This window comes from Gorilla gorilla, chromosome 1, assembly GCF_029281585.2.
Source record: "Gorilla gorilla gorilla isolate KB3781 chromosome 1, NHGRI_mGorGor1-v2.1_pri, whole genome shotgun sequence".
Classification (NCBI taxonomy): Eukaryota; Metazoa; Chordata; class Mammalia; order Primates; family Hominidae; genus Gorilla; species Gorilla gorilla.
Genome location: NC_073224.2, coordinates 15,030,820 through 15,567,385, shown reverse-complemented (window position 1 = coordinate 15,567,385; position 536,566 = coordinate 15,030,820). Strand labels below are relative to the sequence as shown.

At 39.4% G+C, this 536,566-nt stretch overlaps 1 protein-coding gene, 1 long non-coding RNA gene and 2 pseudogenes across 5 annotated transcripts; 2 read left to right on the top strand and 2 right to left on the bottom strand.

Annotated features, from left to right (window-relative positions):
- Positions 1–141,973: 141,973 nt before the first annotated feature.
- FMN2 (formin 2) lies at positions 141,974–536,339 on the top strand. Of its 4 annotated transcripts, XM_031015559.3 has the most exons (18): positions 142,114–143,832; positions 180,994–181,160; positions 235,879–236,026; positions 245,929–245,984; positions 265,031–266,856; positions 269,242–269,386; positions 316,006–316,093; positions 352,887–352,948; positions 387,160–387,251; positions 387,423–387,552; positions 388,687–388,833; positions 391,995–392,054; positions 392,217–392,337; positions 417,565–417,657; positions 454,005–454,056; positions 499,479–499,628; positions 533,520–533,601; positions 535,277–536,339. In XM_031015559.3, exons 1-18 carry the CDS (start codon positions 142,215–142,217, stop codon positions 535,301–535,303), a joined length of 5,064 nt encoding a protein of 1,687 aa, XP_030871419.3. In that variant the 5' UTR covers positions 142,114–142,214; the 3' UTR covers positions 535,304–536,339. The 4 variants fall into 4 exon arrangements, with proteins under 4 accessions (XP_055229738.2, XP_055229726.2, XP_030871419.3 ...); XM_055373745.2 differs by lacking the exon at positions 417,565–417,657; XM_055373763.2 differs by lacking the exons at positions 265,031–266,856; positions 269,242–269,386; positions 417,565–417,657 and having other exon boundaries at positions 141,974–143,832.
- Positions 200,370–203,237, bottom strand: LOC101124282 (26S proteasome non-ATPase regulatory subunit 2-like; annotated as a pseudogene).
- Positions 228,037–229,261, top strand: LOC109028018 (alcohol dehydrogenase class-3-like; annotated as a pseudogene).
- LOC134758705 (uncharacterized) lies at positions 289,481–292,667 on the bottom strand. The gene is made up of 2 exons (XR_010134180.1): positions 292,366–292,667; positions 289,481–292,243 (listed from the first exon to the last, which is right to left on the bottom strand). It is a non-coding gene; the product is annotated as an uncharacterized lncRNA (long non-coding RNA).
- Positions 536,340–536,566: the final 227 nt, after the last annotated feature.

The window sequence follows — 536,566 nt, the reverse complement described above, 5'->3', positions numbered from 1 at the left end:
AACTTATTACTTCTTCAAAAATAAAAGCATTTCAAAACCTCTTTGACAATACAAAAACAAAAGAATTAGAATGAGTAGGTCTTTAATTGTAAATGTGAAATGACCTTGTTGACATAATTCATGCCTTCAGTGTACATTTTGAACACCTATCATGGGCTTGCCCATAAATCATTTCCAATCTCTCTTTCTCTCTCTCTGCCAAGTGAGGCCACTGTAAGAAAGCAGGCCACCTGCAAGCCAGGAAGACAGCCCTCACCAGAATCCAACCATAATGGCACCCTGATCTTGAATTTCTAGCCTCCAGAACTGTGAGAAATAAATGTCTATTGTTTAAATCACCCAGTCTATGGCAGCCTGAGTTGACCAATATAGCCTTTTGCATCTAAACAAGTTTTCCACACCTACATTTTGAGATTTAAATAGTATAGCCATTGTGTAATAAGTCTTGTATTTCCTCAAATCTAGCATGCACTTTTTACCTTCAGATCTGATGGTTTCATGTGATTTATAACCCAAGTATAAAATGTGTGGGTTTTCCAAAAAACCTATTTAATCAATGACCTGTGAGAGGAGTCAGACGCAAACTACAGATAAAATTTCAGCATAAGTGGCTCTGCTTGGATAGTGTGTGGATATGATTTATCCTAGAAACTACTTTATATGACCTTTAAGGCACTTTTCAATCCTCATAGTAGATGGTTAACTGAACATACATTCTGATGACTGAAGATTCCTTTTTTTTTTTCCTTTACCGATACAGAGTCTTGCTCTGTCACCCAGGCTGGAGTGCAGTGGCGTGATCTTGGCTCACTGCAGCCTCTGCCTCCTGAGTTCAAGTGATTCTCCTGCCTAAGCCTCCCGAGTAGCTGGGATTACAGGTACTAATTGGGATTACAGCTGGCTAATTTTTGTATTTTTAGTAGAGACAGGGTTTCATCATGTTGGCCAGGATGGTCTCGATCTCCTGACGTCGTGATCCACCTGCTTCAGCCTCTCAAAGTGCTGAGATTACAGGCGTGAGGCACTGTGCCTGGCCATGCATGCCAATTTTATACAACCCAAAATAAGGCTGAACAAGGAAGATCAGGAGGCCAATCATTGCATAGCCCAAACTTTTTCTTTAAATGAGTAAACTAGCGTGAGTGTGTCACTTGATATAAACACCAGCAAGTAGAGGAAGAATCTGTGCTGCGGTCCCACCTGAGGCCAAAGGGACCACATGGCCATGATCAAAGTGAGGGAGAAGAGATCTGTTAAGATTTAATTCGCAAAAATGAATGATCGCCACAACTTCCAAGGTCATAAAACGCAAGGAAAGACTAAGGAACTGTCATAGGCCAGAGGGAACTGAAGAGACATGATGCCTACACGTAACGTGGCATCCTGGATTGGATCCTGGAACAAAAGAGGTTACAGGCCACGCGCGGTGGCTCATGCCTGTAATCCCAGCAATTTGGGAGGCCGAGGCGTGCGGATCACGAGGTCAGGAGATCGAGACCATCCTGGCTAACATGGTGAAACCCCGTCTCTACTAAAAATACAAAAAAAAAATTAGTTGGGTGTGGTGGCAGGCACCTGTAGTCCCACCTACTCAGGAGGCTGAGGCATGAGAATGGCATGAACCCGGGAGGCAGAGCTTGCAGTGACCCGAGATCGCGCCACTGCCCTCCAGCTTGGGCGACAGAGTGAGACTCTGTCTCAAAAAAACAAACAAACAAAAAAAGAGGTTACAAATAGGAAAGCTGGTAAAATCTAAATAAAGTCTATAGTTCAGTTAATAACAATGGACCAATGTCGGTTTCTTAATTTTGACAGCTGTATCACCACGGTAATACAGGATGTTAACAGCAGAGAAAACTGGATGAGGGAGTATATGGGAATTCTCTATACCATCTTCACACCATTTCTATACATTGTAAGCTACTCTGAAATAATAAAAAGTTGACTTTGAAAAAATTGATCAGTAACAGGAGAGAGAAAAGAATACATGCCCTCATCCAGCTGTTGGGAAAGACAGAAACTTGCTTCATTCATTCATCTATCTGTGCATTTATTTAATAACTTCCATGTGCTAGGTACTGTTATAGCACTGTAAAAACAGCACTGAATAGGCCGGGCGTGGTGACTCACGCCTGTTATCCCGGCACTGTGGGAGGCCGAGGAGGGCAGATTACCTGAGGTCAGGAGTTCGAGACCAGCCTGGCCGACATAGGGAAACCCCGTCTCTGCTAAATATACAAAAAATTAGCCAGACAAGGTGGTGGGCACCTGTAATCCCAGCTACTCAGAAGGCTGATGCAGGAGAATTGCTTGAACCCAGGAGGTGGAGGTTGCAGTGAGCCGAGAGTGCGCCACTGCACTCCAGCCTGGGAGACAGCACTGAATAAAACACAATTTTTACTCTCTTGGAGTTCTAATTATTATTATATTCACCTTGCTGTTCTATTAAAGATTGCTAATGATCACCTAGGCACTGATACCTATAACTCCTGTCTTAAAATACTTCATCCTGCCCCATTCTCTTCTTTAATTTCTGCCTTGGAAATATTTCTAATGCATAATATATAGAGCATAATACATGCTAGTCAATGTGCTAAGGTTTTATTGCATTAAATTATTATTATTATTATTATTATTTTTAGAAAATTTGCTCTGTCACCCAGATTGGAATGCAATGGTGCAATCATAGCTCACTGCAGCCTCGAACTCCTGGGCTCAAGTGATCATCTCACCTCAGCCTCCCAACTAACTGGGACTACATGTGTGCACCACCAAGCCCGGCTAATTTTTTCTTAATTTTATTTTGAGACAGGATCTCACTATGTTGCCCAGGCTAGTCTTGAACTCTTGGCCTCCTGAATCAAACATAATGAAGTATTATTCAGCCTTAAAAAGAATGAGAATTTGATACCTCATAGGTGAACACTGAAGACACTATGCTAAGTAAAATAGGCCAGTCACAAAAGGACAAAGATTGGACGATTCCACTGTTGTGATGGACCAAGAGTAGTCACATTTACAGGGAGAGAAAGTAGAATAAAGGTTACTGGGGGACTAGGGAATTATTTTGTATTTTTCAGCATATCCATACTTTTTTTTTTTTTGAGACAGAGTCTTGCTCTGTTGTCCAGGCTGGGGTGCAGTGGTGCAATCTTAGCTCACTGCAACCTCTGCCACCTAGGTTCAAGCAATTCTCCTACCTCAGCCTCCCAAGTAGCTGGGACTACAGGTGTGCGCTACCATGCCTAATTTTTGTATTTTTAGTAGAGATGGGGTTTCACCATATTGGCCAGGCTGGTCTTGACCTCCTGGCCTCAAATGATCTGCCAGCCTTGGCCTCCAAAAGTGCTGGGATTACAGGCATGAACCACCGCACCCGGCCCATATCCACACTTTGGAATACTGCTCAGCAATAAAAAAAAAAAAAAAGGAACAAAATTTACTCAAAAGCATAGATGAGCTCAAAAACATTATTGCTAACTGAAAGAAGTCACAATCAAAAGACTCAGACTATATAATTCCATTTGTATGAACTTCGAGAAAGGCAAAAGTATAGAGACAGAAGATCAGTGGTTGCCCTTGGCTGGGGCTTGTGAAAGATTGATTGCAAAGAATTATAATGAAACTTTATAAGGAGAAGGAGCTATTCTGTATTTTGATTGCAGTAGAAGTTACATGACTGCACACAAATATCAAAAGTTATCTAACTGGGCCGGGCAGTGGCCCATGCCTGTAATTGCAGTACTTTGGGAGGCCGAGGTGGGTGGGTAGCTTGAGGACAGGAGTTCAAGACCAACCTGGCCAATATGGCAAAACCCTGTCTCTACTAAAAATACAAAAAAAAAAATCAGCTGGGTGTGGTGGCGCAGCATGTAATCCTGGCTACTTGGGAGGCTGAGGCGCAAGAACTGCTTGAACCCGGGAGGCAGAGGTTGCAGTGAGCTGTGATCGCACCACTGCACTCCAGCCTGGGCCACAGAGCAAGACTCTGTGTAAAAAAAATTATTTTAGGGCATCGAACTGTATACCTGAAATTAGCAAATTTTATTGCATGTAAATTGTATCTCAATAAAGCTATTTTAAAATTATAAAACTTGGCTGGGCATGGTGGCTCACACCTGTAATCCCAGCACTTTGGGAGGAGAGGCAGGTCGATCACCTGAGGTCAAGAGTTTGAGACCAGCCTGGCCAACATGGTGAAACCCCTTCTCTACTAAAAAATACAAAAATTAGCTGGGCATGGTGGCACTCGCCTGTAATCCCAGCTACTTGGGAAGCTGAGGCAGGAGAATGGCTTGAACCTGGGAGGTGGAGGTTGCAGCGAGCCGAGATTGCGCCACTGCACTCCAGCCTGGGCAACAGAGCGAGACTCTGCCTCAAAAAAAAAAAATTATAAAACTTAAAAAATAATGTTAATGATAACAGAAGTTTGAGAATCAGAGATAAATTGTGTAATGATTTTTTAAAAAGGGGGCCCAATTTTTTTACGGTTCAGTTTCTAGAACAAGAGTTATTCACCTGTAAGTCATTTGATGAATAGAGAGAGAATTTTTTAGCACTCTTTCCAATTACTAGCATGTGTTTTCTTTGTCCCAAATCATGTTTAACACATCATTTATACTAAAAATGCTAATTAAAACAATTATGGCATACTTCTAATAATGTTAAAAATGAGTAATAATACTTATCCTAAAAGGGTAAATTTATAATACTACAGTTTCAAGTTTCAGAAAGCAGAGAGGGAAGGATATTTCAAGACTGGAATATTCCTGCCATTCCTTAAATCACATTCCTCAGCATCTATTCATTTAACAAATATTTATTAAAGACCTGCTACACTCCAAACTCTTTCTATATGCTTCTGATCCATCAATGAGCAGAAAACACAGATATGCATCAATTAGGTTAGTTCGCAAAATCTCAGTGGCTTCTAGCACAATAGTTCATTTCTGACCCATGAGACCTGACAATTACTGGTTAAATACAGCTCTGCGACAGATTGTCATCTTTCTAGGACCCAGCCTGATGGAGTAGCTATTATCTGCAACTCTGAATAAACACATTGTAGTTCAGTCACATTTTGGAATACTATTCAGCAATGAAAAGGAACAAGGTGTCATAAACTCAAAAATGGATGAACTCAAAAATACTACTGCTAAGTGAAAGAAGTCAGATGCAAAAGGCATTATGGCAGGATAAAGAACATGGTAAGCCACATGCTGGCTCCTGTAACTTCTGTCTACAAGTAACAATGCTTTTGCTTCTATGTCAGCAATCAGACCCAGTCACGTAGCCATGTCCAAGGCCAATGGGGTGGGGAAAGAATAATCCTCCTGAGAGGGTCAGAGTATGCATTTGAATAATAGCACAGTTTACCGATTACCTGTATATAGTAACACAGAAGGAAATAAGGGTTGTAGAAAAAAAGAATCGGGTGTGCAGGATTGGAATGCAATGATACGGAGCAGGATGTGGTGTTAAACAGTTCTCAGTTCTTCAAACCCTGAGAAGACTTGAAGGAGGTGAGGGAGTTGGCTAAGCAAAATACGAGGAAAGAGCATTTGAAGAAGATGGAACATCTAGAGCAAAGACCTTGGAGTAAGCGTGCCTGAGATGCCGGAGGAGTGGTAAGGAAGCCGGGGTGGCTGGAGTAGATTAGAAGCACGTAGTAGCTTCTCCTCCTACTGGAGGTCATCACAGCAATGGGGTGGGACAAACAAAGAGGACTTTGTCATCGTTGTAAGAACTTTAGTTTTTACACTGAATGAAATGAGCTAGTACAGGGTTCTGAGCAGAGACTTATTATCTAAGTCACCTGTTAAAAGATCACTCTGGGACGGGCGCAGTGGCTCACGCCTGTAAGTAATCCCAGCACTTCAGGAGGCCGAGGCAGGCAGATCACAAGGTCAAGAGATAGAGACCATCCTGGCCAACATGGTGAAAACCCGTCTGTACTAAAACTACAGAAATTAGCTGAGTGCGGTGGCGTGCACCTGTAGTCCCAGCTACTCAGGAGACTGAGGCAGGAGAATCTCTTGAACCTGGGAGGTGGAGGTTGCAGTGAGCCAAGTTTGTGCCACTGCACTCCAGCCTGGCGACAGGTGAGACTCCATCTCAAAAACAAAACAAAACAAAACAAAACAAAAACACCTTGGGCTGTGTGCAGTGGCTCACACCTGTAATCCCAACACTTTGGGAGGCCAAGGTGGGCAGATGCCTTGAGTCCAGGAGTTTGAGACCAGCCTAGCAACATGGCAAAACCCTGCCTCTACAAAAAATACAAAATAAATAGCTGGGCATGCTGGTGCCTGCCTGTGGTTCCAGCTACTCCAGAGGCTGAGGTGGGAGGATCGTTTGAGACCGGGGAGGTGGAAGTTGCAGTGAGTAGACATGGTGCCACTGCACTCCAGCCTGGGTGACAGAGGGAGACCCTGTCTAAAAAAAAAAGATAACTCTGGCTATTATATTGGGGACAAAGGGAAGAAGCAGGGAGGCCAATTAGGAGGCCATTGCAAGAATCCATGCAAATGTCAACGGTGATTCAGACCAGGGTGACAGCTGTGAGGGTGGTGAGAAGTGGCCAAATTCTGGATATTTTTAAAGGTCAAGTTCATGGCATTTCATGACAAATCGAATGTGGGTGTGAGAGAAAAATAGAGACAACGATGACTGTAAGGATTTTGTTTGTTCATTTATTTGCTTACTTGGGTAACTGAAAAAACAAAGTTGGCTTAAGGACCTGAAGACGTTTTTCAAAGAAGACACCAAAATGTCCCACAAGTCCATGAAAAGATGCGGAACATCGTGAACCATCAAGGAAATGCAAATCAATACCACAATGAGACAGCACCTTATACATGTCAGGATGGCTACTATAGAAGACAAGCCATGACAAGGGTTGGTAAGGATGTGGAGAAAAGTGAACACTTCTAAGCTGTTAGTGGAAACGTAAACTAGTACCCCATTATGGAAAACAATATGGAGCTTCCTCCAAAAATTACAAATAGAACTACCATGAGATCCACCAATCCCACTTCTGATATATATCCACAGGAAACAACATCAGTATCTCAAAGAAATATCTGCACTCCCGTGTCCATGGCAGCACTATTCACAATAGCCAAGGTGTAGAATCAACCTGTCTGTCAACAGATGAATACAGAAAATGGAGTATATATACACAACAGAATAATATTCAGCCTTAAAAGAAGAAAATCCTATCATTTGACACAACATAGATGAGCCCGGAGCACAGTATCTTCAGTGAAATAAAGAGTCAGAGAAAGAAATACTGGGCGACCTCACTCATTTGGAATCTAAAAAAGTCAAACTTAGAAGCAGACATTAGAGGTGTGGTTGCCAGGGGCTGGGGAGTGAGAGAAATGGAGAGAGGTTGGTCAAATGGTACAAACTTTCAGATAGAAGATAAGTTCTGGAAATCTACTGTACAGCATGGTGTCTATGGTTACTGATTATTATATACTTGAGATTTGCTAAGAGAGAGCAGATCTTAAATGTTCTCACCACACACAGACACACAAAGAAGGTAATTGTACACCAAAAAGTGTCTGAGACAGGCCTTGACCAATTTAGAGGTTCATGTTGCCAAGGTTGAGGATGCACTGGGAAAAAGAAACACAAGTTACCATACAGTCTGTGGCCCATGTGTTTTCCAAAGAGGGTTTTGAAGACTTCAATATTTAAAGGGGAAAGAGCAGCAGGAGGGGAAAAAGGAAAGAAAAGACTGGGTAGGTAGCCAGATAAGTGGGTATATTCTTGTGAAACTTTCATTAGTGCTTACTGAATTCACATGTTACATGTGAGAGGAGAGTATAGAGGAACAGTCAATTATGCATTCTTGTCATGCTCAGTAAATCTGCATTTTACATAAGATAAAAATAGAGTAGAGAAAGAAGTCAAATATGCATTTGTTTTGGGGTGGGCAGAGGGATGATTTCTAGTCTTGTCTTTGTTCCACACCCGTGAAGATAAGCTGTTAGTTATCTTACATTGTCAGGGTGATCTGGTTTGGCTGTGTCCCCATCCTAATCTCATCTTGAATTCCCACATGTTGTGGGAGGGACCTGGTGGAAGGTGATTGAATCATGGGGGCAAGACTTTCCCATGCTAGTCTCTTGACAGTGAATAAGTCTCAGGAGATCTGATGGTTTTAAAAAGAGGATTTCCCTTGCACAAATTTTCTCTTTGCCTGCTGCCATCCATGTAAGATGTGACTTGTTCCTCCTCGCCTTCGCCATGATTGTGAGGCTTCCCCAGCCACGTGGAACTGTAAGTCCAATTAAACCACTTTCTTTTGTAAATTGCCAAGTCTCGGGTGTGTCTTTATCAGCAGCATGAAAATGAACTAATACACAGGGTGAGGGAAGCCACCTGGAGAGGTATGGGGCCTTCTATCTTGCAGCTATCAGTCTAGGAACAAAAGGAAAGCAGGTTTTGTTTTTTGTTGTCATTGTTGTTTTTTGCATGACTCAGCTCCCAAACTTAACTTTTCCCTTTGCCATAGGGGGTTTGAGGTCCCAGAGATTTTATTTTCCTTTCACATAACCACAGAAGGCAAGGGACATCTTAACTCACTTGATTATGGTAATCATTTCACAATATATAAACTTATCAAATCATCACATTATACCCCTAAAATTTATATAATTGTATTTGTCAGTTATAGCTCAATAAAGCTGGGGGAGAATAGATTTATCAAAAACACATAAAAAAAAAAAGAATGGCATTGCTGTAACTGAGGTGGGGAAGGCTGCAGGTAGAGTGGGCTTGGTGTAAGATAGGAGATCAGGGGTTGAATTTAAAACATGGTAAGCCTGAAACATCTATGGGATGCACAGGCAGATTCCCAGTGCACCCTGGATGAAGTCGGTCTCAACTCAGGTTCTCCCGTGTCACAGAATGTCCCCTGGAGCCAGAGTCAACAGATCCAGGTGGTAATGCCGGCCTTACCACCAAGAAGCTCTGACTGTGGGGAGGTCACTAGTACACTCCATCTCTCCTCATCTGTGTGGTGGGTCAGTAAAACATGCCAACAGAGTTATTCTGAGCATTCTGTGACATAAGTATATGGCAGCGCTTTGCCAGTTAAAACATAGGATAGAAAATGGCCTGGCTGCTGCTGCTGCGGTTCACGGTAATGGTCTCATCCTCTTGGTCAGCCAGCTGCTTTGGGATGAAACACAACAAAAAGTGGATCAGATTTTCCTAGAGTCTCATGATCCAGAAACACAATTTGGAAACACTGAAGTTATTTTTCTTCCTTTGATGTGCTAGTTTTTCATTCTAGCCTACTCCGCTCTGGGCAAATCCCTGTAGAATTCCTTGAGCCACTCCTTTGGCTGACTCAGATAAAATTGGACAGTATGTAATGTCCTGTGACCCTTGCCTGGAAGCGATCCCAGCTGGCTGCCAGGGGTGAGTCCGAGACCCTTAGGACCAGGCTGACCCTGAGGCCTGGAGACTGCCGAGCTCCCTGTTCAATGTCTGGAGAGCAGCGGGCGCAGCTGGTAGCCGGACCCTGCGTGGTTTGGAGCAGCGGGACACTCACTTTGAGACAGACAAACCTGGAAGTGAGCAACCACTTTCCACTTCACTATGTGGCGCATGATGGGTGTTCAGCAACAAATATCAGCCTCCTGTCTTCTCCCGGCCCCGCCCCTGGCTTAGGTGAGTGGTCTGTTTCTGCCAACCGTCTCTGATTTTGGAGTCACGGGAATAGAGCACGGAGCAGCACGTGATTCCCTTCCAGATGTCAGTCCCAACACACCCCAAACGCCTTTTCATTTCTCTCACAAAACATTATGACTCTGTCATGCGTGGATTGCCTGGGTTCTTTTTTCAAGCAATTCAGCAGGATTACATAGAGCCTCTTGGTGAGGGGATGCCCATACATTTCCTACTGAAGCATAAAATAATTCTGCCCACTGTTTTATTTAAAACCCACCTAACTCAAGGCACCTAACTTTCCTCCTGGTAGCCTGGGGTTTGGTGAACTCATCAGGCTCCCCGCACTTTAGGGTGTGTTCTTCCTCGGTTTCCCCAGATGTGCAGCCAACAGTTGTAACTAGACAGGTGCAGACATGGCCTGTATATTGATATTGATGCTTCTAGCAGGTTATCGCAGGTGTTTGTAAGACAGCCTTAGTTATAAGCTTCTCATTATGATCTTAGAGTCTAAGACAAAAAATATTTTCATGTATTTTTTTTGCTTTCTCCAAATCCAGTGAGGGTGAATCATGGCTACTTAGAGAATCCAAAGTTGAAAATCGAGATAAACAATGCAGTTTAGGCCAGGCATGGTGGCTCACGCCTGTAATCCCAGCGCTTTGGGAGGCCGAGGAGGGTGGATCACCTGAGGTCAGGAGTTTGAGACTAGCATGGGCAACATGGCGAGACCCAGTTTCTACCAAAACTATGAACAATTAGCTGGGTGTGGTGGTGCACGCCTGTAATCTCAGCTACTTGGGAGGCTGAGGTGAGAGAATCACCTAAGTGAGCCCAAGGAAGTCAAGACTGCAGTGAGCCATGTTCACACCAGGGCACTCCTGTCTGGGTGATGGGAGTGAGACCCTGTCTCAAAAAAAAAAAAATGCAGTTTAGGCAACATTTTGTCCTAATGAAGCCCTTGCATCATCATTATCCTTATAACACACACTTTTTTTTTTTTTTTTTGGGACGGAGTCTTACTCTGTCACCTAGGCTGGAGTGCAGTGGCGCAATCTCAGCTCACTGCAAGCTCCGCCTCCTGGGTTCACGCCATTCTCCTGCCTCAGCCTCCCGAGTAGCTGGGACTACAGGCGCCAGCCACCACACCCAGCTGATTTTCTGTATTTTTAGTAGAGACGTGGTTTCACCATTCACAAGATGGTCTCAATCTCCTGACTTCGTGATCCGCCCGCAGACAACACCTGATTATTGTTTTTCTGTAATGCCTGGAATCTATATCCTAAGCTTGTTTTTCAGTGTTTTCTCTACCTTCTCTATCTTAAATAAAAACAAACTCTCCCCAAAGCTATCATTCAAATGGTTATTCCTGTTGTGTTTTTCTTTTTCATATGGCCAGGTAAGTTTTTCACCTACTTATCAGCTCTTCTAGATCTTATTCTTCTACCCTCCCTTCAAGACCTTTCTTTCAAGAACTTGATTCTCTTCCTCTCCATGATTTTACCTGTGAACATATTTAAGCATTTCTTATCTTAGAAGAAAAACTAAATTAAGCAAACAAAATAAACATTCCCCTTAATTCTATGCCCTTCATTACTTTAACAATCTCCTTCTTAGGCCATTATCTTAAGCGAATTAATGCAGAAACAGAAAACCAAATACCTCATGCTCTCACTTAAAAGTGGGAGCTAAACCTTGGGTACACACAGACACAAAGATGAGAGCAGTAGACAGTGGGGTTCCAGAAATGGGAAGAGAGGAAGGGGGACAAGGATTGAAAAACTACGGACACAAAGATGAGAGCAGTAGACAGTGGGGTTTCAGAAATGGGAAGGGAGGAAGGGGGACAAGGATTGAAAAACTACTTATGGGGTGCTATGTTCACTACTTAGGTGACAAGATCAATAGAAGTCCAAACCTCAGCATCATGCAAAATACACATGTAACGAACCGGCACATGTACCCCCTGAGTCTAAAATTTAAAATAATAAAACAATCTCCTTTTTGACTTGAAAGACAAGTTTATGTCTTCCTCTAAGCCCTTTGGTAAGAATTGTAAATCAAATGAATAAGTCAGGATTCTTGCCCAGAAGTTGGTCATTGGTCATGGTATTTGAAAAAATATACGGGTTGAGTATCCCTTGTTTGAAATGCTTGGGACCAGAAGTGTTCCAGATATCGAATATTTGTTTTTGGATTTTGGAATATTTGCATATACGTAATGAGATATCTTAAATATGAGACCCAAGTTTAAACAAAAAATTCATTTGTTTCATATACACTTTCTATACATAGCCTGAAGGTAATTTTATACAATATTTTAAAATAATTTTGTGCATAAAACAAAGTTAGTGTACAGTGAACCAGCAGAAAGCAAAGATGTTGCTATCTCAGCCACCCATGTGGACAAACTGTGGTTGTTTGGCATCACCATTATTCCTGACTCTAAATACATTTTCTACCAATAAGCAACCACTTTCTTGTACTTACTCATACATAAATTCTTAACAGTAAATTATATGTCAAATCATTAACACAGTGAAAAAAATATGCATCCAGGGTAACTAAGGAGCACAGTAGCATCCCCAAAATACCTGTATCAACTGTTAAACAGCAACAACAAACAATGGCAGTCTCCACCTATGATGCTGTGTTTTAATTAAAAGTGTACTATACACTGTATTTTATTTTATTTTTTCAGTTGAGAAGAAACATCAGAAGCAGTTGATGAACCAGAAAGTGAGTCTTCTAGGGATAAGGAGACACTCCGCTAAATGGCTTTTTTAAATGTTTCCTCCAGAGTCATCTGCCTCATTAACGACAGTTTTTTCTCAGAAGTCTCTATTTGATTTTATAAACTGACATGATTTCTTGTTTTGTTACGATTGCAGACTGAGCTAGTCCTTCCATAAGCCCATCACACATCTTCATCATGTTGTTTTTAGGCACATTTTCAGCAGGGTTATCAATGTTATCTTCATTGTCATTATTATCCCAATCACCTTGATTTAGAGCCATTTTGGCTGTTTCACTGTTGGTAATGAACAACTGGAGCCTCATTATTGATATTCACTTCTTCCAGCTTACTGATGGACTCTAAACGTATAATTTTTGCGTATTGAAGGTATAATTTTGCATATTTCAGGAGGTCAAATATCATTTTTTCTCAACTGGTGTGCAGAATCCTCCAAAATCACCACTTGTTCATCATCACTGAACATAATTCTTCATGCTCAACTCCTTTTGAAAACCTTCTACCCCCACGCCTCTGTTCATTGCTGCTAGCATGCTGTTCAAGAAATTGTTTTTATATTTATGCTTCATTGGTCTAAGGATACCCTGGTCACATGGCTGAATTAATGAGGTCACTTGTAGGGGAAAGTACATAGCATAAATTATTTTTGGTGAGAATTGCAGCTGAAGGATGAGCAGAACAGATGTCAAGGAATAGCAAAATCTTGCAGTCATCATCTAGTCCAGTTCCCTGCAGTGAGCACAAACCCCTGGTACAAAATGTTTGTGAAACCAATCAGAAAAGATGTCCCCAGTGATCTATGCCTTTTTGTGTGCATAATAATGGACTGGTGAGAATTCATTCCTTGAAAAAAACAAAAACGCAAGCTTTTGCCTATTACAGCAAGTTTACACTTAAGTGTGCCTGTTGCATTAGCACATCCCAGCACAGTTATTCTGTCCTTGGCAGCCTTAATTCCCATAGGTTCTGTCTCATCAACTGTAGTCAGTGTCTTTCTGAGGCAATAACCCCAAAACAGTGATGTCTTATCAGTATTGTAGATTTGTTTTGACATGAGGCTATCGTTAGTAATGACGCTGGCAAATTTGTTAATGAATCTTCCCTTGAGAACACTGAATAAATGTTTCGTCCATCTGCATTTTGACTGTGACCAATTACACGGAGTCAGGTGTAGGATTTTTTACTTGTGGCATCATGTTGGTCTTAAAAGTTTTGGATATTGGAGCATTTCAGATTTCGGATTAGAGATGCTCAACCTGTATCATATTCATTATCATATTTAGTACATTGTATTATGATGCTGTTTCCTCACTTGTGAACAGGAGATAATGAATATTTTGTGGCTCTGGTTGGCTTCCATGGATTCCATGGCAGAAGTAGATAGAACTTCAGGGTCTTACGGGATATTTTGAAAGACATGGTCTCTTACTACTTTACATTACTACACACACATACAGTGGACCAGAACTCAGTCACATGGCTCCAACCTAATGACAAGTACAAAGAAGGCCGAAATACAGACTTTATGTGTACCCAGGAAAAGAAAACTATGGTGAACATGCAACATTATCTCCACTAAATATTATTATTAATATCATCTTTTTAATTACTATTTTTTCACTAGCATGTAAACTCCTAAAGTACAGTTTTCAACTTTTTTCATCTGTTTTGTTTCTCTAGTTCTTTACACAATACGAAGCACATGGCAAGCACTCTATAAATGTTTATTAAGTGACGGACTAACTCATTGACTGGATGAATGAGTGACTCACTGACTCACCGAATAAATGGTTGATTGTCTGAAGTGTACTATCAGGTTGATGCAAAAGTAATTGCCATGACTTAAATGGCAAAACCCGCTCTTACTTTTGCACCAACCTATAACAATGCTAAGCCTTGAATGTAACATCGCTGCCAAACAAATGCTTCCACTGGGGGACAATTCTTCATGGATTTCTCACATTTCTACACATCTTGCAAGTAAGTCACCAGCTGCCCTTTGTTCTGGACTATTAGTTCAAGTGTACTCACATAGCAAACAGCCTTGGAATATAATGTCTCCCTCCAGGCCTAAGAGACAGTTTGCTTATGGCCTTGTAAGATAAATGTAATATTCTGAAGCAAAGGGCAGGTATAATTACTATTCAGCATAATAAAGGTAATGTCTCACTTGAGAGCAAAATGAAAGTATACTTACTACCCTTTTTAAAAAATTCAGGCACCCAAAGCTCAGAATTCCTTCCCTATAATACAATGCTCTGTATGTACTGATATCATTTGGCTCTCTTTGCATCACCCTGTGAGAATGAAGACTCAGAGAATCAGCACAAAGTGCAGATACTCTGGCTACTGCTATTGAGGTGAATAATAAATTGCCCTTCAAATCTGACTCAGGAGTCTCATGTCTTCTGCCAGCATCCATGAAACTTGTTAACTTGTAAATAGAGTAAAATCTGAGACCTTTCACAGTTCTTAACACCTCCTTTCACTAGAAATGTACATCGTTTGTATAATGTTCATTTTGCTTTTAGTTTGATTTGATTTGCATGATCTTGTACATAAAGCTAAAATCCAGCTCCAAAAAAAGTTTTGCACATCTCTGCTTGTTTTAATATTTGTTTTTCAAATAAATGTAAAAGCATCTTCCTGTAGTTATTTACCCCCCAAAACTCATTTTGTTATTGATGTAAAAAATTATCATGTTGATGACAATTATATGTTTTAGATCTCGTGAAAGCTGTTGATGTCCTTTCTTCCCCTCACTAAAATTACAAAGGTTCCTGTTCACAAAAGGCATTAGCAGACATTCCAATTAGAATGATCTAACATACAAGAGGATTTGTTAATACGTGGCATGTTCCAAGCAGTTTGGAATGTTTCAGAATTACTTTGTGCCTCCCTTTTGTTCCGGTGAACAAAATCTTTGCTAGAGTGCAGGTGTGTTCCTGAGATGGTCATCCTTGAAGGAAACAAGCACTGTGCCAGGAGCCAGTGGAAGCATTTTTTTTTTCAATTTCCCATGGGGAAAATCTAATGGAATGGTAAGTCACTTGTAAAGCCAAATCAAAGCAATGCATTAATGCATGGATTTGTACCATTCCTTGTCCTCTTAGACGCCCACTAGTTTGTCTTTTGCTACAAGCTACCTGCTGGAGCAGAAGAGTCAAAATTTAAAAGTACGTATTTCTGAAGGGTCAAATGAGTTTTCCATTGACTGACACTAAGGAATTCTCAGTCTACAGGGAGTTCTTCAACACTGATTTTTCACAGGATCTTATAGAAGGAAGTCTTTCTCTGTGGTCTTAATAGAGATGGAAATATTCAAGTTGCTACCTGTGAGAGTAGCTTGAATAGAAGAGGAATGGTGTTGTCTTCCCTGTGCCACTGGTAGGCAAGACTAAAAGCACAGTGATTTTTCTGGTAGTTACTACAGTGACTTTACGGTAGTTTGTAATAGAGAAACAATTTCCCTCCAATTAATGGAAGAATTTTAATGGATTCATCTATTTGTTAATTTTCAGCAATGGCAATGTTGTTTTCCTAAAGGAAATTAAATCAAAGCAACCATAAAACCCTAGTATTTTGAGCATTCTGAAAAACTTTTTTCTCTTTTCATTCAAATAAGAATCATGCATCTATGATATCCAAAAAGGCTCAGAAAGGAACAGCCAGTTTAATTTTCCACATATTAGGTTTCCTAGCTGGCATAAAAAAACATGTTTTCATCAACATCTTTTGTTGCTTCAAGGCACCATAAAATGGAAAAAAAACACAAATAGTAAAGACAAACTGTAGTGCCTTATCTCTGAATTTGCTTTTAAAACTAATATACATATAATATACATGCATACATAATATACATGCATTTATATAAATGCGTATGTGTGTGTGTGTGTGTGTGTATATATATATGGTACACATAAGCATATTGATCTTCAACAGCAGGAGCCATTCACAAGCTGAAATACTATCTCCTTCACTTTCTGTGTGGTTTAAACCAGGCTGCTAGCAAGCATACCTAATTCCTTACCAAGTACTAGAAGACAATGATATTTTGATGTCACTCAAGGATAATGCCTAGTAAACCACTGTAAAATTGTATTAAGAGGTCTAAACAAAATCCCTCATTTAGAATCGAAGTGAGATTACTGAACTGTCTTTTTTTACATGTCTTTCTCCATTTGCACAAATGTGCTCTTTGAAAGCTGATTGGGAGCAATGTGTCTGTGTACCTGGCAAGGGAGGCAAAGGACATGGTGAGGAAAATGAGATCTCAGATCGTCTTCTAAAGCCTACGTACCAGACAGTTGCTCACAGCTTTATTTTTCTTTATAGCTACCACTCAATACAAGTTATTTTGGGGGGATCTTCATTTATTTACTTATGTAAGTAATATATATTTACTGTAGAAGAGCTAGAATACATAGGAAAGTAAAAATACTACCCCCCAAAAAATTTGATTATCTTACCACCAGAGATAGCCATTGCTACGTGGTGGCATAATAAGAGTTATCAAATTTTTAAGTAGTTACAGAGTGGCTGCAGCTGCATACTCTAGAAAATTCGAGGCCTCACCTGCAAACACACCTCCCTATTGATTCACTCCTTGATTTTCCTTTCCCTTTTTTGTTTCCTCAACCCTTCCCCCACTCCTGCTACCTCCTGATATCAGAAAAATGTTGTCCCTCTGAGTATGCAGCAATAGCCATTCTCACTGTAGGCCCATTGGCTCAAAGGTCTGCTCTTCATCATAGATCCAGCCTGGTGATGAGAGAAGCAGGCCCTTCCTATGGGGCTAAGTGAATGGACATTCTCTTGTCATCTTTACAAATCCATGACTTTCCTCTGTTCAGAGATTTGGTAGAATGGCAACCCGCTTTATATGGGTGACTGACATTCAAGAATTTGCTTTCTGCTTCCAATTCCCTCTTAGTAACCCTAGACAGATAGGTACACATCAACACATATACCAACCACTGTGTCCCATAGCAACTTTGGCTCAAAGCAGATGGTGGTGCCAGACGGGAGAGATGAGTAGGTCAAACTCAACCCCTCTGGTTTTGGGGTTTTGTTCAAGTGAGGCTTGTCTTCCCATCGTGTAGTCATCCTGTGCCAGGCATATGGGCTGCTTCTAAACTGTCAGTGTTGTGAGCCCCATTGTTGCTAACTTTTCCCTCCACCTTCATGTCTCACCCCCTCCTCCATCAGGGGATATGTCTTCAGTTTGAATAACTGAGCCAGGAGTTTCTCTTTAGCATCCAAAGCTAGGAAATCAATGGTTCAGGACAAGCTGAACTGGAGTCAACACCACCTTATATTGCTATGCTGTGGCTCTGCATTTTCCATTAAGGCACACATAACAACAGATTTGCCCGTTTAACAACAAAAAAATGCTTCCTGGCCAGGCAGCCCAACATTCAGCTTCAACTTTTCCCTGGTCAAGGTGACTTGTCTCAATTTATCCTTACGTATCATGGGTAGAAAAGGCAATGCCATGCCCTGCTTAACCCCACCATAAGCTCTGCTTTGGAGCAGTTCCCATTATATTGGCAAAGTTACTATGCCAGGAAAGCAGCAGACAGGAGGAAGCTGGTCAGAGCCCTGGACTGGGCCATCTGTCATTGTGGTGCCAGAGTCACTGCACAGGCAACACGCTGATCTCTCCTAACTAACCTTTGAAAGCAAGATGATCACACCCTAAGTACCTAGTAACTTAGGTACTATTCTATAAAAAATTCGTTCCAACCTAAAACTCTACCTATAGAACATGATCTTGTCTTTAGAAAATGTACGATCTGTTTTTGTTGATGTTTCTAACGAATGTATCACCAACACTACCACAATAGATCTTAATTAGATACTTTTGTACTTTACCGCTCTAAAGACAATAATTGAAATGGATGAAATATGCAGGGAGTTTATACAGGACTCCAAAGTGTCACTGTTGTCCATGAATATTGAAGCAGATCTGGAAACAGATAAGCCCAGGCACAGATATCAGCTCTGTCACCTAGCAGTTCTTGGATATTGATTAAGGTTCAGATTCAGTTTCCACATCTGTGTCACCTACTAGTTCTTGGATATTGGTCAAGGTTCAAATTCAACTTCCACATCTATAAAATGAGGATAATAATAACCATAAGCAACAAGCAATGAGTTCTTGCTGTGTCCCAAACACCGTGCTAATTGTTTTATACCCACCTTGTCATTCAATTCTCACAGCAAGCTTACAAGTTAGACACTGTTGTAATACTCATTTTTACAAAGGAGGATACTGAGGTTCAGAGACGTTGTTTCCTCACAAGAATCAATGTGAAGATTAAATGAAATAAAACAGTGAAGTGTTTCACACACTGTTTGGCAACAGTTATTACTGCTGCTGTTGTCATCATCTATATTAATCACCTTCCCCAAATTGGCTTTTAATACTTTAGTCCAGTTGCATACTCATGTCACACTCTCTTCTTTCCTCTCTCCCAGACATCACTTTATAAGTTTTTCCCTTCCCTTTCTCTATCAAACCTCCCTTTAACTCACTGGGAATGAGATGATCAGTATCTGTGAAACAGAAAATGTAACTCGTGTGTTTCAGCTTCACGTTCTTAAGATAAGACACCTTTTCTCTTAATTAAATATGGTAAATACTTAAACTCTTAAGCTGATGTATTTTCTGTCTTTTGTTTGTTTGTTTTTTGGTGTTTTGTTTTGTTTTGAAACAGAGTTTCACTCTTTTTGCCAAGGCTGGAGTGCAGTGGCGCGATCTCAGCTCACTGCAACCTCCACCTCCCAGGTTCAAGCGATTCTCCTGCCTCAGCCTCCCAAGTAGCTGGGATTACAGGTGCCCACCACTACGGCAGGCTAATTTTGTATTTTTAGCAGACACAGGGTTTCACCATGTTGGCCAGGCTGGTCTCAAACTCCTAACCTTAAGTGATCCGCCCTCCTCGGCCTTCCAAAGTGCTGGGATTACAGGCGTGATCCACCGCGCCTGGCCGTATTTTGTTTCTTAATTTATGGGTCTATCAGACAAGCCTTTACTTAGGCAGAGTTGACAGTCCTCCTGAGTTTTAGTGTTTATTTTTCTGATTACTCAATTTATACAAAATTCAAACATGACTGAAGTAATTAACTTTGAAAAGGAAAATTTTCCACCAAAAAATCCATCTTCTAGAGATAACCACTGATAATAGAATGTAACATATCCCTTCATCTTTTTTTATGTATATGCTTATCTATTATTATTGCTATTATTTATTTTTACACAAACATACATGTATAGCTGGGAGCGGTGGCTCATACCTGTAATCCCAGCACTTTGGGAGGCCGAGGTGGGCGGATCACCTGAGGTCAGGAGTTCGAGACCAGCCTCAACATGGAGAAACCCCCTCTCTACTAAAAATACAAAAAATTAGCCGGGCATGGTGGTGCGTGCCTGTAATCCCAGCTACTCAGCAGGCTGAAGCAGGAGAATTGCTTGAACCCGGGAGGCTGAGGTTGCAGTGAGTCGAGATTGTGCCATTGCACTCCAGCCTGGGCAACAAGAGCGAAACTCCGTCTCAAAAAAAAAAAAAAAATACACGTATAAATGTACCTTATTCTTTGTAATGACTGTATAGAATTCTATTGTAGGACTATACATAATAATACATGTAATTCTTATTTACCTGTTAGGAAATCAAGCATCTCTGAAGCACTAACATACACACAGTATACACACATACACACTCTCTCACAGATGAAATAGCCCCCATGTGCTTGTTATTATTGCCAGGAAACTATTATTATCTTTTCACTATTAAAATACTTTATTTGTGGATGTGTTCTGTTCAAATGCAGGTGGCCTCAGTCAGTAACTCGATAAGTGACTAATACTAAAGCTTGGTATCTGGATGAACTGAAGAAAGAAGGCAGAAAAGGGAAATGGAGGGAACAAAACAGATACCTTGGCCATTATAATTGTCTTCTGAGCAGTTGTTTACATTAGTATTATGTTTTTTATGTTTTCATCTCTAGAGCACCAGGTGGCTCTTTCTACAATCATCTAAGTGCACCACTCAGTAGTTGATGCCACCCTCCAGGCTACTTTAAGGAAATTTTTCTTAGGCATCACAGTGAGCTGGTAATCCTAGTGAAAATGTGCTATCTTTAGATATAAAGGAGATGCTACCTGTATACCTACAACACAGACTGAATGTCCATACATCAGGGAGCAGTTGTGAAAGGTACTCAAGGAATAAACCCATTGCCTTGATCTCCAGGGCTCTGCTCTCTATGTAAATGAGCTGCTTTGCCTGAGCTCTTTAAGTGAAGTCCCACTCTGGCATCCTATACCTTTTATTTTAGCAAGTTGAGAAAATGGTGATGTCTTAAGTACAGAAGATAAATGGACAATCCAGTGCTGGAGTGCTCAAGATTGGCCAGTCCTAAGAATCACCTAGAATGCTTTTCAAATTGGATTTCTACCTTTCCTTTCAAATACTGGACTAGGGCCTAGGAATCTGCATTCAATAGATTCCTCAGGAAATAATAATGCAGGTGATTTGTAGACCACACTTTGAAACACACTAAAGGGTCCTATGCGCAAAGGGGAAGAGCAGCAGTATCCTTCATTAAAAAGTTTTGTGTTAATTTCTGATTCCCACCATGATGAATAACTAGAATTAAAATTACCCTTTTCATGTAGACACCTGAAAAATTGGACAAAATCTGTTATACAACATTAATTTGTACAATGGATAGTGCAGGACTAAGTTCCATGATAGGAGAAGACAGCAGGGTGAGCGCTATGATTACTCTAGTGTTCTGCCTGGAGGCAGTTTCTGGATGTAGTGCAAGGAGGGGGATCTCACACGGGAAATTATTATTATTGTTAACTATAATCATTATAACTTAAAATAAATGTGTCGTGGCTGTGCTAAGAAATCAAGAAGACTTTCATTTCATTCTAATTTGTTAAAATCTCCTAGGAAATAAAAATCATACTTGACGACTATATCTCAGTGTGGAATTCATATTTTCAAGTAAAGCATTTTCTTTCAAGCATTCACGTTATAAACATAGTTGGAATGACCTCTATTCCTACCATTCTTGAAGAGCAGAAAAATAAAATACAAATCAATAGAAAAAGTATCAATATTTCTATCATTTTATTAACATTAAATATACTGATATTATTAGCTAACTGGTCATTCAGTGTAGCGCAGACAGACATTGAGTGTGTAATCTGTGAACTATTCAGGTTTTTATCCTCTTCTTTCCTCGCTCCCTTACTTCCTTCCCTCCTTTCTCTTCTCTTTCTCTCTTTCTCTCTCTCTGGATCCCCTCCATTCCCATCCCTCCCTCTTATGTGATCAAATAGATCAGGAGATATAAAACATGTGAAGATAACACCAGACATCCATCAACATGTTGGTAGTCCTTATAAGGACTTACTTGATAGACAAAGGACATAAGATGAGTTTTTTTGTTTGTGTGTTCCCATTATCCAATATTTCTTTCCATTATCAAAGCTGACTTTTTAAATTTGCAATGAATGACACTAGTGTCAAAAGGTAAGAAAAGTATATTGTAGCATAACAAATCAGTTTAAAAATGTAGTGGTTTGTTTTAAAAAATCTTTTCTACATTTTAATTCTGAAATTAATCAAGACAAAAAGATACTGTTAGTGAACAAAGCTAACCTGGGCAACTTTTATAATGTGACAAAAAAATGATAGGTATGAGTCAGATTAGCTGGAGTTACTAATGACATTTTTTTTAAAACCATATATTTAAAGTAATTAACTAAGGGACATATAAATATAATTTATTATATTTGTATGTTTAGTATGCAAAATGATTCCTATGTAGTTATACATGACTAGCAATCCTACTCATAGATATTTACAAAAGAAAGATGAAAACTTACATTCATACAAAAACCTGTATGTGAATGTCTATAGTAGTTTTATTCACAGTCAGCAAAAATTGAAAACAACTAAAATGTCTTTCAGCATGGGCAGAAAGATGAGTGGATAAACAGAGTTACATTCACACAATGAAATACTGCTCAGCAAATAAAATGAACAAATTGCTAATATGCCCAACAACGTGGTGAATCACAAATGCATGATGCTAAATAAAGCCAGATTCAAAAGGCTACATACCGTATGCTCCGTTTACATGACAAAAATATAGTCACAGAAACAGATCAGGGTTACCTCAGATTAGGAGTTCAGAGAGGTTAATTATAAAGAGGCAAGAAGAAATTTGGTGGGAGCAGGGAGGGTGGTGATAGAAGGATAGAATTGTTCTCTATCTAGGTTGTGGTAGTGATTAAACGACTGTATGCTTTGTCAAACTTATAGAACTGTCACTAAAACTTAGTAAATTTTACTTCATGTAAATTATACCCAATAAACCTGATGAAAAAAACAATAAGATGAAAAAGTAAGACCAAGTTGATTTCCTATATTAATTATCATTTTCAGAATTAAATTTCAATTATAAAACAAATATTAGAAGAAAATTATTTGTTTAATCTCTGGTTTTGACTAATAAATTCCTGGAATTTCTAGATTATTCCAACTGGTATAAAACTTTAGATATGGTTTATTTAACTAAATTCTTGGAATAAAATGAAAAAATATCAATTACAATAAGCATATATTATTGGTTTGAGTCTTCAACCAAAGACAATTGTTGGTTCCTCTCTTTGTGTTTTGGCATAACCATCCCCTCAGTGAGGCAAGAGTTCTATCAGTTATCTGGACCCACACACAACTGGTAGAAACTCACCCCTAAAAGGAGCTCCCCAAAGACAGAATTTAATGAAAAGGAAAAAAGAGGAACATACTTCAGAACTGCAAGTTGCTGGTGCTTTCACCATGGCAAGCATTTTCTGAATTAATAATCCTAGCCACAATTGTATACCTTCAGGAAAAACACTATCACAGTCATTTGATACAATTACTTTGACTTCCAGTTTGATCTTCCAGTCTCAGTTGCTAAAAAAAGTGAAAGTAATTACATTTACTAGTATGACAGGATTCATCTGTTTAAGTCATAGGGGCCCAGTATAAGACCCATTTAAGGCTCGCAATTTCACACTATTGGATGGCTTTGGTGTCTAAACATGGCAGAGCCATGGTATCTTCTCCCTGCTGTTTCTTTAGCATCTTATTACTTGTATTAGATAGTCCTAATTGGTTGCACTGAGAACAGATGAAGGGCTTTGACATGTTGCGGGTTGTAAATTTCTTCTAACACCTCTAGGAAAAGAATTTCTAAATAAAGGAATTTGTTTCTTAAGAAAAATACACAAAGCCATGATTTTAAAAATGTTTTCATTCAGTAGATATATGTGCCTTATTATCACATTTAAATTGTGATGCATGACCAAGCATTAGTTGTTTTTCTTCAATAAGACTGTGCTAATGAAGGAAGAAGAATCACTAAAATCAAATGCCTTTTATACATGACACCAAAGTCAACCTCATAAGTGAATTGAACTAAATGTCACTTAAATATTGAACAATACTTACAGACTGATGGGCATATGGCAGCAGGAAAATGCCACCTGGCTCATAGAAGGCACCCAGAGGATAAATGGTTATTATTAATTGATCAGGTAGGAACTAGGGCAATAGCCACTAATATTACTACAGTAGTAAGTGCTAATATTAATAGATATTAATGGCTTCAGCTGAAAATGTTCACAGTGCTGCATGAGTACCTAAATGGATGTCTAAAAATATAAAATATTGTCCTTCAACCATGTTCAATAAGATACTTAATTAAAAATAGTTTATCTGAGATCCTTTTAACTCTCAGGTTTGGAGCCTAGAGTTCATGGCTTTGCATGTTGATTTACCGTGAGACCTAGAAAATCAGAGTTTTACTATCCTAAACTGCTCTTATGAACTGTAAGATATACATCTAGAATCTTAGCACTATATTTTCCCAGCCTCATAATGTGTGAGGTAATAAGTTAGGTCAGTTTTTATTCACTGTTTCAACTTACTGAAGGAGAATTTCTTTACGATGACAATGAAAAAATACAAACGAAAGAAAACTTTTGCATTTCACATACCTCATTTTTTTTAAAATGATTCAGAAAAAAATTCTACAGAAAACTCAAGATGCTTGTTGCAATGCCACAAAGTTAAAATGGCAAAAGTTATCACAAATAACCAGTAATTTGACTGAAAAGGCAATCAAGACTTTTTAAAGAAGATGTAGCTAGTTTAGTAATGCATTGGTTAAGAAATTTTGGTAATTCAGAATATACAGACTGGGCCTTTTTCTTATTCAGCTACTTCGTAAACATAGCTAATGATGATACATCTAACATTAAACAAAAAGAGAGCTAGCACAGATAATGGTGGGGTAATCTGGGAGAGCAATAAAGCATTTGACTGGTGATCTGCGTAAGAGCTTGCATGATTTATACTGTTAAAAAATTAAAATGAAACAAGCTTTTCCAAACTCTATTTAAAGTCATGTTTTCAGAGTTAGACTTCTGTCATGCTAGGACTTCCCATCAAGTTCTAGTGGCTTATTCAAAATATAATACAGAAGTAATACAAATTTTACAGAGGAGTAAAATTTGTCCACTAGGAAATGATTGGAATACCCACATCTTGTTGAGTAAGGTATATTTTCTTGTGGTCTTGGCAACCTTCAACCACAATCAAAGCAAAGAATGCTCCCTTAGGAGTACATTTGGATGCAACAGCATTCTCCTCTGGATAGCAAGAAGAGATACCACAATGTGGTATCTAAAATGATGAACAAAGGAGAAACTTATTCTTGTGAACTTGGCTTAGGACAGTGCTCCAGCTTAAGTTCTGGAGGCAGAAGCACTGAAAATAAAATAGAAATATTGCATGGGGCTGGAGGCTTGGGCAGTTGGAAAGGAGATTGGCAATACTTTGCAAGACAGAGAATAATAAAGGGTGCCAATAATGAAGTCTGGATCAGTCTCACTATGACAGTAACTGACGGGTAAGATTCAGTAGATGGCATCTATTCTGAGTCAAAACTAATTTGTGATTCTATTTAGCATATAATAAAAGACATTATCATAAAATTAAAAAAGACATAGACTTTGTAAGCAGAAGACTTGGATTCAAATTCTGGGTCTGCTACCTATTAGCTATGGCAAAACTGCTGGGTATTCACCAAAACCTATCTTCTCTTTTTCCTGGGTACCCAGCTGGGCTCCATTTCCCAGTTTCCATTACAGTTACTCATAGCTACAGGTGACTGAATTATAGCTAAGCAAATGACAGCAGAAGTGATATGAATGTGACTGGCAAAACAAAGATGCTGAAGCATTGTCTCAGAGGGGCAATTAGATGTTTGCCACATGATCTATTTATTTGGGGCAACAGCTATGCATATATTCAAAAACTTTAAATGGAACAACTCTCCAAGCTCTCCTGAACTCTGTATTTTTAATTCAAGAACAAACTGAGGACATGCTGCTAGTTCCCCTTCCCACCATTAATTACCACAAAGGAGAGAAAATATATTTTTATAATGTACAAATATGTAACATTCCAGAGAAAAAAGGATTTGTACCTTTTTTTATTCATTGAATGCATTTCATCTTCTTTGACACATGGAGTAGAGCTAAAGAAGACTACAGTTTTCAAATTCTCATAGATGATGAAGGCCAAAGGAATGGCCAGGTTTAATCACTTTCTGGGTGATTAATTTGGGCACTTCAGTAGAAATAGCCCAGCAGTTTTACTCTTCGTCATCATATCCACACATGGGCAAAGGAGCAGGCCACAGAGGTATCTCCCTCAAGTAGGAACCAAGATTGTGGGTAGAGACTTCAGAAAGGCAGAATGGTCTCCTTGGTATCTGGTGGCACTCGCCAAGGTCAGGTCAGAAGATCACAGTGCTGAAAGTTTCTCACTGAGGCCATAGCAGTTAAATGCCAATGACACAACTATAATAAAATAGCCTAAACAAATTATTACAAATGAAGTCACCACTGTATTCTTCAGGAAAACTAAAAATGAATTTCATTAACTGATAAAAGGTCTCTACAAAATACCTAAAGTAAACATCACAGTGTTTGATGAAAATTAGAAACAAGCCGGCTGCTATGGCTCACACCTTTAATTTCAGCACTTTGGGAGTCCAAGGTAGGCAGATCACTTGAGCTCAGGAGTTTGAGACCATGTTTGGGCAACATGGCAAAACCCTGCCTCTACAAAAAATAGAAAAGAAATGTAGCCAGGCATGGTGGCGTCCATCTGCGGTCCCAGATGCTTGGGAAACTGAGGTGGGAGGATGGCTTGACTCCAGGAAATGAAGGTTGCAGGGAGCTGAGATCCCACCACTGCACTCCAGCCTGAGCAACAGAGCAAGACTGTATCTCCAAAAAAAAAAAAAAAATCAGAAACGGGAAAAAATTTGTTCTTTGTTATCACTTCTTAATTACAACACTGTAATGGAGTGCTAAGACAATAAATAGAAGGATTTTTAAAGCCTTCTGAAGTAGTTATAAGTTAGCTAAACGTATTGAGGCTTTTATGAAAAAAACATAAAATTATCAATAATAACAGAAATGACATTCTGAATAACTGGAGAAATTTATTATTATAATTCTCCAAAAACTAGTCGTAAATTTAGTATCATCCAAATCCAAATTCCAACAGGACTTCTGAAGGTGTTTGACAGGCTTATTCAAAAATTCATGTAGGAGGTCTTCACCATAAGAATATAAAAGACATTTTTAAAAAGAACAAAGACAAGGGATTATCAAAATATATCTAAACATAGTAACGACATAAGAAATCAAAATTGGCTAGTATTAAAACAAGAATAGAATAGGATATCAATAAATCGGAATACAGACTTCAGAAACAGACTAACGTAATTCAAACTACTTTTCAAGCTACTGAGGAGATGATATGGTATTCAAAAATTGGGGTTGGGGTAATTGAATGTTAACTTTGATAATAAAAAGTGAAGTCCCTACCTCACAGAAATAATAAAAACAAGTTTTAAATTGAAGATACACTAGAATACACTCAGTTGATTTTGCCAAGAGAGCACTTGATAAAAGAATAAAGAATTTTAAAAAAATAATGTAGACTATACTCAGTATTTAACTCTTTCCAGACATGAGGTTGCTACGATCAGGGCAAGGCGTGTGTGTGTGTGTGTGTGTGTGTGTGTGTGTGTACTCACATGCACACTCATATACCTAAGTCACTAGTTTGGCTGGTTTTTCTGGTAAGATTGGCTTAATATGAACTAGATTTTTCTTAATAGAGATAAGAATTTCATAGCACATTCATTGCGTAGTTTTAGTTTGACCTTATAGGGAAATTGTAGGTATGTATTGACATTTCATTGAGTAATTTGAACTATTTGTTAACCTAACTAATCACATTTCAGAAATAAATTCATTCCTTCAACAGCCACTGAATCCCTATCATGCATCAGGCCTGGTTGGAATTACATCAGCCTCTGTACAAAACATCTGGCCTGGCTCATAACCAGATGCACGAACTAGCATTGGAAGGAAACACTCTTGAACTACTTTGATCAAGTGAACCAGGAAAATTCCCATTATCAAAGATACCCACCTATTTTTTGTTTCCTATCTTCCTTGGTGGGATGTAAGCTTCCTCAGGATGGGGACTCTTCTATGATAATAGCTGTATCCTTAGCACCTAGAATGGTGCTTGGCACATAATACGCATTCAAGAAATAGTCTAGAAAGGGAGGGACGGAGAGAACAGAAGGAAAGAAGGGAGAGGGCAGAAGAGAAGGAAAAGAAAGGGGAAGGAGGGGAAAAGGGAAGGGAGATAATGAAAAGAAATAACTTACACCTTTGCATTTTTCCAAGGCCAGCAGGAATAGCAATGCTTTATATGTTCAACTGCTCCCTTTAAACTTGGGATGAAGGACAGCTTATTATGTAGACTACCAGAAAAGCATCTATTTACTTTTTGGGGGTGCACTCTGACCCAACCTAGAAATATCCCAGATGGATGTGGTAGAGACTTTACTCCTGGGAGAAGCATAGCAATTCTTTAGGATATGGAAGAGATGTTTCATCCTTGAGGCATTTTAGAGGTGAGTTATTCCTCAAACATCGCTTATAGGCATAAGATGTGTTGTTATTTTCATTACTTGGAGGAGAATGTTGAAATGGAATGGCTAAGTGACTTGTCCAAGGCCCCAGATTAAGATTGGTGAGTTGCAGAGCTAGTTCATCAACAATTCACTAAGTCATTTTTCTTCAGATATTTAGGCCACTCTGAAATCAAAAGAAAAAACTCCATTGTTTTTAAACAAATTAGAATCTGCCACGCTTTGAAAACACAGTCATTTGGGTGTTTATCCTTGAGGATACATCCATGATCTCAATCGAACCACATAAACGAGCTGAAAATATAATGAAAGGAATTATTCCTGACTTTTCAAGTGTAGCTTCAGCTACAGACATAAGCTATTGGTGGATATAAGTGAAGATACCTCCAAGCAAGAAATGTTTTCCCTTTCTGTAGGTCCTATTAAGACAGTAGGGTCCTAGTAGCAGTAAATTTGGTGCAGAGGAATTGATAAAATTATATATTTGGGTGCATCCGGTGACTATGAGAGATAAAAGATTATATTTTCATTTGCATGGTTTGCTGGGTTTTATTTGGCAGATATAATAACACAGGCTACGCAGAACCCATAAAACAAAGTGAGAACAGCAGCTCATTTGGTGGCAGAATGTAATGGTTGTAGCTAAAGGGCTTACATAATTCATCTCAAACCCTTATGCCTTTATTTATTGTTGTTTAAATGAAAATTAAACTCTTACGGCCATAAGGAGGGATCTGGTCAGACATTTGATTGAGATCCCTTCTTCTTACATAGCTTCTGAGATGATCAGTCTGTGACATTTTCAAACAGCTACAGAAATATTCTAGAATGAACATACTTTACCTAAGCATGCTAGGATGTCATTCTTCAAATCCTGCTTTCCTAAACAACTCTAAAACTCCCACAGAATGAGAGTGAGTGGAGAGGGAGGCCCTGTTTGTCATTCTGCCTTGGAATTTCTAGTTCAACTCAGGGCAGTTGTAGGCTATGGTTAAGAGTTAATGTTTAGTATCAGCTAATATTTGGTATAATACTTTAGCAGGAGGTGGGGACTAGAGGAACAACACACAGGAAGGACTGAGGCATGTGATATTGGCCCAGACCATTTCACACAAGTATAATGTCTTTTAGTATTATTTAAAGTATTCATATTATATCATATTGTTAAAAGAATATTTTTAAGGTCATGATTTTTTTTATCACTTTATTCTTATGTTAGAAGAGTGGAAATTTTGACTATCAACTGTGCATACTCTATGGATTTTGCTATTTGGGGGGAGGAATTTTTTTCTTTTTAGAGACTCAGACTTGAAATATAGTTTGTTAAAGAGAAATCTATACTGTATTACTAAATGTACATCTGGATAAGGTTTTAAAATATCAATGATTATCACACCAACTTAGAGAAAATGGAATGATGTGGCTTAAAACAGGTGTGTAAAATATCATTACTTTTTTTTCTGCAGATCTCATGGAGGTAACTAACAGATATAATATTAATATAGAAACCTATAATGTTAATTAAAGTTAATATTAATGCTAGATACAAAAGTGTAGTATTATGGGGCTATTGGAATATTTGGAATTAAATTAGTCTTAAAAGTGATAAATTAACTCTTAATCATTTTTTTAAATGGCCAGCATACCCTCTCTATACAAGTTAAGTAGGTATGAAAATAAATACATACATATGCCCTAAATTTTATCCGCCGTGAGCAAATACACATGTGGCTATTTTGGAAACTGGGTTATCTCTTTTGATTTTAGAACTTCTTCATTATTTTTAGGTAAGTCAATATGGATATTAAAGTGATTAGCTCAAACTTTCCAAATTTGAAAATTTTATGCCATTCAGGCTATTACTGTATACATACATGAATCAATTTTGGAAGGAAAGAGAAATACAACAAGAAAGTTATTTTAAACCATAATTCAATGCAAGTAAATAACTCATTTTCTAAATAATGAGATAATTGACAGAATTCATTCTGCTTTGGTAGTAAGCCCAAGCAGTTTGTGTGCGTGAAAAAGAGAGAGAGAAAGCATGAGAAAGAGAGAAAGAGGAAGCAAAGCTTTAATTATATATTCCTCAAGTTTAATAGGAATAAACTATGAGCAAAAAAAAAATCAAGGAACATTAAAAATCAAATAGACTACTATACATTTCCACTTGAAACAAAAATGTTCTTTTCATATATGATAGTCTTGCGTATTTACTCTGCTCAGGGAGATGTTTCTTTGCTAGCTCATATTCATCTTTCAATCAGCTGGTTTGATGGCCTTCCACAGGCTGCAGGGAAGATCTGACAAGTGGAAAGAAAAAAAGGCAAGCAAACCCTGATGAAGAGAATTTCAGAAAGAAAGAAAAGAAAAGATCCAAAGGGTTGGGGGGAAGAATGGAGGAAACCAAATAAAATCAGACAATGTTTTAGAAGTAAAACAATTATACTAGTTTTCAGTTAGTTTATTTTCCCCCATGCATATTTTGTTTAATTGGAAATGTGTTCTATTATTTTAACTTTTTAAAAAATCTGCCTTCACTAAACTAAAAGCAAGGGACCTAATACATGGTAAAGATGAATATTCAGTAGCTAAAATCTTGATAGCCAAAGGAGGCTGTGCTACTGGCTGTCCCTCCACGAAGTCTGTGGACTTCTGAAGCAAGAGAGTACCAAGAGAACAAATATTTGTTTTCTTTCAAAGACAATCCAGCATGAGGAAGCATCGCTTTCAGAATTGCCTATTATCTTATCAAGGCAACTAGATGTTAGTTTGGTCAGAGTGAATATCCAGCTTCTATTATGCTGAATGAGAGAATGGAATGATTTCTGTTTCACCCCCACCTTCAAGCCATGTATCTCCAAAGCTCACCTCCAGCCCAAATGTTTTTCTTTATGCTTTTTACTTTTGAGTTCTTAAAGCGTGTTATTACTATTATTTATTTTTAGTGTTGCAATCTCCAGCAGTCCTTATTTTCACTCAAAATTACAATACAGGGGACTATGGCCAATGCTATGCAGATGGCCAAATAGATAATAAAGACTCAGTTCATGAATAATATCCACTCAGAAGGAGGACAAAAGCAACAGGAAAAAAGAGCCCAAATTGAACAAAATGTGCGTGCTATATTTAAAAAAAAAACACACGCAATCATTGTCAGAGATCATTAAGGGTGCCCTGTAGTTTTAATTATATGCCAGTGGCACCAATTTGATGTGACTGTTTGCTCTTATAGTCAATAAAAAAAGTCATAACTGCCATCAAATTTAAATTTAATTTATTTTCTACACAGCCTTTTCTGTTTTCCTTGTTTTTTTTTTCTTTTATAACATGAACACTTTTTTGTTAAAAAATGTGTGAAAGATTAATTTGTAGAATGAGGGTGCACAGCACAGGACAGATGGAGCAGGTGGGACATGACAGTTTTCGTCTGTGGCATCATTTTGTTGTTGCTATTGCAAGTGAGCAAAATAAAGCTACTGCTACCGCGATCATTTCTTTTGGGGCCCCTCAGAGAAGGTGTGTGGCTTTTCCCTCTTGCTGGGCCCTGCTGTTTGGGGACGCAGCCACCCTCTACCCTCCACAGCCAGCCGACTTATGAACAGTGTTCATAAGCCCGAGAGCACTTTAATTGTAAAATTGCATTTCTATACAATTGCACCCGACTTTTGTATAAAGCAGAATGAAACACACTTTTTCTTGGTAAGCTGACTGTGTTGAAATGAATTAATGATCTATTCTCTCTGAGATCCTGTAATGTAAACCCAAACGCATGAAAATCTAGATGCAGAAGAGAATTAATTTTTTTTTTTTGGCACAAGACAAACATTCTCACATTCAAGGGGATTTTTTTAAATTTATTTTAATTTATCAAAAATGACGACGTGCAAGTTTCATTTTTTTGCTTTGGAACAGCCCTAATTTACACATAAGTATTGTAGGAGTTTGCTATTGTAAAGGTTCTTATTGAAGAATAAAGCAATTACCACAGAAAATCACTGTCATATGGCACACACAGACATTCCGAGAAAAAGTAAAACTTTGAGAAGAAGGAAAAGGGGAATTCAGGACAGCATGTGGGAGGGAAGATGGGAGTTCTTTTTATGCACAAAGAGATCCATTAACAATATCTTTATCAGTTTCCTTCTTCCTTGTTAACTGAACCAACTTCCAGTGCCCAGAATATGCGAACGTGATTGCAAATAAATGACTGGGGTGGCAGGGGGATGAGTGAGTGCACATGAAGAGGGTTGGTGGTTAATTCATGGCAAGACACGATTTGCCTGAAAACAAAACCCAAAAAACCTTTGCCTCAAACTAGTGCAGCTTTTATAGTGAGGCAAGGTGGTCTGCAACAATACGTCAGCAGCCACGAATCCCCCACGATTCTTAATTCTTCTACAGTCACGAGGCCGCCTCGGCCTGGACATCAGTGGTTTCTTGTGGATAGGCTATTTGGTATTCCAGTCATTTTATATGATAACGTTATTTTCCGAATTAGACTGTAGGCCTTCCCAGCGAGGGATTGTGTCTCCGAGCAGAGCACGCTGTATAAAGCGGTGCTCCCCAAATGTGCGTTGTTTGGCAAAGCGGCTCTCTGGGGACCCTGGATACCGATCATCGGGGACATGCTGATGATTCGAATCATGGCATCGTGATTCGAATCATGGGCTTTGGGGGCAGACCATCTGCAGTTGGCGTCAGGTTGCCCCTCGCTATGTAACTGTACTTTAACTTAGGCAAGCCTTAGTTTGCACTTCTGTAAAAACAGGGATGACGATGATAGCGTGCACTTTAATTATAGGGTTAGTGGGAAATTAAGAGATAGTCCTTTGTAAAGCGTTTAGACAGTGTAAAATGTAAACCATTTAGCCCTAGTTTTCTAGAGGTCACTTTTTGGATGCTTCCAACACCTGATCGCTGAATGTACTGAAAATCCTCAATCTTTGGTATGAAACGTTCCTTATTCTGTTATATTGGGGGGGTAGTAGCATGGACAAATACGATGTTGGAGTGTGCCCAGATAGGTGGGTGGGGAATGAGGGAGAAGGATAGATACAATTTTAAAACAAAATAATATAATATTACATGGGGGTGGGGCATGGTCCTTGATGTCATAGAAAATAGGGAGGAAATTTGGTGTATGTATTATGCGCCTGTGAAATAGAGTACACAGGAAACATGATAAAGAAAGGTATCTACCACACATCCAATGTAAAGAGAGTTATCTGTTTTATATTTATTCTAACAGAATGTCTCCACAATTCTATAAAGTACGAGGCACTATAGAAATGGAAGGTATTAGCAAGTTCTTGCGATTCACTCAAACACATGCACTGACATAAACAGACTCAGAATAGGGAATATCCATCCCTAAATCCAATGCAATGAGCACAAATACTTGCCGTGCTTACATTGAAACAATAGCAGAGCGTGTTATACTGACACATGCATGTAATTACTTACAGCCATGAATCACTTAATGACAGGTATATGTGCTGAGAAATGCATCGTTAGGCAATTTTGTCGTCGTGTAAACAACATAGACTGCACTCACACAAACCTAGATGCGATAGCCTACTACACACCTAGGCTATAAGGTGTAGCCTGTTGCTCCTAGACTACAAATCCATGCAGCGTGTTACTATGCGGAATAGCGTAAGCAATTGTAACACAGTGGTAAGTATCTGTGTTTCTAAACGTAAAAAAAGTACAGTAAAAATAAGGAATAAAAGATATAAAATGGCGCACCAGTATAGGAGACGTACCATGAATGGAGCTTGCAGGACTGGAAGTTGCTCTGGGTGAGTCAGTGGGTGAGGGCAGGTCAATGCGAAGGCCTAGAACGTCACTGTCCACTACTGTAGACTTTCTGTGAACATGGTACACTTAGGCTACACTAAATTTATTTAAAAATATTTTTTTCACTAGTAAATTAACCTTAGCTTACAGTCACTTTTTTACTTTGTAAACTTTTCAATTTTTTAAAAACTTTTTGTCTCTTTTGGGATAACACTTAGGTTAAAACATAAACATATTTATTGTACAGCTGTACAAAAATATTTCTATCCATATTCTATGAGCTTTTTTCTATTTTTAAAATTCGTTTTTTACTTTTTAAACTTTTTTGTGAAACGCTGAGATGCAAAGACACACATTAACCTAGGTCTACACAGGGTCAGGATCATCCATGTCACACCATCTCTCACTGGAAGATCTTCAGGGGCAGTAACACACATGGAGCTGTCATCTCCTGTGATAATGGTGCCTTCTTCTAGAACACCTCCTGAAGGACTGACCTGAGGCTGTTTTGCAGTTAACTTTTTTTTTTAAATAAGTAGAAGGAGTACACTCTAAAATATAATAATAAAAAGTATGGCGTAGTAAAAACATAAATCAATGACATCGTTGTTTAGTATCATTATCAAGTATTATTTATTGCACATAAATGCATGTGCTGTACTTTTATACAACTGATAGCACAGGTAGGTTTGTTCATACCAACATCTCTGGAAAAATGTGTAATGCATTGTGCTATGATAGTACAATGGCTGTGTCACTAAGTGATAGGAAGTTTTTAGCTCATAATCCTATGGGATCATCATATTTGCAGTTCATTGGTGACCAAAACGTCATTACGTGGCACATGACTGTATTTCTATGCATGCTGATACACAAAATGTAAAGTATCCTTATTTTTCTTTTGCCATCAGGTAAAGTTACATTTATGCCCAAAACACTGGAGAATAGTTAATTCACTGACTACAGAGGAATTCTGATGGGCTAAGACTAGGGTGAAAATGGCAAGCTCTATATGTTACATATGTTTAAGTGTAAACAAAGAAGTGTATACATGAACACATGTGTGTGTCTAAAATTGCATTTTGTATAAGCTAATTTTTCCCTCACAGTAGGAAGCTTGCAGTTATTAACTGTAGCAAAGTCTTCTGGTCCCCTACCCCAATAGCTGTTCTTCCCTTCTTCTTTAGTGACAAAACTCTCAAGTACATGACTGCCCCCAAGTAAAGCTTTCCCAGCTTTCTTTGCAGCTAGATATCTCCCTATGACAAATTCTGGACAATGAAATGCATGTGGAAGTGTTTTGTGCAGTTTACAGGAAGCTTCCTTAAAAGACCATGAATATGCCTTTTGACCCTTTCTTCTTAGTTGCTTTCCATTGTCTGGAATATGGACGTGATGGCTGGAGCTTGGGCTGACATGGACCACAAGGATGAGAGCCACATTATAAGGAGGCTGGAGAGGAGAGCTGGAGGAAATTTCTTAATTTAATGACTTCCTAAATTTACCATACCAGTCCAGGACTGCATCCTTCCCAACTTAGTTTCCATAATAAATAAATCAATGTTGGTGGAGATATACATTGGTGCAGCTGTTATGGAAAACTGTATGGCAGGGTGTGGGGTTCCTAAAAAAATTAAAATAACACTAATATGTGATCCAGCACTCCTATTCCTGGGTTACATCTAAAGGAAATGAAGTCAGTATGTTGAAGAGATATCTGCACTCTCATATTCATTGTAGCACTATTCACAATAGTCTGGGTATGGAATCAATCTAAGTGTCCATCGACAGGTGAATAGATAAGGAAAACATGGTATATGTACAATGGAATACTAGTCAGCATTTAAAAAGGAGATCCTGTCATTTGTGACATGGGTGAACCGAAAGGCTGTCATGCTAAGTGAAATAAGACAGACACAGAAAGACAGATACTGCGTGATCTCACTTATATGTGGACTCTAAAAAGTTGAACTCATAGAAGCAGAGAATGGAATGGCAGTTACCAGGGGTGAGGAGAATGAGGAGATGCTGATCAAAGGGCAGAAAGGTTTATTTCTGAGGATAGACTAGCCCAATGTGTTCTGGTTGGGCGGGAGAAGAATGTGGGACCCTCTTCCATGCAATTATTCAGAGACCAATCTTTTTCCATCTTGGCCACCGGAGACTCCAATCATCTTCCATATATGGCCTCCCAAGTCCCCACAGAATAGAAATAGATATCACATAGGATTATACAAGGAGATTTAACATGGTCCATGCCTAGGGTGGCATTTGACACTTCTACCAACAAGCTATTGGCCAGAACTCTGTTGTATGGCCCAAAATTAACTGCAAGAAAGTCTGAGAAATTTTGTCTAGCTGTATTCCCAGAAAGAAGAAACAAGAGCATAGCCTTCACTTACCTAGTAAATAAACAGAAAATATAGTTTCCAATATCCCTGTTTTAAATTTATTTTCTAAAGGCCCACTTAACAAGGGCCACATGCTCAAGGATACAACTCACTATGTCACAAAATCGTCTTCTTACGTCATCTTAATATTGAAGCATCTAAGACTCAAACATTTCTAATAATGGAAGATGAGCCTCCAAAATTGTGTGGCTTTAATCTCAAGCCCTGGCCAGCTACTGTTCTTCTTATTCCTACTGTTGCCCTTCTTCCTTGTTTGTGTGCTTTCCCATGATGACGCATAATTTTTGAACATCTATAGAGGACATTAAGAAAAGCTTCCATAGGGCTTTATATCCCAGCACTTTGGGAGGCTGAGGCGGGTGGATCATGAGGTCAGGAGATCAAGACCACCCTGGCTAACATGATGAAACCCTATCTCTACTAAAAATACAAAAAATTAGCCAGGCGTGGTGGCGGGCGCCTGTAGTCCCAGCTACTTGGGAGGCTGAGGCAGGAGAATGGCGTGAACCCGGGAGGCGGAGCTTGCAGTCAGCCGTGATTGCGCCACTGCACTCCAGCCTGGGTGACAGAGTGAGACTCCGTCTCAAAAAAAAAAAAAAAAAAGAGGCAGGGCATGGTGGCTCATGCTTGTAATTTCTCTATTCAGAGTTTAGCATCATCGTCAAGTATTATTTGGGAGGCTGAGGCAGGAGGATCACTTGAGGCTAAGAGTTTGAGACCAGCCTGGGCAACCTAGCAAGACCCCATCCTTACAAAAATTTTTTTAAAAAAATTAATTAGCCGGGCATAGTGGTGCACACTTGAGGTCCCAGCTACTTGGGAGGCTGATACAGGAGCATCACTTGAGCCTGGGAGATACAGGCTGCAGTGAGTGCTGATTGCGCCACTGCACTACAGCCTGGGAGACAGAGCAAGACCCTGTCTCAAAAAAAAAAAAAAATCACTCAACTGGTAGTCCGGGAGCATATTGCTAGAGATAACAATGAAATATCTCAGTAATGTTTATATTGGTTACATGTTGAAATGATAATATTTTGGATATATTGAGTTAAATACAAAATGTAATTAAGATTTAGTCTGTTTCTTATTTTTAAAATGTGACAAGAGTACTCAAAATGATATGTGGCTCGAATTTGTGCTTGTATTATGTTTCTATTGGACAGTGCTGTTCTAGACTTATTATTTTACCATTCACATGCACATCTAAAACCCATCTAGAATTGAGTTGTATGTGTAACTTGAGGAAGGGGTCAGTTTTGCATATTTCCATATGAGTGACCAATTGATCTAGTATAATTTGTTGAAAAGGCTGTCGTTTCTACACTGGTGTGTACTGTTATCTTTGTTATATCAGGTGTTAAATATGCGGGTCTCTTTCTAGGCTCTCTCTTCTGTTCCATTGTTCATATGTCTATCCTTTCACCATGAGTCATCTAAACTACTGCAGTTTTATAAGAAGTCTTTATTTTGGGTCGTTAAGTTCTCCCACTTTTCTCTTTCTCCAAAATTGCCTTGCTCATAGCCATTCGTGTTTCCAGGTACATTTTATCATTGACTTATCAAGTCTCTCAAAAATTCCTGCCGGGATCTTAACCGGCATGTGTTGAATTTATAGATCCATTTGTGGAAAACTAACATGCACCTTCTAATACATAAACATGACCCACATATGTATGTATGTCTTCTTTAAATTCTTTCAATAATGTTTTATAATTCATTGTGTGGAAAGGTCTTGCAAATCTTTTGCTAGATTTATTGTCAGGTGTTTGATTTTTAAATGCTATTATAGATGCTATAAATTTTAAATTTCTTTTTCTACTTTTTGTTACTGGTATATAGGAATACAATGATTTTTATTAACACTTTATCCAGACGTTGCTAAATATTCAAATAGTTTATTTCTGTAGACTCTTGGATTTTCTGTGAACACAAGCATGGCATCTGCAAATAATGACAGCTTAATTCTTTCCATTCAATCCTTCTTTTATTTCTTTTTCTTTCCTTACTTCACTGAATAGGTCCTCTGATAAAATGTTGAATTCAAATGGCAATGGCAAGCGTCCTTGTGTTGTTTCTAATTTGAGAGGAAAAGGTTTTAACATTTCACTGCCAAGTATAGCTTTTTAGTTTTCTGTGGTGAGGAGGCTCTCATAGATAAGGACATTGTCTTCTTCCAGCTGACTGGGAGTCTTTTTAAAAAAAATTATAAGGATGTGCTAAATATTATCACATGCTTTTTCTGCCTCTACCATAATGATTACATGATTTTTCTTCTTTAGAGTTGTATTTTAGTTAATTATTGCTGTGTAACAAATGACCCTCATAACTCAGCCTCTTAAAACAAGAAACATTTATTATCTTTCATAGTGTCTAAGGGTGGGGGGTCTGCGAGTGGCTTGGCTGGATAGCTTTGGCTCATGGCTTCTCAGGAGGGTGCAGTCAAGCTGGTGGCCAGGCCTGCAGTCATCAGTCATCGCAAGACTCATCTGGGGTGGAAGAGTCGGCTTCCACGCTCACTCACATTGCTGTTGCAAGTCTTAGCTTATTGCTGCTGGCTGGAGGCTTCGGTGGCATGCAGGCCTCTCCAGGGCTGCTCACGTGTGGTAGCAGGTTTTCCCTGGAGTGAGACAGGAGGGAGAGTGGGATGGGGGGAGCACCCTAGTTGGTAGTGACAGATTTTAAGAATCCAATACCAGAAGTGACTTACCATTACTTCTGCTATATGCTGTTGGTCACACAGCCTAGAAACCTGTGCTGTATTATTTTTATAAGGTAGTCCAAGAAACAACGACACAGAGAAAATCCAGTAAAGGGACAGGCAGGCAGCCCTGCTGCCCTCCTCATCTCTCTTTCTGTCTCTAGCATTGCCTACAGACATTCCGGTTTGCTTAGCAAGCAAGTCCAGTCTTCTTTAGAGGACAAGAGTGACTCATGTTCCCACTGCCTGATGAAAAGAACCCTTGACATATTATTATTAATAAAACATATGCAGTGCTGTATGGATGTGTGTATGTGTATGTCATTCTGATTTACCAAACAGTCTTTAGGCAAACCAGCTTCTAAAACAAAGTACACATCTGAATCCCACATTTTAAATTACCATTAGACCTCATTCGGGAGCTTCTGGCAAGGTCTCACCTATTTTCAGAAGCACTCTGGCACTGTAACCCTGTAAATTGCTACCCAGCACTGCTTCCTAATCTTTTCTTTCTTGACAATCTCTATTAAAGAGGCTATAAATGCCATGGGGTATAGTTCTGACCAGTGAAATATATGTAGGATTATTCTGAGGGATATTCTTGGAAAACCATTATGTTCCTGCTGAAAGTGGCTATTTGCAGCTTCTCAGGTCCCTCCTTCTTCCTTCCTCGAACACAGATTTGAGCCTGGGGCACAGACCAACCCTCTTGCCAACATGAGAAAAGGGCTAAGATAATCACAGAGATTCTGGTTCTGGCCTCACTTAGGGAGTGAATATGGCATGAATACCAGCAATGACCTAGCTCCAGACTTGTTATCAAGAAAAAGAAACCTGTATTTTTTAAAGCCGCTATAGGTGAGATTTTCTGTCACTTGCATCCAAAAATATTCCAAAATCATACAGTGACAAATCTTCCTTGAGGAATGGCTTTGATTCTGGGGAACTGCTAAGTTATCTGGAGATCTGAGGTGCCTAACATGAGTGATTAAGTTAGATGATGCTAATTTTTGCAGGGTTTTAGAATCATAGAGATTATTAAAAAATTGCGTTAAACAAAGTCCTAAAGCAGGCAACCTGAAAGCATTTCAAAAAATATCAGTAATGTTGGAATCCATTTTAAGGTGACTATTTTGAAAGGTAACAGTCAATTTGATGACACAGTTTGATATTTATTTTTTAAAATCAGTGGCTTTTTTATTGTCATATCTCATTTCTCTTTTTATGCTCCAGCATGACCCTGTATTCTTCTGAGCTCAATAAATTCTTGTTGATTGACTACACACATAAATGCCTTGTCCTAGGCTTATTTTAGCCATATACTCAGCTTTTTCTGCCTTCTGGAAGTCCTAAGTATCCATGTGTGCCCTAGATTATAAGCTCCAAGGAAACAAGGGTTGTTTAGTTGTATCAGTCCTAGCTCTGTTGTGCACCACGAAAGATTGTATTAATGATTTTTGTAAAGACAACGATGATGGTAATGATGATGATGACAATGATGATGCTGTCCGAGGGCAGGATATTGGGTTAAATGACCCCACTTCTCTCTAGTTCAAAGAAATTCCTGATATGTAAAACAAGATTGGACTTGAATCATATCTACAGTCTATCATTCCATGAAGTGCAGCAAGGAAGCATGCAAAGGAATGTGTGGACATCTGACTGGTGGGCTCGTGCCCCCAAGAGGGATCTATCTCAAGTGCCTGTCTTCCTAGAGTGCTGGGAACATACACTCAGACCCAGGGCTCTGTACAGGCGCCAGGGTGGTTTTGGATGAGAAATACAGGACACTGTGGTGTATCCCAAAGTGTGTCTGGAGTCTGCGGAGCTGGGTGGTCTCATTGTTAATGTATACCAAGTGCTGCTAGGAGCTCAAGAGCTCTTTTGAGCACAGTGTCTTGGACTCAAATAGCATGTTCTTCCAGAAGGCTCATTCCTTTTCCTTTTTGAGACAGAGTCTCGCTCTGTTGCCCAGGCTGGAGTGTAATGGCGCGATCTCGGCTCACTGCAACTTCTGCCTTCCTGGTTCAAGCGATTCTCCTGCCTCAGCCTCTAGAGTAGCTGGGATTACAGGCACCCACCTCCATGCCCGGCTAATTTTTGTATTTTTAGTAGAGATGAGGTTTCACCATGTTGGCCAGGCTGGTCTCAAACTCCTGACCTCAAGCCATCTACCTGCCTCGGCCTCCCAAAGTGCTGGGATTATAGGCGTGAGCCACCGCGCCCGGCCTCATTCCTCTTTCTAGGAATTTCTTCCTCAGCAGTCACTGAGTCTCTGGGGTAGTGACAGTGTTTCTGACCCCAAGGAGGCCATTCATAGTGTCTCCATTACAGGTGGAAAGGCAACCAGCAATCCAAGGGAATGCATAGTTTGCTCAGGTGGCAGAGACAGACACAAAGCATTTCACATTCTCTGTGAGCTGAGGGTGGGGGTGATAGTGGGGACCTGGGGAGTCTTCAAGAACCCATTAGTCTCAACCTGAGTATTTGTCTTGCAGGACACGGATGTTGGGAGCTAAAAGAAGATAAAGTTGGAGCCAGGTTGGAAGGCTGATTGCACAGGGCCTTGATTCCAGGGTAAATTTTTTTTTTTTTAATCAGTTCTAGGAAGCCAATGAAAGGGTTTCGCTTAGAGCAGGGCTTTCAGCCATGGCGCTACTGACATTCTGGGACAGCTCATTCTTTGTGGAAGGGGCTGTGTACAACATGCATTCCAGGATGTCCAGCAGCATCCCTGGCCTCTTACCCTCCACATGCCAGGAGCAGCACACAAGCCCGTGTGACACCCACAAGCATCTCCTGACACCATCACATCTCTGGAGGCAGAATCACGCTGGTGGGGAACCACTGATATAGAGGACCTTCTGTGGAGAAGGACATTTTGGGAAGCTGACCTGGCAGCAGTATGTAGGTGGCTGGAGGAGACACATGCTGAGGAGGTGACTGCTCAGGAGGTGAATTCGATAGCCCGGGAGGAAGCAGATGGGGAATAGAGGCTAGCTGCCCCTGGGGAGGGCATGGGTGGTTGGGCAGTGGGAGGCGGAAAGAGTGGATGGGACTTGGGGTTGATGGAATGCAGATGACAGGAGATGGGAAAGAGTCAAAGATGGCCCCCAGGCTGGTGCCCAGGGGAGCCTTAACATCATTGTCTGAAACATGTATGTCAAGAAATGGGGAATTGGGGTGAGGAGGGGTGAAGCTGACCAAACGTTTGGATTTTAACATCCTTTTAGGGAAAGAGGTTGGGAACGACAATACTGTATTTTATAAAACGGAAAATTAAGTTTAAAAAAAAGATGAGTTGACCTGTCTAAATTGAAAACACTAAATTCTAACAGAGTTTATGCAAAAATTAAGGACTCGTGACTCCCCATTGCAGCGTGAAATGAATGGCCAACTTTGAAAACTTCCATTTCTATTCTCTTTGAAAATATGAGGACACTGAAATACAGGGAAGGCTGTATTTCACCGAACTTTCCTTTCAATCGTGCCTCCGTTACGTCATAGTCTCGCTCATGGGGAAGGGGAGGCTCAGGCTTTCAAGCAAGCAGTAAAAACATGAGTTATTGTTGCCTCTGGAAATCATTGACCGATTAGAAGAGGAGCAGTGAGGAAGCTGCTGCCTCCATGAGCAACAGGGCGGGCACCAGCTGGGGTTGGTGACTTGGTCAGGGCCGGCTCAGAGGCCTCCTCTTTAAGGGCAGCCTATGGGACAGCACTGCCAGAACAAGCCCACTGCAGCCTGGAGAGGATCCAGCCTGGGGGGGACGCGGAGTCTACATGGCTACCGCAGGCGAGCGGGACGCCGGACACACACATGGCCTCACATGGTTCAAAGACGTTCCTGGGCCAAGGTGGGCCCCTGGCACCGCTCAGCAACTCCCTGGGGCTGCACATTTGGCGCTGAGCCCAGGGATTCCAGTTTTGCTCCCTGTGCGAATCCTCTGGGGCAGCACCGTGAGAAGCCGTGAAGCAAAGAACAGTGAGAGAAGGAGAAACACAGAACCCGGGCAATCAGAGAACCAGTGGCCTGGCACTGACATGCTCACCTGTCTCCCACTGCTGCTGTTCCCATAAGCCCTAGGTGCCACCCGTCACGACGACCTGCACACGGCCTGGCCTCCAGATGCCTTGTTCTTCAAGGCCTCTAGACTGCCTCCTCCAGGAAGCCTTCCCCGGGTGCAACTTCCTCTTCCTCCAGGAGCTCAACATGGTGCTTTACACATCAGTGCGCAGACTGGTTCCTCTATCTGGATCGGAATGCCTTGAGAGCAGGGACTCCACCATGTTCATTATGTTTAACCCAGAGGTCCCAAGCTCTCCGCACTCCTGGGTTAACCGCTTCGGGAACGTCAACTCGCCTGACCCAAGCCCTTGCTGGTGTGACGGAGAAAGGCAGGGCCCCATTGCTCTTCCTCTCTCACAGGCCCCTTCCCTCCTCCTCCCACAGCTGCTCTGGGCGAGTTCGTGCCAGTGGGGCTGCCCTGTCCCTTGTCCCCATCAGGCACAATCTTTGTTGCTACCCAGCCCCACCAACAGTAAACCACACTGTCCAACAAAGTTTTATGAAAGGTTGAGGGTAACATGGGGTGAATAACAACTTAGAAAGAGAAAGCTTCAGAAAAGCCACTCCCCATGTCTTCCCACCTTCTCTCTGTCCGGGGTCTTCCTTTGGCCATCAATCTTCTTGATTCTGGATGGCAGATCTGCTCCAGCCAAACAAGTCTGCCCTATAAGCCCTCCCTCCCCTGGCGATGCAGATGGCCACTCTCCTCGTAAGGGTGCTCCCCACCCTCTGTGATGATCGCCGCCCCCCACCACTCCCTGCCATACCTTTGCACAAGCAAAAAGCCCTTACTGGGCATTCTAAATATGAGCTGTAGTGCCACCGTTACAGTACAGGGACAGGCTGCACTTTAAAAACGACACTTTCCCCAGCATTTTGTCTTTTTTTGTCTTATTATTAAATTCAAAGCACTCAACAAGGGTGTCTGGGCCATGCTAAGTACACAATAATGTTGGTTAATTGAATTGATGAACCTGATTTCCTTCATTATTCAATTTGGGTTGAGATAAAACAGTATTTGTAACTCGTTTAATGAAATAATTGAGAGACAGTGGCTGCATCAAATAGTGGGAGAGTTTTACATTTGTATCCCTTGACTTTGGATTCACTGAAGCTGGCCGATTGGTCATTCCTCAGTTGGCTGTAAAGATGCAGTAGACACTGTTCATGTCCTCAAAACCAATAAACATATTTGATCAGATTCAGAGAGCCCAGGCAGATAGCGGGCACTGGGGAAACAATTGGAATTCCCTTTCAAATTTAGGGGAAGGCAACCCAGCCACTGTTGTCAGGTGGGCTGGATAGCATTAGCCCATGAGTTAGAAAACACAGCAGAGGTGAAATCCAGACACAAGAAAATAGAGTAAAACTTGAGTGAAAGAGAATTCAGTGTCTGAGCCAGAAAGACAGCTGCAGGTGTGGGGCCATAGGACAGTCACTGGGTTCCCAGAACACAGATTTCTGGGACAGGCGGGGACTTAGAGCCTCACAAGAGCCCTGGAGTTGCTGGGCAGCAACCAAGGTGTTTTTCATGGGGCAGCTATGGCCTGCTGGCCAAGAGAGCTTGAGCACATGTCAACCAGAAGTGAGAGCTCATGGGTATGTACCTCAGATTTGGCCTGAAAGCCCACGCAGGCTGCCAAAGACTGGAATAAAACCCAAATGTCCACTGACAGGAGCATGCGTGGATAAAGTGTAATTCACACAATCCAACAATAATGGCCAAACTGCAGCCGGGCAAACATGAGAGACTCACAAACATTATCCTGAGTGAGAGAATCAGGAAAAAAGAATACATTGGTGTAATTCCATTCATCCTAAAACAGAAAACACAGAGCCATATTTTTTAGGTTTGAAATACATAGGTGGCAAACATACAAAGAAAAGCAAGGAAATTATTGGGCTGAATAACAAGACAATGAATCGCTCTGGATGGGAAGGATGTCTTGGGGGCTTTTGCCATCGTGGTAACACAAACGTTCCTTCATTGTGTTGTAACCCCATTGTAAGTATTGTAACCCCATTGATCACACCATCAAAAAATCGTAAGTCAAGCCATTGTGAGTCAGAGACTGTCTCTATTCTCGTTTTTAATCTGCCTGCTGGTTATAATTGACCGCATAAGTTTTGTGCACTTTTCTTTTTCTATCTTATATTTCATGACGTGTTTTTAAGTGGAAAGAAGTTGTGCTAGTTGCAATTCTGCAGCCAGTCCCTTTGAGGACTCTCTTGTTTTTCGCTTTCCCCAACACTGCTTTGTTTGCCAGCCATCAATGACAATTTTGGCAGGCTCCCCGTAGGCGAAACCTGCAGGCTTCTTGGCCCATTTATTCAATCAACAAATACTTCCCAGGAGCGTACTATGTGCTGGGCACTGTGCTAGCCTCCGGGGGTTCAGGTATGCTGCTTGCTCCCACGGTGTCCTGCTAAGCAAAAAACTATGTGACACTTGATGCTTCCCTTCCCCTCCAGCATTTCTGGAAGCTCAGAGCTGAAGTTTGTTTTTATTTTTAGTAGCTTCCCCTATGGTTGATTTTTGGACGTAATGATCCCCGACCCCTTTTGTCACAAAAGCAACGTTTTTACTTCTTTAGTTTTGCAGGTTTGTCTACCAACTTTTACTGGAAGCCACTTCAAATCCTTGTGGGTGGTAGTTACAGAAAATGGGTGAGCCATGGAGCACCCCTTGCTCTCCTCTTGACCCCCTCTTCCCAGTGGTCATGTCTAACCTCTCCGTCCCCACCTGTGCCCTGCACCAAGGCCCTGAGCTTGCCCATTCAACCCCTCTCCATCAGTCCCTACCTACGAGGCTGTGCCCCATCCTTGAGACATTTTCAGGGACACTTTTACTTTCATATCCGTCATATTTTCCAGTCCTTCAGAGTCAGGAACTAAACCCATGAGCAAAGCTTTTTTCCTCTTATCAGCTCCCAGCCCAGCAGAATTAGACTCAAAGACTGCGTCAAGGTGAGCACAAGCAGGGCTAATCCTGGATTTACAGGCTCACGCTTCCGTTACCCCGACAATAGCGTCCAGAGAGGGGCCTGCCACAGCAGAAATACACTTGAATTGACCATTTTGAAACACCCTTCATCAGCTCTCATTTGGTAAAAGGTAACCTGGGATGAAGTGTATTTTAACAAACCAGGAAAGCTGGAATGATTTTGCTGTAGGGAAAGTTATTTAAAATGTTGCCCCCAAATAAATATGTGGATAGACCCTGAGCCTGCCTGGAGAGAGGGCATTTGTGTTGCTGTATTTACTTCAGATTTACTTCAGGCCTCATTCCAGCTTTGCATGACACCATCCATGGAGGAGCTTGTGATAGGGAGGGGGCTGCAGAAATGAGGTTTTATTTCTTCCCCCCTTGATGTGATAAACCTGTGTAGGCATCTTTGGAATGTAACCATACCAAAGATCCTGTTGCCTTTACAACTCCATAGGGTTCTGGGCCATTTCCAAGACATTATCTGGAGAGAGAAAAATGTTCAGGGTGCTGAAAAAAAAAGCACCTTAATTATGTTTAGAGCCATTTTCAGCATGACTGCAATAAGTTTCAGCCATTCTGGGGAAATGGGCTGAGAGCTTTGTGCTATACGGTTGGACTTTCTTGAGTTGGAAGAAAAAGCATTTAGAACAACGTGAGGCCCTGAAAATGTGTGCAATTTCAATGAAAACAGAGACCCTCTGGCACATACACACACGTGCACCCACACACATAAGCATGCACTCACAAATATACACATGTGCACACAGACCACATGCACACACAATACACGTGTGCACACGTGCACATGCATACACAGTACTTTGCCCAAGTGGATGGGGACACAAAGGTCAGAAAAGGATAGAAAAAGGAGAAAAAGATATATCAAGGAAACAATGTCTTTAGTACAAATACCTAGACTGGGCAGATCCAAATGTTATGGGCTCTCAGGCTGGGTGCCGTGGCTCATGCCTGTAATCCCAGCACTTTGGGAGGCTGAGGTGGGTGGATCACTTGAAACCAGGAGTTCGAGACCAACCTGGGAAACATGGCGAAACCCTGTCTCTACAAAACAGCAACAACAACAAAATTATGGATTCTCTATAAGAAAAATACAGTCCTGAAGATGATAACGTCATGTCCAGTGTCTTAGGAGAGGCCCTGCAAGTGTGGGTCATGAAGCTTTAGCATCATGAGTTTAAGAGTAAATATGGTACAAACCAGATTTTGTTTTCAGCCTCACAACAAATGAATTCCTATGTGGATTTGATTTTCCCCCCACCTCCCCTTGAGCCTCCCCAGGTCTTAATACGACTCCTAAAAGATCCCCTCTTGTCCCAGTACCTGTGTTCAAGAGCTGCCAAAGGCTCTGCTCCTCTTCATGGTCTCTGGCAGCTACCTGGCAAAAGGAGTTTGCCTTCAGTGCCAGATTCCCTCTTCTTGAAAGATTTCCCTCTCTCCGTTCTTTACCCTCTATCTACCTGCTACAGTGTCTCAAAGCTGAGGAGCTGGGATTTTGTTACCCAGTCAAAAAATGTTGATTTTTCTGAGAAGACCTCAGTGTGAAAGCTGTGCTTTTAAAAGCAGACTAATCTCTGAAAGCAGATTTTCAGATATCCCTGAGCAAGCATCTGGGGCAAAAGTATTCCCAGATTACTCAGATCCCACATGTGCTGGCCGGTGGGATGGTCTGGCTGTTACACAGTAAGAAGGAAAACCTGAAGAACACGGGAAAGGGTTTCCACAATCTCAAGAAGGACTGTTTCCTATGCCACACTCCCAGAGACACTGGCTCCGCAGAAAGCTGTGGCTGGAACCTGAAAATAAGTTTTAGAAATGCTAGAATAAGGCTGGGCGCAGTGGCTTACACCTGTAATCCCAGCACTTTGGAAGGCCGAGCCGGGTGGATCACCAGGTCAGGAGATCGAGACCAACCTGGCTAACACAGTGAAACCCCATCTCTACTAAAAAAAATACAAAAAAAAAAAAATTAGCCGGGCGTGGTGGTGGGCACCTGCTACTGGGGAGGTTGAGGTAGGAGAATGGCATGAACCTGGGAGGCGGACCTTGCAGTGAGCCAAGATCAGGCCACTGCACTCCAGCCTGGGCGACAGAGCGAGACTCCATCTCAAAAAAAAAAAAAGAAAGAAAAAAGAAACGCTAGAATAAAACAGTTTTGTTCCTATGGGACTTTGCATAATCTCTAACATACTAATGTAGGTTGTACATCTTCAGTGGGGGGAAAGGATGCAGTAATCCCCAAATTATTGAACCTCGGGCTCCTTTCTTTTTCAGGGAGTGGTGGTTCAGACAATCCTCCATATAATTTAAGTGTAGGCACTGCTACAACAGGTAGGTTTGATGGAGTTAGGAGTTGGACTTTGCTGACTTAATTGGAGCTGAGGTGGGTAGGGAGATTGTTAGGAGGTGTGGCCCTTCTAATTACTGCTTCTTATAAACTCTGCTGGAATAAGCCACCAAGAAACAGATAGAGGACATTTGTCATTCTTTCTGGCCGCACAGCAGCTGAACCCCTTTCCTGGTCTTGGGGAAATCCCCACTTAAGAAGTCTTGGCAGCAAGCTGAGCCGAACTTCCCCCTTGGAAAGTGTGAGCCGCTCGCTTTCCCAACTTCTTTTGCAACTAGGGACCACGCTTGTCAATCAGATAGATGCAGGTGCCTCTGTCTGCCCAAAAGACACATATGAGATCATTCATAGCAGCTTAGTAGCCATGAACTGGAAACAACCTACATGTTCACCAGCAGCAGTACAATAGATAAATGAACCATAGTACATTCACACAGTGGAATATGACACAGTAAGGAACAAGATTTAACAGTGATCACATGCAACAAGGATGAGTCTCACAGCCGTAATGTTTTGTGAAGGAAGGCAGGCACAAGAGCACACACTATGATTCCACTTATGTCAAGCAAAGAAACAAGCAAAACAAATCTACGGTGGTGGCTGTCAGGAGAATGGTTGTGTTGTGGAGATTATTAACTGGCAGGGGACATGGGGTACTTCTTGGGGTTCTGGAAATATATGCAAAAATTTATCAGGTTATATACTTAGTATCTGTACAATTTACTGTATGTGATTTACATCCCCTCCTCTGCAAATAGGTTAAGAGAAAAGAAAGATGAAGGTTAAAAAAGCCAAATGCACTATCTATTGACATAATAACTAGCATTTTAAAAACACTATGCTCTAGAACTTTATATGTGTATATATAAAATCTCACTTAATAATAATCCTAAGATTCTGATTTTTTTAAAAAAATAGCTAAATTGAAGTATAACTGACAAAATAAACTGCATATATTTAATGAATATAATTTAATAAGTTGACCTATGTAAACACCTATAAAACCATTATGGCCATGAAGATAATGAAGATTTCTGTCATCCCAGAAGTTTCCTCAGGCCCCTTTTGTAACCCACGTCTTACTTCCGTCCCTCCTTGCTTCCTTCTCCATCCCTGGGCAACCACTGATCTGCTTTCTGGCACTATACGTTGGTTTGCATTTTCTAATTTATTTATTTATTCTTTTTTTAGAAAAGGGGTCTCGAAATATTGCCCAGGCTGAAGTGCAGTATCCATAGATGTGATCATAGTGCACTGCAGCCTCAAACTCCTGGCCTCAAGCAACCCTACTCCCTCAGCCTCCCACATAGCTGGCACTATAGGCACGTGCCGCTGTACCCAGCTTCTCAAGTTTTATATAAATGGTCATTCCTTTTAATTGCTGAAGAGTATTCAATTATACGGATATGCCATCATTTATCCATTCAACTGTTGATGGACATTGCAGTGGTTTCCAGCTTGAGGCTATTACAAATAAAGTAGCTTAGAACATCTTTATACACATCTCTGTGTAAATATATACATTTCTCTTGAGTGAATGCCTAGAAGTAGGATGGCTGGATCATATGATAGATGTATGCTGAAGAAACTGCACAATTTTCTTCCAAATTGGATGCACCATTTCGCATTTCCAACAGTGGTATATGAGAGATCCAGTTTCTGCACATCTTTGTCAACATTTGATATAGTCAGTCTTTTGAATTTTAACCATCCTAACAGGTATGTACAGACAGTCCCTGGTTTACAATGGTTCAATTTAGAAATTTTCAACTTTACAATGAATTTATCAGGATGCAACTCCATTGTAAATCGCGCGACATCTGGACTTAAGACCGTTCAACTTATAAATTTTCAACTTTATGATATATCTATCAGGGTATTAAATGCATTTTTGAATTACAATATTTTAAACTTATGGAAGGGTGCGGTGGCTCATGCCTTTAATCCCAGCACTTTGAGAGGCCAAGGTGGGCAGATTACCTGAAGTCAGGAGTTCAAGACCAGCCTGGCCAACATGGCGAAACCCCGTCTCTACTAAAAATACAAAAATTAGCCAGGTGTGGCGGCACATGCCTGTAATCCCAGGTACTCAGGAGGCTGAGGCAGGAGAACTGCTTGAACCCAGGAGGTGGAGGATGCAGTGAGCCAAGATTACACACCACTGCACTCCAGCCTGGGCAACAGAGTGAGACTCCATCTCAATAAATAAATAAATACATAAATAAATAACTTCGGTCGGGCTTATTAGGTCGTGACCCCATTGCAAATCAAGGAGCATACACAGTGATATTTTATTGTGGTTCTACTGTGCCTTTCCCTTATAACTAATGATGTTGAGCATCTTTGCATTTTGCTACACATGTGTCTTCTTTGGTGAAGTTTCTATTCAAATCTTTCGCCCACTTTTAAGACTTAAGTTGTTTGTTTTCTTACTATTGAGTTTAGAGAGTTCTCAATATATTCCAGATACTAGTCCTTTATCACATATATGATTGGCAAATATTTTCTTCCAATCTGTGACTTATCTTCTCCTTCTCTTAACAATGTCTTTGGAAAAGAAAACATTTTTAATTTTGATGGTTTAGTTTATCAATTTGTTCTCATATACACTATGTTTTTGATGTCATATCTAAAATATCTTTACCTAACCTAAGGTAACAAAAATTTTCTTCTCTATTGTCTTCCAGAATTGTTATAGTTGTAGGTTTTTCATTTAGATTTGTGAACCTTTTAATAATTTTTATATATAGTATGAAATATTGAATTGAGGGTTTTTTTGCACAGTAACTGTTCTGACACTATTTAGTTCTTAAGACTATGCTTTCCCTACTGAATTACGATTCTATTTTGATTAAAAATCAGTTTTTCACGTGTGTGAATTTTTCTGACTATTCTATTCCATTGATCTATCTATCTTTACGCCAATACCAAATTTGTTCTTTTTCAAAATTATTTTTGCTACTTCAGATACTTGGCATTTCCATATAAATTTTAGAATCAGCTTGTCAATTTCTATTTTTATAGAGATTGCATTAAGTACATACATCTATTTGAGGAAAATTGACATCTTAAAATTAATTCTTCCAACCCACAAAGGTATGTCTCTCTATTTATTTATTCTTTAATTTATTTCAGCAACATTTTGTAGTTTTTAGTGTGTATATTTTGCATTTACTTAGACTTATTTTTAAGAATTTCATATTTTTATGCTATTGTCAATGTTATTTTAATATTTCTGATGTTTGTTGCTAGGATTTAGAAATACAATTGATTTTTAAATTGACCTTGTGTTTCATGTCCTTGATAAACTGACTTATTAGTTGTAGTAATTGTGTTTCTGTTTCCTTGTTTTTACATATAGCATCATATTTGCATAGATGATATCACCTGTGAATAAAACCAATTTTGTTTCTTCTTTATCAATGTGGATGCTTTTTGTTTCTTTTTATTGATCAATTACATTGGTTAGAATTTCCAGCACCATGTTGAATAAAAGTAGTGAGAGCAGAAAGTCTTACTTATCTTGTTCCAGATCTTAGGGAGAAAACAGTCTTTTTTTTTTTTTTTTTTTTGAGACAGAGTTTCACTCTTGTTGCCCAGACTGGATTGCAGTGGCGCAATCTCGGCTCACCGCAAACTCCACCTCCTGGGTTCAAACGATTCTCCTGCCTCAGCCTTCCGAGTAGCTGAGATTACATGCCTGCGCCACCACGCCCAGCTAATTTTATATTTTTAGTAGAGATGAGGTTTCTCCATGTTGGTCAGGCTGTTCTTTCACCTTTAAGTATGAAGTTAGCTGTAGATTTTTTCATTAAGTGCCCTTTATCAGATTGAAAAAGTTCCCTTCTATTTCTAGTTTGCTGACACTTTTTATTGGGAATGGGTGTCAAATATTGGAAAATGCTTTTTATGTCTCTTGAGATGATATGACTATTTTCCCTTTTTTTAGTTTGTTAGTATGTAAATCACATCAATTCGTTTTCCAAATGTTAAACCAATCATGCATTCCCAGAACCCTCTCTAGGTCGTGATGAATGATCTTTTCTACATATTTTGGATTCGATTAACTAAAATTTTGTTAAGAAGTTTGCATCATAGTCATGAGAGATACTTTTCTGTAGCTTTCTTTTCTTTACCTGTTTTTGCTATTAGGGCTTAGTATCAGGACTGGCTTCATAGAATGAGTAGAGGGAAGTATTCATTTGTCTTCAATTTGCAGAATTGGTACAATTGGCATTCTGGAAGAATTTGTAAAATCAATATTATTTCTTCCTCAAGGAAGAATTCATCAGTGAAGCCATCTGGTCCTGAGTGGTTTTTTGTTTTTGTTTTTTTTTTCCTGGTGGAAAGATTTTAAACTATGACTTTAATTTCTCTAATAGATATGAGACTACTCAGGTATTTATTTCTTCGTGAGACAGGTTATGTATTTCTTCTTGAGTGAAATTCACTAGTTTGCATCTTTTAAGAAATTTGACCAGCTCTTCTAAATTGTTGAATCTATTGGTATAGGTTGTTCATAATTGTACTAGGTTGAGTAGTGTCTCCCAACAATTCATGTCCACCAGCACCTCAGAATGTGACCTTATTTAGAAACAGGGTCTTTGCAGATATAATTAATCAAGACGAGGTAATACTGGATTAGGGTGGGCCCTACACCTAATGTAGTTGGTGTCCTTATAAGAAGAGAGAAATATGGACACAGAGACGTAAACCCACAGACAACAGAGGCAGAGATTGGAGTGAAGCAGCTGCAGGCCAAGTAATGCCATGAATTTCTAGCCCCTACCAGAAGATAGAAAAAGGCAAGGAAGGATTCTACCCAGAGTCTCAGAGGAAAAATGACTCACTGACACCTTGATCTTGGACTTCTAGCTCCAGAAGTGTGAGAGAATAAATTTCTGTTGTTTAAGCTATACGTTTACGGTACTTAGTTACAGCAGCCCCAGGAAATTAATACAGCGCTAGTCCCTTATTATCCTCTTAATAGTAGTAGAATCTGCAGGGATGTCACCTCTCTTCCTCCTGATATTAGTAATTTGTGTCTTCTGTTTCTATTTTCCTGATCAGTCTGGCTTGAAATTGATCAACTTCATTGATCTTCTCAAAGAAACAGCTTTTGGTTTCATTGATTTGTCTCTTTTGCTTTTCTCTTTTCTATTTCATTGATTTCCATCCTAATGTGCACTGTTTTCTCTCTTCTACTATTGTATGCTTAATTTTCTCTTTTTTTCTTGTTTCTTAATGTAAGAATGGAGGTTACTGACTGGAGACCTTTGTTCTTTTCTAATGTTTTAGTTTAGGGCAATAAAATTCCTCTGAAGTATTATTTAGCAGCATCTCACAAATTTTGATATGTTATGTTTCCACTTTTATTCAGTTCAAATACTTTTCTAATTTCCCTTATGATTTCTTCTTTGACCCCCAGGGTTATTTAGAAATATGTTAGTTTTCAAATATTTGGAGATTTGCCAGTGATCTTTCAGTAATTGATTTATGTTTTAATTCCACTGTGACCAGAGAATACATTTTGTATAACAAATCCTTTTACATTTATTGAGACTTATTTTATGGGCCAGACTATGACTTACCTTGGTAAATGTTTTGTGTGCATTGAGAAGAATGTATATTCTGTTATTCTTGGATGGAGTGTTAGATGTCAATTAGGTCAAGTTGGTTGATAGTGTTTGCATAATCTATTCTATATCCTAACTGATTTTCTTTCTATTGTTTTATCAATGATCAAAAATGGGATAGTAAACTATCATTGTGAATTTCTCTATTTCTTCTTGTTGTTCCATCAATCTTTGATTTGTATGCTTTGAAGATCTTTTATTAGGTGCATATATATTTTGTACTGTTATATTCTCTTGATGAATTGATTCCTTTATCATTATGAAACAATCTTTCTATCCCTGATAATATTATTTCCTCTGAAATATACTTTGTGTTATATTAATGATATTGAGATAGGTACTCCATCTTTCCTTTAATCAGTGTTACCACAGTTTATCTCTTCTCATTCAGTTAACCTATTTGTGTATTATTATTTAATTGTATTTCATGTATGCAGCATATAGTTGGGCCAATATGACAATCTCTACCTTTTAATTGGGGTGTTTAAACCGTTTACACTACAGTTAATGTAATTATTTATATGGTTAACTTTAAATATATCAACTTACCTTTTATTTATTTGTCTTATCTGTCCTTTGTTCCTCTTCATTCTTTTCCTGCCTTCTTTGGGATTAATTGAATAATTTTGTTATTTATTTTAAGTTCCTTTTTGGCTTATTAACAATTACTCTTTGGTCACTTTAGTGGTAGATTTAGAGTTCAAGGTATACACCTGTAACTTATTACAGCCTAACTTGAAGTGACCTTATTCACTTTACCTGTAGTATGAGTGTACTTCTATTTTTCCCCTCCCAATCTCTATGCCATTGTTGTCATGCGTTTTACTTTGTCAAATGTTTCTAACTCTATGCTACATTGTGGTTAGTTTTGTTCAAACAATCAATTATCTTTTCAAAATTTCTGGCCGTGCACAGTGACTCACGCCTGTAATCCCAGCACTTTGGGAGGCCAAGGCGGGCGGATCATGAGGTCAGGAGATGGAGACCATTCTGGCTAACACAGTGAAACCCCGTCTCTACTAAAAATACAATAAATTAGCCAGGCGAGGTGGCGGGCGCCTGTATTCTCAGCTACTCGGGAGGCTGAGGCAGGAGAATGGCGTGAACCCGGGAAGTAGAGCTTGCAGTGAGCCAAGATTGTGCCACTGCACTCCGGCCTGGGCGACAGAGCAAGACTCCGTCTCAAAAAAAAAAAAAAAATTCTAAATAAAAATTTTACAAGTTCTTACATAATTATTCCTACAATTACCACTTCCACTATTCTTCCTTTGTGTAGATCCGTATTTCCATCTGGCATTACTTCTTTCTGCCAGAATGACTCCTTTAATATTTTTTGTAGTGCACGTCTGCTGGTGATGAAATCTTTCACCTTTTGTATTTCTGAAAAAGTCCTTATTTTGCCTTCATTTTTGAAAGATACTTTTGCTGGGCCTAGAATTCTAGTTTGAAATTATTTCTTTTAACACGTTGTTCCATTGTCTTTTTGTTTGTGCTTTTTCTGATGAGAAAACTGCTGCCATCCTTCTTTTTGTTCTTCTGTACATACCATCTGTCTTTCCTCTGACTACTTTTAGAACTTTCCTTTTATTACTAGTTTCTTGCAGTTTGATTAAGAGGCAACTTGGTGTCATTTTGCTTGTTTTTTAAACTCTGAGATGTAGTTTGTCGAAAAATACAATAAAATTTGATTTGATTATTTTAAATATCTTTTATATCTCTACTTAACTTTGAACATGTGGATTAGAATTATAATAACAGTTTTAATGTCCTTGCCTGCTATGTCTAAAATCCGTCAGTTCTGGATCAGTTTTGATTGATTTTTCTCTTTATTGTGGATCATATTTTCTTGCTTCTGTGCATATCTGATAACCTTTTACTGGATGATAGACATCGTAAATTTTACCTTATTGGATGCTGGATAAATTTGGATTTCTAGAAATATTTCTAAGATGTGTTCTGGAATACAGGTAAGTTACTTGGAAACAGTAGGATCCTTTCAGGTCTTGCTTTTAATATTTGTTAGGCAGGACTGGAGTGGTGCTCAGTGTAAGCCTATTTTCTCCACAAAAAGGGCAAGACTTCATTCTCTATCTGATGCCCTGTGAATCATGAGGTTTCCAGTTTGATGCGTGGGAATAAACACTGTTCCCTACCCCATGTGAGCATGGGCACTGCGCTCCCTAGTCTTCTCAGGTGTTTTTCCCTTGCATGATCAGTGCTCTGCTGAATACTTGTGGGGCAGCCTCTGCAGGACTCCAGAGCTCTCCCTCCGTGTGGCTCTCTCTCCTCTTTGGTACTCTGTCCTGTAACTCTGGCCACTGTGGGCTCCTACTCTCAACTTCTGCTCCTCGATTCAGGAAATCCACCAGGCTCTGTTTGGGTTCTACCTTCACGTGCCACACCGTATCAACCTCTCCAGCCTGTAAACTGGGGCAATTGTAGGGTTTCCCTCATTTGTTTCCTGTCTCTCAGGGATGACTGCCCTTTGGTGCCTGCTGGCGATTGGTATATATATTCCACTTTTGGAAGGGTAAACCTGGTCTCTGTTAATCCATTTTAGTGAGGAACAGAAATCACTGTTTTACTTTTTATCTTCACTTTATAGATAACGAATCCAAGACTTAGAGAGATTAAGTAACTTCCGCAGGATAATTCAACTTATAATAAGCAGACTCGTGAACCCACGTGGGCAGTTCGGTGCCAGAGCCATACATTTAAGAATCACTAAGTTCTGCTGCTTCTGTGGTCCATGAAATCTGCATACGTAAGCCTATCCCAAAGTTGCAATAACATTTTAAGATTGGCATCGTTATTCATTTGTTCATTTCACGAATATTTGTTGATGGCTTCCTGTATGCCAAACTATCTTTGGTGCTGGGAGTACGTCTGTAAACAAAGTTGACTACAGCAAAGTTGACTAATGTCCGCTGCCTTCTTACAGCTGATGTTATAGTGGGAGGAAAGAGCATACATCAGGCAAACAAGTAAATAATAGAGCATATAAGACAGCAGTGGTGTAAAGGCAAAAGGCAAATAGGGTAGAGAGTGAGTGTGTATGTGTGTTTGTAGTGGAACAGGGTGACAATTGAGATGGGAAGCTCAGGGAACGCTTCACTAAAAAGGTAACATTTATATAAAGACATGATGAAGCTTAGGAAATGAAACATGGAGGAAAGAGTTGTCAAGTGTTTTACAGTAGAAACAGTAATATAGTACCATGAATGAACACTTTCTATGGTCCAGACCTTTGATAAGGGCTTTATGTATATTATTTTCACGAAAAACAAATAAAGTTATGTTTTTTTCTAAAATGGAAATATATTTATTGGATTTCTTAATTATAAAAATAACACATGCTGGCTACAGAACAAAAATAAAGCAATACAGAAATACATGTAAATACAAGGTAAAAATGCTCTTGTAATTAGTCTCCTCTCTCCATCCTCACACGTAAGCATAGATAGCCTCATTAACCACTGGGTGCATCCTTCTATGTGTTTGTAATGTATATTTACACATATACATAGAAAATGAAATTCTGATGTACTTTTTGTCATACAACCTAGTTCTCTTCCCATTTCACAGATATATCATGGACAGCTTTCCATGCCAATACAATCATCTCTTGGTACCTGTGGGGAATTGGTTCCAGGACTCCCCATACATACCAAAATCCACGGATTAAGTCCCTTATATAAAATGGTATAGTATTTGCATATAACCTACACATACCCTCCCATCTACTTTAAATCATATCTAGATGACTTATAATACCTAATACAATCTAAATGGTATGTAAATAGTCGTTATATTGTATTGTTTTCATACTTGTAATATTTTATTTTTGTATTGTTTTTTAAAAATATTTTTGAGCTATGTTAATTGAATCCACAAATTTGGAACCCATAGATATGAATGGTGGACAGTGTATAAAGTGTATCTTTTTAATGCTGCTGCTGAATGTACTATATTTCATTCAATCTTTTTGATACAGATTTAGGTTGTTAACAATATTTTGCCATTATACAAATTGCTACTTGGAACATCCTTGTATACTCTTCTGATTGTGCCGGATATTTTTTGTTTGCCTTTCCAGATCTAGAAAAAAAAAATGGAGCCAAGAAGAGTTAGGTAACTTATTTGAAATTCTCCTTACCACCACAGAAAATAGGGTTCATTATAGGCTGTGTCAATATGTATAATTGGATTGTCTGTAACCCCAATTAACTTTATCATATAACCAAAAGGTCAATTCAATTAAACCACCAGTGTGCGTTTTTGACTAAACGGATAGTCAGGCATGGCCACGTGTATATACGTGTATACAAAGTCCTCATCTGGTTTTCCAATGTCACCAGAACTTGGGGGTCTGAGTCAGAACTTACATCTGAATTTCTGTAATGTCAGATATATTCTGAGGTAAAAGGATGGGCTGGAAAGCCTCACTTGGGGGTTGGCATCAACACACTGACATCTCAGGGTGGGATTTGGGGATCTTGGCATAAGGCGCCAAAGCATCTTCATCATTATGTGAAGTGAAATAAGCAAGACAAAGAAAGAAAAATATTGTGCATTCTCACCCATATTTAGGAGCTAAAAATGTTGATCACATAGAGGTAGAAAGTGACATGATAGATACCAGAGGCTGGGAAGGGTATAGGGGTGAGAGGGAGAGGATGAAGAGAGGCTTGATTAATAGATATGAATATACAGTTGGGAGGAATGTTCTAATGTTTGATAGCAGAGTGGGGTGACTAGAGTTAACAACAACATATTGCAGTTTTCAAAATTGCCGGAAGAGAAGGTTTGAAATATAACCCAACACAGAGAAATGATAAATACTCAGGTGATAGATACCCTAAATGCTCTGAGTGGACCGTTACACATTCTATGCATGTAATTTCACATTACACATGCACCCCATAAATATATACAAATACAATGTATCAAAAATTTTAAAAGAAGGATATCTTTAGTCTCTGGGATCTGGACAAAACACAATAATAGAATAATAGGATGAGAGGCTAATAGAAGAAGAGTAGACTATTAGAAGGATAGTAAAGATATCCCAAATTTGGAGTTATCGAGCCTCAACACAACGTGGGTGACCCCAACAGTTGGGGCATGTTGTGTGCCAAGGCCAAGTCTTTTCACTGTACTCCTGCCTCTCAGGGAAGGACTACAGGCATGTTCCTCTTGCTGTATCTTTATTTCTACTCTAGTATCCTGGAAGTTAAATGATAAATAAACACTAACACATACATCACTCAAAAACTGGTTTTAAACATAGATGAATCTAGCTCCAGATTGAGGAAAAATCAAAATTAAACAGGAAAACAGCTCCAAATATTTCACTGGGTCTAAAGGATCATAGTTTTGCTAACTCATTCAATTTTTATTTCTAAACAAAACATTTACTTTACAAATAGAGTTGAATATGTGTGCAGTGATTCACATGCAAGGTAATTCATTGAAGCAGAATAGTAAGATTGAAATAGGGCTCAGAAACTATTACCCCCACGTATGGCTGACATGAAGAAGCAGCCACAAGGTCTCTCTGGCATGCACCACCTCCTGCTTCTCAATCCTCTGTCTCTCTCAAAGCATAAGATGAAGATGTTCTCTGAAAGTCTCTTTGTGCCTAAAGTCCAGACCTGTCCCTCCTCTGAGTTTTCATAAGCTCTGGTTCCTCCTCTGAGTTTTCATAAGCTGGACTCACATTGCAGGAAGAAAGGCTGCAGTCTGTCAACATACCAGCACAGACTTTTCACAAACTATCATCTGCTCTGTGGGCCCAGCAGACTGTGTCCCAGGCCACTGTATGATTTTAAAGCCCATTGAATTCCCCTAAAAGTCATTTACTAGCCGCCTAAAATCATCCACACTTCCCCATCTCCCTTTCCTCTAAGAAGAAGGGTATATAAGCATCTGTACCCCAGTGCATAAGTGAAGTCATCACTTTGTGATTCACACCCTACCCCTGTGCATGTTAATAACTTTATATGCCTTTTCTCATAAAAAAGAAAAAAAGAAAAAAAAAGCACCGCAGTCAGCCAGGCATGGTAGCTCATGCCTATAATCCCAGCACTTTGGGAGTCTGAAGTGGGTGGATCACGAGGTGGGGAGTTCGAGACCAGCCTGGACAACATGATGAAATCCCGTCTCTACTAAAAATACAAAAATTAGCTGGGCATGGTGGCGGATGCCTGTAATCCCAGCTATTCAAAAGGCTGAGGCAGGAGAATTGCTTGAACCCAGGAGGCAGAGGTTGCAGTGAGCTGAGATCATGCCATTGCACTCCAGCCTGGGCAACAGAGTGAGACACCGTAAAAAAAAAAAAAAAAAAATGCGTCGCAGCCAGCATACATCCAGAGCTCCTGGTGCCGATCTTTGCTTTCTTAGCTTGCTGTTCTTTACATTTTCCTTTGCTTTCCCCTGCAAATGAGATCTTCACACTCCTCCTTTCTTCCCTGGAAAGCCCAGAGTATTTCTCATCAGCTCCACTCATGAGTTCATAATGGTCTTGTCTCTCTCTTGAAACTCAATGACTACAGCAGTTAGGACTATGTATGTGGCTTTTTTACAAACTTAGGTTACACCAGCTCAAGTTACTGGCAAATCCAGAATGTGTATCTGGCTTGGAAAAGCTTAATCCAGAGGCCCAAATAGTCCTTCTTTCTCCTCTCTCTTTCTCTCTCTCCACACCCCACCCTACCCACCCTCTATGTGTGTGTGTCTCTATTCCTAGTCTCTGTCTCCCTCTCTCTCTCTCTCTGTGTGTGTGTGTGTGTGTGTGTGTGTATGTGTGTGTGTGTGTGTGGTTCTAGTCTTCCTCTCTTCCTCGCTGTCTTGTTCTCTCATGCTCTTGCTCTTGAAAGCTGTCTCCCGGCAGCTCCAGGTCGACATTATTACTGCTTGGGACTCAAAAGGATGTGAGACCTTGCCCTTCTGAAACCTCAGGGAAGACTCTGAAGGCAGCTGCCCAGATCCTGTGGCCTTCCCTCAAGGGGAAGGGAGGGGGCAGACAAACAGCATGCGAGTATAAACCCCCACAGTGACTCTACACTTGTGGAGGATGTGAGGCAAACACCCACATAGTTCATCTCCTTCCCCTAGACCTTCAGTGCCTGGCACATAGTTGGAGCCCAGTAAGATGTTTTCAAATTGAGTTAAATGGAGGTATTAATTAAATCCAACTATGCTGGATTTCTTGAATACTCATCGTAACCCCCGTAGCTAGGTTAAGCATGTCTTCCAGCAAAGCTGGCAGCTCTCTTTTCATGTGTTTTATTCCTCTGGGTTTCTAGACTGTGGTGGTACTTGGCGGTGAGTGGTTTGGGGATGGTAGTGGCACTTATGGCAGTTCTGTGACAATAGAGGAGTGTGGAAGGCCTCTGGACTGTCTGCTTGGGCATGCATTTGCTTTCTTGCTATCCAATACGGTGAAGGTTCAGACATCCTCCCAGTACCATCTTTCGATGTTGAACTAACCCAGGAGGCCATAGAGCATTTGTCTGAAAGTTATGATGGTCTTGTCTCTGTTTTCTTCTGCTCTTTACTTTTTTGCCTCTTCTTCTGAGGGTTTGGCATGGGAGCACCCGTGGTCTCCTAACCAAGGATTAGATTCACAGATATTTCCCCAACAATCTGAGATGCTAATCCTTATAACCCAGCCTTGTGTCTGTCACCTGCATTGCCACTCAGTTCCTCCTAAGTGTAAGGGCTGCTAGGATCCAAAGGTCAGAGATATATATTGCCTTCCCCAAGAGTTTGCTTTTTCTTCCAGAAAAAGGAAAGAACGAAATTGTTGGTTTGTAAGAACCACAGAGGATACTGGAAGCATTTGGATAAACCTGTTTTTCTGTGAGCTCAGGGGTGGCAATATAATTAATCTGTCAAACAAGATTATTAATTTATCAAAAGCTGTGAATTCCACTTGAGACAAATTATTAGTCAAGAACATCATAGATGTTATCCTTTATGGCCAAACGTATGTAGTTTATCAAGCACCAGTACTAAATCACATTTTGTTCTCTTTCCAAAAGAAAAATCTATTTTTTGATATTGTTTAGAGCAGAAAACCATATATTGATTTAAAAATATATGTGAATAACCTAAGTCCCCAAACTCAGCTATAACATGACAAAGAATAAAAAGGTATAAATGGAAGTTGGCAAGGACAAGGGAAGCAAAAACTCCAGGAAAAACTGCTAACAACCAAAAAGGGAGCATGAGATGAAGACATTCCAAAAGGCTTGCAAATGTCCTCATTTAGTCCTTATAATATAACATAGTATTGTCTTAATGAGTGGAAATGAAGACTCGATTATTCCTTTAACTTCCTACTGGAAAAGATTTAATGACTCATCTACTGTAGTGGCCCTAAGACTAGGGAGGAAAGGGAGGGATACAGGGGCCATGAAAAACGTTTGGTGGAAGCATGGCAAAAGAAATTTGTTCTGGGACGTGCGTGGTGGCTCACGCCTGTAATCCCAGCACTTTGGGAGGCCGAGGTGGGTGGATCACGAGGTCAGGAGTTCAAGACCAGCCTGGCCAACATGGTGAAACCCCGTCTCTACTAAAAACACAAAAATTAGCTAGGCGTGGTGGTGGGCACCTGTAATCCCAGCTACTCAGGAGGCTGAGGCAGGAGAATGGCTTGAACCCAGGAGGTGGAGGTTGCAGTGAGCTGAGATCATGCCACTGTACTCCAGCCTGGGTGACAGAGCAAGACTCCATCTCAAAAAAAAAAAGAAAAAAGAAAAAAAAGAAATTTGTTCTGGTGAATGCTCAGTGGTGTCTAATTCATTTAACAGGCGGGCCTTTCCAGTGCTATTAACAGTGCCAGGTACCATTCTCCCTGGGAAGAGTTAATGAAGGACATAGTCTCCTGTTTCATCACTTCAGCAGCTGGAAGGGCTTTGCTGCTGCGAACTCAATCATCCTTACAGAGTCGAATCCTGACGATACTCAGAAGTTGAACGAGATTATAAACAACTTCCAGATCAAAGCACACATTTTCAGACTTGGTTGCATTTATTCCTCATGAACACCAAAATTAAATCTTCATTATATTCTCTTCTTTTCTATCCTCTTCTCCAGCCTGTTTTCTCATTACCGGCCCTCCCAGCTCTTCACAGGACACATCCCCAACTGTTTTGAGGCCCATATCCTGATGGGGTCCTTCTATTGTCCTTTTCTTTGGGAAACAGTATTTCACTTGGCCATGTTCTCTACTGTTCATCACTTTTGCCAATTTGCACCAAATGTTTTCTCTCTTGGTGCCCAACAGCCTGTGGGCTGCTGTGTCTTCTCCTGACCACACCTGATAGCGGGCAGATGCCCCGTGCCATTCCAGACTGCTTTTCACCAGTGTGCTGTGATATAAAATGCTCCACGTGCTCTTTCTGCTTTGGCTCTAATTCACTCATTTGTTACAATCTCTTGAAAATCTTTTTACTCCATTAGCCTTTTAGCCAGTGTTATCAGTCTTTTCACATGGAAGGCAGCGTGACTTACAGTTTAGAAGCAAAGACTCTGAAGCCAGACAGCTCTATTCATAGTCTGACTTACTAGCTGAGTGACCGTGGGCAAATCATTTCATCTCCCTCTGCCTCATTTTCCTCTTCTGTAAAATGGGGGCAAAAATAATGGCTCCTTAAGAGTGAAGACTGACTTTGTGTGTGAAATGTGAAGGTTGAGCTCGTGTGTGAAATGTGCTTAGACTATGGCCAGACATAGGGTTAGTAGTATTTAAGTATATGATAAATAAAATCAAAGAACGTCTCTCCTTCAAAAATAACTTCAAAAAATTTTTACAGGTAAGTTATGTCCATGGTGCGGAAGTCACAAAACGTGATTAAGCAAAAAGGATTAAAAACAGGACACAATTCCAAGGTCCCTGAGGAGCCTTGGAGCTGACTTGGGGCTTGAACTTGGCATTGCTGATTCAGTGCACTTGGCACAGCCTCCTGCGAACTGCACTGATGGAAGAATTAGCCCATTAGGACAGTGGCTTCTGCCCCGGGGCTCCAGGTTACTTTGATGCCCAGGGAGTTATACAACTCACGCCAGGCCTCACCTACCTTTGGAAAATGTGTATCTCAAACATGTTCTCTATCAGTCTTTTCTCCCAGGGGAGGGTAGGCAGAGACCAGGAGAGGTGCCGCAAAGCATCATTTCCCCAGCTGAGAAATGACAGGCACATTCTCCTCTTCCGTCAGTCCTACCTTTCTACTACATTTTTGTATAGAATGTTCTTCATTGTCAGCATTAGGTCTGTTTGGCCTTCATTCTCTATTTCCTTTTCTTTCTTCTGTTTTCTTTAAAAATTCCTAACACAGACTTTTATGCATTTAATTTACATTTTTTAGTAGCTAGCACTGTGGGGTTTTTTTATATGCTTCCCATTATGATATTGACTGGCATCTTTATTAAACAATGCAGAACAGCAGACTTTAAAAAAGGAAAGCAGGGTGTGGGGGCGGGGGAGACACAGGAACCAAAGAGAGTTTGTGAAACAACCCAGGCTGTTGGTAAAGGAAAAAAAGAGACTTGTCCTAGGAAGAAGCTGAGTGTAGCAGAGAGAGGAAGTCTGAGAAGTACCAGTCTGGTGGGATGGGCTGGGTTGGGGGGCACAGAAGCTGTGTGGTTACGATGGTAAGAGTGAGGAAGGGCATTTTCTGGGAATGGAGTGTGTACTGTCTGTCTGCCGCATGACCCTGTACTGTGGAAATTATAACTCCAGACTTGCAAGAAATAACCCGAGCCCAGGGCACAGGTAGATAGAATGACCTTGACTTTGGCTTCTTGGTATCCAGAGATAATGCTGTGCTGCTATCCAAAAGGGTAAGCACAGCATTTAGGCAGTGAGGGACAAGGAACTTGCTGGCTGCAGCACCCAGGGGTGGGTGGAGAGGCAGCAGTAGCAGCTGGCTGGGGTGAGGTTGGCAGAGGAGGAAGCACCATCCCAGGCCTTTGGGCCCTGGGCCTGTGAGATTTTGCAACTCCACCACCTCAGTGATCCTGGAGAACTAAACGTGTGGATGAGGGTCTGCCTGTAATTGTTTTATTTTTCTTTTCTTTTTGGCAGGCAGGTGATCCAGGGAATGCACTTTGTCGTCATCCGGCTTCACTTGTCTTGCAGTCTGCAGGGCCACCTGACCTGTAGAAAGAGGACCTCAGATTTGAGAACAATGGAAGGGTGCCTTCGCCTCCCCCAAACATGCCTACTGATTGAGTTTCTCAAGGGCAGAGGCCTTGTCTCATGTTTCTCAGCACCCTCAGCATCTGGAACGTAGGAAAGTGATGAACGAGTGAATGAATGAGTGAATGAACGAGGAATATATTGAATTCACACACTCAGAAAGTTGAAAAAATTGCATAAAGCTGTATATTCTATAATACAAAATTGTATGAATGAGTTGATACCTGAAACGTTCTGTAAAGCAATTTGTTCATGGGGAGAGAGGGTAAGAATTGGTATAGAGCTCAGGACACCAGAGACTGAGGATAGAAAGTGTGGAAGAAGCCATGGTGTTATGTCCCTTTGATCCCAGCTACATGGGGAGGCTTGCTTGAGCCTAGAAGTTCAAGACCAGCCTGGGCAACATAGCAAGACCCTTTCTCAGAAAAGAAATTTTAAAATGCAGAAGAGACATATGGATATGTGACCATGTAATTTATATAATTTACAGTTAAATCAATACAATTTTGAGAGTAAATTAAAATAATTAAAATTATTGATTTACTGACTGAAAATTAGTTTCTTATATTGTTGGATCTACAGGGTAGTTCTATATAACTATATACATCTAGGTGTATAATTTCACCAACTAACAACTAAATATTATCTCCAAAATAGATATTTTTAAAAAGATCAGAATGCCAGAGCCCCCATTTTAACAACTTTATTGAAATATAATTTACATTCTATGTAATTCCCAGTTTAAATTGTGCTATTCGTTGGCTTTAGTGCATTCACAGTTATGCAACCAACACCACAATCAATTCTGGAACATTTTTATCAAACCCAAAAGAATCCTCATACCTGTTATCAGTTACTTCCCAACCTCTTACTCCTGGCCCTAGGCAAACACTAATTTATTTTCTGACTCTCTAGATTTACCTTCTCTGGAGATACTCCATAATGGAATTATACAGTGTATAGTCTTTGTGATTGATTTATTTCACTTGGCATAATGTTTTCAAGGTTTGTCAATATTATAACATGGATCAGCACTTCCTTTTTGTTTCTGAGTAGTATTCCATTGTATGAATATTGGCACATTCTATTTATTCACACATGTGTTGATGGACATTTCCATTATTTTCACTTTTTGGCGATTATAAATAATGCTACTTTGAACATTTATGTCTAAGTTTTGATATGAACATCTGTTTTTATTTTTCTTGTGTATGTCTCAGGGTGGAATTGCCCTTAGATGTAGGGCAATTAACAATTAACACCCTTGTGTTATAATTGCCCTATATCCAGGGCAGTTAAATTGTCCTATATCCCAGGGCAATTAAATTCTATACACCTAGAAGTACTAGGTCTGATTTTGCATTAATACCAAAAAAATTTTCATTAAGCCTCCAAATGTTATTTGTCTTTCATTGGAATAAATTTTTCAGTTTGATTGCCCTTAGATGTAGGGCAATTATAATACAGAGGTGTTACATGGTAATATTATGCTTAACATTTTAAAGAATGGTCAAATTGTGTTCCAAAACAGTAGAGCCCTGTCAATGTAAAAGTTGAATTTTCGACAAGAGAGTTCCTTTGTGACAGAGCTCCCAGGAGAGCCATTCCACACCTACTTTAGCCCATCCAGATACATCTCATAAGGATTCAAAAATTTGCATCATTACATTTCTGAAATTACAGTCTTATGCAAAAAAGATAACACTTTCTCTCTTCTCTCATGTACCTATAAATTTCATCATACAAAATTAAATGCAAAGTTAAAACTTAAATATGTCTACTTTTAAATCATGGCAATTAAAAAGTAATTCCTTGTGCTTTCAAATTTTTAAATTAAGTCGAAAGGTCATCCATTGGTGCACATTTTTAAAAATGTTTTATGGTCTATTTTTTTGTTTCTTGTGTCTTTAGTGTCATATTTAAAAATCACTACCAAATCCAATGTTCTGAATCATTTGCTTATGTTTTTGTCTAAGAGTTTTCTAGTTTCATGTCTTACATTTAGGTCTTTGATACATTTTGAGGTAATTTTTGAATATGGTGTTAGGTAAGGGTTCAGCTTCATTCTTTTGCATATGGACGTATAATTTTCCCACCACCATTTGTTGAAAAGACTGTCCTTTCTCCATAGAATGGTCTTGGCACCCTTGTCATAAATGATTTTACCATGTATGTGAGGATTTATTTCTGATCTCTCTAGTTTATTCTATTGGTCTCTATGTCTGTCTTTAAGACAGTACAACACTGTTTTGATTACTGTGGCTTTGCAGTAAGTTTTGGAATAAGAAAGTGTCAGTCCTCCAGCTTTGTTATTTTTCAAGATTGTTTTTGCTATTCCAGGTCTCTTGAGATTGCATACAAATTTTAAAATGAGGGTTTTTTTATTTCTGCCAACAATGTCATTGGAACTTTTATAGGGAATACATTGATCTATAGATCACCTTGTGTGGTATTAACATGTTAACAATATTAAGTCCTCCAATCTGTGAACATGGGATGTGGTTCCATTTATTCATGTCTTCATTAATTTCTTTCAGCAGTATTTTATAGTTTTCATTATACTAGCCTGTCATCTTCTTGGTTAAATTAATTCCTAAGTATTTTATTATGTTTGATGCTATTATAAGTGGAATTGTTTTCATAATTTCCTTTTTTAATTGTTCATTATTAGTGTATAAAATGCAGCTGATTTTTTTATTTGTCACTTTGTATCCTATTTGCTGAATTCATTTATTAGTTCTAACAACTTTGTGTGAAATCTTCAGGAATATAACATCTGGTCATCTGCAGAGACAATTTTACTTCTTCCTTTCTTATTTGAATGCCCCTTTTTTTTCTTGCCTAGGTTCTCTGAATATATCAAACATCATTGAATATGATGTTTGCTGGGGTTTTTTTCATATGTGGCTTTTGTTATTTTGAGGTAATTTCCTTCTATTCCTAGTTTGTTAAGTGTTATTACCATGAATCTGTTTTGAATTTTGTTAAATGCCTTTTCTGCATCCATTGAGATGATTATATGTTTTTTCCTTCATTCTGTTAATGTAATGTATTACATTGATTGATATTCATATGTTGAACCATCCTTGCCTTCCAAGAATTCATTCCACTTGGCCATAGTGTATAATCTTTTTAGTATGCTGCTGAATTTGTTTTGTTAGTAATTTTTTTTAGTATTTTTGCATCAATGTACATAAGAGCTACTGGTCTGTAGTTCTGTTTTCTCATAGTGTCTTTGGTTTTGGTATCAGGACTCTGATGAGTTAGGAGGTGTTCCCTTCTCTTCAAGTTTTTAGAAAAGTTTGGTAAAAATTGTTGGTAGTTCTTTAAATATTTGATAGAATTTACCAGTGAAACTATCAGGTCCATGGCTTTTCTTAATTGGAAAATTTTTGATTATTGATTTATTCCACTTACAAGTTATAGGTATATTCAGATTTTCTATTCCTTCATGATTTAGCCTTTAAAATGAAAATTCTGTTATATGCTACAATATGGATGAAACTAGAGGACTTTATAAATGAAATAAGCCAGTTACAAAAGAAAAATACTATGTGATTGCACTAATATGATGTACTCAGCAGAGTCAAAATCGTAGAGGCAGAAAGTAGAATGGTGGTTGCCAAGTGCCAAGATTAAGGGAGTAATAGGAATTTATTATTTAATGAGTGTAGGATTTCAGTTTTACAAGATAAAAACGGTTCAGGAGATGGATGGTGGCAATAGTGACACATTATGAATGTATTTAATGCCACTGAACTGTACACTTGAAAATGATTAAGATGGTAAACTTTATGTTATGTGTGTTTTACCACAAATTTTTTAAATTGGAACATAAATTAAAAGGACATTTTAATTCTCAGACAAATCCAAAATGCTGCTAACTCTCTATCCTGCCAATATTTTTGAGGGCAATTTGAAGTGATTGGTCTCCTCACACTGTCCAAAGCTGTATGATTAACAGAGCTGGTGTTCACCATTTTTTTTTCTTTTTTGAGATGGAGTTGCGCTCTTTCGCCCAGGCCGGAGTGCAATGGTGCTATCTTGGCTCACTGCAAGCTCCGCCTCCTGGGTTCACGCCATTCTTCTGCCTCAGCCTCCCAAGTAGCTGGGACTACAGGCGCCCGCCACCGCACCCAGCTAATTTTTTGTATTTTTAGTAGAGACGGTGTTTCACTGTGTTAGCCAGGATGGTCTCGACCTCCTGACCTCGTGATCCGCCCGCCTCAGCCTCCCAAAGTGCTGGGATTACAGGCATGAGCCACTGCGCATGGTCTGTTCACCATTTTTTTCTCTGCCTTCTTACTGTTAATTTCTTAAATATTTCCAGAGCTACTTTGATTCTCTCAACATATATATGAGGTTAAGATTTAGAATTTGAACTTCTTAGAAAGAATTTTAACAAAATTATTTGCTACTTAGGAATTAAGTATGTAAAATATATGTTCATGTGTACTTTATTTGGCAATTTTAAAATACTGTGGTGGACTGGATAAAGAAAATGTGGTACATATACACCATGGAATACTATACAGCCATAAAAAGGAACAAAATTATGTCTTTGCAGCAACACAGATGGAGCTAGAGGCCTTTATTCTAAGTGAATTAATGCAGGAACAGAAAGCCAAATACTGCATGTTCTCATTTCTAAGTGAGAGCTAAATATTAAGTACACATGGACACAAAAAAGGGAACAATAGACCCAGGCCTACCTTGAGGGTGGAGGGAAAATGAGGTTTGAAAAACTACCTATCAGGTACTATTCCCACTAACTGGGTGACAAAATAATCTGTATACCAAACCCCCACAATACACAGTTTATCCACATAACAAATCTGTACATACACACCCTGAACGTAAAATAAAAGTTGGAAAAAAATTATGATAGAATGAATGTAATGTAAAATTTACCATTTCAACCATTTTTAAGTGTATAGGTCAGCGACATTAAGTGCAATCACACTGTTATGCAAATAGCACCACAATCTTTTTCAGAACTTTTTATCATCCCGAAGCGAAATTCTGTGCCCACTAACAATTAACTCCCCATTCCCCCACTATATCCAGCTCTTGGTAAACTCCAGGTCACATTCTATCTATGAATTTTCTTATTCTAGGAACTTCATATAAGTGGAATCATGCAATATTTGCACTTTTGTATCTGGCTTATTTCATTTAGCATAATGTTTTCAAGGTTATCCATGTGGTAGCATGCACCAGAGCCTCCTTCTTGTTTCACGATTAACAATATCCCATCACATGTGTTGATGTGTACTTCCACAGTGAATAATTTAGATATTCTTCTCTATGAACACTTAACTGAAAGGCAAGGCAAGTTATTCATAAAAGAGAGTAGAAATAGCAACATGAAATTCTCCCTAATTTAACCAATCTTCTAAGTAAAACACAAAAAAGATGAAGAGAAATCAGCGCTTATTTGCTTCTCAAATATCAATCATATGGAAAATATTCCACCAGGTGGTGCAATAAAAATATTGGAAAGAAATTCCTCAACTATCTGTTGGGAAATGCTGGAATAATCAACATGACTTCTATCATATATATATATATTCCTAGGCATAAATGAAAACTTTATTTACTCAGGTTTGTCCCTTTTATTTAACTCTGCTTATTTTGATCAACTATTTAATGGTAATAAAAAGCTCTGCATTTAGCTTATTTTCCACTTTGTTTCATTGAACTAATAGAATATGTAGTTTCCTTTTGGTGTTAAGTGGTTTATGCTCGGCAGTATGTGGCTCGCTATGTAAGTCAAAGACTAAGGACATATTGATTTGAAAAGAAACATCTGCTCACCTTAGTTTTAAAAGGATAGAAAGGAGATTAACTTCACTTGAGGCAGATGGAGTGCTGTCCCCTGAGGAAGCTTGACAGCCTCGGTGCAGAGGGTGGGTGATGGTTTCACCTGAGATACATAAATAAACTCTCCTCCAATACCCTTTTTCACTTGTGATAGTTTATTTCAATTAAAGGAAGGCTTTCCCCTGCTCTGTAATGAGTGACTGTTGGCATGAAGCATGTGAGATTTCTCCATTCATTAATTTGGTTTTCAATCTCAGATTTTCAACTGAAAAAAAAAAATACATAAAAAGAAAATGACCCGGCTGGGCACGGTGGCTCATGCCTGTAATCCCAGCACTTTTAGGAGGTCGAGAAGGGTGGATCACATGAAGCCAGGAGTTCGAGACCAGTCTGGCCAACATGGTGAAACCCCATCTCTACTAAAAATACAAAAATTAGCCAGGCCTGGTGGCGCACGCTTGTAATCCCAGCCACTCGGGAGGCTGACGCTGGAGAATTGCTTGAACCTGGGAGGCAGAAGTTGCAGTGAGCCAGGATTGACCACTACACTCCAACCTGGGTGACAGAGTGAGACTCAGTCTCAAAAACAATGCAGTCTCAAAAAAAAAAAAAAAAAAGAAAGAAAGAAAATGGCCCTTCACTGTTTGAATCCAGGGTTTTATACAGCTCTTCAGATGGTCAGTCTAAGTGTCCCACAGCCTGATTTTCTTATGTTTAATGCATCCATAGAAATTTTGTTCCCTGAAGCACTTCTCAGTTCTGAAATGCAAAATGCTGGGGAGGAGAAATTAATTGAAAGTCATGCTGTGGAGGACAAGGTCTTCTTTAAGGTGAAGAATCAAGTTGATCCAGCACTGTCCCCAGAGACTGAGTCGTCATAGATCTCCACTTCAAATACTGCCCTCCTCCCTGCCCACATTATCCCAATTATTACTCACTAGTCCGTGAGAATGTCTGGGCAACTTAGGGAGTACCTCCACTACCAACCTTCATATACCTTATTTTGTTTATTCTTTAGCTAATAAGAAAACAGAAGGGAGGAATCATCTCATCTTCTTCACCCAACAGCATTGTAGTTAGACTGCAACTAGATACAAATTCTGCTTTCACCACTTACTGTGCAATTTCATGTATGCTGCATACCTCTCTTGTCTCAGGTTCCATATAAAACAGAGACAATAATGGCTTTGCAAAAGCAATTGCAACAGAAGCAAAAATTGATGAATGGGATCTAATTAAACTAAAGAGCCTCTGCATAGCAAAAGAAACTATCAAAAGAGTGAACATACAACCTACAGAATGGGAGAAAATTTTTGCAATCTACCCATCTGACAAAGGTCTAATATCCAGCATCTATAAGGAACTTAAACAAATTTATAAGGAAAAATAACAACCCCATTAAAAAGTGGGCAAAGGACATAAACAGATATTTCTCAAGAAGACGTACATATGGCCAACAGTCATGTAAAAAAAACTCAACATCAATGATCATTAGAGAGATGCACATCTGAACCACAATGAGATACCATCTCATACTGGTCGGAATGACTATTATTAAAAAGCCAAAAATAAGAGTTACTGGCTGGCTTGTAGAGAAAATGACATGCTTATGCACTGTTGGAGTGTAAATGAGTTTAACCATTGTGGAAGACAGTGTAACAGTTCCTCGAAGTCCTAAAGACAGAGATACCATTAGACCCAGCCATTCCATTCCTGGGTATATACCCAAAGGAATATAAATCATTATATTATAAAGACATATGGACATGTATGTTTATGATTTGCTATTTATTCACAATAAGAAAGACATGGAATCAACCTAAATGCCTATTGATGATAGACTAGACAAAGAAAATATGGTACATATACATGGAATACTATGCAGCCATAAAAAAGAATGAGATCATGTCCTTTGTAGGGACACAAATGGAGCTGGAGGCCATTATCCTTAGCAAACTAACACAGGAACAGAAAACCAAATATGGCCAGTTCTCACTTGTAAGTGGGAACTAAATGATGAGAACATATGCACACATTGAGGGGAACAACAGACACTGGGGCCTATCGGAGGGTGGAGGGTGGGAAGAGAGAGAGGATCAGGAAAAATAACTAATGGACATTAGGCTTAATACCTGGGTGATGAAATAACCTGAGTAACAAACCCCCATGACACACATTTACTTATGTTACAAAGCTGCACATCCTGCACATGTGCCGCTGAACTTAAAAGTTACAAAAATTAAAAAATAGATAATAATGGCTTTGAAGATTAAATAATAATCCATGTAAAGCAATAATCATCATGAATATACATAGTAAATAGTAACTTAGGGTTCTTTGAATCCACTGATTACAAGTTGTAGGAAGAAGGCATTCCTCATGATATATTCACTAGTGTAGGCCACTGTCTAGCAGCTATCAGGGTGCCTGGTACATGGTAGAGGTTCAATAGTGGTGCTGAGTGAGTCAGTGAATAAATGCTTAAAGTTTTATCCCAAGTCACTTGGATAATATTATATGTAAAGTAGGAACATAAAAGATATTTTGTATTAAATTCAGGCTTCTTTCTTTCTTTCTATCTTCCTATGTCTCTAACCAAAGTTACTTGTGTTGTATTCAGATTTGGAAAAATATCAAATGAGGTGATATTTACTTAGAAACTTTTAAGTGACTTTATCTACCAGATGTCACAAAGGCTTAGAAGTCAAAAAATATCTAGACTTATACCTATATTAAGAAAAGTATTATAACATTTTTTATGAAACCGGATTTTAAAAAATGGTTGTTCCCAACACAGAAACTTCTATAAAGAGAGTAGAAAGATTACAAAACCTAATATTTTAAATGTAATTCAAGAAATCATTTACAGATTGATAATAACATAGCCTCCATGCTTAAATTAGAAGTACAATGGAAACTCAAGAAAAGAAAAATAAATGAAAACCAATTATATGATAAGTTCCTCAAAACCTTTAAAATTAAGAATGAGAAGGATGGCTGATGTCAGTGCTCTTGGTTCTCCCAGAACCCTCCTCTGTCAGCTTAATGACCTGTCTCTACAACATCAAATGCAGTTCACTTTGGTTCTTTAATGATAACTTCATATGTATAAAATGTAAATTATTGTTAACCATGAGACCTTAATGGTCAATAGGAAGGCTGAGTTTCGCTTTGGGGAAGCTCGGGCCAGAACTGAACACAAAGACAGCGTATCTCAGCTTCTGCACATTGCGTTCATCGGGTTCAAGCCATGGCAAATGAACAGCTTGTGACAATGAATTCATTTTTCCCATGCTGGATATGAGATGGAAGCCATTGTGAAACATACAAACAGAGAAACATTGATTTGCGGGTTTGCAACTGCTTGAAAGGATTTGGAGAATCATACTGCAGGGCTTACTTGCAGTTTTGAAATCTGAAGACTCTCAAGTTGGTGTGCACGATTTCCTTAGCCAGCTGAGAAACTGACCCACATGCCGAGTGCACTGTGTCCGCACTCAACCCAGTGTTGCTATTGCTGTTTCCTATTTTCTCTTGTGTGCATAATCACTGCTATGAAGTACCAGAGTAGCTTTGAAAGTTGGTCACAGGCCGGGCACAGTGGCTCACGCCTGTAATCCCAGCACTTTGGGAGGCCGAGGCAGGTGGCTCACCTGAGGTCAGGAGATTGAGACCAACCTGCCCAACATGGCGAAACCCTGTCTCTACTAAAAATACAAAAAAAAAAAAAAAAAAAAAAATTGCCAGGCGTGGTGGCGGGTGCCTGTAGTCCCAGCTACTTGGGAGGCTGAGGCATGAGAATGGTTTGAACTCAGGAGGCGGAGCTTGCAGTGAGCCGAGATCATGCCACTGCACTCCAGCCTGGGTGACAAAGCGAGACTCTGTCAAAAAAAAAAAAAAGAAGGAGGGAAGGAAGGGAGGGAGGGAGGGAGGGAAAGAGAGAGAAAGGAAGGAAGGAAGGAAGGAAGGAAGGAAGGAAGGAAGGAAGGAAGGAAGGAAGGAAGGAAGGAAAGAAAGCTGGGCATCAGGTGGCCTCAGGATATATCCCTCATGAATGTCTCATGATGGAACTTTATACATTATGCACATTGGACAAAATTAAAAGATGGAGCCATGGGAATGAAAAAGTGAATGGAGAGCAAATAACCCTGGTTCCTAAGAAGATGGGAGCTCAAGGGCAAGTCTGTAGGCACTGGCTAAGTGGGGAAAGTGGGGTATGCCTCTAATAGACAAAGTTGGAAAGGAGGAAACCAACCTGATGATAGGCCTGCCCCCAGGTAAGGAGCAGTCATCCTAATGCCAAATCCCTGGGGGATGTGACACCCAGGGCAGAACAGCAATGACATCAATTTCCAAAGGTCTTGAAACTTTAAGTGTTGAGGGCACAGTCTCTGACACTGACCATATATGATGGATGGGTTCCTTTCGGTTTCAGCAAAGTTCGTTTTGCAGGAGGCAGAGACCAGAGAGACAGGGCAGGGTCCAACCCACTGGAGAAGAGCAGCAGGAGCCAGGCTTGGTGTTTAAACCCCTGCCAAATCAGCAGAGAGCAAGAAAATCTTCTAGGATTAGACAAGATTCAGACATAAACCAGGAACCAGGCAAGAAACTCAACCACATGGACACAGATTATAGGTTTATAGAGAGGCCTGGAGCTCCCTGGGCAATGGATAACAGTGTTAGGCATCAAACCCCAAACCAGACACCTGCTTTCAGAGCTAAGGGCCTAGTGGACACCGGGCTTCATTCTCACCAGCTCAGAGACTGGGCAGGACCAATCCTGCAGAGGGGCAGGGGTGGGGCAGGAAGAGGTTGAAGGAAACCTTAGGATCTATGTTATTTCTCTATCAATGACTCAAAAAGAGTCCCTCCATTTTTCACAGATATTTTAAATCCTGAAATGGCAGGAAGGGGACCTTGCAGTGATTTTTACTCTTGTGGATCTTGGAGCATCATTGTTTGTTTCTTGGCAAGTGACGGAGTCCTACTTGGCTCTGTTCTGAGACAACTAATTAGAGTTGGATATTCAGCGAAGCACAGAAAATATGCACAATGGTCAACAAAACTACCCAGAAATCTTGAGTTGACTTTTTTTGTTTTTTTTCTTTGTTATATTTGTTTTTGTATTTATCGTGTTCATCTTTGTATTTCTAGTGTCATTGTCATGGTAGGTACTCAATATGTTTTTATTAAATGAATGAATGATGTTTAGCCAAAATTCACGATCCGATTATTAACCTTTACCTATGTAACCTTTTAATACCATGACATAATAGATTATCTGTTACTGATTAAATTTTAGTATACATTGTTACTATGAGAAATGAAACTCTTACAGTCAATGGAATGAGGCACTACTGTGTATAATTTTCTAAAATCTTTTGGAAAAATAATAAAATTGGGTGCTTTTAAGTGTATGTTTAAATTAAAAAATAATGTATGCCAGGAATATTTGAAGATTTAGAATTTTTTTTTCTACCTGGAGCAAGACTTTGAAAGCTTTATGTTATGTGGGCATTGATTTTCAAAGCTCTGCCTTCAAGTTAGAAAAAAATCCCTACACAAGGAGTATATTTTCATTGTAGAATTTTTAAAATAAAATGAAGCAAGAAGAATCAAAGTAGCAGAAATAATCTGTAATTCTAATACTGAGATAATCTATATAAACATTTTGTCTATATAGATTCCCCCCTTTCATATCTATAATTCTGCCTGCTTGTCTATCTACCTACCTACCTACCATCTGCTTGTCCCTTCAATCATATATATGTGCGTCTGTGTAAGTGTGTATTTCATTGTGGATGCAAATTTCTGTTGCAAAATGTAATTCTCCCCTCCACATATTCACCTCATAAAAAATGAGGTGAATAAAGGAAATATTAGGTGGGTCCACTCTTATGCTCAGATGTGTGTGTCTGACTCAAAATATAAATTAGGTGTTAATCTTCTAATATATATGCTATATACTGTCCAAGAGTGATCTCTGGGGAAAATGTGATTATTCATTTTTGATTTCTCTAGAATATTTACTATTTCATTTGAAATTCTTTCAACTTTTGCTTGAAAATTGCTTTTTATAGAACGTTTGATGCCGAGTCTCTGAGGGACTCCACTGCAAAAGAGCCACGCCACTTCACACTTCTGGTCTGTAGGTGGCAGTGGTCACCATCCTACAGCCGTGAAATCCACTGAGGTCAGGTTTTTAAAAAAAAAAACAAAGATGACAACAGGAAACCTCTAAAACAATAAAACTCTGCTCATCATTTTGCAACAATATAACTTACAAACTCATTACAGTTATATATCCCACTCTTTTAGACTATTCCATGTTCCTTTCCAGCTAAACGTTGAAAATTGGGTAAATAGTCCCTTAATTCTGTACTGTCCTCTTTCATCTTTCTCCCATTTTCAGTAGCAAGAGCATTCTGAAGGGCATTTCTACCAATTTCTGCAATGTGCAGCATGAATGTTGGATGCTAACACCAAATATTGGGGCACACACTTCACTGCACAGCTGGTGATTAATTTATTTTTCCTAGATACACGAGTTTCAATATCCAAAACTGTTAGACATTGGGAAAACAAGCTTGAGCATGTTATTCTTATAACTTTAGGAAAAGGTGCTAATTACTGGCTAACCTCCAAAAATACTGTACTTCAGTGAATATTTTATGTATATTATATATATTTGCATGTCTTTTATATATGTCCTTTCTCTATAAAACATATATAGTCCTATCTGTAATAAATAATATATACAGAATAAAAATTGAATTCTACTATAAATGTGTTTTTTGCTTAATAATATGTCATGAATATTGATCCCATTGATCAACGTTTAAATTTTGAATAGCTATAGCACCTGTTTAGATTTGAATTATATTCTCACTCTCTACCACAGATATGTCATGCTTTGCCAATTAGTATGAAGAGTGGCTTAGAATCAGGACTTGTATTGTGCCTTCCGTAGCCCTAATAGACTGATAGGTACATTAATTAGTAAGGCCTGAATTAAATTAGTGATTAATTCAGTTTCTAGTTTAGTTCTATTCATACTTGTGTTAAGTGTTAGTTTTTTTAAAGGAATCAAGAAGGTATACAAGTTAGAGAGATGAATTCTGCATAAAACAAAAATCCTAAAAGGTTATAAACTCTATTTCCATTTTCACTCAACATTTTACATGCAACAGTTAGTTCTAGAACACAACGGGAATCTTATCATGCTTCTGGATGGGAAGATGCTGAACTGTAATCTGTCCCTGAATTTAACAATAAAACTTAAAGTAAACCTAAAAGAACTTCGCTCTGATAAATGCAACATATACTACCTTTCATATCAATGGGAACATCAATTAGAGAACACTGATTACACCGTAGGCCCAGCCTGATGTAATTTTTAAAATCTGAAAATTCCTTGATACACTATTTAGGATTCACAATAAACAAAAATTAGTCTCACAATATTATCCTTCATATTTAAAAAGCATGTGGTTAATATCAATTAATAATTTATAAGTAATAGACTGTAAATATTAAAAATTATAAAGGTATTGCACTTTCTAACTCTACCCTTTGGTCATGGGAATTAAATACATCTAAATTCCATATTTAAACATTGAAAAAAGCTCAGAAAACTTGAATCTCTAGGTTTTACAAATCTTTTATAATTTTTAAGAAAACCAGAGTTTTACCTAAACCAGGCAGAGATTTCCACAAGTATATTAATTATTCAATCAAAAAAATCAGTGTACCAGACCTTACAGGCTAAAACCCACTTCTATCTGAAAATGACCAGTCATTGGAATTCTCTCGGAGAATGGCAAGAAACTGAAGCAAAATAAATAATAAAAGCAACAAAAATTCAAGCACTTTGGCAAAATAGATAATTCACTAATATTTTACCCTTCTAGAGTTCTGTTTTAAATTTTGTATACAGTATTCCTTTTGAAGAAATTATATTTGAAATACCAATTCTATTTCAACAATTTTCACTACAAAAATAATTTTTGCATAATGCAGTTATTTTTCTATTCTATCAAATGGCCCAAAGTACCACCACAATGTTTGTGTATTTACAATGAATATTTTTTAACATGCTATTTTCTACAACGAATGATTCTCCCACTCTTACACTTATTGTTTGACGTGGAACAAGATGAGCGGAGAGACAAGGGAGCCATCCTGAAACTGGGCTATTCCACAGACCTGCTCCTTTGAGTCTTAATATCCCAAATACACTGCCAGTAACATCTAAACTTCTAAAACAGAAAATAACCCAAGAGTTAGCAAACAGCAGGAAATTTCCCTTTTGTGATTTAGTAATGAAAATTTTCCACTTATATTAGCACCTGCCTGAGTTACAATACTAAATACTGCGCTTTAGTTCAATGGTTCTAATCAGCAAAAGCTGTTCAAGAGCCATGAACTTTATGTATTTATTTATTTTGACACTGAGTCTCACTCTGTTTTCCAGGCTGGAGTGCAAAGGCACGATCACGGCTCACTGCAGCCTCACTCTCCTGAGGCCTGGGTGATCTTCCTACCTCAGCCTTCCAAGTAGCTGTTTGTTGTTAGATTAGATTTCTGGTGGCTGAGTCCACAGATGGTCACAATGTGTGGCTATGGCTATGGGTTATAGCATAGAAGGAATAGCCAGATGGTTCTAATGCCTAAAGCTTCCTTTTTTGCTTGTCCCTTTTATAAAGCTTGGTTCTTCAACCTCGCTGTCAATTTTGTAAGCTAAGATTAACTTTCCGACAAGTTTATTTACACGTAAGTTATCTAAAGTCATTTTTTGTTGTTTGCAATTGAGGAGTTTAAGTCATAAAGAAAGTGTGAATAAGGCCTGGATTGTTGGCAATAGCATCTCAGGAGAATGTGGGGATTCTGGGACTTATTATCTAAGTAATTGGAGGTTGAAGGCAGTAAAAACCAGGCATGAGACCCTGCAGATTTACAGTACACAAGGTGGCAAAATAGCAAATCAAATTAGAGATTTTTTGGCACCCAGAATAGTATGCTCTTTAAAGACAATGTTTTAGAGTGTCATGGTGAATTTTCCAAAGAACAGGAAGACGGGTAAAAAGTCAAGGCCTAGAGTTTGTCTAAATAAGTGTAAGCAAAGGGAACAGCGAGCTCAAATCCTTAAATTCTCTTCTTGAGACAGACAAAAATTTAGCATTTTTCTATGATGGTCCTAAACGTATCTCCTATGCCTCAGGGTAATTAAAAATTGAATTCAAATTTAGATCCAGGTGGCCCCTAATTATGTCAATTGAATTTATAGATCCTCCTGGTAACTTAGGTTAAACATATGATCTGGAATAAAAAAAAAAAGGAAAAAAATTCCAAGAATGTGAACTTACTGGAATATGCAAAGGACTCCAAGAACCTCAGCGTTTCAAACACCCCCTAAACTTCTCTGTGTATTCAAAACAGGCTCCCACACATACCACACGTATCTGATGAAATTATTTATCTTTTCATTGAAGCTACAATTCCTTCCTTACATGAGTGAGCCAACTTTCAAACAAGAACCATATTAGCATTCCTACTTCATTGCCGGTAATACACAAACAGGGCTTGAAAAGCAAGAAGCAACTACTTTAAATATCATTGAAATACAGGTTGGGCACCGTGGCTCACACCTCTAATCCCAGCACTTTGGGAGTTCAAGACGGGCCGAGCACTTGAGGCCAGGAGATGGAGACGAGCCTGGCCAACATGGAGAAACCCCGTCTCTACAGAAAATACAAAAATTAGCTGGGTGTGGTGGTGCACGTCTGTAGTCCCAGCTACTAGTGAGGCTGAGGCACAAGAATCGATTGAGCCCAGGGGGACGGAGGTCGCAGTGAGCAGAGATCACTCTACTGCATTCCAGCCTAAGCGATACAGTGAGAATCTATCTCAAAATATATATATATATGTATATGTATATGCCAGAGGGAGATAAATACCATGAAAATACAGGGAACAATATTTCAGAAAAATTTCAGGGAGTCCAGTGGCCTGGCACCTGCCGGGATATCCCTCCATTTCTTCCCCTACTCCTAACAGCAAGTTCTAACACCAAGTGAGTCCCTTCTGCTTCTGGAGGCAGTGTTTGCTACATTTGAGTACACTGCCATGAATCATTTACCCATGTCTCCGAGAGGCTTCCAGCTTTAAGCACGACCCTGGGCAAAAGAATCTTTTCCAGATGAGTCAGGAAATAGTACTGGTCATTTTGCTTCCTGACCTTTATGATCTAGCATATCCAATCATGCTCATAGAATCTGTAATGGGTCAGAAGACTCAATGGAATCCATGGCATTCCTGGATAAATAATAATACTACTACTACTACTAATAATAAAATAAATAAAAAAATTCACAGCGAAGGCATAATAGTTTAAGGCAAAAGTATGCCTTTTTCTGCTATTGTCCTTTTACTAAGTGGCTCTTAGCTTTCTACTACGCCTTGGTGAATAATAAACATCTAACTGTAAAACCATAATTGAGCATACAACTTAAAGAGCACATTATAAACCAGTGCTATCTTACCACACAGCTTTGAAATTTGGAATACTTCATGGTAATCCATCATCAGGTCAAAGTGTTATATGTCAAACCAGGCATTTGATAATTCTCATGTCCTAAACAAGTTCTTTGAACGAGTGACTCACAATCCCTTATGCCTATTCCTGATACTCTTTCACTACTCTCTCAAACTGCTTATGCCCTCATCATTGCTCCCTACGAAAAAATACTAAGGAGAAAATAATTCAGTAAGATCCTACAAAATATACATGCACCAGCCTGAAGTTCCATGCATACAGTAGGAACTCAATAAAGATTAATTGACTTGAATTGAATAAAACTGTTTGCAATAACTTTATAATTCCATAAGCTCCGTTTTCTCTGATAGAGCATTATCTTAGTTTGTTTTGTGCTATTATAACAGAATACCTGAAACGGGGTAATTTATAAAGGACAAAAATTTATTCCCTCACAGTTCTGGAGTCTGAGGTGTCCATGATCAAGATGCCAGTAGATTAGGTCTCTGGTTCCAAGACTGTGTTCCCTTGCTACTCTCTAGAGTGGAGGAATATTGTGTCTTCACATTGTCGAAGAACAGAAGAGAGGGAAGCCACTCCTATAAGTTTTTTCTATAGCTGCATTAATTCATTCATTAAAATGGAGTGCTCATGATCTAAACACCTCCCATTAGGTCCCACCTCCCAACACTGTTGCACTGGGGATTAAGTTTCAACGTGAGTTTTGGAGGTGAAAAAAACATTCAAACCACCACAAACATATAGAAGAAAAACTCTTTCAGAGGGCAGAGTTTTGAAAATACCCCTCATCCAAATAGCCTCAGATATGAGTCTGAATAGATTTATGAAGACTGATTAATGGTTTGGCTAGAAAGAAGAAAATTGGAGGTTGGTGATGAAAAGTTTCGGAGAAAAGATATTTGAAAGGACTTTCAGAATGAGCACAGATATCAGCATATCAGCTACCTAGTAGGAGGCTTATTATATTGAATTCCACTCGTAATGAAAGAAGAGCAATTTGTTCTTGCTTAATATCCTTATCCTGGGATTGATTATCTTTATTTGTCTCTCTCTCCATGTTATCATTCATGGATTTACTAATATCACAGGTCATCTATGTTTTTCAGAAACACTGATTGCTATCAAGAAAAATTGGGTAATAGATGGGCTCCCCAGGGGTTCACTAGAGCTATCACATACCATGTCATCATCCTGAACAGAGACTCTTATGAAAAGTTGGAGAAGTTATTTGAGGACTCAGTTAAAGACCAATTAACAACACCTTGCAAAGTTGAGATGTCCTGTATAATGCTGCATATATCTTGAATAAATGACCAATATATGATATTCCTCCCAATGGGTCTAAAATTAAGTGGTACTTCTTGGTCAGAATACATGGATCTAAAACCCAAGAGATACATTTCACAACCACATGCAATGAACTCACATTCAAGAGTTTTGCTTCTCATTCCTATAACTCAGAGCACTGCTTGTAGAGTGTTTTAGATACCAATGAAGGAATCCTTAAAATCAAATACAAAATGCTTTTACTGATTTGGAAATGGAATTTTCCTCTGAGTCATTTCATGGTACTTTATTACAGGGAAATGAGCTAGATCGCTGTAGTTCTACTTGGAGTGGTTAATCCTAAGTACCAAGGAAAAATAGAGATGCTAGCTAATGGGAGATGGGAGAAGCATGGATGAAATCCAGGTGATCTCATTGGTCATTTTGTCATCTTTTCATGTCTAGGGATAAGAGTTTGTTAGGATGCACTTCCACTTAAACCAAGATGACCTAACAAGGACCAGATTTACTCTCCTGCCTCAACAACTACAAAGACAAAATATATGAAACAATAGTTTGTAAGACATTGAACATTGAGCAACAAGGGGCTGTGATCTCTCAGAGACAGAAAAGCCCTATGATTGCTCTGATTTACTGCCTGGAGAAAGTTTGCAGACTGTGGTGAAGGAAGGAAGAACTCAGGTAGGGCCCAGCAATCTTGCAGAGTTGAGGAGATGTGTCCGGCCACCTGCAGGGAACAAGACAACTATTTCACAGGACCGAATCCCAGCAGACAGGAAAGAATTAACAAAGAGATAACCCAGATATTTGCAGAGCCCCCTGGTGTATTCAGTTGAGCACTGATCAGTATGTGCATGTGAGCTACCCAAGACTGGAGAAATTTTTTAAAATTAAAGATTTGATGGCCAAAATTTTTTATAAAAATTGTAAACCCGCATGAACAAAAAAGTCAATAAGCCTCAAGCAAAAGAAACATGGAAAAGCTACAGCTGCTGTTCAAAATGGCATTGCTGTTCCAGACAAAATTAAATATAGACCGCTATGATCAAACAATTTCAATTCTGGGTATACACCTAAAGAGGTGAAAGCAGGGACTTGCGCAGTTATTTATAAACACATGTTTATAGCAGCATTAATCACAATATCCAAAAGGTGGAAGCAACCCAGGTCCTGTCCATCAGTGGGTGAATGGATAAACAAAAGGTGCTGTATACATACAATGGAATAATATTCAGGCTTAAAATGGAAGAAAATTCTGATACATATGATGACATGCTGAATATATGATGCTAAATGAAATAATCTAGTCACAAAAAGAAAATGTAGTATGATTCTACTTATATAAGGTATTTCGAATAGTCAAAAAGTAAAGACAGAAGGTAGAACAGAGGTTATTAGTGGCTGGGCGAGTAGAAAGCAAGAAATTATTGTTTAATGGAATACAGAGTCTGGAAAGTTTGGAAAGATAAAAAGGTTCTGAAAATGGGTGGTGGTGACAGTTGCACAACAATGTGAATGTACTTAATGCCATTGAATGGTACACTTAAAATGGTTAGAATGGAATTTTATGGGCTGGGCATGGTGGCTCACACCTGTAATCCCAGCTCTTTGGGAGTCCCAGGTGGGTGGATCACCTGAGGTCAGGAGTTCAAGACCAGCATGGCCAACATAGTGAAACTCCATCTCTACTAAAAATATAAAAATTAGCCAGGCTTGGTGACGGACATTTGCAGTCCCAGCTACTCGGGAGGCTGAGACAGGAGAATTGCTTGAACCCGGGAGGTGGAGGTTGCAGTGAGTTAAGATCATACCATTGCATGCCTGGGCAACAAAGTGAGACTCTGTCTCAAAAAAGAAAAAGAAAAAGAAAGAAAGAAATTTTATGTTACATATATTTTTTAAAGGCACATGAAGAAAATTACAAAAAGACACATTAAAATCAAATTTCTGAAAACTAGTGATAGAGAAAATCTTAAAAACCAATCAGAGAAAAAAGAATCACATGCAAAATAATAAACAGATGTTGACAGTGGCTGCCTCTTCCAAAACAATGCAAGCTATAAAACCAGTTGGACAATATCTTGTAAGTACTGAAAGAAAAAAAAGTCAACATAGAATTTTTTACTCAGCAAAAATATTTTTGAAAAATGAAGATAAAAATAACATTTATTCAGATATACAAAAGTGTTCATCACCGGCAGACCTGCATTAGGAGACATTTTTCCATGGTTCTCCCACATTTCCACGTCTTGCAAGTGAAGAACTGAGTATTGTTTGTTCCAGACTAACGTGTTTAATAATGTTTGCATAGCAGACAATTTTGGAAGGTAATGTCTTAGAAGCATTGGGAGATAATATCTCCCTCTTGAGCAAAGGGTAGGCATGTTTCCTGTCCCGTGTAATAAAGATAATTTCACTCTTCAGAGAAAATAACAAGAATTTTTGCTGCCAATTATAAAAATTTTGTGTTACGTAAACTCTGGGCTCCTCTTTTGTAGTCCCACCCACTATATGTATAGGGGTCATCTGGCCTTCTTTATGTCTCTCTTGGAAAATTAGGGCTTAGGGAACTAGCACGAAAATGTCGATAATACTGTGTCTATTGCTAATACTATGTGTAATAAACTGTCCAATGTACAGAAGTCTTATGTTTTCCACAAGCACCCAAGAAGCTGTAGCAGGTTAAATTATTAGATTAAAATATTGGCTAATATTTTAGAGCCTTTACAGTTCCAGATAACCTGCAAGAAACGTTAAAGGAACTGCCTCAAGCAGAAGGAAAATAATACCAGATAAAAATGTGCATTTACATAAAGGAATAAAGAACAATCAAAATGATAAATATCTGGGTAATTGTATAGAAATTTTTTGTTATTATTTAAACATTTTAAAAAATAATCAACTATTTGAAGTAAAAAAAATGAAAACAATGTGTTGTGGGATTCATAACATGTCTACAGTTAACGTATGTCAACAATAGAACAAAGAGGAAAGGGGAAAAGTTGAAGTATGCTATTAAAATGTTCTGGCTGGGAGCAATGGCTCATGCTTATAATCCCAACACTTTGGGAGGCCGAGGCAGGTGGATCACTTGAGGTCAGGAGTTCAAGACCACCCTGGCCAACATGGTGAAACCCCATCTTTACTAAAAATACAAAAAATTAGCTGGGCATGGTGGCGCACACCTGTAATCCCAGCTACTTGAGAGGAGAATTGCTTGAATTGAGGAGGTGGTTCTTATACTATGTGTGAAGAGTTATAATGTAACTTGAAGGTGGACTGTAAAAAGTTAAAGATGTATACTAAAAACCCTAAAGCAACTACTTTAATAATATGACAAAGAGTTATAGCTAACAAACCAATAAAGGAGATAAAATGATCATGTAGCTGACTGGGAGTTGCCACCGCTACTACCCTGCACCACAAGAGAAGATCGTACTGCTTTCTACTGAATGTGTATAGCACTCAAACTTTTGTAATGTCAAACCATTGTCTGTAGTAAATATCAGAGTAGAAACCCAAGAATTCAAAAGTAGAAAAACAATGGGGAAAAAGGTTAATGAAACTGAAGTCTGGGTTTTTTGAGATCAAACTTCAGCCAGAATGATGAGCAAAGGAAAGAGAAGTCACAAATTTCTAGTATCAAGCAGGAGAAAGGTGACATCACTACAGATTCTGCAAATATTAAAAGTACAATGGAGGGAATACCCTAACAATTTTATGCCAATAAATTTTACAATTTAGAGAAAATGGATAAATTTCTTGAAAGATACTGTGACAAAGAAACTTAGGCACATTAAAATTTTGAAGAGTTTATTTGAGCAGATAGTGATTCATGAATTGGGCAGCACCAAACCACTTTGGGCTCTAATGAGAGGGAACAAGGGGAAAACTTTTATAAGGTGCTTTTGGAAGCAAGATAAAGAAAATATTTGATGGTTAAAGTGGAAAGTCTCTAGTTAGAAGTGAGTTGGTGGCTTCTGATTAGTTTGCTAGCATAAGAACCCAAGGCGCTGGAGCTATCTCAGCCCAGTGGCCTCCTAATTAATTTTTTTAACAATACAAACTACTAAAGCACATCCAGAAGAAAGTGATAACACAAATAGCCATAAATATACTAAAGAAATTGGATTTGTAATTCTAAGTCTTTCCACAAAGGAAACTTCACATCCAGGTAGCTTCACTGCAGAATTCTACCAAATATTTGGAAGGATTAATACCTATTCTATACGAAATCTTCCAGAAAATTGAATAAGAAGCAATCCATCCCAACATATTCTATGAGGCCAGCATTACATTGATATTACTCACGAGCAAAGATGCAAAATTTCTAAATCATTTCGTAGCTAACAACATTCAACAATATATTAAAAAGATAATACATGTTGACCAATGGTAGATGTATCCCAGTGTAGCAGGATAAGCCATAGACAAGAACCCCTCAGACACCAAGTTGTAGAAGGAAAGGGCTTTATTCAGCTGGGAGCATCGGCAGACTCATGTCTCCAAAAACCAAGCTCCCCGAGTGAGCAATTCCTGTCCCTTTTAAGGGCTTACAACTCTAACGGGGTCTGTGTGAGAGGGTCGTGATTGATTGAGCAAGCAGAGGGTATGTGACTGGGGGCTGCATGCACCGGTAATCAGAATGGAACAGAACAGGACAGGGATTTTCATGATGCTTTTCCATACGATGTCTGAAATCTATAGGTAACACAAGCAGTTAGGTCAGGGGTTGATTTTTTAACTACCAGGCCCAGGGTGTAGTGCTGGGCTGTCTGCCTGTGGATTCCATTTCTGCCTTTTAATTTTTACTTCTTCTTTCTTTGGAGGCAGAAATTGGGCATAAGACAATATGAAGGGTGGTCTCCTCCCTTACCAGGAATGCAAGATTGATTTAACATTCAGAAGTCAAAACCAACCAGTAAGCAAGCCTGCTCTCTGCCCCAGAGAAAAGACATTGCCTCACGCCTAAATGTTGCTTACTGCCAACATACATCTGAGCAATGGCCCAAGTAGAAAACGGCCAGGGTCTTGCGTTCTTGGAATACCCAGCAAGATGTATAGGAGCGTGAGAAGTTCATGCTGGAGTATCACCCTGCAGCTTCCTCCCCTCTCTCTTTGTTTTTAAGAGAAACCCTCCTTTTTCTTTTTAACTAATAGCTCCAGACCCAGGGATGAATTATGTTTAAAAGTAAATTTCCATTTTCAGTAGCCTTTAGCAAGGTGGTATCAAAACTTATTATGGTGCTTTATCCTGACGGATTCAGACCAGCTGAAGCTAAAAAAGGACCCACTCTTTTCTGACCAGTGAACAATAGAACTTGCTTTAACCAATTGTGAGCCTACTCATGGACTCATTACCACTTATCCAGAGTGCTGGTTTTCAATGCTTAATTAGCATAAGCACCAATTCCCCTTTTCTTTTACTTAAAAAGTCTTGACTTTTTTCAATGAGTGAATTTCTTTACTGGCAATATATTACTTTGCTTTGCAAGTTAACAAAATCAGCTCTGTTTTGTTTGTTTGGTTGGTCGGTTGGTTGGTTTGTTTGATCTCTACTGATACTGGTTTAAATCTTCGACGATCATGATTTGTCAAGATAACCATGGCAATCCCTTTCCTGTCTTGTCAGATACTTTCTCAGCCTCTTGTAGTTTTAGCCAACAAACAACAACAAACAAATAATGGGGGACTCAGTTGAGAAATTTGTGTTCATGGGGTTTTTTTTTTTTTGCCCCCGATATAAGAAAAACTGTTTTCCCATGCTCATCTTCCAAATGTAAGGCAATGTCATGAGGGCAAAAAGCCAATAAACTAAGGAAGAGGGAGTGTGGAAGGACAGAGAAAACCTGCGTCTTTGATGTCATTTTCAAAATTCCAAGTTAGCCATGAGGCAAAGCTAAAGAACAGCTTAATAAAAACTTGGACCTTGGAATTGAGGTGTTATTAGTGACAGTCCCTAAAATAAAGAAATGAATGAGTGAAGGAGGTATATCAGGACAATGAGAACTCAAACATTCCAGGCTCAGAATATTGGCAAATGTTCCTTGATCCTGTGTCTTTCAGTGAAGTCCCGCAAGAGAGGTTGAAAGTTCAAATGGAGGTGCCTGGCCTGAAAGAAACTGCAGCTTTGCTAAAAGAGATATTCATCGTAATCTGTTGCATGAATTTAACTGAGTGTCCCATCATTGTAATCTTGTTGGGTTGGAACAGCCAACTTCTATATCCAACATCTAAACAAGCACCAGCATAGAAGTTATGGGTTTAATAGCAAATATTATTGACAAGTTTGAGACTCCACCCCTTTTTGAAAATGTCTTCATTAAATGTGCTTGGAAGGATAAAAGGAATACGCTCGCCAGAAAAATGCAGTTAAGCTTAGCATCTCCTAAGTAGAGGATAGTATTTCAAATTGCTGCAGTGCAGAGACCATTTAAGTCTAGAAGAATGAGTAGCCTCAAGACTAGTGCTTAGGAAACTCGTTGGACTTAAAAACTGTGTGTAGACAAAATCTTTGATTATGATAATTAGGACATGAAATTGATTAGAAACAAATAGGAAAACGTTAAATTTTTGAGAGAACTGTATTGTGACAAAAACGTGAGGCCTGGCTGCAGTTAGTTTATGACTATTCAACTTTTTAGTCTCAGAACTTACACCAAGTAGAATCGGATCGTAAATGCATCGCATCCACCGTGAATTACCTCCTACCAATACAGATCTGTCTCTGAATGGCCATGGAAAATAATGGGAAAGAATTTTCCTAAAGAGCAGAAACCAACATTGACAAATGAGATTGGCCCATTGGGGAAGCTATTACATTGCAAAGGGTATTTAATATAGGCAGGACTGGAGCTAACGTGAGGTGGATGAGGCACTCATCTGGGGCACAAAGTTCAAGCAGGTTCTAAAACACTCGGTAATTAAGATAAGTAATATTTTAATGCAATATTTAGAAAATCTAAGTGACTGCAAAAAATCCATGATGAACAGAATATCAAAATTTTATATATACATCGTATTACTGATTTATTTTATTTTATTTTATTGAGATGGAGTCTCGCTCTGTCACCCAGGCTGGAGCGCAATGGCATGATCTCAGCTCACTACAACCTCCACCTCCCAGGTTCAAGCGTTTCTCCTGCCTCAGCCTCCCGAGTAGCTGGGATTACAGGCACCCGCCAACTCGCCTGGCTAATTTTTGTATTTTTAGTAGAGACGGGGTTTCACCATGTTGGCCAGGCTGGCCTTGAACTCCTGACCTCAAGTGATCTGCCCACCTCAGCCTCCCAAAGTGCTGGGATTACAGGCGTGAGCCACTGCGCCCAGCCCGTATTACTGATTTTTATTTCCCCCTTTGGCCTTAGGTTCCAATATGGCTCAGCAGGCACTGCTATAGTTGTTTTCTACTTCCCCTTTTCCCCAAAACTTCACTGTGGATTTCTAATTTTCTCCCTCACTGTATTTTAAGTGTGTTTGCAGTGTTGGGAAGAAGGATACATTCTCATTTACTCCCTTAGTATCTTCAATGGGGTCTAAGAATTAAATTACCTTAAGACAGGTTAACAGGAGAAATGCACGCAAGTGTTGTTAATCTTTACATGTACAGGGCGCCTTACACAAAACAGTGAAGATCCTAAGAAATGGCCAGAGTAGAAAGCTTTTTTACCTTTTATTTTTAGTAGAAATAATAAATTTGTGAAATGGTGGCAAAGAAGTTTGGGCTAGGGGTAGCAAATTGTGGGGAAGTCAAGGGAAAGGAGGGTGTAAAGCTAGCGGAAGTTAAGGGTGATTTTAGGAAGTTTATTTGTACAGATCTATTGCAGATCAATTCCCAGTCTCTAGTGATAAGGGTTATTTTCTCATCCTGGTACAGGAAAGGCATCTTTCTCAAAAGAATTTTTAGGGCTTACAACAGGCAAGAAAGGGCAGGTCTGATGACCTTTTCTGCAAGTGTTTTTTCTCTAGTATTTTCAGCTCAAAATAAGGAGTTAGCCAAATCTGCATATTTTGGGGTGGCATGTCCTTAACTCTTTCCATGGCAGACAAGTTGGTCTTTTAGTTACAGGTCACCACACATAAGAAGCCAAATCCAGACTTGCTTATCGCCGGTGATATAGGGCTTCAAGCTGAATGTAGAAACTGGATGAGATTTGGGGGTTTATTCTCTAGGGCCAGGGGTAAATGCATATTTATTTTGGAGGATTGAGTGGCAATGTGATATATGGAAAAAAAAGTGTATGCAAATGATGCATAGTGAAAGAGGAAAACACCAGTGGTTGCTTAATCAAGTAGCAGCTTCTTAAGCCCATTTCTCCCTATTAGGACACATTCCCTTTTGCTACCTATGTAGTCTTTCCTTCTCTGCCTCTGCTATGGGTAGATGCAGTCATGTGACCCAATCCTAACATGAAAAATTCAGGAAGTCTGAAGGGTGGATGAAAAGGAGGCTTCTGAAATTTGTTTTTCTTCTCAGTAAAAGGAAAGCTAGTTTCTTCCCATCTTCTAATCCTGCCTGTGAGGAAAATTAATGTCTGGAGCTGCAGCAAATATCCTGGATTCATGAAGAAACAAGCATGAAGATGAAATTCAAAATGCCAATGATGGCGAAATAGAAGGATAGAAAAAGCCTGGATCCTTCCTGACATCTGTAGCAGACGCTGCTGATGCCCAGCCATTTATCTAGCCAGTGAATCCATCCTTCAGTGAAAGTGTCAACCAAGGGTGAGAGGAATGCAGAACAGGTGGTAGGGAGAGAAAATGATTGGGGTCAATTGCAGTATTGGGACCCTCTTCCCTCCTCTTGTAAGATTCCCAGAAATTGTCATCAGCCAGAATCCTGGAAAATCTATGCTTGAAATGGAGTGAAGTGAATATGAGAAGGGAGTAGATGGGACTGGTCCAAATGACAGAACAATATTAGACACTATTGGTACCAGCCCAGGCCCCCCTTATCAGACCAAGGCACCATCCCTGTGCTGTTGTGAGTGCTAGCTGCTCATAGCTCACAACAGCATCCTTCTCCTGAAAATCCTATGGGCTCACCTAGAAATGGCTGGAAGGTTACAGCCCATAGCCAATGGCTGACTGATAAAAGGCAGGAGCCTGGCTTCTTGCCCAAGAGAGAAAAACTTCATGACACCATCCACACTCCAGAGCTCTCCATGGAGATCAGCCTGAAGTTCCTGAACCCACTTTATCACCTATTGCTTTCCTTGCCCTATTCTGCTTTCCTCATCCCCTTACCTTTCACCTGAGAGCTCGCTCTGAATAATCACACAATCTTTGTTTCTAAGAAGCCCAACCCAAGACCACATCACTGCGTCCCATTTAGCATTAGGTTCCTCTTCTGCAGGACTTCTTGTTAGATAAACAATAGAAGACGTCACCTTTAACACACCCTTTGGTTTTTCCTAACTAATATAGCAGTGGGTAAGAAATTATACTAAATACCATTTAGAACTTGCTAATCATTTCAGAAATGAGGACTATAGATTTTATCTATGTTAGTTGATTCTGGGTTGCTATAAAGGAATATCCGAGGCTGGGTAAATTTATAAGGAAAAGAGATTTATTTTTGGCTCAAGGTTCTGCAGACTGTACAAAAAGCATACTGCCAGTATCTGCTTTTGGTGAAGAACTCAGGACGCTTCCAATCACAGAGGAAGGTGAAAAGGGAACAGGCTTGTCACATGGTGAGAGAGGAAGCAAGAGAGATGCTATGCTTTTTTAAACAACTAGCTATCACATGCACTAACTCATGACTGCAGGGAGGGCACCAAGCCATTCATGAGGGATACATCCCCATGACCCAAACACCTCCCACGAGGCTTCACTTCCAACATTTGGGTTCACATTTCAACATGAGATTTAGAGAGGACAAACATCCAAGCTATATCACTACCCATGGTTCCTTCTTCATTAGCTTATACAAATAAGTATTAACAATAATTTTACTTTGTATAACCTTTCCACAACTATTATACATAGTGATGGTTAGGGATGCTTAAATTTGACATTATTCCATAAATGTAAAAGAAAAACAGGAAAACAATCATTTTCTCTCTTTCGGTAGTAGCATCCCAATTTTCCTATTGGAAATCACTCCTCTACATTCAGTGCCTGTGAACTGGTATCCTGATCTTGCCCTCAGCTCATGCCAGGCATGTGAGCCAGGCATCACCCACCCCTCTAGCCACAATAATCATATCAGAAATGGGAATGAAGCGCAAGTTGCAACCATTGAGAATCAGGCTTAAGGATTTTGCTGACACCATTGAAAAGGAGGCGCTATTCTCCCTCTGGCCTTGGAGACAGCCTTGGAGAAGGCCCAAATGTGCTGCAGATCACCATATAGAAGGAGTAGGTTGGGAATGGCGCTAACACAGAAAAGAGCATCTCTCCAAGATGAAGAGAGAAAGAGCAAAAGCAAATCTGGACATCCTTGGAGTCCCTAGTTTCATCTCTGCGCAAAGCCAAATTTATGCCCCGACTATTCATTTGCATGAAAGAATCTATTTTGATTAAACCCCTTTGATTTGGGTTTGGAGTTACTTGAAATCTGAGTCCTGACTGGAGAGGAAATGCAGCATCCACATATTCCCCATTAATAGACATAGAGGCGCACTACTCATGAGTGGCTGCTACAGTCATCCCATAGAAGAATGGGCCCTAATGTATTCAAATAAGCCACAATTATTAGATGTTTATGTTATTTCTTATTTATATCTGCGCAATCTTTTTTATTTTTATTTGTTTGTTTATTTATTTTTGAAACAGTCTCGCTCTGTCGCCCAGGCTAGAGTGCAGTGGCACAATCTCAGCTCACTGCAACCTCTGCCTCCCCACCTCCTGGGTTCAAGCAATTCTTCTGCCTCAGCCTCCCGAGTAGCTGGTACCCACCACCACACCCAGCTAATTTTCGTATTTTTAGTAGAGACAGAGTTTCACCATGTTGGCCAGGATCATCTCAAACTCCTTGACCTCAGGTGATCTGCCTGCCTCAGGCTCCCAAAGTGTTGGGATTACAAGCGTGAGCCATCGCATGAACAATTTTTGATGGCTATCACCCCACATACATTTTTGAACAATTCCCTAATTTCCTGGGATGAATTCCTAGGAATTAATTTTGGAACTAAATGATGTGCATACTTCTTAGAATTTTGATACATGCTGCTTTGTTTTCTTCAAGGTGACTAAAACGGAAGCACTAAAATCTTCCATTCCAAATTCTAAAATTATTAACAGCCTAATTGGAAAAAGTGCACAAAATCTGCTCTGCTAGCTGATGTATATTTTTAAAAAGCTCTTGGACTCAAATTGAAGAAGGTAAAAATGGTGAACAATCTCAGGACTGTGCCTGATGCAGGGCATTGAGAAAAGCTTCTTTCTTCTTCTCGAAATAAAATCTGATGAGTCATTTTCTTCTAAAATTCCATACTCCATCCCACTGGCCACTTTGAAATTCCTCAAAAACTAGAACATGGGTTTTCACACCCTGTTTTTTGTTTTGTTTTGTTTTTGTTTTTTGCTTGAAAGAAGGGGCGGATAGCAGGGTTCTTGCTTGGCTTGGCATTTACATGTTCACACGAAGTCGTAAAAAAGTAAAACATGTGACAGACTTTCCAAGAGTGGGTGGGAAGTTGGGCAGTTGTGAAACTTCTGGTGAAATGTGACAGCCAGAAAGAAGGCTGGTCTCTGGAGTGTGATGCGTCTTTTCATGGATAACATGGAAATTTTGTGGGGGAGTTCAAAACTCAGCCCAGGTCCAAGTAAGCAAATAAAACAGGCTTGTCTAAAGCTGAAATAAAACTATGTCTAGAAAAGAACTTTGCTAAAGGAGTCCTTAAGCCTCCCAAACAGCTAGGAGTACAGGTGCATGTCACTTCTTTTTTTGTCAATTATTATTATACTTTAAGTTTTAGGGTACATGTGCACAATGTGCAGGTTTGTTACATACGTATACATGTGCCATGTTGGTGTGCTGCACCCATTAACTCGTCATTTAGCATTAGGTATATCTCCTAATGCTATCCCTCCCCCCTCCCCCCACCTCACAACAGTCCCCAGTGTGTGATGTTCCCCTTCCTGTGTCCACGTGTTCTCATTGTTCAATTCCCAAGTAAATGATTCCATGGTGAAAGACAAGAGAAGAACTTCAATAGGATGAGGTGGTCTCCTACCAACCAAAGCTTGCATACCAACACTGCCAGGTGGGTGAGAATTGCATTCATTCCTAACCTCTTGAGGCTTCAGCATCCCAAGACTAGATGGTAGAAAATCTCAGTAGCTCTCCAGGCAAAGCTGGCCGGGGCAGTGGGGAGGGGGGATTCAGAACGCTCTCCCACAATGTCTAAAAAAGCATCCAGAGACATCATAATGCTTTGACTTCTGATATAACCTGTTGGGGTGTTTATGTACTTTTACATGCTTCAAGGAATAAAATGTCTAAATGGAATTCTAAAAAAAATAAGAAAAGAACTTTGCATATGGTTATGGTCCTCTAGAAATGTTTGGAAGCAGAAAGCTAGAACACTATTAAGATATTTTTAAAAGAAAAAGAAAAAAATTGGAAAAAAGATTTTAAAATAGATTTTTTTAATTAAAATACAGCATATATATACAAAAATGCACAAATGATCATTGTAATCTTGTTGAAGTTTAACAAAGTTAAAATTCCTGTATAACCAGCACCCAGAGGAAGAAAAAGAACATTTCCCTGGATCACAGATTTCCCTATGCCCACGTCTATATATATGAAATAAATAAACATAAAAACCCAAAACACCTCAGCCCAGAATTTCTTTCTAGTTCTTCTAAACCACTAGTCAGCAAGCTATATGACTTCAAGGTGGCTGCCCATTTTTATAAAGAAACTGATAGTGACACACAGCCATGCCACTCATTTACATATCGTCTATGACTGCTTTCACACTACAATAGCAGGGCTGAGCAGCTTAGACAGAGACCAGATGGCCGCAAAACCTAATTTGCTATCTGGCCCTTTTCAGAAAGACTCGACTGACCCCTGATCCAAATAGCAGAGAAAAGTATGGGAAAAATGAGACAGAGCCATTCTATGGTTCAAATGTGAAAGTTCAAAAGTTCTAGAACTTTCACAGTTGCTCTATAGCCTACAGTAGCTGTGATATTAGGACACGGGCCCACTCAGAATTGTATCATTGAGTGCAGGAGCGATAGACTTTTAGCTATTAAAATAATGCTCTGCTACTCCAAAGTCTGTTTACAGAATGTTATCAATGACTTACCAAGCTTTAGAAATCACATGTTCATTCAAGGCCCACTTCACCTAAACTTGCTAGAGGTACAAAACCCTTTACTCAAGATGTCTACCTCCATACTTTCAATGTAATTACTCTCACAACTCTGGTTCCCTAAAAGAAGGTTTGAAAGTTCTCCTGATTTTTCCCGAACACAAATACCCTCCAAGCAGCCCCTTAAGGGGGAGATGAAGAGCTGATTATTTTTAAATTAAGGAAAAGTCCTTACCTTTTCTTACCTCAGCAGAGTTCTTCATATTTTATTTTATTTATTATTATTATTTTTTGAGACGGAGTTTCACTCTTGTTGCCCAGGCTGTAGTGCAATGGCGCAATCTCGGCTCACTGCAACATGTGCCTCCCGGGTTCAGGCGATTCTCCTGCCTCAGCCTCCAGAGTAGCTGGGATTACAGGCACCCATGTTTTAAAATTACCTCCTTAATTTAAAAATATGGCAAGCTGTGCTGAGATGATCTGAGTAACTCCCCCCACCATACATCAGGCTTTCATAATCTGGAAACCCAGGGGAAATAAATAACGTCAATATCTGCTAGAGTCTGAATGTTTGTGTCTTCCAAAATTCAGATGAGGAAGCCTAATCCCCAGTGTGATGGTATTTGGAAGTAGGGCCTTTGGGAGGTGATTAGATCATGAAGGTAGAGTCCTCACAAATGACATAATGCCCTTATGGTAGAGGAGACCTCAGAGGGCTTCTTCACCCCTTCCACCATGTGAAGACACAGTGAGAAGATGGCTGTCTATGAACCAGGAAGTGGACCCTCACTAGACACTGAATCTGCTGACACGTTGAACTTGGACGTCCCAGCCTCCAGGACTACGAAAAATACATTTCTGTTGTTTAAGCCACGCAGTCTGTGGTATCCTGTTTTAGCCTCTTAAACAAAGACAATATGGCAGGTATTAACACAATTATTAGAAGATGACAGCTTTCTAAAATGTGATCTTGCTATCAAAATTTGTCTATTATGTGAAATATACAATACTTTGAAATGAAAAAAAATCTTTTACCACAGAATAGCATTTCATTTGCCAGTAATAATTCCAGTGGATGATAACTTTTCATATAATTCATTAACTTTCTTCATAGAAAATATATTTTATGTCAAAGTTTTTAGGAGAGTCTCAGGGTATGCCTAAAGTCCACACAGAATGTATTTAAAATATCACATGAGATATTTTCAGCAAGGAAAGGAATCATCTTTCAAAGCAATATAAATACATTCAACATGGAATATTCAAAAAATATAGTAAACCATATGTGAATTTCTTCCTCAATTCTAATTGGGCTAATCATAACCTTACTCCTTTTGCTGCTTTTCTCCAGGTAGAATACTATGTACATGGCAAAAAGCAAAATGCTAATTTAGGCATTTCCCCAGGTTTGCTACCTCATCACCTCTCATTACCCTTCAATGCCCCTCGTGTAGATGTTTCTCCCTCACTGCTTCCCTCGCTTCCTGAGCACATATGATACTGTGACAGTGGAAAAGATATAGCCCCTCTCAAGTAGTCCACAATGATAGAGGAAGATATAAACAAGTAATTGTAGTACAATGAAATAAGTACTTTGGTACAGATTTGGACAAAGTGCCATGAAATCGTTAGAGAAACACTAACTTATCCTGGAAGGGTCTTGGAAGATGTCGCCCAGAAAGTGACATTAGGAGAGCCACAGAAGGTAAGTAGGATAAGGAGGAATTCAGCAAGCACAGGGAGGGTACCAGAGATAGGGTGGGGGTAAGATCCTATAGGAAAAGGACTTAGGTGTGTGGTAAAGCCACAGAGAAATAGAGGGTGACATATTTAGGGAATGCTAACAATTTGGTTTGCAGACATACCTCATTTTATCATGCTTCACTTTATTGCACTTTGCAGATATTGTGGGTTTTTACAAATTGAAGATTTGTGGCAACCCTGTGTCGAGCATGTCAGTGAGATTTTTCCCACAGCATGTGCTCACTTCGTGTCTCTGTGTCAGCATTCGTGACTCTTTATTGTGATATTCGCTTTACCTAAATATTTGCTTTTTTGTGGTGGTCTGGAACCTGGAACTGAACTCTTGATATCTCTAAGGTATGCTGTACTTCCTAAAAGAATAAATTTTTGCGTCGTGCTTTAAAATTGGTCTATTAGAACTACTTGTTTATTATGCCTAAAAAAAATCTGCAAAGAGAAAAAGGATAGAAAATGAAGACTCCAAAAAAAATCACATAACTTTTATTGCAATTGATTTTATTTTAACAAGACCAAGGAAGTCATAGTATAGTTAACTATAACAAGATTGGTGGCAATTCCTCTTCCTATAAAAAATACTTTTTAGAACCAGAAGTAATTAAACACAGTTCTCCATTGCAAATATTCTAAATGTAAATTACTATAACAAGCCTTTATATCTCAACATTATAAATCAGTAGTCCTCGGAATAATTAGATTAAATATCTGAATATTCTAGAAAAGTATCAGCAGTCCATAATTCAAATTTATGATGGCAAGATCTAGAATGATTACAAATTTAAATGAAAATGTGAGGTATAGGCTGGGGGCAGTGGCTTACTCCTATAATCCCAGCACTTTGGGATGCCAAGGTGGGTGGATCGTTTGAGCTCAGGAATTTGGGATCAGCCTGGGGAATTTAGACAGACCTTGTCTCTACTAAAAATTAAAAAAATTAAAAAAAAAACAACCGGGCGTGGTGGTGCGCACCTGTAGTCCCAGCTGCTCGGGGGGCTGAGATGGGAGAATCACTTGAGCCCAGGAGGATGAGGCTGCTGTGAGCCATGATTGTGCCACTACATTCCAGCCTGGGTGACAGCGACGCCCTGCCTCTATTTTTAAAAAAACGGGATATGCAAATATTCTGATATGCCAAGCCTCCATTCATCTTTGAGGCTGAGAAGTGAAGCCTATTGCCTGGTTATCAGGAAAAAGATAGTGCAGTGGTTCAGTCTCAGCTCTGGAGTCAGATTGCCCAGGCCTAACACTTGCTAATCATGTGATCCTGGTGATATTACTTATTCTTGCTAAACCCAGTTTCACTCTGTATAAGATACATAACACTACAATATCTGCCTAACAAGCCTGGCAATTAAATGATATAGGCTCATGAAACTCAACAGTGTTCTCCAAAAATGTGAATTGTGATTATATTGTTATTACCAGTGCTAGGTGGCATGGAGAATCTACAGAAACAAAAAGCCCAGCTTTCCTCAATAGAGAGTGTATAGAATTAGAAGCTATGGATGAAATGACATATAACAGCAGTATTTAAAACTAAGTGGGCTGGGCATGGTGGCTCACACCTGTAATCCCAGCACTTTGGGAGGCCAAGGCAGGAGGATTGCTTGATTGCCAAGGCAGGACTTGGAGACCAGCCTGGGCAAAATAGAGAGATCCCATCTCTACAAAAAATTTAAAAATCAGTAGCTGTAGTCCCAGCTACTTGGGAAGCTGAGGCGGGAGGATTGCTTGAGCCCAGGAGTTTGAGGCTGCAGTAAGCCATGATAGCACCACTGCTCTTCACCCTTGGCAACAAAGCAAGATACTGTCTTAAAAAAAGAAAAAAAAGTAACCTTAAGCAAAGAAGAGTTAGCAAGGGAAACTGAGGTAAATGCGGCAGAAGGAACACCAGGAGGCAAAACAGAAAACCTGAGAAGGCAAAGAAAAAAAGAATGGGGCCAATGCATAGAATAATTAAATAATATGAAATTCTTATAATGTAATAGAAAATATAAAAAATTAAAGAAGCTACTCTATGCAGTGAAAAATTAGCATCTTTGCATCCTAGTGCACAAAGCATTAAAACTATCAGAACAATTTAATCTGTAAAACTTGAAGGTGCAAATGTGGATATCCAAGGGTACTTACCTAGTGTAATTGTTGAGAAGACTCAGAAGCTGCTGGGACCTGAAGTATCCCTAGAAATAATACATTCCTTTTATATGTTGAAAATAGTATTATCTGTTAGAAAAAAAGGATAGAAACTTTTTCCTGAAGTTGGTTACCATGATGTTCACATACAAAAACTAGACTGAAACATTCATTTGCACTCAAGGAAAAATGTTTCACAGGCATTGTTTGAAGTGATATTTTTCCTGATCTGTCACAAACCAGAAACTCCCAGTGTACTGAGATTGTTAATATGATGTAAATTAAGCACTTAATGGATTACGTTTCAGTGTTAATCATGTAAAACCATTGATTTAGTCCAGGAATTGAGGGATAATTTGAAGCATTATGTTCCAGCAATCACATCAGTAACGACCAAAGTCTGGGGGACAGTGGCATGTACATTTCTGTTAAAGACAGTGTCTAGGCCAGGCACAGTGACTCACACCTGTAATCCCAGCACTTTGGGAGGCCGAGGTGGGAGGATCACCTGAGGTCAGGAGTTCGAGACCAGCCTGGCCAACATGACGAAACTCCATCTCTACTAATAATACAAAAAAATTAGCCAGGCATGCTGTCACATACCTGTACTCACAGCTACTCAGGAAGCTGAGACACAAGGATCGCTTGAACCTGGGCAGCAGAGGTTGCAATGAACCAAGATGGCACCACTGCACTCCAGCCTGGGCAATAGAGCAAGATTCCGTCTCAATTTAAAAAAAAAAAAAAAAAAAAAGACAGTGTCTAACTGAAGAACATTATGTCCTCTGCATTTCCTACTCATCCAACGGATTCACAGTTTTTGGTTCGAACACTGAAGAATAGAAATACTTCTATAGCACCAGAGTATCGGCAAATCCTCATCTTTTCTTTAGTAATGTGTCAAGCATTTGCAAGCTGGTGAAGTGGATTACGAGGCTGCAATCACACCACTGGAATCTAATGAATAACACTTTTCAAAATCTTAAGTTCTTTTAAAAAAAACAGGTTTAGCGAGATATAACTTATATACTGTATAATTCACCCATTTGAAGTGTACAATTCAATAGCTTTTATTATATTCATAAAGTTGTGCAACCACCACCACAACAAATTTTAGAACTTTTTTTTTTTTTTGAGACAGAATTTCGCTCTTGTTGCCCAGGCTGGAGTGCAATGGTGCAATCTTGGCTCATTGCAACCTCTGCCTCCCGGGTTCAAGCGATTCTCCTGCCTCAGCCTCCCAAGTAGCTGGGATTACAGGTGTGCACCACCATGTTCAGCTAATTTTTTGTATTTGGTAGAGACGGGGTTTCATCATGTTGGTCTTGAACTCCTGACCTCAGGTGATCCACCTGCCTCAGCCTCCCAAAGTGCTAGGATTACAGGCATGAGTCACCATACCCGGCCAGTTTTAGAACATTTTTATCACCCCAGAATAAACTTGTACACATTAGCAGTCACTCCCCATTTCCCCCCAACCTCTCCCAGACCCTGGCAACCACCCATCTACTTTCTGCTATGTGGATTTCCCTATTCTGGAGTGGAGGAGAAATGGAGTCACAGAATATGTGGAACCTTCTTGGTTTTTTTTTTTTTTTTTTTTTTGAGATGGAGTCTCGCTCTGTTTCCCAGGCTGGAGTGCAGTGGTGGGATCTCAGCTAATGGCAACCTTCGCTTTCCAGGTTCAAGCGATTCTCCTTCCTCAGCTTCCTGAGTAGCCGGGACTACAAGCGTGTGCCACCACTCCCGGCTAATTTTTGTATTTTTAGTAGAGACGGGGTTTCACTGTGTTGGCCAGGCTGGTCTCGAACTCCTGACCTGAGGTGACCCAACCCGCCTCAGCCTCCCGAAGTGTTGTTTTAAGGGTAGGGGTAGGGAAACAATTGTCTGCTTTTCTATTATTGTAAGTTTCTTTTCTTATAATATTTAGAATCCTTTTGTCCCTAAATAGTATCTTTGTAATTCTTATCACAGGTGGAAACAGAAAAGAGGATGGTCCCAAGTTTTCCATGGTGTTTTCCACCTGGTGTCTTGGTACAAATGCTCTTTGCTGACACTGTTGGGGATGGGAGGGCATGTGAAATCCGTCTGCTCTTGTCAGGCAGCCAATGCTAACTGTGGGGTCCCAGCAAACTAAGTCACCCATCAAAGTAATCTGGAGTACAGAAGTCAGAAATCTAAGGCTAAACTGAAAGTCCATGAGAAAGAGTTGGGAGTGAAACATTCGAGTAATTAGTTCAAACATCAAATAAAAGTAGACAATAGCAAGACTGAAGTCAGGGTATGGTGTCTAGTGTTTAAAGTTAGACAGAAATCAGATCAGAATATGAGTAGGTAAGAAACAAGCACTTAATGTAAATGACGTTAGTGAAAGGCCTTTAATATTAGAAACATCGGGCTGGACGTGGTGTCTCATGCTTGTAATCCCAGCACCATGAGAGACAGAGGTGGAGGCGGGTGGATCACTTGAGGTCAGGAGTTTGAGACCAGCTTGGCTGACGTGGTGAAACCCCATCTCTACTAAAAATACACACCACAAAAAAATTAGCTAGGCATGGCGGCACATACCTGTAGTCCCAGTTACTTGGGTGGGGAGGCTGAGGCAGGAGAATCACTTGAATCCAGGAGCGGAGGTTGCAGTGACCCCAGATCAAGCCACTGCTCTCCAGCTTGGACCACAGAGCAAGACTCCATCCCCCTCCCCCCTCCAAAAAAATTCAGAACATAGGTAGTGCATTGAAAGACACTGAATGACCAATTATTCTTTGCTGCTGATTCTTTGCTGCTGATTCTTTGCGTTCTTGGAGGATGGGTAGACATTGTTGATCACCTTCAAAATAGCCATCTCCTCCTTTCCCTGCATCACTCCGACATCCCTTCCTCCATTCTGGCTAAGTATAGGACTGAAAATGCTGTGTATTCTATTTCCATTCCTTCTTCCAGTTTGTGCTAAGAATGAGATCTAACTGTGGCCCATGTGACCTGGTGGGAGATTGCTGGGAGACTTATTAGAATGGGTTTTCTCCCTAGTTTAAAAAAAAAAAAAGATCGTATATAATTAACCTTTGTTTTGCAAGACATTGTCTTCATCTGATTCCCGGAAGTGTAACAACTGTCTTGAAACCAGGAAGGGACAAGTCAAATGACAGCAAAATTAGAATAGAGAATACACCCAAGTCCCTGATACCAATATTGCACTTCTGATTTAAACAACCGTAGAATGCCTTATCTTGACTTTTAAAAATGTGAGTTTTAACTACTTTCAATAACGTACTCTGATCCTTTTTTTTTTTTTTTTTTTTTTTGAGACGAAGTTTCACTCTTGTTGCCCAGGCTGGAGTGCAGTGGCACGATCTCGGCTCACTGCAACCTATGCCTCCCAGGTTCAAGCGATTCTCCCGCCTCAGCCTCCTGAGTAGCTGGGATTACACTCAGATACTTTTTATAGGAAGCATCCTAAAATTATATGCTGAAACTAATATACCACTTTCAGAAGATCGTTAGTTATGAATCTTAATTACAATGGAAAGGACACAGTTGTACCTTTAGTGTGATGGAATTACCATCACAATTAACCATTGGAATTCCTATCCAATTACCACTTGGATTTCTGATCTGGAACATCCTTCTAATGGATGTTGCATTTGGTCAATATTCCAAGAACTAAAGATAGTATTGTGTACTAAGAGATCTTAAGAGCTGAGGGTGACACGCAGCGTTACTTGGCAGTGAATGCTTCCTCAGAAACAGTGAAATCATGGAAACGTCAGGGGCGTTTGAACTAGAGCAACTCCATCTTGAATAGGGGCTGGGGAAAATAAGGCTGAGGCCTCCTGCGCTGCATTCCCAGAGGCATTCTTAGTCACAGGATGAGATAGGTCAGCACAAGATACAGGTCACAAAAGCCCTGCTGATAAAACAAGACACAGTAAAGAAGCCAGCCAAAACCCACCAAAGCCAAGACGGCAATAAAAGTGACCTCTGATCGTCCTCATTGCTCATTATACACTAATTATAATGCATCAGCATGCTCAAAGACACTCCCACCCGTGCCATGACTATTTACAAATGTCATGACAACATCCAGAAGTTACCCTATATGGTCTAAAAGGAGGAGGAACTCTCAGTTCCAGGAATTGCCTGCCCTTTCCCAGAAAACTCATGAATAATCCAACCCTTGTTTAGCATAAGCGTATAATCAATAAATAACTATAAGTATATTCACTCAAGCCGCCCATGCCACTGCTCTGCCTATGGAGAAGCCATTCTTTATTCCTTTACTGTCCTAGTAAACTTTCTTTCACTTTGCTCTGTGGACTCACCCAGAATTCTTTCTTGCGTGAGGTTCAAGAACCATCTCTTGGGGTCTGAATCGGAACCCCTTTCGGATAACAGAAACATCAAGGCACAGTGCCCAAAATGGGCAGTATATGAAGGACCATATAAGTTCCTCGAGGTTGGGAGGGGGTGCAGGGAAGGAGGTTGATTTTCTTTGAGATATGGGTTATACACCTGGCTTCCATCTGTAGTGCTTTGGGTTGATTTATAGCTGAGCTCATTGATCAGGACCTTGTCTATATGACATCTCAATTTCCCTTAATCTATTTCAGTAAAGATTCAAAGGCAAGACTTGGCTGGAAACCAAAACACATCATTTTGATTAGGGTTTTGGGTTCAGCAAAGGCTACAAGCAGGGCCTGTAACTCCTTATGATCGACACATTGTGATATTGTCCAGAAGCGGTTTTGATGGCTCTTGAACCAGAACTCTGCTTTCCTTTTTAAATTAAAATGATACAGATGATACAGTTGTGCTGCCTGGTGGTCCTGCCCCTTTTGGAAAGTGATCGGGTCTTATACGGAGCAACTCTACTATACTCCTGTCTTCATCCCCTATCTCCACATTAAGGAAGATCAAGAATCAGAAAGGGTGTATACATTCCCTTCAAGCAATTACCTCTATCTTCAAGCAAGAGTCTGCTCAGCAAAAGCCTCTTCGGACCACGCCAGCTAACTGCAGGGTACCTCTACCTAAGCCCAGAACGAACGACTGGACTGTCAATGGTCCTGGCCACAACTTTGCTCCTGTAGGAAAGTGAGAAAATGGAAAGTCAGATCCTGAGGCCAGAGCCGCAAATAACACAGTGTGGGATGGATAAGTAGCCAAATTACCATAAGGCAAGTTGCAAAGTGCTGTGACAGATGATCAAAGAGAAGAAAGTAAGGAACCCCAGAGAGGGTGGAGATGGGAGATAATTTTCAACTCTATATTTAGGAAGGAGTATTAGAGCTGATAGTAAATTCCATAGGAGGTTGCCCTGGGGTGTAGGGATAGGGAAGGCTTTTTAAGCAAGGGAAGCCAGGAGTACACATAAAATCATGAATACCAGCATGTATGCATTGTACTTAGGACACAGTGAGTACCTTAGATAAAGACAGTATACTTTATACTCAAGTGCACTTTTATATTCAGGAATGGAAACAGAAAGATGGCGGTGGGGAATGCAGAAAGGTAAGATGGAAAGATAAATTGAAGATCTATTATGAAGGCTTTGACTGGCATGCCGTGGAAAATGGCCTGGAAACTATTGAATGTTTCTAATTTGGTCAAATAATTAGGTCCCTCTCAGATCACATGCCTACAGAGGCTGGACACTTAATGTAAATTCTGAAGAGGCCCCCAAGTGGAGATGGTGATGAATTATGCCCGTTTAAAAGGGTCTGTGCTACCCAGCTGCAGGGGATTTTTACCATTTGAAAAGACAAACCAATGTCCCCAGATCTTTAAATTGTTAAAAAGAAGTCAGGAAGCCAACTACACCAAACTCCCAATATCTAAATGTTGACAGCTAATTTAAAACCAAAGTGAGTACATTCTGTTGGCCAAACAACACATTTCTATAAGCTGGATTTGTCTGGATCTGAAAGCTTCTGGATTTTCACTCAGCCCTAAACAATGCTGCAAAGTAGATAAATTATGTGTGTGTGTGAGAGAGAGAGAGAGAGACAGAGAGAGAAAGAGACAGGGAGAGAGAGAGAGAGAGTCCATTTTTATGGTTTCATCACGTTGAATTTTTAAACGAGATTTGAAAACCCAGCGTATTTAAAGGGTCAATTAACGGCAACACAGCTCAGGAGACAGGCTGCACATAATGGCTCTGTGGTTAGAAGTCTAGCCCTAGGACTGAAACTGATTTATTCAGTGACCTTGAATGAGGTCATTAACCATGAGCTGGCTTCAGCATCTCTGTCTCTAACACATCCAAGGTAGCAACTGCCAAGCTGCTAAGAGAAGAGCTCACTGAAGAGATTTAAACACAGCCCCTCCCAAAAAAGTGTTTTCAAGAATTCACAATCATCTCTGTCATTTTTTTCATTTAAACAGTTCTCATGCATTTTGCCAAGATTATCAGCACACTATAATAACGTCTGAAAACGACACTTATTAAACACTATCAGCTGAATGTAAGCTTTCACAGCATCATAAAACAAACAAACAAAAAAACCCAATACTTGTTTTATAAATTACGACATACATTTTCCAGGAAAAAATATCTCTATTTGTTTCCAGTCGATATATTTTTTTCAACCCCTTAGGCTCTTAAACTAACTTCCTTTTAAAAGCACAGTAGAAAAATAAAAATGTATTCAATATTTTCAGCCTCGTTCTTCATAAGCAAATAAATTGAGAGAAGAAGCTAATATTTACTTCTCTTCTTATCCACTCAGGTGGCTGCATTTGAGATTTTGAATATGAATTATCTATATATATATCCGATCCTGCAGTCAAAGCGACGAAGAATGCTCATTTGCATTATAATTTTTAGCAAGACATATTTAGTTAACTATAATGGACTTCTTTGTATTTTGATACCAAAGCATATTTAATATTCCCATGTTGTATTTGTCAAACCTAAATGTGTGCTGCACAGATATGCAAAATAATTATAATTTTAACAGTTTCAGTTCAACTAATATATTTCATATATTCCAAAATTACTACATAGCATGTGCTACCATATTTCCTCTATTTATTTGTATACAATTCTTCTTCTCTCTTGATATGGTTTTTCAGTCTTTAGTAACGCCTTCAATCTCATCCAACTTATTAATGGCATTAAAAAATAATCCATGTGCTTCTCATTTGCAAACTTTGTGATATTTCTTCAACATTATAAATTAATTGACTGCTCTTCTTAAACACCTTTAGCATTGGCAAGAAGCAGTGGCTCATGCCCGTAATGACAGCGCTTTGGGAGGTCAAGGCCAGGGGATCACTTGAGGCTAGGAGTTCAAGACCAGCCTGGGCAATAAGCAAGACCCTTGTTTTTACAAAAAATCAAATCATTAGTCAGGTGTGGTAGCATGTGCCTATAGTTCTACCCACTCAGGAGGCTGAGGCAGGAAGATTGCTTGAACCCAAGAGCTCAAGGCTGCAGTGAGCTGTGACATTGCACTCTAGCCTCGGTGACAGTGTCTCTTAGAAGAAAGAATACACAGCCTTGATCTTACAAAATCAATGTACACATTTCATTTTTGTGCATTGTAAGTATGGTGACATATTCCCCACTTCATTCCCACAGCTTCCCCCCACCCCTTCCTCTTTAGCGAGAGACCACCTGCTCCAACAATTTTACCCATGTTTTGCTACATTCTTATTTGCATTCTTTTCTTGGCATCTCCTGCGTCATATAGAGCTGATTCTATTGGCATCTGAGTGCATTTCTCACCCTCTACCCTCCTACATGCAGCTCGCCGGCTACTCTGTCCAAGCCCATCTTCTGACTGCGCTCTTTGTCTTCCTCACCCACTCCCAAACTCCATCCCTTGTTTTTTATTGACCTTTATGCTCGGAGCTGCCTCCCACAAACATTCATAAACCTCCTTACCACAGTCTCCCAAATCATTTCCCCAGAAGGCTTTCTAGTCTTGTAAGCGTTCCTATTTGTGTCGGCATGCTACACTCTTAGCTGTTTCTGCTCATGTACAGCAATTCACTTTTCTTCCTTGAAAGATTTCATTTGAAACCTTATTATTTTCTGGATTCCTTCTTTGAACAGGAATAGTCAGGGAATTCACAGCAATATAGGTTAAATAAACACGCCTAACATTTACTTTTAAGTAAATAAGGCCAACATGAGCGGGAGTGATACTCTTGCCTGATGGTCAAAGGGAACAGTGATAGCAGAACCAAAATTGTTCCTCGCATGTGGGAAATTACATCTTTGTTATGGTATTTTCATAAGCACTACTTGCCGGGTGCAGTGGCTCACGCCTGTAATTCCAACGCTTTGGGAGGCCGAGGCAGGAGGATTGCTTGAGCCCAGGAGTTTAAGATCAGCCCGGGCATTATAGTGAGACCCCTCTCCACACACACACACACACACACACACACACACACATTAAAAATTAGCTGGGCATGGTGGCACATGCCTGTAGTCCCAGCTATTTGAGAGGCCAAGGTGGAGTGACTGCTGATCACTCCACTGAACTCCAGCCTGAGCCAGACTTTGTCTCAAAAATAAATAAATAAATAGTAATAGTAAGCGCTACTATCAGGAAATTTGAACTTTTTTATAAAAGTGCCAGGTCAACATTCTGAAAGTCTTTTTAAAACTGTGTTTAAGCATAAGGCTTCCTGATTCTTAAGACTCTTTCAGTTGTTTCACTTTGTATAGTATATAAGACTTGAGGGTCCAGGCACGGTGGCTCACGCCTGTAATCCCAGCACTTTGGGAGGCCGAGGCAGGTGGATCGCCTGAGGTCAGGAGTTTGAGACCAGCCTGACCAACATGGTAAAGCCCCGTCTCTACTACAAATACAAAAATTAGCCGGGCGTGGTGGCCCGTGCCTGTAGTCCCAGCCACTCGGGAGGCTGAGGCAGGAGAATCACTTGAACCTGGGAGGCGGAGGTTGCAGTGAACCGAGATCGCACCACTGCACTCCAGCCTGGGTGACAGAGCAAGATTCTGTCTCAAAAGAAAAAAAAAGACTTGAAAGAAATTGTATGTCTTTAAATCTTTTTGAAAGCAGACACTATTATATATTTTTCAACTAGAGCAACTAGCAAACTAGCTTTTGGAGGGCCTCTTTGTCATCCACTTGTTGCAGGCTTCTATACAGTTTCCAAAATCTGAAATTCTGTATCTGTCTTTGTTCATTGTGATCAGATATAAACTAAATGCGAAAATAACAGCAATCAATAGTAATTATAAGCTTTGGACTCCTTGTAAATGAAGGTCAGAGGACAGGCTGCCAAACTCCTCTTGGGAATGATGGCTCCCAGTCTGGGAAAAGACCGACACTAAATAAATTGTTCCCTGCCTTGCCCAAGGGCTCAAAAAGTGCCTTTTGTCCTGAACTGTAAAAGTAGTGAAGAGAATATGTGGAGGTTTAAGCTCCTCATTTAGTCTCCTCCAACCATTCCATCCTCTCTCTCTAAACTTCTATTGCACTTAGATTTTCAGCCACTGAACTTTCTCACGGTCAACCATATCGTCTTTTCTTTCTCTGTGTATTTGTTTTCCTGCTACCTTCTTATATAGAATTGCTGGAGGTAGGGGCCATAAGAATATATTAGCTTTTCTTGTCAGTTCACCATTAGTACAATGCAAATGGGAGATATATCAATTCATTTAAGGCATACCCACTATGCGCCAGGCACTGCATGGGGTCCTAGAGATATAATAGTAAATAAGACACTGCCCTATCCTCAGAGGTATGAAATCTAGAGGAGAGAGACAGGCAAGCAAATAGGCAAACACTTTGAAATATGTGTAAAGGCCACCATAATACTTCCTTTTTGCCCTCTGAAGGTTCACTGAAAATCAACTGACAAAAGTCGAATTAATAGGAGAGGCCAGGCGTGGTGGCTCATTCCTGTAATACCAGCACTTTGGGAGGCCGAGATAAGTGGATTGCTTGAGCTCAGGAGTTCAAGACCAGCCTGGACAACATGGCAAGACCCCATCTCTACAAAAAAAAAGTTACAAAATTTAGCTGAGCAGGCCAGGTGTGGCGGCTCACGCCTGTAATTCCAGCACTTTGGGAGGCCGAGGCAGGTGGATCACGAGGTCAGGAGTTGGAGACCAGCCTGACCAACATGGCGAAACCCTGTCTCTACAAAAAATACAGAAAGTAGCTGGGCATGGTGGCACGCGCCTGTAATCCCAGCTACTCAGGAGGCTAAGGCAGGAGAATTGCTTGAACCTGGGAAGCAGAGGTTGCAGTGTGCTGAGATCGTGCCACTGCACTCCAGCCTGGGTGACAGAGACTCAGTCTCAAAAAAAAAAAAAAAAATTTAGCTGGACATGGTGATGCATGCCTGTGGTCCCAGCTGCTCAAGTGGCTGAGGTGGGAGGATCACCCAGGCCCTGGAGGCCAAGGCTACAGTGAACTGTGATTGTGCCATTGCACTCCAGCCTGGGCAATAGAGTGAGACCCTGTCTCAAAAAAAAAAAAAAAAAAAAAAAAAAAAACAGAGAGAGAGAAATGGTATACAAATTTATTAGCATGCCACAAGAGGGAAATCCCCATTATGCAGTGGCGATAGATGCTTATTTACCCTTCTTCTTAGGTGAAAGGGAGATGGGGAAGTATGGATGATTTTAATGGGGTAGCAAATGATTTTTTCGGAGAATTTAATGGGCTTGAATCACATACAATGGTCTGGAACATTGTCTGTGGGGCCCGTAGAGCAGACAATGGTTCGTGACGAAAATGTGTCCAGATGTGTTGACAGACTTCAGTCATTCTTCCAGCAATGAGTTCAGTGACGAAAACTCAGGGAAGGGACGAGGGGTCCAGACTTTAGGTGGATAAGGAGAACAACCTCATCCTTTGGGAGAGACAAACGACTGAGAGACAGACCTGGTGCCAGAGGGGAACAGGGAAGATCAGATAGACTTTGAGACTTCTTCTTCAGTTCAACATGTCAAAGTGCTATATTTTGGGGTATTGGTCGGGTATTGGTTTCTGAGCCACAACATGTGATAAATGTGATCATTGAAGCCAAGGTTAGGGGCTCTGAGAGCATATTCGAGAAATTTAAAGGGTCCTGGATGAGCTCTTGGATGAAGTGACTTCTAACCTGCAATCTGAAGTTGGGTAGAACTTAGCACGGAATGCAAGGGTGGCGGAGGGGAGCAGAAAAGTTTTCCAGACAGCTTTAATGGCAACGCCAGAGATGAGAAGAAGTAGACAGCACATTAAAAACAAACAAACAAACAAAAAAAAAACAGTAAATAATAAATCCGTCAGTATATTTGGAGTTTCTAATGGTGGTGTGGATTGGAGGTGGGGGAAAGAGGAACTGTGCTATGCTAAAATGAATGTCTAAAGGTGAACAGAGCCTTAGAGACAAAAGTTTTCATGAGAGACAGAATAAACAAACAGACAATGGCCAGACCCTGGATGACAACTGACCCACAACCTCTGAAGCAACCAGTCCAGGATGTCAACCAAACCACGACCTCTGTAGCATTGACTCAGAACATTCAGGGCTGTTGAATCGTCAATGACTGCCAGCTTCCCTCCCTATTCCCTCTCTCCCTGACCCCATCCAACTCAGGACCAACCAGAGAAAGCTAAACACAAGAGGACTTCAGAAAGTTCATGGAAAATTGAAATAAAAGATTTAAAAATATATAAATTGTATTTCTCAATGTATGTTTCATCAAGTTTAAGACACATTTGTAAGTGATGATACCAACCATTTAGTTCATCCCTAAAGAACTAAGGGTCCTAGAAGTTTAACCGTATCAATGCAATCTTTGTTACATTATTAACTGAAGAAGAATGAATGCCCTTTAAATATGTTTTTAAAATTAGCAAACATAAAGAAGTCAGAGGGAGCCAAATCAGGACTGGAAGGTGGATGTCTAAAGATTTCCCATTGAAACTGTGGCAAAATTGCCCTTGTTTGATGAGAAGAAGTGAGCACTGGCATCGTCATGGTGGAGAAGGACTCTCTGGTGAAGCTTTCTTGGGAATTTTTCTTCTAAAGCTTTGGCTAACTTTCTCAAAACATGCTTATAATAAGCAGATGTTATCATTCTTTGGACCTCCATGAAGTCAATAAGCAAAATGCATGGAGCATCCCAAAAAACTGTTGCCGTGACCTTCGTGCTTGACTTGTTTTGCTTTTTTATTTTTTTTATTTTTTAAGAAATTATATAACAGAGACAGGGTCTCACTATGTTGCCCAGGCTGGTCTTTAGCTCCTGGGCTCAAGCAATCTTCCCACCTTGGCCTTCCAAGTAGCTGGGACTATAGGCATGAGCCACCACTCCTGGCCCCTGCTTTTGCTTTGACTGGGCCACTTCCACTGCTGGATATCCATTGCTTTGATGGTGCCTTGTCTTCAGGATCATATTGGTAAAGCCGTGTTTCATCTCCTGTTACAATTCTTTGAGGAGATGCTTTAGGATCTTGATTTCACTTGTTTAAAGTTTCAGTCGAAAGCTCTGTTCTTGTCTGCAGCTGATCTGGGCACAAAGGCTTCGGCAACGTTGAGTGAAAAGTTTGCTCAAATTTAATTTTTCAGTCAGAATTGTGAAGCTGAACCAATTGAGATGTCCATGGTCTTGGCTATTTTTTTCTGATGTCAACCATCAGGGCATGAACAAGACAAATTCTTTCCTCACAAACTGATGTGGATGGTCTGCTGCTGTGGCCTTCAGCTCCGATGTTGTCTCCTCGCTTCTTCTTTTTTTTTTCTTTTTTTGAGACGGAGTCTCGCTCTGTCACCAGGCTGGAGTGCAATGGCATGATCTCAGCTCACTGCAACCTCCGCCTCCCGGGTTCAAGGGATTCTCCTGCCTCAGCCTCCCAAGTAGCTGGGACTATAGGTGCATGTCACCACATACAGCTAATTTTTGTATTTTTAGTAGAGACGGGGTTTCACCATGTTGGCCAGGCTGGTCTTGATCTTTTGACCCTGTGATCCACCCAGCTCAGCCTCCCAAAGCACTGGGATTACAGGTGTAAGCCACCGTGCCCGGCCGTCTCCTTGCTTCTTAAAATGAGTTATCCATTTGTAAACTGCTGATTTCTTTGGTGCATTGTCCCCATAAACTTTTCATAAAGCATCAGTTTTTCCCACTCAACACTTTTCCCAGTTTTCCCACTCAACACTTAATGTTTGCTCTTGCTTCAATTTTAGCAGAATTCATGTTGCTCTGATAGAGGCTCTTTTCAAACTGATGCCTTATCCTTAGTGTGTCCAAACAGCCCCTGTTCAGACATGTTACAAAAAGTTACTGTGAGTTTATTTTGGTGCAAACAATTTTTGAAATCCATAGTTTTTTCATAGTACACATTTTCCATGAACTTTGAAGGCCCCTGTATGCTCCTGGAACCAGGCACGTAAGATGCCCCATGCCATCAGCCTCCCCAATCAGAGCACTCTGGAAGCCTTCTTTTTTTTTTTTTTTTTTTTTTTTTCCAGTATAAAGCTTTCCCACTCCTCTGCTTACCTTTGAGTCTCTGCCAGAGGGAAGTGATGGTGGCTGAGTCCCTTGTCAGGGCAGGCTCTGAATCAATACCTTCTGTTTGTTCTTATTTGGGTATTCTTTGTTTATTTCCACATTCAATTGCCAACACTACCACCAATATTTATAATTGTCTCTTATTTGGCACACCAGAGGTGTTATACCCTGAAGGCAAGGCAACATATTAAGACTTAGTTTGGGTGAGAATGATGCTTTCTTTTCTAAAGAAAGAACAGAGCAATTATGAAAGTGGGAGGGGAGGGGAGTAGGAAAGAAAAGGAGAATATTTTGACCTTGAAGCATATTCTCAGATTAATTTCAGAAAATAACATCTATCGAAGTTTAGGATCAAGAAAATGATTCCTGATGAACCTTCCCAGGAGCCCTTTTTGTTGTTGTTGTTGCTTTTGTTTTTTTGGTTATTTTCTTGAGGCAGGGTCTTGCTCTGTTACCTAGGCTAGAGTACAGTGACGCAAACACGACTCATTGCAGCCTTGATCTCCTGGGCTCAAGTGATCCTACTGCCTCAGCCTCCCATGTGGTTGGAACCACAGGTGCATGCCACCATAACCAGCTAATTTTTTTATTTTTTAAAAATTATAAATTTTGGTCTTGAACTCCTGGGCTTCTCAAATTCCTGGGCTCAAGTGCCTCGGCCTCCCAAAGTGCTAGGATTACAGACATGAGCCACCATGCTGGCCCACACTCTCTTTATAGCTACCTAGTCCATTATTACATATTCTCAGCATGGCATTTTTCACTGTCTGATATTTCCCCTTCTCTTCCTCCCTCCTTCCCTCCTTATTTCTCTTTTGACCTCTTCTCAAGTAGAATGTCAACTCCATGAGACCTATGACAACTTTATCTGAAAACCTAGGGCAGTGCTTTGTCCATAGTTTGACACTGAATATATATTTGCTGAATAAATAAATGAGAATAGAGAAAATGTCAAGAAGTTGAGGACGTTCTCGTCTGATGGTTTGTAATTGCTCTGTGAAGTAGGAGGCCAAGTAGGAGACTAAAAGTAGAAATAGTGGAGTGGGCAAGTTGAAGAGGGTGGAATTTGGGGTGGTGAGAATGGAAGAAAGTGATGACAAAGAGAACACAGATAAATTGTTGGACAGCATTTAGGCCCTGCCACTCTAAAAATACAATGATTGCATGAAAGAATGAATGAATAAGGGCCTGTCATTCTGCTGCTACTGTTCTGAAAAGCGCTTCTGAGAAATTGAGCTAAGCTTAATCACACAGTATGTGTGGTAGACAGAAAAATGACCTTCAAAGATATCCATATCCTAACCCCTAGAATCTGTGAACCTGTTGCCTCACATGACAAAAGGGACTTTTATAGAAATGTTTAAAGTTTAAGGATTTTGAGGTGGGAAGTTTATCTTGAATGGTCCAGGTAGACTCGATATAATCAGAAGGGTCTTTATTAGAGAACAATGGAAAGGAAACTCAGAGTTAGAGGAGATCTGAAGATGGAAGCAGTGGGCAGAGTGAAGGAAGAAAGGTGATACAAGCAAGGCATGCAGGTGGCCTTTGGAATGCACAAACGGTAAGGAAATCAGTTCTTCCCTAGAGCCCCAAGAAAGAACACAGCCTTGTTGACCCCTTGATTTTAGGTCTTCTGACCTCCAGAACTGTAAGGTAATACAGTTGTGTGGTGACTTACAGCAGCAATAAGAAATTAATATACCTTCAGTTCCATGCAGAACATGCTTCTCAAACCATAATCTGAGACCTTGTTAAAATGTAGCCTCTGATTCAGTAGGTTTGATGTGGTGAGACCTGAGATTCTGCATATTTAACAAGCTCCCAGGTGAGGCCAGCCCTTTTGGGCTACAAACACTTGAAGTAGAATAAATCTAGAAGGCACCATCATGACAAATGAGAGAAATAGCTGTTGTGGCCATACAGCATGTCTTTCATTTGTGTAGTTTTTCCAACCTTATAAATGAATATTGCATTTTATAAACACAGAAATGCTACAAAGCAGATACTAATATCATTTCCTATCACTGTCAAGAGAAAGGATATTCAGAAAGGGGTAAGGGAGGAGACCACCCCTCATATTGTCTTATGCCCAATCTCTGCCTCCAAAGAAAGAAGAAGTAAAAACTAAAAGGCAGAAATGAAATCCACAGGCAGACAGCCCGGCAACGCGCCCTGGGCCTGGTAGTTAAAGATGGACTCCTGACCTAATCGGTTATGTTGTCTATAGATTACAGACATTGTATGGAAAAGCACTGTGAAAATCCCTGTCCTGTTCTGTTCCGTTCTGATTACTGGTGCATGCAGCCCCCAGTCACGTATCCTCTGCTTGCTCAATCGATCGTGACCCTGTCACACAGACCCCCTTAGAGTTGTGAGCCCTTAAAAGGGACAGGAATTGCTCACTCGGGGAGCTTGGTTGTTGGAGACGGGAGTCTTGCTAAAGCTCCCAGCCAAATAAAGCCCTTACTTCTTTAACTCAGTGTCTGAGGGGTTTTGTCTGTGACTTGTCCTGCTACAGGGGAAGCCACTGGCCTGGGCTGCATACATGGTGCAGTCTATTTGGCTTTTGACAGAATCAGGCTTTTTTTTTTTTGATGGAGTTTCGCTTTTGTTGCTCAGGCTGGAGTACAGTGGCCGGGTCTCGGCTCACTGCAACTTCTGCCTCCCGGGGTCAAGCGATTCTCCTGCCTCAGCCTCCCAAGTAGCTGGGATTACAGGCATGTGCCACCATGCCTGGCTAATTTTGTATTTTTAGTAGAGACGGGGTTTCACCATGTTGGCCAGGCTGGTCTTGAACTCCTGACCTCAGGTGATCCACCCACCTTAGCCTCCCACAGTGCTCAGATTACAGGTGTGAACCACCGCGCCCGGCTGGAATCAGGCTTTGAGCTCAAGTTTTTTGTTTCCGAGTTCTTTTCACTAGGACAGTTAATGTGTGAAATGAAGAACTAGAAACAACCAAGTGTCAATGAACCCAGAAGCATCAGCGCTACTCAGGATGGGACATAAAGGACCAACAGCAACTACTGCAGAATTGAACTGACACAAGAACAGATGGGAAACAGAGATGAACCATTATCGGATTTTTCCATTTTGAGATTTGACCGAAATGGTAATCTTGTTTCAGATCATCTTGAAGATGCCTGTAGAGGGAGGTAATTTGCTTTGATCCAGCTACCTTGATAGTGAGTAAGTGTAAATTTGAAGCATTTTGTCACACTCTGCTATCTCACTTTTACCTGAAACTTCATATTGTGTTTAGTCAGAATTTATTGAGCACCTACTTTGTGCCAAAGCACCATTCCAGACATTACAAAATCAAATATAGATAAGAGGTTGTCCCCGTACTCTTGGTTTTTACTCTATGGCAAAAAAGAAATAAATGTCCCTCAAAACCCCAAGCCATATATTGATGTATACAATTCTAGAAGAAATTGGAAAGATTAAATGTGTGGTTGATTAACTCTAGAAAAAGAGGACATAAAATATAAGGGGTTTTGTTTTATTTTGCCTCAGAGGCAATTTTGTGTATACCAAAAAGTCTATTGAGATTTTTTAAAATTAATGTTCAATCTACTAAAGTTACAAATTCAAAATCCTAGTTCTTCCCAAAGTTTTTAAGTGCGTAATATAATATTGTATTCTTATCTTATTGTCATTGTTCAATGTCACTTCCACAGAGCTTGTTATTGTTAAGTCTTGGCCTCATTTACAAATTTTATTTCTTTAAACCTTAAGCTGCATTTACAAATGTAGTATATTCCATTTCCTTCAAAAGTATTTTGACCTAATAAACAAAACCTCTCTGAGTGCTAGATAATTCTTATAAATGTAATACATTGAACTTATAATTACAGTGAAGTTCATATCCATGTTCCAACTCAGGAAGATTTAACTTAAAATCACAAGTCTAAATCAATTAATCCACCTCTCATTTTAGATTTATAGAAGATCTAGTGGGCCACCTTATGTTACACGTTAGAATAAATAAAAAAGGAATTCATGCAAATTCCTTAACACAGATATATTAATACTATGGCTTTGATTCTCCTACACATTTAGATTTGTCCTGAAACTGAAAAGATGCTTCAAGACAGTTCGACGTGTCAAGGCAGGTTCATTGATTTATCACTGTGGTACAGGATGTTGACAGCAAAGAAGGTTGGGGGACCAGGGGTTATATTGGGAACTCTCTGTATTTTGTGTTCAGTATTGCTGTTAACCTAAAACGGCTTCAAAAAGTTGTCTATTAAATTAAAAGAAAGAGAGTGAGTGTGAGCGTGAAAGAGTTGCAAGAACCCAAGAAAGCAAGAAAAATGTTATTTTCTCTGTTCATGGGAGAGTTGGTTGGGCTGCTACATTATCATCCATAACGCTCAACTTCATTTATAGTTGCAAGTCAATGACTCCACAGCTTCAAGAGGTAGGCCACGTCCCTGGATTTCAGTTATACTTATCACCTAACTCTGGAGTCTCTTAGAGATCCCTATAGTCTATCAGATTGGTCTTTTGATTAGATTTTGCAAGACTGGCTCTTAAGATAAATTAGTGTTTACCTTTTAAATGTAAACATCTCTGAACCTTACTAAAACCCTTCGGTATTTTACACGTTTCATAGGCCCACACAAATTAGATATTGAAAGTGTGTTTCTTTGAATCCTGTGTGTTGGACAAGGTTTTCTCTGATTGGTAATTATACTTTACAAGATAATTTTAGTAACGGTGGTCCTCCAACTCTAAAAGCATAGAGAAGAGAGGTAAACAAATAATTATATTATATGGTGAACTATTCAATCATAGAAGATACTCACATAAGAAATGCCAATAGGGAATGAAGTGTCCAAAGAATATAGAAGAGTTTCACACAGAATAGTGTCTGATGTGTTGTAGAGTACTCAGTAATCATTTACTGAGTGAATGAATGGGTACATGAATAGTGAATAAAGTGCTCATAGAAGAATATTAGCTTGTTAGTACTAGAATGTAAAGTTACAAGGTAGGGTTATAGATTTTGACTTATAGTAAAATAAAACACATTCCACTTCTCCTAAAAATCCCCTGCGCTCCACCTGTTTATCTGCCACACCCCCGATTCCCAGAACCCCTGGCAACTACTGATCATTTTACTGTCTCTAAACTTTTGCAGAATTTTATGTGAATATCTATTTTCAACTCAATTGGATAAATAAGATTCCTTGGATCATATGGTGAGGCTACACTTAGCTTTGTAAGAGACTGCCAAACTGGCTTCCAAAACGGCTGTGCCACATTTGAATTCCCGCCTACGGGGGATGACAGTTCCTGTCGCTTTGTGTGCTTGTCAGTATTTGGGGTTGTCAGTGTTTTCGATTTTAGCCATTCTAATAGGTATGTAATGGTACCTCCTTGTTATTTTAATTTGCGATTTCCTGAAAACAAATGATAAGCATCTTTTTCACATGCTTATTTGCCATCCATGTATCTTCTTTGGTGAGGTATCCAGATTTTTTGGCCCATTTTTTAACTGGGCTATTTTCATATTGTTGCATTTTAAGAGTCCTTTGTATTTTTGGATACAACTCCTTTATCAGATATGAGTTTGGTAAATATTTTCTTGCTGTCTGTCACTTGTCTTTAGATTTTCCTAACAATGTTTTTACAGAGAAGTTTTTAATTTTAATGAAGTATAACATCAATTTTTTTCTTTCATGGAATGTAATTTTGCAGTTATACCTAAAAACTCACAGTCATAAATTTTTTGTGACTAAACCCAAGGTCATATAAGTTTTCTCCTATGTCTTCTATCTTTTTTTAAAAAAATTTATTTTAAAAATAGAGGTAAGGGCTTGTGATAACTCTTAGACAGGGTGGGTTTGAACTCCTGGTCTCAAGCAGTCCTCCTGCCTTAACTGGGATGAGAAGCATGTGCCACTGCACCTGGCATATATATATATATATTTTTTTTTTTTTTTTTTTTTTTTTTGACGGAGTTTTCGCTCTTGTCGCCCAGGCTGGAGTGCATTGGCGCAATCTCGGCTCACTGCAAGCTCCGCCTCCCAGGTTCAAGCGATTCTCCTGCCTCAGCCTCCCAAGTAGCTGCGACTACAGGCGCCCGCCACCGCGCCCGGTTAATTTTTTGTATTTTTAGTAGAGACGGGGTTTCACCGTGGTAGGCAGGTTGGTCTCGATCTCCTGACCTCGTGATCCGCCCGCCTCGGCCTCCCAAAGTGCTGGAATTACAGGCGTGAGCCCCGCGCCTGGCCATTTTATTTTTAAAGAGGTTCATGATTTTATGGTAGGGAACAAGTTTGCCCCACAGAGGCAAGGTTTGTCCTTGGCTGGCGTCTCCTGGAAAGAGAATTGAGGTCTGGAACTCTAGGCCTCTTGTCCATTTACTACACCATCAAGAACATTTATGTAAGCATTTCCAGCAATTGTCCTGTCCATTCTGATTTGATTAGCAAAGGTCACATATCCATTCTTAAAATAGTATTTCTGTGCTAAGTCATATATTCCACTCCAGATACTGGGCAGGGGTGGAGTCAGCTTCCCCAGAAGCACATGGATTTCCACATGGAAATTGGGCTCTGTTCTAAAATGCTGGGAAAGCAGTCACATATGTGCAATGCCAGCATGAAACCAAAGGGTTGGGGGTTAGATCATTAAGGGCTTTATGTCTAAACAGGTGATGGGGTGTTTTAGTCCATTCTTTCATTGCTATGAAGACATACCTGAGACTGGGTAATTTATGAAGAAAATATGTTTAATTGGTTCAGGGTTCCACGGGCTGAACAGGAAGGACGGTGTTGGCATTTTCTCAGCTTCTGGGGAGGCCTCAGGAAATTTACAGTCATGGCGGAAGACAAAGTAGGAGTGGGCACTTCACGTGGCTGGAGCAGGAGGAAGAGAGAGGGAGGCGGAGGTGCCAGATCTGGTCATTTAAAATGATCTGGTCAAAACAACAAACTCACTATTGTGAGGACAGTACCAAGGGGGTGGGAATAAACCTTTCATGAGAAACCACCCCCGTGATCCAATCATCTCCCACCAGGCCCCACCTCCAACACTGGGGGTTACAATTCCACATGAGATTTGGTGGGGACACAGATCCAAACCATATCAGAAAGTAATGGAGACATCTTACAGAGGAGTAGTAAGGTGTTAGATCTGCATGTTAGAATTTTATTTTCTGTAGCCTGGAAGGGATTCAAGCTGTGCATGCCTTGAGGTAGATTAATGAGGGAGCTCTAGCAGTGGTCCTGGAGAGAGAAGCTGAGGGCTTTGAACTCAACTATGGCTGTGACAGTGGCAAGGAGAATGGGAAGGAGAGAGCAAATTCAAGACATGTTTAGGAATTAAAACAATGACAAAAAAACTTTTCGAGCTGGGTATGGTGGTGCATGCCTGTAGTCCCAGCTACCTGGAAGGCTGCAGTGGGAGGATCACTTGAGCCCAGGAGTTTGAGTCTAGCCTGGGCAACATAAGGAGACCTTGTCTCTAAAAAAATTTGTTTTAAAATAAAAAGTGTTTTGAATGATTTTCTTCTTTCTCTAATTGATAATCCCACAAATTGGGGAATAAAGGATATTAGAACAGGAGGCTGGAGGTAGGATGGCCACAGTTGATAGATTATCTTGAACATGTTGGATTTGATATGTCTTTAAGTCAACCTATAGGAAATGTCAAGTAGGCAAGTGGATTTGGGGATGTATTATAGTTAGGCTGAGGGCAGAGATAGAATTATCACCATTAAAACCAAAAAACAGAATTTGAGTAGACTAAACCTCTTAGTAAAACATTGGGCACTAATGGAACCACCCAGTGAGTTCTTCTTGCCTGCTGCCTAGATACAGCTGATGTATGAAGATAGAGGAATTGCAATAGAGAAAGAGTCTTACACACGAGATGGCTCAAGAGAGACTGGAATTTTATTATTATGCAAATCAGCTTCCTTCAAAATTCAGAGGCTAGGGCTTTTCAAGGATAGTTCAACAGGCAAGGGAATGTGTGCTACTCATTGGTTGGGGATACAATCACAGAGGTGCAAAAATGGTCCTCATACCTGCTGAATCTGCTTCTAGGTGGGCACACAGGACTGGTTGGTGGTATGGGTGGAGTCATTGGTCGTCAGAAATGCAAAAACCTGAAGACATCTCAAAAGGCCAACCTTAGGTTCTGCAATAGTAGAATAATTGGGGAAGCTACAAGTCTTGTGACCTCCAGGATAATGGCAAGAATCATTTCTGTCTACACTTTAGCAGAATTCAGGCTTCTCTCATCCTCCTAACCTGGTGGTCTTTCATTAGCTCTACAAAGGTAGTTTAGTTTCGGAGAAGGGCTGTTATCATTTAAACTGTAAACTAAATTTCCCGAAAGTTAGCATGGACCAAGCCTGGGAATAATTAAAGGCAGTTTGGAGATTAAACGCAAGATAGGGATTGGTCAGATCTCTTTCATTGTCATAATTTTCTCACTGTTGTATTTTTTGCAAAGGTGATTTCACTTTAATGAAGCCTACCTATTATCTATTCTCTAAAAGTTCATTGTTAAGTAAGTAGTTGAGGTTCTGAGTCCTTAGAGTGACTCAGTTTCAATCCATCCTTGTCGTCATTTGAATATCTCAAATTGACAAACCACTTTGTGTATGATTTTATATAGATGTCTGATTAGCTGTTCTGCAAATTCACAATTACAGTCAAGATTCTCTTGTCCAGCACAGGAAAACAAGACAAGCAGCACCTTTTGCAGTAGTCTCTCAATAAGACTTTTTCCTGTGTTTATAGATGTAAAATTTGCTAATGAGCAAGGCCTGAGAGCTAACATTGAAGTTGTTCTGAAGATAACCTATTCAGTGGATTAGAAATATATATTCATGGCCCGGTGCTCCTGTAATCCCAGCACTTTGGGAGGCCAAGGCAGGTGGATCACCTGAGGTCAGGACTGCGAGACCAGCCTGGGCAACATGGTGAAACGCTGTCTCTACTAAACATAGAAAAATTAGCCAGATGTGTTGGCACACGCCTGTAATCCCAGCTACTTGGGGGGCTGAGACAGGACAATGGCTTGAACCCAGGAGGCGGAGGTTGCCGTGAGCCAAGATCAAGCCACTGCACTCCAGCCTGGGCAACAGAGTGAGACTCTGTCTCCAAAAAAAAAAAAAAAAAGAAAAGAAAGAAAGAATAAAGAAATATATACTCATTTTAAAAGAAAGAAAGAATAAAGAAATATATACTCATTTTAGAATAGAATATTCATTTTTTAAAACACTGCATTCATGTTCTAATGATGCTGTAACAAATTACCACATACTTAGTGGTTTCAAACAACACAATTGCATTATCACACAGATCTGGCGGTCAGAAGTCTTAAAATCCAAATGTCAGCAGGGCTGTGCTCCTTCTGGAGGCTCTTAGGGAAAATCTGCTTCCCTGCCTTTTCCAGCCTCCAGGGGCTTTATGCATTCCTTGGCTCACAGCTCTTTCCTCATATCACTCTGACCTCGGCTTTTGCCTCCCCGTTTTTCTTACTCCAACTCTCCTTCCTCCCTCTTTCACATTTAAAAGACCTTTGTGATTCCACTGGGCCTACCTGGATAATCCAGGACACTCTCCCCATCTCAAGATCAGCTAATTAGCAACCTTCATTCCCCACTGGCATGTAACATGTTTATTTACAGGTTCTAGGGATTCTGACATAGACATCTTTAGGGGCCATCATTCCACCTACAATTGTGGGCCGATGTCTTCCTTCTCTCCCGACCTCAGCAGGTTGGGTATGGGTGGACACTTGAAATTGGTAGAACAGTCCACAGTTGGGATGAGTCAAACATGACTGAGTACTTGACTGTGAAGTTATGTAGAACTCAGCCTTGCTCAGCTATTGCAGGCCACGTACATGCTGGTTAGTGAACAGAAGGAAACAGGAGGTTGCAGATACAGGGAGAGAAGTAGCAGCAAGAGACAGACCAGACATAGAGAAAGTAGTTCTGATGATTTTCTGTTTTTGAGACAGAGTCTCTATTGCACAGGCTAGAGTGCAGTGGCACGATCTCATCTCACTGCAGCCTCCAACTCCCTGGTTCAAGGAGTTCCTGTGGCTCAGCCTCCCAAGTAATTGGGATTACAGGTGCACATTATCACACCTGGCTAATTTTTGTATTTTTAGTAGAGATGAGATTTCACCATGTTGGCCAGGCTGGTCTCAAACTCCTGACCTCAAGTGATCTACCTGCCTTGGCCTCCCAAAGTGCTGGGATTATAGGCGTTAATCCCAGCACTTTGAATTGGAAAATGGATTTTCTAAACCGAATTAGAAAATAGTTAAAACTGGGTTCGAATTTAGTTTCCCACTCTGCTATTTTCTTTCCAGTATATATTTCAGACCAGTAAAGAAGAGAGGTAAATAACCAATTAAGAAAAGTTTCCTTGCTGGATACTGAGATGTTTGATGGTTCCTGTCACTCCTATTGGCACTTAGTACATTTTTGGTCTATTATGCAACTTAGCAATTTTGAAAAACATTTTTATTCTCTTTAGCTCATCCTTTCTTAAAAATAAATATTAAGTTTTGGGGGGCTGAGGATATGAAATTCATAATGTATACAACAGCTGACCAGTTCCTGTCAATAAAATACGACAATTAAATTCAGAGGCGAGGCCCTTTCCTTGCTTATCTTGTTTAGTGAGACAAGCTCATTCCTAAGCAGTCCTGGCCAATACGACTTTGAAATAGTCATCCCTGGAATCCATTTCGGGTTTCTTTTTGGACCCAAGAGCTGAGCTGAATTTGGACATCAGGCCAAGGCTGAACAGCAACAGCGTTTAGGCCATTTCTCATTAGGAAATCACTGCCTCTAAACCAGGCCCAAAGTGAGCACTATTGATTTTTTAAATACTTTTTTTATTAACAGTTTTGGGGAGGTATAATTTACATATCGTAACTTCACCTGTTCTAATTCAGTTGTTACTGGAAATGGGGTCTTGGAACTCATGCAAGAAATAATTTGGGGTGAGTCCACAGAGTAAACTGAAAGCAAATTTATTGAGAAAGTAAAGGAATAAAAGAATGGCTACTCCATAGGCAGAGCAGCCTCAAGGGCTGCTGGTTATCTATTTTTGTGATTATTTCTCAATCGTATGCTAAACAAGTGGCAGATATTCATGAGTTTTCTGAGAAAGGGGATTTCCCAGAACTGAGGGTTCCTCTTCCTTTTAGACCACATAGGGTAGCTTCCAGCCATTGCCGTGGCATTTGTAAATTGTCATGGTGCTGGCAGGAATGTCTCTTAGCATGCTAATGCATTATAATTAGTGTAAAACGAGCAGTGAGGATGACCAGAGACCACTGTTTTTTGGCATCTTGGTTTTGGTAGGTTTGGGCTGGCTTCTTTACTGCATCCTGTTTTATTAGCGGGGCTTCGTGACCTGTGTCTTATGCTAAATTTCTATCTAATCCTGTGACCAAGAATGCCTTACCTCCTGTGAATGCAGCCCGGCAGGTTTCAGCCTCACTTTACCCAGCCCCTGTTAAAGATGGAGTCACTCTGGTTCTAACACCTCTGACATAACCATCACCACAATCTCATTTTAGAATATTTCCATTCCCCCCGCATGAAAGTCATGCCCATTATAGTCACTGCCCCATTCCTGCACCCAGCCCTAGGCAACGTGAGTTTACTTTCTGTCTCTACAGATTTGCCTTTCCTGGTCATTTAATATAAATGAAATCATGTAAGATACAGTATTTTTTTCCTATTTCTTAACTTACCATAATGTCTTTGAGGTTTATTTATGTGGCAGCATGTATCAGAACTTTTTTTTTAATCAATAAAGAGTATTCTGTTGCATGGCTATTCCACATTTTGTTTATCCATTCACTAAAACTATTGATTTTTTACCACTAGATCATGGTCAGAAAATGTAGTCTGAGGAACCTGCCAGATGTAGTCAGGTCAGGGGTATCAGGTGTCTTAATCTGTTTTGTGTTGCTATAAAGGAATACCTGAGGCTCAGTAATTTATTTATTTTTATTTTATTTATTTATTTATTTTGAGATGGAGTTTCGCTCTTGTTGCCCAGGCTGGAGTGCAATGGCCCAATCTCGGCTCACCGCAACCTCCACCTCCCAGGTACAAGTGATTCTCCCGTCTCAGCCTCCCATGTAGCTCAGATTATAGGCATGTGCCACCACACCTGGCTAATTTTTTTGTATTTAGTACAGACGGGGTTTCACCATATTAGTCAGGCTGGTCGAGAATTCCTGACCTCAAGTGATCCACTGGCCTTGGCCTCCCAAAGTGCTGGGATTACAGGCGTGCACCATTGCACCCAGCCAAGGCTTGGTAATTTATAAAGAGAAGGGGTTTATTTGGCTCACTGTTCTGTAGGCTATACAAAAAGCATGCTGCTGGCATCTGCTTCTGGTGAGGGCTATAGGCCTCTTCCATTCTTGGTTAGAAGTCCTAGGCACACTGGCTTGGGCTCAATGTTTCCTAGCCCACATCTTGAAAGCTGTGGTGGATGAAATCAGCATGTAGAGGCAGGAAAACCCCAGATCAATCAGAAAAGCACTTACTCCTTGGCACTCATATAAGGATGGCATAAGTAGAGGGTCTTGGTAGAAAAGATGACAGTTCAGTACACTTAGCAACAAAGCTTGAGAATGTCTAGCTTCTCACACCTGGCAAGCTTCCTCAGTCTTGACGAATTAACGATTCTGCCTTTCTGTCTTTCCACGGTGCTTTGGCTATAGAGGCCTTGAGATATTTCGGTTACATAACTGGCTCTTATTTCCGTTGTTTAACATTTATTGAGCATTTAATATGTGTGAGGTCATTTGCATACATTGTCTAATTACATCCTTGCAATGATCTTATAAAGTAGCTGCCTGATATGGTTTGGCTGTGTCGCCACTCAAATATCATCTTAAATTCCCACATGTTGTTGGGGGGACCCAGTGGGAGGTAATTTAATCATGGAGGAAGGTTTTTCCCATACTGTTCTTGTGTGATAGTGAATGAGTCTCACAAGATCTGAGGGTTTCAGAGGGGAGTTTCCTGCACAAATTCTCTTCTCTTGTCTGATGCCATGTGAGATGTGCCTTTCACCTTCCACCATGATTGTGAGGCCTCCCCAGCCATGTGGAATGTAAGTCCATTAAACTTCTTTCTTTTGTAAATTGCCCAGTCTCAGGTATATCTTTATCAGCAGCATGAAAACAGATTAATACAGTAACTTGGTACCAGTAGAGTGAGGCACTGCCGAAAAGATACCTGAAAATGTGGAAGTGACTTTGGAACTGGGTGACAGGCAGAGTTTAAAACAGTTTGGAGGCCAGTCATGGTGGCTCATGCCTGTAATCCCAGCACTTTGGGAGGCTGAGGCAGACAGATCACCTGAGATCGGGAGTTCGAGACCAGCCGGACCAACATGGAGAAACCCTGTCTCTACTAAAAATACAAAAATTAGCTGGGTGTGGTGGTGCATACGTGTAATCCCAGATACTCAGGAGGCTGCGGCAGAAGAATTGCTTGAACCCGGAAGGCAGAGATTGCGGTGAGCTGAGATCGCACCATTGCACTCCAGCCTGGGCAATAAGAGTGAAACTGTGTCTCAAAAAGAAAGGAAAAAAAAAACAGTTTGGAGGGCTCAGAAGAAGACAGAAAAATGTGGGAAAGTTTGGAACTCCCTAGAAACTTGTTGAATGGCTTTGCTTAAAATGCTGATAATGATATGGACAATGAAATCAAGGCTGAGGTGGTCTCAGGTGGAGATGAGGAACTTGTTAGCAACCGCAGCAAAGGTGACTTACTCTGTTTTAGCAAAGAGACTGGTGGCATTTTGCCTTGCTCTAGAGATTTGTGGAACTTTGAACTTGAGAGAGATGATTTAGGGTATCTGGAAGAAGAAATTTCTAAGCAGCAAAGCATTCAAGAGGCAACTTGGGTGCTGTTAAAGGCATTCAGTTTTAAAAGGAAAGCAGAGCATAAAAGTTTGGAAAATTTACAGCCTGAAAATGAGATAGAAAAGAAAATCCCATTTTCTGGGGAGAATTCAAGCAGGCTGCAGAAATTTGCATAAGTAACAAGAAGTCAAATGTTATCCCCAAGACAATGGTGAAAATGTTTCCAGGGTGTTTCAGAGGTCTTCATAGCAGCTCCTCCCATCACAGGCCTGGAGGCCTTGGAAGGGAAAAATGGTTTCGTGGGTCAGGCCCCAGGTCCCTGTGCTGTGTGCAGCCTAGGGACTTGGTGCCCTGCTCCAGCCACGGCTGAAAGGGGCCAATGCAGAGGTCGAGCCATGGTTTCAGAGGGTGCAAGCCCCAAGCCTTGGCAGCTTCCACGTGGTGTTGAGCCTGCAAGTGCACCGAAGTCAAGAATTGGGGTTTGAGAACGTCTGCCTAGATTTCAGAGGATGTATGGAAATGTCTGGATGACCAGGCAGAAGTTTGCTGCAGGGGCGAGGCCCTCATGGAAAACCTCTGCTAGGTTAGTGTGGAAGGGAAATGTGGGGTCGGAGCCCCCACACACAGTCCCTACTGGGGCACTGCCTAGTGGAGCTGTGAGAAGAGGGCCACTGTCCTCCAGACCCCAGCGTGGTAGATCCACTGACAGCTTGCACCATGTGCCTGGAAATGTCACAGACACTCAAAGCCAGCCCATGAAAGCAGCCAGGAGGGAGGCTGTACCCTGCAAAGCCATGGGGTGGAGCTGCCCAAGACCATGGGAACCCACCTCTTGCATCAGCATGACCCGGATGTGAGACATGCAGTCAAAGGAGATAATTTTGGAGCTTTCAGATTTGACTGCCCTGCTGGATTTTGGACTTACATGGGGCCTGTAGCCCCTTTGTTTTGGCCAATTTCTCCCATTTGGAACAGCTGTATTTACCCAGTGCCTGTACCCCCACTGTATCTAGAAAGTAACTAACTTGCTCTTGATTTTATAAGCTCATAGGCAGAAGGGACTTGCTTTGTCTCAGATGAGACTTTGGACTGTGGACTTGTGAGTTAATGCTGAAATGAGTTAAGACTCTGGGGGACTATTGGGAAGGCATGATTGGTTTTGAAATGTGAGGATATGAGATTTGGGAGGGGCAAGGGACAAAATTATATGGTTTGGCTGTGTTCCCCACCCAAATCTCATCTTAAATTCCCACATGTTGTGAGAGGAACCCAGTGGGAGGTAATTGAATCATGGGGTCAGATTTTTCCCATGCTGTTCTTGTGACAGTGAATAAGTCTCACATGATCTGGTGGTTTTAAAAGGGGAGTTTCCCTGCACAAGTTCTCTTCTCTTGTCTGCCACCATGTGAGATGTGACTTTCACCTTCCAGCATGATTGTGAGGCCTCCCCAGCCACATAGAACTGTAAGTCCTTTAAACTTCTTTCTTTTGTAAATTGCCCAGTCTTGGGTATGTCTTTATCAGCAGCATGAAAATGGACTAATACACTGCCATTATACTTCTTTCACAGATGAGGAAATTGAACCTTGCAGAGATTAAGTGATTGGTTCAAAATCACTCAGGCAATAAATGGCAAAGTCAAGATTTGAACTCACTTCCTCTGAGGCCAATTCTCCCTACACTCTTCCAAGCTACTTTTAAAAAGTATCACTAAAGAAGGCAGGTGGGAGCAGTGGCTCATGCTGCACTTTGTGAGGCTGAGGCAAGAGGATTGCTTGAGGCCATGAGTTCAAGACCAGCCTGGCCAACATATTGAGATACTCATCTCTACAAAAAGCAAAAAAATTAGCCAGGCATGGTGGCCTGCACCTGTACTCCTAGCTACTAAGTAGGCTGAGGTGAGAGAGTCACTTGAGCCCAGGAGGTAGAAGCTGCAGTCAGCTGTGATCATGCCACTGCATTCCAGTCTGGGTGACAGAGTGAGACCCTGTCTCAAAAAAAAGGTAGGTGGGGGGGATTTAATTTATTATGGTAGAATGATGAGAGAAGAAGTAGCAAATGGTTTAAATAGACATTTTATAGTGATTTTGGGGGACAGAAAAAGAATGGAAGCTGGATACCTATCAGAAACCTGGTGGCAGGGGAAGTGTTAAGAGAACAAGAGCCCCACCTGTTCAGTGTGAAGATGCTCCCAAGGTGATCCATTAACCTCTGTTTCCGCATTCCATACCACTGCTTGGCTCACACCCTGGCTACATAAACAATTGCAAGAATCAAATAGTTCTTAAAAGATATTATATAATGCTCCATTCTGTTATATTGAAAATTGGTGATAAATGGAAGTATAAAAATATTAACAGACTTCCCAGGATTGTAGATGGTGTGAAAGTAGGATGATAGATTCTAAGGCATAGAACTATGTTACCATTTGCCCTTATCAATAAACTACATGGCTTCCTATTTTTTTGTTTGTTTGGTGTTTTGCTTTGTTGTTGTTGTTTTTGAGACAGGATTTCACCCTGTTGCCTAGGCTGGAGTGCAGTGGCGTGATCCCAGCTTACTACAACCTTGACCTCCCAGGCTCAAGTGATCCTCCTGCCTCAGCCTCCTGAGTAGCTGGGACCACAGGCGTTTGCCACCCATTCCCCAACCCCCTCCCACCCCCCTCCCCTCACCTCCACCCCTCAGTAGAGACTCGGTCTCACCATGTTACCCAGGTTGGTCTCAACTCCTGGGCTCAAGCCATCCTCCTGCTTACAGTTGTGACTGTATGTTACCATACCCTCAGGATCTCTTAAGTGAGTTGTGAAAAATATTCAGGATTACCTATACAAGGCCACTGAAATTGACTCAACCCGTAATAACCTTTTCCAGTGGCAAGAAGTTGCAAGAGGAGTTCTAAAGACAAAATCAATAAGAAATTAAGGTTGAGGAAGGCAATCCTTGGCCTTAGAGTAGTGCTCTGCAACAGAAATGCTATATAATATGAACCTCATGCATAATTCAAGATTTTCTAGTAGCCATATTTAAAAAGGGACAAAGAAACAAATATAATTACGTTTAATACTATAGTTTATTTAACCCAAAATATTCAAAATATTTTTATTTGAAAAATCAATAAAAATTATTGAGATACATTACATGCTTTTGTCCTAAGTGTTTGAGATTGGTATATATTTTACACTAACAGCAACATTTCCATTCAGATTGGCCCTTTTTTTTTTTTTTTTTTGACAGAAGTCTCACTCTTATCCCCCAGGTTTGAGTGCAATTGCTTGATATCGGCTCACTACAACCTCTGCCTCCTGGGTTCAAATGATTCTCCTGCCTCTGCCTCCCAAGTAGCGGGGATTAAGTCACCTGCCAACATGCCCGGCTAATTTTTGTATATTTTAGTAGAGACGGGGTTTCACCGTGTTGGCCAGGCTGGTCTCGAACTCCTGACCTCAGGTGATCTGCCTGCCTCGGGCTCCCAAAGTGCTGGGATTACAGGCGTGAGCCACTGAGCCCGGCCAGATTGGCCCTATTTCTTTAGTACTTTAGTGCTCATCTAAAGCTCATCATTTGCTTGATGACCACATACTGCTAACGACTACTGCTTTGGACCCGGAACTTTAGCCTTAGATTTTTCAAAGCTTCTTGAGCAACACTTAGAACCTGCAATAACTGATCCCAACTATGTTGTTGAGTTCTAAAACAGTATTATGTGTTTTGATGCACTTAAAATGAAAGTTATATGTAAATACATACAAGAGCACCATAGGTTTTCACATGCAGGCACAAAATTTCTTATTTAACAATACACTGTGGAAAAAAATTTACAAAACTTTTTTTAGTCATTCAGTTTAATAGAGATTTAGCAGAACTAAGTCTTTGCTCTTGACAGAGCTTACCACCACTAAAATAAAGAATTTACGTTCGAACAGGGCAGGGCATGGTGGCTCACACCTGTAATCCCAGCACTTTGGGAGGCTGAGGTGGGCAGATCACTTGAGCTCAGGAGTTTGAGGCCAGCCTGGGCAACGTAATAAAACCCTGTCTGTACCAAAAATATAAAAAATTAGGCATAGTGGTGCATAACTGTGGTGGCTACTCAAAGGCAGAGGTTGCAGCAAGCTGAGATTGCACCACTGCACTCCAGCCTGGGTAACAGAGTTAGAGTCCCACCTCAAAAAAATAAAATAAATAAAATAAAAAGAAAAAAGAAAAATTTACACAACAGAAAGGACCATGGTAAGGGAAGGAGAAAAGCTGATTGTTGTATTGTTACCAGAAAGAGGTCCTGATCCAGCCCCCAAAAGTGGGTTCTCGTGCAAGAAAGAATTTGGTGCTAGTCCATGGAGTAAAGTGAAAGCAAGTTTGTAAAGAAAGTAAAGGAATAAAGAAAGCCTACCCCATAGGCAAAGCACTACCGAGGGCTGCAGGTTGCACATTTTTATGGTTATTTCCTGATTATATGCTAAACAAGAGGGGCAATTATTCATGTCTTCCCTTTGTAGACCGTAGGGCAACTTCCTGACTTGCCATGGCGCTGGTGGGAGTTTGGAGTGAGGATGCCCAGAGGTCACTCTCGTCGCCATCTTGGGTTTGGTGGGATTTGGCCGGCTTCTTTACTGCAACTTGTTTTAGCAGCAAGATCTTTATGACCTGTATCTTGTGCCAGCCTATCTCATCCTGTGACTTAGAATGCCTAAGTGGCTGGGAATGCAGCCCAGTAGGTCTCAGTCTTATTTTACCCAGCCCCTACTCAAGATGGAGTTGCTGTGGTTCAAATGCCTCTGACGGTATAAATCTGTACAGAAGAGAGGCAAGCATATTCTGGCGAGCATTCTGGGCTTAGTAATCTTTTTTTCTGCCTTAACTAGTAAAATAAAGGCTCCCCACAAAAAGCTGGCCAAATACATGGATTTTTCAGTAAGCTGAGAATAACACCAATAACAACTGGCCTACACATTTTTCCTAATAGACATTAGTTTGTCCATGAATATTTTAATGCATGATGAAGACGCTCTTAATATTGATTTAAATCACACTGCTCCCTAAAATCTTCTGGTTTTTAGAGATGGAGTTTCGCTCTTTCACCCAGGCTGGAGTGAAGGGGCATGATCTCGGCTGACTGAAACCTCAGAGAGTGAGAGAAAGAGTGTGTGTGGGTGTATATATATATATATATATAAAGTATATATATATAAAGTATATATATATAAAGTATATATATATAAAGTATATATATATAAAGTATATATATATAAAGTATATATATATAAAGTATATATATATAAAGTATATATATATAAAGTATATATATATAAAGTATATATATATAAAGTATATATATATAAAAGTATATATATATAAAGTATATATATAAAGTATATATATATAAAGTATATATATATAAAAGTATATATATAAAAGTATATATATATAAAGTATATATATATAAAAGTATATATATATAAAGTATATATATATAAAAGTATATATATATAAAGTATATATATATAAAAGTATATATATATAAAGTATATATATATAAAAGTATATATATATAAATACACACACACACACACTTTGAATTCTAAGCATCAGCACTTTCTCTTAGAATGTAAGAGCCAATGTAGTTATCACCATATGGAAAAAGGCCAGAAAAAGGTGAAGTAGAAAATACAAATGTTTCAGTTAGGGGCAATGGCTTGCTTGCTCACTATGAAACAAATGCCTTCATCCTTTGCACTTCTGCACAGGCATTAGGGGAAACTTGTTCTGATCAGAAAGGGAGTTTTAAACTCACATCTCTCACTGCAGATCTTTCCAGGGAACTGCCCTCAGATAATGTAGACTTCACTAGGAAATGGCTGGTTGTTGGGTTTTTGTGCAATGCAAAGCGGTACCTTCAAAGAGGAGCTTTGCATCAGCTTCATTTTCCTCAGAAGAGCAGGAGAAGGCTAGTGGGAAATTTGATTTCACACATCTTTATTGGAGCTTCATTTGTATAAAGGCGATCACTAGGAAGGGAAATTTTTTTTTTTTGAGACGGAGTCTCGTTCTGTCGTCTAGACTGGAGTGCAATGGCGTGATCTCAGCTCACTGCAACCTCCACCTCCTGGGTTCAAGCAATTCTCCTGCCTCAGCCTCCCAGGCAGCTGGGATTACAGGCGCCCACCACTACTCCAGGCTGATTTTTGTACTTTTAGTAAAGACAGGGTTTCGCCATGGCTGGTCTCGAACTCAGCCTCCCAAAGTGTTGGTTTTACAGGCGTGAGCCACCCATGCCCGGCCAGACAATTTTACCATACATAACATAGCTAGTGTTTCTCGTAGTGGTATAGAAACATCTGTCCGCCATGCTGGCTGGCTCACGCCTATAATCCCAGCGCTTTGGGAGGCTGTGGCGGGCAGATGTCAAGAGTTTGAGACCAGCCTGGCCAACATGGCAAAACCCGGTCTCTACTAAAAATAGAAAAATTAGCTAGGTGTGGAGGTGTGCGCCTGTAATCCCAGCTACTCGCGAGGCTGAGGCAGGAGAATCGCTTAAACCCAGGAGGCAGAGGTTGCAGGGAGCCAATATCGTGCCACTGCACTCCAGCCTGGGAGACAGAGCCAGACTCCGTCTCAAAACAAACAAACAAACAAACAAACAAAATCTGTCACCAGAGTCTAAGGGAAAGGTGATTGTATTACTTGCTTACTGGAATTAATTTATCAGTACCTATGACAACACTTTAAATCTTTCACTCAGAGATTAGGAGGGGAGGATAAGAAAACTAATTTGGAAGTCTGCCTTTCCTTGCTCAGACAACACATGAAAGGTTGCTGCAACTCTTTAGTGCTTTAGTGCTCATCTAGTCTTTCAGACACTTCCTAGCCAAGGAAACATCTTCTAGCCGTTTCTTCCTCTGCTCCACTAAAGCTCCTGGGACTTCATTTATGGCAGATAAAAAAAAATATTAAATATAAGATTTTTAAATGACAATAAAAATAAAAAGAGCAATTGAGCAATTGGGTTGTCTTTTTTACAATTTAAAATTTCCTGTCTTTAAACATCCTAGAGTTGTTGATTCCGGGATTCCTGAGGAGAAAGGCTCAGGGTCTGCTAACTTGCCTTCATCAAGGCAATAGTTTTATGGGCCTCAGGCAACAATGGCTTAGAGAGCGTCCAACTAATCAATCTCAGCTGTAGGGATGGAAGTGGGTGGGTGGGTACAGCTCAAGCCCTTGGTACAAAGCAGCCTGCTAGTCTCTAAGATATGTTACCTTAACTCCCACAAAGTGCCAACTCCCTTCAATATTTAAAGAACCTGAGGCCAAGCACAGTGGCTCACACCTGTAATCTCAGCACTTTGGGAGGCCGAGGCAGGTGGATCACCCGAGGTCAGGAGTTCGAGACCAGCCTAGCCAAAATGATGAAATACCATCTCTACTAAAAATAAATACAAAAGCTAGCCAAGTGTGATGGAGGGGGTGCCTATAATCCCAGCTATTCAGGAGGCTGAGGCAGGAGAATCACTTGAACCCAGCGGGCAGAGCTTGCAGTGAGCCGAGATCATGCCACTTCACTCCAGCCTCGGTGACAGAGTTAAACTCCGTCTCCAAAACAAAACAAAACAAAATAACTTGAAAGAGGGCTTAGAGGCCAGGCACGGTGGCTCACGCCTGGGTGGCTCCTAGCACTCTGGGAGGCCAAGGTGGGAGGATCACGAGGTCAGGAGTTCGAGACCAGTGTGGCCAATATAGTGAAACCCTGTCTCTACTAAAAATACAAAAAAAAATCAGCCAGGCGTGGTGGTGTGTGCCTGTAGTCCCAGCTACACGGGAGGCTGAGGCAGGAGAATTGCGTGAACCCGGGAGGCAGAGGTTGCAGTGAGCCAAGATGGCGCCACTGCACTCCAGTCTGGGTGACAGAACGAGACTCCGTCTCAAAAAAAAAAAAAAAAAAAAATAGAAAGAGGGCTTCGAAAGCATTGCTTGAAGCCTGACCTATTTGTTTTACTCCTGATTTTGTTCGTGATTCGTTGAGAATATTTGAGTTCTAAGCACTTTGCCGGCAGGTGATGGTGGTGATAAAGCACACTTGCTTCCCGCCCTCAGGGAACTTGCATTGTAATGGGTAAGAGCCAAGACAGACAATGAGCAAGTCAATAATCAAACATATAATTACAATTGTGATCAAGAATTTGAAGGTTAAGACAGATGCTCTAAGACAGGGAAATAACCTACTTTAAAGGAGGCCTCTTGGAGAAGCTGAAATTCATGATAAAAATGGAGGTGAAAGGCAGGGGGTGGCTCACGCCTGTAATCCCAGCACTTTGGGAGGCCGAGGTAGGCGGATCACGAGGTCAGGAGGAGGTCAGGAGTTTGAGACCAGGCTGACCAACATGGTAAAAGCCCATCTCTACTAAAAATACAAAAATTAGCCGGGCGTGGTGGCGGGTGCCTGTAATCCCAGCTACTCGGGAGACTGGGGCAGGAGAATCGCTTGAATCCGGGAGGCGGAGGTTGCAGTGAGCCAAGATCATGCCACTGCACTCCAGCCTGGGCGACAGGGTGAGACTCCATCTCAAAAAATAAAAATAAAAAATTAAAAAAAATAAAAAGGAGATGAGAAGGATTAAGGCAAGCAAAATAGATAAGAAAAATATTTGGGCACAGAAAAAAGTGAGAATCAAAGCCGGGCACAGTGGCAGAAATGGTATGTCTTCACTTAGAAAGGGTATATATGTCTAGAAATTCAATACCAGAATTCTTTAGCTTCATAGGAATTTCTCTGTGACATAAGAACAAAATAAATATTTTTATGTCTTCTTTTGTTTCTCAGTTGCCAATTATCCATAAACGTTTTGGCTAATACGTGTTGAATGCCAAAGTATGCCTATATAATGAAGAGGGAATTTTTCAGATGAAGCTAATGGGTTTTCCAGAGGTTAGGAGACAATGGCTTTTATGTTTCATTTGTAGCAGGGAGGAACTTAAGTGACCTGGAATTTTTTACCTTTAAATTTTTTCCAGTGTAGAAACAAACTTGTAGTGCATTCTGTATTGCTTGGGGAGAGGAATATTTCACTTTTTCTCGTTTTATAAACACTTTAAGTTCTGCATTGGTGATAAAATGAATAACGGTGGTAAAAATGGAAAGCTATATAACTAATTGTTTGTGATACACATAATCTTCACTGCAAAATGAGCTCTGGGAATTCCATTCTAGTGACCAGGAAATCTCTGGTATGAGCAAGGACTTTTTATAATGTTAACAAGTGTGTTGGGAATTGAAATATTTATATAGATTGTGTCGTTTTTAGAACTTAGAGTGCGTTAGAGAAGAGTTAATTCTCTATTTAAGATATTTGGTACAGTAGATAGACTATTTAAAATCTGATTTGTTCCATTAGATTCTCCCTTTAAGTTTCTGATTTAAGTCAGTTAACTGAGAAATGTTATTTTAATTTCTTCTTTATTTCACTCCTTCAGTAACCATTTATTGACTGTCAGCTGTGAGAGTCTTCATGCTAAATCAAGTGTCTGCACCACGGGATTACTGATATTTTGGGCTGAATCATTCTTGCTTATGGGGCGCGGTGGTCGGGGGAGGCTGTTTAGCAGCATCCTTGATGCCAGTGACATTATCCCCCTACCCCACTGTGAAAACCAAAAATGTCTCCAGACAGTGTCATATGTTCCCTGGGGAGCAAAATCATCACCCCAGTCCAGAAGCATTGGTGATAATGGGAAGGAGCAGATGAGAGTTGGAGGTGGGGGTGGGAAGGAGGCAAGAGAAGTGGCACTTGGGGTGGGACACATGAATGCATTTAAGAGACATTACGAAAAAAGAATAGAGAAGTCTTAGTGACTGGTAAATTATAGGGACTGGGGAAGAGGAAGGAGTAAGCAACAACACTGGTTTGGGAAACTGGAGGGATTGTAGCGCTCTTACTCAAAGAAAAAACAAAAGAAGAACAGATATGAAAGAAAATATGAGTTCAGTTGCAGAGACGTTGGATTTGACTGGAGGCATGGTGTTCTCTAGGAAGCAGGTTCAGGAGTCGAGTGTGTTGGAGTGAAGTCAGGACTGAGAGGTGGATTTTGGAGGGCAAAAGATTAGTAATTGACACTAGGGCAAAAAAGTGTCATTCACCTGCTAGAGAAATGGATGAGTTGGATAATTAAGATGCAAACTAATTGTTCTGTTAGAGATTCTAAAGCATTCCACCAAGGTTAAGCAGAAATAAAAACTAACAAAACAGAGCAAAACACCAAGTATCAGAAACATTTCAGTATATCTTATAGTCAATTAAGAGGGTAAGTGAGGAGGAAGAGAGCTGGAAGAAGAGAGAAAAGGAAATGAAATGGAATTCTGACAGACAGGTAATTGTGAAGGAGAGGAAGATTCATTTAGTATTTTTTTTATTTTTATTTCTTTGAGACAGAGTCTCACTCTGTCACCCAGGTTGGAGTACAGTGGTGCGATCTCTGCTCACTGCAAGCTCTGCTTCCCAGGTTCAAGCGATTCTCCTGCCTCAGCCTCCCTAGTAGCTGGGACTACAGGTGCCCGCCACCACGCGAGGCTAATTTTTTGTACTTTTAGTAGAGACGGGGTTTCACTGTGTTAGCCAGGATGGTCTCGATCTCCTGACCTTGTGATCTGCCCGCTTCGGCCTCCCAAAGTGCTGGGATTACAGGTGTGAGCCACCACGCCTGGCCATTTAGTATTTATTAATTGCTATCAACCATTACATAATTTAATTTCAAAAAATCTGGGAAATGCATGTATTCTTTTTTTTTTTTTTGAGATGGAGTCTTGCTCTGTCGCCCAGGCTGGAGTGCAGTGGCATGATCTCAGCTCACTGGAAAGCTCTGCCTCCATGGTTCATGCCATTCTCCTGCCTCAGCCTCCGGAGAAGCTGGGACTACAGGCGCCCGCCACCACGCCCGGCTAGTTTTTTTTTGTATTTTTAGTAGAGACGGGGTTTCACCGTGTTAGCCAGGATGGTCTCGATCTCCTGACCTTGTGATCCGCCCGCCTCGGCCTCCCAAAGTGCTGGGATTACAGGCGTGAGCCACCGTGCCCGGCCACGCATCTATTCTTGTAACCCACTTTCTTCTTCAACATTTGAGCATGAAAAGTTTCAAACAGTCCAGGTGTAGTAGCTTATGCCTATAATCCTAGCAATTTGGGAGGCAAAGGCAGGAGGATCTCCTGAGCCCAGGAGTTTAAGCCCAGCCTGGGCAACAAAGGGAAACCTCATCTCCACAAAACAAATTGAAAAATTAGCTGGGTATGGTGGTAAATGCCTGTAGTCCTGGCTATTCAGGAGGCTGAGGTGGGAGGATCACTTGAGCCCAGAAGCTCTAGGCTGCAGTGAGCTGTGATCATATTACAGCAGTCTGTGACAGAATGAGACCGTCTCAAAAAAAAGACAAAATTTCAAACATACAGTAAAGTTGAAGGAAGCTCCCAGTGAACACCCATATATCTACCATGTAAATTATATAATTAACATTTTATTATATTTGTTTTATCACATATCTGTCCATGCATCTGTTAAAGTATCTTATTTTTTGATGCATTTTAGAATAAGTTGCCAAAATCAGTACACTTAAGCCAACTACATCAGCATACATATTCTCAGCTAGAGTTCAATATTTGTTTAGAGTTTTCTAACCTACTTTTACTAATTTAATTTTTAAAGCCCATATCCAATTTCCTTTGTGGGAAAATGGGTGGTACTTTATTTTATTTTATAAAAATAGTTTTTATGACCATTTTGGAATGCTAACACTGAAGACTTTTATTGACAATTACACTAGAATTACTCTAGATACATGAATATAGAGGCTGGTCACTTTTGCTGTTTCTCATCTGTATCTTGCTACCAGGATGTGGCCAGGCGTGAGGTAATATCTCTAATTATCTGTTAAATCTAGTTTTGCAACCACAGATATGATATTCTTACCTGATCAAATGGAATTAAGGCTAGGCCATGTTTCAGGCATCTTTAGGAATACTAAATAGCTATTAAATAACAAGAACCCTTTGGCAAAGCTTTGTAGTTTGCCTTTATGATATCCTTACCGGTCCCCCAAGAGTAAACTATGCAGTGTTTTTTGTTATAAAAAAAAAATTGTGGTCTAAATTTGCAGGTTCCAGTATTCTTTCTGCTGCTGTGTGACCTTGGACAAATCTCTTAGCCTCTCTGAGCCTGAGCTCGTGCTTTAATTATCCTTGAGTTAAGAGCACCTATGTGTATTTGATACCCACACTTGTGAATTTCAAATGAGCCTTTGCATGCAATAGAGATTTGTCAGCTGTGACCTGCTGCACAACTGTCACTGTGAAAAAAAATCATCAATTCTTTCCCTCCCTCCTTCTTTCCCTTCTTTTGTCTTCTGAACTTCTAGAATATAGCACAGAAGAAAACAATAAGGAAATCAGTAGTTCAGAATCAAAGACGTTCTGCTAAAGAAAGAGCAAAAATCAAGATTCAAAGTACCTCAGCACTCAAAGAAGCAGAAAATTCTAATAGCTGCAGGCAAATTGTGCCCTCTGAGGAGCCTAGATTCTAGAAAAAAGGAGAGAGCAGTCTTGTGAAAGAGGTGAAACAAAGGCTTTTCATGTACTCCGGAATTGCTTGGAGACTGGGATATAACCCTGGCAAAGTTATTAAAGTTGATTTCTCTAAAGCATTTACTCGAAAGGGCCACCTAAGGATAACTGGCTAACTGCCCTTAAATTACATTTATTTTTAAAAACATAGTTTGAAAAAGGATAGTAACCAAAGACTTACAAGACCAGCCTTTTTTAAAAAAGAATTTTAAAGGCTGGTTCATAATATGCAAAGGAAGACTACACATTTGCTTGCTGCATTTAAGTTGCACAGTATGATATATAGCTTTTCTCCCTCCTCTGGGTTACTTTGAAAATATTAATAAGTTGGATGTCTATTCCATATTTTCAAAGTGGTTATCAATGACTTTTACTTAAATACTTGTAAAACTTATTAATGCCACTTTAATCTCAGTTTACTGCTTAAAGCTTTAGATATCCATATTTTTTTAAAAAAAACTATTCTTCAAAAATAGGTAACTAAATTTAATAAATAATGAAAATAATGACAAAATATTCAATGAGGAAAAATGTTTATCCCCATATTGTGGCCAGAATGTTAAGAAACTTTTACAGGACGAAGTCTGCCTGGAAGGGTTTGCTTGGGAAAGTGGTAGTTTATAGCATAACATCTGATTTTGTGTGTTTGTGCCAAGGGTGTTTCCTTTCTGTCTTTTTCCTTTTTATAGGCAGCCACAATAGTGACATGTTTAATATTGATGAGTTTGACCTCCTGGGAGTTATCGTATATGCACCCTTTTTGAATACAAATGCTGTTTAATTTATATGGTAAACACATAGAATTTGGAGATTAGCATTTTAATCAACTCTAATCTCAGTATTTTCTACGTCTCCTACCTCTCCTTCTGTCAACAACAACAAAAAAATCATAAACCAATTTTATAAATGACAGCTAATGTCCTCTCCTGGAGAAGCAGGGTCTGTGCGTGAAACATAAAAGCAGCACCATGTGTAGTAACCTCTCCTAAACCATATGCTCAAGCACATTAACAGTGTTCAATTAGATGATCAATTATTCAAGAAACAGAACAATCCATTCATTCAACAAATATTTATTAACAGCCATGCAGAGGCAGACAGGGGGTTGTGTATGTGGCCGTGACCCGATGGCACCTCTAAACTGGAATTGGGCTTCAGTTTCTCCCCGTGTAAAAATTTCTTCTTTTTTATTTAACTTTTCTCTTGGCAGGTCCAGCAGCTTTGAAGATCGGAGTGCATCTTCCAGCTGACGATCTCTTCGGTCGGGGACAATGCATTCGATTCGCATGGTGGAGATTAAAGTCCCCGAGATAGAGGAAACGTTTTTCGCGCCCAGGTTCAGCGAGGAGCCGCGCGGGGGCCGAGGGGGCGGCGGCGGCGGGCGGGGAGCCAGGCCCGAGCTGCGTTCTGCGCAGCCATTGGTGGGCGCCGCGCTCTGCACTGAGCATGTTCGCGCCCCGCCGGCCCCGAGCCGCAGCCGCAGCCGCAGCGACGGCAGCCACGGGAGCCGCCGCGCATTATGCAAAGCGGCGGCAGATGCGAGCGGGGCCAGCCGGGCGCGCGTCGGCCTCCCCTCCCAGCGGCTCCCCCCGCCGCCGCCTGACTCTCCCGGGAGACTCCCTTGGCCCGGACCTGGGGCCGAGGAGGGCCGGGATGGCCTGAGTGCCCGCGGCGCGGCGGCGCAGCAGCGGGATTGCACCATGGGGAACCAGGATGGGAAGCTGAAGAGGAGCGCAGGTGATGCTTTGCACGAAGGCGGCGGTGGCGCCGAGGATGCGCTGGGGCCCAGGGATGTGGAAGCCACAAAGAAGGGGAGCGGGGGCAAGAAGGCGCTAGGCAAGCACGGCAAGGGGGGAGGGGGCGGCGGCGGCGGGGAGTCGGGCAAGAAGAAGAGCAAGTCGGACTCCAGAGCCTCGGTGTTTTCCAACCTGCGGATCAGGAAGAATCTGTCCAAGGGGAAAGGCGCCGGCGGCTCCCGCGAGGATGTACTGGATTCCCAGGCCCTGCAGACCGGGGAGCTGGACAGCGCTCACTCCCTGCTCACCAAGACTCCGGACCTCAGCCTCTCGGCGGACGAGGCCGGCCTGTCGGATACCGAGTGTGCGGACCCTTTTGAGGTGACCCGTCCAGGGGGTCCTGGGCCTGCCGAGGCTAGGGTCGGGGGCCGGCCGATCGCCGAGGATGTGGAAACTGCAGCAGGGGCGCAGGATGGACAAAGGACCAGCTCGGGCTCGGACACGGACATCTATAGCTTCCATTCGGCTACGGAGCAAGAGGATTTGCTTTTAGACATCCAGCAGGCGATCCGCCTGCAGCAGCAGCAGCAGCAGCAGCTCCAGCTCCAGCTCCAGCAACAGCAGCAGCAGCAGCAGCAGCAGCTCCAGGGCGCCGAGGAGCCTGCAGCGCCCCCCACTGCCATCTCCCCTCAGCCCGGGGCCTTCCTGGGCCTGGACCGGTTCCTGCTGGGGCCGAGCGGCGGGGCTGGGGAGGCCCCGGGCAGTCCGGACACCGAGCAGGCGCTGTCCGCGCTCTCCGACCTGCCCGACAGCCTGGCCGCCGAGCCCCGGGAGCCCCAGCAACCTCCGTCCCCTGGCGGCCTCCCGGTCTCCGAGGCGCCCAGTCTCCCGGCAGCCCAACCCGCGGCCAAAGACTCGCCCTCCTCCACGGCTTTTCCATTTCCCGAGGCCGGGCCGGGGGAGGAAGCGGCCGGAGCCCCCGTGCGAGGGGCTGGGGACACGGATGAGGAGGGTGAGGAGGATGCTTTTGAGGATGCGCCCCGGGGCTCTCCGGGGGAGGAGTGGGCCCCGGAGGTGGGAGAGGACGCCCCGCAGAGGCTGGGGGAAGAGCCGGAGGAGGAGGCGCAAGGACCTGACGCCCCCGCGGCCGCTTCCCTGCCCGGCAGCCCCGCGCCTAGCCAGCGCTGTTTCAAGCCCTACCCGCTCATCACCCCCTGCTACATCAAGACCACCACCCGGCAGCTCAGCTCGCCCAATCACTCCCCGTCTCAATCCCCTAATCAGAGCCCCAGGATCAAGAGGCGGCCGGAACCCTCCCTGAGCCGAGGGTCCAGAACTGCCCTGGCCTCCGTAGCCGCCCCGGCCAAGAAGCACCGGGCCGACGGCGGCCTTGCGGCCGGCCTGAGCCGCTCGGCTGACTGGACGGAGGAGCTAGGCGCCCGCACGCCCCGGGCGGGAGGCTCCGCGCACCTGCTGGAGCGCGGGGTGGCCAGTGACAGCGGCGGTGGGGTGTCCCCAGCACTGGCCGCCAAGGCGTCTGGGGCGCCCGCGGCTGCGGATGGCTTCCAGAACGTGTTCACAGGTGAGCGCGCCCTGCTGCTGGCCTCCGGGTCTCAAGTCGCCTGTCAGTCAGGGCCTTCCCCTGCCACCCGCCCTCCCTGAGCTCTGGAAGGCGGTGACCTGGTAGTGGCACATCTCTTCTCCGTAGGGAATCCTTTTCCGCCCAGCGAGCTCACCCCCCACGGTGAAATGACTTGGACATACTTGTTGGTTTTCTGTGTTCTTACAAGATCTTAAGGGGAACAACTTAGTTGTGTCTGTCCTAAGTTGCTCTGCCCATTTCATCAAAATACCTGCTATTCACAATGTTTAGGGTCACGCCAGGGAGATAAACTCCTTTTTCGTCTTGTTAGCTAAACCGTCATTCTTCTCTTTCATTTTTCATCACCACAGCATTAAAAAGAAAAAAAATTGTTCATGGTTCTTTCGCAAGAGTCGGTTTTGGAGGCACAAATCATTTATTCCGGTACGATCCAAAGGCAGTCTCTGACCGCTCTCATAGCTGTGTGTATTTGTCCACGTTTGGTATGTATGTGATATGTAGTTTCTATCTTGCAGCAATCTGGGTTCCGCTGCTTAGTGAAGTTAAGCGGTCACTCGCTCCTGTTTGCTGCTGCAAGAAAATTCGATACATGCTATTAGAAAATTAATAAATAAATAGAATAGTAGGGATAATTTTCATTCGGTTTCATGGTCCAGCCCAGAACAGCCTGTAGTTTGGAGACAGTGAAGGTGGGAAGGTCAAAAGCACATCTAGTCCAACTGGTACCTCCCCTCCCTGGCATATGTTATAGACTCATACCCAAGGCAGCATAAAGCACAGCCAGAGTCTATTTGCTGTGGTCAGTGTCAAGCAGTCCAATGAGTTTATCCTAGCTTACAGGCTTACAGGGGCCAAGGCCTTACCTTAAGAGCCCAACATGTTTACCTAACCTCTATTCTTAATTATTAAATGAAATAGAGTGTTAGAATTTAATGAATCGAAAAATATGAAAAGTTACATGACTACTGATAGGTTTATGATAAATATTTGAAGGATTAAACATTTCAAATGCAATCTGAAAATTTTAAAATCTTCTGTTATTTTAATAAATACATTATCTGTAAAACATTGCTTAGATGAAATTTCTCGGCACAGACAGCGACTTCTTAGTTGACTAAATGCTGGTAATATTGGGGTAGCTACTTTTATTGACCACATTTTAATTTTCATCTGTGGGCCACCTTTTATTTTGCCCTTATAGGGTCTTACCCTTAAAAGTGGCTTCTTCCGTTCATTTCACATACTCTTATTTTTCTTCTTTTCCACCTTCTCTTTATTGTGTAGATTGTTAAAAAGAATGTTTGTAGTTTTATACCCACTAGATAAATTGTAAAAAAACAAAAACAAAATGCAAAACAAATAAAAAAGAAAGATCACTTTTGATAGAAGAAGATTGGAAAGTTTTTGCATTAATTTTTGTGAATTTAATGTTGGTAAGGAATCACATATTTTCTCTTTATCTAAGTGACATTCACGTATATAGTTTTTTTAAAGTGAAAATAATTCACCATAATGATTATCAATCATTAATATTAATGATAGCTATTCCTACTAGCATAAGACTTTGGAAATTTATTTATTTCATTCATTTAGCAAATATATATATGTATATACATTTGTAAGCATATATGTGCATACACACACACACACACACATTGAGCAGCCACATTGTGCTAGGCAGTATTCTAGATGTAGGTGATACATAGACCATTAAATCATGATTTTGCCTTTCTAAGGCTCGCTGACTAGTGAGGAGGAGACATGAAATAAGTGCAGTGCACAGAAATATCTGTATAGATATAGACATGCAAATCACTGCTGGGAACATCACGGATGCAGTGGCTTATCTGCTTGGTGGCAAGGGGTGAGGGAAGAGGACTTGAGAGAGGAGGATTGAACAGAGTCCTGGAAGATCACAAGACCCTAAATAGGTTGAATGTTTGTTTTCCTTTAAAAAAACAAGTGTCTTCTTGGAACTTGCATTTTAGTTTAATTTGCTAAGTATTCCCAAATTTGAAATTTGGGACTCTTAAAAGAGTCCTGTATAGGAACCACCTGGGTTTTGTTGACCTCTCCAGGTGATTTGTTTTTTAAATTGTGCAAAGTAAAATTGCAGAGCTAGTCATTTTTATAAGGACATCACCTATTTTGTATTTGATGGTTGGATACAGCTGGTTGGTAATCAGCAAATATATTTTTGTGTAGCAGCTTCCATATGTTTATGTCATTCACTCAGCATTGTTCAGGAAAAGAGGATCAGTAGGTTTTACCTAACTTTGTAACTGGTGGGGAAATGTAGATAGAGAAAGAGGTGAAATAACTTTCTCAAGGTCACACTGTGATTCATTCAGAGGCAGATCCAGAAATAGAAACTGAGTCAATGAATCAAGTCTACTGTCATTATTATTTCTGTTTGGATATACAATGTTTTAAGGCCATATAGAGAGTAAAAACTGTTTATAAAAAATGTGATCAGATTTAGGGCCTTTCTTTAATTAGATTTTCCAGTTCCTGTTTTTAATAAGGTGTCCTCCTTTAATGGTTGAACATCTGGCCTTCCTTGAGCTGGATGAAGGGTGATTGTTGGCCAGAGTGAACCAGATTTTCTCTAAGCAGCTCTCATGGAAACTGTTCTTATGGTGGTCAAATGAATCCAGATTGACACAGGCCCTTGTGTCTCAGCTGTCAACTCTTCATGTCATCTGCCACTACGTTTGCTTCTTTACTCTCCTCTGCTATTTTTTTATGGGTGTCTTGGAAATTACCAGAGGCTTGGGGAACACTGGCATTGTCCTTAGGGAAATTTCTTTTTGGCCTTAATTTTGCATGTATTTGGATCAATTAATTGCCAGCTGCCTTTGAAGCAGGTGATCATTATATCTATAAGCTTCCATAAGCATCTTTTATTTTTAAACCATAGAATGAGGGTTGTCAGCATTACAGGAAGAAACAGATGTTTTTCGCTTTTTACCGCCTTCCAAATGTAGGGAGAAAATACAAGTGAAAAGGGATTTCTATGGCACATGTCTGTGTCTCTTTGGTAGATCCAAAAACATTTAGCAATGAGGGAGACCAAACTTTATCTTGTTTTAGCTATTAAGAAACTGATGATGCCTTAGGCCATTGCATTTAAGTATTTCATAATTAACGTGTTTGAAATACGTCTTTTTCAGTGTTTAGTAGAAAAAATGGCGTCTGAAATTCGGGAGGTTCCTTTACATATTAAGTATAACAGAAGCTTGGTACTGGAGTTTTGCAGTTAATTAAAGTTTAGATATCTAACGTGTTAAATTTGTGATGCTAAATCGCTTTTGATAGGAATCTTTCCCAAGTCAATTATGTGCTTATCTTTTTTTTAAAACACATGGAATAAAAGTTTAATCTGTTTAAAGGGCTTAATGTCATCTTCAGGCACATCATTGTTACATCTTATAAAAACATTAGTGATGTCCTCAACAGCTATTGAAGTGTGTGGGCTGTTGGCTTCAGTCTGTAGTTTCTGAGTTTTTGTGTCTGTGTAGTTTCTTGATTGATTTCTTGCTGCCAGCTATTTATTGTTATAGCTGCCTTTTTTTTTTTTTTTTTTTGAGACAGAGTCTCGCTCTGTCGCCCAGGCTGGAGTGCAGTGGCACGACTTCTGCTCACTGCAAGCTCCGCCTCCTGAGTTCACGCCATTCTCCTGCCTCAGCCTCCCGAGTAGCTGGGACTACAGGCGCCCACCACCACGCCCGGCTAATTTTTTGTATTTTTAGTAGAGACGGGGTTTCACCGTGTTAGCCAGGATGGTCTTGATCTCCTGACCTCATGATCCGCCCGCCTCAGCCGCCCAAAGTGCTGGGATTACAGGCATGAGCCACCGCGCCCGGCTATAACTGCCTTTAGTTTCTTTGCTCCTGTCCCTCAGTTTTTTTGTAATTTGATTTTTCTGATCAATTTGCAATTGGCTTACAATTCCTGTAATTATGATATTGGTTACACTTATTGTACTTCTAAGTGCCAGACTCTGTTGGTGCATTACATAACTATCTGTAATCCTTAACAACAGTCTTGAGGTGTAGCTGTTTATCCTCATTTTTCGAATGAAAAAACCCAGGCTCAGACAGTAAAGTAACTTCTTGTCTGAGGGCATTAAGCTAGTAAGTGGCCCATCCAGGATATGTCCTTAGAAAACCAAATCTGTTAATATGTATAAGATGAAACCAAGTAGATCAGTGAGCTTTTGGAGGACTAGCTAATTACTAAAGTGCATAGGCTCTAGAACTTGGATTGTGCAACTCTGATTTTGGCCTTTCTAAAGGTTATCTTAAAATTTTTTTTTTTTTTTTTTGAGACAGATTTCACTCTTGTCGCCAAGGCTGGAATGAAGTGGCGTGATCTTGGCCCACTGCAACCTCCGCCCACTGGGTTCAAGCAATTCTCCTGCCTCAGCTTCCTGAGTAGCTGGGATTATAGGCGCCCATGACCACACCCAGCTAATTTTTGTACTTTTAGTAGAGACAGGGTTTCACCATGTAGGCCAGGCTGGTCTTGAACTCCTGACCTCAGGTGTTCCACCCGCCTTGGCCTCCCCAAGTGCTAGGAGGCCTATCTTGATTTTTATATCAGTAGAGGGAAGGACCCACTCTAGGAGTATGCATTTTCTTATACGGCTTGGTAAATTGCTACATTGGATTTTTTTAAGGCCAGGAGTAGTTTGATTTCCAGCAGAGCCCCTGACAGAGTATAGATGTCCAGTTAATGTCTAACGAATGAAGGTCAGAATCTGCCTGATATGTATAAAATGTCTTATTATAAAAGGAAAGGGGTTTATATGAATGCTATGCTCTCCCCTAAATACTGCCTTACTGGGTTCCATATATCAGAGAAGAATTTGGCGATGTAAGCGGGGACCGGAACACTGATCTTCAATCATTTTAGATGGGTCTGAAACATCCTTTCTCATGGTTTCTTTAGGCCTGTGGTTTGGATGGAAGTCAAGTGCACCAGTAGCTTCAGTGATGGGTTTTAATGACTGCTTTATGAGTTGAGGATGGGCCTAGTTTTAAGTGCTTTAGGCGTTTGGATATAAGCCATGCGTATTTGAAATGGAACAGGTACTTTTAGTGCTTTTCCTTCTGATTCTTCTGAAAAGATACAGAAAATATACAGTTGGATGAAGGTAGCAGTAGTTACTCTAACTACGTTTATTCTAGGTATATTTGCAATCCTAGTTTTGCTGTTTAGCTAAGTGAGTCTCCAGTAATTTTTCCTCATATCTATGAAGGTAGAAGAATAATTTCAAATTAATACTATTAAGATGAAATGAAATAGCATACATAAAGCCCCTACAATTCTTCCTGGTACATGAGAGGCACTTAACTGGGGCTATTTGCTCTCCTGACTGGATTTATTATCTTAAAAAAAAAGTCATTGTTCAAAGTGATCAGAGCCAAATTTGTTAAAACAACTCTGAAATTGTATACAAAAACTTAGCAGGATATGAACTGACCAGATACTAGTTGAGCCCAAGTTTTTTTTTTTTTTTTGCAAATTGTTTATGTATTATTTTTTCTTTTTTATTCTGGAACTGTAAGCGTTTTGTCACTTATCAGATATTCTGTGGCGGGGGGTTGGATAAGGAAAGCATATGATGGGGTGTGGCTGTAAGATTTGGGGGAGGGTGCTGCTTTCCGAAGAAGGGGTGGGAAGAGGAGGCGGTAGCTGACACCCTCAGTGTTTCTGCTCTGCACAGCATCTGGCTGCAACCCCCTGACTTTGCAGCTTTACCTTCCCACGGTCTCCTTCATAAATGCTCTACTTTACACAAACTAATCTGCTTACTGTTTTATGAACATGCATTTCATTTTCCCGACTTTGTGCCTTTGTCTTGCAGCTTTACTCTCTTGGAATACATGATTCGTCTCTTTTGCTTTAGCATTTGAAAAGTGCTGATTGAATTCCATTTCCTCTTTGTATCTTTTCCAGCCAGACCTTACTGGCTGTCATCTCACTTTCTCTGTACTTTACTGTCTAGATCATATTATATATGCTTCTTGGATTTAGGGATTCTTTGGTCTTCTTTCTTGCCACCCTCTGCCTTTCCTTCCTCCTTGCCTGTTCACCTGATTCCATCCATCCATCATCTCCTCTCCTACTAATCTGTCCACAGATATCTCTTCTGTGCCTTGCTCTGTGCCTGTCAATATGTGAAAAGCACAGACTCTACTGAGGTCTTGATGAATACTTGCTCATTCACCATTTTTGGCAGTGATATAGACAAGTTGAGTATCCAGGCTTCCTACTGGCAATTAAAACTAGTTGAATTGAAGCTGGAAAATTGCTAACCTCTCTGGGCAGTCAAAATTAATTATTTTCAATGAGGTGTGATTGAATCAATGATACTTTATAGAACTTATGTTGATAGAAGAATAGCTATTCTTGTTTCTGCAGGTTAATGTTAAAATAGTAATGACATTACAGCAACTGACCTTCCAAATATAAATGTTATTGTAATGAAAGAAGAGGTAAAGGGAATAGAGAAAATTGTATTCCTCTGTTCATTCCTGTTTTGTATTCTAAGTACTAACCTGATGCTAATAAAAGTTAGCATTAAGGGACCATTAGGAAGAAACAAAAATGTACTGCCTGTGACTTGATAGTTATTAGATATCATTTTAGTGACAGTAGAAACTTTCTAAGGCTTTTTTATCTTAAAATATAAATATATGGAAAATATGACCTCAGTCAGTTCGGAATGGTAATAAAGCAAGGTAGTCATAACATCAAAATTCTAGGAATGAGTAACAATTATTTCTGGATGCTATAATAAGATGCTAACCACACTAGAGACTTATTATCCTTTTGATACCTACTGCTCCACTATGGGTGAGAAGGAGGGAAGAATTTATGTCTTCTTCCTTTGTAAAGATGTACTTGGAAGTGTTGATTGGATAGGAAAATTACTGCCTCTATTCTGTGATCCAGTCAGGCTCCAACCTACCAGGAACCCACTGGAAGCTTTATTATCTGTTACCCTAGAGCTGCAATGGACTGAAAATAGTCCTATTATTTTCAGGAGGAATGGAATACTTTCTTGAGAAAATCAAGCCTATATTATGTTTCAAAATTATGCTTAAAAAGGCTTAGGCACTACTCAGTTGAGTCTTTTTTTGTACTTCAATCAGAAGGGTTCTTTGTTGTAGTACCTGGTGATAGAGCGGACACATACGGGAAGAAATTCTGTGTCATTTAAATGGTTGTTTTAGGTACGCAGGAGGGGAAAGAATGTGTTTCAGTAAGCTAGTGTCAGCACTATGGGAAGAGGCAGGCTGAGAACAATCTATTTCCCTTTTCCGTTTTACCACCAGCTTCCTATTAGGGCACAAGTCAATCATTTCTTGCCTCTTGTTAATACCCTGGCTCCCCAGGTTGGAAGAGTGAATGCAATCTTGCTGGGAAGCGTCTTCCTTCAAGTCAATTTCAGCACTGTGGTTCTATAGAAATGATGATTCCAGCAGGTACCTTTTCTGCCTAATAGGGATGCTCTGTGTATTTAGAGCTTTCCTTTATTGGTAGAGCTGAAGAAAATTCCTATGCTGGAAGACCCGTTTATACCATGGAGTAATTGATGGTGAGAGTGGTGATGTTTTGACTTTGATAGTTTTGATCAATTTTTGATTCATGCTGAAGGAGATTTGCATTGGTTAGACTGTCATTATCTGACAATAGGACCGTGTGTGTGTGTGTGTGTGTGTATGTGTGTGTGTGCCTGTGTGTCTGTGTTGTGTGTGTGTGTGTTTGAGACAGGGTCGTGCTCTGCCACCCAAGTGGGAGCGCAGTGGTGTGCTCATGGCTCACTGCAGCCTCAAACTCCTGGTCCCAAGCAATCCTCCCACCTCAGCACCTCAGCTTCCAGAATAGCTGGGACCACAGGCATGAGCCACTATGCCTGGCTACATTTTTTTTTTTTTTTTGAAGAGACAGGGTCTCACTATGTTACCCAGGCTGGTCTCGATAGGACCTTGTGTTTTTGAACACTGATATAGTGATTATGTATGATGGTTGATCCTGTGTAATGAAAATGTATGAAATGGAAAGCTATGTTATATAATGTATGGCTTGAAGATTTAGAATATATGAAGGCTTTCTAATATTGGCACAAAATATACTGAGTAATTACTTTTAGCTTCATTATCTGCAACGTAAGTCATCTCTTGTTCTTGGATGGATTGTAGGCTTTGCATTTTTCATTATAGTTTAAACTGCTCAATAAAAGCAGTACTATTAATTCTCTTACTTCAATATACTTTAATATATTGGTTTTTGTTTCATTTTCAGTTTTTCCTACTATTGAATATGCTTACTGAAATACTTTTTGTGAGTCTGTGGTATTCCATTTAGAAGTGTGCATTGATATTAAAAATTTCTTAGAAACTAGAAGGTTAAAAGGTGTTGAGAGTTCCTAGGTTTTTTACTTTAAAAAGAAAAAAGTTCCATTGGCCTTAAACAAGTACAACTTGTTTGAGCCCATTAAGGACTAGAATAGAACTATTTCAGGATCCCAAATAAATGCATTTGAATACTCTGTGGAGAGTTTTGTAAGGACGCTCTTCATTATTGAGATACAAGCTTTATCTTTTAAAAGTATAATAAAAGAAATGAGGTAACAATAGGGATAATCTCTGCAACTCATTTTTTAACCTATATACTTGTAGATAATTGGCTTCTTTTTCTTATAGACCAATACTTGCCTGTTTGGAGAGGGTAAGTTATGTGAGCTCTCTGTGGGAAGTGCTACATTTTGCAGCTAACCAAAATGTTCTTCTATAAGCCAATTATATCTTCTGTCCTTTTGGTGCTATTTTGGTTAAATGGCTTTGGGGATATAAAATGTGTGGATGGTATCCTTGCAGTTTCTTTCAGGATATAGGGTTTGATCTGTCTCTGTTCAATTTTTAGAAAAATCCAGAAGTATGTTGACTCTGTTGGATTCAATATTTTGGGGATAGGCAGAGAGGGTTGTATAAGAACTGCAGTGATTTAAGTGGAGAAAGTGGAGAGACGTTTGACTGGGCTGACAACGTGATATCAGTAAAAAGGTGATCCTTTAATTTTTTTTTTTTTTTTTTTTTTTGAGACAGGGTCTCACTCTGTCACCCAGGCTGGAATACAGTGGCGCCATCTTGGCTTACTGCAACCTCTGCCTCCCAGGTTCAAGAGATTCTCTCACCTCAGCCTCCCGAGTAGCTGGGACTATAGGCACATGCCACCACACCCGGCCGATTTTTGCATTTTTTTGTAGAGACGGGGTTTCACCATGTTGGCCAGGTTGATCTCGAACTCCTGATCTCAGGTGACCCGCCTGTCTCGGCCTCCCAAAGTGCTGGGATTTCAGGCATGAGCCACTGCTCCTGGCCAATGCCTTTAATCTTTAACTTGGATTATTTCTCTAAGGAGACTCATTTGACTCTAAATTCACAGATCATTTTCATATCGTCTGCTTTTGGATAATAAAAGCTAGGCATGTGGCTTTAGCTTTAGCTTGAGGCTAAGCCCTTAAGGTTGAGCCCCTGATTTCCTTTTGTGTGTGTCCTCTTGTCTTTGTCAGTTACCAATAGACTGCTAGAGTTGTGTCTGCAGTTTCTGTGTTTCTCTGGACCTCAGACGTATCTCACTTAGACATCACAGGCCTAGGATATTCACCGTGTCTAAAACTATACTTACTATTTTACCCACCCTCTTAACACCCTCCTTCTGGGTTTCCCAATCAAGGCATTGCCGTCTAGCTTTGCCATATTCTTGGATTCCTCCATCCTTCTCATACTTCACACCCAATTAATCTTTCCATTTTCTCTTTTCTTTTCCTAAGTATCTCTTTAAAATGTCTTCTAATTTCTGTTTCCATTATCTCTACCCTTCCTAGTTTAAATCCCTATCAACAGCCTTCTCAACATTCTTTTGTCCACAACCTGCGTTTCTCCACTCCATTCTGCATGAAGCAAGAGAGTAAATGACTTAACATACAAACTTGAACGGGTTCCAGTATAGAAACATGTCATCGGTCCCCTATCACCCTGAGGCTACAGTTTAAATTCTTTACTATGTATGTATTAAATATATTAATATAGACATTATTTTTTTTTTTGAGACAGAGTCTTGCTCTATCCCCAGGCTGGAGTGCAGTGGCGTGATCTCGATTCACTGCAAGCTCTGCCTCCCAGGTTCACGCCATTCTCCTGCCTCAGCCTCCCGAGTAGCTGGGACTACAGGCGTCTGCCACCACACCCGGCAAATTTTTTTTGTATTTTTAGTAGAGACAAGGTTTCACTGTGTTAGCCAGGATGGTCTCGATCTCCTGACCTCGTGATCCACCCGCCTTGGCCTCCCAAAGAGCTGGGATTACAGGCGTGAGCCACCGTGCCCAGCTGACATTATGTTATATAGCATATATAAGCTATATATTATATATAATAGACATTATATATATTTTAATGTGTATTAATATTTAATCTCTGTAGTTTTGTCACCTCATTGTTCAGGATCTACTATTCCTCACCTCGTCCTAAGTGCTTCAGTCATTTTCTGGATAGCTCATGTTCTCTCTGGTAGTTTTAGGTATTATTAACACTTTTTCTTCCTGGTCCTCAGAGAAAAAAAGAATACATGTGGTTGTATTCATGAGAATCCATTCAGTCTGTGACACACTCGCATCATCAGTCCAGGCAAAACTCGTTTTGTCCTTATTATACTCCCTGCATTTTCACTTCCCATTCTGAAGCCTCTAGTAGACATACAGAACTGCTTTTATCTATTGCTCTCTTTGAATTAGTCTGCATTTTTCTAAAGTATATAGTATTTCTGTTTATGTTTGGTTTATACAAATACTCTGAGTTGCAGACCTCATTCTGTTTCTTAAAAAGAACAAAACAAAACTCAACCACCTTTGGAAAAAAATCTACGAACTTTTCTGGGTGAATTTCCACCTTGTTTTTTGCTTCCCACTGTTATATGGTATTCCTAAGAATGAAAGTCCTGCTGGGTTGTTCAACACCAGGGTCACCATTCACCTTTTATTGTGTGTGAGTAATGTTCCCCTAGAGCTGTTCAATGTGATGGCTCTGGGCACATTCCCTAGATTTTATTTAAACATGAGCATGGTGATAAACATCTAGATTCCTGTACTTCTTGGCCACCAGAGAAAACAGTCTGATGAATATTTCCATACAGAGAGCTATGGGGGAACTTCTCTGGGATATACGTTTGGAAGTGGAATTGTCAGGTCATTAAATAAAAGGTTTTATTTGAGTAGGTACTGTCAGATTAGTTTCCAGAATGCTTTCCTAGTTTATGCTTCTTTAGCGTGGTAAATTGGCATTATCCAATTTCCACTAATCCAATGAGGGGACGTAGTATCTCATTGTTTTACTTTGTATTTATCTGCCGACTAATGCTTTTGAGAAAAACCGTTGTATATTTTTAGCCATTTAGGTTTACCCTTCTGCAAATTGCCTGTTCATATCCCTTTACATTTTTCTGTCGAGTTTCCTGATTCTCCTTGTTTATTCACAGGGCTTCCTGTATATTCTAGCTATTATTCTATTTATTACCAATGTTGGAGATATGATGGATTGTCACTAAGCCTCTTTCTGGCTTTTTCTTAGCTTAGAGACCAGAAATCTAAAAATGACATTTTTCAGACTCCCTCACGAGTTGTGTTTCAGATGTGATTTAGGTTTGATGGATTTGTGCCAGGTTTGGAAGGCCTTAGTAAGTCCTAAGATTGACTTCTGTTGTTTCTACTTGCAAGCACAGCTGAAAAACTCTCTAATTCTTCCAGGGCAAGGTTAGCAGGGATCTAGTGTTCAGGTGCTAGCCTTACTGTTACCCAGAAGTGGGGCTTGGTTCGCCCACGCGGCTGGTGTGGCTAGAAGTAGGCACAACAGTTGTGGAGCTGGCAGCAGAGGGAGCATCCGGTGATGAAGAGTCCTGCTCCTAGCAGTGGAAGTGTACTTTTACAGCCAACGACTTTAGATCGGAGATGAGGCAGCCGCCTCTTTGGTGGCCTGGTCCTGTATGGTGACTTTGTGAGTGGCTTCTAAAAAGATGCTAGAACCTTTTTATTTAGGCTCGCCACGATTCTGTAAACCAAGTAGTACTCTATAGTAAATCTCTTCCTATTTAAATGATTTGGAGTGGATTCAGTTCTATGTAATCATGGGATCTTGATATATAGAGTCAGTTTTAGATATAACAGATCTTCCCCTAATATTTATCCTTCTTTTAAATTTGTAGTGTCCTTGGTTGAACATAAAAATACTTAATTTTGATATAGTCAAATCTTTTTTTTTTTTCTTGAGACAGTCTCATTCGTCGCCCAGGCTGGAGTACAGTGGCACGATCATAGCTCACTGCAGCCTTGACTTTCTAGGCTGAGGTGACCGTCCCAACTCAGACTCCCAAGTAGCTGGGACCACAGGCATGCGCCACCAAGCTCGGCTAATTTTTTGTGTTTTAAGTAAAGATGGGGTTTCGCCATGTTGCCCAGGCTGGTCTGGAACTCATGAGCTGCCTGCCTTGGCCTCCCAAAGTGCTGGGATTATGGGTGTGAGCCACCATGCCTGGGCAAATCTATTTTTAACCTATAGTTTGTGTTATTTTTGTCTCATTTAAGAAATTCTCTTACTCCTAGGTTACAAAAATTCTGCCCTCTGTAGTATTCTATTAACTTTTCTGCCCTCTGTAGTATTCTATTAACTTTATCATCTCACCCTTTACGTTTAAGTCTTTGATGTAGAGTCCTCTTGAGTGTATGGTGTAATAAAGGGCTCAAGTTTTATTTTTCTCCATTTGACAAGCCAGTTTTCCCAGCACCATCTACTAAATAGTCTTTTACTCATTGATTTTTGATACTACCTTTAGGTCATTCCCATACATAGATAAGTCTGTTTCTGAGATTTATATTCATTCCTTTTATGTGTATTTTTGTGTCTTCAGCAAGTACCATATGGTTCTCATAAATGTGACTTTGCAAAATGTCTGATGATCTCCAAAAGAAGTATCTCCTTTTTTGAAGCTGACTTAGTTCCTCAATATGGACTCTAGAGTTTTCATATAAATATTTATTTATTTATTTATTTTTTGAGATAGAGTCTCGCTCTGTCACCCAGGCTGGAGTGCAGTGGCGTGATCTTGGCTGACTACAGCCTCAACCTCCTGGGTTCAAGTGATCCTCCTACCTCAGCCTCCTGAGTAGCTGGGATTACAGGCGCCCACCACCATGCCCGGCTAATTTTTGTATCTTTGGTAGAGATTGGGTTTCACCATGTTGGCCAGGCTGGTCTTGAACTCCTGGCCTCAAGTGATCCACTCACCTTGGCCTCCCAGAGTGCTGGAGTTACAGGTGTGAGCCACTGCACCCGGCCTCCATATAAATTTAGAATAGGTTGTTGAGTTTCTTAAAAAATCCTGAAGTTGTTTGATTGAGATTTTAGTCAATTCATAGATTAAATTGAGGACTGCTTCCACTTTTATAATATCATTTTATCTGAGAATGTGAAAGATCTCTTCATTTATTCAGATCATCTTTTATTCATTTTAATAGAGTTTAGACTTTTCTCTATAAAGAGTTTGTGTTTCCTTTGCTGAACTATTTCCTGATGCTTCATATATTTTATTACTAATGGGAATGGAATCTTACTTTAGTTTTATTTCTAGTTGATTATTAAGGTAAAGAAATGTTTTCAGTATCTATCAGGTGTAAATATGGTATGATTTCCTTTATGAATGTTATTTAAATGTAAAGTTTATTTAGTAAAATCTATAGTTTACAGTTATATGAGATTTTAAAGGTAGTGCTTTTTTTTACAGCAAATAATTGAAATATAATCATAGAACAGTATACATTGTGTAGATTCTTTTGGAATTATTGTGGCTTTCCTTTTAGCATTAAATATGGTAAGTTTTTATGGATTTCCATACACTTTTTGGGGAGCCATAATCCTAAAACCCAGAAACATTATTAATGTTTTAATTTAGTACATTGTGTCTTACATTGAACATTAATAAAAATCTCACTAATTATTTAAAATACTTCAAAAGCATAATTTAAACAACTCTATAGTATTTTATCCAATCAGAACACCATTCATCCCCGAGTATCCGTTGCATACTTTTTCTTAGATTACCTTCTGCCTTTTGGGATGCCTTTGAGACACCTTCATATGATCTTCTTCTTCCACCTATAACTCTTCCTAATTAAATGATGCTTTCTCCCCAGGCTTCATATGTAGTCTGTGTTAACATCCACCCTGAGTAGTCTATGAAACATCCAGCATTTCCCTGCATGTTGATAAATCAAATTTCTAGCTCAGATCTCTCTTGTGAATTTCAGGTGCCAATTTCATATTGTCTTTTAAACATCTTTATATAGATATGGGAATAGTTTCAAACTGAACTCATCTTTTCTCCAAACCCAACCTGCTCCCTTATGTATTATTGGATTCCTGGTAGATAATACCATCTAGCACAGCTCTTTACCCAGTTTCTTAAGCCAGAAATTTGGAAGTGCAAGTTAGCCAAGCTACGCCACTCTTCCTCCTCCTTATATTTAATTAGTCTCTACATCCTATTAAAATATACCTCCAAAAATATGTTTTTAAATACTCATCCCCTCCTTTCCAGGAGGATTATTTTTTTCTTTTTCTTTGAGACAGAGTTTTTGCTCTTGTTGCCAGGCTGGAGTGCAATGGCGCGATCTTGCTCACTGCAACCTCCGCCTCCTGGGTTCAAGCGATTCTCCTGCCTCAGCCTTCCAAGTAGCTAGGATTTCAGGCGCCCACCACCACGCCCAGCTAATTTTTGTGTTTTTAGTAGAGACGAGGTTTCACCATGTTGGCCAGGCTGGTCTCGAACTCCTGACCTAAGGTGATCCGCCCACCTCAGCCTCCCAAAGTGCTGGGATTACAGGCATGAGCCACCATGCCTGGCCTTTTCCAGGAGGATTTTTAATGCCACTCTCCAAATTTTCCAGTAGCTTTCCATTGACTGTAGGAACACAATTGAAACCTCAGATTTATATTCAAGCAGAAGACTGAATGTGTTCAGGATGAAGGAGCTAGATGTGATAGCAGTTTGTATGATTCAAGTCAGCATAAGGAAAGCCATCCCTTACAGAATGTCCAGTGTTGGCATGCATGGTCTTGAGAAGAGCAATTTCGTCATCACTGGAGATGTTAAAATAGAGACTGAGTGAAGATCAAATGGGGTGGTCATAGCCCTGGAGAGGCTGAATTTGACCACTGATATTCTTTCCAGCTTGGAGAGTCAATGATGTGTGACTTGAAAAGTAAGAGCAGCAGCTATGGTCTGTGTGACTCATTCCTTTTATTTGAGACTGCTTTAAATATTTATTTAAAACTCTTCAACCAAGTGATTTTAGAAGCTGCCATTTATTAGAGTGACTTTTATGGATTTAACTTAATAGATACAACAATTAAATTTAAAAGAACATTTTTCTTTTGACTTTCTATAGTTTTTCCCTTTTAATCTTGATTTATTTCATGACCTTTTAAAAAAATACCAGGAAATTCATAACCTGTCATAGGTCCTGAAAAGTGGTTGGTAGTTATCATCGTATGTGTTCTATGATATTCTTTTTTCAACTTCATTAGATTTATTAGATTAAATTTCTCTATTTATTTTTGTCATTTTCAGCCTTTGGTAAATTGAAGTTGGATAGTGTCTTTTTCTCTCTTCCCCAGGAAAAAAATCCCTTGATGCTAGTCAAATTGAACTTTATATAAATTGTAATAGACATGTAGTACCGAGAACTCTCTATAACAAAGTCACTTTTTGAATACTCTGTTTCAGTATGATGTTTTTGCTGTAATTGATGTGGAACACATCTTTTATACCCTTCTCAATATCCCTAGTGTCAAGTAACATAAATGCATCAAACGTGCACCCCGGTTCACCACAGAGAACAGTCAACTTCTTCAAGACAATTATGAAGACACATTGTAGGCACTTGTTCTTGCAGACTAAGAGGATCTTCCTGTAAGAGTGTCTAAATCAAAGGTGTACCTGGATTCAGTGAGTTTTGATTCCTCCAGGGGTAGTAGAGTTTCACTCTGCTTTATGTTGGTCCAAATCCCTTTATTAGCCATGGTCATCTTTGCAGATGAGGGCAGGGAGTTCATCATCCTTGTGTGTTTTCTGACTTGTTTCCTTAATGATTTGTGTAGCTATTGGATTTCACGTTTGTTTTCTTTCTTTGAGACAACCCTAGATATTTATCCTTGTAGCAGTCTTCTTTTTACTATAAAACCTGCAGCATTTTGGACCTAAAACTAGACATGGTAATTTCTATTTGATCATAAATGGCCCTCCTTATTTTTTTTCTTATTTGGCAAGTATAAGCCGTTAGTATGTGAGATACAGAATATGTGATATCTCTGTATTCAGTGACATCATAAACTTAAGCAATTATCATTAATGTCTTATAATAGATTTGCTTGTTAACATCCTTATTTCCTCCTAATATTTCAATTGATAGATAACATGGGATATCAGGGAAGTTTATTAGATAGTTATGTCTGAGCTATAAGGTCAGAGGAAAATTTAACGTGACAAGACATCTGTTTTAATTCTCATTTTGCATAAGATATAGTGGCCTGGAAGAAACAGAAACCTGTGTTGACACCTTTTAAAATACAGCAACTGTCTTGTTCATCCTTCAACCCTTAAAAAATGAACAGAAGGGGCCTGGTGCAGTGACTTACACCTGTAATCCCAGCACTTTGGGAGGCCAAGGCAGATGGATCATCTGAGGTCAGGAGTTCAAGATCAGCCTGGCCAACATGGTGAAACCCTGTCTCTACTACAAATACAAAAATTAGCCTGGCGTGGTGGCGAGAGCCTGTAATCCCAGCTACTCAGGAGGCTGAGGCAGGAGAATCACTTGAACCCAGGAGATGGAGGTTGCAGTGAGCCGAGATCCTGCCATTGCACTCCAGCCTGGGCAACAAAGCGAGACTCTGTCTCAAAAAAAACCAAAAAAAACCCAAAAAACCCACATGCACACAAGGAAAAAATATCAGTGACATATTTGTAGGCTATTAAAATATAAGTTTCAAACAGATGATTAAAATTGAATGCTATTATAGGACATAAAACTCAGTACAAAACTTACACTTAGCCCTCTCATGTATATAACCTCAGACATAAGACTCAAGTATTTGGGCCTTGATTTCTTTACAGTGGAATTAGTGGTTTGAACGAAATGATCTCTAAGATTTCTTCTGGCTCTAACATACTGAAGATTAACACACTGAAGTGGATTGTCACTGAGTCACTTGATCCTCCTCATGACAATGATTAGTCTTTGGAATGAGTAAAACCAGAAAGGTTACATGCACCATCAAGGGTATTGGGAGAAGAGCATCTCCTACTGTCTGTCATCAAAGCTTCTATTCCTGTTTGGACACTTTCTTGTCTCAGTAAAATGGGAGACTCTCCCTGCTCTATGTTGAACTCACTGAACCTATGTACACCCTTCATTTAGATACTCTTGCAGGAAGATCCTCTCAGTCTTCAAGAAAAAGTGCCTGTAATGTGTCTTTAATATTGTTTTGAAGAAGTTGGCTGTTGTCTGTGGTGAACTGAGACGCACATTTGATGCATTCATATTACTTGACACTAGAAATATGGAGAAGGGTATTAAAAGATGTGTTCCACATCAATTATAGCAAATACATCATCCTGAGACACTGACTCTCCCTGCTGTATGTTGTCAGCAGTTAGGAACCAGCCCGTACTCTGCATCTCTTCTACAAGAGTATGCCAGCTACATCGTCTTATTGTATTATTATTACTATTATTATTATTAGTTAAGGGCAGGGAGCATGTTTCCTTCAGCTTGTCTTCCTCTAGTAGGCCTAGGACATTCTTTGGGATATGACGGACTCCTAAGTGCTTGGTTATATCTTATCTTTGCTCCTCCCCAACCTCCCAGTTCCACTAAGGATGTTTAATTAAGGCAGTGTGTTCTACACAGACTGCTTTTAAAATGTTCCTTCTAGGGCTTTGGTTGTTGTAAGTAGGTTGTTAGCCCCTGCAGGGCACAGACCGCATGGTCTGTTTCTTTTATATCCGAATGCAGAAAGTTGGTCAGAAGCTTTTCCCAGAGTTGCTGGCTGAGTCAGAAGTAGAAGATCCCTGGAATAAAAATGAGGAGAGCAGAGTGTGCGTCCAGTTTTGGCACCGCCACTTTCTAATCTTATGACTTCGGGCAGACTCTAGAACCTTTTCATTCCTCAGTTTCTTTGAAGTTGTGATGATAAATCCCGCTCTGCCTACTTCACAGAGCTGACAGTAGATGCAGAAATGCCTTTTACGTTGTATAGCCCCGTTCAAATAAAATATTTTTTACTTTTTATAGTGTCAATGGTCACAGGCCCAATAAAACCCTAGTGCAAGGAGAGTTGATTTTACTTCTTCATTGTGCAAGAGGATTGCAACATTTGTTTTGATGGTGAATGAAAACTTTCCCCCTAACTGCAGTGTCCATGTTTATCTAGGCTTGTGATTTTTGCTTCTCAAGGTAAGAGGAGTATTTATAGCTAGTGTATGACTGCAAAGCTGATTCTACAAGCTTCACTTTTGATTAGCTACAGTGTGGAAGAATATGTGGGAAGAGCGTGAGGGGATTAGTATAGCAATAATTGGAGAACATTGATGATTAATAAGTCCCTGACTCTCATTTAATGAATATTATTTTTGATGTGAATTTAATAAATATAGTAAAACAAATATGCAAGCCCTTTTTTTAAAAAAAAAATTGAGGTTAGGAATTCTAGCAAGCAGTGTCTTAAATATGACCTTGTTGTTAAAATCTACTAAATTTAAGAAAAAAACCCCAAAACTTGGTGGATGAAGATATTTGAATCTGTGATTACCTTCCCTATTACCGTACTATTTCAAATGCTTTTAGATCCAACTTATGACTTCCTTCTTTTAAGTTGAACCAACATTTTTAATCACATTTACAAGTAGAGGGTATTTGAAGTATATCTTGATCATCATAATAACAGGTAACATTTATTGGGTACTGTTAAGCCTGTTACAAAAATTGTTTCGTTTAATTTTCACAGTAATCCTCGGAGGTAATGAGGATGATTATTTCCAATTTCTAGATGAGGAAACAGGATTACCAGGGGTTATGTAACCTGTCTAAGGCCGTACCTAGCATAATGGAGGCATCAGTGTTACCGGAAAGGGGTCCCAATCCAGACCCTAAGAGAGGGTTCTTGGATCTTGTACGAGAAAGAATTCAGGGCAAGTCCTTAGAGTAAAGTGAAAGCAAGTTTATTAAGAAAGTAAAGGAATAAAGAAAGGCTACTCGGTAGACAGAGCAGCCCCGAGGGCTGCTGGTTGCCCATTTTTATGGTTATTTCTTGATGATATGCTAAACAAGGGGTGAATTATCCATGCCTCCCCTTCTTTGACCATATAGGGGAACTCCCTGATGTTGCCATGGCATCTGTAAACTGTCATGGCACTGGTGGGAGTGTAACATGAGGATGACCAGAGGTCACTCTGGTCACCGTCTTGGTTTTAGTGGGTTTTAGCCGGCTTCTTTACTGCAATCTGTCTTATCAGCCTTATCAGCAAGGTCTTTATGACCTGTGTCTTGTGCCGACCTCCTACTCATCCTGTGACTAAGAATTTCTTAACCTCCTGGGAATGCATCCCAGTAGGTCTCAGTCTCATTTTACCCAGCCTCTATTCAAGATGGAGTCACTCTGGTTCAAACGCCTCTGACATCGGGATTGAGATCCAGGAAGTAGCTTCTGTTGCTTAAGCTATGGCTGCAATCCCATGCCTCCCCACATGGGTGTACTTCGTGAAGTCAAGGTACAGAGTCCACGTGTTTTCAGTGGAAAGGAATAGGCAGAAAATAAGGAACACTTTCCATCCTATAAAAGAATGAGAGAATTCTTCATGGTTATACTATTCTAGATTTCTTCAGTTCTGCATAATTAGGTATATAATATGTAATATGTGTGATCAATGACATGGGCCTTTCCTGAAGATAGCGTGACCTCTGACAAGACACCTAATATTCTTAGGCCTGCATTTTCTTTTTTTTTTTTGAGACGGAGTCTCTCTCTGTCACCAGGCTAGAGTGCAGTGGTGTGATCTCGGCTCACTGCAACCTCCGCCTCCCAGGTTCAAGTGATTCTCCTGCCTCAGCCTCCCAAGTAGCTGGGAGTACAGGCATGCACCACCACGCCCAGCTAATTTTTGTATTTTTAGTAGAGACCGTGTTTCACCCTGTTGGCCAGGTTGGTCTCGATCTCTTGACCTCATGATCTGCCTGCCTCGGCCTCCCAAAGTGCTGGGATTACAGGCGTGAGCCACCGCATCTGGACAGGCCTGCATTTTCCAGTTCAGAAAATGATATTAGAGGCTGGGTTTGAAGGACAGAAAGATGGCCCCTCCCACTGGGTCTTTTATTTGGGTGGAGGGAGGAGAGGGAGCAGAAAGAGCACAAGAAACTTTGCCCCTCTCCTGCCCTTATCTTTATAGAGTTATACATTTCTCAGAAACTAGCATTTATATACTTATAAAGTTTATAGCAATCTGTGCTGTAGAGATGATTTTATCAGCTTTTGAGAATTTTCTCCAGTTGCAGTGTTGCTGCACCTGCTGGGGGTGTGTTCTCTAGGCAGTGTCAGAGCCTAACTCTTCCTTTATGGTGATTCCACTTGCGTTTTCCTGATAAGTGACCCTGGGACAGTGTGTGCTTCTGAAGGCCTCTCTGGCTGACCCTGTGGTCCGGGCCCTAGGGACTGACCTTCTAGCTGGCACCAGCTCCTGCTGTGAAATGGCTGCTGCCCACAGGCAGTGTTTTGTGAGCTGTTCATTCAGCAGATAGATTTTTGGCAAATTGACTTAGTGCTGTTTTGAAAAGAGTAAGAGCTCAGGAAATATGGTTGAATAAATAAATGTAAGCAAATATGAAGTAAAATACAGGTTTGAATAGCTGGACACTTGAAAAAGTTAAAATTACTCTAGGGCCAATGATTTTCATTTATTGGTGTGGTTGACATGTCTGTCTAGGAACAGGGATTTGACCAAGGAGTAGAGTGAGGGGACTGGGGGATACCTTGACTGGGGGATACTGTGGTCATGGGGTGTGAAAGCCCGTGTCAGAGGGAACCTGGAAGCCTCTGGTTCCTGGCCCCAGCCAGCCAGTTTGCACAGTTAAGAAGTAAGATTGTGGCCGGGCACGGTGGCTCGCACCTGTAATCCCAGCACTTTGGGAGGCCGAGGTGGGCGGATTGCCTGAGGTCAGGAGATAGAGACCATCCTGGCTAACATGGTGAAACCCCATCTCTACTGAAAATACAAAAATTGGCCAGGCATAGTGGCACATGCCTATGGTCCCAGCTACTCGGGAGGCAGGAGAATCACTTGAACCGGGGAGGCAGAGGTCACGGTGAGCCGAGATCACGACACTGCACTCCAGCCTGGGGGATGGAGCAAGACTCCGTCTCAAAAAAAAAAAAAAAAAAAAGTAAGGTTGTGTTTAAGGCTTCAGGGCAGTCCATTCTCCCTAGTTTAGATTCAGGGCATCCTATTTAGTAGGTGAGTGTCTCCTGATTAAATTCTCAATTATCAAATGCAGGAAGAGAAATACAAGTTCATGTCTCTGTCCACTCCCCCTGACCTGGTCAAATTACATTCCTTGAATAGAAAAGGAGTTCAGTGTAGTCCAGCTGGAGTGTGTGTCCTGGAAATAAGAAAAACTGTTTGCCTTCCCACCACAGCGATTTTGACTCTTTAATAAACTGTGTTCGTATCTCTTGGTTTTGCAAAATCAGGAACATGCTTTGTTTAGTTTTGTGATCTTGAATTTTCACATGATTTTTGTGTCACATATTTCTATGTAATTAAATGTTTTTAATAGTGTGATTTAAGATATTTTATTGTGAAAGTGGAATATACACACTCAGAGAATTACAATGAATTCCCATGAATCCATTACTCAGCTTCAGTAATCATCAATATTTTCAATGCCATAATAGTTTTATCAACCCTTTTTTTCCACTTCTACCCCATGCCACCTACTTTTTTGTGAAATAATTTAAAACAAGCTCCAGACATCATGTTATTTTAATATCAAATATGTATCTCAAAAATGGACTTTTAAAGTATGCTACAATGCCATTCTTTATATTGAAAGCAAATAGAATAAGTTGTTCAGTATTACCTGGTAACTAGTCCATCCTCAGAACTCTCTGATACTCTAGAATGGATGCTAGGTGCAATTTGACAGTTGAATTGGTTCATGCTGAGTTCTCCTTTCTTTTGTTCCAGAGGCTGGGGGACAGCAGGAAAGCTTGATGGGGGATGCTGTGTACTTTATGATCACCCCCAGCAGGGGCCCACCATGTCTGGCTTTCTCAGTTGTCCTGAAGCTGTGAATGATCCCTGGGTTTGGGGCTGACAGCTTGATCCTTTCTTTGCAAGAGTTTCAGTTGACCTTTTCTCTAATGGATTTTCCATCCACTTGCTGTTCTTTAAGTGAACCCATTATTTCATTAGGGATTGCAAAATGGTGATTTTCTAATTATATCATTTCTTTTTTTTTTTTTTTTTTTGAGACAGAATCTCACTCTGTCGCCAGACTGGAGTGCAATGGCGAGATCTCAGCTCACTGCAACCTCCGCTTCCCAGGTTCAGGTGATTCTCCTGCCTCAGCTTCCAGAGCAGCTGGAACTACAGGCATGCGCCACCATGCCCAGCTAATTTTTGTATTTTTAGTAGAGACGGGGTTTCACCATGTTGGCCAGGATGGTCTCGATCTTTTGACCTTGTGATCTGCCCACCTCGGCCTCCCAAAGTGCTGGGATTACAGGCGTGAGCCACCGCGCCCGGCCAATTCTATCATTCCTTTTGCACATTTTGGCTGGAATTTTTCTGTATTGAAGACTTTATTCACTAGGTATGGTTGTTACCCTGAAATACAGTTCTTTCTAGAAAGGCAGCATAAATGCCTCATTATTTCCTATTCTGTTATCAGTGCCCTAGCATTCTTCAGTGATAGCTGATGTTTTATTTTTCTGGTTTCTTTAAATATATTTAATATGTTTAAATCAATTAAGTGATTATTCTTTCTGTAATAGCATGGCTTTTAATGGCTGTATAGTTAGCAGTCATGTGTATAAAGCTATCCTTTTTTATTTATGTCTGTATTGTTGGACATTTTAGTTCCTTTGAATTTTGGTACTATTAATAATCTATTTGTTATAGTACCAGGAACTGTGATAAATACTTGACATGCATTATCTCATTTAGTCGTCATAATACTCCCATGATGCATCACTCTGAGGATACCTCTGAATATTTACCTAGAATAGCTTTTACAAAGTTGAATTTCTGGGTCAAAGGGGTGAATTTTTAAAGATCACTGACACACATTGCCAAATTGCCCCTTAAAGCTTTACTTGTCAGTGCTGATGCCCACTTCTGGGTTTTGGGATACCTTGAGTTCAGGTTGAGGGACACTGGAGGAACAAAACTAGTAAACCTGCTGGTTTGGTGGTTCTTTGAATTCTCATCTTTTTCCCCAGTCCTCCTGCTATTACAATGCAGTCTTGTCACAGAACCAACCCCAAAACTGGGGTTCTGCCTGGGAGAAAACATGGGTTCTCGGCTTCCCTCAGGAAGCAATTCAAGAGGGAACCACAGAGCAAAGGGAAAGCAAGTTTATTAAGAAAGTAGAAGAATAAAAGGGTGGCTACCCCATAGACGGAGCAGCCCTGAGAGCTTCTGACTGGCTATTTTTATGGCTATTTCTTGATCATATGCTAAACAAGGGGTGGATTACTCATGAGTTTTTTTGGAAAATGACAGGAGATTCCCAGAATTGAGGGCTCCTCCCCCTTAAAGAACATACAGGGCAACTTCCTGAGGTTGCCATTGCATTTGTAAACTGTCCTGGCGGGTCCATGCTAACGATTCCTTTAGTATGCTAATGATTATCTTTGGCATATAATGAGCAGTGAGGACAACCAGAGGTCGCTTTCATCACCATCTTGGTTTTGGTGGGTTTTGGCTAGCTTCTTTTTCACATCCTGTGTTATCAGTGGGTCTTTGTGACCTGTATCTCAGGAAAGCAGTCGTGTGGAGCTCCTTTCTGTCTTCGGAGGCTTCACGTAGCTGCCCCAACTGCCCCATGCATTCTGTCCAAGTATGGGGCCCCTTCTTCCATACTCTGTTAGTGCATTCACAGAGGTCTGCCCGGTTTCAAAGAATGGGGTATTTAGAGACTGGGCGAGATTATGGGAGAGAATATAGAAAGAGTTGAAAGAATAAGCCGTGGGGTGAGCCAGGAAGCACTCCTACATTGCTGTGTTGGGTAGAGAAGCCATTAAAAGGGACTTGGGAGAAAATGGCTAGAGTTAGAGAAAATAGGGGAAGGGAATATCATGAGCTGAGAGTAAAATGCTTTAAGGAGTAGGAGTAAATCAACAGTGAAGTTTTTCTGAAAGATAAACTAAGTAGGATGAAGACAGAAATGTTGGCTGGGTGTGGCGGCTCACCCATGTAGTCCCAGCACTTTGGGAGGTTGAAGCAGGAGGATTGCTTTTGTCCAGAAATCTGAGGCTGCAGTGAGTTATGATAGGGCCACTGCATTCCGGCCTGGGTGACAGAGGGAGACCTTATCTTTAAAAAAAAAAAAATGGAAAAAAAAAAGTTATTGATACCATGCTGCCCAGCAGCTTCTGGCACATCATGGGGATGGAAATCAAATTAGAGCAGACTGAGCAAGGAGGGAGAGGTAGCAAACGTAGTTAATTCCGGTTAGTAGTTTTGATGTGAAGGGAAGCCAAGAAATGGAATCGTAGCTGGGAGCGGAGAGTGATGTGGCTCAAGGGAGGATTTGTTCTTTCGGTTTTTTTTTTAAAGCATGTTTGTGTGATACTGGGAATGTCCAGCAAAGAGGGAGGTGTTTGTGTTTCAGGAGAGAAGGGATAGCCAAAGAAGTGAGATCTTGGCATGCAATAAGGAATTCAGCTCAGAACACAAGGGAAAGAACTTGCTCTTGTTTGTAAGAGGGCCTCTTTCCATTGTGAGGAAGACAAGTGTGAGCATTTTTACATATTTGGAATTTGTCTCAGATTCTTCCATTGTCTCAGTAAATCATTTGACAATATCATCTCATCATTGGAAAGAATGGGTCAGGTGGGGAGAAGATTGTTTAAACATTGTATTGGAGTGGAAGCTTACATGAGAACCCACAGCAGTGTTGGCCTCCTTGAGGTATGTAGCTGTGCACTGAAAGTCAAGACAGACAACACCTGTGTGGCTTTCTTTTCTTTTTTTTATTATACTTTAAGTTTTAGGGTACATGTGCACATTGTGCAGGTTAGTTACATATGCACACATGTGCCATGCTGGTGCGCTGCACCCACTAACTCGTCATCTAGCATTAGGTATATCTCCCAATGCTATCCCTCCCCCCTCCCCCCACCCCACCACAGTCCCCAGAGTGTGATATTCCCCTTCCTGTGTCCATGTGATCTCATTGTTCAATTCCCACCTATGAGTGAGAATATGCGGTGTTTGGTTTTTTGTTCTTGCGATAGTTTACTGAGAATGATGATTTCCAATTTCATCCATGTCCCTACAAAGGACATGAACTCATCATTTTTTATGGCTGCATAGTATTCCATGGTGTATATGTGCCACATTTTCTTAATCCAGTCTATCATTGTTGGACATTTGGGTTGGTTCCAAGTCTTTGCTATTGTGAATAATGCCGCAATAAACATACGTGTGCATGTGTCTTTATAGCAGCATGATTTATAGTCCTTTGGGTATATACCCAGTAATGGGATGGCTGGGTCAAATGGTATTTCTAGTTCTAGATCCCTGAGGAATCGCCACACTGACTTCCACAATGGTTGAACTAGTTTACAGTCCCACCAACAGTGTAAAAGTGTTCCTATTTCTCCACATCCTCTCCAGCACCTGTTGTTTCCTGACTTTTTAATGATTGCCATTCTAACTGGTGTGAGATGGTATCTCATAGTGGTTTTGATTTGCATTTCTCTGATGGCCAGTGATGATGAGCATTTTTTCATGTGTTTTTTGGCTGCATAAATGTCTTCTTTTGAGAAGTGTCTGTTCATGTCCTTCTCCCACTTTTTGATGGGGTTGTTTGTTTTTTTCTTGTAAATTTGTTTGAGTTCATTGTAGATTCTGGATATTAGCCCTGTGTCAGATGAGTAGGTTGCGAAAATTTTCTCCCATTTTGTAGGTTGCCTGTTCACTCTGACGGTAGTTTCTTTTGATGTGCAGAAGCTCTTTAGTTTAATTAGATCCCATTTGTCAATTTTGTCTTTTGTTGCCATTGCTTTTGGTGTTTTGGACATGAAGTCCTTGCCCATGCCTATGTCCTGAATGGTAAAGCCTAGGTTTTCTTCTAGGGTTTTTATTGTTTTAGGTCTAACATTTAAATCTTTAATCCATCTTGAATTGATTTTTGTATAAGGTGTAAGGAGGGGATCCAGTTTCAGCTTCCTACATATGGCTAGCCAGTTTTCCCAGCACCATTTATTAAATAGGGAATCCTTTCCCCATTGCTTGTTTTTCTCAGGTTTGTCAAAGATCAGATAGTTGTAGGTATGCGGCGTTATTTCTGAGGGCTCTGTTCTGTTCCATTGATCTATATCTCTGTTTTGGTACCAGTACCATGCTGTTTTGGTTACTGTAGCCTTGTAGTATAGTTTGAAGTCAGGTAGTGTGATGCCTCCAGCTTTGTTCTTTTGGCTTAGGATTGACTTGGCAATGCGGGCTCTTTTTTGGTTCCATATGAACTTTAAAGTAGTTTTTTCCAATTCTGTGAAGAAAGTCATTGGTAGCTTGATGGGGATGGCATTGAATCTGTAAATGACCTTGGGCAGTATGGCCATTTTCACGATATTGATTCTTCCTACCCATGAGCATGGAATGTTCTTCCATTTGTTTGTATCCTCTTTTATTTCCTTGAGCAGTGGTTTGTAGTTCTCCTTGAAGAGGTCCTTCACATCCCTTGTAAGTTGGATTCCTAGGTATTTTATTCTCTTTGAAGCAATTGTGAATGGGAGTTCACTCATGATTTGGCTCTCTGTTTGTCTGTTGTTGGTGTATAAGAATGCTTGTGATTTTTGTACATTGATTTTGTATCCTGAGACTTTGCTGAAGTTGCTTATGAGCTTAAGGAGATTTTGGGCTGAGACAACGGGGTTTTCTAGATATACAATCATGTCATCTGCAAACAGGGACAATTTGACTTCCTCTTTTCCTAATTGAATACCCTTTATTTCCTTCTCCTGCCTAATTGCCCTGGCCAGAACTTCCAACACTATGTTGAATAGGAGCGGTGAGAGAGGGCATCCCTGTCTTGTGCCAGTTTTCAAAGGGAATGCTTCCAGTTTTTGCCCGTTCAGTATGATATTGGCTGTGGGTTTGTCATAGATAGCTCTTATTATTTTGATATACATCCCATCAATACCTAATTTATTGAGAGTTTTTAGCATGAAGGGTTGTTGAATTTTGTCAAAGGCTTTTTCTGCATCTATTGAGATAGTCATGTGGTTTTTGTCTTTGGCTCTGTTTATATGCTGGATTGCATTTATTGATTTGCGTATATTGAACCAGCCTTGCATCCCAGGGATGAAGCCCACTTGATCATGGTGGATAAGCTTTTTGATGTGCTGCTGGATTCGGTTTGCCAGTATTTTATTGAGGATTTTTGCATCAATGTTCATCAGGGATATTGGTCTAAAATTCTCTTTTTTGGTTGTGTCTCTGCCCGGCTTTGGTATCAGAATGATACTGGCCTCATAAAATGAGTTAGGGAGGATTCCCTCTTTTTCTATTGATTGGAATAGTTTCAGAAGGAATGGTACCAGTTCCTCCTTGTACCTCTGGTAGAATTCGGCTGTGAATCCATCTGGTCCTGGACTCTTTTTGGTTGGTAAACTATTGATTATTGCCACTATTTCAGCTCCTGTTATTGGTCTATTGAGAGATTCAATTTCTTCCTGGTTTAGTCTTGGGAGAGTGTATGTGTCGAGGAATGTATCCATTTCTTCTAGATTTTCTAGTTTATTTGCGTAGAGGTGTTTGTAGTATTCTCTGATGGTAGTTTGTATTTCTGTGGGATCGGTGGTGATATCCCCTTTATCATTTTTTATTGTGTCTATTTGATTCTTCTCTCTTTTTTTCTTTATTAGTCTTGCTAGTGGTCTATCAATTTTGTTGATCCTTTCAAAAAACCAGCTCCTGGATTCATTGATTTTTTGAAGGGTTTTTTGTGTCTCTATTTCCTTCAGTTCTGCTCTGATTTTAGTTATTACTTGCCTTCTGCTAGCTTTTGAATGTGTTTGCTCTTGCTTTTCTAGTTCTTTTAATTGTGATGTTAGGGTGTCAATTTTGGATCTTTCCTGCTTTCTCTTGTGGGCATTTAGTGCTATAAATTTCCCTCTACACACTGCTTTGAATGCGTCCCAGAGATTCTGGTATGCTGTGTCTTTGTTCTCGTTGGTTTCAAAGAACATCTTTATTTCTGCCTTCATTTCGTTATGTACCCAGTAGTCATTCAGGAGCAGGTTGTTCAGTTTCCATGTAGTTGAGCGGCTTTGAGTGAGATTCTTAATCCTGAGTTCTAGTTTGATTGCACTGTGGTCTGAGAAATAGTTTGTTATAACTTCTGTTCTTTTACATTTGCTGAGGAGAGCTTTACTTCCAACTATGTGGTCAATTTTGGAATAGGTGTGGTGTGGTGCTGAAAAAAATGTATATTCTGTTGATTTGGGGTGGAGAGTTCTGTAGATGTCTATTAGGTCCGCTTGGTGCAGAGCTGAGTTCAATTCCTGAGTATCCTTGTTGACTTTCTGTCTCATTAATCTGTCTAATGTTGACAGTGGGGTGTTAAAGTCTCCCATTATTAATGTGTGGGAGTCTAAGTCTCTTTGTAGGTCACTCAGGACTTGCTTTATGAATCTGGGTGCTCCTGTATTGGGTGCATATATATTTAGGATAGTTAGCTCTTCTTGTTGAATTGATCCCTTTACCATTATGTAATGGCCTTCTTTGTCTCTTTTGATCTTTGTTGGTTTAAAGTCTGTTTTATCAGAGACTAGGATTGCAACCCCTGCCTTTTTTTGTTTTCCATTTGCTTGGTAGATCTTCCTCCATCCTTTTATTTTGAGCCTATGTGTGTCTCTGCACGTGAGATGGGTTTCCTGAATACAGCACACTGATGGGTCTTGACTCTTTATCCAATTTGCCAGTCTGTGTCTTTTAATTGGAGAATTTAGTCCATTTACATTTAAAGTTAATATTGTTATGTGTGAATTTGATCCTGTCATTATGATGTTAGCTGGTGATTTTGCTCGTTAGTTGATGCAGTTTCTTCCTAGTCTTGATGGTCTTTACATTTTGGCATGATTTTGCAGCGGCTGGTACCGGTTGTTCCTTTCCATGTTTAGCGCTTCCTTCAGGAGCTCTTTTAGGGCAGGCCTGGTGGTGACAAAATCTCTCAGCATTTGCTTGTCTGTAAAGTATTTTATTTCTCCTTCACTTATGAAGCTTAGTTTGGCTGGATATGAAATTCTGGGTTGAAAATTCTTTTCTTTAAGAATGTTGAATATTGGCCCCCACTCTCTTCTGGCTTGTAGGGTTTCTGCCGAGAAATCCGCTGTTAGTCTGATGGGCTTCCCTTTGAGGGTAACCCGACCTTTCTCTCTGGCTGCCCTTAACATTTTTTCCTTCATTTCAACTTTGGTGAATCTGACAATTATGTGTCTTGGAGTTGCTCTTCTCGAGGAGTATCTTTGTGGCATTCTCTGTATTTCCTGGATTTGAATATTGGCCTGCCTTGCTACATTGAGGAAGTTCTCCTGGATAATATCCTGCGGAGTGTTTTCCAACTTGGTTCCATTCTCCCTGTCACTTTCAGGTGCACCAATCAGACGTAGATTTGGTCTTTTCACATAGTTCCATATTTCTTGGAGGCTTTGCTCATTTCTTTTTATTCTTTTTTCTCTAAACTTCCCTTCTTGCTTCATTTCATTCATTTCATCTTCCATTGCTGATACCCTTTCTTCCAGTTGATCGCATCAGCTCCTGAGGCTTCTGCATTCTTCACGTAGTTCTCGAGCCTTGGTTTTCAGCTCCATCAGCTCCTTTAAGTGCTTCTCTGTATTGGTTATTCTAGTTATACATTCTTCTAAATTTTTTTCAAAGTTTTCAACTTCTTTGCCTTTGGTTTGAATGTCCTCCCGTAGCTCAGAGTAATTTGATCGTCTGAAGCCTTCTTCTCTCAGCTCGTCAAAGTCATTCTCCATCCAGCTTTGTTCCGTTGCTGGTGAGGAACTGCGTTCCTTTGGAGGAGGAGAGGTGCTCTGCGTTTTAGAGTTTCCAGTTTTTCTGTTCTGTTTTTTCCCCATCTTTGTTGTTTTATCTACTTTTGGTCTTTGATGATGGTGATGTACAGATGGGTTTTCGGTGTGGATGTCCTTTCTGTTTGTTAGTTTTCCTTCTAACAGATAGGACCCTCCGCTGCAGGTCTGTTGGAATACCCTGCCGCGTGAGGTGTCAGTGTGCCCCTGCTGGGGGGTGCCTCCCAGTTAGGCTGCTCGGGGGTCAGGGGTCAGGGACCCACTTGAGGAGGCAGTCTGCCAGTTCTCAGATCTCCAGCTGCGTGCTGGGAGAACCACTGCTGTCTTCAAAGCTGTCAGACAGGGACATTTAAGTCTGCAGAGGTTACTGCTGTCTTTTTGTTTGTCTGCGCCCTGCCCCCAGAGGTGGAGCCTACAGTGGCAGGCAGGCCTCCTGGAGCTGTGGTGGGCTCCACCCAGTTCGAGCTTCCCGGCTGCTTTGTTTACCTAATCAAGCCTGGGCAATGGCGGGCGCCCCTCCCCCAGCCTCGCTGCCGCCTTGCAGTTTGATCTCAGACTGCTGCGCTAGCAATCAGCGAGACTCCGTGGGCGTAGGACCCTCCGAGCCAGGTGTGGGATATAGTCTTGTGGTGCGCCGTTTTTTAAGCAGGTCTGAAAAGCGCAATATTCGGGTGGGAGTGACCCGATTTTCCAGGTGCGTCCGCCACCCCTTTCTTTGACTCGGAAAGGGAACTCCCTGACCCCTTGCGCTTCCCAGGTGAGGCAATGCCTCGCCCTGCTTCGGCTCGCGCACGGTGCGCGCACCCACTGGCCTGCGCCCACTGTCTGGCACTCCCTAGTGAGATGAACCTGGTACCTCAGATGGAAATGCAGAAATCACCCGTCTTCTGCGTCACTCATGCTGGGAGCTGTAGCCTGTGTGGCTTTCTTTTACAATGTTCAGTTGTTCAGGTGCAGGCAAAGAGAAAGTGGATGGCTGCGCCGAAACAGGTCGTGGTTTCACGTGACAAGCGTGGTGGAGGAAAAGAGGGATAAGAAAGCTGAAGTGTTTGAAGTATGTAATTATAGTGATAGAACATGGAATTTAAGCCGCTGAGGAAGGAAGTGACACAGCACGAGTGATGGATTGTGCAACAGTAGTAGGGACAACTGATTCAAGGTCAGCATGCTGGATGGAGCTGTAGAAGGGGTTCTAGAGTAAGAGCCTAAAAGTAGAAGGTAGTTCTCAGGAGTTAGATGCTGCATTCGGGCATTTGTACATAGATTCATTGATGATCAAAAAATTAATTGATTATCCCGTCTTTGCCAGCCACTCCTTGAGGTCCTGAGTAGAAGGTGGTAAACACACAGCAGGGATTGCTGAAATGGAGTTTACACTCCAGGAGTAGGAGACAGATCACAGACTTATGTAAATTCAAGGGCTAAGCTCTCTGAAGAATAAAGTGGATAATGGGAACAAGAGTAATGGGGTGTGCTCCTTCAGAAAGGGTATTAGGAAGTTCTCTCAGTGAAAGTGACCACTGACCAGAGACCTGAATGAGATGAAGGAGTGAGGGAGTCATTGATGTATCCGGAAGAAGAGTGTTCTAGTGCAAAAGTCTTCATGGTGAGAGTGAGCTCAGTGTGTTTGAGGAGGAGAAGGCCAGTAGGCAAGAGTGGTGAGAGGTGGGAGGTAGGGAGGTGGCTCTTGCATCTGGTGAGTGTTGCGGGGGTTGTGACTGATTGGGGCTGTTGCCTTGGGTTATAAAATAATTTACTGAAACAGTAGTGAGGTGAAGAATGCAAGTTTATTAGAGAGTAAGTACGTTGCAAAGGGCAATGGGTAGCACAGCAGAGAAGGGGCTGTCTGCCAAGAGACAGGGGCTGGGGGAAAGTTTGATAGGGTCCTGCTTGTGGGGCTACCGTGCAAATAAAATGATGCTGCTGGGGCTGCATGCAGAGTGAGGTGTTTGGGAACAGGATAGTGTGCAAGCGGGTTGTTTGTGGTTAGCAGTCTCTCAGAACAATTGTTCTCCCCCACCTGGGACCCCTCTTCCTCGTTGTTGCTAACTTACCTATCAGGACTGCACAGTGAGGGATTTGATTTTACTCTGAGGGTGATGGGAACCCACTGGAGAGTTTGGAGTAAACTTTGGAATTGATCTTCTGGAGGTGGTACGGTTCCTGATAGTGACCAATATGAGGCTGTGAGATGGGAATGGGTGGCTGTTTTGTGGTGGAGAAAATGTTAGCTGGAGGCAAGGGGATCAAGGTCTCGGGTGAGGTATCCTCCTGAGCATGGTTTGCTCTCCATGTGGATGTCCAAATCACTAAGAATGATAGGAGTAGAGGTGGAACGTGGGGCAGTGAGGCAGGAGGTGAGTTATTTAGTGATTGACGAGGGGAGGGAATAACTAGAGGTTAGTGGATGGCAGAAAGGAGGAGGGATAGTAGGGTCTAGCCAGTGGCAGGAATTTTCAAAAAAGCTCATGGTTTTGAAGGAGAATAAATCATCTGGAAGTGTTCATGGGGAACAAGGATGTTACCCATGTTTTTTGCCTCAAATGTGAAGGATTTGACTTAAAATGCCTCCACCTGGCCGGGCGCGGTGGCTCACACCTGGAGTCCCAGCACTTTGGGAGGCTGAGGTGGGCGGATCACGAGGTCAGGAGTTCGAGACCAGCCTGGCCAACATGGTGAAATCTCCTCTGTACTAAAGATACAAAAAATTAGCCGGGTGTGGTGGCGCATGCCTGTAATTTCGGCTACTCAGGAGGCTGAGGCAGGAGAGTTGCTTGAACCTGGGAGGCGGAGGTTGCAGTGAGCCAAGATCATGCCATTGCACTCCAGCCTAGGCGACAGGGCAAGACTCCATCTCAAAAAAAAAAAAAAAAAAAGTGCCTCCACCTGAGACGGTTGCAGGGCGAGGATATCCTCAAGGGAAAGCCTAGTTATCACTAAAGAAGGAGGTGAAGTTTCTTTAGAGAGAGGTTAGGCCTGGGGTTCTCAGCCTGGGGTTATTTTTGCCCCCTGCCCCAGGAGACATTTGGCAATGTCTGGAGACATTTTGGGCTGTTACAGCTGGGGGCGAGGTGGCTGTGCTCCCGCCATCCAGTAGTAATGGCCAAGGATGCTGCTAAAAGCACAGGGTAATTTCCCCCACTACCGCTAAACACGGAAATACCCAGGGTGATGATAGGGTTGTGGTACAGAGACCTTTGATTAAGGATTTCGGGGCATATGCTTTCATGGAAGTAGAGTTCCAGCAGGTCATCATTTTCTCTCCTCCACGCTGTTCTGGAACTCCTTTGATAATTTTTGGCTTGATATGCACGTACACATTTACCTTCAGTCACACACATGCAAGATCCTGCTGACCTTATTTTTTGTCATATACATTATCTGAGTGGTAGAAAAGAATTAGTCTTAGGCCTATTTTCAGTAATTCGGTAACATGAATACAACAATATACTGTTATGATAATTAATCACTTGAGAATTGAGGGATGCCATTTCCTAGATATTTAGTTCCAGTTAGATGCAGGCAAACTGAAGTTCTGTAGGGGAAAAATTTTTTATTTCCCCTCCAAAAAATCCTGGGAGACCAAAGAATGTTCTCTAATGACCAGAAGAAATGGAGAAAATAGAGAGACCTCTTGTGTCCTGCTTTGTCACTCGAAATATCAAAGGCAGCTTTTGAGATTAGTTTTGTTTTATAGACAGAAATAGGAAGAGGCATAACAATTGCATGACTAGTATCCTGGTAGAATGGAACATTTATACATTTGAAATGTAGTTATTGTAACTGAAGTATAGACTTGGCCTGGTTTTGCAAAGCCTGGAGCTAAGAATGGTTTTTACATGCTCAAAGTTGCTCAAAACAAAATTAAACCAGTGAAAAATATGCGACAGAGACCTTACGTGTGGCTCATAAAGCCTAAAATACTTACTATTTGGCCCTTTACATAAAAAGTTTGATGGTATAGACTGATAAATCATTTCCAGTTCTGACTATGATATGAATGAATCTATCACAGAATCATAGCATTGTATTTATTCAGAAATCCTGAAAATATTTATTGATGCTTTTTATGTGCAAGTGGCCAAGTTTGCAAGATAGATGCTGGCCATCAGCAAGTTTATATGTCAGTGAGGAAGGTCAACTTTAAACAAATGATTGCATAACTAATTAAATAAAATAATTAATTACACAAAGAAACTATGAAGGGTTCCAAAAGAGCATGGAAGGGGATTACTGAAGACTTTTCTGGATAACAGATCCAGAAAATTTGATCTAAATTTGAAGAAAGAATCTGCTAATTAGAAGGAGGAGCAATTGTGGCCCTGGAAGGGACCCTAGAGATTTTCAATTTCCTCTGATGAAAGTTTATGAATGCAAAACAAGCTACATAAATGTTTGAAAGTTAAAGAGCTAGGCCAGGCACGGTGTTTTATGCCTGTAATCCCAGCACTGTGGGAGGCTGAGGTAGGCAGATCATTTGAGGTCAGGAGTTCAAGACCAGCCTGACCAACATGGTGAAACCCCATTTCTACTAAAACTACAAAAAAAATTAGCTGGACATGGTGGTGCATGCCTGTAGTCCCAGCTACTTGGGAGGCTGAGGCAGGAGAATCGCTTGAACCCGGGAGGCGGAGGTTGCAGTGAGCTGAGACCGCGCCACTGCACGGGTGACAGCGAAAGTCTATCTCAAAAAAAAAAAAGTGTCAGAAAAAATTAAGGCCTGCACTCTCGCTAACATTAGAACCAACTGACAACCAGTAGAAAACTGATGCCTGAGCCCGGCTTCCAGCAATTCTGTTCTCCCCAGGTGATCCTCAGTTTCAGCCAAGATTGAGAACCCCTGGGCTAGGTGGACCCAGGCCCTCTAGGATCCTCAGCCAGTGTCTTATTTATTTTTATTTTTATTTTTGTTTTTGAGACGGAGTCTTGCCCTGTCGCTAGGCTGGAGTGCAGTGGCGCGATCTTGGCTCACTGCAAGCTCCGTCTCCCGGGTTCAAGTGATTCTCTTGCCTCAGCCTCCCAAGTAGCTGGGACTACAGGCGCCGGCCACCAAGCCTGGCTCATTTTTTTTGTTTTTTGTATTTTTGGTAGAGACGGGGTTTCACCGTGTTAACCAGGATGGTCTTGATCTCCTGACCTCGTGATCCGCCAGCCTCGGCCTCCCAAAGTGCTGGGATTACAGGGGTGAGCCACCGCGCCTGGCCCAGTGTCTTCTTCTTATGCCTCTCTTGCCTTTTTTTAGGGAAATAGTAAAAAAAAAAAAAAAAAAAAAAAGTCCTTAAGTTCAGACCTATGCTAGAGTTATATTTCTGAGGAGCATCTGAGAGAAATGTGAATTTTTATCCCTTTTCTGGGTGACTTATTTTTATTTTGCTGGCCAGCTCTCTTCACTTCTTGTGGGTTGGTACCTTTGCCTGCCTCTTTGTCTCTTCATTCTCTGCCCCCGCCATGATGGACACCGTGAATGTCAGTCACTGATATTTCTGAATCTAAATGGCGGCATGATGCGTTACGAACTGCTTCCTTCGAGAACCATCTGCAATTAAATTCAAGGGGTTTAGCCTTTTGGATCCAAAATTTATTTATTTATTTATTTATTTATTTATTTATTTATTTATTTATTATTTTTTGAGACAGAGGTTCACTCTTGTTGCCCAGGCCGGAGTGCAATGGTGTGATCTTGGCTCACTGCAACTTCTGCCTCCTGGGTTCAAGCGATTCTCCTGTCTCAGCCTCCTGAGTAGCTGGGATTATAGGCACCCGCCACCACAGCTGGTTAATTATTTATTTATTTATTTATTTTTTTGAGATGGAGTTTCGCTCTTGTCTCCCAGGCTAGAGTGCAGTGGTGCGATCTCGGCTCACTGCAACCTCCGCCACCCAGCTTCAAGCTCCGCCACCCAGGTTCAAGCAGTTCTCTTGCCTCAGCCTCCCAAGTAACTGGGATTAAGGCGCCCACCAGCACGCCTGGCTATTTTTTGTATTTTTAATAGAGACGGGGTTTTGCCGTGTTGGCCAGGCTGGTCTTGAACTCCTGACCTCAGGTGATCCACCTGCCTCAGCCTCCCAAAGTGCTGGGATTACAGGTGTGAGCCACCATGTCTGGCTTGGATCCAAATTTAAATCCAAAATTGGATTTACCAATTAAATCCAAAAGGGAGCTGAGTGAGGTGGTGTGTGCCAGTAGCTCTAGCTGCTTGGGAGGCTGAGGCAGGAGGATGGCTTGAGCCCAGGAGTTTGAGGTAAGCTTCAGCAACATAGTGAGACCTCATGTCTATTAAAGAAAAAAAATCTGAGCTGGGTGTGGTGGCTCACACCTATAAATGTAGCCACTCAGGAGGCTTAGGTGGGGGGATTGCTTGAGCCCAAGAGTTCAAGGCCAGCCTGGGCAACATAGCAAGACCCTATCTGAATTAAAACTCTTAGATGGAAGCTGTATAGCCCATAACTTCGCCTGTTGTCTTTTGAGGCAGGAGGTATTTAGGGGGATGAGAGAGCAAACCAGTTCTGCAGTTTTTTATGTGGCAACTCTGGCCTCAGACTACAGAGCTTTCTCCTAGCTTGAGAGGCTCCTTTCTGCGCTGTCAGTAGCCTTGGAAACGGTGCTGTTCCCTGGCAGTGTGTACCCAGCCGCTGTCCCCTGGCGAGTTCAGAGCCAGGTGATCGGCAGTGCTCCCTCTTAATGACTGTGTTTCATCTGCAGGGCGAACGCTGTTGGAGAAGCTGTTCAGCCAGCAGGAGAACGGGCCTCCAGAAGAAGCAGAGAAGTTTTGCTCCCGGATCATTGCCATGGGTCTTCTCCTTCCTTTTAGTGATTGCTTCAGGGAACCGTGTAATCAGAATGCCCAGACGAATGCAGCTTCGTTTGATGTAAGTAGGAGAATTCACTTCTGTCCGTGAGGCAGATTTGCTGTTGAAATAGCAGCTACGATGTGTATCTGCCCAGTCACCCTATAATTTAAAAACAACATGTGATTCAAGCATTTTTTTTTCCTTAGCTGCTCAACAGCTCGGTATGTCTGTTTGTACACTAAAAAAAAAAAAAAAAAAAAAAAGAAAAAAAACTAGCGTATTAAGTACATTTGCCAAACCTCCTTTTCTTGACAGATGGTCACTCAAGAGTTCTCTAGCCTGCTTTAATCAACGATGATTTTAAAAATTGATTTCTAAATTATTTTTAATTGTGGTAAAATACAGACAACATAAAATGTACCACTGTAACCATTTTTAAATGTACCGTTTAGTGGCATCAAATACATTGACGTGGTTGTGCATCCACCACCATCATCCATCTTTAGAACTCTTTTATCATCCAAAATAAACCCTGTACCCATTAAACAATAACTCCCCATCCTCCTCTTTCCCCAAGCCCCTGGCAACCACCATTCTCTTTCTGTCTCTATGAGTCTGACTACGCTAGGTAGCTCATATAAGTGGAATTATACAGTATTTGTCCTTTTTGTGGCTGGCTTATTTCACTTAGCATAATGTCCTTGAGATTCATCCATGTTGGAGCATGTGTCAGAATGTCCTTCCCTTTTAAGGCTGAATAATATTCCATTGTATGTATATGTTGCATTTTGTTTATCCGTTCATCCATCAATGGACATGTGGGTTGTTTCCACCTTTTGCTATAATGCTGCTATGAATATGGGTTCATAATGAGTGAATAATGCCGCTGTGAACATGAGGTGCAAATACCTCTTCAAGACCCTGTAATCAGCGATGATTCTAAAGTGGCTGTAAGTCCATATGTATGACTTGGCTGGTCGTAGGCATTCCTTCAGAAGCAGCTCCACGGAGCACAGTTATTCTTCCCAGTGGGCGGGAGGTTTCCATGGGCCCTACAATGCTATTTTGTGCGTTCCTAACTCACATATGTGTGAAGTACGGACGTGAAGCAGTGTTGTCTGCTTCATCCCCAGCTCCCATTCACCAAGAGAGTTAATACTGTACAACAGTAATTCACCAGGCATATTCACAATTCATAACGAATATGAGCACAGCTGGATTCTCATTGTCAAGGCAGAGTGTTGCCAATCATTCTCAGGTATGTGGTATGTGTGTGGCATTGGTTGGGATGAGTACGCCTCTAAAACCCAGATGTGTAAGAATTCTCGTGGATGAAATTCTCATAACAAAATTGAAGGTTGGCTCACTTGTGCAGAGCCCAGGATTTTTAGTTGAGGATAATGATTTTTCTTTTTTTCTTTTTTTTTTGAGACGTAGTCTCACTCTGTTCCCCAGGCTGGAGTGCAGTGGCGCTATCTTGACACACTGCAACCTCCACCTCCCGAGTTCAAGCGATTCTCCTGCCTCAGCCTCTTGAGTAGCTGGGATTACAGGTGTGCACCACTATGCCTGGCTAATTTTTGTATTTTTAGTAGAGATGGGGTTTCACCATGTTGGTCAGGCTGTTCTCGAACTCCCGACCTCGTGATCCACCCGCCCCGGCCTCCCAAAGTGCTGGGATTACAGGCGTGAGCCACTGCGCCCGGCAGTGGTTTTTCATCATATGGGTTAGTTACTTTGTTTTGTTGCTGTCAACAGTGCTCTCTTATCAGCCTTCTTCAATATATAGGAATAAAATAATGATGAGCTTTAAAGACAATGAAAAAGCCCCAGCTGAGGTCAAGATACGATAATAAATAATAAAGTGTCTATATCTGCCTGTTCGCTTTGCTTCCTCTTCTTTACCCATTACAGCCTGCAGTCTTCCTCAATCTTCCTTTAGTATTAAGAAAATAAATCACATAAAATATTCAGAGATCTTCTTGATTCTTGATGCTTCCCATTTGAAAGAAAATTCCCCATGTTGTGCTGTGACTTGTGAAGTTTCCTTCCTGAGATTTGTTTACATTTTTCCTGCTGCAGTTTTTTAAAATGACATTGCAGCTAATCGCTGCTAGGTAGATCTTTTTCTCTTATGGGAAAAAATGTATAATTTAAATGTTTTCCTCCCTTCTCTTGTATGACAGGTCTGTGTTATTGTAGAGGCAGAATGCTAGAATGATGGTGTGTTAAATGTTATGGAGCTCAGTTCTAGAAGATATATTGATTTGGCAAGTTGGAACTATAATTAGTATAGTGCAGGCAAAGGCAAACACTAGCCATGTCTAGCACTTGCTTTTTGATTCAAACTGTTCTCAAGTTAACGGCATTTTCCTCCCTTAAAGCCCAGAAGTGAACAGTCTCGCCAGTCAATAAATGTAGAATTGGATAAACAGAAAAGAATAGGGTAATCCTATTTCTTTCCTTCTCTTTTTTTTTTAAAAATCAACTAACCTGGTTGTTTCTTATACTCACCTCATTCCATCCTTGTGTTAGAGACTAGTAACTCTTCCCCATCATCTTATTTTGGAGGGCAGCTGGGTGTGGCATTGAGCGTGAAAAACAGCAGAGGAATAAAATCCCTTAATGTTGTGTGAAGGCATTTCCTCAGAATCGGGAATTTCTTTCCTTCAACTTGGGGTGATTGCATTTTGCCTTCCTTTATTCATTGGCTCTGTACAACCTCTCTACTCCCCCATCAAAGTAAACGTAAAACAAAGAAGAAAATTAAAGATACTCTTGTATGAAATGTTATGCCCTATACTTAAATAGCAGCTCAGCAACAGAACTATGCGTTTATTGGATGCGTAGTCAAGGAGTTTCTTGAAAACCGGAGAGGGTGACGATATAACACTACAGGGGGTTCTGGGGACTGAGGTGTCAATGAGGAATGAGGAAGAATGTGCTTATCTATGGGGAGAGAAATTTTTGATAATTAGTCTCTCTGCTGATTTCCAGAAAATAGCTGTTGGGGACATTTCTAACTAACAGTCCTCTTGAGGTCAGTTGCCCTTCGAGACAGAACATGCTGTAGGAATAGTGTCATAACTGGCACCCTTCCTACCTCCCCCGCGCCCACTTTGTTCCCTTCCCTGATGGGTTCCTCTCCCCCACCTCCCACTCCACTCCTCTCCCTTCTCATCTCTGCACTTATGTATGCAATTACAGCAATAAAGATCTTCAGTTTGGGGCTCTTCACCGATGTAGTTTATGTAGTAGCCTACTTGACTCAACCCTTCTGATTTTGTTTTATGTTATTTTATACAATTTTAGGGCCTAACATTTTGCTTTATCGAGTGTTATAGAAAGTATGAAAAGACTTCACATTTTCTCTTACATTTTAACATGATTAAGATGTCAAGAACTTTAAAAGACAAAGATGGCTTTGAGGGATGCTGTTAATTCATTCACAGATTTTTACCAAATATATTCATTCTAGAAGCCAGGCAGTGTTTTAGGCTCTGGAGATGTGTTAGTGAGCAAGAGAATGTGTTCTGTTGAAATGTGTTTCCTATTCAAAATGGAGAGAGACAGATTTTTTTTCAAAATGCATAGGCTAATTAATTGCTCTCAGATTCTAATAAGTGATATGAAGGAACACAGGACCAACAGGATGGAGTGAATGGCGTGGGGTAGGATGAGCGCAGAGGGGAGCCTGTGAGATGAGGTCTGTGGGAAGGCCATTCCAGGCAGCTCCCAGGGCAAGTCCAGAGGGCCTTGGAGGAGCACAGACGTGACTTAGAGGAAGCTGGAGCTTCAGGAGATGAGGACAGCAAGGACTCAGGCCACAGCACAGGCAGGGTCTGGAAAGCTGTGGAAGGAATATGGCTTTTTTTTTTTTTTTTTTTTTTGAGACAGAGTCTCGCTCTATTGCCTAGGCTGGAGCAAGATCAGAGGCATGATCTTGGCTCACTGCATCCTCCGCCTCCTGGGTTCAAGGAATTTCTAGCTAATTTTTGTATTTTTAGTAGAGACAGGGTTTTCCCATGTTGGCCAGGCTGGTCTTGAACTCCTGACCTCAAGTGATCTGCTACGTCGGCCTCTTAAAGTGCTAGGATTACAGGCATGAGCCACCATACCTGGCTTTTTTTTTTTTTTTTTTTTTAAATGGGAGCTTTTGGGAGGTTTTATGCAGGGGAAGAACATATTTGCCTTATATTTCATGTGGATCACCTGGCCTGGTCTTGGTTTGCTTGTTGTGGTGGTGGTTGTTTTTGAGACAAGGTCTTGCTGTGTTGCCCAGGTTGGAGAGCAGTAGCGCAATCATGGCTCACTGCAGTCTCGATCTCCTGGGCTCAAGCGATCCTTCCACCTCACCCTTCCAAGTAGCTGGGACTACAGGCATGAGCCACCATGCCCAGCTAATTTTTTAAGTAGTTGTTATAGACAGGGTCTCACTGTGTTGTCCCAAGTTGGTCTTGAACTCCTCGGGTCAAGCAGTCCTCCTGCCTTGGCCTCCCAAAGTGCTGGGATTATAGGCATAAGCCACCGTGCCCGGCCCCCATCCTGCTCTTTGAATGATTGAGTGTAGGCAGGCGCAGAAGTAGAAGCAGGAAGGCAGGTGGGATATGGCAGTAGTTTAGTTCTAGATGGTGGCTGTAGGTTGGGGCAGGACGGTGACAGGGGAGATGAAGACCAGTTAGTAGGTTGGGGTGGATTCTGGAGGTATGGCTGATGGGACTTCTGGTGGGGCAGACATGGCGACAAGAGAACACAAGGAAATCAAGGATGACTTCTTGGTTTGAAGCAGCTGGGTGGATGGTTGTGCCATTCACTGAGGTAGAGAAGACAGCTGCATTTTGGGAGGAGGATATAAGGATAGAACTGCTAGCAAGAGAAAACAGGGATCATACTAATGCTTGCTACTTGGCAGATTATATTGTTGACTTGTAGATCATGGTATATTTCAGTGGTCTGAGGCTAGGCTTCTTTGTGTATTTGGAACCTACTCTAGTCATTTCTCTCATGCCTTTTTCCAAATGAGATCCCTTTTTCTGGGTCATATGCATATTTTCCAGCCAACCACACTTATCTTACATAATTGTTGATTATTCATTAACAAGCTCTTCTAGGATTTCTTTAATCCTAACTGTGGCATATATTATATGATCTACTTACATCACCAAGAGTTAAGCAAGTTTACTTGACCCAACCATTTTTGCAGGGGTAGGTGATTCTAAATCTACTTAATCCTTCATGAGCTTATCTTTAAACGTCTGCCTAGCAGGATATTTTTGGATGCATGTTTTTGGTTGCTGGACTTGTTTGGGTTTGGCAGATCTGCTGATTTTGCTGAACATGTGGTGATCCCTTGCTCACCAGATGGGCAAGAGCTCCTTGATATGTATGTAAATGGACATCGGTTTGGATGAATATGTGAGCGAAGCTAAAATTAAAGACAAGGAAGACATAACAATTCAGGTTGAAAAGAAACCCAAGAAACAAGATCTTGAACCTGTTGAAAGATGAAGCCGTTAATCAAAACCAACAGCAGCCAGTCCCGGAAAACTAATGAAATATGCTCTACTCATTGTTACCGTAGACAAAAAGAAGACTTAAGTGGACAAACAGAAATTATTATTTGCATTTGAATTCATTTTTTTTTCTTTTTTGAGACAGAGTCTCATTATGCTGCCCAGGCTGGAGTGCAGTGGCGCGATCTTGGCTTACTGCAACCTCCGCCTCTTGGGTTCAAGGGATTCCCCTGCCTCAGCCTCCTAAGTAGCTGGGATTATAGGCAGGCGCCACGACACCGAGCTAATTTTTGTATTTTTAGTAGTGACGAGGTTTTACCATGTTGGCCAGCCTGGTCTTGAACTCCTGACCTCAGGTGATCCACCTGCTTTGGCCTCCCAAAGTGCTGGGATTATAGGTGTGAGCCACCTAGCCCAGCCTTGAATTCATTTTTTTTTCCAGAGCAGGAAAAACATTTTAATGCTATTTAGTCAAGCCCACACAGATCTTTTCCTGAGAAGCAACAAAAGCCTTGCTACATCTTTCAGCTCTAAGAGAATATAGATATACATATATATTTTTTGCTGTATATTTATTTTTGAAACGTCGTGTACAGTATCAACTTTCAAAGTTGTTTTTATTTTAAAGATGGTATTAAGATGATACTTAATTTTTTCAGACCAACTTTAACAATTATTTTAGCTGATGATTTTGTTTACCAAAATTTATATAAGCTGTGTGGACTTGCTGTATGTTAATGCCTGCTGATGCCTTTTTTTTTTTTTTTTTTTTTTTTTTTGAGATGGAGTCTCTGTCACCCAGGCTGGAGTACAGTGGCGTGATCTCAGCTCACTGCAACCTCCGCCTCCCAGGTTCATGCGATTCTCCTGCCTCAGCCTCCTGAGTAGCTGGGACTATAGGCACATACCACCATGGCCAGCTAATTTTTGTATTTTTAGTAGAGATGGGGTTTGGCCATGTTGCCCAAGCTGGTCTCGAACTCCTGACCTCAAGTGATCCACCCACCTCAGCCTCCCAAAATGCTGGAATTACAGGCGTGAGCCACCACGCCCAGCCACCATTATTGACATTGCTCTTGCCTTCTGGCGGTCATGCATGAGTATTTAGCTCCTTTATACTTCTTCCTTGTCTCTCCTTCTTCCTTCTAATATAATTAATATTGCTATTTTGAGTTTCTCTTTCATAATACTTCTTTGAATTTTAAATAATATGCTTATGATTTTTTGATATTGTTTCATCAAATTCAGATCGTATCTCTTGCCACCCCACTCACCGTGTAATAGTTACACTATTAGTGTCTCTACTTTTGCCTTCATTCAGTCTGAGCCCTGTTTACCTCCCAGCTTCTACCAGATACACTTTTATGTTTAGGGCATACTTTTAAGGTTAACAGTTTATCTATAAGTTGAAAGACATATGGATGCTGTGTGAATATTGCACTGCAGAGGCAGATATATTCTGATTTTGCTTCCTTTTCAGTATTCCAATATCACAACCCCCAGGCCACTCAAACAAGGATTTTCCTGGGTCAAGTTCAAAAGAATTTTGTGGTTTTATTTATTTATTTATTTATTTATTTTGAGACAGAGTCTCACTCAGTCACCCAGGCTGGAGGGCAATGGCGTAATCTCAGCTCACTGCAAACTTTGCCTCCTGGTTTCAGGCTATTCTCCTGCCTCACCCTACTGAGTAGCTGGGATTACAGGTGGATGCTACCACGCCCGGCTAATTTTTTGTATTTTTAGTAGAAACAGGGTTTCACTGTGTTGGCCAGGCTGGTCTCTTACTCGTGACCTCAAGAGATCCACCTGCCTCAGCCTTCCAAAATGCTGGGATTACAGGCGTGAGCCACCACGCCCAGCTGAATTCTATGTTTTTAGTAAACAATCACTTGCTCAAAAGTATCCCATATTTAGTTTAGTTTACATTTGGCTTATCCTTTTCTTATACAGGGAATTCCCATCCAGCACAACAAAGTTTTCGACTGCCTCTTATTTTCTTTCTTGGGTGAAGAAACATAGCTTTTCCCCCTGTATTCTCAATATTTTTTATTTTTCAGCTCATTCTTGCCATTTCATGGAATTCTTAAATTCTTTCTCTTCTAATTTAGGTCAGGTTCTTCGTATTTAATTATGACTTCCGCTTGTATTTCTCAGCTCCCCCTTTCACTACAACACCTATCCCCCAAGCCCCTGCCCTGTTATTAGGAACGCAAAGATGAAAAGAAAGGTTCTATCCTGAACTGGCTTACGGTTCACTTTAAAGAAATAAACACATGGAAGTAAATTATTGGAGCTTAGTGATTGAAGTGGGCTCCACAGTCAAAGTGTCCAGGATTTCTCAACTATGCTGCAAGCTTAGGTAAATGCCTGGATTTCTCAAAGTTTATTTCTTCTTGGGTAAAATGAGGAATAAATATAGTAGTTTCTGAGTGAGAGGAAAGTATGGATACGAATAAAGTATTTTGCACACTACAGGAATATAGTAAGTGTTCAACGCCCTTTGCCTGTCACCACGGGTCACAATCGTGTTTAGGCTCCAGGTGGAGATATTTATAGTACAAGGAGCAAAGGGGAAGGTTTTTAACTGGGTCTCCTTGATAACTCAGGAGATAACACCTGGGGCAAGACCTGAGGAATGAGTAGGAGTTTGCTGTGGGGAACAGCCATGAAAGAAGTCTATAGGTCGGGTGCGGTGGCTCACATGCCTGTAATCCCAGCACTTTGGGAGGCTGAGGTGGGCAGATCACCTGAGGTCACGAGTTCGAGACCAGCCTGACCAACATGGTGAAACCCTGCCTCTACTAAAAATACAAAATTAGCCGGGTGTCTTGGCACATGCCTGTAATCCCAACTACTCAGGAGACTGAGGCAGGAGAATCGCTTGAACCCAGGAGGTGGAGGTTGCAGTGAGCCAAGATCGCACTATTGCACTCCAGCCTGGGCAGCAGAGCGAGACTGTCTCAAAAAGAAAAAAAAAAGTCTGTATACTGGGCAGCACATAGAAAGGCACAGGGGTGCATGTGAGCACAGTTTCTAAGTATTTCCGGAGTATAAATTGGGAGAATGATGCGTAGAAAGGAGACCAGGGATGTAAACAAAGACAACCTGGGGGTGTTTTTGAATAATTTTGAGTAGTTAAGCCATAAACAGATTGGCATTTGTAAAATATCACTGCGGTGGCAGATTGGAGAATGGATTGAAGAAAACTAAAATTAGCATCTGAGTGATCAGAAGAGTGTCTGAACTGAAACAGAGGCAGTGGGATTGGAAAGAGCCAGCTATAGGGAATCTTTAGGATTTAGAACTGACAGGACTTGCCATTTGATTGGATGTGAGGAAGTGGAGTAGATGATTTCTTTGAGTTTCTGGTTCACATTTCTGGGATACTCTACTAAAGAGTTAGAATACTAAAGACGGAACAGGTTTCAGAGAGAATGATCATTCTCTTTTGACATCTAGAATTTGTGATTATTTGGGACTTTATGGAGGCTATACCTCAGGGGCAAGGGAACTGATATTGCTGGCATAGACCATAGGTTATATGGTAAAATCACGAGCAAATAAATCTCGTAAATTAAGAGAAAGTTGACCAATCAAAAGATTAAAGTTCTTAAGGACAGTGGAGAATAATTAGATGTAGTGAGAATATAGAGAGAATGAATTCATTGGTGGTTGTGGCCAGAGGGAAGGATATTTGTGTTTAAGACTTCAGAGGTGGAGGTGTTCTACTCATTCCAAAGACCAGTCCATGGTGGAGAGGTAGGCCTGTTGTAATTAGAATTGAGAAGCTCACGGTGTTGGCTGGGACTTAATGTCCCATAGAATGTAGAAGAGTCAACCTTGAGAAGCAGAGAGAGGACCATGTGGTAAAGTCCTTGACATGTGAAGGCTATACCAAGGAGGTTCGTCAGGGTCTGTGATGAGGAGGGGTAGATGCTGATACCCCTGGGTGATATGGGCTTTGGAAGTGGAGCGGGTTATGCTCAGGATGGACGTGGAATACCCTCTAGATGATCATGGAGAGCTAGATTAGAAGGTTGCGGTGTGGGGGAGGATTGGGGAAATCACCTTTCAGGTTCAGTCATCTTTGGCTTGGATGATCACATTGGCCTTTTCATTACCTTCTTGGGTTTGCCTGTTACTGGTTTCCAGTCCAGACTCCTCAGTCTTGCCTAGTGGTTCTCAATCCAGGGTTATGTTGCCCTACAGAGGACATTTGACAATGTCCAAAGACATTTGGGGTTGTCACTGTGGAGAGAGGGGTGCAACTGGCTTCTAGTAGGTAGAGACTGGGGCACTGCCAAGCATTCTAAATGTACAGGACAACTCCCTCTTTCCCCCAACAAAGAATTACCCAGTGCAAAATGTCAGTAGTGCCAAGGTTGAGAAATCTAGTGATATATGTCTGATCATGTTGTTTTATTTTATTTTTTGAGGCAGCATCTTGCTCTGTCACCCAGGCTGGTGTGCAGTTGGGTGATCACAGCTCACTGCCTGCCTTAACCTCCTGGGCTCAAACATTCCTCTCACTTCAGCCTCCCAAATAGCTGGGATTACAGGCACATGCCACCATGACCAGCTAATTAAAAAAATTTTTTTTTAAATAGAGATGGGGTCTCCTTATGTGGCCAAGGCTGGTCTTGATCTCCTGGGCTCAAGTGAGCCTACTGCCTCGGCCTCCCAAAGTGATGGGATGAAAGGCATGAAACACCACACCTGGCCATGTCATTTTAATTGTTTCTCTGTCAGAATAAACTCCAGCTTCTTTGGATCTCCATGGTCTTCCTTCTGCCTTTCAATACTTTCCCACTTCTACCTCTCCTGACCCACTTTCCTTTCCAAACTCTTTTGCCAGGCTGAAGTGTTATTTATTTTCCTAATTGTCCATGTCTTCTCTCACTTCTGGGGCTCTGTGGGCACCTCTACTTCTGCTCGCCACTATTATTTCCCAGTTAGCCTCCACTCTTTCTCATAGGATGCTATTCAGAGTTAGACGCCATTCCTTCCCAGACATCTTCTTTAGCCATCTCAGTCTGCATTTTCTCTCTCAAAGGATATATTACACATATTATAATTGGCTATTTACCCTGTAACACCTGAATGCAGATTAAATATTGTGTGAAGGTTCCTTGAACAATGTAATGCTGTGTCCTTGTGTTTACCTGACAGATCTCCCCAGAGTAGTTAGGAGTGGTCTCTAGTCCTAGACTGGATTCTAATCCCATCTTCTCCACCCACTTAAGAGGTGAAAACATTTACCCAAGGTCATTAAAATTTTTCATGTCTAATAATCTCTGGAGTTGTTTTGAAGATTAAATGAGATTAATTTATAAGGCATTTAGCACCATGTCTAGCACATCATCAATGCTAGGTAATTATTAGTGATTGGTATTTAATATTATTGCCTTTCAAGTTCTTATTACAGAATCAGGTATAACTGTTTAATAAATATGCCTTGATTTTATAAAGAAGAGAGCTGTAGGAAAGCCATGATGACTGCAGTGAGGAGGAACTGGAGAATCTATTCAGTGAATTGTCTTGAATGATCAAAGGTTGCCTATATTTGATAATCTTGAAAACACTTGGACTGGGTGTGGTGGCTCACACCTGTAATCCCAGCACTTTGGGATTGGGAAGCTGAGGCAGGAGGATCGCTTGAGCCCAGGAGTATGAGACCAGCCTGGGCCACATAGGGAGACTCTGTCTTTATAAAAAATTTAAAAAATTAGCCAGGTGTGGTGGTGTACACCTGTAGTCCCAGCTATTGGAGAGGTGGGAGGATCACTTGAGCCTGGGAGGTTGAGGTTGCAATGAGCTGCGATTGCACCACTGCACTTCAACCTGGGCAATAGAGTGAGACCCTGTCCCACCAAAAAACAGACAACAACAACAAATAAAGAGAGACAGAGAGAAAAAAGAAAACACTTGAAGAGGGAGAAGATGGGAGAAGGGATGGGATCTGGCTGTGTTCTGGAATTAATTTATTAGTCTGGGAGTTGACTCTGTATTGGATCTCTTCTTCTGGGCTTATTGCCATCCTCCTTTCTCAATCCATTTTACTTAATTTTACTGCTATAATTACCACATTCCTTCACCAACCCTCATGCCCCCACATCTTTCTGGATGGAGTGGAAGGGAAATGGAAAGAGTAGGGAAAGCTACCGGGAGGTAACTGCAAATTGTGAAGGGAAATCTGTCATGCCCACTTGGTGTTATGTTCATGACCATCCCGTAGTGACTCCATGCTTTCCCTAGGTCAGTCTGTGGAAGTATTACACTTGAATATTGACATGCGTTGTGCTTATTTAGCTCTCTGTGTGTATGTGTGCAAGTGTCTGGCATACTTGACAGATAACGTGGCATGGAAGAATGAAACGTTTTGCTTTCCCTAGCACCTCACCAAAGAATAGGGACCTCCATTTCATCTAGAATTCCTAAGACAGGGAGGAACCAGAGAGGGCTGGAGATTGTTTTGCTACACAACATTGCTCTTCTCTTTCAAAGAGTTCATCTTATTTTCTTGATTGGATAATTTCTTGTGGGGTAAAATCATGGATGGGAACAGTCAATACATATAAATAGGAAGAAATCTGCTTACTGAGTTTTCTGTAAGGGATATTTTCCAATCCAATATTACTTTTTTCTTATGAAGTCAATTTATTTCATAAAGAATATAATAAGTGGATATGTATCCAGAAGTTCCTACTCGATTTCTTTCTTCGAAGGCTGTGCACTTGTTATATGGTTTGAAAAAAATTGCCTCCCATGGGTAACTTTTCTTTACCACAATATTGATTGTATCGTGGGTTAAATTATGTCCCCTGTTTGTAGTCAGATAGTTCAGTGTGAAGTAGAAGGCTTTTAATATATATTTTAAAAATTGTTAATTCTCTGGACTCTATCATTTTAGAAAGGACTTTGTCATGTTTCTTTTTTTTTTTTTTTGAGACGGAGTCTCACTCTGTCACCCAGTTGGAGTGCAGTGGCGCGATCTCGGCTCACTGCAGCCTCCGCCTCCTGGGTTCAAGCGATTCTCGTGCCTCAGCCTTCCAAGTAGCTGGGACTACAGGTGCATGCCACCATGCACAGCTAATTTTTGTATTTTTAGTAGAGATGGGGTTTTACCATGTTGGCCAGAGGGCCTTGAACTCCTGACCTTAGGTGATCTGCCCACCCCGGCCTCCCAAAGTGCTGGGATTACAGGCATGAGCCACCATGCCTAGTCATGTTTCTTTTTTTTTTTTTTAATCAATTTATAGTAATTTGTCACCAGTTATTACTCAGTGAATGTTTGTATGACTGGATCTTGTAGTAATCAGTATCCAAGTTTTTATACATATGTGTTTAAGCATAGGTATTTTTAAGCATAGTTGGAGATTATTATGTTTAAGCCTATTTTGAGATTATTTTATTTTTCTGATCCGGTACGTGATTTAATAAATTTCTAATATGTGTTGCCATTTATGTATCTTATTTCAGAGGGCAAAACGGGTGATGTTTTTCCCCCGTTATGCTCAATTCAAGTGCATCGTTGCAAAAGTAGTAATGATAGTTATTGTTATTCCCCCGATCATGAAGTTTTCTGAGCTCAGAGGAAATGCTACCAGTCAGTAGTTTCATAGATTTTAGAATGCTTCCCAACAGTAAAGTTAATTGAAGCTTAGAAAAATAGATTTTTAAAAAACACACTCGTGGCAATCATACTTTTTAAGACAATGACATACTTTCTTCATGATTGTTTTTTCCTCCTTTAAGAGGATTATGCTGTTTTAGATATCCATTTTGACTTTCACAACTGGTACTTTTTTTTAATCACCCATTTGGCAAACAGTGTTGGGTGACTCAGAATTCATTTTGAATTTGTATGATGGACTTTTATTAAAAGGGGTGACTCAGCTCAACTTTTCTGTCATGATTTTCTTTTCTTGTCTTTCTCCTGTAGATGCACTGAATATTAATTAGTTCTATTGATGTGACTTGTATTTCTTCTGACCTCCTTTTCCTTTTCTCAAGAGCCAGGAGGAGTATAAAATTGGGAATCTGGCCTGGTGCGGTGGCTCACACCTGTAATCCCAGCACTTTGGGAGGCCTAGGTGGGCGGAGCACGAGGTCAGGAGTTTGAGACCAGCCTGACCAACATGGTGAAACCCTGTCTCTACTAAAAATACAAAAATTAGCCGGGCATGGTGTGGGTGCCTCTAATCCCAGCTACTAGGGAGGCTGAGGGAAGAGAATCACTTGAACCCAAGAGGCGGACATTGCAGTGAGCCGAGATCGCGCTACTGCACTCCAACCTGGGTGACAGAGCGAAACTCCATCTCAAAAAAAAAAAAAAAAAAATTGGGGCTCTATGGCAAAGTGAAGGGACACTGTACAGAGAAAACATGACTTACTTCAGGAGCTTAAAGAGTTTTTTTGTTTCTTGTTTTTTGTTTTTTTTTAGGTCCTCCCAATTTGTACTGGACTTTGGAAATCTGAAAGAAGATTTATTCTCCTGTTATTACCTTTATTGTCTAGATCAGGGGTTGGCAAATTTTTCTGTAAAGGGCCAGATAGAAAATATTTTAGGCTTTAGTAAATATTTTACAGTGCCTGTCACAACTACTCAGCTCCACTGTTGTGGTGTAAAAGCAGCCACGGACAATATGCCACTAATAAGCACGGCTGTGTTTCCTAATAAAACTTTGTATTACAAAACTGAGCACCTGGCCATATTTGGCTGGCAGGCTGTGGTTGGCTAGCCCCTGCTCTATACTCATGTAATATATAGATAGTGAATTTATTCTCTGAGCTTTTCTTTCTGTCTCTTACCATGTGTGGTTACCAGCCAGTCACACAATATTTATGGAATTTTTCTATGAAAAATATAGGGGCTTTTCTTGTTCTTGTGTAGCTTACTGTGGAAAGGGGCTACTGGGTGAACAGACACGGTGGTACAGTAGTTGATAAAGGGTGATAGAAGAGTTTTCAGGTTTTGAGTGGTCAAGGATGCCCGGAGCCTGGAGCCCAGTGTACAGGAGGAGGGACAGAAGAGGTGTCTTAACAAATGGTACTGCGGCCAGGGGCGGTAGCTCACACCTGTAATCCCAACACTTTGGGAGGCCAAGGGGCAGATCACTTGAGGTCAGGAGTTTGAGACCAGCCTGGCCAACATGGTGAAACCTTGTCTCTACTAAAAATACAAAAATTAGCCGGGTGCAGTCGTGTGCGCTGAGGCAGGAGGATCCCTTGAATCCGAGAGGCAGAGGTTGCAGTGAGCTGAGATCACACCACTGCACTCCAGCCTGGGTGATAGAGCAAGACTCCATCTCAAAAAAAAAAAAAAAAAAAAAAAAAACAAGTAAAAAGGAAAGGGAAATGCTGCCTGGGACCCAGAGGCATTTGTGAAGGCTTCTGGAAGAAACGTTTAAGAAGTGAATCCTATTCTCAGGAGCAGTAGGGAGCCGCTGGAGGGTGTTAGGTGGAGGAGTATGACGTGGTCAGTCGCGTGTTTTAGAGAGAGCATTCTGGGTGTTAGAGGAGTATGGACTGAGGGGTGTGCTGTGTTTGTGGTTAGGATGCTGGAAGACCCTGAGGAAACCGTTGCAGCAATCCAGGAGAGAACAGTGCCCTCAACTATGAAGGAGTTAGGTAGTAGAAAATCCTTTTATTTTTAAAAAGTATTACATGTGGGCCGAGCACGGTGGCTCATGGCTGTAATCCCAGCACTTTGGGAGGCTGAGGTGGGCGGATCACTTAAGGTCAGGAGTTCAAGACCAGCCTGGCCAAATTGGTGAAACCTCATCTCTACTAAAAAAAAAAATACAAAAATTAGTCAGGCATGGTGGTGCATGCCTGTAGTCCCAGCTACTTGGGAGGCTGAGGCAAGAGAATCGCTTGAACCAAGGAGCTGGCGGTTGCAGTGAGCCAAGATTATGTTACTGTACTCCAGCCTGGGCAACAGAGCGAGACTCTGTCCCAAAAAACAAAAAAAAATTGCATGTGGTCACACAATTTGTTTTTCCCCCTTTTAAAGGACTTCCAAGTATCGAGGGAGTTGCACTAGTACAAGAATTGGAGCTTTTCCTTTAACAAATCATACATCTTAATTTTCTTCTCATAATACCACAGTAGTTAATTAATAAAATAATCTTACTTATATTTGGGAAGGAAATTTGGGATTAAATAAAAGGCAGATTCTAATTATACTTGGATTAATATTGTTACTCCTACTAATCTCAAACTCCAAGAGTCAGAATCCCCCGAAGGGCTTGTTAAAACACAGATTGCTGGCCCCACCCCCAAGTTTCTGATTCAGCTGGTCTGAGTTGAGATCAGAGCATTTGCATTTCTAACAACTTCCCAGGTGATGCCAATGATGCCGGTCGGGGACCACACTTTAAGAAGTGCTGCCTTAGAGGGTAGACGTGAGAAGCCTTGGGGATTTGGTTGCTCATGTAAAGGTAAGGGAGCGGGCAGAGACAAGGAGAATGTCCAGGTTTCTGGTCTGAGCACTAGGGTAGAGGGTGATGCAATTCACACTGTGTGTAAAATTCACAATGAGGAGCAGGTTGTGCAGATGATTGGTTCAATTAAAATCCTACTGAATTTGAGGATACCTCTTTAAATATATACAAAAAGGCCATTAGTTTTTTGTATCTGAGGTCAGGAGAGAGAGCCTAGGAGAAGAGAGATTGACGACTCTTCAGTGTGTAGATGATACTTGAAGCTGTTATGCTCTGGAAAGTGCCAGTAGAGTGGGAAGCAAGAAGAGACTGACGTATAGATAAATACTTACCCAATAAGGGGAAAAAAGCTACAAAGAGAATGATAAAGACAAAAAAACAAGATATTTTTTAAAAAGAAAGAAGGAATGTTAAGTGATATTCAGTGTTGCCAAGAAATCAAGATAAAGGCTGAAAGCTACTGATAATACCCTAGTAGAGAGGAATTCGAGTGGAGCGCTGAGAGCGCTGCCCAGATTTCAGCAGGCTGAGGTTTGGAGACGAGGGGTGTGGGGTGTGGTGGGAAGATGGGAGGTGAAGTCAGTCCACGTGCATGATTAGCTCTGTGCCAGCTCACTTGGGCTTTTTGCTCAGGTAGATGTATCGGAAGGTTAGTGAGGGTGGGAATTGAAGATATCAGCCTAAAGGGGTGGTGTAAAGAGTAGGCTACAAAGTCAGAAGACCAGAGGGGGTGAATGGTAGAAAGGAGGGGAGCCAAGATTCTCCAGGTCTGGAGGCTGAGGGGGTTCGGATAGGATGCCTACAGGTATTATTGGGTAGATAAATTGGTTTTAGTTGGTAAGCTGCTGGAGGGTGTGGCCTGGTGAGTGGTCTGCTGGCTAAGATTGCGTGAAGGTGAGTGCTTGCATTGGCTTACTCTCACTTTCTTTCTTCCTCTGGATGTGAATGATTTGCTAATCATGGTTCCCATTCCAGTGTGTAACCAGTTTGCAGGTCATTGTCAGTTTTTTTTGTATTGGTGCTTTAAAAAACAAACAAACTGTTTTCAGTATTTAAAAACACATTAAGCTTTCTATGTACCAGGCTCTGTTTTAAGCACTTTACAATTATTAACTGTTTTAATCTTCATTACAAGCCTGGTGAGATAGTTTTTATTTTCCTTTTGCAGAATACACTGAAGCACAAGAATATTATGTTCATTTTCTTCCTTGCTTTGAAGTTCCATTACCAACACAAAACCTTCAACTGCATTTTTGCATTTCTGGCTATCTCTGACCCTAACTTGCCACAACACAGATCCACGCAGGTTGGAACACAAAACTGTTTCCTCCTTTGGATATGTAGTCTGTAAAATGACTGCTGGGGCCTGCTGTTTTCCTGAGAGTGACTTCTCTTTCTGTGCTTTGTAATTTTACTTCATGATATTTACAGGATTTTATATGTAGAACAGCTCATGTCCAGGTTAAATTCTGTGGGGGGTGGGTGGGAAGTCTCTTCCATTTAGCAGAAGTTTTCAAGGTATTTCCTGATTTGCCTATCAAACATAGCCTATCCCAGGATATGGGAAGAATTTTCCTCTTTTAATTATTTCAAGCCATGTGTCTGTACAGTGTACATACTTGACTAATTTGCTGTTTTATGAGGGAATAATAAAAACATCAAAACTGAAGAAGACAAGTATTTAATATAGCCCAGTTCTCTTAAATTGGCAAGTGAAGACATTTGAGCTCAAAAGGTGAAGTGACTTTTCTGTCCAAAATAGCTTTGACAGAGCCAGAATCTTAGTCTCCTGCTGTTCAGGGCAGTTTGCTTTTTCCCCATGCTGCACTGACTTCTATTAGAAAAGGAAAATTTCTTTCATTTAAAACAGAGTCTAACTTTCCTCATACTATTGGTAGTTAATGGCCCTGTGCATTTGTTAAATGTAGTTGGGTAACAAGTATTTCTTTAACAAACTAATTACCTGACTTCTGGGTCAGGTGAATGTGTTATGAAGAATCCTGGACATTTTTAGAGATCTTTGAAAAAGATATCAGGGATACTTTTAAGAAAATACTAGGGATTCAAAGATGGAAGACAGCCTAGGACAAGAGTGAAGCTTAGCATGAGTAATCTGCATGAAAAATCTGCATGAAAAATAACAGGCAACGGTATTTTATTTATTTATTTATTTATTTCTGAGATGAAGTCTCGCTGTGTCATCCAGGCTGGAGTGCAATGGCACAATCTCGGCTCGCTGCAAACTCCTCCCCCTGCAAACTCTGCCCCCAGGGTTCTAGCAATTCTCCTACCTCAGCCTCCCGAGTAGCTGGGATTACAGGTGCCCGCCACCACACACAGCTACTTTTTTTGTATTTTTAGTAGAGACGGGGTTTCACCATGTTGGCCAGGATGGTCTTGAACTCCTGACCAGGTAATCTGCCCACCTTGACCTCCCGAAGTGCTGGGATTACAGGCATGAGCCACCATGCTCAGCCATGTACTTTAAATATCATGGTGAAATGAGAACTTTGAAAACAAGAATTTTAAGTGTCTACTACGTTTGCATTTTGTGCAATGAAATGAAGGGGACAGGATAGTTGCTGAGACTGGATTTCACTATTTACTCTTAGGACAGGAGAGAATGTGTCTATGTGGCACGTTGGACAGGGCTCACATGGTGCTTCTGAGGGAAGTCCTCAGAAGTTGGGTGGTTGAGTTGGGACATTCAGCCTGGGGGAACCAGATGCTCAAAGCCAAATCTGAATTGGAGCCACAATTTCTAAGGTAATTTAGACTTAGCTCCCATGATGCTATGTGTGAAAAACTTGACAACACTGATTCATTCTGAAGTAGCTACATGAGAGGAGGACAGTTTTGATCACAGACTGATGGGATGCACTTTGGATGCAGATCAGAAATATATCAGAGTCTCCCTGTAGCTTTGCAGTTACAAGGGGGCTGCATTTAAACCTGTAGGTGGGAGTACGGTGGCTTCATTGTCATCACTGTTTTCTGATATTGAGCTTCTCATGGTCCCAGTTAGGCTATATTGAGGCTCCTGCTGACCCAGTCAGGAGCATGAAAAGAGGGTGTCTTTGAAAAAAACAAAGCTGCTAGTGCAAAGCCAAAATATAACTGAGATTAAAGACTGTAATGAACTGAGCTATTTTGAATCTGAAAGTTACCTCAGGTTTTGGTAAATATTAATTGTATTTTGATTATATTTACTGAAGATGGATGGACAAGAAGACTTCTGAGCCATGGTCCCAGGGTCATGGGACAAGTGGAGAAAACCTTTTCATATTTATTTATTTATTTATTTTTTTGGGGGGGGGGGGATAAAGGTCTTTATTGAACAACCTTATCTCACTCAGTAACAAAAGAGCAGGAGGCAGCAATTCCCCCAGAAGTCTGCAGCCATGTCCACCCTTGGCAGCAGGATGCATGGCCCACTGATACATCAGCTGCAGTTCAGAACCCCTGGTGGTCACTTAGAGATCATAATTGGGGTTCTTCCGAAGGATAACAAAACTTTCCAGAATGGGGGTAACAGGAAGAAACTCCTCAGTGGCCAATTCTGCCCGTTCCCCGTGGGCCAACAACACTGGGGTTGTATGTGTCTGGAACCCTGTGATGGTCTTAGGCTTGCCAGCCTGGCCCACCACATCCACTGCCGGGCCTACATGGACAGACACTGGCAATGGCCGCAGCTCCTCATCAGACGTAACCAGCATTCGGGGCCGCATGGCAGCCACCAGCCCATACAATACATAGTGTGATTTGCCTAGAATAATGTTTCGAACATCCAGGAAAGAGAGAGGCACGGTGAGCAGCCCAGCCACGGCCACTGGACTCATAAGCTGCCAGTCACTGTGGTAGGGGCAGAGGGTAAGTGTACCCTTCCCTAAATGTGTCAGGCCCTGTGCTAAGTGCACCGTGAAGAGGTTGTTGGGGTCCTTGGCATGATATTGAGCTAACTGGCGCAACATTGCAGCCAGACGGGCATTATTGGTACCACTGCCCACCATGCCCATGGCAAAAATGGAGTTATAGGAAACTTCTGGATCAGCATCATGAGATAATTTGCTTAGGGTATCCAGGATGTTGATTTGAAACAGAGATGAGGGCCAGTGCTAAAGGTACAGCCCTCCAGAGCGTAGGCTCCCCATATCTCAGCAAGTGGCCAAAGGTTCGTAGTGCCGTCTCTGCACCAATCTCCCCCATAGCAATAAGGGCAATCCCCAGAACAGCCACTCCCTGATGTGCTCCCATGTCAGCAGGGGTTTCCTTTTTGTCCTTGTCCTTCTTTTCCTTCTTGTCTTTGTCTTCCTCCTTCTCTTTGGAGTCAAAGTGTTCACTACAAATGTGGAGCAGCTGCTGCACCTTCAGCACATTCCCAGAGCCTGCATATGCACACGCATCTACCAGTGTGTTGGCAAAACTGCGGAATGGCTCTGATGCAACCTCCAGTGCAGCCAGGATTGCCTCGATGGCCTCACCCTTCCCCAGGTGATTGAGACCCAGGCCAAGAGGAAGCCAACGAGCATAAGAGTCCTTGAGCTCAGTACTTCTCTCTGATGGTCTGAAGGATAGTGGAAGTTACATCTCCATTGCAGGACCCCACTGCTATCATTCCACAGGCTAGAGCTGTCACACCTGCCACCTCCATGCTGGACTTTGAATCTCCCATCACAGGCAGCAGCAGTGTTAGGACATCTTCATGATTTGAGCCCCAGCGTAGGCCAAGCCTAACCCAAAGATGGAACCAAGTCTCATGGTGTTGCTGTTGTGGAGAACATAGTCTGAAAGCAGTCCCAGAGCAGGGACACACTCATTCCGGACCCCAGAGTTCACTATGCCACAGGCAAGAAGAATTCCTGACTTAATGTAGTCCTCAGAGGAGTACAGGTTACTTGTCAATCTGAATGAGGCCACCATCCACATCCCACAGCAGCAGCATTCCAACAGATGCAGCTGCACTCAACATTCCGTGGTCCTTGTTCTTGTAAAGCCATTTGTTGCCATCATCTGTTAGCAGCTTGTCTTAAACAAAAGCTGCATTCACAAAGCCATTCACAAAAGAGGAGGCCAGGTTCATGCAGGCAGAGTCCACCTGAGAGCCACTGCCCCCAAACCTGTTGTTCTCTAGGTGGGTTTTGTAGATGTCATCAGGCACCTTGGGCTCCAAGATGTCCAGCTCCCGAGCTAAGGCCAAGAAGTCGCTGTTGAGCTGTACATTGGACATGATCTCTGTCAGGTGCTCATACTCTTCGACATCTTCACTCAGCTCCAGGAACACCCCATGCCAGCCTAGCATGAATGCCATCTGTTTCTGTACTACCACGTCCTTGCAGGATGTGAAGATGTCTTCTACCAGCTCCATGTCATTGCACATCAATGCCAATCTCAGAGCTTTAGGGAAGCGGCTAAACTTTCAGAACACACCCAGGGCACAACGCAGTAGGACTGAGTTCTCAGGCTCAGACACGTAATTCACACAACTGGTGAGATAAAGGCAGACCTTTGTGTATGCATTCTCATCAATGTCCTTCTCCAGCATGTCCACTGCTCAATTTCCATAAGCAGGTCGCAGGCCTCATGCTCTGCATCGTGGGCCATGTTGTAGGGGACGATTTCCTTCACCAGAGTGAGCAGTGGCTCCTGCTGGACCTTCTCCGCATCACCCAGCTCCTGCCAGTCCTTAGCCACTTCTCCTGCCAGGTGCCTGACATACTCATGACTCCATGATGCCAATTCCTTCTGGGAGCCTACTAGCCGATACTTGAGGCACTCGCACTCCCCACTCATGGTCATGGCCAAAACAGAGATGATGTCAGCAGCAAAATGCTCATTCTTCCCAGGGGCCATGTTCTCATAGATTTCCTTCAGTTTGCCATAGTGTGGATGCAGAAATTTGAGAGGCTTGGTCACCAAAGTCATGGAAGTTGTAGAAGAACGAATCTGCCTTTGCAATTCCTCCAGCGCTGGTCGATACAGGAATGTGTCCTTCTCCCCGATCATTCCACAAGCATCTCCAGTTCATCTTGAAGCTGTTTATCTTCCTGAGACAGCTCCTGTTCTTTGTCCTTGTCCCCGGCATCCTGCCGCTTCTTGCCGCTTGGCTTCTCATCCATGCCGCTGGGGACCGCCGCTGGGGGCTGCTGGGACTGCACCAGCATCTTGTCCCATCCTCCCTCCTCCATCTCCGCTGCCACTGCCCTTTATTTTTTAATTTTCATGGGTACATAGTAATATATATATGTATATATTTATAGGGGAAAAACTTTTTCTTTAGTGTTGTATTTGACATGCACTTAATGTTTTTACTACAATGAGGCAATTTTTCTTTTTCTTTTCCTTTTTCTTTTTTTGAGACAGGGTCTTGCTCTGTGACCCAGGCTGGAGTACAGTGGTGCAATTATATGACACTGCAGCTTCAGACTGTCGAGTAGCGAGGACCACAGGCACGTACCACCACGCTCTGCTAATTTTTTTATTTTTTGTAGAGACAGGTTCTGGCTATGTTGTACAGGCTGGTCTTGAACTCTTGGCCTCAAGTGATCCTCCTACCTCAGCCTCCCAAAGTGCTGGAATCACAGGTATGAGTGAGGGTGCTGGGACAATGAGGCGATTTTCATATTCAAAATAGATGGCAGCCAAAGCCAGGCCAAGGGTCGAGGCAGAAATCTTGCGTTATGTGTGTTAGAATGCTGCAACATTTGACACAATACCCTGCAGACAGGGGTGCTCAGGAGACAGGTTTTGAGCTTCATGCATCAATTAGCTGGTCTTTGAGGGTGACATCTGTTGGTACATATAATCACTCTTCTTCCCAGGTGTAGATTGTGTAACTGAAGGATAGGGTCTACATATGCCACGTTCAAGGTGATTTAAAAAAATAGTATGGCTGGGCTCAGTGGATCAGTGGATCACACCTGTAATCCCAGCACTTTGGGAGGCCAAGGTGGGCAGATCACGAGGTCAGGAGATCGAGACCATCCTGGCTAACATGGAGAAGCCCCGTCTCTACTTAAAAAAAAAACAAAAACAAAAACAAAAAATCAGCTGGACTTGGTGGTACGTGCCTATAGTCCCAGTTACTTGGGAGGCTGAGGCAGGAGAATTGCTTGAACCCAGGAGGCGGAGGTTGCAGTGAGCTGAGATCGTGCCACTGTACTCCAGCCTGGGTGACAGAGCAAGACTCTGTCTCAAAAAAAAAAAAAAAAAAATAGTATGGCCAGGCACAGTGGCTCACACTTGTAATCCCAGCACTTTGGGAGGCCAAGGCAGGCAGATCACTTGAGGTCAGGAGTTCAAGACCAGATTGGCCAACATGGTGAAACCCCGTCTCTACTAAAAATACAAAAAATTAGCTGGGCGTGGTGGCGTGCAACTCTAGTTCCAGCTACTTGAGAGGCTGAGATGGGAGAATTGCTTGAACCCAGGAGGTGGATGTTGCAGTGAGCTGAGACTTTGTCTCAATAAATAAATAAATAAATAAATAAATAATAAAAATTTAAAAAATAGTATATAGTGAAGAGTAGAGTGCCTGATTTACTATTTAGTAATAAAACATTCACTTTCCTTATAGACTGTTTGAATTTATTTAGGAACTTGCCCCCAAATAAGTGAACACCAAACTAGTATCATTATTGTACCATTTCACTTGACAGTTGTTATAGAGTCTGTTTTTAAAGTGGAATCTTGATAGAATGGGAATTTCAGACTCATTTTGGAGATAAGCTGTAAAGAACTAATGGTGGATGATGTTCTCCTCAGGCTAAGGAGGAAGACGGGGCAATTAGACCCCATGGTGAATGCAGATTAATGAATCTAAGTGAGTCTATTTGGTTTTTTCAGTTTAGTTGGCCGGAGTGGAGGAGCGAGTCATAGAAAATTGGGGCTTTTTTTTCTTGTTTCTTCATGCCATGCCATTCAGTACTGACTGAGGGTCAAGCACTGTGCTAAGTACTTAACATGATCTCTTCAATTAATTGGTCTTAACTTAAATAACTCAGTTAATCTGACTTCCATTTTCTGATGTAAAAACTGAGACTTAGGGTAATTTGCCCAGAGTCAGTTGTTTTGTAAGTGGCAGAAGATGGAATTCCAACCCACGAAGGCTGACTCTACATCTTGTGCCCTTTCTCCACCTTCCATAGCCAATCTTTTGGCCTTTTTTCTCTTTCTGTTGCCATCACTCTGGTCTAAGCCACCTTAGTGTTGAGGCTGGTCTCAAGTGGTAGTCCCCTAATTAGTCTCCATGGGTCCACTCTGCTCTCTTTAGTTCCTTCTCCACGGAAGAGTGATTTTTTTTTTCTTTTTAAAAGATAGGATTTCTCTCTGTCACCCAGGCTGGAGTGCAATGGAACAATCATAGCTCACTGCAGCCTCGAACTCCTGCACTCAAGTGATCCTCCCACCTGGGCCTCCCAGAGTGCTAGGAATACAGGTGTGAGCCATTGCACCTGGCCTTGATTTTTAAAAACCAAGTCCAATCTTGTTACACTTGGAGATGCTTTACCCTAGGGTCATACTGTAGCTCTTATTTATGACCTACAGGGACCTCCCTTAGCTACCTGCTGGCTAGGTCGGCAGCTTCATCTTGTGCTATTCTGTGTTACTGTGCTGCCTGGGAATATTTATAAAATGCAAATTCTTGGGCTCTGCTTCTGGAAAGTCTGATTGACTAGATCTGAGACTGGGCTCTGGGAATATGAATTTTTGATAAGCCAGATTCGGGAAAGTCTTGCTCTAGAAAGTGTGTTCTGTGAATATTAGTTGCTACTTCGCCATGGAAGCTGCTCTTGTCTTTTGTTCTTTCACTCACCTTTGAATTCTCAAGAGTTACAGATCTGCTCATGAGAGATGCTGTGCCAGAGCTAAGCCTTGTCAACAAAACGTTTTCCCTGGATTGATCATTATGGCTTTGGTTAACTTCTTGTGTGTAACTGAGAAACTGCTCAGCCAAGAGAGACGGAGAGACACACGGAGAGAGACAGAGAGAGACAGGGACAGAGACAGACAGACAGAGACCGAGAGAGACAAACAGAGATAGACAGAGAGACAGAGAGAGACAGAGAGAGACAGAGACAGACAGAGACAGAGAGACAGAGAGAAAGAGAGAGACAGAGACAGAAACAGACAGATAAAGAGAGACAGAGAGAGACAGAGAGAGAGACAGAGAGAAAGACAGAGAGACAGACAGAGAAACAGAGAGAGAAAGGAAAGATACAGAAAGACAGAGACAGAGAGACACACAGAGAGAGAGACAGAGAGAGACAGAGAGAGAAAGAGAGAGAGACAGAGAGAAACAGACAGAGAAAGAGAGAAAGACAGAGACAGAGAGAAAGAGAGAAAGACAGAGACAGACAGAGAGACAGACAGGAAAGATACAGAAAGACAGAGAGAGACAGAGAGACACACACAGAGAGAGAGACAGAGAGAGAAAGAGAAAGAGAGAGAAGGAGAGAGAGAGAGAGACTGAGACTGAGTTTGTCTCCAATTGGGGTTAACAGAATTTTTGGTGGAATTAACACCACTTTTTATTTCTTACAAGAACTTTCTCTATTTAATTTTCTCTATTTGAAAAAACTTGAGATGTAAAATGCAGATGTTCATACCCAGGTATGTTGCCGAATAAAAACTCTGTATATTGGCCGGGCGCAGTGGCTCGTGCCTGTAATCCCAGCACTTTGGGAGGCTGAGGCGGGCGGATCACGAGGTCAGGAGATCGAGACCATCCTGGCTAACATGGTGAAACCCCTAAAAATACAAAAAATTAGCCGGGCATGGTGACGAGTGCCTGTAGTCCCAGCTACTCGGGAGGCTGAGGCAGGAGAATGGCGTGAACCCGGGAGGCGGAGCTTGCAGTGAGTCCAGATCATGCCACTGCACTCCAGCCTGGGCGACAGAGTGAGACTCTGTCTCAAAAAAAAAAAAAAAAAAAAAAAAAAAGAAAACAACTCTGTATATTAAATGTAATCTTATTCAATATATACTGTACGCATAAGCCTAAACCCCAGGGTTTTTCTTCCTTTTGCTTCTTCCTTTATATATTAACATGTGTTTTGAAATGTGCTTTTGAAATACAAGGGGTTGTAAAACATTGAACTTACAGAACGTGGACAATAAAGTAACCATTTTTGTACTTATCAAAGTTTCAAACAACCTTAGAAAAATTTGGAAAACTTTTGCAAGAATCTTGTCTGTAAGGTTTATATTCTATATTAAGAAGTTATTATGTAATGCACATACAGATACAGATAACATTACTTTTCACAGATTAATTTTTACAGATATTTTTGTCTGCCTTTATCACCAAGTATTTGATTTGTAAGTTGTTTAGGTGCACCTCATATGTGTGCATAAAATGAACAAGGTACTATTCATGTCACATCCATTTCAGTTCTTTGTTGTTGGTTAATTCTAGCATTTGTACTGCATTAAATTATTTTATTGCAGTGTTGATTTTTATTTTCCCCATTTGCACAGAAGAGAATATAAGGTTGACATTTCTTTTTGGCATGTTTCTAAGCTCAGCAAATATAGCAACCGAGGTGCTAAATTTCAGTCAAAAATAGAACTCCTCAGCCTCATTTTGGAAATTTCTTCTCATTCATGCACAGGGATTCTAGTGTCAAATTTTTAGCTCTGCCCTCTGCTGGTCATTTCAAATTATGCAGAAGAATTCTCAGAACAGTATTCATTTCCAAATATAAGGAGTTACAGGAAGGCGTCTTAAAATTTCACCACTGCAAAATATATTCACAGGAAGATTAATTGTAATAGCTTTACATTTTAAAATAAAGAATTCTTTGAGGTACATTTTTGAAATTAGAGGAGCGAAAGCTTTATAGATTTTTCAAGAAAATAGCATTTGTGTTTTTTTTTTCCCTGAGTACGGGTGAAAACAAATATGGTTATAGTTAAGGTATCAATAACATTAGAGAAAACAATCTGATATGTATAAATGCTAATGTTGATTAAGTATTTTTTGTCCTCTTCTGATACAGCACTTACTCCATTAAAGTCTCTTGATAGGTTAAAATAACACAACTTCCTTTTCAGATAAAACGGATTTTTAATTAAGTTGTATTTGCTAAAGGTTATATGGTCCTTTAGCTAAATGATTAACCCTTATTGAAATATGTTTTCACTTTTAAGGATTTGAACAAAAATTTTGTACAGAAGCTTATATCAAGATACAAAGATCATGGATGCTTATAGATACGATGAACTGCAAATGAAAATTGAGGTCAGCCAGCCATCAGACATAGTCAACAAATCACGCGGGTGGAAACTGGGTAGTCTCTTCTGTGTACAGAAGGAAAATGATTATTGATGAAACAAGACATCAGTCCATCCCATGTGCTCATTAATTATGAACAAGAAACAGTGTGTGTAAACACAAGGAAAGTTTTTACAACGCGAGACCAAGGAAAACAGGGAAGGCATATCTTGCTCACAGCCTTGTTAGATCAAGGCTTTAATTAAGGTCAAGCTGATATTTAATAATAATTTGAGACTAAAGTCCAGCTAAAGAGTACTGAGCTAGGTGATGAAAATTGGTTTTGTTTCTCAACTCTTACCAACAGTGTGGCCTCACCAGTAAAAGTCAAACTAAATCCCTCTAATGACCCGTTTAATGCTAATAGTCACCATTTTTTGAGCTTTGCTGAGGGTTTTACACATGTCATTTGATCTTTAACACCCCTTGGAGGTTTTTGTTAGGTGTGTTTTTTATAAAGAGACTGGTCATAATAATTAATAGAGAAGCATTCAGATCTAGGTATGATAAACTCTGAAATGCCTGCTCTTAACTGCTGTGTCTGTTATGCAGAAGTCCCTAAATCTATTTTGGAATAATCATTACAGGCTATGCCTCCACACGTGTTAGCATTTCACAGGTACGTTCAAAGGCAAAGAGATGATAGGTTTTCACAATAACCTTCCCTATATCCATAGCTTCAGAAAATAAGAAATATGTAGTAGAAATTAACCATCCTTCTATGGGACTATACATGGATATTATGGATAAATATCCTGGTTTCTAAGTCCCAATTTTTATGTTGATTTAAGGGCATGGTCTTTAGAAATGACTTGTTCAAATTCTCTACTTTAGTCTATTGAATTATATTTGGGCTCAGTAGATCAAAGCACTGCACGTGAAGGCCGACCTCGTTTTTAAATGATAATAATAACTGTAGCCATGATGGCTATATAGTCTACTAACGGGTGAGTCAGTGCCCATTCTAAGCACCAACAAGTCACCCTAGTCTATAAGTAGCAGAGCATGTCACAGATCTTAATCTCAGTTCCAGCCTGTTTCCTGTGCTATCCGTGGTTGGTGACAGATCTTAAGGCTGAGCCCTTATTTTAGCTTTTCTTTCTGTGAAAAGAGACCCAACAGGCAGCTTTCATATATGTGCTACTTCTGCTTGGTATGTGTTTTCCTGGAGCAAATTGTTCAAACCTCACCTTCAGCTAACACCTGTGAGAAAATGTAAGCTCCGGTGTGGGCGAAGTCTGGATTCTGAGAGACAGGAGTCTTAGAAAATTGTGAATGCAGTTTCGTACAGTATTTCTTTTTGCTTAAGAAAATCTTCATGATAGGCATTTAGATGTTGCCCCACTCAGCTTGAGACTTGCTATCTAATTTTAAGACTGAACCACTGAAAAGTGTAAGTCTACCTCTGAAGGAGCAGAACTCTCTGTTTGGCAAAGCAGAGGGACCAATGGACTTTTTCTTTATTTTATTTTTTTGAGATAGGGTCTTGCTCTGTTGTCCAGACTGGAGTGCAATGCTGCGATCATAGCTCACTGCAGCCACAAACTCCTAGGTTCAAGCGATCCTCCCACCTTAACCTCCCTAGTAGCTGGGACTACAGATGTGCACCACCTAGCCAATCTAATTTTTTTTTTTTTTAAGTAGAGATGGGGTTTTGCCATGTTGCCCAGGCTGCTCTCGAACTCCTGGGCTCAAGCAATCCTCCTGCTTCGGCTGGCCTCCCAAAGTGCTGGGATTACAGGCGTGAACCACCATGCCCGGCCTCCAATGGACTTTTTAATGCATGTCACTGTTGTAAATTAATCCCTGCTATCAGCACTTTTCGTATTCCCTTTTCTTATTCCTTCTTGAGGGTAGGTACCACCATGGGCTCTGGCATTTATAGAATACACATAATTCTCCTCTCTGTCTAATCCAGTCCTGATCCTCTGTCTTCTCTAGGTCCAGTCTGAATCTGTGTGCTCTTCACTGGACCCTTTTGATACTCCGAGCTCATTTAAAAAAAAAAAAAAAGAAAAAGCCTTACATTCCTTTTATTCCTTCCCTTAACTCAAAATTGGTTTCCTTTTATAAGGCTATAGTTTTTGAAATTCACCCCACTCTAATTCCTTCCTTTGGATCTTCTGCTCTCATAGAGCCAGGAGGAGGATGTGTGTGTATGTGGGGGTGGGTTCCATATGCTTAACCTTTTGTTTCCGTTTCCAAATTTGTCCTAGCGATAGCATCATGCAGTAGACTCATACATACCACGCTCTCTTCTTCTTATGCTTGTTCACATAATTGCTGGAGAACCTCAGCACAGTGGCCCTGTCGCCTGTGCCTACTTCTGGGATGAGCTAGGACTAAGCAGAGACAACATCCCGAGAAACTAATGTCATGCTAGAATACCAATCTATGAAATTCTATTTCTGGAACCTTTGCTGCTCTACTAAGCAGATCCATGCAGAGAGAAGCCTGCCACTGTCTTGGCATTTCTCAGCCTTTCAACCCTGTGGAGTGTCTATTTTGCAAGTCACCACCTCCTTCTCCCTTACTCAGAGCCATCAGTGATTATTGGAGACAGCTACAAAACAGTGGCAATAAAATCCACTAAACTTTCCAGAGGCCCAGTCTGAGTTGTTCACCCTGTAGCCCTGTGATTTTGGGTGAGTTACTTATTTGAGACTTAGTGTTTTCATCTGTAAGATGAGGAAAATAGAAGAGTTTTGGTGAGGATCAGATAAAATATCAGGCACTTATGTAAGAGAACATTATAGAGTAAGTGTGGTGGAATCCCCAGGCGGGTCTGAGTCGTGGCTTTGCTGGGTGATTGCTGTGTGGCACTGGCTGGCTCACTTGTCGTCTGTGGGCTTGGTTCCTAGTTGTTAAGATGGAGGGTTAGTGATATTTACAACGTGGGCTGTAAAGGGGCTATGGCAATGCCCAGCATAGAACGAGGGCTGAGTAGATGCTAGAGCCATTTTATTATCATTTTTGTTGTTATATTCACGGCAGGACTTTTTCGGGCAAAATTCTTATATCATCTCATTTAATCTCACTAGGTTCTCAAAAAGTACCCCTTGAGCTGGTTGTATTTACAGTTTTTTTTTTTTTTTTTTTTTTTTGACAGGCTTGCAGTTGTACGATCATAGCTCACTGCAGCCTTAACCTCCTGGGCTGAAGTGATCTCCCACCTAAACCTCTCTGGTAGCTGGTACCACAGGTGCATGCCACCATGCTTGGCAAATTTATTTATTTTTTTGTAGAGACGAGGTCTCACTATGTTGTCCAGGCTGGCCTTGAACTCAGGGCTCAATTGATCTTCTCAGCTTGAATTCCCAAAGTGTTGGGATTACAAGTGTGAGCCACTGCTCCCATCCTGTATGATGCTATTTTATAGGCCAGGGACCAAAGGTTCTCCCAGGTAAATTTCTAGAAAAAGATGGAGTTATGATTTAAGCCCAGAAGTTGCCTCATTTAAATTTCATGAACTTTTTGTTGGATTATGATAAAGCTAACATGCAGTAAGGGATTCAAGAAGTGTGAATACCAGCCGGGTGCTGTGGCTCACACCTGTAATCCTAGCATTTGGGAGGCCAAGGAGGGTGGATCACCTGAGTTCGGGGGTTCGAGACCAGCCTGGCCAACATGGCAAAACCCTGCCTCTACTGAAAATACAAAAATCAGCCAGGTGTGGTGGTGCATGCCTGTAATCACAGCTACTCGGGAGGCAGGAGAATCTCTTGAACCCAGGAGGCGGAGGTTGCAGTGAGCCGAGATCAGGCCACTGCACTCCAGCCTGGGCGACAAAGTGAGATTCCATCAAAAAAAAAAAAAAAAAGAAGTGTTAATACCTACAAGGCCTACCCAGTTAAGAATAATTCATGTCCGTGTCTTAGGAGAACTTATGTTCTCATTGGAGAGAGGGAGCAGACAGACAATGCATCAAAGAGAATTCTCAGTTCAAACACAGTAAATGCTGACACAGATAGTACAGAGTGCTCTGGGAACACAGATGAAGCAATAAACACCCGTGTAAGTGGAGGAAGGCCCCATTCTAGAAAGGTGGCATTTGAAGTGGCACATGAATGTTAAGTAGGAGTTTTCAAGGTGGAAAAGACAGGTTGTTCTTGGCGGAAAACCTGGTTTCTGCCTCAGAGATATGGTTGGCTATGAAAGATCCTGACACATTGAAGAAATGGTGAGCAATTCCAGTTGGCAGAAACCAAGGTGTGCTGTGAAGGATGGGCAGAGACAGGGATGGGTGATACCTGTTACTAAGGGCATCTTCATAGGCACATCTGCAATCCCAATTCCATCCATCATTAGAGGTCTCAAATATTTGTATTTACTCATTTTTAAAGGCTAGTCAAGTGTAGTAGTGAGAAGAAGGAAAGAGTAAAACAAGGAATTTGATCTGTAACTGATTCTGAACAATCAATTGAAATCAATTGAAATAACTCACTACCCTTGGACCAACCAGAAATCTCAGATTTGTAGTAGGAAGAAAGGAATATGCTAATTTTTTCCTTCCTTCCTTCCTTCCTTCCTTCCTTCCTTCCTTCCTTCCTTCCTTCCTTCCTTCCTTCCTTCCTTCCCTCCCTCTTTCTTTCTTCCCTCCCCTCCCTTCCCCTCCCCTCCTTTTCTTTTCAGCAGGGCCTTGTGCTGTCGTCCAGGCTGGAGTGCAGTGTTGTGATCATGGCTCACTGCAGCCTCAACCTTTCAGACTTAAGCAATCCCCCGACCTTGACCTCCTGAGTAGCTAGGACTAGAGTTGCACACCACCACACTCTGCTAATTTTTGTATTTCTTGTAAAGACAGGGTTTCATCATGTTGCCCAGGCTAGTCTCAAACTCCTGAGCTCAAGCAATCCACCCACCTCGGCTGCCAAAATGCTGGGATTACAGGTGTGAGCAACCACACCGGGCCACTAATCTTTGCTTTTGATGAAGATGATTTTCTGCAGAGTGGAGAGCTAGCTACAAGGATGTGGTAATCATGTAAGAGACTATAAATCTTGTTTTAATTTTTATTTTTTTAAACAATCTCATTCTGCTGCCCAGGCTGGAGTACAGTGGTGCAATCACGGCTTACTGTAGCTTCTAACTCCTAGCCTTGAGTGATTCTCCCACCTCCACCTCCATCTCTGGAATAGCTGGGATTAGATGTGCACTGCCATGCCTAGCTATTTTTAAATATTTTGTAGAGACAGGGTCTAGCTATGTTGCCAGGTTGGTCTCAAACTCCTGGCCTCAAGTGTTCCTCCTGCCTTGGCCTCTCAAAGTGCTGGGATTACGTGAGCCACTGTGCCTGGCCTATCAAAATGTTTTTAAACTAGATTTGAGAGCCCAAAGTGATTGAGATGAATAAGAAACGCATTCTACAGACATATCTGAGATGGAAATAATTCATTTTGGTGACTTACTAGATTTAGAAGGTGTGAGATTGTCAAAGATCAAGGTTTCTAGTTTTGGAGATTAGATGGGCAATTCTTTATTGAGTAATGTTTTTTAATAATTCATGCTCTTAATTTTTGATGAGCAATCCACAATTTGTTAGTATATAAAAGGACTCTTTAGCTATATCATTAAAAAAAATCTGACCATCTGGACTGGCACTTCAAAATTAGGTACTTATTTTTTTTAATAATGACTAAAACTTGGAATTTTTATAAATATATATCACCGTAAAGGGACAGACGTGGTGGCTCACTCCTGTAATCCTAGCACTTTAGGAGCCTGAGGCAGGAGAATCACTTGAGCCCAGGAGTTTGAAACCAGCTGAGGCAACATAGTCAGACTCTGTCTCTACTAAACAACAACAACAACAACAAAAAGTCAGCCAGGCACAGTGGTGCATACCTATAGTCCCAGCTACTTGGAAGGCTGAAGCAGGAGGATCACTTGAGCCAGGAGTAGGAGGCCGAAGTGTGCTATGATTGCACCACTGCACTCTAGCCTGAGCAACAGAGTAAGACCCTGTCAACAACAACAGCAGCAAGAAGTATGTCATTGAAAAGAGCCTCATGCAGAGGGAAATGTTCAGCTGGGTTTGAGGCAGATAAAAAAAATCCATTTGTTTAAACTCCAAACCATTCACTACTTCCAAAAATTTATTTTAGGATACTTAAAATTTATTGATCGCCTTCTCTTAAGATGTCTTGGCAGAGGCATTTCCTTTTAATTCATCCATGTTGCTCTTGTTACATTTCCAAAGGAAGTGCTACAGAGGTAATGCAGAGTCAGGAAACTGGTTCCAGTAACGCTGTGAAGGGAGTGAGGGCAGGGTTTAGTCTCTGAAATAGAGACTGTGCACTTGCTTCACAGGAGGGATTTTTTCTCTCCAACAGCTGAGTTAGAGCAGGCTAAGGTGGTGGGCTGAAATCCTAGTTGGCCCTAGGATGGTAAGAGAAAGCATCCACTCTTGTGATGGGACGGAATTATGCAAAGTAGAAAAGGTTTGTCAGGACCTGTCTCCAGAAAGAATCAAGCAGAATGCATTGACCAAGAAGATGGAATTTGAACATCTACAGGTTAGTAGGAATCACTGAGGAAGTGGGATATGTTAGATTAATAGATGCAATTCATTAATTGCCTGAATTATAATATACAGGAAAGACAAAAAGAAAGAAAAATAAGATCTAGAAACAAAGAGGATTTGCTTTGCTATTTGAGCAAGCTTTTGAAAGCTTTAGGAAGAGTGGACAGAATAATAGAATTATTCAATTTAAATGGATTTACTCTTAATTGTACTTGCTGATATCTAGAAAATGAAAGTTAAGAAAAAAACTTTAGTTCTTAGCAATAAAAGGCATTTAACTATTGACTTTAAAAAGTCTACCGCACAGCTTACATTATTTAATATGACAAATTATTGTTTCCTCCACAGTGCTGTGTTAATAGCTAATACTTTATATAGCTACCTTCTGAAGCTGTAGAGAGGCTTACAACTTTAACGTTTCATGCTGACATTTAGTTGATCCTAGTTTATCTGGCACGAAGTAGTTGCTCACAATTACTCAAGAACTCAGCTTCGTGTATGTCTGTGGTAGAAATCTGTGGGAGTATGTGAGTTCATTAAAACCGTGCTTTCCTAGTCATTGCTATTAGTTTAATGCTTTCCTTGAAATATCAGTCACTGAGAGAAATAATAGCTTCTGTTATGGCTCTGCACAGCTGTACTGAAAGATTTTGTTTTCACTTTTCAGAAGTATTAGAAAAGTTGCCTCCATGTCTGGGTTATCTGAAGGTGAAACCAGTCAATGATTATAATAACTTCTTTTTTAATTTAGAAGGGAAATAAAGGAAGGAAGGGGAAAAAAGGAAGTAACGAAGTGGGGGAAAGGAAGGAATGAAGGAAGGAAAGAAGCAATATTAACTATCATAACTGTAGTTGGTACTATTTATGGAACACTTGATATTTTAGGCATTATGATTTGCAAAAATTATCTCATAATATCCCCATTTTACAGAGGGAAAATTGAGGTTCAGGGAGATTAACTATTCAAGACTGGCACTTCAAAATTAGATACTTTAAAAAAAAATGACTAAAACTTGGAATTTTTATAAATATATATCACTGAAAAGGGCCAGACGTGGTGGCTCACTCCTGTAATCCTAGCACTTTAGGAGCCTGAGGCAGGAGAATCACTTGAGGCTAGGAGTTTGAAACCAGCTGAGGCAACATAGTCAGACTCTGTCTCTACTAAAAAAAAAAAAAAAAAAAGTCAGCCAGGCACAGTGGTACACACCTATAGTCCCAGCTACTTGGAAGGCTGAGGCCTTCCAGGATTTAAAATTAATTTTTTAAATTCTAAGAGCATCCCCTAATCCCCACAAGAGCCTACCTCTCTCATTTTTTTTTTCTTGCAGCTGGATAATGTTAGAAGATGTGTTAAATATTTAATCCAGCCAGAATGCCAAGTTAGATTCAGCTTGGATGTGAAAAACCAAACCAAACCAAAAAGAAAACCACTGGTTTTCAAGGCCTCAGAGCATAAGCTTTGTGTATTACAGGAAAGCTTCTATGCTTGGCTGGAGGTAGGAGAACCTTGCTGTCTTTTTCTGAATTTGCTATGACCTTGGGTAAGTCAACTGACCTCCCTGGGTGATGTTCAGAGCATTATTGATGTTATATAATTTATTCTTATCAATGCCACAAGGTTGGCTAGATATGTTTCCTCTCTAATGTATGATTAGGAAAGAGTCATTTAGACTTCAGTAATTTTATTTTCTTCAAGGTCAACCAATAATTCAGACATCAAGTTGAATGGAAATGAGCTTCTAAATATAGGTCAAATACTTTTATAAAAATCACATAACTGCATCTCCCCCCCACCACGCCTGAATTTGATCCATCTCCCAATAAGCTCTCCCAAGCTACTACGTAGTTTCTATTGTTAGTGTGTTACTGACCAAGTGCACCAGTCCTGCATTTTGTGTCGAACTGATTAATAATTTTCTTCTGAACCCCTAATGCATCCCCTATTTTGTCCACGTTCTCATAAAGACTCTAGTTGATAAAAATGACAGGCTGAATATTGCTAATGTAATATTTCAATTCAGATGTAACATCTCTTAAAGATTGAGCTAATTAATACCATGTTTTTATGTTTCATATTGTATTTATTATTCTTTGGTAGCTTAATGATTACCCTTCTACATAATATTTATATATAGTCTTTTATCTGGAACCAATAAGAAGATTTGAGAAAAGTTATGAAACTGCTATAAAACATTATAAAAACTGTTTCCCGTTCAACCTGACTGCTTTGTTTCCCTTAATTCTGGGATTTTCCATCATTTGCATTATCTAATTGATGATAGAATAGTCTCATGGTACCGTAAAGTAAAAGACTAACAAGAAATTTTAATTGGTTTGCTTGTCCAACTACTACAAAATTATAAAGACTGCCTTTTTCTGTGTTTTTTTTTTTTAAATCCACCCTATGAAACTTATCTTTATGTCTGTCTTTTCTCTGATACGCTGGGGTTTAAAGTGAGCTGCTTTAGCCTCATTAGAAATAAAAGGTATCGTGTTAATGTCTTCTAGATGACCTTTAGTAATTTGAGAGATATTCTCCATTTTTCTAGGCTTGACACTCCATTTTTTCCCTGCTCTTCTAACTCCTGTATTCTGTGGCTTCTGTATTTGACAGTAGTAGCCCCACTCCCAGCAAACCTGAGCCGTCACATCTCTCTCTTTTGGTTATGGAGTTCAAAATGGGGTTTCTCACCCATCTAAGAGTCAGGTATTACTTTGTTCTGGCTGTGTGAGAAGTGGAAGGCTAGTGAAATGAACTAATAGGATCTTCAAAGTGAAACAGACCATATCCAACTTGTAGCCATGTCGGAAAGCCTGTCCACACTATCATTACAAGCTCAGAACAGAGTGTGGGGAGAACCTATTCTATTTAACCTAACCTGTTTGTGGGGAGCCAGCCCTGACTGCCATTTATTACTTTTAATTCTAATTACAAATAATGCATGCTCACTGAGAGGGTTTGAAAGTTTATTTTAAAAAGCCCAAGTCATGGTGGTATGAATGTTTTTGCTCTCTCTTGAGTGCTTAGATTTTCAAGCCCTCTTGGAGCATATGAATTATTTGCATACATGGAGATATATATATATATATATAATCTGTGTGTGTATATATATATACACACACACACATACACACATATTCTTTTGGTCTTGTCTTCAGTTTGTTACTCATCTTAGAATTTTTTTTTATTATTAATAAAATAAGAGTGTTAACAAAACCTCTGGACTCAGGTAGTTTCATTGGTGAATTCTACCAAACATTTAAAGAAGAAATAAAACCAGTCTTAGACAGTATAAACTCTTTCAGAAAACAGAGGAGGAATGAACACTGCCCAGCTTATTTTATGAGGCCAAAATTTCCCTGATACTAGAACCAGATACAGTCATTAGAAAACTATAGCTACTATCCCTGATAAATGTAAATATTTCTTAATGAAATATTTGCAAATTTAATCCAGCAATGTATATAAAGGAATGCAAGGCTGGTTTAACATTTGAAAACCAAATGACATATCAAAATCAGGTTAGGTTGATTCCAGGAAAGTAAGGTCAGCTTCACATTTAAAAGCCACATATTTTTCATTATATACATTGTATGTATATATACATTATATATAATGTGTATAATATATGTATATAATGTGTATATATATAATGATTCTCCCTAGAGATTATCAGAAAAGCGTTTGATAAACTGTATCACCATTCATGACAGAAACTCTTAGGAAACTTAGAAATAGAAAACTGCTTACCCTGATAAAGGACAATTATAAGAAATCTACAGCAAATATCATTAGATGGTGAAATATTGAAGGTTTGTTCTTTTAAGTTTGGGAATGAGAAAACAATGCCACTATTACCACTCTGTCTTGTATTGAACAATTATTCCTATATGGTCTAGAAGATAAATAAGAAATTGGAGAAGAAATAAAACTGCCATTATTTATGATGATGTGATTGTATATGTAAAAATTTCAAATACATTTACAGATAAATAATTAGAAATAAAATTTACATAATTACTGAACACAAAATCAATATGTAAAACCAATGCCATTTCTGTATCGGCAAACAAAAATTTTGAAAATACTTAAAAAATAATACATTTAAGACAGTATTAAAAACATCAAATAATCTAAGAAGACACTGAACAGACATGTGCATGGCCTGTATGCAGAAGCCTAATAAACTTCATTGAGAAAAATCAGAAATGACAAGTATATGAACAGATTTATCATGTTTATGGTTTTGAATGTTTTTATTTCATTTCTCTCCAAACTAATAGATTAGATGCAATTCTAATCAATGTCTCAAGGGTGTGCCTGAATGCGTGCTTGTGTGCTTTAGTGGGATGTGACAAACTGCCTCTAAACTTTATGTTGGAAGGGCCTAGAATAAGGAAGATGATCTTTAAAAAATTCAAAGTGGGAGGCCGAGGCAGGCGGATCACGAGGTCAGGAGATAAGAGACCATCCTGGCTAACAAGGTGAAACCCCGTCTCTACTAAAAATAGAAAACAATTAGCCGGGCGTGGTGGTGGGTGTCTGTAGTCCCAGCTACTCAGGAGGCTGACGCAGGAGAATGGCGTGAACCCGGGAGGCGGAGCGTGCAGTGAGGCGACATTGTGCCACTGCACTCCAGCCTGGGCGACAGAGGGAGACTCCACCTGAAAAAAAAAAAAATCAAAGTGGAAAGAGTTAATATTCCAGGTATCAAGACTTATTATAATGCAACAGTAATTAAGCATTCTAGTATTTGTGCAAGGATATACAAACACACAGTGGAACAGAGTCACCTAACAGACTCTCATGTATATAGACGGTTAATGACTGACAAAAGTGGCACTGAAAAGCAGCTTAATACAGCCTTTTAAATAAATGAGATGGGGTCAACTGGGTAATCATATGAAAAAGATAATGAAAGTTGATATCCATCTCACAAATACAAAACTTTGTAGGATGATTATAAATGGTAATGTGAAAGATAAAATAACAAACCTTCTGGAAGATAATATGGGAGGTATCTTGTTGCTTATGGAGTAGGCAAAAACTTCTTAAACAGGACAATATCCTGGCTATAGAGGAAAAGACTGATAATTTGGAGTATATTGAAAGTAAATGGGCTGGGTGTTGTGGCTCACACATGTAATCCCAGCGCTTTAGGGGGCTGAGATGGGAGGATCTCCTGAGCTCAGGAGGTTGAGGCTGCAGTGAACTGTGATCGTACTCTAGCACTCAAGCCTGGGTGACAGAGCAAGACCTTGTTTCAAAAAAAAAAAAACAAAAAATCGTCAAAAGAAATTATGAAGAAAGCAAAAGCGGCTGGGCATGGTGGCTCATGCCTGTAATCCCAGCACTTTGGGAGGCCGAGGCAGGTGGATCACAGGGTCAGGAGTTCGAGACCAGCCTGACCAATATGGTGAAACCCCATCTCTACTAAAAATAGAAAAATTAGCCGGGCGTGGTGGCAGTTGCCTGTAGTCCCAGCTACTCAGGAGGCTGAGGCAGGAGAATAGCTTGAACCTGGGAGGCGGAAGTTGCCGCGAACCGAGATCGCACCACTGCACTCTAGCCTGGGTGACAGAGCAAGACTCTGTCTCAAAAAAAGAAAGCAAAAGCTAGTTATGAAACGATTCACATTTTCTTTTTTGTATGTTGATTTTGGTAAATTGCATTTTTTTCCTTAAAAATTATGTTTTATCTAATATTTTTAGATTTTGGTGTAAAGTTATTCTAATATCTTACTACTTTAAAACCTGTAGGATCAATGTTATGTTTCCTTTTTTATTTCTGACATTAGTTATTTGTATCAATACTTGATTATACTTGCCAGAGGTTTTTAATATTATTAGCTTTTTCAGAAGACTTCTTTGGAGGCTATTTATTAACACTTAAATCTGTTTCCTTTCTCCCTTCTTTGGACTAAATTGCTGGATCTTTTTCTCTCCTAAATTCTTTAGATGGATATTTAACATACTGATTTTTGTAGCCTTTTATCTTTTTAATATATGCATTTAAACCTACAGATTTCTCTCTAAACATGACTAACTGTATCTCTAAAGTTATGGCAAACATTTATATTATCCTTCATTTAAAAAATATTTTAAAATGCTGACTCTGCTGTCTTTTTCAATAATGTGTGATTTAGAATTGTATTGCTTGATTTCCAAACATGGAGACTTTGTTTTATCTTCTTTTATTATTGATTTCTAATTTAATTACATTATATTAAGAGAAAACATACTCTTCATTTCAGTATGTTGCCATTTATTGAGATTTACCGAAGATGTGATCAGCTTTCATCAGTGTGCTGTGTATGCTTGAAAAGAATGTTTTAGGTTAAATGTTTTGCTTCAGTCCATTAGGTAAATTGCTGATTATGTTATTCAGATCTTCCATATCCTTACTTTTTCTTTTCATTGTAGCAGCTATTGAGAAAGTTATTGCTACTATGTTTGTGGACATGTTTTTTCCTTAGAGCTCTGCCAATTTTTGCTAGGTGTGCTTTGAAGCCTTGTTATTTGAAGCACACATATTTTGAATTATTTATTTTCCTTATGAATTACATTTTTATCCATAGAAGACTCTCACTTTGTTGCTTATGATGCTTTTTGCTGTAAATCATTATCTGTTATTAATATAGCTATACTTGCCTTCTTTAGTTTAAAATTTACATGTTATATCTTTTTACTTTCTAGTAATCTTAATCATTTTTATACCTTTTCATTTGTATCTTCAATAAAGAGCATAGGTTTGGAGCTCATTTTTTATCTTGTCTGACAGTCTTTTGTTTTTTACTGAAGTATAACTAAGTCCATTTACATTTAATACAATTGTTTAAATGCTTGGATTTAAAGTACTATTTTATTGTATATTTTCTATTTGTCTTATCTGTTCTATAGTCCTTTTCCTTTTGTGTCTTTTGGATTTATCAATTACTCTTTACTATTTAATTGTTCTCTCTAGTATTTTAAAAACTGTAATTTTACCAACTATCTTTTATTATTATTATTTTTATTTTTATTATTAAGACAAGGTCTCACTCTGTCACCCATGGTGGAGTGCGGTGGCATAATCATAGCTCACTGCAGCCTTGAACTCATGGGCTTAAGTCATCCTCCCACCTCAGCCTCCCAAGTAGCTAGGACTACACTACAGGGGTGCGTCACCACCCCAAGATAATTTTTATGTTTATTTTTAAATTTCTAAATTTTTTTGTAAAGGCAAGATTTTACTATCTTGTCCAGGCTGGTCTTGAACTCCTGGGCTCCAGCAGTCTTTCCGCCTTGGCCTCCAAAAGTGCTGAGATTACAGACCTGAGCCACTACACCTAAGCTTATCTTTTAAAACTGCATACATTTTTGCCTTTTTTGTTTTTTGGTACTTTCACCTATTTCCTGACAAATTAAGCAACCTTAAGACCTGTTTCCAGACAAATTAAGCAACCTTGAGATTCTCTAACTTAATAAATTTCACTTCCAAGTTACACATTGTTATTTTATTTTAATTCTTTCTATATTATCTCCACAAGACATTAATACTGTTTATATGTTTAGTATTCATTTAATCTTTTTTCTTTGCTCTTTCTTTCTGCATCTTCAGGAGTCTGTTTGGGATTATTTTCTTTCAGCCTAAAGAGCATCTTTTTGTATTTCCTTTAGCGCAAGCCTGCTAGGTGACAAATTCTTTAGTGTTTTTGGTCTTAAAATAGGTTTCTTTCATTTTCTTCTTGAAAAATATTTTTACAAGGTGTAGAATTCTAGTAGGCAGTTTAAAAAGGATCATTCCACTATCTTCTAGCTTTCAATGACACTAACTTCTTAACAAAAATAATCTGTTTATTCATTCTTTGAAGGTCATCTATTTGTGGCTGCTTTAAAGATGTTATTTTTAGCTTTTTTATAGCAGTTTTACTGTATTCACCCACTTATAGCATTTATAGGGCTTTGAAATCAGTAGTAGTTTGATACTTTCTTTCATTTTATGTTTTCAGGAATGATCTTTCTATAGATAATGCTTCTAAGTTATTCTCTTTATGATATCTTTTTTTCTGGGACTCCAATTATACATAGGTTAGAGTTCTTCACTGTATCTTTTATCCTCTTATTTTCTCTGCAATATTTCCCAATCTTTTGACTCCATTTCTTCATTCTGGATTGTTTCTTTTTATCCTTCTTTGAATGCACTAATTTTTTATTCAGCTGCTACCATTAAGTAGATCTGTTGAGGTTTTAATTTGGCTATTTGTCAGTTCTAGAATTGCTCAGTTTTTAAAATTATTTCTAGTTATCTGTTGGCATTTTTTCTTTCTGTTTAAAAATTTAAATCAGGGTCTCATGTTGTTTCCCAGGCTGAAGTGCTGTGGTGCGATCATAGCTCACTGCAGCCTCAACCTCCTGGGCTCAAGTGATCCTCTAGCCTCAGCCTCCCAAGTAGCTGGGACTACAGGTATGGACACCACACCTGGCTAGTTTTTAAAATTTTTTGTAGGGATGGGGTCTCTCTGTGTTATCTAGGCTAGTCTCAAACTGCTGGACTCAAGCAATCCTCCCAACTCGACCTCTCAAAAGTGTTGGCATGACTGGCATGAGCCACCACTCTTTGCTGAAGTTGTCTATTTTGTCTTTTATCTTCTTGGAGAGATTTAACTTAGCTATTTTAAAATGTGAGTCTGATAACAATCTAGGATCCCTGTGTGTCTTTTTCTGTTGTCTGTTTTCCTATTGATTTTTGTTTATTTTTTATTTATGTCTCCATTTTTCTATTTTTTTTTATTTTATGCTGTGCAAATGTTTAGTTTGATCTCATCTTTTCCCAGATAGGATTTATGTTTGCTTTTGCCGGGGACCTGGGGCACTAATATTCCAAGGTCACCTTGAGGTATGTTCAAAGATTTAGATGCTTTGAAGTTGAATTTTAGCCCTGAAAATGTTCGACTTGCCTACTTCTAGTTAATCTTTGTTACTAGTGTGATGGAATTTTAGATTCTAACCCCAAGTGAGAGGTGTTGGTAGGGCCAGTCTCTCTTAGAGGTCAGGGTCCTCCAGTCCCTTTCCCCGGATAATGTGTCCACAAACTCTCACAGGAATCCTGTAGGGTGTTGAGGGGTGGGGGCGAAAGGATCCCCCATGAGCCAACCTCCGCTCACTAGGTCTGTGTTCTCCCTTGAATCCTGGCTTGCTAATTTTTTCTTAATTTAATATTCCCTTTCCTCTTCCCTTCAAGATATATATAAACTCACATTTATGTGTTCCATGTTTTTTATATATATGTATATAAATATAAAATATATATATAAATAAACGTTACCTCATTATATAATTATACGTTATGTAGCCATTAGCTCATGTATTATTATTATTAATTTTTTTTTTTGAGACAGAGTTTCGCTCTTGTTGCCCAGGCTGGAGTGCAATGGCACGATCTTGGCTCACTGCGAACTCTGCCTCCCGGGTTCAAGCGATTCTCCTGCTTGAACCTCCCGAGTAAGTGAGATTGCAGGCGCCAGCCACCATGCCCAGCTAATTTTTGTATTTATAGTAGAGATGGGGTTTCACCACGTTGGCCAGGCTGGTCTTCAACTTCTGACCTCAGGCGATCCACCTGCCTCAGCCTCTCAAAGTGCTGGGATTACAGATGTGAGCCACTGCACCCGGCCTCCTGTATTATATTTACAATATACAATTTACAGCCAAATACTTTCACTTGGCAACATACCATAAACATATTTTACATGGCATTCAATGAGATGTGATTTTAATAGCTCTTGATTGTCCCACTATATGTACAAATTAAATTTTTTATTCTTACTGCTCTTTTTGGGAATTCTACTTTTTTTCTTTTGTAAAAATGCAAGTAACATTGGAATAAATATATTCTAGTACATAAATATTTTTGCATATCACTGATATATTCTCCCCTTAGAGAAGACTTCTATGAGTGGAATTGGTGGTTCAAAACAGATGGGTTGACTGGGCTCAGTGGCTCACGCCTGTAATCCCAAAACTTTGGGAGGCCGAGGCAGGCGGATAACCTGAGGTCAGGAGTTCAAGACCAGCCTGGCCAACATGATGAAACCCAATCTCTACCCAAAATACAAAAATTAGCTGGGTATGGTGGTGCATGCCTGTAATCCCAGCTACTTGGGAGGCTGAGGCAGGAGAATCAATCCAACTTGGGAGGCAGAGGTTGCAGTGAGCCAAGATTGTGCCATTGCACTTGAGCCTGGGTGGCAGAGCAGGACTCCATCTCAAACAACAACAACAACAAAAAACAAAAAAACCCAAAAGGGATAGGTTTTTAAATTATTTTGATATTAAATTTTTCTGTAGAAAATTTGTGCCAATTTGTATCTCACTGGTAGTGATGTTAGTGCTTCTTTTAAGCACAGCTAAGAAAACACTCCTTTGTCATTTTTATTTTATTTTGGGTGGGGGTGACAGAATTTTGCTGTGACACCCAGGCTGAAGTACAGTGGTGTGATCACAGCTCACTGCAGCCTCAAACTCCTGGGCTCAAGTGAATTTCCCACTTTATCCTCCCAAAGTGCTTGGATTATAGGTGGGAGCCATAGTGCCTGGCCTATTTGTAAACATGTCAGAGATCTCAGTTCATCCTGGGGTTTAATCTTTTGAAGTTATCATATTATTCTTTTACATTTGTCATTTTTATATACATTTCCATTTTTAAATAAGCCCTTTTATTTAAAAGCCAACCATAGATGCTTTGGGCAATCACATTTATGTGTTCCATGTAGAGCTGTTTAAATGGCTATGTTATAGTGTTGTGTGAAGATTGTGGCAGATATAGAAATTATAAGTGTGAAGATCATGCAATTATTTTAAAAATCTGTATTATTTATAAAACCATGTGCACTATGATTACAGCTACGTAAAACATTCAAAGAAAATTTAGAAAATAGGCTGGGCATGGTGGCTCACACCTGTAATCCCAGCACTTTGGGAGGCCGAGGCAAGTGGATCGCTTGAGGTCAGGAGTTCGAGACCAGCCTGGACAACATGGTGAAACCCTGTCTCTACTATAAATAAAATAATTGGCCAGGCATGGTGGCACACTCCTGTAATCCCAGCTACTGAGGAAGCTGAGGCAGAAGAATCCTTTGAATGAGCCAAGATTGCGCCACTGCACTCTAGCCTGGGTGACAGAGTGAGACTCTGTCTCAAAAGAAAAGAAAATTTAGAAAATATACACAGTGGATGCTGTTGTATTATGATACTGATTAGTTATTGTTTTTCTTATCTTCCCCCCTCAAAACAATTCTATAGGGTTGTGCTATTATTTTTAAATAATTAAATGATTAACACAAACCCAGATATTGTGAGTTCAATTCAGGCTACTGTCAGTAGATCTACCTTTTATCCAGCCAGTCAGTCATCTTATAAATGGTTCAAATGAGTTAAAATAAATGGACATCTCAGCTGGGCACAGTGGCTCACGCCTGGAATACCAACATTTTGGGAGGCTGAGGTGGAGGATCACTTGAGCTCAAGAGTTTGAGACCAGCCTGGGCAACATAGCAAGACTCCATCTCTACAAAAAACAAAAACAAAAAAGCTAGGCATCATGGTACTCACCTGTAGTCCTGGCCACTGGGGAGGCTGAGGTGGGAGGATGGCTTGAACTCAGGAATTGAAGGCTACAGTGACCTGTGATCACACTACTGCACTTCAGCCTGGGCCACAGAATGAGACCCCATCTCTTTAGGTAATTAAATAAATACGGCCTTTTTGTTATTTCCCCAATAGTAATAATGTGTTTATTGCTACCTAGTCCAAAAAGTATTTACAATGATTAGGAAAAAAAGATATAGTAAGAAAATAAAAAGGTGCTATTTTAGCGAAAAGATTAAAGAAAAAATAAACAATACTGAAGTGGAACCAGGAATGAGACTAATCAAAAACATATATTCCAGAATCTCCAAACATGTGGCAGGTGGGCCATATGTGAATTTCACTGTTTTTTTTTTAATAACCAAAATGAAAAGCACATCTGATCAACACAATTTATATTGTCACTGAGATTAAAAACAAGAAAACACGAATGGCCAGGTGCGGTGGCTCATGCCTGTAATCCCAACACTTTGAGAGGGCCAGGCAGGTGGATCATGAGATCAAGAGATAAAGATCATCCTAGCCGATGTGGTGAAACCCCGTCTTTACTAAAAATACAAAAATTAGCTGGGCGTGGTGGCACATGCCTGTAGTCCCAGCTAATCTGGAGGCTGAGGCAGGAGAATCGCTTGAACCCGGGATGCGGAGACTCCATCTCCATCTCAAACAAACACAAACTCAAAATACCATCCAACTATTTAGTTCTTTAGACAGAGCTGTGAAATTATAAGATCAGGAATAAATGTGTCTTCAGAGCCCTCCTACACAAAAGATTGTGTAATGGGATGGGCATTTTCAGTAGTCTTCTGTAGACTTGGCAGTCTTGTCTCAGATATCACACTCAAGCCCAATTCAGTTGAGGCAATTCTTTTTGAGGTCAGTAGGACAAGGTGTAGAGCCCTCTGCTGGCCTGAGATAGATTTATCTACATAATCTAGGGATAGATTTGATTTGATATTGTTTTGTTTTGTTTTTGAGACGGTTTCACTGTGTCACCCAGGCTGGAGTACAGTGGTGCGATCACAGCTCACTGCAGCCTCGACCTCCCCCCGGGCTCATGCAATCCTTCCGCCTCAGCCTCAAGTAGCTGGGACCACAGGAGTGTGCCACCACACTTGGCTAATTTTTTTATCTAAGGTTTTTTTTTCTGTAGAGATAGTCTTGCTATCTCGTCCTGGCTGGTCTCCAACTCCTGGGCTCAAGTAATACTCCTGCCTCGGCCTTCTGAAGTGCTGGAATTATAGGCGTGAGCCACCACCACACCTGACCAGGACAGATTTTAGAGTGGTTATAAAGAAATCAGTGAGCTGCATACTTCGAGGCAATTTTTATTTTTAATATTTTTTCCCCTTCATGCAAACTGTGATATCAGGTGGGAGATAGTACTTTATGGAATATCTGGGATATAGTTACCATATTTTGCTACTTTAATATGGGTCTGCTGGCCTTAATAGACAATTGAGCTGGGGCAGTGCTGATAGTTTCTTATTAAGAGAGGAAATTAAACTCAGATTAATTCCCACACAGATGGACATCCTGTCTCTACTCACAGATAAGCCAATCATGGAATGAGAATAGCAACAGTTCCTCTCAGACAGTAATAATCTAGGTTCTGCATTAATATACAGTCCATCCCTGGCGCCGACCAGAACCCGTGGACATGGTGAACCAGGTTATCAAGTGCAAGGCTGCAGTTGCCTGGGAGGCTGGAAAGCCTCTCTCCGTAGAGGAGATAGAGGTGGCACCCCCAAAGGCTCGTGAAGTTTGAATCGAGATCATTGCCACTGCAGTTTGCCACACCAATGCCTATACCCTGAGCAGAGCTGATCCTGAGGGTTGTTTTCCAGTGATCTTGGGACATGAAGGTGCTGGAATTGTGGGAAGTGTTGGTGAGGGAGTTGCTAAGCTGAAGGCGGGTGATAACTGTCATCCCATTTTACATCCCACAGTGTGGAGAATGCAAATTTTGTCTAAATCCTAAAACTAACCTCTGCCAGAAGATAAGAGTCACTCGAGGGAAAGGATTAGTGCCAGATGGTACCAGCAGATTTACTTGCAAAGGAAAGACAATTTTACATTACATGGGAACCAGCACATTTTCTGAATGCACAGTTGTGGCTGATATCTCTGTTGCTAAAATAGATTCTTTAGCACCTTTGGATAAAGTCTGCCTTCTAGGTTGTGGCATTTCAGCTGGTTATGGTGCTGCTGTGAACACTGTCAAGGTGGGGCCTGGCTCTCTTTGTGCTGTCTTTGGCCTGGGAGGAGTTGGATTGACAGTTATCGTGGGCGGTAAAGTGGCTGGTGCATCCCGGATCATTGGTGTGGACATCCATCAAGATAAATTTCCAAGGGCTAAAGAGTTTGGAGCCACTGAATGTATGAACCGTCAGGATTTTAGTAAACCCATCCAGGAAGTGCTCATTGAGCTGACTGATGGAGGAGTGGACTACTCCTTTGAATGTATTAGGAATGTCAGGGTCGTGAGAGCAGCACTTGAGGCATGTCAGCAGGGCTGGGGCGTCAGTGTGGTGGTTGGAGTAGCTGCTTCAGGTCAAGAAATTGCCACTCGTCCATTCCAGCTGGTAACAGGTCGCACATGGAAAGGCACTGCCTTTGGAGGGTGAAAGAGTGTAGAAAGTGTCCCAAAGTTGGTATCTGAATATGTGTCTAAAAAGATAAAAGTTGATGAATTTGTGACTCACAATCTGTCTTTTGATGAAATTAACAAAGCCTTTGAACTGTTGCATTCTGGAAAGAGCATTCGAACTGTTGTCAAGATTTAATTCAAAAGAGAAAAACAGCGTCCATCCTGTCGTGATGTGATGGGAGCAGCCTAACAGGCAGGGAGAAGCGCCTCCTAGACCTTCAGCAGCTACTCCAGAGAATGGTGTGATGTGCGTCATTCATGAATCTCTGTAATCAAGGCAAGGATAATTCAGTCATGGACTGGACTCTCCTCCACATAAATAATTGCTAGCTCATTAAGGAATATTTTAACATAATAAAAGTAATTTCTACAAAAAAAATACAGACTATTGGACAATGAAATTTTCTTGCATATGGAAGAACCAGAAAAAATGTTGATCTGAAATATTTTAAGGTGGGAACCAAACCCTCATCTTACCTGTAAAAATCTCAGTGAAGCACTCTTAGAATGCCTAACTTCGAGCATTGTTATTTTCTGGTGGACACACTGTGATAAATTATTTGTGGATTATAGCTCTGAGTTATTTTAGGTGTTGTTATTTATAACCTAGTGAAAAGATGGGGAAATAGCTGCTAAAAGTAACTTTTCTCTTTCTTAAGCTAGCAGGCCTGTAGCCTACTTTACGCCACTTTTAGGTTGTGATTTTAAAGTTTCTCATATGCCTATGGTAGAAAACTTGTATTTGTTTTCTTTAATAGGAAGATACAATGTCATTCAGCAAAAGCCAAAACAGATCTTAAGAATTTAAGGTTGTGGAGTGGGGCCATGAAAATGCATCCCTGCCTTAACCCAAAAATAAAACTGTGATTTGCTCTGTTAAACAATTCTTATCCATCCTGACCTTGTCCTTAATACTCACAGTATGTTGATTATTTATACTTGACATTCCTGAGAAAACAAGGGAATATAGGATATGGTAACTGGTAGCTAGAAACTCATATACCCTATTCGGGAAAATAACACATTTGTGAAATGTTACACACACACACACAGAAAAAGACATTTATGGATGGTTGAGGAAATATCACAGGGCAATTGTTAATTGAATGCAAAACTGGTTGACAAACAGCACAAATGCCAAGAAAACTCAGTTTGCTCAACTACTTATAGTCATGCAAAGAACGCAGAAAGATTTAGTGCTGGTTAAGTAGAGATGATGTGTAGGTGAGATAATGATTTTCAATTCCTCTGAAAAGGATTTTTTTAAAGAAAAAAAGTGTGATTATTGTAATCAAACATAGATTTTTAAAAGTCAAAACAAATAGTATTCATGGCATATTACATTTGAATATCACCATGTAATTTTCATAGTTCTTTTCACATATCATTTACTCTTCCCTCATGCAAGCTCCCCCAAAAAGGCAAGGGACACATTTTTCCTGATTTACTGATGAGAATATTGAGGCTCCAAAAGGTGATGAGGTTTGCTTAGGGGGGAGCAACGAATATATCTTAGGAATTTTATCTATCCCGTGTTTTTTCTTTAAATAGTTAATTACCAATAGGTTTAGACATAACAGATAACCTGATACCTTCATTTTTCCATATGATACCCACAAAGTTTCCTTTTGCTTCCTTGGTAAACAAGTGAAGAAAATGAGATTAGCAGCTACAGCCTCTGCCTATATTGACCAGCCATCTCTTTTATTTACTTTTACTTGATAAATGTGTTAATTCAGTAGGCAGCCAGTGGCCTTTTTTTTTTTGTTTTTTGTTTTTTGTTTTTTTTTTAGATGGAGTCTTGCTCTGTCGTCCAGGCTGGAGCACAGTGGCCTGATCTTGGCTCACTGCAACCTTTGCCTCCCAGGTTCAAACAATTCTCGCGCCTCAGCTTTCCGAGTAGCTGGGACTACAGGCGCCTGCCACCACGCTCAGCTAATTTTTGTATTTTTAGTAGAAGAGGGGTTTCAACATGTTGGCCAGGCTGGTCTCGAACTCCTGATCTCAGGTGATCTGCCCGGCTTGGCCTCCCAAAGTGCTGGGATTACAGGTGTGAACCACCGTGCCCGGGCTCAAGTGGCTTTTATGTAGTCATCATAGCACTGTCCAGAGCTAGGGGAGATTTACAAGACCTGTGTCCACCCTTCTCATCCTGAAGTCGTTTGCAGTCAATTTGAGGAAACATGATATACACTCAGGACTAGGGGACAAGCCACTGTTTTGGATAGTACACCATTAAGTGTTGGAATGTGGGGTGACAGGTGTGCTGAGTTAGCTGTCCCATTCAGTAGTGGCCTTTCAGCAGAGGTGGGTCTGATTCAGGTGAAATGGGACTTCAACTAGATTTTTTAATGATTGATTAGACTCCTTGAGTGGGTAGAGCTGGAGAGGGCATTCTAGTGGCATGAAGCTTGGTTTAGGAAACAAGAAATGAATCTGGGAAGGAAGATGGTGGGGATACAGGAACATTGAAATGATATTTAAGTTGAAGAGTTGGGATTTGATTCTGCAGACATGGAGGAACCATGGAAGAAATCTGTTTTGCTTATTTTCTGCTAGTGGAGCTACGTGATGAATGGGAGGCTTTGAGATTACTGTTACAGCCCAGTAATACATTACAGTTCTGAGGTGTGGTTCAAAGACAGGGGGACTGACTAGATACTTTTGTTTGTTTATATGAGGTTTTATAGAGTGCTTTTAGCATGCTTTGTATTTTGGTGAATGATGAAACTCAGTGAGATAGTTTATCCCCTTGGTTGTTGGTGCTACCTCTTTTATATGGAATAAACTATGTCTGAGGCTGTTAGTAGGATGATGGCTCTCTAGGCAAAAGTCTTTTTGTGGTTGATCATGATGCCAGGTCTGGAGCCTCTCAGTCACTCCAGCCCTGCTTCTCTCCACCAACTCCCAGAGGAGCTGGTAGGCCAAGCATTTTTATAAGCATGCTATAGATATCATATTTTACACATGAGGAACCGAAGCTCAGGCTTAGAAGCATGCTGTTGTGGCCAATTTGGTTCTGCTACTCTGGAAAATATTAGGAGGGCAATGGCTGCAAAGATTTAAGATAGGCTATTTTCTGGGGCTGTGTAGAAGAACTGTAGCTAACCGTAGCTAAAATAGGTATCATTACCACTAACTGGAGGGCGGTGAAGGATAGAGTGGAGAGGGCATTACATTTCAGAAACTTCTTTTCTTTCTGTTTTTTTGAGACAAGGTCTTGCTCTGTTGTCCAGGCTAGAGTGCAGAAGCATAGTCATCATTCATTACAGCCTCAAACTCCCAGGCTCAAGTGATCCTTTCACTTCAGCCTCCTGAGTAGCTAGGAATAAAAGTGTGTGCCACCATCCCTGGCTAATTTTTAAAAAATTTTTAAATATTCTGTAGAGGTGGGGTCTCACTGTGTTGCCCAGGCTGGTCTTGAGCTCCTGGGCTCAAGCAATTTACCTGACTCTGCCTCCCAAAGTGCTGGGATTATAGGCGTGAGCCACATGCCTGGCTACGGTTCAGTTGTTTTCTTAAGCCATCACAGTATCCATGTTACCTCTTAAGAACTGACTTGTCAATTTTATCATGTGCTGCTCTTGAATAAGTGCATCTTAGCTATTCCCAACAGCCTTGCATTTACTGTTTTTAAAAAAATTATTAAAAAAATTTTAACTGTTGCAAAGTACACAGAACATTAATTTACCACCTTAACCATTTTAAGTGTCCAATTCAGTGTTGTTATGTATATTCACACTGTTGTGCAATCAACCTCCAGAATTTCTTCTTCTTGCAAAACTGCAAGTCTGTACCCATTACATTGCAACAACTTCCTATCCCCCATCTCCCCAACCCCGGCAACCACCATTTGACTTTCTGACAATATGAATTTGACAATGTTATGTACCTCATATGGGTAGAGTCATACGGTATTCGTCTGTTTGTAGCAGGCTTATTTCATTTAGCCAAATGTCCTCCAGGTTCATCCATGCGGTAGCATGTATCAGAGTTTCCTTCTATTTAAAGGCTAAATAATTTCCCGGTTTGTATATATATCACATTTTGTTTATCTGTTCATTCATGGATGGTCACTTGGGTTGCTTCCACCTTTCGGCTGTTGTGAACCTGCTGTTATGAACATAGGTGTACAGATGTTTCTTTGAGATCCTGTTTTTAATTCTGTGGCATATATATCCAGAAGTGTAATTGCTGGATCATACAGTAATTCTGTTTTAAATTTTTTGAGGAACTGCCATATATTTTCCATAGCAACAGTATCACTAATAGTACACAATGCTTTCAATTTCTCCAATCCTTGCCAGCACTTATGTTCTATCTTGTTGTTGTTGTTTTTGTTTTGGATAGGGCCTTGCTCTTTTGCTGAGCTGGAGTGTAGTGGCGTGATCATGGCTCACTGCAGCCTCGACTTCCGGGGCTCAAGTGATCCTCCCATGTTAGCCTCCCAAGTAGCTAGGACTACAGGTGTGTGCCACTATACCTGGCTAATTTTTATATTTTTGTAGAGATGAGGTTTTGCCATGTTGCCCAGGCTGGTGCTTTATTTTGTTGTTGTTGTTTTTGTTTGTTTGTTTTTTAAATAGCCATTCTCTTGGGTGTGAGGTGATTTCATTGTAGTTTTGATTTGCATTTCCATAATGATTAGTGATATTGAGCATCTTTTCATGTGCTTGTTGACTATTTTTTGTATCTCCTTTGAAACAATGTCTATTCAAGTCCTTTGCCCATTTTAAAATCAGGTTATTTGCTTTTTGTTGTTGACTTGTAGGAGTTCTTTCTATATTCAGGATGTTAAATCCTTATCAGAGTTGATTTGCAAATACTTCCTCCCATTTTGTAGGTTGCCTTTTCACTCTGATTGTGTCCTTTGATGCACGGAAGTTTTAAATTATGATATAGTTCAGTTCATTGATTTTTAAAAAAATTTTTGTTCCTTGTGCTTTTGTTGTCATATTCAAGAACTCATTGCCAAAAACAATGTTACCAAGTTTTTCCTATATGTTTTCGTCTAAGAGTTTTGTAGTTTTAAGTCTTATGTTTCAGTCTTTGTTCCATTTTGAATTTTTGTATATGGGGTAAGAATTTACTGGGTTTTAATGAAAGCAAATCTCAAATGAAGTTTTGCCCAACATGTAAACATTTGTTAAACATACAACATTAGTTTGCGCAAGAGCCTATCCAAACTGACTTGAGAGTCAGAGCGTGGCCAGCTTGCCACTCTGGTAGGTGCTTGACCTCACCTTGTGTGAAAGGTCCATGTGATACAAACACCAAGGAATAGGATTCTGTGACCGACTGTTGGCAACAGGCAAAGAGACATCCTCTTAAACTAGAGGTGGGAGGTAGCACGCTTAGGCTGTCACACCTTGACATCATCCCTTGCCTGAGTTTTATCCTTTTTAAGTGTGGGGATGTTCTCTGATGTTGTACTCAATCTACTTACATTGAATTCCTTCAGGTTCTCCAATGATAGCTCATTATCTAACATTCATTATGTTAATTAAAGCCACTAATTTCACCAATGAAAAACTATTTCTGATATTCAGTATGCTAAATAGCGCAGTTTCTGGTGTTGGTCAAGATAGGATAGCTGGAAGATACATGAGTAGCTCAAATGCTTAGCCAGGTCTGAAATGTGGTCCTTTCTGATCCAATGCTGAGGCTGACCCCAGGAATCTGAATTCTCAGTTAGGGCCAATGACTGTCCCTAAGTGTAAAGCTTAAACTAACTGGTCTATACATTGTATCTTCCTGTTCATGCTGGAGATTATTTTATGAATTTCTTAATTTGTTAAATACAGAAATAGCAACATCCATCCGATAACTCATTTACTTTGTAGTCTCGACCCAGTGATTACAGTGGTTTTTTGTTTTTCACTTCCACCATACCGTTCTTCTCTTTGCTTTACTTGATGTAGATCAAAGGTATTAGGGAAATACAACCAGTTAAGAAAAATGTCACAAATATAGGGCATGCATATATTGAGCATATGCATCCTAAAATGGTTGAACACATTGTTATTCTGAAATCCTAATGAGCAGTTTTCCAAGGTGTTTATAGGCCATGGAGCAGGCTTCCCTGTGAGATTTGTAGTTTGTCTCCTGGCCCTAGGTATAGTACTAGCTGCTTTCTCATTCTGTCCAGATTCTGTTGGTCTGTAGCTGGCGAGGTCTTTCTTGGCCAGAAGATCCCTATTCAATTCTTTTTTTTTTTCTTAGCAGGTTCATTCACTGTTTTTCATGGTTTCTCTCCCAGTTTCCAACCTGGACCCCAGATAAGTCGGTTTCCTGGGCCTTTTGTGGTTGAAGGCACAGGAGCTATTATTGTCCTGTGGTGCCCAAGTACAGCCTGTCCTTTGACATTCCCACAAGTATATAAACAATTTTAAAAGGGATATCATATTCAGATGAATTAAAGATGCTAGTTCAGGGAGTTCTCTGATTGACTGTCTGGACTGTCTGATTTTATAATTCCCTGCAGGGCTACATAGCATCTCTCCCTCCAAAGAAAGAGGCGTAGGTTTTACTATAGAAATGAAGTTGAGGCAAATGTGGTTATAAAGATAAAATGACTGCGTGAAAAAAATGTGTATCTTAGGAATCTACACTGAATAGTATAAAAATGCTGTTTTAATGTTTCATATATGTATGCATATATAAGTAATTTACATAGAAATGATTTTGCAATGTATTAGTCATGGCTTATTTTTTTTGTAACTGAATTAATAGCATTTCAACATTTTTTATTTTTAAATATAGCAAGATCAACTTTATACCTGGGCTGCAGTTAGTCAACCCACACACTCGTTGGACTATTCAGAAGGGCAGTTTCCTAGGCGAGTTCCATCCATGGGGCCACCATCCAAACGTCCCGATGAGGAACACAGGCTCGAGGATGCTGAAACAGGTAACCGTTTCCTTTGTCTTCAGAGATAACTGGAAGAGGCAAGATAGAGAGATATAAGTTTTATTAAATCTTAGTTTTAAGTAATCTTTTATTTTTAATTGCATGGCATTCAGATATAATCTTCAAAAAGTTTTACTTTGGGGTCTTTTCTCTCTTTGTTCCTTTTGTTGTCTTATTTTGTGTTACTGGCTGGGAAGATAGCGTGAGATCAGCCTCAGGTTTATTTGGAGGAGTTCAGCAGGATGATGACCCCAAGCCTAGTTTTAAGAAAACACTTTATATTTGTCATACAGAACTGAGAACCATATTTGTGTAACAATGCTTTATGGAATATGGTTGTTTTCTCCTTTTTTTCCCCACTTCTTCTTTTTGTTTTGGACAAGGTCTTTCTCTGTCACCCAGGCTAGAGTGCAGTGGAGCATGACTCGCTGCAGTCTCAACTTCCCTGGCTCAAGCGATTCTCCCAACTGAGTCTACCAAGTAGCTGGGACCCCAGCCATACACCACCACATCCAGCTAATTTTTTTGTAGAGCCAGAGTCTCACTCTGTTGCGTAGGCTGATCCAGACTCCTGGGCTCAAGCAATTCTCCTACCTTGGTCTCCTAAAGTGCTGGAATTACAGGCATGAGCCACCGCACCTGGGCTTTTCTTCATTTTGTTGTAATAAATTCCCAACTTCCTCCTGGTGGACTGACCAGGCATAAATATTGATTTCTGAAGCATGAGTGAGGAGTAAATAGAAGAGCATCATTGCTATTCATAGATTTCTCCTCCACCAGATTTTCCTAAATGGTAACATAGATATTAGAGTTAAGAATTTTGATTTTTTTTTCTCATTGGCTCATAGAGAGGAAGACAGTCATTAGAAACTTATTTTGGATGCATAGTAGAAGAGCATAACTTAAAAGCATGGAGCTTGGGCTCTGCCAACTTATTAGCTTTGTAATCTTAGGCAAATTTCCTAACAACTGTATTCAGTTTTCTCATCTGTAAAATGGTGATGAGCATAGCATGTACTGTGTAGGGCTGTTACGAGAATTATAGGCATTTATATGAAGCATTAGAATGTAGAATGCAGTGCCTAGCTCTGTGTATTTAATATTATTTATTACAATTGTTATCATTGTTTCATGTCATTGCCTTATTCATGAGGTCCCTTTCAACCGACAATAACCAACAATGTAAAAGGTTTTATTCTAGTCCCCCACCCAAAGTTCTGCACTTGCCTCCCATTTTCATCCTAGTCTCTGGAGGAATGTATTTGCGCCTTTTTTCTTTCCACTGATGCACTGAAATGAGGGCCCACACTTGACCTTGAATCTCCCTTTTGAAATGTCCAGTGCTTTTGAAACGCTGCTTGATATTCATTAGGTGGGTTGTACTCCCTGAAATGAACAACAAATGAGAGAGAGGGCGTAGGAAGTGTTGTTCCAGGAAGTGTTGTTCCAGGTTACTGAGTTTATCGTAACACTTAGAGAGAGCAGTTTCTCAAAGGCCAAGGCAGACTTCCTTTAAGCAAAGATCTTCAGAGATCAGAGACCTCTAACATGATAGCACCTGAAAATCAAGCAAGTAAAAGGACTTTTAGTTTTCAAAGGAAAACACACAATTAAAAGTATTGATCCCATTTTCTACACTACTCTATTTATGATAACATTTATTGATACAAAATACTTAGGGGTAGATATAGTTGAATTAATCAATTGCATGGAGAGCCCTTTTATCCCGTGTTTTGCATCATTGATTGGGTGATATTTTCATGTTTTCTGTTCCCTACTGTATCATTCTCAACTTTTCTAACTGAAACATTTATATGATATTCTTAAATTTTAGGGAACTTTATAAAACATTATGAAACATTTTATGTTGCTGGTATATATACTGGTGGAGCACTTGACTCGAAGTTAATTGAATGTGATAACCTGAATTTTAGTTTGGTAAAAGATGATAGTTGGAATTGATACCAGGAAGTTTGTCACCTGGTTTTTGCTTCATGATTTGATGTAGCTTGCAAAATGCTAGAGCAAGTGATTTTTAATGAAATAACTTGTCTCCTTTTTAAAAATGCATTCTTGAAGAGGATGATGGAGGTAAGAAGTAATTTAACTTAGTGACTTATTTTTCTCTTGTTGATCTATTATAAACCCCAGCAGTCATGTAGCATTTTTTTCATCAGAGTGATCTAATGGGTCTTTCTAAACTTCTTCTGTTGTGACTCCCTGACGTAAATTTGGAGAGACACTTCCATGAGACAGCCTCATTCCCAGAACCATACCACACTCTCTTCTAATCAGTCAGTTGTAAGAGTGGGAATGTCAGTATCATAGGTAACCTTTGCCTACAGTCTCATGTTTTACATCAATCACAAAGTTTGATAATATAATTATTAATAGTAATGATCTATTTGTAGTTAACTGATAGGTGCACATTCTTCTGTAGTGACATCTTGGTTAAATCCACTGTATATAACACATGACCCCTTTCTTTTTTTTTTTTAATGGATTCTTACTCTGTCACCCAGGCTACAATGTAATGGCGCAATCTCGGCTCACTGCAACCTCCGCCTCCTGAGTTCAAGTGATTCTCCTGCCTCAGCCTCCGGAGTAGCTGGGATTACATGCGCCCACCACCATGCCAAGCTAATTTTTGTATTTTTAGTAGAGACGGGGTTTCACCATGTTAGCTAAGCTGCTCTCGAATTCCTGACCTCAAGTGATCTGCCCGCCTCTGCCTCCCAAAGTGCTGGGATTACAGGCATGAGCCACTGTGCCCGGGTGACCCCTTTCTATTTTAATTCAAAGTGAAAGAGTTCAATGACATTTTCTGAAGAAGAAAGACTTGCAGGTCTAGCTTAGAAAATTGAGGACTTTTTTTTTTTTCCTGCATGCTTCGTTCGTTGTTTTTTTCAGCTCATTTTTTGTTGTTGTTTGTTTGTTTTTGGAGTCTCACTCTGTCGCCCAGGCTGGAGTGCAATGGCATGATCTCTGCTCACTGCAACCACCGTCTCCCGGGTTCAAGTGATTTTCCCGCCTCAGCCTCCCAAAGGGATGGGATTACAGGCACCCACCATCATGCCCAGCTAATTTTTGTATTTTTGTAGAGACGGGGTTTCACCATGTTGGCCCAGCTGGTCTTGAACTCCTGACCTCAGGTGATCCACCCCCCTCGGCCTCCCAAAGTGTTGGGATTACAGGCGTGAGCCACTGTGCTGGGCCTTTTTTCCAGCTCTTAAAATTGGTTACCCAATTCACATGTCCAGCTAGTTCAGATTTGTGGTACTCTGTCTTCTGCCTTTTTCATGTATCTCACTTTAACTGCATAGGGAGCATCTCACTTTAACTTTTTCATGATCTGTTCTGTGAAAGATGGTTTTTTCCTCCTTTATGGATTGGTGAAGGAACTGCCCCTTCTTTGTATGAATTGGAAGGGCTGAGGCCATGGTGAGGTCTTGGTGCCTCTTCTCACCAGTGAGTTGCAGATTCCTGGCAGTCCTTTGTTCTCATCCTGGCTCCCTCTGCAGTTGGCATTGTCTCCACAGATGGGCCTAACGTGTTAACATTAACCTTTTGAAGTCTGCAGAACACCCCTGAAGGATAGGACTGGCTGGGAAAAAAGGAAGTAATGTGCTTCCCATGTTGGTGGCATTAAACAAATAAAAAACCCAAACCAGTTGGTGGCAAAAACACTGATACAAAGAAACCCTTTCTATTTATCATTTTCTCTCTATCTTCTCCCTCAGTTTCCCTTGGCTATACACAGCAGTCTCCCACCCGTCCATGGCTGTTTCCCACTCATGGACCCTTTTCTGGAGTCCCATGACATCCTATTCATCTCTCCGTCATCCGAATGCTTTACGTATTGAATTTTTCTGTTTATACATATACATGTCTTCCCCATCAGCTTTCAGAATTTCAAGACTTTCTGGCACATAGTATGTACTTAAATATTCGAGTGAATGATGAAATTCTTTTGCTGGAAAAGATCTAAATAGACATCTACTTAGCACATTAATGCAAGATTTGAGGGAGAGTTTTGTATGGGCTAAAACAGTTCTTGGACCACTTTAGGGGCTCAATACCAAGTTTCAAAGGTGATTCAATAGATTTGAACAACATCAAATAATTAACTTGAGTTTTCAAATTCATGGAGAACCTGGAGCAGGAGCAAGGTGTGTAGATGTGAATAGGGACTTGATCATTGTCGTTTCCTCTGTGGAAAATCAAACGCCTTCCCTTTCTTTGAAAATGTGAATGGCTGAGAGGAAACAGAGAACTGACTTTTTAGAAAGTCAATCAAGGCACAGAAAATCCTAGAAGAAAATATATGGAAATGGATCTGGTAGAAACATGGTAGCTGACTTCCTACTGCAAGGAATAAAAGAAAAGAAAGAAACAAAGAACCATGGCAGAAGATTTTCATGTGAAAATCCTTTAAAATGCAGTTGTGCACTGGCTGAATACAGTGTAATTCACCTTTGTTCCAAAAAAAGATTTGAGCAGCTTATAAATATGTAAAATGTACAAAAGGATCATAAAAGAATATAGATCAAACGAAAAGGAATTTAGGATGGAACAATAAAATGAAGCTGAGATAAGACAGCCAAGTGAAATGTATCTCATAAGGATCTGCCATTTTTAAAGGTAATTGGAAATTTAGCCCTCAGGTGCAAAGCAGAAAGGGGAATGTGAGTGTCTTCCTTAGTGTCCATGAGATTGAAAACACAGTCACTCACAGAAGCACAACTAATGTCCCAAAGAAGTGTCTCTAATGGTTCCTAAGAGAAGAAGTTCTGTGCCGTGCAATGTCAATACAACTCATTTCTTTTCTTTCTTTTTTCTTTTTTTTCTTTGAGACAGGGTTTAACTCTGTCACCCAGGCTGGTGTATAGTGGCATGATCCCGGCTCACTGTAGCCTTCACCACCCGAGCTCAAGTGATCCTTCCACCTCAGCCTCCCAAAGTGCTGGGATTACAGGTGTGAGCTACCACTCCCAGCTAATTTTTAAAATTTTTTGTAGATATGAGGTTTTGTCATGTAGCTCAGGCTGGTGTTGAACTCTGGGCTTAAGTGATCCTCCCACCTTGGCCTCCCGAAGTGCTGGGATTACAGACATGAGCCACCATGCCTGGTCCATTTCTGTGTTTTGTTCAAATGTTTTAACATAAGTTCGGTTGAGATAATGCAGAAATTCTATAAGGGACCAGGGGAGACTTGGTAGTATTCTATCTCTCTGAGCCCCTCACTTAATCAAGGAATAAAATGTACTGGAATAGACTGACTGTGTCTCCCAAAAATAATTACACATTTTTGACATGTAAATATATAATATAATATAATATATATTATATGATTAGGTTGTGATTATATAATATTTATAAATTGAATATATATTATATATTGAATTAGATAATATATTAAATATTATATATTACATAGTGTGTGCATGCATGTATGTGTGTATACATACATGTATATATACACACACACACACACGCCTACATATAGTTTTCATAAAATTGGCCTTGATTTTTCTCCTGCTCTAACTAGAGCCTAGGTGTGGCTGTATTTTGTTGACAATGAGAGGCAGAGCCTCAGTACTATTAAATAATCAAATAAGCAGATCATGGAATTGGCCTCATTTAGGAAAATTCAGGTATTTAACCTCATCTTCATTTGTGGAAAGACATGGTATATCAGAATTAAAAACATCTTGCATTTATTAGGCAGCCAATCATAAGTCATGCTATTTAAATGAAGTTTAATGAATTCTGTTTCAGTTAAATTGACTGGATTTGAATCAAACTGGTATATACCATTAAAGAAGCTGTAATATAATAATTTTATATAGCTGCATTTTAACTTAAAGTGTCTAACTGTTTAGAGACTACTTCATTCATTTTTAGGAGGCATATTTTGTATGTATATTTTAAAAGGCGGTTTATTTTCCATTCTTAGCTGAGAGGCATATCCCGCTCATTGTCTTACTGTCTTCTCTCTGTAAATACACAGCTCATCCAAGTACGTTTTGTTTTGCGAGTGAAAGGCTTATTTTGTGATGGTAAAGAGGTCAGTCCTGAAATATTTGGAGTCCATAGGGAGTCCAGAATTTTAGATTATGCTCGGAATTTTGAGGTAACTTTTTAAAATGGAATATTTAACTTTTTTTTTTTTTTTTTTTTTTTTTTTGAGACTCGCTCTGTCGCCCAGGCTGGAGTGCAGTGGCGCCATCTCGGCTCACTGCAAGCTCCGCCTCCCGGGTTCAAGCGATTCTCCTGCGTCAGCCTCCCGAGTAGCTGGGACTACAGGTGCCCACCACCATGCCGGCTCATTTTTGTATTTTTAGTAGAGACGGGGTTTCACCGTATTGGCCTGACCTTGTGATCTGCCCGCCTCGGCCTCCCGAAGTGCTGGGATTACAGATGTGAGCCACTGCGCCCGGCCTGATTTTTTTTTTTTTTTTTTTTTTAAAGAACATTCTGGTTTCTTAATTTTAAGGATGGGTGAAGGAGGTGGCCATTTTAAATGTACCCTTGAGAGCTCTCTCACCGGGTTACTCTTTGAAAATAATAACCATTCTAGTGATGAATATTCGATGGAGATGATCAGTCTGTCCTAGAGCTGGGTTTAAGGCAATTCCTGAAAGTGCCCTGGATCCTGGGAGGAGGAGAGTGTTGGGAACGTGGGAGTCGGGAGTTCCGGGAGTGATCACTTTCATTTAGGGAGCTCTATGAAAGTTGGAACTAAGCTGATATCTCAGATTCACCTATCTAGTGACTCCACTCTTCAGCCATTACTGGTACATCAATTTCTCTCCGCTCCCTTAAAGGACTCCCTAAAGGACGCCATTTTTCATGTTTCCCTTTACTTTCTCCCTCCTATACCTTTCCCCTTCTCTTTCTCCCTCCTATACCTTTTTCCTTCTCTTTCTTTTATTCTGTATTGTTTTCTTTTTCCTTATCATGTATTTTTCTCTCCTCTCCCAGTGGTTCTCATTTATTTTCCCTTTATTTTTCAGTGAAGTTATTCTGTACATCTCTTTCATCTTAAAATCTTGACCCTCTAGAACTCCTATTTTCCAGCTTATGATTTTGAAGACAGCATTTCAACCTGCAAATTTCTCTTCTGTGTTTTAACACACAGATTCAAACAAATAAAAACTATAATGAAAGGGATGGGATTGGGAGAATGAATTCAGTTCAGGTAGCCATTGAATTAGACAGAGAGAAGCTGAAAGTTTGGGTGTAGGTGTGCAGAATATTTTGCTGATGCATCTTTCTAATGTGGTTTTCTAAGTACATTTTTCTGATAAACTGCACTTGTTCTTTACCTTCAGAGCCCAGAAGTTTACTTTTTGGGTCCAGTTACCGGGTCAAGGACTATAGAACAAAGCTAGAAAGCATTTTATGCATTTCTAATGTAAAGAACTCTTCGTGTACCACCAGGAGAGCCTTTAGGCTCTTGTGGCACGATCTAAATAGAAGAGGAAGAGAGACTTTTCCCCACTGGTACAAAGCCAAGACTTGTCTTGAGTCTATTGTGTTTGGGAGGATTTGGAAGTAACGAAAAACAATAGAAAATGAGAGCGTTCTGGAGTTTGGATTTGCTTTAATATTAACTGTTAACTAGCTTCGCTGTTAAAGATCTTTATTAAAATTTGGCTAACTCTGGTGTTAAGTTCAGAGTAGAGATTTGTCAATATAAGAGAAAAGAATCCCTTTTTGATTAGCTCAATGATATGCTATATTTATCTGGGAAAATGGTTGTATTTAAGGCCAATTGTTTATTGCCACTGTGACACTTACTGGTAAGTGACTGCATCATGCTATTCTCAATGATTTTTGTTTTAAAATATGCACTCCTAGCTGAGATTCAGAAAATAGCTAAAGGCAAGGCAATATCTATATTGTCTCTTATAAAATCCTTACTCTCTCTTTCTCTGCCCAGGATACCCCACTTTTCCTGGTGGAACCCACTTTCATGTTCTCATCATTGTTTTGATCTTTCATTTATTCTTTCATTCACTCCTACAATTACTCAACAAATATTTTAAGCACCTACTAAGTACCAGGCACTATTTGGATGTGGGGGACACAACAAGAGGAAAAACTGACAAAAATTCTTGCTTTCACAGAGTTTATGTTCTAGTGGAATAAGAGGTATAAATAAGTAGGCAACCAAATGCATTATGGAGTATATGGTGTGATGATCCAGGTTACGAAGAAAGTAAGGGTGAGTGTGTGGTGAGTGCCAAGAAGTGGGTGGGGTCGCTGCTTTAGCAAAGCCCCGAAGGAAGCAGCCACAGAGTGGGGCTTGCAGATTTTGGGAAGAAGAGTGAGTGCAGTGCTCTGGGCAGAGGCAGTAGCCACTGTGGCTTTGGCGGCCCTATGGAAGAAGCATGACTGGTGTGTTACAAGACAAGCAAGCTGGCCAGGGTGGCTGGCCTGGTGAGCAAGTTGGGACAGATGGAGGTGGGTAGAGAGGCTAGGGAGTAACAGTAGTTGAAACCAGGCCTTGTGGGTCCCTGTGGAGACAGATTCTCCTCTGAGTGAAATGAAAACTTTCACTGTAGCTTAACAGTATGTTATGCTGTTTAAATACTAAATGCCTTTTATTTTTCTGTAGCGTTGTCACATATATCAGCTACCATGTGGCTAAATTGGAAATGTCAAAATGACCATAAAGAGTGACTGCTGGCCGAGCACGGTGGCTCATGCCTGTAATCCCAGCACTTTGGGAGGCCAAGGCGGGCGGATCACGAGGTCAGGAGTTCGAGACCAGCCTGGCCAACATGGTGAAACCCCGTCTCTACTAAAAAAATATAAAAATTAGCTGGGTGTGGTGGCGGGTGCCTGTAATCCCAGCTATTCGGGAGGCTGAGACAGGAGAATCGCTTGAACCCAGGAGGCGGAGGTTGCAGTGAGCCAAGATCGCGCCGTTGCACTCCAGCCTGGGTGAAAGAGCGAAACTCCATCTCAAAAAAAAAAAGAAAAGAAAAAAACAAAACCAAAAACAGTGACTGCTGTACCTTGTGTCCAGGGTCTGGTCTGCATGCCAGTCAGGGGTGCAATGTGACAGTCAGGAGATATAAACTCTCGTCTTCACCTTGCCAACAACCACTTGCATTATGGGCTTTGAATTTCTCATCTGAAAGGTGCAGAGGATGGATGAGATTCGTGGTTTTTCAGGCTCTGATTCATGGAGCACGAGGAATTCCTTGAAGGCCCTTTCATTTTTATTTTTATCCTAAAGGCCCTTTTGTTTTTAAATTTGCACGCAAGCTTCACTTAGAAGAAAGTGCCCTCTCGCTTACGAAAAAAAAAATCCCTGACTTGGTTATGCCTTAGGTCTTTTTAGAATGATGAATTTGCAGTCTCATAGAATCTCAGATGACACGAGGACTAAAAGAGAAAAACCGCTTCAGAATCCCTTCTTACTCAGTGTCTCTTGGTGACAGTGTTCGTTATCTCTCGTTGAAATCAAGGGGCAATTTGACAACAGTTAGATGAGGCTTTTGAGCTCCCATCCTTCAACCTTGGTGAGGTGGCTTCTATCGTGATACCGACTTCAGCTAAGTGAATAATATAATCTGTGAAAGTCTTAGAAGGACTTTCTGGCACAATTTAGAAACTAGCAATCGAGACAAATAAGGACAGTTGATATATAGAGAAGGGCGTAGGAATATCCCAATTTTTAAAAATGACATGAGCATTCTCGTTGTATGTATTATATATACTGAAAAGTAGTCATATCCTAATAACCCAGTTATATAATTGGAAGAGAGACTGGATATTTTTGGTACTTATGGTTAATGATATATTTTAGTGAAAGTTTTGTTTTCTGATTGAAGAAATAGGAAAATTGTCCTTTAAGATACTGACTGTCTGCTTCCTTTCCAATCTAGAATCTCAATCTGCTGTTTCAGAAACTCCCAAAAAACGCTCAGATGCTGTCCAGAAGGTAAGATGATCTTATTAGGATGTCAGATTCCCATCTGTCTTATTTGTCTTAAGATTGTGACAGACTCTGCGATTTATCTTTCCATCTGCCCAGCTGGCTAGGATGCCCTTGTTTTCCCTAAGCCTGCAGCGGAATCCAGTCAGGCAGAAGGGGATGTTTTCTTCCATTTATTTTTTGCATAGAAAATCAGCCTTGAAGTGGAACTGAGTACAAGCTTTTCAGAAGCTGTTTTATTCTATATCCAGCCAAAGAGTTGGGCCCAATAACAGCTGGCTCCAGCAGGAAACGGTGGCCACTCCAGGGAGAAGTCTGCGAGATGTGCCTGCTCAAATAGTCCCATGGCTATGATCTTTAAAAAAAAAATCTGTCAGAGCTTTGCTAAAGTCAAATAAGATTCTTATTACTTTGGTGGATGAAACATTAATTAGTATCTGTTTAATTTCCAGGAAACTTTTTTTTTTCTGTTACTGTATTAGTCCGTTTTCACACTGCTGATAAGGGTGTACCCAAGAATGGGCAATTTACAAAAGAAAGAGGCTTATTGGACTTACACTTCCACATGGCTGGGGAGGCCTCACAAGTTCATGGCAGAAGGCAAGGAGAAGCCAATCACATCTTACGTGGATGGCAGAAGGCAAAAAAGAGCTTGTGCAGAGAAACTCCCATTTTTAAAACCGTTAGATCTCGTGAGACCCATTCACTATCATGAGAAGAGCATGGGAAAGACCAGCCCCCATGATTCAGTCATCTCCCACCAGGTCCCTCCCACAACATGTGGGAATTATGGGAGCTACAAGATGAGATTTGGGTGGGGACACAGAGCCAAACCATATCAGTTACCAAAGAAGCCAAATTTTGTGGGGTTTTTTTTTTCTTACACTAAAATGCAAGCTATGCTAAAATGGATTTCTTATTAAAAAAAAAAAAACTGCAAGAAAGGAAACGTGTATGGAATAGTAATTATGGATAGCAACTGCTCTTTTGGATATAAAACCATTGCTTACAAACCAATTTACATTTTCACCCAACTATGCTTTTGTCAGTAACTTAGTGTTAGAAATGAACAGTAAAAAGATGTGTTCTGTTCTGTTGATGGTCTAGGAGAAAATGAGGAGACACATACTTGGGTTTTACACCCGGATCTATTTCTGATTAGTGTGATGACAACAAGCTTAGATTACCTGGGACATAGGGTTCTTCTCTGTAAAATTAAATTATTGCTGATCTCTGAGAACTCATCAAATAAAGTAACTTTCCTTTAGAAAAGAATCCCTGTGTTATACATGAAAATTGTGCTCCCCCTGGAGGAGAAATTGGGGTATAACATTGGTTGAAAACAGCACCTGGGTGCTTTTCAAAAATGCGGCTAGGTTAGCTATCCTTAAGGACAGTTCATTGAAAAAGCAAGTTTTTCCAGCTTATTGTTATGGGAGCAGAGGGCTACATCAACTTGGTGGCACTTGGAGAGGCATGGTGGGCTCAACTGATGGTTCCTTAATTATCTGCAATGATTAGCCCACAGCGAATAAGATAAAGAAAGATAAAAAGGTAAAAAGAAATAGTAAAGTCAGCAGTTATTAAGAAAAATAGTACCCTCAAATCTTCCCTCACTTTTTAAGCCTTTTTTTGGTGTGGAAAGCATGGCTAAATTGTGATTTAAAGGAATACATTAAGTTTTTCTAAATTCTTATGTTCAGGACGTATATGAATCAATTGTTACATACGATAATGTCAAAGAGAACCTGAACAGGAAGTATTTGATAATATCAACAATGATAAAACATGTACAGCATTGCTCTCTATATTATGCTTTTTCAAGATACATATTCATGTGTGTAACATTATAGTGTTCTTCCTGAGTGATGGACCATGGTAAAATATATTGCAATAAGCAGAAAACCTAATGGAGTAGGTTATTTAAAAACACTTGATTTTACAACTGGAAGACTCAAGGGTGAAATAGATTGAATAAATGTTACATCTTATCCTTGTTGACAGTGAAGTGTCTGGAAGTCAGGAAAATTAATTGAGAGGAAACAGTATTTGGAAGCAATCGATTTTAAGCACCCAACAATGACATCACTTACTTTTGGAATCATCAACTCTTTGTCATACATTTATTTTATGGGCTGATTCTTTTCTTAGATGATATGGATATGTTTCATGACAGGCTAAAGTAACTGGCCATAAAGGGGATAGGGAAAACTCAAATTAATTGTCAACCTACTGTATACCCGTTCTTTTACTCTATTACCTTAAGAAATCCTCACAATAATCCTTTAAAGTAACTATTATAATGCGCATTTAACTGCTAAAGAAAATGATTATACGAGTTAAAATAACTTGCATCAGATCACAAACTTGATAAAGGGTAGGCCCGCTATTTGAGTACAGATCTGTTTGATTTTATACTTATACTATGATAAAAATTATACTTTTACATGGGTAATCACCCTATGCCAAAATCGTCAGATGAATGAGATGAGATTCTAAATTTATTTTATTTAAACTATACCATGTATGAGTCAGATGTCCAGATACATTATAGAGGCAAATAGGTATATTAGTTCACTTATACGTTTTGAAGTTTTACTAGAACTTTGATGTGCTAAGTTGTGTTAATTTTACTAACTTTAGTGCCTTGTTATTATGTAAAAAAAATTATTTTTCATGGAAAGTCCTTGCTTTTTCCTTCTTAGTCACTAGATGGCAGTTCTGTATCTCTAAATGCAGCTGGAAATGAGCGGTTTGAAGGCAGTTTTCTCAGTATGAATGATGAACCTGAGAGGTTTTTCTGGTCCATCCAGCGTTGCCTGCCTCCTTCTGTGCTCGTAATGCGAGATCCCCAGGACTGCTTAGTCAGAGGCTTGCAGCCGAGTTGGAAAGCATCCTCTCTAAGTTATTCTTCAGATGTGTGTTCAGACACCTGTTCTCTCAATCTGAGCACATTGGAATTTATTGAATGAGTTTTGACTTTTACTCTTTCTGTAGTTAATAATTCTGAGAGTGCAATATCCCTAGAAAAAACACATGACTCATAAAGCCTTTCCTCAACTCACAGGAGTAGAAGGCTGTGGTGTTGCCAGAGAGTCTGATGCTTAAAGCAAATACAGCTGGCACTCAAGTGAAAAGAACGGACTGTAGCTACTCCTTGAATGCTTTTATTGATGAACCTGTGGAATTAGGTTTTCAAATAAAATTACATTCTTGAGACCTCACTTACTGATTATTTTAATTTCAAGTAATATGCTCTGAAAATCTGCTCTATCTGAAGAATTATGTCATAAAACTGAAACGCGACTGTCTTTTGATTCTGTTTATTAAAATCTTTGGCATTTGAAATATTTAAACTGTAAAGCCTTTTATACTCTGTAGTATATAACAGCTTAGTGTCAACTATTTTATCTAAGAACATTTGCTTCGAAGTTAAAGATTGGTGTATGGTAACATGCTTCACCTGGTAGCCACCTAGTTTCTAACTTTTTGCTTTTGAAATTATATATACAATTTTTGTTTCAAAGCATTTTTCTAAAACTCTTGGTATCTTTCTAATGTACATGGACTAGTTGGAAAGGAAGTAGAATAACATTTTGATTTTTAAAAACTCTAGGTTTGGGTAAGAATTGAAAATAACAGGCAATTGAAAGTCAGGTCTTTGCACATTATAATATTTATCATTTATCAATAGTCACGTCTATTACAAAGTGCTAGACAATAAAAAGGAATTATACGATATCAGCACTGTCTTCCCCCATATGTTGTATGATCTATGTGCAAATAAATTCTCAAGTGTCAGAAAAACGCTTTGCTCTGATCAGCCCTGCCGAGTCCCCTCATTGCCCAATCTAACTGCAAATTTATTTGAAGAAGTAAATATTTTTTTACTGGATCTCCTTAAAGTATCTGTTATAGTACTCTTTATGCAGTGGCCACTCAGTTCCATTAGTTTCAGAAATAATTTAGGAACAAGTCAAGGAAACAGATGGAGTAATGTGGAGTAGCCTTGTGGATGGTCTTGGTTACTCAGAAGCAAAGTTCGAAGAGCAAAAGAAGCATTGGTCAGATCAAAAGAAAGTGGAGTAAAAGTGATTCTGAAGAAATAATGCTGGAGACTTAATGAAACAGGCCATTTGAATTGGGGTAGAATGTCTTAGACATATAGAAAGTTTTGAAAGAAACATTGTTGAGTATGAGGTCTTTCTCAACTCCAAGGCAAAAGGTAATATGAATTTGCAAAGTAATTGGAAACCAACAAAACAATAACCCACAAGACAAGTAAATAACTAAAATAAGGCGGAGTAAGAAATACAAGTCTTAAAGGAGATAGAGAGAGATACTTGGGTCTGAAACCATGAGTTAGTCATCCTCGAAGTCTTCCTCCGTGTCTAATCATTCTTAGGTCCTCAATAAATAGTTTCACCACTAAATACTCTGACCTAATGAGTCTGGGAAGGGGCAAGCGAGAGATGGTTAGGAAGGGAAGAGAAGACAGGATACCCTTAGGGCAGTGCTGACATTGAAGATAGGTAACATTTTGAAAGGTATTTACCATACTATGTTAAGAGAAAGAAAGGATTTTTTTTTTTTTGGTGTGGGAATAATTTTTATTCTGTAGAAACTGCAAGGAGCTCAGAGAAAAATATAGACGTTTTAGCTTAGAAATAATCATAAAAGAAACTCTTCTATGAGTTTTAAGAATGAAAACCAGCTAACATCTGGAAAGCAGTTAGAACTTGAGATGAGAATGTGAAGAAATAATTGGATGTCACAGATTGTTTTTGTTTTTCCTTGGGGTGGTCAGGCTTGGAGGTGAAATGAAGTAATATCTTTGCTCTATTGAGTTTTAGATGGTGTAAAACTAGTTTGCACTATGCAACATTATTAATGGCCTGTGGAGAAAGGCAAACAGTCCAAGCAGCTAATCCGATGGGGGTCGTGGAGCTGATAAAAGTTCTCTGCTTATAAAGGAGGCTTGTCCTTTATTGAACATCTGCTGACCTACTGTGTGCAAGGTATTTGTGGTAGATACTGAAGGAAATACGAAGAATTATAAGACAAAATCTTGGGTATTAAGAAGCAGACAGTTAGAAGAACATACCTCTTTCACGTACATGAAATGATTGCGAGATGCAATGTAATTCTGCCAAGATAAACTTAACAAAAAGGGTGAAGGTTGTTGAGAGACTACAATTAAGGGCAATTTCTTAGGAAGGGTGAAATTTAGATCAAATCGTTATTTTTGGATAGATGGAGGGAAGAAGAGTGAGTATTTCAGATCAGAGAAGAGAGTAAAGGTAGAAAATTGGAAGTGAACATGGCATTGGGTGTGGGGCCAGGGAGAAGCACAATAGTCCAGGTGACCTGAGAGGCAGCTCAGCTGGCAGCTGCCCTGGAGACCCAGGTTTTGCTTTCCTTCTCCCGGGCCTCCTTGGCCTGCAGCCTGACAGCGCCTTAACCCAGAGCCCAGTCTTATCTGGATTACTGCAATATTCTCCCGATGGGTCTCTGCTTCCAGTCTTAACCCTTCTAATCTCTCCTCCACAATGCCTCCGGAGTTATCTTTCTAAAATCCAAATTTGCTGATGTCTGATATCTGCTTACACTCATCCAGTGACTGCTCATAGCATTTGAGAAAATGTTCAGACTCCTGAGTTTGACACATGGGGTTTTCCCTTGCCATCCTCAGTCTTCAGCGTTATCACTCACTATTTCCTGTATGATTGGCTGGCTTGTTCCAACCCTAAAAAATACACTAGTTTTTTTGTTTTGTTTTGTTTTGTTTTTGTTTGTTTTTTGTTGTTGTTTTTTTTTAATCTTTAGGATCCTTCATATCTGTCTTATACATATGTTTCTTCTGCACTCCTCTTCCCTTTTTAAAAATCTACTTCTATTTTTTAATCTAAATTTGTCTAAACTTGACGTTGTTCTAGACACTGGACTTGAGAAGACTCAGTCTAGGGTGCATTTCGAGAGTGGCAGAACATTTGCTTATATTCATACCATAGTGGTTGAGGATCTGGGCTTTGGACCAGTTTTCCTGGGCACAAATCCCAGTTATTCCACTTTTAACTGGGGAACTGTCAAAGATGAACAAAGTCAGACATTAGTTAAAATGGTAAGGACAGATTTTATATCAGTGGCAACTGTTGCGCTAGGGAAGGGTCCAGCGTGAACTAAACTCAACTTTGATTTGTACAGAGGTGACCAGGCATTTTAAAGGTAGAATAAAGGAATAGGGAGAAGGGTAAGTGGAGGCTCAGGAGACTCAGAAGTGAAAAACTGCAAAGGGTTCATTAGTGTAAATGAGATTAGGCCAGCTGTGTCTGCTAACTGGCAGTTATAAGTTAGGAGTCTGTCCTCCGCCAGAGACTAGGAAAGAGGCCCCATCCTCAGGTGAAGGCTGAAACAGTAAGTTTTTTTGGCAGCCTTGAGTTTTCTTAGGCAGTAATTTAAAGAGCGGTAGGATTATCTTTGGGATGCAGCCCTTAGCTGGTAGAAACTATGTTAATGTTTGCTCAAGTCTTTACAGGCCAAGGCTAAGGCCTAGTTGAGAAGAGGGCTCAGAGGAGCCTGGCTAGAGCTTGATCAAGGAGAGAATCTTTGTTAGAATTTAGGAATAGCATTTTACTCCGCGTGCCTTAGTTTTCTCATCTATAAAATGGGTATAATAAGAATTCCTATCTCTACATTTTTTTTGTGAGTTTTAAATATGTTTATGTAAAATGCTTTGGAGGAGTTCCTGGCACTCAAAATGTTAGCTCTTTATCATTATTGTTGTTATAGTTGAGCAATACTCTGGTTTTGAAAGTTGCTTTCATTGCATAGGTGGTCCTCATTATTCTTGGATTTGCATGTATTTGCGAACTCACCTACTTGCCAACATTTATTTGGAGCCCCCAAATCATATTCATATGGTGCTTTCATGGCCAATCACAAACACGCTCCAAGTGGCAAGAAATTTGAGTTGCTTGACGTGGACTTTCCCAGCTGATGTTGAAAGAGGTGAAGCTCTGCTTTCTTCTTCCAGCTCTCATTCTGTAAATAAGAGTGTTTTTGTGGCTGTTTTTTCACGTTTTTGTGCTTTTTCTTGTTGGTTTTACTGTTCGAAATTGCCTCCAAGCATAGAGCTGCCGTGTTGTCTAATGTTCCTACGTGCAAGAAGGCTGTGATGTGCCTTGTGGCAAAAACACGTGTCAGATAAGCTTTGTTCAGGCTTCAGTGATGCTGCTGTTGGCCGCAGTAAATCAGCAATATATATTAAATAAAGTGTCTTTCAGCAGGAACACACATTTGAAAAAGGTAATGCATTGATTGGTTGACAAAAATGTGACCAGGGGCTTGCAGGAATCTAAACCTGTTTTTTTTCTAGAAGCAATATTCAGTATTCACTAATTTGATGTTCACAAAGACTTTATAGGACAAAACTACTGTGAATAACAAGAATTGACTGTATCTTTTTAAATTCTCACAATAAGGCTGGGTGTGGTAGCTCATGCCTGAAATTCTAGCACTTTGGGAGGCTGAGGTGGGAGGATCACTTGAGCCCAGGAGTTTGAGACTAGCATTGGCAACATAGGGAGACCCTGTCTCTACCAATAATAATAAAAAAAATAGCTGGCCATGGTGGCATGAGCTACTTGGGAGGCTGAGACAAGAGGATCACCTGAGCCCAGGAGGTCAAGGCTGCAGTGAGCTACGATTGTGCCACTGCACTCCAGCTGGTACAACAGAATGAGACCCTGTCTTGAAAAAACCAAAAACAAGACAAAAACCCAACATTCTCACAATATCCTTTTGCAGTAGGCAGAGTGAGTGATGGGGTCTCCACATTTTAGGGACTATTCAAGGTCTTATGAGCCTAATAGAGGATTTAAAACGTTTTATGCTCAGTAGTCGGGAGCCATGAGTTTTTGAGGAATGAGCAAGGCAGTTTAAGGAACAATTACCTGGCAAGGGAATGTAGAATGATAGGAAGAGGGAGAGTGGAGCCAGTTAGGACCAGCTGTTAAACTCTCAAAGTAATTCCATTACTTCTCAGCTAAGGTGCTGATGTGATACAGGAAAAGTAGCAACCAAGAATTGAAATGATGGGTTTGGTAACCATGTCTAGGGTATAAATTAGGCTGTGTGGTTTGCAGACTTCAGTATCAACTGGGAACTGGTTAGATATGCAGATTCTCAGGCCCTACTCAGCCCTACTGAACTGGAAACTGCGGAGGTGGGGCCCAGCAATCTGTGTGTGTTTTTTGGTTTGTTTTTGTTTTGATACAGAGTTTTGCTCTTGTTGCCCAGGCTGGAGTGCAATGGCATGATCTCGGCTCACTGCAACCTCCACCTCCCAGGTTCAAGCAATTCTCCTTCCTCAGCCTCCCTAGTAGCTGGGATTACAGGCACCTGCCACCATGCCCAGCTGAGTTTGTGTATTTTTAGTAGAGACAATATTTTGCTATGTTGGCCAGGCTGGTCTCAAACTCCTGACCTCAGGCGAACCACCGGCCTCGACCTCCCAAATAATCTGTGTTTTAACAAGCCCTCTAGGCGATTCTGGTGCACATTGAGTTTAAGAGACAATGAATTAGAGAAATGATCGAAAGATGTTCCCAAGCCTAGGTAAACTACAGGACAGGCAAAGGAATATTTTGTTGGAGGATAAGATGCTTGATATTATGAAACATACATTTGGTCTTAATTGCCATCTCCTGGCATACAACTCCTAAAATCCTTGGAATCTTCGAAGAGGTTAAGTTTCTTTTTATATGCTACTGTTTGTTGTCTGGTAACTTCAGGATGGGGCTGGTCCACAGAAAGACCAAAGCATAGTAATAGGGTTGGGACTTTCTGCCCCACCCCCCGGCCTCGGGAACTGGGAGGGGCTGAAGGTGAAGTTGGTCACCAGTGCCCAGTGATGTACTTAATTGCACCTACATCATGAAACCTCCATTAAAACCCCCAAAATTGATGGGATTTGGAGAGCTTCCAGACAGCTGATGAACACGTGGTTTTCCCGGAGGGTGGTGCTCCCCTTTTCCCAAGCCTCTCCCCATCCATGTCTTCATCTGCATCCTTTGTAACATCCCTTCTAGTAAGTCAGCAAAAGTTATGTGTTTCCCTGAGTTCTGTGGGCTGGTCTAACACATTGAACCTGCGGAGGGGGTGGAGGGATCCTGGATTTATAGCCAGTTGGTCACAAGTTCCAGAGGCCTGGACCTGTGGCTTGCATATGAAGTGGGGGCGGTTTTGAGGACTGAGCCCTCAACCTGTGGGACCTGATGCTACCTCCAGGTAGATAGTGTTAGAATTGATTTGAATTAGAGGACACTCGTCTGGTGTCTATAATAGAATTGATTGCTTACTGGAGGGACAAAATCTTTGCACATTTTGATGATAAGAGGTCACAGAAGTCCTCTGTTTTCATTGTTGAGTGAGAGAATAGGGAAAGCATTGTGGTTAGGTTTTTTCCTGTACCCTCAGATGCACTTTAAGGAGCAGGGTAGCGTAATCAAATAGCAGTATTAGCTAAGCAGTCACAATATGGAAGTGAAGTATTGATGAGAGAGAAAAACTTGCAATAATCACTATCAAGATGAGAGATTGAAGATATAAAAATTGATGAACTCTCCCAGTATATAGAGAGGGGATAGTAGGCTAAGTACAAAGTCTCTACTCCACCCCTCAAAAAATCCCAGGGAGGAAACAGAGAAAGAAATGAGGAGGAGCAGTGTAAAACTATAGAAGCCAGAAGAAAAGAGTTCTAAGGGGGAAGGAATGATTAATAGTCTCAGATTCTTTATAAAGGACAGGGTTAAATCTATAGTATTTGGCAATAAGGAAACCACGAGCAGTGCCGAGAGTAATTCCGTTAGAGTGGTAGGGCCAAAAGGCAGCTCTACCCTCCGGGCAGTAGTCCAAATCCACTCCATCTGATTTTCTCCAGGCTTTATTCTTTAGGAAGATTTTTATTTTTCTTTTTCTTTTCTTTTTTTCTTTTGAAGATGGAGTCTCACTCTGTTGCCCAGGCTGGAGTGCAGTGGCATGATCTTGGCTCACTGCAACCTCTACCTCCCAGGTTCAAGCAATTCTGCCTCAGCCTCCAGAGTAGCTGGGATTACAGGTATGCACCACCACGCCTGGCTAATTTTTGTATTATTAGTAGAGACAGGGTTTCACCATGTTGGCCAGGCTGGTCTCAAACTCCTGACCTCAGGTGATCCGCCCACCTCAGCCTCCCAAAGTGCTGGGATTATAGGCGTGAGCCACTGTGCCTGGCCAGGAAGATTTTTCTTAAAAAAACAAACACCAAAAAAAAGATATGTGAGAACAGTTGGGTGTTAATGCAAGGGAGGTGATTAGGAGGTGAAAAACTGAGCTGCACTTTCCATCCATAGATCATTCAAGGAAAGTGAAGCTGGAATAAAATAGTGCTTTCCTTCCTTGCGTTACTTGAGACAATTAAGGGATAGATTGCTTTAAAGTATGGTCCAGTACCTCCTGCAACTCTAGCTCAAATAAGTAGAAAGAAACTTCTCAATATGTGAGCAGGAACCAAAAAGGCTGGTTCTTTTTGCTGTTTATCTCCCTTTTTTCCCTAAATGTTTATTGCTTCCACTGTGTTTGTTCACTAAAGATCATTACTTTAACCTTCCCATCGTATCAGCTCCTATTCTAAAGAGATGTTAAAAGTAATACAGCCAAGTATGATTTCTAACGTACGCCTCTTCCTTCCATATCACATTTCTCATTCATCCGTGAAGGAATGGAAAGAGATTTGCCATGTCCATTCCAGTTCAGAAATATTATAATTTCCATAATTCATCATGTATTTTATACTAAGGATTCTAGAGATGCCATCTCAGCTCCCTGTGTGAGGCTCTTTCCCATAATATGTTCTATTTTAAAAAGCCCTAGGCAAGTTATTTACCATTTGCCATCTGTTCTAATATTCTTTCTTGAAATTTCCCTTTCAAACTTAAAATTGCTTGTATTTTAGTTCTGTGCAAAATTATATCTATATAACACCTCGATCTCTTTCCCTATGGGATCATGTGTAGCAGATGTTAACATATTATAAACTGGAATGCCATTGGTTTGTTCCAAAACTAGGATGTTTCTTAATTTAGAATGTGATAGCCTGGCGCGGTGGCTCACACCTGTAATCCCAGCACTTTGGGAGGCCGAGGTGGGCGTATCACGATGTCAGGAGTTTGAGACCAGCCTGGCCAACATAGTGAAACCCCATCTCTACTAAAAATACAAAAATTAGCCCGGCATGGTGGCTTATGCCTGTAGTCGCAGCTACTCGGGAGGCTGATGAAGGAGAATTGCTTGAACCCAGGAGGCAGAGGTTGCAATGAGCCAAGACCGTGCCATTGGACTCCAGCCTGGGTGACAGAGTGAGACTCCGTCTCGAAAAACAAACAAACAAAAAACAATATGACAAATAGAGAATTTATATGCTTCTGTGAAGAACAGAATTCCTATTTTACAGATGTCTAGAGGTATCCTAACTTGCCAGTAATGTTGCTTTAGAATTTAGCAGAATTTGAAAAATCTAAATATGGTAGAAAATTAATTATATATCTCATGTTAAAATTTATAAAATAAATTATTACAGCGTTAACTTACCAATAGGCAGCTTTTAAATTCTAGGCTTTAAAAGTATCCTGCTTACATAATAAACATAATAAAGTTTCAAAGATGAGCAAATTAACTTTTCAGCAAAAGCTTTACTTGAGTGTATCTTGGCTTCTTTTTTGACAGTTGTAACCTTAATGTTACAGTAATGTTTTCTTTTTCTGGGAATCAGATAATCTTCTGTTTGGAAAAATATTTTTGGTGAACATTTTATTTTTTAATGGAAACTTGTATTATGTGATACGCAAGTGTTCAAACAATTTATAAGAGCTAACCATCACCACCCACATATAAGATTATACAGGAATGGAGGAATTTTGGCTGACTTACTGTATATAATTATTGAGCCAACGTAGATGGCAGACTCTACCACTTATGATTTAGGGTTTTGAAACAGTATTTTAAAGTACAAATAATCTCACAATTGGTAATCTATAAAGCATATTAACTATTGTATTGACTAACTAAAAATAGATTTAACCTTCCTCCATTTATAAGGATGCATCCATTATATAGGTTCTGTACAAAATTGCCAAGCTTACTTTTTTCTTTTTCTTTTTTCACAACAAAATTTATTTAAATTTTTTGATAGGAAAAGCCATTAGCTTTCGGTAAACTGTTGCACAATCAGTGGAAATGCTGAGAGTCTTTCTGAAAACTGTAGAAGGCTAAAGATAATGAAAAGTGCATCTCTTCATTGTCAAGTCCTTTGAGAATCTGATAGGCTCTATCTAGCTGCACCCTGAAGAGACAAGATTAAGTTCCAGGCGCTGGACACAGAGGAACAGGCTCCTAACTGGAGGGCTTTCCACGGACAACAGAGCGCCTGGCAGTCTCTTCGAGATTAAATCTAGGCTGTGTGGGAGGGTGGGCCCCCCAGAGCTTCATTCCACTTTGTGTGGGTCCTGAGAGTAGGGTGTTTGCCTAAATGGCAAGAAAATGGCCTTTTTTCATGATAATTACTAATATCTGCCATGTAAATTTCTTTATAAATCCCTGAAAGAAAACAACCTATATTAGAAATCAGCTTTTACTTCTGACAAGCAATGGAGCTTTCTCTAGAGCGCTTTACAGGAAATGTCTCAGCTGACTTTCCGAATTGGTACTCTCTGAGAGCCAGCCGGCCCTTGACTGATAGCCCTGGATAAGGAAGGCCAGATAAGATTCTTTGAAGACTCTCAGCTAAATTCAGAGCCCCAAATCCTACATACATTTGGCTACTCTGTAGTAGTGGATTGGTGGCCTTATTTTACAGGCTAGTCAGTTAAGGTTTGAGATGCGCTTAGTTGCTCTGCTTGGGTGGAATAGAAAAGGGGGATTGTAACATTAATACAGGGCCGGTTGGGATTTTAGGGTGCAGGTAAGGATAGGTCATAGGGAGAATGAAGATTCTAGCAGGTTGGTTTTTTGTTCTCTCTACAGTGGGAATAATGTAAGAAGCAGATAGTTTGTTGCCCCCAACTCTTTTTCCATGTTCTCGTCTATCAAAATGATCTGTACAAAAAAGTTCTGTTTATAAAAATTTTAGTCTTTCATCTTTGCAGTCTGTTATCATCTTTATGAATTTTTTGACTCTTCCACCTTCCTGGCACCACAAGGCTAGCATTGCTATATTTATTAAAGATTCAGATTTGGAATTTTGTCCTCTTATCACTACTTCCTCTGCCATTTGTTAGCTCTGGTTCTTATTGTATCTTACATTTGAAAACCTTTGAAGCTTATGGGGTATATCAATTCTTTATTTTCTCAACTTTTTATTATCTAAGTACCCTCAATTATCAAGTTGTTTAAAAAATAAATAAAATACATAACAGAACAATACACACTAATAAATTGATCATTTATAAAAGCAGATCCAACCCCAAATCCCTCTCCTTTTAACACAGACCATCTGTTATTATCCACCATCCTTTAGTTTGGCAGGGTCAGTTTATCAATGATTTTTGGATGTTTTAAACCACATGATACAAATGCAGCATAAAGTGAACTTGTTAATCATGCAGAAGTTGGAGGGTTTCTTGAAGTCAGAGAAGGTGATGGTGGAGAACTTGAATTGCATGAACTGTAATTGATTTGTGAGCACCTCGTGGAGTTAGCTAATACAGTAAGAATGATGATGTGACAGATGTATTTAAACAATGAATTTGCATATTAGGATTGTCAGAGGCCTTTGGGGAAATTAATGAGGTTCTCAAATACTACAAAAAAGGACCATCTTTTCATAAAAGGTGATATGATGTCATATATCATGGCACCATATATTTTTGTTACAAATTAGCACTGAAAATAATTTTAATTTTAAGACTTTGTGCATCTTTCCATTATGATAAAAATTGTTTTGAATTAAAATGACACCCTTGCTTAATTTTTAATTTATTTTTTTATGGAAAAAAAGTGAATCTTTTTTTCATAATTTATTCTGAAGTATTGGTACCTGGGTATATCAGTCAGACCTTTTGCAGGAACTGGAAACTGTGCTAGCTGCATGAAACAGAAGTGTTTACTATAAAATCAGGTGTTTTATGGGAAGTTTGGAAGGTTTGAAGCATCTGTGTCTAAGGTGACACTTTTCAAAGAAATCAAATACAACTGGATTATCAGGGGAGTTAAAACTTTTGAGGCCACCATTGCAATTTGTAGAGTGGACATTTGAATGTTGTTGTAGAGAAGCTTTGTTTTCAGACCTTAACTGCTAACAGAGCAGTCCAGACACGGGAATATGATCCTTACCTCATTCGACTTTCTAAATCTTTGTGTGGCTGCATCTAATTGGATGAATCTAGCTGCAAGGGAGTCTGCAAATGTAGTTTTTTTTCCGTATTTCTGTAAACGGGAAGGGGAGGATGGAGATTGCGAGAGCCAATCCAAGGTAACCAAAAGAAAATTTAAGTGGTTTCTACTTAAGAGATCTTTTTCTGGTACTGGGTATCATGTGTAATGATGCAGTTACATTTTTGACTGGCTATGCAAATTAGAAAGGTTAAAAAAAATCCCAGGAATCTTCACAGTCACTAGTATTATGACCTCTGTTACCACTAACTTGGGTGCCATGTGGAACTAGCTGGCCTGTGATGTGGGGCAGAAATCCATGTAGAAAGAGGTGTAATAATTGTTACTGTGCTAGGCCATTATTAGGATCATTTTCTTTTTATTATTATTGTTATTTTTTATATTTTTAGAGGCAGAGTCTCACTCTGTCTCCCAGGCTGGACTCCTGGGCTCAAGTGCTCCTCCAGTCTCAGCCTCCCAAGTAGCTAGGACTACAGGCACACACCACCACACCTGGCTATTTATTTTCCATTTTTGTTGAGATGAAGTCTTGTTATGTTGCCCATGCTGGTCTCGAACTCCTGGCTTCAAGTGATCCTCCCACTCCAGCCTCGGAAAGTGCTGGGATTACAGGCATGACCACTGTGCCTCATCAGAATCACTTTTTCCTGTGCGTGTGTGTGTGTTTATATAATAATATCCTTTAATTTTATGCTATTTTCATTATATTCAAATTTATGATGAAACAGAGCTGGCATAGGCAATAACATTTACAAACTGAGTTTTGGAAAACTCCTCCAGAATCTACTTCTTACATGCTATTTATCAACTAACCTTTTTATATAATCATCGTTCATGAAAAAAGAAAACCCTAGTTATGTACCAGCATAACTCAAGAAATACCTTTTAATGATTAAAGGTCACCTTTAAGAGTATGCTGGAAAAACGAAAATGATCTGTGCATTTTACTAATCCAGTCAGAAATACTAATTGTACTCCTTATTAAGATAAATTTGGGTGCTGGTTTTTTGGCTTCTGGTTTCTTCTTGTACTTAACTATCATCATACAATTGGAGAGTGGAATTATGTATAGGGGCCATACAGGATGTTAAAAATGGTTATGTTCCATTGTGAAAGACAGTGTGGCGATTCCTAGACTTAGAACCAGAAATAGCATTTGACCCAGCAACCCCATTACTAGATATGTACCCAAAGGAGTATACATCATTCTGTTACAAAGATACATTCACACATATGTTCATTGCAGCACTAGTCATAATAGCAAAGACATGGAGTCAACCCAATTGCCCATCAATGATAAACTGGATAAAGAAAATGTGGATATATACACCATGGAATACTATGCAGACACAAAAAGGAATGAGATCATGTCCTTTGCAGGGACATGGATGGAGCTGGAAGCCGTTATCCTCAGCAAACTAACACAGGAACAGAAAATCAAACACCACATGTTCTCACTTATAAGTGGAAGCTGAACAGTGAGAACACATAGACACAGGTGGGGAACAAGGCACACTGGGGCCTGTTAGGAGGAGTATGGGGAGGGAGAGCATCAGGATAAGCAGCTAATGCATGCTGGGCATAATACCTAGGTGATGGGTTGATGGGTGCAGCAAACTACCATGGCCCGCGTTGACCTATGGAACAAACCTGCATGACCTGCACATGTATCCCAGGACTTAAAATAAAATTAAATAATAAAAAAAGGTTATTTTTTTTCCACTATGGGCTACTTAAAAACAACATGGCAATATAGTTTTTCCCAAACTGTGCATTACAAATACTTTAGTCTTTTGTGTAGATGTTGGTGAAAAATAATGAGCTTTTAAGGGGAGAGTGTGTATGTGCATGTATATATGTCTGAATAACATATAAATTCTCAAAAATCTTGCCTATTAAAGTGTGTTACATTCCTTTATTAGTTGAAAAGTCAATTATTTTTCAGTTTCCTTTCATAGTAAGGGCTACTTCTTTTTTTTAACAATAGAAAATTAAGGAAATCAACCCTTTGTAGGGGGGTTGTGTTTCTAAATTACTGGTTGTCTTCAGCTGTCAGCAGACATCATGATTGACCTTCAGCAAGTTAACTGTTGTAGCAAAAGATATAGTTTCCAAGGAAGAAGTAACAGAGGTTAGGATTAAGACTACTAAATTTAGCAGGGTGCAGTGGTGTGTGCCTATAGTCCTAGCTATGTGGGTTGCTGAGCTGGGAGGGTGGCTTAAGCCCAGGAGTTCGAAGCCAGCCTGGGCAATGTAGCAAGACTCTGTTGTGGAAAAAAGGAAGGACTATTAAGTTTACATTTCTAGACCATGTGCGGTGGCTCACGCCTGTAATCCCAGCACTTTGGGAGGCCGAGGTGGGTGGATCACCTGAGGTCAGGAGTTTGAGGCCAGCCTGGCCAACGTGCTGAAACCCTGTCTTTACTAAAAATACAAAAATTAGCCGGGCGTGGTGGCACATGCCTGTAGCCCCAGCTACTCAGGAGGCTGAGGCAGGAGAATTGCATGAACCCGCGAGGCAGAGGTTGCAGTAAGCTCAGATCACGCTATTGCACTCCAGCCTGGGCAACAAGAGCGAAACTCCGTCGCAAAAAAAAAAAAGTTTACATTTCCTTCATAGAGATGGGGGGAAAATGGTGCCCTAAAGATTTTTATCACATCTATCATAGCACCCAAAAATGCCTCATTTGTAGTAAATACCCTTTCTGTCTTGTCCATCTGCATTTTTTCCACTGCAAATGGGTTGGATGTCTGTTCAGATTTAATAAAGAAGATGTTTGCTTTTCACTTTGTGGAGATATTTCTTGGATCCAGAGTTTAACCTTAGCAAGCAGGGTAAGAGTTTAGTTTTATACTTAACATTATCTTTATATTACCTGTTAATTATTCTTCCACAATATGTAAAAATCAAGTCTGGAGTATAAGTGTCAGCCTCCCAGGTGGGTAAGAAGCGTGTGCATGTGGACCTATGGCTGTTTACCGTGGCCTATGGGGATCATCTGGAGCACTCTGTAGTGTTGCAGGAAACCCTGGAACACTGAAGAAATAGTTCTCAACACAAGAAGTCTCTCATCCTCTCTTTCCCTTTTATTCCAGCCTTGAGTGAGCAAATCCACATCTGTATGAGCAGTAATTAAAGTACGATTGACACTGCAGTTTCCACAAGACTGGGGGTTGTCTTCCTATGTTTGTCTGTCTTCCTTTCTCTCTATCAATTCCTTCTTCCTCTCTTTTCATCTGTTATTCATATTAAATTTACCCTTAATAAGGCAATGCCCTTTCCTTTTTTTTTTTTTTTTTTTTTTTTTTGAGACGGAGTCTCGCTCTGTCACCCAGGCTGGAGTGCAGTGGCGCAATCTCAGCTCACTGCAAGCTCTGCCTCCCAGGTTCATGCCATTCTCCTGCCTTAGCCTCCCAAGTAGCTAGAACTACAGGCGCCTGCCACCACGCCCGGCTAATTTTTTGTATTTTTAGTAGAGACGGGGTTTCACTGTGTTAGCCAGGATTGCCTCGATCTCCTGACCTCGTGATCCGCCTGCCTCGGCCTCCCAAAGTGCTGGGATTACAGGCATGAGCCACCACGCCCGGCCAATGCCCTTCTTTCTACTCAAAACTTTTTTTTTTCTTGAAGGGTTCCTGGTTGATTGTGAGTTTTAGGAAAGGAAGACACCACTTATATGTCAGAGTGCCCCATATGTTGGCCAGTTGTTATCAGCCATCTTTTTTTTTTTTTTTTTTTTGAGACAGTGTCTCACTCTGTTTCCCAGGCGGGAGTGCAGTGCAGTGGCCTGTGATCATAGATTGCTGCAACCTCAAACTCCAGGGCTCAAGCTGTCCTTCCGCCTCAGCCTCCCAAGTAGCTGGGACTACAGGCATGTGCCACCGTGCTCAGCTAATTTTTTTAATTTTTAGGAGAGATGCAGTCTTGCTATCTTGCTCAGGCTGGTCTTGAACTCCTGATCTCAAGTGATCCTCCCACCTCAGCCTCCCAAAGTGCTGGGATTACAGGTGTGAACCACCATGTCTGGCCATCAGCCGTCTTTATAAATTGTGGAGAACTGTCAGTTATCACTTTCTGAAATACCCTAGGTAAAATATTAAAGTTCTAGTAAATGTGATATAAGCGATATGGCACATGCTCATAATGCATTTGTCTTGCCCATATGGATATCAAAAATATTTTATATATTATTATTGAACACTCATTCAGTGATCACTTTTAAAAAGCAGTGACTACCTTTAAAATTCAGGATTACCTTTAAAATGTTTTCAGGGAACATCCTAAAAACCAATGTTCCTAGGCTGGAAAGAAGGCTATCTTAGAAATAAACTGGTTTATCACTCAGAGCTTTCTTCCCTATTCTCAGTGGTCTATTTGTCCTCAATGGTATCATTTGAAAATGAGACAGATGTGGACTTAGGATTCTGTGGTAAGTCACGTGTGTTAACCACTTTGAAATCTCAGGGTGCAAGCCAGGGGACACATAGAAATATTAATACCATCTTTCTGTCAAGGAGTCTTTCTGGAAGTATGACAACAAACAGATATAATTTTGCTTAATTTTTTGCTATTTGCATTTTTCCTTATTTCATTACTAACTATGTCTGTCCTTGTCGCCCTTCAGGAAGTTGTTGACATGAAGTCTGAGGGACAGGCCACTGTAATTCAGCAGCTGGAACAGACTATTGAGGATCTGAGAACCAAAATAGCTGAACTAGAGAGGCAGTATCCTGCCCTGGACACAGAGGTGGCCAGTGGTCGTCAAGGGCTTGAGAATGGAGTGACAGCCTCAGGCGATGTCTGTCTCGAAGCTCTCAGGTTAGAAGAAAAGGAAGTACGGCATCATAGGATTTTAGAGGCGAAATCGATACAGACTTCCCCCACGGAAGAGGGTGGGGTGCTGACACTGCCTCCTGTGGATGGGCTGCCAGGGCGTCCTCCATACCCCCCTGGGGCTGAAAGTGGACCTCAGACAAAGTTCTGTTCAGAGATTTCTTTGATTGTGTCTCCAAGGCGAATATCAGTCCAGCTCGACAGCCATCAGCCCACACAGAGCATCTCACAGCCTCCACCACCTCCATCCCTTCTGTGGTCTGCTGGTCAAGGACAGCCTGGGTCACAGCCGCCCCATTCTCTTTCTACCGAGTTTCAAACCAGCCACGAACACTCTGTTTCCTCTGCCTTTAAAAACAGCTGTAACATCCCATCTCCACCACCTCTGCCTTGCACAGAGTCCTCCAGCTCCATGCCTGGCCTGGGCATGGTGCCTCCCCCACCTCCCCCTCTCCCTGGCATGACAGTGCCTACTCTGCCCAGTACAGCCATTCCCCAACCTCCTCCTCTGCCGGGTACAGAAATGCTGCCACCCCCTCCCCCTCCTCTTCCCGGAGCGGGCATACCTCCTCCGCCGCCTCTACCCGGAGCAGGCATACTCCCTCTGCCCGGAGCGGGAATACCTCCTCCGCCCCCTCTACCCGGAGCGGGCATACCCCCTCCTCCCCCTCTTCCCGGAGCGGCTATACCCCCTCCTCCCCCACTTCCCGGAGCGGGCATACCCCCTCCTCCCCCTCTACCCGGAGCGGGCATACCCCCTCCGCCCCCTCTTCCCGGAGCGGGCATACCCCCTCCTCCCCCTCTACCCGGAGCGGGCATACCCCCTCCTCCCCCTCTACCCGGAGCGGGCATACCCCCTCCTCCCCCTCTACCCGGAGCGGGCATACCCCCTCCTCCCCCTCTTCCCGGAGCGGGCATACCCCCTCCTCCCCCTCTTCCCGGAGCCGGAATACCTCCTCCGCCCCCACTTCCCGGAGCGGGCATACCCCCTCCGCCCCCTCTACCCGGAGCGGGCATACCCCCTCCTCCCCCTCTTCCCGGAGCGGGCATACCCCCTCCACCCCCTCTACCCGGAGCGGGCATACCCCCTCCTCCCCCTCTACCCGGAGCGGGCATACCCCCTCCGCCCCCTCTACCCGGAGCGGGCATACCCCCTCCGCCCCCTCTACCCGGAGCGGGCATACCCCCTCCGCCCCCTCTACCCGGAGCGGGAATACCTCCTCCGCCCCCTCTACCCGGAGTGGGAATACCTCCTCCGCCCCCTCTACCTGGAGTGGGAATACCTCCTCCGCCCCCTCTGCCTGGTGCTGGGATTCCCCCACCTCCTCCCTTGCCAGGTATGGGGATTCCACCTGCTCCAGCTCCCCCACTCCCTCCACCTGGGACAGGAATCCCACCGCCCCCTCTGCTTCCTGCATCAGGCCCTCCACTCCTCCCACAAGTTGGGAGTAGCACTTTACCAACCCCACAGGTGTGTGGATTTCTTCCTCCTCCATTGCCAAGTGGCTTGTTTGGATTAGGGATGAATCAGGACAAAGGGAGTAGGAAGCAGCCCATAGAGCCTTGTCGACCAATGAAGCCTCTTTACTGGACCAGGATTCAACTACATAGTAAAAGGTAACATGAAAGTGAGCTCGTCTTTGCACAGTGTGTGTCAGTATTAGGGAAGTGTTTACCTTCAAACTCGGGAAAATTACCGTTGAATGTATTTTTAAGCACAACTCTAAAACTTGTCTAGATTTTTACATCAATATATAGTGCAGCAGTTTGCTATTTAAAGCTTTAGGCTTTTCTGTAGAAGTACCAAAGATGTAAAATAAATACATATACGTATCAATGTATAAGATGTAGGTATACCCATCTATGTAGTTATTGATATATCTCTTAAAGATTGAGGGATATATTTTTCTTAAAATACATGCTCTGTTATCTAGTTGTAAGACTGCTACTTATGCCTAAATTCCAGTGAAAGTATGCTTATATGCCCTTTGGAAAATGAATGAGGGCAGGTAAGCAGAGACATTTGTATCCAAATTATTTTCCATGTAAGAATCTACTCTTTGCTTTTACTACTTCAAGTTTCCATTTCTGACAAACAGCTTAAAAATGTAAATCAAATTCTTTTTTTTTTTTTTTGGGGGGGGGGGTGGACGGAGTCTCGCTGTGTCGCCCAGGCTGGAGTGCAGCGGCGCAGCCTCGGCCCACTGCAAGCTCCGCCTCCTGGGTTCACCGCATTCTCCTACCTCAGCCTCCTGAGTAGCTGGGGCTACAGGCGCCCGCCACCATGCCCGGCTATTTTTTTTTCTATTTTCAGTAGAGATGGGGTTTCACCGTGTTAGCCAGGATGGTCTCCCATCTCCTGATCTCGTGATCCGCCCGCCTCGGCCTCCCAAAGTGCTGGGATTACAGGCGTAAGTCACCGGGCACGGCCGCAAATCAAATTCTTAGGTAAACTGACTCTGGAGCATGATTTAGTGCACACTTTAAAATGCACAGCCCTGTCCGGACGCGGTGGCTCACGCCTGTAATCCCAGCACTTTGGGAGGCCGAGGCGGGTGGATCACAAGGTCAGGAGATTGAGACCATCCTGGCTAACACGGTGAAACCTCGTCTCTACTAAAAGTACAAAAAATTAGCCGGGCGTGGTGGCGGGCGCCTGTAGTTCCAGCTACTCGGGAGGCTGAGGCAGGAGAATGGCGTGAACCCGGGAGGCGGAGCTTGCAGTGAGCCGAAGCTTGCAGTGAGCCGAGATTGTGCCACTGCACTCCAGCCTGGGTGACAGAGCGAGAGTCCGTCTCAAAAATAAGCAAGCAAGTAAATAAATAAATAAATAAATAAATAAATAAATAAATAAAATGCACAGCCCTGGTTTACAGTCCCATCTTGTAGGCTTTCTTCAGAAACATGCTTCACAAAAATACACATATCCACACCCCAAGTGTGAAATAATTTAGTTTTGAAAATTTCATGGCACTTCTGTCCCTCATTGGCAACACAGCACAAAGTCATACAATCATAGCTGGGACTGATCATCATAAAAGAATGCTTTCCACCAGGTATTCTGGTGGTACTTTATACATTTATGTGTCATCTATAGCCCGTGTTCCCTAGTCACTGAGACAATGCTGTGATATTTGGCTGTGGAATGTGTAGGTGGCAGGGAAAAACGCACACTGTAAACCTCACTGGGGCTTCCTTGTTCTAATGTTTCATGATTCCTTGAATTTCCTTTGTGTGAATTTCCTTTGTGTGATGTGGCATGCATTTAGAAACAGGGTATTTGCCAGGTTCGTTTTCATTTCTTATATGGATTTTTCTACTCACTACACCATATCGGGGGCAAGAATCTGTATATTCTGATGACTTTAATTTTTCAGTTCATCTTCTGTGTTGTTACCACGCCACTTATGTATGTGGGTGATTCATTTTAAACTGTGCCCCAAAGTCATTTTCTCCAGATATGACGGGAAGTTCTTGTGTTTTGTTGTTGGTTTGCTTTTTAAAAAGATGTGTTTACCCTTTTTAGGTGGTACTACACGAATCTGCAGTCACTGACAAGACAAATAACAATGGGGTGATGGGAGGCAGTAGGAGGGAGAGGATGCCATCCTGTAAATATGTATTTTTTAACCCATGAATAATCTGCAAAGTTGTTAAGTCAAGTTGGGATTTTGAGATAGCAGACATTTCTTGCCTCCCTAGCCCACACTGAGATAAGTTTTCTTTTTACATTTTTATACAGTGGCCTGATGACTGAGGCTTCCTGGAAATTATTTCTGGGGAAAAATTTCATTCATGGATGGTATTTCAACTTTCCCATTAAGTTGATCAAACAAATGGTGGTCTTAAAGAAAAAGAATATTTTTTCCTTCTTATCTCTCTTCTTTTTCCCTCCTTCCCTCCTGCTGGCCTTCCTCCCTCCCCTTCTTCCTTTCTGTTTATGCTTGCTGTGATGTAAGTTCAGTTTGATGGCTGTTTTATTGTTTTTTTGCTTAATTTTAGAGACTCCAGTACTTCACTTATTTGGGAAAAAATTGAAGAGCCATCCATAGATTGTCATGAATTTGAGGAATTATTTTCTAAAACTGCTGTAAAGGAGAGAAAGAAACCTATCTCTGATACTATCTCAAAGACGAAGGCTAAACAAGTGAGTATTTTTGTGCTTTATGAAATTGGACAGTGTTTCTGGCATAAGTGTGAACTGTCATTAGAGAAAACTTTGAAATAGTTTTTGGGCTGTGTAAACCTCCATGGATCTTAGGCAGACAGCAAGGGTTAGAACTTTAGAACATGTGGTTAAGTAAGACTAGCCCAAATAGAACAACACATAATTATCTCCATCCAGTGATAATGTCCCAACTTTTATTTGTAACATCATAATACATATTTCCAAAATATCCGCCATTGTCTCTTTCCAGAATTAGTTGCCTAGAAATAAATTTTCATTTGATTTATGTCCATCTGAGTGCTCCTATGGATGGAAAGAAAGGAAAGAGTGGGCAAAGGAAAACAATCAAGAAATCCAATCCTTAGTAACTGATAATGTGTTTGGTATTTTGTTGCATTATATCTGAAGTGGATGCCGTTAGAATCCAGTTAAACAGTCACACTGTACTTGAAATGTGGAAGAGAAATCTTGTATCCATTTCTAACCTCTCTATTTTATGTTAGATCCTTTGATCTAACCTGTGACATTTTTGAGTCATAAAAAGAAAGATTGGTGCATTTCAAGAAAAACATTTCCAAGCAATTTTTTTCTACTGATATATCCATTGGACTTGTCATAAAGGGATATTGTTATAAATTTCTCAGGGGTGTCATTTGGAAAGTAGAGTAAAACCTCATGATAATGAGCTCCAGATAGAAAGAATTGCTAATGGTGCCCGTCTTTACCCTGAAATGGAGAGTGGCTACATTTCTTAACTTTTGCAGGGTGGCAGGAAAGAGGTCTTGGAAGCAAAGGAATGGCAAGCAGCTCAGTCTTGGGAAGCAAAGAGGGAAAAATGAGGCTGATATCCCCAGTGTTCTCCTTGCCCAGTAGCCCCATAGGAGTTCCAGCTAATGGGGTGATTCCTCGAATTTGTGCCTCTGACCCGGAAGTAATAGCTGGGCTCATGACCTGGAGTTGTTTCCATTGATATTTATTTCAGAGCAGACAATTTTCATTAGGTGGACATTGCCAAATCCAGCCAGGAGAAGATGGATTTCAATGGGACAGCTAGACCCCTGTGACCCATAGTTGGCTGGGTGAGCAGGCTCACCCCAGGCATTTTATTAATCTCAGAATAATGTAAACCCAAACATTATGCAGTTGAATTCTTTTAGAAATGCTTGTTGCGTTATCACTGGTTGCTGGTGACCTCAGGTCAGTAACATAGTAAATGAGATGGCACCTGGCACATTGCAGGCACTCAATAAATATTTATTAAATTAATCAGCTGACTAAGGGATGAAGACTTTATAAATATCAGTGGCTATGTCCAGTAGTGATTAAAAACCAGAAAGTTACTCATTTCATAGTAATCAGTAAGTCCAGGGTGACAATGTTAAAAGGAGTAATGGAAAATCATATTTTCTCTGGCAGAGATAAATATTTAAAAAATCCTTGGTATATTTGCATATAGTACACTGAGGCTGAATCATCGTATCTCTTCTTTTGGGTTGTGTCAGAGATGTAAAATCTGTCTGGGCGAGGAATATGGGTGGGGCTTACATTGAGAAGAGTCAAGCAGCCGGAACTGTCACTTGACAAATGTGTAGATGTGGCATGGAGCATCTCTCGTCCAGGGACTAAATACTCAGAAAATTGAGCCATGCTCTCCTTACTTCCAGCACCCCTTTTGTTTTCTTGTGTGGTTTTTTTTTTTTTTTTTGGCTAAGGGAATACAGATAAGGAAGAAGTCTCCCAGGTTGCCCAAGACTGTAGGATTTCATTCTCTGTTTGACATAGTATTAAGTTTTAGCTTACTGAAATATGATTTACATGTAAATCATCAAACTTCACATTAAACTAGTTGGCATGAAGGGTCTCTTAGCATATAAACAGTGCGTCTGTGTTGAGCATCATCATCTTAAGATAATCTCCTCATTCTGTCATTAAGCCATTTCCTAAATTGTTGGTAAGAGACTTTGCCAATGTCCTCATTTGTGTTTATTGATAGTGACGCTACTGTTGACCTTCAGCTTCAAACAGGGTTTATGGGACAGTCTCCATCATGACTCCAGATAAACCTATTCAGCAACTCCTTGGCCTGGGTCTTGGTGCTGAGCTCTGCATTTCAGATCTGTTTTTGGAGGGACAAAAGATTTTTTTAAATGTATGTTAGAGAAAAATCACTACAAAGTGATGGATTGCTGAAGAAACATAGTTTTATTTAACTTCATTGTATTTGGAAGAAAAATCTGTCCATTCCATTTACTTGAGACATTTAAAATTTTGTTTAAGGAAAGTGTATTTTCAGGATGCATGCAAATTGTTCCCCTTTTTATGGGAAATGTGCACTGATTGTATGTGCAGACATTTTGGTACCTTATGATTCATTTCCAGTAAAATTAATAGCCTTTAATGCCGTGGCATATGTTTATGGAGGTATTTCAAGCAATTCTTCTTATATACAATGGAAGCTGGAAGTTCTGTTTTTGTTTAAATATTTAAAAATAGCCAAATAATTTTTCTGTGATGTCTCTTCTCCTTGAAAGTAAGACTGTGGTTGAATGCACTGGTGTTTAACGAGGTGCCTGTGCTGTTTTTACCGTCATGGCAGAGACGTTTTCAGTGTGATAATAGAAGATTCCTCAGCTGGGCACATTGCCGTTTGGCATAAGGAGAAAGAGGGTTATTTTCTCTGGATGCTCAGACTGATAGAAATGAAGAATATCTTGTATTTCCAAATCCTTTTTTCTCCAAAGAACTTAAGACAAAGCATTTTATACTTTTCTCATGGAGCATGGATTTAAGTTTGTTCTGTGATGATTTCTTCATTTATCCTTCTTTACTTTGAAGCATTACACAAAAGATTAGCTGAGAAGGTACATAGAAGTTTATCAGAATATAGTTTGACATAGTTTTTCATAACCAAATGAGTGCGACACTTTGACTTTAGAATTGTCTGATGTAGAACCCCGTCTCTTAAGGAATAAAGAGGAAAATAGAAAAAGTGATCTTGGCCGGGTGTGGTGGCTCACGCCTGTAATCGCAGCACTTTCGGAGGCCGAGGCGGGTGGATCACGAGGTCAGGAGATCGAGACCATCCTGGCTAACACGCAGAAACCCCGTCTCTACTAAAAATACAAAAAATTAGCCGGGCGTGGTGGCAGGTGCCCGTAGTCTCAGCTACTCGGGAGGCTGAGGCAGGAGAATGGCGTGAACCCGGGAAGCAGAGGTTGCAGTGAGCCGAGATCACGCCACTGCACTCCAGCCTGGGCAATAGAGTGAGACTCCATCTCAAAAAGAAAAAGAAAAAGTGATCTCTTATGATGTTCATGTTTTAGCATTCACACACATTCACACTTGCCCAATTTTAAGGAAGGCTTTAGAGCCATAAGTGTTTAATCCAATCTCCTCCCTAATTCCAGGGTAGTTCAGTGATTTTTAATGTTTGTAATGACCCTAAGTCACCTCAGGATCTTTGGTGATCAAATAAGGATTAAAAAGTTTAACCCACTGGGCGTGGTGGCTCACACCTGTAATCCTAGCACTTTGGGAGGACAAGGCAGGTGGATGGCTTGAGCCCAGGATTTCGAGACCAGCCTGGGGAACATGGGGAAATTCTGAATCTATAAAAAATATAAAAATTAGCTGGGTGCAGTGGCGCATGTCTGTCATCCCAGCTACTTGGGAAGCTGAGATGGGAAGATCATCTGAGCCCAGGGAGGTTGAGGCTGCAGTGAATTGTGAGAGTACCACTGCACTCCAGCCAGGGTGACAGATTAAGACCCTCTCTCAGGGAAAAAAAAATCCGAGCTCATTAGCAGGAAAGTGAGAGAATTTACTTGGGAGTGATTTTGTTAATAAGGGTTGCATAGTTTTTGGTTAATCTTCTATCAAATAATGTCATAAGGAAATATATTTTGGTAAACGCAGTAGTAGTAGTAATAGTAGTAATTATTACAACAATAATAACCATGGAAACCACAAGTCATATTGTGTCCATTATTTACCATGTACCAGTTACTGTTCTTAGCACTTTACTTATATCAACTCATATAATGCTCCTAGTCCTGTGAGACAGGCACCGTTAGCCTCAGTTCATAGTACAGAAACCTCAGGTACAGAGATATAGCGGAATTCAATCATGTTTCCAAGCTGGTAAGGGGCTGAGCTGGGGTTCAGACTCCAGCCTTCTGGCTTCAAAGCCTCTGCTCTTCCTAATTAAGTGATAATTATGGATGTGGAATATTTTATATGAGTGTAAGTACAGTATTTTATATGGAGACCAGAATATATACTTTTAAAAATGAATTAAATACTTTAAAAAAAGAATTTGAATGTGTATTGGTTTTTCATATATGTTTGGTATTTAAATGACTGTGGTTATAAATAAAATTGTATGTGAGAAACTTTTAAAACCTTTACCATGTTTTAGCAGATTTCTTTCTTTCTTTATTTCTTTTTTTTTTAATGGAGTCTCACTCTGTTGCCCAGGTTGGTGTGCAGTGGTGTGATCTTGGCTCACTGCAACCTCCCCCTCCCGGGTTCAAGCGATTCTCCTGCCTCAGCCTCCCAAGTAGCTGGGATTACAGGTGCGGGCCACCGTGACCAGCTAATTTTTGTATTTTTAGTAGAGACGTGGTTTTGCCATGTTGGTCAGGCTGGTCTCAAACTCCTGACCTCAGGTGATCCGTCCACCTTGGCCTCCCAAAGTGCTGGGATTACAGGCATGAACCACTGCACCTGGCCAATATTTTAGCAGATTTTGACAAGTATATAAACTGTGGTTTCACCAACATGACATTTGCCCAGTTAAATAAAAGTTTGAGTGGTATGAGATTTAAATACATAAGCTTCTGTAAGCAGTAAAAATAAGAGCCACTTGCTTGCGTGGCATATAAATAGTGGTTAGAGGCAGACAGCCATTGTGGTTAAACCTTGCCAAATGTGAAATGATGCTACATTTCATTTATCTCATGGTAAAAAAAAGAATCATCTTTGTAAAATAAGCCATAGGTAAATAATGTCTAATCATGTTTAAAGGATCTGTAAAGGAACATGATACCCAGAATGTAAATTTGCACATAGAAGTCAGCAAGAGTGTAAAAGAAGAATCTGATATTTTTTAAAAAGTACATAACTTGACATTGGTCTAACCATTTAATGCAACACAATGAATCTCTTTGTGGGTTTCTTCTATGTAATCTATCAGATTAAAATTCTTTGCCCAGGGAATGGGAGAAAAAGTATGACAGTTAAATATTTGTTGGACTTTAGCCTCTGGAAATCTGATCAGAAAAAAATACATAGTTAAATGTGCTACTTATTATAAGGGCAGGTAATAAAAGGATTTGTTAGAATTCACATTTATTACAGATACTAACTTTAAGGATTAGATATTTGGTATCATGTTTAGTCTTTCCGTTGTGCTTGATGACCTAATCCCTAAAAAAGACTTTTTAAAAATGTTCGAGGTCAGGAGTTTGAGACCAGCCTGACAACATGGTGAAACCCTGTCTCTACTAAAAATACAAAAAAATTAGCCGGGAGTGGTGGTGGATGCCTGTAATCCCAGCTACTCAGGAGGCTGAGGCAGGAGAATTGCTTGAACCCGGGAGGCGGAGGTTGCAGTGAGCGGAGATCGCGCCACTACACTCCAGCCTGGGCAACAGAGCGAGACTCCGTCTCAAAAAAAAAAGTTATAAAAATGTGTAATAACCACAGGAAAAGAAGTATTCATCATTCAGCTGCTCTTATATGGGAGTACGTAACATAATACCTGTAAGTGTTCTTACGGGAAGCAGTAATTGCCAATAAAAGGCTTCTTACTATGTTGAGGAATCTGGGAGAACAAGTGTGGCACACTTCAGGTATTGCCTGCCACTGTATTATTGGCTGCTATGAAAAGGAAAAAGAGATTACATATTTTATCTTTGATCTTTGCTGCAGTTTTATTTATTGCAGATATTCATTTTTAGATTGAAAACTATGTTTTATTGTAATTAGTAGATATTTCAGTGCTTACAGAGTGACAGACTGAATGATAATTTGTGTTATAGAAGACATGTTTTGTATTGGTGTTAATTGTTCCAGTTGTAGTTGGCAAGGGTGTGTTTTGGTTGATTTGGACAGTTATATTTGTCTTTTGACCAAAGACATAAAATAATATCTGAAACACTAAATATCTTATAATAAAACAATTTAAATTTGTTTTGGGGATACACAATAAACATTTGGTACTTTGTAACTTTAAACATCTGCTTTTAATAGAATACATTCCTATTGCAAGCCTTAAAAATGTATTTACATAGAAAACCACATCAAAATTCAAAACTATAATTAGACAAGCATAGGTTTTGTGGAATCTGGATTTGTTTAAGATGTTGAGAGATTTATTTTGTTTTGAAGATGCTATTCCTATAACTATTTGTAGAGCATACCCAATCAATTCAAGGAATGCAATAATATTAACGTCTGCTTTTACCTTTTCTTTTAGCCAATAAGATGGTTTTTATACTTCTCAGTAAATGGCTAAAAATGAAGAAAAACACGAATACACCAGCATAATATAAAGGAAATGTAATGAAGCTAATTATCCTTCACCTTGCTAGATTATATATTAGGGAAATTATATTTGGGTAATCGTGCTTTGGAATTGCATACAATTTAATCATAGTGTAGATAGTTAATTCTTTTGGATTTTATATTTATATACCATGATATTAAGATTCTGGGCTGGGCGCAGTGGCTCACGCCTGTAATCCCAGCACTTTGGGAGGCCTAGGCAGGCGGATCACAAGGTCAAGAGATCGAGACCATCCTGGCCAACATGGTGAAACCCCATCTCTACTAAAAATACAAAAATTAGCTGGGCGTGATGGCGTGCGCCTGTAGTCCCAGATACTCAGGAGGCTGATGCAGGAGAATTGCTTGAACCCAGGAGGTGGATGTTGCAGTGAGTCAAGATTGCACCATTGCACTCCAGCCTGGCGACAGAGCGAGACTCCGTCTCAAAAAAAAAAAAAAAAAAAAAAGATTCTGTTGGGCTAAATGCACAAGAAAGGGGTATTAATTTTTAATGGCTAGAATGTTCTGTGTATAATTCATAGGAATTGAAGAAAGATTATAGAATAGAGTATAAATGCTCTTTGGAATGCCAGACGCAGTGGCATGTACCTGTAGACCCACCTACGAGGTGGGCTGTTGTGGGCTGTCGTGTGCTATGATTGTGCCTGTGATACCCACTGCCCTCCAGCCTAGGCAACATAGTGAGACCCCATCTCATCTCTAAAAAAAAAAAAAATTTTTATTTCTGTCTGGAGCAGATGATGGGAGAGTGTTTTCTCAGCACAGCCAATTTAGAGTGGAGCCACTATTGCAGAGAGCCCTCTTTAGTTTCACTGGAAAAACTAAACAGTGAACACTTTCACTGTTGCCCCCTTTTTTGATCTGATGGCAGCACAGTTGATCCATTTCAGCAGGGACGTCAGCAGAGGAAATGAGCTAAAATACCAGAAAGAGCACAGAGGTTCTCTGGAGGGCTAATTTATTGTGGAACAACCCAAGAGAGACAGTTTTGAGTAATTCAAGTGACTATACTTGAATTATCCTTCAGGTTCCATGCTATATACTAAAGATAGTGCAAACTGTGGGTGGTCAGAAGTAGAACAGAGTTATATAGGCTGGACTTGGGATAAAGGCTGTGTGGAGGAGATATGACTTGAAATGGGCCTTGAAGAATTTATTTGGTTTAAATATGTAGAGAGGATTAAGGGATGATTTTTGAGAATAGCACCACAAGCAAAGGTTTCCTTGCAGCTCATTTAGCAGGCCTCGCTTGTGTGCTTCTGTCTGGGAGTTTTAGGAATGTGAATGTAGATCATTTATATTCATTTCTCTTAGCTGAATGTGTTTCCTTCTCATCCTTCTACCCAGCGTCGGGTTTGTCATACTAGAAATAAGTGTGAGGACTGAATTTAGATTAATTGGACCTGCAGCTTATTTTGGTGTCACGGTATGAAATAGCAGGATGTATCCTTCTTTACCATGGACAGCAACAGGATTTGGGATGATCTCAGGGCAAAGGAGGATTTTATTCGTCATTTGGCCTACATAGTCACAATTATGATAGGTCCTACCTTTTGTCTACCAGAAGGGATGCTGGTGACGACACTAGTCAGATTATTCACAACCAAACTTCGTGTGACCTAAACTGAAAAAGAGTTCCTGTTATTGGAGGGCATAAGTTTAAGATTTAGAAAAAAAAAATAAAGTTCTTATTTGTGTCTTTAGTTTCTTTAATTTAAAACTTTTTACAAGTGGAAAATAAACTGTTTCTTTTTTAAAGCCGTAACCATTTTCAGAATGGAGGTTTTTTAATTTTTTGTATTTATTTTTTTTTGAGACGGGGTCTCACTCTGTCTCCCAGGCTGGAGTACTGTGGTATGATCATGGCTCACTGCAGCCTCAACTTCCCTGGCTTGAGCAATCCTCTCACCTCAGCCTCCCAAGTAGCTGGGACTCTAGGTGTGGGCCACCGAGCCTGGCTAACTTTTTAAGTTTTATTTTGTAGGGACGGGGACTCGCCATGTTGCCCAGGCTGGTCTTGTACTCCTGGGCTCAGGCAATCTTCCTGCCTCAGCTTCCCAAAGTGCTGGGATTAGAAGCATGAGCCACCATGCCCAGACAACGAAATGGAAGATATTTAGTATTTCACCTTTATTTTCTGCTAATTTATGAATCTTTAAAATTACTTTGGGACTTGAAACTGTCTGAAGTATTACTTTAGCAAGTTGTCTGGAGGAGAGTCTTCTCGAGATAGTGAGGAACTTGGTGAATCCTCTCCCCAGTAAAACAACAACTTAACTGGTGAGAATTATAACAAAAAATTGTTTAAAATCTCTGAAAATTGTCCTAAGGGCACACAGGAAATGGAGAAACAGTCATTCAAGAAAATCTACTAAAACTCATAACAGCAAGAGTCTGACAGTTGAGCCACAACCCACTCCATTACCAGCCACCCCCAGCTCTGCTCTACTCTAGATGTGTGTGGTCAAGAAGACCATAGTTCTCTCTCTTTCTCTACAACTATGTCTATGGCTATGATTTGGGTCTAGGAGAGGCAGGATGCTGGCATTTCTAATTTCTTCAGTCTCCTGTTAGAGAAGCTTTATAACAGGCAAGCATGGAAAACCACGGGAGACCTTTGAGAAGGGCCCTTTAAGGATCACCATCATCGATGGAAGTAGGGAGGGTGTGAATACACACCTGCCAGGCTGCAGCTACCCAAGCAAGAGCAATCAGAGCAAGATGTGGTGTCCCCAGGAAAGCATTCGCTAACCTCATACAGACCCACCAAAACCAAGCGGAAGCTTCACTGGCATGAGTCGTGTGTGTGTGTGTGTGTGTGTGTGTGTGTTATTAATCCCATTTTACTTATTTATTTTCTTTTATTATACTTTAAGTTCTGGGATACATGTGCAGAACATGCAGGTTTGTTACATAGGTATACACGTGCCATGGTGGTTTGCTGCACCCATCAACCCGTCATCTACATGAGGTATTTCTCCTAATGCTATCCCTCCTCCAGCCCCCCACCGACAGGCCCCAGTGTGTGATGTTCTGCTCCATGTGTCCATGTGTTCTCATTGTTCAACTCTCACTTATGAGTGAGAACATGCAGTATTTGGTTTTCTGTTTGTGTGTTAGTTTGCTGAGAATGATGGTTTCCAGCTTCATCAATGTCTCTGCAAAGGACACGAACTCATCCTTTTTTATGGCTGCATTGTATTCCATGGTGTATATGTGCCACATTTTCTTTATCCAGCCTATCGTTGATGGGCATTTTGGGTGGTTCCAAGTCTTTGCTATTGTGAATAGTGCTGCAATAAACATATGTGTGCATGTGTCTTTATAGTAGAATGATTTATAATCCTTTGGGTATATACCCAGTAATGGGATTGCTGGGTCAAATGGTATTTCTGGTTCTAGATCCTTGAGGAATCACCACACTGTCTTCCACAATGGTTGAACTAATTTACACTCCCACCAACAGTGTAAAAGCGTTCCTATTTCTCCACATCCTCTCCAGCATCTGTTATTTCCCAACTTTTTAATGATCGCCATTCTGACTGGCATGAGATGGTATCTCATTGTGTTTTTGATTTGCATTTCTCTAATGACCAGTGATGATGAGCTTTTTTTCATATGTTTATTGGCCACATAAATGTCTTCTTTTGAGAAGTGTCTGTTCATATCCTTTGCCCACTTTTTGATGGGATTGTTTGTTTGTTTTTTTTTTTTCTTGTAAATTGGTTTACGTTCTTTATAGATTCTGGTAGATTCTGGATATTAGCCCTTTTGTCAGATGGATAGATTGCAAAAATTTTCTCCCATTCTGTCGGTTGCCTGCTCACTCTGATGATAGTTTCTTTTGCTGTGCAGATGCTCTTTAATTAGATCCCGTTTGTCAATTTTGGCTTTTGTTGCCATTTCTTTTGGTGTTTTAATCATGAAGTCTTTGCCCATGCCTATGTCCTGAATGGTATTGCCTAGGTTTTCTTCTAGGGACTTTTTTTTTTTTTTTTTTTTTAATGAAGTCTTGCTCTGTCACCCAGGTTGGAGTGCAGTGGCACAATCTCAGCTCACTACAAGCTCTGCCTCCTGGGTTCAAGCAATTCTCCTGCCTCAACTTCCCAAGTAGCTGGGATTACAGGTGCCCACCAACACACCCAGCTAATTTTTTTTTTTTTTTTGTATTTTTAGTAGAGATGGGGTTTCACCATGATGGCCAGGCTGGTCTCGAACTCCTGGCCTCAAGTCATCTGCCTGCCTCAGCAGGTTTTAGGTCTTGTGTTTAAGTCTTTAATCCATCTTGAGTTAATTTTCATATAGGATGTAAGGAAAGGGGTTCAGTTTCAGTTTTCTGCATATGGCTGCCAGTTTTCCCAACACCATTTATTAAATAGGGACTCCTTTCCCCGTTGCTTGTTTTTGTCAGGTTTGTCAAAGATCAGATGGTTGTAGATGTATAACATTATTTCTGAGGCCTCTGCTCTGTTCCATTGGTCTATATATCTGTTTTGGTACCAGTACCATGCTGTTTCGGTTACTGTAGCCTAGTAGTATAGTTTGAAGTCAGGTAGTGTGATGCTCCAGCTTTGTTCTTTTTGCTTAGGATGACTTGGATATATGGGCTCTTTTTTGGTTCTATATGAAATTTAAAGTAGTTTTTAAAAAAATTCTGTTAAGGAAGTCAATGGTAGCTTGATGGGGGTAGCATTGAATCTATAAATTACTCTGTGCACTATGGCCATTTTCACAATATTGATTCTTCCTATCCATGAGCATGGAATGTTTTTCCATTTGTTTGTGTCCTTTCTTGTTTCCTTGAGCTGTGGTTTGCAGTTCTCATTGAAGAGGTTCTTCACATCCCTTGTAAGTTGTATTCCTAGGTATTTTATTCTCTTTGTAGCAATTGTGAATGGGAGTTCACTCATGATTTGGCTCTCTGTTTGTCTATTATTGGTGTATAGGAATGTTTGTGATTTTTCCACATTGATTTTGTATCCTGAGACTTTGCTGAAGTTGCTTATCAGCTTAAGGAGATTTGGGGCTGAGACGATGGGATTTTCTAAATATACAATCATGTCATCTGCAAACGGAGACAATTTGACTTCCTATTTGAATACCCTTTATTTCTTTCTTTTGCCTGATTGCCCTGGCCAGAACTTTTAATACTGTGTTGAATAGGAGTGGTGAGAGAGGGCATCCTTGTCTTGTGCCAGTTTTCAAAGGGAATGCTTCCATCTTTTGCCCATTCAGTATGATATTGGCTGTGGGTTTGTCATAAATAGCTTTTGTTATTTTGAGATACATTCCATCAATACCTAGTTTATTGAGAGTTTTTAGCATAAAGCGGTGCTGAATTTTATTGAAGGCCTTTTCTGCATCTGTTGAGATAATCATCTGGTTTTTTGCACTGGTTCTGTTTATGTGATGGGTTACGTTTTTGATTTATGTATGTTGAACCAGCCTTGCATCCCAGGGATTAAGCAAATTTGATCATGGTGGATAAGCTTTTTGATTTGCTGCTGGATTCGGTTTGCCAGTATTTTATTGAGGATTTTCGCATTGATGTTCATTAGGGATATTGGCCTGAAATTTTTTTGTTTTGTTTTGTCTCTGCCAGGTTTTGGTATCAGGATGATGCTGGCCTCACAAAATGAGTTAGGACAGAGTCCCTCTTTTTCTACTGTTTGGAACCGTTTCGGAAGGAATGGTACCAGCTGGTCTTTGTACCTCTGGTAAAATTCGGCTGTGAATCTGTCTAGCCCTGGGCTTTTTTTGGTTGGTAGGCTAGCAATTACTGCCTCGTTTTCAGAACTTGTTATTGGTTTATTCAGGGATATGACTTCTTCCTTGTTTGGACTTGAGAGGGTGTATGTGTCCAGGAATTTATCCATTTCTTCTAGATTTTCTAGTTTATTTGGGTAGAGGTGTTTATAGTATTCTCTGATGGTAGTTTGTATTTCTGTGGGATCAGTGGTGATATCCCCTTTATCATTTTTTATTGTGTCTATTTGTTTCTTATCTCTTTTCTTCTTTATTAGTCTGGCTAGTGGTCTATTTTGTTAATCTTTTTAAAAAACACCAGCTCCTGGATTCGTTGATTTTTTTGAAGGGCTTTCCATGTCTCTGTCTCCTTCAGTTCTGCTCTGATCTTAGTTATTTCTTATCTTCTGCTAGCTTTTGAGTTTGTTGGCTCTTGCTTCTCTAGTTCTTTTAATTTTGATGTTAGAGTGTTGATTTTAGATCTTTCCTGCTTTCTCCTGTAGACATTTAGTGCTATAAATTTCCCTCTTAATTACTGCTTTAGCTGTGTCCCAGAGATTCTGGTACGTTGTATCTTTGTTCTCATTGGTTTCAAAGACTTATTTATTTCTGCCTTAATTTCGTTATTTACCCAGTAGTCGTTCAGGAGCAGGTTGTTCAGTTTCTATGTAGTTATGTGGCTTTGACTGAGTTTCTTAATCCTGAGTTGTAATTTGATTGTACTGTGGTCTGAGAGACTGTTCGTTATGATTTCCGTTCTTTTGCATTTGCTGAGGAGTGTTTTACTTCCAGTTATGTGTTCAGTTTTAGAATAAGTGCGATGTGGTGCTGAGAAGAATGTATATTCTGTTGATTTGGGGTGGAGAGTTCTGTAGATGTCTATTAGGTCCACTTGGTCCTAATAGGACCAAGGATTTCAAGTTCTGAATATCCTTGTTAATTTTCTGTCTTGTTGATCTGTCAAATGTTGACATTGGGGTGTTAAAATCTCCCACTATTATTGTGTGGGAGTCTAAGTCTTGGCATGAGTCTTAAACATACTCTTGTTGAAACACCAGGGGTTCAGTCTAGTTCGTGCTGCTCGCCGCACAGAAAGCCAATCACTGAGATGACAAGTATTGCCAAGGAAGAAGGCTTTAATCATTTGCTGCAGCCAAGGAGATGGGAGCTCAGTCTCAAATCCATCTCCCTGGCTGACTAAAATTAGGGGTCTATATAGTGGGGGAGAAGTGTAGCAATGTGTAAGAAAACAAGAACTAGCATGCAGCAAGGAGTCAATCATGGTGAATGAGGGGTCTGGTGTGGTGAGCTGGTGAGTTTTAGTTCTTTGATACTTCTTTAGAGGCCTGAAGGTGCTTTTCGGAGGAAGGAACTCAGATAAAACAAATATAAGTTTCAAGCATTAAGACCAAATGACCAATTTCTATGTTCATCAAAAAGATCTGTCTATGGGACTATTGGGTCAGTTTCAATACCTCTGTTAAAACACTGAGCAAACAATAAGCTATTCTGACACTGGGGCAATTCCTAAGAAACGAGGCTTAAAAATAATATTGCAGTCATCTCTGGCAGTCTGAAAGCTGTGTACATACCCAAGGCTGTACCCTCACAGGAGCAACTGGAGAGGGAAAAGCCCAGTGACTAGTTTCCAGATGAACATGGTAGAAAAAATTGGTAAATTCCCTGAACGTGATAGCAGACTCCAAGGCACCCCTCAGCCCCAGTGGTTAAGGGTAAAACCCTAAGGGCCCAGGGGCCTTAAGAATAATCTTTCACTGATAAATGGCTCATGCCCATTCAGGGGTGACCCATAGGTAGCCAGGCTGAAAGATTAAAAATGTGAAGGAAAAATGTGTGCAGGAATGTCAGGCTGCTCACTGAGCCAGAAACAGATTTCACTGAATGAGCCTAGTGAAGTAACCAAGTAAATAAATAGGCAAACCAGAAACACAAGAAGCTCTGGGGCAGGGAAGGGAAAAATCAATATCTAGAATTGATAAAATATAATACGTGAAATGTCTGGTTTTCAACAACAAATTCAAGTCATGTAAAGAACAGGAAAGAGCGGCCTATACACAGGAAAACAAACAGGCAACAGAAACATTATTCAAAAGGACCCAGATGTTAGACTTAACAAAGAACTCAACGCACCCATTTAAAATATCTTCAAAGAACTCCAGGCAACTATTTCTAAGAAATCAAAGAAGGTATGGGGACACTGTCAAGTAGGGAATATCAATAAACAGATTGACATTATAAAATAATTCTAGAGTTAAAAGTACAATAACCAAAATGGGAAAAAATTACTAGATGATTTAACGATCGATTTGTGGTGACAGAAGAAAATAATCAGCAGACTTGAACATAGATCAATAGAGATGGCACAATCTGAAGAACATACACAGAAAAGAATGAAAAAAACTGACAGCCTCAGAAAAATGGGGGTACACCACTAAGGGACCAGTGTATGTGAACTATATCCAAAGGAGAGGAGAGAGAAAAGGGGCAGAAAAATACTTGAATGTATGTGGCTGAAAACTTCTCAACTTTATGAAAAACATTAATACACACATCCAAGAAGTTCAATGAATTCCTCATAGATAAACCTAAAGAGATCCACACCCCCTATATCATAGTCAAATTGTTGAAAGCTAACAATTAAAAAGTATGAATGCAGTGAAAGAAAAACAACACATCTCATACAAGGGAACCCCAATAATACTAACAGCAGACTTATCAGAATTAATGAAGACCAGAAGGCAGTAGGATGACATTCAAAGTACTGAAAGCGAAATGTTCAACCAGTCATCTTACATCCAGTGAGAGTTTTTCTAAAATGGAGACAAAAGACAGACATTTCCAGATAAACAAAAACTGAGAGAATTTGTTGCTAAAAGACCTGGCTTTCAGGAAACAGTAAAGAAAGTTCAAGTTGAACGAAAATGATATGGTAATTTGAGATCACATATACAAAAACAAGGAGCACTGGTAAACATTTTTTATCTGCACAAAACATAGTATAATTACATAGTTCTCTTAAGTGATAGTTTGTGGCTGCAGTGAGCTATGATTGTGCCACTGTACTCCTGCCTGGGTGGTAGAATGAGACCTTGTCTCTAAAAGAGAAAAAAGGCAAAAGTCAATGAACATCTCAATAGCTGCAGAATCCGCAGTTGCCAAATCATATACACTTTAGTGACACACACACACACACACACACACACAAATGGGACTAGAAGGGAACTTCCTCAGCCTGATAGCATCTGTGAAAAACCCAGGGCTCACGTTGAAGACTGGATGTTTTTCAGGAAAAAGACAAGGATGTTCATTCTTGTTACTTCTGTTTAGCAATGTGCTAGAAGTTCTAGTCAAGGCAATTAGGCAAGGGAAAGAAATAAATGGTCTCCTGACTGGAATGGAAGCAGCAAAACATTTTGCAGATGACATGATCTTGTATGTAAGAAGTCCTAAGGAATTCACTAGAAGAAACTATTAGATGTAACAAGGAATCTAATTGCATTTCTAGACATTAGCAATTATCATTGTGAAAATGTAATTAGGAAAACAAACTCCCTTTGCAGTATTATTAAAAAGAATAAGATACTGAAGTATGGATTTAAAAAAAGAAGTGCAGGATTTTTACACTGAATCTAGAAAGCATTGTTGAAAGAAGTTAAGGAGGATCTAAATAAAGGGAACATGCCATGGTTATGGATGGGAAGACTTGATCTTGTTAAGATGACGATACTTGCCAAGTTGTCCAACAGATTCAACACAGTGTCTAGCAACATCCCAACCATTCCCCCAAACTCATTTTTTTTTTTAGCAAAATAGACAAGCTAATTTAAAAATTCACGTGAAAAATGAAGGATCTCAGAATAGCCAAAACAATCTAGCAAAAGAACAAAGTTGGAAGCCTCCTGATTTCAAAAGTTATTACAAAACTATAGTAATTAAGACAATGTAGTACTGGCATACTAATACACATAGTGGTCAATGGAATATATTTGAGAGTCCAGAAATCAATTCTTACATTTATGGTCTGTTGATTTTTGACAATGGTGCTAAGTCATTTCAAGGGTGAAAGAATGGTCTTTTCAACAAATGGTGCTGGGACAACTGTATATCCACATGCAAAAGAATGAGATTAGGCAATGGTTTCTTAGATCTATGACTCTAAACGCACATATGACAAAAGAAAAAATAGATTATTCTACATCAAAGTTAACAATTTTGAATCTACAAACAATACCATCAAAAAACTTAAAAAGACAACCAACCCACAAAATGGGAGGAAATGTTTGCAAGTCACAAATCTGATAAGTGGTTAACATCCTGAATATCTAAATAACTCCTACAACTCAATAACAACAATAATTTTAAAAAAATCTAATTTCAAAATGGGCAAGGCTGAGCGCAGTGACTCACACCTGTAATCCCAGCACTTTGGGAGGCCGAGGCGGGTGGATCACCTGAGGTCAGGAGTTTGAGACCAGCCTGACCAACATGGAGAAACCCCATCTCTACTAAAAATACAAAATTAGCTAGGTGTGGTGGCACATGCCTATAATCCCAGCTACTCGGGAGGCTGAAGCAGGAGAATCGCTTGAACCCAGGAGGCAGAGGTGGTGGTGAGCCGAGACTGTGCCATTGCACTCCAGCCTGGGCAACAAGAGTGAAACTCTGTCTCAAAAAAAAAAAAAAAAAAAGAAAAGAAAAAGAAAGAAAAAAAAATGGGCACAAGGTTTGAGTAGGGTTTTCTCCAGAAAAGTATACCGCTTTCAAATAAGCACATAAAAGGATACTACTCAACACTGTTAGCATTAGGGAAGTGAAAATCAAAACTGCAATGCAACACCACCTCACATGTGCAAGGATGGCTATAATCAAAGAGAAAGACCATAGCTAGCATGATAAGGATGCGGAGAAACTGGAACCCTCATACACCGCTGGTGGAAATGAAAAAAGGTGCAGCCATTTGAATTTCAATAAAAATTTCAAGTCTTAGCCTATTTATGCAAGTATTTGCTAGTAAATATTTATGAGAAGGTAAATAATTTTTCTGGTAGCACTTGTTACCCATAGAATGATCATGATATCAGACTATAATTTTCTGGATAAATAATATATTTTTCAACCTCAAAAAACCTTAAGATAAACTTTTTTTTTCCCTAAAAATAAATGGTCAAAAGTTTAAGCTGTTTTTAACTTAAAGCATAATATAGTTTTATAGGCAAGAGTTCATTAATCTCAGAAGGAGAAATTTATAACTTTTTTCTCTGCTTTTGATGAAGAGACTAAAGATATATGGACTGTGATTTTTCTCTTGAGGAGTCTGGGCTCTGGGAATATAATTAAAACCCCTTTGGAAAATCCTTTCTGGCCTTCTGGGGGATTCTGGTGACTTTTGGACACAGTCACCAGAATCCCCCAGAGACAGATTTGCTGTGTTTATGAAGATTACCTCCACTGTTGTTTTAATATTTGACAGTAAACTGGTTTTATTGCCTATTTTCATAAAAGTTTTGAAGACTCTTTCTTCCATCAAGTCTCCATGGAGGAAGGAGGATTGAAAGCAAAATCTAAAGACTTCTGTGTTTTTAACTTACACGTTGGACAGACCCATGTGGAAATAGAGATTTGCATTATTGAACCTAAATTTGAATGCACAAATTAAAATTAGCCCATACCTCACCATTCTTCCCCCTCTTCCTCACCTTATCCATCTCCCTCCCTCTCTCTCTCTTTCACGTGCTGTGATGTTTGATCCTCTCTTGGTAATCAACATACCTTACCCTTTATGCTCATATACAGAGTGAAGATCAAAAAGTATTGATTTATTGGTGACAGTTAATGATGCCTCCCTAGAAGAGTCAGGACTTAATATGCTGCTATGATAGTACCAATGTACTGTTTATAAAAAATGACTATGTTTGGCGGTTCTGTGGAATTGTTTCATGTGATGATGCGCCAGGTTTAAAAGTGAATGAAATGTCTGTGCTATCCTTCCATAGCTGACTTTTTTTTAATTTTTATTTTTTTTAAGAGACAGAGTCTCAGACTGGAGTGCCAGTGGCATGATCTCAGCTCACTGCAGCCTCTGCCTCCCCGGTTCCAGCGATTCTCCTGCCTCAGCCTCCTGGGTAGCTGGGATTACAGGCATGCACCACCATGCCGAGCTAATTTTTGTATTTTAGTAGAGACAGGGTTTCACCATGTTGGTCAGGCTGGTCTCGAACTGCTGACCTCAGGTAATCCACTCACCTCAGCCTCCCAAAGTGCTAGGATTACAGGTATGAGCCACCATGCCCAGCAGAAAAGTATCTTTGAAATATCAAGTTTTAGTAAACACATTTTAAGAAACTGTAGTATAAACCTTGCTAACCAAAAATTTATAGAAGAGAGGCCAGCGCAGTGGTTCATGCCTACAATCCCAGCCTTTTGGGAGGCTGAGGTGGCAGGATCACTTGAACCCAGAAGTTTGAGACCAGCCTGGGAAACACAATGAGACCACGTCTCTACAAAAAATACAAAATTAGTTGGGCATGGTGGCACGTGCCTGTAGCCCCACCTACTCCCAGCTGCTTGAGAGGATGAGGCGGGAGGATCGCTTAAGCCCAGGAGGTCAAGGCTGCAGTGAGCCGAGATCAAGCTACTGCACTCCAGCCTGGGTAAGAGAGTCAGACCCTGTCTGAAAAACAACAACAACAACAACAAAACTAACCCAATAGCTTATAGAAAAGAAAGAGAATAGTGTAAATGAAGTTAAAATGAGAGCAGGAAGAGCTGACGTCCCCTAAAGCTTTGATGCCACCTAAAGTATTTCTGTTTTTTCCTATTTTTTTCTCAGCCATAAAAAAATTTTGTTTTGAGGTGTGTATTAGTAGGAATGTAGGCAAGGCTTTTCTTTAATTGATCCATGTGGTAATCTTTATGTATAGTTCTGTATATTTTTCTACATGGATTGTAATGTTGCCATTAAAACTTTTTACAAAACATGTATAGGTCACTCTTTAAATTTCCTTAACTGTAAATATAGTACAGAATGACTCCTTTTCTCTTTTAATACTCTCCTGTATAATGTTGTTGGTGTTTTCACTTGCAGCCCCTTTTACTAACATTTTGTGTACTTAATTACTCTTGTAAGCAAAGCTTTTCATAATTAGGATGGAATTTTGCCTGCTTTTTTCTAGTGCCAACAAAAGAAACTAGCATGTTCTTCATGCTAGAAGCTAGAATCTGAGTTGAAATCCACTTGCAGCTGAGTGCTTTTTAAATGATCAGCTTTTCTTCAATGGCCTAGATCGGCACAAGGCTCCATAGAAATTGGCTTTGAGTTGGTCTCCATCCTTTGAACTGGCAAGGAAAGACACAGTAACTTGTTTTGTTTTGAAAGCTAGATTGCAGTATTCCCCCGGTGATGCCAGACTGACTTGGCTGTTGTTTTGTAAGTAAAAACTTTCCTATTCCAGTAATGCCAGCCTTCTTCTCAATACTGCCACACACGAAGCAGGTAGACACAGAGCTATTCCAAAAACAAGAAAACAAAACAAAAAACTCTCTAATTTGACCATCTCTTTGCGTTCCACATTAAGCCTTCCAAAAAATAAAACAATACAAACTTGCCAAATATAAGACCAAAACAAAGCTTTTTCTTTTTAAAATGATTGAAAATGTATTTTGCTATGTTTCTACCAATGTGAACAAAGCTTGACTGTATTAAAAAATCTGATCATTATAAAATGCAGATGAAGAAGATCAAATGGCAAGGTGGTTTCAGTTTATTCTGAATATTTTAGTGACAGAAAGTTGAACAGGAAGGAAACAGGTGTTAGTGTAAAATACACAGTTTAAAAGCAAATTATACCATCGGCTAAATTAGAATCATTTATTTAACTAGGAGGAAAAGCACAGCTTCTGAATAGTGATTTAAAGGCATACAAGTTTGAGGGCCTGAGGTGTTTAATCTGGCATGATTTGTGAGGGGCTTGTAGTAGGTACAGTGGTGACTTGAAATAATAATTAGGTTTGAACTGATTCAGTAGTTTTGCATTTTCAAACTTGGATTTAGTTTGCGAGATTTTTTCTACCCAAACAGCATAAAGAGCTTATGTAAGGCAAGCTTCTTTGGGTTTATGTTATTCAATAAATGTCTTCAAGCACTAGAAATAGTGGTTTTGAAGAAGTCCTCTTGTCACATTTATCCGGTCTTATCATCCTCTGAGTTTATCCCTTTTAAAAATCCCTCTGTTCTCCAAAGCGTTTGTAGGCACTTCTTGAATTCATTGATCCTCATTGCTTGGTTTCCTTCCTGGTAACATCTTCCATATGTTTTCTTCACTTTTTCAGATAAGAGTATTACTTATATTCTTTACCATGAGCATCTTAACATTTATGTTGCTGAATCTCTTCCATTTGCTCATTCTTTTTCTTTTTATTTTTTATTTTTTTTGAGATGGAGTCTTGCTCTGTCACCAGGCTGGATGCAATGACGCGATCTCAGCTCACTGCAACCTCCGCCTCCTGGGTTCAAGGGACTCTCCTGCCTCAGCCTCCCAAGTAGCTGGGACTACAGGCACCAGGCACACACCAACCACCAGGCCCAGCTAATCTTTTTTTTTTTTTTTTTAGTAGAGACAGGGTTTCACAATGTTGGCCAGGATGGTCTCGATCTCCTGACCTTGTGATCCACCCACATTGGCCTCCCAAAGTGCTGGCATTACAGGTGTGAGCCACCACAATCAGCCTCTTTTTCTTAATTTGAAATTATGCAACACTATGGAGTTGAAAACCTACTTAAAAATATTTTTTTCATACACGTATACTTTAACAAATCCAGGCCATGTCAGCTTCTAATGTTTCTAACAGGAAAGAATACATCCCTCTTAACTACACTTAACATTTTAGATTGTTCAAGAATCTCTACTCTTTTCTGTATTCATGTTGAGATACAATTAACATCTCATGTATGGCAACCAGGATTGCATGCAAAATTCTAGAAAGAATCTATAACATATGACTCATACCAAACAGTAATTTGTTTTCAGTTTGCCCTCTTTTTTTCTTAATCCAACTTAATAAGTCATGTTTGCCATTCTTGAGGTTACTAATATGGTTTCACAGATTTCAGTACCCTGTTTTAATAACCACGGCATTCCTTCCTTATAATAGTCTACTATACATTTTTTTTCCCTACTAGGCCACCCAGGACTTTGTTGAATCTGTCACATCCTTACTGTTTTTCTTACTCATCTTACTGTGGCCTTGCTGTTTTGCTCAGATATTTATTTTATCTTTTCTGTGTGTTTACTCACATCAACATCGTAGTTTTAAAATGTAAGCTGTTGTAAATTTCTAGTGGTTTATTGTTGCCCACGCTTTTTAAAAATTCATTCATTCACTGTAACAGCCACTTAATAAATTCAGATTATTAGAAAACTACTGTATATGATGGCCGGGCTCGGTGGCTCACTCCTGTAATCCCAGCACTTTGGGAGGCCAAGGCAGGTGGATCACCTGAGCTCAGGGGTTCAATACCAGCCTGACCAACATGGTGAAACCCCGTCTTTACTAAAAAGACAAAAATTATCCGGGCTTGGTGGCGGGCACCTGTAATCCCAGCTACTCAGGAGGCTGAGGCAGGAGAATCGCTCAAACCCTGGAGGTGAACAGAAGTTGCAGTGAGCAGAGATCGCACCACTGCACTCCAGCCTGGGTGACAGAGCGAGACTTCATCTCAAAAAAGAAAAAAAAAAAAAAAAGACTGTGTATGGGTCTATCTTCCTTTTAAATTTCTTTCTCAAAGCATGTAAAACCATCTCTCTTGCTAAGACTATTCTACTGATTTTTAAATTTAATTCCACAGAAGTCATCTAGAGGAAGTGACATACTATTGTGCTGAAGACTCATGCTGAGTTTAAGAGAAAAATTCACATTTGAAAGATGTTGCTTATTCTGAAAAACTCAATACGTAAATCTTACAAAGAATAGGACCACCTCATTAATTAATTAGCAGGACCTTACAAAGAATAGGACCACTTCATTAATTAATTAGTAGGACCTTACAAAGAATAGGACCACCTCATTAATTCATTAGGGATAAAACCAGCGTATGATATTCCTCCTCTTTCTGTGTGCGCATAAAAAGAACTAGAAGCAAGAGGCAGGCGGACTCACACATTGCACATTGGCCCCCTCCCTCCTTAACAAGCAAAATAGCCCATTTTAGTGATCCAGAAACTCTGGAAATGGATTCTTTACAACTATTGATGATACCCACTGGCAATGATGGTCTATATTTCATAGTTACTTTAAAGTCCCAGGCAGATGTGATTCAGCCTTTCAGATGGATGAAAGGGATGTTGGAAGGATAGAATTTTTGCAGGGTATGAATTCATTATTTCTTGGATCTTTTCAACTGATAAGATATTTTAAACTCATAGACAGCCGTGAGTTTAAATTCATTCCTTTCCACCTATTCCAGTCAGACTTCCCTTGAGCTCATAGTGCCAGCTGGTTTTTCTAGGGGGACAAAGCGGAAAAAAAAAAGAGGCAGAAAAAATTCGAACAAATTATTGAATTTTTTTGCATTAACAACCTCCTCAGGTGACACTCATCCCCCCTACCCTCGCCATGATTCTTACCTTCTTCCCGATGACCCCTGAAAAGAGGAGAAAAAGGTGAGAAGGGCCAAAGAAATTTTACACAATGGGCAGAACTTCTGTCGGAGAAGATATCAAGGGTGTAGAGATCTTCCAGAAAAGGGAAAACCCATTGTAGAAGAAAGGGAAACAGGCCTTGGAAGGGTGAGTGCACCTGAGCATTGTATGTGAAGATGCTGATTTGTCTCTTTAGCCCAAATCCAGTCTGAGTTTGCATGTCTGTATCTTTTCCACCACAAAGAGACATATATCTTGCTTGCCATAATTGTGATGTTGGACAATAACCACATGATTTCTGCTTTAGGAGATGTGTAAAAAACTTTCTGTCATCACCACCACCCCCCCCCCCCCACTACAAATGTGTGTATCAGCCTCCCCACAGATTAGCTATAATTAGAAAACCATGTTGAATCACGTTGAGTCAGATGAGGATAACTTCCTGTATTCCCTGTATCCCTGAGGAAACTAAGGGTTATTCTCTTCATGACAAGCTAGTTTCCTTACTTTATTTCTCCAGTTATGTTTTAGCAAACCAATTATATAAAAATATTTTTTTCATATACTTATAAACTTTTAAAAATCCTGGCCACGTCAGCTTCTAATGTTTGTAAGAGGAATGAGTACATCCCTCTTAACTACACTTACAATTTCAGATTGTTCAAGGATCTGTATTCTTTTCTGTATTCCATGTTGAGCTACAATTAGCATCCTGTGTATGGCAACCAGTATTGCACGCAAAATTCTTCAAACAATCTATAACACATGACTCATACTAAAGAGTAATTTGGTATTTATACAAACTAAAATTATTCTCTTTCCTGCCTCTACTTTAGTTTTTTGGCTTCTAATTCAAAAATGAGAAAGGGGGAAAAGATGAAGTCTAAGATATTGCGATAAATCAAGAGTGACTTCTTTCTGTCCAGGGTATCCTCATACAAGTTGAGAAAGAGTGCATGGACGTCATCTTTGCACGATTAAATAGAAAGACTTCTAAGCCAAGACATCAGTCCATGGTGAAGTTAATATTGCTATGATATTCATTTGCTTTTCATTTTAAACACTCGTTTTATTTGGATCAGATTTTGATTTTTAAATAATTTAATTAATTTTTTTGTTTTTTTTTCAGAGATGAGGGTCTCTCTCTGTTTTCCAGGCTGGAGTGCAGTGGTGTGATCATCGCTCACGACAGCTTCAAACTCCTGGGCTTAGGTGATTCTTCTGCCTCAGCGTCCCAAGTATCTGGGATTATAGGTGCATGACACCATGCCTGGCTAATTAAAATTTTTTTATTATTTTTTTTAGAAATGGGTTCTCACTATGTTGCCCAGGCTGGTTTCAAAATCCTGGGCTCAAGTGATCCACCCACCTCGGCCTCCCAAGTTGCTGGCATTACAGGCATGAGCCACTGTGTCCAGACCCCAGATTAGTTAGTTGTGTAATCTTGCATCAGTGAAGGGCATAAACCTCAAGCTTTTCCTGTCTTCTAGTGAAGTCAACCACCTTTGAGAATAAGGAGCCATCTCCCCTCTTCTTCCTCTGCCCCATATCAAAGTTGGCCTGGCAGAAAAAAATCCCACCCAGAACGTCTGGTAATATATTCATTAGTCACTCCTGATCATTCAGATGTTTCTTTTTTAAGTTTCTAGTTTTTTAATATCTTAGGTTATTCATGTCTATTGTATCATGTGTGAGGGTTTCTTCTTCCCCAGGAGACTGTTTTTGGTGTGGAATTACCTTGTACCCGTTTGGAGATAGACACAAAGGAGGTGGGTGTGTGATTCATGCTTGAGCAAATTTACTCCATGCATGATCTGCGGTGAAAGTTGAAGCCTAGGATTCTGCTGATCATTATGGCGTTTTTTGCATGACTTCAGCTCTTTGCACTCATTCAGTTCTATTGGTAGAAAGGTGATTTCCTTTCAGGTGATGACCTGAAAATGGAATTTTTTCTCATCTCCCTAGCACCATCCATACTGTTTAGAATGGAAGCTTTTAGCTTTAGTGACTCTCACTCTCGCCATGCCTTTAACTACATACTTCAGGCCCCTAATACAGTGGGACACCCCGTGGTATTGCCTCGTCGCCAGCATTAAAGATTATCTGTTCCAGATTCATTAGACTTTTTGAAAAGACCCTTGTGTTAGTTTTGCACTGTTATAAAGGAATACCTGGGACTGGGTATTTTACAAAGAAAAGAGGTTTATTTGGCTCATGGTTCTGTAGGCCACACAAGCAAGGCACCCACATCTGCTCAGCTTCTGAGGAGGCCTCATCACCTTCTGCCATGAAGGTTTTACTCACGGCAGAAGGTGAAGAGGGGAGCAGGGATGTCACATGGTGAGAGAGGAAGCAAGAGAAAGAGGAGGAAGTGCCAGCCTCTTTTTAACAGTCACATCTCTTGGGAACTAATAGAGTGATAACTCACTCATTCCCATGAGGAGGGCACAAAGCCATTCATGAGTGATCCTCTCCCATGACCAAGTCACCTCTCGCTAGGACCCACCTTTAACAGTGGAAAATCACATTTCAGTATGAGATTTGGAGGGGACAAACATCCAAACTATATCAGCCATATAAAAATTAAACTCTTCCAGGGATTTCTTTCAGGGATTTTGTTTTCCTTTTTGCTACTTTGGGTTTAACTTTTTATGGAAGTGCCTTTACAAAGTTAAGTGACTTATTCTTTATGTCTTCAGCAAAGTCAATATTGCTTCCACTAATGGTAGCTAAGGACAGGAAGGATGTGAGTTTTTGTTGTTGTTTTTCACATACCTGGGAATAGTCATGGAATAGGCTAGGATTTGGATCTTAGTTTCTTAAGCCACATTTCTACCTCTTATCTCATGAAACAAAACAACGATTTAAAGACTGGGCTAACAGTTCTGTCTTTCTAAGAGTTTGTCTGATGGCTGACTGTCCCTGTTGTTGGTTCTTGTGCAGATAATTAACAGGTATAGTCAGATAAGTTGCCACCAACTTAGAAAACAATCAGGGATCTTTTTTTAAGAGCTGCTTACAGTTGTTCAAGTCAGCCTTGACTCAGCTGTGCATACCAGCTGCTGGTGACCCCAGCTTGCCCCTTTGCACAGACCATGTGATTTTAAGTGTCAAGGTCTTGTCCGTTATCAGTTTCCTACCCTGTAGAACTGCTGTTACGCATTTTGTTTACTGATATGCATTTTCAGTATCTTTCCCTTCTCTGGATTTTTCGAAATAGACTAATTAAATACCGCAGCTGGTCTTTTTATCTTGGGATGGAATCACTTACAGAATGGGACACGTCTTCCTCTCAGATTGAGTCATGGTGTGGTGACAGAAGGGAATTTCACTGGAGCATTAAGATAATCAGAGACTCCATGTGGCATTAATTCACTCCATTACTGTTTATTGAAGAATAACTGTGTGCCAAGCACTGGGCTTAGCACTTTGTCTTGGGAGGGGTGGACGGGGTAGGGGGCAAATTGCAGAATAAGACTGGGCTTTGAGAGAGATTGGAGTTGAGTTATACATGCAGAATTCTAGAGGATACTTGAGTTTCTTTGCCTACTTGCTGACTTAAATTTAAGAGAATTACACTAGGCTTGGGAACACAAACTTTCATAATCCCAAATAGCATCTGATTCTAAAATTGCTTTTATTTGACTTCTCAATGAGTCTTTTAAAAGATGATTTCCTTCCTCAGGATTTTGATCTGGCTGTGTTTGTTTCTATGAACACATTGTCTACAGATTCTAGGCATTAAGCAGAATGAACTATCTGGAAAAATCCAACCCAGAAATAAACATTAGCTTGTAGTCGTTTCCAGCAAATGCTTGTATACTTATCGAAAATTCAAATTTACTTTTAACTAAATACCTTTATGCAGCTGACTGTAGTGCTTTGGGGAAGATAATGGTGTTCAAATAAGGTAATGATGATTGAGAAGAAAGGACTGATTTGAGGAACATTTAGGAGTTAGAATGACATCATTTAGCTATCTATTAGATAATCATTCAATAGAGATATTTATGAAAACTTGAAATATGTTTAACATTGTGTATCCTTATAACCACTGCTTCTGAATGTTCAGCCAGTGATCTTGGGTGAAGACATTAAAACTTATTTGGTGAATACCTAACAGTGTATCTCTTCATCATGTGTATGTATCTGTAGATGTGGTATTAGAAACCACTGACACATATAATGACTTTTCAAGATATTTAACTAGTTTATAGGCTCCTGCGTGACTTATTTAATCTTGTGATTTTGTTCTGAGGTAGCTAATAATTTTATCATAACAAGGTAAATTTTTAAGAAAATTATTGAAAAGTATGAAGTTTTTATTTGTTCATTTCATTAGTTGCTCTGCTAGAGTTACAAACAAGTACAATCACGTTGGAAATCTACTTCATAGTAAATACTCAGGTTCAAATACATTTCCCCTAGGACCCAGTAGTCATAGGAGTAGCATTACTTGAAAAACCCTAAACTGCAAACCTTCTAAATATCTATCAATATTAGATACACAGTGGAATAGTAACAATGAAAAATAGCAATCTGTTATACTCAACAACAATATGGATTTTACAGGCAAAAGCCATTATAAACAAAGTGTTTCCATTTATGATGTTCAAGAACAGGCAGAAGTTATCTGTGACGATAGAAGTTAGAATGAGACTTTTGTGTGGGGGAGTATTGAAAGGAAGGAGGTATAAATGGAGCTTTCAGGAGTGCTGATAATGTCCTATACAATGATCTGAGTGATAGTTACAACGATGCATTTGTAAGCAATAATTAAGTGAACTCTATACTTGAGTTTTGCTCACTTTACTATAGAATAACAATATTTTAAAAACTAAAATTTCTTAATAGTGGCCACTTTAGAAAAACTTTTCATTGAACAGCAAAACGCTAATTTGAGACTCTGGGACAATAGAGTTGAAGATGTCTTCAGGGATAGGAATAATGAATGATTTGGCTATTGTTGGACGAGGATGTGATAGAATTGTTTGACACAATATGATAAATTTCTTCAAATGGGTTTGTTAAAGAAAGGAAAAATGCTAAATATATGATCCCTGAAAATGATGCCATCAGAAAGAAGACTATTTGGTCTGTAAAGGCTTAAAATCACATGTTGAAATTTTTATTCTCTAAGAATGAGCATCATAAATTAACTCACTGACATGCCACTGTTTATCTCTCTTTAACTTCCAAACTCTAGGAGGTCTTTGAAGAATCAGCCGCTTGCTTATTCAGTATGTCATTTCTAGAAATAAAGATTGTAGACTTGCAAGGAAGCTGGACATGTCTTCCTCCATAGGATAGGGTCAAATCCAGTTTTCATCTTTGTGTCTTCACAGTGCTAAAAGCACCAGCATACTCTATGGATGGAGCAAGAAATTAAATCTTGTCCCTATAAAAGGGCCAGAAAGAAACATCAGGCCATTGGCCAAAGAGCAGGAAGTGAAGCAAAACGCCTGAATACCGAATGACCATTTACTAAATCATTAAAAGTTTGTTATGTGATTCTAGTCAATAAACATATGCTAAGTGATTCATTTGTTTTCTGAATATTTAACATCTTCTCTATCAAACTTTTCATCTAAATTTATCATAGGCATTTTGTTGTTGTTATAACTACAAAGGAAGGGAACTATTTTGGTTGTTATTTGTTTTTCATAATTTCCCTGAAATTGAGCAATACATAAGACAGAATATTCAGATGGACCTTACCGCCTAAGGTTTGCTTTCTAGTTAACAATTTGAAAACTAATTTATTCTCTTTATGTTCTGTCTGCCCATATTAATTGTATTTGATAACACAGGGCGTTAAGGAAATAGTGGGGAAAATGAGGCACCGTGTGTCTCATTCCTTGGCAGGAGTGTGCTCTCCATGCGGCTGGGAGGTAGTGTGGAATAGTGGTCAAGGGGATAGAGCCTGGTGCCAGACTGCCTGGTTCATGTCCTAGCTCTGCCACTTTATGGATATGTGACCTTGAACAGCCACTTCTGCTGTAAAATGTGGAGCGTAGTGGTACCTGTTTCACTGGATTTTGGCAGTGATTACAAGGAAGAATAAACTAAAGCCCTTTATTATGCACCAAATAATGTTCTCTGAATACATACTTGCTACAACATAATAATAAATATGCACATGGTCTCAATAAGAGTCTTTTATTCCTTTGTGGTTGTCACTAACCTTATTATCTGCATCATGTCTTTTATTTGTGATGATTAATATCTCTCATTGAGATAACGAAGTACAAAGTGAGATGCTGATGCCTGTATTTTGTAGACACATTCTTGATATCCAAATATTTTTGGCAGTATCGTGAAACATTTAGATATGGTACTCACAATGTATTGGTTTTCTTATATTTTAATTTTTATTGTAAACTTTGATGCTTCTAACTGAATTCTAAGTGCTGAAAACATAATATGAAAATTATAGATAGGATACATATCTAAAACCAGATTTTTAGGGGGAATTCTGAAGGGAAAAATATAGCTCAGCAGACTTGTATGCAACCAGATAGGTGAAACATTGTTTTCTCCTTTCCAAGATATTTGAAATAGCGAAGGTCCAAATTATATCTTGCAAATATTTTTCATGCCAAAATTGGCTAGACTGGCAAAAAGATATGTTCAAAGAATAAAAGATTGTAATGTTATTTTAATTTCAAGGAGTTTAAACATCTGTGCATATTTTCTTTTTGCTTTAAAGAGTGGAGAAAGCTGGAGACTTAGGATAGTTGGTTTAAATTAGAAAGGCATTTTGTTTTAAGAGCTTGCTGATACTGCAGCATTATAGTGCATGTTACTGTGATATTTTTAAACAAACTGTGAAATTTAGAAATGCAACCTGCTAGAATAAAAACTTTAATAAAATATATACCTAATGCCATTTTGTTTCTTCATCGGTTTGTTTGGAATCACTTTGGTGTATTTTCAACTCTTGATTTTTATTTTATTGTATTTTTTTTGTCAAGGTCATCCTAAATGTTTCAACTTTTTCTAAGAAAGAAAAAGTTAATATAAATAAGAAATTGAGTTTCTAATTCTTTTAAACTTATCCCTTTAAAGAAAAATATCAAAAAGCCTAAGAAGTTCCCTTGGTTTTTTGTTAGCAAATTCCTGTTCTGTATTTAGTGTTGTGTTATGGCAGAGGTGTGTGTGCACATAGCTCTCAGGGCCTGCCTACAGCAGAGGACAAGTGAACTTTGGAGTCAGACTTAGCCGACAAGAAATCCCAGCCTGCCTCTCTGGCTTGGGTCTTTCAGCAATTTTTCATACTGAACATCATTCATTTCTGTGACTCAATACATAATAGTTATTATTTTTACAGATGTGATTTATGCGTGTCACGCTGCTGGGACATTTAATTACTCTCTTCAACTTGACTGTATTTAGAAAAGGCTATGGCTCTACTCCTCTTGTTTAACAGCTTGTATTCTAAGAGAAGAATCTAACCATTGATTGGGTTGGATCATAAGTGTGGCTGATCTTGTAGGCTAGGTAGGTATCATTTTCTTTATTTTAGTGTGCCTTGCTTTTTTTTTGTTTTTTTTTTTTTTTGAGATGGAGTCTCACTCTGTTGCCCAGGCTGGATCTCCCCTCACTGCAAGCTCCGATCTCGGCTCACTGCAAGCTCTGCCTCCCGGGTTCACGCCATTCTCCTGCCTCAGCCTCCTAAGTAACTGGGACTACAGGCGCCTGCCACCACGCCCGGCTAATTTTTTGTATTTTTAGTAGAGACGGGGTTTCACCGTGTTAGCCAGGATGGTCTCGATCTCCTGACCTCGTGATCCGCCCGCCTCGGCCTCCCAAAGTGCTGGGATTACAGGCGTGAGCCACCACGCCCGGCTAGTGTGCCTTTCTTAAAATCAACTTGGAACACGTATGTCTTAGAGTTTACCAAATCGCTTTTATATAACATGCATTTGCTTCTTTTTAAAATGACACATCTTTCATGTCTGACTTGATTTCTGGTTTAACAGTGATTTATAATGGTATATTGAATGGCAAAAGATAGTCGAGGGAGATATTGTTATCAAGAAACAATGGAGAAGTCAGATGGACACTAGTTTTTACTTGGTGGGAAGATGTCCTGCAGACTTACTTGCACATATTTGAAATTCTTGCTTCTAGTTTCTTAGAACAACCTGAGGGATGGGACCAGGAGACCGGTATCAGGATCATAGACTAAATAAGAATGAAAGCAGGAACCAAGAAGATGGTGTCAGGAGAGATTGAAACAACCTACTCAGTTGAGGAACAACATCCAGATGACGTTACAACCAGGAGACACAGCTCTCCAAACTTAAGTCTAAAATACACATCAAGACAACCAAATGAGAGAGACAGGCCAGGAGAGTACAAGAGGCTCTTCTTGGTAACCTTACCAAATTCCATAGCTGTCAGTCTCCTTCTGAGGCTGACTCAGACCCAAAGGCAGGACAAACAAAGCAACACGCTTTCACCCACACCATAGCTTGATCCTCTGCCAAGAGGCACATCTGGGACCAAGTTCAGAAGCAGGCTTCTAGATTCTTAATCAGTGAGAGGTGTCAAATGTCACCTCACCAATTAGCAAACTGTAATTCTGCTTTGCTTCTGAGATTGAATCTAGGCTGCCCGAGTAAAGAGGATTGTCTGGTGCCAACCAGATAGTCTGGAGATACCACTTGTGGGCATGGTCAGTGTCAGTGCCTTCTGTGGTCTGCAGTGCCTTGGAATGCTGTTGGATGCCTGTGAGATCGGCCACCCTCCCCTGAGGCTTACCATTAATCTGAGTAGGAGAATACGGTAGTGTAAATAAGACTGCAGTCTTCCTTGGTTGCGGGAGTAGACCGAAAAAAAAAACCAAAAAACAAAAAACCCTGATAACCTCTTGCTCTGCAAAATCTCATGCAAGCATTCTTCACTTTTGAGTGTAGACTAGTTAAGATTTAAAATGACTGCTGTTTTCATGAAATAGTATCAGACAGTTCAGAAAAGGCTCATGGTTCCTGATTCTCATTGGGTCAGAAATCTAGAGATGAATTTATCTTTCCAAAGTAAGAAAACTGAATCCAAATCAAAGTTATGAGATAGCCAACAACAGTATGTCTAAAGAGTTCTTGGAGAAATCACACTTTGTAAATTCCCAAGGGGGCAGGAGTTGGCCAATGTATGGGTTGTTCTCCTTCTTAATTTTAGATGTTTATTTCTTATCGCCTTCTATTGTCTTTGCTGTTCCTCTTGTTGGAATAAACTCAAGTGATTTTACAACATCATAAATATAACTGCCGGTTATTGGATTACAAAATAAAACACTAGCACCTGGCATTTGCAAGACATTTTATGCTTTGAAAATATTTTATACTTTAACGAATTTGTTTATCTCAAGTTATGGGAATGTTGCATATGGATTATTAACTGTATTCTACAGGTAGGAAAATTGAGATCTTGAGGCCAAGGAACTGGTCCAAAGTTACATGGGTGCTAATTTAGGCAAAGACGTGTCCTGAAATATGGATCTCCTACTCTGATACAGATCAAATCATTGGAAATCTTGAGTTTGGGAATTGTTCTCTTTGCCTTTCCTTCTATTCTTACATCTCTTGTTCACTTTGGATTTACTATTTCATATTTGCTTATATTCTCCTGGTCATTAGGGTGTTCTTGGGCATTTGATAGCTCTTATTCCTTGAGTACCTTGCATACCTCTGGATATACCACCTTGTGCTCTAATGTCGTTTGAGAAACAACAGTTTTCACATTCTGAGGTTCTGCTTTGAAATTTACCTTAATTCATCTCTATTATTGAGTAATCTTATCTTTTTCTATTCAGAGAAAGATTTGCCTTATTGGATCTGGCCGTTTATCCCTTATTTAATGTCCACTTTTCAGCAAGTTCATGACATGCCATTTCAGAAGAAAGCAATATGCTCTCTTAACTAGGAATCAGGAAACTAAAACTTTTGTTGTGACTCTACATTTAGACTGTGTGCAAATTATTTACTAGCTTGTAAAAAATTGTGAGATTTTACTAGCTTATAAGAAATTGTGAGATTTTACTAGCTTGTAAGAACTTGCAAGAAACTTCAAGTTATCTCTATTGGATATTTAATGTGGAGCTCTTTGATGTCATCTTAATTAGCTAATATTCCATGTGACACATATAAGATGCATACTATGTTTAAACTTCCGAATTAGCAATAAACACCATGTTGACTGATCAAATAATTACTTAAATGGGGTTTGGGCTACTTGTGTAATAAATATAGTTCACATAAACTTTCTACTATGTCTTGATATGATTCTAAGTTACAGAAGATATTATCTTGCAGTTCTTGAGTTTAATAGTAGAATCACAGTTCAACCATTATTCAAATACTTCCTTTTCAAAAGAAGTATTCAGTGGTTCCCAAATCTGCACCAGCATCAGCTGTGGTATTTTTTAAAACATACATATTCCAGGCCCTACTCTAGAGAAAATTGACTTTTCAGAAGGGAGAGCAGGATCCTTTATTTAAGAAGGTACCTAAGTAATTCTGATGTCTAGCCAAGGTTGGTTGTCTAACCATTTTTCCAAGTTTATTGTGGGACATCTAAGCTGGGCACAGCAGTTTAAACAAGGTTTACTTATTCAGCAGACATTCTTGGATGCTTACAATATATCAATCATTGTGCTGAGTACTACAGTAAGCAATATGATACAGACTTTGTCTAGAGGTAATTATACTTTAGTGAAAATTGCCCCCAAATCACTTTATCATGTATATGTTGCAGTAGGAGAGTATATAGTCTCAAAAGAGTAAAGAAGTGGCTCCTAAGTCAGCTCCCGTAAGAGTTCTGTGGGAAGTAGAGGGATGTTCAGGAGAAGCATCACAGTGGAATGAGACTTGAACATTCCTGTCCACTGAATAGTCAGAGTTTGTCATTTTGAAAATAGAAAATAGAAGAGAAATAAATTATCAGGGGCCACTAAATATCTGTTAAAAGGGGAGTGACAGGATGAAGGCAGTACAGAATGCTGGGCTGAGAGCAGGACTGAGATCCTAGAGGCAGAATCCCACTCTACCCGTACTCTCTGGGAGGAAGTGATGAGAACTTGCAGCAGGGTGGTGGTAGTGAAAGAGAAGAATGAAAAACAAGGAAGCATCAGTGGAACCTGACGTGTGGCTGGATGCCAGAAATGCAGAGGAAGTTAGTCAAAGGTTCCCATCCTGATGACTGGAGATCATGATATCACTGACTGAGCTCTAGGGGTTGTGAAATAGAGCTCATTAGGCAGAGGATGATAAGTGTCTGGTTTTTTTATGGTCTTCTGTGCATTTACGCTACTGCCTAGCACAAGGCCTGATGTGTAGTACGGGTATTAGTTAAAATACTGGTTTGGTGGTCTCTGTTGTGACTTGTAAAAGATGAAAAGTTAATTTTATCTCTCTCATGGAGAAATCTAGTCAGGTAAGTGCCCAGGGAGGTGCAGTGCCTGTGTTCCATCAGGCTGTCCAGAGATTCATTCCCCAGGCCTTCTGTTGCTTCACCCTCAGGACATAGTATAACTGATGATGGCTCACTTCCATAATTCTGCCTCAGCCTGAGAGGAAAAGGATAGAGAAAGTAGAGGGCCAGCCAGGCGCAGTGGCTTACGCCTGTAATCCAGGCACTTGGGGAGGCCGTGGCGGGCGGATCACGAGGTCGGGAGATCGAGACCATCCTGGCTAACATGGTGAAACCCTGTCTCTACTAAAAATACAAAAAATCAGCCGGGCATGGTGGCGGATGCCTGTAGTCCCAGCTACTCGGGAGACTGAGGCAGGAGAATCACGTGAACCCAGGAGGCAGAGGTTGCAGTGAGCTGAGATCGTGCCACTGTACTCCAGCCTGGGTGACAGAGCGAGACTCCCTCTCAAAAAATAAAAATAAATAAAAAAAGTAGAGGGCCAGCCAGCCTTTTGAAGGCTGCGCTTTTATTGCTCCCTGCATTCTGTTGTCGTAACTTAGTCATATGGCTATCCCTGGATAAAAGTAGGATGTAGGCTGGCGCTGTGGAACATGGCTGTAATCCCAGCCACTTAGGAGGCTGAGGTGGGAGGGATCACTTGAGCCTGGGAGTTAGAGGCTACAATCAGCTATAACCATGCCACTAAGAGTACCTCACTGAATATCCACTGCAGTCTTTGGAATTTGATACTGTTTTAATCATTTTTCTAGGGGAGGTAACTGAGGCTTTAGGATGTTGGAGTAGCTTTTCTCCAACACATTAGAAAGCAGGTAGGAGAACCTCACAATCTGTGCACCAGAAGAACTGGCATCACCTGAAAGCTTGTTAGAAACAAAGAACCTCAGTCCCACCCAGATTTAGGGATCAGAATCTGCATTTTAAAGGATCCCAGATGATTCAAGTACACATGAAGTTTGAGAAATACTGCTTTATTTTACAGAGAGCGTGTTCATAATCTCTACACAGTCCTGCCTTCTAGGGAAGCCTGAGATGATAACTTTATTGAGAGAATTATTAAGAGACCTGACATTAAAGCAGATTCAAGATAATTCTTTTTTCTGATTATAAGTTCTAATTTTATAGATTTCAAATGTGTTAATTCTGCATTTTCTGCGTTTTGCCTCAGTTCTGAGATCATCTTAGAAGAGTCTACTCTCCTCTTCATTGTATTGTGGTCACTGAATTCTAAGAATGTTCTAACTTTAGGTTCTTCTTCTCCAAGGTGTTGGAAAAAAAGGTCAGATCATAGCAGTGGTTCATAATGCAAAGTTTGGGTTACTTAAGGACACTGTGGAATCCATCCTTTTAGACATCTGCCCTCTTCTGAATGTCTGCCTTCTGAAAGGCGGTAGATGATTATTGTTCCTATGTAAAATCTTAGGCATTTAAATGTAAAATCCAGTTTGTAATCAGGTGCGTTTGAATTATAATAGAAAAAGCAGGCCGGGAGTGGTGGCTCAAGCCTGTAATCTCATCACTGTGGGAGGCCGAGGCAGGCAGATCACCTGAGGTTGGGAGTTTGAGAGCATCCTTACCAACATGGAGAAACCCCATCTCTGCTATAAATACAAAATTGGCTGGGCATGGTCCCGCATGCCTGTAACCTCAGCTACTCACGAGGCTGAGGCAGGAAAATCGCTTGAACCCGGGAGGCGGAGATTGCAGTGACCTGAGATCGTGCCATTGCACTCCAGCCTGGGCAACAAGAGCAAAACTCCATTTCAAAAAAAAAAAAAAAAAAGCAAATTCCAGATATGAAATGTGAAAGATTCTATAAGACTTTTTAAAGGACTAACCCTTAAACATGAGCCAACTGGGTTTAAAACCTATGATTAGAAAGCAACATGCAGATATCAGCATTTTTAGAGAGGGTACTTGGATATCAGTTTGGAGAATGGACAGGAAGGGGTGAGATGAAACGGGTGGCTTTGGAATTACTTGGAAGGCTTTCAAAATTCAGAGTGATGGTTTCTACTCTCATGTTCCGATTAGTAGGTTTGTGATAAGGCCTGAGAACTTGCATGTTCAATGTTTATTATTGATACATAATATTTATACATATTTATGATACATCATATTTATACATATTTATGATGTTACATGCATAGAATTCGTGGTGATGAAGTCTGGATATTTAGTATCCGTCATTTTGAGCATATATCATTTCTGTGAGTTAGGAACATTTCAAGTCCTTTCTTCTAGCTATTTTGTAATATATAATACATTGTTGTTAACTATGCTCACCCTCCTCTATCATTAGAACGTATTTCTTCTATCTAATGCTTGTACCCATTAATCAGTCTCTCCTCATCACCTCCCCCTCCACCACCCACCCTACCCAGCCTCTGGTGTCTTTTGTTCTACTTTCTACCTCCATGAGATTAACATTTTTCACTCCCACATATGAGTGAGAGTGTATGATACTTGTCTTTCTTTACCTGGCTTATCTCACTTAAGGCTTATCTCACTTTCTTTACCTGGCTTATCTCACTTAGAACCTCCTGTTCTATCCGTGTTGCTGCAAATGACATGATTTTATTCTTTTTTTTATGCCTGGATAATATTCTGTTGTGTATGTATGTATATGTTTTATGGATTATATATATATATATATAACATACATGTTATTGGATACATTACAGTACATACATGTAATTGGATATATATATATAACATACATGTTATATATATTTAAAAATATTTTTTCTTTATTTGTCCATTGATGGACACAGATTGATTTCATATCTTTGCTATTGTGAACAGTACTGCAGTAAATGTAGGGTGAAGATATCCTTTTAATATTTATTTTCCCTTTGGGTACATACCCAGGAGTGGGATTGCTGGATCATATGGTAGTTCTATTTTTAGTTTTTTGAAATATTTCCATATTGTTTTCCATAGTGACTGTACTAATTTAAATCCCCTTTTATTCACATCCTTGCCAGAATCTATTTTTTTAAATAATAGTCATTTTAACTGGGTAAGATAATATCTCATTGTGTTTGATTTGCATTTTCGTGATGATTAGTGATGTTGAGCAGTTTTTTTCATATACCTGTTGGCCATTCGTATGTTGTCTTTTGAGAAATGTCTACTCATTTCCTCCTTAAAAAGTGGGCAAAGGACATGAATTATTTATTTATTTATTTACTTACTTACTTATTTATTTTTTTATGTACTGTTGAGTTGTTTGAATTCCTTGTATATGGATATTAGTCCCATGTTGAATGAATAGTTTACAAATATTTTCTCCCATTAAACAGGCAATGTCTTTACTCTGTTGATTGTTTTTTTTGCTGTCCAGAAGCTTTTTAGCTCAAAATAGTCCCATTTGTCTATTTTTGTTTTAGTTGTCTGTGCTTTTGAGGTCTTAGCCATAAAATCTTTGCCTAGACCAATTTCCTGAAGTATTTTCCCTCTGTTTACTTCTAGTAGATTTATAGTTTCGAGTCTTGCCTTTAAGTTGTTAATCCGTCTTGCACTGATTTTGTATATGGTGAGAGATAAGGGTCAAGTTTCATTGTTCTGCATATAGATGTCCAATTTTTTCCAGCACAATTTATTGAAGAGGGTGTCTTTTCCCTCATGTATGTTCTTGGTGTCTTTGTTGAAAATCAGTTGCCTGTAAATATGTGGATTTATATCTGGGTTCCCTATTCTTTTCCGTTGGTCTATGTGTTTGTTTTTATACCAATACCATGCAGTTTTGATTACTATAACCTTGTAATATATTTTGAGGTTAGGCAGTGTGATACCTCCAGCTTTGTTTGTTTATTCGTTTTGCTCCGGATTGCTTTGTCTATTCAGGTTTGTTTTTGGCTCCATAAGAATTTTACGGTTGCTTTTGTATTTCTGTGAAAAATGTCATTGTTTTGATAAGGATTGCACTGGATCTGGAGATTGTTTTGGGGAGTAGGGTCACTTCAACAATATTTATTCTTCCTGTCCATGAGCGTGGAATGTCTATTCGTTTCTGTCCTCTTCAATTTCTTTCATCAGTGTGTTGTAGTTTTTCTTACAGAGGTCTTCTGTCTTCTTGGTTAAATTTATTCCTAAGTTATTTATTTTTTGTAGCTATTTGAGATTGGATTGCCTTCATTTCTTTCTCAGCTAGTTCATTATTGTTCTGTAGAAACTAGTGATTTTTGTATGTTGATTTTGTATACTGCAACTTTACTGAGTTCATCAGAACTAATGGTTTTTTGGTGGCATCGTATATTTTCTAGATAAAAGCTTATGTCATTTGTAAAGAGAAACAATTTGACTTCCTGTCTTTCAGTTTGGAATCCTTTTATTTCTTTCTCTTGCCTGATTTCTCTGGCTAGGAATTCTAGCACTATGTTAAGTAGGAGTGGTGAAAGTGAGCATCCTTGTCTTGTTCCAATTATTAGAGGAAAGGCTTTCAGCTTTTCCCCATTCTGTATGATGTTAGCTGTGGGTTTGCCATATATGCCTTTATTAAGTTGAGATACGTTCCTACTATTCCTAGATTATTGAGAATTTTTATCGTGAAGGGATGTTGAATTTTATCAAATGCTTTTTCTGTGTCCATTGAGATGATCATATGGCTTTTGTTTTTCACTCTTGATATATCACATTTGTTGATTTGCATATGTACAACCATTTTTGCATCCCTGGGATAAATCCCACTTGATTATGGTATTTTCTTTAGATGTGCTGTTGAACTTAACTTGTTAGTGTTTTGTTAAGAATTTTTGCATCTCTGTTCATCAGGATATTGGCCTGTAGTTTTCTTTTTTGTTGTATTCTTGTCTGGTTTTGATATCAGGGTAATGCTGACCTGGTGGAATAAGTTAGGGAGCATTCCCTTCTCTTTTATTTTTTTTGGGGGGTGGGAAAAGTTTGAGGAAAATTAGTGTTCTTTGTATGTTTGGTAGAATTTGGCAGTGACACCATCTGGTCCTGGACTTTTCTTTGTTGGGAGACTTTTTATTACTGATTCAATCTCACAACTCATTGTTAGTCTGTTCAGGTTTTCTATTTCTTCCTGATTCAATCTTGGTAGATTGTATGTGTCCAGGAATTTATTCATTTCCTCTAGATTTTCCAGTGTATTATTGTATAGTTGTTCATAATAGTCTCTGATGATCTTTTACATTTCTGTGGTATCAGTTGTAATGTCTCATTTTTAATTTCTGATTTTGTTCATTTGGGTCTTCTCTCTCATTTTCTTGGTTAGTCTAGCTAGCAGTTTATCAATTTTGTTTATCTTTTCATAAAACTAACTTTTGTTGATTCTTTGTGGGTTTTTTTAGTCTTTATTTTGTTTAGTTCTGTTCTAATCTTCATTACTTATTTCTTCCTACTGATTTTGTTCTTGCTTTTCTGGTTCCTTGATATAAACTGTTAGATTGTTTATTTGAGATCTTTCTACTTTTTTGATGTAGGCATTTATTATTTTAAGCTTTCCTTTTAGCACTAGTTTTGTTGTATCTCATAGGTTTTGGTGTTTTGTGTTTCCAATTTCATTTGTTTCTAGGATTTTTTTTATTTCTTCCTGGTCTCAGTAGTCATTGAGGAGCAGGTTGTTTAATTTCCATGTATTTGTGCAGTTTCTAAAGTTCCTCTTGTTGCTGATTTCTACTTTTATTTCATTGAGATCTGAGAAGATACTTGATATGATTTCGATATTTAAAATGTGTTGATATCTTTGTGTCCTAACACATTATCTATTCTGAAGAATGTTCCATGTGATGATGAGAAGAATGTGTATTCTCTAGCTGTTGAATGCAATGTTCTGTAAATGTCTGTTAGGTCCATTTGGTCTAAAGTTCAGTTTAAATCCTAGATTTCTTTGTTAATTTTCTGTCTAGATGATCCTACTGTTGCTGAGAGTGTGATGTTGATGTCTCCTACTATTATTGTATTTGAGTCTGTCTCTCCCTTTAGATCTAATAATATGTTTTGTATATCTATGTGCTCCGTTGTTGGGTACATACATCCTCTTGCTGAATTGAAACTTTTATCATGTTATCATCTTCTTTATAAGCGGAAAGTTTAATCTGTTTACATTCAAGGTTATTATTGATATGTAAGGGCAAATTCAAGTCATTTCCTTAATTGATTTCTGTATTTTATTTTGTTTTATTTATTTATTTTTGAGACAAAGCCTCACTCTGTTGCCTAGGCTGGAGGGCAGTGACGCTATCTCGGCTCAGTGCAACCTCCGCCTCCCGGGTTAAAGCAGTTCTCCTGCCTCAGCCTTCCAAGTAGCTGGGATTACAGACGCCCGCCATCTCACCTGGCTGATTTTTGTATTTTTAGTAGAGACGAGATTTCACCATTTCGACCAGGTTGGTCTCAAACTCCTGACCTCAGGTGATCCACCTGCCTCACCCTCCCAAAGTGCTAGGATTACAGGTGTGAGCCACTGCTTCCGGCCTCCTTAACTGATTTCTGATTGCTTTGTATATCCTTTCTTCCTTTCTTTTTCTCTTATTGTTCATCATTGTGGTTTTGTAGTTTTCTATAGTGGCAACATTTGGATCCTTCCTCTTCCTTATTTGTGCATTTGCTCTACCAGTAGGTTTTATACTTTTGCATGCTTTCATGATGGCGGATATCATTCTTTTGCTTGCAGGTGTAGGACTGCCATAAGCTTTTATTGTAGGCCCAGTCTTTTGGTGATTAGTACCTTCTACTTTTGCTTGTCTAGGAAAGACTGTATTTCTCCATCATTTATGAAGGGTAACTTTGCTGGGAAGAGTATCTTTGGCTGGCAGTTTTTTTTTTTTTTTTCCAGCTCTTTGAATATATCATTCAATTCTCTTCTGGCTAGTAAGGTTTTTGCTGAGAAATCAGATGTTATTCTGACGGGGGGTGGGTGGGTGGTGGTTCTCTTATAAGTGACTAGATGCTTATCTCTTGCTGTTTTTAGAATTTGTTCTTTGCCTCTCACTTTTGACAGTTTGACTCTAATGTGCCGCAGAGAAAACCTTTTTGAATTGTATCTATTTGGGGATTTCTGACCTTCCTGTATCTGTATGTCTAAATCTCTTACTAGACTTGGGAATTTTTTTTAGCTGTTGTTCCATTAAGTAGGTTTTTGATCCCTTTCATTTATTCTTCATCTTCTGGGACACTGAAAATTCAAATATTTGTTTGCTTTATGGAGTCCCACGTGTGATGTAGTCTTGTTCACTTTTTTTTTGTTTTGTTTTTGGAGACAGAGTCTCACTCTGTCACCAGGCTGGAGTGCAGTGGCGCCATCTTGGCTCATTGCAACCTCTGACTCCCTGGTTCAAGCGATTCTCCTGCCTCAGCCTCCTGAGTAGCTGGGATTACAGGCATGCACCACCACACCCGGCTAATTTTTGTATTTTATTTTATTTTACTTTTTTAAGTAGAGATGGGGTTTTACCATGTTGGCCAGGATGATCTCAATCTCCTGACCTCATTATCTGCCCGCCTCAGCCTCCCAAAGTGCTAGGATTACAGACGTGAGACACTACGCCTGGCCTGTTCATTCTTTTTTATTCTTTATTCTTTATTTTTATCTGACTAGGTTGTTTCAAAAGACCTGTCTTCAAGTTCTAAAATTCTTTCTTCTGCTTAATCTAGTTTATTGCTGAAGCTTTCAAATATATTTTGTATTTTATTCAACGAAGTCTTCCATCCCAGAATTTCTGTTTGGTTCTTTTTTACGATATCTTTTTGATAAATTTCTCATTCATATCCTAAATTGTTTTTCTAATCTCTTTGTATTGTTTATATGAATTTTCTTGTATATCACTGAGATTCTTTAATATCATTATTTTGAATTCTTTTTCTGGAACTTCATGAATGTCTTTTTCATTGGAATTTGTTGCTGGAGAATTATTATGTTCATTTGGAGGTGTAATATCTCTTTGTTTTATGTTTATTGTTTATTTACATTGATATTTGTGCATCTGGTATAACAGTCACTTATTCCAACTTTTTTGAATTTGCTTTTATAGGGGAGGACTTTTTCCTGAAGATGTATCTGTGGTGTTGGTTTGATGTAGCATTTTGCCTTTGATTCTGGATGAATACAGCAGTGTAGTCTCTGTATGATTTTTTTCATCTGTAAGTGTCAGTAGTGCTTGTAATTTCCTCAATGGCTTAGGGTGTGGTTGTTAGTGGAGGTTGTGGTAAAGTTTTGCTGGTGATGAGGATGCTAGGTGGGCCAGTCCTCAATCACTGGCAGGTGCTTGAGGTGGCAGTGGCAGGCTGAGCATGCCTGTCCTTTGGTCTTAGGGTGGTGTATGCTGGCCCTGGTATTAGCAGGTTCAGTCAGGCCAGTTGGACCTCCAGGTGGCTTGCTTGGGTGCCAGCAGTGGAAGAAGTGGGCTGGGTGGCTGGGAGGGTCCTTAGGCTCCTAGGCAGTGGGCATGGTGCTGAGGGACGCAGTAGTAGTGGTGAGACAACCCTTAGGCTCCCAAGTGGTTTGCGCTGGTGTTGCAGTGGCTATGAGAGGCCACGTGGGGCAGTCTCAAGGCTTGCAGGTGGCATGGGTGAGTGGATGGTGTGGGTGGGTGGGTGCTAGCTGTGGTGTTAGCAGTAGGTTGGGTGGGTTTGTCCTCAGGCCCCCAGAAGGAGTGCTCAGGTGTCAATGGTGGTGAATGGGGCAGGGCCATTCCCAAGCCTCTGGGTGGTGGTCTTGGGCTCTGGGGGAGTGGGATGGGTTTTAACATGGTTAAATGGTCCTGTTCTCTGGCCCCTAGGTGGTACGCGTGGGTGCTGGCTGTGGTAAGTAGGATAGGGGTGGACCCCAGGTCCCCCCTACCCCTGGCAGAATAGCTGGATGGGGGTGGCAGTGACTGTGTGGTGGCCCTGAGGCCCTGCTACTGGGGAGGGTGGAGTTACCATGGCAGCAGTTGTAAACAGGTGACTGGGGGAGCTTGTGCTGTGGCTCCATATGGCGGCTGCAAGAGGGGTACCCCATCCTCAGGGTGCTCTTAAATGCACAGAGGCCTTGCTGCTAGGGGCAGCAGGGTCGTTGGCAAAGGCTTGTGCTTTGGCCCTGGCTGCGGTTGGAGGATATCAGGGGAGCCCCGGGGATGTGGAGATGCAGGGGCTATTGGGCCCCAGGCCAGGATGCAGTCTGGTGGGGGCTGACGTTTCAAAACAGTGCCTTCCTGTAACTGCTTGTGACACAGCAGGTGAGTGGAACTCAGTGCGCGCTCCCTCTGGAGGGGTGCTGCTGCCTGATCTCCGGGTGGCTCCCAATGTTAGCCTCAGGGCCTGTGCGGGCCGCGGGGTTCTCCCATGGCTACGATTGCAGGAGTCTGTGGTGGAAATGTGGGCTGCTGGGGTCACTCACTTAACTTTACCACGAGGGAGCCTGGAGAACCTTAATCACATTAGAGAACCTCTCTAGCTCCCAGCTGATCCTGGCTGAGCAGACTGCTCCACTTCCCTCTTCTTCTTTGCCTCCCATGTTACCTGTCACTTATTTTTTGAATTCCAATGTTCTCTCTTATGTGATCTGTTTGACCTGTGATATCTACTCACTATTTCAGTTCTTGTTTGTGGAGGAGGCGAGTACCAGGTGCCTCTAGTCAGCCATCTTGAAACTCCCCTCTAACTTTTCCTTGGATTTTCGATAACTTCCCAGGTGATGATGGTGCCCATTTGTCTAAGGAACACACTTTGAGAACCACTGGACTAGAGTTTGAGAGATCAATCAGAAATCTTTTGCATTTATCTATGTAAGATAAAGTATAGAACTAAATGCTGAAAATAGAGTTAAGGAGGGGGGGTGGTTTCCGCAAATACAGAGGAGCTGTAATTGGCAGGACTTGATACCAGACTAGAGTATGCAGGTGAAGGGGAGGTAGGAGTCTTGATTGGTTTCTAGATTCCTAACATGGGTAGGTGGATGAAGAATAGTGGTACCTTTATCTCAATATATAGCATAAAGGAGAAGAAGCTGGCTGGTGGTGTTGGGGTGGAACTGATATGTGTGTCATTTTAGACATGTCAAATGGAGATTATGGGGACAATTTAAATAGAGATGTCTTTTCACAAAGTAGGAGACTGCCAAGTTGAAGATGCAGACATGTATGTCTCTACAGGAGAAATTACAGGTTATAATGTGATGAGAATAGGTTATAATGTGACAAAAATAAGATATAGAGAACAGAACTCTAGGATATGCAAATATTTAAGGTGAAATCAGAATAATTCATCTTCAAAAGGACTGAGAAGAAATGTTAGGAGCCCTGGAAGAGAAGTTACTACAAGGGTGTGATCAACATGTCAATACTATAGGGAGGTCGAATGATAGATGGATTGAAACATGCCTATTGCATTGAGAAACCAGAAGATGATAGAAAACCTTGATAAAAGCATTTTCATCAAGCAGCATGATTCGGGATTACACTGACTTGTGGTTACAAACTGGTTTTCAGGACAGAGTATACACCTTCTGCTTCTCTGATATTAAATTCCTATTTTTTAAGCTCTTAAGAGGACAATGCTATGGATAGAAATACTTTGCTGTACTAATAGGTCCATATTCTAGTTTTAACCTCATTTTTCTAGATGGAATTTAGAAAAATGTTTAGTTAACATTTAGAATCAAAATGTATATGTTGTTTTTTCTTTTGCAAAAGCAGCGCCTTTTGGGAGATATTGTGCCTTACCAAGAGGCTTTCAGAAATGATCAGGGCAGGGCCAGGCAGCGGTGGTTTATGCCTGTTATTTCAACACTTTGGGAGGCCGAGGTGGGTGGATCACCTGAGGTCAGGAGTTCGAGACCTGCCTGGCCAACATGGTGAAACTTGGTCTCTACTAAAAATACAAAAAAAAAAAAAAAAAATAGCTGGGCATGGTGGCATGCACCTGTAATCCCAGCTACTCAGGAGGCTGAGTCACGAGACTCACCTGAACTCAGGAGGCGGAGGCTGCAGTGAGCCAAGAACGCACCACTACACTCCATCCTGGGTGACAGAGTGAGACTCCATCTCAAAACAAACAAACAAACAAACAACGACAACAAAAAAGATCAGGGTGGTTTTCGTGGTTGGTCCTTCTGAAAGTGTTATGTTTTATTCCCCACCCCCATCCATGCTGGGGCACCCAGAGTGCTATTATTGCTATTAAGAATATTGTTTTACTCTGTGACTTTGTGTAACAGTTGGGTATGATTATTTTATTACTATCCTGATTGACCCAACTTAAACCATAAGGGAAGACAGGGTACAAAGATGCAATAGCTGTTAGGGCAGCTGTCGCTTCTGGTAATTTGAGTATAACCACTTTCTTTCCTTTTCCTCCAGTGTTTTTCTAAGCAGATTTAAAACAAAACACTGGGAGTAAATAGAAAATGCTGCCCCTCACACGATCAGGACCTGGGATAAGTTTCATAAGCAGAATTTCCTGGTGATGCTGTTCTCTGGAAAACATGGTCAAAAAATATCTATCTGTTCTGTAACAGCCTTCCCACCTCTGTTTTAGGAACCCTTCGCATGGGATCGTGTACCCTGATTCTTTAAGACTTGCTGGAAACCCAGACTTGAGATTGTGCTGATGCAGCCCTTTTAATTTGATGCTTGTATCCCTCTGTTAATTAGGAGGAAAGTTCTCCCCAAAATGTGGGTCAAATGCAGAATGAGAGGAACTTCCAGTAAAATAGTGAGCTTTCTATGTGACCCAAGTGACAGCACTTTTTAAAAAAAATTTTTCATGACACAACCAAACTAATCTAGCAGATTCTCTATGTGTGTACTTTTATTTTGCCCTTCACTTGCTGACGTGTTTGAAGTTTCAGTGTGTCAAGGCTCCACATTGAAAGAAAAAAGAACACTTCAAATCTCAGGCTGCAAATGATCATATGTGTAATTGTGATTTTACAGAGACCAGACTAATTTCCTAGACCATTAGAAATTTTACTTGTTGACAGATCAGGCTCTCAAAAGACTGGTTAAAAAACATGTCTTTGAGGCTGATGGTGAATAATGGGGGAAAATGGTGGATTTTGAAGATTTATGATTAAAACCCAAAAGCTCTCTTCAAACATTAAAAAAACACTGTTTTGAATACTTTAGGCAATGACGTGAGATCTTTTCTCTGAATTTGTTCTTCATTTAGGATTTTTTAAAATGCTAGTAAGCATATTGGAGTTCAAATTAACATTTTCCCCTTTTACTTTCTTTCTCGAGCAGGTTGTCAAGTTATTAAGCAACAAAAGATCACAAGCAGTTGGAATACTAATGTCTAGTCTTCATTTAGATATGAAAGACATACAACATGGTAAGTGTCAAAATGAAAATTTAGCTTCTGAATATTAAAATTTGGGCTGAAGGATATGATGTTTGGTGGTAATGTTATTTCAAATTTAGAGTTTCTGTGTAAACTGAGGTTAGTATATATCCCGTAAGTGTGATCAAGCTATCTCACATGATTGTTTCTGGAAGGATTACTATTAATTTGCCTGTGGTGTTATTTATATACCTTACTAACAGTCTAATTATCATGTGACATTATTATCTTAGTTCAGGCTACTATAACCAAGTACCCCAGACTGGTGGGTGATAAATAAGAGAAATTTATTTCTCACAGTTCTAGGAGGCTGAAAGTTCGAGATCAGGGTGCCAGCATATTCGGTTCTGGTGAGGGCCATCTTTCAGGTTGCAGACTGCCATCTTCTCCATGTATCCTCAATTGGCAGAAAGAAGGAAAGAGAGTTCTCTTGGGTCTGTTTTATAAGGGGACTGATCCCATGCACGAGAATTCTACCCTTGTGACCTAATGACCACCCGACCTAATGACCACCACCTAGGATCCTGTCTCCTTGTACCTTCACATGGGAGTGAGGTTTGCAACATATGAACAGAAATATTTTCTGTTTGGAATTAGAGTGGTTCTTAACATTTTATAAATGGCTTTACTGTCAATATTGTAATACTCGGATTCTACTGTACAATTGATGGCCATTCTTATGCCATATCCTCCTATGACATTTATGCTGAGAGATACTGCCCAAAGGTGAATAGAGGAATTAAGTGTAAATTCAGAGTGTCCCTTAAGCTGACTAGAACCTAAGAATAGATTTAAAGCAGATTGAATTATCCAATGGAATGCCAGTTTACCTATTAAAGAAATATGGTTTCAAGAATAACACAGACCTTATAATCACAAAAGCATTTAACTGGCTTTCTAGCTTACCCCTTTATGAATGTGGATTCTATTTGTTGGGCTTAAAATCTTGTGTGGGATAATTCATAAATAGCACAAGCTTGGTATGCCCTGTCAATTGATGAGTAACTCTTAATCACAATTTAAGTTTTTATTAAATTGTTTTGATGGGGAGGAGACTTCCTCAAGCTGAAACATTTGGGGTAATAGTCATAGAAGAGAAAGCCAAGGCTGGCGCCAGGCAGTACTTGGTGTTTCTAAAGCTGGCAGATGTAACCCAGTTAAGTCATAGGATGAAATCTGAAAATAATGATATGGTTCTTTCCTTCAGTCAAATATTCAACTCGGGTTCAGTTGATAATGAGAACCTTATGAACGAAAGAGTCCGCCTGACATCTGTGTCTGTGGTAAAGCCAGTGAGAGTTCATTGAAAATTTGCTTGCTTTAACATGCAACGCTAGCAATAACATGGCATGAAAGGCAGTAGTTGAAGGGTCATACAGAATCACGCAGAAACTTTATCCCATTAGGATGTGAAGTGATTGCTTTAGTCCCTTTGAAACCCTGTACACTTTTTTTTTTTTTTTTTAATACGGTGGCCTTCCAAGTCTAAAGCAGCAAGAGGTTGTGCCCTCCTGCAGGTAAAGTCCTATTCTGCCTTGGTGTATTGTCTGCAAACAGGATTTACATGTGTGAATCGCTTGTGTCCTCTAGAGCAAACTTGACTTCTCTCAGGATATGCCTCCACTGAGAAGTCCACAGAAGCATAAACATCATTGATTTTGGATGTAGAAGTGGCCACAGAATTTATCTAGACCTCCAGCATCATTTTTTAAAAATACTTTTTATTTCCATAGGTTTTTGGGGAACAGGTGGTATTTGGTTACATGAGTAAGTTCTTTAGTGGTGATCTGAGGTTTTGGTGCACACATCACCCAAGCAGTATACACTGAACCCAATTTGTAGTCTTTTATTCCTCACCCCCTCCCACCCTTCCACCAAGTCCCCAAAGTCCATTGTATCACTTTTTATGCCTTTGCATCCTCGTAGCTTAGCTCTCACTTATGAATGTGAGAACACACAATGTTTGATTTTACATTCCAGAGTTACTTCACTTAGAATAATAGTCCCCAGTTCCATCCAGGTTGCTGTGAATGCCATTAATTCGTTCCTTTTTATAGCTGAGTATTATTTCATCATATGGAATATGCCACAATTCTTTATCTACTCTTTGACTGATGGGCATTTAGGCTGGTTCCATATTTTTGCAATTGTGAATTGTGCTGCTATAAACATGCACGTACAAGTATCTTTTTCGTACAATGGCTTCTTTTCCTCTGGGTAGATATCCAGTAGTGGGATTGCTGGATCCAATGGCAGTTCTACTTTTAGTTATTTGAGGAATCTCCACACTGTTTTCCATAGTGGTTGTACTGGTTTACATTCCCACCAGCAGTGTAGAAATGTTCCCGTTTCACTGCATCCATGCCAACATCTATTATTTTTTTATTTTTTTTAATGTGGCCATTCTTGCAGGTGTAAGGTGGTATCACATTGTGGCTTTGATTTGCATTTCCCTGATCATTAGTGATGCTGAGCATTTTTTCATGTTTGTTGGCCATTTGTATATCTTCTTTTGAGAATTGTCTATTTATGTCCTTAGCCCACTTTTTGATGGAATTGTTTGTTTTCTTCTTGCTAATTTGTTTGTGTTCCTTGTAGATTCTGGATATTGGTCCTCTGTCAGATGTATAGATTGTGAAGACTTTCTCCCACTCTGTGGGTTGTCTGTTTACTCTGCTGACTATTCCTTTTGACACGCAGAAGCTCTTTAGTTTAATTAAGTCCCAGCTATTTATCTTTGTTTTCATAGCATTTGCTTTGGGTTCTTGGTCATGAAGTCTTTGCTTAAGCCAATGTCTAGAAGGGTTTTCCCAATGTTATCTTCTAGAATTTTTATAGTTTCAGGTCTTAGGTTTAAGTCCTTGACCCATCTTGAGTTGATTTTTGTATAATGTGAGAGATGAGGATGCAGTTTCATTCTACTACAGTGTCTTGCCAATTATCCCAGCACCATTTGTTGAATAAAGTGTCCCTTCCTCACTTTATGTTTTTGTTTGCTTTGTCAAAGATCAGTTGGCTGTAAGTATTTCACTTTATTTCTGGGTTGTCTGTTCTGTTTCATTGGTCTGTGTGTCTATTTTTATACCAGTACCATGCTGTTTTGGTGACTATGGCCTTATAGTATAGTTTGAAGACAGGTAATGTGATGCTTCCAGATCTGTTCTTTTTGCTTAGTCTTTCTTTGGCTATGTGGCATTTTTATCGATAGCAAAATAAGACCTGTGAGTGGTCCAGTTACCCTCTCAGTATCACACAGCTCATTAATGAAATGGGTTGAACTTGCACTCAGTCCCCTTCATTAACCAGTACTTTTTTTTTTTCATTCAGACATGCTGCTTCTCCAAGATTGTGCTTTTTTTTTTTTTTACCACCAGCATTGGTTTATCTAAAACAAAGTATATGTAATATTGTAATAAACAGCAAGAATCATTTTCTCTCCTTCTTTGCTGTCAGTACTCTAGGTTTTCATTTACTTTGTAATGTTTATATTTCAAAGTGCTCCATTAGAGTAATTAGTGTGTAAGGTTTGGATTCTAGGTATCAAAGTTCTAACCCTGGTCCTGCTGAGCACCACTTGCTCAGTCTGTTATTTGAATACAGGTTATTTCCCACAATAATAGATGTGGAGAATTCTCAGCAACACATACATTCAAAAGGCAGAGAGGAGAGAAGAGGTCAGATTCCTAAGTTTATTAATGCGGCAAATATAAGGAGGCATCCCCAAATAATTACCTGTCTGTGTGTTAGTATATAAAAGTTATAATGAAGGCCTGAGCTGCTGGCTATTTGGTAATGTTCAAACTGGCCTACAGTTATAATACCTCTGAAAAAAACCTCACTCTGTGGTTTATAGTAATTTGAAGTCTGAGATGAAAGTGCCTTCCAGAGAAGATTTACCCTTTTTGTGTGTGTGCTAGGGTCTGGGGGCACTGTGGATTTAGGAACACCTTGAATCACGCTCTGGGGGCTGTGGGAGGGTCCCTTCAGCCAGTGCTGTTTGTCCACTGAATGGGTTGGTTCCCCTGTCAGTATAGCCCTTTTTTTAAAATTATTATACTTTAAGTTCCAGGGTACATGTGCACAACCAGTATAGTCCTTTGAGTCCCATTTCATTGTGGGGTATGTCTAGAATCTCTATGATGAGTGGGTTCTGGGCTTTGATATTTGGCCGCTCCCACCGTGAAACTGTCAAGAGAAAGTTGACATTTGTTAGGATAGGCAAATACACTCAGGGCAAAAGCAGTTTGTGAGCTGGATCACTTCTCTGAGTTCGCTCTTCATTTTGTTTAGCATGGTAGTTATATCTTATCAGCTCTTTGACGTCCTTATGATATTTTACAAACATGTTTTACTCAGCATTTTTAGTTGTTGTTAGTGGGGGGATTGATTTCAAATAATTTTGGCCTGTTATTCCCATAAATTGATATTATAAGAGTATCCTACAGCTTCATAGTGGTAGTTTACTTTTGTGAAAATTGATTAAATGTTTTATACAACATTTGGTCCATATTTCAGGGGTCAGTGTGCTCTTCACAGATCTTAGGTCCGTTTTCATAGATAACAGTAGCTGCAAAAGAATTTGCAATTCCATAAGCTTCAGCTTTATCCCTCAACAATGTCACGGTTAGATAGAAATACCATATAATTTATCATCCTAACTGGGATGCTTTAAGTGTAGAAGGGGATGTCATTGATAATATTGCCTGGATAACAAATGTAAAGTGAAAACTTTTACTTTTTTTTTTTTTTGAGACAGAGTCTCACTCTGTCATACAGGCATAGTGCAGTGGCGCAATCTCAGCTCACTACAATCTCCACCTCCCAGGTTCAAGCAATTCTTATGCCTCAGCCCCCCGAGTAGCTGGGATTACAGCCACCTGCCACCACGCCCAGCTAATTTGTGTTTTTAGTAGAGACAGTGTTTCAGGGTTTCACCATGTTGACCAGGCTAGTCTCAAACTCCTGACCTCAAGTGATCCACCCGCCTCAGCCTCCCAAAGTGCTGGGATTACAGGCGTGAGCCACCTCACCCATCCCCAAGAACTTTTTAAATAAGCTAGTAGTATTGTCACCCTACTACCAGATCGAACTGAAGCAAGTTTCAGACTGAACCCTCCCCCACACACAGATATATATTATACTGGTATTTCTTGGCCATCTCAAGCAAAATAGTTTGAAAACCCTGCTTCATAAACTTGAGGTTGTTTACCTCTCTGTCTTTATAGGGGCTCTCACTGTGATCTATCTGAAAGGTTTGCTTCAGACAGATATAAGCTTGGCACAGATGTAGGAATCTGCTACCCTCATGGTCGGCACGAGACATCTAGAAACTCAACTCAGCCAGTGGCTGCACCCAGTACTGTTTAGGTCCTAGGCCTCAGGCAGCCTCCTTAAAGAACAAAGCTATTAGCCCCCAGTAGACTCTTATTCTAGCTATGGAAGAGGTAGGAGTGGAGCATCTCTAAGAGACTGCAACTAATCCACACATCCAGAATGACTTTAATTTCACCATTGAAAGCCCATTTCAGACATTAGTTTGCGTATTAAAGCCTCGGTTGTTGATTTAGATAGAGATAGCTGAGCAGCTTGTGTTAACTGCCTCTGGAGAATGGCCTTTCTTGCGTAGTGCTGGTCAGCCATCCCTGAGGTGTGGTCTCTTATTAGACACTCCCTCTGCAAAAATATTTGAAAATAGATTACAGATCTCATCACAAGGAATACCTAATGTCTATTTAGTAGTCTGACACATTAAACTTACGGAAACACGTTTCAATATACTGCAGGGATACCCAGCTCAGGGTATGAATGGCTCTGATTCCTTCCTGTCTTTTATATCTGTCCTGTCTAAAGCTAACTGGAATTATGGGCCCTTGGCAGTAAATGCTATGTTACCTCCTTGCTGAAATTTCTATCCTGTTTAAACATGATTTATGAAAATCATGTATCTTAAAATTTAATGAGATAATAATGTAAACTACCTAGCATTCCGTCAGAAGTACAGTTGATACAGTCAATAAAATTGTAGTTATTTTTATTTTTTAATTTCTGAGCCTAATGATTGCTTTCCCAAACAGTTTATTTAAATTATGTAGTTAAGGGTACCTTACAAGGACAATGCACAGGCTTTTAGATTTCAATTAGAAATGCCAGTGAGATCTCAGTGTTAATTATGACTTCTCATTGGAATCATGTCATGTTGCTACTGTTTTGGTCTGCCATTGTCCTCCCTCAAAAGGGTTCAAAGCTGAGAAGCCTTATTCTGATAATTGTCTGGGAAGAAATTGTCCTAATGTAGCAGGTACCAAAAAGAGAACCGGTATTGGCATACAGGATACATATTCTTTTTTAAATTTGTTTATTTATTTTTATTTTTTTTATTATACTTTAAGTTCTAGGGTACATGTGCAGAATGTGCAGATTTGCTACATAGGCATATACGTGCCATGGTGGTTTGTTGCACCCATCAATCTGTCATCTACATTAGCTGTTTCTCCTAATACTATCCCTCCCTTTGCCCCCTACCCCCTGACAGGTCTTGGTGTGTGATGTTCCCCTCCTTGTATCCATATGTTCTCATTGTTCAACTCCCACTTATGAGCGAGAACATGTGGTGTTTGGTTGTTTGTTCCTGTGTTAGTTTGCTGAGAATGATGGTTTCCAGTTTCACCTATATCCCTGCAAATGACATGAACTTATTCTTTTTTATGGCTGCATAGTATTCCATGGTGTATATGTGCCACGTTTTCTTTAACAGGATACCTATTCTAAGATCTTTTAAAATCATATCTTTTTATTAGTATTTGAAGAGATGGAATTAGCTATTGGTTTGAACTTTGCTTCTTCCGCCTCCTTCCCTCTGATATTATTGGTGATAGTTGTGTAAAATTGTCCAGAAGAGGGGAGTTAATTCCCACTTTATAGTAGAGGGAATTGAGGTTTATAGATGAAGTCTGCCTAGTTCTTTATCTCCATAGGGCCAGAATGGGCATCCAATTATTTTGAGTCCTAGCTCAGGGCTCTCTGCTCTGGGCAGTGTGTTAGCTTGTTACTGAATGAAGCATGTGTTACCTAATAAAATCAGAACATGCAACGTATGCAAAAACAAAACTGGCAAACAGGCATAATACTTTTGGCTACCAGTTGTTTCATTTTTACAGTTGAAAATAAATTTATCAGACTTCATTTATTATGTTGTGTCATATAATACAAATTTTGCAGTTTGCATATTGACTGAAATTTTTTCACATCTGTGAATTAAATGAGGATAAAATTCTTTTAAGAAAATTATTAACAGAGTTCCTTGCTCTTGATTGAACCAAGCAAAGAATGAAATACACTCATATGCCACATAACAGCATTTTGGTCAACAACAGACCATGTATGTGATGGTGGTCCCATAACATTATAATGGGGTTGAAAAATTGCTATCACCAAGCTAGTTTGTAGTGTATCACATTACTTTTTCTAGGTTTAGATATGTTTAGATACACAAATGCTTATTATTGTAAGAGAGTTCTCACCAGTGACTGAGTCAGCTGGCACCTTGATCTTAGACTTCCCAGCTTTCAGAATTATGAGAAAATATATTTCTGTTTAAGCACCCTAGTTTGTCATATTTTGCTATGGCAGCCCAAGCTGTCCAAGACAGATTTGAATCTCAGCTCTGCCACTGACTGGCTGAATAAACCTGGGCAAATTACTTTATATCTCTAGTCCTCAGTTTTCTCATTAGTTCAAAAGGCCATTGAGTTCTGATTGTACACACACCCGCACCCATATTAAGCACTTAATCAATGTTAGTTTCCTTCATGTATTTCTTAGGAAATGACCTATGTCTGTAGGCTTTGGAGGTGTTTGAAACTTAGGGCAATCTGTAAGAGAGATAACTTAAAGGGGTTTGTTTTTTTTTTTCCTTTTTTCGTTGCCCTGAACAGACTCTGTGATAAGTCTTTGTCCATGGGAGAAAAGGAGGGAGTAGAATCCAGAATCTGTTACTTCCTTTTTTTTTTTTATAAATCAACTATTATTTTTGATTCAGGGGTACATGTGTAGGTTTGTTATCTGGGTATATTGCGTGATGCTAAGGTTTTGGGTTTGATTGATCCTCTCACCCAGGTACTGACAAGAGTACTCAATAGTTAGTTTGTCAATCTTTGTCCCTCTTTCTCCCCCATCTAGGAGTCCCCAGTGTCTATTGTTGCCATCTTTATGTCCATGTGTACCCAATGTTTAGCTCCCAGTTATAAGTTAGAGCTAGTGGTGAAGGTTTTTGGGGGGGTCCAGTTTCATTCTTCTACAAATGGGTAGCCACCTAGCACCATTTATTAAATAGGGAGTCCTTTCCCCATTGCTTATTTTTATTGAAGATTGGATGACGGTAGATGTGTGGCTTTATTTTTATTTTTGGATTCTCTATTCTTTTCCATAGGTCTTTTCCATGTGGTGTTTGCTTTTCTGTTCCTGCCTTAATTCACTTACATAGCCTCCAGCTGCATCCATGTTACTGCAAAGGACATGATTTTGTTCGTTTTTTGGCTGTGTAATGTTCCGTGGTATATATGTACCATGTTTTCCTTATCCAGGCCACCACTGATGCACACCTAGGTTGATTCTAAATCTTTGCTATTGTGTATAGTGCTGTGATGAACATATGAGTGCATGTGTCTTTTTGGTAGAACAATTTATTATTACAGAGACCAAAACAGCATGGTACTGGTACAAAAAGACACATAGACCTATGGAGAAGAATAGAGAATCCAAAAATAAAGCCACACATCTACAGTCATCCAATCTTCAATAAAATCAATAAAAATAAGCAATGGGGAAAGGACTCCCTATTTAATAAATGGTGCTAGATGGCTAACCATTTGTAGAAGAATGAAACTGGACCCCCAAAAAACCTTCATCACATATAAAAATTAACTCAAGATGGATTAAAGAGTTAAATGTAAGACCTCAAACTGTAAGAGTCGTAGAAGAAAACCTAGGAAATACCATTCTGGATATTGGCTTTGGCAAATAATTTATGACTAAGTCCTCAAAAGTAATTGCAGCAGGAACAAAAATTGACAAGTGGAACCTAATTAAGCTAAAGAGCTTCTGCACAGCACAAGAAACTCTCCACAGAGTAAACGGACAACCTATAGGATGGGAGAAAATATTTGCAAACTATACATTCCACAAAGGTCTTTTATCCAGCACCTACTAATACAAGAAACTTAAACAATTCAACAAGCAAAAAATAAATAGCCTCATGAAAAAAATGGTCAAAAGATGAAGCCATAAAAAAAAAAATGAGATCATGTCCTTTGCAGGGACATGAATGGAGCTGGAGGCCGTTATCCTTAGCAAACTAACACAGGAAAAGAAAACCAAATACCGCATGTTCTCACTTATAAGTGGGAGCTTAATGACGAGAACACGTGGACACATAGAGAAGAACAAAACACACTGGGGTCTTTCAGAGAGTGGAGGGTGGGAGGAGGGAGAGGATCAGGAAAAATAACTAAGGGTACTAGGCTTAATACCTGGGTGATGAAATAACCTGCACAACAAACCCTCATGACACAAGTTTACCTGTGTCGCAAACCTGCACCTGTACCCCTGAACTTAAAAAAAAAAAAAGAGAACTGCAACTTTAATTAAAACAACATATAACAAAATGAATTTTGCTATAGGCTAATTGATATAAACAAGAGTTAAGTTCATATGGCATATTTCTGGTCACTTTTAATTAAAGACCCCAAACAGTTATAATATTAAACACTGAAGTAAATGTGAGCTATACATACATTTAATAAAGACTAATTTTTAAAGATGGGTAAAAGGTGTGAACACACACTTCTCAAAAGAAGACATACAAGTGGCCAACAAACATATGAAAAAATGTTCTACATCACTAATCATCAGAGAAATGCAAATCCAAATCATTATGAGATACCGTTTTACACCAGTCAGAGCAACAGATACTAGCGAGGCTGTGAGGAGAGGGAACACTTATATACTGTTGGCAGGAGTATAAATTAGTTCAGCAACCGTGGAGAACAGTGTGGGGATTTCTGAAAAAAACGTAAAACAGAACTCTCATTAGACCCAGTGATCTCATTACTGGGTATATATCTAAAAGGAACTGTTACTTCTGATTGAGTTGGGAGTGAGATAAGAGGGAAGAAATGGGAGTTAAGTTCAAGGGGAACATGTCTGAGGCAGATTTGATTGTTTTGTAGTTTGGCTTTTATTTTTCCGTCGGTTTTCAGTAAACTAGCTGAAATGCTTTTTAATACTGGGCTGTACCCATTTCTGATTTTTGAATACAGATAAGTATGAGAATTATCTAACAGCTCTTAGAAGTTGAGCATGGCTACATGTTTGGACTGTTTTATCTGCAAGGAGGACAACAAGTTTGGAAACTTGAAAGGCTAAAATCTCCCCTAACTGTGTGGCTTCTTAAACATTGTCTCTGTGCTGTGAGAGTCAGCCATATTCTATATTAATTACTGTTGGCTCTGTAAAGCATGTGAAGGTAGTGGGGGAAGAAGTTTAGCTTTGTTGGGGAAATGAATATTGGTGTGGGCCATGAGTAGAATCTAAGTAGAGACATAGACAGATGCTTTTATTTCTTGCTTTGACATTTTATTTTTCCTGATAGTTAAACTAGTTTCTAGCTATGAATATAAAGTATAAGAACACTTTCATCTTTTTTTGCTGATGGCCATTCTAACAGGTGTGAGATAGTATCTCATTGTGGTTTTAATTTACATTTCTCTGATTAGTGATGTGGAGCATTTTTTCATTTATCAGTTGGCCATTTGTATGTCTTCTTTTGAGAAATGTCTGTTCAGATCCTTTGCCCATTTTCAATAGGGTTATTTGCCTTTCTGTTATTGAGTAGTTTGTTATATATTTAGACATATAAATATATAGATATATTAGATATTAGCCCCTATTCAGTGCATGATTTGCAAATATTTTCTCCCAGTTTGTGGTTGTCTCTCCACTCTATTGTTTCATTTGTGTGCAGAAGCATTTTGATTTGATGCCATCCCATTTGTCTATTTTCTACTTTCATTGCCTGTGCTTTTGGCATATCCGAGAAATAATTGCCCTGACCAATGTCATGGAAACTTTCCTAACCCCTGTGTTTTCATCGAGTAGTTTTATAGTTTTAAGTCTTTAATTCCTTTTGAGTTTATTCTTTTATGAAGGATGAAATAAGGATCTATTTTCATTTTTGTGTATGTATAGATATACAGTTTTAATAACACCATTTATTAAATAGGCTGTCCTTTCCCCATTCTGTGTTCTTGACACCTTTGTTTGAAATCAATTGACTGTAGGTATCTGGGTTTATTTCTGGACACTCCATTCTATTCCACTGGACAGTGTGTCTATTTTTATGCCACCACCATACTGTTTTGATTACTATAGCTTTGTAATATATTTTCAAATCTGGTCATGCGATTTCTCTGGTTTTGTCCTTTTTGATCAAGATTACTTTGGCTATTTGTTTTTTTTTGTGATTTCAAATAAATTTTAGGATTATTTTTTCTATTTCTGTGAAGAATGACATTGGAATTTTGATTGGGATTACATTGAATCTGTAGATTGCTTTAGGTAGTATGGCCATTTTAACAATATTGAGTCTTCCAATCCGTAAACACAGCATATCTTTCCATTTATTTATGTCATCTTCAATTTTTTTATCAATGTTTTATTGTTTTCAGTATACAGATTTTTCATTTCCTTGGTTAAATTTTCTCCTAAGTATTTTTTGATGCTATTATAAATGGAACTGTTTTATTTTTTCTTTTTCAGACTGTTATTAGTGTATAGAAATGCTCCTGATTTTTATAGGTCGACTTTTGTATCCTGCAACTTAATTGAATTTATCAGTTCTAACGGTTTTTTGATAGAGTCTGCAGGATTTTCTATATACAAGATTATGTCATCAGCAAGCAGAGGCAATTTCATTTCATCCTTTTCTATCTGAATGCCTTTTATTTATTTTTTCTTGCCTAATTGCTCTGGCTAGGATGTCCAGTACTATGTTGAACAGATGTGGTGAGAGTAGGCATCCTTGTCTTGTTTCTGATCTTAGAAGAAAAGCTTTCAACTTTTCACCATTGAGTATCCTGTTAGCTCTTGGCTTATCATATATGGCCTTTATCATATTAAGAAACATTCTGTCTATACCTAATTCGTTGAGAGTTTTTATCATGATACGAGTTTGCCAAGGATGTGGGGAAAAGAGAACCCTTACATACTGTTGGTGGAATGTAAGTTAATATAGCCGTTGTGGAAAATAGTGTGAAGATTTCTCAGAAAATAACAATAGAATTTCCACATCATCCAGCAATTTCACTACTGGGTATATACCCAAAGGGAATGACTTCAGTATGTCTAAGAGATGTCTATACTTCTATGTTCATTGCAGCATTATTACCAATAATCACACCTCGGATAAACCTCATTGGCTTCAGTACTGCAACAGCACCTCATTGGCTTTGATAACTGCCACAGCACAAAGCTAATTGTATTATTATTATTCACAAGAGCCATGAAATGGAAACAACCTAAGTGTCCATCAACAGATGATTGCATTAAAATATATAATATATATATACACAATGAAATACAATTAAAAAACTAGGTAATTCTGTCATTTGTAACAACATGGACAAACCTAGAAGATATTATGTTAAGTGAAATAAGCCAGGGACAGAGAGACAAAAGCTCTACGATCACATTTATATGTGGAATCTAAAAAAGTCAAAGTAATAGAGGTAGAAAGTAGAGTAGTGGTTACTAGAGGCTGAGGGGACAGGATGGATGGGGAAACCGGAGGCTTGGTCAGTGGGTACAAAGTCTCATTTAGGTAGGAGGAATAAGTCCTGCTGGTCTATTGCACAGCATGGTGACTATGGTTAAAATAATGTATTGTATATTTCAAAATAGCTAAACAATAGGGTTTAAAATATTTGAGATGATGGATATGTTAAATAAATAATTAAAGCACAAGAACACTTCTTTAAAAATCTGGAAATAACCCTTTGACCCCTAGGAACTTTCCACGATGGTTTTTTTTTTTAATTTTTTTTATTTTTTTATTGTGACTCTGTTTGCATGTATTTGGATAGCCTACACATTTGCACTTCTATTATCCTGTTGGGGTTGCCACTGAATCATGGTTTTCTTATGAAGTTTTCTATGGAACAAGTTGTATATTACAAACTCCAGGTCCTTTTCATAGAGTCTGGCTTCATTCTTGGAGACACAGGCTTTTTCGCTTGCCTATTAATTACCATAAGAAAGTTCATTCATCATCATTTGTTTATTTTTGTAATAGTCTCAAAAATTAGGCTCAGTGTGAGCAATGTTGTTTTTCCCCACTAGGCTTTTCAGTGTCTGATTTTTTTTTTTTAATGAAACTCAAGCTTATAAGGCTTGCTTAGAAATTGCTTCATGCCCCCATTTTTTTAAACCTTTTTTTTTTAAAGTGTTTTCCTCACATGGGATATAGAATTTTAAGACCTGTTTATTATATTTATTGAGACATTAAAAATGTACTAAATGCTGTTGGGAGGTTTAGTGAATGGTTTTCATTGAAATGTAAAGTCACTGAGAATTAGAAATTTGAGAAGAAAGTAGGCTCCAGTGAGCCTGTGTAACCTTTTCATCAATTGTAGCCTTGTAGTGGAGAAAAGTACGTGAGATACTAGGCTTTCATAAAAACCTACTCTCAGAAATTTAATATGAGAATTTGTTTTAATTTAAAATATAAGTTCATTACCTAGAGCTTTTTATAAAAAGAAATACCTCATATGTCTTTTGAAATCACACATAGATTATTAGATCAAGGTCAAATGAATTATAATGTCTTTTATTACAAGTTCAGCAAAAAACTTGGGTTGAGCTTAGATTATATTTTTAATGACATTGTTCCGTAGTTGGACTTTTTGATTATACTTCTATGGGAAGAAAGAACTCAATACTTGGGGTTGTACCAAAGCCATGAGCTTTGCATATGGTTATTCTTTTCCCTCATTGTACTTACTGTCTGAATTGAGAATCATGTATTTGTTTGTTTGTTTGTTTGTTTTGGCCAACCTCTTGACCCTCACTAGGAGGGTGACTCTGTGAGCCTGAAGACAGCCCACTGCAGCTCAAGGCCTTCCTCCCCGTAATGTTGCATCTGTTCTTTAAGATCAGTGAGTGACTGCGAATGGAATTGTCCAGGACCACATGGAGCATGCATGGAGGTAGAGCCCAAGTTTGACCACAGAGCACTTAGTGTGAGCCCATAATTAATCACATCAACTTTGACCCTTGAACCACTTTGCGTAAAAGGTGTGGTTTTTGCAAAAAGATTCCTTTGGCATAATCCTTGAGAGGGGTCGGATTGGCACCATTATTTTGGGGCAAGGGGAAGCCCCTTTCATAAGTTAGAGTTATGTTTGTATTTCAAAATTGGCTGATTGAAAGTTCTTTGTGTTTTGACAAGCACTTCTCCAGCATCCCTAAGTGGATACTCTCAGGATGCTCCCTGGCCACCTTTATCCAGTTGGATGAAGTGAGGATTCTGAGAGTTCTGGAGAAGATGCAATAATTGACACTTTTCACCTTTCCCTTATGGAGCCGCATGTGTCCTATTCTTGTGAGGTATATTCTACAAATATAATCATAGTCCTTCCTCTCAGCTCAGTGTGCCGAGACATCAGCTAACACATCAAAGTCATGTGATGACATGTTATCTTTTGGCATGGCTGAAGCAATGACATTTCATGCTGTTGACTATCTTGCATCTTCTTTCACGGTCAAACATGAATACAGCGAGATCTTTATTTTCTCAGCCAAATACCTCTGACTACATTTTTACATTAAACAATTTAAATCAGATAATTATATGCACGTGATTAAGAAAATAAGTTGTATAGAAAGGCCTATAATGGAAAAAGCACAGTTTCCAAGTCTCCGTAAGAGCTTTGTCACTTCTCCGATAGATTATAGAGGAAAGAATTTTTCCCTTGCTTTAGCCACTAGAGCATAATAGCAGGCTCATTTGAGGAAAGGGTGGAACTTAAGAGGAGGGTTCTCTATCATTGTCAAAAACAGCATGAAATTCTTATGAATTAAGTTGTAAAGAGAATTTATGAATTGAGGAAGACATTAAAATAGATTGTCTGCAAGATTCCGATTAATGCTATTTTTATGGTTCCAAATTTAAGATAGACAATTGCTGATCATAATAGGGAACACTTGCAGACATTACTATGCAAAGACTTGCAACAGCTGTATGAGGCAGGTGTTTTTATCTCCATCTTCAGGATGAAAGAACTGAGGCACAGAGTAGCAAAAGAAACTTAATTAGCAGGTGGTGGGGCTGTGATCTAAACACAGGCATTCTGGGTCCAGGTCCATGCTCTGAACCTCTGCTGTACTTGCTGAGAACTCTCAATGTTACTTATTCTATCAGTGGCTTAAGCTGGAAAAACAGTGCGTGATTTGTTTTTTTCCTGTGTGGTTCTTAGCTATAGAGCTAGTCTACTGGTTAAAGGCTATGGTTGCTGTGTGCAGTGCTTTAGTGTTGTACTGTCTAGCTAGAGTACACATTCATGCTCTGTGTATGGGAGTGGCATGAGGGGGAAGGCAGAGGGGGCAGAGACACACACACAGGGAGAAAAAGATGTGATGGATAACTTGAGAATTTGCTTGATTCCTTCTATTATTGCCACTTGCTGTATCTTCTCTCTGTGATTCAGGTGACTCTGAATCAGGTGAGTTCTGTGATTCAGGTGACTCTCAGGTGTTGGGGGATCTCTCTCTATGCCAACTTCTGTGCCAAGTAGAGAGATAAAGAGAATGCATGGAAAGACTATGATTGCCTTAGTGAAGTACTTTCATATGAATGTTAGGGTGTATGAGAGTGACTGATTTTATTGTTATACTTACTAGTCCCTCTTGTTTCCACAAAGAAAGATGCCAGCATTGACATTAACATCAGGGAGGCCATAATTCGTTCACTCCTACTGCCTTCTTTCCTTCCTTGATTTCTTCCAATGCTTCAGCATTCACTCAACATTAACTGTTTGCCTACTCTCTGCCAAGCTCCACTCCTGGCAGTGGGATACAGAAATAAAGACAGAGAGACAAAAATCCATGTCTGTGTTCCCGTAGAAGAAAAACAATTTTAATATGTACCATGGGGGAAACAAAAAAAAAAAAAAGAGAGAATGGAAATAAGGAGCACATCATGAGAGGAGAGGGAGGAGTCAGGGAAAGCCCAGTTGGAAGGTGATAGCTGAAGGCCATGACAGAAAGAACCTTGTAAATATCTGAGGAAAGAGCATGTGAGGGAAAACAACCAGGCAACTGCAAGGGTCCTGGGGTGATTGAAGGATCAGCACGATGTGAGAGTGTCTGGAGAGAGCACTCATGAGGGAGAGAATTGGAGACGTGATTTGGATAAACAATGGGGTCTGGGGGGAGGGAGATCATGTAGGGCTTTGCTGACTTTTTAAGAACTTTGGCTTTTACTCTAAGAAAGAGGAAATACTAATAGAGGGTTTAGGTAGAGGAACGATTGGTCTGATTTGTCTTCCAAGGGATGCTCTGCTGTGTGCAGAATATCAAGAACAAGGGAGGTAGGCAAGAAGAGCAGTGAGGAGACTATCACAGCAACAGATGTGAGATGCTGGCGGCCAGGACCAGAGTGGGAGCAGTGGAGACGTGTGAGATATCAGATTCCTAATATGTTTCGAGGGAGGAGGCAACAGGTTTTGGTGATGTAGATTGTGAGAAAAAGATAGGACTCTAGGATTATTGGCCTAAGTTGATGAAAGGTTGTCATTGCATTTACTGAGATAAGGAAAACTGCAGAAAGAGTAGGTTTGGGAGCGGAAGATCAGCAATTCCAGGTCAGACTTTGTTTGCTTGAGAGAGAATGGAAAGACAGTGATTTGGAGACTACAGGTGTAGACTTTTTGCTGAGACAAAATGCATGAACCTGGTGGTATACCTATAGCTGGTAGGGGAAATTGGGGTCAAGAAAGGGTGTTCTTTTTTTTAAGTTTTTTTTTGTCTTTTATTATACTTTAAGTTCTGGGATACATGTGCAGAACGTGCAGATTTGTTACATAGGTATACACGTGCCATGGTGTTTTGCTGCATGCATCAACCCGTCACCTACATTAGGTATTTCTCCTAATGCTATCTCTCCCCTAGCCCCCAACCCCAAACAGGCCCCAGTGTGTGATGTTCCCCTCTCTGTGTCCATGTGTTGTCATTGTTCAGCTCCCACTTATAAGTGAGAACATGTGGTGCTTGGTTTTCTGTTCCTGTGGTAGTTTGCTGAGAATGATGGTTTCCAGCTTCATCCATGTCCCTGCAAAGGACATGAACTCATCCTTTTTTATGGCTGCATTGTATTCCATGGTGTATATGTGCCACATTTTTTTTTATCTAGTCTATCATTGATGGGCATTTGGGTTGGTTCCAAGTCTTTGCTATTGTGAACAGTGCTGCAATAAACATACCTGTGCATGTGTCTTTATAGTAGAATGATTTATAATCTTTTGGGTATATACCCAGTAATGGGATTGCTGGGTCAAATGGTATTTCTGGTTCTGGGTCCTTGAGGAATTGCCACACTGTCCTCCACAATGGTTGAACTATTTTACACTCTCACCAGCAGAGTAAAAGCGTTCCTTTTCTCCACATCCTCTCCAGCATCTGTTGTTTCCTGACTTTTTAATGCTCGCCATTCTAACTGGTGTGAGATAGGGTCTCACTGTGCTTTTGATTTGCATTTCTCTAATGACCAGTAATGATGAGCTTTTTTTCCTATGTCTGTTGGCTGCATACTTGTCTTCTTTTGAGAAGTGTCTGTTCATATCCTTTGCCCACTTTTTGTTGGGAAAGGGTATTCTTAAGTAGAAAGTATAGCCTGTTTGCTATCCATGCAAATGACCTCTGAGGAATGGAAGAATCCAGCGTATAAGAGGGATCAAACCAAATATGGTGGCTCACACCTATAATCTCAGCACTTAGGGAGGCTAGGGCCAAAGGATTGCTTGAGAAGTTTGAGACTAGCCTGGGCAATCCCTATCATTTCTGCAAGGGAAGTATAGTATGAATGCTGGGCAGCAGTGAAGGGCCCACCTGAGGTTAGTGGCCGTGATTTTAAGGGTGGGTTGTATTTCTCTCTACAATGTTCAGCTGTTCAGGACACAGGCATTAGAATAGGTGAAGAGGTGGTTTTAACAAGGGTTGAGGTCTTGTCATTTGCATATGGTATTTTATTATAGAGGAATTAAAGGGTGTATATGACCCGGGAAGGCATGAATAATGGTGCGTGGTTAAGAATGTGTGTTAGGATGTAAGGGAAGAGTGTGAGGGACAATATAATTTGAGGAGAAGCTTCATGTGTCTTGGTGAAACTGATGAGAACACTTTGACCCTACCTTGGGGGTTAAGTAGAGGATAACAATGCACTTGAGATGAGTCCATCATCTGAAATAATCATGTGAACACTTAGTTGCACCAAAGCAAAAGGAAAATGCACAATTCATATTGTTAGTGGAAGATGCAGTTATCTGTTGGGGTGTGTGTCAGTGTTTTCCTTCCTTTTCCAAATGACACCCTATTTGCCACCATGACCCTCATGGTGCAGACTACACAGGCTGCTCAATTTTCCACAATCATGTAAGTTTGTAAAATATCCTCAAGATTATATCCTGCTTGAATCTACTATGTTGCATGTAGAGTATTTCTAGATGGGTAAGAATTAGATCAAGTGGAAAGGACGAAGAGAGATGTATTCTATATTGAGCATATTTTCTATTTTTCAAGGCTCTGCCTGGAAAGGGGGCAGAATGCTCAGTGTTGCCTCGTTTTCTCATCAAACTTGACACTAGTTCACTGGGGAAATTGCATTTCCAAGTTGTTTTAAATCAGGAAGTTGTTTTAAAATCAGGCTGTGTGTTTGTGTTTGCATTGTTTCCACTTAATCCTTGATCCTGTTAAATGTTTCTTCCATACAGAGGAACATAAACAATAGCGGCTTTCTTGATTTCCTAACATTCATGTAAAGATAAGTTGGAAATATTATATTTAATAAACGTAAAATACTGTAATTAAATGTAAACAGAAAATTCAATTACCATTTTGGTGGATTGTTGGATAATAACATTGAGTATTTGTCACAGCAGCCATTTGGAAGAGAATACAGATTGAGTTATTGATGGGATCCAAGTTGACATTAATTATTTCATTAGAAAAATATATTTCTTTTAATTGTTAGAATTTTTTATTTTAAAATCTGGTATGATCAATCTGTTTCAGACCAGCAGGTCTAAACTCTCCCAGACTCTAGGACTGCCATGTTTGAATACAGTTATATTGAACCTTTCTGCCTTTTCTTTTTTTTTTTTTTTAATAAATGGAGGGAGAAGGATGTGTTTTATGAAGATTATGCCTCACCCAACTTTAAGTACCTGCATCTTCTTCTTCTTTTTTTTTTTTTTTTTTTTTTGAGACAGAGTTGCACTCTGTCTCCCAGGCTGGAGTGCAGTGGCACAACCTTGGCTTGCTGCAACCTCTGCCTCCCAGGTTCAAGTGATTCTCTTGCCTCAGCCTCCCAAGTAACTGGGATTACAGGCACCTGCCACCATGCCCGGCTAATTTTTTTGTATTTTTAGTAGAGACGAGGTTTCACCATGTTGGCCAGCCTGGTTTTGAACTCCCGACCTCAAGTGATCCGCCCGTCTTGGCCTCCCAAAGTGCTAGGATTACAGGTGTGAGCCACCGCACCTGGCCCATACCTGCATCTTCTAACATTACCTTATTTACCAGAGTGAAGGCTTTTGAAATATTTAGATGTCTGGTAAATAATAAACTTAAAAATATTGAGTTCATTAAAAATGGAACTCAAATGTTTATGTAAATTCTAACAGGCTTTACTGTTTTTTGAAATATTTGAAATGTTTAGAATAGTTACCAAAATGCATACTTTACACTTTTGAGATGAATTATTTCTAATTCAAATGTATTTATCAGTGGTCCAATGAACCCTAATTCCTATTACACTGTGCATATATTAATGCTTCTTGCTAAGTGCCCACTTTTAAAAGTTTATTTCATAACTATATAAACAGGCATTTGGGGCTCCTGGCCTCACTGCTGCAGAGTGTCTTGAATGAGCATTTGTAGGGTCAGTTGTCATTATCTTGGTCACGATCTTTGGAGTGCTGTATTCCCATCATCTGCTGCACATAGCACAAGGTCTGGGTGTCACAAAGACATGATGTCACTCTTCTAGCATCTGTGATACTCTTGAGTAGTAATTTCAGAATACCTAGTGAAAGGCTTAAAGTGTTGAAATACGATGAAGTCTGGGGAGTTAACTTTTAGCCTCGACTTTAACTCATTTATTCTGTGCCAAAGAGGAATCTGGGGGAGAGGCTGAGTTTTCCTTTGTGGTAGCCTGGCAGGTGAGGACAAATCCACTTACTCTCCTCTTTCCTCAGCTAGAAGAGACGAGGAATGGAAGGAGATTTGATATTCCTTAGGAATTTTATTAATAGGAAATTGCTTCTTCTTTAACAATGAGGATCATAACTTCAGCTGAGATTAAATTTTAAGGGCTTTATTAAACTGTTTTAGCCACTAGCAATGATTTCCCCTACACAGATACATTTAGATTGACTTTGCACATCTTGAAAATAAGAAACAAATGAAAATACCAGAGTATCTTTATATGTATAAATTGTGAAATTTGAAGTCTGCATTACTTCTTATTGGTTCAGTTTTCATGGGATTATTTATGTATAGGAGCAGCCAAGGAAAAGACCATAGCAGATTTTTGTAACGATGGAATGAGATTCCTGGCCTGTCAAGCCAGTAGGTGTGGGACTATGGAGAAAGTTCCTAAATTTTAGTCCAGTTATTTGAATGGAATCTTGAAGAGACATTTACTATTCATAGAGCAACCTGAGCTCAAACTGTAATTTTGTTCTAGTTGGGCAGTGGGGGAAGAGAAGAGACTTGAAACTAGTGTTATATGATGGACACGTCAGTGCTGAAAATTCACGGTGCCTGAGGTAGGTTAAACCTTCCTCCAACCAATGGTTTCCATGCAAGCTTTTTAACACAGTGATGCCTATCCTATATTTTTACTATTTGCACATATTACGAGCGATTGAAGGATGTTAGGAAGCTCTGACAATAAAAATGATTTTCTTTAATGAAAAAAAATTCTGATACCATGAGAAGAGGACAGATACATCTTGCTCAATTAAATCAAAATGTGTGGGACACCTCATTTCTGCAGTTGCAGAAATGCTGAAAGTCACTGGATACTTAAAGCAATGAAGGAGGAAGAGGTTGGGGTTGGGAAAAGCAAAACTGATAATCTCCTTTGTGAAGACATCACTGTAAGAAGCAGGTGGTACTTACTGAACTCTGGAGAGAATGGAAAGTGTGAGGACAGCACAGTAAGTAGAAGGAAAATTCCCTTAGCAGTCCGCTTTCCAGGCACCAGTCACCTCTGGAACTTTAATTAGAACTCAAAAATGTGAGTGGAGGAATTAGAACAGAGGCCTTTCTATCTTATATTTGAAAAGTATTTATTTTACTTAGAAGCAACTTTTTATTCATTAAAAGCACATCAGATAAATCCTAATATTTGATACACCTCCCCATATTTAACTAATTCCTCATTCTTCTAGACAAGGAAACATTAAAGTAATTCTTACACATCAACATACACCTCAGAAGAGAAAAAAGAAACCTTCATTAACTGAACAAATAACAAAATGTGACTCAACATACACAAAAACCAGTGTATCATATTTTTGCATATATTAACTACATGTTGATGTAAATAGGAACAAAATTATTCCAAAGGGAGGGTGATAAATCTGTGGGTTTTAGATTTTTCATGTTTTTAAACATATTGGAAATGTAATGAAATACAAGTTGATTAAGGTGATCTCTGTAGTACAGTGAAAGGTATTACCCTAACATGTCTAATTTTGGTATGTGAGCTCTGATCTTCTCAGTCATATGTTACAAATTCACAACTGAGTTTTCTTTTTTTTATGAATTTTTAATTTTTAGTGACCAAACTTCTTAGTTCTTCCCCCTACCTCAACATGTCTGCCAATATATAAATGTTTACATATACTAAAGAAGTTGAATATTTAAATGAAGTTTTAGGTGAACTATTTTAAAAAGGAAAATTTTTTCCCTTAAAATTGTGATTATAATCATTGTGTTTATAATTCAAGCTTTTCTGTTTTAGGTTTCTTTCAGTGAGACATGTTTGTGTAGCATTACACTGAAAAAAGTATGATTCTTATTGGTATGAAAGTTATTTTGGCATAAGACATTTTAGATTTCTGATAGATTCTGGACTTAGGGAGCAATATATATGCTTACATTCAAAATAAAGTTTATCACTGTGCCCCTTTTAGAGCATGTGTTAGAAAACAGTGGCAAAATGTGATCCCAGAGTTAGGGTTCTATTTCCAGGGGAACTCACTAAGCCCTCTTTTACAAGAGCATAAATGTTTACCTAAGCAAGAAGGTGAAGTCTGTTATGCCCAATAAAGGACATTTTGCAGTGCTGGTTTACGGAAAACATTCAACAGACAGTGGATGTTTTACATAAAGTACAGTGCGTTGTTTGAAACTCTTTGCTCATCTATACACTATGCTTAAAATAAACACTATCTGGGAATATACCCGTCTTTTTTTCTACCTCCCTTATTCCACACCCTAGATTTTGTCACCTGCCAAAGTCAAATAAATCTTATCTAAACAGTTGAGATAAGCGCCGAGTCGTACCCAGTATGGTCAAATCAACAAACCTCTCCAAAAACAGAAATGAAATACAATATCGCTAGATTAAACAGTCTACAATGGTAATCATGTTTGCATTTAAAGATTTTATTCCAAAAGGATCACAGTCTTGGTATCCATTTTTTTTCCTCCTGCCTAGACAAGACGGCGACATACTGACTCAAACAAAATGCATTTGTTCTCTAACAATTTAACTTGTACAGCTCTTATAAACAAGGCCCATAGGTGTATGAAGCCTACCGACTTAATCAGTAACTTATGTCGTTAACCTTGTATAAGCAAGTATGCTTGAGATGTACCAGTGTTGGATTGTGTATTGGATTTAGTTTTTTCTTGCAGGAAAGCCTTTCTTTATGTAGCCTGAGCGCAAAGTCTATGGCATTCTGGGATTTTATTGTCTGTATCTTACAGTAAAACTCCATCATGCTAAACTGTTCAAAAAGAGAAGATAGTATAAATTAAAGTGATTTCTAAATTATAGGATATTATAAAAAATGCAGTTTTCTTCCTTTCTAGGACATATGGTATTTTAACTGTTTGATAACAAGGTGTAAACTCTACTAGGGCAGGAACTATGTCTGTCTGGTTTATGCTGTATCCTCAGGGCGGACAAGAGTACCTAGCTCAGAGTTAGAACTCTGAATATTTGTTCAATGAATCAATGATGTTTTCCAGAAGATATTCTGTCTTCTTTGTGGATAAATAAAAATATTTTGTAATTATTACATTAATTTCTGATATGTAAAAGCATGTCTCTCGAGAGTACATTTTTGTCTTACAGTTTTTAATAAATGGTCTCCTTTCAACGTCGTACGATTTAATTAGCAAAATCTAAAATACGCAATAAAGGAAGGACAAATGACACAATATCACTGTCATTTTTTGGTAATATCTCTAAGGTACTGTCATTTGTGCATTTCTTACTGTAGAGCAATTTATACACTGACTGCTGGTTTGAAAATAACCCATTTTTCCATTATTCTTTAAGCAGATCTTCATTTACTTTGGTTCATGAAATTGGGAATTAGCCCAGTTGTATATAGATGCGTGATTTGAATATACTGTCCTTTTATTTTTAAGGTCCAAGCAATAATATGAAACTTATAGTCTTATTTTCTAATTTATATTTTGCTTTATGAGAGCAAATATATCTACAAAGGTATATGTGCTATTTAGACATTGACCGAAAACTGAAGAACCTTTCATTTTAGAGTGCCTGCTATAACAAGGACTGTTTTCCACACAATAGAGGAATTACCTCTAATCTTTATAATATCCATTTAAGGGGATAATAACATTACCACTGATATGTCTATTTCCCATGTGAATAAACCAAAGCTCGGAGAGCTTACCAAGTCTCTCCAAGAGACGCACAGCTGGTTAGTCACAGATCCCTGTTTTTAGTTCAGGTCTATCTAAATCCAAAGCACAAGGTCTCAGTCTCATGTAATTCTGGAGAAAACCACAACTTTTGAGTTATTATATTGGTGAGTTAAGACTTCTCAGTAAACATGTTACTGTTTAAACTAGGGCTTTGAATCAGAAGAGCAATAATAAAATTTAGAAGCCTTACAAATACAAGGAATAGAACGCCACTGTTTAAATTTGGGATCAAAAGAAGAATGCTGTTGGTATATGTGCCATTTAACTGGCCTTTATCATGGTCTTTAGATAATCCAGAATTACTTGAAATATTACTCACGAGCATGTGTGCAGGGTTTCAGGTGTATGTTAAGAATGCCTGGCAGCACGTCTTCTGGCAAGATGCCTGCGTTTGTGTGCATACTCAAAGGCCCCAGGTTTCCAGGTGCCCAAGCATCTTAGTGGCGAGATGCAGAAAGAATGCAAATAGTATTTCTTTTCATCTTATCATCAAGTGTAAAATGTTCTGATGAATATGGTAGCAAGTGTCTTCCTTCCTGTGAAATATTAGTTTTCATCAGCTGTTGGATATGTTCACGTAACTAAGCCAAGCAAAATCCAACACAAATTTAAAAGTTGCTTGGCTACCTCTTTAGAAAATTTTTGTTATGTAATATACATTTTGGAAGTTTTTAATGTAACTGCCCAGGTGTGCAGATTTTCAGTTGGAGATTGATGCACCAGCATTCTATTCCTTAAAAAGAATGCTGGGTGTGACTCTTGACTCCTTTCACATCCAGTTGCACAGTGACATGCACCTCCCGAAGGTTTCTATGCTTTATTGAGTTTCAAATAAAGATTGAGGGATGATAGTTCTAGGCATTTCTGCCAAGCTGTGTTTTTCTTTTTTTTCTTCTTCCTTCTTACATCTTCTCAGCAGATTAATTAAAACAGTAATTGAAATAAATAAAAATTAAGGCAGCCCTGAAAATAAAAATGAGCCTTTTGTATCCACCACAGATTATAGATGCGGCGGAAGAAAAGGAGGCTTCTTCCCCTAGTAATGTCTGTCTGTTGCTCTTTTCTTTGCAGTTCCTCTCCTCATTACTATTTAGAGGCTCATGCTTGTATTACCATTTGCAGCAGGGATTTTTGCCTATGCCAGTATTTATTTGGCTTTCACTTTCTCAGGCATTTCGGCCTTTGTGGATTTCTGGAGCCAATAAGGCAAATGTGTGAGTGGTGGCATCCTTTCTTAAGGTTACCTATTATGACTTTTCTCTGGAGGTTCAGCAATGACTTTTGTTTTTCACATTACACACTTCTTCAGTTGTCTGCTATATGCAGGACACTCTGGCATGATACAATAATGTCTAAGACAAGATCCCTGCTATTAGGCTCTTAAAAATCTTCTTGGAGCGACCAACCACATACTTTTATACAATAGAGGGAGTAGCTGGAGTGTATCAGATGGCTTTTATTAATGTTAAAGGGTGGAATCCAGAGGTAGGGAAAGTCATGAGCCTTGGTATTTATGGAGTGTTTTGGAGATTACTTAGACTGGAGCTTGAAATTGCTATTTTGTTAGAAACAGCAGTTCGTCCACATTTAGAGCCATACTTTCCAGTTTCCCTTTCCTTCCAGGTGACCATAGGAAACTGATCCAGTCAGTGAGATGTAAGTAGAAGTCTCCTAAAAATTTATGATCCATCGGCATTGTGCATTTCTTCTTGTTGCTTTCCTCTTTCCTCCTTCGTTTGGCCTGGAATGTGAAAGTGATGGCTGGTACAGTAGCAGCAATTGTTCCAAGTGAGGAAAAGGAAAAGGCATGTGAAGATCACTTAAAAATTTTGGGCCCTAACATATTTTATCCCCTGAATCAATGGCAACCTACCTTAGCTTTGTTCAAGTCACTATCTACTCAGATATTCTTTTACTTACTGCTGAAAACAATTTTTTAACTGATTCAAATGTATTTAGCACTTTGGCCATATTGTCATGTGGGTAATTGTCAGGATTTCATTCATATTTCAAATAATCTTCATCACTATATTCTAACTAGATGCCCATATCACTCCCTAATATGAGCCAATCTTTTAAGCTGGGGGGGAGGAGTAAGTTAGAAACAAACAGTCAGAAATGACTGACATTTTCCCCCTCATCTAGACCCTGTGTTTTCATTTTACGTCCTAATAAACTCAAAGATATTGGAATTCAGTTTTTATTTCTCTTTAATTCCACTGGAATACAGATGATAGCTTCTATAAAAGCACTTTCCCTTCCCCATCTGTCCACTCTTGGAATTCTTTGTCCATCTACACAACTTTTCCTTAACTTTATATTGTTTTGTCTTTTAACACCTAAAGACAAACACAAACTTAGCTAGGTAAGAAGAGGGAAATATTTCTACTATTAGATGAAGGATTATAAAAGAAAGGCAGAAAAAATTTCTAAGTTGTAATTTGTCTTCTAGCTTCAGAGTCCCTGTAATTTTTAAGGACCTTTTCTGGGTCCTTAAAAACGTAAAAACTAATAGGCAATGTAGTGAGTGAGTTCTGTGAACAGAAGGATCACTAGGGACACAGCTTCTGGCTGGGCTAGAGTGCGAACCAAGTACTTTATATCTGGCAGGCATATGGTCAGAGGGAGTACGTGATTCTATGGTTTTTGTTAATCTTAACTCGCTGGGATCTACTCTCAGGAACTGGTCAACCTTTTCTTTCCTGTTATTTGGATGTTGGCCTTCGTAAATTTGTCTAAATTTCTTGGCTTTTTCCTCTTCGTTTCCTTTTTGATCTACTTTTGGGAAATTCTCACATGTATTTCCCAAATCTTCTATTGGGTTTTTCTGTTACCCTGTTTTTTGTTTGAAGAAACATTTTGTTCAATTAGGAGGGTGTTGCAAGAATTGCAGGCAATAATCAGGAATGTCTGAGAATGGGGTGGTAGGGGTGGGGGTGGTGAGGTGAAGTCATATTCTGGATGTGTTTGGAATGTGAAGCCAATACGATTCATGATGTGTTGGATGTGGAAGGTGAGGGGAAGGGAGGAATTAAGGACAGTTCCTCTGAACACCAAGAAGATGGAGGCTCCATCATGTAAGACAGAAGAACATGTATAGAGTGTGCTGCCTGTTAGACACCCAAGTGGTGATGCTGAGAAGGCTGTTGGTTCTATAAGTGAGGAGTTCAGGAAGGAGGTCGGAAGCTGGAGATGAAAGTGCTGGAGTATTTCAAGCCCACCGTGAGACTGGGCGAGACCACCAAGGTGGTGAGTGTAGATAGAGGTAAGAAAGGGTGGCAGTAGTGAGCCCTAGGACATTCCAAAAATGAGAGGTTAGGGAGAGAAAGAGCCAGCAGGGGAGATTGAGGAATGGGGAACATTAGAAGTAGGAGGAAGAGGAAGAGAGAGTGGTATCCTGGAAGCTAGGATAAATGTTTAGCACGTGTATCGGAAGGAATTTATAACTGTGTCACATGCTGCCAAGGGTTGAGAAATGTGCATTTGGATTTCACAAGATCTAAAACACTGGTGACTCAGTAATCAGAGCAAAGACTTGATGAGTGGGTTTAGGAAGTGATGGGCAGAGAAGAATGTGGGGACAACAAGTATTGACGACACTTTGTAGGAGTTGGAAGAGTTTTACTGCTTTATTTTTTTTTCCTTTTTTTTCCCCCTCTGGTTTCTAACATCCCTTGTAGAGGCTTCCCATAGATGATTTGATCCTTGGCTGTCTGTTCTTGCTTAAGTCTAAAAGGTGATGAGAAGCCCTGAGTCTTCATGTTGGGCTCTTGGACTTTGAGTTCAGTGTAGCATTTTCGGTGTGTGTTTTTTGTCGGGCATTCACCCATGTCTTTATCTTTTGGTCTTTTTTCCTGGGATGGAGAGATTTCCTGGAGACTTCCCATTTCTGGCTTGGGGAGTAAAGGCCTGTCTGGCAGTGTTCTGGACCCTAAATTCGGGAGGAGGGCTGAATGGTGGTATGGAGGCTTTTGTATTCAACATGCAGTACTCCACATGGTCCCTGTGTATTCAGCATAGCAACCTATCCTACAATTGTGATTGCTGTGTCTTTGTCCAGAGACTTAGATTTAATTTCTCAAGAAAATCAACCTGATGAAGTTGGGAAGGACTTTTTCAGAATGAGCATGTAACTGACTGACTGGCAGCATTCACCCAGTGCTCCTTGTTTCTGATATTCCTTGCTTTACCCTCAGTTGGACAAGTGCCTGTTGCCAGTTCCTTGGCCTTCAGGGTTGGTGCTCAGTTTTCTCAGTGAAAGTTATGGTTTTATCATTTTAAGGTCTACGAAACCGAGTACAGCTGGCTTCCACATTTAGTTGCTGTCATCTCATCTTCTTTCTTCCAGTCCTTATGGGTTTACTTTTTTAAATATGTTTTTACTATAGCTTTAGTGAAACTTCAGGAGAGAACAAAATCAAATGCGTGTACTTCCTGTGCCATCTTAATCAGAGATGCTTCCCAGCAGTATGTATTAATACATATCACAGTGCAAATGGAATGAAGCAATCTGAATGTTAGGTGATGCTATTAAGACTTAGACCATCTATTTAGTAGTCATTCACTTTCAAACTCTGTCACTTTGAGGATCTTTTACACCTGACAACGCCATTCTTTCTGCTGTTTGCACAAGCTCTACCTTGTGCTTTTATTGTGGTGTAATTGTTGTGTAGTTATTTGTCGATGTGTCTTTCTACTTCACTATACTGTCAGCTCTTCTAGATGGGGGAGTGTGTATAACTCCAGATTCCCAAAATGTTTTGTAGGACATTTACAAAAGAGATAACAAATACTGTCAGATACATTTCAATTACGTACCCCCAAAATGTAAAAGTTTCTATTTCACTGAAATATACAGTGAAACAAAAATTAACTGCTTATGTGTCCTCGTCTTCCTGATTTTAAAGTCTAAATGACATGCTCCCTGCAGTTCCTCAGAGAGATCTCTTACAAAATGTAGTTTCCTGGTAGCTAGAGTAAGATGACAAACCTGACTCTTTTAAATGAGAGGATGCTTCTGATCTCTGCTACATAAGATGAGTGTCTGCTCAAACAAAGGTCTTTGCTTCTCAGCAGCTTGCGAAGCTAACTTCATCAAAGCTTTTCCTGTGGCTTCTGTATTTTAAATGGGGTAAAGATGCTTTCTTCAAGCCCTTATACTCTGCCAGTGAAAAGAGGGCATGAACCGTAAATATGGGCTGGTTTGTACTCATTTTGTGTTTAAGCTTCTGCTGACTCTACTTCTCTTTCCATGTACTTTAACCCAAATTAGTGTTAATGGCTTCCCTCTGGTTACTTGTTTAGTCTTCTATGTTACTATCAGTACAACTGACACTGTCATTTTTCTTTTTGCTGAGAATGTTTTCAACCTGGTTCATCTGAAACCTCTCAATCTAAGATACTGATTTGGAGAGAGATTAAAAAAAACATTTTCCATTATAGGAATGTGAAATGGGCCATAATAATAATCACAACAACCAACATTTTCTGAGTGTTTGCTTTGTGCATGGCACTGCATTTGACTTTTATTATTTAATCTCCTGCAAGAACTCTGTAGGGCAGGTCCTCTTCTTATTAGGTCCATTCTGCAGATGAGGAACTTGAGACTCTCTGGGTTATGCAGATAATAAGTTGTGTGGTCACTGTGCCCCACTGCCTTCCAGTGCCATCAGATGGCAATGTGACATGACATATTATTATCTTTGTGTTCTGTATTTTTGAGCTATGATGTCAGCTAGAGTGAAGTTAGTTATTTATCAAAGGACAATCAGAGTGATCTCAAAGAACGGTCAGTTTATCCAGTAAAATTAAAGGCAGAGTTGATTTTCAGGAATTGCTAACCTCAGCCTGTTTTAGCCTTTCAGCATTCGAGAAAGATGTTTTTCCAAGTCTTTTGTGTACTGGGTTCTTCTAGATAGAGGAAAGATACAACAGTGAATGAAGCGTGACCATGTAATTGCGGAGGGAAGGGTCTGTCCATATTGTCTCACACGTCTCTGTATATCTACAGAACATATCTCATGTGATCTCTATTTGTGGAAATGATGAGGTTTAGCTGATTTGATAGGTTATGCCTAAACCAGAAGCCAGCCTTCCTGACTAGTGCACTTTTTCTTTCCACTGAATCATGATGCTTCTTCATGTCTTTTGTCAACCTAGAGCCTAACAGGAGAATAAAAACATTCGAATTAATGAAATTAACACAAGGTAGAGACCCATAGAGCAACACAAGTTGGAAGCTGAAGTCCAAGGAACAGAGAGCCATGGGTTAGCAATGTGTTGTGATGGGCAGCCCCTCAGATGGTCCCTGGAGATCCCCACCTTCTGAGACTCATGGCCCTGTGATATTCCCTACCCCTTATATGTGGGCTACACTCATGACTCACACTGAATAGAATAGAACAGAACAGGGGTGATGGGATGTCACTTCCAAAATCAGGTTACAAACAGAAGGAGGCCCTGTCTCGTATGCCCTTTCTGTCTCACTCTAAGGGAAGCCAACTACCTTGAGAGTTGTCTATGAAGAAGCCCATCTGGCAAGAAACTAAGTCAGACTTCCAGCCAACCAGTAGTGAGATGCTGAGGCCCTCAGCCTGAGGAACTGAATCCTGCCAACAGCCTGTGAGTTAGGCGGGAAACAGATCTTCCTGCAGAGCCTTCAGATGAGACCGTAGCCCCCGCCAACACTGTGATTGCAGTCTTATGGGAGACCTTGAGGCAAAGGCCCCTAGCTGAGCTGCACCTGGATTTGTGACCCACAGAAAGTGTGAAATAATCCATGTGTGCTCTGTAAGCCCCTAAGCTTTGGTGTAACTTGCCATGCAGAAATGAATAACACACTTGGTAATAAACACTGTGAGATTTTCTAGTTTGGGGCATCTTTACCACCAGTTTAGCACGTCACACAGGAAAGATTAAAGTAGGTGACTGCAGTGGCTGGGATAAGTGATCATGGCTTATGAAAGGAAGGGGCCATCAAGCACAGCCCTGAGACTGCTCCAGTCCTGTCTCATCCAACAGATCCCTGATTTTAAAAAATATCAGTGTAAGGCATGTACTAACACTGTTCCATAGCTTAAAATGTTGCATTCAGCAAGAGTAATCCTATCATATTGAATTATACAAATAGGTTGGGCACCGTGGCTCATGCCTGCAATCTCAGCACTTTGGAAGCCTGAGGTGGAAGGATCACTTGAGGCCAGGAGTTCAAGACCAGCCTGGGCAACATAGCAAGACCTTTGTCTCTACAAAAAAATTTAAAAAATAGAAATATTATCTGGGCATGGTGGCATGCACCTGTTGTCCCAGCCACATGGAGAGGCTGAGATGAGAAGATTGCTTGAACCCAGGAGTCTGAGGCTGCAGCGAGCTATGATCATACCACTGCACCCTAGCATGGGTGACAGAGTGAGACCCTGTCACTCTGTCTCTCTCTAAAAAAAGGGATTACACAAATAAAGTGAACTACTTAATCTGGCTATTCAAAATATGTGAAAGATCAACAAATTTGTCTAATAATGTTGTGTTGAAGTGCTTTGTTTTAAATGAGTTCCTTTCAAGGCACACTTAAAATAAGTCCTTTCCCTTCTGTGCAGTTCTTTGAAAGTATAGAGACAGGATTCATTTTATCAAGTAAACATTCATACAGATAGATTACTTTGCTCTCTAGCCTGTGGGTAATTCAACATTTGTAGTAAGTTAGAATAAGAAGCATGTACCACGTTTCTGGTGCTGACAAAGGCAGCCACGGAGGAGAACACGTTAATAGCAAAGACCAAGTGTCCAAGGATAGACACCTGCCTGCGCACAGTCAAGAGTGGGACTGTTTCCTATGTTGAGTCTATAATGCTTGGTTGTTTTGAATTGCTTTATTCTTTTATTTTTTTAATGTAATGCAGTCATCGATCAAAATCTTAAAATCAAAAGAAAACAGATTTCTTTTTCTGTTTGGACATTTTGAGACATTTTAAATATCTTAGGTTAAATTGACTATTGGACTTCCAAAATAGGACATTTCATTTTTCATCTTTTAACAGCATGGTTTAACAACAATGACATTGGATCTTAGCGAGTTCATACCGGTGGAGCAAGTTCGTACCGGTGGAGTTCATGATGAGAATAGCTATTGTGAAATTAACTTTTAACTATTGAACGCAAATGTTTAGTCCTGAACGTAGTTTTAATTTAGCACCTAGTTTTAATCTAATTTCTGAACCAATGTGTTTACAGGTAACATACACCTTAAAATTAATCACACCCATTATTCCAAGCCTTTCTGAATTATTTTTCTACTATATGATTACTTATTTTCCCCACATGATAAGCATATGCTATAAACGAAAGTTATCCCACTTGATAAAGTCTCAGAGAAGTTTAGTGTCTTGATCAAAGACACACAGCCATTTGGTATGAAAGCCTGAAAGATTACTATGTTCTTCTACTCTCTATCTAGACATTGGCATTTGATAAAATCATAGACAAGAATTGTTGTCTATTTTGGTCTGGAGTGATGTCTGTTTGTTTGGTGTGTGTGTTTTTTTTTTTTTTTTTTTTTTTTTTTTTGAGACAGAGTCTGGCTCTGTCACCCAGGCTGGAGTACAGAGGCATGATCTCGGCTCACTGCACCCTCTACCTCCCGGGTTCAAGTGATTATCCTGCCTTAGCCTCCCGACTAGCTGGGATTACAGGCATGCACCACGACACCTGGCTAATTTTTGTATTTTTAGTAGAGACAGGATTTCACCATGTTGGCCAGGCTGGTCTCGAATTCTGGGCCTCAGGTGATCCGCCTGCCTTGGCCTCCCAGAGTGCTGGGATTACAGGCGTGAGCCACCACATCCAGCTGGAGTGATTAGTAACACGTGGTCATTTGTAGGTTTAAAGGAAGTGGTAAATATCTCCATTGTTTTAATCCTGGAAATGTAGCATATTTGACAAATAAGTGAATAATCTTTTAATGTGCAAAAAAGGTCTGTAGTTCCTCTCAACACCTTTCTCCTTGAACCCACTCACATAAAAACAGAACAGATGCTTCCTGGTTAAATTGATTTATATATATTTTTGAGAAAGTGATTCAAACTGCATTGTAGACTTGCAGGGGTTGGGTGGGGGTGGGAATTGTCATAAGTCGCAGACAAGGATGGGTGTTACTCAGCATCTTAAAGCAGCAAGGAGGAAATGAGTGAGAGATATCTGACCTCAAATCTGAAATATAATCACATCAACGCCTTGCTGAATATTAGAGGATAAAGTAATCTGAACTAAACATTTGTCACTGAATATCCTTTTAAATTTTGGATTTATCTGAAATCTAGTCTTCTGCTTAATCGTTTAAATGCTAATAAACAAGACAGAGTATAATGAACAAGCCCCAGTAGTTCTATACCAGGCTCTGTTGTTTCATTCTAATGGTTTATCATTCAGGTAAAGGTTCCATCCCTCAGTAGATGCAGTTGGAATGGATTTTTTGTTTTTCTTTTTTTTGGATACAGGGGGAAGCTAAAACACAAATTGAAAAAAAGTCCACTCATTTAACCTTGCGCTTGATAACAAGGCTCACTTGAGCAGGAAGGATGTTCTAATAGTTGAATTTATGTGGAAAGTTGGCATGGGGAGGTAACATTAACCAACTACATGTCAGACCCTTTTACTTGTTATTGCCTCTAAGCCCCACAAAAACCCCAAACCAAAACTTGGCTAATATTTTCCATTATTTCCTTGCCCCTGCCCCATAAAGGAACTAAAACTTATAAAAAGTAACTTACTTGAAGTAATGCAGCAGCAAATAAAAATTTAAATTTAAACTTAGTTTAGTTTGATTCCATGTTCTATGTTTGTTCCACATCAGGAAACAGCATCTTGTAAAAATAATATTCCCTTTGGAGGAACTGTCACCTTGATATAATTTCAATACTCAGGTTCTTTCCTCCGAAACAAGGCTGAAATTTTGGACTTGGAACCAAGAAATTTCTGAGGAGTTTTTTCTTTGAATCTTTTTGCCACCTAAATAAATAAATACATAAATAAGTAAATAGGTAAGTACATAAGTAAATAAGTAAAAAATAAAAAATGCATTCAGTCATTCTTAGCATGATCTAGAACTCTGATCATGGTATTCTCTTCTCTGTGCATTACCAGTTGTCTGCAGACTTTCAAGGCTGGGCTATTCAGCATATTCCCACCCAAATAGCTCCAACTTCAAATCATTATTACTCAAGTAACTGTTAACCCTTCTAGTATACTAGTGTAATCCCTGATGTATAGGAAACACCTTACATTTGTTGAATACATTTGGGAATGCTTATCTTATTTCCTTGATTTTAGAATTCCATCCATTGAAAATGTACCATTGACCAAATCACAGATTTTAAGGAAGGGAGAAATGGAAGATGCTACTAAACATCTGGTAACATAGACATTTTGATCTAAGTCCTGATTTCTGAAATGTTAGCATATGCTTTTTAAATTGAGGAGGAAGTATGGCACTTCGATAATTTTAATCTTTCCCAAATTACTTCTTTACCTTTATTTCCTGTCTAGAATTTCTATCACTGCATCCATTCATCTGTCAGTATTTAATCTTTCTTTCTTTTTGGCTACAAAAGCATGATTAGATTTTGCCCAGAAAACTGCTCGTTCCCATTTGAACTGTGTTAATATTTCTCAGGTCAACTAGGGGGAAATTATATGGAGAAACAGTAACAGTGTTGCTTTCCAGTGAGATTTTATGTGGATGAGTAAAAAAATGAGATTTCATGGGTTAGGACCCTTTGAGAACTTGTTTAGGAGCACATAACATGTATTAAGGTATTCATTATTAAGAATATTCTTTCGATCTCATGTATATGACATTGCATGAGATAGAAAGATGAGAAACCTCAGGATATTCACAAGTTTTATGTGGGGAAAACTTGTGGGTATAATAGTATGGTTTAAAATGATGGATAAAGTCAAACGACAACTGTGTACTTTATGAGCTTTGAATTGATCATGAATAATTTTATTGTGTTTCTTTGCCTTGTTCTGGGGATGAAATCTGACACCAAGTTGACCCCTTGCAATTCCTTTATAGTTTTCCTATCATGTAGAGAATTACTGGATTATTAGCTAGCTGATGAATTCCAAAATCAGAAACCTTTGGATTCACTGTAAGATATTCTTGAAGAGCTAGACTCTGCACAAATCGAAAGAAGATAATTCCATACATAAATTTACTGTTTTTACTCGGGTTTTATGCATTTTCTTACGTATTATCACAGCAAAATTATTAGCTAATCCTTTTTAATTTTTGAAATATGGTCAAAGGTATTTGGACTGTGCCTTTACTACTTTGAAACATTAAAGTTCATGATATTTTTGCCTTATATGGTCTAATGAATAAGATTTGTCTGAGACTCTTAGATATGTATTTCACACCTAATTTTTTTGGAAATTGAGATAATGGATTATTATTAGGGTGGAAGTATCATATTCTACTTGGTACAATATTTTTTGGTGAATCTGGGCTCTCTTCCCAGCTCCAAATACAAATGCTAAATTACCTTGTTTAGATTTCTTATCCATCCTGTGCTTCCATTTCCCACTTGTCTTTTTAAATTTTTTCTTGGGATTTTTCCAGAGTCAACTAGAAAATGTCTCGTGAAACTTTGAGAGAAGAGACATTGTAAAATGCCTCTGTTATCAAAATAAATATATCCAGTTTGTGATTATTCACTTGGTAATTTTTGTCCCAGAAATTTTTAACTCCCCAAGAGCTTCACTGGCTACTTGGCACAAATTCTATCAAGGCAAATTCACCTTGTTTCTACCAAATATCCGTGTAGAAAACACAGAATGATTTGTATTAACCTATGCCTAAACCAAGTAATAAAGCACACCTACTCCAAAATACAATACAAATTTCCCCAGGCAACAAATGCATAAAGAAAATATTGCTGATTTTTCTATTATCTATCCTGCTTCTTCCTTGTATATCCATGGGTAGTATATATTTGAAGAATGGATTTTTAAGGTAGGATCTGTGCTAATACCACTACCAATATAAAAGATTCATCCCTTGATTATAATATTTTGAGGAATTATAACAGGAAATGCCCCCATCATTTTTATACTAAGTCCATCTGTTTAATGATTAGATTTCACCTTTGTCAAAGGTCCTAGATATACTGGTGAATTTAAGCATTTATTGATATAAAACTGGGATGTAGCATTCACTGGAGTGATTTGCTTATTTTGCTGGTATGAAGCAGATTTTTCAAATTCATTCAGTTCGGCTGTGAAAAACAGACCTCACAGTTTCTCTCTGACCTTTGCCTGGGCCATTTTCATGGGATTTAGTATTTGTGGAGCAAGTGAAAGCTTTAACACTTGACACCTGGCCCAGCGAAATTCCTGGTGCAGGCTTTGCAGTGGGGGCAAGGGGAAACACTGAAGTTAAAGCCCCTGCTCCCTTTGGCTGCTGAGCCGTGAGCCTGCTGCCTGAGATGGTCAAACATCTTTTCACAGGTGGCTTATGGCAATTTATATTCTTCTTTTTTTTCCACAGCTGTTGTGAACTTGGATAATTCTGTGGTTGACCTGGAGACCCTTCAAGCTCTCTATGAGAATGTGAGTAATAGAAGGAATTTTATGTGTGAGTATATAATATGTACACAGTACATGTCTATGTGCACATATAGGCTCTTTGTTTTAAGGTCCTCTAAAGAAATTTGATCCGAGTGTAGTGAATTTGCCTAAGTAGGTGTTTGTTACAATACTTTCTAGGAACATATCAAACAAATGTGTGGTCTCATGGTTTGAAAAATTGTGAATCAAATCATATTGCATATGAGGTCATTCATTATTTTTTAAATTTAAATAATAATTAGTACTGATGTGGGGGCTAACTTGAGCCAAGCATTGTTCTGTGCACTTCGTACACACACACATACACACACACACACACACACACACTCACTCACACACACTTAAATTTTTAAAATATGTAACTGAAAAAGATTGAATACATTCCAGGTGTATGTATTGAACATATTCATGCTGAGTTGATATACACATTGATTACCACAATCAGATTAACACATCCATCACCACCCACACTTATATATAAGATCTCTAGAAGTTATTCATCTTATAACTGAAAGTTTGTACCTTTTGACCAGTATCTCCCTATTTTCCTACCTCCCACCCCTGGGCAACCACCATTAGGCTTTCTGTTTCTATGAGTTCAAGTTTTTTAGATTTCTTATTTGTCTTTCTGTGTCTAGCTTATTTCACTTAGCATTATGCCCTCCAGGTTCATCCATGATGTTGCAAATGGCAGGATTGCTTTCTTTTTTATGGCTGAATAATATTCCATGGTGTATATGTACCACATTTTCTTTATCCATTCATCTGTTGATGGACACTGGTTGGTTTTATATCTTGTCTCTTATGAGTAGTGCTGCAGTGAACATGAAAGTACAGATATCTCTTCAACATACTTTTCATTTCCTTTGGATGTATTCCCAGAAGTAGAATTGCTGGATCATATGGTAGTTCTGTCTTTAATATTTTGAGCAACACCTACACTGCTTTCTATTATGGCTGTACCAATTTACATTCCCATCAACAGTGTGCCAGGGTTCCCTTTTCTCCGCATCTTCACCGACACCTGTTATCTTTCTCCTAATAGCCTTGCCAACAGATGTGAAGTCATAGCTCACTGTGGTTTTGATTTGCATTTCTCTGATGAACTGTGATCAAATGCTATTATTATCACCCGTGTTTTACATGAGGAAAGTTAGAGAGGTTAGATGACTTACTCAGGGTCACATAGCTAGTGTTGTGATATAGCTGGGATTTAGTTCATTCTGCCTCTGTTTCTCTATACTGCTACAGTTTATTTCACTAGGTGGCAGGACATTTAGCTTTTTTTTATGTAGTACTTTTTTATTTTTTATTTATTTTTTATTTTTTTACAAAGGTGGTAGAAAAAGGGAGTAAGGTATTGAAGGAGAATAACCATAGCACGATATAGTTAGTGCCATTGGGAAGTGCGATATGAGAGATGTCTTTAGCTAGAATGTGACATTAAATAATATTGATTCAAGTAGTAATAAAGCAGGTTGTTTTCAGTGCTTTTGATTATATTTAAGGTAAAGTCTCAGTGTGGTCCTATTTCGGGTCTAATATCTTTGAGTGCTTTTTTTTTTTTTTAACTTTATTTCTGCTCTTGCCTTTGATCTGCCTGGTATTTAAGCCTCTGCTCTTTGGGGCATGGCCTTAGTTGATCCTTAACTTTTCTGTCTCAAGTCAAATAATTTTTGGCTCTGGGGAGACCCATGTGGTGGGCAGGATGCAGACTCTGTTCCTTGATCACTCCCTTGAGGACTGTGTGTTCAACCTGCTCATCCACTCTTGAGTTTATTTGGTTTTTTTTTTTTTTAACATATGTTATATGGTGGTCTCATCTGTGAGATTGAGACTGATGTAAGACAAAATATGTCTCATGGTGCATTGTACAGAATCTGTGGGCCAAGTGTAGAATTGGTACCCATTAAGCATGGTGAGCATAAGCATTCAGTGAAACTGAGTCAGAAACAAAGATTGAGAGGGAAGATTTCAGTGGTTTATTATGCAGTTGTCACTATGCAAAGGGAAAACTGGAAAAAGTAAATCATGTGTTTAGTATATTCACGTTCCAATGAAATTGGTATTTAAAATATAACCATTGGGAGGTACAGAGAGTTTTCATTTCTCTTGAGTCTTTCATACTAACCCTCTTCCAACCAGGAGGGCCATATGGAAGAAAGGAGGAAATACTAGAGGAAAGTAATTTCTCCAGCAGGTCATAATGATTTAAGATGTTGGTGTGTGTGTATCTATCTATCTTGCACATATATATTACATATATACATTTGGCGTATACATGGTGTGTGTGTGTATCTATATGTGTGTATGTGTATCTAGGAATGAATGTCTTATTTACACTTGATGTATTTATGTGTAGAAATATACCCAGAAAATACAGAACATTGAATGTTTATTTTATGACGGTTTAGAATATTTTATTTGGGCTGGGTGTGGTGGCTCATGCCTGTAATCCTAGCACTTTGGGAGGCCAAGGCGGGAGGATCACGAGGTCAGGAGTTCGAGAACAGCCTGGCCAACATGGTGAAACCCCGTCTCTACTAAAAATACAAACATAAGCCAGGCATGGTGGCCCGGGCGCGTGTAATCCCAGCTACTCGGGAGGCTAAGGCAGGAGAATTACTTGAATCTGGGAGGTGGAGGTTGCTGTGAGCCGAGATTGCATCACTGCACTCCAGCCTGGCGACAGAGTGAGACTCCATCTCAAAAAAAAAAAAAAAAAAAAAAAAAAAAAGAATATCTTATTTGGGAGTGTTTAGCCTTTCAAAGTAAAGTAATTTCACAAAATATAAATTTATGACTCAGGACAAACTAGATAGCTACCCAGAATCTTATCTTACTTCATGAAAGTAGAACAAGTACTGTGTCTTAGTCTGTTTGGGCTGCTATAATAGAATACCATAGCCTAAGTGGCTTATGAAATGTTATTTCTCCCAGTTTTGGAGACTGAGATTTCCAAGATGAAGGCACTGGCAGATCTGGGATCTGGTGAGGGCCCTCTTCCAGGTTCACAGACTGCGGTGTTCTTGCTGTAACCTCACATGGTAGAAGGGACAAGGGAGCTGCTTGGGGTCTCTTCTACAAGGGCACTGATCTCATTCAAGAGGGCTCTGCTCTCATGGCATAATTGCTTCCAAAAGGCCCTACCTTAATACCATCATCCTGGGGATAAGGTTTCAACCTATGGAACTGAGGGTGGGGCGTAAACATTCAGCGTATAGTATATTAGCTGGCACTGGTTAAACTTAATTACAATTTTTATTGCTGCTGTTCTCAAACTTTAAGGTTCAGACTTTCATTGTTTCAGGAAAACAATTATTTTGTGAGAGGGTGATTCACAATTATTAATTTAGGTGGTACCAGGTTAGCCCTCTGCAGTACAGGAACTTGAAGGATCCATTATGAACAATAACAGGTCATTGTGCATACTTTATATGCCAATAATACATATATGCAAATTCCTGATTAATATCTATTAAAAAATAAGTCTGGGGAAGGCAAAAATAGTTGTTTTATCCACAGCAATAGCTCCAGAACCTAGAGTTAAGTAGTATTTGGCACAGTTCTTCCCTAAATGTCCTGTATATCAGGGGTCCTCAACCCTCAGGCCAAGGACCAGTACCATTCTGTGGCCTGTTAGGAACTGGGCCACACAGCAGAAGGTGAGCCACTGGTGAGCAAGCATGACTGCCTGAGCTCCACTTCCTGTTGGATCTGTGGTGGCATTAGCTTATCATAGGAGCTAGGAATGCAAACCCTTTTGTGAACTGCGTATGCACGGGATCTAGGTTGCCTGCTCTTTATGAGAACCTAATGCCTGATGATCTGAGGGAGAACAATTTCATCACCAAACCATCCCCATAATGCCAGGTCTGTGGAAGAATTGTCTTCCACAAAACTGGTCCCTGGTGCCAAAAAGGTTGGGGACCGCTGCTGTCTATGTAAGACATTGTTGAAATCTTATAGTACTCCTTTCTTCCTTTCCTGGGAATTTTCCACTTTTTGCTTTATGTTATCTTTATGTATGCATATGTCTTATCTTCTCACTTAACTACAAATTCCTTATTAGTTGAATTTTTTTTTTTTTTTTTGAGGCGGAGTCTCACTCTGTCATCCAAGCTGGAGTGCAGTGGCGCAGTCTCGGCCCACTGCAACCTCTGCCTCCCAGGTTCAAGTTCTCCTACCCCAGCTTCCAGGGTAGCTGGGATTACAGGCACCCACCGCCACACCTGGCTAATTTTTGTATTTTTAGGAGAGACTGGGTTTTGCCATGTTGGCTAGGCTGGTCTCGAACTCCTGACCTCAGGTGATCCACCTGCCTCGACCTTACAAAGTGCTGGGATTACAGGCGTGAGCCACCACACATGGCCTGAATTTTTATATTCCATATTGAACAATATGGTTTGTGTAAAATATTCATAATAATTACTACTTAATTAAACAATGACCTGAGAATAGTAATGTTTTCCTTTTGGTATTATTTTATAATTGACAGAAATGAAAACGGTTAATGTCATTATTTACATTTCAAATGCTCTGCTTTTTTTAAACATCAGTATAAAAGGAAACCTGGCTTTCTTAAAAATAAGGTAATTTCAGAAATATTTCTGCAGAGACTCAGAAGTGATACCTTTACCATGGATAAAGCTAACCATTGCTATCCCAGCAATAATCTGATCCCGTTACGTGTAATTTTTCAAACAATAGTTTAAATTCAAACGGTGACATTCTATTTTAGGGCAAACTGAGTAGATTTGCTTCCTTCTTGTTGATGTGATTTCAGACGTGATTGCCTCAGGAGCCCCTGGAATTGCTAAGGAAGCTCTTTCCATTTCCCATGTTACCTTAGATCTTTTGAGTGTCCGCTGGACTGAAAAGAAGCTTGAGCTTCCTTTTCTCAGTTTATACTAGATAATGCATACTGCGATGAACCCAAGATGGACCTAAGATTACAGAACTAGTAGTAGGTTATTTTTTGGTGCACAAAGCGGAACAAGTTTTTCCATGTTTTCAGTTGCTAATAGACTGCGTTTTTACGCAAGACTAATAGGAATAAGGCGGCGCGCTGTATGAAGGCACATTTGTGGTGTACCTTGGCTGGAGGCCTTCCTACTTCCTGCGGACTCTCCCCAAACTTTACAGCTATGTAATAGCTAGATTAAAATAGGCCACTATTTCATTTCCACGTGACATGAATATGTGCTTACATGTTGCATCCCTCCTCTATCACCCCAAATCACACAAGGGTATACCAGAAGTTGTAGTTCCAACTGCATGAAACCAATATGGTTGCTATTACTAAGGGGACTGGGATTCTAACTACCTCTTTTCATTCATGCTGTATCAGGTAAGGGAAGGCTAGGAACCCAGTGTAACTATAATAGAAGTTTCGTATGATCTCTATGCTATTTAATCCCATTAAATGACTGTTGAATGAATGAGCCCTTTGAAACGGGAGCTCAGCACGGTAGAACGTTTAGGCAACATGTGATGCCAGCTTCTTTTCCATGCATTTTCCTAGATTCCCAACTTACAAATATAGGAACATTAAGCCGTCTGATTTGTATTTACCATTGTTTCCTCATTTGTCACTCCTGTTTTCTCTTTGTCTAAAAAATTCTATGACAGTCTTTGTACCCACCTCTGATGTTCCAAAGAGCTCTTCTCACTTTGTACTAGTTTCTTTCTCCTATCTCTCCTTTGTTATAGCATGCTCAGATGCCCATCAAACCGAAATGAAAACAAAATAAAGAGACATATATAACTTACCTTCTTTTACTCATTGTTTCTTTCATTGAAAACGATTTCTAGAAAGCTAACTAACTGTCATGCAGTTTGCTAAGATCAGTGCTAGGTGGTATATTAGGCACATGCATATTTGGAATGATTTTTTCTCTTGGATGTTGCTTTTTATCAGTATGAAATATTCTTCTTCGCTTTAGTAATACTCTTTGTCTTGACGTTTTTTTAAACTGATATTTAAATAGCTGTTCTATTCTTTTGATACTAACTGTGTGCATGTTTTTTTTTCAACTCCATCTGTGTACTTTCAACTTCCCTGTGTCTTTGTGTCTGAATTGCATCTCTCATAGACAGCATGCATTTGGGTCTGTGTTTTTTATTCACTGTGATATTCTTTACTTTCTTGGAGCATTTAGATTGTCAACATTTATTGTAATTATTGTTATAGTTGGATTTAGGTCTGTCATTTTTTGTCCCTCTAATTCTTCTTTCCTACCTTATTATTTACATGGTATTTTTTGCTTTGTTTTAACTTTTATTTCTATTTTTTTTTAGCTTCACCTCTTTGTGTCACATATTTTTCAGTTATTCTAGGAATCACAATGTATATTCCTAACCTTTTATACTCTACTTAGATAGAGTTTTCATATAAAATATAGGAACCTTGACTCCATATAGGGCTTTTTGCTGCCTCTCCTGCTCCATTTACTTATTTTGTTGTGATGTGAGTAGCATCTGTATGTGATTATATTTTTAAATAATTAAACATATTTAAATATAGTTTTTTTTATATTTAGCTACATTTCCCCCATTTCTGAAGCTCTTCCTTTGTTAAGACCAAGTTTCCCTCCAGTATCATTTTATATCGTTTTTCTTTAGCCTAAGGAAGTATCTGTAGTGTATTTTGAAAACACATCTTTTCAGTGATGACTTTTCTTAATTTTCTTTCATCTTAGAATTTTTTTATCTCACCTTCATTTTTTTTGAAGGACATTTTAAAATTGGATATAGAAGTCTGGGTTGACAGTTTTTTTCTTTCAGCATAATAAAGATATCACAATTACCTCCGATCTACCTTGTCTCTGATGATAAGTCTGCCATCATTGTTACTTTGTATTAATACATAAATTGTCATTTTTTCCCCTTCTACTGCCTTTAGGTTTTTCTTTTTATTGGGTTTTAATCAGTTTTATTGTAATATAAGTAGGCATGGTTTTCTTGTATTCTGATTGAGTTTGATGGACTTCCTGATTATAATTATGATTTTTCACCACATTTGAGAGTTTTTCCATCTCTCGTCCTTCAACCTGAAACTATTCTTTTGTACTCTGTTCTCCCAGTTTCTCTCCTCTCTGGCTTACTAATGGCATACATGTTACATCTTGAGTACTTTTTCACAAGTCCCTGAGATTCTGTTCATTAGATTTTCCATCATTTTTTTCTTTCTGCTCATCTTATTGTGTACTTTCACTGATTCTTTCTTTTGCTGTCTTTATTCTTTTATTCAGCCTCTCAAATGAAAACATTTTATTTCTAATGCTATAATTTTCCTAGAATTTTCATTAATAGTTCTTTTTTTGAGACTCCTTATCTTTGTTAACATTGATAATTTTTATTACAAATTGAATAATTATGTCCAGTTTTTTAAAAGGCACCTACACACATTTAAAAGATAAACCAGAAGCTAGAAAAAGAAATTTGCAATACCTGGGCCCTCAGAAAATCAGGACCCAGAATATTGAAAAATTCTTACACTTATCAAGGGACAAGTCCAAAGAAAAATGAGTAAAAGAGATAACAAGGCAACTCAAAAAAAGTAAACTGGTATGTCCAATAAATACAAGAAAAAGTGTGTATTCTCAATAGAAAGCAAGAAAATGGAAATAAGACATCAGTAAGATACTTTTTCATCTCCAGTGAAAAAGTTTGACGGTATCAAATGTTGACGAGCATTTGAAAAAATAGTAACTATTATATACTATATTAATATAATTTGGTATAATCTCAATGGGAAGCAATTTGCAATATCTAATATAATTAGTCCAGTAATTACACCCTTAGTCATACATTCTAGAGAAACTCTTTCAAAACCAGTTTTCCAACCATCAGACACATTAATGGGTCCAACACTTGGGTCTAGTCAGATTTGCCTGATATCTAAGTATAACTATCAGACAAATCAACCTAGGCCAAAAGATTATGAAAATTAATAATTAGAGTTTCAAGCTACTAAAGTTTAATTTCTTTCACATAAAAATGTTAGCTGACACTTTTCCCATACATTTTTATGCCCTATGTGGATATAGATGTAGTGAAAATAAAAATAGGGTTATATTATCATTATACAACAATATAGAAAGATAATTTCTATGTAGAGCAAGATATTTGTTTTTGTTATTGTCTCTATGACTAAAAAAAAAAATCAGAAAATTAAGTAAAAAGAAGTATATTTCCCTTCTTATTCCAGGAAAGTAACTGAGCCTTTTGTACCCTGAGGCTGTGCTCTCCTGCCTCAGATGATCTTTGGGGACCTTGGTTTTTCTTGATCACAAAGAGAATTTGCTTTGTCTTCGTCAAGTGAGAGAGACTGATTATAATAGTTAAAGTAGCTGAAGTGCTCAGATCTGTATTTCTTCATACAGCTTTGAGTTATGGTCTAGTGTCCTGTCATTTCATCCTGCAGGACTCCCTTGAGCATTTCTTGTGGTACAGATCGAGTGATAATAAACTTTTCCAGCTTTAGTATATCTGGAATGTCATAATTTTCCCCTCATAGTCAAAGGATAGTTTTACTGGATATAGAATTATTGGTTGACACTTTATTTTGTTTCAGCACTTTGAATATATCAGACCACTGCCTTCTGGTCTCTGAAATTTGTGACAAGAAATCTGCAGAGATTCTTATTGAGCATTTCTTGTGTGTGACCAGTTACTTCTTTCTTGCTAGTATTAATATTCTCTCTTTGACTTTGTCTTTCAAAAGTTTGTTTATAATGTATCTCGATGTAGGTCTCTTTGGATTAACATCATTTTGAGTTCATTAAGCTTCTTGGATGTTTATGTTCACATCTTTCATCAAATTGGACAAGTTTTCAGCCATTATTTTTTAAAAATATCCTCTCTGTTCCTTTCTCTCTTTTTCTTCCAGGACTTCCATAATGCATATTTGGTCTGCTTGGTGGTGTTTCACGGCTTCCTGAGGCTGTCTTCACTTTTCTTCCATTTTTCTTTTTCTGTTCTTTAGAGTCAATACTTTCTGATCCATCTTCAAGTTCATGGATTCATTCTTTTGCTTCCTCAAATCTGTCTTTAAATTCTCTTTGTGCATTATTTTATGTTAGTTATTGTATTTTTCAATTCTTTTCAGTGATTGTATTTTTCACCTTCTTTTTGATTTATTTTCAGGTTTTCTATCTCTTTATTAATATTGCCATTTTGTCTGTACATTGTTTTCTTGGCTTGCTTTCTTTAGTTCTTTGAGCATATTTAAAACAAAATTTAAAAAGCCTTTGTCTTTACTCTGCCATCAGGTCTTTTTCAGGGATAATTTGTATTGATTTATCTTTATCCTTTGAATGGTGCATACTTTTGTTTCTTTGTATGTCTTGTGATTTTCTTTCTTTTTTATTTTGAAAAGTGGACATTTGAATTTAACAATGTAATTCTGGAAATCACATTCTCCCTCTTCCCAAGGGTTTGCTGGGTTTTTATTAATTGTTTTTATTTGTTGTTTTTTAATTTTTGTAGTTTATCTTTGTGCCAAGGATAAGCCTGAAGTGTAAACTTAAGGTCTTCTCAGGGCATTTTTCAGCCTGCACCTTTCCCTGGGCACAAGTGGTCACTTTCTAATTTTCCCGATATATACGGTTGCTTTTAAATGTCCTAATCTTTAATGTCTGGCTCCCAAAAGGTGGGAAAGATTAAAAGGAATCATGGAAAAAAAGAGGGCTCTGGCCATTTAATCCCCCAGCTGTCACTTCAACCAGATAAGGAGGGGCAACTACAGTGGGGGGACAGAGGCTCAACAATGGCCTCCTGCTTCTTTGTTTGCACCTGAGTGATCAGAAGTAGTAATCAGGGATCAGAGCACAGATCCTTTATATTTGGAAGGTGAGGACATTGGGAGGTTGGCTCACTTTGGCTCCTGCAGGCTGCGTGCAGGTTGCTCCAGAAGCGCGTGCACAGCTGCCTGCCACAGGGCCGGGAGTGGGGGATAGGTAGCTGCTGATCTGCTAAGAGCTGACATTGACTAAAATTAACTGTAATTTAAGCTCCAAGCCTTTCTTTGGAAGTTGTAAGCCCAACAGTAGACCCCAAAGTTTCCAACAGATTCTGCTAGTACAATTGTCTAGATGGGGAAATAGATCCCTGGCACTTTCTACTCTGCTATCTTCCCAGAATCCTTTCTGGGGTTTCTAATTTTTTCATTCATTCTTAATATATTTTCATTCATATCATGGAGCATAGTTATAATAGCTGCTTTTCTAAAGACGTTGTCTGATAATATGAACATCTGGGTCATCTTGAGGTTGGCATCTGTTGATTGTATTTTCCTTTGAGATTTAGTCAGATTTTCCTCTTTTTTGGCACATTGGATAATTTTGTATCTTGGACAACATAGTCTGTGTAACTGTATTTAATCATTTCTTTTCATTTAACATTTGAATGAGCTTATTACTCTGTGTAATACAAGATATATTGAATCTAGGTTTTGCTGAGAAAGAAACTCATTCATTTTTGAAAGCATGCGTTTCCCAGTATTGTGTTTTTCAAACTGGGTTCAGTGAAACACTATTGTTTTGTAGTCTATAGTAAAAAACATGTTGCATAATCAAACAGGTTAAAAATAAGTTAATCAAATAAGTTAAAGTTAAAAATAAAACTGTGCAGAGCCATAATGTATGCCTAATAAAGTGGTAGTTTCCAAGTGGAGGACATTTTAAACTATATTCTTCCTTCAATTAAATTATTAATCTAGTGAAAACAATAGTATTACGTGGTTTGGAAAATGCTACTATAGTGCAGTCTAAATAAATCCAGACTTGCAGAAACGTAGCTATTGTATAATGCCAAGGAATGTGTCTATTGTGTATTTTTAATTTAACATAGTTGCTATTTTACTTATTACCAAATAATTACATGTATATCCCTTTTATGTATCTCTTCCACTTATACTTCTTCTTGTCATAAGAATTATTACATGAAAAGGTCATCTTAGTAGTGTAGCATCATTATTGTAATAGGATATAAACCATTATAAGGTCAGCATAATTGTTTTAAAGTCATTAGTCATACAGTTTTCTAGACTAGATATGCTTGTAAGTTTTTTTTTTTTTGAGGTGAAATCTCGCTCTGTCACCCAGGCTGGAGTGCAGTGACGTGATCTCGGCTCACTGCAACCTCCACCTCCTGGGTTCAAGTGATTCTCCTGCCTCAAACTCCTGAGTAGCTGGGATTACAGGCATGTACCACCATGCCCAGCTAATTTTTGTATTTTTAGTAGAGATGGTGTTTCACTATGTTGGCCAGGCTGGTCTCGGACTCCTGACCTCCTGGTCCACCCACCTCGGCTTCCCAAAGTGCTGGGATTACAGGCGTGAGCCACCGCACCCGGCTGCTTATGGTTTTTATTTTCTTTTTTTAAAATCCATTTTAATTTTAGATTCAAGGGATACATGTGCAGGTTTGTTACAAGGGTATATTGAGTGGGGCTGAGGTTTGGGCTTCCATTAATCCCATAACCCAGAAGCTGAACATAGTATCCAACAGGACGTTTTTCAGCCCTTGTTCCCCTCCCTCCCTCCTTTTGGAGTCCCCAGTTTCTAGTGTTCCCATCTTTATGTGAACCCAAAATTTAACTCCTACTTGTAAGTGAGAACATGTGATATGTTTCTGCATATGGAATAACAGTCTCTAGCTGCATCCATGTTTCTGCAAAGAACATGACTTCATTCTTTTCATGGTGTTGTAGCATTCCCTGGGGTATATGTACCACATTGTCTTTATCCAGTCCACTGTTGATGGACATCTAGGTTTATTCCATGTCTTTGCTATTGCAAATAGTGCTGTGATGAACATACGAGTGCCTGTGTCTTTTTGGTAGAATGATTTATTTTCCTTTGAATATATACCCACTAATGGGATTGCTGGATTGAATTGTATTTCTATTTTTAGTTCATTGGGAAATCTCCAAACTGCTGTCCACAGTGGCTGGACTAGTTTGCATTCCCACCAACAGTGTATAAGAATTTCCTTGTCTTCACAACCTCTGTAACACCTGTTATTTTTTGACGTTTTTAGTAATAGCCATTCTCACTGGTGTGAGATGGCATCTCATTGTGGTTTTGATTTGTATCTCTCTGGTGTTTAGTCATGCTGAGTACTTTTTCTTAAGTTTGTTAGCTGCTTGTTATCATCTTTTGAGAAATGTCTTTTATTGTCCTTTGCCACTTTTTAATGAGGTTGTTTCCTTTTTTTCTTGTTGATTCATTTAAATCCCTTATAGATTCTGGATATTAGTCCTTTGTCAGATGCATAGTTTGCAAATATTTTCTCCCATTCTGTTGGTTATCTGTTTATTCTTGTCAAGAGTTTCTTCTGTTGTGCAGAAGCTCTTTGGTTTAATTGTGCCATTTCTCTATTTTTGGTTTTGTTGCATTTGTTTTTAGGGTTTCATCATAAATTGTTTGCCTAGACCAATGTCTAAAAGAGTATTTCCTAGCTTTTCTCCCAGAGTTTTTATAGTTTGAGGTCTTACTTTTAAGTTTTTAATCCATCTTGAGTTAATTTTTATGTATGGTGAGAGGTAGTGGTCCAGTTTCATTCTTCTGCATATGGTTAGCCAGTTTTCACAACACCATTGATTGAATAGGGTGTCCTTTCTCCATTGTTTATTTCTGCTAACTTTGTCAAAGATGAGTTGGTTGTAGGTATGCAACTTTATTTCAAGGATCTCTGTTCTGATCCATTGATCTGTATGTCTATTTTTGTACCATGCTGTTTTGGTAACTGTAGCCTTGAAGTATAGTTAGAAGCCCAGTAATATGATGCCTCTGGCTTTGTTCTTTTTACTTAGGATTGCCTTGGCTATTGGGGCTCTTTTTTGTTTCATCTGAATTTTAGGATAGTTTTTCCTAATTCTGTGAAAAATGATGTTTGTAATTTGATAGGAATAGCATTGAATCAGTAGATTGCTTCAGGCAGTATGGATATTTTAATGATATTCTTCCAACCCATGAGCATGGAATGCTTTTCCATTTGTTTGTGTCGTCTATGATTTCTTTCAGCAGTGTTTTGTAGTTCTCCTCATAGAGATCATTCACCTTCTTGGTATTCCTAGGTATTTAATTAATTAATTAATTATTGTGGCTATTAGGTACATGTATAGTTTTTAAAATATTCTGTGTTAAAGAGAAAAAGAAAGTCAATGTGAGGGAAAGGATGTTGCCCAGGATGGTGGGTACAATTTTAAATATGGTTGTTATTTGAAAGATGACATTTGAACTAGGAATTGCGGGAGATGAGGAAGAGAAGCCATGTGTAAATCTAAGAGACCTTATCATGCCTGAAGTGTGAGCAAGTCTGATATATTCAGGGAACAGCTGGAAGCCCACACAGCTGAAATGGCACAAGGGAGGGGAACATTGTAGAAGTTACTAGAGATAAATTGGTGGGGACTAGCCCCTCTAGGGACTTGTAGAACTTTGTAAGACTTGAACTTTTTCTCTGAGTAAAATGGGAAGTTAACACACAGTTTTGGCTAGAGGATTCATGTTTCAAAGCTTGTCCAGCTCGCCTTATTTTGCTGTTGTCATTCTGTTTTGTTTTGTTTCAGGCTTTTAGAAGCCTGAAGCCATGGTTTTTAGTTTCGTGTCTAGTGATAAGCAGAAAAGAGGGACGAGGACGGGGCTTTACTGGCCCAACCAGAAACAGAAACTAAGAACCCATGATTGTATTCTGTCCCTTGGACACCCCTGTAAGAAGTTCTGACAACTAGGAATAGACTGTGAGAAGCAAGGTGGAGTGTCAGAGACCTTTCAGAGTTAAGAGATGATAGTGGCTTGGACCTCAGTGTACACAGTGGAGCTGCTGAGAAGTGGTCAGATTCTGGAACTATTTTGAAGAATATGCCAGTAGAATTTGCCAACAGGGTATGGACTGTGAGAGAAAACAAGAAATTGAGAGTGATCCCACAATTTTTGGCCTGGGCAATAGGAAGGGATTGCCATTAGCTGATAAGTGAAAGCAGCTTGGTAGAAAATGGGGCAGTGAGAATTCTGTGGTTATGTTAGGTTTGAGTGGTCTGTTCCTTCATAATTGATATGCAGACACAGGAGTCTAGTAGTCTCAAGGCAGAAGGTGGAGAGCGAGGGTGTGAGTGTTAGAAAGTCTAACAGTATGGGTTCAATTGGGACATAAACCACAGACTAATATAAGCAGAAGAGTTTATTATAATGAATGATTAACCTATGATGGAAGAGTACAAGAATGTAGTGATAACTTTAACAGCACCCTAGGGATGAGTAAGCATACCCAAGTTCGGGTAAGCTTGGAAGGGGGTCCCCTCTCTAAGACTGGGGTGCAGATCCATTGGAGAAGGTGTGTTCGCAGCCCATTGGTTTGCCTGGGCCATAGCTAGTCACGTCTCTGGGCAAGCAAGAAACACACTTCTGGGGGCAGGTGAACTCTAGCTAGTGGGCAGGCATGCAGGAGTTAGGATGCTGCAGTGAACATGAAGCCCAGAGTGTACAGTATCCATGTAGGGAGGGCCCAGGAAACAAACCTCAGGGCACAGGCAAGCCTTGGCTGGTGCAGGTGCACAGTGCGTGGTGTCTGCATTGGAGGCAAACTGGTCACTGAGTCTAGGTCAGGACTGCAAGGTTGCCAAAGGGCTCTGCACTCCGAGTATGCTGCTGGGGTGTGGCAGAGCACCCCCAGATGTCATTATACACCCACACCGCTGACCAGTTGTGCTGCAGAAAAGGCAAACTGCATACCAGAGTCAGGAAGAGGACCCCCTTCCTCCAGCAGTGCTCCTCCATCACCTCCTACTGGCAAAGCATAACCTCATATTCGCTGTAAAGGGGGAGCGGGAGCTGCTGAGTCCAGTCCGTTATCTCGGATTCAGTTCTAGAAGGCAAACTGAGGGATGAGAGGCAGTAACTTGCACAGATGGTAGGGAGGGTTGAGGTTTTAGGAGGTATGGTCTCATCTGGCATGACAGTCACATGTGTTTGTGACTTAATATGGTAGGTGTCATGCTCATATGAAAGTGTCTCTAGAAACAAAAAGTGACATGCACGGGCTTAGACTTGGCTTGAGTCCTCTTTGGAAATCTTTCCAACTTTATCATGTTGGTGTAATGGTAATTATTAACTTCAGGTCTGACACAGTGTTTGAAAGAGAGCTGAATAGTCTTAATTTTGCCTTAATAGTTTAATAATAACATTTGAGAGTACATGTGAATTTTATCTAGAAAAAATAAACATATTTAAACTCAATTTTTAAATTAAATATATGGGTAATAATCTTATTTGGCATTCCACTTCTTATCCTTGAAGAAAAAAATATCGCTAACCTAAATCCTTTCCCATAAATACAACACACTTTCTTTCTGCCAGATGCTTAAATGTCATTGGTCTGTTTTAAAGTAGTTCTATTTGATCTCTGTGAAACAGATGGAAGTATTTGTTTTACAAACCTTATTTAGAATGTAATCTTTTTTTCTCTCCTGATTGCATATGTTTGGCAGTGAGCTTTCTCTTCTAGATGTGAATGAATCTTGGTTAGCCTCCAAATCTAAACACACCCTAATTTCAAAAACCACAATCCTGAGGACTCAATTCCTGTTTACTGAGGAATTAAAACCTAGAGAAACCACATAGTTACTAAATGCAGTACAACCTAGTGAGTTTTTAAAAACAAAAATCATTACAGTTTATTTAGGGTTATTGACTATCATTAAGTTCAGAGAGTAACATCTTTTCCTAAGCAGTATATAATATTTACAGTTGGTTAACTATATCTATTGCTTCTGAATCTTGAAATATACTCCTTATATGGCAAAGTGAGCTTGTGAGGTGGATAGGAAGCAGTAGACTGTGGTGTGGGGAATGAGGGAGCAGATGAGGAAAATTACTCATTTTTTTAAGTGTGTTGAATGACTAACTTCAATTCAAAAATGTGTCTGTTAAAATATTCATGTATAACTATCAGTTGCATTGTGTTTTTCTGAAAATCATTTTTTTCTTTCTTTCATATTTAAGAAACAAATAAACAAAAAATCTTAAGTATTCAACCAGACCAAAACCTGGACATGAATACTATTAGCAGTTCAACTGAAGAAAAAACATGAAAAAAGATAGGAAGGGAAAAAATTCAACACCCCCTTTGTCATTAAACAGTTCTAATCCAATTAGAAGGAAGAAAAAAAAAGCAGGTAAAGTAGAAAGAATTAGAGATCTAAATTTACACTTCTCAGGATTGGATTTCACAGGCATACTTTATAGTCTTAGCAATCTTTGCATAAAGATTACTAGGGTAGTAGTTGACATACCATAAACTTTAATCTGGAAGAAGGGTATCATGCATGCCACATGATACAGCATCCTCAAAAGTGTATACCATATTACATTAGTGGAAATGAATTGGATTAACTATTCTGTGTTCCCATAGCTTCCTAGAGGAATTTAATTGATTCATGTTTTAAGCAACATTTAATCATCAGTTTCTTCAAACAAAAATGAGAGGAGTATTGACTTTCCCCACATAGCTGTTTTAAAACCATACTCTCATATTTCATTGTTTTATTGAGTTGGTTCATGGAATCCCTGCAAGTATGCTCATTTTCAACCATAAACGTGCTTAAGGTGAATTTCAGAATTTAAAAAAAAAGAAAAGCTTTGGATCTTGAATCACTTACAGATTGACTCTATAAACTTAATAAAAATCAGAAATTATATTTCTTTGTTGTTAATCTAAGGTGTGACACTGCCTGTCACATCATAAAATTATTGACTGATTTTTTGATAGTTATGCTTCTTTTGGATAAACCAACTACATTGCATAAATTCCTGGAAAATGAAAATTAAAAGATTAACACAGATGCATTGGAAATATGTGGAAATAAATGATCCGGCATTGTTCTTATATGTCGTTCCTGTTATTTTACTTTATTTTATTAAGAGACAAGGTCTCGCTCTCTTGGCCAGGCTGGAGTGCAGTGGTGTGATCGATCATAGCTCACTACAGCCTTGAACTGCTGAACTCAAGTGATCCTCTTGCCTCACCCTCTCGAATAGCTGGAACTACAGGCATGCATCACCATGCTGGCTTTCTCTTATTTTAATATGATATTTTTCTTTTATTAGTTGACATCCAAAAGGCTGACATTGTAGAGCAGAGAGCAGTTTCATGTTCACATTGTGGAATTTATGGCCATTTACTTTTTGTAGGCGGGTAGGTTCTCTGAGCACTTCTCCTTCACATTTGTTTTTAGTTTTGCATGGTCCGTCCACTTTACCATCTTGTAGCCCTCTGCTCTCCAGCCACCTACCCCTTTTTAGTTTCTCAAAACCATGCAGATCCTACCACTAGAACAGCACTGACAAAAGGTGTTCATTCAGGCAGGAGATTTCCACTTACCATCTCCTTCTAGTAAAAGTCTCCTGAATCTTCAGTTCTCATTCTTTTCTTCCTTAGGAATTCTTTGTATCAAATCCTTCCATTTCAGGCTCATACAGCAACATGCACCTTGTCTTTAGAATGCTTGTAAACCTAGACATTGTACGCATATTCACTTTTCTTTACTCCCATTCTCTCTGATCTGATGAAAGTTCTGTTGTTTTTCCTTAGTATTGTATCTCCTTGGCACATAGTAAGCACTACAAAAAACATTTACCAGATGAATGCAAATAATTGTTTATGGCAGTTACAACGCTACCCTTGACAAGTTCTCTTAAATAGAATTTCTTTTAAAATACCAGGGCTTTGATCATGATTTTAATGATGGCATTGTTTCTTGGAAGAAAGAGTAATTCTGTGATCAGATGTTGCCCAAAGTACATTTGATTATCAGTGTTTACTTTTACATTTGAAATAAAGACTATTGCTTTCTTGGTCATTGTAACAGAAAGCAGAGTAACAATGTATTATAGAATCTGTTAGCCCAAGGAAAATGCACTTCTCGAACTGATCAGATCGATGCCCTACACACTTTACCTCCACACTTATCAATTTGCACATCAAGATTAGTGTTTTCCTTATATGTCAATGCAAAAGACTTCAGAGATTATTTTTAGAACTCTCCAGCACTTCTTCCTGTTCCTGACCTTTTCCTTCTCCTCACCCACCCATGCATCTTGTTCTGAAGTACAAGGCTCAATACAGAAATTAATCCCTTGGAATTTGCTATGTCACTTCCTATTGCAACATTTGCTTTTTCGATGACCAATTACCACTTACCCTTTCTTTTGGGAGGTCTTTACTAAGTGAGCTGTCTACAAAACGATGAGTCATCCTGGATGGGTGTTGTTAGAGCAGGCCATTAGTTCTCCATTCTACCCATCCGATGCTTCCTTTTTCTCCCATCCAAGTGGGAACCACTGATGCTTCCTTTTTCTAACAAATATGCATAATGCCTTTTTCACTATTCTGAAAAGAAATGTATGGATAATAAATCTATATACATAACTTAAGTCACCTAATGTCTGACACTTAATATAAAGTAGTGCAGTAATGTATAATATTATATGATGTATTTAAGTATATGAATGCTTATGTGCGATTGAACCAGAAGATATAAGGAAGTACATATTTGTTAAGGTATTTATAATCACCTCGAATACAATATCTAACAATGGTTTTATCACCACTAATAAGATTTTCCAAAATAGTTAACAGTAAATTTGAAGTAAAGTTTTTCTTATACTGCAGCTTGGCTTTATTCCTGGACAGCTCTGTGTACCTTAAAATATGATATAAGATATTTAATTAATATTAAAATAATGTATATAAAATAGTGTATACTGCCCGGGCACGGTGGCTCATACCTGTAATCCCAGCACTTTGGGAGGCTGAGGCAGGTGGATCACTTGAGGTCAGGAATTCGAAACCAGCCTGGCCAACATGGTGAAACCCCGTCTCTACTAAAAATACAAATACAAAAATTAGCTGGGTGTGGCGATGTGTGCCTGTAGTCCCAGCTACTCAGGAGACCGAGGCAGGAGAATTGCTTGAACCCAAGAGGTGGAGGTTGCAGTGAGCCAAGATTGAGCCACTGCACACTTCAACCTGGGCAACAGAGCAAGACTCTGTCTCAAAAAAAAAATAGTGTATATTAACATCCTGAAAAATATTTAACATGTACTTTTTTTTTTCAAATTATGCTTTTGTACATAAAAAGCTACTAAGGAAGATGCTGGTATCTATTACTGTCCTCTGCAAGGAAAAAATAATTTTGTTGGGAAGCTACAGTATGCATACAATTTTAATTATCATATAAGAATTCCACTGCTAGCATTCTATGAATAGTAGTTTAACAGAAAACACATCATAAGACACTTTAAGTACCAACCTTAAAAAAGGGGGAGTAGATCATAAAGACTGTGGTGTTTTGGGAGGGGAAATATGGCATCCATCTGTAGCGAGGAGTGCAAATATTGCTTGAATTGAAAGGAGAGAAAGGGAGAAAGGGAGGGTTGCTGTATTACGTCTATGCCAGATTCACATTTCCCTCAGAAATGCTAGGTTCAACTACTGACCTATTTTAAATCACAGGCCTGTCTTCAATATGTACTGACCCGAAATGAAAAAATAGTCCAAGTTTCTACTTTTTAAAAAGAGAGAGGAAAGAGGAGAAGCAAAAGGATCACTGTTATTGTCCTCGAGTTCTCTATAAAAATAGCTGGAGAATAAATCCTTAATAAATGTAAAAATTTTGGAATACTTTCATGTTCGTTTCATCCTAGCTTTGATCCTTGCCGCTATTTTTCCTCATGTTTTCAGTTCTAAATGTAAACCTGTTTGATAATGGAAACCCTTGTTTGCTTCTCCTTTTATTATGACTTTTTTTGGTTTCTCAGGAGGTCTTTGCTCAGGAGAACACGAATTGCACATCCTTGTGTGTGGTGTTGAATTGTTTGTAAGTTCCCTGTCTGCCTCTACCAGCCATTGTTTTTACATAAATTCTGTTCTTCTGTGATCTGCCTCGTTTGTCTCTTTGAGAACATTAACAAGCCTTTTAGCTTAGTGGAATACAAAAGTGTTTCCTGCACATTCACTCTTTAATAACTATTCAGCTCTTCTGGGAGGACAGTTTCTTCTGACACACATAGAGTAAACATTTTCCAGTAATTTTCCTTGATGGCAGGCAAGCATTAGGGAAATGGTGCAGTTGGCTAGCAACCCCAGTAAATTTTGCCAACCTGATGCCATAAATGTTCACTAGGCTGTCTTCAAATTCCTTTATTCTGCTGATGTTACAGGAATGGACTTAAGACTAAGCATATTGTAGTTTATATACAAGACTTTCAGGTTTGGCCTGTGTGGTCATATAAGGTAGAGGTTTTTGGATGGTAGCAAACATAATTGTTCTCATGCCTGCTAAAAACCTTGGTTATGACTAAAGCTGGGTCCTAACTTAAAATTATGCATGAACAGTAAAAACATTTGATGGTTTTGATGTATTATGTTTGATAGGGTCATCAACCTTCCCTTCTTACTTCCCATGATTGCAACAACTGAAATTTAACTGGGCAATAAATTTATTAAAGGAATAAATAGTCAACTCTCTTAATAAGGATGTAGAACTCCTATCATGTTTTTCTTCACTGAACTTATTTAGGAACTTGAGTGATTCCAGATGGTATTACATGAGTATTTGGCTCTGAATTTCTTGTTTTCTCACGTTTGCCAACATACAAGTGTTCAAGACTTTCAGGTCCCTGAGGAGCTGTTCAGCCATTGGATGATATACAACTTTAGGTTGCTATGGTATATTTGATCATTGTTTTGAAAGTTCTCCTTAGTCCTTGGCATTTTAAAATATGAAAATTATTTAATATAACCCGGAGAAGAAAGATCTGTGGAGCTGTAGTGTGTGAGTCGGTGGACCGTAAAATGTAGATCTCTTGAAAAGCTAGTTTTCAAGACGAGACGAGATCAACAAGTAGTATATAGACCACCCATAAACTCTTGAATGTGGAATGTGTAAAAATGTATTTAAGTGGCCCTTTAATAATGCAAAAGTATTTTCCCTTAAATATGCTGGGAAGTCCCCAGTCCAGCACACAAAAGGCCATTTCATGCATAACATATGTATAGGGTCTTTACATACTCAAATAAAATGAGAGAACCTAACCATGAGATCTTTTTTCCCCTCCGATAAATATTTAGAGTGAACCTACTGTGTGCCAGGCACTGTTCTAGGTGTTGGTATTACAAAAATGAATGTTATATTCACCTCTTTGAAGAGCTTTGGATGTAATGTGGATGACGAACATGAAACCAAATAATTAAAGCCTATTGTTCTTAAGTGCTAGATAGAGTTCTTTGGAAAGAGTGGGGCAGTTGCTGAAAAGGCAACAAGGACTTGATCTTTGGGGAGGTAGAAGGATGTTCATAGAGAGGCAGTATCTGGGATTGTTCTTAAATGTTGGTCAATAATATGCTGCAGAGAAGAGATAAAGACCCAGCAGATGGAGCAGTATGATCAAAGGCATGGATGTAAAAATCTATAATGTGTTTTAGGTGAGGAATTTTGTGTTGCTGACAAGTAGTGCCTAGGGAAATGGGAGTCAGAGGAGGGGCAGGGATTGAGACTGGCAGGGATGGATGTGGACAGGTTGCTGTGGGGTAGCAATGAGAGTGAGAGGGAGAAGTCTGTTTCTAAGATGTTTTTCAGGGGAAGACTCAACAGGAAATGTTGGTAACAGGATGTGGGAGACAGGAGACCATACACAGGCTTCTTTCTTGGGTATTTGGATCACCATAGCTGGGACTGGATGTTCAAAATGATGAACAGATTTGGGGACAAAATAGAACGGATGATCAATGGCTCATTTTGTTTTTTTTCTTTCAAGTTTTTATTTTAGACTCATTATAGATTCAGAGGACTTTGTAAAAATAGTACACTGTGTCCCATATACCCAGTTTTCCCCAATGATAGCATCTTATAAAACTATAGTATAACATCAAAACCTGGAAAATTACATTGGTATGATCCGTGGACCTTTTTTAGATTTCACCAATTTTGCATGCACTCCTACTGGGTGTGGGCATCATGTACACATGTATGCATGTATAGTTCTATGCACTTGTGTCACATGTTAATTCATATAATTATCAGCACAATCAAGATGTAGAACAGGACGAGTGGGTGGCTCATGCCTGTAATCCCAGTACTTTGGGAGGCTGAGGCAGGCAGATCACGAGGTCTATCACAAGGTCAAGAGATTGAGACCATCCTGGCCAACATGGTGAAGCCCTGTCTCTACTAAAAATAAAAAATTAGCTGGGTGTGGTGGCACGCACCTGTAGTCCTAGCTGCTCAGGAGGCTAAGGCAGGAGAATTGCTTGAACCCAGGAGGCAGAGGTTGCAGTGAGCCGATATCAGGCCACTGCACTCCAGCCTGGGGAGACTCCATCTAAAAAAAAAAAAACAAAAGAAAGAAAAAGAAAAGAAAGATGTAAAATGATTCCATCACCCAAAACCACGACCCAAAAGATCCCTTGTGCTACCCCCTTGTAATTACACCATCTCTTTCTCCATCCCTAACCCCTGGTAGTTAATAATCTGTTTCCATCCCTATAATTTTGTCATTTTGAGAATGTGATGTAAATGGAATCATATGGTATGTAACGTTTTAAGATTACCTTTTTTCCACTCAGTATAATTTCCATGAGATCCACTCAAGTGTTGAGTGCATCAGTAGTTCATTTCATTTTATTGTTGAGTAGTATTTCATGGTATGAACATACTAACATTTGTTTAATCTTTCACCTACTGAAAGGCATTTGGGGTGTTTTGAGTTTTTGGGTATTACACACAAAACTGTTATGAACATGTATGTACATAATTTTTTGCACGTCGACTTAAGTTTTCTTTTTTTTGTGTGATAAATGCCCGGGACTGCAATTGTTGTGTTACAAGTTGTGTATATTTATGTTTTAAGAAACTGACAAGCTGTTTTCCAGAGTGGTAGTACCATTTTCCATTCTCAGCAGCAATATATGAGAGATCCAATTTTGCTGCATCCCTGGTATGGTTACTAATTTTTATTCTAGCTGTTACAATAGATTTGTAGTGATAGTCCATCGTGATTTTAATTTGCATTTCCTTAATGGTCAATGAGGCTGAACATCATTTCATGTGCTAACTTGTCATCCATGTATTCTCTTTGGCGATATGTCTGTTTATGTCTTTTTCCCGCTTTCTAGTTAGATTGAGTTGCTCATTTGCGCCACCTCAGATCACCTCTTTCTGCCTTGTTGCTGCTGGGTGGAAGTTTGGCTGCCCACTGGGCCCCCAGATACCAGGTTGATGGGCAGTTGGAGTAGGCCTTGTATTAAGTAGCACTGCCTCATACCCACTTGCTCCACTTCATAGCGCTGGGGTGACAGTTCAGCTCTTCACTTAACACCTCAATGGGACAGTTTTTCATTTGGTGTTTGGCATAGGGCAGGTATTAAGAGAAAGGTTTTTTGCTCTGGCAGACCACCTGTTTCCTAGTCCTTTGTCTGGAGGAAGGAAACTGGCTTTTCTTTTTCTTTTTTTTTCCATGTATCTGCTGGTGGTTCCAGGTTCTAAGCTTCTCCAGCACCCACTCTGGGATAAATGGGAAGAAAATAGAAAACTCAGGAAGTTCATCACCATGCTGTTAATGATATTGTGAGGTCGTTGGCCAGTCTGCCTTCTTTCCACCCTTCATTGCTTCCCTATGTTTGTTTGTACCATTGTGTCCAGGTATTATTCTAAAAATAATTGTTAATCAGTAAAAAGTTTTGAATAGGATATACATGCTCTGATTTGCACCTTTTAAAAACAATCACATTAAGTACTTCATAGAACATGTGTTAGAGAGAGTCAGGGATGATTTAGGGGAGACCAATCAGGATATTAGAATAGTTGAGTTGAGAGATGGCGGTTTGGACAAGGATGGTGGCAGTGGAGGTGGATCTGAGACTCAGTGATTCACTGGATGTGGAAGTGAAATATGAGTAGATGTTTAGGATAACCCTTTCTGGGTGTGTGACGAGTTTTCCAATTTACTGGAATGAGGATCACTGAAGATTTAGAGGAAGAAAACCTGAGTTGATTTTGAAATATGTTTTATCTAAGATGCTTCTGAAGTATCCAGGTGAAAAAGTTGAGAAAGTAATTGTCTGTCTGGACGTGGAATGAAAATACAGGCTTAGAAGGGAAACCAGAGCTAAATGTATTTATTGTATAGTGTGGTGAGGTATAGTGGATGAAGACCTGGCAGTGGGGACGGAGTGGGTTCAGCAGAGGGAGGGAAGAGATTCACAAGAAGAAGATGTAATGTAATCAAAGGGAGCAATATTGGGATGCAAGGTTGCCTAGTAAACATAAAAGTATCAGGAGTGATGGCATTTGTGGAGAGAGGCAAAGGGCTTAGCATTTAGCTACATTATGAAATTGGAGAGAAAATGAATAAAGGAACTCGTAGAAGTTTGGCCAGCCCAATATTTCTACATTATATCCCTTAGAACACTGGTTCCTTGGGGGATATCTTTCTGTCTGTCTGTCTTAGACACACACAAATGCACACGTTTTGTGAGAAATTAAGTATAAGGAATGCTGTTAAACAAAACTAGTATTTTCAACAGCATAATTTCAAAGAGTGTTTAGCATCGTGAGTCTTCACAACAGATGTGGTATACAACAATTCCTAAGACATCTCAGGGATTTAAGTTAGTGTCCTCTGGGAGTTAGTTCTTGTAGACTGAAACGATGTCATCCTGGAAGGGACTTTCCCTAATGGAAGTGAAAAAGACTGGGAGAGGGAAGGTTTGTTAGTTGAATGTTCAGAACCTGGAAATTCTTTGATGTGATTAACTAATGTGTAAGTGTGGAGCCACTTTGTTCGTGTATTTGGCCATAAGGAAGAATGAGTCTATTTCAGCATTCAAGAAAGAGTTGCTTAGCACCATTCATAAACTCAGCAGAAATGGGTATCAATTCAATATCATAGCCGCCTGTTTCCCCTCCCCTGCAAATGAAGCATCTTCCTGCCTATAGCGTTAATGATTTTTTTCCCCAGGAGTTGAAATAGTACAATTCGGTTGCAGAAGGTATATGAGTCTGGGGTGGTGGAGGTTGAAGTATTTGGTGAAATCTGCGATGACATCTAGGAATCTGAATCTGCACTGGCTGGTGGTGACTGGTGAAAGCATCCAGGTTAGCAGCAACTGGGGTCTGTTTCATTTATAGGCAAACACAGTAAATCTTGAGAAAGGAATATTCTGCTACAGATCTGCAAATGATCAGGGTGAGAGTGGGAAGGGGTGAAAGGAAGGAGCAAAAAGATAGTACTTGTAGACTGAAACGATGTCATCTTGGAAAGGACTTTCCCTAATGGAAGTGAAAAAGACTGGGGGAGAGGGAAGGTTTGTTAGTTGAAAGTTTGGAACCTGGAAATTCTTTTATGTGATTAATTAATGTGTAAGTGTGTAGCCACTTTGCTCATGTATTTGGCCATAAGGAAGAATGAGCCTGTTTCAACAATGGCTCGTGTTTGTTCCATGTAAATGGTAAAGAACCAGGTACTTAGCACAGAAGACAAATGAGGAAAATTGTAGCTTCCTCACATATCTGAAAGAGATTTTGAAATGACCCTAGAGAGTGGACCTAGGACCGATAGCTAAAAGTAGAGGAAATGTTTTGTTTAGTATAAAGAAGCCCATATTTTTGGTGTTTCTGAACACTGTTCTTTAAAGATGTGATGACCAATTTAGGACGACAGTGAATTTTGTCACTAAAAGTGCTTAAGTATGGGGGTGGGTGGCTGAGAATTTAATGATCAGCTAGATAGGAAGGTTTTACCGAACATTAGTTCTCAGTGTCTGCTCCATGGATGCCCAGGGATTCCTGCCATCCTTTTTCAGGGGATCTGCAAGGTCAAAACTATTTTCCTGATACCGCTAAGATGGTATTTGCCTCCTTGACAGTGTAAACAGCTGTGCTGATTAAGCAAAAGCAGCGGTAGGTAAAAACGCTGGTGCCTCAGCAAGAACCAAGGCAGTGACACCAAACTAAGTTGTTGCTGTAATTCCTCACCACTATGCTCTCACAGGGGGAAAAAGTCATTTCCTTTGATAGAGCAATAAAAATGATCTATTCTATTAAAACTCAGCTATTTAATATGTGTCTGAATCTTCTGTGTGATGAGGTGGGAAGTAAACATAAAGTCTACTGCATGGCAAAGTATGTCGTTATTTTGATGAAAAATACTTGTGTGATTATTTAAATTGTGAATTGAACTTGTTTTTTTTTTTTTTCATTGAACACCATTTCTACCTGAAAACCAGACTGCAAACCGTGGTTATTCATACCTTGATATTTGCTAGACATTTTCTTGAACAAAGTAAGCCAGTTACGTCAAGGAAAACCACTCAGAGTATTTGTTGCCAATGATAAAATCTAAGCTCTGAAGCAAAAATTAGAATGTTGGAAGTCTTTTATCCTCCAGCATAAGCTTGAAAGTTTCACCTATACTTAAATACTTTTTTCTGATAGGATTACAGATGATATTTTTAAAGAATTGACTTTATTTTTGGTAATCCAAAATGACATATCCCAGAATTTGGAAGCTCTGTGTAAATCAGTGAATCAATAATTTTTAAATGACCATTCTCGTTGCAAGATAGAACAATAAATTTTTCTGTAACATAGTACAAAAAGTAAATTGATATGGTTTTCAGTAACTTGGTGTAGTACTAAAGATTATCTACACTTACCTGAAAAAGCTATTAAAATATTCCTCACTTTCCCAACTACCTATTCTGTATGAAGCTAGATTCTTTTCCTATACTTCATCCAGAGCAGCAAATCACATTAGATTGAATGCAAAAGCAGATACAGATTCCAGCTATAAGCCAGACAATAAACAGAACTTCAAAAACCTTAAACATTGCGACTCCTCTAATTTAAAAGAAAAAAATCAAATTATTTTTACATTAATGGACTTTTATGATAATTTTGATTGAATGAATACATATTTGAAACACTTCTTGGTTTAATACCTAATATGGTAAATATCAATAGCTATACAGATACTCCTCAACTTATGATGGGGTTATGTCCCAGTAAACCCATTATAAGTTGAAAATATCTTTAATAAACAGTGTGTTTAATACACCTAGCTTATCTATCAAATATCATAGCTTTCCCTAGCCAGCGTTAAACATGTTGATCACTTACATAGCCTACAGTTGGACAAAATCATGTAACAAAAAGCCGATTTTATATAAAGCTAATATAAAAATTTTGAGTCAAAATTCAAAATATGGTTTTTACTGAAAGTCTATTGCTTTTCCCACCCCAACTTACTATGGTTTAAAAAAATCATAAATCAAACCATAGTAAGTTGAGGACCCTCTGTAATCCTCAAAAACTAAAGCTCCTTGGCATCTTGTAGAATTTTTAGGAGAGTAAAGAATCTTGGGTCTAAAATGCTTGAGAACTGCTGTAGTTGATGGCCTGTGCTTCTTTCCACCCCTGAGATTTTTATGATTCTATGATATTATACTAATTCAGTGCTTGCTGAAAGTGTCCACGCAAAGGAATTTCTCTCTTCCTTGCCAGGCGTGCCAACACTCAGGCTTTGCTATGACAGAGAGAGGATTTAGAGACGAGAAACAGACAGGTGTTGTCCCTGTCCTCACAGAACTTCCAGTCTCTGTGTGGAAGATATAAACCCAAAATTCACAAAAATAAAATTACAGTGGCAGTATGCTAGAGAGAAAAAGTAGTTGGAAGAGGGTCTTTCATCAAGAAACAGTTCCCCCCATGAAGTGACTGAGCATGTAATACGTAATGAGCCTTTCAGACCGAGGAATCCACATGTGGAAGGGCACTGTGGGGGATGGAAAGCACTGTTGTTCCGTGTCACCATGAGAGAGGGCTTGTGGCTGGCACACACATTCCTGGAAAAGAGTGAAGCTGAACTGTGGGCCCCTTGGTGTTCCATGGCAAGCCTGTTGCCATTTATCCTTTGCAAGACATTTAGGAGGTTAATTTTTTTGTCTATGTCATAACTTCTCTAAACCTGTTCTTTATCTTCATGGTTCCTCAAGTTCATTTCATAATAACTTGATTTCCCTTCCTGATCTTCCGCCATCCCCAAGAACCCCCCTCCTCTTTATTTTCCATGGCTGGTTCATCATTGCTGAATTTGAGTTCCTTCTCTTCTCTCCCCTTGCTTGCATTCCTCACACATTGACTCTTCAGACCTTTTCTTTTTTCTTTTTCTTTCCTTCCTTCCTTCTTTCCTTTTCCTTTCCTTTCTCTTTCTCTCTTTCTCTCTCTCTCTCTTCTTTTCTTTCTTTCTCTCTCTCTCTCACACTCTCACTCTCTCTCACTCTCTCACCCAGGCTGGAGTGCAGTGGCCCAATCTCGGCTCACTGCAACCTCCACCTCCCAGGTCCAAGCATTTGTTGTGCCTCAGACTTCCGAGTAGCTGGGAATACAGGCATCTGCCACCACGCCCGGCTAATTTTTTGTATTTTTAGTAGAGACAGGGTTTCGCCATGTTGGCCAGGCTGGTATCGAACTCCAGAACTCAGGCAGTCTGCTCGCCTCGGGCTCCCAAAGTGCTGAGATTACAGGCGTGAGCCATGCACCTGGCCCAGACCTTTGACCTTTTTCACTCTGTGTCATCCTCTTCAACCTGACCTTCCTTATTTATGGGCAGTAACCTTACTTCCAAATTTAGTCACAAAGTTGAGATCATCCACGTGAAAGATCTTTCTAATATTCTTTTCTGTATCAAAATCCTCTGTGTCCTTGTTCTTCCCTTCCGTTGTTGTTCCCATTTGTGAGGATAAAAATGTCTACTTTCCTACATTTTCTTTCTCTGACCTCTTCTCTCACATCTCTGCTGGCTTCTCCTCATCCTCCTTCCTGTTCTTCCTCCTCCTGCCTGTTTCTTGATAGGTGAGCCTCCCCCAGGATCTGTCCTTGGCTGACTTCTGTCTTTCCTCTGAAGCTTCCTCCTCAGGGTTCTCTTCATGTCTGACTTAAGGACAGCTGATTCCCAATGGTATCTTTTGCCCTCGCAGCTCTCCAAATGTTCCAAGTTCTCTCAAGCCTCACTGTCATGCTACCATTACTTAGTACCACAAAAGGAACACCTGTCACACTGTTTCATGGCAGTTTATTCTTTTGTCTGCCTCCTGTTTGGGCTGCCTGAAGGCAAGAGTTGGGATTTGCTAGCCCTTGTTTTCCCCCTTACCATAATAGTGAGTTGTGGTCCGCGAGTGATACTTACTTGATGAATTGAACGCACCAATTTCAAGCCTGCTTTACATTCCTACCACTTTAGAGATCTCCCCACCTGGACATTCCAACTGGGTAATTTTTCATTTGCTATTGATTTATATACTATTCTGGTGAAGTTACCTTTTCCAGAGCGCTGTCGGATTGAATAGGAGAGGGCATTATTTGAAAATTGGCACTTGACGAAAACGATTTTTAAAAAATACAAACTATGCTACAAGAAATGGTTTAAGGCCAGGCACAGTGGCTCATGCCTGTAATCCCAGCACTTCGGGAGCTCCAGGAAGGCAGATCACTTGAGGCTAGGAGTTCGAGACCAGCCTGGCTAACATGGCGAAGCCCTGTCTCTACTAAAACTACAAAAATTACCTGGGCATGCATGGTGGCTGGCACACACCTGTAATCCCAGCTACCTAAGTGGCTGAGGCATGAGAATTGCTTAAACCTGGGAGGCAGAGGTTGTAGTGAGCCGAGATCATACCACTGCACTACAGCCCGGGCAACAGAGTGACAGAGTGAGACCCTGTCGAAAGAAAGAAAGAAAGAGAGAGAGAGAGAGAGGGAGGGAGGGAGGGAGGGAAGAAAGAAAGAAAGAGAAAAAGAAAAAGAAAAGAAAACAAAAACAGGTTTAGCTCTTGGACTAGTCCACAAATGACTATTTTAAACCTTGCATCAAAAAAAAAAAAATTGAAAACAAAACTGTAGCTGTACTACCTTATAGTTGTGGGGGTATTTACTTAAATAATGAATATTCACTGCATGTCTGTAATTTGTTGGGGTGTTTACAAACTATGAGGGGAATTCTAAGATGCGTCAAAAGCTTTAGGGATTGGCTTGTGTGTTTCTTTAAGATGATTAATGTTTCAAAATGCATGGATTCAGGTGTACCACTACCATCTTTGTGCATATCAATCATCGCTGTGGTTGTAGAATGAAAAGGGATATGTTTTTGAAGTAATCAGTTGAAGGGGGAAAATGAAGGGGATTCATGCTGTATATCTAGGCTGAGGCAGGCAAACAGCTTGAGCCCAGGAGTTTGAGACCAGCCTGGGCAACATGGCAAAACCCCATCTCTACAGAAAAAAACAAAACTTAGCTGGACAGTAGTCCCAACTACTTGAGAGGCTGAGGTGGGAGGACCTATTGAGCCCAAGAGGTCAAGGCTGCAGTAAGCTGAGATCGCGCCACTGCACTTCAGCCTGGGTGACACGGTGAGACCCTGTCTCCAAAAAAAAAAAAAAAGAGAAGGATAAGGAAGGCTTCATTTGGCCATATTCCTCCAAAAGTAACATAGGTTAAAAAAAGAGTGTATACTTATTAGAGTGTATACTTTCTCATATAAATGCACATGTGTATATATGCATACAAACACACACATACAGATTTGATCTTCATTGTTTGCAGATTCTATATTTGCTAACTTGCCTAGTCACTGAAATATATTTTTAACTCCAAAACTGACACACATGGGGCTTTTGTAGTTATTTGCAGACATGTACTGAGTGGTGAAAAATTTGAGTCTCCCAACACACATGTTCTTACTGAAATCGAGCAAGGCAATGTTCTGCCTTTTTGTTTCAGCTCTCCTGCAGTAAGGCATCCTTTTTGCAGTCCATTTAGTACCATGTTTTTTGCACCGTTGTGCTTTTGTTAGTGATTTTGGAGTCTAAGAGGGCCCCAAGCACAGTGTTAAAGTGCTGGCTAGTGTTTCTGAGCACAAGATGGCTGTGATGTACCTGATGGGGAAAAATCTGTGTGCTGGACAAGCTTTGTTGAGGCATGAGCCATGGTGCTGCTGGCCTTGAGTATTAATGAATCAACAGAATATATTAAATGTCTTTAAACATCAAACAATGTTACATATCGGTCAGTCAATGAAAATGTTGTGACCCCAGAGGCTCACGGGAGCCCTATATTTTTTCTAGAAGTAATAGTTCAGTATATGCTGATTCAGTGCCCAGTCCATAAATAGCAAGAATTGACCGTGTGTGTGTACACATGTATGTATATATTTGTGGACATGTGTATATGAGAGTGAGAGGGCCAGAGATTACCTGAGGTGGAGTTAACTAAGCCCCAGAGAGAAAAAGAGAAACTATGTACCCATAGTTGTGGATAACAAGAAAGGAGTTTATGGGGCATAGATAAAGTGACAGTTCCCTCGACTTGCCATAAAGTTTACTGTCAGCCCAGGGCAGCTTTATTTCTTTCTGAAGTGAGCAGAAATGGTCTAATAGAGTACAGGGTATAAAGGACTGTGCAATTAGTAATTCATATGTGCTGAATAGTTTGGGGAGTGCCTCTAGAGTACTAATAGAAAGTCACTTTGTTCTGAAGACATTGATGAATTTCATCCTTCTCTTGTATCTTTAATTATTACTCTGATTTACCTCAGCCATCTTTTTGTGCTTACGGCTGCCTTTTGATTTGTTTTTGTGTTGTTTAAGACCCAGAGAAATTTACTGTGTCGATGGAGTAGGATTCTAGTCATTCAACCCCACGTTGAGTCTATTCAACAGCTAGATTGAGTGTATATTAAGGTGTCTAAACAAAATCAAACTAAGAAACCTAATTATGTCACCAAACTGTAGCAAGCTGGATTTTTTTTTTTTTTTATGAGGTTTTGGGTATAGAAAGGGGTTAGTCTTGGAGATAGTTGACTAACCAACTGCTCTGGTAGAAACTCTTTCCTTTAAAACAATAAAGAGGTTATAGGGATTGGAGACCTTTATGTCTTATACTTTGGTGGGGACTTGTGTGTCTTAAAACAACCCTTGCCTTGTCTGTATTCTTAGCTTTAATGTTCTTTTACAATATTACTTGAGTCTCTCATTTGCCAGAAAGATGGATATTGTCATTTTTAAAAGTCTGTCTCGTAATATGGCTTTACATGATCTTATGATATTGTTTATGAGGCTGACTCTCATAGGTAACTGACGAATGAAGTAGTATTTGCTCAAGTAGTAAAATTCTTGAGCAAAGCCACAATTAACTGGGGATAAAAGTAAGATTACTGTGCAATTGAAATTCTAGAAGAAGAGTTTTACTTTTTTGAGTAGCTTGGGATATTTGCAGTGAAATGTGCCTTCGTTACTTCTTTGTATTCTTTTGATGCGTCAAATTCCAAATGCAAAATTTATGAAACTGTCAGAGGATCAGCTTCTCTGGCAGATCTCTCATCAGTTCTTCTCTCGTTAAAAGAAACTTCTTTTGAGACACGTCTTTGTTAGTTAATCCTATCAACTGAAAACCTGCATTTCAAAACAATCGGTAAATACAAAGCAGAACCTAGCTTTGTTTAGGTGGTATCTATCAATTCTCTTGAAATTTATCAGGCTGTAGCTTCTATAGCAGTTCTTGGCTGAGCTGCTTGTCTATTTAAACAAAAATAATATTGAAAGAATATTAACTTCTGAAGACTGGACTCAGAAATCATAATATGGTGGTCTATTCTTAATGCATGTAGAAAATGTGATGTTTTGGCTCTTTTAATACACCTTTGTGAGTTGTAAAATAATAAAGACAGGACTGCAAATAAAAATAATCCAAATACTCTATAAAATAAAGACAGATTTGTGCTTCTTGAAGTCTATAAAATCTCCTACCCTATATTAATATTAAAAATGTACAGGATCTTCTCTCATAAGGAAACACATTTAGAATGACAAATTTTTAGTTTGAGATTATAAAGGGTAACAGAAGACACTTAAGAAGAAAATAAGCATGGAGTCATTTTTGTATCAAAAAGAAAATCCAGGCCAGGCGCAGTGGCTCACGCCTGTAATCCCAGCAGTTTGGGAGGCCGAGATGGGTGGATCACCTGAGGTCAGGAGTTCAAGATTAGCCTGGCCAACATGGTGAAACCCTGTCTCTACTAAAAATACAAAAAATGAGCCAGGCGTGGTGGCAGGTGCCTGTAATCCCAGCTACTTAGGAGGCTGAGGCAGGAGAATGGCTTGAACCCGGGAGGCGCAGGTTGCAGTGAGCAGATGTCACGCCATTGTACTCCCACCTGGGTGACAGAGCAAGACCCCATCTCAAAAAAAAAAAAAAAAAAAGAAAAAATCCAGCAAAAGGATCAAAACCTTTTATTTTTGTTCCATGACTTAAATCATTTAATTATATTTTCCCCCAAGTACAAAAAGCAATAAACAATGATTTCCATAGTTAAATAAATACTTTTTTTTAAAAAATGTTATGAAACCTTTAGTATCAAATTACTTCCAAATTCAACTTGACTTCTGAATAAGAAATACTACTTTATAAAATGAAATGCCTGTGTCCTAGAAAGTATTATAAACAGGCAAAATAACAGGAAAACCATTGTTTTAAAGCATGCTTGAATGAATAAACATTTCTCAGATCACTAATAGTCAATAACATTATTTGGAAGATTTGGGGATAATCTGGTTTGCATTAAACATATTTACACTTTATTTTATTTTATTTATTTGTTTATTTATTTGAGACAGAGTCTCGCTCTGTCACCCAGGCTGGAGTTCAGTGGTGCAATCTCAGCTCACTGCAACCTCCTCCTCCCAGGTTCAGGTGATTCTCCTGCCTCAGCCTCTCAAGTAGCTGGGATTACAGGCACCTGCCACCATGCCCCGCTAATTTTTGTATTTTTAGTAGAGATGGGGTTTCACCATGTTGGCCAAGCCAGTCCTCAAACTCCTGACCTCAGGTGATCTGCCCGCCTTGGCCTCCCAAAGTGCTGGGATGACAGGCATGAGCCACCGCACCCGGCCATATTTACACTTTAAAATGCCTCATGAATTAAGTCAAGCTTTACTATATACAGATGCTAAGAAACATGAAAATATATAGTGTTTTGCTGTATTCAGATCAGCAAATTTATCAAGATAATTAGATTATTATCTAAGGGATTCAGTTGGCCAGACTTTGAAAAACTATTTGGTTTTTGTTTTTCTAGAGAGCACAGTCAGATGAACTCGAAAAAATAGAAAAGCACGGCCGATCTTCCAAAGACAAGGAAAATGCCAAGTCTCTGGACAAACCTGAACAGTAAGCATGCCTTATAACTGTGTAGAGGGCGTCCAGGCTATGGGTGGGCCCGTTTTGTTTGGAAAATGCAAATGCAGTGTCTTCAGTGCATACTTGTTGTGAATGAGATGAGGATAAACATCTGTTTATGTGAATTATATTTTTCTTCTTAACTTGGCTTTATTTCCTTAGGTTCCTTTATGAACTGTCACTAATCCCCAACTTTTCAGAGCGAGTCTTTTGCATCCTGTTCCAGTCCACATTTTCAGAAAGCATTTGCTCAATTCGTCGCAAACTGGAATTACTACAGAAATTGTGTGAGGTGAGTTCTGGTCCAAAGAGAGCTGAACTTGAGTCTCATTTAATTGTGCTCAGCCATGTTCATATTTCAGAAAAGCATTCTTTTATTTACTCTAAGTACTCACCAAATTTGAAGGATCGCAGTCCCACAGAAGGGAACATTTTATGATTGACCTTCAAGATCAAAGTAAATGTTCCGGCGGGCGCCCAGGGCTGCAGGACCACATTGCTAGAATGTGGCCAGTACATGTTGGCCTCCAGAGATTTCTCTGCCCTCTCCTTTTGCCAAAACAAAATCTTCAGTTTTCACGGTCCTCTCAGACATCAGACTTCCAAAGGAATATAATTTGAAGGCTTTTTTTTTTTACTTTCTTTCGTTATCTGGAAGGACCTCTCCACAAATTGTTAATAATTATTCCAGCCAAATAATTTAGGAACAGCCATATGACTCAACAGAGACAAATATTCTTCCGAAAACAAAAAATAAATGCTTGGCAGAAACGATCAATGTTAACATTTAAAACAATTTGTCAAATATCAGTAGTACCATTTGTTCTAGTTGCGGTAAATCATTTTGAAAAGTGAAAAGATGTTTTTAAAGGCTCACATTTTCAGAAGAAGTGACATGCAAAGTCAAGTTAAACACAGTGTTTTGAAACAAATGAGTGTGAGCTCTTTGGGGGTAAACCTAAATTTAGAAATTAATCTCTGAATCTGCTTTTTGGTTTCCTCTGCTGATGCCAAACATTGGTATTGTTCCAGACGTAGGCACCATTAAGACAATGGCAGTGATATTAGTGATGTTATTTTGTAATAGTTCTCATTTGGCCTTATCTAATAGTTATCATATAGCTTTAGTTCCCATATAGCCTTAATAGTTCTCACACAGCCTTGTTTTCCTTGCAATCACATCATAGAAATGGCCTAACATAGCATCCCCCAGCTTACAAAGGCATACCTGAATGTTTGTGGGTGGTGCAACTTTTACTAACTTTCAGGATACTGCTCTTAAAATATACCTAATAATTAGGAATGATAAAGTTCGGTTGTGACCCAAAACTCCTAATATAATATAAATTGCTGGCATCGACTCGATGATTCAAACAAAACCTGGTATAAGATAAAAGTTGTTTTTTGTTGTTATTCTGTTTTACAGACATTAAAAAATGGCCCAGGGGTTATGCAGGTTCTAGGTTTGGTTCTTGCCTTTGGCAACTACATGAATGGAGGAAATAAGACTCGAGGACAGGCAGATGGCTTTGGATTAGACATTCTTCCAAAACTGAAAGATGTCAAGAGCAGTGTAAGTATTTTGCATGAGTGGACGTAAGCACATTGAGGAGTCAAGGTTTTGTATAGTAATGGGTTTGAATGTAAAGCAGTTGTAAAAAATATTTCTTTTATGTTCCTAGGTCAAATGCTTCTTTATGTTCTGAGCTAGAAAAAAGTAATGTCCATCAGATATTTGTGATTTTGTGATTAATGTTTCCTAAAGTGAATAATTTTCATTCTTATGTCTAATGCATAATTACAACTTTTTAATATAAAAACAATATAAAATAACTTTTTATATTGTTTTTAATATAAAACAATAATTTCTTTTACCATATCTTTCCCATGTCTGCTAATATTTATCCTTTTGGAATCTGAAGGCTAATTATTTTCTATGAGTTAGACAGTATATCTCTTATTTTTTTCTTTGTCATGTTAAGCAATGGAGGCCAATAGGTCCATATTTTGAAAATAACACAACGATGAGTAAAATGGCTTGTAAATAAAATATAAAAGGTGATTCTACTCTGCTGCATATGATTTTCTCCTTGATACTGGTGTGTAGGGGGATGTCTAAGCTCTCTTGCAGACCTAATCATTTTTTGGTACTACTTCTGCAGTTGTGTTTGTTTGAAATTAATGTCTAAGCGATTGTGAGAGTGCCAGTAGAAATATGAGGTTAGGAATGATGGTTAGAGTCACAGACTCAAGTCTGAGATGGTAAACTTAAAAAGTAAAAGAGTTACATTTCTCTGATAAAAAAATCATCACACAAAAAAGTAGGATAAAGGAAATTCTGGACATATTTTTGAAATATTAAGTTTAATAATTGGCTTGTAGAAATAAAAATATGTAGGACTGTCCTTCCTAGATAATGAAATAATTTCCTTCATGGGAGAGAGAGAGACTTTTAAAAATCTTTTCTGCCAGCCAACAATTTGTTTATTGTTTTATATACAGATGCTTCTCAACATAAAATGGAGTTATGGCCTGATAAACCCATCCTAAGTTGAAAATACCATAAGTGAAAAGTCATTCAATACATCTAACCTAGTAAACATCAAAGCTTAGCCTAGCCTGCCTCAAACATGCTCAGAACACTTACCTCAGCCTACAGTTGGGCAAATCATCTAACACAAAGCCTATTTTATAATAAAGTGCTGAATATCGCATGTAATTTATTGAATACTGTGCTGCAAGTGAAAAACAGAATGGTTGTATGGGTACTCGCAGTACAGTTTCTACTGAATGCGTATCGCTTTTGTACCATTGTAAAGTCAAAAAATTGTAAGATGAACCATCGTGAGTCGGAGACTGTGTCTGTGTGTGTGTATGTGTGTGTGTGTGTTGTCAAATTAATACAGATATTCATGCAATATTCTTTCATTGAGCATCTGTGGAATGTGGACACTGCTCTTCCAAAATCGAATAATTCATAGTCCTTCCTTGGTACACCAGCAGCATATGATTTTTTTATTTTTATAATTGTTCAAATGCTCATGTGTATGATACACATTTTCATAGAAGTATCTACTATAGAGAGCTAATAAATTACATTTGTTAAAAAAAAATGCTTAAGCCAAGTGCAATAGCATGAGCCCGTAATCCCAGCTACTTGGGAGGACTTTTCAAGGCCAACCTGGGCAACACAGTGAGAGCCCTTCTCAAAAAAAAAAAAAGAAAGAAAGAAAAGTCCTTTTCTTAACCTATGGTAATTCTTGAATACTCAGAAACTGCTTGTTGGAGTGAAACAACTTTTGCAAATAACATTGAAATATATAGCATCAATATCATATTTAAATTATAGAAATGAACTGGAAATAGATTCTAGTGATCATATATAAATCAGAGATCATTTGTGGGACTTTTTTGGTATCAGTTTATATATCTTATGCAATCCTCTATTAGGTTAAATTTCATTAATTTAAATAATCAAGAGGTAATCTAAAATAAAAATTTAAATATGTAATCAAGAAATATGTTTTTAAAATAGTTTCACTTGTACTCAGAAGAGCTATGCAAAGTCTTCCTGAATTGGTTCTTTCTCTGTAAAACAAATGTAACTATATTTATTCCTTAGTACTATTTATAGACCTCCATGACAGAGCTGTTACTTTGATCACTTAGAATTTTCTCTCAGCATGCCTAGTTTTGTTAATTGATTCAGGTGCTGCCAACCGTTTCATTGAATTACAAGTTGGGAGAGAGAAAGGAAGTCAAGTTGCTTAAATCATTTTACAAGCAAATCCTGTCTAATGAGGGATGTCTCTAATAGCTATATTACTGACTCATGTCAAACTTGATTATAAAGAGGTTTTGCTCTTTTTACAAATATAGAAAAAATTGTGGTTATATTAAACATTCCAGAGAATGTAGTTTGTATCATAGGGTTTGTTTTTAAAGTAAAATATATACTTGAGCTCTCAAATTCAGATTATCTACTACTACTTTGGAACAATACAAAAAAAAAAGTAAAATAAAAATTAATGCCCCTAAATAAACCAGAAAGGAGGTGAAAAGGTATTTTTGAAGTGTGTTAGATATGAAACAATTTTACCTTTTTTTAAATAGACATATCCACATTGTCTTATTTATAACCACATGAGTATTAACTCCTCAAATCTCAATTGCTGAAATTATAATATTGGAATTGTTAAAAGCTCCCCTTTACTTAGTATTGGAATGGTTAAAAGCTCCGCTTTACTTAAAATGATACTTAGCTTTTTTATTTCCCTAATCTATATGCTAAGGAGCCTCAATCAAACTTAACTGTTGGAGTGGTATCTATTAGCCCAGCTATATATCAATGCTAGCAATGTTTAATTATTTCTTTTAAGATAGTAGTTTTAAAACATAAAAAATTATCAAACAAAAACTAAAAACACAAAATAATAAAATATACAAGACATGAGCTAAATTTCTAATTGAGGGGGGGTAACAATTGGAAAGTATTTACAGTTCAGACTTTGCCCCTAAATAGCTGTGCTAAGATTGGAACACTGGGGAGAAAAATCTTTTAAGCCATCAAACTCCTTAGACACGATGGCCAAGACAATCCAAAATGTAAAATTTCACATTTCATTCCAAATGTTCTCATGTATATACATGAATTCACTAGAATCTTTTTTGGTAACACTTTATATTTAATTAGTTAAAAAATATATTGTCACTGACTTTGGTCTTTCTGCCTAGGACAATAGCAGAAGCCTTTTGTCATATATTGTTTCGTATTATCTCCGAAATTTTGATGAGGTAAGACAATTTTTACATCTAGTCATATTCCATTATTCTTTATTCGTTGGATGATTTGGCAGTACTTTTTGTTGTTGTTTTTGTTTTGGACATACCTGCTATTATTCTTTTTTATATTGATAACCAATTTCTTTAAATATGATGGGGTTTTTTGTTCATTAGGATGCTGGAAAAGAACAGTGCCTCTTTCCACTGCCAGAACCCCAGGACCTTTTTCAGGCCTCACAGATGAAGTTTGAAGATTTTCAAAAAGATCTCAGAAAACTGAAGAAAGACTTGAAAGGTAACTTAAAATCCTGAACTCATGTTTTCTGTTTATGCTTTTTTTAATGAGAGAAGGCAGACTTTTCAATGTTTTTAGATAAAAGTAATCTTTTTTATCTTTATAGAACTAAATTTGTGTGTGTGTGGCAAAAGAACAATTTTGCCTATATTCTTATTCTTTGGTTGTTTAAAAAGTTATGTGTATCAAAAATTTGGTTATTAAGTAATATCTTGGTTATTTCAATTAACAATCTGTCTTGTCAGGAATAAGTTTACATTTTGTTTTCATTTTATAACCAAGAACATTTTGGTATTGGTCATGTCATGGTTGGATACAAATTATGTCATTGTTGTAATAGAAGATAAATAGTCCTTCCCCATTTTCCCTTGGTGTACTTGCCCAGGATTTTCTGGCTTATGAACTTTCCTGGGAACAAAATATCTTCTTCTACTTAAAAACCACATACATGTATATTGTTTTATTACCAGTCAAGCTTTACATAAAATTATTTTGAAGAATAATAGGCTGAAATTTTTCAAATTTCTAAATTAAAAGTAGCATTTACAAAAAAGCAAATAGTTTGCAGATTTTTTTATTTTGTAAGTAAAATTCCTGCCATCCCCTTTTCTTGATATTCTTATTGAGTTGCGAACACCTCAGCTATCTATTTCAGCTTCTCTCTTGCTGTATTACATACAGATGAGAAGTAAATACATTTACCTGAGCTTTTCATTTGATATTGTGTTACTATATAAGAAGAAAAGGCCTGGTTACCCCTGTCCAGAAACCAAAAAGATAGAACTTTTTAAGAGACTCCCAATTTTGAGATGTGTTTATCCAAAGATACTGATCTGTAATCAGATTCATAGAGTTGTTATATTCTAGTTACAGATGTTTTAAAGTGGATTTCAGTGAGCATAGGGACATTATGTAGTGTGATTATAGTTCTTATGTATTCAACAACATTTATTACGGACCTGGTTCATAGCAGACAGTTGCTAGGTGCTGTGGATCCACAAAGGTTACAGTAACCGCTGTTGAAGAGGGCTGAAATTCTGTCATTACATGTACCCTGTTGGAGCCTTACAAGTTGGTGCTCATTGACTGAGGCCAAGAAAGACTGCCTTGACTTGCTCTGTTTTTCATACAATAATAATAAATAAAACTATGTTACATTTGTATAATATTGTGGTACTGTGTATTTTAAGCTAAGAATGAATTCTTAAAGCAACAAAAAAAACCACTCATGTTATAGTATTATACTTCAACCTGATGACAGGCATCTTGGTTTGCTTATGAAATTTACACACACTATGATGTGTAAATGCTAGAGGCATTTCTAGGGGATCTGGAAAATACTTCCCACTTCAATCAATAGTTCAGTCTTGTAAAGTAGGATTTCATAGTTTACAGGTGATTTGATAAAGGAGCGGAATGGGTGACCCTATTATCAGGATATCAGGATTTATGTTTGCTTTCTGGAGTTGCATCACTTTGGAATGTGATCCCATTTTCTTATGATAAATACACAACTTCTTACTATAGGCATTAAACATACATGTAATTATGAAAATGGCAAGTTCTTGCAAGACTTGGAGCTAAAAAGAAAGACCTAGCTAACACCAGATAGTGGGTTTGAAAAGGACAAGCAGGCCAGGCGCGGTGGCTCACGCCTGTAATCCCAGCACTTTGGGAGGCCGAGGCAGGTGGATCACGAGGTCAGGAGATCGAGACCATCCTGGCTAACACGGTGAAACCCCGTCTCTACTAAAAATACTAAAAATTAGCCGGGCGTGGTGGCGGGCGCCTGTAGTCCCAGCTACTTGGGAGGCTGAGGCAGGAGAATGGCGTGAACCCAGGAGGTGGAGCTTGCAGTGAGCCGAGATCGCGCCACTGTACTCCAGCCTGGGCGACAGAGCGAGACTCCGTCTCAAAAAAAAAAAAAAAAAAAGAAAAGGACAAGCAGCCAGCCAGGCATGGTGGCTCACACCTGTAATCCCAGCACTTTGGGAGGCCGAGACAGGCAGATCACCTGAGGTCAGGAGTTTGAGACCAGCCTGACCAATATGAAGAAACCCCATCTCTACTAAAAATACAAAATTAGCCAGGCATGGTGGCACATATCTGTAATCCCAGCTACTTGGGAGCCTGAGGCAGGAGAATCACTTGAACCTGGGAGGCAGAGGTTGCAGTGAGCCAAGATCGCGCTATTGCACTCCAGCCTGAGCAACAAGAGCGAAATTCCATCTCAAAAATAAATAAATAAATAAGTAAAAATAAAGAAAGAAAAAGACAAGCAGCCAGCGCCTCTGAATACTATTTCCACATCTGCATTTGCCACCTGCAAGTGCTAGGTGCCTACATTTGGTAGCACAGAAGATTAGATATTGAAGGAGCATCTTAGCAAGTTTTGAGTACCTCAGAGTTTAAAGAGAGGATTTTAACCCTGAAGGTTTACACTTTATATCAGGGAAAGATGAACTTATCTTTCAGATATCATCAGACCTGTGCCCTTGGCCAACAACGATCACATTTGCCTGACACAGTATTTTCCCCAATCTGAACACAGCCTGTAACAATATGATAGAATTGTTGAAATGGGGAGTTTCATGACCAAATGAATGTTAAGTTAAAGTTAAAAGGACTTCATGGTATTCTCCAAAAAAAAAACAAAAAACAACAAACAGGGTGGTTGCAATTGTTTTCCCATTTATTACAGAGCACTTTTTTCACAGAATCTCTGGTGTGTTCTGTAGTCACTGAAACATATTTTGAGAAATGCAAGGCTGGTGTATTGTGTTAGTAACAGAAGAATGGCATTTACCTTTGAGGAGCTTACAGGGAAGGTTGCAGAAATGATGCTATAGTTGATGAAATAATGTAATTATATGTTACTCTTCTTAAAAAATGGAATCAGCTCGAAGAGCTATTTACAAAGCTGTCAAACTCTGAGGATTAAAAACTGACAAATCATAATTTACCTCATTTTTTTTGCTTGTCTAAATTTGGGGTTTTCCATGAAAAACAAGATGTTTTATGACATGAGGAAGGAAATCTTATGGACTGAAATATAAATTCAGTTACTGGGAAATAAAGATATACCCAAATGTAGAATTTCGTATCAACAACGCATGAAATCTGCCTCATGTCCTTTTTAGGAATGAGAGGGATATAAATAGATATGTACATCCATCTGACTAAATGGGAGTCAAATGGAAAATTATTGGATTATGTTATTTTAGGAACAATTACTTTGAAATAATGTCTACTTTGATCAAAGTAGCCTATTAAAAATGATTCCTTTTCTTTTCTTTTCTTTTTTTTTTAGACAGTCTTGCTCTGTCGCCCAGGCTGGAGTGCAGTGGCACAATCTCGGCTCACTGCAGCCTCCGCCTCCCCATCTCCTGGGTTCAAGCAATTCTCTTGCCTCAGCCTCCTGAGTAGCTGGGATTACAGGCACATGCCACCACTTCCAGCTAATTTTTTGTATTTCTAGTAGAGACAGGGTTTTGCCATGTTGGCCAGGCTGGTCTCGAACTCCTGACAAAAATGATTCCTTCTAAGTGATCAAGTGAGGGAATTCATTTAAGAAGATTCATATGGCCACATTTTGTTTCCCAGAGGCAAGTTGTTATAAAAAGGTTTAGAAAATAGGATAAAGTATAGAAAGCATTTATCTCAATACCTTTCATACAATAAATACCCAATAAATCTTGGCCATTCATAATAAGGTAAACATAGAATAAGCAGTGTGATTAGTTTGATAAAGACAGATAAGCAATAATCATAGTAGCTCATCTGCTGGCTCTAGCACTTCTGTTTCTGCTTAGAGACTTGATTTTTATTTCTAAGGAAAGGCTGAAAAATAATGTGTTGTGGCTCAGACATTTTAATGAGACGACTGAATCTCATTTTAGCATTTTATAATAACATCCACTGTGTTTAGTTTCTCTGCTCACTCCCAAGATTTCCATATTTCCTCAGGGTGCTTCCCTGGCTTTCTGAGCTCAGTGACATGTAGTTCGTTAAGCAACCTGATCTGCTTTTGATCTCTTCTGGCTGTCAGCAGCTTTTCTTGATGTAGTCATGCCAAATGATGACTCTGTTCCAGTGCCTGTCTTGAATAGGAATTGTAGCATTTGCCACATGACTTAAATCAACTCAACATGCACGGAGCATTGAGTAATTAAGTTACCGGAACTGGATGAGAATGTTCTCATGCAAATTCTTCTCTGTATCCTCTTTCTTTCTGTTCTTCCTCCCTGTACTTACACACTCTCTCTCTTTTCAATATCTGAGTTGAAAACAAGTTTAAAATTCATTAACTATACCTTCAAGTTGAAGCAATGTCCATTTTCCAGAGATTTATAGGAAAAACCAGCCCTCAAACTAGTTTAGGGTTTATTTTGGCTTACAACTACTAGTTTGTAGCTATTACATTTAAATTGTTCATTTCTGATATTTCCTTTTTTCCCCTTATGTTTGAGGACAGGAAACAAATAAGCTTTTTTAAAAATAACATTTTACAGTGGCCCTCCCCACCCATCCAAGGTTTTACTTTCCTTGGTTTCAGTTACCCACAGTCAACCTTGATCCAAAAATATTAAGTGGAAAATTTCAAAAATAAACAATTCATATGTTTTACGCTGGGCACTGTTCTGAGTGGTATGATGAAACCTCCTGCCGTCTACCTTCATCCCTTCCGGCACGTGGATCCTCGCTTAGTTCAGCGTATTCATGCTGTATATACTGCCCACCTGTTCATCACTTAGGACAGTGGTCCCCAGCTTTTTGGCAATAGGGACCAGTTTCATGGAAGACAGTTTTTCCATGGACAAGCCAGGGGGATGGTTTCAGGATGATTTGAGGGCATTACATTTATTGTGCACTTTACTTCTATTATAATTACATTGTAATATATAATGAAGTAATTAAACAACTCATCATAATGAAGAATCAGTGGAAGCCCTAAACTTGTTTTTCTGCAACTAGACGGTCTCATCTGGGGGTGATGGGAGACAGTGACAGATCATGAGACATTAGATTCTGCTAAGGAGCATTCAACCTATATCCCACACATGTGCGGTTCACAGTAGGGTTCTGGCTCCTTTGAGAGTCTAACGCTGCGGCTGATCTGACAGGAGGCGGAGCTCAGGCGGTAATGCTTGCGATGAGGAGCGGCTATACATACAGATGAAGCTTTGCTTGCTTGCTGGCCACTCACCTCCTGCTGGGTGGCCCGGCTCCTAACAGGCCGCAGACCAGTACCCATCTGTGGCCCAGGGGTTGAGGACCCCTGACTTAGGAGCCATCTTGGTTATCAGATCAACAGATCACAAAAAGGGTGAGTATAGTATGATAAGATGTTTTGAGACAGAGAGACCACATTCACAGAACTTTTACAGTATATTGTTATAATTGTTCTATTTTATTATTATTATTTTAAATCTCTTACTGTGCCTAGTTTATAAATTAAGCTATAGCATATGTATGTGTGTATAGGGAAAAGCATAGTATATATAGGTTTCAGTACCATCTGCTGCTCCAAGCATCCACTGGGGATCTAGGAAGGTATCTCCATGGATAAGGGAACACTACCGTTTTATGATTTTTAAAAAAAATTTAAAAAAATTTTATTGAGGTAAAATATACATATAAAATTTACCATCTTTACCATTTTTAAGTTATATTTTAAAATTAATATCTGTTTAGCATAGAAACTTTAGACAACCTTGAAAAATGTAGAGAAGAAAACAATTGTATTTCCACAGTTCCATGATAAATAATGTTTATATTTTGTTCTGTTTATATCTGGTAGGTAGGTGTTTATTGCATGTGCATACATACATGAATTATGCAACTGGGATTATGATGCACATAATTTTTGCAATTTTTGTCCACTCATTTTCTGGTCTATACTAGGATAATTTGATTTTATTTATTTACATATATATTCTATTAATATTTTCTTTCTGGTTGTCCATTTGATAAATTTTTAAATATTCTCTTCCTAACACCTCCAATAACATTTAAGAAGATGTACATAGTATTCCTGTTAATTTACTGGGTAATCCTAAATGTTAACATATTTTGTAAACTATAAAATTTTATAACATGCTATAAATTTATGTAGTATATTTATTCTTCTAAATAAGACGAATGTTTTAGAACATTCTAACTAACAATTGAACTCCTTCTACTTTCTTTTCAGTTTTTTTCCAGACTTTGGGTACTGTCATTTTTCTTAAAAACATTACTGCTGTTTAATAATTATTAGGTAATAACATTTATGAATATATTTAAATAATTACTGTGCTATCACTGTTGCATCTTATATTCCTCCCCCCTTCACATTTGATGTTCTTTCAGTGTGAGTGAATGGGTGTTAAACTCTTAGTCCGGGCCAGGCGTGGTGGCTCACACCTGTAATCCCAGCACTTTGGGAGGCTGAGGCAGGTGGATTGCTTGAGGTCAGGAGTTCAAGACCAGCCTGACCAACATGGTGAAACCCCGTCTCTACTAAAAATATAAAAATGAACCGGGCATGGTGGTGGGTGCCTGTAATCCCAGCTACTCGGGAGACTGAGGCAGGAGAATTGCTTGAACCCGGAAGGCGGAGTTTGCAGTGAGTGAAGATTGTACCGCTGCACTCCAGCCTGGATGACAGAGCGAGACTCCATCTCAAACTGAAAAAAATTGTTCCCCCTTGTTTTGGAATGATAGTTTCACCAGAAATAGAGTTCTAGACTGACTGACTTTTCATCAGTATTTTGAAGATATTTTTGTTTTCTTCTGGTACCTCTTATTTTCAATAATTTTCATTCTTTTGTAGATAAGCTGTCTTATCTCTGATGACTTGTATAATTTTCTCATTGTCCTTATTCATTTTTGGCTTTCCTAGGATATGTATGGTATGAATATATTCTTTTAAAATTTTTTGTATTGCTCTGTACTTAGAACTTCCTATTAAAATACTGATGGCTTCCTTAATGTGTAGAAAAATTTCTCAGCCACTGTCTGCCCAAGTATTACTTCACTTTTCTCTTTTTTCCTGAAACTTCTTTTAGATGTACATTGGTCTAATCCCTGTTGGTCTAATCCCTGTTAGCCCCTTAATCTAATCCCCATGTCTCCTAACATCTTTCATGTGTTTAAAATCACCTTCCATCTTTTGCTATTATCTTCATGCATTCCTCAACATTATCTTCTAATTCATTCATTCTCTCTTGACTCTGTTAATTCTAATGTTTATGTTATCAATGCAGTAAATCATAATAATTCTTGTTTCCAAGATTTCTAATGTTTTTATCATATTCATTTTGCCTCTAATTTCTTATTCTTGTTTTGGATATTTATCTTCCTTTTATGTCATTGATATTTGTAAAAATATATTAAAGTCCTTTTCAGCTGTTGTTTCATCTGAAATGAATTCATCTTCCACTTAGTGATTTTATAAGTTGTCCTTCAGAGTCACTAGTTTCCTATGTGGTGTTAGAATGATGATTTTTATAAAGGTGTCAAGTTCACAATTACGGATTGAACTGCTCGTTCTATTCTTTACCCCCTTCTCACTACTGCACTTGACTAGTCTTTAAAAAAAAAAAAGTCAGGAAATTATGGCCTATGGGCTAAACCTGTCCTCTTTTGTAAATAAAATTCAGTTGGAACACAGCCACGCCCAATCATATACACATTAGGTATGACTGTGTTTGTGTTAAAACTGCAGAGTTGAAGAATTGTGATAGAGACCTTCTATCAGTGAATGTGTCCCTCCCTGACTCCCTTCTCCTGACCCCCAAAATCATTCACTGTCTTTTGATTTTTTTTCAATTGCTTTAACTTGGCCTGCCTTTGGTACCCAAGTCACAATCAAAGCTTCTAGCAGCAGCATATATGCCCTGTGGGCATATTAGGTTTATTGTAGATCCAGTCTCCACGCTAGTGAATGACTTGGCTGGGGTCTGGGCTGGGAAGCTGTGGCTACTTACTCTTGCTGCCCCAGACATAGAGTTGCATGTGGGCTACAGCCCTAGGAAGCAGTGAATTCTAGGTGTTTTCATCCTCCTTGTATGAGTTTGGGAGACCAGTTACCACTCTGGGTTTCCAGTAGAGAGACTGGTTCCTTTCCCTCCTGTCTGTTCTCTCCCATCCCCAGTCCTCACATAAGCCAAGATCTTTACCTATTCCTCCACGATCATAGTTCGATGACTTCTACTTCCGCCCTGTTTATTAACTTTGGCTTCTCTACTATTTCTAGTCCAAGGAGATATTTACATTTTTTAAAAGCATACTATGTCTGCTTAGTTTCCTCTTTATATGTTACCGTTCACTGCTCTGTGTTTTCAACAGAGGGAAAGCTCAGGCTATAAATTGATTATAAGTTCTGTTTGACTGGAATTCTGTATTCACTTTTATATCTTACGTTTTTCCTCACTGAAAATTATAGCAGAAACATTTTTCCATACTATTTCATATACTTCAAAAACTGCTTAGGATGGTTTCATAACTCGTCTCATGAATGTGCTGTAATTTAGTGAGTAATTTGATTCTTGTAGGAAATTAGACTCCTCCCAGTTTTCACTGCTCTTAAGTATATCATGTTGAGCATTCTTATTTATAGCCCTTTTAAAAGTTGTATCTCTGGTTGTTTCCATAATATAGATTCAGATTTATAATTACTGGATCGAAGGTAATGAACATTTTTTCAAGTTCTCGATATTACCAAATGTTATAAAAATATTTTCTAGAGGAAAACTGATGAATTTTAATGGGTGAGTTGTTTCTTAAAGTAAAACAGAATAATAAAATTTATGAAATTTAGATTAGTAAAGAATCTTAGAGACATTGTGGTCTCATACCTTAATCATTTAACAAATGTTTATTAAATTAACAGAAAATAAAAAGTAGATTCTTTCCTCATAGCTCATAGACTAAAAAGAGGACTGTTGATGATATGAATAACCACTATGCAGTATACAATTTTTTTTCATTATATAGAAACACAGAAGTAATAGTTATTAGGTATACTTGGAAAATTATATTTAAATTGGACTTCGAAAGGTCTGTAAAATTCTCCCAAGAGGAAAAAAAAAATAGAATTTCAAGCATGGGAAAGAGCATGAGCAAAGTTACCCATCCTGTGACCATTTGGACTTTGATTATTTACTGGTTCCTGATCCTAGAAGTCTCTCAATTCATATCAGGTGTATATCTAACAGATATAAAATATTCATACCTGAGATGGAGCTCATTGCAGTGGAATTCACAACCAGGGTGAAGATTGTGTGCATATGTGGTTTGAAAAAGCCTCCCAGCCAGTAATGCTAATATGTCTTTCAAAGTAGCTTGCTGTGACTACTCTGTGTCACTGTTTTACATGCATTAGCTCATTTAATCCCTATGCCATAGATAGGATCATTAATCCTCTCTTTAGTGATTGCATAACTGCAAGTTAGAGATAGTAAATGCTCTACAAAAGGTCACATAGTGCAAGCTGAGGCTGGGTCTGGGCCTGAGGAAGCTGATCCAGAGCTCGCACTTTTAACACCAACACAAACACCGCTTCCTTTTGGGGTTCACTGCGCAGAACCCTTCAGGGAAGGTTGAGAAGCCGAACATACAAATATAATTGCACTGAAGTATAGTAACAACCGTGATAAAATAGGAGCAGGGAGCAGAGTGGAAAGGGAGCCTGATTCTATCTAATTGGTTAGAACAGGCTTGAGTTAGGTAGTACCATGAGAACTGAGTCATGAATATAAATACTTTACCAGGTGAAAAAATTTATGGAAGAAAATTTGAATAGATGAGCCACCAAGTTCAATGAGATGAAATTAATGCATCTTGGAATTTTCAGCAATCTGACATGATTCAAATACTGGCTGAGTACAGAGAAGTAGAAAGCAATAAAGACATAGACGTACGTAGTGAGCAGATCAATCCCACGTAGACAGGCAGGAAGATTCTGAGTGGACAAGGGGTGTGTGTTTGATTGTGTGTGTGGGGTATTTGGAAGGAAATGGAGGAGGAGAGAGAGAGGCATTTCAGGTAGAGGAAATGTCCTAATGCCCCAGCATTCTTAGAACACAGTGACCATGAGATGATAGAAAATGTTTTCTGATTATAGAAACTCAACAAACTTCTATACTTTATAAGGAATTTTCATTTTACTCTAAATGCAATATCCAGCCATTGAAATATTCTATTCAGGGAAATGGAGTGATATGATTTATGTCTTGAAAGTACTGCTCTGGCAAGAGGAGAATTTGTGAGACCAGTTTGGAAACAATTGTGATTTTGACAAAGGAGGGAGACAGAGGAGCTGGGAAGAGCTAACCAAATCTTTCTATTTTTAGGGACAGTCAGTGTTCTAGATAGCAACTGTTTAGAATTTTCTGTAATCTATGTAATGTATAAATGCTTCTTAATAAAATTGTGTCATTCCATGATTTCCTTCAAGTCAATAGTATGTAGGTTACTGTGATGTTTCGCTGTTTGAGATGTTTGCATTTCTTTCCAGAAGCTTTGAAAGAAACATTTTCTTTTGTGATTTTTTTTCCAAAGTTGATAAGCCTCAAGTATTTCTCTTTCTCCTCACTCCTTCCTCCACACTAACATGTATGTGTACTCTATTTAAATCAACATTTTTCAGTATTCTTTGACTTTTTTTAAACTATTAGTCTCAAAATATACATTACTTTCAGTGGTGATTTTGCCATTGGAAAGGAGAATTAATGAGAAGAAAATTTTTCAAATCATTCAAGTCATTAGTCATTGAATTCTAAGATTTGATGCCATTTATATATATTAGAAAAAAATAACAAAATTGTATTTTCTCCTTTTTACTGATTGCCTGCTGTTCTGACCCAGCTGTCTGGTGAAAACCGCAGCTAATTAAAGGTGATTACTTCCCTGTCATTTTGAGTTAAAGTACATTTTATTTTATAAATTATCTGTGATTGTGTTACAGTGTGTACTTTGCACAAATGTTGGCTTTTAAAGCAATAGTCAACTTAGTTTAATGCAAAGCCATGAGATTCTGTTTCTTTCAGGGACCTGGTATAAACAAATTATCACATAAAAACATGGTCTACACATATGTGGTACAAGTTTTCCATGAGATTATAGTCATTTACAACAGTTTTCATGAGAATGTTTCATTCTCATAACCGAGTCATTTCTTTTTCCATTTTTAATTGGCAAACTTCTGCTCATTCTTCTAAATGATTCAGCTAAAATGAATATACTTAGCTAAAATAATTCTTCTTCAGCAAGGCTGTCTGATGAACTTGCCCTACTGGAGAACCTTGACAAAGATTCACTGATAGCCACATAAACAGTGATTTGCAGCAGTGCCTGACAACATGTTAAATATGAGTGTAAATGTCAATAACTTTTCAAATCATGCTGAGAATTTCATCTTGGTCAGTATGTCTGGTGATTGGTATTCTTTTCAAAACTGTTAAAAGTCAGAGAATGTGAAATATTGGCAAAGATGTAGATTGGTGAGAACGCTTTTACACTGATGATAGAAATGAAAATTGATTCGATCCCACGAGAAACCATCTGGCAATATCTTTTTTTGTTGTTTTTGTTTTTGAGTCGGAGTCTTGCTCTGTCGCCCAGGCTGGAGTGCAATGGCCCGATCTTGACTCACTGCAACCTCTGCCTCCTGGGTTGAAGCAATTCTCTTGTCTTATCCTCCCAAGTAGCTGGGATTACAGGTGCTGATTACAGCATGCACCACCATGACCGGCTAATTTTTGTATTTTTAGTAGAGACAGGGTTTCGCTGTGTTGGCCAGGCTGGACTCGAACTCCTGGCCTCAAGTGATCCACCCGCCTCGGCCTCCCAAAGTGCTGGGATTACAGGCGTGAGCCACCACACCTGGCTATGGCACTATCTTATTAAGTCAAAAATGTCTATACTCTGACCCAGCACTTGGCCCCTAGATATATACTCCAGTGCACAGGTGACCAGGTGAAATACAAAATGGCATTCATATTGATAGCAGCAGCACCAAAACCCTCAGATATTTTTCAACAAAATAATAGCTGAGTGAATTATGGTATCTTCTTTCAAAGGACATCCGTTGAACTGTCAAACTGATTGAACTCTATTTACCTGCATTAAAAATGGATAAATCTTATTAACACAAGCTTGAGAAAAAGCAAATTGTAGGAAAAATATGAACAGTATGATTTCAGTTTTTAAAGTTCAAATATATAGACAAGTACAGTAGTCTCCCCTTATCTGTGGGGAATAAGACCCCCAATGAATGCCTCAAGCCACGGATAGTACCAAACTCTATATGTACTATGTTTTTCTTATACATACATACCTATGATAAAACTTAATCTATAAATTAGGTTCAGTAAGAAATTAATAATAATAATAAAAATAATTATAACAATATACTGTAATAACAGTTATACAAATGTTTTATACAAATATTATTTGTATACAAAAGTTATACAAATGTGGTATCTCTCTCTCTCTCTCCCTCTTAAAATGCGGTAATATTTTCCCACTGTGCTTAACCATTGGTAACTGAAACCACAGGAAGTGAACCCATGGATAAGGGAGGGCAACTTCACTTGTTTAGGGATAGCCGGGGGATGAGAAACACAAAGTTAAAGGTTGTAGTTACCTCTGGGCCTGAGAGAGGGACAGAGAGAAACACACTGAATTTTTCCAAAGCATTGGCTATGTTCTGCTTCTTAAACTGGAAATGTAGTAGGTGAATATTCATTTAGTCTTTACATGTAGCGTATATGTTATGTATGCTCCGTAGTACTTCTTTAACAATCGTATATAAGAGGAAAGAAAAATAGGCAACCACTCAGGAATATGTTTGAATTTGAGTTGAAATTTAGTCATCTGGGCCCCACAAATTTAAAATATGTGATTGCTCAGCCTTTCCTATACTTTATGAAGAAATTATATAACAGCATATTCAAAAATAAGCATCATTAAAGAACATAAGAAATTTAAAGAACAAACTATGTTTAAGACTTTATATATTTGCGCATGATGGTGCTAATAATATAAAACTTATTTGGGAAAAACAATCTGAGAAACTGGCATGTTTTATGGTCAACAATTCAAATAGATATTATGTATAAGCAATTAATAAATTAGAAATAACTTCCAGGGTCAGAAAGCTGTTGAGTACTTAGAGAAACATAACCCATTAATTTTGGTTACTGCTTCTACTATTTCTGTGTGAAGGTGGGGAAACAAAAACCACATTTACTATTTTAATAGCAGTAATTTAACATAGAGAATGAAGTTAAACGCACGTTGAAGGATGTTAAATGCAGAAAGAGGATGCTGAGGAAAATGTGGAAAGCGTATACCATCCGTATAGCCAGGGGAATAAAGTGAAAATGTTGGGGTTAGCAAAGAATCTAGAACTTTGGATAGAGAGCTCTCTGGGCCTGGACCTCTAAGGAGAGTTACTACTGCTGCAAATGGGGCCTGAGGGGCTTGGAGGGGTACCCTGAAGAGCTGGGATTGGGGAGATCAAAGATGGGTGCCTCCATAGCTGGGATTGGGGTGCTTGGAGAAGGGGTTCTTCCTGGCTGCATTGGTGCTTTTGAGGTGTGCGATGATACCGGATTTGAGGGTGTGGAAACAAGGCAGAAACTAGAAACACCTGCTGATTTGTGGAGGTGAGAGGTGTCTGGAGGCAATGCTCGTGAGAAGAACAAATCCCTTCAACCATCTTCTTCCTCTTCTTCCCACCTCCAGCCTCTTTCTTCTCCTTTCATTGATGAAACCTGTTGGGAAGCCAGAGGGCAAAGGACAAAGATAGCTTGCTGAGCTGCCAGCACCAGTGTCCCAGGCCCTAGTACAAAAAAGTAGTTTTGGAGCTAAGAGACAATATCTTAATAACTGAAATGCTGTTTATTTATTTTATTCTTTAATATTACATATTTATATTATTCTAAGGTGGTCCCATGCATCTCTCTTATAGCTCTTCAAGTTAAGAATACATGGAAGAGATTTAGTACTCTTAAGATATTTAAACCATACTGTACTCTTCTCTCAATGAACATTTCTTAATGTTGTCTTGTCACTTTAGTTCTTCCATGGTTGCATTCTAGATAACCTCAAAGACGATTATGTCCATTTCCAGAATTTGAGTAGAAAAAGTAAGAACAGAAGTAATATGGAAGATTCTGACCAATGTCCAGTACGGTAGAAAGATGTTTTGCTTACTTGAGTCACACGTTTCAGTTAATAAATCTGTGTTGTACCAGAGGATAAGAAAAAGGTCAGTACGTGGAGTGATAAGTGAGCAAAATTCATTTCTACATGAAGATCAGTTGAAAGATGGGAGCTGAAACAATAGAAGGGCTAACCAGAAAAGTAGTAAGCCCCTGGTAACTAGAAATATTCATATGCAGACCAGAAGACTAAGGACATTAGATAACTGTGTTATTTAATTTTCATGACTTCATCTATTACACATGATATGAAACTTTGGTGTCAGTCAATATGTTCAAGGTTCAAGGTAAATGAATCAACCCTAGTGACCCCTCCTAAAGCTATCAAATGATGCTATTTATATAGCTGTCACAATTAAATAATGGAGAATTCATTTAATTTCATTTTGGACTATCCCTTACTGATACAGTATACTCATTTAAATTATCTAAATAACCACTGTGGCCTTGTTTATAACGATGGAAAGATGTTAACCTTTTATGTTTCCCAAGGCCAAATGTGTGAAGGAAGTCATTGTCAACAGCGTACATTCACCATTTGTCACATTTTTATTCCTTGACCCATCAGTAACTAGTTTGGAGAACTTGCTCATGTCAGACCAAGACTTACACCTTAACTGATGATGAAGGGATGACTTCTTTCTCTTTGTGAACATGTAGATACATTGAAGAGCACAGCAAGCAGTGTCAGTGGGACCCAGAGGAATCATCTAGTCCAGCCAGTGTCATCCAAAATATCAACATATGGTGTGTCATCATTAATTATGAGGAGGTGTGTCTTAAGTCTAAAATAGGTCATAAGTAATTAGTTACTGCCAATAAAGAATGTGTTTGAAATAACCTGTAACACATTCTGTGTTGTTCTTATAGAAATGCCATTCTCACTCACAACCTGAAGCTTTGCCTTCAGTGCTTCTTGAGATGCCTGGATAAGTGCTCAGTTTCCTGTTTAGTATTAATGGTAGCCGTGATGGTATATGATGCTGTTAGTGTAGTATCAGTAATTGCAGCAAACACTTACATTCCTCTTACTACATGTGAAGCACTGTTCAGTGTGCTTATGTATCTGCCTATATGAAATCAGTTGGTCTTCACAATTCTGTTAATTAGATGTTATTATTATCCCCACATTACAGATGAAGAAACTGAGACACAGAGAGGCTACATACTTGGCCAAAGTACAAAACTAGTAAGGGGAAGAGCCAGGATGCACACCCAGCCTCCAGGGCCTGTGTTCTTGGTTTCTAGGGTATATTGCTTTTCTGTTTGCTTTTGCTGCTAGCAGTAACAGTGGCAACAACAATAATAATGGTCAAAACTTCCATAGCCCTTTCTCACCTCCAGGCACCATTCTAGGTGGTTTACCTATATTAACTTATTTATCCCTCACGGCAAATTGAGGAGGCAACTTCCATTGTTATTTGTGTGTTACAGCACAGCTAGTATGTTTTTTCTGTCTTTAACCCATGCAGTGGACCTGTCCATGGAAGTGCATCATGTTTGAAAACATAACCAGTTGTGTGTGGAGGGTGACAAGCTGAGAATTATCTTGTAGGAATGATTATGTAAACAGCAAAACTTTAAAATTTATTAATATATCCTTTTATTCATTTCCATTTAAAACAATGTTCACCTTGAAAATCTCTTCTGTTGAAGATTACTCCTGTGAAACACCTGTTGAAGAGTGTATTTGTAAAACCATTCGGTTCTCTTTAGCTTTCAGTATAAGCTAGTGTACTCAGAACAAATAGAATTTATGACAGTGCTAAGGTATTGTGGGATTTGTATGTGTGTGTTATCTCTGTCCTCTTTCATATATTTATGTGATAAGGAGATCAATCTACATATCTTTAGTTGTTAGTGATAAGATTCTTCTAAAATCCATCTTTTGGAGAGAATAATCCATTTAAATAACATGTTTTTTGTAGTATGCAGTTGGATCTAATGATTCACTATTGGTAAGACTAAAACATTTTGAGAATTTTCCAGAAGCTGCGGAAGATTCGTATTCATTTATTCATCATTTTTTCCCATGCCCCCCTTTACTGGCAGCTGTTCTGAGATCCTGGTGCTAAGTAGTTCAGATGGTAACAGATCTCTGGTCAACTTCTGAGTTCATTGATTTATTATTTCCCATTCTTTTCTCACTTTATTACAGTTGGTCTTTTGTCCCTAGCATTACTAAAACTGTTATCACTATTTGCCAAATTGAATGGATGTTTTGTTTCAACCCCTATCTTGTTTGATGTTGTTGCATTTGACTCACTTCTCATAACTCACTGTTCTGTTAGCTTCCTTAGCCCCACTCTCTCCTGACAACCTCACAATTCCTTCTGAATCTTCTCTCTTCATGGCCTTCTCTTTCTCTGCTGCTTCATAAAAGTTGGTATTCTTCAGCTGTTCAACATTGGCCTACTTGTCTTCTCACTGTGTACCTGCATCCCTCAGGTGGTTTTATCCAAATTCAGAGTTTCTGTTGTCTGAGTTGCAAATACATACATGTAACTACCTGAAAACTACAGCCGGATGTTCCACTGACATCTGAAACCTAGTGAGTTCAAAACCAAATGCATTTTCCTTCCTCTGAAACCTACTCTTCTTCCTCCATCTCCATCTCCATCTCAAAGCCACCCAGACTCTACATGCATTCGGAATCCTCTGTTCTCCTCCCAACAGCACTCATCAGCGCACATTAGAATCTCCATGTGAGCTTTCTATGAGCCTTGTCGTGGAGATTACTTTTCTTTTTTACTTTATATCTTGGGGTTTTCTTCAACTTTTATGTTAGAATCAGGGGGTACATGTGCCTTTTTGTTACAAAGATGCTAAGGTTTGGGGTAGGAATGATCCCCTCACTCAGGTAGTGAGCATAGTACCCAACAGGTAGTTTTTCAGCTCTTCTCCCCTCTGTCTCTGCCCGCTCTAATAGACCCCAGCGTTGATCGTTCTCATCTTTATGTCTGTGTATACCCAATGTTTAGCTCCCACTTATAAGTGAGAACATGTGGTATTTGGTTTTCTGTTTCTGCATTAGTTCATTTAGGATAATGGCCTCTAGCTGCATCCATGTTGTTGCAAAGGACATGATTTTGTTCTGTTTCATGGCTGCATAGTATTCCATGGTGTATATGTACCATATTTTCTTTATTCATTCCACTGTTGATGGTTGGGCACCCTGGGTGCTTCCATGTTTTTGCTATTCTGACTAGCACAACAATGAACATACAAATGCATGTGTTCTTTTGGTAGAACAATTTATTTTCCTTTGGGCATATATACGCAGTAATTGGATTGCTGGATCAAATGCTAGTTCAACTCTTAGTTGTTTAAGAAATCTTCAAGCTACTCTCCACAGTGGCTGGACTAATTTACATCCTCATCAGCAATGTATAAGCATTCCATTTCCTCTACAGCCTTGCCAGTATATGTTGTTTTTTTTTTTACTTTTTTTTTTTTTGGAGATAGAGTCTCACTCTGTCACCCAGGCTGGAGTGCAATGGCACGGTCTCGGCTCACTGCAACCTCTGCCTACCAGGTTCAAGTGATTCTCGTGACTCAGCCTCGCAAATAGCTGGGATTACAGGCACCCGCCACCATGCCCAGCTAATATTTTGTATTTTTAGTAGATACAGGGTTTCGCCATGTTGACCAGGTTGGTCTCGAACTCCTGACCTCAGGTTATCCACCCACCTTGGCTTCCCAAAGTTCTGGGATTACAGGCATGAGCCACCGCGCCCAGCCTATTTTTTTTTTTTTTTTGACTTTTTAAGAAAAGCCATTCTGACTGGCGTGAGATTAAAAGAGATCACTTTTCAAAATGACTTAGGTTGGAGCCCTGTCAGGTACATTCTGAAAAGAGTCCCCAGTTGATTCTGAAGTTTACATCTTCATGAAGGAGCACTGACCTTCCGTTCAATTACCAAGCTCTGCAAATTTTACCCCCTAAATATTTCTTGTGTCTGTATCTTCCCTTGTCTGAATTTAACTCTCGCTTTTGTCAGTACATATACAGTACTTGTGAAAGGTAGTGAGGCCAGACATCAATGTTTTTACTGTTTCTATGTTTTTTGTTTTTTTGTTTTGCTTGTTTGTTTGCCTCACTACGTGGAGTGACTGGGTTTTCTTAAATTACTTTCCCAGTGTCCAGTCACTAGCTCTGTGGATATTGAGAGGCAGAGTTGGTGCACAGGGCAATGACTGATTTGATGGTGCAGACTTAACAAGTAAGGTTTGAGTCTAAAACCAAAAGTCGAGCCTGTGGTACCTACCACACAGCACAGGTCCTGACTGTGCCATATATAGCATGCCCCTGGTGGGCTGATTTTATAGTTTTTGTTCTGGGAGTCATTTCTGGAGACCAAGTGTAGAGCCCAGTCTCTCTGCACTTACACCTACTTTGCAAGCATCTTGCTGCCTACATTGATCGCTTTAAGTGGCTACAATGGTGTCTGTTTCCTAAAACTGAACCCAGAATAATGTACAAACCAGGCTTACGTGGGAAACAGTTGGATTTTAGAAGAAAGCTTTCTGATCTGATTACAGTTATTTCTTTTCCTTTGTATCTGTTACGTGACTTCCTTCCTACTTGCTGAGGCAGGTTTGTACATGCCAATGAAACTTTCTGGAAGCTCACAGAAAAGCAGCAACTCTAAGCTGTGATTAACATTGATTGAACTTGTAGACTTGTATAAATTATTCTGATTCCCTACTCAAAAAAAAAAAATAGCCAGACTCTTCATGATCATGGTTCATTCCAGGGAGTGGCATGTCATGTTCTTGCTTTAATCTGACAGTGATAAACTGGTGTTTGCCCCACCACGTGCCACTCTGTGGATGGCATGGATGTATCGGAGCCCATTGTCTGGTGGGAATGTCTGACATTTTTCTTTCTTTCCTCTGGCTGGGTTATTCTTTGTATTTGGAAACCTAATGCATGCTTTCTGATACTAGCCCTTCAACATGATATAAAATCTTTTTGGCTCAGAGAAGTCTTTAAATTAAACAAAAGTTGAGATGATTGGAATTACTCGGTTATGCCAACAGTCTCCTAACAAATGTTTTTTAATATTTGGATTTGACTGCAATGCAAGTTTTCCAGGAACTCTATCTTTGTTCTGTTTTTAATAATGTTTCTAAATGACCCTTCAAGTTTGTGAGATTGTAGTGTTTGGTATTTTTTTTTATTTACATAGTCACATACCAATTTTGAGGATGATAAGTAATAGCCAAGATGATATGTTGTGCAACTTGATGTGCTACAGTTAAGAGAAGAATGGTGTCCAGTCTTCTAAATATATTCCTTTTATATAATCACATTGAGCATATTTATATGTGGCATTGTGTATGTACAAAATATATGAGAGTTATGAATGTAGAAACTCTAGAATGTGACATTCTATTTTTACATTTATCCAACAGGCTCTTCCTTCTTAATATAGTGAATAAGTAAAGCAACAATTACCAAGAAATAACTGTGCAGGTTTTATATCACATTGAGCTTTGGAAATTTGGATGTGAGTTTTGGTGGTTTACATCAGTGACCACTGGAGACTTAATATCCCTATTAAGGAAAGCCTTGGCCTTGATTATGGGCATCATTGAAAGCACTTTCTTTCATACAGGGTCTTAGTACTTCCTCTGCATTTCAGACACTTGACACACAGAGGTGAATAGGATAGCCCTTGGCTTCAAGGAATGCAAATTATAATCAGAAACAAAGATACACAAACAAATACATTCAATGAGATAATATAATTAACAGCTTTTTTATTTTTAAAAGAGTTTTCTAACAGCCAGCTTAGCACTTTAAGTTCAACTTCCAGTTGAGGCTGAGATAATTTAAGTAGCTAGCCCAAGATTACAGAGCTAATAGAAGAACTGGACTTGGATCCAGATCCGTTTAACCAGTGCTTTGATTCTATCCTATATCATTCGTACATGTTCTGTAGAAAAGGGAGATGCAAAGTTGAGGGGAGATTGACCCTCTTGTCTTGAGGTAACAGTTGAACCAGACTCTGGGAATGGATAAGTAGAAGTTCAAAACTGGTCATTAAGTGGTGAGAGTATGTCTGGTGGGTGAATAGCATGGGGAAGGGTTGGAGAAATGTGCATAAGCAAGACATTTTGCAGATAAACAAGAAGCTCACTATGACAGGAAGATACAATGAAATTATTTATTCATTCCACAAAGAACTGTTGAGTGCATATTGCCTGTGGGAGATTATTCTAAGTACTGGTAATACAGCAAAGTGAGTAAATGGAGACTGTCTCATAGGAGATGAGAGTAGAGAAGAAATCTATCCTCAAAACAAGCAGACTTGTTCTGTGACTCATTAAATACCTGAACTATCAGTGGTGGACTTTTAAAAACATCTTTTTACTTTGTAATGGCACAAGTATTTGTGTGACTATATCCAGAATATTTTAAAGCAACCTCCAGACATGTCATTCCACAGGGGGTGCACTGTAGAGAGATATTTACTCAGTATACTGTTGGGAATTCTAATATTTTGAGCTGCTTAGTAAGGAAAAAGCTGCCCAGAAGCGATAAGAATGCACATCACTTGAAACACCCAGACATTGGACAGGTGTGTTTCATGACCTTCTAGAAGGAGGACTGTAGATGAGGTGAGGCTGCCAGTAAATGACTTTACAGTTTTTCTAGAGCTGAAATTCTATGTGTTTCCCAGTGTGCACAGGAAATTCTATAAATTAGGGGGAAAAGGTAGAAGAAATAGAAAAAATAGTTTTTGCATGCATTGATGTTACAAATACAGTTCATATGAATGGCCCAAGGACATCGATAAAATTAAGTGAAAATTAATTTAAAATAAGGAAAATTATTATAGCATGCATTTTCTTATCTGTTGAATGTTCTATTGTTTCAACATTAGAGTAAAAATGAAGACCCAGAGGATGGTTGTCACCATGTAGAAGACTTTGTCACAGCCAGTCTGTGATCTTTCTCTACTTCCCCAGCTAATGAAGTCCTCCTTTAAGTCACCAGACCCAGTAGATGATTCTGGAAGTTTCTAGTGTTAGCATGTTCATACAGGATCCTAGACCCCAAGACACTGTATGATGTCATGGGTGTGTATGATGTCATGGATGTGTATGATATCATGGATGTGTATGATGTCATGAATAAAAGGACAGTTATTACTTCTACTTTTTAACTTAAAAATGGAAAATGAAATAATTGTGACCAGTAATGAAAATATTAGCCTTCCTTGCCTCTGGCTTTTAGGTTTTGCAAATCAGTCAAGGTGAGAGATTAGATTTTTTTTTTCCATGCTAGCCTACGTTATTAAACATGAGGCTAATGGGATTTTACTTTCCTCATTGGGATTGAAAAGTCACTACTTGAAGACTGTAATGTAGTAGAAGACAAGCTTGCTGAGGACAGGGGTTTTTTCAGTTCTGTTCGTGGCAGTAATCAGCACCTAGAGCAGTCCCTTGAATCAGTAGATAGTTGATTGATATCTGTGTCATGTGTACATTAGAAACTGCTCAGAGGCCGGTAGTAATCTCAGCAGTTTGGGAGGCCAAAGCAGGTGGATCACCTGAGGTCAGGAGTTCAAGAACACCCTGGCCAATGTGATGAAACCCTCTCTCTACTAAAAATACAAAAATTAACAGGGCGTGGTGGCAGGCGCCTGTAATCCCAGCTACTCGGGAGGCCAAGGCACAAGAATCGCTTGAACCAGGAGATGGAGGTTGCAGTGAGACAAGATCGTGCCACTGCACTCCAGCCTGGGCAACAGAGCAAGACTTTGTCTCAAAAAAAATTAAAAAAAAACCAAACTGCTCAGAGACTTTTGGGAACACTGTGTCACCTGACGCTGCTAGAAATAACCCACTGAAATGATAAGGCTGTTAAATCTCGGCCTCATTTCTTTTAAGTGATGTAACTTGTCTTCCATATATTCAGAATCCTTACATAGTTTTAGGAAACTCTCAAAGTTATGACATGATTTAAGTATATCCTTAATATGCATCTGGAAACATTGTTAAAGAGCAGAATTTCCAGCCAGATGAGGCTGTCATAAATGATACAGCCCACAGGAAGTTGACTACGGATGTCTTGTCATCTGACCCATCCCTTTCTACATTTCTGACAAGCAGTCAGCTACTTTCTGAATAATCCCAGTGACAAAGGGCTCTCACCCCCTCAGAAGGCAGGTTACATCACTGTAGGAGTTCCGTAAACACTAGCCATCCCTGTTACGTAGAACTAACATCTCTCTCTAACTTCTACTCATTCAACTTCCTCCTTCCTTGAGGTCAACACAGAGAATGTCAACACCCGGTCATTCATGAGACCACACTTCAGCTCTTTGAAAACAGCTACTGTATTTTATCTTACACTTCCTTAGGCTGAACTCCACTTGGTCTTATAAAAACAATAGCAGCAATAGCTACTGTTTTTTGTGCATGTACTTAGCCAGCACAAAGTCAGTTTCAGGCATTTTACACTCATTGTGGCTAATCATCACACTAACGTTAGAGAATTCATTAAACTCACTACCATATAATGCAACTAAGATCCAAAAATGTTAGGTAATTAGCCCCAAATCGTAAGGCACATTCAGTGGATGGGTGACCTGGAATTAAAACCCTGTCTGCTAGATTCCAACATCTAGAATGTTATTTCCACTTAAGTAACTATTTATACAGCAACTAACCCATCCAACAGCAATTTATTGCCTAAGTCAGGCACAAATGGAAATAAGATGGATTTCCTTTCAAGTAGCTCAGTCTAGTGGGGCAGAAGACACATAGTTACAAATAACTTTAATATAGTGTGGTAGTTGATATTGAATCCCACCTCCTCAACTTGTGAACTATAGAAATGTGGGCAATCTCTTTGTAGTTCATTTTTTGCTGATGTAAAGTAAGCATATTAATCATCTACTTCAAAGGGTTTTATGAGGATTGAATGGGACAGTACAGGTAACATGCTTAATGTGCTCCCTGGCACATAAAAAGTACTCAGTAAATGACAGCCTTAACTCTGTATGCACAAGATGCCCTGGAATCACCAAAGAAGGACGCCTCATCCTGCTTGGAGACAAGTGGCAGGGAATGGAGAAAAGCAGGCCCTGTGGGGAGGTCAGGGAATGCTGTTCAGGGGCAGTTACATCTGGAGATTAATATTTGCATTGAGTCTGCAGAAGATATCAGGACTAGAGGGAGAAGGATGGTTTAAAAGTTGGCAAGGTCTACATTGTAGCGAGTGCTACAAGTCATGGTGTAGGCTTTGCAATTCTTCCTGTATTCAGGGTGTAGCTGAGAGGGCAGAGGTCACTGAACAGTTTTAGGTTAAGCGGTTGGGTCTCTTCTGGATGGCTTTTTAAGGCTGCGCGGAGGAGCATGGATCTGTGGAAGACGAGATGAGAAGCCAAGGGTAAGAGGTTTTCACAGTAGCCTCAGTAGGAAAAATGAAGGCATTTGTACCAGCGTAGAACAGGAATGGAGAGGATAGGGCCAACTGAAGAATGGAGGCAAAAACAACAGGATGTTGGAATAAAGAGAGGGGGTTGAGAATAAGTCTCCTGTTTTGGCTCAAGTTATGTAGGTCAGGTGGTGGCACCACCAATGAAGGGAGAATAAGGGAGGTGGCAGGTTTAGAGAAGTCTGTGAGGAATTCTGTACTGGTGGAAGTTTCATATGTTGAGTCTGGAGCTATGAAATACATGGGCTATGGATACAGGTTAGAAATTCTCCAGCATCCAGCCTGCAAGAGGCTACCTGGGCACAGGTGAGGGATGAGAAGCAGACGGGCAGAGAGAACCCTGGATCTGCCTACGCTGATCTTAGATTTTACTAAGCCCAAAGTCATCCACATTTGCTGGGAAGGATGTGCACTAATAATACAGCCTTCCTAGATTCCCATGCTTAGATAAACTAATGACCTGGAAGGGAAAAAAGAGGAAACTGTAGCTTTATAAAAGAAAGAAAATATATTAGAAATGCAATGACAAAGTCTCCTGGGAGAAATGGCAACCTTACCTTAAGAACTGTAGTGAGAGGTTTTGGGGATTTTTTTGTTGTTGTCGTCGTTGTTTTTTTTGCATCAAATGTGTTCTATCCAAAGTTTTGTGTTTAAATATGTACTTTTCATTGTTGAATTACTTCCTTACTGGCTCCGGTTTCTTGCTGTCACCAAAATGGCAGACATTTCTTCAGAAATCTCCTTAGAGGTACTTCTTAATATTAACCCAAGTGGAATCTGTAGACTACCTAAGACACTTATGATGCCACAGGCATGAAAAGAGGATAAACTTTGGTGTTAGATCAGGATTTCAGTTATGAATTTGCTGCATATTATCTGTGGACTCTTGGGCAAATTAGTGCCTTATTTGAGCCTTAACTTCCTCAGCTGTAAAAGGAGGTAATAAGTCTACTTTATGGGCTTCATTCTAAGGATTATGTTAAATAATGGATAAAATGCATCTGACATGTAATAGATGCTCTACAATTATTGGATGCTATACTAACATTACCACCCATGTTATTATTTATTATTTTTCAGAAATTTGGTCTTTAGGAATAAACTTTTATTATAAGTCAGTTGATACTGATGATGATGGTGATGATGATATAAAATAGTTACATATTGCTTTACTCTGTGCCGGGCATTATTCTAACACTTCACGTCTCTTCACAGATCTGATCCTTATAACTGCACAGTGAGGCAGGCTCTGCTATCATGCCCATTTTACAGATGAAGAGACTGAGATTTAGAGGTTATATAACATGCCCAACTGATTGGTTTGGGAATAATCAAACTGAGATTATCAATTCTGCATAATTTCTTTTTACAGCCCTCTAAAAGGAAGCCTTGATCATCGGCTTCTCATGTCCGTATTTGGATGTTTCCAAAATGTGTGCAGAACATATGCTGATTAGGGGAGTTAACAGAATTTTCTAACATTAGCTAAGACGTTTTCAAAATTGCCTTAATGCTCCACTAACAGTGTGACACTCTAAATAATGTTCTGTCTAATTTCAGCCTGTGAAGTTGAAGCAGGGAAAGTATACCAGGTCTCCTCAAAAGAGCATATGCAGCCTTTCAAGGAAAACATGGAACAATTTATTATTCAAGGTAAATTCCAAAGAGATGTGTTATGTTTTTCTCCCCTTTCAGCAAAAAAAAAAAAAAAAAAAAGCTACAAGGCATTGTTTAAAAAATACATATTGCTTTAAAAGGGCTTATTTTGACATTACAGAAAAACAGATTAAGTTGAATTATGAGTCACAGAGTTGTAAGAGGCTAGCAATTTGATAAACATGCTATTTTGTGGATAATGCTCATTATTAATGTTTGCTTGCATGACAGTATATACACTAGATATTAGTTAAAATAGCTCATCTTTTAAAAGACATTAACAATTCTGTGCTTTTTGTGATAGAAAATTAGATAGTATTATTTTACATTTTAATTGTACTGATGAGCTCATTTCAACCTGGTATTTATTTGGCTTGTCAAAACATTGTACCCAGGGAACAAACTATATTGATGTTGTTCGGATCTTCACAGCATTATTTGCAGTTTTTTTAATGGGATATGCCAATACCTCTGGATATTCAACACCTGTCTTCCAGGGAGCTTAAAAACATTATAAATATTATCTCATGGACTCTTCCTGCATTTCTAGGAGGTAGGCAGGGATGGAAAAGTTTAGAAGATAATAAAGAAAAAAATTTAACAGGAAAAGCATCTATTAAGTCTTGATGTTTGAAATCACTGAAACTTATAATTATATCAAAGCATTTACTACTCAAAATATTTCAACTTTGGAATGTTCCATCTCTTCTAAAGATCAGATTTGTATCATGCCACGCTCTGGGAAAGTTCTTGCTGTTTCAGGAATTCTCCTAGAGGCTGACATGGCTTGAGACTGAGGCCAAGAACACTCTGAAGATTGGCTCCATACTTTATTTTGTTATAGGTTGTTCAAGTGTCATTAATGATGATTTAACAATGAATTAGTCATACTACAATTTGATTAAATGTTAGGCACAGCTTTTTTAAGATGGGAAAATACTATTTAATCATTTAAGATAATTGTGAAGATTGAAACAGAACTCTGGTGAAATTCATAAATCACGTTGAATGTCATTTTCAAATTCTGAGGTCTTCATAACTTAGAGTGGAAAATCTACTCATTGATTCTTAACCGAAATCATTAGTCCTGTAGTAAATATTAGGGAACACTGTAAACTCATCTCACTCTTAGTAGTGAATAAAAGTGAATCATGCTTTTTCCATCTAGTGGGGTTGTGGAATCAAGAATATGTAGCACATTTTTTAAAAATGTAACAGGAAATAATATAGGTAAAAGCATAGAATATTCATTTTTGTCTTATAAGAAGAAAGGAATCCTTAATCCTAGGATTTATTCAAAAAAGCAATCAAGCAATTTGCTGGATTTCACATCCAAAATGTAAACAAACGTCACTCTTACTCTTGGTCACATTATATGTGATTTATTATATACTATTTTGAATCTGCAATTTATAGACCAGGCATTGAGACTAGTGTTTTCCATACTGAATAGTGAAATTATGTTTTGCAACACATTTGGAATTTAGGAATTGTGCTTTCAAAACACAGATGATCAGCCAAATATGATATCTCTGGTAGTAATGTATAATGATTTGAAAGGCAGTTAGAGGTGTTTAGGATTTGTCTAGTAGTTCCCTGGTAGGAAAGACGGGATTGCGCAGTCATACTAACTGTGTAAGTAAGTATCTCTTCAGATTTTAACAACCTTACAGGTTTTTTTTTTTTTTTGAGACGGAGTCTTGCACTGTTGCTGGGCTGATGTCCAGTGGTGTGATCTCAGCTGGCTGCAACCTCCACCTCCCAGGTTCAAGTGATTCTCCTGCCTCAGCCTCCCGAGTAGCTGCAATTACAGGCACCTGCCACCACGCCTGGCTAATTTTTTCTGTTTTTAGTAGAGATGGGTTTTCACTCTGTTGGCCAGGCTGGTCTTGAACTCCTGAGCTTGTGATCCACCCTCCTCGGCCTCCCAAAGTGCTGGGATTACAGGCGTGGGCCACCGTGCCCAGCCAGGAAGATCTTTTAACCTCCTTATTATGAAACTCAGATATTAACTTTTTTTTAATACTTCTCCATGTTAAATGAAAACAATGTTGTAAGGATGCTGACCTATATACTGTATTCTTAGAAGTAGGAAATGCTTCACCTTTTTGCCATTAAGTTAAACATGATGAGTCTTCATGGCACCTCTTCCACTACTTTCAGTTGCCTTTTTATTTCTTCTTTGCATCTGTTCGAGTTTTCTGTTTCTTTGTTCATTTAAAAATTCTTTTAATGCTTTCAGTATGCCCAGCTATTCTGTTGGGTATGATTTACAGCAGTGAATAAGAAAATGTATGCGTCTTAATGGACCTTACATTCTGCATTACCTGGAAGACAGGTGATAAAAACAACATAAACAACAGAAAATTTTTTGGAAAAAAACCTATGTACATCAAATGTATGTAGATCAAGTGTGTCAACAATATGAAAGAATGAAAGTCTCACTTTGAACATAGTCACTCTCAAAGCTGTTTTCAAGAACATGTAGGGAAACAATGGAGTTCCGAATATGTTTCCTGTTCTAGTCCATTTTCACACTGCTATAAAGAATTGCCTGAGACTGGGTAATTTATAAAGAAAAGATGTTTAATTGACTCACACTTCATCACGTCTGGGGAGGCCTCAGGAAACTTACAATCATGGCAGAAGGCGAAGGGGAAGCAAGGCATCTTCTTTACAAGGTGGCAGGCAGGAGAAGTGCTGAGGGAAGGGGGAAGAGCCCCTTATGAAATCATTAGATCTCGTGAGAACTCACTCCCTATCATAAGAACGGCATGGAGAAACAGCCCCCATGATTCAATTACCTCCACCTCGTCTCTCCCATGACACATGGATTATGGGGATTACAGTTCAAGATGAGATTTGGGTGGGGACACAAAGCCTAGCCATATTATTTCTCTTAAAATACATTTTTAAGGCCAGGCCCAGTGGCTCACTCCCATAATCCCGGCACTTTGGGAGGCTGAGGTGCGCAGGTCACATGAGGCCAGGAGTTCAAGACCAGCCTGAAACCCCATCTCTACTAAAAATAAAAAAGTTAGCCGAGTGTGGTGGTGCACACCTGTAATCCCAGCTACTCAGGAGACTGAGGCATGAGAATCACTTGCACCCGGGAGGCAGAGGTTGCAGTGAGCCGAGATTGTGCCACTGCACTCCAGCCTGGGCAACAGAGCAAGACTCTGTCTCAAAAATTTAAAATGTAAATTTTTAAGAATATAGCCAATTCCTTTGCCCCCATGTTTCTTCTAGTTTATCAGGACATGATTCTAAAATTAAAATGATAAACTAAAGAAAATGCCATCTTAGCACAAATAAATGCCAAATCTTTGCTTGTAATTAGGCTTTCATCAATAATAGTATTCTTACATCAGCCTCTGTGCTTAGATTCATTTATATGGGTATGATTATATTTTTGTATATACAAGCAAGGTCTTTTTTAATGTGCCTCATCCTCAAAATGTAAAATCTCTTGAACAATTCAAGAAGCTATGCCCAACACTGCCCAAATGTCTTTATTGCATTAGTTCCCTCTGTATAATAGAAACATCTCTTATCCCTGTAATTCAGCTATTGTGTGGTCTGTGGTCCACACTCTAAGAGTCTTATGGAATTCGTCTAGCCCTGCAACCCATTCAATTTTCCCTCCCTATCTTCCTAGTTCTACTGAAGCCAAGATTTCATGGTCTATGTTTAAACACCTCCTCACTGGGAACATCTCTCACCTCTGCCCTAAAACAGGCAGATTTAGAGAATTTAGCCCTACTGTCATAAGGCATTCATTGTTTGTAAAGGTGCTAGATATGTACCCTCCTTGAGAGAATTGAGAATATACTCACTCAAAAATTGTTCTGACGGCCACCTGGCTTTATGTTCTTCATAACACTTATCACTGTCTGCAACTGCATCATTTATTTGTCCGTCAATAGTATAAGCTTCATTAAGAAGGCAGTTTTGCTTTGCTTCTTGCTGTACCCCTGTACCTAGAACAATGCACAGTATAGCATACACTATCTTGCTCACCAGGCATACGTCTAGCAACCCTTGTTAAGCTCATCTCTTTGCTTTCTCCATATTTGCACCACAATATTGAGCAGCTGATCATTTTTGTATGCAGGAAGGTCCTTAAAAGGACACTGACTAGTATCACGTTAAATTCATAAACCCACTGACAACTCAGTTTTTTTCCTCAACAATGTTACTAGATTTCCCTTGCAAATTTAGCTTTCTCTATTTCTGAGATTTGTTTATATCATCCCTTCTCAAACCTTCGCAATCTTCCTGTTCCATTTACCAATGACTCTAATGATAACCTCACCTTATACCTCAATGAGAAACAGTTACATGATTATACAGAAGCTCCCACACCTACCCACTATCACATCTGCAAACCAACAGCATCTGAATCTGTATTTTCTGTGCATCTTTCACTACAAGAGAAGGAAAGCCCTGCTCTCATTAAAGGCGGATCTTTACCCACATGCTCTGGACCTGATACTTCTATTTTTATCCAGGAATCCACTCCAAGAGTTACCTCCCCTTCTCTCTCAACTTCAGTTGTACGTTTTCCTTCTGGGCTTGACTCCTTCAACAGCACTCAGATGTACTCTATCTTACAGAGTGTGAAACCATAAGAAGGGTGCTAAATATACACCTGTGGAGAGGACAAGTCTTTTTAGTGACTGTTAATACTTGATTATTAGAGGAATGATTGGGGGGTGAGAGAGTTTACGTATGTTTATTGCGGCACTATTCACAATAGCAAAGACTTGGAACCAACCCAAATGTCCGACAATGATAGACTGGATGAAGAAAATGTGGCACATATACACCATGGAATACTATGCAGCCATAAAAAAGGATGAGTTCATGTTCTTTGTAGGGACATGGATGAAGCTGGAAACCATCATTCTCAGCAAACTATCGCAAGGACAAAAAACCAAACACTGCATGTTCTCACTCATAGGTGGAAATTGAACAATGAGAACACTTGGACACAGGAAGGGGAACATCACACACCAGGGCATGTTGTGGGGTCGGGAGATGGGAGAGGGATAGCATTAGGAGATATACCTTATGTAAATGACAAGTTAATGGGTGCAGCACACCAACATGGGACATGTATACATATGTAACAAACCTGCACGCACATGTACCCTAGAACTTAAAGTATAATAAAAAAATATATATATATATATAAAAGAGAGAGTTTAAAGAAGGAAAAAAACACGACACGAAGACATGGACACAAGCAAATTGGTAGTTGCGTCGTGGGAGGGAGTAGCATGTGATGAGGCTGAACGTGTATTCCTGGCTGAGGGACTTAGGCTTCATCCAGAAGTCTTGGGGAGCAGACGTTGCTCTTGGGGAGCAACAGTTTCCCAATGATCAAGGGATCAGTGGAGGCAGATTGGACTTGGAAGCAGGAGACCACTTATAAGATCGTTATGGTACGCTGGTAAAGAAATGAGAAAGCCTTGGACTAAGGAAGTGGGGATGGTGCTGAAGAGAGAATAGCCGTGATGGTACTGAAGACAGAATAGCTGTGAGGGATAATAATAAGACAGAACCAAATGGACGAGGAGATGATGGATAGGTGTCTAGATTTTAGGTTTGAGTATCTGGGTGAGTGGGGGTACTAATCACTGAGATAGAGAATATGCATAGACGGAAAGATTTGAATGGTTGGCATGGTTACCCATATGTAAACACGCAAGTGGGCATGCCCAGTGGACAGGTGGGTATATGAGCTGGACTTGGCATAGAGATCTGAGATTGAGGATTGGACATCATAAGCAAGGTGATTCTTGCATGGATGTGGTCACCTAGGAGGTTAAGAAAAAATAGATCCAGGGATAGTATTCTAGAGGAGAATAGCATTTTTAGGATGGACAGAGGAAAACCAGGTGTTAGTAGTCAGGTAAATAGGAAGAAAATTGGCAGATGAGTTTGTTACGGAAGCCAGAATTGGGAAGAGTTTCAGAAAAGGGCAAATGAGAATACTCATAGCAGCACATGTTCAAATAGACTGAGTAAATGAGGACTGAACAACATCTAGGCTTGTAGATATGAAGGTGGAGGTCAGTGGACGGAACATGTTTCTTGGATTGGCATAAGCAGACGCTGATTTTCTGAGCTTTTAACATAGAAGTGAAGAACTAGCGTGCACAGCTCTTATTGCGGGACAACTGTAACGGATGCATATGTGTTGGACTGAACTCTTTAATCAGAGTTACTATAACTTAGCTTATCTCTATTTTCTGTCACATATGTGACAAGAAACCATATGTGACATAGGATTTTTCTGTCGCAAAACCAACATATGTGATGGTTTTGTTCTTGTGCATGTGAGATGAAGACAACTAATTCTTAATCTCCAGATGGTCATTCAGCATTTATTTGCAATTTGGTGTTAAATTTTCTATTTTTTTAATAGCAGAAAATGTGGGATATAGAAAGATGAGATAAATGTGATCACTGGGGACTCAACGTTTTCCTAATATATCTCTCAGAACTCAGTACACTCCTTCCTTTTTTCTCTCTCTTTATTTTTGAATCTAATTTGTATTTTGGACAAAGTATACACACAAAAAACATATTATCGCTGAACTGTAAAGAACCCTAGATGGAATGATGACCTTTATATATGGATCTGCTCATGTTGAAGTCACTGGGAGAGAAATACAAGCCTGGTTCTCCTTTGTTGGCCTTCAGTGCTCCCTTAGTCATATGGTACATTTTGATAAGTGTATATTTTAAAACTTAAGCTCAACTGTTTTTTGGATGAATGGCAATTTCTTTAAAAAAAGGAGTGGGGGTTCTCTCCATGCTTTTATGTAAAGTCCCTACCGTGATTTTATAAATCAAAAATAGCTAATGGGATTTTTCACTGACCTTGCTCTTCATACTTCTACCCCCTCCCCGCTTTTCCTAAACATTTCTTCTTTAAGCATAGTAAATTGTGGCTGAACTAGGGGAATAGAACCAAAATGAAAATGCATAAATCTGTAATCACATGCTTATAATTAAAAGAATGTTGAAACCCCAGCTCTTAAATATACAGTCTGTAGTATTGGTAATGCTATACTTGAGAACAAAGAGATGCTGAAAGCAGTGGCTGTTGACTGTGCCAAAGACTGAAGAGCCTAGTAGAAGAGAATATCTTTCTCAGAAAGGAATATTCTCTATGCAGGGTGAGCATGTTTCATGTTGTACTTCTGTGTTTTTCTGAAAATATGATAAAGACACTTTTTCCAGTAATGAAAACAGGTATGTTTGATTTTCTGGTGTAATCTCCCTTCATTGACCATTTAATGTTGAAAAAGAAGCAAATTGTCTTTTAAGCAAACCGCTTTTTACCATTATGAATTTGGTGTGATTTGTTGTAGATTTTTAAATTTTAATGAATTTGGTGTGATTTTCTGTAGATTTTTAAATTTCCCTTTTGGAGAGAAAAACCAAAACACTTGCCCTGCTGGTAAATCATGGGACTTTGTCCAAGCCCTTGTTGGCCCCTCCCAGTTTTAAGCTTGAATGAGGGCAGGTCTCTGGGACCCTGCCCCTTGCAGCAGGAGCATCTTGTCTCGTGTGCATGCGTGTGCGTGCATGTGCAAATGTTCCCTGAGACCCAGGACAGAGGCTGCATCCTAAGGGCTGGTTTTACCCTCTTTTCATTCTGTATGTCCTCCCCCACCTGCCTGTGAAGCTCTCAAGGTCCTGCCAGCTCTACACGTCCCCAACTCTTTTTCTCCCCTCCCTTTATACTAGGCGTTCAGAACTTCCAGCCAGAAGCCACTGCCCTTGTACTACCTTGTCCCCAACCCCTTTGTCCCCTCTGCCCCCAGCCTGCCTCCTGCCTGATGGCTCAGGTTGTCCCGATGCTGGTCGTGCTGGCTCAGGCTGCAGGAGCAAGCCTGGGAGACTTCCCTGCCTCTGCCACTTTGTGTGGGTAATTGTGCTTTAGGGGAAAGTGGGGGGTTCAGTAAATTTCTGGTGCACTAGTGGGAAAAAAAAGGTCATAGGATAACAATTATTAAACCTTAATACTATTTCTGCTGTGCTGAAGAATGAAGCAAAGCCATTTATACTCCAGGCAATTTTGCTTTCATGACTCTTTAGGTCAGTCTGAGCAGCCATTATTATCCTCATTTTATGATGAGGAAACAAATTCTCAGAGGGCTCATTGCTTGACTGAAATACAATAGATGGCAAAGTCAGGCTGGAACCAAGATCTTTTAAAGGAGACTGGAGCAGTATTTTAATTTAAAAATCATTGTAATATAGTAAGGGACCCAGATAGGGCCGTTTTGTGGTGTCAGGTGGTAGAAACCATAAATACAGATGAAATCCCATGTAAGATAATCAATTAAACTCAAAAGTCACCAATAACTGGACTGCAAAATGAATACGCTTTTGTATTAGTGCAACATTCATGCGGACACCGTGAACCAGACGGACAAAACTCTTTCCTCTCTTGTGGTGACAAATGATGATTCCATTTTAAAGGTACCTTTCTTGCCACTCTTAACACTTGAGAAGCATGAATTTGAAGTGATTCTTCTGGAAACAAAAATAGTTTATATCACCACTTCTCTCTGAGGGTTAGATTTCCAGCAGCCACAATCATTCATTCTACAACCGTAGATGAGACTTGATCAAAGAGCCTCTGAGGAGTGACAGGGAATCGATTCCATATGGGAGTCCCTAACCACCGCCTCCTGCATATTTCCAGTCGGATGCTCCCACTGGCACCTCACACTAAATATCTCCATAATGTGTTCCATGCTGTGGTGCGTCGCAGACTCCCAATAAACATTTACTTCACAGATGAATGAATGAAGGAATGACTGTCAATTCAACACAAGCATCTCAGTTCTTCTGCTCCGCTTGTGTTCTCTAACATTGTAAGTAGTGCTACCACCCATGTGATTGTCTAAGACAGAAAGCTTGGCCTCATTCTTCATTTCTCTATGAATGAGTGCTAGGAATGTTTAAATAATGCATGTATCTATTATAAAATACAGGACCATAATGGAATGTAAGTCTTCTCACTATTACTGTTCTCTACTTTAACCAATGTTATATTTCATTTCTAGCCTTCCAGAGATAATTTGCATGGATAAGCATGTATGTGCATATATAGATATATATATACACATATACATACATACATGTGCATATATATACATACATATTTGTGTGTATATATATATACACACGTGCACACATATATATACACACACACACATTTGTATTTATATAGTTTTTACTAGTGGTTACATGCTCTATATGTCTTTCTGCCTTTTGCCTTTTCATTTCCATTATGAAATATTTTATATTTCTTTGTTTTATATTTTCTGTATAGAGATGACTATATGCATGTGTATATGTTTTAGATACACACATACATGCAACATAAAATTTTGTACTATATTCATTTTGTTGAACACAAAAATAAAACATTTTATTATTCTTACACTATTTATGTGAGACAGGCAATTCTCCTCATTTTCTATAGTTAGGTTTTATAGAGTCACTGTGAACACTGAATTAGTGAATATGGAACCATTCTTCTATGGGGAAATAAAAGTTTAGGTGCCTGCAAGCCTGTGGTCATATTCTTGTCAACTAATTCACTCATAACTTTGTCTTATGTGTGTTTATGTTTAATGACACCTTATCTAATAATATATATTGTTCATTCATTAATGTTGAACTCATTGCTAGCAACACTGTTACTCATGCCTTAATGAACTTTACTTAACACATGTATTTTCTCCATAAGGTACATCACAGCCATCTTGCACATAGGAACACTAGCTAACAACTGAGCACTCTGCTTGGGGGCCATTTAAAACAGTGAAATTACCAAAAATCCTATAAAGATGTGGAAAATGTGGCACAAAATAGATGGTGACAAGGACACTTTTCACGGTGTAAGAGCTGAAACAAGAAGGCAGAGTGTTACCTTGCAAAACCTCAGCTGGAAACATGCTAATTTATGTAACAAAAATAAGGTTATATTATAGATCTATATGCATATCTTATAACCTAAATGAGGTATAAAGATTTATCCCAATAGCCATATACACCCAGCTCACAGAATAGAACATGATCAATACCGGTCAGTCAGCTCTTCCATTTATCTTTCTCCAGTCTTATACCTGTGTCCCCTTCAGAGACAACCACTATCCTGAATTTTCTATTTATCATTCCGATGTTTATTCTTTATAGTTTTGCCAAAAATGTAAATCATAACCAACGTATTGTTTACAATTTTAGGAACTTTGTGTGACTGGAAATACAAGCATACCCTGCTGCAACTTAGTTTTTTCTCCACTGAACGTGGTTTTTGAAATTCTTTCATGTTTTTGCATGTGGTTCTATTTCATTAATTTTTATTCTATTGTAGGACTATAATAGCACAGATTGTCTATCCTATTTTATCGTTGTTTTTTTTAATTTGAGATGGAGTTTCGCTCTTGTTGCCCAGGTTGGAGTACAATGGCACGATCTTGGCTCACCGCAACCTCCGCCTCTGTTTAAAGCGATTCTTCTGCCTCAGCCTTCCAAGTTCAGCCTTCCAAGTAGCTGGGATTACAGGCATGAGCCACCACACCTGGCTAATTTTGCATTTTTAGTAGAGGGGGGGTTTCTCCACGTTGGTCAGGCTGGTCTCAAACTCCCCACCTTAAGTGATCTGCCCGCCTCGACTTCCCAAAGTGCTGGGATTACAGGCGTGAGCCACCGCGCCCGGCCCTCTATCCCCTTTTTATTGATTATGGACAATACTTATATGAACATTTGTGTTCACAATTCCTGATCCACATCCATACTCCCTTTTTGTGTTGCAAACCTAGGAGATTTGCTGAGGCATGGGACAAGTGAATCTTCTGCCTCGGAGGTAAAGTCAAAGTGTTTTTAAAAATGATTAGTTCTCATCTGCACTTCTATCGGCAGAGTTCCAATTGTGTTAAATCCTTACCAGCACCGAGTTCTTTGATTTTATTTTTTTTAGTTGTTTTTGACCCAATTGACTCTTTAAAGTCGTATTTCGTTGAGGTTTTCACTTGCATTTTCCTGATTATTTTTGAGAAATCATGTGTTTTCACACATTTATAGTTGTTTCCTTTTCTCTGTAATGCCTTTGTGAGTCTTTTGGCTGTTTTTTAATGACTTGTCTTTTACTTACTGAGTTATTAGGACATCTTTATATATTGAGGACATTAAAATGTGGTCAGATAAATTTTCCCGAGCCCTGCTCCCACTTTGGAGCTTGTCTTTTCATTTTTCTTTTGCTGACTATTGATTTTAAAAGTTCTTTACTTCTATGTAGTGATATCTATCAACCTTTTTCTTGATGGTGCATAATTTTTTTGCCTTATTTAAGAAATCCGGCGGGGGGCAGTGGCTCATGCCTGTAATCCCAGCACTTTGGGAAGCCAAGGTGGGCGGATCACGAGGTCAGGAGATCGAGACCATCCTGGCTAACACGGTGAAACCCCATCTCTACTAAAAATATAAAAAATAAGCCGGGAGTGGTGGTGGGCTCCTGTAGTCCCAGCTACTTGGGAGGCTGAGGCAAAAGAATGGCGTGAACCTGGGAGGCAGAGGTTGCAGTGAGCTGAGATCATGCCACTGCACTCTAGCCTGGGTGACAGAGCGAGACTCAGTCTCAAAAAAAAAAAAAAAAAGAAATCCTTCCCTTCTCTAAGTTGGTAAAGATAATGTCCTTTATTTTCCCCAAGAAAATTTTATAGTTTTGCTTTCACATTTAATCCTTCAGTCTATTTGAAATTCATTTTTATCTATGATCTGCAATAGGAATCACATTGAATTTTATGTCATATGGATAATGCTGTTTTAGTTGTTTAGTGCCATGTAAGGAATAAGCCGTTTTCTCTCTAATATGCTGTACCATTTCTATCATGTAGGAACTTTCCATATATGTATGAGGCTTTCTTGGGTTTTCTCTATACTATTCCATTAGCCTATTTCCATTATTTATCCTTATAACAAAACCTGTTACTATTCTATTTACTGTAGACTTCTAATAAGTCTTGAAATGTGAAAAGGCTAGATTCCTACCTTCTTTAGATTTATGCCTCCTCTTGGTAGTTTATTCTGCTATATAATTTAAGAATTAAGTTGTTAAGTTCCACCAAAACAAAACTATTAGGATTCTGACACAATTACATAGGCTATAGATCAGACTGGGTAGAACTGACATCTTTATGATATCAAGGCTTTCTATCTATGAACATGGTACAGACTAGTGTTTATTTATGTTTCCTTTAATATCTGCCCAAAAAGTTTAAAATTTCACTAAGATTTCCATATGTTTTTGTAGAAATATTTCTAAAGACCTCATTTTTGTTTGTATTTTGTAAACTGTATTTACTCTATTTTGAAGATATGTAAAATTCAAATAGCTTACATCTTACAAACTTGTTAGACCCTCTTATTAATTTAACAATTTGAGATATTTAAAAAATTTCTCTGGCGATATCACTGCGAATAATGACAGTTTTATGTATGTATGTATTTATTTGCTATGTAATTTCTTTTTTCTTCCTTTTTTCTGGTCATTTTGCACTGTGTTGTACCTTCAGTATAATATGGACAGAAAGAGTAGAAATGTCATTTCACAAAGGGGCATAATTAGAGGAATACAAATAAATATTTTGGCCATCTCTGTAAACAAATTAACACAAATTGATTGGAGGTTTTCATATCATTTAATTTTCCCCTCTACTACTTTTCAAGTGATATTCTGTATCTTTATTCTTTTAGTGCCTATCTTGGATATATTGACACAGTTCTTTTTATTGCGTATATTTAAAGTGTACAACACAATGTTTATATATATATATATATATATATATATATATATATATAAACACAGAGTAAAATGATTCGTCAAGCAAATTAACATATTTTATCATTTCACATAGGTACCGTGTGTGCACGCGCACACACCCTGTGTACTGCTGAATAGATCTCTGGACATATTTATGCTACATAGCTGCGATTTTGTACACTTTCACCTCCATCTCCCCACTTCCCTCCACCTCCTGCCCTTTCTACTCTCTGTTTCTAGGCATGCAAGTTTTTTGGTTTTGTTTTTAGTTGAGATTTCGCATATAAGTGAGATCAAGCAATATTTTTCTGTTAACACAATTATTTAGCAAAGTCTAAAGTTGCTGTTTTTACTTCCCTCTAAACAAATTCTTAGCATGTTTTAATGCTAATCTTACCATTTGAATGCCATTCCTTTCCAGTGTTTTAGTTTCATTTTATATTGTCTGTTACCCCTAAAATATAGAATTATTATTTTATGTATTCATTTTTGGTTTACATTTAACCAATACCATTGTCTTGGCTCACTATTCCTTCATATTATGCCGCCTTCTAAGATTGTTTTTCTTCTTTCTCAAGTACACCCTTGAAAAGTTGCTTTGGTGTGAACTCCGGATTGTAAATTCTGTTTTTGTCTGTGTGAACATATCTTTATATCAAGCCTGTTTTTTTAGCAATAGATTTGCTAATTATAAAATTCTGGGTTCAAAGTAAATTCCTTTCAGCCGCCTGGAGGCCTCTGCTTTCTCTATTCCCTTGTTGCATTGACAACTCTACTCGGGTCCAATTTTTGCTTCTTTGTTTCTAATCTAAATTTTCCCTCAGGATCTTTTATGTTTTTCTGTTTCTCCATATGTTTGTTTTGGCTAATCATCAGGAGGCACTACCAACCCAAACTATTTTAAAATAAATCCTTGCCTTGCATGTTAGGATCACACATTGGGCGTTTGGGGCCTAATGCAGTGTGGTTGCCCATGATGGGTAAGGGATTCCTATGTGAGAGAGTTTCCCCTTCCCCCAGAGCTACTGGTGAGGTGGATGCATTTCCTTAATGCCTGATTTAGTGGGGTGATTCTTTTCAATTTCTTCTTTTAAGATGTCTCTGTGGTTATGTAGGACGATTTGAGGCCTGTTCAAAATTTTCCCATATGGCCTTAAAAACTAAAGTTCTAGGTTGCTAGGTTTAGCGATGTCCCGAGGAAGTTCTGGCTTACACCTCTTTGGAATCCTGCTCCTGTTTGTTTTTATGGCCTCAGAGAATTTTCCTTATTTTCTATCCAACTCAGCCATGCATTCAATAATACTTCACCCCAGCTTTTTTGTGTTCTTTGTTCTGAAACTTTTTGATATCTATAGTATTGTGAAATTAGAAGTCTATCTTGTTTTTTTCAGTGAAAATATATTTAAATAATTTTACATTAGTACGTTCTTCTTAATGACTTCATAGTATTTCACTATAAAAATGCACCCAAACTTACTTGCTCATTTCTCTACTTACCCACCTTTTTTCTAAAACATTGTTTTCAAAAGCAAAAGATTATGGTAAAAACATGTGTGTATGTCTCACAATTCACATTTGGTACTGTACAGCCCGAAACGTTGAGCTGCTGGGTCAAAAGCAGTATTAGCCTTATTCTTGATGCCTCCTTTTATCCCATGCCCTTGCCATCCTTGCTTTCCTTACCTCATCGTTGTTAAGTCCTATGGCTTTACTCACGTGTCCACTCCACTCTAATCCCATTGCATCAACCTATCTCAGACCCAAATTATCCTTTTTTTTCCTTAGGCTGACCGTTTCCTAACAGGTCTCACTTTTCCTCATCACTGCCATTCTGTTACCGTATAATCACCAATAACCTGATAGTAACCTTCATTCTTCTGGAAAAGATTGAATAATGTTAGTATAATAAATTATTAAAGTGTGCGACTACTCATTAAAATTTATGTTTAAAATATAGAGCCAATATATTTTAAACTATGTAAAATATCAAAAATGTGTGTTTATTTATTTTTGGGAGAAGGAGTCTTGCTCTATTGCCCAGGCTGGAATACAGTGGCAGGATCTCAACTCACTGCAACCTCCGCCTCCTGGGTTCAAGCGATTCTCCTGCCTCAGCCTCCTGAGTAGCTGGGATTACAGGCACATGCCACCATGCCCAGCTAATTTTTTTTTTGTTTTTTGTTTTTTGGTTTTTTTTGGTAGAGACGAGGTTTTACCATATTGGCCAAGCTGGTCTTGAACTCCTGGCCTCAAGTGATACTTCCACCTTGGCCTCCCAAAGTGTTGAGATTACAGTCATGAGCCACTGCGCCTGACCTGAAATGTATTTTTAAAATATACCTTATGTGCCCTTCATGTTAGATAATACAAAATTAATTGCATATTTTTTCATGGTTAAGTCTAAGCTTTCCTTCCTTAGGTTCTGGGTACTTGGATATGCTCTGCCATGAAGAAGAATCCTGACCAAATGGTTGTGTTCTTGTAGCTGAACCTCAATTACATTCTTTAGTGACTGACGTGAATCTTCCAGTTTTTTTGAAGAAAAGTCAGCCAGAAACTGAGTTCAAGACTAGCACTTTTAAAATTTTAAACCTTTTTTGTTAAAGCAATTCTGGTATAATAAAACCCAAGGGTCCATTTGTATAGTTACCTAAGAAATACCAACGTGTTGATTCAGAAGTAAATAGTCATAACATATTAAATTGCACCATTTAAAATTATGATATTTTCTGGTTAATGTCTAAAATCTGCCAGTTTATTAATTTTCTGCTTGACACATGTTCTAACTACATGTTACTTGGGCATTTGGATCATTAGGGAAAAAGAGTTGAGTGTGTTTGTTGTAGGTTGTCTATGGTTTCCTAAGTCTACTCTGAAGATAAGCAACACTTGTGAGACAGATGTGTCACACAGTGGAGGGCTTTGGTGTAATTACCGCTCTCTGTTGTGCAGGAATAAAATCTAAGTGAAGCACTGCTAAACCATGTTAACTTATGAGAAGGGTCAGCTGGGCGTGGTGGCTCATGCCTGTAATCCCAGCATTTTGGGAGGCCGAGACGGGTGGATCGCCTGAGGTCAGGAGTTTGAGACCAGCCTGGTCAACATGGTGAAACCCCGTCTGTATTAAAAATACAAAAATTAGCTGGGCATGGTGGTAGGCACCTGTAATCCCAGCTACTTGGGAGGCTGAGGTAGAAGAATTGCTTGAACCTGGGAGGCAGAGGTTTCAGTAAGCTGAGATCACGCCATTGCACTCTAGCCTGGGCAACAGAGAGAGACTCCATCTCAAAAAACAAACAAAAACTTATGAGAAAAGTCATCTAACTCATATGGCAAATGGTCTCATCTCATGTGCCAGATCTGACAGATTGATACTGGCTTAATGGAAGTGTGTTTTGAGGATAAATCTTAGGTCTTACCTGAATTCTTGGGTTTGAAAGAGTAGCATGAATAATTAGTGATTTCTGAAATATGATAGGGAAGAATTGAGTAGTAGCAAGTATTTTTCCTCCAATGATTTCTTATTTTTTTCTTCATAAAGTTTCTGCTTATATTTTTATAGATGGAATATATTATATATTTTGTATATATTATATATGCTATGTTTATATATAAGAAATAGGTATAAAATCTATAGAGATTTATTGTATGTTAAAGGAAAACCAAACCTAAATCACTTTTGGAGGAAGAATTTCTTTTTTTTTTTTTTTAAGGCAGTTTTGAAAGCTTGTATACAGGCATCCCTGGGAGATACTACAGACCACCACAGTAAAGCAATATTGGTTCCAGACCACCACAGTAAAGCAATAAAGCAAGTCACATGCATTTTGGGGGTTCCCAGTGCATATAACAGTTACATTTATGCTATACTGTACTCTATTAAGTGTGCAGTAGCATTATACATTTAAAAACTACGTACATACCTTAATTTAAAATACATTTAAAAATGCTAACAATTGGCCGGGCGCCGTAGCTCATGCCTGTAATCCCAGCACTCTGGGAGGCTGAGGCGGACAAATCATGAGGTCAGGTATACGAGACCAGCCTGACCAACACGGTGAAACCTCACCTCTACTAAAAACACAAAAATTAGCCCGCGTGGTGGTGCACACCTGTAATCCCAGCTACTCAGGAGGCTGAGGCAGGAGAATCGCTTGAACCCAGGAGGCGGAGTTTGCAGTGAGCCGAGATCTCGCCACTGCACTCCAGCCTGGGTGACAGAGCAAGACTCCATCTCAAATAAATAAATAGTTGCTAACAATCATTTTAGCCTTCAGCAAGTTGTGATCTTTTTTCTGGTGGAGGGTCTTGCTTCCATGTTGACGGCTGCTCGCTGACAGGTCAGGGTGGTGGTTGCTGAATATTGGGGTAGCTGTGGCAGTTTCTGAAAATGAGGCAAAAATGAAGTTTGCTGAATCAATTGATTCTTCTTTCACTAAATATTTCTATATAGCATGAGATGCCATTTGATAGCATTTTACCCACAGTAGAACTTCTTTCAAAATTTGAATCAGTCCTCTCAAACCCTGCTGCTGCTTTATCAACTAAATTTAACTTTCTAAATCTTTTCTTGTCATTTCAACCATGTTCACAGCATCTTTAACAGGAATAGACTCCATCTCAAGAAATGACTTCCTTTGGTCATTCATAAGAAGCAACTCCTCATCCGTTCAAATTTCATCATGAGCGATTTGCTGCGATTTGGTCACATCCTCAGGCTTCACTTCTCATTCTAGTTTTCTTGCTGTTTCCACCATTTCTTCAGTTCTTTCCTCTGCGGAAGACTTGAGCCCCTGCAAGTCATCTGTGAGGTTTGGAACTCACTTCTTCCAAACTTCTGTTAATGTTGATATTTTGAACCCTTCTCATGAGTCAAGAATGTTCTTAATGGCATCTAGAATGATGAATCCTTTTAGATAGTTTTCAGTTGATTTTGCTTGGATCCACCAGAGGAATCAATCACTACCTACAGCAGCTATAGCCTTACCAAATATATTTCTTAAATAGTAAGACTTCTAAGTTAAAATGACCCCTTGATCTAAATAGATGTTTTATTAGCAGGCATGAAAGCAAAATGAATCTCCTTGTATTAAAAACATCTCCATCAGAGCTTTTGGGTGACCAGGTTCGTGGTCAATGAGCTGTAATATTTTGAAAAGAATCTATTTTTCTGAGTAGTAGATCTCAGCAGTGGGCCTAAAACACTCAATAAACCATGCTGTAAGCAGATGTGCTGTCATCCAGGCTTTGTTCTTCCATTTATAGATCACAGGCATAGTAGATTTAGCATAATTCTTATAGGCTGCAGGATTTTTGAAATGATCAATCAGCACTCACTTCAACTGAAAGTCACCAGCTGCATTAGCCCCTACAAAGAAATTCAGCCTGTCCTTTGAAGTTTTGAAGCAGGCATTGACTTCTCTCTAGCTATGAAACTCCTAGATGGCATCTGCTTCTTGTTTTATCTACACTGAAAATCTGTTGTAGTGTAGCCACCTTCGTCGATTATCTTATCTAGATCTTCTGGATAACTTACCGCAGCTTCTCCATCAGCACTTGGTACTTCACCGTGCACTTTTATGTTATGGAGACAGCTTCTTTCTTTAAACTTCATGAACTGACCTCTATTGGCTTCACACTTTTCTTCTATAGCTTCCTCGCCTCTCTTAGTCGTCATACAATTGAAGAGAACTAGGGCCTTGCTCTGGATGAGGCATTGGCTTAAGAGAATGTTGTGGCTAGTATGATCTAATCGGACCACTAAAAATTTTTGCATCAGCAATAATGTTGTTTTTGCTTTCTTGTCCTTCATTTCTTCACTGAAGTAGCACTTTAAATTTCCCTTAATAACTTTTCCTTTGCATTAACAACTTGTCTGTCTCACGCAAGAGAACTAGCTTTCATTCTCTCTCCACTTTGGACATGCCTAAGTCACTAAGCTTAATTATTTCTGACTTTTGATTTGTAACTCTTTTTTCACCTGAACACTTAGAGGCCTGTACAGTTTTTAATTGTAGGGTTATTAATTGTATGGTTATTAATTGGCCTAATTTCAACATCGTAGGGTTATTAATTGGCCTAATTTCGACACTGTTGTGTCTCAGGGAATATGGAGGCTGAGAAGAGGAAAAGAGATGATAAACAGCCTTTTGGTGGAGAAGTGAGAACACACACAGTATTTATTGATTGTTTGCCATCTTATGTGGGCATGGTTTGTGGTTCCCCAAAACAATTGTAATAAATACATCAAAGATCACTGATCACTGATCACCATAACAGACAAAATAATAATGGGAAAGTTTGAAATACGGTGAGAATTACCAAAGTGCTATGACACAAAGTGAGCACATGATGTTGTAAAAATGGTGGCAATAGTCATTCAACTACAGTTGCCACAGATCTTCAATTTGTAAAAAATAAAAAATAAAAATAAAACAAAAATTAATATCTACAAAGCACAGTAAAGCCAAGCACAATAAAAGCAGGTATACCTGCAATGAGATGTTATAGCTGCAACACAGAAGATGGTTAGAAGGCATACCTAATGGAGCTCATAAAATTCATGGAAGTGTTTTTATTAATAAAGCAATGCATTTAGGAATATTTGTTGCTCTAACCATCAAATGAAATATTTACCTTTTTGAACTTTCCTATTCCCATCCATTTCCCGGCATGAAACTTCAGAGGCATTCTTAACTCTAGATTATCTCTCACATGGCTTTCTACTTTCTATCCACATTATCATAATAGTTTCTCAATTGATATGTCTGTCTCCAGCCTCCATTCCCTGCAGTTCATTCCCCAGCTGCAAGGGTGACCTGTCAGGTTTTCAGGGTTTTGTATAAATGTCTCCATTGCTTTGACAGTGTTGTTTAATATGTCATTACTGATTTTCTTTCTAATTTATTTATCAGTTAGTAAGAAGGCTGTAATCTCTAGTTACAACTTTTGATTGTCTATTTTTTCTTTCTGTTTTGTCAGTTGGGGAATTTTGTCTTTCTTTCATTTTATTTTTGTTAGTTTTTGCATTATGTATTTTGAAGTTCTGTTTTTGGAGGCAAACATAGGTAGAATTGTTATATCTTCTTTTTGAATTGATCCCTTTATCATTATGTATTGATTCTCCTTTTTTCCTGGTACTATATCTTGTTCTGAGGTCTGATGTGCCTATTTTTAATACAGCTACTTCAGCTTTATTATGGCTAGTGTTTACATAATATACCCTTTTATCTTTTACTTTAAACCTAATTGTGTATTTATATTTTAAGTGAATTTCTTTTCCTAGAGAGCATAAAGTTGAGTCTTATTTTTCTTATCCTGCCAAACAATCTCTGGCTTTTAATTGGGGGCATTTAGAACATTTACATTTAATGTGTAATGATAGGGTTGAGTTTAATTTATGATCTTTATATTTGTCTACTATTTGTTTCATCTATTGTTTTCCTTCTTTTTTCCTTTCCCTTTTTTCTTATTAATTAGTATTTTTTAATATAATCAGCCCTTCATATCTGTGGGTTCTGCATGTGTGGATTCAGTCAACTGCAGATCAAAAAACTTCAACAAAAAAAGGATGTTCGTACCTATAGAATGTGTATAGACTTATTTTCTTGTCATTCTTCTCCAAACAATACAGCATAACAACTGTTTACATAGTATTTATATAATATTACATGATATTTACATTATTACAGAGATAATTTAAAGTATATATGAGGATGTGTGTAGGTTATATGCAAATACTGCATCATTTTATATAAGGGACTTTAGCATCCATGGATTTTGGTATCTGTGGGATACCATAGATGAACTAGTCTCCCATGGATATTGAGGGACAACTATATTTCATCTTATTTCCACCATTGGCTTATATGTTATACATCTTTGTTTAATATTTTCAGTGGTCACTCTAGTGGTGTGCCCCTTTAATTTATCACAGTCTATCTTCAAATAGTATTACACAACTTCACAGGTGATGTCAGAACTCTACAACAGTATACTGTCATTCTCCCTTCTGTTGTTTGTGCTATTGTTGTCATATATTTTACATCTACATATGTTATAACCAAAACAATATATTGCTCCCACTTGCATTTAAGTCATTATCTTAAAAAATTTTAAATGACAAAATTGTATTTTATATTCATCCTCATAATTAGCATTTCCAGTTTATTTCACTCATTTGCATAGATCCAGCTTTTCGTTAGGTATCATTTTTATTCTACCTGAATAACTTCCTTAACATTTCTCATTATGTAGATTTACAGGTGGAAAATTTATTTAGCCATTGCTTTCTTGAAATTATTTATTTCCCATTTTTGAGAGATATTCTTACAGAATGTAGAATTCTAAGTTAACAGGTTTTTTTTTCCTTTCTGCAGTTAAGATATTGTCCTTTTGTCTTGTGTTTGCATAGTTTCTGACAAGGAATCTATATTAGTTTTCTGTTAGTGCTGTAACAAATTACCACAAACTTCATAGCTTAAAACAATACAAATAATAAATTTGTAATTTCTTCAGGTCAGAAACTCAAAATGGACAAAAATTATATTAGCAGTGCTGTGTTCCTTCTGGAGTATCTAGGGGATACATGTCTTTGCCTTTTTTTAGACTCTAGAAGCTACCCACATTCCTTGGTTTATGGCTTCTAGCTATCTTCCAAGCTAGCCATGGCTGGTTGAGGTTTTCTTGTGATGTATCACTCTGTCGCTAACTCTCCTACCTTTCTCTTTCACTTTCAAGGACCCAGTGATTGCATTGGGCCAACGAGGTGTAATACAAGATGAGCTTCTCATCTTAAGGTCAGCTGATTAGCAACCTTAATTCCATATGCAATTTAATTCCCCCTTAATTTATTATATTATATTCCCATGTAATATATTTACAGCTGGGGATTAATAAATTAATTCCCCCATAATTTATTATATTATATTCCCATGTAATATAACATATTCATAGCTGGGGATTGGGACATGGACATTTTTAGAGGGCCATTATTCTGCCTACCACAAAGTCTTGGGAATTTATATTTTTGTTACTTGTTATAAAATGTGTCTCCCCACTCCTTCCCCATCTAAACTCTGGTTGTTTTTAAATTTTACCTCTATTGCTAGTTTATAGGATTTTTATTATGATGTGCATTGGTATATGTGTATATGTGTTTTTCTCTATCTTTTTTGTTTCTTTTTTTTCTTTATTATTATTATTATTATTTTTAGACAGGGTTTCACTCTTGTTGCCCAGGCTAGAGTACAATGGCATGATCTTGGCTCACTGCAACCTCCACCTCCCAAGAACAAACGATTCTCCTGCCTCAGCCTGCCAAGTAGCTGGGATTACAGGTGCCCACCACCACACCCAGCTAATTTTTGTATTTTTAGTAGAGATGGGGTTTCACCATGTTGGCCAGGCTGGTCTTGATCTCCTGACCTCAGGTGATCCATCCACCTCGGCCTCCCAAAGTGCTGGGATTACAGGTGGGAGCCACCATGTCTGGCTGTGTTTTTCTCTTTCTTGAGGTTAACTGGGCTCTTGGATTTAGGAGTTTATTGTGTGTATCAAATTGGGAAAACTTTTGACCCTTACCCCTTAGTGATTTTTCTGTCTCCATCTCTTGGTTTGTTCTGGGACTAAAATGACACATTATGCTAGAATGTTTACTAATGTCACAGTTCATCAATATTCTGCTCTCCTTTCAATCTTTTCCTTTATGTGCTTCAGTTGGAATAGATCCAAATTTTACATCTTCAAGTTTATTGTCATTTTCCTCTGCAGTGTCTAATCTTACGTGATTTCCATTCAGTGGACTTTTTATTTCAGATACTGTATTTTTCACTTTACAAGTTCCACTGAGTTCTTTTGTTTATATCATCCATTTTCTTCTCATTATGTTCATGTTTTTCTTTAATATTTAAGGGTGGTTACTAAAAAACTACATTCGTATTAATATCCTTATTTGCTGGTTCATCTCCTGTCATTCCTGGGTCTGTGTCTACTGACTTAAAGAATGTGATTGCGCTTTCCTGATACTTGGTTGGTCTAGTAATTTTCTTATTAAGTGCTAGACACTATGCACATTATGTTGTTGGGGGTCTAGGTTTTGTGCATTTCTTTAGAATATTTGGCTTTGTTTAGGCAGATAATTTTAACAACATGTGACTCAGTTGATCCCTTTAAGGCTTGTTTTTAAGCTTTGCTTAGGCTAGTCTGGGGCATCCTTCATGCCAGTGATAATTTGGTTTTACTAATAATTTATCTCCCCCACTGAGGTCTCCAAGACCATCCTGTCTCTTGTGATCAGTGACAGCTCTCCACTCTGGCTCTTTAGACATCGAACATCTTTTGGCCCTGTAAAAGCTTTGGGAATTGTTCAGCTTATATTTTCTTGGTGGTTCTTTGCTTGTACTTGTATAATTTTACTGTATACAGGTGCCACTTAATAGCCAGCTAAAAGTCAGAAAGCTTAATGAAGATTTTTGACCCTTCTTTTCTGCAAAGTATTTCCTCTCTGGAATTCTGTTCCTCATCTTTTAGTCATGTCAGCCTACCTAGACTTCTATCTGTATTTCCTCAACTCAGCAAAACTGGTTGGCTTATTTGGGGTCTCCTTTCTAGCATCTGTGATTTTAAAATTGCCTTTAGACAGAAATCTAGGAAGATTGAAGGGCCCTACACAGATCAGACTCCTATGCTGCTTATTTTCCAGTATATGAAAACAGTTTCATATATTAAATCCATTTTTCTAGTTAATTACAGCAGGAGGGTAAGTTTGGTTCTTTTCAATTAAGTCCAGAATTAAGTTCAATTAAGTGGAAGTTCCACTTCAATTAAGTTGATAAAGGATCAACAAAACAAAACGTTGGTTCCTTGAAATGATAAACAAAATAGATAGACCACTAGCTAGATTAACCAAGGAAAAAAAGTGGAAATATTTTTCCACTGGTTTAAATTTAACACAATTCATCAGGTCAACAGGATTTCACTATCCAAAATATATATGCACCCAATAGCAGAGCACCCAGATTCATTTAAAAAAACATATTGCTAGACCTAAGACAAGAGATAGACAGCAATAGAGTAATTTGGGGACACTTCAATACCCCATTGGCAACATTAGTCAGATTATAAAGGCAGAAAATCAACAAAGGAACTCTGGGCTTAAACTGGACTCTAGACCAAATGGAAAAACATTTATAGAATATTCTACTTCACATCAACAGAACATATATTTTTTCTCATCTGTCCATGAAACATTCTCCAAAATTGACCATGTGCTTAGCCATAAAGCAAGTTTCAATGAATTTTTTTTAAATGAAAATAATATTAAGTGTCTTCTCAGACCACAGTAAAATAAAATTGAAAATCAATACCAAGAGGAACTCTCAAAAAACTACACAAGCATGTGGAAATTCAACAACTTGCTCCTACAAAACCTTTGGGTAAACAACAAAATTAAGGTAGAAATCAAAAGGTTTTTTGAAATGAATGAAACTAGATACAACTGCTACTGGGTACATATATATTTTGGATAATTAAATCCTGTTGAACTGATAAATTGTGTTAAATTTAAACTAGTAGAAAAATATTTCCACTTTTTTCCCTTGGTCAATACCAAAACCTCTGGGATGCAGCAAAACAGTGCTAAGAGGAACGTTTATAGCATTAAATGCCTACATAAAAAACACAGAATGATCTCAAATTAACAATGTAACATTGCATCTCAAGGAGCTAGAAAAGCATGAACAAACCAAACTCAAAGCTAGTTTAAAAAAAAAAAAAAAAGAAATGACAAAGATCAGAGCAGAACTAAATGAGATTGAGACCAAAAAAAATGATAAAGGATCAACAAAACAAAAAATTACCTCTTTGAAACGATAAACAAAATAGACCACTAGCTAGATTAACCAAGAAAAAAAGATTAAAATAAGCACAATCAGAAATGATAAAGGTAACAATACAAACTGATACCAAAGAAATACAAAAATCATCAGAGACTATTATGAGCATCTCTATGCCCACAGACTAGAAAACTTAGTAACAAGTAATGAAATTGAGTCAGTAATTTTTTAAAAAAAATCTCTAAACAAAAATAAGCCCAGAACCAGACAGATTAACAGCCAAATTTTACCAGATATACAAAGAGTTGGAACCAAGCATATTAAAACTATTCAAAAAAATCAAGGAGGAGGTGTTCCTTTGTAACTCATTCATGAAAACAGTATGACCCTGGTATCAAAATCAGGCTAGAACACAACAACAACAACAACAGAAAAAAAAAACACACAGGGGAATATCTCTGATGAACATAGATGCAGAAATTCTCAAGAAAATACTAGCAAACCAAATCCAACAGCACATCAAAAAGATAATATTATACATCACCATCAAGTGGGTTCTATTTTAGGAGTGCAAGGATGGTTTAACATACACATGTCAATAAATAATAATTTACCACACAAAGAGATTTAAAAAACCATATGATCATCCTTTTTCTTTTTTTTTAGACAGATTCTCGCTCTGTCACCCAGGCTGGAGTGCAGTGGCGAGGTATTGGCTCACTGCAGCCCCTGCCTCACAGGTTCAAGCGATTCTCCTGCCTCAGCCTTCTGAGTGGCTGGGATTACGGAAACACGCCACCATGCCCAGCTAATTTTTGTATTTTTAGTAGATACGGGATTTCTTCATGTTTTCCAGGCTGGTCTTGAACTCCTGACCTCAGGTGATCTGCCTGCCTGGGTCTCCCAAAGTGTTGGGATTACTGGCATGAGCCACCCTGCCTGGCCAACCATCTTAACAGCTGCAGAAAAGGCATTCAGTAAAATCCAACATTGCTTCATGATAAAAACCCTCAACAAAGTAGACATTGAAGGAACATATCTCAAAATAGGAACCATTTACAACAGACTCCCAGGCAACATTATATGGAATGGGGAAAAGATTAAAGCATTTTCCCTGAGAACTGGAACAAGACAAGGATGTCTACTCTCACCACTCCTAATCAACATGGTGCTGGAAGTTGTAGCCAAAGCAATCAAGCAAGAAAAAGAAATTAAAGACATTTAAATTGGAAAAGAAGAAGTCAGATTATCTCTGCTCACTGATGACATGATCTTTTAAACCTGGAAAACCCTAAAGATCCCTCCGAAAGATACCTAGATCTAATAAATGACTTCAGCAAAGTTTCAGGATACAAAATAAATGTATAAAAATAAATATCATTTCTGTACACCATTAACATTCAAACTGAGACCAAATCAAGAACTTAGTCCCATTTACAACGGCCATATACACAAAAGTAAAACACCTAGGAATATTTAACTGAGGAAGTAAAAGATCTCTGCAAGGAGAACTATAAAACACTGATGAAAGAAATTGTGTAGATGGCACAAATAAATGAAAAAACATTCTGACTCATGGATCAGAAGAATCAACATCATTAAAATACCAGCTGGGCCTGTAATCCCAGCACTTTGGGAGGTCGAGGAGGGCGGATCACCTGAGGTCAGAAGTTCGAGACCAGCCTGGCCAACATGGTGAAACCCCACCCCTACTAAAAATACAAAAATTAGCCAGGTGTGGTGGTGGCTGCCTGTAATCTAAGCTACTCAGGAGGCCGAGGCAGGAGAATTCCTTGAACCCAGGAGTCGGGGGTTGCAGTGAACCAAGATCGTGCCACTGCACTCCAGCCTGGGTGACAGAGTGAGACTCCCTCTCAAAAAGAAAAAAAAAATGACCATACTGTTCAAAGCAATCTACAAAATTGCAGAAGTGCAATTCCTATCAAATTACCGACATCATTTTTCACAGAATTAGAAAAAACAATCCTAAAATTCATATGGAGCCAAAACTGAGCCTGAATAACCAAGTAATACTAAATAAAAAGAAAAAAAGACAGGCATCACGTTTTGTAGCTTCAAATTGTACCACAAGACTATAGTAACCCAAACTGCATGGTACTGGTACAAAATTAGGCACAATAGATCAATAGAACAGAATAGAGCACCAAGAAACAAAGCCACACATGTACAACCAACCAATCTTAAACAAAGCTGACAGAAATAAACAATGGGTAAAGGACACTGTATTCAATAAATGGTGCTAGGACAATTGGATAGCCATATGTACAACAATGGAACTGGACCCCAGTCTCTCACCATATACAAAAATTTACTCAAAATGGGCTAAAGACTTAAATGTAAGACCTGAAACTATAAAAATGCTAGAAGAAAGCCTAGGAAAAATTCTTCTGGACATTGGCCTAGGCAAAGAATTTATGACAAAGACCTCAAAAGCAAATGCAACAGAATAAAAAATAGATAAATGGGACTTAGTTAAATGAAAACGCTTCTGCACAGCAGAAGAGATAATTGACAGAGTAAACAGACAACCTACAGAATGGGAGAAAATACTTGCAAATTATGCTCCTGAAAAAGAATTAGTATCAAGAATCCACAAGGAACTCAAACAACTCAACAAGAAGAAGACAATCCCATTAAAAAGTTTTTCTTAAAGAAGACATGTAAGTGTCAACAAATTTATGAAAAACTGCTGAACATTATTAGACATCAGTGAAATGCAAATTAAAATCACAATGGGATACCATCTTTCAACAGTTAGAATGGCTATTATTAGCAAGCCAAAAACAGCAGAGGTAGACATGGATGTGCAGAAAAGGGAATAGTTATATACTGTCGGTAGGTATATTAGTACAACCTCTACAAAAAACAGTTTGGGGATTCCTCGAAGAACTAAAAGGAGAACTACCATTCGACCCAGCAATCAACCCCATTACTTGGTATCTACCCAAAAGAGAAGAAATCATTGTGTAGGAAAGACACCTGCATTCATATGTTTATTACAGCACTATTCTCAGTGGCAAAGTCATGGAATCAACCTGTATCCATCAACAGCATCACAACAGATGACTGGAGAAAGAAAAAAAATATATATATATATTCTTTATATATGGAATACTACTATACTATGTGTACTACCATATATATATGGAATACCACTCAGTCATAAAAAGAATAAAATTATGTCCTTTACAGCAACATGGATGCAGCTGAAGGCTATTATCCTAAGCGTATTAACACAGAAAGTGAAAATTAAATGCTACATGTTCTCACTTTCAAGTGGGAGCTAAATAATGGGTACACATGTACATAAGGATGGAAACAATAGACCTGGAGTCTCCAAAGGTGGGAAGAGAAAGAGGAGGGAAAGGGTCAAAAAACTACCTATTGAGTACCATGTTTATTATTTGGGTGATGGATTCAATAGAAGCCCAAACCTCAGCATTATGTAATATATCCATGTAACAAACCTGCATATATACCCCAGAATCTAAAATAATAATTTTAAAAAGAAAGAAATATATTCTAGGCAAAAATAAATAAAATGAACACAGTTCAGCTCTTTTGCTTTGCCTGTTGTATGATCACACCATGAGGGGCTGGAGCTGCCTCTGCACAGCATTTTTGCCAGCTCTTTTCCATTGTATTTCCAGTTTTGTCTCCTTTATCTTTCTTCTTGACATCTCGACTGTGGTGCACGTTTGCTTCTGTGTCTTTTTTCCCACTGTTCATTGTTTACCCTCTCCGGTCTCTGCTCCTTTTTCTACTTGACTAAGACTTGTTCATCATTTTAGTCCTAACTCAGCCTGCATTGCCTTTGTCTTTTCCTTATTGACTTCTCTCTCAGTAGGCAAATGGATGTTTCACTTAACTGTACTCATAACTAATTTGCCAGTGTTAAGGCTTTGAAGTCAGACTCCATGAGTTGGAATCCTGTCTCATTTATTTAGTGTTTCTGGAATCTTAAGTTTTTTAATTGCTAATTTCCTGATTTTAAGTGGGAATAATTATAAACCCTTTCTTATAGGGTTTTATTATCTTGAGTTATTATATGTAAAGAATTAGAATGGTAATATCAACATCATTCCATATTAATATTCCCATTTAAACATCTCTAAAACATCTACATGTATGATTGTCTCTCTCTCCATCTACCATTTTCTTAAAGGAAAAAACTATGTAATATTTACCTGCATATGAGTCCCTAACAAAGCTAGACATTCAAATGTTGACTGAAATATTGTAATGTTAAATTATGTGGCTTTTGTCTGTAGGATTGGAATGACCTAGGCTTTAAGCATTGTTTTGGCAAGTAAGATTAGGAAGAAAAGAAACACATCAGAAGTTTTTTTGGCTTTCTGATTTTTGTTTCCAGCAGTTTTGTGTTTTGATAGTTTGAATCCCTAAATTGGAATTAATTGGTATTGCTTTCAATATGGAAAGCTCAGCCCTAATGCGTGTATTTACTTATTTTTAGTTAAAGGCTCAACGAGGTTTTCGTTTTATCCGAAGGATTTTTATTTAAGTTCAGCTTGGTATTAGTAAGTATGTATGCTTCATTTATATTCTTCAATAGGGTAGTTGTCTCTTAGCAAAGAAAAAGGAAAGGAATTGGCCCAAGGCATGTCTTTATTTCTGTGCTACATTAGTGAAAGTCCAGGAGAGATTTGCTTAGCCTGTAGATAGATTAATATATAGATTTGGGTATGATTTGATATAAAAATGTAGTTTGAGTTAGCAATTTTCTAGTTGGAAAATTGTTCCAGCTCCTTTAGACTGTACTGTCTACTGTACTGTCTAGCTCGTGGATGCGTATTATGTTTTCCCATGTCTTCTCTACTTTGGGTTTAAAACAAAGATTTGGAGAGGAATTTCACTGAGGACCACTTCAGTACGTACATCAGGCTGGGTTATAATAGCACACGGCTTTCCTGTATTTTATGTTTGGCTGGAAGCCACATATAGAATTTTTAAAGTATGTATCATTTTCTATTATGTATATGTTTCTTGAGTTTTTAATAACTAGCCCCCATATGTTTATATACACCTATATTTCTAGAGGCACAATGATATATATATATATATATATTTATGTACAAAGTTGAAATAACCCTCAGTATTAAATAAAAGGTAGCTGTAAATTATTGCAAAAGTCAGGTTGTCATTTTATGCCTCAAATGCTCTCTTTCTTCCTCCTAGGAGTATTCCACATCATTGTTTTATTGTCTTAAGAACATGCACAGCATAGAGAAGGAAGATGCATTGGGACTTAGTTATTTCTCTTGCAGTCTAAGGAAAGATATTCTGAAAGTCATACACTGTGACATGTATGAACTACTTAAATTTACCTGACTTTTAGTTCATTGTCAAAAGGAAGAGTGTGTCAAAAATCTCAAAACTAAGGCAATATATCTTCAGTTAAATGACAACTTTAAATGAGTCAGAAGAAAGGCACTGCATCTGTCCAAAAAATATCCCATACTGGCTGCACTTAAAAGCAACTGGAATGCACATTCATAGCTAATTATAAACAAAAACTAGTTAACACTTTAAATAAAAAGGAAAAATAGCAAAAAGATTTAGAGCCTAGACAAACAGATGAAAGGGTTCTGAGTTGCCTTCCATCTGATATTACTCAAATGCAACTCTGTCTCCAATTACCTGGGAATATGTGGTATTCCCTCATGAAAGCTCAAGATCAGAAAGGGCGTCCATTTCGTGTCTTTGCTTACTCATAGCCATTTGGAACAAGTTCAGCAGAAATATTTCACATTGCGAAAGAGTCTGGAGCCAGACAGCGACTACAGACACTAATCACTGGGTCAAAATAGTAACTTAGTAGGACAGCAACCACCAGAAAGTATTTGTGGAGGTAGAAATGTGGAGTCGGATATATTAGTGCCGTTGGAGAAGATATCACCAAATGCAAAAATGCTGTAACAGAACCGTTAAATCACTATTTGTAATCAGTTTCATGTTCAGTGGCACAGGACTGTCTGAGCCGATTGTCTCTTTGGTAGGATCAGACCTAAAAGGTAATCTTATGCCCTTAACTCTAGAATAAATAGATGGAAAGAAAATTAACCAAATAAATAAAGGCTGCCTCCTAAAACATTTGGTGTTTCTTTTATTGTATGGTTCCAACTACAGGCTTTCTTTGACTCAAACTGCAGATCTCTAGCATTTGAGATTTACGGGGTGGACAAAAGGGGAAACATCATCGCTAAAATAATAGGTGCAGCAATTGATCAACTTCCCTAAGGAGCTGCAGTTTTAGGTCTATTCAAATAAGAGTTACTGGTATTCTCTGAATATTGTCATTATAAATCACTTTTCATTGTTGCCTTTTTTCTTAAACTACATCATCCTGTTCCTTTCCTCCAGTGTCAGTAGAGAATTGATTGCTTTATTTTACTATCACTCTACTCTGCTACTACTTCTATTTTCAGTAGACTCTATCTCAGAACATTTTCCTTGGCAGTGGATCTCAAACTTCAAGCTATGAATAATTACCCACAGTATGTTTGGAATAAAAAGGTGAGCTTTAGAAGAGGATTAAGCATTTTTTAAAAATCGTTCTTTTAGATTTCATCAGGTTCTCACTAAATTCACCTGAAGTATTATCTTATCCCTTGTAGCAATTTTATTTACTGCTATGTCTTTAAAAAGTGCGGAGGGGACTAAGGAGCTATTAGCCTCTGTGTTTATACTGTGGGCATTGGACTTCTCCATTCTATGCCAACTAAAACAACTTCTCACACAAATTAAGTAGAAATAAAATCTATTAAATATATTTTAAAGCAATCCCGTGGTTTTATAAAGGTCTTGGGCCGTAATTTCTCTGTTGCTGTAAAGAGGCAACCTTATTTTAGCAAAGTATATTTTTAATTCAACATCTGGATTCTGTATAGAAAAATTAACAAGGAAATATGTGAGATTCCTACAATGGAAGACTTTTCACATATTGCAAGCAATGCATCTCCATCCTACTTTGTAGTAATACTGATGTGGGCATAAAGGAAAGACAGGAAGAGGATGACTAGACACCAGGTGATTTATACATTATCTTATTAAATCAGGAAACAACTCGGCCAGGTGCGGTGGCTCATGCCTGTAATCCCAGCACTTTGGGAGGCTGAGGCGGGCGGATCACCAGGTCAGGAGATCGAGACCATCCTGGCTAACATGGTGAAACCCCGTTTCTACTAAAAATACAAAAAATTAAGCCAGGCGTGGTGGCGGGCGCCTGTAGTCCCAGCTACTCAGGAGGCTGAGGCAGGAGAATGGCATGAACCCAGGAGGTGGAGCTTGCAGTGACCTGAGAGCGGGTCACTGCACTCCAGCCTGGGCGACAGAGCAAGACTCCCATCTCAAAAAAAAAAAAAAAAAAACTCATGAAACAACTCAATGAAAAAGAAATTATTACCCTGCTTTAATGATGAATAAAAGTTATTACATCAAAGAAGCGATTATTCAAAGTTATTAAAATCTACTGCAATTCAGTGGCTGCATTACAATTCAAACCCAGGTTTGCCTGACTAAAGCTCATGTTCTAGCTCCCAACGCTAGACCTTGTGGGATCTGAAGATGAGAGGCAGAGTGTGAGAAAGACCTTGCAAAGTATAAGCATTTACAAAAAAGTGTAGCTTTTATGGTCCGAGGTGGAGGAGAGGTGATTGCTCTCAGAGATCTGGGATGCCCTTGGCCAGTGATGTCCATTAGGCGTCATAAAAATGTTTCTGTCAAAAGTGGTCTTTGGGAGGCTGAGTCAGGTGGATCACCTCGGGTCAGGAGTTTGAGACCAGCCTGACCAATATGAATGAAACCCCATCTCTACTAAAACTACAAAAATTAGCTGGGTGTTGTGGCATGCGCCTGTAATCCCAACTACTCGGGAGGCTGAGACAGGAGAATCACTTGAACCTGGGAGGCGGAGGTTGCAGTGAGCCGAGATCTCGCCATTGGACTCTATCCTGGGCAACAAGAGCAAAACGACATCTCAAAAAAAAAAAAAAAAAAGGGGGGTCAAGCATCGCTGGGCGACAGTAGCACAGAAAGCCCAGCGATTTGGTGACAATATGAAGATCACCAGCCAAGCCTTGTGCCTATTTGTCTATTTTGAATGCTGCTTTTGCTACCCTATAATTATCTTGATTATGAATGACTGGAAATATGCCATCCTGATCATTTGAATCATGTCAAAAAGAAATGAGGTGTCTACTCTAAAGAGTTGGGAAGTTAATCTTGTAGTAGAAAATTGAAATCTTTTTAATCTCTTTTATGCAATTCACTTGGCATACTTTATTTAAATGAAGTTTATTAATAGTTGATTATCTGTACATAAGAAACTGCTACTGAAAGTTACACTGGCTTTCAAAACTCTGCAAAACCATTTATGCCATTAGCAATTATCTGAAAATATTTTTTGTACTTCTAGAAAACAATACATGTATAAATATATATAAATAACAATAAGTTGTTGCAAATAGAAAATCACCTTATTTTCTGTGTTACCTTCAGCAAAGTCATGTTTGAAAGTCTGTGCATATAACAGTGGTTGTACACAGCCCATAAAAGTTTTTTCTCAAACTGAAAAGCATAGCTGGTCTGATTGCGGTCACTGCATGTAATTAGCTTGCTTGCTCCATAAATGAATGGCAGATTTGTTTTATTCCAAATGATATCTTAATTTTCACCCATTAAATTACATTTTATTTTGGTTTGGAAGGTTCACCCTCACTATGTAAAGCAACCACATCCTGCAGTTGTCACTAAGTTAACACCATAAGTATGTTTAAAAGAATTGTTGGCCAAGCATGGTGGCTTATGCCTGTAATCTCAACACTTTGAGAGACCGAGACGGAAGGATTGCTTGAGCCTCGGAGTCTGAGACTGCCCTGGGCAACAAAGCGAGACCTCCATCTCTACAAAAAATAGATTGAAAAATTTAGCCAGGTGTGTTGGCATACCCTGTAATCCCAGCTACTTGGAAGGCTGAAGCAGGAGGATGACAGGAGGAATTGCAGCTTGCAGTGAGCCATCGTTGTACCACTGCACTCCAGCCTAGGTGACAAAGTGAGACCCTGTCTCAAAAAAATAAAATTGTGACAATAAGATAGTGATGGTGCATTTATGCAAACACCATCTTGGAAAAAGGGTATCTCTGTTTTTCCATAAAATGGAATTGCACCCGAATTTTTCAGAAAGTTTTTCCTAAGATTGGTATACAAAGGAAATCTGTTCAGTTCTTTGAATTGTTGACTCTACATCAGGAATCGAAATGTGTACACTAATGTTCTTGCTTTGATCTCTCATTTGACTGTTTATCAAAGCTGATTACAGTTTGAATACCCAAATCCCTTTAGCTTCAAAACTATGTAAAATAATGTATAATAGAGCATTTTAAGAGATATTTTTCTTATTCCAGTTTGTCTTTATGATTGTGATATGGCTATTAGGTTTGGTAAGAAGGTTTGGTTTTATATTTTGTTCCCTCGATAAGAATCAGTCTTCTGCCAAATTGGATTAAAGTTTTTGTTTCGGCCAAACTTGCTCACGCAACTAAGCAAGAGCTGTTTCGGTGAACATCAAAAGAAGCCATTATGAACAAATGAAACTTACTTTATTCCACTAAACACAATTTAGGAGCTTATGCTTTTTGAAAAGCTGTATGTGTTTTCTTTATTGAATGTAACATTGGAATATAATTATTAGTTGACTTACTCAGTTAAACATTATGTATGATATCACTTTAAGAATTTTGAGATCTTCAGGTCCAGAATTTTCAAAGGATATTTATCTATTAAGTTTCTACTGATTACTGGAGGCACCAGGCTAAGTATTTTGTACATGTTAACAGATGAATCTGCCTAAAGTCACAGAGCTAATTTAAGTGGCAAAATCAGGAATCGAATACAGATCTCTGGCATCTTGTTCTACTGTAGTGTGTTTTTAAGTTTCATAAATCATTTACTTTAATCTTCTAAAATAGTCTAGAAATTCCTTCTTCTAATCTGCCTGAATCTCTGTACTTTGCAAAGAAAAAGCAAAGATATGTGAGGGCAACTGGAAAAATACCCTTCCTGAAAATGGTATGCATTGTAGTGCTTTTGTTATTTTTCCTAAACAAACTTTATGTATTCCTAGAATTGTTTCTGGAAGCAAATCATCTTTTATGCTAGGCAACTCAGAGCAGATTTTTATAAAACAATATGTTCGTGCTTGAGCCTTTTCAAAGTAAAATCATAGGATATTCATTCTGTTTTTTAATATAGTTAACAATTGACCTGTAAGTTTATACAAACAATCTGACATACAAAAAGGGAAAGAAAAGAAAGAAAAAAATATCTGCTGCCACCTGAAATGATCCCTGTGAAATCCTGAAAATCCTGGCAAAGAGTGGCAACGTGACACTGGGTTATGACTTTGCAGATACCATGCAAACCTTTGAAAGAACACTGTCTTGAGGCTGTAAAACATGAACTAGCCTAAGCTGTACTATTGTGTTGTAAGTAGTGATAAAGACACTGACAGTTCTCAAGTGACCGTGGGTTTTATTTCATGCACAGTTCCCATTTTTTTATAATCAATTTGCCCTGCTCTACTGTGTCTCCTAAGTTCTCCAAATGGCCCCACATGTGACCCAAAGAGGAATGATAATAAAAAGACAACTTCTTCTTTAACTAGTCCCAGGAACATTTTAATTTTTTTTGTCCTGTTACTCAGTGATTTTCAAACTGTGGGTCACAAACCATTAGTGAGTCATGAAATCAGTTTAGCAGGTCCCAACTAATGTTTTAAAATCTGATAGATAGGCTAAAAATATCAGAGAGCATTGCATGAAATAAGAGTATCTTCAAAACTTTCATGTCAAACATATATTAATATGTATGGAGGTATGGGGAAATGGGTGGAGGTGAAGTAATACATAATTCCTAGAATGCTTACTTGTCAAAAAAAAAAAATGAAGTCACAGCCATACTTTAAGTGATGGAGTTCTTATGTTATTTTAAGCAGTTCGTAATACTGATTTAATCTCCTTAAATTTGACCTTTGGGTTTGTAGCAGATCACAATTCTTTATTTTTAAATAAAAATGATAGCAAGTAAATGGGTATATTATCACATTCCCCCTTTTCAGAACAGACCATGATCTGTTCACCTGTGGTCTGATACGAACTATTGAAATGAGTTCAAAATTCTTAACATAACTGAGAAATGTCACATGCCATTTCTGTTTAGGGTTTTTTTTTTGACGTGTTTACACCTTTGCTTGAGGGAATTATTTCCACTAATTGTTGGCATTTAAACACTGACACATCCGATGTAAATATGAAACTAGTGTTTTCTTTTCTCAGGTTAATGTGACTGAGTTAAAGACATTTTTTCAGAATCTGAAATTTTTGATTAGATAATATATCTTGTCTGTGTCAATATAATAAGATCAACTTAATTAAAATGAAGTAGAATCATTTAAATCATGTTTCTATGACATCCATAGATTTGAAATAGGCTTCTGGTTGTAGTACAATAGAATTAATAATTAAAATAATTTACGTTATTTAGGGCAGATGTTGCTTGAAATAGTGTAACAACTTATCATTTATCTCATGTACTTTTATTTTCTTGCACTTTCAGCCAAAATTGACCAAGAGGCAGAGGAAAATTCACTGACAGAGACGCATAAATGGTGAGAAATTACTTTATTTCCTCCCAGAATAGGGTTATAACATGCTAAGTGTATTTCATCTTAAGGAACCAATTTTTAGTTCAATTTTAATTTTCAAGCATAAAACAAAAATAAATCTAATAAAATGGTGTACTCTAAATCTACAATGAATTTCTGAATTTTATTTTTGTTACTCTGGGTAACATATAATTCTGTTAAGTACCAAATTATTGTGAATAGCTTAGCATCTTCTCTTTTACATGGGATTTAGAACTATGGAAATACACAAAAGAAGGAAGATAGCAAGAACCTGTTTCAGAGTTTGGGTTATCAAAAAAAAACTATGTGATTTCCATATTCAAAAGTGAAGTCTAGGTAGGAAGCGATGAGCTTCCCTTGGATGCACCTTCATTTCCAGAATGGAGACTTGCAATTATGGGTAAACATAGAAAAGTATCTCAGAAATCTCCCTGCTTTTCTGCCTCCATTTTCTCTTCTTCTCGCATCTCTCTATATCCATCAGGGTTCTGTAGAAAAAAAGAACAAACTGGCGATGCAGATATAAACACACACACACACACACACACACACAGGCATACCTCATTTTATTGCACTTCTCTTTGCTGTGCTTTGCAGATAATTGTATTTTTTTTTCACAAATTGAAGGTTTGTGGCAACTCTGCTTCTAGCAAGTCTATTGGTGCCATGTTTCCAACAGCATGTGCACACCTCATGTCTCTGTGTTACATTTTGGTAATTCCTGTAATATTTCAAACATTTTATTTTTATTATCTATCACCACAGGTGATCTGTGATCAGTGATCTTTTATGTTACTATCGTAATTGTTCTGGGACACCATGACCTGACCCATATAAGATGGCAAACGTAATAGAAAAATATTGTATGTTCTGACTGTTCCACCAACCATCTGTTCCCTTGCGTCTCCCCTCTCCTCAGGCCTCCGTATTCCCTGAGACACAACAATATTGAAATTAGGCCAATTAATTACCCAACAGCGGCCTCTAAGTATTCAAGTGAAAGAAAGAGTCACACATCTCTCACTTTAAAACAAAAGCTAGAAATGGTTAACCTTAATGAGGAAGGTATATCCAAAGCCAAGATATGCCCAAAGCTAGACGTCTAGTGCCAAACAGTTAGCCAAGTTATGAATGCAAAGAAAAAGTTCTTGAAGGAAATTAAAAGTCTATTTCAATGAACACATGAATGATAAGAAAGCAAAACAGCATTCTTGCTGCTATGGGGAGTTTAAGTGGTCTTAATAGAAGATCAAACCAGCCACAATAGTCTGTTACACAATAGTCTGTTGCCAGGGGTTTGGTTTAGGACAGCTACTTGCCACACAGAAAGCCAGTCACTAAAATGAGTATTGCCAGGGAAGAAGGCTTTAATTGGGTGCTGCAGCCGAGGCAATGGGAGCTCAGTCTCAAATCCATCTCCCTGACTAACTAAAATTAGAGATTTATATAGCAGGGAAGAAATGTAACCATGTGTGGGAGAACAGGAATTAGGGAGGGGTAAGGAAGAGGAGGTACTCAGCAGCAAGCAGCTGGTGGGTTAGTCACAATGGGTGAAGGGTCTGGCATCTCATTGTCCAGATGCAATGATCTGGTGAGTTTCAGTTCCTTGATACTATCTTGGAAGCCTGATGGTTGGTTTCTGGAGAAAGGAACTCAAAAAAGACAAATGTAACTTTCTCAAGTTTCAAGACTAGAAGGGTCAGTTTCTATGTTTATTCAAACTAAATCATAAACATCAGTTCTATGGGACCATTGAGCCTGTTTCAATTCCCTTAAACCAAAGCCTAATCCAGAGCAGGGCCCTAACTCTATTCAATTCTGTGAAGGCTGAAATAGGTGAGGAAACTGGAGAGGAAAAGTTTGAGGCCAGTAGAAGTGGGGTCATGAAGTTTAAGGTAAGAAACCTCTGTAACAAAAGAGTGCAAGGTGAAGCAACAAGTGCTGATGGACAAGCTACAAGCTATCCAGAAGATCTAAGATAATTCATGAAAGTAGCTAAACAACATATTTCCAATGTAGATGAAACATCTTCTGTTGGAAGAAGATGCCATCTAGGACTTTCATAGCTGGAGAGAAGTCAATGCCTGACTTTAAAGCTTCAGAGAACAGGGGCCGGGCGTGGTGGCTCAAGCCTGTAATCCTAGCACTTTCAGAGCCCAAGACAGGTGGATCACCTGAGGTCAGGACCTTGAGCCCAGCCTGGCCAACATGGTGAAACCCCGTCCCTACTAAAAATACAAAAATTATCCAGGCATGGTGGTGCATGCCTGTAATGCCAGCTACTCAGAAGGCTGAGGCAGGAGAATCGCTTGAACCCAGGAGGCAGAGGTTGCAGCAAGCTGAGATCGCACCACTGCACTCCAGCCTGGGTGACAGAGCGAGACTCGTTCTCAAAAATAAATAAATAAATAAATTTTTTAAAAAGTGAAGCTTCAGAAAACAGGATGACTGTCTTGTTAGGGGATAATGCAGCTGGTAACTTTCAGTTGAAGCCAGTGCACATTCACCATTCTGAAAATGATAGGGCCCATAGGAATTATGCCAAATCTCCTCTGCCTGTGCTGTATAAATGGAACAACAAAGCCTGCACATCTGTTTACAGCATAGCTTACTGAATATTTTAAACCCATTGCTGAGACCCATTGCTCAGGAAAAAAAGAAAAGATTGCCTTCAAAATATCACATCTCATGGACCATGCACTTGGTCACCCAGGAGCTCTGCTGGAGATGTACAAAGAGAATCACGTTTCAAAGCCTGCTAACACAGCATTCATTTTGTAGCTCATGGATCAAGGAGTAATTTTGACTTTCAAGTCTTATTATTTAAGAAATATATTTGGTAAGGCTATAGCTGCCATAGGTAATGATTCCTTTAAGAGATCTGGATGAAGTAAATTGAAACCTTCTGGAAAGGATTCACCATTCTAGATGCCATCAATAACATCCATAATTCCTGGAAGCAGGTCAAAATATCAACGTTAACAGGAGTTTGGAAGAAGTTAATTGTAACCCTCACAGATGGTTTTGAGGATTCCAAGACATCAGTGGAGAAAGTAACTGCAAATGTGGTAGAAATAGAAAGAGAATTGGAGGTAGAGTCTGAAGATGTGACTGAGTTGCTCCAATCTCATAATAAAATTTGAACAGATGAGGAGTTGCTTCTTATGAATGAGCAAAGAAAGTAGTTTCTTGAGGTGGAATCTACTCGTGGTTAAGATGCTATGAACGTTGTTGAAATCACAACAAAGAATTTAGAATACTACATCAACTTAGCTGACAAAGCAGCAGCAGGGTTTGAGAGGATTTACTCCAATTTTGAAAGAAGCTCTACTGTGAGTAAAGTGCTACCAAATGGCATCATATACTACAGAGAAATCTTTTGTGAAAGACTGAATTGATGTGGCAGATTTCATTGTTGTCTTATTAGCCACCCCAGCCTTCAGCAACCACCATTCCAATCAATCAGTAGTCATCAACATCCAAAAGATATTAAGTCACTGAAGACTCAGATAATTGTTAACATTTTTTAGTAATAAAGTATTTGCTAATAAAGTATGCATTTTGTTTTTCAGACATAATTCTGTTGCATACTTAATAGACTATAGTATAATGTAAACATAACTTATATGCACTAGGAAACCAAAAAATTCATGTAACTCTATTACAGTATTCATTCACTTTATTGCAGTGGTCTGGAACCAAACCCGCAATATCTCCGAGGTTTTCGTGTGTGTGTGTGTGTGTGTGTGTAAAGAAAGATAGAGAATTGACTCATGCGATTGTAAAATTGGCAAGTCTAAAATTAGCAGGGCAAGCTGACAATTCTGGTAGGAGTTGATGTTGCAATCTTTTTTTTTTCTCTTTATAAATTTTAACTTTTAGATTAAGGGGTACACGTGCAGGTTTGTTACATGGGTACATTGCACGACACTGAGGTTTAGAATCTAAATGATCCTGTCACCCAGGTATTGAGCGCAGTACTCAGTGGGTGGTTTTTGAGCCCGTGATCCCCCTGCATTGTTCAGTAGCCCCAGCGTCTGTTGTTCTCACGCTTACGTCTATGTGTGATCAGTGTTTAGCTCCCACTTATAAGTGAACATAGACAGTATTTGGTTTTCTGTTCTTGCGTTAATTCTCTTAGGATAATGGTCTCCAGCTCCATCTGTGTTCCTGCAAAGGACATGATTTCATTCATTTTATAGTTGCATAGTATTCCATGATATATGTGTACCACATTTTCTTTATGCAGTCCACTGCTGATGGGCACCTGGGTTGATTCCATGTCTTTGCTATTGTGAATAGTGCTGCGATGAACATACGAGTGTGTGTGTTTTTGATAGAATGCATTATTTTCCTTTGGGTGTATACCCAGTAGTGGGACTGCTGAGTCAAATGGTATTATAGTTCTGTTTTCAGTTCTTTGAGAAATCTCCAAACTGCTTTCCACAGTGGCTGAACAACTTTGCATTCCCACCAACAGTGTACAAACATTCCCTTTTCTGCATAGCCTCGCCAACATCTGTTACGTTTTGACTTTAATAATTGCCATTCTGACTGGTGTGAGATAGTATCCCATGGTGATTTTGATTTGTATTTCTCTGATGATTAGCGATGTTGAGCATTTTTCCATGTTTGTTGGCCACTTATATGTCTTCTTTTGAGAAGTGTCTATTTATGTCCTTTGCCTATTTTTTTAATTGGATTGTTTTTGCTTGTTGATTTGTTTAAGTTCCTTGTAGTATTGCAATCTTGAGTCTGAAGCAGTCTAGAGACAGAATTCTTTCATATTCAGGAACCTGAGTCTTAAGGTCTTCAACTGATTGGAGGAAACCCAGCATGTTTTAAAGGGAAATCTACTTTTTTCAATGCCTAGTAATTTAAGTGTTAACCACACCTAGGCCAGGCACGGTGGCTCATGCCTGTAATCCCAGCACTTTGGGAGGCCGAGACAGGCAGATCACTTGAGGTCAGGAGTTTGAGACCAGCCTGGTCAACCAGCCTGGCCAACATGGCAAAACCCTGTCTCTACTAAAAATACAAAAAATTAGCCAGGCGTGGTGGTAGGGGCCTGTAATCCCAGCTATTCAGAAGGCTGAGGCATGAGAATCGCTTGAACCTGGGAGGCGGAGGTTGCAGTGAGCCAAGATCGCACTGCTGCACTCCAGCCCGGGCAACATAGACTCCTTCTCAAAAAAAAAAAAAAAAAAAAAGTTAACCGCACCTAAAAACTGCTTTCACGATACCATCTAGACTGGTGTTTGACCCCAAAATGGGCACTATGACCTGGCCAAGTTGACACATAAAATTAACTATCACAATTTCTAAAGAGAAACCTTATTAGCCTTGAGGAAAAATTTATTAAAGAAGTTCTCTGCCATTAATTCAGTAGGCAAGATCTTTTTTTTTTTTTTTTTGAGGCATAATCTTGCTCTGTCACCTAGACTGGAGGACAGTGGCACCATCTCAGCTCACTGCAACCTCCACCTGCCAGGTTCAGACAATTCTCATTCCTCAGCCTCCCCAGTAGCTAGAATTACAAGCGTGCACTGCCACACCCAGCTAACTTTTTTTTTTCTTGTATTTTTAGTATAGGTGGGGTTTTGCCATGTTGGCCAGGCTGGTCTCAAACTCTTGGCCTCAAGTGGTCTGCCCGCCTTGGCCTCCCAAAGAGCTGGGATTACAGGGATGAGTCACCGTGCCTGGCCGGCAACATCTTTTATATTCACTGAACAGATATCACATATTTAGTAGTTCTTGGCTTGATATAAAATATTGTCTTAGCAAACTAGTAAACAGAATTCTCCAGTTTCTATGAAAAGCAAAAGCTGAGGTCAAAGGCCTGAAATTATAAAATCAGAAATTTCAGTGAGTTGCATAAAAAATTACTAGCAAATGACAAAATCGTTAGTAAAAGAGCCATCTTTTATAATTAAACAATGAACTCCGAAATTCAAAAGTAAAAATAAGAATAATGAATCATATGAAACATTTGACGTTTCTCCGAAGAAATAAGTCTGTGTGCCATTTTCTCAGCAGTCCTATGTAACCGGGGCAACAATCAGTAGTAATTCTGTGCAGGAAAGCAGTGTAACTCTGATCTTCTGGCTTTTTGAGTCTGAATCTTGCCTCTTACACATGATAGCTCTATGACCTTGGACCAATCCCTTCACCCCAGGAAAACAGTATCTACTTTGTAGGTGAGAATTAAATGAAATAATCTCTGGCAGATGCTTAGTCCCAAGTGATCAATAGATGTTAATTGCTATGTTATTTTCACATTATTTTTATAATCAGAAGTTATAAAAAGTTTAGTGGTAGAATTAGAAACCAGAGTCAGATTTCAGACTCGGGCAATGTATTTGTTTGTTGTCATGTTTCTCGCTGTCTCCATGGATTGCAGCCCTGGGCAGTCTCGGATGGTTATGGAGCGTAGATTTTGGAATCAGATCTGTATTTTGGTACCTGCACCAAACTGCTGGCACCATGGCTCCAAGGATTTATCTCAGGTTTTGAATCCATGTCCTTATCTGTGAGAAAAAGAAAAACAATGTCCACATTATAAATGTGGTGATCAGTTCATTACTTAACTGATTAAGTAGGTTAAATGAGTAAAATATGTATGTCGAGTATCAGCTTCATAAGGGCTCTTCACAATTTCCTTTTCTTCCATTTACCATAATACCTGAGCTTGGGAGACTGACTTTTAGCATGAACTATCTTCACAGCAACCATTAAACTGGAAAAAACAATATAAAACAGTTATTTAACATGTCTAGAAATTGTTCTATGGACTTGCAGCAAATGAGGAATCATTTGTCCAAGAAAATCTAAATCATGGTAAGAACAGTGAGAGTCTAAGGCATTGGAATCACTACCTATTGTGTCCTATTATGTCTTATGGGAGCCGCTGCAGGAGCTCTAATCCAGACACTTACGGTCACGAAGATAGGAGCTTCCACTCTCCCAAGCTCCTACGCCGAGGTTATGGCTTCTCACTGGGTCAGCAGGCTGCCAGAATTACTCATTCCACCACCTCCAGCTTATTGCAGAAGTTCTGTTCCAGACTAACAATGCAGATAAGAGGGGGCTCCCTTTCTCAACACTTCCTTACTTAAAGGGCAGATGCTCCAGCTCAGGTGTAGCCGACTGAGAATCCTGGGCCCCAGTGCTTCCACTCTAGCTGATTTTAGGGCAGAGATTCTACACCAGGAGGGAGAATACATGAAGACTAGGGGCCCCCCCCACCTCAGCTCCTTCTTACACAGCAGGAGTGTTGCTTTGGAAGAAGTGGACCACTATCCTAATCCTAGCTTTAACCATTGTGCAGGTACACAGAAGTCCTGCCCAGAGTTCTACAGATCTGCTTGAGAAGGCGGATTTTGTTTGGAACAGAACATGAAGAATTTCATACCTAAGAGCTTTGTCTGAAAGAATAGAGGTCTAGATGGAGAGCAGTTGAGAGGGCGTTCGTAGCTCCGTGATACAGCAGCAACAAGCAAAATGGCTAAGCAATCAGAAGTTTAACAGAGAGATCAAGGGAAGAAGACAGCCAAGAAGGATCCTTTTGGGATCATAATCAATCCCAGGGGTTGGAAGGCTGTGCATACGCTTACTAGGCTGCACCCACTAATGAGCATCAGATCAGGAGGTCAGACTGATGTGGAAACAATCCCCAAGCTGTATAGGGATCCATGAATATATGCTATAAGCCTCACTGGCAGCAAGGAACTCAGCACAACCGCTGGCCACCACTGGCGGAACAATAAGATATGTAACCCAGGGGCAACTCATGGGAAGCCAGGCTAAAATATAAAATCACCTGTATTCCTTCATATAGTCTGTCTAATAGCCACAAAATAAGCACACCAGCATTAGCCGAGTTAACTGCTTCTAGGACCTTGTATGTAAGCAGGCAGAAACATTTCTTCCTGGTGTACTGTGGGCTTCCACCTGCCCGGCTGGCTGGCAGGCTGCCTCCTCTCAGGCCTTTGAGGGAATGGTGGACTTTGACCCAGATTCTAGAGTCCCAGGTCTCCTTCCCAGCTTTGAGGCCTTGAATATTTTATCTGCCACCCCAATCTCAACAGTGGCTCACCATATGTACTCTCTCCCCATGTAAATTTCTTTAGGACCCAAAGCCTCAATTTTTTATGGAGTTCTTCTTTTGCTTGAATTGGCCAAGACTTTCTTTACTCCCCCCCGACCACCACACACACACAAAATTGAAACAAAATACATACACAGGCCGGGGGCGGTGGCTCACACCTTTAATCCCAGCACTTTTGGAGGCCGAGGCAGGCAGATCACCTGAGGTCAGGAGTTCAACAACAGCCTGGCCAACATGGTGAAATCCCATCTCTACTAATAATATAAAAAAATTAGCCAGGTATGGTGGCATGCACCTGTAATCCCAGCTACTCCGGAGGCTGAGGCAGAAGAATCGCTTGAACCCGGGGGGCAGAGGTTTCAGTGAGCTGAGATGGAGCCACTGCACTCCAGCATGGTTGACAGAGTGACACCCCATCTAAAAAAAAAAAAAAAAAAAAAAACATAGACATGCACATACACATATACAGATCCTCACTGTATTTTATCTCTAAATATTTCAGTTGACTTGGCAAGGCCTAGAGGGAGAGGAGAGCTAGGACTATGAATTTAGGCATACATTTTTCCTCTCTTCCATTTCTCCTTTTATTATAGATTATTCTTATCATGTTCTATGTATCATATTATCACAAACCAGATGAAATTCATTTTGGAGGCAAGATTTGGAGGTACTCAAAAAGTTGTTCTTCATTTTCCAGCCTTCCATTTAGCCCTTTGATGTTGAGACAGAAAATACACGGGGAAGTTTCATTTCTATGAATATATCAAAAGGTTCCTAATCCAAGGAATTGGCTGGTGAGATTCTGTTTTTATCTCAGTGATGCTGTAACAGCCAGACACAATTTAGTTTTACTTTACACCCTGTGGCAGGAGATCCACTGACAAATTGGTGACAAATTTTTGTGCTTGATTTTTAAAAATGGTTGAGAGTTATTTACAGATAATTGTGATAGCTGAGTTGGGCTATCAGATGCCTTAAGGATCAAAGAAGGATCATATAATAACTGAACAGCCTTTTCTGTACCAAAAGAGAAGTTTCCCAGAGCTTTTGAGGCAATTTGGCATTCCGTATGCTCACCAAGGTTATCATGAAAGAAGGCAGGGCTGCGTGGTGGACAGGACGCTTACATTTCCTCTTAGCCTAGCTCTGCCACTCCAGAATTACAAGTGAGTAAACCACAGAAAGTTCCCCAAGTTCCCGGGCCTCCACTTCGTCATATGTAAAAAAGGAATATAACCTCACCCTTTCTTTCATCCTCCAGGGCTGTAGGAATATGGAGTACCTTGTTCTTTGCAAAGCTTCTTCAAGTGTGGCTCCTAAGAGGCCTTTCTTGAAGGCTTATTCATGTGAAAACATTTTGTAAACCTCACACACACATTATCAGCTTGCTTTGAAAGGAATTATACTCATTTGTCTTTACATTCTAGTACATTTTTTAAAACATCTTGACTCTTAGCCCATTTAAAATGGATAAGCTGAACTTTTATCAAGAAAATAATTAGAATTGTCTTCTATAAATAGTATTAAAAACAAACAATGGTTAGTATATTTTTTAAATCAAGCCAGATCATTTTTCATATTCCGTTTGTTAGCATTATAGTTTTTAATGTGCTAATTCTGTTTATTCATGCATTTTTGCTATTAATCTAGAAAGTGGAACTTTGAGCTCCTTTTTCACATGAGCAAAACTGTATAGCTTTCGAATAAATGGTTTAACTGAACTCTTCAGTTCTCCTGGAAAGTAAGGCGGCTGGGCAGATGAGTCTTGAACCATACCCAAAATGCAAATGCAAAGCAGATGAATATATTCTCATCTTCAGATGATTTCACTGGGCAAGCCAAGCCATCATATTGTATTACAAGATGGATTTCGGCAGAATATTGTTAAGGTTGGCTTCATCCCCATTGTGTGTGTTTATGTCAGCTTCTGCTTCTATTTTATTTTTAATTAGCATACACGGCTTTCTTCAATTATGGAAAAGTATCACCAGACCAAATATGATTGTTTTTATTTCCTACAGAGTCACTTAATGTCTATGTCAGCTCATAGGCAGAGAATGTAGAAATTTTGAATTTGTCTAATAAATGTCCATTCCTTTATATTTAAATTTAAAAAATAATGAGACTGGGAATGATAAAATCTGCTTTATTACTTAATGAACTAAGGCTAACTTGAAATTTTTCTTCAGACTTTTTCTATTTCTTTAAATTCTACAGGTAAAAACTATATTTTCAGGTGAAATTGACTTTTGACGTAGAAAAAGAAAAGGTTTTAGAAACACAGTTTGTTCCAGCTATCAGTTGCGTTGATTTCACTAATTTAATTCTGCCATCAATAAAGCTAGTAGAAATGACTGAATGTAAAATTTGAATTCTATTGCAACTATTCAGTTAGATAGCTTACCCTTGTTAGTCAGTGAAGCTGACATTCTGGACAAAGGAAATCAGGGTGAGAAAGGTGTACACCCTCTGTGAGTAATGACAAACAAAGTAATGTGTATGAACTACTCCTATCATTTTAAAGCAATTTTTTTCTAGGAAGTTTGTGACTTTTCCTACAGATTAAAACATTTAGTTTAAGATGTTTATATTTTTCTACAAGACATACATACTATTGAAATTTGTATATAAAACTTTAAAAATGCCTAGGTGCAGTGGCTCACACTTGTGATCCTAGCACTTTGGGAAGCTGAGGCAGGCAGGTCACCTGAGGTCAGGAATTCAAGACCAGCCTGAACAGCATGGCGAAACCTCATCTCTACTAAAAATACAAAAATTAGCCTGATGTGGTGACAGGCGCCTGTAATCCCAGCTACTCGAGAGGTTGAGGCAAGAGAATTGCTTGAACCCAGGGAGCAGAGGTTGCAGTAAGCCAAGATCATGCCACATATTTCAAAATAGAAGTCTTTTCTTTTCCTCCAGGAGCTAAAGATATCTAGAAAGATTATATATAACTAATCTTCTGATGAGACCGTAAGATGATAGTGAATTTGTTTAATAAGGAAGCAAATAGCACAATTAAACTTAGAGAATTAATAAGTAACATGCTTTATTTGGACATTATTATGTGATAAAGATTTGACTGTACAGTTTAAAAATGTACACAATGGATCTCATAGGATCTTTTAAAAAATATTCTTAAAGAGAATACACTATATTCCCTCTCCTACTTAAATAATAGCAAGGCAATTGGAAACAACCAGTAATAAAAGGCAAGAAATCGTAATGGAAGAATGCATATTTGTAGAAGAACTTTAAATCACACATTTTAAAAAATAAATACTATTTCTGCATGTAATATTGCTTAAATGGTATTTTAGCAAAGCCAAGATTGCATAACAAATGAGTTGAAATGGAAAATTAATCTTTCATGCAAAATAAAGACAAAAAAGGGGAAAGAAAGAAAGCGGAATGTGGGTTCCACTAGTTTCATACAGTATGTAACTATTCATTTGTCACAGGAGAGAAAATATTTAATCAGTTCTGAACTGATGCACACATACTTTATCATGTTTAGTGACTTTTAGAGTGTCAGTTTGTGAAATGTTTATCCAAGGAATGGACTTCTGGCACATGGATAAAATGAAAAGTGAAATGTTTAGTTCATAATAGGCATATTTTCCAGAATCTTTCTGAGTAACTATCCGGAGATGAATAGAAAGACTACAGGTCTGTGTTTATCTGGCTTAGGCTGGCCGACCAGGCAGGCTCCAGCCTGGTATTAAAACTGAAGTGACATGGAATGTCTTTGCAAAAGCCCCAAACAATGACATCATTCCCTTAATAATATTGATAATGTAGAACAAAGTTAGAGTTTGTTATTTCCCAATTTGGATTTCTTAGTTAACTACTTCTAATCCTGGCAGAAGATTTACTGTCTGGAGGCCCAGCAGAGCAAGGCTTCCCAGGTGGAAAGCTGTTGTTTCATGCCTTTTATTTTCGGGCCATGTGGTAAGTTTTAGATACAGCAACTTTTCTTAGTACAAATGGATTTTCTTCTGTGGCTACATTATCCAACTTTTATAAAATCCATTGACTTTCAACAGTAGGGGAGCCCATGACACCCTTTGCAGATTTTCTGGCCTTGGAAAGTTATACAAAATCTGAGGTGGAGATCGCTCCTGAAGTTTGTTAGCGTTAGCGCTTTTCAAATAGAAGGATTTCAGGATTTTCTGATTATGAGAATTTTAATGTTTTTTTCCAGTCTTGGTTGATAATTATAAGAGAAACATCAAAGAATTCCTGCCCTTTGGAAAAGTTATGTTGTAGAAATGGAAGCTTTCCTTTGTATAAACTTGAGATCCTTCCCACCCCAATATTTAAAAATATTTGTTGGCCTAGAACAGACTAAACTGTCTCCAGAAGCTGTGTTCTCCAAGTTAACAGAGGTTAGAACTCTTAAACTTTTGTGCCCTAAAACCTAAAGGAAGAGTAATGAAATCACTGTGTGTTTGCCGGGGATTCTAATCACCGTGCTCTTGAAATGCAAGTAGTGCAAGGGCTGGAGAGGGCGAAGATAATACGAGAAAGGAAGGATATACTATTTTGTCTACAGTTTTGTTTTTTAAAAAAAAATAGAAAGTAGGATAAGGGCTAGCAAATGAGGTTATGAAGTGTCTTTAGGCCGGGCGCGGTGGCTCACGCCTGTAATCCCAGCACTTTGGGAGGCCAAGGAAGGTGGATCACCTGAGCTCAGGAGTTGGAGACCAGCCTGGCCAGCATGGAGAAACCCTGTCTCAACTAAAAATACAAAATTAGCAGGGCGTGGTAGCACATGCCTGTAATCCCAGCTACTCAGGAGACTGAAGCAGAAGAAGGGCTTGAACCCGGGAGGCGGATGTTGCGGTAAGCTGAGGTAGCGCCACTGCACTCCAGCCTGGGCGACAAGAGCAAAACTCTGTCTCAAAACAAAACAAAAAAAAGAATGTGTTTAACTGTAGTATCATGTTCCAGATCCATTAGGATTGTCCATTTTGAGAAAATACGCTTCAAGCACCGCAGAGATTCCTGAACTCAATAGTTAAATAAGTCTACAATTATTGGTCAGAGGAAGAAAAAAATTTTTTTCTAAGGAGAATGAAAGCATGAGTTATTGATTTATATCTACGTTGTATAAGGCAAATTGGAAATCAGCTTTAGAAGATTGTCATTAGAAGGGCTCATTTGCCTACAAGTTACAAAGGATCAATTAAATTACATTACACGCCCAAAGGCATTTCTCAGAGGCCTCCAGAATCCCATGCAAAGGTAAAGCAGCCTCAGGAGTGGGGGAAGCGAAGGGAAGCAGCCTCGGGAGTGGGGGGAGGCGGAGGGAAGCAGCCTCGGGAGTGGGGGGAGGCGGAGGGAAGCAGCCTCGGGAGTGGGGGGAGGCGGAGGGAAGCAGCCTCGGGAGTGGGGGGAGGCGGAGGGAAGCAGCCTCGGGAGTGGGGGGAGGCGGAGGGAAGCAGCCTCGGGAGTGGGGGGAGGCGGAGGGAAGCAGCCTCGGGAGTGGGGGGAGGCGGAGGGAAGCAGCCTCGGGAGTGGGGGGAGGCGGAGGGAAGCAGCCTCGGGAGTGGGGGAATGGGTCAGATGCGAGCACAGAATCTCTCCCATGGCGGCGTCTAGTGCCTCTGTTAAGATCCCGCTCTGAGAAACAACGCTGGCATTCAAATCCAGGTATAGCCGCTTTTATTTTCTTTTTCAGTTTTCTGACTTTGGGGAAGTTATTGAAACTTCTGTATCTCCATTTTCTTGTTTCTAAAATGAGGGCAATGGAACGGTGCCTGGCTAGAGTTAGCATATTATAATTACTTGATATCATTGTTACCTGATGTTTATTGTAGTGACCTGCCACTCATGGCTTTAGTTTGAATTTTCTTCATGGGAGTTAATGCAAATTCTCAAAAGGGTGAATCCGGCTGGTTCCTAGATAGGTAATATAAGCTCATGAAGGATACCAGCTCCCCCAGCCCGGTCTATAGTTGAGACAAGTTTTCTAAAATCAATGTAAGGAAGAAAAATGGAACATTAACTTTTTGGGGAGATGGGAAGGGCTAGTGAAACAATCAAGCTTACAGATATAACCATCCTGAAAAGAGAAAATTTGGAGTATATTGAGTGAACTTGTTTAAATTGAATTTTTTTCATTGTGAGAGCATTACCTCGAGAAACGTTCGTCGTCTCATTTTTTGTTGTCTACTCCGGCACGCATCACATGTGGGTAAACTTTAAAAGTAGCATGAAGAAATGTTTTGGCTGATTTCCCTACCATTTGTCTTGAAAGATGATGTAGGTATAGGCTTGGAATTGTAGAAATTACAGCTACAATACTTTTTTTTTTTTTTTTTTTTTTTTTAAGACCAAGTCTCGCTCTGTAGCCCAGGCTGGAGTGCAGCGGTGCGATCTCGGCCTACCGCAACCTCCGCTGCCCGGGTTCAAGTGATTCTCCTGCCTCAGCCTCCAGAGTAGCTGGGATTACAGGCGCCCGCCACTGCACCTGGCTAATTTTTTGTATTTTTAGTAGAGACAGGGTTTCACCATGTTGGCCAGGCTGTTCTCGAACTCCCAACGTCAGGTAATCTGCCCGCCTCGGCCTCCCAAAGTGCTAGGATTACAGGCGTGAGCCACCGTGCCCGGCCGCAGCTACACTTTTCTTGCAAAGTTGTAATCGGGATTGGAGAAGGGAAATGACTGATTCCCGCACCGTTGAAGTCCTGCATCTGCAGAGAGTGTCAAGGAGGGAGATAGCAAGATCTATAGGAGATTAATTAATTCTTCTTTCATTTGTTGTGAGAATTCAATGTGATCACGTGATATTTTACTTAATACCATAACTAACCATGCAGTAAGCATATAATAAATGCAGATTTGTTCCCCTAAAGAGTGTGCATTCTTCTACCTTTCAAACAGCAATTTATTTCAAAGGTCCAAGGTTTTCCACAGTTCCTCTCCTGCCTGCTCCTCCTCCAAATGTTAGCCCATCTGGGTGAGACCAAGTTCACACTCCCATTCCTGGTCACAAAGTCTCTTAAGGAGAAATGTTAGCATATTTGCAATGAAAATATGTTTTAATCCCTCTAGTAATACTGTGGCATGGAAAGTTGCATCTATACTGATTTTTGACAGAGAAAGGGTATTACTGGCACATGAAACCCTAGATTAGCATGAATAAATGTAGATTTCGCATCCTACTTCTAGAAAATTGCCAAACTCTATTGTATATTATTTAACCCACTAAAACAGCTCCCAAAGGTGACTAGGGGTTATTTTTAAATGGTATGAAAATATATTCTTACAAAATAATTTACAAAATCTTTTTTGTTGTTTTTGTTTGTAGTCTTGACATTGTTTGCAATGAGTCATGAGTTTTTCGAGGAAAAATTCATGAATTGATCAAAATTATTCTGATTTGAGGATATTGCACGTAAGTTAAAGAGAATAGGGATATTTGACATAGTTTTCAACATTGGTCTAAGAAATATTTGAGCAACTAGGCCAAACATTCTTGATTTACTGTAAGTCTTAAGTAGATTCTTAAGTCTAAGGCTCTACCAGAAAGAAAAGGTAGAATGAAAAAGGCAATAAGAACAACAGAGATTAGAAAATAATTTCAATAAACGGGAAAAAAAGAGGAAATTAGAAAGAGGACATAATAAAGACATTGTGATAGCTACTTGTTCCCCTTGTTTTATTCTAGGGTTTTGCAGCTGAATATCCAAAGTATCATATCCCATGTTTTTTTTCTGAACTGAAAGTTAGACTTTACTATTTTAAAGTTGATTTTTATTTCAAGCATTCAATGATGGCTGAAAGTATAGTTTAATATTGGTAATATAGGTACTTTGTAGTCATTTATTTAGAGAAATTAAAGTACGGATGCATTAAAATAACCATAAAATTATTTTTTTAATATTCAGTCTATGAATCGAGGTGCTGATTGATTCATAGTTTATGAATCAATAAACTATGATTAGTTTACCTGAAAAAAACTTAGATTCTTTAGTTTCTCCTGAAGCCTCTCAGATTCTCCAGTGGTGTCTTAGACAAAACAAAACAAAACAAAACACCAGTGCCTTATAGGTTGACAAGCGTATTTTTAAAATCTATATTCAGGGCTTTCTAACTTCTGTTCTTATGAGTGTTTTCAAAACTCGTGCAGCTTAGCCTTCCTTTTCCCCTTTCACATCCCATATGCTCCTGGTTAGATATGCATAAATTAAGATAACATCCAAAATCTCTCAACTTTATTTGAAATATTTGTTTTATCAAGTGTCCTATTTAAGTGGCTAAGCCATGTTCTCAGATATGAGATTATAGAGTTTCAACTTCATTTTCTCTTATTTTTTTACTTTTTATTTTTTTGAGACATAGTATCACTTTGTTGCCCAGGCTGGAGTGTGGTCGTGGGATTTCAGCTACCTGTAACCCTCGCCTCTTGGGTTCAAGCGATTCTCCTGCCTCAGCCACCAAGTAGCTGGGACTGCAGGCGTGCGCCACCATGCCCAGTTAATTTTTTTGTGTTTTTAGTAGAGATGGGGTTTCAGCATGTTGGCCAAGCTGGTCTCAAACTCCTGACTTCAAAGGATCCTCCCACCTCAGCCTCCCAAAGTGCTGGGATTACAGGTGTGAGCCACTGCGCCTGGTATCAACTTCATATTAAAAACCACCTCTATACTTAGGGTGTACATTTGCATAAGACATTTTGCATTTCTGTATTGTTAAAAGTGCTATTTGTAAATAATACTGTAGAAAATGTGAAATTATTTTTTAATAGATTACAAGATATGAATTCCCAATGTAAGTAAGTGGGGTCAAATGTCTTTTCTGTCCTTTCTAGTAACATATACATGCACAATTATTCAGCATTGTAATATTTGTGTAGACTCCATAAATTATCCTGTATTGTAGTATTTTAGTAGACTAAATAATGCCCAAACAATAAGGAAAATAGCAAGATGTTAAATAGTGATAAATCTTTATTGTCTTTATTGGTTTACTAAATCTGTAGTCAGCAAATATTACATGGAATCAGACAATGGCATTTTAAAAATAACCTATTATGTATTTCAGGGTCAAAATGTACTAGCAGTGTGAGGACATGTATATCTAAGTAATTTTTATATTAAAATGTTTTAAAAATCAGTAGCCATAAATAATTACACACTTTAGTACTGTTTTGACCAAAAAAGCTAGTTTTTAAAGAAAATGTCAAAATTCAACACTTGGTAACTTACTTAAGGTATAATAAGCTGAACATTTGATGCAAAATAAATTTAGTGAAGTTAATTAAAAGATTTACAGCAAAGTTAGTAAAAGATGAAATATACTGTCTCCCAGATAACAGTACATAAATCTGAAAAAGAAAATAGAAGGTTTATAGCTAGTGGATATTTAAAAAACACCTTAAATGTAGAAAAATACAAGCGTTTCTTCTTTTGTAATTTTTAATTCCATCCAAAAATATATATTCAAGTCCCAGATCAGAAGCAAACACTATTGGTAAGCTTTTCTGTTTGAAATTCCTCTCTGAGTGAATCTAACGATCTGAAAAATTGAAAATCAGTGACAGCTGCAAAATTGAGACAATTTGCAATAATTGAAGCAAACTTTTAAAATCCACAGGGGCAAACTCAGCCTTAGGATTATAAGGTTCTGCTAGAAGTAAGATCTGGATTTCTGGATTTCCAGAATCTAGACGAAGATCTAGATTTCTAGATTTTTTTCCTCAGATCATCAATGAAATAAATTCCAAAAGGATTAAGGAAGTAAATGTTAAAATTTCAACTTTAACTAGAAGAAAATATTGAGAAATTTTTTGGGATTTAGAAATTGGGATTTTTGTCAGCATCATAGCCACAGAATATTAGCATTTGTTTCTATTTCTGCTACTTATTTCTAAATGATAAATTGTCTGCTTTTCTGAGCTTATTGTTATCGTGTTTTTACACATGTATATTGCTTCTCCAGTTCATTTCCCTTTTTATTCATTTTTATTTCTCTCAAAGTTGTAAGTGTAGACATAGTTGCAAAAGTCAATTAGTGCCACAAGGCTGATAACAAAAAGCAGCAGCCTCCTGCCCTAGCCAACCCTACCCTCTCTTATATTTTTCTCAGCTGTTTTCTCTGATACTTTCTACCATGGTTTTCAGTAACATACTTGTGCTGATGTATCATTATTTATCAGTTAAGGCATTTTCTGGTAATTTATGATAATGGTTGATGTAATTTTTATCTCACTGTTTCTTAGTCCCCATCGTACTTCTTCTTCTTGTATTATAATTTTTAGTCAGGAAGGTCGTCTAGAAGATATATAATATAAATTTTCAGACATGCAAGTTCTCAAAACACTTCCCTCACGCTTATTTGATAGTTTCTCTAGACATAGAATCCTACTTGAAAATTATTTTCCTTTAAATAATTGAAGGAATTACTTCATTGTCTTTTAGTCTTCAGGGTTGCTTTTAAGAAGTCTAACTACGTTCGGCCGGGCGCGGTGGCTCACGCCCATAATCCCAGCACTTTGGGAGGCTGAGACAGGCGGATCACGAGGTTAGGAGTTCGAGACCTGCCTGACCAACAGGGTGAAACCCCATCTCTACTAAAAATACAGAAATGAGCCAGGCATGCTGTCACATGCCTGTAATCCCAGCTACTCAGGAGGCTAAGGCAGGAGAATCGCTTGAACCCGGGAGGCGGAGGTTGTAGTGAGCAGAGATGGTGCCATTGTACTCCAGCCTGGGTGACAGAGTAAGACTCCATCTCAAAAAAAAAAAAAGAAGTCTAACTACATTCTTATTGACATTTCCTTGTGTTTGACCTGTTTTTTTTTTTTTTTCTCTGAGAAGCATTTCATGTTCTCTCTGTTGGCGTGAAAACATAGAACTTAGGGATTGGTTGGTGTGTGCCTTTTTGTTTACTCTGCTGGAAAGTTTTTTCTGGTTGGAGTTCCATGTCCTTCTGTTCTAGGGTTGGTCACAAATGATCCTTAGGTTTCTGATGTGGATGATTAACATAGCATTTCTAAAATTGAAATGAGGATAAAATGAGAAGTTTGAGATGGGTAATAAGCCAGCCGTGTAGAAATGCTGAGTATTTGGTTCAGTGTTCACGTCTGAAGCTCAGGAGTGATGTGGCAGGTGGCTGAACTTTGTACATCCTCAATATAAACAGATAGGAGCAGAAAGAGAGAGTCCACGTGATCACCTTAGGAGATGGTGTCCACAGATGATCAGCGGCCTAAGAACGAAGCCATGAGAAATACCATATTTGAGTTGCTGCTAGTGGAAAAGGATCACGTAATTGAAGAGGGATGCCAATTCAAAGTGAAAAGAGGAGAAATAGGAGAGTGTTACATTACAGAGGTCTAGGTAAACAAGGGTAGCAGAAAAGCTCAAGAATAATTACAATGTATGCCTAAAGACAAAATATTAATTTGTGATAGTAATGGGAGATCATATGCACCCTTATCAAAAATTGTTTTATTTGAATTTTGACGCACTTTGAGTAATTGGGTCAGGAGCTGTATTGCAACGGACTGAAGAAAATAAGGAAGTGGAAACTGAGGATAAGCTACTTTTATTAGATATTTGGAGAGGGAAGGAAGAAGAGAGATTGGATGGAATGTAGAGGGAGACGGGTGGTCCATTTTTTAAAACCACTTTTGGTTGCTACACATGAAGATCCAGATATACTGAAGGCCATAACTGGAGAGAAAATCTGCCTTGTAGGGTAGACAATTACTGTAGTCACAAAACACAAGAAAATGATGATGTAGCTAACTAGCAGCAGTGAGGCAGTGAAGCAGTTGAGTAAAGTGTAAGTGATGCCAGAAACTTTAAAAAAAAAGTGTGACAGAATTATAGGAATACAGTGGTTGGGAGCAGCACTGGAAGACCAGACGTAGGGAGGCTCCCTTTCTTGATTCCTGAATTTGGGAGGGTAGGAGATGGGAAATGCAATGCTTCCAGAGAAGACCATTATGGATGATATGAGTGTGTCTGGTGAAAGCCATGCTTTGATTAAGAAACAGTAGGCCTGGCGTGGTGGCTCATGCCTGTAAATCCCAGCGCTTTGGGAGGCCGAGGCGGGTGGATCACAAGGTCAGGAGATTGAGACCATCTGGCTAACACGGTGAAACCCCGTCTCTATTAAAAACAAAAAATTAGCCGGGTGTGGGGTGTGGTGGTGGGCGCCTGTAGTCTCAGCTACTCGGGAGAATGAGGTAGGAGAATGATGTGAACCTGGGAGGTAGAGCTTGCAGTGAGCCGAGATGGCGCCACTGCATTTCAGCCTGGGTGACAAAGCGAGACTCTGTCTCAAAAAAAAAAAAAAAACAGCAAATAAACATAATAGAGAAGGAAAGTATGGGTATAAATGTCCCTGACCCCAACCAAATAATCAGGATCCAGAGGGCTTCAGAATGAAGTTGGTAGAGCTAGTCAGTGGGTGGTTTTTATGGAACCCAATCCATGGGGGTGTCATTGCAAGGAGAAGAAGGGGAGTTGGGCTTGGGAAGGAGTTATATACTTATCAGTGAGGAAGGGTGGGTTAAAGGCTCATAGGAGTGACATAAGAACTGAAGAGCATCCTGGGCAGAATTATTTTAGTGGCTAGTGCCAATAGGTTTACCAACTCATCATGAAATGTTGTAGCTCAGCTTCTGCATCTTGACCTCTGAGATATGTTGGCCTTAGTTGGCTTAGGAAAGGCTAATAGAGATCCTGACTTACATTTACACTGAGAGAAGGGCTTGTTTCCTTTGGGTGAGAGAGAATATGAGTACACATAATTAAAGAAATAGAGGGGCATCTTCAGGCTGGACCAGAGAACATAGAAACTCAGTCAAAGTGCCCCAGTAGCTTACAATGGTGTCTTCTTGGTGACATTGTCTTTTCATGTTTGGACATCATAGGAGATGGGCCCTGTAGATTCGGACTAGAAGCCAAAGAATTTTTCTTTATGTTATAAACTGCATTCGTGTCTTCAAAAATGTTAGGATGCCAAAGAATCTAATTAGCTTGCAAATACTTCTGTGGTAGTGCTTGTTCTCTGCCTTAACAACTGCTGTGAGGCTCCTGCTCACTCTTATAAGAAAGGTATTCCACTCAGTGTGGCAATGCTATGCGGTTTTCAACATGCCAGGAATATCTTACAAATATCGTTGGGCTAGTGAAACGGAGATTAATCCAAGCACTGAAGGAACATTTTTAAAATGCCAAATAGTATGTGATGATTATTATTTTCTTTTTTTAGCTTCACAATCTCTGAATTTACCCCAGGGTGAAATTTAGGTTTGTGTGGACTTGGTTGTGGTGAGTGCCTCCTATGTGTGAAAGGGAGTTCTGTCATAGTTCTGATTGTCAATGTCACAGAAGCTAAGGTTGGATCGTCTATGCCTTTTGTATCTATATCTAAGATGAGGAGGGGCTGCAGGGCTTTGGAGGCCTTAGCCAGCTGGCTCTCCCCATGTGCTGGTGATGAATGGGTAGGGTCGTTCTTAGTACCCATTTTGCAGGTGAGGAAATGAAGAGAGAGAACTTCACGTCTGTTAAATGACTTCACCAGTATTGTGGAGTGCGGTAGCACAGAGCCGAGAATGGAATTCAGGCCTTCGTGAAAGCTGAATGCTTTGTGAGTAATAGTCTGCTCTGCAATCCTGGAATTCAATTACGAAATTTTAAAGCCAAAATAATTAATAAAATATTGGCATTTGTAGGGATGCTTTGCTGCTATTCAGTTCTGCCAAATAATAATTTGTCCCTTTTTTCTTATCATGTTTCTGCCCTTCCTACCATCTAATAACCTTCTAAGGATAAAACTAGCAACAGATGTTAAAATACTTTGTAAACTGTATGGCAACATGTAAATAGGAAATATTCACACTGGTATTATTTACAAGTATATGTGTTTTGTTGCCTTTAATTATATCAGTGAAAATGTAAACAGATGAAAACAACACAAACGGTACTTGTAAGCTTATAAAAATCTACTATTTTGACCCTGTGGTGGGAGAATTTTATATCTAGAAGTGGAACCCAACTGTAATAGTAAAGTTTTTTTTTAAGACAAGTGGGAAATAGGTCATATATCAGAAGAACTTGGTTGTCTAGGATAACTTTATACATCTTTCTGAAAATTGCATTTGAAAATAAATGTCTGGCATTAGAAATGCCATCATCTCCCCAAGAAACACCCTTAGCATTGATGCAGCTTAGCAGAACTTACGTAGCATTGACCACAAAGCTTCCTATTCTGAAAAAAAATGGCTGGAAAACTTTTTAAAAAATATGTTGAATAGCAAAGTCTTGGAACCAACCCAAATGCCCATCAATGATAGACTGGATAAAGAAAATGTGGCACATTTACACCACGGAATACTATGCAGCCATAAAAAGGATGATTTCATGTCCTTTGCAGGGACATGGATGAAGCTGGAAACCATCATTCTCAGCAAAATAACACAAGAACAGAAAACCAAACACCACATGTCCTCACTCATAAGTGGGAGTTGAACAGTGAGAACTCATGGACACAGGGAGGGGAACATCACACACCAGGACCTGTTAGAGGGTGGGGGCCTGGGGGAGGGATAGCATTAGGAGAAATACCTAATGTGGATGAAGGGTTGATGGGTACAGCAAACCACCATGGCACGTGTATACCTATGTAACCTGCATGTTCTGCACATCTACCCCAGAACTTTAAGTATAATAAAAAAATAAAACAAAAAAATTGAAGTCTCCACCTGATGTTGGTAATCTATCACATGTGTATAATGATTCTTGTAATATCTAGATTATGCAGCACCTGCACTCTGTGTAAAAACAATACCATTAGCATCTTAGATACTCAGCTTCTGAGGAAAGCATTAGTCATAATACACCTAGAAGGTAGTAATGATAAGCATTTAATTAGAAGTAGGCCTGAAGTTTGCAGTGCAATGCAGTTAAGTATTTACCGAGTGATTAATATGAGTAAGGATGTGATAGCTGCTATAAGAGCTGCAAAGTTTATTAAGATACATCCCTGTCCTGGAAACACTGCCAGCTTCAATGAGAATACAACGATGTTAGATATATTCCTTTTGGAAGATACCTTTCCCCCAGTTATTTTCATTTTACAGCTTCTCCAGCCTCCTTCAGCTTCTGTTCTCCCTCTTTGCTTTTCTGTCTCAATTTTCCTGCCCAGCCCTAAATTCACAGAGTAAATCCACCAGACCAGAGCCCCTTCCTCTTTCTGTATGTGAAACTACTCCTGCACACATCAGTCTCCTTTTCTACCACCAGTCTGGGGGAAGTAACTCCTCCCATCAGTATCTCATCTGGATACTTCTCTCTCCTGATTTCAACTTCTCCCTTCTAGCCATTAATGCATTTACTTTGTTATTATCATAAAATAACAACTTAAGAAAGAAACAAAAAGCAGATCCTTGCCTGTACATTCCCTTTCCACTCTTTTTTTTTTTTTTTTTTTTTTTTGAGACGGAGTCTTGCTCTGTCACCCAGACTGCAGTGCAGTGGTGCAATCTTAGCTCACCGCAACCTCCACCTCCTGGGTTCAAGCGATTCTCGTGCCTCAGCCTCCCAAGTAACTGGGACTACAGACGTGCCACCACCAAAAATTAGACACTGGCTAATTTTTATATTTTTAGTAGAGATGGGGTTTTGCCATGTTGGCCTGCCTGACTAGTCTCAAACTCCTGGCTTCAAGTGATCCTCCCACCTCAGCTTCCCAAAGTGCTGGGATTACAGGCCTGAGCCACCATGCACCCAGCCTCCCTTTCCATTCTTTGTAGCCAACCTTCTCCTCCTCATTCCATCTGTACTTATGTCCCTTGTTGATATTTATGTTATTTAATCTTGCCTCATTTTATGATTTTGTAGCCAGTCTTTTAGGATGTTTCTCTATTTTATTGGTCTTTGAAAGAACCAGAAATTTTGATTTGTTGATTATCTCTCTCTTCTTTTTTTTTTTAAGTTTTTTTTAATTGGCTTTCTATTTCACAAATTTCTGCTCTTTAATATTCTCTTATTTCTGCATCCTGTCTCTCTTCTTCTGGCTTTGTCCATTGTATGAATAGTTCATTTATTTTTAATTTTTCTTTTTTTTAAATCATATACTCAGAGCTCTAGCTTTGCCATTAAGTTCACTTTAACAATATCCCACTAGTTTTTAAATGTAGAATAGATTTTATTGTTGTTCAGTTATAACTTTGTTATTTTCTCTTTAGCTGATGAGTTACTTATGTGTATATTCGTTGTGTCTGTTTCAAATGCATGGGTTTTGTGTGTTTGCTTTGCTGGTAATTATTTTCCTATTGATTTACAGTAAATTGTATTACACTTAGTTTGGGATCTAGTATGGAACCTGTTTTAGTAAATATTTGTATGTCCTTGAGAAGAATCAGTTTGCCATGTGTGTGATTCTATGATATATATTCTCATCTGCATATTTTCTCACCCTTCAATATCTCTGAGACTCGGGTACGTCTTACAGTGGATGGCATCTTATAATCAATGTGGGCTCGATTTAAAGTCAGCTTCTTCCAGAGAGGGTTTGGATTTGTGTGTGCCATTCAACTGAGGACACTATCAATGTGAAACTACTTTAATTAAATTCCCTGCTTTAGCATGAGAGGGTTTTGTTTTGTTTTGTTTTTATAGGGCCTGGTACTGTGAATTCAGATTGAAAACCTGCATGATTTCTGTCTGGCTTATGAGTCATATTTGCAAGGGAACTTTTTTTGGTGTCATCTGTTTGCCCAGTGCCAGAGTTGAAACACGTTTCCTTACTGTCCCTTTCAGCCTGGGAATTTCTTTCTCATTTTCTTTTACGTGAGTCCTTTGGTATCTCAGTTTATGGTTTGCATATGGGAGCAACTCCTCTATTAAGACTCTTCATATTGGACTATTTATCTTTCTTAGTGGTACATAAAATATTATTTTTAAAATCCATGACCTGCTAAATAAGTGAAATACAGCATATTTTAAAATAAAATTTATTTATCGTAAATTTCAAATCTACATAATTACTAATTTGTAGAATCTTCTACTATAATTGTGAACGTTTGTTTCATCTTTCAATTCCATGATGTTTTCAAACAATATACTTTATATGGTTCTTAACATCCTGATGGAATGTTCTTTTTTAATCATTATACAATGTCCTTTTTTATTGTCATTAATACACTTCACCTTATAATCTTCTATTGATTAATGCTTCATCACGCTTTCTTTTCACATTTTCCTGGCATATATTGTCCATCTATTTATTTTTACTTTTCTGGGCTATTGTGATTAAGACATGTCATTTGTAAGCAGTATTTATTTTATCTGAATTTTTATTTTGATATTCAATCTGATAGACTTTGTTTAATAGTTGTTTTAAATTCTTTTATATTTATTATGATTTTTGTTTTTTTTGAGATGGAGTCTCACTCTGTCGCCCAGGCTGGAATGCAGTGGCACAATCTCGGCTCACTGCAACCTCCACCTCCCGGGTTCAAGCAATTCTGCCTCAGCTCCCAAGTAGCTGGGACTACAGGCGCCCACCACCACACCCGGCTAATTTTTGTATTTTTAGTAGAGACGGGATTTCACCATATTGGCCGGGCTGGTCTCAAACTCCTGACCTCGTGATCCCCTCACCTCAGCCTCCCAAAGTGCAGGGATTACAGGTGTGAGCCACCGCACCCAGCCTATTGTTGATGTATTTTTATTTATTGCTATTAACTTAGTAGTGTGTTTTTAAGTTTCCAAACTTAAGGGATTTTCGAAGTTCCCTTTCTTAATTACATAAAGGTTACATAAAAGAAGACTGTCTGCATAAGAATAATTCTTTGCATTTTTTGAGATTTGCTTTATGGTCCAAAAGATGGCCAACGTGTATAAGTATACACAGTGTTCCAGTGTTGGATGTAGTGTTCTATTTTGTTTATTATTTTAAACTGATTCTTAAATATTCAGTATCTTTCCTGATTTTGTCTGCTTCTCTCTGTCAGTTACCAAGAGTGTATAGTAAAGACTTATAGCTGTGCATGGTGGCTCACACCTGTAATTCCAGCACTCTGGGAGGCCGAGGCAGGTGGATCACCTGAGGTCAGGAGTTGGAAACCAGCCTGGCCAACATCATGAAACCCCGTCTCTGCTAAAAATACAAAAAATTAGCTGGACATGGTGGCGGGCGCCTGTAATCCCAGCTACTTGGGAGGCTGAGGCAGGAGAACTGCTTGATCCTGCGAGGCGGAGGTTGCAGTGAGCTGAGATCGTGCCACTGCACTCCAGCCTGGGCAACAAGAGCAAAACTCCATCTCAAAAAATAAAAAATATAAATATAAATAAAAAGACTTACAGGCAGATATGTCAGTTACTCCTTACACTTCTGACATTTTTACCCTGTGTATTTTCAAATGCTTTCGTTTTATGCATACAAATTTAGAGTTTTTCATCTTCCTGGTTAAACTAAATCTTGTTTTCAGTGCTATCTCTTTTCTGGTAATGTTTTTTGCCTAAATTTGTACTTTGCCTTATGTTAATATTGGTACATATCAGCTCTTTTTGGTTCGCATTTGTCATAGCACTTCCACAATTTTACTTTCAACCTTTCTGTGTCCTTATGGGCAAAAAAAAGTTTGAGGGTTATTCCTCAAATACCTGAATGCATCAATCCCAGTTGTGTATGCAGAGTGGGTGATTGACCACTACAAGCTGTACTTTTGCCAGGATTCCATTACTTCTGACCATGTAAGCTCCCACAGTAATGGAAGTGGCCATGAGGAAGCTGTGGGTCTCTGGAAATCAGTGTCTCCTCAAACCCTGTGTCCTGTGGGCCTCGAGACATCTGAGTATTTCCCTTTTACACTATACAGTCTACTGAGTGATGGCTGCAGGTTTCTTTGTAGAAGGACTAGGGGAAACATTACAGTGTATCCTTGCTACCATGTTTCAGGGTCCTTCCTCACAGGGATGCAATTCCTTTGGTCAGGGGGTCCTGGATCTGAAATTGGCTCAGTTCTGGGAACTGATCAAGGAATCATGATTTTCTGTAGAGCAGCCACCTGTAGCCTCCTGTTTTCCCACTCTTGCCGTTTTCTGTGGTCATAGAGGTTGAGCAGCACACTTGTCATTTGCCCCTAAAGATGCTATGCTCTACTAACCATCTCCACAATCTGCTGAGAGTCAGGCCTCCTTGGCTGCCCCTTGGCTTGTTGGTTATTATGGTAATTGTGGTACCCGGGCTTCTGGTCATTGAGCTTCACCACTTGGACCCTATTATTTAGGATCCTATCATCCCAGTGGATTTTAATGAGCCCAGCTCTGCAACCTCTTCCTACAGAGAAGAGCTCCAACTGCACTGTTCAGTGATGCTGATACCCCTCTTCCTGATGCATTCTTTATGGCCTCTGGGTGGGGCCTCTGGGAACTTCCATGGATAACCCTTTGCTCAGTTTTTCTGGACTCACACAGTGCATGCTGGTGTGCCCACTTCTCTCAGCTTCCATATTCCTTCCTCTTCCATCTGCCAGGGCAACCCCAGCACACCTACTCCTCTTTAAATTGGCTATCACTCAGAAGAGACCTATAAGAGAAGAGCCTCTTCCTGAATCGCTCCACTACATGGTAGCTAATTCTTGCATCTCCTTCCGTATATGATCTCTTACCCCTTTTCAGGCCTAGCACTTCCCTAGCTGGGTCTTCCAGGGATGTCTCCTTAATTGTTGTCCTATTGTCCTGCAGCCAAGAGAAGAGCTGGTAGCTTCTGAGGGGGCCATTTGTTGCAAGGTGTGATGGTGTTCACACCAGGACATTTTTACTAAAGATATCACCTGAGCTAACCTGAAAAAATGTCCTGGTGTGGATGCCATCACAGCTGGTGTGGACACCAGGATATTTTATCAGATTAGCTCTAGTGATGTCTTCAGCAATCACTTAGCCACCGTGTGCCAGAGACTGCCCATGCCCCACATTCCCACACAGGACAGGGGGCCGGTAAGAGAACCTGTCCCAGAACTCCATCTCAGTCCCGGTTCTCGCAGACTACTTGTGCTCCTGCTGTTAGTTCAGGTTCTACAAAGAGCAAGTGCCAAGATTGGATTTCTTTGGAAAAACAGGAAGGGAGCCAGAGGAAGCTGGGACAGCTGTTAGACCTGATGCAGGTCCAACCTCCATGGAGGAGAGGGAAGGAAGGAAGGCTGGGTGAGAAAAGTCTTGGACTGCAGTGCAATTATAAGAAAGTGTTGTCGAAGCCAATGGGGAGTCCTTGAGCCAAAGTCCCCTTTAGAGGAGTCTTGTGTCTGTAGGATTGCACTTGTATCAGTATTCTTGCAGCTCACTCACTACCCTGAAACAAACCTAGACCTCCGTGCAAATGAAGTGATTGGTTTCAGAGCATGGCAGCCAAGGCCCTTGGCCAACTTTTTTTTTCTTGCAGTTGGAAATGTGGAAGATCTGAAAGGTGTGTACCTTTCAGATGGTACACATCTGATGCTATAGAAATGACACATTTTATTTCGTTTAATTTTAATGTCTACCTTTAAATTAACAATGTTTATTTAACATCTTTGTCCCTTTTCCAGATAATATAACACGTTCAAATTACCTAATTTTTATTGCCACCATTCTACAAATTGTTGACCAATAATTTAGGTCTGTCTGTTTTATTTTTGTGAAAGATGGGAGATCTGATGTCTATGTTTATGTTCATTTTTTCTTAGAATGGACATCAAATTTTCCAACACCGTTTGTTGAAAAAACTATTCTTTCTCCATTGAGTTGCCTTTGTTCCTTTGTCAAAAAATAGTTGACTATATTTGTTTTGTAGGGGGTGTGGGTTTGGCCTGGCAATAAATATTTTAATTTTTCTTGTTTCATTTTTTATTATGACCAATAATTTTCAAGTTTATTTCCTTGTTTGTTTAAATACAAATCTAAACCACAAGCAGGTACAACCAAGACATTTTATCTCATATTTACACTCCCGTCAGATCCTCTTCCAATTTGATGACCACTGACCAGGCTAGCAGGGGATGGGAGAACATTTTCTTAGGTAGCAGTGTTGTGAGGCCTGTGGTGGGGGTGGGGGAAATCAAGGACAAGGACAGGCTCTCATACCTGTCTCCACATTTACCTGGGACCAGGATGGGCAGGAGACACCAGGTCATGGCTCCTGAGCACCAGCTTCCTGGTTTGAAGAGACAGAGAGTGAGAACTGGTCCTGCATGGGGAGAGAGGAGAGAGCCACCTACTCCTCCTGCAGTTGGCTATATTTTTATGAGTCTACTGGGCACTCTGTTCTACAGTTTCATTGATCTGTCTGTCTGTTCTTTTGCCAGTACCATGCTGTCTTGATTACTATAGCTTTATAGTAACTCTTTAAGTCAGATAGTATCAGTCCTCCAACATCATTTTGCAGTATGGTGTTGGCTATTCCAGATCTTTTGCTTTTCCATATAAATTTTAGAATCAATTGTTGATATCTACAAAATAACTCATTAGGAAAGTGATTGGGATTGAAATGAGTCAATAAATCAAGTTGGGAAGAACTGACGTCTTGACTACTGAGTCTACCTATTCATGAACATGGAGTATCTCTTTAGTTAGTTCTTCTTTCCAAAAATTGATTTCTTTCATCTGAGTTTTGTGGTTTTGCTCATATATAGATCTTGTACACATTTTGTTAGGTTTATACCTTAGTATTTTATTTTTTGGTGATACTGTAAGTTATATAATTTTTATTTCAAGTTTTAATTATTCAGTGCTGGTATATGGGAAAGCAGTTGAGTTTTGTATATTGACTTGTGTCCTGCAACCTTGCTATATTTGTGTATTAGCTCCAGGAGTTATTTTGTAGATTGCTTGGCATTTTCTACATAGACATATTAGTCTTCAAATAGGGACAGTTGTATTTCTTTCTTTCCAATGTGTATATCTTTTATTTCCTTTTTTGTCTTATTGCAATAAATATAAGACAAATATACGCTGACTATAATTGTCTGATTCCTAATTTTAGGAACTTTTCTTAGTTACTTGATCTTTGGGATCAGCATGGGTCTCAGCTTACATTGTCCCTCAAGGCCAGTCAGTACCTGAAAATGTGTCACTTAGATTTTCAAACTTCTCTTCCACCTTTTGTATGAACTAATACTTGTTCTTGGGTTGAATTACCTTTTTTTCTAAGAGCAATTGGCTGCTCCGAGGTCACAATTACCCTGAAGGTGTAAGTACCACAGTTCTTCATTTCATGATAAAAGAAATGCCGGTTTATCCTCTTACCATTCTGAATTCCTCTGATTTTTCCATTGCCTACAACAAACTGAGTATTGGCATAAAAATATCTTTGTGCTTTTTAGAAGACATGGAGGATCCCTCAAAGGCTTTTTAAATAATAAGTGAAAAGGGATTTATTCTTCCTTATTGGAGTAATAAAATTTGTTACACTTTATGTAAGTTCCTATGGAGGGTGGGGGAAGGAGGTGGAAATGAAGATGATGATTTAGGATTCCAAAAATTGCAGTTACTTGTGGAAGGCTTTAACTGAAAATAGATCTTCCTCTTGAGATTTTAGTTTGTTCTGAAAAATAATATTACAAAATCCAACATTGCACAATAAAAAATGCAAAAGCAATGGAAGATTTATGATGATGTTCCTTTGCAGTTCGTTTAAACTGGTATGCACTCTTGGCCTCGTCTGTCATACTGAGATGCTTTATGATCTTGGTTCTGCCTATATGGATTAAATTAAGTTATACATGTGCAATTCTCATTCTGCCTGTAAAGTCTCATTTAGTACTCAGCCTTTTTTGCTGTACTCCCAAAGGACAATGATATTGGGAGAAGAAAGTAGAGGAAAACATCACAGAAGAACCAGAGAGAAAGGCAGAGACCCCCAGGGTGTATTTAGATTGGGCCAGAACTGAATTGCTGACTCGCCAAAAGGCCAGTCCAATCATAGATGTGTGCATAAGAAAAGACCTCACGAGTCCCTTCATGTCTACCCTTCAACATAAACATCACAGTGTCTCAAAATAGCCAGAACTGCTGCATTGACAGTTGAGATAGGGAGGGAGGACGTTGGTCCCAAGGCTGGTTGGCATTCACAATAGAGGGAGAGGAAATTAATAAATAATCTGTTCCTGTCTACACAAAGCTTGGACACCCCAACAGAACATAAAAACAACTCAGATCTGAATCGTGATGTTAGTTTTACTGATAACTACAGGTATGTTTGTGGTGGAAGGAAAGGGAGGTTGAATTAAACGAATTTATTTCTTTCAGCATGTCTCTTTGCTTAACTGTTGATTCTGATATGTCTGTTAAACAGGTGGCAGGAAGCTCTGTGTCTGTGTGTACATACATAGATGTACATGAGCAACATGTCATGAAATAAGAAATAGAGTCATATGAAAGAGTCAAAACTAAAGGATGTAATTTCTGATTGTCCATCTTTTATGTGATTCCAGGGAACAAGATTATATTTTTATTTCCATATAAATAAAATGAGAAATTCTCTTGGCAGTAGCTACTGCAGACTTTCTTCTGAGCCAAGTGAGATTGACTCTATAGATAAGTAGGGAGAAATGGGTAAGGGTGATCAAGCCACTGTGGCACTGGCTTGCTGTACTCTTGGAGACCAGACATATTGACATCAGTTTTAATTTATATAAATGCCATGAGTTATCTCATAATTATGTGGGGATATGGGAATGAGGGAAAGGAATTGCTTTCCTTAACTTCTCTGTATGAAGAATAGATTCCTTGTCTTATCACACTCCAAATACACCAGGATGGCTAAAGAAGGCTCTTTTATTTCTGGCTGCTACACTGATAACAGAACCTTCGCTTGTAGACCTTACTGTGGACCTGGCATCCCCGTAAGGACGCTCACAGGTGTCTGATTCGGTAGGAAGTACTGTCATTCTTTTATAAATGGGGAACAAAGCTCAAAAAAGTTATGTCGACAAAGCTCCACCACTCTGGGTTAGAGACAGAACTAAATCTTAGTTATCCATATTCAAAGTCCACAGAAGACATGGCTTGAGGTTAATAGACTGCTTCTAATACATAGTCAAAAAATTTGCCTCCAGAAATGTCTAGGCCCCTTGTTCAGGAGACAGTCATTCTTTAAGTAAACATTCTTCAAACAACTCCTGTGTGCCAAGCATTGTTCAGGTGCCTGAGAATAAAGCCATGAACATAAATGCTAAAAATTCCTTAAAGAGGTTAAATCCTAGTGGAGGGAGAGCCATAGTTATCACACATAGAAAATATCTTGTGTTTCTGATGGCAGTCAGTGCTGTAGAGAAAAGGAAGGAATATTCAGGGGTGGCTGTTGTGGAAGGTTGGGCCAAGTGTTCAGCTTTTACTTTGGCTTCTCATGAGGATCTCACTAAGCAAGGATTTGAATGAGGTGAGAGAGAGAGAGAGAGAGAGAGCCATGAGACACTTGGGTGAAGAGCATTCCAGGCAGATGAAAAACAAGTATGGCATCAAAACGTCATGCTCTGTGAGGCCAGAATGACAGAAGCGAAAACTCGGTAGGTAAAGATGGGATATTACTGCTCTAGTTGGAATGGGAAGCCGCCCTGGCATCAGCTAGCAAAAAGTAAAGTAAAAACACTTATGATTCCGAAAGTCAGCTCATCTTTAGCTTACTCCCCCCACCCCAGTTGCTTTTGTGGATCCATTCTTTTTTTCTGTACTCAGAATCATTTCTGGAGCTCCCTGCCGCACATCAAAAGGTGCTCTCTTAGGTTGTTTAGATATGCTTCTGGTTGTCGTAGAATAAATATGAGACAGTGCTTATCATTTTCTGAACAGGATCATGAAAGGGTTTACCCTGATCAGGAAAGGGTTTCTCATTCTTGAAGCATATATTTGGTAAGCAGAGAAACTGTTGAGAAGGAGATCCAAGATTGAGAGCATATGGTAATGTCTGCCAGCACGTGAACCTGAGGGAGAACATGGTGAATGGCTTTGTTCTGTACCTTGACTCTTTGATTTGTTGACCCATTAGAAATGTTTTTCAAGAAAGTCATCAACCAGAGCTTACACTTTTCTTTGTCTTCACTCTGCCATGAGTAGTGCCTGGCATATAGTTACTACCTGCTCCCTGATGAATAAGGGCAAAGCTGTAGTGCCCTCTTCTAAGACTACAACAGAGTAAACACCACTAAAATTACTGGACTTTAATTCAAGATTTTAAATAATACTTGAACGAGAGTAAATCCTGCTCATAGATGGGAAATAACCATTGGTAATAACACAGTATGCTATTTAAATAGTGTTTCATTTGCAGAGAATATGCTTCTCCAAAGAGATCATAACTTGTGGCAAGAAAATGCTATTTTAGGATAATTACTAGCACCTCTTTTGGTTGTAATAAAAACCAAATTTTGAGTCATTCTTTATGTGCACAATTCCCAGACAGAGAATTGCCTTAAAAACAGATGAGAAGTTGAAAAGAATATAAAATAGTTCTCGGTTTGTGGTATGGCCTCTTTTCAAGTAAAAAAAATCAAAGCTGTCTATTTTTATTATCTGTGGAACATAAGTCATCATCAAAAACAATATCCAGTAGAAGTCTTTAAGGCAATATTCTACCCTCTTAAAAATATTTCTAGAATGCCATTTTAAAAGATGTGTATAGCTATAACTTTGTGGTACCAATGTTGTGTGTATATGCACTTGTGATTGTTAAAAATATTACTCTATTATGGAAAAGTTAAAATATGTGCAAAGGTGAACAGAATAGTACAGTAACCCTCCATTTTATCCATCACTCAACTTCAACAACTATCAATTTGTAGTCAATTTGGTTTCCTCTATAACCCTACCCACTTGCCTCCTCCCATATTGTTTTTGAAGGAAATCCCCAACAGATATAATTTCATCCATATATATTTTAGTATGTTTCTCTAAAAGATACCCTTTTCTTTTATTTATTTATTTTTAAGATGCAGTCTTGCTCTGTCACCCAGGATGGAGTACAATGGCGTGATCTTGGCTCACTGCATCCTCCGCCTCCCGGGTTCAAGCAATTCTCCTCCTGCCTCAGCCTCCCAAGTAGCTGGGATTACAGGTGCGCACCACCATGCCCGGCTAATTTTTATATTTTTAGTAGAGATGGGGTTTCACTATCTTGGCCAGGCTGGTCTTGAACACCTGACCTCTGGTGATCCACCCGCCTTGGCCTCCTGAAGTGCTGGGATCGCAAGCGTGAGCTACCGTGCCAGGCCCAAGATACCCTTGTTAAAAGAAAGCATATTCACCACCAGTTTCACTCCTAAAAAATAATTAGGCCCTAATATCACCAAATAACAAGTCATTGTTCAAAAATTCAATTAGTTTATGTATGTTACAACTGATTTTATATATATATATATATATATATATATGTTTTTTGTTTTTGTTTTTTTGTTTTTTTGAGACAGAGTCTCGCCTGTCTCCCAGGCTGGAGTGCAGTGGTGCGATCTCGGCTCACTGCAAGCTCCGCCTCCTGGGTTCACGCCATTCTCCTGCCTCAGCCTCCTGAGTAGCTTGGACTACAGGTGCCCGCCACCGTGCCCAGCTAATTTTTTGTGTTTTTAGTAGAGACGGGGTTTCACCGTGTTAGCCAGGATGGTCTCCATCTCCTGACCTTGTGATCCGCCCGCCTCGGCCTCCCAAAGTGCTGGGATTACAGGCGTGAGCCACCACACCTGGCCACAACTGATTTTATTTTGGTTACAGTTTGTTTTGAGCAGGATATAGAGAAACACCAACCATTATAAGTAGATGATATCTCTTACATTTTCACAATAGGTGCCCCTATGACACTTTTTTCCACTTAAAATTGATTCGTTGAAGAAATGAGATCATTTGTTCTATAGAGTTTCTCTACAGTATGGATTTTCCTGATTCTATCTCAGTGTAGTAGTTTCACACGATCCTCTGTCTTGTATTTCTTCTAGATAGGTAGTTAGCTCTAGATACTCGATCAGCTTCAGGTTTGAATATTTTGGCAAAATTACTTTATAGGTGGTATGGTGTGTTCTACCAAGAGGAAGCCTGACATATTTAGTTGTCCATTTTTGTGATGTCACCAGCCTTTGGGAATCAGTGTCTATATGTTTTAACTCCTTATAATTTGTAAAATGGTGACTTTTTATTTTGTTCTCAGTTATTCAGTGAAATACTTTTTCTTTAAAGAAAAACTTTTCCTTATTTGGCATAGAGTTATTCAATTGTATGTTTCTTATACAGGAAATGCAGGATTCTTTCCTTTAGTTTACCAGTTTTCAAAATAATGAGCGGTGTCGCTAGCACCTTCCACCAAAAATGAAGAAATCTTCTTTTTTCCTGAAGCATCGTAATGAACTCATAGAATTAAACATATTTAATGTGTTTTACTCTTTTGTGATTATTATTGTTACTGATCTCCAAAACATTTCGCCTTTTTTTTTTTTAATACAGAGTTTCACTCTGTTGCCCAGGCTAGAGAGTACAATGGTAAGATCATGGCCTACTGCAACATTAACCCCCTGGGCTCAATCAGTCCTCCCACCCCACCCTCCCAAGTAGCTGGGCAGGTGCACACCACCACACCTGGCAAATTTTGTATTTTGTGTAGAGATGAGGTCTTGCTATGTTGCTCAGGCTGGTCTCAAACTCCTGGCTTCAAGTGATCCTCTTGCCTTGGCATCCGAAAGTGTTGCAACTGCAGACATGAGCCACTGCACCTGGCTAAAATGTTCCATCTTTAAGTTCACTTTGAGTCCTTTTGACATGACCTTCTCTGCTATCTTCTTGAATACAACACTCCAGGTTCATTTTGAACAGTTTTTTTCCTCGAGACCTGTATTGAGCCATTTCTCCAGGCAGCTCTGGATCTTTAATACATTGTGGAATGGCTAAACTGAGCTAGTTAACATATGCATTACCTCACATACTTACCAGTTTTTGTAGTGAGAACACTTCAAATCTACTGTATTAATTTACAAGAATACAATATATTGTTAACTATTACTACTGTGTTGTATAATAGATCTCTTGAACTTATCTTTCCTGTCAAACTAACATTTTGAATCATTTTTGTTATGATGTTTCTGTTCCATTGCCTTGATTGTCTTCAGTACAGGAGGCTTTTATAATACACATATAGGAATTTCTTGTCTTCCATACTTAGAGCTTTCTCTTAAATCTTTTTTTAAAATTTCTCTTTGATTTAAAAACTTTTCCTCATTTTATTTCTGTTTTCATTAAGACATTAGCTGTTGTACTTATTAACTCTTGTGTTACTTCTAATTCAGTTTTCATGTGTGAGATGATCATTTTAAATTTCAGATTCTTTACTAAGTTCTTGTACCTTATGTCTGAGTTTTTAAAATTTTGAGTTTTCTTTTCATAGCCTTTATCATTTTATTAATATCTTTTAGCCTGTTTTAAAACACTAGGCAACAGTCTTTATCTGTTCAGTAGACATGTCGTCTTCCTGGCATGTTTGTTTGATAGACATGTCTTTCTCTCATTGGTCTGCAGAGCCATTATTTTGCTCCTGTTTTCTTTCAATAAGTTTGTTTAGGAACCATTTGCAATCTCCTGTATTCCGTCTTTTCATCTCCTTATTGTTCTTTCTTTCCCACTTCTCTTTCTCTCTCTCTCTGTTTTTCTTCCTCCTTTCTTGGTTAGTTGAGGCATAATTTGTAAACATTAAAAATGCACAAATCTTAAGTGTTCCTTTCAGTGGTTTCTTTTAAACCAAAGCATTAAAACAGTTGTGTTTCCCAATGTATTTACTTCACACTTCTCTGAAGAGGTGATCATTGTTCTGAATAGTCAACATAGATTAATTTTGTGTATGCATGGACTTTTATAAATGGAATCATATGGCGTGTATAATTTTGGCTCTGCTTTTTTCACTTATTTTTTTAGAGGAACTTCATATTGATATATCAGCAACTTCTTCCTTTTTATTGTTAAGTAGCATTTCATCATAGTTATAGATCACAGTGTATCCATTCCCCTGTTCATGGACATTTGGGTTTCCATTTTGGGGTTATTATTAGCAGGGCTGCTGTGAACATTCCTTTTTTGTTTTTTGGTTTTTTTTTTTGAGGCAGAGTCTCGCTCTGCCGCCCAGGCTGGAGTGCAGTGGTGCGATCTCAGCTCACTGTAAGCTCCGCCTCCCGGGTCCACGCCATTCTCCTGCCTCAGCCTCCCAAGTAGCTGGGACTACAGGCGCCCACCGCCATGCCCTGCTAACGTTTTGTATTTTTTAGTAGAGACAGGGTTCCACCATGTTAGTCAGGATGGTCTGGATCTCCTGACCTCGTGATCCGCCCGCCTCGGCCTCCCAAAGTGCTGGGATTACAGGCGTGAGCCACCGCACCCGGCCTGAACATTCTTGTATGAGGCTTTTTGTATTCATGTTTCATTTCCCTTGGAATTAATAGGCGAGGGTAGGTTTTCTGAGTCATGTTATACATATATAAATTTATACATATATGTATAAATGTATAAGGAATTGTCAAACACTTCTCCAAAGTGGTTTGCCATTTTACACTCTCAAAAGCACTGTGTGAAAATTTTATTTGTTCTACATTCTCCCCAACATGTGAGACTTTATCAGTCTTTTTGATTTAAGCCAACTCTTATGAGTATGAAATGGCATAATGGTATATTTAAATGAAAGGAATTTTTACTTTGCTAAAGTCTGATTTATCAACTTTTTTTCTCTTTTGATTAGTCCTTTTTGTGTCTTATGTAATAAATTTTGTTTGGCCCAAGGATGTAAGACTTTTTTAATGTTTTCTTTTAGAAGCCTTATGTTTCTGTCTTCTACATCTAAATACTTATTTTTTTTTTTATTGGAGTAAGGATTTTTTTTCCAAACAGATATCCCATTGTTCTAGCACCATTTGATAAAAAAAAAAAAAACAAAACTTTCCTACCCCCCCATTGAATTGGCTCGCCACCTTTTGTAAAAATTCAGATGACCTTGTATGTGCAAATCTCCTTCCAGGTCCTTACACCAATACCATACTCTATTAATGTAGCTTTATAATAACTCTTGAAATCAGATAATGTAAGTCCTTCATCTTTGTTCTTTTTTAAAAAAATGTATTTCTTTTTTGCTATTTCATATGCTTTATATTTTTACATAAATTTTAGAATCAGCATATCAGTCCGTTTAAAAAAAAAAAAACTCTTGATTGGGATTGCCTTGAATCCATAGAACAATTTGGGGCAAATGGATCTTAACATTACTGAATCTTTCAGCCCAAGGATATATTATACCTTTACAGTTATTTCAGCTTTCTTTAAATTCTCTCAACAATGTTTGTAGTTTTCACACTTGTATTTGATTTATTGTTAGATAGTTGATGTTTATAGTAATACAAATTATATTGTTTTAAAACATGTCTTTCCCCAGTGGTCTTTTCCAGGGTGTATAAAAATACAATTGATTTTTAAATATCTACCTTGTATCTTATGGGATCAATATTAAGTTCACTTATTTAGTTCTGAGTAAATTCACTTATTGGTTCTAACAGGTTTTGTTATGTTTGTAAACTCCATAGTGTTTTCTGGGTATACAACCATGTTTTATATATATATATATATATATATATATATATATATATATATATACACACACACACACACACATACATATATACACATATATACATATATATATACATATATATATACACATATATATGTTTTATTTCTTCCTTTCCAATTTTTTCCTCTATTGACTGGCTAGAGATTTCAGTACAATGTTGAATAGAATTGGGAAGAGCAGACATCCTTGTTTTATTTCTGAACTAAAAAGAAAATATCAAATACCATTGAGTATGTTAACTGTAGGTTTTTCATAGATAGTATTTATCGAATTGTGTAAGTTTACTTCTAGGGTTAGCCTGCAAAGAGTTTTTTCCTTTTTGTAATAATAAACTGGTGTTGATTTTTTTCCATGTTTTTTATACTTACTAAAATTATATTTATTTTTCTTTATTCTATAAATGTGGCAAATTACACTGATTGCTTTCACTGTTAACACCAATTTGTATTATTGGGGTAAACCCTAATTTGTTATGATGTATTATCCACTTTAGAAATTGCTGCATTTGATTTGATGATGTTTTATTAAGGATTTTTTTTTTTTGCTTATGCTCATGAGGGATATTTGTCTATACATTTATTTTTTTTCTTTCATAATATCTTTTTTAGTTTTCCATATCAACATCAGGGTAAAGCTGGCTTCATAAAATGAGTTGGGAAGTATACCCTCTTCTATTTTCTGGATGAGTTAGTGTAAGATTGGCTTTATTTCTTCATCAAATGTTTGTTAATTCACTTGTGAAACAAATAGGGTCAGAATTATTTGGAGTGTGGAGATAAATTTGATTACAAGTTTATAAAAAATAATTTTCTATTTATGGAAAATAATTGAATTGTCTTAGATTTAGGGGTACTTATATTTTCTGTTTCTTTTGTCAGTTTTAGAAAGTTCTGTTGTTTAAGTAATTTGCTTATTTCACTTAAGGTGTCAAATCTACAGGCATAAAATTGTTTACAACATCATCACATTATCATTTTAAGCCAGTATGATCTATAAAGATGACTGCTTTCATCCCTAGTATTGACATTTTGTATTTTCTCTCTTATTTTCTTCACCAGTCTGGGTAGGGGTTTATCAATTTTATTAAGCTTTTCAATAAACCAACTTCTGACTGAGTTGATTTTCTGTAAGATTTAGTTTTTATTTCTTTGTTTTGTGTTCATTTTTATTATTTCTATTCTTCTACTAAGCTGGGTTTAATTTGCTCTTTTACAGTTTCTTGAGTTCGATGTCTAAATAACTGATTTTACACATTTCTTTTTAATACATTCATTTTAAAGTTCAATTTCTCTCTAAGTACTTGCTTTATTTGTATCCCATATATTTTGATATTTTTTGTTTTTATTTTTATTTAGTTTGGAATGTTTTTTCATTTCTTTTAGGATTTCTTTTTGATCCATGGGTTATTTATCACAGGTTTGCTTAATTGCCAAATTGGATGTTACCTAGATATTATTTTTGTTCCTTCATAATTTAATACCACTGTGCTCAGGGAACTTACTCTGTATAATTTCAGTTTGAAATTTACTGAGACTTGTTTTATGACTCAGCATATGGTCTATGTTGAATATTTCATGTTCTCGTGTATATTCTCCCATTGATCATAATGTTCTACAAATGCCAACTGGGTCAGTTTTTGATAATAATATTCAACTCTTCTGTGTCATTAGTGATATTTTAATCTAGTTCTCTTGACTACTGAGAAAGAGGTGTTAAAATATCCAATTTGATTATGATTTTTTCTCTTTTTCCTTTTAGTCCTGCAATTTTTGCTCAATGAATTTTGAAACTGTTTCATTAGATGCACATCTTTATGATTGTTATGTCTTCTTGATAATGTGGATGCTTTTATAATTATGAAATAACACCCTGGTTATGTTCTTTGTCTTGGAAGTCTACTCGGATAATAAAACCAGGCCAACTTTGCTATGGTTAGTGTTTTTACGTAGCTTTTTCCACTGCAGTATTTTCATCTTGCTCATTTTTATTTGAAATTAATTTTACTGAAATGTTAGGAGAAATAGATGTGCGAGGAAAACATTTCTAACTTTAGTGCTCTAGAGTTTCCTCTTTTGTTTCTTTTGCAAAATGATAAGTGCATTTTACCTGCATTTTCTATTTTCTTTGTTCTTGAGTTTTTCCTGCACAATTTGAATTCCACTCTCAGCATTTTCTCTCAACGCAGAGCTTAGCCCTAAAAGGGAGTTTTCTCGTGGGTCAGTACTAAGAGTTCATACAGCTCAGACTGCTTCCCGTTCTTTCAGAAGTTACTATACATCCTTTCTTCTCTTCCATGCATTCAATTGTGTAAAACATCTTCCAGTTTCAGCACAGTTCTCAGGTTAGCCCTGACACTTTTCAGGAATACCTTTTTGTAATTTGAGGGTTCTTCCTGCTTTTAGGAGAGATTTCCTGTTGCTTCCCTCTGCTTCCTCCTGTACAGATGATGTTACCAGGTGGGTTTTATGTCGTGAGTAGTTTGTCCTTAGCTGTAATTTTGAGTTTCGTTGGGGATGTTAGATACCTAGGTCTTTGTAGGTCTGTTAGCTTTGATTTTTAATATTAGTTGCTCTTTCCATTTTTGTGTGGGATTCAGAGAAATTCCAAAATGATCCTGCTTCTGTAGCTATCATTTTAGAGCTCTGCAGGTACCTCGATTCCATTGCAGAGAAGTATATTTGTACTGTCTAATGTTTGTAACAAAAGACGTGTGGTGTTGATCTTTTCAAAAAAGGACCATTTAAGAATCCAGACCACAGGGATGTTGATTGTTCAGTGACATCTGGAGTTATCTGTTATTATAATCATGCATTTTTTTTAATAACTGAACATCTTTTAACTACTACCTCTTCGTGTGCCAGGGTCATTTCGAGGGAGTCTCACAGAAAAGCCTGTGTAGTAAGGAAGGTCCTAGGTAAGATATCTGTCTTTTTGTAGTGAATCCTGTATTGGTATATGGTGGCTGGGATCCTCCAGGTTTCAGATTTAAAAGAAGGAAATAATTCAGAAAAGATGGAATTTACCCCTCCCACCCACCACCCAAGTGGGTCTCTTTCGTGTTATGCAAGTTTGAATTCACTGAGGGCTACCTAATGCCAGAAAGGATTACATAACCAAAAATGCCTCTGGCATAAAAGATACCTTGATAATCTGTAGAAATTATTGTCCTGTTATTTGCTTGGTTTTTTTTGTTGTTTGTTTTTTGTTTTTTGTTTTTTTGAGATGGAGTCTCGCTCTGTCACCCAGGCTGGAGTGCAGTGACGCTATCTCAGCTCACTGCAAGCTCCGCCTCCTGGGTTCATGCCATTCTCCTGCCTCAGCCTCCCAAGTAACTGGGATTACAGGCGCCCACAACCACACCCTGCTAATTTTTTTTTTTTTTTTTTTTTGTATTTTTAGTAGAGACGGGCTTTCACCATGTTAGCCAGGATGGTCTCGATCTCCTGACCTTGTGATCCGCCGCCTCAGCCTCCCAAAATGCTGGGATTACAGGCTGCTTGTTTTGTTTTTTTTTTTTTTAAAGTATTTACACTTTCAGGGAGTACTAGTGTACAGCTGAGACAGCACTCGTGATCCTCAGATAATTCTTCTGGACACTCTACGTCACATACTCAAGTACACTTATTCTTTCACCATGGCCACATCCAAAGAAATAGCTACCAACAAGTTTCTTTTTGTTGTGACTCATGCCAATAATAAGGTTCACATTTGACTTTAAATCAATTGTTGGATACCCATTTGGCTCACAGGTTCATAAAGTTTTACGCAAAGAACATTTTTATTGAAAAATTTTTGCCTCTTATAAAGTGAATACATATATTACCACTTCAGTTTATAACTTGCAAGGTACTTTTATGTAATCTTCATGACAACCTTGAAAAGCAAGCGTTTTTTCCACTTACAGATGAAAAAAACTGAGGCTCAGAAGTTAAATTAACTGCCTAAATCTATGTGCTTTATATAACAGAGCCAAGAAGAAATTATTGAGTAATCAGAATAATTATCACTAGTATCGGAAGCTTTTGTGCCTACTGGTAACTAAAAAAAAAAATCTTCAGAGAACATGATAACATGAGAATCTGTTAATAAATCAGCCCCGATTGAATTAGTTATAATTTAGAGAATACTTTTAGGAAATATATATTTATATTTATTTAATATGCAATATAAAATATATAGCATATGTAATATAACATATGTAATATAAAATACATTTGTGTTGACACATTCAACAAACACTTTGGCAATTCATTTTTACCCACTGGACTTCAGAACAACTGTTTATGATAATCTCTGTTTTACAGTAGAAAAGCTGAGGCACAATGATGTTAAATGGTTTGCTCATATAGCTGGTCATAGAGGCAGGATTCAATATTCCATGTCTTCTCATTCTAAATCTTACATTCTTTGCTTTTGATACCATACTACCTCGTGATAAAACTTTCAAAATGTTGCAAGATAACTGACTGGGTGAACTAGCTATTGCAACTTACATATGGCTACCCAAACAGATGGGCTTGCTGAAATAATCAGTTTTATGAAGTTCAAAGACCAGAGCAATGATGAAAATGAATAAATGGATAGAAAAGACTTGAGGCCTAACTTCAGCCTAACAGGTCATACATTCTTTTTAGGTATATAAGGAAAATGACCAGTTTTCCCAGAAGGCATGTATGTGTTTATGTTATCAGTTTTAATAAAATATGACCCAGATATGTCTTAGACTCTGTGTGTTCTCTGCCATCTACTCTCCGGGCAGTTCTGATGCCATCAACACATTCCGCCAGATGCATTCTAATGTCATTACCATAGCCCGTGGCAGCCAGATCCTCACATAGCGTATCCACTTCACAGCCTGACTCTTTCTCAGGTTTAATTGACTGTACTGTGTCATTTTTCTACTAGGCTAACTAAGGAGAAAAATATAATACCTGAGATCCACACATTTGATTAAATCAGTCTTGGCATCTCTGCCTAGAACTTAAAAAGCTGATATCCTGGGAATCTTGCTGCTCAGAGACAGCCATAGGCAAGTTTAAACACAGAGCAGATGAGTCATACATTGGTAACCCACAGTCAAGAGTAGCTGTGAATGTTTTTACGTGTGAATGCTCTGACTCTTTTGTCTTCTGAGCAAACTCACCTTAAAGATCTCAGTATTTTAAAAAATTAGCCGGGCATGGTGGTGGGCACCTGTAATCCCAGCTATTTGGGAGGCTGAGGCAGGAGAATCGCTTGTACCCGGGAGGTGGAGGTTGCAGTGAGCTGAGACCACGCTGTTGCACTCTAGCCCGGGTGACAGTGTGAGACTCTGTCTCAAAAAAAAAAAAAAAAAAAAAAAAAAACCTCAATATTTTAATGCTCATACTGTTTTTCATAATAGACATTTCAAATCAGCTATGGCAAGCTGAATACACACAGAGATACGTGTAAGTGTATATGTTAGGGTATGTATGTTTATATATGTATATATATATATACTTTTGTCACTGAGCAAAGTCAAGTTGCCTTTGATATTTCTACTTCAGAGTAGATCAAACTTGAGTTTTTGTGGAGCAGAAATAGTGCTGGCCCCAGGCCAAAGAAAGAAAGAAAAGACAAGCTTATTTGCATGCCACTCCTTTGCAGCATCTCTGACCTTTCTCTAACCAGTTCTCTTGCCACGCGTTATCGACTGTATTGGTCAGGATTCTTATCAGGGCATCACTCATGGGACTGGAAGACTTTTGTTAAGTCAGAAACCTACCATTTACTAGTGGTATGTTCTTTGTCAACCACTTTGAAACTCTTCTGAGCTCCATATAGCTGTAATACGAAGCAGCCTCTGAGTGGCACCTTCTGAAAACTGGCCCTGAGCAATCTACTGTCACAGTCCTGGCTGCCATATTGGTCTCTACTCAATGATAGCACTGTAGTCTCTGATAGGAGACTTTGTCAGCATCTCTTGCTTTTTTTTTTTTTTTTTTTTTGAGACGGAGTCTGGCTCTGTTGCCCCGGCTGGAGTGCAGTGGCGCAATCTCGGCTCACTGCAAGCTCTGCCTCCTGGGTTCATGCCATTCTCCTGCCTCTCAGCCTCCCAAGTAGCTGGGACTACAGGTGCCCGCCACCATGACCGGCTAATTTTTTTTTCTTTGTAATTTTAGTAGAGACAGGGTTTCACTGTGTTAGCCAGGATGGTCTCGATCTCCTGACCTCGTGATCCGCCCACCTTGGCCTCCCAAAGTGCTGGGATTACAGGCGTGAGCCACCGCGCCGGGCTGGGACTCTTGCTTTTATTCCTTCTAACAATGTAGGAAGGCAAATAGTGTATAAGCAATATAATATAGATATGGACTACTTATTAGTTTGGGGACACATGGTTAATATTTCATTTGTTTAGGGTTTAGAAAGAAAGTATAGGCCCGCCACTTTCAATATGTCTCATCTTGATGACAAGTTCATTTCTGGAGTATGTCCAACACAGAGTGATCAATTTTGAAATAGAATTGGTCAAGGGGTAGTTATTAGTATGTGGAGGATTCTCGTCAGTTGCTACTATCTGTATCCAAAACTCTTAACCTTAAACCATAAGAGAGCTACTGTTGGTGCTTGAAGAGCTTGAGTCCTCTTGGTAATAATAATTGTGCGTGAATAAAATCAGCATTTGGATAGAGAAAGAATATCCCATATTGGAAAGTAATCATGGCTTTTATGCTCTTGTGTGTGTATGATTTGACAGCTTTTTGGAGACCACGGCATATTTCTTCATGAAACCAAAACTTGGAGAGAAGGAGGTGTCCCCAAATGCTTTCTTCAGTATCTGGCATGAATTCAGCTCTGACTTTAAAGACTTCTGGAAGAAAGAGAACAAACTTCTTCTACAAGAGAGGTAGGTATTTTCATTTGCACAATGGCATTTTAAAACTGGTGTTTTATTAGGTGTGGCACCACTCGGTTGCCAATTTTCATAGCCTGAAGAAAAAATTAGATGGCCCTCAACCCGGGGTAGCTAAGTTGAAGAGGATGCTGACATTTGGCAAAATTTGAAGTTTTAATAAGAAGAGTCAGCACAGAAGCTGGGATGCTACGGAGAGTAACTAGGGTGCTGGCTTGCCAGGACCACTGTCGGGTAAATCAACTTCTATCGTGAGGAAACCACGTAAAAGTGACCACGTAAGAAGGCTGGAACAACCCTGCTGCAATGGCAGACCCACTCACTTCAAAGAACAGATAGCAAAGGCTAGAAGGGTAAAAGGAATAGTTTGCTCAATTTATGGGATATTGTCAGTTTACCACTCATATCAAAAGTTCATCCAGATATCACCAAGAAAGACAGATGTCAATATTTTTTAAAAGACCTTTCAAGATTCTTGTAGAATTGTGTGACACCTTCTAAAATAAATCTTTTCAGGAAGGGAAATGTCCCCTCTTCAGTATATGGAATAAAGTCTCTGTGATTATGAAATTCCGTAGAGGCATATTACATATTAAGTAATGAAGAAGGCTAGCCCTCCCAGGGCGCCATCCCCAAATAGCTGCGTCTAGTGGGAAACTAAAGGGAAACGTAATCTATACTATAAAGCAAGCCATAATGCCAAACTAATTAGTATACTTCCTAACATCACTAACAGTAACTTTGCTTTAGATCTTTAGAAAACTTACATCCTGTGAGCCAGGAGCGGTGGCTCACGCCTGTAATCCCAGCACTTTGAGAGGCCGAGGCAGGCGGATCACTTGAGGTCAGGAGTTCAAGACCAGCCTGGCAAACTCGGCAAAACCCTGTCTCTACTAAAAGTACAAAAATTAGCCGGGAATTGTGGTGGGCACCCATAATCCCAGCTACTTGCGAGACTGAGGCAGGAGAATCGCTTGAACCTGGGAGGCGGAGGTTGCAGTGAGCCGAGATCGTGCCACTGAACTTCAGCCTGGACAGCAGAGCAAGGCTGTCTCAAAAAAAAAAAAAAAAAAAAAAAAAGTTACATCCTGAGAAACTTTGTTCACAAAATTCCACTGTTTTCTGCTTATTGTCTTCATTTTGGTCTACTTACACATGATACCATGGTTGTCCACCTGGTTTTCAGTTGTAATTCAATTTTGATTCCTCCTTAAATTAGATGAATTAATTGGTAACATTTATTGAGCCTGTAAACCATGCCAGACTTGCGCTTACTCCTATAATTAATTACTTAGATTCCATAGGTCTGTCATAGAAGAAACTATCCTCAGTGAATAGTAGGTGGAAAAAGAAAATGGTTTGAACAGAAGGAAAACCCTTTAAACATGCATGCTAAAGATAATGAGCTTATTCTGCTTCCAAATGCATCAGTAACGTAAAATATGAGAGCTTTCAGTTAAATTATATGCAGGTGGGGTAGGAGAGATAATTGCTTAAAAATAAGCATATTCGAATCACTGTTCTTTTCCTTCAGACTAAGTCATATATTAAGTGATATTTACCAAAAACAGGCTTGCTCAGTTTGGAAGATTGTAAAGAGGAAACTTTTTTTTAACTTTAGCACGTCACACAGAACTTCCCTTCATGCCCTTCCCTAAGTCCCTACATTCCTCCTTTTACCTCTAATCTAAACCTGGTCCCCTATAAAAGGGTTTGAAACTTATTTACACTAAGGTTCAAAATGAAAAGAGTCGTGTTTCCCCTTGCGCGATTATTTTCATCATGTCTAGGATTAGAGTCCTCAATGGAGTGTAGATGGTGTGATTTTAGACACCAGCAAGATGGGACTGATGACGTTGTCACTTTGGAGTAGCTGGTCCGATGCACATCAGGTAAGCAAGTGCATCGCTGTCGGAGAATGGCTTGGTCCTGTCGTGGAGGTCCCAGGCCAGGATGCTGGACACCCTCCTTGTCGCTTTCTTCTGCTAGCATAGACCAGAATATAAGCTGGTGAGATGCTTCCTCAGAGAAAATGTTGAGATGGACTAATTCAGATGCTTTGCTCCCTAAGCATCCCCACAGCCCCGTCTAATACATGCCCCATGACAGCATCCTCAGAGTCCCATCTAACACGTGCTCCATGAGATAGAATTGTTTCTAGATGACATTATCAATAACAACCCACTGTTTGGTGGCATTATGTGCATCTGACATGCCCAGAATGAGCTTTCCTTCACTCTCTAAGTATCTCATAAAATCAGCTAGGTCCATTTTTTTGATTCTTTATCCTGTGCTTGTCATGTCCTAGAACTATGTGATGGGCTTTGGGTTCACACTTGGTGACCTTACATTCATGTTAGCAGTGTTGCGAATTGGCAGTTTACAAGTGCTCTTGACTTCAGACTTCTCAGTTTTCTAAATCATTTGCTTTTAATAAAGGGCTAAGGAAGAACACGTGGCAGATGAGAACGCTGCTTTGCCCATTGACTTGCAAAATCTATTACCCTCTTGGCAAATGATAACCAGTTTGCTTGAAAAGGAAAACCATTGGTTGGAGTTGTTTGCAGAACAACTCCGTTCCTTTCCTTAGTGAGGGACCAGCTATGTACTTCTTAGGAAACAGTGAAAAATGAAAATGCAGAATTTCTTGTATAAAAATTATTTCAAGACAGCAAAGCATTAAAGCAACCACAGAGCCCTTCTAAGGGTGGCGCCCCATCTGACATCTGACTGCCCAAATGCACACCTATGCCCTGCTTTGGTGTAAACTTTTTTTTTTTTTTTGAGACATAGTCTCACTCTGTCGCCACACTGGAGTGCAGTGGCGCGATCTTGGCTCACTGCAACCTCTGCCTCCCAGGTTCAAGCGATTCTCCTGCCTCAGCCTCCTGAGTAGCTGAGACTACAGGTGCCCGCCACCATGCCCGGCTAATTTTTGTATTTTTAGTAGAGATGGGGTTTCACCATGTTGGCCAGGATGGTCTCCATCTCTTGACCTCATGATCCACCCACCTCAGTCTCCCAAAGTGCTGGGATTACAGGCATGAGCCACCACACCTGGCCTGGTGTAAACTTTATATTTTCTATAGTTAAATAGAAAAGTATTTTCGAAATGTTTTGAATGCCCTGGGACATGGATAGGAAATTCCAGTGTGGTCATTTAAGAGTGTGAAACTTCCTGTACAGTTACTATCAGTGTGAGTAGAACCTCAAGTGGAATTACAAATACTTAAAATGGGATACTGTTCTCCAACCTGTTTCTCGCCTCTGTACTCCTATACTATTTACTGTCAACCTATTTTCTTCCATGGCTAATCTTATACTGCCTAACAATATGTCGATTTTATACCATTAATTTTTTGATATTTGCATTATTGGTCTTTTTTTTTTTTTTTTTTTTTTTTTTTAGTTAAGAACCACTCAGTGTTGGTCCTCATATCTGGATTAGTGTCCTCATATATGGTATAGCTCTCATATCTGGTATGGTCCTCATATGGGATTAGTGTCTTCATATTTGGTATAGCTCTCACTTTTAACAAGCCACACTGCCTTTCCCCTCTTTGTGTCTCCATAAGTATTTGCTGACTTGTTGCATCATTACCTTTGGAACAGACATGGAAATAAGAACTTAGCCTAGTAAAGTAATAAACATGTTTTCTTGCATAACTTGAGTTGATCATTGTAGGTAATAAAACCCCGCTCTGAATACCTCAAAGCAAAAAGAGAGAGACAGAGAGAGAGAGAGAAATTTTATTTCTTTAGACAGTCAAACCTCAGAAGGGCGAGAGTGGAACTTACTTGTGGAAGGCCTGAATGCAGAATTCTACCTGCTGTGAGTGTGGTTAGTCAGCCACATGTGTCTGTACCTGTCCCTTCCGTGATCCATGTGTCTTTTTAAATGTCCTCTCTCTATTCTTTCTCCTTCTTTTTCCTCTTCTTTCTCTCACCCTTTCTTCCCAACCCACCACCCCTCTGTAGCTTATCTTTAACTTCCAAGCTAGGCTGTTTCTTAGCTGTCAGCCACTGCCATGGCTTATATTCTCATAACCCAGGAGGACAGAGCAGTTTCCATATCCGTCTGCAAAAATACCAGGGAGGAACTCCGAATGAATTGTGTCCATCTCTGGATCAGCCCTGGTGGCACCGTGGTTAGCTTAGCAGTTCACAAACCTGATCCTGAAGCAAGAGAAGAGTGTTACCATGATCAACAGTTCCCTTCAGAGCAGTGGTTTTGAAGGAAGAACAGTTTCCCCAAGAAAGTAAACAATAATCTGGCCTAATTTATTAAGCCTTTAAAATCACCCATGTGATTAGCAAAATGTCTTAGCATGGTAGAAATAACCTGAAAGATGGTGTTAATGGTGTCCTTGAAATTTTTCTGATAGAATTTTCCTTGGAATAGTTTGGTGTATATAGATTGAAAAATATCGTTAAAGTTTTAAATCCTGTATTAATCTTTCTTATGCCACTATTTCTAATTTGCGTCTGATTACAGAGTGATAATAATAACTCTATTTTCTTACTTTGTCCTGATGACGCATGTGATTTGGTTGATATATTTCTCAAAATAGTGAATTTCTACACATCCGTGTCGGATAGGGCTGCTGTCTTTCGAGTCAATGTGTTTGGATTTTTAAGCTCTGCCACTTACTGGCTCCAGAATCGTAGAAAATCAATTATTTTTCAAGAGTCAGTTTCCTAATCTGTAAAAGAGAAATGATAATACAGTCTTGCAGTGTTGTCATGTAGACTAAATGACATAATGTATTTGAAGTATATAGCACAGTATCTACCTTCTGAATGCCTATACTGTTTTTCCATCATTTAATAAAAATAGTATCCTGGTCATGGCTCCCTACAAGGTGACATTAACATTGCTAAGGCACATTGAGCATCTTAAGAACATAGGCTGTAAACACAAAGTATTATTGTGACTCAGTTACATTCTTGGTTAGACAAAATATCTTGGTTGTGAGTCCAAGGATGAACTTTTGTTTGAAAATGTTCATGTAACCTACCCCTCCATATCTACCTACACTAGGTGATACAATAGACACAAATCAAGTGATCTTGTCACAAGTCAGAAAAATTATTTTTTCATCTAATTGGAACTAGACATGTATAATTGTTAATAAGAAATCCTCCTTTTTTGAAAAAACAATCTAGACTTGTCATCACTGAGCAACACAAAACATGTGCAAGTATGTGTTTTTTAAAATTTCAATTTGTAGGCCAGGCATGGTGGCTCATACCTGTAATCCCAGCACTTTGGGAGGCCAAGGTGGGTGGATCACGAGGTCAGGAGTTCGAGACCAGCCTGGCCAACATGGTGAAACCCTGTCTCTACTAAAAATACAAAAATTAGCCAGGCGTGATGGTGCGTGCCTGTAATCCCAGCTACTCTGGAGGCTGAGGCAGAAGAATTGCTTGAACCTGGAAGGCGTAGGGTGCAGTGAGCTGAGATCACGCCACTGCACTCCAGCCTGGGTGACAGAGCAAGACTCAGTCTCAAAAAAAAAAAAAAAAAAAAAATTCAATTTGTCTGTATTCACCAGAAGATGGGAAGGGAGACTAACATTTATTCTACCAAGCATCTCCCTAAGGTCTCACAGATCACAGTTGTAGTGGGTAAGGAAATAGGCAATCTTCATCTCTTATTTTCAGGAAGGCATTGGCATGACTGTCACCTAGCCACTAATGAGGCTCTGTGGAACTAGGATAACAAGAGCTGTATTAATTAAAAGAAAGAGATACAGATTGACTAAGAATGTGTGTCTTTTTTTTACCCTGATTGAGAGGCTGTGGTCTAGGTCCTGGGAAAGGAGGGTTAGGCTTCCAGAACAACATCACTTCTCTGTTGTAAGTTGCGCTCAGTTTTCAGGATGAGTGTTCAGCTATATAACCATGTGAAGCTACCTGTGATTATTCACTCATTCCATATGGAGTCGTACTGGACACTGAGACGTTCAAGTATGTTAAATGAAGGTCTCCTCTTCTTTGAGCTAGCAGTATAGCACTGGTTGGTGTATCATGCAGTGGGAGGAACCAGGAGCAGGGATTAAGGAATTCTGCCCGGAGGACTTTTGACCTAGAACATGGAGCAAGTGTAGGATTTTCACGGACAGTCCAGAGAGCTAAGGGCTTTTAGGCAAGAAGATCTGGCTCTGGCCACTGGGCCCCCAGCCTCATAGTGTGTATTGTGGCCTATCATTATTTCATTTTTAGTTGGCCTGAGACATTTTAATTTAATAAATCATGACATTAGTAAGGGTTATGTTTAAAGTATTGTCTAACTTAATTTACTGGTTTATTTGACTTTGAGACAGGTAGTCTTTGATGATCCAAGAGAAAGGATAGCTACTTCTCTAATTGCACAAGCATGTGGCAGTCACGTCTTGTTTCAGCCCAGCTGAAACCTGTAATTAGAGGAAAATAATTTGAATGTTTATCCTTAGAAGGTTACGCGTTACATTGGCGAGCCCCTCGTGCCTTGTTAACATTTCTGTTTCCATAATTTGTATTCAAGTGATTTGTATTCAAGAGAGCTGCATGTTCAGATTTATGTATATTATTGGAGTAAGTTTAAGAAGGAAGAGACCATTTTCAAGGAAATTGAAAATACATCTGAAGAATGGAGATAAGGAAAGTTTATTCTTATGGAATAATGTACTTGCTGGATACGTAAGTGAAACTGCCTCTTGGACTGCAAGGTAGCATTCTTGCATTGCATGATAAATGAATTTGGCCAACCATTCACCCTTTTCATTCAGGCATCAATTTTTAGAAAAATGACCCATAAAGAAATCCTCTTCTCAGTGCCAACTTTCTGTAACCAAAGGTTTGGCAGAAGAGTCAACAAACAGGACAGTCAAAATAGTGGCCAATGGAGGCTGAGGGTGTGAGGAGATTTAGCTGTATTCATGAATTGGAGTAACGCATACACATTAAGACAGTAAGTAATGCATTCAACAATTTTTTATGATGTGTATGCCCTACTATATGCCAGGCAACATTCCTGGCCATGTGGATCTTTTGTCTTCTCGTGAGAGAAACAGACAACAAAAAGTAAGCACGTATTTAAGTTACAAGCTGAAATCAGTGCTATGAGGAAAATAAACAGGGAGTCATCTTGCAGAATCCAACGGGAGGAGGTTCATTTAGAGAGGCTGGTCAGAGGAGGCCTTTCTGAAGAGGCAGCATTGCTGTGGACACCTAAAGAATTCAAGGGAACAGCCTCGTGAAGGGGCACAGTGGGGAGGGTGTAATGTGGTGTATGAGCATTCCGGGTAGATGATAAGGATGTTCACGGCAATGTGGCGGGAAAGATTAAGCACTTCCCAAGAAAGATGGGGGCCATGCAATGAATTTGATAAAGCAAGCTGAGGCCTGAGCATTCAGGCCCTGGTAGGTCATGGTAAACATTGACTTTTATTGTGCATTCAATAGGAAGCCATCAAAGGGTTTGTTGTTTTTTTTTTCCGGAGAGAAAATAACCTTATATGATACATGTAATGAGAAGATTATTGGCTGCCAAATGGGTAGTAAATTGGAGAGTGGAGAGTGTTAGTAAAAAGCAAGTTAGGAAGTTATTTTAGTGACCTAATTGAGAGCTAGGACTCTGCAGACTGGGGTGAAGGCAGTAAAGATTGTAGAAAATAGGTGAATTTGAGATATATTTTGGAGGAAAATCTACATAGATTTGCTGTTCACAGGCTCCTGGATGAACCAGTTTTGGGAATCAGAAAATTGTAAGTGTCAGCTCAGATACTGAAAAGCTAATATTCACTAGGATGCTAGAGATCAAGAAAACAAGAAAACAGGTTTCTCCTTTCTTCTAAAATGCTGTAGAAAAAGAGCTGAGAAAAGATATGAAACCCAGGATATTAAGATATTTACTTTGTAAAATTTAGTTCTTTTTAAAAAATGGAAAGCCCTAACGTGAAGATTAGCTGGGAAAGGGCTTTGCATTTGCTTCTTTATCTTGCCGTGTTCCAAGAGGTGTTTTTAAAACTTTGGGAAATCTTCAAAATCCTCAAAAACTGAAGAAACTCTCAGTAGGTAGTTCTAGAGAATCCGGACCAAGAGCTAAGAACGTGGCTTGTCCAAAGATGTTTTTAGTTTGGTAAGGATTTGAACATTGTAGCATCTTTTAATGAGTGTGTAGACACTTGTAAGGTATCTGAGCAGTTTTTAATTCCCATTTAGCATTTGCTAAAAGGGTTTTTTGATGTCATAGCAAAGTTTGCAGTAGAACTATCCTGGATCAAAATATACTTCCTGGAGTGAAGATATTTAAAGTTACTCTTTTAAAAAATAACATCATGTGGCTTATGTGGGCCAAAAACAAGATCCTATTCAAGCTAGATGACGTTATTTTTTCAGGGGCAATTTTTAATTTCTTTAGGATACTTTCAAATGGTTATACTTTGCTAGAGGAAGTACAGACCTGTTGAATTTGAATAATATCAAATTAACAAATTGTTAGGTTTGCGTGGACTTCTGCTAGAGCCTGGATTTTTAAGATAATCAAAAACGTAAGGAGCCAAAGGCTTCCCCATGGCTCCATCCCACCATGACATGCTCCGGGCTAACTCTCACACGTTTGGGCAAAGGAATTTCCACATTCACACACTCCTCCTGCTCGACTTTAGGATTTCAGCTTCACACACTACCCCTGTTCCTATTAGGGGGAGTGGAGCTTTAGAAAAATGGAAGGTGTTTCTTCTGCACTTAAACATTAGCAGCCTTAGGGCAAATGGATAATCAAAGACTATTCCTGAGAGATGAGGGAAGAGATTGCCTCCACCAAGAGGTATCGATCCCTACAGCAGGGTTGAAGCTAACAACAGATGTTAGACCAAGACATGTTAGTAGTTATTTTATTTGACAGACAGCAATTCGCTCACCTGGTTTTGGCTGCTGGACTCTGGTTAAGGTTTAGAAGCAGCTGTAATAAGACATTAAGCTCAGTTTTAAAAGGAATTATTTGTGAAAGCATGTGCTCGGTCTGTGTGTGTTGGGGGATGTTGGGAGGTTGGATACCAAGAATGGACATCCGTATTGAGGTACTTTGAGAATATATATTTCAATATAGGACCTACAAAAAATAAGATAATATTCAGGTATCTTGGACAGAGAATGAAAAGAAAATGGTCCTAAAAAATGTAAGTAGAATGGCCAGTAAACACATGAAAAGATACTCCACATTGTTAGTCCTCAGGGAAATGCAAATCCAAACCAAAGTGAGATATACTTCATACTCACTAGGAAGGCTGTGGTAAAAAACACAGACAGTAACAAGTGTTGCAGATGATGAGAATGTACGGAACTCTCATACTTTGCTGGTGGAAATACAAAATGATTTTTGCCATTATTTTTATGGCAAAAACTGCAATTACTTTTGCACCAACCTAAGACGCGGGGCCTGAACGTAGATTCGTCTTTGTGAGGAGCTGGAGTCTTGGGGTACAGAGGGAGAAAAATGGAGAGTGACTACTAATGAAGTTTCTTTTGCAGGGGGTACAAAATGTCCTAAACTTAGATGGTTTTAGAGGGGTGCACAAACCTACGCATCTACTCAAAAAACATTGACGTTCACTTTCAGTGAGTGAATTGTACGGCATGTGAATGATAGCTCAGTAAGGCTGTTTTGGAAGGAAGAAGAATTAAGTAGAATTCACACATTAGAGTTACATCAGAGTTCTAAGCATAAAAGTGGACCACAATTGAACATACTGACAACCTTCAGTGATCTTTATTCAGAGTGTTCACGGTTTTGAAAAATCTAACATTGGTTCCTCTTCTTCCTGCCTGGCACAACTCCTGCTATTTCCCCTGTACCCAAGTAATTTTGTATGTACCCAAGGAAAACAAATCTTGAAACTACAAACATGAGTATTAGCTAACAGAATTTGGGAGATAAATCTGCTGGAAAAAGCTATTAAAAAAATTGCACAGCTCATTCCAGAATCAAAAAGACCATCATCAATTTAGATAATTAGTCATTTGCAGTAGTTTGACTCTGTAGTGATGAAATAGGCTGGTGCTTTCCCTGTGTAAACCCACTTCACGAACTCTAAGTCATGTTTTAAAAATATACACACATGCAAAAAATACTATATGTATGCATATATATGTGTGTGTGTATGTGTTTTGAACAATTATTCATCTATTGTGAATAAACTTTTTCAAATCTAATCTCCATGGGAAGAGTCCTATTATTCAAGTTTCTGTAATACATAGGACCTTTATTGCTAATGGAAAGAGATAAATACTTAGAAAAAAAGAATTTGGTCAGGTTCTGTGGCACACGCCTGTATCCCCAGCACTTTGGGAGGCTGAGGGAGGACAATTACTTGAGCCCAGGAGTTCAGGAACAGCCTGGGAAACATAGGGAGACCCTGTCTCTACAAAAACAAACAAACAAAAATTAGCTTGGCATGGTGGTGCACACCTGTGGTCCCAGCTACTTGGGAGGCTGAGGCAGGAGAATCACTTGAGCATGGGAGGTTGAGGCAGCAGTGAGCCATGATTGTGCCACTGCACTCCTGCGTGGTCGACAGAGCAAGACCCTGTCTCAAAAAAATAGTAATTCAATATGATAAAAAGTGGTTAACTGGCAGGGTAGGGTGGCTCACACCTGTAATCCCAGTATTTTGGGAGGCCAAGGCGGGCGGATGGCTGGAGCCTAGGAGTTGAGACCAGCCTGGGCAACATGGCAAAACCCCATCTCTACAAAAAATACAAAATTTAGTTGGGCGTGGTGGTGCCTTCCTGAAGTCCCAGCTACTTGGGGGCCTGAGGTGGGAGGATCACTTGAGTCCAGGCTGTTGACGCTGCAGCAAACAGAGATAGTTCCACTGCACTCTAGCCTAGGTGAAGAAAGTGAGACCCTGTCTCAAAAAAAAAAAAAAGTGGTTAAAGTACATAAGAAGAAAATGAATTTGTCTGTCTTTGCTATGGGTAAAGATTTGCATCTTTCACTTCTGTTTAATGAACACTTCACCCTCTCTCCAGAATCCCTATGCCCCCTGGTACCCACTTTCCCTGCCTTTCCTGTGACTTTCTGCTTACTGACACTGGGCCCCACTCCATGGCCTTCTGACCAGGTCACCGCTCAGGCTTTTTGCTTGCCATACAAGGTTGGCCTTAGAAACTTGAACCATGGGCAGCTGCTAGGTCATGAGAAGAATTTTGAGCCCGTGGAAAGGAAACTTTTGTTTAAGGTAGACAATACTAGAGACAGACCTTTGATATGGTACTTTCTAGCGAGCAGATACCCAGTGAAGATTAACCATGCTGATGCTGAAGAACTGGCTATAGAATTACAGTGTGGTCTTAGATATTGACACTTCTAGTTCATTCAAGTTTCCATTGATTAAACTACAATCATCATGGCAAATTAGGATCATGTAGCTTGGAGTTCTTCGGTTTATATGAAAAGCTATTGTATACAATTTGTTCCTCCTTAAAGGGATATGTAAATTATCATCATTATTTAAATTATTACATATATATGCTATTTCATTTTCCAGATTTATTGAGGCTTAATTGACAAATAAAAATTATATGCATAAGGTTATACAATGTGATGTCTTGATATACATTGTGAAGTGCTTATCACAATTAAGCATTAATATATCCATTAACTTTTTGCGGTAAGAATACTTAAGATCTTTAAGATCTGTTATCTTAGCAGGTTTTAAGTGTACAATACATATTATTATTATTATAGGTACTGTGCTGTACATTAGGTCTTTAGACTTGTTCATTTTATAACTCAAAGTTATACGTATTCTTTGACCAATATCTCCCCATTTCTCATATATTTATTATAATGTCACATCAAAATTAAATTCTAAAATTCTTGGTGTTTTAGGACCTATGAATTTGCAATTTTTAAGAGTAATAATTCTGCAGAGCCAAATAAATGAAAACAGCATTACAGCTAATATAATTCCTAAAATAATGTAAAACATTTTTGTTTTACAATTAGGCTTTCTAATTATAACTATAATTTATTAATACATAGATTAGATTATTAATACAACAGAGGTCTGTCTGCACAATCCCTTTGAATATTGTCTTATATGAAGCCTATGAGCATTTTCATTTCATTTCATTCTATTTCGATTTACTTTGCTTTTGTTTCCTAAGATCTGTAATAAAACACCTAGGATCCCAGATACCTTGAACGTCTTTCTAAGTCTGAACACTTTATGTAATCAACCTCATCTGTCATTTTATCTTGTTGGTAATACTAAACATTCCCTAACTAATCTTTCAGCATTGTCTCCATCCTCTCCCACCCGGCCCCAGCCACGTTCCACCTCCGATTGATTATAGAGGTCGCTCCCTTCCTTTAGGGCCAGCAGTGAGGCTGGCACCCTAGCATCACATGCTCTGTATCTAGATGAAAGAACGTGCTCCTGGCCAGTGTGGCTCCATAGCTCACTGATCTCTCTCTGGAGAAAGGCTGGTATGTCTCCTTGCACATTTCTTTTTTGAATGATTTAAAACTTGATGCTGAGCTATATAAAGTTCTGTCTGGATAGCTGTGCCTTACAGAGGGAGGGTCATCCTGAAAGATGCCACTTCTGCCTTTACAAAAAGGGCACGCAGACCGTTCCTAGGGCAAGCCACCTCCACCATGGCGTTGTGTGGAATTAGCTAGTGGTTATACCTGGCAAAGATGAAATGAAGGTTAAGAGGACAACAGAGGTATCCTTGTGCTACTGTAAGGTCAGAAAGGAATTCAGCCCTATCCCTTGGAGTTATATGCAGATTCAAGTTGTCTGGTTTTTTGTAAGGAAATATTAATTTTTAAAAGCATTTGTCTTGGCCGGGCGCAGTGGCTCACGCCTGTAATCCTAGCGCTTTGGGAGGCCGAGGCGGGCGGATCACAAGGTCAAGAGTTTGAGACCAGCCTGGACAAGATGGCGAAACCCTGTCTCTACTAAAAATACAAAAATTAGCTGGGCGCAGTGGTGGGTACCTGTAATCCCAGCCACTCATGAGGCTGAGGCACGGGAATCACTTGAACCTGGGAGGTGGAGGGTGCAGTGAGCCGAGATCACACCACTGCACTCTAGACTGGGCGACAGAGCAAGACTCCATCTCAAAAAAAAAAAAAAAATTGTCTTGAGGAGGCCAGAATTGCAGGTGTGTTGGCTGAGTCTGTAGCTGTTTTGCTGTGAGCAGAATAGAACCAGCGTCATTAGGTCAGTACCAACTCTTTTTGGGCTTTACGATATTCTGCCCCTGCAGTGGTTCTGGGGATGAGCTGGGAAATGAGATGATTGGCGTGTTCCCCAGGAGGAAATGCCAGCAAGCCATGTTAGAGAGGCCCAACTGCCTGCTCCCCAACAGGGGCCTCATCCCCTGAGTTTCATTAACCTAAAGATGACCTCTGTCTCCACTAACTTAGGAGTCACCGGGAGTAGAACTAGTAGAGCAATAGAAGAAAGTGTGCCGATAAGCCTGATATAGTAAAATAGTGGGTAGCAGCACCAGCAGTGAGACATGAAGGAAGTGTAGTGTTGGGTTTATTTTTAAATAAACAGATAGTATCTGTCATTATAGTATCTGTCATTATATTAATGATTTAGTATTTTGCTTTGTTATTTTAGCACTATTAATATTTCTCTTGTTTTATAACGGACATCTAAAGTGGGCTGCATTTACCATCACTCTGAAAAATAAAAAAACTTCAGTTATATATTGGGAGGCCAACGTGGGCAGATCACAAGGTCGGGAGATCGAGACCATCCTGGCTAACACAGTGAAACCCCGTCTCTACTAAAAATACAAAAAATTAGCCAGGTGTGGTGGCACTCACCTGTAGTCCCAGCTACTCAGGAGGCTGAGGCAGGAGAATCACTTGAACCTGGGAGGCAGGGGTTGCAGTGAGCCGAGGTCACACCACTGCACTCCAGCCTGGGCGACAGAGCAAGACTCTGTCTCAAAAAAATAAATAAATAAAAAATTTAGTTATATAGCCATTCACTCTTTTTCAAAAGAATATATTGAATATTCATGACTTAGGCATTCATTTAGAATTTCAAATACCCAGAAGTGAAAGTTGACAGGCAAGAATCCCCACTCCTTTAATTAGTCAGAAAAAAATGGTTCAGAGATGAGCCTCTAAAATGTATTGAACAAGGAAAAAGGACAGAGGTGAAAGTACTAACTCTTTAATCTTTAAAATATTCCAATGATCATTATATTTAGATAATATATACTTTTGCAAAAATTTTATCAGAAATAAAAGTGTATTCCTAGATCTTAACTTTACGAGACGGGTTTATTTTTTAAAATTAACCTCTAGGTTCAAATTCCTATGGCCTAAAGGTGAATATTTTTGGAAAGTGATAAAATTCCATTTGGCCACTTTAAATTTTTCCAAGTGTTCAGGGGAAGTAAATAAAATGAGGCATAAAAAGGAAAAACTATGAAAAAAGTAGAAAAAATAGTAGAAAAAAGTATGTCATCAGTTAAGAGATTTCATCAGTTAAGAGAATTTCAGGTGCTCACAGATAACTCAGTAGCTTTCATTTTAAACATCTGACTAGCTGTAGATATTAATACATTCTTAAATTCATGTGCTGTTTTTATGACAGAAGCACTCATAATTCTATACTGAGTATGTACACAAGTTTATTTCCTACAACCCCTGATTAGTTTTCTTAATGTTTTCGTTTTACAAAGGCTGAATAAGGTATGTAGCAAGAGCACGTGCTTGTAGGTTAAAAAGACCTGGGTTTGATATATGTCTCTGAGAGCACCCATGTAATGTACTCTCTGAACCTGTTTCCCCATTTGTAAAATGAAGGTACTATACGCACCCAATTGCTGAAGTAAATTAAAGGAGACACAGAGTATAAAACATTTAGCACACGCTTTCACATATAGAAACTTCTTAGTTAATGTTAGTTGCTGCCATTATCATTAATATATTAACGTTGTTTGAAAAGCAATAAACTTACTATGAGAAAGATTTAGCACTAAATAAATTCATAGAAGCCAAACCCCACATAATTCTATTCTACCAACCACCCTTCCTTAGGTTTGTATTCCCAAACATGAATCGAAGCATTACCAATGATAAGCCCTTTGACCTTGGGCAGTTATTTAATCTTAGTGAACTTCAGTTTTCTAATTTAAACAATCGACATATCAATCACTAAAGTACATGGTATTGAGGCTGTTAATTATATTAAGTGTCATAGTCCCAACACAGTGCATAGTTCATCACAGGTGCTGACTATTAAAATTAGTACCAATGGTGTTTTGGAAATTACTACTATTATTATAAATGAGCCCAATGTTTTTCTCTCCATGAATAAAACATTGAGGAAGAACTGGACAGAATGAGGAAGAGCTTGGAAAAGGAGGAGAATGAGAGTGGGTATTAATGAAGCATAGAGATGAGGAAGAATAATGGTGCTTAAAAATGGAAGGCATAGAACACAGAGAAGGTAAAAGTCACTGGAAATAACTTCTCTATGAGGGAGTTCATATCTTTTTGTATTAGCAGCATGATCCGCCACTTAATATTTTAAAATATTCTTACCATGGAACCCTGTGCTTTCTTCACTGTGGATCCGTAGCAATCATGGCGTTTTCTCTCTTTTTTGTCTCCACCAAATCAACTCACTCTTGCTGAGCATCATTCTTCATTAAGATATGGCTTTGGGGCCAGGAATGGTGGCTCATGCCTTTAATCCCAGCACTTTGGGAGGCTGAGGCAGGTAGATCACTTGAGGTCAGGAGTTCAAGACCAGCCTGGCCAACATGGCAAAACCCCATATCTACTAAAAATACAAAAATTAGCTGGGCATGATGATACCCGCTTGTAATCCCAGCTACTCAGGAGGCTGAGGCATGAGGCTCACTTGAACCCAGGAGGCAGAGGTTGCAATGAGCTGAGATCGCACCACTGCACTTCAGCCTCGGTGATGGAGTGAGACTCTCACTCTAAAGAAAAAAATAAATATCTATGGCTTCCAATCCTTTAGATTATAGATCTCCTATTTATAGTAGTGTTGTGTTGAGGTCTTTTAAAGGACAAGGATCGTGCCTCTTTTGCCCTCTTTACACATCTTGTTCTTCTTAGTTAAGCATTAAGCAAAGCTGTCAACATAGCATAGAAACACAGAGGTTGGAGTTAGGGATAGAGAAGGAGCTGGGAGCATTGAAAATAGAAAGCCAGACCCAAGTAGCAGCACCAGAGCACAGGGTATGGAGTCTGAACTTGAGGCTACATAATATTGATGGCAAATTCAAGATAAAGGTGGAAAAGCTATTGTTTTTTAATGTCATGGGCCAACAAATGAATGGACAGATGGTTAGATGAGGAGTTACTGGAAATGACACAACCATTCAAGAAAGAATACAAACCCAAGTTAGCAAAGTGATGTTATTATGAGGAAAGCTTGGCTCCTACGTTTAAAAGCTCTCTACTTTATTATTAGTTAAAAAAAAAAAAAGTCAAATCACTCACAGCACACCTTGCCACTGATTACAATCCACTAGTGTGTCCCAGACATTCAAATGAGAACCAGGGACTCTGCACAACCTCTTAGCTTAAGAGAGGTGAGAACATGACCATCGGAAAGCTGGTGCATAATAGTAAAGAGGAAATGTGTTGACTTCCATATAAGATATACTTTACTATTCATTAATAATTATTAAAAGCGAGTTTCGGCCAGGTGCGGTGGCTCACCGGAGCAGGAGGGTTACTTCAGGCTAGGAGTTCCAGACCAGCCTAGAAAACATCGCAAGATCCCCATCTCTACAAAAAATAAAATAAAAAGTTAGCTGGATGTGGTGGCACATGCCTGTAGTGTACAACCAGGAGGCACACTACAATTGAGATAACAATTGCTGAAGATGGTATTGATGCTGCTAATGACATTAAGTGCAAAAGTCCCAACGCAGTGACTAGCCCATCACAGGTGCTACTAAAATTACTATCATTGGTGCTTTAGAAATTACTGCTATTACTACCAGCTACTTAGGAGGCTGAGGTGGGAGGATCACTTGAGCCTAGGAGTTTGAGGTTATAGTGAGCTATGCTCATGCTACTGTACTCCAGCCTAGGCAACAGAGCAAGACTCTGTCTCTAAAAAAATAATAATAGGCTGGGCTTGGTGGCTCATGCCTGTAATCCCAGCACTTTGGGAGGCTGAGGAGGGTGGAGCACCTGAGATCAGGAATTCGAGACCAGCCTGACCAACAAAGTGAAACCCAATCTCTATAAAAATACAAAAATTAGCCAGGCGTGGTGACAGGCACCTGTAGTCCCAGCTACTCAGGAGGCTGAGACAGGAGATTTGCTTGAACCCAGGAGGCAGAGGCCGCAGTGAGCCAAGATCACGCCACTGCACTCCAGCCTGGGTGACGGAGCGAGACTGTCTCAAAAATAATAACAATAATAATAAGTTGCATAATGATCTCAGAAAAGGTAAGAGCGACATGTTCATATCCAAATATTCTTAATCACTAGTAGTCATATGTCATTTTCTACCTGATTATGACTTCTCTAACAGGAATAATGGAGTCTACACACTTTGGGGATAATTATTATAATAGATACAGTTTTATTCCTAATTTTATAGTCCAGACCCATAATCTCTTATCTACAATTTTGAGACCCAAAAACCTCAGAAACCGAAAGCTTATTCATATTTTTGTGGCAAATTTATCTGTCAGCAACACTCAACTTTCATGAGGCTATGTACAGTCTTTAGTCATTCTATAGTGTGAGTGTTCATATACTTACAGAAATATCAATGTGTTTAATCAAACATTGATTCCATGCTATGTCAGACCCTTTTGATAGTGTTATGCTCCATATTCCTATCTGAAACTGGAAACGTTCTAAATTGTTTTTATTTTTTTTATTTGAGACGGAGTTTCGCTCTTGTTGCCCAGGCTGGAGCGCAATGGCACGATCTCGGTTCACCACAAGCTCTGCCTCCCGAGTTCAAGTGATTCTCCTGCCTCAGCGTCCCCAGTAGCTGGGATTACAGGCATGCGCCACCATGCCCGGCTAACTTTGTATTTTTAGTAGAGACAGGGTTTCTCCATGTTGGTCAGACTGGTCGCGAACTCCCGACCTCAGGTGATTCACACACCTCGGCCTCCCAAAGTGCTGGAATCATAGGCGTGAGCCACTGCACCCGGCGGAAGAGTGCTGAATTCTAAAATCCTTCTAAGCCCTAAGAATTTGGGGTAAAGGATGATAGAATGAATGGCTGGCCGACTGAACTATGTATTCACTGGCCCTTATTCTGCTCTCTCTAGAACCGCACAGATAAATCCAATCCTTTGTTCCATGTAATAAATCTGATATTTAAGGTTAGCTATGAAGATTCTACCTTGTTTTCTATTGCCCTGACATAAACCCTTTGTCCTGTTCATTGTTTTGGAGTCTCTTGGACTTTTCTGATTCATTTAGCTGCCCGCTCACCCTGGGCCTCATCATCTGATAGTTCAGCTATACCAGCACTGGTACTATGATTTATACAACAGATTACACCTCTCAACTTACCACTTCCCAAAGTTGGCAGGCCAGACCCTTCACCTCTTGCTCTAGGAAAAATTCTCTAAGCTGGACAACTTCAAAATCAATGTTCCCCAACCTAAGTTAGATTCTCTAGGGAATGGATATCCTGAGACAAATCCTGGGAAGCATGAGGGGAATGGCAAGTCAAGAGCATTTTCATTCCAATTTCCATTTTCCTCTCTAATCGTTCCCCGTACTGCCACCTTCCACATTCTTCAAACTGTAAGCACCACTTCTGCATGCTTCACTACGAATGTATGACTTGTCCGCATACTTCCCTGAGGTCCTTCAGTATGTACTTATTAAGTGTCTATACTAGGCAGTGGAGTTGTGAATAAAACCAAATTCCTGCCCTGGTGGAGCTTACATTATAGAAGGGAGGTCCAGACCATCAATAAATATACAGCGAAGCTCCAAGGAAAAACAGAGCAGGGCAAAGAGAAGACAGCTATGGGAGGTGGTTTATTTTATATAAATTAGCCAGACAGTGCCTCTGAGAGGTGATGTCTAAGCAGGGACTCGGAGATGAGGGAATAAGCTAATGGATATCTGAAGAAAGAACCTTCCACATGGATCAAGCATCGCATGCAAAGCTCAAGGAAGGAGCATGTTTAGTCAAGTGCCCAAAGTGGCTGGAGCAGAGTGAGTGAGAGTTGAGAGGTAGAAGATGAATTCAGAGAGGGAGCATTGGGGCCAGACTATGTAGCCTAGTGGGCCAGGTGAGGTCAGGCCTTTAAGAAGGAGCGTATTGAGGAAGAACCGTGCACACTACTGCTAGTGCTAGGGTGAGAAAGATGAGGACTGAGAACTGACCTGGATTTGGGATCTTGGGTGAATGAGTGACATCCACAAGAGTAGTCTCTGTTGACTGGTTAGGGACAGATGTCTGATTAACTGGGAGCACAGGAAGCTGGGGCAGTGACTCTAGGTAACACGCTCTTGAGGCATTGGTATATGTAAAGGGTCACAGTGGAAAGGAAAGCTAGCAGGAGGGCAAGGGAATTAGGGTTTTGTTTTTGTGTTTATTTTTGGTGCTGGGATAAACAGCGTATGTGTCACTGGGTAGAAATGGTCCAGTAAAGGAAAAATTGTGACCTTTGTTCTCTCTTAATATGTGTGTTTCGTTGATTCATTCCTGACTTGTATCTCCCACATCTTATCCCTTAATTAAGCCATTCTTCCTCTTTCATAATTCCAAATTATTATGATATAAATAGCTTTGTTGTACTCTTTTATGAGTTTTACAGGGAGGAAATTTCATAAACTCTCTATAAAGTAATTTCTATGTTTAAAAGCCCTTAAGTTCTCCCACCCCATAGCCTGACCAAAAAAGTCTTACTAAACAAAAATAGGATACAAATGATCCATACACGTCATCCTGGCTAGAGAAGTGTCAGAAACTACAGTGTTGTTAGAACCAATAGAGCTTAACTTTATATCTCACTGGCTTTAATAAAAAACTTTTCTGAGCTATTTGAAACAAAAATCACTAAGATTAAGAAACTATCTTAACACAGGTGGAAATAGTAAAAGGATGTTTGCATGAAAAATGTCAAATGTAATAAACAGCACTATTCTCCGATAATAAAAGATGAATCTGGCTGTCAGATGCAATTTTATAATAGCTTCGACCATCATGTACGGCAGGAGTATTTTTTTTAATTTACTATCGTTAAGTTTGTGGAACCAGTGATTGTTGTTTTACTATTTTGTTAAGGAAACCTAAAACATTCTTAGAATGTACAGAAAGAATATGGTCATTCTTATAGGACCAAAGGGTGTATCAAGTGAGCTGCTTTTGTAAATACCATGAAAATCCAAGTCTGACATGGAATTAAAATCATCTCTACTACAAGATGCAGAAAAAAACCAAACTCTTTTTTTTTCTATATCAGAGACTTAAAAATATTAGTGATGACCAATGTGATTAGAAGCTTTAAAATCCTAACATGTATATGAACAAAAATCTTCCTGTTTTCAGACTTAAGCATATCAACTGAGCATTGAAAAAAGCTCTTAATAGTACCTTTCAGATTTCTCATCTGTTTTCAGATCCCATATTAAACTCCTTGTGGAAGAATGAGAAAGAAAGCTACTCTAAATTTTACAGAGTAGAATTCAGGCTCTTTATTTACAAAATGGAATGTGAACCTTGCTGTTTACTCATCTACCCCTTCAAGCAATTGTGTTTTCCTTCCTTATCAGCACAGACCATCACAGTTCCAGGATTTGTCTGAGATGCTAGCCACCTCTGATTGCTATTCACTGGACACTCTTGTGATTGTGGTTTAAGATTGTAGGCCAGGCGCAGTGGCTCACGCCTGTAATCCCAGCACTTTGGGAGGCTGAGGTGGGCGGATCACAAGGTCAGGAGTTTGAGACCAGCCTGGCTGATATGGTGAAACCCCATCCTACTAAAAATACAAATATTAGCTGGGTGTGGTGGCATGCACCTGTAGTTCCAGCTACTCAGGAGGCTGAGGCAGAAGAATCTCTTGAACCTGGGAGGTGGAAGTTGCAGTGAGCTGCTATCGTGCCACTGCACTCCAGCCTGGGTGACAGAACAAGACTCTGTCTCTAAAAAAAAAAAAAAAAAAAAAAAAGATGGTAGGGGAAGTATGCTAACTGTCCTTTCTTCTAGATTTTTCATTTTTAACCTCATATGAGATTAGATCACCAAAAAACTACATGGCATACGTGAAGTGTTTGTAAGCATTACTTTCCTCAGAAATGCTTTCACCAAGTTAAAGTTTCGTCTCAGTTTTCATTGAGGATTTGTATGGGAAGGAAAAAATTGGCCATTGGAAAATGTCTGTGTCTTCTACATTTTCAGATTTATACTGACTACAATTCACATCCTTTATTTAGACAATCGTGTCAAAAATTCCTCCTAGAAATTAGAGTCAGGAGAATGTGGTGGTGGTTTTTTCTTCTCCGGATGAATCTTACATGCTTTTCTTTTTCAAAGATGAACGCTATAGCCCACTGTGTTTCCATGACTACTTTTGCTTGAAAAGAGTTCAAAATTTGTCCAATTATTCAATAGAACTTCTCCTCTGTATTTGCTAAAAGACATGCATCCACTTCTCTAGTTCTCTTTTAAAATAAAATCTTCAGTGTTGTAAAAGATTCAGTCTTTCAGAATCAAATGATTGTAGGCCAAGCGTGCTGGCTCACGCCTGTAACGCCAGCACTTTGAGAGGCCAAGGCGGGCATATCACCTGAGGTCAGGAGTTCGAGACCAGCCTGGGAAACATGGTGAAACGCTGTCTCTACTAAAAGTACAAAACTTAGCTGGGCGTGGTGGCAGGTGCCTGTAATCCCAGCTCCTTGGGAAGCTAAGGTACAAGAATCGCTTAAACCCCAGTGAGACAAGATCATGCCACTGCACTCCTGCCTGGGTGACAGAGCAAAACTCTGTCTCAAAAAACAGAAAAGACTCGAACGATTGTAAGTAAATAGAAACATAAATAAATAAAATACATGTAAATGAATATAATTAACATAAATATATAATGTATATATAATATGCATTAAATATAAATGCATATATTGATATAAGCAAGAAAGCAAATAAAATATTAAAAACATTCTGAAAATCACGTATTTATTGAACAATATAAATATTGTTTTTGTTTGTTTAATTTTCCAAAATATTATGCTATGTTATGCTACCTCCAAACAGAGGTTTTCAAAATGTTCTCCTGGGCAAACATTGTCACCATCACCTGGGGACTTGTTAGAATTATACATTCTTGAACTCCCACTCTGGGCCTGCTGATTATGGGGGTAGAAACCAGCAATCTGTGTTTTAACAAGCCTTTCGGGTGATTCCTACACACAGTGAAGTTTAAGAGCCACTGTTCTGGGTCTCATAATAAAAAGGTGCATATAGTTCAAACCGCAAGCTCTCCGCTTACCTGCATTCCTGCCTTGCTGTTTGCCTGCCTTCCTTCTTGCATCCTGTATTCCCGCTTTTTATCCTTCCTATATGTGTGCATTGTGAGAGAAAATAGTGCAATGATGAAAGCGAACGCTCTGGAAGTACATGATGTGTGTCTGGACTTGAACTACTACAAGTCTGCCACAAATTAGTGTGTGATCCTGAACAGGTAATTTGGCCATTTTAAGTGTCAGTTTCACCATCTGTAAAAGTTGGACAACAACAATATCTACCTTAGGGGGTTACTGCGAAATTTAAAGGAGATGGTAACTGTAAGCTCTCCTAGCTCCTCATTTGGCACATTATAAGGTCTTGGTATTAGCTGCTATTATGATGAGCCAGGTGCTGTGCTGGGCATGGAATAGAGAGAGAAAAGGCACTCTCTGCCTTCAGGGTGCTTACATTGCATTACATCTTTTAAGATGCTTATTCTGTGGGTGCTCCCTAAAGGGAAATGGATATTGAACTTGGGAAATACATTGCAAGTCATCTATTCAAATCTACTTTCCACTGTAGGAATATCATTTTCATAGTAATAATGGCTAGACATTTAAGCCCATGATTTTGTCCCCTTTTTAGTGCTATTGTGATATGGAAAGAGTGCAGACTGTGGAGTTAACCACATCTGGGTTCTCTTCTTCATTCTTCTATTGCGTGACCTCAAGAGGCTCTCTGAGCCCCAGCCTGCTCATCTCTAAAATAGGATGGTGGCATCACTCATGTTTGGTCACAAGGTGGTCAAATGAGATGGTGCACATGATATGCCCACTGTCTCTGCACACCACTGCCCCACTGTAAATAGTCATTTTCTTCAAATAAAAAATCAACCCAGGCCTTTTTCTGGGTATCTGTGAATGCCAGGACAGCTTTCCCTGTTCTCAGATTAAAACAATATCTATATAAATTTTACCAGTTGATTATATTTCAACCTTCCTCAATGAGACACTCTTTAAAAAAGGAACATAACTGTATATAAAGTCAATCTGTTATCTTCCTTGAGCATGTTTGTTCATTGTAAATTCATCTAGGTATCCTCTCATGTAGCCATCATTTCTCTTTCTGGTCCACAGATATCCCATGAGAGAGTCTTTAAATGATTTTTTGGAATGAAAATATATTACATATATGTCTCCTAACCTAGGAGTTAGTGAGGCTAGGTTGACATGATTTCTTGCTGTATCCTTACAGTCTCCTAATGGTCATGTATTGAAGACATTAGTTCTTCTATAAGATAGAAGAAAACATAATGCCCTAAATATTTTATAACTTTAAATTTTATGTACATTCATTCAAACTAAATTGTTATTTACAGATGGAATTATAGCAGCAAGTCAGTAAACTCAAAGGTCAAGTCCAATAAAATCCTTAGTAGTTTGCTCAAAATGTGAATTGGACATGCAGACACATTGCTGAAGAGTTCACTGGAAGAAGGAGGCAAAAAACAAGAGATTTCAATCTAAGCCTAGTTGTTTACCAGAATTTATCTCTGTGATTTTTTAAGCTTAATCGTTGTTTTACTGTGCATCATCATCCATTCATTTAGTCAGCTATTTTTTAAACATCTAGTGAATACTTGCTTGTGTGAGCTTTAATGTAATGCCCTGGAAATATAAAGATGACTATGCAGGACTCCTCAACTCAAGGATCTTACTATTTAGCACAGTAAAGACACAGATAAATAGTCAGAAGTCATCCTTACAGTGAAAATCTGGGGGGAAAAAAGTATGTGAAAGCTTAGAGGATTACGTAAATAAGTTTGCCTGGAGGGTCAGATATGTTTCCTATAGGAAGCTAATTTTGAGCGTAACCTGAAAGGCCTCATGGGAGAGCACAGGAAAAGGAAAAATGAATAGGCAGTCCCAGGGGAACAGATTAGCAAAGACGTCTCATAGGACTGGGAGGTGCTTCTGTATTGCTGGAGCCCAGGGAACATTACAGAGAATAAGGGGAGATTAGGTGAGTTGGAGCCAGTCTGCAAATGGCCTCGCAGACCTCGCTAAGGAACTTTAAACAGTTTTTGCTTGGCAAATGAGTAAGTGGCTCAGATGATTCCCGTGTTTGTAAAGGATGGATAGATTTCACACGTGGAGGCCAGTCTGCAGGGTATGGCACTGGTTCAGGGGACGTGAGAAGGCTTGAAAAACAGGGACAGTGGAATTAGAAAGGTTGAGACAGATTTTAATGTCATTACTGAAGAATAACAGAACTTGTTAACTCTTTGCGTATGCATAGAAGGGGTGGGGAAGAGGGAGAGAAAAGATTCAGAGGTTTATCAAGGAACTGGATGGATGGTTTTGAATGGTTATGCTCTTAACCAAGGCCCAGGTGGGTGAGAGGGAGGAGAATGTCATCTAGGACCTAGAGCTTGGGAGAAAGGTCAAGGCTAGAGGATTGGATCTAAAAGTCTTCACCGCAGAAGTGGTAGTTAGAATTACAAAGTGGAAAATTCCTACAGATACTATGGAGGCCAGATTAGAGTCCTGGAGGGAAAGCATGACATTTGAAAGGAAGCTTAATAAATAAGCAACAGAAGAGATTAAGGAAACATGTCCAGAAAGATAGTTGGAAAACTCAGAAGTTCTCTGAAAACTGAAGGATAAGTGAGTTGTCAAGAATTAGGGACAAGTGGCCAGGCCTGGTGGCTCATGCCTATAATCCCAGGACTCTGGGAGGCTGAGGCGGGTGGATCATCTGAGGCCAGGAGTTCGAGACCAGCCTGGCCAACGTGGTGAAGCCCCGTCTCTAGTTAAAACACAAAAATTAGCCAGGCATGGTGGGGCACGCCTGTGCTCCCAGCTACTCGGGAGGCTGAGGCATGAGAATCACTTGAACCTAGGAGGCAGAGGTTGTAGTGAGCTGAGATCATGCTACTGTACTCCAGTCTGGGTGACAGAGGGATACTCCATTGAAAAAATAAAAAATTAAAAATTAGGGATTAGGGACTAGTTAACCATTTCAGAATCGTGAGCATGGTGAAGAGTAAAGACTAGAAATCAACAAGTAGATTTGCCAGTTAAAGGAGAACTGGTGGCTTTTTGTGACTAAACACAGAGGCAGATGTGTGTGATGATTTGTATGTGTGTACAATTTATTTGTTTTGTTGGTTTAAAATGAGTGCACAGCAGCGTTCATCCACACCCATCATTACTAATGTATAGCCATTCTAAAATTATGGGGGAGAGTTCTTCATTTCTGAGGGAGCTCACCCATGAGTCACAGTGTTCTGCATCTTATAGAATCTTTGACAGTCATCAAAGAGATTCAGCCCCCAGGAAATTAATTTGATTGGTCGAATGTGTTTTCTTATGAGTAAATGATCCTCTCAGCTCTTTTCACCCACATATACCCGACAAAAAAATGGTTTCAGGAAACACAGATACACAGAATATCTGTGCATTAATTTTATGTTCGTGGGAGGAATACATTTGTGGTTTTTGGAACATAAGTATAGATACTTATCTAATTGTCAAGGAGTCCTGGATTTTGGACTATGAATATTCTGTAAAATTCGGCTCCTATTGTTGATAAGAGTGGCAGGTTTGCTTCATGTGTTACTGTGAAGGGAAAGGAATGCGATGTGTGTAAGGCATCTGTGCTGGCCCCGGACCCCCAGGGAGCTGGGGGCAGACCCCTCCAGACCCCACAGCACGATGTCCTACGTCTGCACTGTCCATTACTGAGCCACATTCCTGTAGTCCCTCCAGGGCTGACACTTGCATGAAGCAGCTCAAAGATGTTTTTAAAGCTTGATTTTCTTCGTGTTAGGAACTACTTTGTGCTCATTCGAGTCGTGATTCCTGATCATTTGGGGTGCAAGCGCAGTGTTTTCTCTGAGAAAGTCAGAGATTCTCAGTGATGAAATTTATAAATAGGTGCCTGAGGAAGCCTTGTAAGTTTTTTTTCTTTGAGATAATGATAAGTGACTTGGGGTTGATTTTGTTTCCAGTATATCTCAGGGGTTTTGTGGTTTTGTATGTGTGTATTTTAAGTCACTGAGGTTACAAAGGAGAGAACAGAGAGCTAGTAATAAACTTCACCAAATCACCTTTAATTCCAAAAGACATCAGATAAACTTCCCCAGATCACCTTAATTCCACAAGACATCTAATACTCACTTCTGTCTTTACCTGGAGAGAAAGACTCAGAGCTCCTAAGCTGGCTCTTCTAACTAGCCTTTGTCTAGAATCTCCACCACCTCTCTCTCTCCTCCCCACACACCCCCCACCTTATGCCTCCCTCTGTGTGTGTGTGTGTGTGTGTGTGTGTGTGTGTGTGTGTGTGTGTGTGTGTCTTTCTCTTTTTTCTCTCCCTCTACGTTTGGGTAAAAAAGCTTTAAATTTCTTAGCAGACCTGATGGTGTTATGTTTTAGTAAAGAATATTGTGAACCGGTAGTAACGATCATTATTTCTGCTTTTTGTTTACTGTTAGCAGATCCATGTCTGCTCTATCAGAACCTCAGACCTGTGACATCCCAGCTCCACAATGCACTTAACCTCTCCCATGCTGGGAGATTCCATAGGCGAACAGGGCTACTTCCAGCAAGCCGAGCTGCAGCCAGCAGGAAATGAAACCGTCTGCCACAGATACTTATTTAGACCAAGCTATTAATGTTTAGTGGCAGAAAAGTGGCTCCCTTTCTCATTCGATTGAATGATGAAAGCATGTCTGTTTCCCTGATAAGACTGTGGCCAGCTTGGCTTTCGGTCTGAAAGGTGGATGAAGATATTCTGCCTGCAGAGCGGGCTGCAGGGATGTCTGGTTTCTTTTCTCTGTATCTATGCCAGAGTGTATCTCCCTTCTTCATCTCACAAACCGTTTTTAAACTTAATCACACTGAACTTTTGTATATGTTTGCCTGACAATAAATGGGTCTGGGGTTACGTAGGGAGAGTGTAGAGAAAAATACATCTTTATTAGGAGAGAAATGAGAAACCGCTGTCGTTGTTTAAAATAACCCTTAGTGTAAATGAGCCCAGTTATAGTGAGGCCAAAATGGGAGAAACTTTTTGTTGGTTTTGAAAAATACCAAAATAAAAATAATAGGAATTTAAAACGAGTTTTAACAAATTCTGTAATGAAAAGTATTTTTTATTCTCTCACATATTCCTCTCTGATATTATAAACCTTAAAAATATTCTAATTTTCCTAGACTCAAGTTTTTCTTTTCTTAAGAACTTACTTTTATGCTTAATGCCCTAACCAAATGAAGCTGTTACCACTTAGAATGTTTTCTTGTAAGGAGTAAAAATTTATATAGATGTTTCAAAATTTATTTAGCTTCTCTTTAAGTTACATTTACAACTTTATTTTTGGAAAATAAATTTATTATAAAGATTTTTTTAAAGGTAAATTTGAACTTAAGTTTTAATAAGTAAAGATGTTTTATATTCATATGGTCATTTTTGCCCAAGACCTAGAAAACAGTTTCAACTGAGGAATAACCTTATAGTCATATTCCTCACCAAATGCTTCACGCCTCCCAGAGGTAGTTCTCTGTAGCATCACAAACTCTGTCATTACCAATCAACAATTTCACACTTTTTTTTACCTTGAGAAGCTTGAATTTCAGGTTTTATATTCATTCCAGCGTTACTCTATCTTTATGGGAACCTGTTGAATAAGCCAGTTGGAGGATGCAATAGCTTAGAATCTTATATTCTTTGAAATGTGGAGCCGCGATTCCCTGCCTATCTGTAAGTCAGCCTTTGGGGCTTCCCTAACCTTCTTTAGGTGCGACTGTGAACAATGAAGTATGTGGGAGCTGGGGGCTGGGGAGAAGCCTGCGACAACTGAAATTACTGCCTGTAAGTCCAGGAACTCCATTCGTTTTGTTAGAAACAAACTCGGAGTCCTACTGCTCTAATTAATTAGCTTAGTCATCTGGCTTTCTCTAGAGAAGACAGAGATTGTGAAAAGGAAATAGAGTTTCTGCTTAAGGTAGGCATGCTGGCTCTATCAAGAAGTGATCACAGCCTATCATCCTAAGAAGAAACAGAAGACATAATAAGTACAAACAAAACCGGCAAAGTACAGTGTTGGGTCAGGGCCTGGGCAGACTGCCTTACATATCTCAGGAGGCCTTAGTCCTTAGGAAGGTGGCCCTGTATTACAGCACATTACAACAGTGATGTGTCCAATGATGAACATGGGCCGTCAACTAAAAGTTAAATTGTTCCATTTTTTTTTTTTTTTTTTTTTGAGACAGAGTCTCACTCTATTGCCCAAGCTGGAGTGCTATGGCATGATCTTGGCTCACTGCAACCTCCGCCTCCCAGATTCAAGCAATTCTCCAGCCTCAGCCTCTGGGTAGCTGGGATTACAGGCATCCACCACCATGCCTGGCTAATTTTTGTATCTTTAGTAGAGACAGGGTTTCGCCATGTTGGCCAGGCTGGTCTCAAACTCCTGACCTTGTGATCCACCCTCCTCAGCCTCCCAAAGTGCTGGGATTACAGGCGTGAGCCACCACACCAGGCTTTCCATTTCTTTAAGAGAGAGAAAAGTTTAATTTGTTTCAAGAAAGACTATTCAAAATTGGTTATACAAAGATAGTACCGTAAAGGGGGCAAGTTTCCATTATCTGGGAATTACACATTCATTGATTAATCTCACTGTTTCTGAGCATTGCTAGAAGGAAAGTTTGCTTCGAGATGAAATTTATTTTACTCACATTGGTCACCTACTCTGTTTACCAAACCTGATTCCATATGCTCTTTGGTTATTTCCCATAATTAAATTATCCCTTAAAAGATACAGAATGCCTCATATTCTTTGCATGACTCTTGGTCCTCCATGTAAGGGATGAGAACTTACCTTTGAAATTTATTCAGCATAGTTTTGTTTCTGAAGTTTCATAGACAATAAAAGATATTGTAAAATATTAAAATAAACATCAAGTTTTATAGCCATTATCTACCATTTAGTATCCATCTCTTCCATCTAAAAGATAATGCTACATTTCCTGTTTTCTAGTCTCTGCTTTCTGTGTTGTTTGATTTTTTTTCCCCAAAGTCACTAAAAGTGATGAATGAAGTTTCTTTTCATTATCATATGGTTTGGTTTTGCTCATATTTTCCTTCTGTTATCTGGAGTGCTAATTAGAAGTTGCAACTGTTAAAACGAGCCTATCACAGATGTCATCTTAAAATTTTTACTTCCCTTTTTAGTTCTCTAATAGGGTGAAATCTTGATTCACAAATGCCCTGGTAGTCCCCCTTTGTGTGAATGCATCCACTAAAATATATATATATATATATATGTGTGTGTGTGTGTGTGTGTGTGTGTGTGTATTCACACACACACATATATACATATGCACACACACATATATACGTATATATATATCTCTTCATGAATCATGCACAGAGCTGTGTCTCTGAACAACATCCATAGACCCCCACCAGGATTAGAAGTTAAACTCAAGTGCAGACACAGTTTGGAAGCCTTTTGACCATCTTCAGCCCCGCTCTGGTTTCCTCTCTCAGGATACACTTCCCTCTTCGTGGTGATTGCTTTCTCACTCTATCAATGAGGTATTGTCCCTCTTTTTACTTTCTCCTCCTTCCCAAACAGGACATATTGGTCATTTTAATTTATTGTTTGAAATGTTATCTCCACCATGCCTTTTCACTAAAAGCCTTTCAAGTCTGGTTGTGACATGACCATCTTTTTTCTACTTAGTTTAAGAAATGTTAGGCATCACTGAATGAGGAGTGAGGCAGGAGAGAAAGAGGATGGAACACGTACAAACAGTTACTCAATAGACTCAGAGTGGCAGCTGATGAAATCTGCCGCCGTAAACCAAATGGAGAGCCCAAGTAGGAAGATCGAATGTTGGCAGCTGGCTCAGGCTGTCTTCATACCGACTTCTCCCTCATTATTTTTCTTATTTCTGCCAACTCTGGCAACATAGTCGACCTCCAGGGACACATTCTTTTTTCCTGCCGAAAGTGTGGAAAAATGTCTTGTTGTCAGAGTTTTGTTGAAATAAAATTGGCTTTTGGAAGCAGCAGCATTTGCTGGGAAGCTTAGGAGGAGTGAGACTCAGGAGCAAGTTGATGTGGTTTGGGTTTGCGATCTGGTACAAGAGTGGGGACTGAGGAAGTGTCGTTGTTTTGGGGGTCTGGCAGCACCGCTGGGGCTTCAGGGAGTGTTAATGCCTCAGTTCCAGGGCACCGTTTCTCAGGGTGGTCCTTACAGGCCACCTACACCAGGTTCTGCCAGATGCCACTTCTGAAAGCATCCCAGAGTGACTAAATCAGAATACCCAAGAATAGGCCTAGAGAGCTGCATTTTAACAAATTCTCCATGAATCTCCTGCTCCGAAATTAGAAGAGGAACTATATTCAAGGTTCTGGAGCTCAGTTTTCCAGCTGCCCAGGTCATTTATGTGTGCATAACTAGAGGCGCTTAGAGTGAGGTGACTGACTCATCCTAGTCACACACATAAGAAACTGAGGCATAAACCTGAAAACCAGTTGGAACTCTTGCCTCCATACAGGAATCCTATGGCAGCAGAAAGGAGAACTGTTCATAGTTCTTGAAGCTCAGTTTGCTGTTTCTTGACTCTTACTCCACCTTTATATGTTATTCTTTCATGTTCAATCCATTTTCCTTTTCCAAGAGAAGTATAAACGATTAAGATGTGCCTGTTAAACAAGGCTCGGCAGTCGCTTACTCCAGAAAGATCTCTGTAACCCCTGCCTACCCACCCAGGATCCTCCTCCAGGACACAGTTGTACCTTATACGAACCTGGGTGGTTGCTCTTAATACAACATTGTCATTTACTTGCTCATGAGTATCTCTCTCCTGCTAGACATTGAATTTCATTGTCCCTATAATGTTGAGCTGTGCCTAGTGCTGGACCTCGAGCTAATGCTTCAGAAATGACTGAAAAATGAATGGATGAGCTGAAAGATCTTGTGAGGCCTCCGATGCACATTCTCCTCGGTTTTTGTGGTCTCTGCCGTAAGGAATGACTGGATGTTTTTGTGTAAAATTAAAAATGTTTGTATTAGACTCGGCTTCCTGTGATCCTTACAAAAATGTGTTTTGAGAACAAAATAAATAGGATTGGGAGAAAATTAAGATGCTTTGAGGATCTAAATACTTGTAAAGTACATTTTATTGGAATGCCACAAAATGCTTTAAAAAGCTCCAAGTAAATTTAAGAGGAGATCCACTGGATTTTGGCTAAGTGCTGAAAAAAAAAAAAAAAAAAAAAAAACCAGTTTCCTTAATTCCCTATCCAAATACTTCAACTTAAATTTACTGGTAGCTGTTTCAGAGGGAGATGGGGATGCTGCAATCCTTAGTTTGTTATAAAGAAAATGTTTTTATCTTCAAATGTTTAGAGGAAGGATTAAAGGCAATTTATGGCTTGGGTGAAAAGTAATAAAAGTGGTAACAATGAAGTATCTTCTAAGTTGTCATCATTTTCTGGAATTGCTAACAATATCAACCAGGCAGGCATTTTATATCTGAAAGGAGTTACTTTCATTTGTCATGCTTTAATATAAACTATAACATCAATCTTATAGCTGCAATACTGAGTTGTTTGTTTCATTCTATTGTTTAAAAAGAGGAATTGATTTAGTTGTAAAGGAGATGAATTCTGTCATTAGATTTTTTGCCACAGGCATCAAGAAATATATTTATAATTCACTTCTTTCAGGAAATTAGGCTATAAGGTCTATATGAAATGCATTTTATTAAGATCAAGCCATAGCCTTTGTGGTTTCTCCAGAAATAATTCATTTCTAATTCCCAAGGAAAAGTCACAGTAATAAAAAATAAATTTTACCTGATAGATTATTTTCCTTGTCATAGCTCCCCTTTTTATTAAAAAAAAATCCAATTTACAGATTTCTTACTATTTGTTTAATTAAAACAATAATAAATTTTATCGCCTTTTACAATGCATAAAGAACTTTTTAAATAAAATTTTACTCCGTCTTTGCAACTCTGTGCAGTGATAATGAAGATAATTTAATATATAATGGAAACTTTTCACTCTGTGAGGGAATAGGGAGGTTCAGGGGTACAAGAACATTACCAGTGTCAAATAGCAGAGCCAGAACTTCATACAGGACTTTGCTCCAAATAGCATCTTCTTTTAACTATACCTCTGGTCAGTTCAATGTTGTTTTCCTTGTCATATACGCTTAACAAGAAATACTAGAAACATTAAAATGTTATTACTGCTCACTCTCTTTTTTGTTATCAAATGATTGGTTCCCATGCTAGATGAAGCTCAGTTTTTAGAAACTGCTCAAGTATTTATTCCAAGTGATTTGTATGCATGAGTGTGTGTGGTATAGGAAGTTAATCTGAAATAATTTTAAGTAAGCATGGCATGTAAATTTTCTTATTTTTTTTTTTGAGACAGAGTCTCGCTCTGTCACCCAGGCTGGAGTGCTGTGGCACAAGTGCAGTGGTGCCATCTCAGCTCACCGCAAGCTCAGCCTCCTGGGTTCACACCATTCTCCTGCCTCAGCCTCCGAGTACCTGAGACTATAGGCACCCGCCACCACACCCAGCTAATTTTTTTTGTATTTTTAGTAGAGATGGGATTTCACCGTGTTAGCCAGGATGGTCTCGATCTCCTGACCTTGTGATCCACCTGCCTCAGTCTCCCAAAGTGCTGGGATTACAGGCATGAGCCACCACGCCCAGCCGGCATGTAAAGTTTTATGTGACACTTTTTTTTTGGTGGGGGGTGGCAGGGGAGAGGGTCTCACTGTTGCCCAGGCTAGAGTGCAGAGGTGCTGATCACAGCTCACTGCAGGGCACGCACCACCATGCCCGGCTAAGTTTTTGTATTTTTTATGGAGTCAGGGTCTCACTCTGTTGCCCATGCTGGTCTGGAACTCCTGGGCTCAAGCAATTCACCCGCCTTGGCATCCCAAAGTGCTGGGATTGCAGGCATGAGCTACTCCGCCCTGGCTGTGATACTCTTTAATTATTCTAATGCTTCTAACTTACGTCATGGTGCCAATCCTATTTATGTAATAGAATCAATCTCATACTCTCAGCTGACAATGAGGGGTATTTCATTATTTACTTGTATATAAGATTCCTTTTATATAGGATGAAATGCATACACACTCTGCATAGAAATTCTTATGTGTTTGTATATTACTCCATTCAATCATACTATGATTCCAAGTTAAGAACTCCTAGATAAATTAGCCTCTGTAGCTGTAACAGTTGAGGCTTTCAATTCAAATGTCAGATAACATTCTTCTGTGTATTGTATTATTTTCTGCAGTAATTCAAATCTTTATTGAGTTGAGGTTTGCTCACTTACTATAAGGTAGAATGAGGTGATCTAAGTAGGTTTTGTTTAAATACATGTGTCTTCTCCCCATCAGAGTAAAAGAAGCCGAAGAGGTGTGTAGACAGAAGAAGGGAAAATCACTTTATAAAATAAAACCAAGACATGACTCTGGAATTGTAAGTATTACTGATTTTTAACTTGTTATTTTCTTTGGCTTTTAAATCCTATTTTCATAATATATACAAACTCATAATATTTTAATTATTTTTCTACTAAGTGTGAATAAATAAGGAGCTTCTGACTTCAAGAATCTCCTTTTTCTTATGCCTTTAGTCAGGCCCAGAAGGCTAAGAGTCTTGATATTGATTATTCAAAACTTAAGAATTGGGCTGGGGGTGGTGGCTCATGCCTGCAATTCCAGCACTTTGGGAGGCCGAGGTGGGCGGGTCATGAGGTCAGGCGATCGAGGCCATCCTGCCCAACATGATGAAACCCTGTCTCTACTAAAATACAAACAATTAGCCGGGCATGGTGGTGTGTGCCTGTAGTCGCAGCTACTTGGGAAGCTGAGGCAGAGGAATCGCTTGAACCTGGGAGGTGGAGATTGCAGTGAACCAAGATTGCGACACTGCACTCCAGCCTGGCGACAGAGTGAGACTTTGTCTCAAAAAAAAAAAAAAAAAAAAAAATTAAGATAAATCTACTGCATCTACTGAGGGTGTGCATTTATGCGGATATGTGCATGTTGGCAGGGGCAGGGTGGGGAGACCATCTTTCACTTTCTTTGTTACACACAGATCACGGCAGAGGCTGTATTTGAGCCACGAGTGATCATTCTAATTGGATTAGATCCACTGGGGTGTAAACTTGGTGGGAAGCGCCAAGAGCAGTGTGACGCTTTGCCCAGGGTGCCCAGACCCCGTTTATATCCACAGATGGCTCAGCAGAGTTGGCTGCCAGAGAGTGGTCAGTCCAGAGACGGAGTTTAACAAGCTCATTTAAGTTTCCTGCTTGCCCACTCCCCGCTTTAAAACAAAATGCCAGGTTGTCCACCCTGGGAGGGAAGGGCTTGGTTAAAATGACAAGGCTTTTCCTTGTGATACTGAGGGTGTTTTGTTGACTGTTTTGAGGGATTATCACTTGGTACCACAGTGTAAGTAAATGTTTTAAATGAAAAGTTGAGTTAGGCCTTAAGATAGGACCATTCTAAATTGAATTAGTCTAATGTAGTCTAAAGGGAAAAGACATTAAAATAACCCATATTGGGATATGATTAAATAGCCCTGTTTTTTTAAAACGTTAGGAATTATATCTTCATTTAGAAGCAGTGGTCCCTTCAGTTTCTCTGTATCAAAATGATCTTATCTAATGATAACTACTACATGATAGTTCAGCTTATCTTCTGCTCCTGATGATTCAGTCTTGTAACTGTATTGAATGCGGAGGAATAGTTACTTATTAGTGAACCTCAATCTTGCTATTATGAGTACAGAAGATAATTAGAGTACATTTACCATGAAGTGAAGCAGCCACTTCCGTTTTCATATTTATGTATTTGCATGTAGGATTGAGGATGAGAATGGAGAGTTTGACACCCTCTCATATTGGTTAGAAGTTAAATTTTTAAAACTTTTTTTTTCTCAGAAGTATTTGGCGATTTGTCTTGATAAAAGTGCTCAAAGATAACACAGATCCCACTTATACTTTTTTCCTTTATGGACTGGTAGACCTTTAACCTTGTCCCACAGAATTTGATCCAAATGAAAAGGTCTTTTTTAGGCTACTCTAAATTCTTTCCATTTTTAAAAGTTCTTTCTAACTAAAACTTTTATCTGGTGTATTTGTTTTCAGAAAGCAAAGATAAGCATGAAAACTTGAACAATGAAAAGCAGAATGAAAATGAGTCATTGCAACGACTTTCACAAAATTCAGCTGACCTGAGAGTGGGAGGGAAACTACCGTCATTCTGCTCATGTTTCTTCTTGACCTCTTGCATAATCTTTTTGTTTTCTAGACAGTTCACTAATTGTTGGATTTTACTGTATATTCATATAAAAATGCAAAAGTACTAGACCAGTGGAGAATTTGACACCTTTTCTTTTTGTAAAAGTTTATGGTATTATACCGATAGACCAAAACAGCATGTGTAAGAGGCAGTATCTGCACTAATTCTCAACATGCTAAACATTAACTAAAATTCACTGTTGTGAGAATATTCCTCGTCACAGCAAAAACACTTTCCTTTCTACTGACAACCAGTCCTCCACATCACAGCATTTAGACATATGGGTAAAATGTTATTTCTAGTGAATTGTTTGTATCAGTTTCATGTCTAAGTATAAATTTTCTATTTTAAAATTTAAGAACCATTTATAATCAGTGCTTTCCCAACTCTTGGGTTGCTCTCCATAACTATATATTTGTGAAAGAAAATGGTCATTTTTTTTTTTACTGAAGTCATATAATGACTTGGGTCAGCTCATAATGCATTGTGATGGTTTTGTATGAGCTGGGTGTTTTTTTCCATTACTTTTAATGATCTTCGTTGCAAGTTATAGTTGTGGATAAAAGGGAGAATTTATTGCTCTTGCAAACCAATTATGGAAAGCAACTTAAGAAAAACAATGTTCTAAATCATAATTGTTTGTATTTATGTAAAGTATGGTCTCTTACTTTTTAGTTTGTAGTTTAAGTGCAAAGAAACAGTAGTGTTTTTTTTTCTATTGTTTTGTAGTCTTCCTGTCCCCTTCAGTCCCTCCAGTGTGTATATTACCATTCTCCAATGAAATAATAGGGCATTTAACAAAGATCGCTATGTGCAATACTGTATTTAGTGTTTCTATTTCAATTTTTCTAGGATGTTAATTTATATGAAAATAAAATGAATAATAAAAGAATAAAGATACTTGCAAAAGACAGCTGTCATATTTAACATGGGGTGGGGAATAAGAGAAGGAGGGAAAATAAGTTAGGCACGCTGCATATTCACCTGCACACACACACAAAAATGTGCATACAGTTTCAGGGACTTAAGAACTTAAAGCCCATCAATGATACCTAAGTAAGAAATCCTGGTAAAATATTTATTCCTTTGTGGCTTGAACTAGGATCTCTTTCCTGATCTCCCAAAGATCTTCTGGT

Bases quoted from the DNA above. Each gene is read 5' to 3' on its own strand.
- FMN2 (XM_031015559.3), top strand. From the start codon at position 142,215: ATGGGGAACCAGGATGGGAAGCTGAAGAGGAGCGCAGGTGATGCTTTG. The intron at 387,252-387,422 runs GTAAGCATGCCT...TTATTTCCTTAG, and splicing joins TCTCTGGACAAACCTGAACA to GTTCCTTTATGAACTGTCAC. The intron at 417,658-454,004 runs GTAAATTCCAAA...TTGCACTTTCAG, and splicing joins GGAACAATTTATTATTCAAG to CCAAAATTGACCAAGAGGCA.